This window comes from Sceloporus occidentalis, unplaced genomic scaffold (assembly GCF_023333645.1).
Source record: "Sceloporus occidentalis isolate IW3139 unplaced genomic scaffold, rSceOcc1.0.p SCAF_61, whole genome shotgun sequence".
NCBI classification, from domain to species: Eukaryota; Metazoa; Chordata; class Lepidosauria; order Squamata; family Phrynosomatidae; genus Sceloporus; species Sceloporus occidentalis.
Genome location: NW_028317041.1, coordinates 1301557 through 1878272, shown reverse-complemented (window position 1 = coordinate 1878272; position 576716 = coordinate 1301557). Strand labels below are relative to the sequence as shown.

The window sequence follows — 576716 nt, the reverse complement described above, 5'->3', positions numbered from 1 at the left end:
TCTCTGCCTTTTGCGGCCTTCCAAGCGGGCTCTCTGCCTTTTGCGGCCTTCCAAGCGGGGCTCTCTGCCTTTTGCGGCCTTCCAAGCGGGGCTCTCTGCCTTTTGCGGCCTTCCAAGCGGGGCTCTCTGCCTTTTGCGGCCTTCCAAGCGGGCTCTCTGCCTTTTGCGGCCTTCCAAGCGGGCTCTCTGCCTTTTGCGGCCTTCCAAGCGGGCTCTCTGCCTTTCGCGCCCTTCCAAGCGGGCTCTCTGCCTTTCGCGCCCTTCCAAGCGGGCTCTCTGCCTTTCGTGCCCTTCCAAGCGGGCTCCCTGCCAAAAGACTTATTACCGGTATTTATTTATCCTGCCATACGTCCGGTTTCTTGCTTACAGACTGTATTACCCTTATTTGCTTGTCCTGTCATATACACACAATACATTGCATTACCTAGATTTCTGCTTGTGGTGTCTTTGTTTATATAATCATGCATTGTGGGTTACAGACCGAACCCCAAGTATCCCCTGTACATGGGCTCTTACCCGACCTAATTACCCGAGTCCTGACACATTCCAAGAGGGCAGCAGAGGAAGGTAGAGTAGATAAATTGACCATAGCAGATAAAACACTAAAGAAGGCCAACAAGGAACGTGCGTCCGGGCATATCCAGCCACTGGTGTGCCAGATGGCTAGTCCAGGCCAGGCTCAAGTGTGTACCAAACTGGTATTAGTTAGTAAATCTGAGTCGCAAAAATATCTCTCTTACCTAGCTGCCTGTAGATCTCAGTTCAAATCATTCATTTATAAGCTTAGTCTTTGTATATACAAGAAATGTAGTATAATTATCTGTCTGTCAGATGAGACAGCACTTCAGCGCTGTAACTTGACAGCTGCATGTAATGCAAAGGGTGAAAAGAAACTGGATAAAATGTGTCTAGTTATTGTGATAGTGTAAGCCTCTTGGTAGCCCGTGAATTAATAAACCTGCGACTGCCTTGTGTTTGTAAGATCCCGAAGAGACAGTCCGTCCTGTCATTCTGGAACATTGGGTAGTGGACCAAGGGTCTTTCTATAGAAGATAGATTGTAAGCCTAACTGATATAGTACAGGATTTGAGAGCTGCTCCTCCGGCAAGGAGATTTTGGGCAGATGCAAGAGGGGGATCAACTAAATATATCTGGGGAGAACTGTTGTTCTAGTTTAGGCCATGTGAATTTAGGTAGATCTATAGTCCAGTCCAGGGACATTATAGTCTTGCAACAATGGTAGGTTAAGCCCACCATAAATGCTGGATTGCTGCAATTTGAACAGTGACGCTATGCTCTTTTTGCTTTGCCATAAGCAATGTTGCAATAGTTTGTTTTGTCTTTGGGTGTATGAACCGGGGGGGGGACAGGGGGGATAGATCCCCCCCAGTAACTCATGCGGGGGGACCGTTAATGAAGCAATCCCCCCCAGGGCCATAGGAACCTCCCCAATAGAAACGCTGCAGGAGGAGAGAGAGAGGGGGTGCCCAGCGGTCGTTTTCAGCAACCGCTCGGCGTCCTTCTGTCTCCTCTGCTCCCTGCCGCCGCCACCGCCACCCGCCTCAACGCTGCCCCGACTGCAGTGGTGGGAGCGTGAGGCGTATGTCTCGGTGCCGGCGCTTCACACTGAGCGCCGGCATATGGCGCTCCCACCACAGGACTGCACGGTAAGTAACCTACAAAGGGGGGCAGGGAGAGGGTAGCTAGTGAGAAGGGGGGGCAGGGAGATTGTAGCTAGCGAGAAGGGGGGCAGGGAGAGGGTAGCTAGTGAGAAGGGGGGGCAGGGAGAGGGTAGCTAGTGTGAGAAGGGGGGTAGGGAGGGGGTAGATAACGTGAGAAGGGGGTAGATAGTATGGGGGGGTAGATAGTGTGAGAAGGGGGTGAAGTGGGGATAAAAGTAACAAAAGGGGGTAGTAAGTATATTGAAATGAATGAATATGTGGATGAATTGTGTGAATGAGTAAGAGAATTAATTAATCCACGTGTGGATGAATTGTGTGAGTGAGTGAAATAATGAATTAATGTGTGGATGAATTGCTTTAATTATTTGTGAGCTGGGCTGTTTGGGGACAAAGTTGTCTCACACTGGGCTGTTTGGGGACAAAGTTGTTTCACTCTGGACTGTAATTTGTTTGTGTAATCTGAGCGCTGGTCAGGTTATATGTGGGGAATGTGAAAGCCAGGGCTGGCCTTTGGGGTGTGCAACCTGTGATCTATGCCTGTAATTTAGGGGGTTTCTATCTTTAATGCAGAGTTTATATGTGATTTCCAGTTGATTTATACCTGCAAAGCTGGTTTTATGTGTTGTTCTGTTGATCCATATTTATATGTATTATACCTGCAAATATATGTATGGGTTTGTATGTCTTATTCAGTTAATCTATACATGCATGTGGGGATGTGATGGGGGAAAATGCTGTTCCCCCCCCAGATTTTTAGGGGTTCCTACGCCCATGCATAGAAGTGTAACCTATTTTGAAGATTATGTAGGATTCCCAGCGGTAGGATCACTGGTGACTAATTCCAACAGTACTAATAATATATTTAGTATACAGTCTGTCACCCTGTAAGTTACCTGATAACAATAGTTCCTTTTGTGCCATTTTGTTTACAAGGGTGTATAGTAAAGATGTATTCACTCCAAACCACCAGGTCATGTGGGTTGTATCCCCGGTTCTTCCCTTTCATGAGATTGGTTGGAGATGCTTACAGGGGAGGTTGTTTACCAGGGCCTATGCACTTTTGTGGAAAGGTGCAAAAGTGCTGGGAATTCAGTGCCCAGAATATGGGATTCACCATATGGAGAGTGAAAAATCACTCCCTAAATCTCAGGATCCAGGCAGTTAACTTCTTACGGTAGGTATATAGGTTCAAGAAAGTTTTCTCCCACTCCCCCGAATCTGTCTATCTGTCTCTCTCTATGTATGTAACAATCAATAAATATACAGTATATGGTCTTTTCTTGAAATCTCAATGGATTTTTTGTGTCAAATATATAACTTTCAGCTTATGGCATAATAGTGTACACAGCTTGTGTAAATTTAATGAGCCATCTAATTCTAAGTTTTGCATGGTTTGCTATTTAACTACATCTCTACAAACAAAATTGTGGTTGTAGAATCTAGACTGCAGATTCTAACAAAATAATAAAAAATGAAATAGACTCACAAAGGTTGCTCCATATATAATGTGGAGCTCCATATATGCACTTTGCAAGAACCTCCAATCACCGTAGTAAATATTACAGTATCAAATAATTTATTGAAATCCAGAAAGTATAGAAATGAATTTCTTTATCAATCTACATCCATATAGGAACAAGCAAGTAATCAGGAAAAGGTCCCTTGAAAACTCTGGTAAATGAGAGAATCCAGTCCCTGTAAAGTGTAGGTATATAAGAATTTTTGGGAGACTTCAATACTGAGGTTGGGCTCTGGTGTATGAAAGGGGCCAACTGTGAATAAATTGTTTCTAACACCACCTGAAGATGTCTCTAGGAGACACACACACACTAACATGGAGTTATGTGGAGGGAAACTACATACCAAGTACCACTGCAGAAAGCAGGATTCACTCGCGCCGCACCCCTCCTGTGGAATTCCCTTCCATGTTCCGTTCAGGTTTTCAGCCTCATACGCAACTTTCAAAACCTCTCTGAAAACCCACCCGTTCAGGGAAGCGTACAACATTCCTTCCCAGTACTCCCAACCATCATAATCATGCCATCTGAACAATCAACAGCTTCAACACATCATTGGAACCAGATCAACTCATCCCCATCCAAACAGTCCTCTCCTATTGTCTCCCTTCCCCCTCAACCACCGACTAGATTGTAAGCTCGCAAGAGCAGGGCCCTCTTCTTCTTTGCACCAGTTTGTTATTGTATGTGTTTTTGTATGTGAAATTGTTCTACTGACTGTAACAGCGCTGCGGAATCTGTCGGCGCTTTATAAATAAATGTAATGTAACATACCTACCCAGACACAAACTTGCATACCCAGACAGGCAGACATACACGCAACTCGTTTACTCCAGAAAGCCTCAACCTGTCTTTGATGCAGCTCACCCTGCTGCGCTACCCCCACCTGGTCATTCAACACGACGTTGCCTCCTCCTCCTATGTCCATCGCAAGGGGAGCAATTTCCCCTTTGCACCCCCCTCCCCGGATCTGCCAATTTGCTGAGTGAAGGCATAAGACATCATATGCAAGTGTCGGCAGATTCACAATCTCCCCAACGGAACTGCACCTCCAGCGGGATCTGTATGGGGGGCATTCAATGCAGCGGACTGGAATGCCCATCCAGTCCACCACATAGGAGGCACCCCCAGGTAGATCTGAGCCCTAGGCCGGCGCCTACCTTGCCTATAGGTAGCGCTGGCCCTGGCTATATGGAAGTAAATAGGAAGCAGCTTAATGTATAAATTGAACGGTTTTCTACAAATATATACATTTTAAGTGTCTTGCCAGAAACCAAGGTTTGACAGTTTATTTAACATAACTGAACTTTGGCAATTTCCTTGATCTCATTGGATGCATAGAGGTTTGCTTTGCTCATCCTACATTCACCTCAGTTTAGACTGGGAATCAGCACATAAATATGAACGCATAACACAGCAATAAGCAGTTACCGCTCATTTTTGTTTTTTATTGTTCTGGGCATTCAATTGTCAACTGTTGAGAATACATATAGCATTCAGTCTCCTTTTTTCATGAAAAGCCTAGAATTTAGATAGCTCATTGAACTGTACACTATTTATCCTGCTAAAAGACCCTGCCCCTGCAATATGTTTTATAAATGCACTTCAATGTTTACACTGAGTTGCCTGGCACCCTGACCTAAATACTACTGTTATGAAGCCATACACCACATTAGTTTAAAAAACAGCAGATAATTTGTTTGAGAATAAATATCTTACTGATTGTGAAAGAAGAAAGGGTTAGAAGGGTTAATCCTTGCCCCTAGCCAATTCCATATCTCATAGCATTTCAAGTGACCAGTAGTTTTGTTTTAGAGGTGTAGCTGGGAGGGCAGGACTTTATTACACGTTGGATCCTTCTGAGTTGTTTATGTAATTGAGTAAGATATTTAAAATATGTATTTTATTTATACAGTATAATTTGTGACTCCATTTCTATTGTTCTGTACACATTATTGTGGCTGTTAAAGCTGTAGAACACTATGCTTATACCAGACATTCTGAGTTTCTAGAAAACATAAGTACATCAAAAATAAACTTGTAAGCTATAGGACATATTACAGAAAAATTGTGCATAAAGCAAAATGCATACATGTAACTTTTCAGAATCTTGCATCATCCTTTATTCCTGTTCCAGAAACAAGTCCATGCAAAGTCCATGCAATTCCTGCATGGAACTACTGTGGGATAACTCAAGTTTCTCCTAAATTAGAACACCCCCAAGTACGTGGTCATTTCATTATACTCCTAATCTTTCATGCAAGATATTATTATTAAAATACATTTACATTTCTAAATTGTACGCTCTTTTGAGAAGGGCTCGCCTCACCTGTTGTTTCTGTAAGTCATATTGTTATATTATATACTACTTGTTATTTCCTCTCTAACCCTTTGTACAGGGAAATGGAATTTGATGGCGCTATATAAAGCAATAAATAATAATAATAATAATATGCAATGCTCCAATTTAGAGCATTTGTTATTCAAATACACATTTAAAAAGTATTAAATAAAACCTGTACAAATATTAATGTAAAACTTCTACATTTTTCGCATTACTTAAAAAAATCATTAATTGTAGCAGAATCTGACCATTATGCTGTATTATTATTTCTTGCTTTTACTGCATGTCAAAAATATGTTTTTATTTATTTTTTATAAGTTGAACAGAAACTACAACCTTGACTTAAAGTAAATCTGTCACTTATTAAAATAAACAATATATATACCAACAGGGAAAGTTATCTGAAGTTCATTTTTCAAGGATAGGGCTTGTTATTCTTGAGCATTATGTTTTCTCTCAATTCTTGTTAAGTTGATTATTGTTGTTTGGTTCAGACAGCATTTGGAAAGGGGAGGTAAGGGAGAGAATGTCAGAACAGGAGATTAGCTCCTTCTTTACTGTACCTAAAAACCTGAGCCTTTTTCAGCAGTTTTACACTATGTATCCTTAGCCATTATTCTTCTTTTAAATTTTTCATGCATCCACACAAATTATATATTCTTTTAAAGGACACATAGAGGTTTCTTTTAATACAATTTTAGAGGTATAGCCCAACATTTAGTATTAATAATACATTAAAATAATGAATATATTTTAAAATGGTCCCAAAACCAGTTCAGTTGACCAAAATACCACAAAATATATTAATGTAAGTGTCTTGAATTCGAACAGGCATAGGTGTATTTTTTTTATGCTTTTTGGAAATTACCGGGCAGAAATTGGAAAATGTGCTGTAATTTCCTGGAAAACTGCTGTAAGCCGCGCCTTTTGTATCTTTCCTTTCAGCTCATTGGTGGTAAAGCGGTTTTGCCATTCTTGTAGCGCATATTGGGGTTGATAAGGTTGTTTCAAGCTTATGTAAATTTTCCATGACAGCACTTGTTGTTGCGTATGTAGTCAGGCGCTTTTAATTGCTCCACACAGTCATATAGAGAAGGAATGTTCCCCATCTATGACTAAATTTAGTCAAGGGCATTGAACTGACTGGGTTATCTTTATTGTAAAAGGATGTGTATGTTACCACATTGTTAGTCTTTGTAAAAAGCAAACCAATGTGAATGTCCTGTCAGTTTCAATTGAAACATAAGAAGTACTTCAACAGTATATTATACAAATAGTACATAGAATTAATCAACATAAATATCAGTTAGTGACTCATGTACAGGCCCGGACTGGCCAGCCCGGGCCGCGGCAGGGCCGGATTGACTTAGGGGCTAATGGAACTGCAGCTCCAGGCCCCTACCTTAAAATAGGCCCAGTCAGGACTGGACTGACTGGGCCTATGCGGCCGTCCTTAATGCAGGGCAAAAGGGGCACCTGCCCCTTAAGCCCGCAGCAACTGCGACCGGGTCCGCAACTCTAGCAGTGGGCCCGCTACTTACCTGGCAGATGCGCGCGAGCAGCGTCTCTTCTACCGCCAGGGGGTACGCAGGAATCCAACGAAGCCATGTGACGTACATCATGTACGTCACATGCCCCTGCTGCGCGTCTGCTTCCCCTGTGCAGATCTGCGGAAGTCTGCGAGCGGTGCTTACATCATCAGTTCAGGTAAGGGGGTGAGGGAGGCTGTATGGAATATGTGAGATTGAATGAAAGAGTGGATTAATGAGTATCTGTGAAGGAATGAGTGAATGAATGTTTGTGAATGAGTATATGTAAATGAGTATCTGAATAAGGGAATTAATGAGTATCTGAATGAGGGAATTAATGAGTATCAATGTGTGAATGAATATCTGAATGAGTGAATGATTATCTGTGAATTAGTGAATAAATATTTGTGAACGAGTGAATGAATATGTGTGTGTGATAGCATGGATGTGTAAGGGGGGGCAAAGATGCCACAGGCAGGCTGTTTTGGTGGCAAAGATGCCACAGGCAGGCTGTTATGGGGGCAAAGATGCCACAGGCAGGCTAAGTGAAACCGTCCGTGGAAACCCTCTGGATGCGGCTGTCAGTGTGGCAAAGCCTGTCCTGGTGTTTGTGATTGGGTGTCAGTATGGCAGAGCCTGTCCTGTTGTGTGTGTGTTTGGGTGTCGGTGTGGCAGAGCCTGTCCTGGTGTGTGTGTGTGTGTGTTTGGGTGTGTGTTTGGGTGTCGGTGTGGCAGAGCCTGTCCTGGTGTGTATCTGTGGGTGTCAGTGTAGCAGAGCCTGTCCTGGTGTGTGTTTGTGTATGGGTGTTGGTGTGACAGAGCCTGTCCTGGTGTGTGTGTTTGGGTGTCGGTGTGACAGAGCCTGTCCTGGTGTGTGTGTGTGTTTGGGTGTCGGTGTGCCTGTCCAGAGCCTGCCCTGGTTTGTGTCTGGGTGTCAGTGTGGCAGAGCATGTCCTGATGTGTGTGTGTGTGTCTGGGTGTCAGTGTGGCAGAGCCTGTCCTAGTGTGTGTGTTCGGGTGTCAGTGTGGCAGAGCCTGTCCTGGGGTGTGTGTTTGGGTGTTGGTGTGGCTGGTATGCGTACGAACACAGAAAAGAACCCCAGCACTCCAATCAGCTTCCAATCCTTAGGTTACTTTATTCAAAGAAAGCAAAACAAAAAAGCAACGTTTCGCCCAAACAGGGCCTTTGTCAAGCTCAAAAGGCCCTGTTTGGCCGAAACGTTGCTATTTTTGTTATGCTTTCTGTTTTTGTTTTGCCCTTTTTCCTGCTAGCTCCCAGCTTCCTGGGAAATGAGTGCTGAACCATTTCTTCTTTTTTTAACTGTCCTGGTATGTGTGTGTGTGTGTGTGTGTTTGGATGTCGGTGTGGCAGAGCCTGTCCTGGTGTGTGTGTGTTTGGGTGTCAGTGTGGCAGAGCCTGTCCTGGTGTGTGTGTCTGGGTGTCGGTGTGGAAAAGCCTGTCCTGGTGTGTGTGTCTGGGTGTCGGTGTGGAAAAGCCTGTCCTGGTGTGTGTTTGATTATCTGTTTCCTTAATTTACAGTAGGAACTATTTTATTTTTACTTATCCAGAGATAAAACGCCCTCCTGAATTTGTAGTGACTTCAGGCGACAAAACATTCAAGGCCCTGAAATCATTTAGTGGAAAAGATAAGGTATTGTGTTATTTACTCTATGATATTTATTTCAAGGATTAGTCGCACTAAATTGTGGTTTCAGGCTTCCCATGTTAAATGACCAAGTATTATGTATATGTATGTACATATATGTTTTTTCATAAAAATGGGCTGCTCAGTCTGAAATGCCCGGGCCTATTTTTTGTCCCAGTCCGAACCTGCTCATGTATAACTAGAAAAATGAAATTTGCACTTTTACAATGCCAAATGCAATCTGGTTATCTTTATTCTGTTCATAAATTAACATTTCAAACACTTTGAATATTAAAAAAACGTATATATAATGAGGAAGATTATATAACACGTCAGAAGAAATATATAATATGATAAATGATGGTATATTGTATTATATTCATTGTATAGTTGGAGAACGCCTTAAAAGAACACTTTAGAAACATTTTCTGCAGAGATGTGGGGTCAGATGTTATGTCAAAAAAACTAACAAAAAATGTAATGTTTTTTAGCCACTCAACTACAATTTAGTAGGGCTTTTCATAATCGATTAGTTGGCTGATAATTTTTTCGATTAATCGATTAATCGGATAAAAAAAATGAATGTACATTTTTCATTTATTTAAAATAATTTAATAAACAAATGATGTTAAATACAAATAGCAGAATAAAAAAAACTTTGATAAAATGCATTTCTTGTCTATATTTCCCAACCAGCCCCCCCAATTTATGCACATTTGAGCTTGCCACATGCCTCCCAGATATGCCACTCTACCCCCACATATGCCACTCCACTCTACCCCCACATATGCCACTCCACTCTACCCCCACATATGCCACACCACTCTATCCCCAGATATGCCACACCACTCTACCCCTAGACATGCCACTGTGGCCCCAGATATGCCTTATACACCCTGATACACCACTCTGTCCTCCCCAGACATGCCACTCTGCCCTCCCCACATATGCCTTATATACCCTATATGCCTTATACCCCCAGATATGTCACTCCGTCCTCCCCAAATATGCCTTATACCCCCCAGATATCTCATAGTCCCCTCATAGAGTCACAGACCCGTTCGCATCACACTGACACCATACTTTTATAAATAAGTACTGGGTTAATCTTCACTGCCCCCAGGATTTAGATTCCCCTTAGGTTGCCCCCCTTTACCTCTAACTGCACCTTAAGTTAACTTTATTAAATTAATTAAAATAACCCTCCTGTCCTCATCATTAAATTAACCCTAAACACCCCATTAACCATAACTACCCGTAAATTAACCCTAATTACCCCCATCAACCACAGCTGCCCCTAAATTAACCCTAAACACCCCATTAACCATAGCTGCCCCTAAATTAACCCTAAACACCCCATTAACCATAGCTGCCCCTAAATTAACCCTAAACACCCCATTAACCACAGCTGCCCCTAAATTAACCCTAAACACCCCATTAACCATAGCTGCCCCTAAATTAACCCTAAACACCCCATCAACCACAACTGCCCCAAATTAACCCTAAACACCCCATTAACCACAGCTGCCCCTAAATTAACCTTAAACACCCCATTAACCATAGCTGCCCCTAAATTAACCCTAAACACCCCATTAACCATAACTGCCCCTAAATTAACCCTAAACACCCCATTAACTATAACTGCCCCTAAATTAACCCCCATCTCCCCTAACTTTCAGCAGCCCAAATATAAATTTTATACTTACAGTAAGATGAGTGTCACAGCCATGTGGTTCTGGGAGAAGGAAGGGGGCGGGGCCAGTTGTCACAGTGATTACAGGGAGGGACTGGTAAGTAGGAGCTGCTGCTGTGAGTCACTGAAATGGATTATATAATGAGGGGTATTTTTCAGAGTGTTTGCTCTGAAAAAACCCTCATTTTATAATCGATAAAAATTGATTCAACTAATCGATAATGAAATTTGTTGGCAACGATTTTCATTATCGATTATTATTGATTTTATCGATTAGTTGTTGCAGCCCTACAATTTACTTTAAATAACTAAAGCATAAGTTAATGTTTATAAATAAACATTATTAACGCCTTCACGACAATTGATCGATGTCGAGGCATTCAGCAACACCTACATCGGCAGCAGAGGCCCGTGTGGCCCCTCCCTCAGACATCAACTTCCACCATATATTTAATGGTGAATGCGGATGCCTGATTTAAAAGAGTTTCTGAGGCGTTCAACAATCGCCGCCTAAGCTTAAATGGTGTCGCTGAATTGCCTTGATAGCCAGGCATTCAGAGATTTTGCCTCTTGCAAGATGGCGGTATCCTTTAACAAAAATAAACAAGTTTCCAAGACCTCTGCAGACCCTGGAATCCAGGCACTGCATTCAACCATACAAGTCAATTAAGTCCAGCTTTGTAATCACAATGCGATTAGTAGAAAAAAAATAAAAAAAAATAAAAAATAAAATAAGTAACATGTCACCATCAGGGGAACCTTCTAGTTCCAACAAAATGTTTAAAAATATATATAAACTCACTGGCCACTTTTTAAGGTACACCTGGCTAGTACCAGGTTGGACCCCATTTGGCCTTCAGAACTGCCTTCATTCTTTGTGGAATACTTTCTACAAGGTGCTGGAAACATTCCTCAGAGATTTTGGTCTATATGGACATGATGGCATCAAGCAGATTTGTCGGCTGCACATACGTGATGCGAATCTCCCGTTCTACCACGTCCCAAAGGTGCTCTATTGGAGGTGCTCAGACCAGCCCATCTGGCACCAACAACCAATTCTTGCATGGAAAGGGTTAAAATACTGGCATGTAAAATGGGGTGTCAACTTTTTAAAAAATGTATGATTTAATGGGTTAAATTGAACTGACAAGCTTCAATGATGTCCCAAATAGGACATGGTGGCAGAAGGACCACATGTGTCAGGACTTGGGCAAGCAGATCGGGTAGGAGCCCAGTTGCAGGGGATATCAGGGGCTCTATCTGTACCCCACGATGCATCTTGACTGGTAGGTAGGTAGGTACAGACAGGCAAATAAAGACACAAGAGGCTGTAGGTATGTATATACAAATAACAGTCTATATTGGAGTGTGTTGGCGAACAGGAGAAGCAGCAATAAGCATGATAAAGGAAAATGCACCACGGCAGGATACGGACTTCACATAGGGGACTCCGAAGATGACTTCAGATAGGGGCTTTGCATAGGGCACCACGGCACAAAACACCTCAGACAAGGAACATGGCTGGGACACGGCAGGCAGCTCTCAGGCAGGGCACACGGCAGGCACCTCTCAGGCAGGGCACACGGCAGGCAGCTCTCAGGCAGGGCACATGGCAGGCAGCTCTCAGGCAAGGCACACGGCAGGCAGCTCTCAGGCAAGGCACACGTAGTCAGGCAAGCCGGCTTGATACCAGGAGATCACAGGAACAAAAACTAAATCGGAAGCTGAGATCAAGGTCAGGACAAGACGGGTCAAAATGAGTAGGATCCAACAGAGAATTGCTAGGAACAGCACAGGACCAGGAAGCAGGGAAACAGCAAAGCTGAATACACTTCAATCCAAAGGCCCAGACTAAACAGCAGAGCAGGCATATAAGGGCAGCTGTCCCAAATAATCAGAAACGGGTGCTCCTGCGAGGGAAGAGTGGCCATTAGTGGCTGCAGGTAAACATGACAATGTATAAATATTACATAGTCTATGCACACTTCCCAAATTTGGCGTTTTACCTCCCAAAAAGCCCATGCATTCGCGTTATCACTGTACTAAGGAGATGTTTCTGAACACATATTGTGGTGTTGTTTGGCTGTGGCATATACCAGGGGCTGTAAATTCATACCTAATGTAGAATGTGTGTGTGGGAAAAAAAATGACCATCACAAATTTTTACTATACAGCTGGTAGTAGTAGAATTAGTGCCTGGAAAGGGTTAAACTACAAGTGTCTGAAATATTCTGGGGTGTCTAGTTTTCAAAAATATATGGTTTGATGAGGTAAATTGCATTGGCCAGCTTCAAAGATGTTCCAAATAGCACATGGGGCAGAATGACCAAATTTGGAAAACAAAATATTTTCAAATAGCAAAACGCTACTTGTACTTATTGCCCTATAACTTGCAAAAAAAGCAAGAGCACTTATGCTAAAAGCCCCCTTTCTTTTACTACACCCAGCAGTCTTTCCATGTCAACACAAATCAAAAATGTAATGTAAAAAGAAAACAAAGAACTATTTTATGCAAATTCCTCTCCATTCCTTCACACCCTGTTCATGTTAAGTGTGGTATCACATTATGTTCAACCTAATCTAAGGCTGTAACAAAATGTGTGTTATTGTGGGATTTGTCCACAACCAGCTATTCTTTTATCTGTATCTGAGATGACAGATCTGTATGTGAATCTTTTGTAGTTTAGTTTGTAGAATAGTTTGTCTCCCAAAAAGAGCGATATTATTGTACTTGGAAATTCAGATTTCGATCATTTATTTTTTTCATTTTCACATAAACTATTCTCCAAGAACCCTACAACCCTTTGATATGTGACCTTATTTGAGTAACCTGGGTTTAATAATTAAATCAATAGTTGAGGATGAATTGATTGGAGGTAAAGTTATTACATTATGCAGTGTGGCCTTTCTTAATGAAAAAAAGGCTAGCCACACATAATATTTAGTGAGATCCTCCTAACTGACTGTAATTGAATGAACTTCTCCTTCTAGTATGTCTTAATATGTGTTTGTGTTTTTATTATTTTTGTATATTGTCAATTTTAATGTCATTGTATTGCTACTTGTATTTATTTGTTAATTTTATATTATCTACCAATGTAAAAGTGCTACAGAATTATAAATAAATGCAGTTAAATATACCATCACTGTTCATTGAATAAAGAAATAATGGACCAGCAATACTTACCAAATGTATTGCTTAGAGCATTGCTAAACTATATGTACTTGCATCTGCCATATGGCCACAATTTGAGAAGATCACAAGAAAGAGACAAGACTTTTTATGAAAAATTTCTTTAAAGAGAGGCAACACATTTTAATTAAATCCAGTTGTAGGATTACATGGGGGCATGTTTACCTAAAGTCAGAAAAAAAACAGTTTTTTGTATTTTATTATTGTGTAATATAAAACAATGCTTTTTGTGCTTTCTTAATGAACGTGCCTTACAAAAGAAATAAACATTAGGACTTTGGTGCAAACCTCCATACATTAGGTATGTGAACTCACTAAGTTTGTGGGTTTGGTATTGTTTCCCTAAAGCTATCTATAAAATGAAATAGTATAGAATCCTTCAGCATGGAAAACATTAATTGCGTATTTACTGTAATGGTGCAATTATGATAGAATGCAAATTGCATCACTGGAAGTGAAATATGTTCCATGTTGGTAAATCAACACTTCAAACAATTCAATGATATCCTTAAGTCAAGACAGCTGCAGGATACAAATTAAACCATTATATATATGATGCTTCCTCAAAAACCAGCAACTGACTGATAGATTTACAGTATTAAATATTCTGGGCAATAACTTAGATGTACTATCTAAATTGTTCAACTCAACCAATGCCGACAGAAAGCAGATGTGAAAACTATGGATGCCACATCTAGCCAATGGATTCTCAATATATATTTTCAAGATGTTTATTTAAAACACTGTCTATAAATGTATTTTATTCTCATAATTCTAACTCAGTATTCCAATTTAATGGAAAAATATATTAAGTTGCACAAGAGGAAGTAATCAAGGCAAAACAATAAGGTGAAGTCAGGAGCAACATCAAGCTCCACTTCACAGCTGGTTATTGATTTTTCATTTCTATACAAATATAGGGGGGGGGAGTGTTTCTTCAATAGTTCTTCAACAGACAAATGGTTAATAATTGACATTAAAAAACGCATCTTCAGTTTGAAAAAAACATTTCACATTACATTTTGCTAGTCTTGCAGTATTATTCATGAGCAAAGATATATAACTATATGAAAATAAGAAAGTGTGAGCAGAAGCACAAAAAGTATTCCTCAAGGTGCCAGTAGCATGGGAGCTTTGGAGACTTTGGATTGGTATCAACATTAAAGCCGATAGGAGTATCTCTCAGTTAAAGAATACAGAACTGATATATATATATATATATATACATATATATTATAAGACGACCCCCCAAAATCTGAATATTAATTTAGGAAAAAAAAGAAAAAGCCTGATGACCCTATAGGAAAAAGTTTTACTAGTAAATGTTATTTCATGTAAACTATTTTTTTTTAAATAAAAGCAAGGATTGAGAAAAATATTTTTTTTGTTTTTATTTCCTTTTATTTTCCAACCCGCCCCTCAGTTATGCACATCTGCCCCAGAAATGCCTTATACCCCCTATATGCTACTGTGCCCCATGATATGCCTTTTTACCCTCTATATGCCACTGGACCCCATGATAGGCCTTTTGACCCCCTATGTGCCACTCTGCCTCCAGAATTGCCTTATGCCCCTATATGCCACTCTGGCATTTAGCAGGTTAAAAGGAATATTATGGGGCAGAGTGGCAAATAGGGAGGTATAAGGCATTCCAGGAGGCAGAGTGGTGTATAGAGCGTTAAAAGGCATTTCTGGAGGCAGAGTGTCATTTCATAGAGCACTCTGCCTACAGAAGTGCCTTATGCCCCCCATGAGGATCCCCCCAGGAGGATCCAGAGCTGCAGATCTGGATCTTAGTCTCATAGTCAGACCTATTTGACCCGATAATAAGACGAGTAAATACGGTATATACACAATTCCTCACATTGATGTGGTCTATTCTTCGAAGTAAAGAAAAGCAGCAAAGTATGGTATCTTGTGAGAACAATGCGTATGGATTAATAATCTTTTGGCACTATCAATACATTGGCCTCCATTGCCGGACTTATCTTGAGCCATGAGTTCATGCACTTCACTTACCTTTGCGTAGTATTGGGAATCACCAGGGTCACATGTCCAGTCCACCTGATTTTAGTTTGTACTATTTGTTAGCAATCTAGGAGTTAGCCTTTTCCTTAGCCATATATTTTATTCTCTTACATTTATGCACATATTACCTATTGTTTGAGATATCATATACTAGATTTTTATACCCTTAAGGTTTGTGATGACCATATACACATATTCATATAGTCCAGAAAATAGAAAAATTAACTAAAAAGCTGTAAAGTGGAATATATGTGTACGCCATTTTGTAAACTACCTGAGAACAGAAACATTGTATTCATAAATTGCTGGGCATAATATGTATTTACAGAACCTTATTTTACTTGCATAATTACTGATTTATTCAGCAAAATATAAAACTATAATGTTTATATTTTAAGATTATCTTATAGTAACGAGCAACGAGTAACAAGTATCTAATAGCAATACATTCACCCATATATTTAGGTTCAAAATATGTATTTGTCAAAAAAATATTTGTTGCAAATTGTCAACAATTAGTACAAAAACTAGAAAAGAGGGGAACTGCAAATAGAAATGTTGCTTTTTATGTTATATTATTACATTGTACATGTGATTGTTTTGTACATTAAGTTATACTAAACACTGTAGCAGAGAAACTTTTCACAGTATATCTTAGTATATCTTTCAATACAACAAATGGCAATCAGTTTTACTTTATATATGCCTACATTTTGCAACAACATGTTAGAATATACTAAGCCAAGTACAGTGATGTGTTGAGATAAATCTTGTAATGCAGTTTGACTGTGGACTATATACTTTATTTCCTTGTGTTTATAATAACCCAGTGTAAACCCCCCTTGCACAAGATTTTCAATCCAACCGCTACTCTTTTTTTTTTTTAGATCGAGTAGTACTTGTGCATTGATTCTGGCTTCAGACATATTCACCATAAACCATCAACCTCTGCAGAAACATTTTTTTTTGCTTTTGATAGCAGAGAATATTGGAGATGCAACGCATGACGTTAGCCCAGTCTGTATGGCTCTAGATCTTCTCTTTAATAGTAGCCCCAAGAGATGTGTTTTCTTGTATTTTGCCTGTCTGCTGATAGAACTGCCAATGGTTTGCATTAAAATGTAGCACTGGTACTTTAACCACAAAAAAATGCAGCTGATTACTTTGTAGTATGTACAAAAAGAAGAAGAGTTCAACAGACATTTGTAAGAATCATTATCTATCTATAATTAAGGACATTTTCCTGGTATAACATACTTTTGTGATCTCTACTTAATTCCAGGAAGACTCAAAAAGAAAAGTTTGCAAAAAGACCTTTTATTTTCACAAGACTTTTTTCTTTAAGAGGAATTGTTGAAATGTGTATGAATAAAGTCATGGAGGGCCACTGTTAGAATCGTATTTGCATTATTAATAATGGAAAATGGTTGTAATTTTCCTGTTACCATGTTGTATTTCCTAAACCACTAAAAGGAGCCATTATAAATACATTAATGCTCCTGTGCCATATTTATGATCATTAATATGCATAGTGATTACAGAATACCTTCACTAGCAGTGATACTGTATTTTCAAGTAAATCAAGACCATGCCTTATATATAAGTATATGGCTAGAGACCTCACTTCTTAGAACCCTTTTGGAGGTATCAGTGGAAGAATATCACAAAAAAACACATTTTTCAATTTAAAGTTTATAGTTTATGAATGTAGACAAAGAACAACATAAAGGTTTGAGTATCCACTTACATAATTATGTTCAACTAATTGTACCTCAGATTTACTAAGAATACATACATTTCTAACTAGGTCTAGAGGGAAGATAAGCAGAATGAGAGAGAAAGGAGACACGGGAAAAACTCATTTATGTAAGTGTTTTTGTTTGTTTTTTTTAAAACACACTACAGAAAAATGCAATAACAGTCCACTAGCTTCAGAAGTGATTGTAAAAGTATACAGTTAAATTTGCAAACTGCAAAAAATGTCTGCATATGAGTCAACCTTTTTTTTTTACGGTACTAGCATATATAAGAGACCCCAAAACCAATAACCATTTATAAAAACACATATTTGGTTATATTGTTACTTACACCATCATCACAGTATCATATATAATTTATTGATTGTTGAGACTTACTCCTATTATCACCAGGAGCTGACCAAAAGACTCTTGTCTTTGGGGACTTTTATCCATTAAAAGGACTTAGTTTCCTAGAAGCCCAGTTATGAGCATCTTATCTACTATCTTCAGTCAGTGTTGATTGGCAAGAGGACGTTTTTTAAATACTGTATAGAAACACTCAATCACCTTTTCTTTTCAGACCACCTTATTAGATACTTGAGGACAAACATTAAGAAGATTCTGTAGAAGTAGTTTATTTCTGAGTACGTTTTTGCTTATGATCGGGGATGGATGGCAATGAAAAACAGCACTCGAAATATTTGGACACCAGCCCCATATGTTTCATTGCGTGATCAAGCTCATGTGCTCACATGATACACAAGGGTTGTAACTAGAATCCACACATCCCCGTGCGAAAATTGCCCCGGGGCACCTCAGCTTTGCAAGCAGCATGTCCCACAGTGCCACGTTTGCCTAAACAGCTTCTCTGTTCCATCTGTTCCCCCAACAGCATGTCTGTGACATCTTTCCCCCAGGCAGCTTGTCTGTACAACCACTCCATGCCCTTGGGCCCCTGACCTCACCAAGTAACATGTCACCTATATCTCACAGTGCCAGCTTTGCCCTGAAGCATTTTGGCTATGCCATCTCATTCAGCTTTCCCCTGGAACGCATGTGGAATGCATGTAGAGGAATGACATTTATAGTAGGTGGGGTTGAGCCATGATGTACCATGTGATGTGCGGTAGATTTGTAAACTGTCAAGAACTCCTATCCTTTCTCTCTAGTCTCCTGTCTCATTTCTAGTTCCTTTCCTCTATTTTCCATTCTCTTTACTAAACCAAACATTTTAGCTGTTATCAACAAAACTGAAACCCTAAACACAACTTCTCAAAGAGTGTCCAGAAAATGGCTTGGGTAAATGTTAACCTTAAGGCTATATTGTGCTTTAGGCACTGTAGAGAAAAAGAACCTCAGGCACACACACACACATATATATATATCACCAAATCTTTCCTGGATATGATACGCCATTTTGCTCATAATTAGTAGGCGTTCTTACCACCTAAAAATTACTTTGCATTTAGCAATATTGAATCTAATATGACATTTTTGAGACCATTTGAAATCATTTTGCAGCAACACAGATTATGAGCATTCTATATAACATTGTATATAATCATCATGTGAGAATGAGGTTATGTACAGGCAACTGCAACTAGAACCTTAGACCTTACACCAAAATCTCTGGGGACTGCATTTGTTTTGAGCAGAGGTAAATTTCCTCTTGTCTAACCATGCTAGCTTTCACTGATTTACTAATAGAATTAACCAATAATTAATTAATCTCCCAATAAAAGTAGTAAAGTAATAAATCTTTATATGTGACTCGGACTGATCTGTGATCCATTAGACTAAAACTGCCAATATTCCACCTCCATAGCCTAAAGGGCTATGACTAATCCTCCATCAACTCTAACAAGAGAAAGTAGGTATTTTGAAAGGGCAAATCCACTTAATAAGCAGTGCAAACAGAAAAAATTATTTTGAAAGGAACATGAAGTTCTCCTCTAATAATTTGTTTGCCTACTACTTCTGTTTAATCCTGAACCTTGTTCAAAATGTACATCCTAATTGTTCCCAGCACTTTTTCTGACATCTGTGATCATACAGCCCAAGAAATCTTAAACCCTTAAACACCAAAGACAACACAAACCATCTTAACGATGCTACACAAAATTCACATTTTTATCCTAATTAATATTGATTCACCCAAATATACTTAGCATGCAAAAGTGCAATTTCTCAAAGAGAAAAAAACAACTTAAGAAAGTAAACCAAGCTCCAATTTCTATACAGTGTTACCTGTGCTTACTTAAAATGCCATAGCTCTGTTTAACAGTCAAATAAAACTATATTGAGAGTTGTTTGCCTTTTGGACATATCAATGTAATGTGGGGCCGCACATATCTATACATTGGCCACACTTACATCACCAGGTGGTCATTGCTTTTAAAGTGCCAGGGGTTGCTGGATCATCACCAATCCAGCCATAGTAAACTTGTATCAAGCAATCTCCTTAACATTTCTATTGCCAGAAATGTTTAAATTTAGGGGTGAGCTTTCAGTCTACATAGTAAAATGAGTTCACCATGAAATAGTATACGGTTAAATGCAAGCTCCCAAACTCAATACAATCAATCCTATAGGATTTAATGTAGAAATCTTTATATAATTCAATTGTTATTATCTAAGTAATCATGTACAGTTGTGGATCTCTTTCCTGCTACTTAAGAATAAGCATTAATTGTGAAAAGGTCTTATTATTTAAAATAACTCAAACTACATTTATTAAGAGCACAATTACTGTATTTGACATCTATGATAATACATTATTGCCAACACCACTCAACTCTATATCTTTACCAACTCTGCATTATTATGCCTTTTTAATAACCTAGATATACAAATACGTTTAGATATATGAATACGATATAGAGCTAAATATGGCTCCACTGGAAATAGGTCATATTAGTTGGTAATCCCACTGACCGGTACTTGTAAACTACTACACTTGTTACAAGTAAGCACAGAAGCTTTTGTGGTCATGTTTTCCAGTGTTTAACCTTTCGGTGCCTGACATTACATTCTTTATCTAGTCTCTTTAGGTAGCGGGCTTAGAGGGGGACTGTCATTATAGCATAGTTAGCATAACTAAAGACATTCATCACTTATTTAAGTAACCATAGCACATGCGTTTGGTTTATCAATTAGTGTAATGATTTTGGTTTACCAAGTATTTCGTTTAAAACTCGTGGACATTTGACATGGCCAGCATTATCTAATCACATACACGTGCACACACACAGTCTGATGATTTCTTTAGGGTGCTTCAATCAATCAATAACAATCAGCTACTTAGCCCCATTGCAACCTTAGAATCACTACATTCTATAGAAAGTGGTCTAGATGATCATAGGATATTATTATACATCCTATTGTTTTTTCCCACTGGCTAAAGTCTCCCCTATCATTAGGAACTATGCTATGCTGACAGATTAAGAATAATGGCTCTTGGCACAAGCAACCCCCAGAAACATAGATCGGGGGGAAAAAAATCCCAGACCTCTGATGCCCAACTGCAGGCTGATTAAAAGTACTGGATGGACACGTGTCATTTGGTCGGTGTGCCAGTCGGTGTCTGTTTAGAAAGGCTAGCTTTGTTGACTGATTTTTATTAATTTGCATGAAGGTTTATTCAACAACTTACCTTGCGTTTATACCACGTGTTTAACTTATTGGCTCTGATAGGGTGGGTTAGGAAAATGGAAAGGAGTCTATTTCTGTAGTCTATCTAATGTTGTTTCATCTGTATGTTTCATCTTTCTTAGCCAATAGCCAGCTTTTCAGACAAGTGCATTAATTTCCTATACACATGTACAGTATGTGTAGAAGAAGCGTCTTCAAGAATACTATTCCATAGATAACAAGTGAAATTACAGGTACATATGGTGTGGCATATATTCCATCAATGATGTAGGCTAGGCTGGTAAATCTGTTCCAGTTGCATCTACACTGAAGTATAAACAGGTCAAACAATGTCGATACCAGCTTTGTAGAACCAAAAAAAGAGATTAGCTCGGTTACACATAGAAATAAAGTACTCCACAACACAATATATAAAGATTAAGAGTAATGACACTAGTTTCTTCCTACTGAACTGATTTTCAAGAACTTCTGCCATGTCAATGAACTGGTTTTTGGTTACTTTCTTCTGTACTTCAGCTTATATATTAAAATATATTTTTGTTTGGGTGTTAATGTTTAGTTTATACGTAACTGTTGTTAGCAAATGTGTTTTTTAACTATATAGAACCATCTTCATTATGCAGATATCAGTTCTACTGTATGCGCGAGAAAGTAGTCTATTCCTGTATGTGTTATAATTTACTTTCAGTGGTGCTCAAGCAAATAAAGCATATAAAGACAACATACCAGCAAAATAACATATAGGCACACATAATCAGTTGTTCATTTATGTTTGTCTATTATGATGTGACTATTTTCTGTTGTCTGGAGACATTTTTTAATGTGTTTACATCCTGCGGCATATTATGTAAGCATTTACAATAAGGGAAATAATGGCAATTGATGTTTACGAGGGCTGTGAGAAAATTTATATTTTTATAACCTGTAGGTTTGCAGTTGAAAAATGAAAGCCATGCAGCGTTATCCTCATGACTAAATACATTTATATTTCTCTTATCTGTAGGAAAGCTCTCTTGCCTCTACAACAACAAATCTTTTTAATATAACTGTCTAGTACTGAAAGACATGGTTGCTAGGTAGCCAATGTCATGATTCTAGAAAATACTATGAAAGCATCTGTAGGTGAATTCCTAATAATACAGTATAATAACTGTACTTTCTAGTTGAATGTAATTTCTTGTTGAATGTATTGTCAGACCTAGGTTTGGTATTATTACTACCTTGTTATCAGTATATAACTTTCTTGTTGATGGAGGAAAAAAAACCTTACATTTCGAAGAAGTCTCAAATGTTAAGGGTTCAAACAAAAAGTTGCAAAGTTGATACACAAGTTTCTCCTGCAAAAAATACAGGATATTTACCAGTGTTCATTTTAATTAATAATATCCACTGTAATGGTACAGAAACTCTTCCAAGTCTCGTTGCTTTTCTTCTGTCCAGTGCTGATCAAAAATAAAATTACTGGGATCTGAGCTGTCTTTACAAAGTTTTGCTCTGTTGTTAATTCAAAGCACAGTTGTATACTATCATAAGATTGTAAGTTGAGCATGGTCCTGCTTTTGTTTCTGTAAATTCAAATTGTGATCACTATATTTTATGTCCTGGTTACCAGAGCCGAGCCTAGGGTCAATGACACCTGGGTTCAATTAGCTTTTTTGATCCCCAGGTGGGTGTGGCTATATGGATAACCCCCTCCCCTTAACAAACATACGACTTCTAACCACACTCTATGGCAACCACTCCAAATCTTTGGGCCCTCATCTTCACCAAGTAACATGTCTCCCACAGTGCCAGCTTTGCCCACAAACAGCCTGTCAGTGTCATATTTGCTCCAACACAATTACCAGTTTCACATTTGTCCCCGAACAATTTACCAGTGCCATATTTGTCCCCAAACAGTGTGTCAGTGTGTGATCTTTGTCCCCAAACAGCTTGTAAGTGCTATCTTTGTGCTCAAACAGCTTAGCTGCATATCTCCCATCATTATATATTACCCCACACAATGACAGTTTTACAGCATAACCCCTTCATTAGATATAAAGCCAGATTGAGCGTGGTACAGCATAACTCCCATAAATATACAGTGAACCTCACAATGGTACACCACAACTCCCATGATTACATAGTGAGCCAGACACAGACAGTGATACAGCATAACTTCCATGATTACATAGTGATCCCGAAACTAACCCAGGGTGTTACAATATGATTCCTATCATTATATAGCAAGCCAGACAGACTGTGGTAGAGCATAACTCCTATCACTATATACTGAGCCAGGCACTGATGGTGGTACAACATAACTACCATCATTATATACTGAGCCAGACATTGACAGCGATACAGCATAACTCCCATCACTATATATACTGAGCCAGGCACTAATGATGGTATACCATAACTCATACCATCACTGCATACTGAGCTAGACTGTGGTATAGAATTTTCTCCATCTCCCATCATCATCATCATCATAACCATCATCATTTTCCTTTGTGTGTTTGCTTTTTCACTCTCACTCACTCACTCTCAGTCTATCATAATCACTCTCTCTCACTTCCACCTTTTTTCCTTTCCATGTGTAATTTTTGATCTTCCAACAGAAGCACTGCTATATTCTGGCTACAGTAAGGGATTCTTCCATTCTCCTGGCTTAGTTTCCTCTCTGATCAAAAGTTGATCTTTCCTCTGATTGGAGCATAGCACCCTGGGGAACTCTGTTATTCTCCTAGGACCTCTATTAACTACTCATAAAGACACAATTAAGCAGCTGCCATGGGAAAAAGCTAAAGTTTGCTACATTGCTAATAAAGTAATTGCTGGTAAAGGAAAAAGTAAAGTTATAATCTAAACTTCTAAAATCTAAAGTTATATTTAAGTAGATTTTCAGATTCCCCCCTTTTCTAAATTTGACATTGCTTGAGTAAATAATAATTGATATGAAAGAGGTGATAATGGTCTTAATCAGTAATCAAAAAGCATAATCCACACAAGTGTACAGAATTTCACCCACCTGCAATTGGCAATGATGAAAACGCATTAATGGTATTGAAATAATCTACCAATGTTTCAGCACAGCATAGCAATACCCAATATTTTTCATGCCTTTAATAAATATATAATTTCCCACATTTCTTGGCAGTAGTCTATTACAGTATGCATGACATTATGTACAATGCCAGAAGTGCTAATTACTGTTTTTGAATATTCACTTGTTGGTGAGCAGCTCACATGGCATATGGTCACTAATGGATAATGCTGTCTGAAGGCATATTATGTAAGCATCTGATGTATACTTTTCTTTTGTTTTGTAAAAAGGTCCAGTGAATAAATATGTAACACTGATAGATTTATTAAATAAGCAAAATTTAACAAATCTACAAGCTAAAACTAAAAATGATTATGCTTGTCCCAAAACACTCTGTTTGCTCTCAGACTCTTTGGTTCATTTGTTACTTATAGAGGTCTATTTACTAAAAAACAGACTCCAGATGAAAAAGAAAATGGAACAGCATACAATTTACACTTATAAATCATACACAAAGTAGAGTTCTTTATTATTTATTATACAAGGCATAGAAGGAAAGAGCAAAGTGTCACATTGCTGTACTTGTTAAAGCAAATGTCCAATCCTAAAGCAATTTGTCATTTGTAATTTTTCCTTATGATAAATAATGCAGCAAAGTGGATTCTGGAATGAAGCATAGATACTGTACACATTTTAAAACACTCAAATGTCCTTGTACTCTCCCTACAGTACTCTTACAAATGTCATAATACTATCTTCAGGTGCAGATTATCGCATACCTCCCAACATTCCAAACCCCCTTACTGTCTCCACACCTGTCACCCTCCAACACAGCTGGAGGCATACTTGCTCCACCTTCCAAGTAGATGTCCTCTGCAACCCCCACTTTTTCTTACCTTCAGGCTCTGCAAGCTCTGTGGATTCATCCACTGTGGAGGGGAAGACCTGCTGTATCGCAGAGCATGTCTCTGTAACATCAGGACAGAACCCAAAGTCTGGGCTGTCCTGTGTGAATCAAAAAGTTGCGCATTATGATATGGACTTATTAGCACCAACTCTCTAGGCATACACAGGGCGATTTGTATTATAGCAGCTTGCCAGTCTGTGATGCATACCTGGTCCTTGGAAATCACCCTCTCCTGTACTTTGTGGGAGATAGTAGGGGAGGGCTAAAAGTAAATACAAAAAGTAGGACATATTCACTGAACAGGGTGCTGTTGGAGACTATTTTCACAGATGTTCTATCTAGTAATACATAAAACTACTAAAACAACATCATATTTTTTAAGATGTTTTATTTCATGCATTGATAAAATGGAGATTAATACATATATTCATCTTCAATATCAATAGAAAACTGAATACTGAAAAAAAAATCTTTAATTGTGTACAATTTATTTAGTTGATTTCAGTATCTTGACAGAAAATATGATTATTTTTATAATTTTAATAAAAACTATGAAAAAATAAAAATTAAAAACTATTTAAACATGATGCCAAGTTCATTGGCCTTGGCTGGTGGTCCCACACTAAGCGATGAGATCTTCCACACCCATTGCATTGAAGGCTAAATGGGCACACCATAATTTACCTGGATTGGCCAATAGCCAGTCGGGGACTACTTTTAGTACATCTAAGGCTCTGACTCAATAAATTTAGGTTATGATATTAAATCTAAACTTTTGACTAATTTTATATTTTGTTCTCGTGTAGTATCATGTATTCTCCCTTTAAATTTACTTCTAATGTACCACTAAAATTCTTATATAATATCTGCCTTTCTCTCTAGCTATATGTGATCTTGGTCATAGTTTCAATGCATATCACATATTTTGTAAGCCATGGTGTAACACCGTTACAATGTCTAAATAATTTCTTGAAGTTGAAACAACAACTTCAAATAATAGAGACATTTCCCTATGGCAACTCATCAAGCTTTTTCATTGAAAATTTAAAACATATTTTTATAAGCATCAAAAGATTACAGAAGCATGTCTTATTTTCCTTACTCAGATAAACTGATCTCTAAAAGTCAGACCCTTGTGTCCAGTTACAATGACTTAAGAGCATAATGAATCTTTGGATTTATGGGGCTTTCTTGTTGAATTACTGCACACATTATATTTTATCTTAATGTTTTCCATCCAACTCAAAAACCCTATCGGCACTCTTTTCAGGATAATATCTGTAATCCAGTTTTAGCCCAGCCAAGTAAATACACTATGAGTGACAGTAAAACGCAATTAAAAACAAAGCAAATGTGCTGCTGTAGTCGGTTTGGATTACTTGTGCCTCTAAACCTGTGCTGTGGATGTTAGCTGTGCTCAGGAACGCTTAGATGGGCTCCTCCTTATGTAAAGAACCACATTGCAGTGCTCAGCTGCAGAGCATCTTGATGAGGCCATGTGGGAGACACAATGTTATTAATTTTACAGCTCGCTGGGCCAATCAGGGGATATCAGAGGTTCTCCCAACAGGCAAAAGCACGGCAGTTGGGCAGCTGTGTGGGTCATCAGGAAAGTGCCCAAAAACCTGTACAAAAAACTGGGACACTTAGGAGGCATGACATATACACACTACCGTTTGGTAGGTTTGGGGTCACTTAGTGGTTTTCTAGGAAAACATGGACATTTCTAGCTGTGCTAACATTATTGCTAAATGGTTTTCTAATGATCATTTAGCCTTTTAAATTTAAACTTGGATTAGCGAACACAACATGCCATTGGAACACAGGAGTGATGGTTGCTGGTAAAGGGCCCCTGTATGCCAATTAAGATATTCCATAAAAAATGTCCAGCTACAATAGTCATTTACAACATTAACATGTCTACACTGTATTTCTGATCAATTTTGTGTTGTTTTAATGGGCATTTGCTTTTCTTTCAAAACCAAGGAAATTTCTAAGTGACCCCAAACGTTTGAACTGTAGCAGTGGACGTAGCAGTTGTGTGTATGTGTGTATATGTATATACACATATACATATACACACACATATAATATATTGTGTCATATGCCATTGCAGTGTCAGAAAGCTACATTATTTAATATTCATATAATTTATTAAAATCACATTAACAATTCTTATAAAAGCAATACATACTATTTTGTTCTCTTGGATGTATTGGAATTTAACTTAAATTACAGTTTAGCATTTAAAATTATAAAGCCACTTGCAAAGAAAAGCATCACTCAATAACCTAGAATTTACTAATCAAAAAGTATTTTTTGAGGTGCTGGAAGAGATTAGTTAGAAGAGAATTACATTACAATATAAAAATATACCAGATCAAGAAACCGAGGCACTACTTTCACAACAAATAGGGGTTATGTATGAAACGGATATATCTGTAGCTTACTGATCATAGCTCACATACTTATGTGTTGTAATTGTAACAAGAAGGTTCATTTAAACATGGGCTTAAATCTCCTTCATCATTAATGTTATTTAATGTAAAAGGGACTTAAATCCTTTGCCGTATACCAGCACTTGCATTGACAAATCTTCAAGTTTATGTTCGGGCAATCCTTTGCCACGGTATCAAATCTGAGGGATCCCTCATTTTAAAAGACTATACATACCTTGATGGGGTATCAGCACAGGTCTTCCTTCCCACTGAGAAAAATTCCCCCAAAAAAACAATTCCCACAAAAGAAAATTCCATGCGAGCTTAAAATAGTTTGGGATATGCAATCCATGTTGTCATCAGGCCACACAAAAAAAGCTAGGTGTAATTCAGCATTTATTCTTTAACCCCTTTGTGACAGAGGGGTTTACCCCCTTAAGTGACCAGAGCCCTTTTGGCATTTTACCGTGTGTGTGTGTGTGTATTTTTTTTTTAAAAGAAATGTAAATAAAAAAAAAAAGGGATTGGATGGCACAGGGAAAGTTTGTAGAGGGTTCAGGGGTGGATCTGGAGGGAAATTAAGGGGTTAAATTATACTGCAGGCTGTGAAATGCTGTGGATTTTTTATGGGTAGAAAGGGGTAGCTGGAGCCTGCAGGGAAAGGGTTTTGTATGGTTGAACTGGAGGGAAATTGAAGGGTTAAAAAAATGTGGAACACTGTAGTGCAAATATGTATTACAATGTTCTCTCTCTTGCGTCAGCATAAAATTGACTTTGTCACATGGATGCATGTGATTACTGTGATTGGTGATCAGAGCAATCACATGGCTCTGGGGGTTAAGATTGGGTTATCGATAACTGACTCGATTGCGAGGCATCATCGGGGTTCCCTGCAGTATTAAGAAGGGATCTGTAACAAATAAAAAGTAAATACAAAAGTAAAGTCAATACAAAATTAAAACCATTTAATCAAATTCATAAAATATGAGAAGCAAAAATGTGACAAGCAAAATAGGTCTCACCATTGAAACACAGAATTTGATGCAAGAATCATGTTTCTCTGATGTAAAAAATCAGACCTGCTCTGTCCTGTCTAAAATTAAGTATAGCTTATGCCTATCCCATGCATGTTTAAATTCTTTCACTGTATGAGCCTCTACCACTTCTGATGTGAGGCTATTCCATTTATCTATCACCCTCTAGGTAAAGTAAACTTTCTTGCATGACATCTAAACCTCCAACCCTCTATTTTTAGATTATGATCTCTCATTCTAACATTTCCCCTCCTTTGAAATAAACTTCCCTTGTGTATTTTGATAAATCCCTTTAAGTATTTAAATGTTTCTATCACATCTTCCCTCTCTCTTCTTTCCTCTATGCTATACACATTGAGATCCCTTAGTATTTTTTTAAATTCTTTATAGTGCAAACCATTAATTTGGTAGCCCTCCTCCTTTCTTCTGTTCACTTACTTAGAATTTTTTTAAATGATAAAAACAGACTATTAATATATCTTTTTTCACACCTGCCTAACAATTATATATATATATATATATGAAAGGAAAAAATAAATAAATATATATATAGTGATATATAATCTGTGTCCGTACATGAAACCTAATGATAATAGCCACCAAGCACCAAGCTAAAAGAGGAAAGAAAAACAAAAAAGTGCTTACTTAAAGCTGGAGAAGAAGGTGAAATTCTATCAGTATGATACATTTTCAAATGTTTTCATTCATTAAAATACTGGCAACAAACGCTGGAATCAGGCCCATGTCCTTGTTGTATTTGCTGTAGGTTAAATCTCATTGTGCTGGCTTGTTGCCTAGTTAAATTATTAGTTGAATCCTTTGAAAGAGGAAATACTTATGTTGTCGACCGAAAAAGTCTAGAACATAAGTCATGCAATGTAAAAGAAATTAAATTTGAAGGCAGAAAAATTACATCACGACAAACAGTTTTGCTGAATAGGTTTAAGCTGTGGAAATATTTTAGGTATAAATAAACATTAATCATTAAAAATATATTTTTTTAAAATTAAAGAAAATACTGCTCAAAGCAATTGGGGTAAGAAAAAACTGTGTTTGAGAAAGCAACCAGGTAGTTTACAGTTTCCTGCCTGTTATATGATGTTATGTTTAGTTAAGGATACAATACATTAAAATGTGTGTTTTTCTAACCATTTACATTTTTTGAAACTGATAACTTACAAAGAGTTGCATACTCATTGAGAATGCAAGGGTATACTGATTGAGTATACTAAAGCTATTGTTAATTGAGTTGGATGCTAGGAGAAGCTTGTTCCTGATGCATTACGCAATGAAAAAAAATAACCAAACGTATGTAGGGCCTTAATGCACAGTGATAATTCCCACCTAGAGAATGAGCATTAAATCGGATCAGTATCATTCCATGGGCCGTAGTCTCACATAAAAGTCCGCTTTCATGGCAAGATGTGAAATCCAGTCATTCACAAATGGAAATGTGTTTTTGGTAGCACCATAAATGAGTCCAGGTGCTATGATCGTTTCCAGTATTACTTAGCTCAACATTTCAGTGGGAAAAGAGTACTCATTTTCTAATTTGTAATGGGACACAAGTTAAATTAGTATAAAACTGCTGCATGGACCACAAGCATAGAAAATGTTAAGTGTGTGAGCCATCTTTTGTGGCCTATACTATTGTTTTAGGTGGTCATTAAAATAGTTGTAACAGTAGTTAAAACTTCATTTTAATCAGCTTCAAGTGTAATTATATATCTATCTATCTATCTATCTAACTACAGTATCTATCTAGTGAAATGAGTATACAAATACCGTATAGACGTCAAGCACAGAAAGTGTTAAGTGTCAGTTTATTTGGCCTATTCTGTTTTAAGTGGTAATTAAAAAAGTTTGTTTACTTAATCTGTTTAGAGCGGATTTATCTATATATGTATCCATTTGCTAACACACACACATACACACTCATTCGCTATTTTACTGGCTACTGGTTTTCTCTTGATGTTCTCACATTTCATGGTGCAGATCCAGAACGTTATGGATGCTGCCAATGGCACAGTATGAAGATATGTGGCAGGTAAGTAGCTGCTCTGTTTTTCCTGAATCTCTTAAGATAATGACTGTGCAATACGATAAGGATCTTACATTTAGTACAAGTAATGTTTGTTTGTTTTACTTCATCAAGTTGGAATTAAAAAATACACATTTAAAATGAACCTTATATCAGCATATTTTTTATTTTCACCTCTTTACAAAGTGATATCAGTCCTCAGTATGCAGACTTTTATTTCTGTCTGCCACCAGGTGGAGTGAAGCAGCCAGCTAAGCACTCTGGTCAAATAGCTGTACTGTAAAATATATATATATAAAGTGCTCATTATTTTGTAACTATAGCAACCAATGTGATTGTAATTTGTAACGGTTCTTTTCTCAGAATCTTATACTAATATATTTTTCAACACTTACAGCAGAACTCACATCCACCAATGATTTTAATTTATTCTCTGCAAACATTAAAGTCACTGTTGCACTTACACTAACAACATACACTTACTCTAATACCATGCACTTTCACATACATACAGTATCTCCCTCACCCTCCTCATGCCACTGACCATAGGTTCACCTCTTGTACTTTAACACCATTTGATGGTGCACACACTTGTTGCTGCAAATACTAACACCATACACTGACACGCGGAGTAACACATACACACAATAACAGCATTCGTTCACACATGCCAGCACCGTACTTTCACACACACACACACACACGCTAATACCATATACTAACGTACACATGGCATGTGACAGGACCAAGCATTATTGAAGGGAAAAAAAGTTACCGTATTGGCTTGAATATAGGCCGCACTTTTTTCCCCCACTTTAAGTTTTTAAAGTGGGGGTGCGGCCTATATTCGGGGTCTAGCGCCCGACGCCCGGGACAAGCAGTCCCGGGCGCCGGGCAGGCAGCGGGGTTTGGATACAGATCCCCCGCAGCGGTGCAGGGGACCTGCATCCTAATCCCCCATAACGCTCAGACAGCCTCCCCTGTCAGCACTTCCCACGGGGGGGGGGGGGGGGGTGCCGGCACGGGAGGTTGTCTAAGTGCCGGACTAGCCCCCCCGACTTACCGGATCAATGGTATCTAACTCCGACAAAAATAAAATCTATGGTTCCAAGTTCTTCAGACAGATGCTGGCGATGCAATCAGGAACGGGGAGATTATAAACATATATGGTGGACGTGTATAAAAGTAAGGCCTCTCTGGAGGTTTGCCTTCGAGCTCCTAGAAAAAATAGGTAATATTAAGATAAATAAAACTTTAGAAATCGCTCTGCTTCATATATTCCCATCTGAATTACCATTAAAAATAATAATAATAATTATCCACATATTGGCAGCCACAAAAGTATTGATAGCAAGAAATTGGAAAGAAAGCAAACCATTCTTATATCTAAAATTGAGAAACCAGGTGCTATTTCAATTACAGATGGAGAAAGGCTTGCATTGGAGTAGTCCACAACAGAAAAGAAAAACAACTATATATGAGGACTGGATTATTAAATTAAATAATATATGAGTAATATAAGAATCAACACATATTCCCGGCCTCTTTTTTTTTTTTTTTTTTTTATATAGGTATGATATCAAATGGTGTATTATACAACTTACACCTAAGGATGATATTTTGACCTCTTAATTGTTATTTTTCTTCATTCTTTGTTGTATTTGTCTTTTTGATGTTTAATTTGTATGTATTATTAAAATAACAAAAATTAAAATTAAAAGAAAAAAAAGAAGCTGCCTCATTTTCCTTTCGAGCGAATCAGACATTCACAGCTGAAAGTAAAATGTTAAGATAATAAAGAAGGAAAGAGAAACTATACCATATAATATTCAACATTTCTATTCTTGACAAAATCCACTCTATCAACTTGATTTTCTGATTTAGAATAATGTATTATGACTTTCTACAAGCTATTCTGAAAAAAAGGAACTATAATGCTAGATAAACCCTTGATTCAAACTGAAAATCAGGAATAAAACCATCTGCCGAAGGGTGTCATGTTTCTTGTTATCTATGAAATTATCAAAACCTATCCTTCATGCTCTGATTAGATTTCTATTAACTTTTGCATAATATCCTTAAAATGTACTTTGGTTACTGGGTATTGTGTGGTGGCACAGAGGACCACCCCTTGCTGAAATTAACAAACTCAGTGATGTACCCAACAATAAACACTTCTTATGCTGATAAAACTACTGTGTCAAATTGAATGATTAACTTTTAGGGCATCTAAAATCCTAAGGCAACCTCTGATAATACTCCTTCTATCATGAAACCCATGCATGCCCTCAGTACCCTTTATCTATAAAACAAACCCTGAAGCTACTAAGACCAAGAAGTGTAAGCAGAAAGCACAGTTCCTGCATATGCTCAGTAGCATGTCCCATTAAAACTACTGATGTCAACAGGAGCGTTACAGAGCATCAATTTCAATGGAAGCTCAGCTCGTAATTAGCAAAATGCTATTGAGCATGTGCAATAATTCACCAATGTGCATGCAGTAAAATGCATTGCAGCCATGCAAAATGGACTACAACCTGTATTCAACTCAAAAACAGGGATGGAGTTTACTTTTAAAATCAATTACCAATTATAAGACCACTCTGATTTTGAGATATATACACCAGTTTCTTCCTTCTGATAAATAATACAATAACTCTTATGGTTTATATTGAAGATGCAAAGCCTTGACTGCATTTGTTTCTCACCTTATGCATTTAGCTTTTGTTTTGCAGAGAGTTTTGAGATATTTTATCATAATTACATAATATTGCCATTTACCATATTCTTTGATGAACACTAATTGCAACTTGTATGCAATACTGACATGAAAAAGAATAAAAAGTTCCTTAGCAATTATTGTCACTTACTATAAATCAATTTGTATTTCATTTGTGTTATTAAAAGCTAATTAACTAATTTGGATTAAGTAAGATTCCAATAGCCGTAATACATCCTGATGTAAAATCAATTTAATGGTGTTCTATACTGTATATCAGTCATTGAAAGATTTCAACTTGCTATAGGGTTGAAGAAATAGGTATTTTCGGTATTCTTTTGTGAAATCTAATTACTAAAACTTTAAGCTGGCCTCAACTGCCAGGCCTGTCAAATCACTTGCAGCTGAAGATTGCATCAAAATTAGAGTTTCTTTGCCAAGCTGCTAGTCAAGTTCTCTAGAACAGACGGCACTTTTTGTCTCAAAGGCCCTTAAGGATGGAGCTGAGTGCAGATGTACTGTGGTGTAGAAAAGCTCAAGAAATGTAAGCAAAGAGTTTTGGAAACAGACATTACATCGAGTGGAAGAATATTAGGGAAACAATCATTAACCTGGTCTTAAATCGTGTTTGTTTATTCCCCTTAAGTATTGTGTTCTATACATACCCAAAACACTAGGGTGGCTACTTACTTGAAATGTATTCAAATAAAGTATTGGCTCGAATATAGGCCGCACTTTTTTCCCCCACTTTAAGTCTTTAAAGTGGGGGTGCGGCCTATATTCGGGGTCTAGCGCCCGACGCCCGGGACATGCAGTCCCGGGCGCCGGGCAGGCAGCGGGGTTAGGATACAGATCCCCCGCAGCGGTGCAGGGGACCTGCATCCTACTCCCCGATACGCTCAGACAGCCTCCCCTGCCAGCACTTTCTACGGGGGGTGCCGGCACGGGAGGTTGTCTAAGCGCATCGTGCGGACGGTCACCGGCTGCGGAGGTTGTTTACCTGCATCGCCGCAGCCGGTGACCGTCCGCACGATGCGTTTTACCTCTGCCCCCAAGACTTACCAGAGCAGACTCCCGGGTGTCTTGCAGGGCCGGCGGGGGACATCTACGCAATACGCGTATACAACTGTATTGTATACGCGTATTGCGTAGATGTCCCCCGCCGGCCCCGCAAGACACCCGGGAGTCTGCTCTGGTAAGTCGGGGGGGGGGCAGAGTGGCAGCATATCTCGGGGGGGGAGGAGGACAGTGGCAGCATATCTCGGGGGGGAGGACAGTGGCAGCATATCTCGTGAGGGGAGGAGGAGGAGGACAGTGGCAGCATATCTCGGGGGGGAGGAGGACAGTGGCAGCATATCTCGTGAGGGGAGGAGGAGGAGGACAGTGGCAGCATATCTCGGGGGGGAGGAGGACAGTGGCAGCATATCTCGGGGGGGAGGACAGTGGCAGCATATCTCGGGGGGAGGACAGTGGCAGCATATCTCGGGGGGGAGACAGAGTGGCAGCATGTTTTTTTCTTTAAAAAAAGCACCAAACTTTTAGGGTGCGGCCTATATACGGGGGCGGCCTATATCCGAGCCAATAAGGTATATATATATATATATATATATATATATATATATATATATATATATATATATATTATATAGAATCGGACCTTTAGTAAGCCAATAAACTTTATAAAAAGAAGACCTGGTGAGTGCATCAACTTTATTTGCATGCTGAATACATGCCCCCCAACTTTCCCGATTTAGGGATCCTGTAAGTCCTGTCAGTTGGGGCCTCCATGGATTCATCCTGGTGCCATGTGTTCTCCAGGTAAGCGACGCACACGCACCCGGCCATCCACCTAATGTAAAAGAAAACGTGATTCATCAGATCAGGCCACGTTTTTCAATTGCTCTGTGGTCCAGTTCTTGTGCTCACGTCCCCATTGTAAGCGCTTTTGCCAGGAGTCAGCATGGGCACCCTGACTGGTCAGCAGCTATGCTGCCTCATACGCAACAAACTGTGATCCACTGTGTGTTCTGACACCTTTCTATCAGAACCAGCATTAGCTTTTTCAGCAATTTGAGCTACAGTAGCTCGTCTGTTGGATTTGACCACGTGAGTCAGCCTTCGTGACCCCACAAGCATCAATGAGCCTTGGCCTCCCATGACCCTGTAACCGGTTCACTACTTTTCCTTTCTTGGACCACTTTTAATGGGTACCGACCACAGCAGACCAGGAACAAGAGCTGCAGTTTTGGAGATGCTCTAAATTGATCCTTCTAAATTGATAAACATTTTTAAGGTAAAATGTGGAAATCTACAAATGTACAATGAATATGCATTCTCTTTAAAATACTAATCATAGGATAATGTCCAACAACCACACTGGAAGACAACTTGTACTAAATACAAAGAAAAAGTCATTCATATATATATATAGGCATTGAAAAATAGTATTAACCCCAGTAAAAATAGCAAGACTTAAACTAATGAGTTCTGTAGAATGTCTCCAATGGATGAACAGAATCGTGCAGCGGGGTCATATGACATTTGAACTCAGACCTTTTCTTTGAGCTTAGTCATAGTGTTATGTCTACTGTGCTCATATGCAGGTAGTTCTGTCACCCTGACCAAAGTACAACCCCTTCCCACCATCAATAAGGAGTAAGAACAGGGGTGTTCTGTAGGGACTATTTACTGATAGTTTAAAAAAAAAAGATGCATGCGTCAGTGTGAAAATATATTCCCGTACCTGCAATGCAGTAAGGATTTTATCTACAGTATGTATCAGTGATAGCCAACAAATACACCAATATAATTCCTGCTAGTCTGTACTACAACATATATTTCAACATTTATACTTTACTGGATTATAGATACTAAAGCATTATACATTTTTTTCTTACTATGTTTACTGTGTTTATTTTTTATACTGTTTGGGCGCTAAACTATTTCAATATGAACATACTTCCCAACATTTCAAGTGTCCAGAGTTTCTTACATGGTGTGGTTAGCAGTGAGGATAGACAGTTAGTTACCTAATCCAGCAAATATTTGTAAAAACAGGGACAAAGGGATTTATATCTGAAAAATACTGCCCCATCTAAATAGTGATTCATTGATTGGAATTATACATTTTCTGAAAGCAATTTTAACAATACCCTGTTGGATACCTAACAATACAAAAAAATACAGTAAACATGTCATGTATGTGCACAAATACTAACAATATCACAGCTAGATTAATTTTATGGCCATGGCACACTTTTTCTCACGGTGTCTGTACCTTTTAGTGTTATGATTCCAGAATATATTAATACGGCCAATCCTAGGTTTATCACCTAGGGCATTATTTGTGAAGTGAGTCTAAATGTTGTAAAAATAATGTAACAGAGGTATCATTTCAACCCAGCAAGCGCTTATTTATTCAGGCAAATACTTTACTAAGCATTTTATGTGATCTCTTATTTAAAATATGCTTTGATAATGGAAACAGCACAAATGCTTCATAAAACAGAATATATTATTGTACCAGCACATAAACAAGAATTATTAATTTTAAGCATGTTTGAAGATTGAAGACAGATTGATTTCATATTATTATTTGAGTTTTAAACTATAAATAATGTTAAAGGGTTGTAATATTATGCAAGCTTACATTTTAATGTTCCAAATGGAGTTTTAGAATTGTTAATAATATATTTATTTTAAGGGCGGGCTGACCTGGGGAAAGTTGATATATTGCCCCATGGGCTAGGCTGTACTGGCCAGCTGGGATACCAGGATATTACCCAGTGCGCCACCTCTTCTGGAGCCAGCCATCCAATTATACATGTGGTTGCAGCTGTCAATGGAGCTGTGAAGGAGATTTGTGATGATTGAAGCACCAATCTCCTATTCAAACTCCTACTGAGCATATGCCAGCCAGGGCCCCACCGGATATGACGCACAGACTGCACGACTCAGAGGTCAAGGCCAAGGACGGGGAGGGGAGAAATGTGTGTAAGAATATAAAAGGGACCAGGCTAAGGGAAGGGTATGAAGATGATGGGGAAACATTTCTGGGTATAGTATAGTGATGATAATGAGTTATGTTAAGGCGCTTGAAGATGGAGGGAGATGATTCTGGTGCAAAATGGAGGAAAAACGGTAGGGGATGGAAATGAAGGTGGAGAGGAATATGATTATGATGATGTTAGTATGATTATGGTGGTGGGGGATAATGATTGTGATGAGGGATGGGGATGAATTATGATGTTGAGGGTATAATGATGCTCATATATTTATATATACATACACATGTACTCATTCTAACACACATACACAGTAACTCTAACACCATACACTTACACATACATACATACTGTACACATCTAACACCATGTATGTACAATGGATTTATACATATAAACATATGCGCATACACAAATATACACACTCATGCTACACACATTCATGTATGCACACACAATCTAATCTGATAATACAAGTTTACAGAATTCCCACTTCCTCTTACAGCTTTAACTAGGGCAGCTAAAAGTTTATTTGCACTGTTTATTGTCTACTGTGAGAATAATTTGTGTTTTAAAAAGTTTGTTAGTAATAATCTATTTAAATAAATTTGAAAATGGTTAATTTCATTCTTAAAATATTTGCTTTATTTATTTGCATTATTCAAACTATACTGGTGCGCTCTCAGTTGGTTTCAACCCTTTATATGATGGCATAAGCCACAGCGATATCAGGAACTATGTGTTTTCATGTATCTTGTTTATGACAAATGTGTTTTTCAAATATACTTTTAAAATGTATGCTTTGTCCCTATTCTGATCCAAAAAAAATATTGGGGCTAGAACCTGCATTCACTGCATTTATTTCCAGTAGGACAAGCTTATAAGGAGCGTACACAAATCTTTAAGATCTTCTATTATTATTTTTTCCAATGTTACTAAATATGTCAAGCTAAGCTAAATTATGTCAATGATGGCTGGAAATACTTCTACAGTATAGTTACACATTTTAATTTAATAAAAAGTATGAAAATATTTATAAAGAATAATAAAATAAATGACACTGTATCACTGGTACAATCTCTGGCCTATATTTTGCTGGCCCAGACTCTCCTGTTCATTGCAGCATAGAGTAACTTCCTCTCCCTTAAACAGTCCCCTGATTCTGTGTTTCCGGGAGTTTAAATGTCCATCTCCTGCCCCTAATGCAGGCTTCATTGATGACTAGACTCTCAAACCCTGATACAGATTTCCAGTGTGTTGCAAAGTGAAGGAGGTTGGAGCATTGACCCTCCCTGCTCTCCGGTTGCTTAACGACAGGGAATTTATATATATCTATATTATATATATAATATATATCATTGGGAGGCACCTGTGCACAAAATCTCCCTGGGGTTGTACCATGTCATTATAAATACAACAGACCTTCGTTGTGTATCAGGAACTGCCATGAGCCTTGTAATAGAATGTATTACCCATGTATGCCTCTCTACATCATCATTCTTCTCTCTTTTTTGTCTACCGTCTTATTATTATGTTGCCTCTTTTCCCTGTCTCTCGCTGTCTCTTATTTTCTTAAACTTCTGTGGACCTGCTTTATATCTTCATGTGTACTTTTCTTTTCTCTCTCCTTGCTGCATTTCCTTCTTTCTCAAAAATCTCTTCTCTGAAGACTGCAGCATTCAGTGAAAATGTACCTCAGATTAGAGAGTGCGTAGGCTATCTAGATCAAAAACACTTATGGACAATATAATGTAATTTGCCTATTCAAATGCTTCTGAATACAAGAAAGGCATACTTATAAAAGCAGCAGGACAACTGTACATGAAAAGTCAACCTTTTGTCTAAAATATGAATGGTATAGATTATTTTAATACTTTTAGTATTTGAGTATTTGAGTTGCATTAAAACAAAAATCAATAATATATGTAAATTCTAAAAAAGTCTTGACAGTATGGGAATTTTTAGTCACGCCAGAGGAGGGCTTAAAGCGAAGTGCCCCCCTCCAGCATGGACAGTGATTTGTGCATTAAGGAGAGGGGCTGCTACGTACTGTTATGTATGGAGAGGGAAGCAGCTGCTGAATAGTGTTGCATGTGTGAGAGTTAATAGACTGTGTGCATTTATGGAAGGAGGGGTGATGCCTAATAGTGTTTTGTGTGAAGGAGGGTGACATGTGGCATATATTGAAAATCTTCACCCAAAGTCAGAGCAAAATCAGTAGAGAAAAAGTGTTTTACAAATGTGTTGCTGTATGTTTGAACCTCTACTAGAATTATTTTGTGAATTACATATAAAAATGCAAGCATTCAGCTCCCATTATATGCATCTGGGTCCTTGTGGAACTGTTGCTGTCTTTGCTGCTACCATTAAAAAATAATTAACTTAAACTACCTATACCCTTTTCCTTACTCACCCTTAACAAAGGCTGTCTGAACAGCAATCAGCACAGTATCAAAATAGCAGAGATAAGATAATAGGGAGAAATAATCAACCGTATTCCAACCCCCATGACATGCATATAAGATGTGTTGTGGTAGATATACATTGTTTGTTAAACTTCATAAACGCCATTGCATAGGTTTAATTAGTGTGTAGAAGTGTATAGACCTGTACAAATTTGGCTTTATGAAATGTGTCATAATCTCTTTAAATCATTCAGAAAGAATTTGTTGTGGTACAATATCCTCAATAATCTCAGAAATGCCGGACCATCTTTAGTTAAAACAATTTTAACAGACTGAGATAAAAAATTCAGGATATGAAAAAAGTAATCCTTTAATTATATTCTTCAAATATGGACTTGTGAAAATAGTTTTTAGGCAATCTTAAAGTTAATTCTGCATATTGATTTAATGAAGTAGTTGAAATAGAAGTCAATTTAATATCTTCATGATAGCTGTACATGTGTGTGTGGGCATACTACATCCTTTTGATTAAAAAATTAGAAGAACAGATTTCTGGAGTTGAGGAAGCAAGGATATTGCGGAGAATAATCTGGCAGCTCTGAAAGACAATGCCTTGCTGCATGTGGAGGAGGTAAAAAGATGTTGTCTTGCTTTTTAATGCCAATAATAAAAGGATGTGCAGAATGTCAACTTAAAAACACATACACGTTAAATCTGAAAATCAAAAAATGTATCAATTATAATTTGGGTCAGAAAAGCAAAAGGGACACCCATAGATCATTCTACTTCTAGACTAGACATGATAAAAGGCTTATTTTCTTTCTAGTAGTGTTTTGCTATATAGGGAATATTTTATTTGTATTGCACAGCAAGTCTGATTTTCTATAAGAAATTTTACCAGATAATCTGATTTTGTGTCGTCAAAAAAAGTCTTAGCTTTTCTACTTGTTTGCTTTTTTAATGTATGATGATGGGTATGCATGCATTCAATACCATCCCTAGCCAAAACGACCCTACTGTAAATCAGCAGAGGTATAAAGAACAAAAAAGGTTGAAAACAGAAGGTGAAAAAAAAGTGGAAAGAATGAACATAGTATATTTCAACAAAATATACATATAAATGCATGTTTTTAGCTTTATGGAAATGGTGCATAACCTAACCTAAACATCTAGAAATAAATGATTTTGGAGCCACTTTAAGCACCAGTCCTGGATGAATTAGATGATTTTGTGAACCAGGTCAGTATCTATCTGGAGATGGTACCTCAGGTCTTCCCATCTTATAGGAGTAAGGTGGGTTTCATGATTTTCTTACTCTCTACAGGGCCTTGGCATGGGCTAATCCCGTTTGGGAGATGCAGAAACCTATAGTACATAAGTACCCAGAGTTTGTTGTGTCTTTTAAAAGGGTATTTGCTGTACTGGCTTACTCCACTTCGGTGCTGAGGTTGTTAGGAATAATGAGGTTCTCGTCACTGCTCTCTCTAATTTGCTCTCGGATATGGTTAAAGAAGAGATTGCAGCCCAGGACCTCCCCAGAGATTTGGAGGAACTGGTTTCATATTGCATCCTTATTGACCCCAAAATCCGTGAGATACCATCCTTTAGGCAGCGCCTGCGGATGCCTCCTATGCGCTTGGCCCCAAGCTTTTCATCCTTACCTGTGCCTCGCTCTCCTTTTTTTTGTTTTGGCATCTCGGACAATGTGGAGCCCATGCAGCTTGGGTTTACCCATTTTTCAGTTGAGGAGACAATTAAGACAAGGGAGGGCCTGTGCTTTCACTCTGGTAAAGCAGGACACCTGCTGCGAACTTGCCCCACACGTCCGGGAAACGCATGCACCTAAGGCTCCACTGGGGACAGGCTATCCATAAATATAAACCTCTAGTCTTGGTGGCCTTATCTTGGGACAAGATTTCTATTATTACGGAGGTACTCATTGACTCTGGAGCAGCAGGTCTCTATTCCACTGCAGCTTTGTACTGCTCCACTTGCCTAAGCTGCACCAAATGTATCCACACACTGATTCAAAGTAGTTCATGACAGAAAAAGTAATGGAAATTTTACTGAACACTTGTTTTACTTTTACATTTAGAGTTATAAAGTATGTGTAATGTAGGATGCTGCAGCTACTTGCACACCTGAAGTATATTTTCTATAGATTATGGCCATATTGTCATCAAGTGGTATGAACATTTGCTCTTATGGATAGATTTCTAATCCACTAACTGTTGTCGACACACATCCAGCATAGCTGGGCAAGCTTGAGCCCAGCTTGACATGAGTGGAGGAATACAAGCCAGAACTGAGCTGGCTCAAACTCCATATCTTGCTTAGAAGGATACTAGTGAGGACTTTCTTTATGCTGTATATGTGTATGGGCCAGCATGTGTGCCACCGACAAGCCAAGCTAAAATTCTGGCTCAGCTCACCCAAGTGGTTGTCTCTTCAGCTGATTAAACTCTTTGTGTCAAACACCTTTTTTTTTTTTTCACTAGCTACTAACAAATTTACATGTTAAGATGTTTTTATATCATCATTGCATATTGGTTTTCCTTGCTGATTATCTGAATTAATAACTGGTACTTTAGGTTTTCTTCCTTGTAAATTATAAACGCAATTCTGTGGACGAAGGGCAATGTAAATAATGATTTCAGATCCTTTGCAATAAGTATGCAACAAGTTTGAACTGGCCAAACATTTCAATTATGTTTGTGTCTTCGTATACAATTCTCATGGAGAATAACCACATTAGTTGTTACATGTCAGCTGATCCTGACTTGCAATATTGCCTTGTGTTGCAGCCTGACAATTTCTACTTCAAAAACTTTAGCCTCTCAAAGTCCCTGAAAGTTCCTATAACAACTGCTGAAATTACTTCTCAACTCTCCGAGAGTGCAATAATATAACACTGACAATTTGGGAAAGTGTCCTGAATCAGCACATCACTATTCTTTAATATAGCTAACTTTAGTTGGCCTCTATAACTTACTATATAAACGTCTTGATTTTTATTTTGTCAAATTTACTGCCCTACTAAATCAGGCACATGTGTAAGTATCTACTTAGATATATAGGTTTTTTACTTATATGACTATTGGTGTAAAAATCAGGTATATTTGGTTTAGTTTAGAGTGACTGTTTACAACGCAGTTGTAACTTTTTCAAATACATTATCCATTTTAGAGTGTACTAATAAAAACCCTTTTGTAATCACAGCAAAGGGCTAAATATATAATTAAAGATTGCTCACATTTGAGATGATACATACAAGTAAAATGACATTAGATCAAATTAAAGGATTAAATTGGTGTAAAATATCTGTGTCTATCTATCTATCTATCTATCAGATCTGCTATGATTCAAAAATAAAATGTGGTGCATATTTACCAGATCACAAAAAACTATATCCATATTTAAATGTGATTCTCCTAGGCACATTCCAGCCCTATTTTCATGTTAAATTGATATTTTAGTCTTTTGCATGGACTTTACTGAATGCAAATTGGTGCAGGCATTCTTTAGTTATTGGAGTTATACTCTGAGACCTCCGTCTCATTGAAGTTCTCCCCAGCTGCCTCTCCTTAAAGCATGGATCATACCATAGCATTCTTCTAGCACTTGCTCAGAAGAACTCCCATTCTATAGCAGCATCTTATTACATATATGCTCAACACTGACATACAGTATCTGTATGCTTAAGTTATGGTTTCATACATGTGATTGGTTTCTGCTTCAGTGACTTAAACGGGAATGCTACTGAGTATGTGAATATACTAATGCTTCCTGCTTGCAATAGAGGCAGCCAGAAGAAAAGTTATATGAGACAGAAGTCTCATTATCTAAATCTAATAACTAATCAATGCATGCTCCAGTTTGTATGTAATAACATGCATTGGAGTGCATGCCAAATGAATTCAGCGTGCATTAATAAAAAAAATGCAATTTTGGAGACTAGACTGTTCACTTAATAAAAATGTTTTCAAATATCAAAGTGTATATTTAATCATCATTTTATTTCAGAACATCCCTTGAGCTATACGACTGTTTCCTTGTGTATCGTTTTCATTTTTAAATCTCTGGAGAATTATTTCCATATATATAAATATAAAAGTGCTGAGGTTTCGTCTTCTGTACTGAGAAGTAAGGTTGGTTCAGCTCAAAGAATTTGCCAAAAACAGCAGAAGTAACACTGTAAAATTGCCCACTAAACATATACAGGAGGCACTCTAGCTTCCCAAGGGGAAAAAGGCATGCTGTTTAATGTCAACACGAGTCTTCCTGTGACTAGCTTGTTTTATCAGCTTAGTAATCAGGTTATTCGAGGCTGACAAAATATTTAGCGATTTTATGTCCAATGTCTAATAGGCCCAACTCATTTTAAAACGGTAATTTAGGTACTCATTATGGAAAGTAAATGAGATATATCTGTCTATCCAGCAAATGTTTAAAGGGCATATAATATATAAAGTCATGAATTTGTCCCACATGCCCAACTGACTTCATTCATCCAATCAATCAATCAATCAATCATTTTCTACGGTTACTTCCCATGACATGTAGAAATACAATATATTGTAGCAGTGGAGAAAATAATATGCAAAAATGATGGAAGTCGTGCATATTTGCTCTGGTTCACCAGTATCAACTTAATGCGAAACATACTGTTCTAGAAAGAAAGTGATATTGTAATCGACTAGTTGCCCATCATTTTAGATCGCTATACTAAATGTGTTTCTGGATATTAAACCGTAACCTTTTATGTGCTACCTGTGCATACATTTGTCACCTTAGATAATCACTGAACTTCTGAAAGATTTGCTATTCATTGGAAAAACCAAAATACTCATTGTGTGCCAAAGATAATTTTATGTAGTACTTAAGTAAAACAGTAATTAAACCCTGTCATATAATTACAAAAGTTATTATTTCATTACTTTTATTGCTTGTAGATTAATTACTTCACATTTCACAAAATTATTCTTTTAATGGAAATGTCTCAAAATGCAGTGAAATTGCTAACCGACATCACATTAAAATGTTGTCAAATATTACCAGTGTAATTCAGGAATAATTATCATATCGTATATTCTATTAACCAGATTTGTCAAAATGTCATATTTTATGTTACTTTATACCTAATGAAACCAATGGTTAGCATTATGAAATCTCTTTAAAAAAAACTCCAATAGAGCTTAGGCTGAGTCCCAAATTTGAAGAAGAGTTGGTATTTTAACTCACTTCATTGACACTCCTATTGAATGAGAACACAGAAAGCCCTTCAGAATAGGTAATGAAATCAGCAGGTGGGATGTGTACTGTGTACTTGTATAATGAATAACAGAATCAGCAGCATTTACAGATACTGACTGACGTGGTGGGGAATTTATCGGTTTTTATAATGAAAAACCAGCATATTTATACGGGATGTACCACTTTATATGGCTTGTTTGTATGCTTTTTGGAGTGACAGGTGGGCGTAGGGTTAGTGGCGCCTTAGTGCAGTATTTCTTTGGTGCTGCCCGCCTGAACTAAAACAAATGCAGATATTATCATGCAAACATGCTATAACATACAACTCACCATTCACTAACATATGCATACAGTAGTTGCTTCCTTCCTCTCCTACCACTAATTGTGACATACTAACACTATATGCTGATACACACACTCGCACTAATATCATACACTAACATTAAATACAAACACTAACACTTATGCTAACACCATACACTAACATACACACAGACACTCTAACACACACTTGAGCAACATCATACACAAACACCCACACATACTAACACCATACAAACTCACACACACAAGCTTATACCATACACTAACACACATACACTCTGCCTTCACACACCTACACATATACACTCTCACTTGAACACCATACACTAACATATGCCAATCAAAATACATAAAAACACTCATTCTAACACCATACACTTTTACATATATACACACACTCCCTCTCTCCCTTTCCAATTATCCATGCAGCTTACAACGTCTACCTCCCTCCCCACTTTTTACCTTGTGTGGAGCCCTGTCTTCACTGCAGCTTGTACTCTCTGCGTCAGAAAAGTTTTTGTTCTAATTTTCATATCTGCAATAATTTGTGGCCTCCTCCCTCAGTGACTTGCAATCAGATTTCTTCTGCAAACTTCTTCTTTAGTGAATACGTTCAATTTATGCATCATGTGGCCTGGAGTTCAGCACCCTATGGTCCATTCACTAACAGTCAAGTCAGTTTGTACATTAATTATTCAACAGGTTTTTTCAATGCTTGCGACTTTAACATTTTCAAGTTACAGTCTACCCATGGCCCCTATAGAGTGGGATGGGGTTTAACTATAGGACTAATACATTGAAAATGCAAACCTGTGTAAGTTTGCTTTTGCTAATTAACCCCAAAGACTTTCACTGCCACTTTTCTTGTCTGTCTGTAGCCAGTAGACTTATGCACGGCAAGCAAAAGCGATTCTGAGGAAACTTTCTTTGGTTTTTGCTTCATTACTTTTCAGGCAATTATTTTTGTTTTCCGGCTGTTCTGCTTGGACGGAATTCAGGAGCCTTTTTTGATTTGGAACAACATTTAAGGGATTCCAAAAAAGCTGGGGGACACCCAAACACCTTCCAGACTCATCTTTCATTAAAGAGTTAGCACGGTCAAAGAGGTGCAGCTGCAGCAGTAGTAATAGGGCACTGGGCTTGGACAGGCAAACACTGGCAGATGATAGGCACATGGAGTCCTGTGGAGCAGGACTTAATTTTCCCAATATAATAGAAATTTAAGAAAAAAGTCTCCCCATAGGAAGGACGGTCAAAGAAGTGCAGCAGCCCTAGTAGTAGAGCGCTGGGCCTGGGCAGGCACTGGCAGGACACTGGCAGATGATAGGAATATGAGGTCCTGTGGAGCAGGACTGAATTGCCCCAATATTAATGTTAATCCCTGGTTTTGTCACCAATATTTATTTATTAATAATGCATAATATATGATAATATAAAAAAAGTTAACTTGTCCAGAAATTAAAGGTGTGGTTGGTAGCGTAAATCGGCAACTGTCTTAAATTACTCAAGTTTTAAATTTAAAGCAACTTATAACCAGTCACACTGTGTGGAAGCCCAGTAAAATGCTTGTTTTTGTCACCAATATTTATCATTGAAGAATAATATATGATATGATAGAAAGGTAATAAACAATTAACTTCTCTACAAATTACAGGTTTAGCCGATAGCATAACTGGGCAACTGTCTTAATCAACTAAACTCTACTTAAGAACAGGGGGCAAAAATGTCTGCTGCAGTCCCTGTAATACACTACGGTAGTCACTACAGTATCTCCAATACACCCTATAATAGTACATTTTCTGCACTAAAATAAGTTATTAATTAACTTGTATTAATAAGCATTAAGCTCAGCCTCCGCTAAGCTAACTGTCTCATACTCCAACTCTCATCAGTCTGTAACAGCTGCTACTGACAAGTTAAAATGCTGTCGGCACACATATATATCTAATGCCTGTCCCTTCCCCTTGTAAATGCTGATTGGGCAGAGTGAAAAAGGAAGGAAAAAGTTCCCCAAGTTGTTGGACTCTTCAATCACAGCCATAACAATCATTGAGACCACCCCCAATTTTATTCTGCTAGTTCTACCTATCAGTCATTGATATGTACCCTCCTAGACAAAGTCCCTCACACTTTACCTCACCAAGGAGCACCAAATGGCTTGTAATGCGACTATACATGGACGAATCCTAATGAATTTTCAGAACTTTTGCAATTCATTTTCGTTTCTTGGAAATTGCCCTTGTTTTTGATGATTGGTATGAATGCATGAAACAGGCAAAGTTCGCATGAAAACTAATGCATAGGTCTAGTAGCCAGTGCTATTGTTATCTTTTCCCCCCAGAATATACAACCGACTTGGTGGTATAAAGAGATGGACTTGTTGCAACTAAATATTCTATATAAAAACTATGTATTCTATATAAGAATATAGAAACCTAGCAAGGACTATGTGGTTTGGAAGTTTGGTCTCCTGCCTTCCGTTCTTTAAGTTAGGTTTACTATATTTTTAATTACATCTTTAAAATGATACTATAATAAAACATTGTGAATTCATAGTAGATTACATGAACAATCAAAATCTTGCAGGGATTCTTTACAGTTTGAGATTCCTACTCCAAAAAAAATTGTCATGATTTAGAAGCAGGTGCTGATTTATTCACTTTGGTTTCCTGTCTGATTGAACATAGCTGTAGAAACTAGTTATCCCTATATTTTCTAAAGTATTATTACTAAGGACACTTGTAGTTGGCTAGTGTCATACATAGCTGAGCCAATTTCAGGATTTAACAAATGTGAATGGTAACTCACGTTGGCATTATGTAACCTCTTGGGAACACAGCCATGGACAGTATTTTTCAGAGAGCTTTTCCCAGCATTGATGAAAAAGATGGATTCACATCTAAAAGTCACTTTCAATTTTTTTTCAAAGATTTAATCTAGGGCACATTGGTGAAAACCCAAATGTTTACAATAAAGTGGAATGGTGTTTGATTGAAATTACTTCTTGGGTTGCTGTGAATATAAAATCAGGAATTTAATAATAAGCAATAATCAAACTAATAAGTAATTTGAGCACTAGAAAAAATGTATATGTGGTAGCCATGAACAGGTTTTTTTATTTTATCCAGTGCATAAGAACCAGCATTCTGTGGCAGAGGATACCTGGGGTTCTGTCTGCACACGGCGATGCATGGTAAACAAAGGATAAGTCAGGCAGGCACAAAGGAATACACCACAGGCAGAATTCCAGGTAATGCTATGTATTGTATAATATGGCAGGACAAACAAATACAGCTTAAAAAGTCTTAGCAAGAAAAACGTACTGATGGCAGGAAGCCCACTGGACAGGGCACAAGGCAGGAAACATTCAGGTTCAGGTACAAGTCAGGGTCTGGTACAAAGCAGGATCAGGTACAGGTACAGGTACAGGTACAGGTACAGGTACAGGTACAGGTACAGGTACAGGTACAGGTACAGGTACAGGTACAGGTACAGGTACAGGTACAGGTACAGGTACAGGTACAGAGCCAAGAGCAACACAGTCCAATTACTTCAATGCAAAGGCCTTGACTGAAGGGCAGAGCAGGATGAAATAGGCAGGCTCAGTCCAATCAACGAGGCTCAGCTGGTTGCACTGATTAGGCCTGGGTGCTCCAGAGTGAGAAGGGTTACACCCAGGTAAGCAGAGGCAGCTGGTCTGCTCGTTAGCCTACATTGTACTGTGTACACACAGGAGGCCTCTAGGGGCTGCCGCTGATATGACATGAAGTAAAATAAATACAGAGTCCTGGCTGACAGGGTGGAATCCTGACAGAATGACTGATAATCAGTGAACATGCGAGTCCCTTAGAATGCTACCAGTAAGAAAGACCAGCAATAAAGTAATTTAACGTAGAATTTTCAACCTGTATTGAAAAAATTGCAGTTCCTCCCCTCTCCATGGTTTCGTTTCTGCACCACTCATTGGTAAGAAAGCGTTCCCATTGAAATCAGCTGGAACTCTTGCGCGCACAAACACTGGAGACAGCCGGAGGCTAGAGGGAAAAATAAATAGGGGAGAAGGTACTGTGTTACTGTTGGAATATGCCGCTTTGTTAGTGAGGTGACTTAGGTTACTGTTTAGTTATTCTCCAAACTACAGTAGGCTTTATTTTATTTTTGGTTTAATGGTTATTTGTTTTAAAGCAGCAGTATTGTTAATTTGTTAAGATAATAAAATAAAGCAGATTGTTATCCTTCCAATTATTTCTTCCATATGGTGTCAAGAATAACATGTAGTTAATCTAAATTTTCCTTAAATTTAGGACCATGTTGGATAAAACTAAGAAGCCTGCATATCATTTACAAGCATGTATTATAGTTGAGATATTATGTTGTGTTTGTCAACTATTTTACTAAAGCAATGTATAACCAATACCATGCTTACCCATGTATAGCCATGTATTTGAATAATTTTAAACAATAGGTGCATTTAAATCTCAATTTATTAAATGTGTAGCCCAAAACATTTTCTACCTGGGCCCAAAGCACAAAACATTTGAGAACTCCTGATTCATCAATTAAAAAGGGTACATGTATATACCACAGTATGTTAAGTGTTAAGATGAATAATGATATAAGAGTCCAATTAGTTCTCAATTATGTCTTCCACACAATATTTACCAATCTCTAATTACACGTAGTCCCTAGTATTTTTCTCATTTTTTTCATTTAAATATTTGTGGAGGCATGTTATAAAATCTTTTTGTATAATGTTATGTGTTTGTTTTTAATGAAAAAATGTTACAATTATTTTGGTTGCCATAGCTCCTATGCTACCTACTGTAGATGGGAATTTTAATCTCTGCCCTCTTATGCTTATTCTGTGTTGCAGACAGGGTGAACGTGGCAAATAGCATAATTCTTCTTATTCTTCATAAAAATGGGAGAATAATAGGGTCCAGGTTGTAAGTGTTTGGCTGTTCTTTTGATTAGTTATAATGGTATCTGATTGAATTCCTCCTTCTGGAAAATAAAGCCATACTTAATAAAGGGTATTTCTTAAACATAATAACTGACATTCATAATAGACAGTTTATCTATGAAAAAGGCCACCAATCTGCATATTATGGTTCCATTGTCCAATTTTGGTGTGTGGCCTGTGCGAATTGTAGCCTCAATTTCTTGTTCTTAGCTGACAGGAGTGGCACCCGGTGTGGTTTTATGCTGCTGTAGCCCATCTGATTTAAGGTTCGACGTGTTGTCCGTTCAGAGATGGTATTCTGCATACCTTGGTTGTAACGAGTGGTTATCTGAGTTACTGTTGTCTTTCTGTCATGTCGAACCAGTCTCCCCATTCTCCTCTGACCTCTGACATCAACAAGACATTTTCATCCACACAACTGCCGCTTACTGGATATTTTCTCTTTTTCGGACCATTCTCTGTAAACACTAGATGGTGGTGCGTGAAAATCCTAGTAGATCAGCCGTTTCTGAAATACTCAGACCACCCTGTCTGGCACCAACAACCATGCCACGTTCAAAGTCACTTAAATCCCTTCTCTTCCCCTTTTCTTCTGATGCTCTGTTTGAACTTCAGCAACTTGTCTTGACCACGTCTACATGCCTAAATGCATTGAGTTTCTGCATGTGATTGGCTGATTAGCTATTAACAAGCAATTTGTTTGATGGGATTGAATTGGACAGCTTCAAATATGTCCCGAGGAACCTACAGAACTTGGGCAGGTTCAGATGCCCTCTACTAGTTTAACAAGTGTACTTGTCATAAATTCCATCCTACAAGAATCACTGTCCTTCCTCCAAGTGTAAAAGGCAAAAGCAAACGGGTGCGGTGTAAAATACCTGGCCTTAACTTTGCAGTAAAGTCCCACCCTCATAGTTCATTGTTTAAGCTCAACCCAACAGGGCTATTAATGTAGCATCTAATGCTGTTTGATACTTCAGTACAGCATTATTGGCAACTCAAAATGTACTCTAAATATACCAGTGGAGGATATAGAGTGATCAATGAAAATATATTTACTGACTAAAATATAGCAGTGTGAAAGTCTACTGTAACATAAGTAATTTGAGGAAAAAACCCTGATGAATACAAACACCAGATTTCCAAGTACTGCAAACACGACACACAGTTAATATGTATCAATGTATAAAATCTACCACTTCACATTATTTCTTTTTAGCTGTAGTAACTGAAGTGTTTACACATTTAATCATATACACATACTTCTTATTAAAACATTAGCTTTAAATCAGAGCTATTTGTGATAATTTTAGTACATTAACTTGAGAGCTTTCAGTGATCATAGGGTGATTCTAAATTTCATTTAGTGTATCTCAGAGGCTCTACAGAAGACTACTAAACTATTTATGATCGTCAGAGTCCATACATTATACATACTTCATATCATATTCTCAAATACTTAAAAGTTTGATATAGTCTTGAAAGACATAGCAGTCTTCATCAAGTTTTGTTCAGCTAGAACTTGAAACACTTTGGGATTATATATATATATATATATATATATATAAAAGCTTACATAATGCATGTACAAATATAGAATTATCTTTAAAGAAAAATACTTAAGTCAATTTTGTATGCTGTACATCTCTAGGCTAATGCTTTTGTTACTTAAATTCACAGAAGTGATGGAAAATATAATCTTGAAAGCTAAGCTATTATTTTATTTATTATGTATTATTATCGTCCAAGGATGAAATGCTGCCCCCCCTTCAAAAAAGCTCACACGTTAATGGAATTTGGTTAGTTAATAAAGCTTGCACTCAAATGTAAATCAGTTCACCAATAAAGCTCATACTGTAATGTAATTCATTTTGTAAATTAAGCTTGCACTCAAATATAAGTGCAAATAAACAGTTGCAGCATGCTCACACTGTTTGGCAGACCTCGTATTATACATTTGTATTATTTGATCCTGAGACTAGCTTAGCGCACTGACATTTTTTATTTTCCCTGTTTACTCAAATATAATTCAGTTTGCCAATAAAGTTGGCACTGTAATTCAGTTAGATAATAAAGCTTTTTATTCTAATGTAATTCATTTTGCCAATAAAGCTTGCACTCTAATTCCGCTAACGGCAGTGTTCAATTATGCATACAACACACTAGTGCAAATGGGACAAGTTTTTTGTTTTGTTTTTGGTCTATTAGTTTGTGGACAATAAATTATGTTTCCTGCCCTTTTGGTTTGGACAAAATTCAGAAGGCTTTTTCCATTTGGAAATGAAATTCGTTGTTACTTGCCCTCACTCGGGCTCTCTCTCAATAGAAATAAAGAATGTGCTGGCCGATAAGAACCATTTGGCTTATCTAGTCTGCCCAACCTTATTCTAGTCTGAATACTATCCTTAGTCCCTGGCCTTATCTTATATCTAGCTTGTCCTTACTGCTATCTCATGCTTGCTTAAACTCCTTCACTGTATTAACCTATATCACTTCTGAGGGCTATTCTGTGCATCCCGTACCTTTCCAGTAGAGTAATAGTTCCTGATATTATTTTTAAACTTTTGCCCCTCTAGCTTAAGACTATGCCCTCTTGTTGTGGTAGTATATTTCTATCAAATCTTTCAGGTTGTATATGTTAAGATCCTTTAACCTTTACTGGCAAGTTTTATCCTTCAATCCTTGAACCATTTTAGTAGCCATTCTCTGAAATCTCGAAAGTATCTATATCCTTCTGGCGATATTGTCTCCTGTACATGTGTAAATTAGGTGGGATGGAGTGTATCTAAGAATTAATGTGTACACGTGTGTTAGTGAGTATGAGTAAGTGTGTGTACTTTGTGTAAATGTGTTTACATATGTGTGCCAAAGTTGTTTGGGGGCAAAGATGGCACATATAAGCTGTTTGGGGGCACATATAAGCTGTTTGGGGGCACTGATAAGCTGCGGGCAAAGATGACACAAACAGGCTGTTTGGGGAGGTTAGGGTGGCATTGCTAAGCTGCTTGTGGCAACGGTGGCACTGTGGGACATGTTGCTTGGTGAAGTTGGGCGGCTCAGGGCAGTTTTCCCACCAGGGCCCTGCGGTTTCTAGTTATGCCCTTTTGCTAGAAACTCTCCCTATACAACCAAACATTCTGCTAGCATTTCCTGCTACTCTTTTGCATTGTCTACCTCATCTTAAATGATTACCCCTAAATCCCCTTCTTCAGATGTGAGTTTAGGACAGTATCAAATATTCTATAATTTGCCTTGGATTTTTATGCCCCAGGTGCAATATCTTGCAATCCACGTTAAACGTCAGTTTAAAAATATTAAAGAGAATGGGTCCAAGTACAGATCCCTGAAGTACCCTACTGGTAACAAGGCCTTGCTCTGAATATATGCCATTGACTACAACCCTCTGTTGTCCGTCATTGAGCCGTTGCCTAATCCATTCAACAGCATTGGGATCTAAACTCAAGAGATTGCAGTTTATTAACACAGGGACATTGTCAAAACCCTTACTGATACACAATGTCTACTGCACCACCTTGATCAATTATTTTAGTCACCCAACCAAAAAATTAGAATTAGTTGAATAAGTAAGAATGGCATCATCTTCCTGAGGTAAACCCATGTTGGTTTTGACCTTAATTGATCTTAAAAGCCATGTGACTATCCTTTAACATGGTTTCCATTAATTTCCCCACTGCTAATGTAAGATTTACTGACCTGTAGTTGCCCGACTCCTCCTACTGACTTTCTTGTGAATGGGCACAACACTTGCTAATTTCTAATATTCTGGGACTACTCGTTTAACAATGATTGAATAAATAAATCTAACGATTTTGCTAGTGCACCACTAAGCTATTTTGATAACTTTGGGTGTATCCCATAAGGTTCCATTGAGTTTTTCTTTAACTTAGACAGCTGAAGTAGAACCTCTTCCTCGATAAACTCAAATGTATCAAATTACTTAGTCTTTTTTTTCCTAGCTGAGGTCCCTTTTCTTTATGTTCATCTGTAAAAAATGAACAGAAATATTCACAGAGGCTGTCAGCCAGACCTTTATCCTCTTCCATATACCTTCCTTCTATTGTTTTTAATCTAACTAATCCTAGTTTCACTTTCCTCTTCTCATTTGTGTATTTAAAAATGTTTTACCTGCCTTTTTTACTGCCTTTTTTACTGACCAGCATTTAAAACTTGCTTTGTTTTAGGAATCTCCATCTTCCTCTTACTATGTCATTGATGCTAATGAGCACCAAGACAGTTAGATCCTTTCCAGCCCCTCTCAATAATCTGTCCACTGTGTCTGCAACTCGCTGAACCCAGGCACCCGGGAGACAGCAAACCATTTATTTGCTGCAATCAGAGTCACAGATTACCCTGTCTGCTCTCCAAATAATAGAATCCCCTACCACCACAACCTGGATCCCCTCTACGTTAGATGAACTGGTCTCACAGCTGTTAGGGGAAACAGTTGTTTTTCCACCAATCCAACATCTGAGTCTGCCTCCCCAACGTGGGCAAATGTGTTAAGATGAAAAAACTCAGTCAGTACTGGCTTCCATCTTCCTCTTCCCTCCCCCGCTGCAACCATGTTTAACTGTCACCCAACTATGTGCCTGGCTCCCTTCTGACTGATCTCTTCCCTCATTGCTAGGGGGCCCATCTAAACTCCACTCAGTGAGCAAGAGACTCCTCTCAATCGCTCTCTGTGTTTCAATACGCCTCTTCAGAGCTCCAATCTGAGCTTCCAGAGAGGCCACTTGCTCACACTTGCCACAGTGATATGGACCCATGGACTGCTACTCCATGCATTCATACATATGGCAACACGTGCACTGAGTGAGATCTCCAAGCTTTTCAAGCTCTCCAGGCTTATTATGCCACTTGTTGCTGTGGTGCAAAAACTTGCCACTTACAAAAAGCAAGTCACTTAAACAAATGCAAGCCCTTACTGTGAGCTAATGTCTCTTTACCTTTTAGGCCGACCAGTTCCGTGTCCCCCATTTCCTTTTCCGCAGCTCCGCTCTTTCTTATTTTGCAGAATAATTTTAAGAGGCCAGCATATTCAGATGGATTTGCAGATAATGAGAGATGCAGAAATGCTCTGTGAGACAGGGGAACGGAAGTGGTCAAAGGAGAAGGCTGGGACACATTGAGAGTGTGTGAGAGAGTGAGAGAGAGAGTGTGTGTAACAAAAGCCACAAAATTTGGAGCCCTCTGCTTTGTTTTCATTTGTTTCCTTGGGGTCTCTCCTTGTTTAAGGAGATTCGTTCAAATTAATGAAATTTGGTAAAAAAAATTTAAACTGAAATTCCTACAAATCCGAATGCACAAATCTACAACACACTGAACCTATACTTGCGCCCAAAAGAACATGCCTTGCTGCAGCAAATTAGTCCACCAGGATCCATGTAAGGGCTAGCTCTGTAGAAGGGCTAAATCACCTGACATGCAGACGATAGGTGGGACATGAAGGTGTAATGGAATAATTCCATTTAATGTGATTCAGCGTAGAGGCCGTTTAAACAGTATGTCTTGTTTAATGAAAAGTTAGTAATAGGTGAGCACGTTACATTTTATGCCTTGAATACATTTTTGTTGGCCATCTTTACAGTTACATATAATGAAATACACTTATCATTAAGCACACTAGCCCTTTTTACTCCATGAAACATTTTCACCAGAAATGATAGATAATTCTAAAACAAAACTTGACAAGTATTAATCTTTATGACCCTGAACATCCATAATGCTGTGTTTATGCGCATTGAAAAACAGAAGCATCAGTTCTCCTATTATAAATATTTAAGACACATGGTTTAAAATTGTTAAGTAAGCAGAGAAAACAATATACATTTAATGTATTTAATGCACAGTACATATGGAGCATCTCATCAGGATACTTCATTGCATTATCTGTAATAGGTAGCAGCTGCAGTAGCAAACAAATATTAAAAAAAACATGGTCAAAAGACCACAATATACAGAATAATGTATAAAACTGTATTCCCACTTGGTTGTAGATTCTTAGTATGCAACTACTTTATAGTTACCCCAAAAATGTTTGCAAACTGTTTTTGTGTAGTATAAGTATACAATATCCATTGTGGCACTTGTGCACCATGATTGTATACAGTAGTACATAGTATATTAAACTTTTTTTTCACGATTAAGCAGACCTTATTTAGATTATAATCAAGGTTTGCATAAATGTCATTAACGGTTTAGAATGAAAAGAACCTCTATTATTATTATTGCCAGTCTCTGACAGTACAAGGGCCAGTTGAGTCATTTAAACAGAGAGGAGCTGAGTGGGCTATTTGGACACCACAAGCCCTCGTACTAAGACACTTTAAAAATCCACAGTAATATGACTCACTAAGTCTGCAAACAGCTTTCTGGAACAATAGAACATTGCCCTATATGATTTTAATCTTGTTACTTTCCCCTAACTCGAATATTTCCTTTTGACTATTTCACTTTGCAAAAATCTGACATTTCGAACTGAAGCTTGTTTATTGTGTCAAAATGTTTTCGGAACACATACAAGATGTTAAGCATGTAGCGCTTAAACAGCAGCTCAATATTCAGAGACGTGTTTGTTATAACATTTCAATTCATCCTCAAGATCAGCTGCAAACATGGTCTGATATGATTTTATATACTTTTTTAAAATAAAATCACAGGGACAAAACATCACCCCAAGAAAAAATAAAAAAATAACCAATATGATTTAGATCACCTATATTATGAAAGATATCACCTTCTAGTTATTTTTTCATTGAACCTTGAAGATATATGCATTGCAGATATTCTTCCAGCAACGCTAATATCAAAGTGGATTAACTGTTAATCACTTTGGAACTGTCCTGAAGCATTTCTCTGTAATGCATGACACATGTACAGATACTGGGTTTAATTAGCACTTGATGAAAGAGTATGTTTTACAGGATCTTAATACTAACAGAATGGACAAGTATGACTACTCATATGTATAGATTAGTGAACAATATTTTGTTATTTATACAACATGCAGAAGGGTGGAATGAAGTAGACAAATAGATAATAAATGAGTGGACATGTTTAAATTGGACAGAGGAGAAACTGATACAGGATCAGCCTTAAACTTAAACTAGACCCAGCAATCACTGCCAGCACTGACTACTAAAACTCCATCTAATACAAATGAAATGTAAATTATTGCATTATTTTAAATTAAGTCACTAGAATAATGTCCATACCTACAAATGTTTGTAAGTATGGATAGTGTCTAATGAATTCTAACATAAATTATAAGACTGTATTGCATTACTGTATGTGGGATGAAGGTATGCATAAATAAATGCAATAATTCAATTTGTTTTAAGTTCCAATCTGAAGAATATAAATATGTTTTAAGAATATTTGCTGCTGTGGCTGCTATGTATCGCATAGCTATCAGCACATTGGGTCTGTTAGTAGCAATGTGCCCAGTGGATCCCTGTCAGGGCAAATACAAGCCAACCTACTGAAAATTCCACACATGGAATACTGTGTACAGTACTGGGCACCAGTGTACAAGAAAGATATAGTGGAGCTGGAGAGGGTTCAAAGGGTTCAAAGATGGGCAACCAGAGTAATAAGGGGAATGGGAGGACTACAGTACCCAGAAAGATTATCAGAATTAGGGTTATTTAGTTTGGAAAAAAGACGGTTTAGGGGAGACTTAATAACTATGTATAAATATATAAGGGGACAGTACAGAGATCACTCCCAGGACCTATTTATACCCAGGACTGTATCTATAACAAGTGACCACCTCTACGGCTGGAGGAAAGAAGGTTTCTACACCAGCACAGACGGGGGTTCTTTACAGTAAGAGCAGTGAGATTATGGAACTCCCTGCCAGAGGAAGTGGTAATGGGAAACTCAATAAAAGAGTTCAAAAGGAGCCTGGACGTGTTTCTTGAAAGCAATAATATTACAAGTTATGCATATTAGGGACAGAACGTTGATCTAGGGATTTATTCTGATTGCCATATTTGGAGTCGGGAAGGAATTTTCCCCCTGGTATGGGGCAATTGGCATCTGCTTCATAAGGGTTTTTTGCCTTCCTCTGGATCAACACAGTAGGGACACAATAGGTATATAGGTTGAACTTGATGGACTTTGGTCTATATAACTATCTACAGAAATCAGGCAGGAGGTGCATCAATGTTTGATCACAAGAAATATTGTATTCATATTTATATTGATTTCTTATTTTAATATTCATTTCTTATTTTATAGTATTAATATTTATGGTGACCAGACTGGTAAATTTATATGACCAGTTTGTCTGCCTTAACATTGGTATTAGAAAGGTAAATTAATGGAAAGAACAAATATTGTTGTGTCTTTCCAGAAGTATATAATGATATTATTGTTATGTTGTTGCAGTCATTTTTAATTCATTCCATGTGATGTATAAACCAAAAGCTTACGTGACTCTAGATACCATAATTTTGAATGTTGGCACATGTTAAAGTAAAGAATCCTTTGCCCTTAGAGCTACTGCTTTCATTCTTGTCTTAATTGTCCAGTTTAAAATGTCCATATCTGGACTATAAACAATATTTTTTTTTATTTCATTGTTTTACAGTTGTGTGCTTTCACTGAAAATATTTCAAAGTAAAGTTGTAAATGCTGACTTGGCTGTAGTCATACATGTCAAACAGAACTGATTATTTTAATGAGACTCACTGCTCTGATGTCAGTGTCAGCTCTGTGGATTTTAGAGGAGTCTTTCTGAAAAATAGTACTTTTCCGTTAAAATACCATATGCCAAATCCCATTCACTGTGACCTTTGAAAGTTGCCATCTCTTTACAAAATTTCAGTTCAATACAATTCTTCAAGGCTGCTGGGGCAAATGACTACTGCATTAGACACCAAGAAAAGAAAAATGTTCTTTACCCAAGGAAAGTAATTTAATTGCAACTGTTCTTAACACAATATGTTTTGTGAAAACAATTTTTAATCAATTACTATACAAGTGTTATATATTAAAATCATAGGAATAATACCTAATGAGACATTTTACAGGTATATTCTAGCTTTTCTACTGAAACTGGGTTACTTTAATTATCTCTCTTTTTTCCCTGTACAGAATATACCATATGTTTTCCAATTTACCTAAATAAACATGCAATGCTGTGATTTTCTAACATCTGTTCTTACTTTATAACTGCAATGCTGCACTTTTTAAATAAACTTTTATTAACTAATTTTGGTATATACAGCAAGAATCTAAACTCTAAAATGTAACTTAATAAATTGAACCTTGGCATGCAAAGTAATTTACAGTATGATAAACATTTCCAGAACTACAACAGACATTTCTTCAGATAAAGTGAAATGTGTTGTAAATTATTGTTAGTAAACCAACAATAAACAATTAATTATATCCCACAAGGCATTATCTAACAACAGGGTTGGCATTATTTTAGGTGGTTTTCCAGGAAAAATGGATGGTGTCTGAATTTAAAAAGGTATGAAGTTTTTAATTGCAGGAAAAAAGAACATATTAGAGAAGTGATGCAAACTTCTGAAACACACACATACTGGGGATGTCTATCTTGATTATATTTCTATAAATTGTCTTGATATATCATTAAATCTCCTCATGTTTTAATGTGTCCTTTTGAGGAAAGCTAGCAAGCAACTTATACTCCAACTTATACTCCAATTTTATACTACAAAAGCCAAATATACAAATACTAAGTAGAATAATGGGTAACTAACTAGAAGTAAAATATAACTTTATCTCACAACCAATTAAAATACATGTTGTATTAATATTTGGTGTGACCACCATTGGCCTTCAAAGCAGTATCAATTCTTAGAGGTAGACTTGCACACGTTTTTTTTTTTTTCAGGTAGGTTGTTCCAAACATCTCAGAGAGCCAGAGTTCCTCTGTGGATTTAGGCAGCCTCAGTCCCTTCTCTTTATTCATGTAAAATGTGCAAAATAAGGGTAGAGCAATAAGCAAAGTCAGTCCAACTGGTCAAGGTAGGTGGCAATTAAGAGTATGTCGAGCAGAGGTCAAGCGCAAAGGCAAACTTGGTAATCGGAGGGGTAAGCAATTGGTCAAATCCAAAGGAGACACTGTAGCACAGCAAGGAGTGTAGGTCTGGAGACTTGGGTCCAATGAGACACAGGGACAAAAGCTGTAGAAGAAGTCTGTGGAGTTTATATACCGCAACGTGTGTCTGCTCCTCCTCCAGATGGATTAAGGCCCTCATCTGATTGGATGACAGAGAGATGTGTTTCCCTAACACATACCTGTCTGCTTGATTGACTACATGCCATTGGTGGCAAGGTAATTATGGGCCAAACTTTCCTCCCCAGGTGCAACATTAATTCACGGCTTCGGCCTACTCCGCAGGCAACACGCCACTACTTAGTGCGCATCTTCGGCCTTCACTGCAATCGCAGCCTACTTTGTGACTGAGCTGTGAGGCAAGGAGGTGATGAAGAGGACCTTGATAATGCTTGGTAAGGGCCAGTGGGGATCTGACAGTTTGTTTAGAAAATGTAACGAAATGTAAATTTAAACTTTTTTTACAGTGGAGGAAAAAGAGAGTGCCCTTAATCTCAGCTCGTTACCTGTATAAAAGAAACATCTTGCTGATTGATAGGGGATCAAATACTTATTTCACTGAGTAAAATGCAAATCAATTTATAACTTATTTGAAATGCGTTATTCTGGATTGTTTTCTTGCTATTTTGTCTCTTACTGTTAAAATAAATTATAGACTGATTATGTCTTTGTCAGTTGGCAAACATACAAAATTACCAGGGGATCAAATATTCCCCCCCCACACACACACTGTATAACCCCAGAATTAACCATTTGTAATTCTTCTTTTTTGGCAAATTTAATCACCACCAGTATAATGTCAACAAAATATAGATAATGACTGGCACAAAAATGGGAATATAATGTTTAAAAGTGTTAAATTGTATAAACATAATTTTCAAGAATAGGTCAGCCATGCTAGAAGGTAGATCAGTACATCAATAGGTGCACAAATGTGTCTTGTAAAGTGGCGCATCGTATGTCAGGGTTTTGCAAAAAAAAAAAAATGCTAAATCACTGTCTGATCCAAAATGGCATAACATCTGCCATAGAAGTATGTTGAAAGGCTTCTAAACATGTTTGTACATATAATTTTGTGGCAAGCTTGATACTCAGCATTGCACCTGTCACGCGGTACATTTAACCAACACCCACAAATAGACATTTATATTAGCCATTATTTTGCTCCTTCGGTGTTGCCCAAAAACCTTATTGGCGCAAGCTTTTAAGAGTTAAAAAATATAACTCTTTCACTACAGAGAGCTGGCATTTATTGTTTTAATTGAATTTGAATGTGTTATCAAAACTTTCTTGAATTATATAGATAGACATTCTGTAAGTCATTTGATTTGTTTGTCTGCCCAAATAATATTGGTTATTAACACTTTCTTTGGTTGTTTATTTCACAACCTGTTAAAGATCAGGGCAGACAGGCAGCCTTTATAGCTTGTTGTTACGTCTCTACCTGTTTGCCAGTTTTTCTAATGAATAGAAACATCCTAGAAATATCCTTCAATAATTCCAAACTTAGTTACTCTTTTCACTTGAAATTTTGCTGAATATAGCATATGATATTGTCTTTTTCGTGTTTTAGAGCATTATATTTCTATAGGTCATCTCAGGGCCATCATCACGGGGTATGCCTGGTAATAGTGCTTTCACCTGAGAAATCAGGGAGGCCAGGCCCCCATTTCTGGCAGCAGGGTTGCTCTGAGGTGAGGGCACGGCAGCCAGGCGCCCAGAGGAGTTACGTAAAATTAATTACAAATACGCAGTCGTACAGGGACTGGTAAATAGGTGGACCCCCGCAGCCTCCCAATGCCAGCTCCACTACCTCCAGGGTATACCGCTAGGTGCTTCGGGCTTTATTTCTTTAGATTCAACACACTGAGTCTGAGTGCCAGAATATATTGTCATTTACCAGTGCTCAGACATAACGTGTGATAACCTTGAGGGGGCAGAACAGTTGGTACCATCCTTCCCCCTCCTGAGCCAACAAAGGTAGGTTGTGTGTGTAAGTGTAAATAAGTATGTTAGTCTGTGTAAGTTACTGTATGTGTGTATGTTAGTTTGTGCATATGTAAGTATGTATGTTAGTGTGTGTAAGTATGTTACTGTGGGTGTGTAAGTACAATAGTGTGTGTTTGTAGTTATGTTACTGTACGTATGTGTAAGTATCTTAGTATCTGTCTGTGTAAATGTGTAGTATGTTAGCATGTGTAAGTATGTTAGTTCATGTGTGTGTTGGTATATGTAAGTATGTTACTGTGTGTAAGTATGTTAGTGTGTGCGAAAATATGTCAGTATGTTACAGTATGTATAAGTACATATGTTAGTGTGTGTAAGCATGTAAGTATGTGTAAATGTTTTACTGTATGTGTAAGTATGCTTGTGCATCTAGTAGAGAAAAGTGCGCGCTACATGGGAGACAGGACTGGGAGTAGAATGTGGGTGTGTGGATGTGTATGTTGTACTGTACTGTTTTGTTAGAGTCTGTATGTATTTTAAATGTTAGAGTGAGTGTGTGTTTTATATACTGTATATATATACTACTGTGCAAATTTTTTTCGGAGGTGTTAATGTAAGAATTATTTCAAAAACAGACATGCTAGTAGCCTATTTTCAACATTTAACAAAATATAGTGAGCAGAAGAAAAATCTAAATCAACTCAATATTTAGGGTGACCCCCTCTTTGCCATCAAAACAGCATCAATTCTTCTAGATGCATTTGCACAAAGTCAGGGATTTTGTGGCATATAGTGAGGTGTATGATTAAACAATTATACCAAACAGGTGCTAATGATCATCAATTTAATATGTAGGTTAAAAACACATTCATTACCTTAAAAAAAACCAACAGTGTAGGAGGCAGAGGAGCTGCGTGAGGAACACAAGGTGACATGACTGAAGACGGTTAAATGTCAAAAGTCACACACCATGGCAAGACTAAGCACAGCAACAAGACACAAGGTAGTTATACTGCATCAGGTCTCTCTCAGGCAGAAATTCCATGGCAGACAAAGGTTTTCAGATGTTCTGTTCAATCTCTTTTGAGAGATTGCACAAAGAAAAAGGCAATGTTAAGGACCACAGATGCAGTGATAGGCCAAAGAAACATAGTGCAGCAGATTGAAAACACATCATAGCAGACTTCCAGGACTTTTCTCCTGCCGCAGTTGGTGTGTAGTTTGAAACCCTCACTCTCCTTTTATCCCTTGCCCATGCAAGAGCAATCTTTAGTCTCTGGATATTATTCCTTGTTATTGCCTTGCCCTGAGTCCTGAACCTCATTGTCATTGCCTTGCCTTGACCATGAGATATCTTATCCTGTTGTACTGTCGCCGTTTGATCCTGGACTGTGTACCTTGACCTTCATTCCTGCCTTATCCCTGTGTACTAATGTCTCAAGTCCTGCTTCACTAAACCGACCTTGGGCTGCCTTGACTAAGATTCTTCCTTGTTCTCCAGTACGTTTCTGCTGTTCCTGTGCCGTGTTTTGCCCATCAGGTGATACCAGGTCTCCATTACAGGTCCTTATCCTGACACCAATACCAGGCATGACAGCATTATTCTAATAACAGGCATATCAGCTAGTTAGCAATGAAGACTTCTTGAGCCAAAACACAGCACAGTGCCAGGATGAAGAAGTATCATTCAGTGGTTGGAAAATGCAGCAGCACTAAATTTTAGGATAGTCATTCTGTAGCTGCAAATGACTGTACTATCTTGTTCACTCTCAGGCAGGAGAAAGCACAAAAACAACTTTTTACGCCAACAATGCAAAAAGCACAACATTTCTACTGAGTTAATATCAAGCAGAGGGCTGTTGGAAGTGAGCCTGTAAAGGCTGGTTCATATATATATATATATCTTTTATATTGCACGTTTTCTATTAAATTAAAAAATATTTCCTGGTTTGTGCATATGTTATTTAAAATTGCATTTCACATTCTGTGTTCTATTGATTTAGACAGATTCTTAAATTATAATTTAATTCATACAAAAGCATTTTGTGTAGCCAGAAGTAGTAAATATTAAAAAAAATTCCAAATTCTGTTCAATCTATGCTTTTCTAAATTTTCTGGAAAGGACTGGGTTTCAGTTGTCACAGTAGCCTTGGGAACAGTAGGAATGCTGAGTGCACATATAAGTCTCATATACATTTAAGGAGCCAACAACTAAAATTTGTTTTAGCATCTCCTCTAAAGACTGTTTGAGACATATAATGCATTGCAGAATTGGAAATTGTCTGTAATAGAATTGCATTTGTTTCTATACTTTTCTTTCTTAAATGGTTATTAATCCACATAAAGTGCTACATGATCAAAAACAGGGATGTTACAATATACAGAGATGATTCTGTATATTGTATATATCCAAAATACCACCGCAAAATCTCCTGTACTAGACGCTGTGTAAAAACCAATACAATCAGCATGAAGTGTTTTTTCTGGGTATAATACCCGGCTACAAACAATCTTAGAAGGTAACCAATAATAAGGGGAGCATCATATCTGTCATTGCACTACAGAAATGGAGTAGCCCTGGTCTCTGTTGGAAGAAAATAAGGCCAAATGTTACCACATAATACTTCTATGGTACTATAATACATACTATATAATATACCATCTATTCCACTAGGCAATTAAGAAATTTGTATGTGTAGGGGCCATTTCTATTTCCAATGTGCAAAGATTAGGCTTCTGGCTGCATTTAGTAAGCGGATCAAGACAGGCAGCTGGGTTGTAGGGAGGTGTAAACTAGGCTCCTTAGTTCCAGTAATGTTAATGCTACAGTATACAAAGACATTTTAGCCAATGCTCCCAACTTTGTGGCACCAGTTTGGTGAATGCCCTTTCCTGTTCCAGCATGATTGTGCCCCTAGGCACAAAGCAGGTTTTATGAAGGCATAGTTTGCCAAATTTGGTGGGGAGGAAGTCGAGTGACCTGCACAGAGCCTTGGCCTTAACTCCATTAAACACCTTTGGGATGAACTGAAATGCAGATTGGGAGCCAGGGCTTCTGGTCCAAAATCAGTGTCTGACATCACAAATGCTGTTTTGGCTAAATGGGCACAAATTCCCACAGACACACTCTTGTGAAAGGCCTTCCTACAGGAGTGGAGGCTGTTATAGCCACAAAGTAGGTGCCAAAATCATATTAATGTCCACGGTTTTGGAAAGGGATGTCCAACAATATCATAAAGGTGTGATGGTCAAGTGTCCACATACTTTTGGTCATAAAGGGTTTCCTCGGCATTCAAAAGTAAAGTGGTTTAGAAAATCTTTGGAAGTCCTGAATCTAAAGGGAGCTATCACCACATACTACTCTCTATTATACCAGTGGTTGAAAAAACTAACTTCCATATTATTTTGGATAGGGAACTTTAAGTCCAACTAACTGAAGAGAAATAGAAGGATGAGCTGTTTAATATAACTAAATTAACTAAGTGATCTAACATATGGAAGAAAAATATTCTACAAAAGATTCTTAATGCTGAAGAGGGAGATAGATGAACAGCTCCATATAGGATTTATGGTGAAGTTGCCTGAGTGGCAGCAACAATGCTCACTGATGTCAGTTGTTGCTACTTAGTCATTTTTACGTATCTCTCAAAGATTTAGAATAGTGTTGGTGAAAGGGTAATATGTATATTTATATTACGGGAGATGCATTGTTCAGGGTTAACGCAATATTACTCAGTGTAAATCCTTACCTGAAATTGAAATTATACAAGTATGAACTGTAAATACATGTATTTGTATTGGGTGTAAATGAATATGGCATCATAATATGTAACATTGTGCTTTGCTCTTTTACTTTATATGAAAAATAATAAAAATGTATGTCACTTTGGTTTGTCCATTTGTAAGCAACTGATTTCTGCTAATTTAAGCACCCCACCAACAGAGCTTACTACATGAAAGGCCACACTCCCCCATTATTATTGTTTGTTTGTGTTTTTATTTATTATATTGGTTAATGATGGTTGTTTATTTTGGTTTTATATCATAGGCGTAATGAGAGTTTAAAAGGAGGTGTAAAAATGCATTACAACATTACAAATCACAGTAAATGCAACAGTGTAAAAAATAAATATTGTAAATATGTGCTCCGAAATTTAGCCTGGAAAATTCCAGGTGTGGGTAATAAAGAGTCCTAAACTAGCAATTCAGAGCCCAAACTAACTATACCGCTTGAAAAAAAAGAAAAATCTGATCCCTGCCTTATGCTCCATTGGATCCATGAAGCAGGTAGTCAAATATGGCGTCTTACTACAATGGTGATGTGTAAAACATCAGATATAATATCTAAACAGATACTTGTTCTGTCACAATATTATGATGGTGATAGAAGTTGATGGCAGCTGTAGCTCAAAACAGGGGTTCATCAGAGGTACAAAAAAGGTGTCATACTTGCATAAATGTGTATTTTGAATGCATAATACACTCAATAAAACTCACCTGCTTACAGACACACATAATGTATCTTCCTAATATTCTATAACCTGTATTCTGCAAAGAAACCATCTGTTCAATCTACCTTTAAGCCCTCCAGTATACTGATGTCTGCATGTGACCTTTGCTATAATCAAATAAATCAAGCCTGAGCATTCTCCGACCATCTGTCTCATTTCCTCTCAGCCTCCTTATACGCTGTAATCTTGTATAGACCAGGTCCCTACTTGAATATCCATATGTCTTAAGTTTGCTTATGGTATTGTATACTAGTACCGTGGACACAGTGGACGGAATTGTAATTTTGTACATATAATGTTAGTAAAATTGGCTCAAGGACATAAGGGCAGAATTGCACTAAAATTGCCTTTAGGGAGTGACACTGTTTATCAATTAATTATATTCAACTGTGTATTTTACTTTGAAGCTAAAACTTTAAAAAGCCACTCAGAAGCAGTTAGTGAGCTCTTCCATTTGAAAACAGTGCAATTACATACTGGGTTACTCACTTTGTTACCTAAGTTTGTCTTATTATAGAGATTTGTATATTGTTAATTTTATTGCTAATTTGTTTTATTTTCTCAGTTAATTCTGTTATTTTCCATAGTGGTGTGTTACCATTCACAAATGTTCATACCCTGGAAAAAAAAGTTAACTTATTAGGGAAATTTTTATTTTTCTATCTTTTTTAGACAGTTTTGTTAAAACTATAATGTAAAAACATAAAGTGATTTGTTTAGATTTATAGCCAATTAAAAGCTCAAAGGTGAAAAACACGCTTTGTCATATAAAAAATATATTGCATACATTGTGAATCAATATTACAAGAAAAATGTATCCAGCACTGAAATTGTATCCAGAATCCATGACAACTTTGCACATATATTAGCATTTTGGTGTCATTTAAGCACATTCTCTAACAGCTTTCAAGCTCTATCACCAGCAGTTAGTTTTGTGCTCTACCACGTCAAGAAACGTTGGTGTGACTTTGATGTTGGCTCTTTCGAAACAATGTTATAGTTGGAAGCAGTTATTAGTTTTTTTGTGGCGAGTGACCACAAAATGATGTTGCCCAAAGATTTCTATTGCAACATTAATATAAAATGAAGAGACTGCAGTTACATTTCTCCAAACCCAATAATTTGTTGGTAGAGATAATTTCACATCAAGGGTGATGGATACAACGAAAACCTTTTTGTTTGGTATTGAAGATGAAAAATACAAAGAAAAGGAAAATATTTATGTGAGGGTCATATGGAATCAGTGTAATGGAGTAGGCTGGACAGGCTTTAGCTTTTTTAGGGCACTAGCCAACCTGTGTCTCTGGAACACATGCACTTGTTTTATACCATGAGGGGAAAAAGGTGGCTGCCGTATATGGCCAGACGGGCCCTCGGCCCAAACCGCTTTGGACTTATTCTAATTCGCAATGGCAACCCCTGTAGTTGAGTCACTGATTTCTCTGTGTAATACCCATTAATTCAGCAAACAATTATAAGTAATACATAGCAAAATATGGGCTAGTGCAACAGTTTGGAAGCTTAATTCAAGGCCAGGAGGCATGAATGAAGATCCATCTGTCATCTAAAAGTGAGATACCTTGAAATTCGCCAAGATCAAAATTATTGTGGTTGGTAATAAACCAACATTTTTCAAGTGCAGCTGGTTTGCCAGATTAGCTCAAAGCACTTTTCTGGCTCAAATGTAAATTAAAGTACTCCAAGTGTTATGTTATGAAATCTTTCATATTTTGAGTTGCCTGTTTAGTCTCAAATGAAAAACTGAAAGGCAATGTGACAGTAAGTTGAGAACAATTCAATGACCTAAAAAATGCTTCAGTAAAATCTGCAAGATAATGACTCCTGTCCACAGAAAGTGTTTTTTTTTAAATGTATATTCTGTTTAAACCAAAGAACTAAAAATATTGCAATGAAACAAAATAAATAAATAAACAAGAAGAAGGATATTAGTGACATGTTAATTTGCCTAAACTGTTGTTTTATAAACAAAACAAAAACTAATTGCTTTGGTGAATAATCGATCCAGGTGTCTACAGGGAACTGTTCATCATAGGACAATTCATTATAAAATTGTTATAATCTTTTGAGGGAAAAAAAGGTCTAGAGAGATCAAGGAAAAACTTTTCTGTAGTGGAGTAGGGACTGGTGATTGTCTTCTAAGCTTACCACAGCCAGCTTATTCACTCCAGATGGAAGTTTTGCTCATTTAACAGTGCACGTGAAACATTAGTTAAAGAGCGAAACACACATGACCGATGTGCCATTTTTCTTACGATGACAAAAAAAAAGAAAAACAAAATTACGATCTGACCATTGCCTTTAGGCGCCAGCATGATGTCCGATGATCTATTGGGTAATCAGATGTCATTGTGGTATAAAAGCCGTATCGTATGATATCATATGTATCCCCCCGCTCTGAAACCTCTCCCCCAATATATTAATGGGAAATAATAAGAAAAACATTACACATGGGTTCATTTAAATAAGTATATTTTTAACAAACAAAAACAATGGTTTGATACATTTTTGTTGGCTACCCCTCCCATCATCTTCACTCATCATGGTGACAATGGTGATAGAGTTGTAGCCTTCAAAAGCAGACACATGCGAGATGCAAAATGGTTGGCATACTTGTAGTGTATTTTCTACGTATATTTTTTTACCACGATTATTGATTTTCACATTCTTATTTGTGCCTAAATGGAATTATATTGTATAAGGTCAACTGCAGTGGTTGAGGACTAGGAAATATACACTGTATTTTATTGCATGTACACAATGAAAGTCAAAAGAAAAGTATACAGTATTTAATAATTTTATTTATATAAAAAATAAACTTAATTTACCTGATATAAAACCATAACTTGCTTGTTTGTTTCCTGTACTATTCAATTTCCATTTTGTCTCATACCGCTGCCAGATGTCTGCAATGGGTGATTTAATGAGCACTGTTTTAATCACCTACATTGGGATTTGCAGGCATGCTGCCTTACAAATGTTCCAAAGGTACGTCCTGTCACAGGTGTCATTCCCTGCTTCCTCCGGTGAGGAAGTGCATTGTAATGTATCATTGGGAGGTGGTATATTCTCCTTGGTTTCACCTTTTTTCTGTAGTTTCTCTGTCTCAAAAGTACACTCTGGCACACAGGGATCTGCCAGGTGATTGAAAGACAATCAGGGTGGAGAGGGGCAAGGTGTGGATCGACACCTGGGCAGCCACCACTTTTTAACTTTTCATACACACACTAATATTATAAATGCAATCAACAATACTAATAATCAAGAGAAAACAACTGCTTTCATTATATTCGTTGGGGGTGAGAATTGTACAACTGGGACTTATGGTATATATTTGAAAGGTCATATGTCTTTTGCTTAACAGAGATTTTTAGAACTCCAGGCCATAGAAACTTTGAAAGCACTCTATTTTAATTTGCACTTTTGCTATAATAAATGTCCAAAATATATTGCTACTGTCTAGACATTTTATCTGTAACAAGTGTCCTTCATAGTCTCAGAGGACTTGCCTGTTTTATTTCCAGTAAATCAAAGCATGTGAAGTGCTTTGGTTCTTATTAAGACATAACCTTCACCGTCCAGTGATTGCCAATGGAGGGAAGCCATTGACAGCACATTTACATATAAGTGATTACCTCCATCAGTTAGTTGGATGAATAATACAATGGACATTTAGACCTTATCCAGTATGTCTTATTTAATAATGTTCATTGGTTCCTCAATGTATATACAGAATTTCAATAAAAATAGAACACAGTTTTATTATAATAATAATGTGTATAATAATAATAATAATAATAATAATTGCTTATTAACAATGAAGTAGTTTAACTATTGTAAAGAGTTTAAAATGAAAATTACTCTGTAATGCAACTTAAATGAATGGCACTGTAGAGGTAGTAATTGTGGGCAAAGTCAAGGATACTTTTAATATTAAGCATAATATTTGCTGAAGGAATTACAGAAATAAGGTACTATTAAGTGACATCCCTATCCTCATTTGTCAAGTTATGATAAATTACCAAAATTACCTAAAGGCCCTGGGAATATGGTATGATCTTGGTGAATAAAGTTGGAAAAATAATGCAAGGGTACATACTGTGCTGATTAAACATAAACATAATATTTTAACGTCCTTGTGTTAAATATTGGAAGGATTACATTTTTTAAGCAAAACCAAAATTGAGGTTATTTTTCAGAATGTATTGTTAACTGGTAGTAGTTCACTAAGTTAGTATAAATTATTATTAATTTTATTATTCCCACATTGTCTAGATCTATACAAAGGGAAGGATTTTCAAAAGCTCTAAGACTATTAAAACAAAAGAAACATAAAGAGTCAGCCCTTAATAATTCCTTAATAAGGTCTGATTCAGTATAGCTTTATGCTTATTCAGTACTTGTGCATCTGTTCAACTTGTAAGTATGGAGTTCCTTAAAAGTCAATAATGACTGATACACCAACCTACTAAAGCAAATAGTATATAGCCTGTAACATTATAAAGCTAATAAAAAAATATTTTATATAACCACTTCCTACAGAACATATCTTAGGGATGAGAACCTAGGTCTTCCTGCCCTTACACTGATCCAAACTCCCAAGCCTCAGGCATTTCTTGGCATCTTGTTGTCACTGGCTATATATATATATATATATATATATATATATATATATATATATATATATATATATATATATATATATATATATACACTCCTTCCTAGCTTGTTGACAGATTATTAAGGCTCCTTGTGTATTAAAATCAAGTACTCCTGAGTCTACCCATATAAGACTAACCCACCAAAATTCCTTTCCCGTGGTTTGTATTTCTCGTTTCCAATCTTTGGACAGTTTCTGACCATGATTACTGCTTCATCCCTTGGTTCGGTTAGCCATATTTCTGCTACATGCTATTTGCACCTCAGTATTGAGCTGTACAGCTTTACTTAGTTCTCAAACTGGATACCACTTATGGAATAGCTAATGCGCTTTCAAGGCCTCCATTTCCTGACATTAATAATTATGATAATAATATACTGAATTTATGGTACCAAAAGCAGTCAGTAACTAGCAATTGTGAATATTTTTAATTGTAATATATTTCCAACATTAGCGTTTTATAGATCTAATATATTTTAGCTTTTCCAAGACTGTAAATAATTAAGTTGCTCTAAATGTAGTGTTGAGATGTTGTTTCATACAAACTACAAAAAAGTTTGTATCCCATTTTAATTGTTTTACAAGTAAGTGGAAACATAACACTGCTAAAACCATATGATTCAAATGTGAATGAAATAATGCTCATATAAGTGGGCTTGAGACTAGCTGTATCTACGGTAATCATGGACATTATATATGCCTATAAAGGTAATAATAAATGCCTATGTATAATTACTAGCTGTGATGTGTCGAAACAGACATGCCCACTGGCTATCTGTATTTACACTATATGGACAAAGGTATTGGGACACCATTATGAATTTTATGACATCATACTCTAAATACATAGACATTAATATTTAGTTGGTCCCCCCTTTGCAGCTATAGCAGCTTCCACTCTTCTGGCAATATTTTGAACTGTTTTTCTGGGAATCTTTGCCCATTCATCCAGTAGGCCATTTGTGAGGTCAGGCACTCATGTTGGAGTTGCAATCTCCTTTCCAGTTTATCTCAAAGGTCAGAGCTCTGTGCGGACCAGTCAAGTTCTTCCATGCCAAAGTCATTCAACCATGCCGTTATGGACCTTGAATTGTGCACTGGGACACGGTCATGCTGGAACAAAAAAGCCTCCCTCAAACTATTCACACAAAGTTGGAAGCATAGCATTGTCCAAAATCTCTTCGTATGCTAAAGCATAAAGATTTTTCTTAACTGGAAGTAAGTGGCCTAGCCCAACCCCTGAAAAACAGCCCCATACCATTATCCCTGCTCAACCAAACTTTACAGTTGGCACAAGGCAGTCAGACAGGTTACATTCTTCTGGCATCCGCCAAACCCAGAGTCACCCGTCAGACTGCCAAACAGAGAACTGTGATATACCCTTCCACAAAACACGTTTCCACTACTCCAGAGTCCAGTGGCGGCATGCTTTCCACCACTCGATCTGACGATTGGCATTGTACTTGGTGATGTGAGGCTTGCATGCAGCCTCTTGAAAATGGAAACTCAGCGCCAGTGGAATTTTCCGCTATGGAATCAGCAGAGCATTGGCAACTTTTACACACCATGCGCCTTAGCACTTGGTGACCCCCCTCTGTGACTATACGTGGTCTCTCGCTTCATGGCTGAATTGCTGCTCTTCCTAAAAGCTTCCACCTTCCAGTAACACCAATAATAGTTGACCGCGGACTATCTAGTAGGGATGAATTTTCCCAAACTGTCTTATTGCAACGGTGGCATGCTATCACAGTACCACATTTGAATTCACTGAGCTTGTCAGAACAACCCATTTTATCACAAATGTTTGTAAATGCAGACTGCAGGGCTAGGTGCTTGATTTTATACACCTGTGGCAATGGGTCTGATTAGAACAACTGAATTCAATAATTAAGAGATGTGTCCCAATATCTTTTTCCATAGAGTATGCACTGTACATATAATAATAATGTTGTTCTAAACACTGTTAGAATCAACATATGGATAACCATATTTGAAATATTGTATAATTCTTGTCAGCCACATTTACAAATGTCACTATGCCACCTGCCGAGAAAACAACTCAAAATCTTAAGCATAAATTTTCAATCTTTGCCTTTTTTTTTCAATTCACCGTTTATTGCAAAGAAAGAATATGACATAGCACAAAATCACAATAACAGCACTATACAGTCAGAGTGTACTTGAAACAGGATAAACGGCAAGGAACAGAATAACCCTTGCCCGATCGTACATGAGAGTGCGATTCCTCTGACATATACAAACACGTGTCATGGGGAACCCTCAAACATATGTGCTACAAAAAACGGTCGCATCTGGTAAACAACGAGTAAAAGCGGATTGTTACTAATAACAATAACACAACAAAAGTACCTGGAGGATCCATACAGGTGGAGGGTAATAAGAGGCCCGGCCACGAAACCGGGCTGCTCTAAGCTCCAGGCAAACCAGGAACAAGAACATTTCGTGTAGTAACGCGTATATCACGAATATGAAGAACATAGAAAATAAAACAAAATGAAATGATAAGGAATGGACTGACAGTGGAAACCCCACGTAAGTGGGAAAGGCAAACAGTAGCTCAAGGCCCCAAAGAGTCAGGGCTGTCGGTTAGGGAGGAGACATACGTACGCCAGGGATACCATAGGAGCCCAACCGAGTGTTCTTGGCCCCTAGCAGCCCCTGTGAGGATCTCCATTTGATAGATAAATTCAACCCGGCGAAACCAGGCAGACATAGAGGGAGGGCTGGCAGACTTCCAGGATCTGGGAAGGGTAGTGAGAGCCGCATTAATTAAGTAAAATTTGATGGAACCTTTGTAGGATTTGTACGGGACAGTGTTATGGTGTAAAAGCACGGAAGCTGGGGTGGCCACGGAAGCTGGGGTGGCCACGAAAGACGGGTCCGCCACAGCACGGATGACCGAGGATACCTTATTCCAGAAAGGCTGTATCGCCGAGCATGACCACCAGATGTGGTAGAGGGAGCCTGGGGAGGTATGGCATCGCCAGCACGTGGGGGGGATTTGGGGAAGGAACCTATGAAGGTCAACGGGGACTTTATACCATCGGGTAATGAGTTTAAAGAGGGTTTCCTGCACTCTGCTAGAGACGGTCCCCTTGTGGGCAATCAGAAGCATCCGCTCCCACTCCCCGAGGGAAAGGGAGATCCCGAGATCCCCCTCCCAAAGGCTAAAATAATAGGGCTTAGTGTGGACCACCGGCGCAAGCTGGATGGTATAGAGGGCAGAAAGGAGGTGCGAAGATTCCCTATCCGCCAGACACAGTTGCTCAAACGCAGTAGGGGCACGTAATCCACCAGCAAGCGCACCGGAGGACGTGAGGAAGTGCTTGATCTGGTGGTATAGGAAAACAACCAGAAAAGGGTTGGTCGCAAGGCCTGTCAATTCCTCCAACGGCCGAAAGGTGGAGCCCTGAGATACATGGCATACTCTAAGAATGGAGACAGAAGGAGGGCGGAGGGACGACACTCGACCAGCATCCCCTCCTGGCATAAAATCCGGATGCCCCAAGATAGGGAATAGAGGAGAGGGAGCTGACGAGATGCCACCCAGCCGCAGAGCTCCCTTGAATACTTCCAGGGTGGGCGTAATTAATGGATGAGGCGCCAGAGAGACACATCGCTGTGGGTCTGCAATCCAGGGGAGAACCTCGAGGGGACACGAAAGAGCCGCAGCCTCCACCTGAAGCCAGGGCCGACTGGAGCCGACAGTCCACTCGACCACGTGACGGAGATGAGCAGCCCTCCAATATAATTCCAGGTCGGGAAGACCCATCCCCCCAGATGTCTTGGGCCGCATCAGGTAAGAGAAGGAAAGCCGGGCAGGCTTGCCCCTCCAAATATAGCGGAGTAAGGCACTGTGGCATTTACGAAAATAAGAGCGGGGAAGGAAAATGGGCAGCATCTGAAAAAGATAGAGGAAACGAGGGAGGACGTTCATTTTAAGGACACTCACCCTGCCAAACCAGGATACATGGGGGAATGCCCACTTAGTCAGGTCGGCGTGAAGTGTTGCCAAAAGGGGGTCGAAATTCAGGGCCTTAATTTTATGAAAGTCAGAAGGAATAAGGACGCCAAGATATTTGATAGAATCCTCCTTCCAACGAAAGGGCATCGTATTGCAGATATGAAGGGAGACGTCCGGCGGGAGGTGGAACCCCATTACCTCAGACTTAGACAGGTTGATCTTATAATTGGAAAGGCAGTGGAACTGCTCAAGAAGGGACAGCAGCGCAGGGAGGGATCGGATCGGATCAGAGAGCGTCACAAGGACGTCGTCCGCAAACAGCGAGATCACATGGGAGCGACCCGCAATGTCAATGCCCTTAATCACCGGATGGGAGCGCACCGCCTCAGCAAAGGGTTCGACCGCCAGTAGGAACAGGAGAGGGGACAGCGGACAGCCTTGGCGCGTCCCGTTAGACAGGGTCAACCCCTTGGACCGAACACCATTAACAGTAACGCGGGCCATGGGGGAGGTGTACAGGGCTCGAATACAGGTCAGAAAATGCATACCTAGACCGATCCCCTCCAGGACCTTAAAAAGGAAGGACCAGGAGACTCGGTCAAATGCCTTTTCGGCATCCATAAAGGCAAGGACCATTGGGGTTCGGAAGTGCTGGGCATGCGCAATAATATCTATAACCTTAATGGTATTGTCCCGCGCCTCCCTCCCCGGGACAAAACCCACCTGATCCGGATGAATCAGCCCCGACAAGAGGGGGCGAAGGCGATTAGCCAGTACTTTAGCAAAAAGTTTGACGTCGACATTTATCAACGAGATCGGCCTATAACTACTGCAAAGGTCCAGGTTTTTGTCAGGCTTGGGGATGACCACAATACTGGCATCGAGGGCTCGAGGATCGAAGGGCTCTCCCCTAGCTATAGCATTAAAATGAGACACCAAACGGGGGTCCCAGGAGGGAAAGGAATTTCTTGTAATAGGCGGCAGAGAAACCATCAGGATCGGGGCTCTTGCCTGAGGGTGAGCCTCTGACCGCCGATTCTATCTCGGAAAGCGTAAACGGGGTCTCAAGTACCTTACTGTCCTCCGAGGAGAGTACTCTCCGGAGGTGTGCATCTAGGAATTCAGTAGTAGCTCGAGAGACATCTGTCGAGGGATCTGAGCTAGGGGGGAGATTGTAAAGAGAGGAATAATATTGCCGAAAACATTCAGCAATCTTGTGGGAGTGGAAGTGCAACCTATTGTGCCTATCGTGGATCCTGAGCAAGTAGCCCTGGGCCCTCTTAGCCCTCAAGGCCTTAGCCAACAAGTTTCCCGGCTTGTCCCCGAATTCGTAAAATTTATGGCGCGTCAGCAAGAAATTGCGCATAATACGTGAATCTAGTAGAGATGCCAGTCGCGCACGGAGGGTGGCAAGTTGAAGTTGCAGGGACGGGTGAAGCGTCAATTTATGCCTAACCTCCAGCTGTGATATCTGCCTGGTAAGTGACAAGATGGATTCTAACCGCAAGCGCTTCGCAGCGGCCCCCATTCCAATCAGGTGACCCCTCACTACTGCCTTGTGGGCTTCCCAAACAACCGTCCCCGAGACATCCGGGGTGGAGTTCTCCGCAAAATATGCAGAAATATGGGAAGACAAAGTGGAAACATTATGAGTGTCATCCAGTAGGGACTCGTTAAGTCTCCAACTCCACTGAGGCGTGGGGAGTGCGGACATAGAAAGTGACAGAGACACAGGAGCGTGGTCGCTTATAGTGGAAGGGCCTATCCCAGCAGAGTGCAGAGGGAAGATGAAAATGGGATACAAAAAAGGTGTCAATCCTGGAGTAAACAACGTGAGGCGATGAAAAATGAGTATAGTCCCTGCCATCCGGGTGTAAGACCCGCCATGCATCAATGAGTTGATTCAGTTTAAGATGTTTGAGGACTTTACGGATCATTGAGTACGGAATATGGGACCTGCCCGAGGACGTGTCATATATAGGATCAAAAACCATGTTGAAGTCCCCACCCAGAACAGTGATCCCCTCCTGGAAGTCTGCCAGCTTAGTAAGGATAGAAATGAGAAATCTACCCTGCAACCGATTGGGAGCGTATATATTCGCCAGGGTAATTTTCTGCGCCCCCACAAAACCCTTCACAAAAACGTATCTCCCCTCGTCATCGCTCCAATCCTCCAAAGGTTGGAACCGGGCTAACTTGTGGATAAAGAGGGCCACTCCTTTCGTCTTAGAGGAGGGTGAACTTGAAAAGTAGGAATGAGTGAAGTGCTGCCCCAACAGCCGACGTTCGGCACCTCGCCTAAAATGAGTCTCCTGAATGAAAGCGATATGAGTTTTAGAGGACCGGAGAAAGGGGCACAGTTTAGAGCGTTGTTCTGGTTTATTCAAGCCCCTCATATTGAGGGTAGTTAAGCGTAAGTGAGCAGAAGACATAATAGCATCTAACTGTTAGTCGAGTATGGGGGAAACCCCCTCAGCCCAGACAGTCCAAAAATAAAAACAAAAGAAACTAACAGAACAAAGAAACGTGTAATGTGTGTGCGTAGGTCTCAGACAGGTCGGCAACCGGCTTATATCAGCGACACGGAGTGTCGAGAACGATTGAGCAGCAGAGTCCATAGGTCACTGTCCGTAGAGGACAGGGGAGCTCAGGGGGGGTGGCTCGAAGAGAGGGGTGAAAGGTTGAAGGGAAGGAGGGGAAAAGAACAGGGAAGGGGAGGAAGAGAAGTATGAAAAAGAAGGGAAACAGCAACTGCGCCGCCCACCCGAAAAGGAGGAAAATACCCCACGAATCCCCAGGGGTGTAGAGATAACACAATAAGGCAGTGGGGTCTCAGAGGGTGGTACATTGCAAAACACGATCACAAAACACAATTACAAGGCCCCATGTCAAAGAAGCATGTATTGGTAGCCAAGACGATTGAAATAAAATGGATCATAGATTACCCCAGGCGTGTGGTGTGTGTGTGTGTGTGTGTGTGACAGGCATAAAGGGCTCATCGAGGGATGAACCCTTGAGGCACTAAAGCCTAGTGAGGCCGACGTGGCCGACCACCAAGGAGAGGCATTCTAGGGGGCCCCCAGGTCTAAGCTCCCGTACAGGGAGCGGGGCCCGCACGTAGGTGAGAGGAAGAAAGGTCGGCCAGATTCCCCCATGGGCAGGGTCACTAGCAAGGCAAAGAAGTGTAAATGTGCATCGTGTATGGTAAGTAAACAAAAGAAAAACGAAAGCGCCGAAAACCGTACGATCAAAATAAAAGAACGTAAACTAAAAAATGAAACGGAACGGAATACCCGATCGGAAGCGTAGAAGTCTCGGACCACGAATCCAGCAATTAGTGGGTCAAACGGTGATACCGGGTAGCGTCCGAGGTACACACAGCCTAGCAGGAGAGCGACCGGTCGTAGGCCGTCTGCACCGATGACCACTTCTGTAGGGCAACGTTAAGAGTCACGAAGAATGTCAACCGGTAGCAGCGGAGTCCGATGGAGCACGACGATGCCTCTTCCGTCTGTTGGTGCGAGGAATCCATGAGTCCGCCGGATTGGAGAGAGGTAGCAGCGTCGGTGAAGCGACATCCCAGTCGGGAACTTCGATAGGTGGTAAGTCCAGCGACCATTGCGTCGTGCTATAAGCATGAATGGGAAACCCCATTGATAGGGGATCCCTGCGTCTCGAAGAGCTGAAGTGATGGGTCGTAGTATCCTTCTCTTCTGGAGGGTAATTGGGGACAGATCCTGAAATATAGAGACCTTGTCTCCCTCATATTCCACACTGCCGGCCGCGCGACAGGCCTTAAGGATCGCCTCCTTGGTCGCATATTCATGCAGGCAACAGACCACGTCTCTCGGCGGCGAAGACGGAGGGCCTCGCGGGCGAAGAGCACGATGAGCTCGATCAAAGATGATGGATGAGTCGTCTGGCAGCTTGAGCAATGAGTTTAAGAGAGTTTGCAAAGACGAACGGAGCTTCTCCTGTGGGATCGTTTCGGATAACCCCCGCACCCGGAGGTTGTTACTTCGGCCTCGATTGTCGAGATCCTCTACTTGCTGCTTCAATTGGTTTAGTGAGTCCGTGTGTGCGTGAATTGTAGTAGATAGGTGGTCGATCCGCTCGCAGGCAGCCGAGTGGCCCTCCTCCAATGTCACCACCCGGTCTCCAATCTGTTTCAGGTCGTGTTTGATGACCACGAGGTCGTCCCGAACGCCGTGGAGAGCATGTTCCAGCGAGGAATCTATGACAGCCACCAGGTCCGCTTTGGTCGGTAAAGATTTGAGGACGTCTCGCCACGCTGAGTCCGCAGGTGGCATAGAAAGGTAAGTCCAGTTCTTGTTCGATTGGGCCTCCCTCGGAGAAGTCGCTGGCCTGGCTAGCCGGGGAAGGCGCCATCTTGGCCTCTGAATCCCGGGATTCTTGATCAGGACCGCACGGACGGATTTGACGACCTGTCCCGGATTCCCGGAGCTCTGGGGGTGCCCCCAGTACAATTAGTTTTCCCCATGAGCGGGGTAGTGCGAAACGGAGAGTAAAATAGGGTGAACGGCTGGCAGAGCAATCGGCTTAAGCAGCCATCTTCTTCGAGCGCTGACTCCGCCCCATCTTTGCCTTTTTTTTAAACCTGTAATCTTTGCCTTTTTTGAGCAGTAAATTAACTTTGGGTTTTTTATTACTAACAAATCTGTTTTTTTTTTGTTCTTGTGGCCCTTCAAAATAATGTGTAACATAATCCTAGGTAAATTACCTGAAATTGTCATAGTTGAGTTTGTAAACCTTCCATCACAGGGTTTGTAAAATGCAGAAATCCACAAATAAATTAACAAATAAAGCCAGAGTGTGATTTTTTAATCCAGAATGACAAAATAAATACTGTGAAAAATACCCCTTGTCTTTTATTCGAGGTCATCTTATAATCGTACCTCAAATAGAGGTCTGACTGTTAGACTAAAATCCATGTCCCCGCACCGCCGCAGGGGACCTGGATCCTCTTCTCTGGCAACCTCCGATGCTGCCGGCACTTCTGCCGGCATGACATGACCTTCCGGTGCACCATCATAGAAGCCCCAGCGGAAATGCCGGGCGGAAGCGGAGGTTGTCTTATAGCCCCCTATATGCCACTCTGCCTCCCTGATTTGCCTGATTACCACCACCCCCATATGCCACTCTGCCCTCCAGATATTCATATTGTTCATTCTAGAGAAGCCCTGGTAGAAAACAGTCTTGAAATGGCTGCTTTATGGCATATGAAGCAGTAATGATTCACAGAGCACAAGGTTTCGCTTATTTAAGATAAGAATCTTTATTATCATGGGGGTAGTTGTATATTCAATAACAACTCTGATAATTTGGTAGAAAATTGCTTTACAGAGAATTGAAAAGGCATTTACATACAAAATAACAGTTTGGGTTATCTTCAGTAGTACATGCGAGGCAGGGGCTTGTTAGTAAGGTCATGCTAGACTATAAAAGGAAGCCCTAGAACGGTGCCAATCCTCTCTTGATCGTTAGCCACAAGGAACTGTCCCCTTCTCAACTTGTGTGGCACTAGCGAAGTAGCTAAGTGCAGGACTCTCCATGGATTGTGACCATCGAGGCTAGTATTGTGGCTACCGTACAGCTGCGGTTACGGTGGTTGCCACCCAGTGAGATCGATATAACGCCTATGCCAGGACTCTCAAGGACCGCACATCATAATTATTAAGGAATACATTCAGTATTCAGCCAATTCAGGCTACCAATTTGGTGATAAATGTGTTAATATTTGTTAGTTTTTTAAATATACAATAAAAGTGTCACAATAATTTTATAAACGCTGATATAAAAAATACGTGTCTGTATTTTATGAATCTTACTATAATTATTTACTGGATGAATATATATATATATATATATATATATACACTGTTATGCTATCAATAACTACTAACTATTGAGTGTAAAGTTAGAGTCCACACTCTGTTTTCTGCAATTAACAATATTTATTAAGAGAGGCTAAACAAACTAACAATACATATACAAATTGCTATAAATTAGTATATGCTCAGGGCCGGCCCGACAATGGTGCCGAGTGGGGCAACCGCTCCAGGCGGTACTTTTGAAGGGGCGCCCCAAACCCTTTTTTTTTTAAAGCCGAGAAGAGAGAGAGGGGCGCCGAGTGGTTTTATTTTACCAAGTTGTCAGTACCCGCTCGGCGCCCCTCTCTCTCCTCTGCGAGCCCTCTAGCTCGGTCTCGGTGCTGGCTTGTAGTGTTGAGCGCCGGAAGATGACGTCATTTCCGGCGCTCAGCATTACATGCCGGCACCCAGAGCAAGCAGGGAGACTCACCGCAGGACTACTGAAAGGTAAGTGTGGGGGGGGGGTAGATAATGGGGGGGCGGCAGGGAGAGGAAGGGTAGATAATTGGGGGGCTGCGGCATTTTAAACTTCACCCCAGGCGGCATTTTGTCTTGGGCCGGCCCTGTATATGCTGTTACCAAACTATCTATTCATTGATTGAGGAAATAACAAAGAAACAGCAGAATAAGCCTGTAAACACATGATACAATTACCACTCCCTTGTGATCATCTCCACGCAGACTCAGGGAGAGAGAGAGAGAGATGGCAGGACTTTATAAACACAATAAGTCCTCCTTCTGCTGGACACCCCTCTGGTAACCTATCTTCTTCAGTGACCCTTAGAGACCAAGGTGATAGAAAAGGGAAAGGACATTGCACTGGGGAATGGAGTGGAAGGTGACCAAATGCCTTAACTGATTTACCATGTGCTCTGCAGAGAAGAATCTCCATTAATGTTTGAGACCATTTTAAGGTCTTGTATAGAGAGGCTTTGCCCATTGGATCTCTGCATCAGAACACAATTTAATTTCACTTCATTGGCATACAGTTGGTTGTCTTCCTTTTTACAAACGCTGTGGCCGTTATAATCCAGCATGCCTCTATGTCCTTATCCCCTTAATAACCAATTATGTGCCTGGTACGTCATGCAAAAACAGTCAGTTAACGAACAAAGACATGCCTGGCAAGCCATGGCATTAAATAAGCTTAAGATCGCTTTCTTCGCTTAAACGGTGTTGCTGTAATGCCTCGATTTTGTGGCGTTCAACAACACCAAAATCTGCAGCAGGGGCCCCGTGTGGCTCTTCATCCGCCATATACTTAGGAGGCAATCAACAATCTCCAGACCCTCCTGAGGCCCCTGGGCTCTCCCTGCAGGTTGAGTACAGGTACTGCATTCAACCATGCAAGTCAACGGAGCCCAATCACAATGTGATTAGAAAATAAAATATATATTTTTTTATATTTGGTAACATTAAAACAAATTATGCAAGTTCCAACAAAATATAAAAAAAAAGTCCAAACATATAGAAAAATTAAAAAGTTTATTTTTAGTGCTAAAATTAGCGAAAACTCTGGACCAAAACCCAAAAATTCAGGATTCACTTCAGGACCAAAACCGAAACTGACCCCCCCACCTTTACAATTTTTTTTTTGTTAAAATAACCACGCTTTTATTAAAAGTAAGTATTAACATTGGACAAAAAATGTAATTATATATATATATATATATATATTTGTTAACAGCAATCACACTCCCGTCATACCCAGATTCCAGCATGTACTGACTGACTTACTTTTAATAAAAGTGTGGTTAACACACCAAAAATGGACAAAAATCCATAACATGGCTCCCTATGCCATGCCCCCCCCAACTTATATCTATCACAACACATCTATGCTATCTCACACACTCACTCATTTACTCATTCAGAAACATTAATTCACTCATTCATATACTGATTCATTCACAGATACTCATTCATTCCTTTAATCACGCATACTTGCTCAAACCATATTTTATTATTTTTAGTATGGGAAATTAGATGATATGATCACAAAATCTGAAGAATGATCTTTCTGTTCTGAACAAAAACAATATACAGTATAACTTGTGTGGGCACACTAAATGAGAGAGAAAAAATTACAACTAAACACATGCACCACAAACAAGTAAAAAAATACCCTGGTTCTTAAGGGGTTATTATAGATAGACACTGCTTGTGTGCTTTTGATATTGTATAACATCATTGTCTGCCCTCCATTTATTTTAAAGCTCTATCATATCCCCTAAAAGAAATTAGCTTGACCACAAAAATATTTTTAGGGTCCCCAGAAACTTTGTATTAATCTCAAATTTTCACCCATATTACCGTATTTGCTCGATTATAAGACGACCCTGATTATAAGACGACCCCCCAAAATCTGAATATTAACTTAGGAAAAAAGAAAAAGCCTGAATATAAGACGACCCTAAAGGAAAAAAGTTTTACCAGTAAATGTTAATTCATGTAAACTATTTTTTTTAATAAAAGCTATGATTGAGAAAAATATTTTTTTTGTTTTTATTTCTTGTATTTTCCAGCCTGTCCCCCAGTTACGCACATCTGCCCCCAGGCTTGCCACACCAATATGGCACTGTGGCCCATGATATGCCTTTTAACCCTCTATATGCCACTGTGCCCCATGGTATGCCTTTTGACCCCCTATATGCCACTCTGCCTCCAGAAATGCCTTATACCCCTATATCCCATTCTGGCATTTAGGGGGTTAAAATGCATATTATGGGGCAGAGTGGCATATAGGGAGGTATAAGGCATTTCAGGAGGCAGAGTGGCATTAAGGGAGTTAAAAGGCATTGTATAGAGCACTCTGCCTCCAGAAATGCCTTATACCCCTATATGCCACTCTGGCATTTAGGGGGTTAAAAGGCATATTATGGGGCAGAGTGGCATATAGGGAGGTATAAGGCATTTCAGGAGGCAGAGTGCTCTATTAAATGCCCCCTTAACGCCACTCCAGAAATGCCCTATGCCCCCATTTAACTAACACACACACACACACTCTCTCCCCCCCTCCCCTCCCCTCTCCTCTCTCCTCTCTCCTCTCTCCCCTCTCTCCCCTCTCAGCCCTCTCTTACCGGTGCTTCCAGCCGGGGCAGCGGGTTGACGTCGCCTTCTGCTGCAGCCGGAAGGAGGTGGAGTTGGCAGCGGGGGTTTGTATGCGTCCGTCGCGTATACTTTCCCCGGCTGTCAGAGATCAGAGATCTCTGACAGTCGGGGAAGGTCTACGCGACGGACGCAGACAACCCCCGCTGCTAGCCACACCTCCTTCCGGCTGCAGCGGACGTTGTCTACGCGGATCGCGTAGACGTCAACCCGCTGCCCCGGCAATACAGCAGGAAGCACCGGTAAGTGTGTATGATGGGGGGGGGGGGTGAGACAGGAGGATCCAGGTCCCCTGCAGCGGTGCGGGGGATCTGGATCTTAGTCTCCTAATCAGACTCTATTTGAGGTCTGATTAGAAGACGACCCCGATTAGAAGACGAGGGGTATTTTTCAGAGCATTTGCTCTGAAAAAAACCTCGTCTTATAATCGAGCAAATACGGTAATAGGTTAAATAAAGTTGCATGATTGCTCATTAGGCAAAAGATGCTCATTGGCATTGATGGGTGCTACATTCCACCAAAAGCTAGAAGGCCACAGGTCGCCAACCCATGCATTAAAGTTAGAAGCTCTGGCAAGAACGTTATCGTAATTTACCTGAACTATAATTCACTGTTACTGGATGTTGTAATTATAAATAGCACTATTGCATTTAAGTGTTGTATTTAATTACAAAAGTCCCAAGTGCAAACTGCATTTATAACTTCTGGTAAGCAATACAAAATGTATTTTGATGCAATGGAACTTCATGAATTTTCAATGTCTATTATCTAATGGCAAGGCAGAAATGACAGACAAGTGGTGATAGAGTAATTAACAGCTTTGATAATAAAAAATGTGAATATTCAAATCAGGTAGGCTATCAGAAATCTTACTTATTTACTGATATTATGTTGAGCTCCTTCAAAATTTGTTTAAAAAAAATATGTTGGTAGATTGAGTTTGTCATGTAGGTAAAGGTAGCAATATTATCTCTGTATAATTAGAACACTATAATATTAATGTTCTGCATAGAAGTTTTGGAAACTTCATCCTTGTGTGAGGATAGTTCTGTATCTACTGGGGACATATGCCTTGCAGTAGAAGTGCATGATGTGCTAATATAGATAGCTCAGAGACAGGCCAAGAAAGATCTACTCTCGGGAAATCTCACTATAATTCCCAGCTAAGGATATTCTCCTTCAAGTGAGCTGATGCCAATGTGTAATTTACTGGTCCCGCAGCCTGTGGATCTTTCTGCAGTTTGAGCTGCTACAGTGGATAGAAGTGGTGGAGCCAGTACTGAAAGAAAGGTATCCAATAGTGCTAGACCTGGGAGTATATAGTAGTGATGAAATGCCCCAGCTGGATGGCTGAGAGGGCCATTATGGATACATGTAGTGGTATTGCAAGTATGTATATAAATGCTGCTTTGGTGAGCGGTGCAGCAGCAAGTAGTTGTATTAATAGCAGCAGTAGTGATTTTTGTTTCAGCTGTGTTGATGTTGGTGGTCCTAAATTTGGTGAAGGCAATGGTGGAGGTGAAAGTGTCGGTGGTAGCAGTGCAGCTCTTGTTGCTGCACACGTAAAGAGCTGCAGTTTTTACTTGGCCTCTCTTGCATCACCTTAGCAGCTGTTTATCCTATTTGGAAAGAAAATATACCGGCTTATTGTGACATATGCAAACAGAACAGAAGACAAGACAAGACATAGACACAGTAGGCAAATAAGGTGTCACGGACTGGGTCCAAACAGATGACTGAAAGGACCCAGCGCGCCCAAAGATTGTGTGCAGGAGTCACAGTGCAGTAGTGGAGTTAGACAGGGCCTTCCTTCTATTGATGTTTCTGTTCGCGTCCGGAGGCCGCTCATTCGGAGGGGGATACTGTCACGTTCTGCCCAGGCTGCGGAGCTGCATATCTGTCTTGCTTCAGTTTCCCTGTTTTGCTTCGATCCATTCCTGGATTTCCTTTTGCTCTGTTCTGATCTTCCATTCCTTGCTTCTGCTTCAGCTCTGTTTCCTTTATAAGGTGTGCCCCACCTGTGTGTTCTGTTTGTCTTAGTCTGCAGTCTAAGGTATGTCTCAGTGCTATGTGTTTTTATTACATGTTTGGTTTGTTTCGTACCACTGTCAGCAGGGATTAGCGTTAGGACCCACCGTCATTGGAGTACTTTGGCGTAGTGGTGGGCTAAGCATACTATGGCCATATGATGTGACGGAATCTCCAATTGTTATCACATAGTTCTAGGCTAGTTCCTGTATTCATGTTTGTTTGTCTATTATGTACCTTTGCCCTTCTTCCTTGTATCCAGTGGCGGAACTACCGGGGTCGCAGGGGGCGCCCGAAATCTTTTTCCCTTTTTTTAAAAAAAAAAATAAGGCAGGGGCATCCAACATGCGGCCCGCGGGCCAAATGCGGCCCGCGAGACCTCGAGGTGCGGCCCGCGTAAGATCGGCAGCCAGGGCAACCGATCTTACGCGAGCCGCACCTCAAGCCCTGCTACTTACTTGTGGGAGGGTCTTCTGGACTGCACAGAGGAAGTGGAGTTCAGTGACATCCTACTTCCTCTGTGCTTTAGCAGAGAAGGCAGAGGGAGGCCGCGCCCCCTGCTGAAGTCTGTGAGCGGCATCGAGGAGCTGCAGTGCAGGTAATGGGGTGGGGAGGGTGTTTTTAATGAGTGTGTGTGATTGAGGGAATGAATCTGTGAATGAATGATTATATGAATAAATGAGTGTGTGTGTGTGTGTGTGATAGCATGGATGTGTAAGTGCTGGAACCTAGGCATGATGGGACTGTGATTGCTGTTAGCAATCACACTCCTATCATGCCAAGTCAGCCAGTACATGCTGAAACCTGGCCAGCTGCCCCCCTTGTGTATTGATGCTGCCAGCAGTATGGGGTCTGCACATCACTTACAGCCACCCTGTACCAGCATGTACTGGCTGACTTGGCATGATAGGAGTGTGATTGCTAACAGCAATCACAGTCCCATAATGCCTAGGTTCCAGCATTTACTGAATGGATGTGTAAGTGCTGGAACCTAGGCATGATGGGACTGTGATTGCTGTTAGCAATCACACTCCTATCATGCCAAGTCAGCCAGTACATGCTGAAACCTGGCTAGCTGCCCCCCTTGTGTATTGATGCTGCCAGCAGTATGGGGTCTGCACATCACTTACAGCCACCCTGTACCAGCGTGTATTGGCTGACTTGGCATGATAGGAGTGTGATTGCTAACAGCAATCACAGTCCCATCATGCCTAGGTTCCAGCATTTACTGGATGGATGTGTAAGTGCTGGAACCTAGGCATGATGGGACTGTGATTGCTGTTAGCAATCACACTCCTATCATGCCAAGTCAGCCAGTACATGCTGAAACCTGGCTAGCTGCCCCCCTTGTGTATTGATGCTGCCAGCAGTATGGGGTCTGCACATCACTTACAGCCACCCTGTACCAGCGTGTATTGGCTGACTTGGCATGATAGGAGTGTGATTGCTAACAGCAATCACAGTCCCATCATGCCTAGGTTCCAGCATTTACTGGATGGATGTGTAAGTGCTGGAACCTAGGCATGATGGGGCTGTGACTACTGTTAGCAATCACACTCCTATCATGCCAAGTCAGCCAGTACATGCTGAAACTTAACAGATTCTCGCACCCGGGCCCTGAGGCGTCTAGTTACGCCCCTGCTTGTATCATCTGAGGATTCTGGTTCCTCTCTCTTCTCCCTTTGTCCTAGTCAATATGGCCTATCCTTGCTTAAAGGAGAAGCGTCCGAGGATTCCGGCTCCTCACTCCTTCCCCTGTGTTCCTTGCCTTGTTCCCTGTCCTTTGTTGTGCCCTGTATCATGTATATCTTGTCTAGTAATGTTTATTCCTTGTCTGGTTCACTGTAGTGCCCTGTAACATGTATATCTTGTCTGGTTATGTTTCGTGCCTGGTCTCCCTGTCCCTTGCTTGTTATGTTTCTGCTATATCCTTTGCTTAGCTTCCATACTCCCAGCCTGCAGCATCCTGCACGTGATTCCAGTGATATGTTTCATGCCTGCTCCAAGGTGCCTGCAGGATATCACTTCGTTTCATTCTGGACTTCATCCGCTGCTATATCAGGGCGCTGGTGTTTGGCTGCACAACCCTAGGTGCTCAACACCTGGGTGAGTGTGGTCGCCCTGCAACCAGGCCCTGTCTAACTCCACTACTGCACTGTGACTCCTGCACACAATCTTTGGGCGCGCTGGGTCCTTTCAGTCATCTGTTTGGACCCAGTCCGTGACATAAGGTGCATAGAAAAAGTTGTTACTGAACAAACTTGCTTAGACACAACCCAAGAACAGGCCATGCTGTGATGTATGCAGGTATAGTGAACTAATGTATGGCATCCAGCACACCTACTATCTTTAAAATGTAATTAACCAAACTTTAATGCGTTGATTAAAACCACCAAAGGTGACAATTTTATGTTAAGATTGCTTCAGTCTTGCCAGCATGAATACAAAGGAATTTATATACTTCTAGAAAACATTTAGTGATTTTGGACAGATCTGTGCCCCAAACATATTCTTCATAATATGTTAGTAAAGCAAATAAAGTGGAAGGTTCAGCTTTAAAGAAAACAAAAAGGTCGATGTAGCCCTTACAATATTGTGTTATATTGATAAAATTCTCCCTAAAACTGCTTTTTGATATAAAACTTTTCATTTGACTCTGAAATTTGGAATTTCATTGCAGCTTCTTACTAACTAGCCTCCTTCTCTCCTCACTGTTCCGATCCAGTGTAAACACTTCAACCACTCTAATTTTATCTCACCGCTTTTCATCTGTTGCTCCCTGTGCCATTCCCTCTACTGCTAGCCCATGCCCTGCAGAATTAAATGTAAACTCCCGATCCTCAACTACAGAGTTCTTAACAACATTGCATGAACCTATATGTCTGCTTTTATCACCATATACACTCCTAATCATCCTCTTTACTGTGTGCTTTCTAGCCGTTACCCCTTCCCGCTTGCCTCAAATATTTTACTTGTGCTATTCCTTTTCCCAGAAATTCTCTACCTTGTTCTGTCAGACTCTCCCTTACTTATTCTATCTTTAAGTGCTCTCTAAAAACCCACCTGTTCACAGAAGCATACAATCCATCATCCTCATACCTATAACCTGCATTCTAAAAGAAAACATTTGTTCTCCACATGAACTTCGCTACAATCAAATCATCCTCACCCAAGCACTCCTTTACATTCTGTCTCATTCCTCCTCTCCTTTTGTACTTGAGTGTTAAAATGTATTATGTCAATTTGTATAATAATTCACTTTTAATGGTAGTGTTTATTTTTACTGTCTCCTATGGTATGGCATCTGCTTAATAAGAGAAATTGTTATAGTATTAGCCCAAGAGAAAATATTGTTTTCAGTTGAAGTTGATACCCTTTTATTTGGTCAAAACAGGAAAAAAGTGATGAAGCTACATAAGCATTCAGGACATACAGTGTTTCTTCTTCTCCATTTCAGGAAGAGACCTCTAGGGTCCTGAAAGCTTGTGTAATTATATATTTTTTCTATGTTGGCCAATTAAAAGGTGTCAGCTTCAACTAAAGGATCTAGGAAATCTCCTGGCATCCTATAAGTGAAATGTTCTAATTTAGTAAACATGTAAGGACCATTGGTTATATTGGTAAAGTTAAAGAAGAATGCAATATGTTGATGTCTGGCGCTATATAAATAAAGATAATAATAATAAGAATGTCTGTATTCTATTTTTCCTACTGCAAAATACTATTATATGAAAGAGGCAGCATTCTTTACTTGCCTAACTCAAAGGTGTGTCATGCTAAAAGTAGGTCAGGTCAACTTCCTTGATCACATACACATAGGCATAATCATCTTACCTTCATTTTATTAATTCAAGAGTCTCCAATGTAGATATTTTTTTGTATATGAAGAATAACTCAGTACTTGAATTCATAATGTTTATTATTCTGTAAACATTGTTTTTTTGTTTAGAGAACTTATGAGGATATGCTTTTCCCATTGGCCTGTATAGTACTACATTATATAAAGTATATATATTATATAAATCAGACTTATATCAAAGTTTGTATAATCCTAATTTAACATTGTTGCTTGTGATCATATTATATGGCATAAATATAAAGTTTAGAAAGAAAAATAAACATTGTCATGCTGTACCATAATAATATGGATGTGCAGATGGTCAATTCCATCTTGTCTTTATAACATGATAAATGGCATATGATTGCCATCCTAGTTATGATTAATGCTTTTGTTGTTCTGTGATTGTAGGGATAAAGAAGGCACTAGGGCTTTCATTGGGAAATGTAAGTCTACTATTGAAAGATACTGCCTCTTTTGAGAAAGTGTAACCCATATTTTTGAATGACAATGTATTATCTTTGATTTTAATTGTGATTGATTTCACTTTATCCAGAGGAAAAATAAAACTATTCTGATATTTCTTTAGTTTAAAGGAAATCTTAAATTCAAGGGAGTCATGTTAAAGAACAGTTTTTCAGTATTATTAAAACATACACATATAAAAAAATCCCTTATAACCCTTATGGGTGGTATGTGTCTTCCTCAACCTCCCGTCCTCTACCAGAAACCTGGGAGTTTGAGGGTTCCTAGCACTGCACTTTGCTGGACAGAGTGTTCTGATGTCATTCTTGGAATCTGTTGGAGCCCCTCTCCCATCTTAGGAGTCACAGCCCGTGTGCTCCTATAACCAACAGGTCCACTTTGGCCTTCACTCCCCACATCTTCTGTAGTTCTTCTTTCAGGGCCTGGTAGTTCTCCAGCTTCTCATACATTACTGCAATATATATATAAATATTTCCTAGAAATAAACCTTAAACTGTTGGATGCATCATTCTTCATCTGCTTTTTTTTATAATTGTGTCATTGTGATCCAAATATCCCCATTGAGAACTAAAGGTGAATTATAATTTTTATTGTTATCTACCGCCTATGTTTGACATAGTTAAATTAACCCACCACCTCATAATTAAATATTAGACATATGGTTACTGAATTTAAAAACATGTTTCCACTAGGTTCTCAACAGTCCCTTGCACTGTTGGTACAGCATGTCAAAGTTCAAATGGTTTAAAAGTATTACACTACACTACCCAACCCCAGACATGGATTTAGTATATGAGAACTGCATAAGAAAATTGCTTATACTAGGGGGTGGGAATACATAAAAGGTGTATACTGGTCTACTTTCTGTTAGGATTTGAAAAGTGGTTCAGATACCCACAGAAAAGCATAGGACTCCTACAAAGCAGCTTGAATAATACTGTGTTTAATTCATTATCGCAACAGTCCATTCAAATGACTTGCGCCTGACTTGCGCCTGTACTAAAGTGAAACTGTAAGTGAGTAGTTAATGAAAGAAAAATCCTGCTAATTTAAAAAGCCTTCTAAATGTATTCTAATATTTGTCCTGAGTTTAAAAACACCCAACAATTTTGTTTTATTTTATATGGCAAGAAGTACCAGTAGTGTATTGCTATTTCAAAAATAGAAAATAAATATAAAACAAAAATATTTTAAAAAAATTGTGATAGTGTCATTGTAACACTGATATCTGCCATGAGTCCCCACATGTACATCTTTTTATGAAAGTACACAACCCAGGGTATTCAACTTGGGGTATTTTTACCCTTTTCATGCAGCCATTTTATTTCCAGTCTTTGCCAAATTTGAGAACTTTGCCAAAGAAGTACATTTCTTGGCATTTCTTCCACACAGATTGCAATACAGGTATACATTTACTGATAATTTAAAGGGTTACCAAGAAACAACACCCAATGTGTGTTGAGCACCATATCCTGAGTACAATGATACCACCCATGCATGGTGTTTACAGGTAGTTTGGATGCTAAAAGACATTTGGGACATGTGCATCTCAGTTTTTCACATTGGAATTTTGATATCTAGTCGTCCTGTGCCTATGTCTTATTTGGACATCTTTAAAGCTGGCCAATTCAATTTACTCACATCAAACCATATATTTTTCAAAACTAGACAACCCAGGTTTTTTTAAATGCACTAATTCTACCGCCAGGCTTTGTCAAAGTAGTAACTTAATTACACAATTGCCTGAGAGCAATCAGTGTCGACTCATTGCAGCAACACTATTTGAGTGAAGAAAGCGATCCTTCTCAAAAATGGTATGGTTTTCTGTGACGTGCCTGGTATGTAAATTGTCGTCAAGGGATTAAGCAAAGTGTGTGATGTTGATAAATAGGCAGTAGTGACATAGGCTGACTAGGCAGAGGATGGCAGGTCAAGGGGGCATCAGTCCCTCCCTACAAAACTGCACAATGGGCCAGTTACAAGGGAGATCTTGATCTCCTTAACTGGGCTATTTATATCATGGATGCTGGGCCCTTTAAGCAACAACGCGCTGGATAAGATGTCCTATTCCACCTCTCCATTTCTTAAACGCCAACCACAGAGGTGGAGGGGACAGGACACAGCCCCAAATGTAAAATACAGCACTAATAGGCAGACAGTTATTATATTTATGTGCACCTTATAGATCATGAGATTTACCTACAAGCAAATTTTGAGATGATGAGGTCATAAAACATAATAAGACCTGGAAGGAAGAGATCAATACATTAAGAGGCAAGTTTAGGCTAGTTTAGCTTTTTACATTATTGCTGTTAAAACTTAATAGGCGTTAACATTATCACCCTCTAAATTTCTATTAAAACAGAAGAGTTTCTGCTTAACAGACTTATGTTGTTCCAGGGCAAATGAACCATCTCTTGTGTCAACTGCTTTAATATCTGTAATAATTCAAGAAGATGCATCATAGCAATTGCTGTAAAAGTCAACATTTCAAGACGTACAATCAATTTTGCAGTGTCGTCTTATTCTCATTTACTTTAAACAAAAAGTAGGATAGGCCTTTACAAAGGAAATACGTTCGAGGGACATTTAACTTTTTCAGATACCCCCATTGTAGAAAAGTGCATTTTAAAGTACTCAGTAAGTACATATAGTAAATACAAAAATAAATGACTTACTTCCTACTTACTTACTACTTGCGGGACCACAAAAGAAGAAGACTAATTGGCTGCTTTGAGAATACAAAGTTAACCTTCTTAGTGCCAAGGGTCGCATTTGCTCTGTTGGAGGTCAGGACAAATAGCTATTCATGTATACTGTCAATCATACATCCAATAACATGATATAAGGGCAAAAGTATAGGGTAAAAGTAAAAGATCCAAAAATCCCCATAATGCCCTATTTGGCAAAGCAAAATCATTTCTGAGCCCGCAACAACCACAGTCACATGGTGACAACTGCAATCGGGCCAGTCACGTTAGTGGGACCAGACGACCCCTGTGAAAATGTTGAGTTGTATACATGTATCTGTTTATCTATGTTAATGCAATTTTGTGGATATATAAGGCTATGTTTTACAACAATAAAACATTCAATTTCTTCACAATCATGGTGGTCGTGACTACTTTTGTTACTTAGTTACATAGTTACATATTACCGGTACATAAGGTTGAAAAAAGACCTAAGTTCATTAAGTTCAAACCTTCTACCTAACCTTCTTACTCTTGACCCAAAAGAGGGCAAAAAAACCCTATTTAAACTACTTCAAATTCTGTCATCATGGGAAAAAATTCCAAAAGGCAATCGGATTTCTCCTTGGATCAAGAAGCCCTAAAATAATAATTCTATTTATAAGAATACGCTTTATCTGTCCTCCAAAAAACAATGCAGAATTTGAATCACAGTTAAAGAAACATAATGTAAAAAATTACATTACTCCTTTACGGAGAATAATGTAATTATTCTCCATAAAGGATAGGATTATTAGCAGTTATATTAGGTTCGAAAACAACATTTCCAAGAAGCAATAGAAGTTTACATATACTCACCAAAAGAAAAAAAATTCCAGATATAGTGAAAAAATAGAAAGAAAACCCATTCCATTCCAATAAAAAGTATCACACGCGCACATAACAATAATGTCACGAGACTTACTAAAACAGTATGCCAAACAAACATACATTGAATACTAATCACATTATTATGTTCATAATAGTAATAAAAGATACCGAAGGTACTTAGCAGAAATGTTGTGCACTATAAGAGCCAAATCCATAATATAAAATAGCTAAAAGTATAGTGTTAGTTTCTAGTATTATCTATAAGATTCTTTAAGAGCAAAAGGTATAAGTTTACTGCTTCTTATAACTTCCCTAAATAACTAAATGCTCATATTCATTAACTAATGTAAAAGTAAATATTTTTTGTCTACGTGAATTATTAATTTTAAGCAAATATATCTAGTGAATTAACTTTTACAATAATATTTATTATCTGTTTTGTTAAAATATGAATAGAACTTCTACAATGGTTCACACATATCAAGCTGGTTTAGCACAAGGTACACCTTGGCTATGAGATGGAATTTAATTTTCTCTGGAATTATGCAGAGTTATAAAATAAAATTCACTCATAATATTAGATGGTAGTGAATAGCAGTAGATATCAGTGAGGAATTCACAAAGATATTGTAAGAATTATTAAAATGTGGTTAGGAATGAGAATGCGTCATATCCCTGGTAATGTAAAGATTAGACTTGCGCATTCGTCTTCGGGCGAACATGAAAACGAGCACGAAGAGGCCGTTTTTTTGTTCGTTCCGAAGACACGCCGAAGAGAATACAGTGCCGGCAAAACGTAGGAGAAGACGAAGACGTGATCGTCTTCGTTTTTGCCGCGCAGCCGCCAAAATTTCAAACAGGAGTGAGCTGATCTCGTCTGTCCAATCAGCTCACTCTTGTGACGTCACGCTAAGGGTCTCGTCCAATGCCTGTGCTGCTGTTTTTTGAATTCTGAAGGCGCCTTTATAAGACCAGAGCTTGCCTGAGAGATCCATTCATTTTTCGCTGTGACTGCTTTGGCAACACTCCTGTGCTGCATCCGAGCGTTACAGAGAGAGATTGTTCTGTTCTGTGTGAGACTGGTAAGCCTTAGCCTGCCATTTCTCACAGTGTACTTCATCCTCACTTCAGTGCTACTTAATATAATTAATAATAATAATTTGATTAATTTAATTTTTTTTATTTCATTTGTCATCAACTGTAGTGTAAGTGCTGTTGAGTTGACAGTGCACCCAGTGTCTCAGTGGCACTGGGGTGCCCTTGCCCTGGGCTGGCACTAGTGCCTATTGCGTGTCCTGCTTAAATAAATTAAATAGAATTTATAAATAATAATTTAATAGAATCTATAATTTAATAGTTCATTATTATATATATATATATATTTGTCAGTCATATATATATATATATTCTATAGTATACTAGTGTAGAGTGTACTGTAGACATTCATCTACTAGTGTCTAATTTAAAATCAGTAATATTAATTAATATAATTAATAATTGAATTCATTATAAAATTATATATATATTTGTCAGTTATAGTTAGTAATAGTATACTAGTGTAGAGTGTACTGTAGACATTCAAGACATCTACTAGTGTCTAATCTAAAATCAGTAATATCAATAATTCTATAATTCTTTCTTGTCTTAATAGTTAATTAAATTAGCTATAAATAAAAGTAATAATATTAAATAATTACTACTAGCGTATAGTTCAGCTAATCTTATTAGTACTGGTGCTGCAGCTCTATAGTTTGTGCTTTGTTTTAGCAACAGCAAGAGACCAAGTCAATTTTTCTTAATTAATCTTTCATTTTATTTCATTTGTTTTGCTCACCTCAGTCCATCAGTGAAGTGAACTTGTTGGGCTAGTGAGTGCAGCCGCATAAGTGCTGTGTTTTTTTTTGATCAGCAAGCAGTGACGTTAACTGTTTTGCAAAGATTTTCTCATTTATTTTACATTTTATTTCAATTTTATTAAAAGTACCCTTAGTGTTTTGCTCACCTCAGTCCATCAGTGAAGTGAACTTGTTGGGCTAGTGAGTGCAGCCAGCAGTGAAGCTAACTGTTTTGCTGTGACATTTTATTTTATTTCTAATTCTTTTCAAGAAAAATTGACTGTGACGAGCTGTACTAAGCAAAGCTTCAAGCTACTAGCTGTAGTACTAAAATAATTCTAATCTTCTTTAATCTTAATCTATAATATATTATAAATAATATATAACAATATAAATTCTAATTCATAATCTATAATATAAGTAATTCTAATTCTAAATTCTAATTCATAATCTATATTCTTCTATCTATAATACATAATATATAAGTAAATTATTTCTAATCTATTAATATTATATAACTTAATATTAATTAATAAATCATATACTGAATCTGATTTAACCTCACTTTAGCTTAGTGGGTTTGAGAGCGTCTGCCTAGAGGTAGACTTATAGTAAGGAAATATAGCTTTAGGCTAGCATAGTAGTAGGCTAAGCTCTTAGGCCCGTGTAAATTCAAATTAAAAATAAAATACTGCTAGTTATTAAATAGTTAATCTTGAGTTAATAATTTAAATAACTTTAGCACTTTGGCAGATTGCACACAGCACAGTGCAGTAGTGCATAGTTTTACTTTTTAAGCAGTAGCACTGAAGAGAACTTCCTCTAATTTTTTGTCTTTAATTAGTTTTTCCTTTTTTTTTATTTTATTTTTTTTTTTTTTATAGTTTTTTAAACACTACACTACACTACACACACAACACAAAATTTGAAATGGATCCTCCTTTTGGGACTAAGGAGGGACAAGCTCCATCTACCACCGCCACCACCAGCACCACCACCAGCACCACCACCAGTTCTAAGATGCAGCCTTTGCGTCAGTCTAGTCGGCCAAGTAGGCCAAGCTCTCGCTTATCATTTGGGGAAGCATTGCTTGAAGGATCATCAAGTAAAGGAAAGGCACCAAAAGCAGGCAGTAGTAGTGCGGCTAGGCCCACAAGCTCTATGGTTTTTTACGGAAAGCCTAAAGCACCAGAAGCACGTTCAAAGTTAAAGGGTAGCACAAGTAGTACCAGCCCAGTGACTAAAAAGAAGTGCCTTTTGCCCCAAGCAGCATCTTCCCCATCCACCAGCAGCATGCAAGGTACCAAGCACAGCCAAATTAGCAGCAAGACTCAGAGGGGTCCCAAACCAAAGCGATCTCATTCCTTTGTAGGGAAAACCACCACCACCACCACCCCCACCTCTAACGCCTCTACCACCACTAGTGCTGCGCCTACTGTTCCCACTGGTACCGCCACGCCATGTCCTCCTAGTACCTCTAGCAAGCCACCAAGTCCTTACAAAATTTTTGTAAAGACAGTTAGAGAGAGGGCTACACATAGTGGAACTCCACCTAGCGAGGTAGCAGAGGAGCCTGAGACTGAGAGGCCAAGTGCAGAGTCTATTCTTCCTGCTCGCACTACTACTAGTCACGAGTCTCACGACGATATCAGTCTTAGCTCCAGCCTAGCAGGAATTCCATTCGATCTGGCTAATGAAGAGCTAGACTATGAGCCAGAGGAAGTAGAGGAGATGAGTGGTCAGGAATCAGATTCCTCAGGGAGCAGTGTCCAAATGACTAGTGCACAATTTTCCCCTGAGCCTCCACCTTCTCCGCTACGATCATCACCACCACCACCACCACCAGCAGCAGCAGCAAAACCTAGCAAATCTAAAGCAATTAGCAGTCCCACTATGGCCAGTACTGTTACCACCAGTCCCACCACCACTAGTTCTGCCTCTGTTCATCCACCCCGAGCAGTAGGAGCAGCACCCAAGGCACACTCCAAGACTATGCGCGCCCCAATTTGGGAGCACTTTGAAAATGTTGAAGAAGGGCGCTATGGAAAGTGCAAACATTGTGGGAAGCTAATAAGCAGAGGGAAAGTGTCTGGCCATTTTACCAGTGCTAGCATGAAGCATCACCTCAGCACTCAACACAACGCTGTGCTATTGGGGAAAGATGCAGAGGGAAAACTTAGTGCAGGCAGCATAGCTGGTGGCCGTGGAAAAACCCCAACAGCTTCTTCTTCTGAGCCAATAGCAGCAGCAGCAGCAGCAGCAGCAACTAGTGCTGGCAGCCAGAGACCAAGGCAGGTTGGAGCACTGCATGTCCAGCCCACCCTGGAACAATTTGTGGCATTCCAATCCAAAAGGTCAATGCCCAAACAGCAGGCCAATAAAGTAACGCGACTGATTGGTCAGTTCATTGCTGTTGGAGGGGCATCCTTCTCTATGATCGAAGGGGAGCCTTTCAAACAATTGATGGCGGCTGTGGCTCCACAATATACAGTTCCGTCACGTTCCACTTTCAGCAGGAACATTGTCCCCTCATTGTATCGGTCCTGTGTTGCAGCAGTGAAAGAGGAGCTTTCCAAGGCTGCTGGTCAGTCTGTTCATTTCACTACAGATTTGTGGAGTGCACCTAGCGGCCAGCATGCCTTTCTTTCTTTGACAGCACACTGGTGGCAGCCCGGTGTGTCTAAGGAAGCTGCTGCAGCAGGCTACCGATCTTTCCTTCTCCATGCAGAAGTGATGGATGAAAAGCACACTTCCCAAAACATTCTGCATGCGATGAGGAAAATGTTTAGCCTTTGGGTGGGAGCAGAGGCGGGCACCAATGTTGAAGTTGGTTTTGTGGTAACTGACGGAGGTGCCAATATGGTGAAAGCGCTGCGAGATGGTCATATTGTTGGTGTGCGCTGTGCAGCCCACATCATCCATCTTGTAGTGAAGGCAGCAATGTCAGAAGGAACTAATGTGGCAGCAGTAGTTCTGTCCCGCTGCAGAAAGATCGCTGGGCACTTTCACCATAGTGTTAAGGCTAGCCAACTTTTGAGGGAAGAGCAAGAGAGGTCAGGTCTTCCCGTACACTGCCTACGTCAGGATGTCAGTACACGGTGGAACTCTACGTTAGACATGCTCGAGAGGATTTTGGAGCAGCAGAGGGCAATCCATAATCTTGCCTCAGAGCACAATATTGGGATTACCTCTCCATTGAATAGGGAGGATTGGACAGTGATCGCCCAGCTAGTGGCAGTCCTTAAACCATTCAGGGATGCCACAGAAAATTTAAGCTCAAACACTGCCAGTCTGGCCCAGGTAATCCCAGTGTTCTCCCATCTAGGCAGCAAGATGGATGTGTTCCTTGGAAACCGTGAGGCTGTTCAAGGTGGCACTCTACATCCTGACATAGCAGCCATAGTCAGGAAGCTGAAGGATCTGCTAAAAGTACACCTTCGCAAACGAATGGAAGAGAGTCCCGAAATGATGCTAGCGTGCCTTTGCGATCCAAGAATTAAGGGAAAGCTAGCTTTGAAATTTAATGTTCTCAGTAGCTACCGGGAGCAATTGGTCAACAAGGTGCGTGACTGGCAGCGTAAAATGGGAATGCTGTCCGAGGAGGGAGAGGTGCAGGAGGAGGAAGAGATGATGTGGTCTGCTACTCCTAGCAGCAGCATCAGCAGCAGTGCCACAAGCAGCACAACACAGCTGAGTGGAGCAGCTGCGTTTTGGGAAGAGGCACTTGGGAGTATAGTTGGACCATCTGACAGAGCTAGCAGCAGAAAGGAGAGTAGTGCTGCTGAAATGGTCAAACTTTACCTCTGTGAAGTTCCTTCTGCGCCTAATGTTGATCCTCTTAGCTACTGGGATGAAAAGAAGAGTGTGTGGCCTGCACTCTCATGGGTTGCGCAGCAGCTACTATCATGTCCGCCAACCACTGTTCAAAGTGAGCGCGTGTTTTCTATGACTGGAAACATACTGAGTTCACAGCGCTCACGCATGGCACCTCATCTGATGGAGCAGATTGCCTTCCTTAAATTCAATCTGCCCAAGTTGGGTTACCCAGCTCTTAGCTTGGAAAGTTAATTTTTTTTATCTGTAATGTTTAAGGTAGTTTCTCCCCCTGGTTGCACGTGTTTGCGGTGTGGCAACGTCTGCTACCTCCGCCGGTGTAGCCAATTTACGCTAGGGCCTAGTGTCTGAGTTCTGGAAGTCCGCTCCCAAACGCCATGGACTGACAGACTTTCATGCTTTGCCCTGGGGTGAAACAGGTGAGCGGGTCGTCAATTGCCCACTCATTCACCTTTTTCCTTTTCCAACGGTGCTGCTGGTGGTGGTGCCAGCATCTTTTGCCAGTTCGCTTCCTGGCTGAAATCATGCCTCAAATGTCCCTAATGGAGAGGGTAGTTTCTCCCCCTGGTTGCACTTGCTGCGGTGTGGCAATGCCTGCTACCTCCGCCAATGTAGCCAGCTTACGCTAGGGCCTAGTGTCTGAGCTCTGGAAGTCTGCTCCCAAACGCCAAGGACTGACAGTCTTTGGATGCTTTGCCCTGGGGTGAAACAGGTGAGTGGGTCGCCAATTGCCCACTCATTCGCCTTTCCCAATTCTGCTGCTGCTGCTGCTGCTGGTGGTGGTGCCAGCGTCTCTTCGATGCCAGTTCGCTTCCTGGCTAGTGTCATGCCTCAAATGTCCCTAATGGTAAGGGCAGTTTCTCCCCCCTGGCTGCCTCTGTCTGCGGTGTGGCAACGCCTGCTACCTCCGCCGGAGTGGCCAGCTTACGCTAGGGCCTTGTGTCTGAGCTCTGGAAGTCCGCTGCCAAACGTCTAGGACTGACAGTGTTTGGGTGCTTTGCCCTGGGGTGAAACAGGTGAGTGGGTCGCCAATTGCCCACTCATTCGCCTTTCCCATTTTTCAATGCTGCTGCTGGTGGTGGTGGTGCCAGCATCTCTTCTCTGCCAGTTCGCTTCCTGGCTAGAGTCATGCCCAAAATGTCCCTAGTGGTAAGGGCAGTTTCTCCCCTCTGGCTGCGTCTGTTTGCGGTGTGGCAACGCCTGCTACCTCCGCCGGAGTGGCCAGCTTACGCTAGGGCCTTGTGTCTGAGCTCTGGAAGTCCGCTGCCAAACGTCTAGGACTGACAGTGTTTGGGTGCTTTGCCCTGGGGTGAAACAGGTGAGTGGGTCGCCAATTGCCCACTCATTCGCCTTTCCCAATTCTGCTGCTGCTGCTGGTGCCAGCGTCTCTTCGATGCCAGTTCGCTTCCTGGCTAGTGTCATGCCTCAAATGTCCCTAATGGTAAGGGCAGTTTCTCCCCCCTGGCTGCGTCTGTTTGCGGTGTGGCAACGCCTGCTACCTCCGCCGGAGTGGCCAGCTTACGCTAGGGCCTTGTGTCTGAGCTCTGGAAGTACGCTGCCAAACGTCTAGGACTGACAGTGTTTGGATGCTTTGCTCTGGGGTGAAACAGGTGAGTGGGTCGCCAATTGCCCACTCATTCGCCTTTCCCATTTCCTTTTCCATTTCCATTTCATTATTTTCCTTCTGATACACAACCAACCAAACATAACACACAATAACACAAATAACACAGTGACATAACACATAACACACATAACACAGTGACAAGTGACAACACACATAACACACATAACACATACACGTACAATGCAAAAATCACAAGGACCTTTCCTCTTGTTATTTGTCCTGGCCTTCATTTCTACACTCACTAGCATTAACGCTATAACTCACACTTCATACTATAACATTTTTCCATCCACATACCTGCCAACAGACCCAACTTTTTCAGGGACAGTCCTGCTTTTTTCCAGTCCTGTCCCATCTAATTTAGCTAAACTAGGTATGCAAATACACGTTGGTAGTTATAGCTCGGTAGGTAGCACTAGTATAAACATTAAATAAATATAATAAAGTACTAAATAATAAATCTAACTTTAAAATACATTTAAATAAACCCCTAATTTTTTTTTTAAACCCATTAAAATTACATTATTATTTAGACATAATACATCTTTAACCAAAGCAGTGCACTGCTACTAATCTTAAACATAACCGTACATTAACCCTAAGCTATTTTTTAGTTCTTGTCCAACATTTTTCCATCCGCATACCTGCCAACACACCCAAGATTTTGGTGGACAGTCCTGCTTTTTTCCAGTCCTGTCCAGTAAAAGTTGGGTTGTTGCAAAGTATGCCATTGTAAATAGGTAGCAAATGTTAGGCATGTATTACAAGTGGTCCAAAATCAATTTAAAAATGTAAAATAATCCCTATTAAACATCTATGGATGTGTGACTGTGTATGATAAACGGAGGCCAAGTTCCTTGGAGCATTTGTCTCTAGGTCATTTTGTGTACAGTACACCTCAGTACGTGTGTGCAACTCTATTGGTCGTTTCGGCAGGGGGCTGGCCTGCCATCAACGAATGAAGTGCGTTCTGCAATTCACTAGTTGATGCCAGACCAGCCCCCTGCCGAAACGACCAATAGAGTTGCACACACGTTCCTTCACGGCAGCTGCTGCTGCTCCGATGTGTTGTTAACCCCGTATTAACCCCTGCAAGGCAACCGGGAAGGAAACGAAGATTAAACGAGCACGAAGAATGTCCGCGAATATTCGCCCGAAGAGAAGACAGGAACGGGCGAATATTCGCGGAATACGAAGGTTTTTTCCCCCCCGAAGACGAGCACGAAGACGAACACGAAGAGCCCCCTGGTGCCCAAGTCTAGTAAAGATAGCAGTTTTTCAGATCCTGAAGAGCAGGGCAAGACTGAATAAAAACCAGCCCTGAAAGTAACTGAACACTTTTCCACAAATTTCACTTCAATTATTTTTTTAATGTTCAGCACCCCATTATAAATACCACATCAATTATTAATACACTCACTCGTACTGACAATGCTCCTTACACTAATTCAAACCCAACTAACCACCAACTCACCACACTGAAGACCACTTAATCACACATACCACTTTCAGCTGAACATACACAGTATTTCTTAACCAAATAACATATCACACACATCACATTCTGTCAGGGTTCAGCCCCAGCCTTGGAAACTGCCAGGCGTGGCCGCCCCTTTAAGAGGTCTGCCTGGAGTTGAACTCCTCTCCATAGCTTGCTGTCCTGTTTATTTCTGTCTGTATTTTATGTGCCTTTGCCCACTTTCCCTTATACATCTCAGCTCCTCACTCTATCCCCTGTGTTCCTTGCCTTGTTGCCTGTCCTTTGTGGCATCCTGTACCATGTATACATGTCTTGCTATGTATATAATTAATGTGCTGTGTATTTCTGTTCAGCTGTTTGGTTTTGCTATTACCATGCCTCCCTCACCTGAAGCCTAGACGACTCACACCTGACCTAATGAACATGCTTTATATCCCTGCCTCCCTGTAACAGAGTTGTTCATTAAGTTCTTTGGAGCCATAGTTCATGCCAGATACTGGATCTGCCTGTTGGCTTTGCCTACCTACCTACCTACCTACCTACCTACCTACCTACCTACCTACCTACCTACCTACCTACCTACCTACCTACCTACCTACCTACCTACCTACCTACCTCTTTCACCCGGACTGCCTACTGGATTTCCCCTTTTTTGCTTGTTACCTGTCCCAGACCCTTTTGAATACTTGCCTGGACTTTTCTACCCTTATATGCCTCCTACTCTGCTGCTTCTGGTGAGATGCCTTGCTTTACTTTTGTAATATAACCTATAACCAAACATTCTGCTTGTGTCTTTTGTGAAGTTTGTTTCAATCACTGCGTTCTTACGCTCCTGTGCTCTGGACTCCAACATCCAGTTAAGGGCTGCAATATAATGAGCCTGATACATTCAAACACAATCACTAAATTCCCATATTATAGCTTTTATAACGATTTCTTTTTTTCTACTTTTATTTTCAGTTATAATCGTCTTACCTAGGCAGACAAAAATATATGCAAGTGTAAAATGAAAGATTCAGATGAGTTGCCAATAGTATGGTATTACTTTGTAGGCAGTCTGCAACCTATCACTAGGGAATATATATGTGATTGGCCATTACTACCACTACTGAAGTAAATGTAAATCATGGTCCTCCACCTGAAGTTAAAACAGCAGTCGTGAATTGTATTAGTTGCACTCAGTGAAACCAACCACACGCTACTAGATGTGCCCATTATTCTGGTATACAACTAGTAGATAAATGGTCAGACACTTTGGAGCACTCAAACCATGTTTCAGATTAGCTACTATTTTCTGTCATTCTATAGATGGGGGTAATCCCCACTTCATTGGTTAAGTACAAGTAGGTGTGTCCAATCAGTAGCCACAACATTGCAGTAGGTAAGCATACTAAACTACAGAAGCCACTAGGTCATGGGAAGTGAGATCTGTAGTCAATAATGTCTCAATCTTGGGCTGATTTTAACAGTTTGTTTATTCATTTGATTTTTTTTAATCCTTTCCACTTTATTGTATTAGTACACATTTTGACTGTCTCATGTTTTATTATTTCAGACCAAAAGGGAATTGGATCCACTTATCAGACCAAAAGAGGAAAGAAAAAAAGGAGATAAAACTTAACTTTTAATAGATCTACCATCTGTAGAATGTTCCAATTTTTTTAAACCTGCCATTAAAATTATACACTTATCATGCCTTTGTCAGTGGGCAAATGTACAAAATCAGCAGGGGGTCAAATAATATTTTCATTCACTGTATATTGTATACACTATGGTAGCAGTGAGTTTCATTTTGGGACACACACCCTGGTTTTAATAGTATGAATATTCATCCAGCTCTCTGTAATTCAGTACAGGGGGAGTTAATTCCTGCCCAGCGGATGAGGCTTGGGACAGGCTTTCTCCAATCACCTCCAGGGGCACGGTATATTAAACCCCTCAGCCGGTAAACCGCAGTTTGTGTTGGGTTTTAGTATTTTCTAGTTAGGAGGCTAGAATCTTTAGGAAGAAAGGATGCCTCATTAGTTGGGTAGTAATTAGATAGGTTACTGATAAGGTTAGAATTTACTTGGCAGGGATTCAATTTATGCTGTTTGTGAGGGAGCAGATGGGCAAATCAACTTATTCCCCAAATCCCTGCCTCTCTGCATCTCATATACTGATTGTGTTTACTGCTCTCTGCTGGATTCTACAGACAGTATACCCCCATTTTTAACTTCGATCTATTAAAAAGTAAAGTTTTATCTCCTTTTTTTCCCCTTTTGGTCTGATAAGTGGATTCAATTCCCACCCTGGGAGAGTGGCTTTATCTGACCGTATTTCATTAATTTTATTTCAGCATAATTTAATAAAATTGGGTTTTGTACTTTGGTTGCAGGGACAAGTCTTGTAGTAGTTGGGAAGTCAAGCAGCACTAAACAGGTTAAATAATCATGTACACCTTACTATTTTGCATCACTCCCCTGCCTTTACTTACTGTCTCACTATGCTACTACGGTAAAGTCAAATGAAGTCGCATTACATTGATCTCATGGCCAGCCAGAAATTTGTTGGAACTCTGTTTAATGTGGAGGAAGTGGCTAGCTTCCAGAACAGATCGAGGGCAAGTGGCCTACTGTGAAAATAAGTGATGTCCCTGTAGACCAGTCCCCCTTGCTGCTTCGTCTCATTCCCATTTGTAGATGCAAAGGAATACAAGATGAGCAAAATACAAACAAATATAAATATAATGACAACTTACTATGTCACTATGTATTATTATGTATTCATTTATATAGCTCTATTATATTCCGCAGTGCTTTACAATTGTTTAACAAGACGTAACAAATATTGCATCACATAACAATCTGGACTTACAGAAACAAAAGTTAATGAGTGCACTGCTACAATGAACTGAAATGAAGGTATGCATATCATATCGTAAGTAAAAAAGATGAAGGGTGGCTACGCATGTTTAATGATATAATATGTACTATTATGGACAGTGTTTAGGACATTAAAAAACTATAAATAAGAAATGTATTACAATATCAGTTAACACGTTCCAATAGCAATATTGAATAAATGCAACAAAGTAGCGAGACCAGTTAGCCAGGCATATTGTCTTTTGTGTACTTCTAACAAAAGGTCAAAAAAGAAAACTAAAACTGCCCTAATCTAAAAAAAAAAAAAAGGTCTTGGTTCACTCTTTAAATTATGTTTATACACTACTTTTTGCTTCTGAGTGGATTATCAAAATTATTTCTCTAACTTTGAAAATGCAGATTTTATAACCTGTTTTTTTTTTATATGCTTCAAATATGTCCTTGAAATACCTTTCATTTATTTCACTGCAGTTGATATAATTGTTTAGGACAAATTACAATAGAGAGACATTTTATCTGCCATGTCAACATACATTTGTTGAATTAGACAAATGCCAAGCCCATTACTTCGTCAACATAATTACTAATTTCTTTTAACTGGTGAAAAAGAAAAGCTATAAATAAAAATCTTATTTTTGAGAAATGAGAATATTTAGAAGTCTGTAAAATCTAAAAACAAAGAAATGTAGAGATTGACATCAGGTGAGAAAAGAGACAAGCAAGTTGGCACTGGGCAGAGCTGACCTGGCTCACATTCCTACTCTTTTGGGTCTATTCATCATCAATTCTATTGGTCAGTCAACTGAACTAGATTCCATAATCTGCAACTTTACATTTTGCAAGTTACAGTCAAGAACATGCACGTTTTATTTAAATTGGCATGCCCTCACCTATAACTCACAAAATTAATATACCCACATTAAAATTAAATTACATTCACAAATTAAAAAATTACATTCTTTTTAATTGAAATACATTTAAAAAAAATAAAAAGAAACAGAAATCCCCAAGGGCCCCTATTATCCAAGAAAGTGAAGGTTAACTTAACTTTGTAAAGGACACATCCAGTAATAATTAATAAAGCCCTGATTCCTCAATTTTTGACCAATAGAAAGTGACCATCCAAAAAATGGGCCAGCAAAACAAAATACCTGATGCGCTAAAAAAAAAAGAAAATATCTTCACCATTGGCCAAATATGGCTGCGAGCTATGCTGAAGCTTATATACCAGCAGCCCCAAGTGTTAGAAGCCTGTATTGCGTCTAGGTTGACTTCAGCTGGCTCCATAACTAATAACACACAATTAATTATATGGTTTCATGTCTTTATTGAGCATAGTAAAGCCCACGTGGCCAGAATGGCAGGCATGTGGGCAGAATGTGCAGAGCAGGAGTAAGGTGGCAATTGTGGGATTTTTTGAGGAGGGTTATTTAAAGTTAGTGGTCACAGGGGTAAGCAACCAGTTTTGCATAAGCTTATCTGATGTTGTTTTTCCTACCGTCCTTCTCCTTATGTGTTTGAATTTTGGGTGAGTGTTGCTGTGTTTGTCAGTCATAGGGGTTGCTTGCCAGGTATTTAATAGGTTAATGCTGTGATATAATGATTGGTGGTCATTACTGGTGGGAGGTTCCTTGTGGGAAGTGGTGCTTGGAACCTCAGGTCTGGGTTGGGGCATCTGGGTCCCTTGCCAAAGCTGGCATGTGGTATGGTACCTGGATAACTTGGCAAACCAGGTTGGTTTTGGTGTATATACTTACCTGTTTTGTGTGTTGGTAGTCATTGTGTCAGTAATCACATTTACGTTTACTATTTCAGGTTTTACAAGGCAATGGCGGTGTTAACAGCAGTGGCCATTTTAAACCCATATTTTGCGGCAGTGTTTTTATTTACTTTGATAACTGGGCTGAGCCTGGCTTGTGAGTCGAAGCTACATCTGTCAAGTGTGATGTGTGATTTATTGGCCGCTTGCTTAAAAGTGCCATTTTAATACCCAGCCCAGTCCTTGTATACTTACTATACATTTTTATCCCTTTAAGCATTGTCAGGGACTTGTACTATAAGATATGTTCTTCAGAACTTGGCACTCACGGACTTAAAAGTGGAAATGATCAATTCTATTTAGTGTCCTATTTATGATTCTGTTCTAGCACTACCTGGATAGTGTCCTTTTTAGTACATTAAGTTCATGACAGTAATTATTTTAATGGCTCAGATAAGTGTCTCTTTTGTTTTAAATAAACTTCATCCCAAACCTTGTCTGCCTCACAGACTTCAAGGCTCCGTGATGCCTATTTTTGAAACACATATGTACGAAATTATCATCTGATGACCATTACTTCTTGTATTTACTAGAGGATAGTACACTTCCTAGCATATTTATTTTCATTATTTCATCCAAATATTTATTATAATGGTTGAAATACACTTGAACACATGTTTTTTTTTCCCTTCCTATTTCTTTTCTGCTTTAAGATAGGAGCTTGCCATATTACTTGCTATAGGCTTGAAATATGGAAACATTTCATTATCCACAATTCCTATTATAACCTTTTCTGATCAATTATCATTGTTCCATTGGCAAGAATTGTTTTGAGATTTCTAAATGGCAGGAAGAAATGATAATTTTTTTTCCTACTTTACCTTTATTGTTAAAAGTTACAGAAATGTTTCAGAAAAAAAAAAGCTTCTCCTGAAATTATATTATATTTGTTCTCGATAGCTGGTAATGCGGTAAATCTAACAACTCAATTACGCTTCATTCATTTCCCTTGAACACTCATAAGTTACAAACATTTCACATTGGAGATTAATGACTGCTCCTTCAAGATGGTTCATGGTAGTTGATACCGTGTAGAATACCATTTTCAACTCATGAAGCATGATTTGTAAGCAGGCAAACCTATGGAGCCTCATAGATTTCATTTCTGGAGTATATTTGATGAATACAAATTGCAACCTGTTTTTAAACATTAATGAGTGCAGGTGGCACAGAGATATAATTTACTTGTCATTTTTTCCAATTTTAAATTTATTAAAGTATAGGGGAGCAGTATTAAGGATCCAATAGCTAAAGGTTAAATAATCCACTCCTAATTGCCCAATTCAGCAATTAAAAATAAAACTAAAGATAAAAGTGCTTCCATAATGCAGACATGGATAATATAAGAGAATAATTTTGACCTATACATTATACTAGCAAAATGTACTAAAACCACTGAATCCATGACTGGTAATTGCAAAACACAAGCTATCCTCCTACAAAGCATTGAGTTGTCAAAGTAATGAAAACACTAAGAATGGTTAGGTTCTTGTTTGTATTTCCGGTGCATGTGCAAATGGCAGTACGGTGCACAAGTGAAAAAGTTGAACAGGAAAATAAGATCTAAGAAGAGGAGTTAAAACATGAAAAGAAATGTAATAAATTCTGCTGGGATTTTGTAGTATGCATTAGTTACAGGAAATAATTTACTAAAACAGCTTGATGTTAATGTCATTTCCTTCTGGTTTAAATGCAAGATATTTTAACATATGCATCTCTTCAATATAGTCTCTGGGGTCTTCTTCTGGTACGGCTAGGATTATCACAGAGACTGAAATCTCGAAATCAGTCACCAAAGGATCAGCTGTGATATATGAAACAGGATTACACATATATTTTGACTCAAATACATTTAGTAAAAATAGTGTATGTAGACTTAACTTATTTGGATATGTATATGCTACTGCTTTATGAATCTGACAAATTAGGAAAACTGAACCCACACACAAGCCTTTTTACATCGTATAGTATTGTGATACATTATAGTTGAGTGTCAGGTATAAATTAAAATAATAGGTATAAAATCCCAAATAGTGGAAAAGTTTTTAGTGAGTTAACATTTACCACCAACCTACACCTTCATGACTAAAAGGTTAAGAAATTGCACACCCTATTTACATACTATAATGGAGTATAACTGCAATTAGTTAAATGTAATTGTTGTTCTTATTATTTGTAGTCATCTTATTTGCAGTAACAGGTGCCCTGATTTCCCTTCCAGAGACATCACACCTTACGTCTGCAGAGGTAATCGAGTCCCATGCTACACACTACAGTTTGTTTTGATTTGCTATTTAAACTGAGAGCCACTTTTAAGTATGCTCATACCTGATTTTCCATATGCATCCTGCCCCTTGTCACTTGCTCCTGATTGATACCTCAAGCTATTGTTCCTGTTGCCCTCTCGTACTGTCGTGACCCATCTGGACTGATCCGCCTTTTGACTCTGGCTTGTGTTTAATGATTATGGTTTGGTTAATCCTCAAATTGGACTCTTTATGTCTACCTTTGACTGTGGCCTGGATTATCCGACTCTTGGTTGTGATTCTTTAAGTTCCCTTGTATACCAGGGTGACAGCACCCTCGTTTACCTTTGCTGATATTAACAGTGTTTTTGCTCTAAGCTATTTTTGCTACATATTTACTTCATCGTATTTGGATTCTCCTGGCACTTGGTTTCCTGACTGCTTCCCAGTTTTCTGTCTACCAACCTTGGGGGGTGCTTAGAGCCTCGGTTTCTGCTAACCAACTCCTGACCTGATTGGTCCATAACACTGTGAAAGTGCATACAAAAAGCCTACAATAATATCACACAAAAATCTACAATACATAAAACCTTTTAGTCTAAACCTATCTTGATGCTATCCCATACTATATGATAACTAAAAACATGCCCACTCAAGGTTTCCTGAGGAGTCATGCAGGGAACATCTGTTCAAACTTGTACAGCTATAAGCCTATCTCTGTTTCATTTTGTAACAACGTACCTCCTCTTTACATAACTTTATATGTAAGACACTGAATCTTTAGTTCGTTAAGCATTTATTTACCATGGTGGGTTAACCATATTCAGTGAAGTACTGAAACTCAATAATGTGTGCTACAGTATGTAACCTAATTGCTAGAATAAAACCCAATGAATAATTACTTAACTTCAAAATGAGGCCTATGGGAATACTTCTTTAATTAAGGCTTAATTCACCAGTGATAATGAATGCAATCTCACAAACTACTGAATAACACCATTAGCATAATGGCTGTGATACAAAACTATAATTAGAACTAAACAGAAATGTTAAATACAACCATTGAGGTTGTAAATGAAAAATGGCTGTTTAGAAAATTGACCTTGTAGGCTTATTTCTGGACAATGAAAACTCATAGACCTTTCTTTATTGAATATAACACTATTTTTCTAATTTAAAGCATTATTTGAATTGTAATGAAAATTACATGGTATTAGCTTTATAAAGAAAATGCTCTAATACATCTTGCATAAGTTGTAATACATCCAAGAGCCATTAGAACAAGCTTTGTCTTGTTCTTTTGCCACCAAAAATATAAAAAATGAAATGTCCTAAACAAAGCATAGCTCTTGAAACTTGATTTTATATATATATATATATATGTGTGTGTGTGTGTGTACACATATATATATCATAAATGTTAACATACTGAGCCAACAAAATGTAATCCTTGGGGTTAGAAAGGACTAATGCAAGGGTAGAGTAGAGTAGTGGTGAGAGTCAGTTATTTAAGCATGAGCTGAGCTAAACCACCATACTGCATATGAGCAAAGCTGTGCCAGTTGTATACTGAGTGCTTTTATGAGACTCAATGAGGAAAAGAAAAGGGATTTTCAAAAGGTTTAGCCATGACTTGCACACGTACCCCCCCAATGAGCCAGGGTAATTCACACACTATTCCATTTGTTGCTATAGTCATAAGGCCATTTTAAAGTTTGCACTGGAATCGGTTATGCATAACCCTTTGTGTCTCATTTGTAGTTATTCGAAGAGAAATTGATCATTGTCTGATGATAAACAGAAACAAGGATATAAATAGAGTTTTATCAAACTTTCACATACAAGGCAGGTAATGCATGTTTATCAAACGTTCACTTTCTGTTTTTAAATTTTCTGAATTAAATCCAGTGTACCAAACAGAGTCAATGGTTTGAAATTTTTAAGTCGCTGTAATATTGCTTGTCAATTTAAATCCTAAAAATTATTTATAACAACTTAAATAAAGGCCACCCTTTTTCTAGAATAACGTAAGTAATAATATATAATGCATCAGCTTGTGTCTTGGTTCACAACGCCAGCCTATATTTATTCAACATATAAATCAACAAGTCATGATACACAGCGCTCCAAACAAAGTACTACAATAATTATACTAATTTTACCATTGCTATTCTAGTGTATTAAATTATATGTTTTAATTACACGAGAGATTGAATCCATTGTGTTAATGAAACAGACAAGAGTAGGCACCATGCTAGGGGTTGAGTTTCATGTTCATGAATGTCATAAATTCATTATCAAATGTAAATCAAATATTTGATAAATGCTAAGAGGTTTTCAGAATGCTAAATTGATATTACCATTGTGACTCTGTGAATCAAGAAATGAAATACAAGTCAGTTAAGGTAAGTGGAATATTTATGCCATTGGGAACAGTTCCTTGAATTGGAAAGGCATTAACTTGCCAATAATAGACACATTTTATTGTGATATGCATTGTCTTACTGCTTAGGATTTTGTTAAAGTAATTCCCATGCATGGATATCCATATAAAAGAGAGGGACTGGAAAGAGAGAAAGCAAGAAGGATTGCTGTGTGTTTGTGCATCAGCAAGTGATCTAGTCACTCAGCTTTGAAATATATACATAAAATATACATACTATTTAATAAAGCGGTACTGTGTGGACACAGTGGACAGGATGATCATTCTTACATATTAAAAATATCTTTGTAAGCAACATTTGAGGTATAAACTGCTTTACTTGAGGGTACCAAGCAACCCTATGAAGAATTTTCACCTTGATTGGCTTTTCAGCTGTATCGCTAGAAAAACGTGTAGAAGGTGAAAGGTATGAAACCCTGTGTCAAAAAATTGAATAAATGAAATGTGAAAAAGAGAGAAAATACTTTCCTTTTCCTTGACCGGATTTTACAGCAGCAGCCCTATAAACACCCTCCACGGAATGTTGAGAATAGGAACAAACACGACTTCTGTCTAGGTGCGCTTGTAACTCGCGATCTTAATTGCTCGGATGAAACAAAATAACAAATACAAAAAAATATATATATAGTGTAATAAAGTAAAATACTTTAGAACTTCAGGACAAAACTTCAATGGTCACACTCACAATGTGTATGAACCTTTTAAGCCTCCAAAAACAACTCTTTGATGTGTGTGTCAATCCATCAATCCCATGGACATAGAAGAGAAGAAATTTACCATAAAATGATATATTTCTAAACCAGTGTACACGCAGTAATTGGATGCACTCACATTTAGATGGATATATCCAGCATATCTGATGTATATCTTGGAGTTGTGATGGTCTTTGATGAAGTTCTGGATGTGAATCTTGTAGATCCCCAGTTCCTTTGAGTCCTGGACAGATGGTTCCTCTATGCTCCAATGTAAGTGTTTTAAAGTGCAAGTGCTCTGGTGAATCAAATATTAATTAATTGTAAAGTGTGTGTTGTTTAAAAATGCAATAAATGGTTTTGTCCAAAATTCATCAAGAAATTATTATGTGTGCCATGATCTAAAGAGAAGAGTAAATAAATAAATTAATTTATTTATTCCGGGACTCAGCCCTTACAAAGTTAATCAGAAATCACACTTAACATGTGTTAAAAAATTCCAAATATATAGTTAAAAAGGATAAAAAAGTACAAATAGTAGGATAAAAATGGTAAAAATCAAGTGTGCTAAAAGCAAATAGTCCTCTATGCGTTTTGCCAGTGTGTGGCTTCCTCAGGAGGTATGTTTCCGAATCCATGGTGCTCTTCCTTTTATGCTCCCTCGGACATAACGTTCGCGTCTTTTTAGTTCCGTGTATCTGTCCGTATTTCAGTGATGTAGCGTCATCGCGTGATCCTTCGTGTTTCGTGCGTGCGTTGTGGCAGGAGTGCCAATCTTCTTTGGTAGCTCCTCCTGAAAACGAAGGGATTCCGTGGCTGTTCAGTCGGTCCTCCTCGATCTCCCTTTATACGAAAAGGAAGATCGTGTATCCGGACATAATAAGAAATAAAAACATAATGATTAATAATATTGTGTATGTTGTGTATGTTTTCTTTGTTAGAAATGCCGAAGGGATGATGTATGATGGATGCATAATCTATGATATAAATCAATATGACATAGCTACGGGGTGGGGCAATATTATGATAGAGGGAAGATATAGATGGGAATAATCTATTTTCAGAGGTCTATAGACTAAGTGGAAATGACCGTTTATATAGCGAGATATATATATATATATATATATATATATATATATATATATATATATATATATATGGGGGGGACAACACAAAAAACAGGGGAAAGACATGGAGGATGATTCTGATGTATAGCCTTGTGGATGAGAAGTGCCAACAACATGGAAAAAAGGTAAGTGAGAGATGTTCTATCACGTGTTTTGTATATATTTACTGTTTGTTTACTGTTTATTTGTTGGTCTTAGGTCGTCAGGGAAAAAAAGATAACGCTAAATAAAAGACAATATGTCTATTTCCAGATTTAAGCCACCCTTTTTAAAAGTTTTTAGTTTAAAAATCCATTCAGTTTCGCTAGAAAACTGACAAACAATTGTCCATGACTAAATAGGTGTTGGGACAAATATATTCCAACCTAATTTAATGTCTGACCCTGACTAAGTTTTTGCTCTTTGAAAAACTTAAACGTACTGGAAATAACCTTTGTTTCAAAATGAAATGAAAATCACTATTTGAGGTTGCCAACTCAACATGGAATCTATGCTACTGTAAACAAGTGTCGCAGGCCATAGGTCCTATATCATTTAGATTACCTATATACAATGCATAGTATTTACTCTAGCTGACACTGAGCAATTGCTGAGCGCTTCTGTTTGAAAATAATGTGATGAGCATTGCTCAGGAAGTTACCCCAGTTTGTTTTATTTTGTATGTGTATATATCTAAATATATGTGGAAGCGGTCAGCGGAGACAATACAAAGACATTGAGAGAGGAAGAGCGTGGGAAAGTGAGTGCGAGTGTGAAAGCATGAGAGTAGAAAAGAGTAAAAAAAAGTATGAGAGTCAGTAAGAGAGCATGAGAGAGTGAGTGAGAGTAAAAATGCAAAGGACGATGATATGGGAGTTATGATGTACCACTGTCAATGCCTGGCTCAGTAGATAATGATGGGAGTTATGCTGTACCACCTTCAATGTCTGGCTCAGTATATAGTGATAGGAGTCATGCTGTGCCACCATCGGTTCCTGGCTCAATATATAGTAATTTGATTTATGCTATACCTAAATTTGCTCGATTACAGGATGAGTTTTTTCAGAGCAAATGCTCTGAAAAATACCCCTCATCTTATAATCAGGGTCATCTTATAATCAGACCTTAAATAGGTCTGACTATGAGACTAAGATCCAGATCCCCAGCAGCGCTGCAGGGAACCTGGATCCTCCTGTCTTATACCCCCCATTTAACACCACCCCCAAACTTACCGGCAGGGCAGCGGGTAGACGTCTACGTAATTCGCGTAGGCAACTTCCGCTGCAGCCGGAAGGAGGTGCCGTTAGAAGCGGGGGTTGTCTGCGTCCATCGCGCAGACCTTCTCTGACTGTCAGAGTGGAGGGTTCCCCGCACCGCTGTGGGGAATTCTCTCTGACAACCAGAGGGTGTATGCGCGATGGACGCAGACAACCAGCAATCTGATGGTGTCTGAAATACTTTCAGGAGAAGATGGGACCTAGGAAGGATCTACTACCCCCACATATACTCTCATCTCTTGCTGTAGAAAAGTACAGTATACTGCGAGTTTATATTTTACAGGGCGCCAGAGTTTTTTTAGTTTTAACACATTACACTATATTTAGTTTATTTTACATGCTTCACGTAACTTGTAACCTTTTGTTTCATTTTGAATTCTCAAGATAAGTGGTTTCTGTATATATTTATATTTTTATTTTCTTTGGCGCACTTTACTATGTCTACTTAATTGATGTTTGGATTTAACAGGGCTGGCAATAATCACGTTTGGGTGTGTCTATTGAAATTAAACACAAACACCAATTTGTTGATTCAGCAAAATTACTTTTTCACATAGGGCCAGGTAGACTTGGATAGCCTTTTCCTTCTACAGTATACATGAAATCATCATTTAAAAACTCAATTTTAATGTTTAATGTTACCTTTGTATAATATTTAAATTAGTTTGGTTATCTGAAACATTAAGTGTGACAAATATTCAAAATAGAAGAAATTGGAAAGGGGAAAAAACTTTTTCACAGATCTGTAGGTTTTGATAACCTCTTTACCTCCGATAGAGTAAATAATCATTTAAATCCTGCATTTTGTGTTTATTCACTTTGTCGTATATTAAAATTAGTTTGACGATAAGAGACATTAAAATGTAAAATTAAACAAATACTTTTTCACTGCTGTGTATATTAATTCATAACAGGGTAGCGTGGGCCATGGGTCAGGGAAGGCTGGCTAGCTGCACGTACATGTGCCTATATTTATGCACAACATTGTTTTAACCCTGTGAGTACCATGGGTCAAGCAGTTTTTCAATAAATACTACACTATATTTTCCCTGTGGTGTTTGCTCTATGTGTCTTACAACATGGGTCAGGATCTCACTGTGGTGAGCACAGGGCACATTGTTCAGCTGAATAAAAAGGTGTATAAATCCCATCTCCAGAGATAATGATACCCATTATCACGCCAAAAGGCTATGCCAGCTAAATATGCAACATTTCGACAAATGAATGATTATTCCAATTGTAAACTTTTTAAATTTTCAAACACTTTTCCATACTTCAGAAAACATAGCACTCATAACAGACTTGAGAAACAGTTTTCTCAAATTGCTTTCTTCTTCTTATTTAATTTTTTATACTTTGCTAGACAGTTCCTGTACATCATACATAAATAATGGTCATAAATTTTCTTGCAGTGATTTTTTTTTCTATATTTTCCTTAGAGTTCAAGTAATGCTGTAATTTGTCATTCTTCTTCAGATACACTAGAGCTAATTTTCTGGAACTTCTTAAAGTTGTGTCTTGTTTAAACCATTTATATCCAATGTCAAGTAGAGGGACAATGCACATATAACCCTATTGACCTTACATGTTCATTTATAGCAAGATGACATATGTGCTGTATTGGAGGGCTTGTTACAGATGCTGTCTGCCTTGGATGTTAGACACTGCAATGGTCTTTAGTGGAATTATCCCCAAACTTTTATTGCCCAGGGACAAAAATGTTTAACCCCCAAGATAACCGTACACCATTAGCAAAACATTTATTAAAGACAGTGGAATTTATGTATAACATGTGATTTTGGTGCAATGCTTGAAAAGTAATCCTATCACTACAGTAACAAATGGAATGGTCCAGTCAGCAGGGATTCCACTGGCTACTATGTTTTTAAACCTTGCATCAGAATTACCTTTCAAACATAACTCCAATGTCCAAAAAATTCAAATTAATATGATCTCTTAAACGACACCCAGTTCCTTCAGAAATGCCCAACTCCAAGGTCACTCTCTAGCAGACACACGATGCCAACTATTCTTTTTCATAAATTGCATTATTATAAAGACGACATAAAGGCTAACTAATGGAAAAAATTAAGGAGCACTCACAAAATCAAAGGTTAAAAATCAATTACTTATGTATGTCCACATTAAAAAAAAGTAAGAGTCAACAGGCATATCACACACTTCTCACAGGAGAGCACTTAATCACTGCCTCTGTATCACCGTTTCAGAACAACTGACAAAGAATAAGCATGCCCTGAACAGATATTTATCTCAGTCATGCATAACCCAGATAAATGTAGAAGTTAGTCATAATAATGGGTAGAGATGAGCAAAACTGATTCCCCTACAAGACCTTAATGTATTTCCAAAGTCATTTTGTTTTAGAAAAGAAAAAAAAAATAAAAATAAATAAATATATATATATATATATATATATATATATATAGATATGTGTGTGTGTGTAGTTTTAGTGAGCAGGGAGAATCAAGAGGTTGGCATATTAGCACTGCCCTAGGTTTTGATTTTTAATACATCCAAAGACTTAAAAGTATAATTAATGGGAAATTGTGTTGTAGCAATACAGAGGGCACTGGAGCTATGGGTGGAAGGGGTACATGGTACATGAACTTGCTGAATGGAGGTGAAAGAAATGAGAGGCAAAATGGGGGACTGATTGGCCTCTGACTTGATTCAGTGGCAAGGCAGGGTTTTGGGATCTATATAGCCTTGGGCATAGCTGGGACACTTCCTTTTAGGCTGCAATAAGAAACAATAACATTAGTAAGAGTTTTTCACACCATTGGGTACTTACTAGTGATGTCTGATCCAGACCTAGAGGTAATGATCAAGATTAAGACCACTGATCTTGCCAATGGAGTCTTCTTAGCGAAAAAAAAAAAGATTGCAGCATTGAGAGGTGAAGGCATTCTTACCTAGTCATTGGATGTCTCTCCCAGATCCGCCAGGAACAGAGCCTTGGAGTCTTCAGAAGGCTAGGTGGGGCCTACTCACTTACCCAAATCCATCTAAGGCCATGGGCCCTTGCCAAACTCTGTCTGTTGCAGGGGTTCTTGTTCCCACTTGCTGGCATTGCCTTCTTCTCTGCAGTCCCAGAATGAGATTGAACAAGTGGATGCTATCATTTGGTATGCAAGGCCTTTGCTGGCAGAGGTGCCCTTGGTGCAAATCTTTTCATCATTCCACTGTTGCTAGGCAATGCAATGGATTTGGCTCCACAGCAACTTGACTTGGACAATAATGCAAAGGCAAGAAGGAAGAAAAGTGCTATTGCTTAATTCTTCAGACTTCTGAGAATTGCCTCTAGGCAATATTAGCTAGTGTGATTGTGGAGAAAGCTCCAGAGAAATGTTCAGTGTTGTTTTGCTACATGGATAGCATTGGGGAGGCATAGAAGGTGCATGGCTGCTTGGTGTGGCTGAGTATGGTGAGCAGTTTAATCAGAGGAAGGTCAAATATATGGTACTATCAGAAAGATATCACCTTATGGCTTAAGGTGATGGTACCCGTTACGATTTAGGAGTCCTTTCTGTCTGGGGTGTCTATTCCTGGTGCTATTGTCTGCCTGGATCTTAATTCCTATGAGCTACTACTCTTCCTGACCAGACCTCCACTGCATCCTGCACTTGGTCACCATTATAGGCTTGTCCAGCTTCGGTCACTGCTGTGGGTGATCCCAGGGTTGCAGCTTTTCCTACACAAGGCTACACCATATGCACTTTGGACCAAGGTAAGGTCCTAACACACAGAGGTCATTGTGTGTTGTTTACCGTTTTACAATTTGCAAGGCTTAAGGGGCTTAGTTTTACGGTTCAAATAGACAAAAAAGTTACCTTGCATCAGTTGATCACAAGGGAGCATTCAGTCGGGTTCATAGCATATTTTGGTGGGAAGTGGATTGCAGGGTAGAAGCCTGAGCAGTGCAGAAGTTCTAATTTGTTAAGGAATTTGTCATTTTTAGAATTGATTCTGATCGCGGTTGCCACAGAGATATGAAGAAAACGTGTTGTGTGGGTTATAAGTAGACTTGTGCATTCGTCTTCGGGCGAACATGAAAACGAACACGAAGAGTGCGTTTTCGTGTTCGTTCCGAAGACATGAAGAAGAGAAGACAGTGCCGGTAAAACGTAGGCGAAGACGAAGACTCACACACGAAGAATCTTCGCCTTCGTCTACTATTCTCCCCGGTCCCTTCCCCATCTAACTTACCTTATCTTCACAGCATCGCGGGATTTCCGCTCCCGTTAACCCCTGCGATGCTGCGTTGGATAACGGGAGCAGAAATCCGTAGGGTAAAGGGCTGTGCAAGCGACCAATAGGCTCACTCGCACGGCCCCTTACCACTAGTTGCTAGGCAGAAAAAAAAAAATAACCTGGGACCCTGCTGCAACAGTTAAAAGTCCGTGCCAGCGACCAACAAAGTCGCCGGTACGGACATTTAACTGACACAGCAGAGACACCAGTGGTCTCCCCGCTGTGTCAGTTAAATGTCAGTGCCAGCGACCAACAAAGTCGCCGGTACAGACATTTAACTTAGCATAAATAACTTACTATAACTTCGGACACAATGCTGCCCTCTGTTGGTTTTAAATTAAGTAGCATATGCTTGAAATCCAAAGTTATTCTGCTACTCGGTGTAAAACCAACAGAGGGCAGCATTCTGTCCGAAGATATATTAGCCATATGTGGCAGTGTGTTCATTTTCATTTATTAATTATTTAAATAAAATATATTTCCATGATCCGCTGGTCTCCCCGCTGCAACAGTTAAATGTCCGCACTCGCGGACATTAATTTTGTCGAACTTCCAAACTCTTTTTTTCTATTTATTTTGGGGTTTTTTTGTATTAAACTGTTAGACGAAAGGATCATGGGAATAAATGCAAATGAGCTCACGGCCCCATATGGCTTATATATCTTTGGACAGAATGCTGCCCTCTGTTGGTTTTACATTAAGTAGCATATGTTTGAAATCCAAAGTTATTCTGCTACTCGACGTAAAACCAACAGAGGGCAGCATTCTGTCCAAAGATATATTAGCCATAGTCTAACAGTTTAATACAAAAAAACCCCTAAATAAATAGAAAAAAAGAGTTTGGAAGTTCGACAAAATTAATGTCCGTGAGTGCGGACATTTAACTGTTGCAGCGGGGAGACCAGCGGATCATGGAAATATATTTTATTTAAATAATTAATAAATGAAAATGAACACACTGCCACATATGGCTAATATATCTTCGGACAGAATGCTGCCCTCTGTTGGTTTTACGTTGAGTAGCAGAATAACTTTGGATTTCAAACATATGCTACTTAATGTAAAACCAACAGAGGGCAGCATTCTGTCCAAAGATATATAAGCCATATGGGGCCGTGTGCTCATTTGCATTTATTCCCATGATCCTTTCGTCTAACAGTTTAATACAAAAAAACCCAAAATAAATAGAAAAAAAGAGTTTGTAAATTCGACAAAATTAATGTCCGTGAGTGCGGACATTTAACTGTTGCAGCGGGGAGACCAGCGGATCATGGAAATATATTTTATTTAAATAATTAATAAATGAAAATTAACACACTGCCACATATGGCTAATATATCATCGGACAGAATGCTGCCCTCTGTTGGTTTTACACTGAGTAGCAGAATATTCTGCCCCAGAATATATTAGCTATATATGGTACTGTGATCATTGGTCGACAGCAGGAGGCCCCCTGCTGGCGACCAATGGAGTTGCTGATACACACATTTAAAGTACTGGCGCCAGAGCTGCGTTAACCCCGTATTAACCCCTTAACCGGAAAAAACGAAGAAAAAACGAATATTCGCCCGAAGAGAAGACAGGAACGGGCGAATATTCGCGGAATACGAAGATTTTTTTTTCCCCGAAGACGAGCACGAAGACGAACACGAAGAGCCCCCTGGTGCCCAAGTCTAGTTATAAGTAGACTTGTGCATTCGTATTCAGGCGAACATGAAAAAGAACACGAAAGGTGCGTTTGCGTTGCCCAGCCTGAATACAGAAGAATTGAACATGGCGGCGGCAACGTACATGAAGACGAAGACACACAACACGAAGAATCTTCGTCTTCATTCCCTTCCCCATCTAGCCTACCTTATCTACGCAGAATCGCAGGGCTTAACGGGAGTGGAAATCCATAAGTACGAGCGACTCCCCAGGTCTCCTCAGGCGGAGTTTCACCGTCAAGAGCTAAATGTCTGTACGGGGGACTTTGTTCGCTCATATGGACCTTTAACTCCTGGAGCGGGGAGACCAATGGTCTCCCCAGGCGGAGTTTCACCATCAGGAGTTAAAGGTCGGTTCCAGCGACTCTCTTGGTTGCTTGTACGAACCTTTAACTTCTGGAGTGGCGAGTTTTGGCACCAGGATTTTACAAGTCTGTACGAGTGACTATTGGTCATCAGCATTGGGCTTGTCAGCCGTCAACCAATGAAGTTCATGGCAGAGGAGCTCCCTGCCGGTGACCAATAGAGTCACTCGTACAGACCTTTAACTTTTGGAGCAGGGAGACCAATGGTCAGGCCAAGTTCTGCGTCAGGAGTTAAAGGTCTGTATGAATGACTCTATTGGCCGTTCGTAGGGATCTTTAACTCCTGGAGCAGGGAGACCATTTTCTTTTTTTTTGTGTACCATGCATATTTGCCTACTTCCTGGTCATCCCCCCATTAAAGACTGCCTGGTGTTAGCCCAACCCCTTTATGAAGTCACGTCCCCAAAAGAGGTAGTAGTCAACCTGGGGAAGTTGGGGATGTTGGGGAGCCAGGGAGGCAATTTTCCTGCAAATATGCAGGAAAGGGACAGAGCTAAAGATAACTCTCCCTGGACCGTATCCTTTTTGCATTCATGACCTTGTACACCTATTGTATTGACTTGGCACAAAATGTCTTTAAAACATTGTGTAAGTAAAATTTAATTTGAAGAAGTGTCATATAGTCCTTCCTAAATAATACACATGCTGTATATGCATTCATGTGTGGATAACAAACACTTGAAATGATCAGTGTACCTAGATCATAAACTGTTCACCTGATGCAGCCATGAAATATGTTTAAAAAAAGAGTTGGTTTGCTATTAGTTTTATCATATTAATTTACTTTTTAGTTTTACTAGGGCACTCTTAAATATTGTCACTCACCAATAAATCATTTTCAGATGGTTTGGAATTTGATCTTTTTAGAGGAGGATCATTAAGGAGAATACTCCATTGATTTTAATGACACTATCAATCATTTTTACTGCTTTATTAAATGTTGTAATGAACAAAGTATCATATGTTTTTTTGAGCTTAGGGAATTCTTGTTTTGCCTAATTCCATACCCCTAAATTTAAAAATAGCCTATCAGCTCTAATAGAGTAATAAAAGGCTAACATAAGCAGTCTCAATGAATATGTAGCAGGACAGAGTCCTGTATGGCCCGTGGGAATGTCTCCTCAACAGGACAATAGATACCTTCCCGATTGGTTTCTTGTACTCCACCTGTCCAGGATGGAATCTATTGGCCACTTTGAAGGGACACACATCCATCACGCTCGACACCTCATTAGACATAGCTAACAATAACCAATAACTAACTGATTCATGTCTTGTCTTTTTACCAATCATGGCTTTGTCTTTTGTGTATAAAAATGCTGCAGCTATAACAGCTTCAACTCTTCTAGGAAGACTTACCACAAGATTTTGGAATGTTTCTGTGGGAGTTTTTGCCCACTGATGTTGTACAAGAATGCCCGGCTCACAATCTCTGCCAGTAAAGTTCTTTCACACCAAACTCATCCAACCATTTTTTATGTACCTTGCTTTGTGCACCACTATGTGGACAAAAGTAATGGGACACACCTCTTAATTATTGAAATCAAGGTTTTGGTTAGGCCCCCCTTCTTTTAGTGAAGGAAAATCTTAATGCTTTTGGTCAATGCTATGCTTTGCAAATTTGCAGGAACAGTTTGGATGTTGATATTGTGTGCATGTATACATGGGCGTAGGAACCCCTAAAAATCTGGGGGGGACAGCATTTCCCCCCATCATATCCCCACTTTCTCACACTATCTACCCCCTCTCACACTTTCTTACTATGTACACCCCTCCCTACCCTCCCTTCTCACTAGCTACCCTCTCCCTACCCTCCCTTCTCACTAGCTACCCTCTCCCTACCCCCCCTTCTCACTAGCTACCCTCTCCCTACCCCCTCCCTACCCCCCCTTCTCACTGTCTACCCCAGGGGTGTCCAAGGTTTTTCTGCAGTGGGCCACTTCATCAGAATTGTATACGTGCGCGGGCCACACTCATTTTTCACTGTGAGAAAATATGGCCTTTAATAAAATATGCAGATTAAAATAAAGTAAATAACACATAACCTTTACTTTTCCTCTCACTGATTTCTGGGCCTAGAAAGTTTTGTGACAACAAATTCAGGACTCAGGATAATTAAAAATGAAATAGTTCTATTTATTCTAGGGATGCACCAAAATGAAAATTCTGGACCAAAACATTCACGGTTCACTTAGCCAAAACCGAAAATGACCCCCCACCTTAAAAATAATAATAAAAACTCAAATTTTTAATAAAAGTAGGTAACACACCACAATTGGACAAAAAAAATTAGCAATATGACTTGGCATGATAGGAGTGTGATTGCTAACAGCAATCACACTCCTATCATACCCAGGCAGCCAGTACATTCTGGTACAGGGTGGCTGTAAGTGATGTGCAGACCCCATACTGCTGGCAGCATCAATACACAAGGGGGGGCAGCTAGCTATGTTTCAGCATGTACTGGCTGACTTGGCATGATAGGAGTGTGATTGCTAACAGCAATCACAGTCCCATCATGCCTAGGTTCCAGCACTTACACATCCAACCAGTAAATGCTGTAACCTAGGCATGATGGGACTGTGATTGCTGTTAGCAATCACACTCCTATCATGCCAAGTCAGCCAGTACATGCTGGTACAGGGTGGCTGTAAGTGATGTGCAGACCCCATACTGCTGGCAGCATCAATACACAAGGGGGGCAGCTAGCTATGTTTCAGCATGTACTGGCTGACTTGGCATGATAGGAGTGTGATTGCTAACATCAATCACAGTCCAATCATGCCTAGGTTCCAGCACTTACACATCCATTCTATCACACACACACTCATTCATTCACAGATTCATTCCCTCAATCAGGCATACTTATTCAAACACCTTCCCCACCCCCTTACCTGCACTGCAGCTCCTCGATGTCGCTCACAGTCTTCAGCAGAGGGTGCGGCCTCCCTCTGCGTTCTCTGGTACTGCACAGAGGATGTGATGTAATGTCACGTGAACTCTGCTGGGTTCCGGTTCCTCTGTGCAGTACAGAAGACCCTCCCACAGGTAAGTAGCAGGGCTCGAGGTGCGGACCACGTAAGATCGGTTGCCCTGGCCCTGGGGGGGGATTTCTTAATTATCGGTCCCCCCCGCATGAGTTACTGGGGGGGGATCTATCCCCCCTGTCCCCCCTGGTTCCTACGCCCATGCATGTATATAAGTCCATGAGCGTATGGTATTGTATGTGTTGCTGTATGGCGCTAGCATTATTATTATTTATTGTTTTATATAGCGCCAAATTCCATAGCGCTGTACAATGCCGTCATTGTACGAAGGTAGGGGGGAAAGACGGATAGGCCGTGTAGGGAATTCCAGAGAAGAAGTCTTGTAAGCACGCATGAGAGCTAGAAATCAGAGGAGATCATTGGATGAGTGGAGCGACCGGTTAGGAGTGTATTTAGAGATGAGTGACGAGATATAAGAAGGAGAGCTGCTGTGAAGGGCTTTGAAAGTAAGAGTCAGGATTTTGAATTAAATCCTGAAGAGCACAGGCAACCAGTAAAGAGACAGACAGAAGGGAAAGAGGTGTTAGTAAAGCGATGGAAGATGAGTCTGGCAGCAGTATTCGTGGTGGATTGTAGAGGGGTGAAACAGGTAAGAGGGAGACCAGCTAAGACAGAGTTATAGTAATCAAGGCAGGAGATAATAAGGGCATAGACAAGAGCCTTAGTGGTATCCTGCATTAGGGACAGATGTGGGCAATGTTTTTAAGATGGAGACAGCAGTTTTTAGAGACAGACTGTCAGGAACTGGGTTCATACAGATGACTGTAATGACCCAGAGTGCCCAAAGATGGTGTTCAGGAGGTATTGCGCAGTCACGGATAGGGCTTGGTGCAGGGAGATTGCACTCTCCAGGGTGTCGAGCACCTAGGGTGGTGCAGCCACATACCAGCGCCCTGACATAGCAGTGGATGTTGTCCAGTTCAAAACAAAGTAATATCCTGCAGGCACCCTGGAGCAGGCATGATACATAGCACGGGAATCATGTGTAGGGTGCTGCAGGCTGGGAGTAGGGAAGCTAAGCAGAGTAACAGCAGAAACATAGCAAGCAAGGGGGACAGAGCGAGCAAGGGACAGGGAGACCAAGCAAGAACATAACCACACAAGACATACATGATACAGGACACAAAAAAGGACAGGGAACAAGGAACACAAGGGATGGAGTGAGGAGCTGGAATCATCGGACGCTTCTCCTTTAAGGAAGGATAGGAAATCTTAATGGGGACATGGGGAGAGGAGAGAGGAACCGATATCCTCAGATGATTCAGGGAATAGAGGCAAAGGCACATAAGAGGCAGACAAACATGAATACAGGAACTAGCCTACGACTATGTGATAACAATTGGAGATTTTGTCACATCATATGGCCATAGAATGCTTAGCCCACCACTACGCCAAAGTACTCCAATATTCTGTGGGTCCGAACGCTAAACCCTGCCTACTAAATCACTAATAAGCTGAAACCAAACATTGAATCTAAACACAAAACCAAGGACATACCTTTAGACTGCAGACTGAGACAAACATAACAAACAGGTAGGGCACACCTTATAAAGGAAACCGAGCTGAAGCAAAGAGCAGGACTGGAATCCAGGAATCAGAGGAATCCAGGAATATGCAGGAATATGCAAGTATGTATGTAAGTATACGGTGTTAAAGTGAGTGGATGTTAGAGTGAGTGAGTTTGTTAGTATGTATGCGTGTGAGTTATGGGAGGCCCAAAGTTATACTGCACTCAGGCATCCCTAATCTTAGGCTCGCCCACGCTCACCCTCATAAGGTGTGGTTATGGAAGGCACCCTCGTCGGAGCAATGGGCAGGACAATTGGATTGATATGGAACGGGCTGATGGGAGGGACATGAGAGCCCAGGCTTTAAGACTGTACTGTGCTGAAAGTTTTCTGATGGCAACCCTGCCCATATTCAATAAAACATGTTTTTTAGTGGTTGGGAACTCTGGGGCCAGCTCAAAATTTATTGGTGCAGTAGGTAACCCTGCTTTAGTTCTACGTACTCATCAGGACAGTCTGGATTCTTTGGTTTTGAATTAAAGAGCCAGAACATAGACACATACTCCATGAAAAGCACATTAGCTTCAAAACCTTGAGTCCTCGATGGGCAACCATGATTATTACTGTTTGAAAAGGCAACATAGCAAACATACTCCCAGATTCTACCAGCTAAAAGTTTTTCTTTTTCAATTTAAAGGCATTAATGAATACATGACCATAAACAAATATGCAGCATTGTATTGTTGACAAAACATGGCTTCTACTGGCTAATGTCACACTCCTAGGAGGTCCGCTTAAAGAAGGTCACATTAGACAGCTATAAAGACACAAGTGCCTTTTTTCTCTTTATAATGTATTGTGCTTCATGGCACATTGCACCTGCTTCTAGTCAAATATTTTTCCATCTATTTCTTTTTGATAGAAAAGTCCTGTCAGATAATGAGTCACATTGTAATCATATCAGCATGTTCTGTATGTCTACCACAGCGCTACCAGCTTTTAGTTGAGATTTGCTGCTGCTCAATTTAGACTAATTTCAGGTGATTGTTATACTCTATAGGCCATGAAAAGCTGTCAGCATTGCACAGATAGGAGGAGAGAAAAATTGTGTTATGCTTTTTGTAGAATATATAAATAGGTATAAATGAGCCATAGAGAATGACACTAATTGCATAAAACTACAGAAGTAGACCCGCTGTCTGTAAGAGAGTTTTCCCAGTCTTTGCATCTAATTAGTAACTTGAGATAAAGGCAACACTTACTTACAAAGTATACACGCAGATTAATGTTCCTAAAATGTTTCTTAGGCTTGGATCATTATATGAAAGACTTATCAATTGGTTGTACATTTCCTAAACTATCACATATTTAATAAAAAAAAAAAAGTCAAGCTGATACATACAGAATAAATAGTAAAAATTGCTTGTAAATTAAAGCATATACATATAAATCATATCGTTTAATAAATCTAGAAATAATTTCAATCCAACTCAAATATGTTCTTAGTATATCTACATCATTTAAGATGGTTGTTTTGCATGATACAAAATAAAATACTCAATGTTTATTAAATCCTATTACACTAATGGATTTTTAATGTAAAATTATATATTTTGTGGTTTAATTGTAAAATTTCTTATTTTTAGGTAATTTATGATGTATAGTTCAAAATTAACATTGTGTATTAAGTCAAATAATTAGATTGAAACCACTGGTGGGCTTGGGTAGGTATTGTTTTTACATTTTTCAGTGACCCCCTTTGCCCCATATTGTGTGTAATCATAAGATACACACTGCAAACACTTGTCCTCCAGATCGTGTCTCATTGTTAAAGTTGCTAATTAAAACAAAACTCCAAGTTCATCAAAGTTCTACCTGATCTACCAGCTTCAGAATAGATGGTTTGTTACAAACTAGAAGGTACAATTTGTCTTGCATGATAAACTCAGAATAATATCCATATTGAAAACCAGGTGACACCCCAATATTAAGCGGTATTAGCCATAAGCAAAGACATTATTTGGTTCACCACATTGCAGCAGATTATATACTATTTATAGTTTCTCAAAGTCTATTGAGATCCAAAATGTTTAATGAAAGTACTTTGGAGAATGTTAGATCTCTAAGTCATAGAAATGCATACCATGTGGATAATAGATCAGAAAGACAGCATTAACACTCTATAGTAGTTCAGTAACTTAATATTCAAACACTTACTGGATCCATTAACTATAAAGAATGTTTCTGCAATCTCATAGTATCACTCAAATATTGAAAGGTACATTGCATTTTCTATGCAAAACAAAGAACCAAATGTCAATTCTGTTATTTACTGTGTAATACTCAGAATTTCCTGTGTATTTCAAGGTTATATGCAAGAGGGATGATTCAGAATATTAGTATAAAAGGAAAGGCATATAATGAAATATAGTTTACTTGTTGACATATATTCATGAAAAAGATAACAACAAAATAATCCAATTGTATTTTATGTAACACTAGCACCAGTGTGATTTGCAGAATTTCCTAACAACAGCTAGCCTCAAACAAGGATGCAGTATCATTGAAATTCTTCCACAAGGCCAACCTGTGTGGATCAGTACAGTATCAAGCTGTATGCACATGTGATATCTAGTACAAGTTATTTTAATGAAGATGAATGTGGAATATATGTAGTTGTGTGGACAAACCAATTTGAGGAGGACATCAATCCCTTGTGCGGCCTTAAAGTTTCTATTGTTCTGTCTTTTCAACTTTGAAACTGTGTTGTTGACATATTTAGTTGCAACATTTACCTCAAAGTAGCTGGCATCTGTGAAATAAATTGGTCAGACTGGCATAATCTGATTAATCTTCTGTCTGGTTCAGTTCACTCCCTTCTCCTCACCCACCCTTGCAAAGGTTGTCTGAATCATAATCAGCAATTTAATAACATTTCATGGGAAAAATAATCTTGCAGATTCTGAGAACACGAACCAAAACATCAGATACGTCCCTCAAATACTCCATTCTAAATACCCATACACTAAATAGATCTACATAATAGTGTTATGCCTAACCTTTGTTGTTGTTGATAAATAAATATTTTTTTTATTTATTTACCAGTCTGTGTTCAGCACTATATTCTTATATATCCATTCAACTTTATGGGTTATTAAAGCAACCAGAGAGGAAGCTCTGCCAAAAATGAGCTGAGATGATCTATCCATAAAGCATGGTTAAAATACAGAAGTTTCTTAAGTCATCTTATATATATATAAGTATGCATTAGGCAGGGCCATCTCAGCCTTTATTTTAGGAAAAGCTTACTGGAGTTGAAGTTTTTATTAGGAGGTTATTATTTAGGAAATGCCTATTCTCTAGCGCCTCATAATTAATCACTAGTTTTTCTTGTTGACCCGTGGGTTCCCCTGACATTGTTTCCTACAGACACCACTATTAAACTAACATGAAGAAATTCTGTATCATACTTAGTATGCAGCTGTACTAACCAACTCTATTTCTTTTTGTGACTTATTAATATTGTTCTTAAATACTTACTCGTCCCTGTGGCAGCCTTGCAGCTAGTCATGCTGTTATTCTAAGATGCCCTTGAACGTGAATATATTTTGCTTAATGGCAAACCATACTCTGTATATCTCACCTCTCTAATAGAAACAGAAGCTAATTAGGTTCTGATCTGTTAATCCTTTCCCCATCAAGAGTCTAAATTCATGGGACAATATATTCTCCAAAAGCTTTGCTTAGTGTTCCTGGAGCAATTGTCCATTTTTTTCGTTTGCAATTCACATATAAAAACATACTTTCCAAGTTTGAGTATAATCTCCATTTTATCTTAAAGTGCTGCCAAGATTTTAACAGACAGACTTTTTTTACATGGATCCTAAAGCAAAGGTTGATTGTAAACAAGACCAAGTTTGTATCTGAGGTCTTTATTGGTAGACATAAATTTTCCAGACATATTTTGATGATACTGGTTATTGCTCATATTGGTTCCCCTGATTTATCAGTGCTGACTTAGTTTATTTACAACATGGTAAGGAGTGCGACCATGATTCTCTTGAAGTAACCTGTCCAGCAGTGCTGTAGGTGGATGTGATGTAACATTTTCCTGAGATTTCAGCACCGGGTTAATTGGAACTTTTTTATAGCCCTTATAGTTACAAGGTACAGATGTCCTTCATTAACTGAGTAAGTAGAAGCATTACATAAAACTACTTTATAGGCTTTTGGAAACAGGATAGTAGAAAGTAGTTTCAGAAGGAATCTGGTGTTCCCCAACTTTAGAGTTAAAAGTCTAAATGTCTCAAACTGCAGGAGCAATGAGATGAGGTTATAAATCAGAAATGTTATTCTCTCTCAATTCATCTTCCAGCATTACCCTCTTTACCATGATTCTTTAGCGGTACTGAGCTAACTTCCAGGATTCAATATGACTGCATAGTTCCTACCAAGTAAGATGAGGATAGAACTTATCTAAGTCAACATACCATTTTACAAAAGCATTTTTTACATATTAGCATAACTGTAACTTAATTTTTGGTTAGTTTTAAAAACTTTTTACTAATTTTTTCAACACTATTTTATATTCTCATTCCATAATACTTCATCCTTTTTTCCATTACTATATGGCCAGTACATTAGATGCACCAAGACAAGTGACAACTAGTTACTATTGTGCTTGAAGATACTTCATTATTTAATAGTGAAAAAAGTAGCCTTTTACAAATATTAATAATTGTATTTTAAAAACATTAAGCTCTATAAACTATGTGATCAAGTTACTGTCCATCATCGTATCTATGGAGACATAGAATTTCATGCAAGATTACCATTCGGGCAGCCCATTTCCTTGCAGGTTGTTTTTTACTTCATTCAAACCTTAATCAGTCCTTAATCTCATTTAAGATTCAGAATGTCCATGTAGTATTTTAAAACATCATATTTAATATTTACATTTTACCTTTTTTAAGACACATACAGAATGGATTTATTTTGCATACATGTACACAAAATAACAGGATCTCAAATATTTTTGCACAAAAGTTGATATTAGTCACACAATTTTTGTGTACCCTTAAGGTTGTAAGGGGTGTGAATACAATGGAGGGAATGGACAGTACAAATAAAACAAGCCGTTAGAAGATGTGGCCAGCAACCTGAACAGCTCCCAGGCTCTTCTTCCTTTGGAAACAGGACTTTAATTACATCAATCTGTTGTATTTACAGATTTAAAGGGACAGTCTAGTGTCCCTGACACCCACTGTAAAGAAGAATGTATATTAAAGTACACTGTGAGTACCTTAATATTCATTCTTCCAAAACAAAAATTAAATTAAAGCACTTACCTGACGCAGAAGAAGCTGTCCTGTTACTGTCCTCCATGGTCTGGCTATTCTTGTTACTGATTGGCTACTTCAAGCAGCCAGTCAGTGGCAGGAAAGTGCTATACTTTGTTACTTGAAACAAGGCTGCAAACTCTACTGTTTTTGGCATTTGAAATGATCAAGTACAAGCCAATCTCAATGGATTAATTCAGGATTAAGTACAGTTGCCCAGCGAAACTGCAGCATGAGTTTAAAACTTAAAGTGTTACAAATAATAAAATTGTGGGAGGTATTATCGAAGATTAGATTTCTGTACATATTCTGTGTAAGATAATTAACAAATTGAAGCCTGTGATTGCCACATTGTTACACTGTTAACAATGCCTGAAACTTTCTTTCTGCTATCAAGAAATAGTAATAGTAATAGAATGCCTGTATTTTTTACCTGGAATTATCATATTATAAAGCATTATTTTATGTTATTAGTTCCATTTTTAGCAGAGCTTTGTCTGTTGGTCTATTGCTCTGCTTGCACAATAGCTAAAAATGTTATGATACCTGATGACCACTGGCAAAGCTTTGACACAATTTACATTGAGTACCTTATCACCTAGACCTGATTTTAAGTAATGCAACATGCAAATATATTTGCACATGTCATTTGCTCATTATAATGTAAATTCCACTAACCTAGCTTCTTTGGATGTTAGAGCTCTATTTGGAGTTCTAAAGGAATACATTTATACAGACATAGTTACATAGTTACATTTATACAGACATAAATACATATTTGGATTCTTACTGCAAAACCTTAGTTCTAATAACTTATTTTATATTTGAAGTTAGTATAATAACTATGTTTTAAATTATTATTGTATTGAATAAGTATTTAAAAAAACAAAACAATTTAGAAATAGCATATAAATATATGAAATACTTGTGTTCTTCCCTTGATCCACCATCCCCTTTAAACTACTGTTCAGTTTCCCTTTTCCCTCTGCTGCCCAAACTGCTAAAATGCTTAACCAATAATCAACTAATTCACTTTCTTTTCTCTAACTCCCTACTTGACCCTCTACATCGCTCCTTCTTTCCACAGCACTCTACTGAGACAGACCTCACAAAAATTAAAATTTCATTGCTGCTAAAACAATCGGTCACTACTCCCTGCTCATAGTCTTGGATCTCTCTGCAGCCTTTAAAACCCTTCATGCTCATGGCATCTGTGATATGGCTGTCGCCAGGTTCAAATCGTGCATCTCTCACAGTGCCTTCAGGGTCTCCTCTGGAACTTGTTCCTCTCCCCTACTGCTAGTTGCTGGTGTTCCTCAGGGCTCAGTCCTAGGGCCCCTTTTCTTCTCCATGTACACCTCTTCTCTAATATTTTCCTTTGGTTTTCAAAGGGGGAAAACGCCCTTATCTACATTTCCTTTTCAGAACATTCACCATCTTTTCTAACTTGCCTCACAAACTGTCTTTTTGGAATTGCATCATTGATGGCATTCCATTACCTGAAGCTCTACATCTCCAAGACTGAGCCATTGGTTATTCATCCACCCCTTCTTTAACAATTCCTGGGATCTCTACTAGTGTTGATAACTCCACAATCCACCAAACTGTGCCAATAAAATTCAAACTCCCATATTCAGGATTTCACATGAGTTGTATGGTTCTCTGGAATTCCCTGCCCCATTCCATCGGGAATTGTCAAAATATGCCCAGCCCCAGCGTATATCTACTTTGGCTGCCAGCACTGTCAGAAGGTATGTAAGGGTGAATGAGTGATTTGGCTATCATCCACAAAAAGGGTAGACAATTGAGACCCAAAAGCAGTTGTAAAGTCACCTTTTTCAGCTGGACCACAAACCAAACAGGACGTTGACATTATCCAGCGACATAAGACACCTCTTGCGTTAATTCACCTATTGCTTAAAAAAAAAGAACACAACGTATGCGTCATAGTTAATGCTTCATTAAAACAAACTTTGGGCAGTGTAGTGGGAATTTTCCTTTAATTCTCGTTGTAAAAACTGACATTCTGAAGTTCAACTGTCTTCTTATAGTTCTAATGTCCTATAATATGTGAGCCACTGATTTTTGAGAGTTCACAGGAAACTCAATGCGGCATTCTGTTTAAATGTAATGCTTAGTTTTTGGATATGTGCTGTGAACACGTGTATAATTTTCTTTTTATGTGTAGGGCATATCTAAATTATAGATTATTCACTCAAGAAATAAACAAATAAAATGCCCAGCTGGTTAAATCTATATCTTATTGTTATTTACACAAATAAATTTTACATGGAAAATAAGATTTCTCATTAAGCTACTCCTTTCCATATTGCATTTTACTGGAATAACTGCTGCGTATGCATAGAACGTGACCTCGCTGGAATACGGGTTATTGCCAATATTAGACTAGGGAACGGAAAACAAGCTGATTAGAATTTTGTTTACTAATATAAAACATTTGAAATTAATCATCCGGAATCTAAAAGTTGGGCATGTTACATACGTAATAATTTACTTTTAAGGCAAACAGGAAATAAAATTAAACAATATTTATATAATTTTAGCAAAATATAGCTATACTGATAATGTAAAAACGTTACAGTGGTGCGTATCTGTTGTGTAAAGTACATTTGTCAAAATCATGGAGCACAAATTTAATTTTAAGGAAAATTGAATGTGAAAGCCATAATATACCTCTGTCATAAACCATATGCATACAATTTAAAATGACTTCTAGCTGAAAATGCTCTTTTCACTAAACTTTTCTTCTCATCATCTCCATATCGTCTTTGTATTTGTAGGCCATATTATAAACCTGGGTAAGGAGAAGTCCCAACACAGACCATTTTTCTTAAAGCACACTGTGACAGAATGAGCTGTCATACAGGGCCCCAAGGTACTCAGAGATGGCTCCAGCCTGGCTGCCAAACAGGCAGGAACTCCATTGTTAAACTAATCCCATTAACAGGATGGCTACCAGGGGGATATTCAGTAGCTAAAGGGGATTAAAGGTTGGGTTGTCTACCTGTTTATCAATGTTAATTTATGTTAATGCAGTTCTGTGGATATACGAGTCCATGTTTTACAACAATAAACTGTTCATTCCTGCTGTACTCAGTTCAAGGTAGTTGTGTCTACTTATTGGGTACACATAGCAGGGTTCCAAGGTGCGCATGCTGACTGGTGCTGGAAGTGATTCTGGGGACAACAGGAGGATACATGTGGGTGATCTCTGGGAGTTACTACAGCTCTCTTGGTGAACCCGTTACATTGGCGGCAGCGGTGGCACCTCCTTGCAAACGTCCCAGCGGAGTACTAGCGAGTATACCAGCAGCAAGCCAAAGATGGTTCCAGCACTACAGGACGTGTTGGTGCACAGCAGAGTCGCAAGTTACATAAATGCCTGGATGGAGGCTCTCAGAGTGGACCAGGGTGTCCGGGGAATAGTCCTCCCATCCTCCAAGGAATGGTAAGTGCTACAACTAGATTGGCGAATGCAGTACCTGGGAGAGCAGCCTCAAGAGAACTTGGTGGCTGAGTTGGAGAAGTCGCTTCCACTTGAAATGACTGTGGATTGTGGATACCGGGCCCTGTATTGGCAGGCCATGGAGTGGTGTCCAGAGCTGAAGGATGACTACATGCCAGAGGGCGATGACTTTGGCGGCCCGGGATTGATAATGGAAAGCCTACAAGAGATCCAAGAATTTTGGAACCCATCGAAATATCGGTGCGAGGAGATCCGGGAGTTCAGGGAAAGGGATTCTTGCAGATGTGCCCTGTTACCTGCCCGACTTGTGGGCTGATTTCGATTATTTGGTTTACCAAGAATGGTTCCTGGAGCAGGCCTACCGAGAACTCTTTGACTGTGCTCAGCAGTGTGCCTCAGTGGATCCTGTGAGTGTTGTGCCCCCACCAGAAGCACAAACATCCGATCAGAGTGCAACTGGCCTCTGCCCACTCCCTTCCCTCACCCCAGATACATAAATCCCATGCATGCCCCTTCCTAGAGGTAACTATTTGCTTCCAAATGTCTCTTTTGTATCCCTCTTCCTCTTTTCTAGAAGCTTAGAATGTTTGGTGGGTATCAGTGTTCTACAGCCCTTACAAGTCAAAATAATAGACATATAGTAAAGTATATGTATAGAAACAACAGAAGTAGATTGATAAATTAAATTATGTAAATAAAAATTCTTCTAAATGAATTACTCATAGTTATTGTTTTGACTCGAAGCAGACAGTGTCCTGGCAGGAAACGAAGTGTTTCTGGTATAAAGCTCAGCTTTAGCTTCATGCTAAATTTGTTCAGGCTGAAAACAGGATTGAAAATATTTATTTTTTCCCGTTATATTTATTTTATAATGTTTTGTTTCTTTGCCTGCTTCCCTAATCATTTGTTGTTAAATTATTCATTGTGATTTATAGTATTTGTCACTCAGTTATCCAAAAATATCTAACCATAGCTTTTCCTGACAGATTGAAAATCACCACCCTTTTAAATTTTATTTTTGTTGTAGTGTATAGCAACAGCACAAAATGGCAAAGCTAGAAATGATATACTAAAATTACTGATTGGTGTCAGTCAGTGACAGAGAGTAACGTGAATATTAGGATAAAACTTTCTTCATATGTAGGAGTGTCCTTCCATAAAGAATGGGACACAAAGGAATGCATTTTGGAATTTGTAAGTAAGGAAATTCAAGCAATAAGGTAGTCAGTCATTAAAGAAGTTTGGAGTAAAATTAAATAGGGAGCAAACTTGTTGGAATAAAGGGTGGCAGAAAAGTGAGGAAAGAAACCAGAAAAGCCTTTTGCAATTATGTTAGCACAGCTAAAAATTTCCTTATTTTCCATAAACTTTTGAACAATAGTCTAGGTCTAAGTTTAAAAAAATGCCATGATATACGATGCAATTGCTGCATTTTAAGGGGTTACTGTTTCTGTCTTCAGTACCTACAGTATCTCACAAAAGTGAGTACACCCGTCATATTTTTATAAATATTTTATTATATGTTTTCTTGTGACAACACTGAAGAAATGACACTCTGCTACAATGTAGTGAGTGTACAGCCTGTATAACAGTGTAAATTTGCTGTTCCCTTAAAAATAACTCAACACAGCCATTAATGTCTATACCTTGGCAACAAAAGTTTGGAAATGTCCAAATTGGGCCCAAAGTGTCAATATTTTGTGTGGCCACCATTGTTTTCCAGCACTTTCTTAACCCTCTTAGGCATGGAGTTACCAGAGCTTCACTGGAGTCCTCTTCTACTCCTCTATGACGACATCACGGAGCTGGTGGATTTTAGAGACCTTGTGCTCCCCCACCTTCCATTTGAGGATGCCCCGCAGATGCTTAATAGGGTTTAGGTCTGGAGACATGCTTTGGCCAGTCCATCACCTTTACCCTCAGCTTCTTTAGCAAGGCAGTGGTCGTCTTGGAGGTGTGTTTGGGGTCATTTTGTTGGAATACTGCCCTGTGGCCCAGTCTCCGAAGGGAGGGGATCATGCTCTGCTTCAGTATGTCACAGTACATGGTTCCCTCAATGAACTGTAGCTCCCCAGTGCCGGCAGCACTCATGCAGGCCCAGACCATGACATTCCCACCACCATGCTTCACTGTAGGCAAGACACACTTGTCTTTGTACTCCTCACCTGGTTTCCGCCACACACGCTTGGCACCATCTGAACCAAATAATTTTTTCTTGGTCTCATCGGACCACAGGCCATGCTTCCAGTAATCCACGTCCTTAGTCTGCTTGTCTTCAGCAAACTGTGTGCGGGCTTTCTTGTGCATCATTTTTAGAGGAGGCTTCCTTCTGCTATGGAATCAGCAGAGCATTGGCGACTTTTACGGGCCATGCCCCTCAGCACTCTGATCCTGCTGTGACTTTACGTGGTCTACTGCTTCGTATCAGAGTTGCTGTTGTTGTTGTTGGTTTCCAATAATACCACTTAGAGTTGACCCTGGAATATCTAGCAGGAATTAAATTTCACAAACTGACTTATTGCCAAGGTGGCATCCTTTCGCAGTATCACGCTTGAATACACTGAGCTCTTGAGAATGATGCATTCTTTTCACAAATATTTGTAGATGCAAACTGCAGGGCTAGGTGCTTGATTTGATACATGTGTGATTGACACACCGGAATTCAATAATGAAGCAGTGCATCCCAATAACTTTATCCATATAGTGTATGTATATATATAAATTGCCCCAGTCAGTAAAAAAAATAAAAAATCCTACTCCACACAACTAAGATTATGAATGTGCTAAGAATTCACAAGAAAACATGGTTATAATGTTTCTCATGAGATATATATATATATATATATATATATATATATATATATATATATATATATATATATGGAACATATCTAAAATAATAAAAATTTTTGTGTAATGTTAAATGCATTTTCTGTATATAGACTGTTTACATTCCACTTACCCACTGGTATGCATCATATTCGCAGGCTTTGCAAATAAGTAAATATTGATTTTAATGCTTAGAAACATAATGAATTTTCATTTACTTGCAGATTCAAGACATGGCATCCAAAATATACCTACAGTAAAATTGATCAAATAAAATGCAGCAGATCAAGACCTTGTCAGGAAGCAATATACTTTTATATAAAATGAAGTGTGGCACAGATAATTAGAGTATGCAGCAAACGATGAATCATTTATTTCACAACAAGAAAGCAAAGAAAAGGATGCTTTACAATGTCACAGTCTACAATGAGGTCAACAGGCAAATTCAAAAACAAGAAAATAAGAAATTAACTGTAAAGAAAGTAGTTAACCTAATAATTTTTTTTTTTTTTGAGTGCACTGGTTTCACGATAATAAATGTTTTGCAGGGAATAGAGGAATATAAACATATAGAAATGTTAAATAAAAAGGATGCAACATATACATTATGAAATTAATTTTTTCACTATTTTTTGAATATTACTTTTGGAAAAAGTAAATATACAATTTTACTACATTCATACTGGCAGATTTTGTCATATACTAATTTTAGCTACCACAACAAGCTGAATGGATTAGCATCCATGTATCAATTTGTGAAAAACAACTAATAAAAGTACATATTTTCTTCCACTTGGAAGCATTTGCAGAAACATTAAAAACAACATAGCCTTTAAGACTGGGTGGTCCATAACTGCCTTTACTTCAAAAGACAGTAGTTTTGGGATGGCCACAAAGGAGCAAAGTTGAATGATATCCTCCCACCCCCCACCAATCTGTACAAGAACAATGATCCATCCTAAGCCCCCTTTTGGTATAGTTGATATAAACATTTGCCTCTCTTATTTGGGACTCTTATATTTTTACATACTTTTCATACAGTTTTCATCAGCATGTGGAAAGATTCTACTAAAGTCAATGCTGAACCAAGTAGCTATGGCAATGCATAGGAATTGCACAACCCTAGTTCTGTTGACTGATATTTTTCAAAGGTGATGAAAATGATGTTGGTTTTTGAGCTGGTTTTAAAATGTTTTTTTCTCAAGCTTCAGACCTTATCAAAATATACCAATATATATTTCATAAACAAATACAGTAAAAATCTTGCATGCAAAATTGTATTATTACACATGTACCAGTAATTAATTTTCCTTTCTGAGTATTTTAACTTTCTTTCCCAACTCATTCTATCTCACTTGCCTGTTAAGCATTTTAAAATGCAGAATATCAGTATATGTTCACAATTCTTAGAACTCCTTTCAATAGAAACCAATCCAAAATACGGGTTGAAAATGGAGGTTAAAAAATTTGTATTCTTATCTTCAAAATGCAGTTGGTTCATAATTTTCAGACATCTATACCTCCTAGGTGGAGAAAAAAAATCTAAAATAGTAGCACGCCTGGAGCCCAGCATTAAGGCTTACAATGCTAGAGTTATAATTTCATTAGCTGCACATTTGAACAGTGCCCATCAAACACTGCGTAGACTAACAAGATATTAAATAAATGTAAATGAGATGCATAGAAAAGTGTTTTGCTGCCAAAAGTTTCCCCAGGGTTGAATACCACTTTCCATAAGTCTACAGAAATTACTAAATTTGTTTGGTAATGAAATACTCATAGCCGTTTTCAATGTATGATTCAACTCTCCAGCCCTCTAAAGAATTTTACTAGTTAAATTAATTACATAAGAGAGAGAAAGTACGTGTTTTTCAATAAAAAGATTAACAGCATTTGAGATGGTAAAATCATTGTTTGCTTACACATCACACCATGTTGCTTATTTTGCTTTCTATGAACATTACGACTCAGCATACACTAATATATATTTACTAGTACCTATAATCGTTTAATATCGTTTTATTAAACGTTCCCATGTACTATTGAGCTATTATTTTTAGTGAATAATGAGTTATTCTCCTCCTATCTATGGGACTTTCTAATGAAGGATTGTGACTTTGGATACACACACATGTAGCATTGGTTAAATAATAAATAAGTGAAACTAAGTACGGCTACCTCTCTATATCTGTCATAACACATACACACACACATACACATACAAATATACTATTTGTCTTTTCTTTATTCTTATAGTAACCTGTTGTTGCAACAAAGACAAAGGTTTTGTAAGATTTTGTTTCCAGAAAAATATAATTATGTGCTTCTCAATGTCATGTAAAATTGAACAATACTTAAATCATCGAGATGGCCTACGTATAGATGCATAGTACTGACAAGGGCAGACAATGAGCCTCCATACTGTAATTATGTTACATGAATCACATGTCATTTTACTCCGTATACTATTGCTCATGCACACAACAGCCCCTGCGTCTGACATTGACATATAATTGTGTATTTCCTATCCTTCAGTTTTTTACCGTCAGTAGATATACTGACTATAAACTCAAATTACTACTCGACTTGGCAAAGTAGAGGTGGAGGTACTGGCTCTGTTACTGTGTAGAGCTCTACCAGAGCAGATTCTATGCAGCTTGTGGCAATGGGGTGCAAGGTAAATTAAGGGGGGGGTAAGAGATGAGAGACCATAATTTTAATGATGGCATATATTATTCATATAAAGGTCATGTCAATGTGGTAACTGCTGTTCATGATGATAGGTGGGATTAAAGCAAAGGCCCAATAACTGTGGACTTGCTGCGCTATGATTGTTCCTTGTCCAGCTTAAAGCTTAGGAACCAACTATAAGATGCATTTTATATATAAACCTAGAAAGTCGAGGGAGAGTTAAAGCAGAATGGTTTCATTCAGGGTGACAACACATGGCTGCCGGAGTCACTCAGATACTGCTAAGTACCCCCCCCTTCAAAATCAGGACAGTCTATATGCCATAGGAACTGTGGATTATACAGACAAACACGTAGAATTTGTACACCCCCTTTCCTGCTTCACAGGTTTTACATCATCAAACACAGAATCGATCTGTAGCACACACGAATTTCAATGAACATTTCTTGTGTTAGAGGCTCTGTTTCTCTAAAATTCAGGGAAATTCGGGAAATTTAGTTCATCTTGTATTCCTGCCACAAAACCCCCTTCTAACCTGAATTACAGCTTTCTATGACCTGCCAAACGACTATTCAGTGAATATGCTTCTGATATAAGAAAAGATTTCTTGATCCCATGTAACTCATCCATTTTATAAAAGTCAGCTTTAAAGAGTTTAATTTTCACAATATATGTTTACACATTAAAAGTCAAAAGGCTGAGCAAGTGCCTGGTATTCTGGTAGAATGCCAAATTTACATGAAGATTACATACATTTTTTTAATTACCTTTTTTTAGAATGGGAAATGTTTTTCTTATACAAGTAAAATGGATGCTAAATTTATTAAATAATAGCAATGCCCTTAAAAAGTTGGAATACCTGGACTCTTGTTAATACTCGAGAAGCCTACATCGAAAATAAGTGCACAAAATGTATGTTTTTCTACAAATGTTTTATATGAAATAAAAAAAAGTATTGTGTCATCAGTAACACCTAATGTAAAAAAAACATGTATTATAGTTTTAGATCCCTAAAGTGTCTAGGGTCCCATCATGACCCACCAATGATCACTGCATATTAAAGTACCTTGCAAGCATGCTGTGTGCTTACTACTCAAAAATTCCTCCATGCATTTGCAAGAGGCAAAAAACAGTAATTTAAAAAAAGACACAACTAAACTAAATATACTCTTAGGTATAGAGTATACAAATGAGTGAGGGTATGTATATAATTACATTATAATCTCTTTAATAGAGACACTTCCCAGTGAAAGCCCATCACCAGTGTCCCTGAACGGTTCTTACCACCTGTCAGATTCCAGGTTTCTAAATTTCTATTTTATATTTAACACCTAATGAAAACTGGACTTTAATGGTTGGGCTTGTTACAACTCACAACATGGTTATTCCGTTTCTTATTTCCACAGTTGAAAGAACTTTACATCACGGGCCACACGGGAAGGCTTTGTAATCACAACGTACCATGCCATCCATGTAATAGGACACAATACCACCACATCACATTATTAAGTCAAACTAAAGTTAGGTGTTCATTGATCAAAACCAACAATTTTTACAAAAAAAGTAACAAACGAGCATGGTGCATTTCCGCATTAGAAACCTGCCGAGTAATGTTGAGAAATAGCACACTGACAATGCTTGCGCTGTAAAATGCATATAACCTTTACTTAAAAAGGTCAAATTATAAAAGAAATATAAGCAAGGAAAACTCTTTTTGCAAGGCTTCCTCCCATGAGATATGGAATAGCTAAACTAACTTTGAGCAATTCCTCAAATTTATGTGCTGTGAGCCCAATCCACATATAAAGCAGGCATCAAAAGGGAAGAATCTTGTCACCTGCACTACTAATAATTCAAAGCAGTCAAGGTAAAGCATCAGCATTTTCAGCCTCAGTGAATATATCACAAGTCAGATAATGATACACCAACCAAAATAGGGACTTTTCTGACCTTTACTATAATTCACTCATACTTGGGCCATTTTTTGTTGATTGCATAGAATAGACAATTAGAAAAAAAAATACAAGCTCTAGAATAAAGGTGTTTTGTGATCTGAACAGAAACGACTGCTGTAGAAATAAAATATTTCAATTGATGGTAGTTTATAGTCATTTTGAACGTGGCTACCAAGGAATGGCATGGGGCATGTTTGCGAGAGAATCTTAAAGGAAGTTAAACATGACATGATTTAGCATATCCAAAGCTAATTTATACATGCGGTATTAAATAGATGTAGCTGTCTTAATCCAGAGGTTTCATTTTGGTTTGGTACTGAGAAACTTATTGGGTGATGCATAGGATGAATATAGAGCATAAGTGGAAATATTAAGAACATGAAAGTCTTAATAACTTGGTTGTAATGGCATGAAAGTCACAAGTAAGAATGTTATTGGGAATTTAGGGTGATGACAATGTGATAAACTCCTAATCTAATTTACTCTTCCTACCCCTTGATATATACTGCTGCCTGTGATATCAGCCCTCAGATCTTCATCCTCCAACGTTATGGTCCCAGTTACTCAAGTGGGGTCAGTGCTTTGTTTTTGTATGATAAACGTAAATAAGGATTATCTATTTAATATGTATTTTGACATATATAGTATTTTATATCTTTGTAAGAAATGTAGCTATATGCATTGGGTGGGGTGGGGGGGCATTTAAAAAATATAACCAAGCCTGGGGAGGCAAACATTTAAGGCATATGTTCTCTGCCTTTTGATGTAAAATGACAGGCATAAGAAATGGGGGAAAAAGAAGACTAGATGTTAGTATGAAATAGGTATTAAAGTATTACGGGAGGCCAGTATAAACCATCCTGGTCTACCCAAACTCTGTCAGATATTATTATTATTTATTGTTTGACATAGTGCCATCAAATTCCATAGCGCTGTACAAAGAGTAGACAGGATATAACAAGTAGTATATAACATAATAATTTGACTTACAAAAACAAAAGGTGAGCTTATAGTGTGTGTGTTGGGTGGATAATACATTTGGTAGATCATTTTCCTTATGAATGCATATTATTTATCAGCTTGCACATGCAGAACCCCCCCCATACGCATTTGCCCCTTTCTCCACCCCACCAGTTATCTTCCATGCAGAAGTTGTGTTCTGAAATAGGTGATATACTTACCTCCAATCAGCTCCATCACTGGCTCAATGCCATTCAGAGGCCCTTGGGCGTGTGCAGAGCTGCCATTGATTTCATGTTTTTTTACTGTTTGTCATTTTGAAGGATGAATTTTTAAGTACTTACTGGGTACTTTAATATGCATTCTGTTTTCTAGAGGGGCCCATGTTACCCATATCCAGGCCCGGACTGGCCATCGGGCAAACCGGGCGTTTTCCCAGTGGGCCGGGCCGGATTGACTTAGGGGCTGATGGAGCTGCAGCTCCAGGCCCCTACCTGACTGGGCCTATGCGGCCTCTACGGCCGCATTAACGCAGGGCATAAGGGGCACCTGCCCCTTAAGCCCGCCACAATTGCGACCGGGTCCGCCACTCTAAGGGGTCGGGAAGCCCCCACCAGGGCCGGCCTTACGGGTGTGCGGCTGCACAGGGTTTAAATTAAAACATCGGGTTGTTTTTTTTTTACTTTATTTAACATCCTCCATGTTAAATAAAGTTTTTGTTAACTTTATTTAACATGGAGGATGTTAAATAAAGTTAACCCCCCCCCGATGTTTTAATGTAAGCCCTGTGCGGCCACAGACCCCTAAGGCCGGCCCTGGTGGGGGCTTCCCGGCCCCTTATGCCCTGCGTTAATGCGGCCGTAGAGGCCGCATAGGCCCAGTCAGTCCAGTCCTGCCGCGGGCCAGGCCGCAGTTGCTGCTTGCTCCGGCAACAAGGTAAGTAGGGTGAGGGAAGGGGGTGCAGTGAGAAGGGGCAGAGGGGGGTTAGATAGTGAGAAATGGGGAGAGGGGATAGATAGTGAGAGGGGGTACATAGTGAAAAGGGGGAACATAGTGAAAAGGGGGAACATAGTGAAAAGGGGGAATGCGTATGAGAATGAATGAATAAATGTGTGGATGAATTGTGTGAATGCGTATGACAATTAATGAATTCACGTGTGGATGAATTGCTTGAATGATTTGTGAGACTGCATTAATGAATGTGTTAATGATTTGTGTGAATGAGTAAATGCAAAGATGGTACATGAAGCGTGGGCTTTAACAATAAACAAATAAATAAATAAATATGGGCTGCTCGGGCTTAAATGCCCGGACCTATTTTTTGTCCCAGTCCGGGCCTGCCCATATCCTTTTGCTAGCAACACACAACAGGGAAAGGGGGGGGGACAGAAAAAAATCTGCAGCCATTGTATGTATATGTATTCCTGTATGCCCATGGGGCATACATATGTGTGTGTATAATATATATTTGCAAATGTTTTAAGTACACAATCAAATTTATTTTACATGTGTTACATGTTACATGTGTCATTTTTGTTACATGGGGCATTTTTAACAAAGAACATATATGTTCAAAACGGACATGGAAAGGACTGTACAAAGGGAAGGCAAGTAAAAATATGAGGTAGAAAAAAAAGAGACAGGTGGCAAGACTGAGGTAAGAGAGCTTTTTCTTTTTTTAAGTGTTACAATGCAGAGCAGCGGTAAACACAGTAGGTGACCACCAAGTACACATGAGGCTTGGAAATATGAGCTGATCAACAATAAATGTCGTCACAGTTTCTGTACCATGCTGTGTACACAGTCTATGTAATTCAGTATATAGTATTAATTTAATATACACATTTAAGAATTTGAACATTATATTTCATTTAAAGGCCATAATACCTGCAGTGAAGTTAAATCCACAAAGAATTTAATTTTCAGACTTTATTGCCTTAGACTGAAGGGTATATTCTTTTAATCTGATTGTACTAACCTGCAAGGCCAAGAAGTTTTTAGTATTGCTTAAGATTTAATATAGCTCTGTGTGAGTAGCTTTGCTAAAGTTTAGCAAGAATATAAAATAAAAATGATTCCCTTACTACCTGATTATATTATGACTGGAAAATTATTTTAGTTGAGTGGAAAAAACATTTTTTTTTTTTAGAACATTGTAAATGTTTGGAATAAATGTCACTGTCTATATATTATATTTGCAAAGATCAGTCTTCCAAATAAAAAGGTAAAATTATGTTTTTTCTCAAATAATCTAAGGATTTTTTTAATGCCATTGAAGAGTTTTGTCATCAGGCAGAAGACAATATTAATAAACTATACAGTTTTGGTAAAGGCTTGTAATACAATGAGTTGCTTTCAATATATTTGGCACTCCTTTTAGCATTAAACTTATATTCCTTTGGCAGACTTCCACTGTGTCCTCTTCCCTGCACACTTTCCTATAAATACATTTTATGGATATAATTTAATACTTTGGAAACAGCTGACCTTTAAAGATTAACAATGCACAAAGTTGGCTCATTCTTTCTTCTTAGAAAGTTTAAATGTTTTCTTTGGTACCCTGCTTTTAGAAAAGTATACAACTAACATGGATCATAGCATATAGTCATTTAACAACCTTATAATATAACTTGTCTCCTAAAGTATTTCATTGTCAGCATCTTGCCTTACCCTTGTGCTCTGATCCACACTGGGCACTATGTACAGAGCCGGCCTTAGGTGTTCTGGCGCCCTGTGCGGACTACTCATCTGGCGCCCCCCCCATCCCAAAAAAGAAAGGAATAAAAACTTGTAACAAAACCCCAATCACTATATACTACGCCAAACATTGATGTGGTGTAGGCCTACCACTTCATTGTCTGGCTTAGTAGTAGGGATGCACCGAAACGAAAATCTAACACTTTTATTTAAAGTAAGTAACACACCAAAATAGGACAAAACAATTAAACAACAATATTATATATATATATATAATTAACAGCAATCACATTCCTATCATGCCCAGGCATACCCAGATTCCAGGATGTACTCGCAGACTTGGCATGATAGGAGTATGATTGCCCTATCTACCCCTTCTCACTCTCTTCTGCCCTATCTACCCCTTTTCACTCCCTTCTCCCTATCTACCCCCTCCTAACTATCTACCCTTTCCCTCTTTGAAGTTCACTTACCTTTCAGGAGTCCTGCGGTGGGGGTGCAAGGCCTCTGCCTCCCAGCTCTGTATGGAACAGTATAGAATGATGGGAGTTATGATGTACTTTTAGAGCATAGTTAGATCATGAAAAAGACATTGGAAATGGTACAGCATAACATCCATCACTCTCACACACTTACCAATCCACACATATACCAATCCACACGCATACCAATCCACATATATACACTAATCCACACATATACTAATCCACTCTCACTGAATGCTTTACTACCTTTCCTCTTTTCTCCTTACAGCTCCTTTTCCTTCTCTTCGCTCCTCTTCTTCAGTTCTTCTGTCTTCTTCCAGCTCAGAGGGCACGGACAGCGGTGGGCGCGGCTTCAGTGTTGGGGCCGGGATCTGACAACAAACCCCGGCGCACAGCAGCTGTTGCCGCGCGGATCACAAGGGAGCGGTATCGGAAGTCTTTAACAGACCTCCGGCTCCCTTGAGTGATTTTAAGCCGGGTTCAAGGGAGATCCTTGAACCGGCTTAAAATCACTCAAGGGAGCCGGAGGTCTGTTAAAGACCTCCGATACCGCTCCCTTGCGAGCCTGCTCCTCCAGCGGCGGACATTACTGTCTGTCTCTGGAGGGGTGCCGGGTGCCCCCCTGATGAGCGGCACCCAGTGCGGAAAGCCCCCCCCGCTAGGTACGCTGCTGGCGGCAGCGGTACGCTACGGTGGTGTCGGACCCCGCGGCGGCGTCGGACCGTGCGGCGGCGGCGGACCCCGCGGCGGCGCCCCCTGGAGTGTGTCGCCCTGTGCGGTCGCACAGGTCGCACACCCCAAAGGCCGGCCCTGACTATGTACAGTATATGGACACATTGCACTGAACATCTCTAGATTGTAAGCTTGCGAGCAGGGCTCTCTCCACCAAATGTATCGGTTTGTCTTAGTCTGTCAATTCTTGTCTTGTCATATCCCTTGAATTTATGTATCGTATTAAGCGCTGCGTAAACTGTTGGCGCTATATAAATAAAGGATAATAATAATAATAATAATAACATAATATGTTGCATTTCTATGTATCATACACCCAACAAGCATGCGCCATGTATGGATTTATCGAATACACAAAAACAAGTTTTTGTTAAATGTAACTTCATGCTTTCAAACGTCCTTCAACACTGGCCCCAGTTACCCACTAATGAAATAAATACCCCTTAAAAAAATGTACAAATATTTCATATTACTTCTTGCCATATTGTAAAACAATAGCTATTACAAAGGAACACCAATTGTGAAGATTAAGAGTTCAACAGTGCTCTCTATTGGTGAAAAATATAATTGCAAACAATTGATTTTTAAATATTATCATACAACATGTATCAATCTAAATTAGAATCTCTATTATACAAACAGAACACACTCAAAAATGAGTTAAATTGTTGGCATCTAGCACTAGTATGAATACCTAAGATATCTGTCAATATTGTATATAATATTTATTTTCAAATAATGCGTAAATCCAGCCCTACGTTTAAATACTGCGCACCATGAGTAAAATAAGATCAGCCAAACTTTTTAATGTCATGATTTTTAAAGGTTTTTTACTATTTAATGAAACAGTGTAAATCCAAATATCAAATTTTTTGTATTATTTTGTGGGGGAAAAGGGAATGCATAGAAATACAAAGCGAACACAGAAAGGATACAGTAAATGAGTACATTTAACCCAAAGACCCTGTTACTCTAGACACCCTAGGGGACATTTAAAGAGATGCAAACTTAATAAAACTTTTGGCAGTGGCCCGAAATATTTTAACCAGAGCTCAGTCACTATTGCCAGTATTTCCCTGTTTATAACTCTATTTTACAGCAGACGAGAAGCTACCATTTTGAATTGTGCATCCAGGCAGTGACTGCAATTTAAATCTCTCTGGTGGAAAACATACATAGATTTAGCTTTGATTTCAAATATATCACTTGAATGGTTTCTCCCGGGGTTCTCTGCTTATCTTTATTCTTTTTCGCTAAAGTGTAGAAATTATTACAGAATTAATAGACCGTCAAATCTCATAATTTTTACGTATCTTGTTGAACTTTTCTCAATGTGTTTTTTCTAGCAAATTCACTAAAATTAAGATATGACTGACCTTTAATGAAAATGTTAGTGTATTAGTATTTTGTGTGGATTTTGCCCATTTTCTCCACCTATAAGTGCATACATCTTATTATATGAAAATTAATTTAGTGCTTTCGAGGTATCCGATATAATTGCATATGCATCTTGGATCCACATGAATGAATTCTGTTCATAGCCTTAACTTTATATTGTTATATTGTTAAATATATGTTGTGCCGTTTGTAGTATTTTAACTTCCATGGCTCTTACATTGACATTTATAGAGCGCTGGGAGATTCTGTAACATTATTGCAATAAAGGAAAGCTCGTTCAGGGGGGATAAGAAGGGCAAAACGAAGAAGATTTTTCACTTGTAGTGAAAAAGTTGATGTCTTATAGAGGTTTAACTAGTACTTATAAGAATTCCTTCTATGCTTTTTTGAAAAAAATAAAAAGCATTCCTCTGTGAGGTTATTTTTCCCCCATGAAATGCATGCATGTACTGTATATTATTAATATACTGTGACGACAAAGAACAACATTATGTGATGGTGACTTACAGCAAATTCTATGGAAACAAAACATACCTACTGTATTATACCATACCTTCATTGTTAAGCCCAGCCTTTCCACCAGACGTCATTTAAAGGGATTTAAATGTCTGAACATACATCCCAATGATACTACTGCAGGAATCACTTTGTGCAATGTAGATCCTGCAAGATTTCCAAGCAGGCATGATGGTCAGAGCAAATATTTTTTCTACTGTTTAAAATAGTGATATTAGCAATTTAAAAAATGAAACACTTTTGAATAAAAACATTGTGGCTGTATTGCATTGGCCATTTAGGGTCTAAAATTTGCTTGCAGATAAATTTAAACTCTGGTCCAAAGTTTCCTAGAATATTCTTTATTGAGCAAGGCAAAAAGTGATTCTGAATATGGAATGTTTATAGTTAGTTGACAATGATTGGCAAACCAAGACATCCACCTAATAGTACAATGGCATACAGTCCATACAGCACTATGCCATGTGGTAACTCTTTAGACTGTATAGCATGGCTTCAAGCAGCCAATCAGTGGCAAGAATTATTGGACCATGGAGAAGAAGATGCAGCTTCCACAGATTTGTTCTGTTTCTAGAAAATGCATATTACTCACATGGTACTTTAATATGCACTCTTCTCTTGTAGGGCTGTCAGAGACAGTAAATATCTGTTTAATATAACATCCCAGGGTTGGACAAAGACACTACAAATGTTGGATGTTCTAAGTGTTTCTAAAGACAGCTCTAGTGCTAATTTTAAGAACAAAACAATGGTCCTTTGTCAACATATATGAAAAGTGAAATTTGATTTCTGCTCCATGTGTCAAAGAGCTATTGCTAAATCCTTAGCATTGTAAAATGTAATTAGGCACATATATACAGTACTGTTCAAAAGTTTGTGGTCACTTCATTGTTTCAATGGAAAACAATTTCTAGCGGTGCTAACATAATTGCAAAATGGTTTTCTGATTATCAATTAGCCTTTGAAACATAAACTCGCTTTAGTGAACACAACTTGCCATTGGAACAAAGGAGTGATGGTTGCTGATAAAAAGCCTATGTACGCCTATAAGGTGTTTCCGGCTACAATAGTCATTTACAACATTAACAACGCCTACACTGTATTTCTGCTCCATTTGATGTTATTTTAATGGCCTAAATTTGCTTTTCTTTCAAGAACAAGGAAAGTGACCCCAGACTTTTGAAGGGTATTGTATATGCTAAAATGTACAATTTATATTTGTTATATTTTGGTATTGGTTTGTAATATTGTTCAGTAACTCAACAACTAATATTTTTTGTATTAAAATTTTCTCTTCGCCAATGCTGCCATCTTCAGGATTTGAAAACGTTGTCTTTCCTTTTTTATTATGCCTCTAATACTATTATTACTCCAGTTCTGAAAATTATGACTGGTAAGACTTTCAAAGAAGAATTAGCCAAGAAGATAAATAGATATATTCATTATTTAAAAGTAACAAAACAGACATGACCTGTACATCATGCTTGGTATGCTTCACATGGATTCACATAAGGGATTGTCTTGGTTTTTGTATGGTGAAGGGCATATACATTTCTTGGGGACCCACTAAACTTCGAGATGGCTGATGTAGATGAGGAATACAAAGCCATAGATGTGAGGAAATCTGGAAAAACTGAAGTGTTATATATAAAATTATATTTTCACAAAATCAAACTCTTTAACCCTTTAAGTTCTGCAGTTTGGACACAATATTCATAGTTAAGCTATAGTCATATTTCAGTGATCTTACAATCATCATTCACTTTACCTTGGGTAACCTATACATATTTTTGTGGAAAAGTTAAACTATTTATAAATGGCTACTTTAGGGCAAAACAGTGTATGACATAAAAAAAAATTTTTGCTGTGTATGGAATCCAAAAAAAAACAAAACCACCCAACAATAAAATCCCCACAAACCAACCATGCATAAAGTAGTTTGTTTTATCCAAGTGATTGTCATTGTGAAACATTTCTTATGATTGGTTCAGATTAAATCATTGGGGATGTTTTATTATTATGTATATACCAGTAGATTCTATAGCGCTATTACAATCATTTGTAATCCAGTAGGTCACCCAATCCTAAAAACATCATATATTTATTGAATATAACCCCTTTTTTGGACTATCCTGGATCCAGAGCTAGTACTCTGCTTACCTCCACATTAGCACTAGCAAGTAGTCCTGAGCCTCTGCTGTTGAGAGATTAGTGATCTAATGAAACAATGTCCACTTGGCTGGGATAGCTGAGGCTTCGAGATATTATCTGCTAAGTAAGTAACTTTATAAGCGATAAGACAGACACAATAGGACCTTTTAAAAGCTGAATAAAGAGTATCCTTCATATAATATTATACCAGCAATAACTATATTTCAATTCTGTTTATTGTGTCACAATAAAAGTAGAAAAGTACAGTAACAATTTGGTAAAGACCATTATAGTTACACAAGATCTTATAACAGCAATAACTATAAACTATGCAAGAAAACAAATACAATTCTTATGACAAGGTTGTTCACAAATTGCAATAGCACCATTTAGACATTGATGCCCACTTCCACAGTATACCCTCCCAAAGGCGTAGCCTGTTCCCAACTGAAGAAACCCAGTCCTGAATTCCCTAGAAGAATCACTTGAACAGGCCATTGAATGTAATAGGTAGTACTACCTTGGTGTAAGAAGTGAGGCTGACACTACTACCTTATGGCAGAAACTGGTAATAATCAACACAAAGTTCCAGGATCTGTCCTCTCAAGAGTGCAGGTCTTTTCCAATGGCTGGCAGCTTGTGCTGGTATCTTGTTCAGGGTCTGAGACTGAATCAGCTCCCACAACAACAAATGTTCCGCTAAGCTGTGCTTTTCTTCCTCATGTCTGCCCTTCTAAATTTAGAAACAAATATACACTAGACCTGGCTTAGAATCTCCAGGATGTCTGTACAGATCATCACTTTTGCTCCTCTCTCTTGAGGTGTTTGGAAACAATCTCTCCTTAAGATGGATTCCTTCATTTATACAAACTCTCAACTTATTGACTCACACAAATATCCATAACACATCCTGTCTTTCTATACCCAAGATTCTGTGGTGAATACACCATCACCATCACAAATGGAGTTCTAGCGACAAGGTTACATTCTTCCACCTTTAAATTTCTTGCATTCCGCTGGCAGGACAAGATGGGCTATGTCTGAAAATTAGCATTAGTCTAACAGTAAATTTCCTTCACCAAACACATCAGTTATGGTATATTACAAATTTGAAAACTTAACATTTGCTTCATCAAAATGATTATAAGCAGGTACTCCTACAGTGTCATAATTGGGGATACTAGTCTAGCTGTAATTTCTCAGGCAACTTTGTAAGCTCACTGAAGATCTTTCAGCTCTGCACATACTGGTATTGAGAGGCATGACTCATGCCATGATGAAACCTTAGGCAAATGTCAATAGGTAGTGTTGCTTTCTTCCCAAACATGAAAATGTAGGGGGGTATAGCAGGTTTTTTCCTGTCTTGATTTTGGATAGTTTCTGAGGGAATATTTGCCCATTCATCCAGTAGAGCATTTGTGAGGCCAGGCACTGATGCTGGACTAGAAGGCCTGGCTTGCAATCTTCATTCCAGGTCATCCCAGAGGTGTTCGATGGGGTTGAGGTCAGGGCTCTGTGCGGCCAGTCAAATTCTTCCACATCAAACTTGTCCAATCATGTCTTTATGGACCTTGCTTTGTGCACTGGGGAACAGTCATGCTGGAATAGAAGGGGCCTTCCCCAAACTGTTCCCACAAAGTTGGAAGCATAGCATTGTCCAAAATGGCTTGGTATGCTGAAGGGGACATAGCCAAGACATTTGCACCTAAGTGCAAAGGACATTTTGGAATCATTAAAGTTGGAGGGACGTGCTTGTCCTTAAGTTGTGAGATACAGCACTAAAGGGGCATGCTCATTGAGTGAGAGAAGCAGGACTTGGAAATGGAAACCGCCAGAAGCAGAAACAGTATCGCCACCCAAATGTGTAGTTCCCAATCTGTCGCACCCATGCAGGACAGCAGGCGTAATTCCACTGGTGCAGAGGCTCTTGATTCTTTGGTTATTGGGACCAGGAAGCTATTATCTGGCCAGGTCTGTCAATAGAGGCAGCCAACAGCTTCTTTTATGCCCACCCATCAGCATCCAAAGATAGAGGATTTTCCTCAACACAGCTCTCCCCGCACCTGGTAGGTTACCCAGCACTCAATAGTCAAACTAAGTGAGGTTTCTTCTGTAGCACCCCTGTGTTACAAACTATTTTCAGTTTATTACATTGCATGGTTTTATTTTTTCATTTAACACACAGCAGCACACATCACCCTCAGCCACTCAGATAATGTATGCTGTTTTACTGCATACTGTGGCCTCTAGGACCTGACAGTGGAGGGCAGCAGAGGGTGTGGCCCAGACAATACCTGAGATGGAGGCCAGGTGAGCCAAATCCATCAATAGGGTGAGAAAGTGGAAGAGAGAGAGAAAGGAAGGATGGTCATGCTGCAGGACTAAAGCTGTGCAAGGCCTGAGGATGCGTGAGGCCTGCCTGGAGACATTGATCCTGGCAGGAACAGACCTAGAGGCTTAACTTCAGTTGTGTGGCTAGTCAGGTAAACAACCTCATTATTAATATTGGTGATCCACAGGGGAACTCGTGCATTCACACATTAACTAGCAGTCCTGCATATCGCACTCCTCACCTGATTGCCATACCTGGGAACTCTCCGGGTTTGACCTGGAGATTGCCGGGTAAGTGCTGCTCCTCTGGTTCAAGACCCAAATCCTCCAGGTCGTGGGAGCAGGGCCTTGACACGCCCCATCCCCCACCCATTTCCCCTTTAAATGGGGGTGTTTCCCGCTGACGTCAGTGTTCAGTCCTAGCCGCGTTCCTCAAGGGAGGGCTCTGGGTAGCCGGAGCCAAGAAGTTCCTAAGTATGCTGATTGCTAATGTGACATTCCCATTCCACATCTTCTTCATCTTCTCCCTTCTCTTCTATCTTGAGGCTTCAATACTTACCGTATTTCCCCATGTATTTTTTTTTTTTTTAAATTTGGGGTCTTAAAACTGGCTGCGATTTATACAGTGGTTGTAGATTGTAGATAGTAGTTACTACTTCCCAGTACCTCCCTGCAGTCACACTGCTGATTGGCCCCGCCCCTTTCGGACTCACTGTCGATTGGCCCCGCCCGTTTTTGTATAGCGTCCACACTGCTCAGACAACAACTCATCTAACAGTAAGTATAAAATATTTGGGCTGCTGAAAGTTAGGGGAGGTGGGGGTTAATTTAGGGGCAGTTATGGTTAATGGGGTGTTTAGGGTTAATTTAGGGGCAGTTAATGGATAGGAGTGATGAGGATGAGTATGAATTTTATGATAATACATTTTGTTTCTAATTTCGGGCCCCAAAATTACGGTAATCTGGTATCTCCTTTCTTTGTGCTCATCTCCGCAGACGTAACCCGGCAACTTCTGCCAAAATGGAGGAGCCATATTGACACTTTCTGTGACATCCTCTTCCCCGATTGGAGGATGGGGAAAGCACAGCCATTTTGGTGGAAGTTGCCGTGTTATGGCTGCAAAGATGCAGACTAAGAAAGAAGAAGACAAGATTAAGGATTAGGAGAAGATAGAAGTTGTGGAAGAAGTTGCAGAAACGGAAGTGGTCGGCAGAGAAGGTAGGGAAACATTTAGAGAGCGTGAGAGAGTTAACAAGAATGAGTATGAGAGAGTGAATGTGGGCACTGTGCAACAAATTTAATTCCCAAATTAAAAATGCCCCTGAATTTTCGGCCGAACCAAATGGGCAGGGAGCAAAAATTATTTGCCCGAAAACAAATTTGCACATGTATACCCTAGATATAGAGATACGTGGAGGCACTGCCCTATGTCTCTCTCCCCTTAGCAGAGGCTCAGGATATCGCTATAGGAGGTCAAGAGGTAGCCATGGAAGAGATCAGCAAGGGTCAGAATGACCCCAGTCCAGATTACACTTCGAAACCAGAAAAATCAGGAAATTAAATTCATTGTCAGATTGGGTTTGCTTGCCCTGTACAGGTCTATTGCATTTTATATACTAAACTCTTATGATGAGATAAAATGTCATCCAATTTATTCTGCACTTATATCTCTGTATCACCTTCATTCAGGTTATAGCAAAGTATGGTTAGTGAGGCATGTCTTACATCCACATTATGCAGCCATCTAGGTGAAGGCATTGCCAATCTCTGAGACATTTGATATTCCAGGAGAGCAGAGGTCCAGGATTTACCTGTTGCAGCATTAAGTTAAGAGGTAACCATGCTGGAGGATTGTTACCAAGTCAAATACTGTACAGAGACAGTTACATATGCAACACATGTTTATCAGGAAAACACCATCAGTATGTTAAAAAAAGCCTTATTGGAATGCAACACTAAAATATTTTAGGTACAATCCCTGTTTGAATTCACAATTCTTCACTATATACACACCAGATGGCACAAGTGAGCTCCCTATTGAGCATTTTTCCTATGGCATGCGTTATCACCGCATTAATTCATGTATATTTATTACAAAATACATATGTAGGTTAATAAAATAAAATCTATGAATTGTTCAAGTGGCATAAGGCAGGTTCTGTGAATAAATTCATGCTGCATATAAATTAGATTTTTTCACAACTCAATACAACCATACTCCATTGTTTAATAATACTTTGTGATAACTGAAATTCAATGTTTATAATTTAGGCTAAAAACTTAATTCTTTTTAATGACGGTTTCTAAGGTTTTCTATAAAACAACATAGCATTAACATATTGAGCTGTACAGGGCCTGAGTATAGAATATGCATCTGACACCACCAACCAGCTCACAATCATTGACCCTCTCTCTTAACAATCAGCTCACAATCTTTATGTTCATCCATTTTATTTGCTTATGTTGATTTGTAACATGCACTATGACCACACCTGGGGATTTTTCCAGGGCAGGCTACCCAAGGCTCTCTATCTTCTAAAAGAGGGACTTTTGTAAATGGCAAGACCAGTCATAAATAAGGGTGGGGCTAGCCCCAGATTGCAAGGAATTGTATGACATTGGGGTTGGCTAAACTCCACACCCAGAAAAAGAGCAGCGTGACCAGGAGACCTGAGGAAGTAGCGGAAACACCAGGTGTCATAGTATATAGCAGGAAAAACCTGGAATGAGACAAGACGGTAATCTCCACTCCAGAAACCAATGAGGAGGGTAGGAGATCTGTGTAATTTAGGTGATGTCTGGCAGCAGAGTCGGCCAAGCCTGGGGTCCTTATTTAGGGGGTTCGCCTGCCGCTGGAGGAAAAGGGCCGGTTGGGAAATTCATGGAGCTCTCTCTAACCAGACCAAAATGAAGGAGGTTTTCTATTCAGATGTTTTTTTTTTGGTCTGGAAAAAAACTAAAAACTTTATAATTTAATAATCAAGCATATATACAAATACATACACACAGTACTTACCACATCCATCACTTCCCTTCTTTATGTTCTTTGTGGCCTGCTCCCTCACTAAGCAGTGGTCCAATCAGCCTCCCTTACTGACTCTACACACTGAAGTTATGTAATTTCCAGCCCCACGGTGTCAGTGAAGGAGGATGATTGCTGCACGTTGCAGGACCCAATCGATCGCCGCTTCAAGGAACAGGTGAGAGGTATGGACCAATATGGTCTTCTGGAAAAAACAGATACAGGAATAGGCCATCATGGCTACCAAAGCGGAGGCTACACTATGGAAAACAGGCTGGTGAAGTTCTAAGAATGAGTCAACATGGAAATCAGGGTTCAAGTATGGGCAAAGTCCGTTTCTAACAATATATTGTTAGTGTATGAGCATGGTAAAGATGTAGGGAGTAGAGCACTGGGCAATGAAGAAACTGAGTATGGAGCAGAACAATTATTTCCTGTGCCTAGGTGTGATGCACCCCGTGTACCTGGCTCAACTATTCCTGCATCAGATGTAATTCCTCTGCACCCCAATCTATTTAGCTTCCTCATTGTTTGATCCGTCTAGGCTTTAAAAACGTTGCCATCTAGTAATCTCCCTTTAAACAAAACACTGAAACTATAACCTTATACAAACAAACTACTGCAATAATATTACAGAAGAAAGACTTTGTGAGTGTACTATTTGTTCTGTGGATACACACTCTAAGGCTAGGTTTCCACTTGGGTTTTTTTTGCTAAAAACGCCCATAATAATGCCAATTAAGCCACACAGCGTTTTTTTTGTGAAAAAACGCTGCGGCCAGATGTAAGCTGTTCTTCAATAGGAAATCGCACAATGCCATATCCACTTGGCGTTTTTCTGTTTTGCGTTTTTTCAGTCCTCTTTGGCGTTTTTCTGCTTTTTTGGGCTCTGTGGCAGTTTTTCTAAATCGCAGCATGTTGACACTCTGGCGTTTTTGCAAGGAAATTTTGGTGTTTTTCTCCAATAGAAGTCTATGGGAGAGAAAAAACGCCATGAAAAAGCCATGTGGGTTTTGCCTTGGCGTTTTTTATGGCGTTTTTTTCCACAGTTACAATGCAGAGGATGGACCCAGTATCTGTGTGTCCTACGAGAAATAGGGTGGAAACAAACAGTTTCACATAAAACAAAGTTCATATTGAATTTTACACCATTTGGAACAAACATGCCATTACAAACAAACATACCCAACTGGATCCTGCGTGCCAAAAGCAACAGCAAACAATTTGCACCATCATTTGGGGCCAATCTTCCTAGAGGAGCAGACATTCGGAATAAAGCATGCCTTACAAACCACAGAAAAGAGACAAAAGGGTCCGCCGGGGCGTGTTTAAGTAGAACTCTACCAAGGAAATGACATCAGGAGGGGGCAGATACTTGCCATTTATCCTAATCCCTTTTAGCTGGGTGAAAATTCTAATGTATAAAGGCTGGTCAAAAAAGCAATTTCCACAGAAAGGCTAAAACGCCAGAAAAAACTCCAGAAAAAATGCCAAAACGCAGGTAAATGCAGTGGCAGTTTTCTTGGCGTTTTTCATCAAGAAAATAATGCAGGACAAAAACCCAAGTGGAAACCTAGCCTAAGATAGGCAACAGAGGAGGATAATTGAGCAACCGTCATTACCAGTCAAGTGCGCATTTAGCAACCATGGCGATGAAAGCAGAAACCTTGTATAGATGAAATTCAGATGAAAAGGCTAGGCATTGTTAAAAGTAACCTTCAAACTCAACTATAAAGAAAGTTTAAAAAGATTATAGGAATTTGGTAAAGACTACCATGGCATTGTTTATAGCCCATAAATTCTAATGATTTTTTTTTTCTTACTGCAATGGAAATTTCATTCCATTTGACAGGTGCAGCATTTCTTTGCACTGGAAAAATATTATCTGACACATTCCTACGTTAATAAGACGCATGAGGATAGCCATGTAATTCCTTAGTTCCATTCCTTAGCTCTATGCACAAGCGTTTCCGAAATTCACTGGTTTGGGCAATTAAAAATGGCTTAGGCCCCTGCCAGCCCTTCAAGTGCATCTTGTGCTGACTCACTAGGAACACTTTATCACTCGGAACAGCAGAAACAGACTGGCAGTTAACCCTAAAAAACCTGCCACCCATGAAAACACGATCAGCATAATTGAGCAAGCTAATCAGGTCCTCAGTTGCTTCATTGGAAGAAGATAATACAAAAATCTTCACTGCTGTGGACAACCTGGAATGTTAGGTAATTGAACATGCTAATCTTATACAGCATTTAACACGTCGCATAGAAGATCTTGACAATAGGGGAAGGAGGAATAATCTGAAAATCAGCAGTATACCAGAATCTGTCCCCTCCTACAGACATAGCAATTTACCTACATACTATTTTCAATAGTCTGCTACAGCTACCCACTGACTCAAAGATCAAACTGGACAGAGATTACTGTGCTCTGCAACTGAGAGGCCCTTCTGAACACCCCCTAGGGATGTAATTTGTTGCACACACCACATGTTAAAGGAAGACATCCTGTGCACATACATATTGCAGAAATCACTGGAACATGAAGACGCACAAATCAGCTTGTTTTAGGACTTGTCAGTGCTCCCCTTGCAACAGAAATGGGCCTTTAGACTTGTGAACACTGCTCTGAGGAATGCAGGGGGCTTCCCATTTGCTTTAAATGTTTGGAGAGGCAACTACTGTATTCAGGCATTTTTGGGATAAGATGAAACTTGTCTCCTGTTGGACCAAGGGACTTAAGGCCTCACTGTCAAACCACCGCCTGATTAATAGGAGACTCACCTTAGTGAAGATACCTAGAAGAGCCTGGGAAGCAGAAATCTTTCTATGTATTATACTAGCTACGGTCTTATTTCCACTTGCAGTCTCCAGTGGCTCACTCTGATGATTTGTGAACTCTGGCTCTGATCTTATTGTGTCAGCTGGGCCTCATTAACCTCATTGGTGCAGCCCTGCCCTTTAAATACCTGCTCCTTTCTGCAAATGGCGCCTTTGCATTGTGGAGTGTTGCAACCTTGTGTTCGGTCAGTGACTTCCTGATCTGTTGCTACTTGCTGTGCCCGGTCCGAGGGCCCCGCCAGTCCACAAGAGTTTGTGTCAGCATTGCAGTGTGGATGTGTATTTGCATATGGTGTTAGCATAAGTGTGCATGTCAGGATGTATTAGCATATTTTTGTCAGCATCTGATGTTAGAATATGCATATTTGCATATGGTGTTAGCATAAGTGTGCATGTCAGGATGTATTAGCATATTTTTATCAGCATCTGATGTTAGAATATGTGTATGTTAGTAGATGTTTGCATGAAGGTGTGTTGATATTTGGTGTCATCATGTGTGTATGGGTGGGTGTGGATGTGTCAGCATATGATGTTAGGGGTGAGCCAAGGGTTAAAGGTACAAGGGAAGTAGTATGTGCATATATGTGTAAGTATATGGTGTTTGAGTGGGTGTGTGTTCATGTGTTTACATTTATGTGCATGATTTTGGTTACAAAGAAAGACTACACCCAGGAGCCACTGACCATACTTTAAAATGCATTCTAAATTTCCCTAACTGGTTCTTTTATGCTATGGAGGATTTTTGCTGGCTCAGCTTCCAGACTATGCATTACACAGCGCAGAGACAAACCACCAAGACGCAACATCATATCCTTGGACAGGCCTAGGGCAGTGCCGAGGGTAAATACACCGCTCAGCCATAACATTATGACCCCTGAGAGGGGAAGTGAATAACACTGATAATCTTTTTATCATGGCACCTATCAGTGGGTGAGATATATTAGACAGCAAGTTAACATTTCGTCAGTGTAAGAAGTAGGAAAAATGGTCAAGAGTAAGGATCTGAGGGACAAGGGCTTTTAAGTGGTGTTCAGTGAGGTCTGCAATGGTCAGTGCCTATCAAAAGTGGTCCAAGAAAGCAGCAGTAAACCATCAACAAGGTCATGGGCGATCAAGGCTAATTGATGCACTTGGGGGGGTGAAGGCTGGTCTGTGTGGTCAAATCCAACAGATGAGCTACTGTAGCTCAAATTGCTGAAAAAGTTAATGCTGGTTCTGATAGAAAGATGTCAGAACACACAGTGCATCTCAGTATGTTGCATATGAGGCAGTGTAGCCAGATACCACAGCAAGCCTTCAGAAGTTTTGTGGAGTCAATGCTTCAACAGGCCAGGGCTGTTTTGGCAGCAAAAGGGGACCTACAAAATATTAGGCAGGTGGTCATAATGTTATTACTGACTGCTCTCACATTTTTGTGCATATGCATGCTCTTTCATTAGACCACATGGAACTCTCGCATATGCAAGAGCTGAAGCTGGCTGATGGTGAGTATAGCACAGTGTAAAGTAGAAGATCGATTTAACTGGGCAGCTGGGGGCAAGAGCAAAAAAGTGATTTAAATGAGACACAGCTATCATATGCATTACATTACTCACAAGGACATAGCACAGAATTAATAAAGATGAATACTTGTGTTCTGCACTGAGCAATAAGGAAGTGCTCAGTAAATATCTTAACATAGATGACTCTATTTTTTTAAGTTAATAGTTCATGTCCAGTAAAACAGTTGTTGGATGTCTAAGGGATTCATTTGTATCATTTATTGGCTTTTTTTTTGGCAATTAATGAAAATATCTGGACATATTCACTATATAACCTACATTCAATACTTAGATGTATTACATTCTTTATGCTAGTATCTAGATCTTCTAAAATAATTGGCCAGGGTACAGATATAGTTTAATTTGATGGTATATTAGATGTGTTAGGACCAGTCTAGCAGGTACTGCTACTCAGTAGTAGACAGTATTACAATGCTGGAAATTGTATAACATAATCTGCAAGTGTTTTCTTGCCTTCAATTTTTCCAGAATATGTTCATATAGAAATTAATGAAATTATAGGGTGTGTACAATATTGTACAAACTATTATTTTTTTTTTTAAAGTCAAATTTTTTATTTTTGAACATCAGTTGTAACAGGTGTGGAAGTTGAAGAATTTTGCTGATTCTGGATGTCAGTTCAATGATCTTTACCTCATTGCTTATTCTGCTGATAGCAGATAAGATAACACTACAATCACCTGTCTACCTCATTTCTTAGTTTACTTATGTCTTGTTTGTGTCTCGGAAGAATGTGTACATATGGTATGTTTTCGTATGTTTTCTTTGCTCTAAGTGCCTTGTTGCAAAAGAATCAGAGTCCGTCACGACAAAGGACAAGTTGTCCCTTTCTTGACCTTCTGTAAGTAAAGATTTCACATGTCTGGGGTGGGGGGGTATTTTTCTTGACCTCTTTAAACCGTGTGTGTCAGCAAATCAAAGTAAATATACAAACAGATGGCTAGACAATATGCTAATAACTGTTTGCGCTTCTTTGCCTATATATTGTTAGAAAATTAAGGAGGGGTAGAGAAGTCTGCGAACTGGACTCTCCCCTGTGCGCACTTGAATAAAGAAGCTCTTGCTTACTCAACTCATTGAACTGGTGTCGTCAGATTTCTTGCCGACATTCACACAGGAACAATAGCGCACACACATAGATCAGTACAGGACATTAAGAAGACAATCTCGAAAAGTGGTGCCAAGAGCACTATACATATATAACATTAAAAAAAAAAAACAACTGAAAAACATGAACTAAACAATCCAGAGCAAATCTCGGCAAAAGGAAGCAGCAAGTGACATTTGGCTGAGCCGAAGAGGGGGTACAGCAAGTGGGACATGCAGAGCGGGACGCAGCCCGCGCATATGTAAACAAGACAGGAGTGAGCGATTATGTAGGAGCAGACCAACCAGGATCCGAACGGTGATGGAGCCAAGGCGACCAGATTTTTTCATATTGAGGCAGCTGTTGGTCATTTTGAAATGATAGCTTCTCAAGAGTGTGAACACGGTCTACAGTTTGGAACACCTCCGACAGGCTAGGCACAGAAGGAGACTTCCAATGGCGAGCTATCAACAATTTCAATGCAAGGAAGAGATGTATGATAAGTTTCCTGGTGGGGGGAATCACAGAATCAGGAAACATATGGAGAAGGGCAACCTCAGGTGTAAAAGGGAGGTGAACTTCTAGAGCGGAAGAAATGAAAGCATAGACAGCCATCCAAGACGTGGAAATATGAGGACACGACCACCAGACATGTAGCAGCGAGCCGATGGCCCGGCAGCCTTTCCAGCAGTCGGGCGAGCTGGATGGAAACATGTGTGATAACCGGAGGGGGGTGAGATACCACCTACAGGTCAGCTTTTTCTGTAGTTCAATGTGGTTCGCGCAATGTGTGACCCCTCTCATGGATTCTTCCCCCTGGAGCCAAGACTCCAGGGGGAAGGTCTGACCGAGCTCTCTCTCCCAAGCAAGCGTATGGGGAAGCTTATTCTCCCAGAGGCGCGACAGGAGAGCGTTGTAGCATAGCGAGATCATACCTCTGGAAGGCGTAGATCTACAACATAGGGCCACCAAGGGGTGGGGAGAGCCCATGTCAACCAAAGGCGGTGAAGGGTGAGACTGTAACAGATGGCGAATTTGAAGGAATTTATAGAAGTCCCTCGAGGGGAGCGAAAATTGGGCTTGTAAATCAATAAAAGGGCGTACAGTAGTTCTATGAAATAGATCGCCCACTCGGAGAGGATGAGGGAAGACCCATGTTTGAATCTTGAGGTCCAGGATCAGAAGTTCAAGTGAACTGAGTGGGGTGGCTTTCGTGACTCGAGACAGCGCAGGTGCAGCTTTCGCTACCTGGGACCAAACCTGAAAGGTGCACGTCGTAGTGGGAGGCAGGGGGGGCAAGGGAGGGCGGAGGCGTGGGGGTAACCACAACAACTGAGCCACAGAGTATGGGTGAACAAAAGAATTTTCCAAGGGAACCCAGCGAGGAAGTTCCTCCTGAAAATGAAAATAAGCAGCTTGGGACAAAATAGTTGCACGATAATAAGACTCAATATCAGGCGCCCCCAAGCCCCCCTCAAAGCGAGGAGAGACAAACACCTGTCTAGAGATCCTGGACCTACCTCCAACATTAATGTAATCGGAGAGAGCAGATTGAATTTGGCTTAAAAAACGGCGGGGAATGGTGATAGGGACTGCCCTAAAAACATACAGTAACTTTGGGACAACCATCATTTTAATCGAAGCAATTCTCCCCAACCACGAAAGGTCAAAGGAGCGCCAAGTATGTAATTTAGGTAGAATCTGTTTCCAGAGGGATATAATGTTGTAGTCATTTAATTTAGCCAAATTTTTGGGCAGTTTAATCCCCAAGTAGGAGATATAGTCTCTCCTCCAGTCAAAAAGATAAGCAGACCTGAGATCGGCAAGAAGGGCAGATGGGTAAGTGTAGCGGTAATGCCTGGGTTTTACTGAGATTCAATTTATGATAAGAGATCTGGGCATAGAAATCAAATTGCGTTAGCAAGGCCGGCAGGGAAACGGCTGGATTCGTGATCGCTGCTAAGACATCGTCCGCAAACAAACCAAGAACCGAAGCCTCTTTAGTGCGAGAGGGGAAGCCAGTAATAAGTGGGTCGGAGCGTATGCTATGGGCTAAGGGCTCCAGAGCCAGCGTATAAAGCAATGGAGAGAGGGGGCAGCCCTGTCGCGTCCCATTTGAAATAAGGAAGGGAGAGGAAAAAAACCCGGAGAAACTGACAGAAGCTGAAGGAGAAGAGTAGAGTGCCATAACGGCGCGAATCAAAGAAGGAGAGAAAGCAAATTTCCGAAGCACCGCCGAGAGAAAATGCCAGTGTAGCCGGTCAAAGGCTTTTTCTGCATCGAAGGACATTAGGAGGCCAGGGGTCCGATTACGAGAGGCCTCCCAAGACAGGGAAATAAACCGACGAGTGTTGTCGACGGATTGTCTATGGCGAACAAAGCCCACCTGGTCTAAGTGCAGAAGAGAGGGGAGAAAGAGAGAGAGTCTATTGGCAAGAATCTTCGCATACAATTTAACGTCAGTGTTAAGAAGTGAAATGGGTCTAAAGTGGGCGCAGCGATCAGGGGTTTTGCCCTGTTTAGGGATCGTTATGATATGAGCGTAGAGATTCTCTTGAGGGATACGACCGACAGACATAAAAGATCGGAAAAGAGTCAACAGGTGCGGACCTAAAGTCGGAAAAAAGGTCTTGTAATAATAAGAGGGTAGACCATCCGGCCCAGGGGCAGAGTTCTTCTTCAGTTGGGATACAGTGACCCGCAGTTCGTCTAATTCCAAAGGGGCATCTAAACTACGCAACATGTCGTCAGTGAGCTTAGGGAGAGCAACCGAGTCAAGGTAAGTGTTGATAGCATCAACAGAAGGTTGCGGAGTGTCCTTGTCACTAGAGAGGTTGTATAGAGAGGTGTAGTAAGAAGCGAACTCATCCGCTATCTGGGAAGGATTCCGAAGAAGCGAGCCCCTAGCAGAGTGGATAAATTGGGGACGCGACAGGGCTGACATATGGCGGAGTTTGTTCGCCAACATAGTGTCGGCCCTATTGCCTTTGGAATAGAAATGCTGGCGGAGGCGTAAGAGCATGTGCGCGGTCGATGTGCCTGTATAGTAGCTAATTTAGTCTTAACAACCTGAATATCAGAGATAAGGGAGGGGGAAGGGGCTTGTTTAGTAAGCCTTTCCAGGTCGTATAAACGAAGAAGGAGAGCCTCTGTATTGCCTTCCTTTTCACGTTCACGTTTTAAATGAGAGGCGATACTAATGAATTTACCGCGCACCACCGCCTTATGGGCATTCCAGAGTGTGGCGATGGACGTGACTGAGTCTATGTTTTCTTGGAAGTACATGTCTAAATGCGATTGAATGTCGGTAGTGATGGAGGAATTGGTAAGTAGGGAGTTGTTAAGGCGCCAGGAGCCTTTGCCAGTAAAAGGGTACGGAGTATTGAATGAGACATGGATAGGTGCATGGTCGGACCAATTAATAACGTCGATGGAGCAGTCTCTAATCGATTGTAGTAAAAACTTATCAACAAAAATAAAATCAATTCTAGTATATGACTTGTGAACTGCAGAAAAAAAGGAATAATCCCTCTCAGAGGGGTGGCGGAGGCGCCAAAGGTCATAAAGCTGGTAAGAATGAAAAACTGAAGTAAGGGACGTGGCTAAAGACCGCACTTGAGTACCATATCTACCCGAGGGAACAGCGGACGTGTCAAGAATAGGGTCAAGAACAGCGTTAAGGTCGCCACAGAGGACAAGATAGCCCTTTTTAAAGGAATCAACCTTAGCTAGCAATTTCTTAGCAAATGAAGTTGTGAAGTGTTAGGGGCATAGAACGAGACCAGCGTGTAAGTAACAGAATTAATAACACAATTCAAAATCAGATACCTCCCCTGGGGGTCTGCAAACATGTTAAGTAATTGGAAAGAAAGGCGGCTTGAAATAAAAATGGAGACCCCTGCCTTGCATGTGTTAGCCATGGAGTGGAAATGCCAAGGGAAATCCCGCGCAAAAAAAGTATTCGGTTTGGAACGTTTAAAATGAGTCTCTTGTACGCACAAAATTTGGGCATGAGCTTTCTTGGCCTCAGAATACAACATTCTCCATTTGTGTGGAGTATTAAGGCCATTGACATTGACCGATAGCATTTTAAGAGACGACATCACATCAGGTAAAGATAAGTGCGGAGGAGTAAGGCAGTACTAACGAAAACAGGCAAGTGTCGTGTGGTGCAAGAGCAAAGCAGACCCCCAGAAGAGGAAACACAATAGATAATGTGAAGGAGAACCGCGTCCAAAACAAAAATATGTAGAATCTTTGCGGAAAAAAGTAAATAAAAAATGTGTAGATAATCTTCTCGCTGCTGCAGAACCAAAACAAGGAATAAGGCAAGAAATACAGGTGTCGATGTTGCCCCAGAGGGAAGTCACACCAAATAGGAATACCCCAGAGAAAGTTATGCCGGGAGAAAATAATATTAACAAAAAAATACACAGAAACTGAGAACCAACAACGGTGAATGTAGTGGGGAAACAAAATGCGACCCATGTTGCGAAGGGACGCTTCTTGGGGGGGGGGCCCCGACTGTGTACACCAACGAACCGTGGACACAGGGAGGTAGGGGGGAATACCCTCACAAAAGCAGGGAGGGCTCCAACTCTCAATGGCCATCAGAACAATAAAAAAAAAGGGTCAATACATTTACCAGGTGAACCAAAAATAGATAAACGGACCTGAAGCATAGAAGGAAGTGCGTAAGTATAGCAGCTACTGGACTCATGGTCGGGAAGCCGATCGGCTGGGGGGAACGGTGTCCCACTCGCGCTGCAGGTGTTTTGGTGGAGAACGTCGTGATGGGGACGCTGACCGGAGCGAGGTGTGGCGTCGCGAACGCATCTGTTGTGACGGAGAAGCCCCATTCCGCTAAGAGCCGCAGGCCTTCCGACGGAGACTTGATGGTGTAGGCTGCGCCATCTTTGGTCAGCAACAAGCGCGTGGGAAAGCCCCATCTGTAGAGAATGTTGTGCTAGCGCAGAGTGGAGGTGACCGGCAGGAAGGATCTGCGTTGGCGAAGCGTAAATTGCGAGAGGTCTTGAAAAAATTGTAGATGGGCGAATTGGTCAGGAAGATCCCGTTTGCGACGCACCTTTTGCATAAATTTTTCTTTCAGGTCATAGAAGTGAATTCGGAGAATGACATCGCGTGGAGGAGAACCTTGCAATGTTGACGGGCGAGGCAGTCGATGGATCCTATCAATGTGGACATCGTCCGATGGCAGCATATCCAGGAGGGACCGTATCATGTCGGAAACGTAAGTACGAAGCTTGTCAGGAGTGACGTCTTCGCTAATGCCCCGAATACGGAGGTTATTTCTTCGTGAGCAATCCTCCAAGTCGCTAAGTTTAAAACGAAGACTCTCCACTTCTGCTTGCAGAGACGAGCAGGCATCCGCCACCGAGTTGTGGGCCGAAGTAAATTCGTCCATCTTATCTTCCAGAAGGGATGTACGGGTGCCCAACTCCTGGAGATCCGTATGTATTTTAGAAAGTGCGTCCGACATATCAGATTTGAAGTGTTGCCGCATCTCCTCCAAAAGTCGCTTCATGGAGGCAACAGTGATGCTGTCATCCCCAGGGTTCGGAAGTGGAGGAGAGGGAGAGCGTGGTGTAAGGCCTACCACTGGGCCTGGTAGGGCATCCGGGCATTCTCCCTCATCTCTGACGGCCTGTAAAGCGTGGGAAGATGCTTTCCTCCAAGACTTCGGCTCAAAGAAGGTAGGTGGAGCGGAGATAATTTGTTTCGGTTTGTGTGCCGACATCCCGGCGACAAAATAGTTAAAAAAAAAAAAAAAAGGACCGAAAACAACAAAAAATAAATAGTTATATTGGTAAACATAGGCAAAGAGGTGGAGGAGCTCCCGCTACATGCGTCCTAGTCGGTCGACATCCAAACCCCGCCCCCTTGTACAAACTATTATTCATATGTCATCGCAGGTCTACACGGTAGAGATCAAAAATATAACAGCCACCACTTCATGTTACAGCTCCATTACTGTTTCCTAATATTTCTATTTACAAAGCTTTACATGGGGCCTTTAGATATGCATTCTTACATAAGATGATTCATTAGACTACATTCAATTATATACCCCCAGCAAATTCTATAGCGCTGTTACTATAGGGGACAGTAAGAATATTTAACAAAAACTGGTGATAACTTTATAAACAATTCTGGGGCTGTCATTCTGTAGTCTTACATGGCTCCTTGGGCATTTTATACACTAATGGTGCCCAAATGTCTTTTTTATTTATCTTAAGTATTATCATACAGTTCTACCAACTTATCAATTGACTACCTGTGAAATTATTTAATTTTACCCTTGACTTGACTGTCACCACAGAAACATTTGACACTTGGCAAGTCATTCAATATGATGGGTTCCCCCAGGTAAGTGACACCCCAGGTAAGAATATTCTCTTGCACCGCCCATTCCTTTACATAAAAGCTATACAGAGTAGTTTGCAGAGCAAAGGGCAGCTGAGCCAGGTACACAGCATGTATCATGCCCAGGCATAGGAAATAATTGCTCTGTGCCCTACACTGTACTGTTTCTTTACTGCTTATTGCTCTCTCTGCGCACCATCTCTCTGGCACATATGCTCTAACACTATGTCAGGGTCCACTTTTTCGCTGCCTGAACCATGGCTTTTTCATACATGTGGTACATCTGCTACCACTAGTGGCCGCCCTCTGGAGCCCTCAGAACTCAATTACCAGGATCAGGTGTACCTTATTACAGTTGAGCCCTAATCATTCCATCCAGCTGTGCCTTGTTTCTGGGATTGAATCCTGGCTACTTCATCTAGCTCTGCCCTTCAGTCAGGGCCTTTGTACCTGTACCGTTCCTGGTTACCTGCTTTTGTGTCCTTATCAAGTGCACTCCCTACTTTTGTGTCCTTATCAAGTGGACTCCCTGCTTTTGTGTCCTTATCAAGTGGGCTCCCTGCCTTTCGTGCCCTTCCAAGTGTGCTCCCTCCCTTTCGTGCCCTTTCAAGTGGGCTCCCTCCCTTACGTGCCCTTCCAAGTGGGCTCCCTGCCTTTCGTGCCCTTCCAAGTGGGCTCCTTGCCTTTCGTGCTCTTCCAAGTGGGCTCCCTGCCTTTCGTGCCCTTCCAAGTGGGCTCCCTGCCTTTCGTGCCCTTCCAAGTAGGCTCTCTGCCTTTCGTGCCCTTCCAAGTGGGCTCTCTGCCTTTCGTGCCCTTCCCAGTGGGCTCCCTGCCAAAAGACTCATTACCGGTATTTATTTATCCTGCCATACGTCCGGTTTCTTGCTTACAGACTGTATAACCCTTATTTGCTTGTCCTGTCATATACATACAATACATTGCATTACCTAGATTTCTGCTTGTGGTGTCTTTGTATAATCATGCATCGTGGGTTACAGACCGAACCCCAAGTATCCCCTGCACATGGGCTCCTACCTGACCTGATTACCCGAGTCCTGACACGTTATATGCAAACACACACACTCTAACACGATACACTAACACTTGAACAATGTACACTAACATACACACTCTAATACTGTACATGGATACTCCACCCAGTATAACACTGTATATTGACACTCCCACACATACATTCACAGAAACCAGTACACTGATATTCAAACAATACAGTAATACACAGTTCCTGAACATTCTACCCAGTCTAATACTGAATACTGACACCCCTACACACTCACTGACTCTAACCGTACACTGACACTCATACCATTCACTAACACCCTACACCGACTACACTGTACATTAACACACACTCACACTAACACCCAACACAGTTTAACACTGTACACAGATATATCTCACCGACTGTTGCTCATTCTAACACTCCACACATTCTAGCATTATTCACTAACACACATACACTCATTGTAACACCATGAACTCTCCTCACACACACAGACACCATACTTTGACATACACAGTCTAACACTGTACACCGCCAAACACACATACACACGCATTTAGCACTGTATGCTAGGTATGGGCAAAATAATTCGGACAAATACTTCAGTTAGTTTTTAGCCCATTTGTTTTTGAGCTACACATTTCCTACCCATTCTATTCGGCTAAAAATTCAGGGGCATTTTTAATTGGGGAACAAAATCCGTTGCCCAGTGCCCACATTCAGTCTCTCAGACTCTCATTCTTGTTCACGCCCTCTTTCATGCACTTTAAAGGTATCCTTACCTTATTTGCCGACCACTTCCGCATCTTCATCTTCTATCTTTAATTTTCTCCCTTCTCTTCTATCTGCTATCCTAGTCCGCATCTCTGCAGACATAACCTGGTGGGAAGTTCTGCCAAAAAGGAGGCGTTTGTGGTGAAGTCCTCTTCCCGATCCTCCAATCCAGGTAGAGAACATAATTTTGACCTCACTTGAACTCGAGCCAATATAGCGGCTTGTCCGATGACGTGCTCTCCCCAGTCCTCCAGTTGGGTGAGAGGACACCCGCAAGCATTGTCATTTTGCCCTCGCTTGAGATTGAGTGAGAGTGAATGTGGACCCACACATTTCAGACGAAAAGCTTTTTGCTTTGTTTTCTTCCAATTCATGGGGGGTTCTGGTATAGTTTTCATGGCTTTGTACAAATCGCCAAATTTACCAAAATTCCATAAATTTGCAATTCGTATAAATCTACTGTAAACTGACACTCCCCCGCACACTAATTTTTAACCAGGGAACCACCTGGACATGGCTGATGGCAGGCATTTTAGAAGTTGCCAGACTCAGCAAAGGACACTATCCTTTTTTCATTTAAAATAATATTAAGTAGTGCCCCTGGGTTAAACATGTACCATTCTATTCGCTTTAGGCCCAAAACAGTAATAGTATGGACACACACACTTATGCATGCACATTCATGCTCACATACATTTTATTTATATATATATATATATATATATATATAATATATATAAAATTAGGGCTGCAACAACTAATCTATAACGTCGATAATAATCGATAATGAAAATTGTTGCCAACAAATTTCATTATAGATTAGTTGAATTGATTTTATTGATGAGGGTTTTTTCAGAGCAAATGCTCTCAAAAATACCCCTCGTTTTATAATCTGGTTCATTCAATGTCACTTACAGCAGTTACTACTTTCCAGTCACTCCCTGCAGTCACTGATGACTGGCCCCGCCCCTTTCTGTCTCCCAGCCCCTCCCTGCAGTCACACCGGCGATGGACCCTGCTCATTTCCTTATAGTGTCCACACTGCTCAGCAACTCATCTAACAGTAAGTATAAAATTAATAGGGGAGGTGGGGGTTAATTTAGTGGAAGTTATGGTTAATGGGGTGTTTAGGGTTAATTTAGGGGTAGTTATGGTTAATGGGGTGTTTAGGGTTAATTTAGGGGCAGTTATAGTTGATTGGGTCTTTAGGGTTAATATAGGGGCAGTTATGGTTGATTGGGTCTTTAGGGTTAATTTAGGGGCAGTTATGGTTGATAGGGTCTTTAGAGTTAATTTAATGCTGAGGACTGAGAGTTGATTTAATAGGGTTAACCTAAGGTGAAGTTAGAGGTAAAGGGGGGGGGCAAACTGAGGGGAATCTAAATCCTGGAAGCAGTGAAGATTAATCCTGTATTTATAAAAGCATTGTGTCAGTGTGCAGTGAACGAGTCTGTGAATCTATGAGGGGACTATGGCATATCTGGGGTTATAAGGCATATCTGGGGAGCACGGAGTAGCATATCTGGGGGTATAAGGCATATCAGGGGGCACAGTGGCATATCGGGGTATAAGGCATATAGGGTATATAATGCATATGTGGGGAGGGCGGAGTGGCATATCTGGGAGGCATGTGGCATATCTGGGGGTATGTGGCATATCAGGGAGGCAGTGTGGCAATTAGACTTAGCCAGAAATGACATGTACATAAAGGGAAAAAGAATACAACAATAATAGTGCAATATGTACTGAGAATTGGAGTTTATAAATATGAATATTTCACTCACAAACGAAGAAAATGCATTTTTATCAAAGTTTTTTTATTCTGCTGTTTGGTTTTAGCATCCTGTTTGTTTATTAAATTATTTTAAATAAATGAAAAATTGAATTTATTTTTTTTTATCTGATTAATCGAAAGAATAATCGGCCAACTAATCGATTATGAAAATCGTTAGTTGCAGCCCTAATATATATATATATATATATATATATATATATATATATATATATATATATATATATATATATACACATGCCCACAACCTCCCGCTCACCTGCCCCTTCTTACCTCTCACCAGTTTTTTCTATGGCTTGTGCGAGCAGCCACAGTTTCACCACAGGGTCACGTAATGTGACCCCAATATCTTCCTGTCTCCTCCGTCCGGTCTAGGTCAGAAGGGCCCATTCTAAATTATTGATTGCTCTGCGTCAATTGCCGGCACACAGTGCTAGAGAGCACTTAAGCAGAAACAGACCTTGTGTTCCCTTCATTTTGGGTCGGTCAGAGGGAGATCTGTGATTTCCCCAACCAGCCATGCTCCTAAGACAGCTGGAGCCCCCCTGGTTAAGGTACCCCAAATGGCCCTGGAATGACTATTTATTGCTATGCTCTTCACCAATATTGGAACCCTTGGTAAATATGAGCTAAGAAGGCTGTGAAAAATTGTCTTTATTGTTTAACCTTCTGATCTTTTTCTTCAAAGAAATGCACAAAAATACTCTCATAGATATGAAACAATCGCAAACACAACACAGGTTTATAAAAAAAATGTTTTTCATATTTACCAAGGGTAAAGTCAAATGTTAACAAAGTATATGTTCGGACTCCATGCAAAAGCGCAGAAAGTGCACCCAATGGCTTCAGTCTGGCCATTTTGTGCCACTGAGTGGGTTCAAGCATGCATTCTAACCCAGGCAGTATTCTGTTTTATCCCAAAATGCTGTGGACAGATTGCGCGCACAGCATTCTGTAATATACAGTAGAAGATTTGTGGGGATATTTAAGATTAACCATCACTTGTCACATATATATGCGCTAGGCACTTATATAGCACAGTGTATAGGTGACTCCAACTCTGTAAACCACCTTGGTGCCTAGGTATGAAGCGAAACCACTTCCAGGCTAGTTATGCAATATGCTACGGGGAGGGAAAGAACACTTAACTCCCACAGATGCTGCTAGCCGTGGGTGAACACTACAGTGATGGGAGCAAGTATTGATTTCAGAGCTTTACAAAAATGCCAGAGTGGTAGATTGGCCAAAATGCCCAGTTAAGAAGCAAAAGAGCTGCTCCTTTTTTAGTAGGCATAACATCATAATAGCAAAACAAACTGTACATTACAACTTGACATCTTAAAAGGGCGAAGGATGGGCATTAAAACACTATAACACTTCCTGTGTTTAAAAAAAATGCATGAAAGCATTCGGTCTGACAGAGATGTATCACTCGCTGATTTTCTTTCTACACTTCTAGGTCAGGCTGATAAACCAGAGAAATAAGTGTTGATAGCGCGATGTACTACTAGTGTGTTTTAGCAGAAAGTAAATGTGTGGTATTTTATTCCTACTTTGTACTCAAGTGCTAGTCTGCAGCTTGTTTGCAGCTAATTGACTGCCTAGGTCTAGAGCCTCATAGACCCTAGCCCTATCAACTCATTTACCCTGAATTAAGACATTTCTTTGGTTAAGGCCATTGCCCACAGCTTTATTACACTTCCAGACAGCTCAACATTTAGCTTTAGCCATAAATATGCCTCCTGCTGCTGAGCCTTGAGCCCAGTGGGCAGTTCTCACCACAGTAAACCAAGAGACCTAGTCCAGTGGGTGCCATGAGCTTTCAAATCCTGTTTGGGTACAGCCTCCAGTATATAAACCAGTAAGTACTGTCCAGGGACAAACTCAGCTGTAACTGCAAGAAAGAAATAAAAGAACAATGAGAAAACCAGTAAATAACATGTAGTATTACAGAATAATTACTCAACGATGAGTCCTGTCCCTGCAAGAACCAGAGGTAAAAGAGATGGATCCTTCCCTTCACTGCAATTTAAAACCCTTTTGTTGCAACATTGCTGCTTCAACACACAATGGCACAACTGCTGGCAAGCCCTTAGCTGTCTAAGCAAGCAGTCAAATCCCCCATCCCTAACAGTACAGGGGGACCGTTTATCCTGACTTCTTATGGTAGCCTTTAGCCTGATTTCATTACGTGTGTATCTCTACATATATCTTTTTTTTTATCTGTTCTCAAGTTAAACTGGTAGTTCCTGCTTGGAAGGTTATGACATTTAAATTGTAAATTGAAATTATACAAAATACATGTTTATAAATAATCCCAAATGTTATGTATATTGTTTTTCCTGTGGGAGAAAAATAGAACTTTTTTTGTCTAGATCGTGTGACTCATAGCACTTTGCAAAATAAATAATAATCTAGAACAATAGACACAGAAATGTGCATCAACCCACCTTTATTTCACAATATAAGCACGTAAGCCAGCTACTCATAGCCACGATAGCAACAGTGTGTTAACAGCAATGTTGGATCAGCCATGTTATGTTTAAAAACCGATGCAGGTGCACCATCATATAAACAAGGCATCATCAGAAATTCTGGGACCAAGTACAGATGTATGTGCCTGGGTCCTACATCAGCGTTGCTACACCTCCTCATGTTTCATAAGACCACATATCTTTTGCAGTCCCATATTTTTTTTTCTTGTCCCCTTAGTGCCCATGTCAATCTGCCATCTTCTCCCCAGTTCTCATACCCTTCTGCCTTCCTCCTTTCAAGACAGACTGGGGTTTCCAGATGTTCTGTCCAAGCTCTTTTGAAGACTCACAAAGAAACAGGCAATGTTGAGAATCATAGGTACACTTCATTCTCGCTTCTATTCGCAATCGGAAGATGTCTAGCAGTGACATAAACAGTGGGTCCCACATACACCTATCTTTTGTCAGTAGAAGTCTGTTCAGAAGCAGTCAAAAAGCCATACCACCGACATGGAAACAAGGCCAAGTAACTCAACTATTCCACTTAAGGTCCATAAAGAAATGGTTGGATGAGCTTGGTATGGAAGAACTTGACTGGCCCGCACAGAGCCCTGACCTCAACCCCATCAAACAGCTTTGGGTGTGTATGTGCCAGTGTGTGAATGTGTGTGTGAGCATGCATGTGTAAGTTTTTGTGAGCACACATGTGTATATGCGTTAGCATGGATGTGTATGTGTGTGACAATGGATGCGTATCTGTGAGCATGGGTGTGTGTGTATAAGGGAATGTGAGCATGGATGTGTATGTGCCCATATGTGGATGTGTGTGTATGTGAGCATGGATATGTATGTATACTGTAGGTGCATCTTAGTGCGTGTCAGTGAGTATGTGTGTAAGAGGGATATTGAGAAGGTGGAAAAACAAGAAGTGGGGGATATAAAGTGAAATCGAAGGAGAGATAAAGGGAAGTGTAAGAGAGGAGATATAATGAAAAAGGAGGATAAAATAAAATGGAAACCGGAGAGCTAGGGAGAAAAGGGAGAGGTAAAGAGGAAGAGTGATAAAGAGAAAGGGGAGCCATTAGGGGGAGGGGAGCCAACAAGGTGAGGTAAAGAGAAAGAGAACAAAAGAGAGAGAGAGAGAAGATGAGGGATAAAGTGAAAGGTGGGAAGATAAAGAAGGGAAGAGATAAACAGAGGAGAGACAGAAAGGAGCGATAAAGAGAAACAAGGGCCATAATAGGAAGGGAGGATCAAAGAGAAGAGGTAAAAGAGAAAGAGGAGCAATAAAGAGAAATGGGAAAGATTGAGAGATCAGGAGAAAGAGGAGGAGAGATAAAAAGCAAAGGGAGAGCTGAGATAAAGAGAAATGGAAGAGGTAATGAAAGGATCAAAGAGAAGGTAAGTATTAAATAGAAAGGGATAGATAAAGGGGGTAACGGGCAAGGGGAGAGATCATGAGAACTATGAAAAAGCATAGAGAAACAGTGTGTTTGTGTTTTGAAAATGTTTGTATGATAGAACAAGCAAGTGTGTGCATGCAAGGGCAAATATAAGACAGGATGTTTAAGGTTAGGGACTAGTCTGAATGTGGGTGTGTATGTATGTGTTCATGGGCAGACATTTGTAAAAGTTGGCCTTTTTAGGTCCAAAATGATATTCAATGAATTAAGGGTGCCAAATCCTGTCGGCGCAATCTAGGTGCTTATGCACATATTATAGTATTAAAATGTCTTTGGTTGCATATTTTACAGAGACGGCTGGAAATAAAGAAATCTGAATTTTGTTAATTTATAAAAGTTTGTATGTGTGTGTGTGAGTATGTATGTATGTATACAATGTTTTTCAAATGTGTGTGTGTGTGAGACAGACAGTATGTATGTGTGTGTATGTGTATATATATATATATATATATAGATGTACTGTATATGCAGTATCCACAGCGACCACTCAACTGCTATCAAATGTGCTACGGTAACTAGCCCTGGATCTTTTGGAGACCTGGCTGTGCCCCTGCATATAGACAGATCAGGCATAACATTATGACCACCTACCTAATATTGTGTAGGTCCCCCCTTTTGTCAGCAGAACAGCCCTGACCCATTGAAGCATAGACGCCACTTGATTTCTGAAGGTATGCTGTGGAATCTGGCACCGAGACGTTAGCAGCAGATTGGCAGATAGGCGCTTTCAACAGGGGTCAGCATGGGCACCCTAACTGGGCATGCTATAGTTGACATGGGAAAAAGAAGAGGTGTAGATCAGTTGAGAATTCTTGAAGATTTAAAGAGATAAGGTCTCAGGTTAGGCAAGGTTGTTGGGAAGAAAAGAAATGAATAAGAAGCAAGGTAAGAAAGCAGAATATGAGGTCAGAAAGATGAAAGGAGAATTAGAGAAGTTAGTGAGTGAGAACATGCTATAAAAAAGTAGGTCCAGGGTGTGACCTTCATCGTTATTTGGTGAGTTAGTATGCCATGTAATATCAGAGGAGTTAATAGAAAGACACTTACAAGCCATGAGTCGCAAAGAGGTGTATACTTGAATGCTGGAGTCTCGGAAGGTGACAGAAGGCACATCATAGTAGCGGAAGTGGGGAAGCCATGATGAGAAGTGGTTTAAGAAAGATATTAGCACTGCCTGGGGGATGGTATACAAACAGTAATGTGTAAATTAAATACCTAGATAGCATGAACTTCAAATGAGGAAAAAGGGTGATGGAGCAGAGGGAATACTCAATTCTGCTTTGTTGTACATTGTAAAAACTATGTGAAGAATACAATGGCTTTGCCCAAGGCTTAAAGGTGTCCTAAAACATCCTTGCATTAAGGAGAATGCAGTGAACTGTAGTCTATTCAATGGGTTGGCACAGTGATGTAGAAAATAGAAGCCACGCAAACATAGTTAGCCAAGAACAAGGTTAGCCTCCCATATGAAATACTAAGCAGAGAAAAACAGTAACATTTTAAGGTGTCCTTGGTCTCTCATGTTAAACTGTGTTTCAAAAACTGTTCCTAAAAGAGGACAAAAATCAGCAATGCATTGTATTCATTGTAATTTCATCATCAGCGAATTGAAATAATACTGTGTATATATACAGCTCTTAGACATAGTCTTGTCTGCTTACAGTCCAGATATCCCTCCCCCCTAGCCACTATATACCCTCTCCCCCCTAGCCACTATATACCCTCCCCCCTAGCCACTATATACCCCCCTAGCCACTATATACCCTCTCCCCCCCAGCCACTATATACCCTCTCCCTCCCCCCTAGCCACTATATACCCTCTCCCTCCCTCCTAGCCACTATATACCCTCCCCCACTAGCCATTATATACCCTCTCTCCCCCCCTAGCCACTATATACCCTCTGTCCCCCCCCCAGCCACTATATACCCTCTCTCCCCCCCTAGCCACTATATACCCTCTCCCTCCCCCTAGCCACTATATACCCTCCCCACTATAGACCCCCTCCCCCCATGTAGTTCTCTCACCTTGAAGTCCAGCGACGGGAGCACGATGCTGCTGTCATCCTGCACCGCTCGCTGGTGCCCGCTGCTTCACTGCTGGGCGCCGAAATATGATGTCATATTACGACGCTCAGCATGAAATGCCGGCACCGGGACGGAGGTAGAGGCCTCGTGGAGGAGAATCTCCTCCGCATCAAAAAAAAAAAAAGACAGCGTTTGAAAGCCGCTCACTGGCGCCCCCTTCAAATGGCGCCTATGGCACGAGCCATAGGTGCCATACCCTAGATACGCCTCTGATCATAGTATTCATGGGTACAAATTTTAATTTACATTTTATTTAACCTTCATCTAGATCAATGCTATTGGGGATCTCTTGAAAAAAGTAACCGTGACACCTTATAACCAAAAGTATGTAGACACCTGACCATCACACCTCCAATATCGTTAAAATGTTTGGGGTCACTTAGAAATGTCCTTGTTTTTGAAAGAAAAGCAACTTTTGTCAATTAAAATAACATGAAATAGATAAGAATTAAAGTGCAGACATTGTTGACACTGTGTCTATTGTAGCTGGAAACAACTGATTTTTAATAGAATAGGCATACAGAGGCCTTTATCACTCCCATCATTCCTGTGTTCCAATGGCACGTTGTGTCCGTTAATCCAAGTCAAGTTTTAAAGGCTAATTAATCATTAGAAAGCCCTTTTGCGTGCTATTGTTCCAAGAAAACATATAAATGACCCTAAACTTTTGAATGGTAGTGTATATATACAAACGTGCACACACACACATATCTCTATACACACACATACGCTATATGAAAAAAAGTATTGTGATGCAACTCTTCATTATTGAATTCAGGTGTATCAATCAGACCCATTGACACAAGTGTATAAAATGCTGAGGAACATGGTGCGTAAAAATTGCCAACACTCTACTGATTCCATAGCTATAGATTTCCAAACCTACACTGGCATTAATATCAGCACAACAGCTGTGCAGTGGGAGCCTCATGGAATGGGTTTTCATGGCTGAGTAGCTGCATGCAAGCTTCACATCACCAAGTACAGTACAATACCAAGTGTTCAAGTGTTGGGTTGACTATGCCCCAGCACACAAAGCAAGCTAAACTCATATCAGCTAAACTCAATGCGATGGTTTAGTTTGACTGCAGTAAAGCTGCATCCTTTTGCAAAGGCTTGTGATGTCAGAGGGCGGAGCTTCAGCAAAGTGTGTGTTCTCCTACACTGCTGAACACAGACCAATCGCCTCCGGCATGAAAGGGGGCGTGTCACTTAGCGCTACGGTCCTTGCGATCTGCATACCAGGCTGGGTTTGAAATGCTGCGAGGCACTGTGTGACTGGGAGGCCCTTTTCCCATTCTTCCTCCCCAGCTTATCCCAAGGATTCCAGCAGCTGGCTGGGTGTGTGCTTTGCATGCACTGGACGGACGCATCCCGCGAGCGCTCACTCTGTTGCATGACGAGGTAATGCAGAGGGAAAGGCTGACCCTAGGCTAGAGTGATGTCTTCCCTGGCATTCTGCCTGTCACTGTGACAATGCCTGGGCTGATCCATTCCCTACAGATGAGCTGCATGCCTGTATTCAGACCCAGTGTTGGCTGCGGAGGAGGCTCCTTCTAATCCGCAGGAAACAGCCGGTAAGGTACCCACCGCCTAAGGGATGCTGCTTGCAGAGAGGACTCAGGGGGGAGTGGCATTGACATCTTGTGGATCTCATTCAGCTTGAGCCATACAGGATTTCCCCATCACTACAGCGGTGCTAAAAATAACCGGACCTGGGATCACAATGCTGTGACACATCTCTCCGATCACATATCGCTGCTGCGGGTTAATACAGCATTTTGGTGATTGAGGACGGGGTGCTATTGATTGGCTCCTGTGCTGCTGGTGTGCTGCACGTATCTGGCTGTAAATCACAATGGCGAGCTCCAGGAGCATCGAACTGGAGCATTTCGAGGAGAGGAATAAAAAGCCAAGGCAGTCCCGGCGGACTGGGGGAGGGCCGGGGAGCAGCTCCGGGTCTGTGCACAGGGGTAACGGACTGATACCCAGCCCTGCGCACAGTGCGCACTGCAGCTTCTACCGCACCCGAACGCTGCAGGCTCTCAGCTCCGAGAGGAAAGCTAAGAAGGTACGCTTCTACCGCAATGGAGATCGCTACTTCAAGGGGCTGCCGTACGCCGTGTCCGCAGAGCGATTCAGGTCCTTTGATGCTCTGCTTATGGAGCTCACCAGGTCCCTGTCTGACAACGTAAGCCTGCCCCAGGGGGTGCGCTGCATCTACACTCTGGATGGAGGCAAGAAGATAACCAGTTTAGATGAGCTGCAGGAAGGTAAAGAGGTCTTCTTAACTCCTTCAAGATAAGGTCTTTCTTCCTCCGCATCACAACCACATTCATCCAGCCACAACTACTGCTTCTCATACAGAGCATCCTGACACACACACACACAGATATATATATATCTCTTAAAATGTTCTGCTAGGGCACCATTTGGATGGATCACTTATGAGAACAGTGTATTAGGTTAAGATGTAAAAACAAAATCATGTATTCCACACAGTACTGCAGCTGAAGAAAATTGTTCCAAAAATTCATCATTTCCTTTTGCAGGTTTTTGCAATACCAGTGTTTGTCTTTTTTAACAGTTACAAGGAAAAGAAGATACTAAATTTCACCTAAATGTTTCAAATTTGGCATGCTGGTCCCAGAAGCCAACACGCCATGTCATTGGGTGAATTTGTATGCTTCTCATGGTGTCAATTAGTGCCAGGTTTGGACAGCTCAGAATACTATTCCCCATCACATTTCTGTGATTAGCAATACTTTTTGTGTACAATAGGGGGAAGATGTGTGCATTTGCATACAGGTATCCCAGTGTATATTCGGCTACTAGATACTCGACGTGTAGGCCCATCATGTTTTCTGGAACAATATGCTTTTACATGGTGGTTTCCAAGGCTGACTTATTTTGTTATTTCTGGAGTAGCTAGAGTTATGTGACGCCAACTAAGCTCCCCAACCTAAGTCACCTGTACATCCTTGGTGGAGGTAAGAACAAGACATCAAAGGTACTGTTAACGTAGGCCTCTGTCTTAAGTCATGAGTCCTTGCAATAGTGAATGTAGGATATATCATCATAACCTATTGGGTTATTGGGCTCTAATATTCAATATAAAAACGGGTAATTGGGCTCCTTTTGTAGTCAGGTTCCTCCATGTGCCTCTACTGAATAGACTAGTTGGGGTTATTTGGAGGTATGAGCCCACCCAGCACATCTTCTGTAGCATCTCCTACCTCATGTGATGTGGAGTGTCAGGGTATGGCATGTCCTGACACTGGGCACAGAGGATGCACAGTATTGGGAAGAGGAGTCCCTGGGGGCATTCAAGTCATTTCAGCCAGGAATTATGCATGTCTATATATTTTTTTATAGTAGTTTACCTTATCAGCGGGTCTCTGAGAGGATGTAGTGACCTGTTTTTGTTTTGCATTGACTGGTACATATCTAGTAACAGGAGCACAGCAAAGATGCCCTCACCTTTCCAGGAATGAACTAGGGAGTCCTGAGGCTTTAAAGCCAGCATCTGATAAATGATGTGGTTGCATTGGCCTTACACTTACTCTTATCGCATGGTTCCATGCATCACACAGACTGCACATGTGGCAATAAAGGTACATGTGAGGCACCATTAGGCACTGGCCCACTGGTCATTTGGCCAGGCTGGACATGCTGTTTTGAGATCTGGTCTTTCCATTACAGGCTACTCTGCTTCCTGGCTTTTTAATGGAAGACGATCTAAACTTTTCCTTGAACACAAACAAACATAAATTAATAACCAGGAAGCCTCAGAAATATTTTGTATATGCTGTGTGAGAGACTCTCAGACATTACAGGCAATTATTAGAACCACTGGGGGTAAGACAAATCTGGAATAATTTATTTTAAGTAATGTGTACTAATAGTTATATGGTACCTTTTAATTAACAATAAAACCCAACTTTACCTTGATATTTTGTACATAAATAACACATAATATTTGAATTGCATCATTACTGCAAAAATGTGGATAAGTATTTATTATATTTTCTCTCAACATTAATGCCAAGAATATATTTATATTGACATGATCATTTCTTGCTAAACTCTGGGTAGGTTTTTCAAAAATATTGTGTTTTTATTTTAAACAGTTCTACTGTTTGCATAATATCATGTTTCACAACTTATCATACTACTGCTAGTAAGAATAGAACAGCTCAGTCTTTACCACCCATTTGGACACTCTGACTAATGAAAGCCCATAGAGGAACACTTGTGTGTGTTTGAGCAGGGAATGTCATCCAAAATATAATATAACAATGGCGGCCTCCAGTTCTACTGATAAAGGAAGTTTATTGGAACAAAATGTGATAAAACCAGTTTTTTTGTGCTAACACACATTACTGTTTACAGCACTGTATTTAAAAGGATAAGTTTGTTTTTTCCATGGGACCCATTTGTATGAACATTCTGGCTGTGTATTTACTGTGAATGTTAAACCAAATTCCTTGCTTTCCAACCATTACAAGTTCTTCATTCCATTTTCACCATCGTTCTTTTTTCCATGTTCAGTTGGCATGCTCTATGAACTCCATGTACTAAGCTCTTTTTGCAGGATAGTTGAGGTTTCCACTTGAGTATTTCACGCTAGTGAATTGTTTTTGCAAGAACAGTTAAATCCCCTACAGAATGCCTAGTTAAATTTGTGAGCTTTCTTGAATGTCTCCACCAATTGAACTATCCATTATACAGGGCCAGCTCAGTCCTTATTGCAGGAAAATCTTTTCTAGATTTGCCCTGTGCGTACAATCCTCAATGCTCCTGCAAACACCCACTTTAGTGAATAAAGCCTGTGCGTGTCTCCTAGATGAAAACAGAAACATAGTTGGTCTGACATGTTTTCTGCATCTGGAAAACAGGTTATATATTATTTATATAGCTGGCACTTACTACAAGAACAATACAAGATGAAACGTCCATACTGTTCATAATTTAAATGAACGTAAAATCTTTATACACCTTGAAATAATCAAGCTTTTTGAAGGACCCTATAGAGCCCTGCTCTACTTCTGTACAAGTTCTTGGCCATATTGTCAATGTTTGCAGAAGTTAATACTATGACCAAATGCCATTTTGTTCTGTTGATCATAAAAAAAAAATGTGTGCTCTTTCTCTTCTTCCCTCCAAAATGTGCAAAAGAGTAACCGCACAATGTTTGTTTACCACCAAATAATCTGGGATGCAGGTATTTTGAATGGTCTACCTTGAGCAAAACAGGAACTTACAGCATTTATGTGGTTGGCAAGGTCAGCTTTAGATAAGAATTAAAATTACAGCTTTTATTTGCAGTCACCGTCCTGTGCACTTCCCTGTATTGGTCAGTGACCAATCCTGTTTGAGTTCCCTTTTGCTATAGAGTACTTCTTTGAGATTTGGTTGGGTTTTTTTTGTTTTTTTTTAAAAAAAACAAATATAAGCACGTGAAAATGTATGCGTGGCAAAGTGAGCCTTGGCAGTATACCGTTGGTACTGTTACAGGGTGTCAGTGATCTGTATTCCGTGAACAGAGCTGGAACGGTATGGATTTTTTTGCTTCTGTTATATTTCCTGCTACCGGCTCCTTTTTTAATTTTTAGCTTTCACTATGAATGCCAGAAAACATGCTTGCTGCAGCCTCTCATTTACTAAAATTACATACTCGTCTGCAATGGGTTCATAATCTGTCACAAATAATAAATAAATAAAATATCACTGTTCACTGAATTTCTGCAAATAATAAAATAGGTCTTTTTTTGACATTTTATGTACCATTTGCAAATGATTTATTGTATAAAGCAGTACTACTGTGTTATGTTCCCAGTACAAACGCCTATCCATGTGAACAGAATCTGAAATGAATCCGATCCTGCAACTACATGCTAACTGGTGGAAATGGATTAACATTTCTTTTACTTTATTCTAACTGATGAAGTAAAAAAATACTGGTTGTGGACTTTAGGGAACAAAGTTTATCTGCCACCAAAAAAAATAATGTAGGAAACGCATTTAGAATGGGAAAACAGTAGAAACCTTTTTTTTTTAATAGGTCTAGATTCCTGTAACAATATCAAGAACGTTATTTTTCTTATGAGCCCCTATCCCTTATACTGAAAATGTGGTCTTCTGCAAGTTTACTCTCCATTCTAAACCATTGATCAGTTCCGGCATATTAAAATACAATATAGCAAAACTGTCACAAATAAATCAGCATGTTTTTAATACATTTGTTTAAATAAAAAAAGTACAAAACAATCTTTAGCAATTTTAATACAGTTTGCGCATTAATAGGCATTTTGATGGTTAAAAAAAGTGGTAATTTGTGTAAGTCCCATTGCTTGGAGGACTAAGGATACTCCAAGTGTTTCAATGGGCAAATTAGCCCCAAAGGAAGACTTGGGGCTAATTTGGGGCAGCCCGTTGCAACACTTCTGTATCCTTAGTCTTCCAGGAGTCAAGTTGTTGTTGTATCTTCCTGCATTATCCTCACTTGGCCACATAATGAAGATCATCAGCCCTCAGGCTTAGCTAGTTCTGTGGAAAATCCTGGCAATTAGTGGACTTTGCTGGGACGCCGCGACTAGCCTCTGATCTTTTTTAACCTAGCAACCCTGCTGAAATCTGCCATTTTTCCCATATCCTGCATTTTACAGTTCAATGAACTAAATAATAAAACAATAATAAGCAAAAAAAATGAATTTAAACCCACATTGTTCCCACTGTGTACACATAAACATCTTCCTGTACTCTGCATAATTATTCTTCCCCTTGTTAGGTTGTGGATTAGTGCTAATCGATTCAAACAGCCTTTGTACAGTTGGGGTGAGAAGAGACAAGAAATTTGACATAATGCAACTTTTTATACCACCAATTGCTGCTTTATGAAATAATTATTTAATTTTTTTAGTAAATATCTCATTAATAGATTAACTGTAAAACAAACATGTGATATTCATGTTTTTAATTCCTTATCCTAATATTGTTATTGGAGCCAAGTTTACAGTGTAATAATGAAAAACATTTGCATCTGACGTCTCTGGAAGCTAATGTGTTTGTTTTTTTTGAATGAAAAGTTTCAGAAATCTGGAAAAAAAAGTTAAACCATGTGCTCTGATCGGTGTAAAATAATGAGCTCAGCACATACCACACATAATAAGCGTATGTTTTAATTGCGTTCAAAACAAATGGTTTCCCAAAAAGAAAACACATAACACAAACAAAATTATGTATATTACTTACCTGCTAGTGGTAATCTAATGTTTACTTTAATCTACCAAAAAAAAAAAAAAGTCCTTCAATCATTATGACCGTAAGCAGCCATCGTATGTGGCGCTTCTATGTAAGTTCTCTACAGAAATCACACCGTCTAGAGAAACAGGTACAGGTTCAAGAATTTGTTACCGTGATTGTGCAGCATTGTGACTTCTCTGAAATGTCTGGTAAATGAGTCCTTACGGTAGGGTTTACATAGAGAAGATCCTTCAGGGCTTTTACAGTGTTAACCACATACCCAATCTATAATAACCTAGTTAGCCGGTATAGTAACCCTTCACCTTTGATGGCTTTCAGGTGGCCATTGAACTCTTCTTAATAAATGTAGAGACACCCGGTACACTGATGGGAATCCATGTTAATGCTTTGTTTTATTGTTCTTTATGTTTACATCATACACTGCACCTGGTAAATTTTTATAAAGACTCCATAGTAAGCAGGCCCGGACTGGCACAAAAAATAGGCCCGGGCATTTAAGACTGAGCAGCCCGTTTTTATTTATTTATTTATTTTTAAAGCCCACCATTCATGTACCATCTTTGCATTTCCCCAAATCACTTAAACATTCATGATAGACACAAACACTTAATCATTCACACAAATCAATAACACATACTCATTAATGCAGTCTCACAAATCATTCAAGCAATTTATCCACACATGAATTCATTAATTCTCGTACGCATTCACACAATTCATCCACACATTTATTCATTCATTCTTGTACGCATTCACACTACCCCCTCTCCCCATCTCCTTCTTATCTGCCCCTTCTATGTTCCCCCTTATCACTATGTACCCCCTTCCCCATTTCTCAATATGTACCCCCTCTCACTATCTATCCCCTCTATCTACCCCTTTCTATCTAGCCCCTCTCCCCCCTCTCACTGCACCCCCTCCCTTACCCTACTTACCTTGTTGCCGGAGTAAGCAGCAACTGCGACCGTGTCCGCCACTCTAGGAGGCCGGGCAGCCCCCACCAGGGCCGGCCTTAGGGGTGCGCGGCCGCACAGGGCTTAAATTAAAACATCGGGGGGGGTTAAACTTTATTTAACATCCTCCATGTTAAATAAAGTTAAACAAACTTTATTTAACATGAAGGATATTAAATTAAGTAAACAAAAAAAAAAAAACACGATGTTTTAATTTAAGCCCTGTGCTGCCACGCACCCCTAAGGCCGGCCCTGGTGGGGGCTCCCCGGCCTCATAGGACACGGTCGCAGTTGCTGCGGGCTTAAGGGGCAGGTGCCCCTTATGCCCTGTGTTAATGCGGCCGCATAGGCCCAGTCAGTCCGGTCCTGACTGAGCCTATTTTAAGGTAGGTGCCTGGAGCTGCAGCTCCATCAGCCCCTACGTCAATCCGGCCCTGGGCCGCCCGGCCCACCGGGAAAATGCCCGGTGTGCCCGATGGCCAGTCCGGGCCTGATAGTAAGCCATAATCGTATAATAGCTATGTGTGCGTGGTCAGTCACTCGGCACTGGAAAGAATTGCATATCAGATGCCTATAATCATGGTTTTAGTTTAATTCTTGTCAGTTGCTGCAGTCATTGAATGTGAATTTGCAATGCAGATCTCATCTTCTTGTTTGGTTGTAGGAAAAAAGTCTATAGCAAGTTTCAAAATGTAAATCCGTGAAATGTAAACTATATATTTGATGGTTGTCTTTACGGCTACTGGGCAGCGTGAAATACTGTGTGTAATACAATTGCACATTTTAGTAGGTTGCCCATTAATAACAATAATAATGCTTTTGTATCTACACGTAAGTAATGGGTAGTGATGATCCTTCTGATTAGGGAAGCACTTTTGGGTTTTAGATTTAACTGGAGACCAAAGTCACAAAAATAGTCTGCTCCCCTACCATAGAGCCAGCCTTCCCATATTGTACACTACAAAGTTTGTGCCTAAAAGGGAAGATGTATGTACATCTAACCCCAGACACGTGTGAGCATTCTGATCTAATCCGTTCTTGCAGCTGTTCATGGTTGTTGAGTGTTTTTTAGCAAGTATAAAAGTCTCCCATTTTATCTGAAGCTCAGAATCCTAAGTAATATACATGAGTATTATCTTCCAGCTAGCATAGCAAAATGTGACTTGGTAAATTTCAAAAGATTTTTCTCTTTTCATTTCATCAGGTGAAAGCTATGTGTGTGCCTCGAACGAGTGTTACAGAAAAGTTGACTACAATAGAAATTCCAGTCCAAACTGGTCTGTGAATGTAAGGACTGGTTCTGCACGATCTCTGTCCACTTTAATGGCTTTAAAGAATGAGATGAAGGAGAGCAAAGATTTCATCAAGCCCAAGTTAGTAACTGTTATACGCAGCGGAGTGAAGCCTCGCAAAGCTGTAAGAATTCTTCTGAACAAAAAGACGGCCCATTCCTTTGAGCAGGTTTTGACAGACATCACCGATGCTATAAAGTTAGATTCCGGCGTTGTCAAGAGGCTGTGCACATTGGATGGAAAACAGGTAAGATGGATGAAACTTCTACACTGTAGAAAATCTAAAACAAAATATAAAACAAACATATATCTAATACTCAGTTGCTTGGTATGCTATCTGACTGCAGTAACATCTACCCTGACACTACATTGCTACATTAAATGCATTGTTCAATAGCCGTCGCTCTTTTCATCTTCAACATCTCTAAATTGAGATATATTCAAAGAAATATTTAATATGTAGATTATATATTTCAAGATATGTGGGTTTTTTTTAAGATTAATGAAATTTGAACAGTATTTTTGTTTAACTAAATCCTTGTGGTAACGTAGCTTGTATAGAGATGTGCGTGGAGGCTCACACACAATGTAGATACTGAACACATAAACATGCGGAGCTGGCAGTTGTAAACTCATGAAAATGAGTCCATTAATAATGTATCCTAGGAAAAAATGGCCAGAGTGATCACCCAAGTCCTTGCACCTTTCACCAAACTGTCTGCCATCCAGTATATGCTTTCCAGATCCTGCCGCCTTCATACATGCTTTAATTGGCATCTACCTCCAGATATTATTATATCTCAAACCTCTCAAAATACAGGATACTTAGAATACAATGTGCCTTAAGACTATATAATTAATAAAACATTTCAAGTGACTAACACCAACAGAGATCATTGTTTTGTGACTGGTGGGCTGTATGACACATTCAGAGGTATAATGAGCATTTTTTTGTTAAATTGGAACTAGTTAATGTTGCTAGGAGACCGTCATTTAGAAAGAGGCTTCTGCTGAGAGCTGTATGGAGCTAAATGGTCTTTGGTCAGTTCTGGTTAAGTCTGTCACCCTGGATGTGAATAACCTTTTTAAATCGACATATGCAAAGGACTATTATTACTGTATTAAAACTCAAATTAATCCTAAAATTACATTTAAATAAGACAGCAATTACAGAATGTAATCTGTGTTGCAGATTGATGGTGTAGATATGTTTTTCATACCCATTTGCAGTACATGCCTACCAAAGGAGGGTTTTTTTTGGGGGGGGGCACAGCTTAACCTAGACTTTTGGTGTCACTAAGTGACCTATTGTTAGCTGTTTATGTAATTTACTAAAATAAAAATAAAAAGATGTTTTGGTTTCTATATGCATTGTAGTGGGCCTAGGCTGGGATACATCAGTACTTGGGATGTATGGTAAGACCTGCTAACTAAAAACGCAGCATATTGCTTCACCGGGTTCTGGTTTTGAGCAATGGAAGGTACCAGTCACACATCCCTCTCAGGTACTGGGGTGGGGGTTAAAATGATGGTAACAAATAGTATAGGAAAGTGAAGTATTGTAGCATAATGCGGTCTCTAGCAGTTTTCTTTCCATGGCTATAGAATACAGTGGTAAACCTAAGTTGGCATAGGCAAGGACATCTGAATTTAGCCCCCTGTACCAACAGGAGACCAAAACGTTCTGTATTTTGGTCCGTTATATGCCTCAAGCAAGCCCTTGTATTTGTCAGGATGCTTTAGACCTCTCCCTGAGCCTAAAGGTTTTTTTGGGCCTCCATCACTGGATGCTGCATGGTTTTTTTTTGTTTTGTTTTTTGTTTGTTTTTTTACTTTCATTGTTAATTTATGCAATTTTAAAAAGAAAAATATGTGCCTATTGTAAAGCATTTTAATTGTAGTACATATCAATGTAAGATGAGAGCTCCCCAAAGAAGATAACTGTCGCTTCCTCAGGAAAATATCTTACAAGGTTTTTGGTTTTTTTTTGTTATGCCCCAGGGAGGCCAGATGGCCCAATTAACTCTTACCGAATATGCGCATTGCATGTCTGCATTAAAATCAGGGATGCCCTGAACAATTTTTATTAGTTTGCCTGGTTAAAAGAGCCATCTGGTCATCCTATATGACAGTTTATTCCACAGCATATAACTGCACAATTTAACAAAATGATTTTGAAAAAGTCCAATGTAACCAAAGTATATGTTATGGTGGTTTTTGCAGTGACATGACACCTGACAAGTAATATGATGTAAATCCCAATTAATACAAATTATCAAAGTCAGGGATCCTAGTTTAATAAGCAATATTCCTAGTTTTATGGATGTCCGTATTGATAGAATGAGCCACACGTTCTGTTTATTTACATATTCTATTTATCTTCAAGTAAATGGGTTTCTCTCCCTATTTTTGTCTGCCCAATGAGGTGTTGTATTCCAACAAATATGCATCAGAAAAATATTACAAAATGATTCGTTCTAAAAACTAGACTAGTATATAATATCAAAGTAAAACAGGAGCAATATAGGATCTAGAAAAGCTGTCCTGCAGTTCCGCCATCTGTTACTTTTAGTTGGTGGTCTTCTGGAACAATAAATCTATTTAACTCTTTTGTTGCATTATACTGTTTCTATATGGCTTGGAATAGGATAAGAAACACTAAATTTGTTCTTCACAAGCCCTTAATAAATATGAATGTAAGTTCTAGTCCTACCAAGGCAAACTCTGCAAATATATAGAATATTCCGTAGTTTTTAGACTTAATTTATTTAGCACAATCAGATAGAAGTTGTAAAAAGCATATCATAAATGGGTTGTTTAAACAAAAGCTATTAACCTTCAGAGACCTGAAAAGCACTCTACGTGCAGCGTTTGTATATATGGGTCACCCTCTGTTTTCTCCTTTAAGCCACTGAATTCATTTGGTTGTTGATCTTTTCTTCAGGAGGAACAATGCTGGTGCTGCTCAGGTCAAAGATGCCAATTTTCCACATGCACTTTATTGTTGGTTTAGCCAAGATCAGCAAAAGCCAGCACCTTGCGTGAAGGAGAGCTGCGGTTTCTGTGCAACTGCCACAAAATTTATAATTGTATTATAATGTTGTGTTAAATGCCAAAATGGTAAGCAATAGTTTGCAACATATTAGGACAAAGCTTAAAGGATAGTACAGGGTAGGGGAAGTATTTTTGTTTCAACTGCAGGAGATCAGGAATTAGTTTATAGAATATGGAAAGGATAACATGTAGCAGATGGAGATCCTGTAGTGACAGCTTATGTCAAAAAGTATCCAAGTGCTTTCAAGTTAATGTAGAACTTCAATATGCAAAATTAAATACAACACTCCATTCTACAGTTGTCGATCCTTAACTTTATTTTATTTTTTTATTAAATCTTTATTTTAGTTTTCAGGCTTCTTATATTTCCTCCTTCTACATATTATACGTTTCCATTACTAATGTCTTGTCAACAACTTCTCTTGTGGAGGAGTACAAAAAAATTACAGGTAAAGAACATATCTTTAATTTTAAATAGTATTATGGTGCTTCATTTTACCATGTTAGGTGTGAAACAGAAGTCTACAGAAGCTCTGTGTTTTCTACCTTGGTAGGAAAAAGCTGAAGGGGAGGACACAAGGCAAAGGGTCTTCTGATAAGAACGCACCAGGGTAGTAAAAAAGTACAGCTGTGGCAATAGCCAAATACAGAAAGAAGGACATATAAGCTTGTTTGGCTTTAATAAAGCAATTTCTTTAACACGGTATGTGCTCCAAACATGATTTTTTTTTCATAATATTCTTACACACATCCATATGTGTATTATATTATATATTTATTTATATATGGTAATGATCCCTTTTCGTTTGTTTTACATAATGTGAGCCATTGTCCATGTTTTAGGGGAGAAAATGACAATGTATTGATTTATCAGTATCCCTAATCCATTATTTGGTGCATGTGATATACCATCTGTCATTTGAAAACTAAATCACAGACCCCCTGTGTAGGTTCTAGTGAGTATACATTGTCTCCCACAGAGCTTCCTCTTAATAACATCTAATTACTCTGGTAAACCCTTTAGCTGCGGCAGCTGTCATGAGTCCAATGTTTGTGCTTGGTCCTGATGTCTGTGAGTAAAGATAAGCTTAAGTTATTTACTTTTACGCTTGCTCATTACTTCTAGTTGAGTGTTCCTTGATTTATATATCAGAAGCTTTCTGTTCCAGCTCACTTTATTGGTATCAAATAGGGTATACTGCTTCAAATTGAGTTAATTGTTCATGTAGGATTGCTCTTTCAGATATAAACTACAATGTATGTTTATTGCATTGTTTAGTTTTATAGTTCCATGTTATAGCATAGTATTGTTAGCTAACCATTTTTCTTTCAAATCTTCTCCTCTTTCTTCAAGATCCTTGGTTTCCTTCCAACAACATGAAATACATTTAAATCTCATATCTTGCCTACTAAAACATATCTCAATGTGAATCCATGTGTATTAAGAAATGTTCAAATTAGTAAATTATATATTTGCAAATCACAGATTAACGTTTAGCTGCAGAGATTCAGTGATTCATTGTGTATAGTATACACTGATCAGCCATAACATTATGACCACTGACAGGTGAAGTAAATAACACTGATAATCTTGCTATCATGGTATCTGTCAGTGGAATGTATTAGGCAGCAAGTGAACATTTTGTCATCAAAGTTGATGTTAGAAGCAGGAAAAATGTGCAAGCATAGGAATCTTGGCAAGGGCCAAATTGTGATGGCTAGATGACTGGGTCAGAGCATCTCCAAAACTGCAATGGGCAGCCAAGGCTCATTGATGCACGCGGGGGCGAAATCCAACAGAAGAGCTACTGTAGCTCAAATTGCTGAAAAAGTTAATGCTGGTTCTGATAGAAAGGTAACATAGTAACATAGTAACATAGTTCATAAGGTTGAAAAAAGACCAAAGTCCATCAAGTTCAACCTATATACATATTGTGTCCCTACTGTGTTGATCCAGAGGAAGGCAAAAAACCCTTATGAAGCAGATGCCAATTGCCCCATACCAGGGGGAAAATTCCTTCCCGACTCCAAATATGGCAATCAGAATAAATCCCTGGATCAACGTTCTGTCCCTATTAATCTAATATCCATAACTTGTAATATTATTGCTTTCAAGAAACACGTCCAGGCTCCTTTTGAACTCTTTTATTGAGTTTACCATCACCACTTCCTCTGGCAGAGAGTTCCATAATCTCACCGCTCTTACTGTAAAGAACCCCCGTCTGTGCTGGTGTAGAAACCTTCTTTCCTCCAGCCGTAGAGGATGTCCCCTTGTTATAGATACAGTCCTGGGTATAAATAGGTCCTGGGAGTGATCTCTGTACTGTCCCCTTATATATTTATACATAGTTATTAAGTCCCCCCTAAGCCGTCTTTTTTCCAAACTAAATAACCCCAATTCTGATAATCTTTCTGGGTACTGTAGTCCTCCCATTCCCCTTATTACTCTGGTTGCCCGTCTTTGAACCCTCTCCAGCTCCACTATATCTTTCTTGTACACTGGTGCCCAGTACTGTACACAGTATTCCATGTGTGGTCTGACTAGTGACTTGTACAGGGGTAGAATTATTTCCTTGTCGTGGGCATCTATGCCCCTTTTGATGCACCCCATGATTTTATTTGCCTTAGCAGCAGCTGCCTGACACTGGTCGCTACAGGTAAATTTACTGTTAACTAAAACTCCTAAGTCCTTTTCCATGTCAGTCGTCCCCAGTGTTTTCCCATTTAATACATATTCCCAGCCTGGATTTTTCTTCCCCATGTGCATAACCTTACATTTATCTGTGTTGAACCTCATCTGCCACATCCCAGCCCAAGCCTCCAACCTATGCAGATCCATTTGTAATCGTGCGCTGTCCTCTATTGTGTTAACCACGTTACAGAGCTTAGTATCGTCTGCAAAGATTGATACTTTACTATGCAATCCCTCTACAAGGTCATTAATAAATATATTAAAAAGAATAGGACCCAAAACTGACCCCTGTGGTACCCCACTAGCAACAGTCACCCACTCAGAGTATGTACCATTAATAACCACCCTCTGTTTCCTATCACTGAGCCAGTTACTTACCCACATACACACATTCTCCCCCAGCCCAAGCATTCTCATTTTATGTACGAGCCTTTTATGTGGCACCGTATCAAATGCTTTGGAAAAATCAAGATATACGACATCCAGCGATTCACCCCGATCCAGTCTTGAGCTCACCTCCTCATAAAAGCTGATCAGGTTAGTTTGACAGGACCGATCCCTTGTAAACCCATGCTGATATGGAGTCATACACTTATTTTCATTGAGATACTCCAAAATAGCATCTCTTAGGAAACCCTCAAACAGTTTACACACAACAGAAGTTAAACTAACAGGCCTATAATTCCCCGGGTCACTTTTTGTCCCCTTTTTGAATATTGGCACAACATTTGCTATGCGCCAGTCCTGGGGAACAGACCCTGTCACTATAGAGTCCTTGAATATTAGAAATAGGGGTCTGTCTATTACATTACTTAACTCCCTTAGAACGCGGGGGTGAATGCCATCTGGACCTGGTGATTTGTCTATTTTGATTTTTTTTAGGCGGCACTGCACTTCTTCCTGCGTTAGACAGGCGACATGTACTGGGGCATTTATCTCATCCTGCTGTATATTACCTGGCATTTCATTTTCCTCTGTGAATACAGCAGAGAAGAATATATTTAATAGATTAGCTTTTTCCTGATCCCCGTCTATAACTTCTCCCTCATTACTTTTTAAGGGGCCAACGCTTTCATTGTTAACCTTTTTACTATTTATATAGTTAAAGAACATTTTGGGGTTTGTTTTACTCTCTTTGGCAATGAGTCTTTCTGTCTCCAATTTTGCTGCTTTTATCTGATTTTTACATATTTTATTTTTTTCCCGATAGCTTTTTAGTGCTTCCTCACTGCCTTCCTGTTTTAGTAGCTTAAATGCCTTTTTTTTGCCATTTATTGCCCCCTTTACATTTTTATTTATCCACATTGGTTTTCTCTTGTTCCTGACTCTTTTATTCCCATACGGTATGTACGTGTCAGAACACACAGTGCATCTCAGTTTGTTGCGTATGGGGCTACGTAGCCACAGACCAGTCAGGTTGCCCATGCTGACTCATGTCCAATGCCGAAAGCGCCTGCAATGGGCACATGAGCCTAAGAACTGGACTGCGGAGTAATAGAAGAAGGTCTAATGAATCACGTTTTCTTTTACATCACGTGGATGGCCGTGTGTGTGCGTTGCTTACCTGGAGAACACATGGCACCAGGATGCATCCATGGAGGCCCCATCTCGCAAGTTACAGGACTTAAAGGACCTGCTGCTAACATGTTGTTGCCGGATACCATAGCACACCTTCAGAGGTCTGATGGAGTCCATGCCCCAACGGGTCAGGTTGCTTTGGTGGTAGAAGGGGAACCTACACAATATTAGGCAGGTGGTCATAATGTTATGGCAGATCAGTGTATATCTGCAATATTTTTGTGTGGGATCTCAAATATTTAAGTGGCTAAGATGTTTTTGTTTGTTTTTTTATTTATATTCGTTCCATTGTAAGTATGTAAACAACAATCCACTTTTCATACATTGATACTCTTTAAAGATACAGTATATGTGTCTCTGTAATTCAAGACAAAATTTAAAATATAGTTAACATAGATTGTAGATTTCATAAAACTGTAATGTATTTAATTTTTCCTAGGAGAAAGCAATTTCCGTTCTTACAAGGAACTAGAAGTTGTTGTGATTTGGTAAAATGATATCAACTAGGCTCAAGGAATGCAAACTAGCTTCAGTATTTAGCTATGACAGCCTGAGCACAGTCATCCCAAAAATCAAACATTTGTTTTTAGGCAAAGATTCGTTTTCCTGTCCTGTTTGTTGCCCTCGAGGACTAGAGTTGTGCATCCCTGGTCTAGAACCAAATGCATGGCTTGGAGGTAACAAGAGGATCATGAGGCTGTACCAGAATTTACCATAAACATCATCCCTGCCTCTCTAGGAGTCAGGCCTTGCACCATCCTTCGGGATACACAGGGTTTCGATTAAGAGGGTGTCAACTAATACAGTGCTTCAACTGGCTTATCTGTCTCAAAAAAGGCAGTTTTGGGCAGCCTGGGAGTCAATAAAGTCTATTTTAATTGATTACTACAACTACATAAAGGTGTGTATAATAGGAATCCTGGGAACAAAATTCTTCAATGTTCATCAACACAAAGTGGGTTTCTTATACATATATTGCTTATTTTAACCTGTAAAGTCCTTCATGTGGCTTTATTTGGTGTAGGATTTAGGAAAAAGTTTAGACCTGCTTAAACACAGCCAAAGTGTAAATTAAGGCAATACAGCAAGATACATTAGCGCAGCCGGGCCACGCACTAATGTTGTAGTTGGTTTTGTGTAACACAAATTGGATGTGGCCGCAGCTGGTCTCCCTAACGGAGCCTGCGTAGACAGGGCATGCAGCAGCTGATCGTTTTAACATGATCTGTGTGACTCCTCTTTGCTTCCTTGCTGCTAATGCATATTATTCCCAGAGGTAAGGCGTTTGCTTTGAATTTTTTATTTTCTTCTTTTAGTTCCTCAGATTTTAGGCTCAAAGTAGTTTACATATTATTTGAGCATCCGCGTAACTATAGCTTGGACATGGAACTGCTGTTTCCAGACTTCTCCCCCCCCCCCCAAGTGGCAGACCTCTTGGACTTAATATGATGATCTCACAATTATATTGAAAAAGTGTGAAACTTATGAATAAGCTCGATTCACTGCATTGTTCATGTGCTACCAGGTTAATGCTACAATATACTAAATATCTTGTGCTCTAACACATCTATTTTGTTAATTAAAACAGTCTCTATGTTTGGAGACGTTTTATTAGTTATAGTATTAGATAAGGTAATAGGCCTGTAAAATCTTTAAACACCAATACATAAAACCATTCTCCGAAGAAAAACACAGCACTATAAAAAAAAAAATAAAGCCTCCGTAACAAAATTGAATGTGCCAACACTTCCATGATATCTGACAGTCTCTTAATTATCACTGAAACAGAGAACATCCTGCTTTTGTCAATCTTTATCAACTTTAAGCCTATTTAAAACCCCGATTGTGTAAAAATAACATTAGTTGGGATAAGCAACACATCCTGTTTTGGTTCTGACCCTTTAGAGAGGCATACAGAGGGGAAGTAAAATGACAATATAGTTACCACTGAACAGATAAATTAGCCCTTCAAGCTCTTTGGCTGAATCTCAAAAAAGTTGCATTGGAACCTTAAGCCCAGCGGCCTGATATTATCAACGTGCAGCCGCACTCTATATGTTTCACAGAACGATCTGGAAATAGGGTAGTCATTTTTATAGCAATGGAGAATACTAATTGCTGTTTCTTTTTATATGCAAATTGATTCTTGGAGCTGGATAACAATATCTCGTGTGGTGTTTCCTCCTCCTCGGCATTGATTTTGCTCTGTGTTCTCAGCTGTTCCAGGACAAGCTGGGTTGTTGAGCTGTCTCCTTCTATATTCTGTTTATATACACTGGCATTTAATAATAATAATATTGCTTTATCCTGTATACACCGTGTATACGGTAATCCTAGAAGTAGCTTATTAAAAAGAACATATAATTTCTTTAAAAATACATAAGAATGGAAAGCCCCGATGTTACTTCGGGACAAAGCTATGAGGCTTCTGTAAAAAAAAAATCACAAGCACTTTTGTCAAACAGTTGTTTGTTTCAACAAAACTTCATGGTTTTGTAGCGCACACCTCCTTGGCACATAAGGAATTTTAACCAAAAGTCCATGCACTGATACTGCTCTTCCTCTTGTGTCATCCCCTATCCTTGGAAATATGAATACATCAACTGGTCCATAACAATATAGTGCTTCATTAATTAGGCTCTATGATCCATCATTAAAAATCAAATATAGATTTGCTGAATTTGTTTACAGTAATGTCCTTTTTTTATTCATAAAAAAAAAAGTTCTGGAATGAAACTTGTCAGGTACTCTCCATTTATTTATTAATTATAAGATATTCAAGTACTGTTCACCCCTGATTCTCTCCCTCATGAAGTTCTATAGCAGGTGGGTTCTGGATCTAACATTAAATTGAATGGCCTAATAGATCTATTTAAAATTCATAGTTTTCATTTCCTACGTTTGTGTAACAAGGATATTTTTTATGTAACGCATGTGAGAATGCCAAAGAGCAAGCAAGTCAATGAAAAATCAATCTGTTCCTATTCCACCCACTTAAATGATCAATAGTGGGTATGTTGATTGGCAAATCCAAGCCGAATAGAAAGCTGCATGATTTATACATGCAAACGCAAAGTAGAAAAATTATAATCATGTTTTTATGAAAACAAATTCTGCTGCACTGGGGAACAGTATAACACGCTCATGACATATTGCAGCAGAGAGTAACTGGTTGTTAATGAAATATATTCTTTCAATTCAGTGATTATGAAATTGCAATGAATACAATGCATTGTTGATTTTTGTCCTTTTTAGTTCTTTTGACAATTTTACATGAGAGACCAAGGACTATTTTTATCTGCTTAGTATTTCAAATGAGAGGCTAACCTTGTTCTTGGCTAACTATGTTTGTGTGGCTTCTAGTTTCTACAACACTGTGTCAACCCATTGAATAGACTACAGTTCACTGCATTCTCCTTAATGCAAGGATGTTTTAGGACACCTTTAAGCCTTGGGCAAAGCCATTGTATTCTTCACATAGTTTTTACAATGTACAACAAAGCAGAATTGAGTATTCCCTCTGCTCCATTGCTCTATTTTTACTCATTTGATGTTTGTTATCTAGGTATTTATTCCCATCTCTTTACATATCACTGTTGTGTACCATCCCCCAGGCCGTGGTAATATCTTTCTTGACCACTTCTCATCATGGCTTCCCCTCTTCTTCTCCTCTGATGTAACCTCTGTCATACTCTTGAGACTCCAACATTCCAGTAGACACCACCTTGTGCCCCATGCTCCCTAAATTCCTTTCCATTACCTTCTCCTCTTGATATTACACCATATACTAACTCACCTAATCACGATGATTCACACCCTGGACCTTATTTTTGTAGCATGTGCTAACTTCCCTAATTCCCCTTTCCCTCTTTCTTCCCAACAACCTTGTCTGACCAGAGACCTTATCTCTCTCAATCTTCAGGAATTCTCAACTGATCTACACCCTCTCCTCATTCCCATGTCAAACATAGGATGCCCTAACCTAGCTACCTCACTCTACAGCTCAACCCGCCGATCTGCTCTTGAAGATGTAGTCCCAAGCACTACTAGCTCTTCATAATCATATTTCCGAACCTGGCATCTGACACTAACCTAACATCGTTGATGATGTTCCAATACTGCTGAATATAGTTGGCTGTGTGAAATATCTACATAGCCCCCTCCTGCCCTTGTCCTCCCTCTGACTCAGCTACCATCCATACTCCACTTCTTCTACATTAAATCATTGTCACTACCTTGCCACTGAGGGTAAGGTTTGTGCTCATTTTTTTTCTCTTACTCAACTACTCTCATCCCTACACTAACTCATATCTTCAATCTCTCCCTCTCTACTGAATCTGCCCCATCCTCTTTCCTGCTACCATAACGCCAAACTTGGACCCCACCAATCTGTCCAACTACCTTCCTATCTCTCTATTTCCTCTGACTTCCAAGCTTCATGAACACGTCTTATACACCCAACCAAGTTTCTTGACCCTCATCAATGTGAATTCCACTCTCAACATTCTAATAAAACTGCCCTTATTAAAGTTATATTTCTAGTTCGCATATGTGCTTACACGATTTCTTAAGGGCTGTCCCTTTCCTCTGGAATGTTCTTCCCTGGCTTATCCATGTTTCCCCCTGCCTCCGATCCTTCAAAAAAAATCCCTCAAGGCCCACTTCTTTAGAGATGCTTATGAATTTATATGTTAATTCTCTTCCTCCCACCTACATCTAGCTCACCTGTCCTAGTCCCTCTTCTGCCTTTGGACAATACTTACGTTGAACAATATTCATGTTTAATTAGTGTGGTTGGTCCATTACAATGAATGGCACTTTTAACTCTTGTGCAACTCCTTCTAAGATATAAGCTCATTTTAAGCAGGGTCATCTCTGTTTTTTGTTTACGTAAGTCAGATTGTTAAGTTACATACTAGTTGTAATGTCCTGTTGAACCATTGTACAGTGCTGTGGAAATTGATGGCACTATATAAAACAATAATAGTAATAAAAACTTATAGCACACTGCTACATAGCTTTCTTTCCTTCCTATACATGCCTGACTAATGGAGCTCCACCAGATATGCCTATAGTTCATATGCTGCGTGAAGTATCCATGTCTCATATTAAAAGAATCTACAGGTTTATATTCATCAAAAGAAAAATATACCTCAAACATTCTAGTTGGAAAAAAAAGTAAAAAATCCATGAATTGCAACTGTGTTTAAAACAATACTGATTTTATTTATTTATTTTTCTTTCACAATCAATATATTTTTTTGCATTATAATTACATAAATGTTGGGATTCCTTTTTGTTTTTAAATATATTGAATAAATAAGCAAATAAAGTAGGTTATGTGCAGCAGAGAAATACAATTAGTACTGTAGTTTTGGTGAAAAATAATACAAATGAACATTGCTTTTAAATGAGATGAAATACATGTAACAGAACTGACATTTAGCTTTACTGTTAACATACATTTCCAGTTTCCTATCTATCATGGAAATAATATATTATCAGAAAAAATCCATTCTTTTGCCATGTATTGTTTCCTCTTTGAACTATTACTGAAATTGGCCAGGAATTAATATAGGGAGCCTAGCTCTATATATTGGTCAATGGAGTAGTGTTTTATGGATAAGACATGTTATGATTATTATTTTTATTTATTGTTTTATATAGCGCCATCAAATTCTGTAGCGCTTATCTCATTAGGATTCAGACCATTGCATACTGCCAACTTCGGATAAACATAAAACTGTACATATACAGGTCACCAGCGTGTCATAAAATGAGTGTCCATCCCCTAATTAACGTATTACTCTATAGTGCATTACCCACCATTATGTGTCCTATTTCTGTATTTTTTCCTTTGTGCATTAATAGCATACATGGTTGCTGATTTGTTGCATTCTTTTCACAGTAACATATCGCTTATTAAACACAAAGGATACGTTTTAGTTAGCTTGTGTGAAAGCTGACACATTCTTCTATTACATGATAGAAAAATGTGTTAGGAAAAACCGTAGGTGAAAGCTTTTTCCTTCTCTTTGTTGTTAAAGAGACAGGAACATTTTTTACAACTGGAGTAACCACAGCTGGTAAGTTGTAGTATTCAAAATCTGGATGTTCTGTGCACTATATCAGAGGCCCAGCCACAGCTTATTTGGGTTGTGGAGAGGGACAGTAAGGAAAGTGAGAAGGGGCTTTTGGGGGGGATAAAACTGAGGAAGATAGAAGTGTTAGGGGATCCGACAGAACAGTTTGAGCGAGCTTGGGGAGATAGGAGTATTTTAAATGAAAAGTACTGTGAACTTGAGGTGCCAGAAGGAACGGGAAGGCTTGCCATCACAATGTTGTTAGAGCAAAGGTTTGCGAGGAGTTCTGTTGATATTAAAGATGGCCCTGGTGTCATATTAAACTGGTGATTTAATACAAAGTACTTGGTTTCTTTTGACTAGCATGTACATGTGGGAACATTTTATGCACTGTTTATGTGACCTTTGATGGCTTTTGGCTTTTCAGCTGCTCCCTCGGCAATAATATTTAATGTGTTATCCCTGAATCCTTTTCCAATTCACACTTTCATCTAGCACTGCTTCTATGTGTGAAAAAATAAAACATTCTCCTATTTCTCCCAGATATTTCCAAAAGCAGCCTAATTTTGCCATAGCTAAAAGCCACCTAGGACCATAAGCTGCAAAGCTTTCTCTGTTTTCTGAAATGTTCCCAACTTGGCCCACCATTTATGTGTGTCTGTGTATGCATATCACAAGTAAAAGCTAAAATTATATCCAAGATAAAGGCATATTTATGTATTTAAACTATGTAAGCTTTGCAATTGTTATCTTACTGACTACACTCAAGGAAACATGAATGCATTTATTAAATTGCTATTAAAATAAGACATTAGTATTGAATTACTGTGATTTGGAGTGTATATAGTGTTGCCAATGGCAAGTTCTTCCTGCAGCCTTTTATTTGGTAATTAGGCCAAAATTCAAGCTTCCGGCTGCATGTCACCAGACAGTTAAACCCTGTCCTTTGTAGTGTATAGGGGAATCCTTTCTTTTTTTTCCTTTTAGGAGTTCAATATTCTGGATAATGAAAGTACATTATTTCTGATATTGGCCACAAGTGATGTATCAATGTTTTACACATATTAACACTAATCTTTACTTTTTAGGGCGTTTGGAGTATTAATCCAAAACGTATTTATTTGGTAAATCCAATCACATCGCATTTATGTTTGATGCTTATCTGTTTTCACCTGAACTAATGCATGAATCAAAAACATAATTTGTACTTTGTGTAGTGCGTTCTATATAGTGCCCTCCAAGATTTTGTCTACTCTGTGAAACTGGCATTGGCCAGAATTGTGAATACTGTCAATACAGCAGTATTGTGAATATTGCTGAACCATGAAGTTTCTAAGGATTCTCAAAAACTAAAATAGTAGAATGGGCATTTTAAATGACATTTGTGCATATTGCCTTTTATTTACAAGTAAATGAAGTAATTGAAGGAATCCTTGCCAAAGGGATGATCTGTCCGCATGACCTTCTTGTGTCTGCTCAAGGTTACCCAGGGGAATATTTCCAGTTGAACGGCATGTCTTTTTATATTGTTTCAGAATTAAAGCCATACTAACCGTTTAGAACAAACTAAATTCTGTTTACCCAATGCAAGCCAATATATCTTTACAAACTAACTAAAAAATGAAATGGCTTTGTAATTCAACTTAGTTAGTTGTTCATATTGGTATTTGCAAACAATTTCCTTTTGCATTTTGTGTATAATCATCTGATTTTATAATGTTGTAAATCTTGTTTTGGAGTTTGTGTATCTCAGCCTCCTGAATATATCACCATATACAACTGGGTTTATACTAAATGAGAAATGTATTTCACTTAAAAGTCCAGGACACTGTACAAAAGCATGTATGTCATAATGACTGTTGAGTAACAAAAATTCTAGTATCTCAGAAGCATTGATGTATATATTTAATTATGTGGGATTCAAAGCTATATTACAGTATGGGAAAAAATTACATATTTAAATTTACCCTAATTTCTACATGAAATAGTTAAAAAAAAAAAATAAATTATATACATATATAAGGCTAAGATAAAAGAGGAATAGCATACTTAAAGCAAGAATGCTTATTTTTGTCATTTGCAATATTTCTAGTATCCCCACTTGCCCCACTTCCTGAATTTTGTTGTAGATTATATTAAAAAACCCAACCCAAGAAGAGAATTTCTGCCATTTCTCATAAAACATATCTCTGGCTATAGGTTACAGGAAGGAACTGGTTGATGGAAACGATGGGAGAAATCTCTATTATGCCGTTTCCCACAAGAATGCAATAAAAACAGTTGGTAATAATAAGTGAGTCTTTTTAGTAGAGGGTACAGTAAGGGAAATAAAACCAAAGGCATATTTACAAATTGTAACGGCCGAATGGGATATTTTTGTAAAATGGTATGAGACCTGTTTTTGTCCGAATCATTGTTTTTTTGTATTTGGTTGCCTTTGCTAAGAGTTTCCAAGTTTAATGTTGTACCCGTTACTCCAACTATATCCTTTTATTGTAGCATTTTCATCCACTTGTGTTCTGAGCTGAAAGGTTTCTCGTCCCGTGTAACCACTGGGCCGAGCGTTTCACCAATGTCACTTAGTTAACGTGGTTCTTGTTATCATTGCTAAGCAGTTGCAGAACTGTATTGAGCAGGACACACAGTGTTCAGATTTGCTAAAATGTTGTTATAAATGTGACTAAATTGGACGAGCATAGAAAACCGATCAGCTAAGCTCCCTGGGGTGGAACGTTTATGCAATCCTACATGCTGCTGGTTAATGTATTCACTGAAACAGTGCCTGGGTTGAGTCAGCTGTTTGAAAAATTCACTGGCAATCTGCCTCTGCATTTTTTAAAGCTTTGTCTAAGCAGAATGCAAGGAAATATATTATTAGAACTGTATGCCTGAAGTCTGAATTCCTTGTTTTGTTAAAGCTTCAAAGCTAACAAGAATTTTTATAATAGATGCATATGAGGTGGTGTGTATGTCGAGAATTGTGCAAGCTACATACGTGGTTTTTTTTATCATGCAATAATCTATAATAGTCATTATATTTAATTTACAATATCAAGTCTAGATACATTTGTAATAAGATATTGTGCATTCCATTCATATTCTAATATTTGCCTAAATTTCACAATAATTTGAGTTTTGGGGATCCCCAAATAATCTGGCCTTGTGTTTTTGTCAAAGTAAAACAAAAGTGGTTCAGTTCACAAACCTAAATTTACTTTATTATGCATATACACTCACACTCACACACCTGGGAACTCTACCAATCTACTCTGCTGGAAATCAGATCTGAATACAGGGCTGTCAGGTTAGGGGAGGATTTTTCTGTGTGAATGGCTATCCTATGCATATATAATGGCTCATCTCAAAAAAAAAAAATATATATATATATATATATATATATATGGTTAGAGGAAAAATTTGTAAAAATGCTAACTTTGGAACTCCTACTATGTTGACTTACTTTACAGGTATTTAGTATGTACCAGCTTTAGTAATGTTTTTGCTGTTACTAGGGGTGTGCAAAGTGAGAATATCAGCACCATAGATATCTGGTTGATGGGTCATTGGTAACTTAAGTAAATCTTACCTTGTGCATAAAAGGATCGTGTCAGTAATGGGTTATTGACTGTCTGGGTTGGTTGCGTGGATGTAGGTGGGCCCGACATAGCTAGGTCTTTGGCTCTCATGAGTACATAAAGCAACATACAGTCTAAAAAGCACATTATAAGAAGAATGCTTTCTGCCACCAGTAACATTATTGGGGTGTCCTTGTCCATGCCCCATTTCTTCCAACTAGGATACTGTGTCACTTTTCAGCCTACTGATTACTTGTCGATAAGCAGTGTTGGCTGACGGCTTCCATTCCCCACTATGGTGAGATTCAGCATTACACCCACATCTGAATGGTGTTCGGATGAGGAAAGGGAAGGGGCTTAACATCAGATACAGGTGGAATTCTTTTAATTTTTAAAGAAGGCTTTAGATATGGCATGATCGTGGCTTTAAATAATATGCCAAAAACTTGAAATAATAATAAAACAAAATAATAAAACTCATATAAACAAGATATACTTTTACAGTTTTGTAAATGTAATTTACTGAACTGAGATGTTTAGTGGACATACTAATTAGAAGACTGTAGGTCTAAGAATATATGCTGAGGGTATCTGAGGATGCTTCACCATCTTTTAATTCTGGGAAAAAAAATCAAAACCATCTACTTTGTTGGTGTATACACACTTCTGTACATATACCATCAATTAAATGTCTGTCATGGGGTTAACTGCAATATTAAGTTGTGTTGATAACTTTTCCGCTTTTGTTTATACCTTCCCCAGTGTTTTTCACCTAAATAATCTTTTGCAGGTTACGTGTCTTCAAGATTTCTTTGGAGATGACGATGTTTTCATTGCCTGCGGACCTGAGAAATACCGTTATGCACAAGATGACTTTGTACTGGATCACAGTGGTAAAACAGCAAAAATGTTATATAAAAATCTCACCTGTATAAGTTATGAAATATTTTTTTCTTTTTGTTTTTTAAAATTATGCATTGGGTGTTTTTCTGGTGGAAAATGCATAGAAAGGAAAAAAATATTAGTGTATAGTGTACATTATACTGCAAATCCATTTCTTAGTCAAGTAAACCTAAATTTAATCAAGCATGGCATGTGGAATATTGCTGAAATTAAGCATTCAGAATGCCCTAGAAATACCATTTTGTGAATGTTATCTAGTTTTACAAATTTTTTGAAAAATGTTGTACATTTTTTTGCAGAGTGTCGTATTATGAAACCTTCTTATTCCCGTTCTGCAAGATACCCAGGCTCGAAAAGTCCTGGGCCATCACGCCGCAGCAAGTCTCCTGCTGCAGGTAAAAACATTTTTACAAATATAAAAAAAAAAGAAAGAAAAGAAATTAACATAATTTTCATTATTGAAAAATAAGAATTTGAGTTCTTGTGCATAGAAAGGTTACTCCGATAATATGCATAGCCTTGATACTTTGGTGGCTCTGCTGATGTGAGCAAAAAAAGAAGTGGAATGAATATGACTTATTTATTCCTTAAATAGGAAAATATCTTTTGTATATTTTTTAAACAAAGAACACATCTCTTAAGCTAATTTGAAATAAAATATTATGTAGGGTGTGATATTGGTTGATGTATGTAATCTTCCCTTAGCAGTGGATCTTCTTATTCAACATCAGCACGTTGGCTAACAAAGTTGCTACATTTATTCTGGAACAATATTTACTTTTTTTATGCTTCAATATTGTAACGGGTTCACCAAGATCACCCAGTATCCTCCTGTTGTCCCCGGAATCACTTCCAGCACCAGCCAGCATGCGCACCTTGGAACCCTGCTATGTGCACCCAATAAGTAGACACAACTACCTTGTACAGAGTACAGCAGGAATGAACAGTTTATTGTTGTAAAACACAGACTGATATATCCACAGAACTGCATTAACATAGATAAACAGATACATGTATACAACCCAACCTTTGATTCCCCTGGCAGCAATCTTGTTATTGGGATTAAAAAATGGAGTTCCTACCTGTGCTATCTTTGTTTGGCAGCCAGGCTGGAGCCATCTCTGAGTACCTTGGGGGCCCTGTATGACAGCTCATTCTATCACAAATATATTATCACAATTTGTTTCATATGCACTCAGGTTCACTTAAAATGCTCATATTTTTGACTACCATAGTGCAGGAGGTTCCCACTAGTGGTATGTTTTATACCAAATCAAAATACATTTTTATCAAGACAGGTATTACTTTTTCAGATCTCTGGGATCCTTATTGAGGTGATGGTGAGATATGGTTTACTGTTGGAGGTATTGTAGAATGTTTACTGTTTTAAATATTTATTAAACAGGGCAAGCCAAACTGCTCCTGCAGGAAAAGCTTGTTGGATGGACCTTCATAATGTATAGTTAAGTGCAATCACAACTTTAGTGATTTAGAGTCAGAAACTGTCCCTGCCCATCACCAATCAAGTCGGTAATTGTACACAGCTTACCTTTAGCTAAAGAAAAGTTCCTTATGGTGGAAAATGGACAAAACATGTCTACATTAACTTAATAACATGTATGATCACACTATGTGATGCTTGCCTCATCACAATGGGTTTATGTACACAAAAAGAAAACAGTTCTGTCATGATCCCAATGCAATCTGATTTCTCCAGACACCAATTAAACAGTTCTATACCCAATTCAGGCAAGCCAGATTAAACTTTGTCATTGCCTTTCCTTGAGTACAGGAAGTATTGTGCTTTTTAATATAACTTTTGATGTTTATACCTTTTTAAAAATGAATGCAGGAAAGAGGGGTGGCTACCACACCAGTGCCTATTCCACAGCAAAATCCCCAGGTGAGCCAATGTGGTTGTGGCTTTCTTCTTGGCTTGGCCAAATCACCTGCCAGCTCCATAAACCTGTTGTGTTCTACATCCAAGCTTTACCATTAAAGCCACAGTTCAGTCTTTGCATTTTCTGCTCAGTGTTACATTAGTTCAGTGTTGTCCCTTGGAAGAAGCTTATTTTCTAATCCTGCCTTTAAATGGTTCATGGTAGGGTGTCTCCGAAATAAGCATTTTTTAAGCCGTTTTCATCTAGAGAATCCTATAACTGAAATGCTGTTGTGTTTTTGGTTTTAAAAACCAGATTGAAATTGTTTGTGCGTGCTGACACGTGAAGTATCTGAGACTTAAAGAGCTGCCTTGGATAGGAAAATGTCCTTGTCCACTTTGTAGAAATTGAAAGGTGGCTTTGTTCGCTCACAACGGTGATCGGGCATCCTCTGGCACTGTAGTTTCCGAGGACTGCAGCTCCCATCTTAGCATTAGGTAAAGAAGGTATACATGTGGAATCAACAGAAAGGAAAGGGTGTCCACTGGCATTTACCTCTATGTATCAAAGACGATAAAAGCAGCCATCTGGGTCAGCGGGCAGATGACACGTCTTGGGGCTACTTGTACCATGGGAGCAGGAGATATGATTATGTGTGATTTGTATGCAAATTTTGCTTGTTGATAGACAAGACACAATTCAGGGGTAGAATTGGCCAGATATTTGCAAGTGACCTTATAGTCAACCCCTGGCAACTAGTGGTAAAGGCTGCACAAAACTCAAGGGTATGACACTGTGCTTACATAATACTTTTACATTTACTTTGTGTTATTCCAGTATTAATCCCTTTCAAAGACATTCGCAAAGAGATGTCAGTCAATCTTGGAAAGGATAGCAAACCTGTCTAGTCAACCCTACTAGGGCTCCAATGATTAATAGAAGCATGAGTATTCTCTAATTAGAATACGGCTGTTCCACTGTGTACATTCATTACATTTAATTTGGTTACATTTTAGAGACATCTGAAACTCTGGATTTCAGAAGCTTATTAGTCTCATTCGTGATCGCGTACTTACATTTAATGCAGTCTTACTGTCATTATGAAATGCGATGTTAAGCTCCTTATTGCATGTAAACAGTCTTATTGTTATTAAGTAAACTATATACTGTATTTTGATGCTGATCTAGAAAAGGCAAAGGTAGATGCAATTCTAGGTTCTTCTGAAAGGGGTAAAATTGTTTGGACTTAAAGCACATTTTGACCATTTTTTTATTTTTTGTGCAAATGACCTCCATTCTCGATTATTCATTTTGTGTACGGTTGCTGTATGCATGGAATACAAATACATGTAAAATGATTAACTGCATTATTATTTTTGTCTTTCTGTATTCTAGTTAATGGCACTCCAAGCAGCCAGTTATCTACTCCCAAATCAACAAAATCATCATGTTCATCTCCCACCAGTCCAGGAAGCTTCCGTGGTTTAAAGGTTTGTTTTAAATTTAATTTGGTTTGTATTAACAATAAAAGGTTACACATGTCACCTTGGAAACTAATATCTGTTATTTCTGATCTATAAATAACAATTTTAGTGTCTGTAACCAGACTAATAAGTTATAGGAAGAGTCGGAGTTGTGATCCATTGGCCTCCATCTTATGTTCCTCACCATTGATTGAGAGATAAACTTAAAAAATAGAATTTAGAAAAAAAATCTAAATATCGACACAATACTTTATTAAGAGTTAATAGCTGTGTATATGATATTCTGTGGTTATATATAAATGGATGAAAGACGTAAGGATTCATTTACCTGCATTTTATAGACAAACATTATCGGGGTTTTACAAAAGAAAAGTATGCAAGAATCAAAGTTAAGTAAACCAGGCAGAGGTAAAAACAGTTGAGGCATATCTTTCAAAGGAATATTTTTTTAACTCTGGTCTATTCACCAAGAAGTGATTTGAGTTTAGGATTAACTGATCAGAATCGACTCCTGTTGCATGCCCTCGCAACTGCAACGTATGCGAGTTGGCAGTAGAGAATTTGGGGGTTTGCATTTTTGTCTAACTCGTGCATGTTTGCTGCTCACAAGCGCTCGCAGTTGAAGAGTCCAAGATTGTGCACAGATGCACAGATGCCTTGGAGATACAAATTTCTCTGCTGTGATTATAGTTTCCAAAGCTGTAATCATGTTGGCATTTGTGTTTATGACTTAGTTTACAACTCTTTTACAAAACCAGTAGCTTTCTCGAACTTTTTTTAGACCATACTATTCATATTTTTTACATACATATGTGTAGAATTGCTTTGATGTTTTTTTTTGTTGCAGCTACATTACTTTACCTCTCTTTGTAAGCAATGGAAAGAAAGTTATGTGAACAGTAGTGCTACCCCTTATCTGTTATGGCTGTGAACATAGCTGGTATAATGCACTCAAAAAATGCATATCACTATTGCTTAATAGTAAAAGAATATATTTGTTCTGTCGGACTGCTGCTTCACCTACCTGGATCACTTTCATCCATGAAGCAGTCTGTCATTCGACATCTAATAAACGCAGCTCGTTGCCTGATACCTCTATATTGGAAACAAACAGAATCCCCCACCATTCGACGTTGGGTGTCCAAGGTAGTGGAGATTAGGGTTATGGAAGAAATGGTCCATCTGGCTTCTGACAGATTCGAGGCGTACATGGGGGTATGGTCCTGCTGGATAGCCTTTCGTTCCTCTGCGAAAGCGAGGGAACTCCTGCAGTAGATTGCCCTGGCCAGCGTTCATCGTGCTTCCCTTCTTCACACCACTCATACCATGACTTCCTGTCTTCCCATCTCCTTACTTTCCTTTTTGTCCCGCCCCCTTCCCCCTCTCTACCCCCCTTTTTTTTTTTCTTTCTCTTTTGTTTTCTTTTTTGCCTATACGTGACCAGACCCAAAGGAGGCTGCGGTTTTCCCGCCATTGGCTCTAATCTTGACTGTACCATTTTATTGGTGCAACCGCATTACATTACCGTCTACCATTATGTCTTGATACCGATACCGGTTTTTGTATCTGTCTCCTACTCTCAATCGAGACTATTGTTTTGTATTTCGTTCCTTATTTGTTGATGGTTTTTTTTATAAAATTTTGAATAAACTCTCATTTACCAAGAATATATTTGTTATTACTAAAAATAAGTATAAGCCTATAAAGCTCTTACATGGATATATAGGCAAACATGAGAGTGACAGTTAAGTGGACACTATAAGAGACATCTCCAAATTTTCAACCAAACATTTTTTTCCCATTAGATTTGTCTGTAATTTAACCTGTTGGGTACCTTTTTTATTTTAACATGTTCTTTGCATTCTGGTGTGCCACTTGGTCTCTATTATTTTGTCTCTGAAGATAGCTTTTCATAAACACAAATGCCAACAGTTTTACTGTAAGTCTTGAGGTGCTATCTGCTAAGTTTTTTGCTCCCCTTTTTGTACAGTCTGTAACTGTAACCAAGAGAGATTAATATTGTTCTGCCTGCTTTTAGTAGAGGTTTCTAGAGCGATAGTTGGATGGTAGCTCGGGTACTTGGCAGCATACTTGTACTGCCAGTTTTGATTAAAAAATCATATGCTTATTTCCGCACTTGATTTAGTTTCACTGGTGGAAACACATCCACATTCAGCTAGGATTGCCAGTCTTTTAGTATTCAGCGTTCTGCGAAGGAACTTGCTGGGAGACAAACCAGGTCATACATAGCAGAATGTTCTGAAGAATGGGAAGACGCAAATCCACGGAGTTCTATGTAAACATCTTAATTCGGAAAAAGCCATAGCTACCAGATTGTCTTTCTTCAAACCTGGATTTACGGTATATACAGACTTGTAATATACTGACTTGTTCAGTTTTTACATACAGATATTTATCTTTAGTACAGTACATTAATATGTACAGCTTGTAGGAAAGAAGAGGAGGAGACATGATGGAAACATTTAAATACTTAAAGATATTTAACAATGTACAGGAGGGAAGTTTATTTCAAGGGAGTAAGAATAAGAGGTCATAGTTTAAAACTAGATGGCCAGAGGATTAGATGTAAAGTAAGTTTTCCTTTACAAAGATAAATGGAAGAACCTCCCATCAGAAGTGTAGAGACTAATACAGTAACAGGAACTGAAACATGCACTGGATAAGCATAAAGCTACACTGAATCAAAGACAAGAGCAAGGACTAATTAAGGTGTGACTCTTGCATCAGGAAAAAAGGACAGACTAAATGGGCCGAATGATTCTTATCTGCCTTCAAATTCTATGTTTCTAATATAAAGCAATCTTTCCTGCCTGTAACCAAATACAGAACACCAGACCGAATAAAAATCCCAGTCTTTTTTTAAATTATAGTCCTGAGTGGCTCCACCTAATTCAGCGTTCATGTGGCCCCCTACACATTTGCCTAGAACATAAGCGGTTAGTCTTGAGTGGTAAGGGTCATGAACATGACTTGGATTGGTAAATGTCCCAAGATCTCATTCCATATATTAGAGATGTGCAGTGAAAATCATTGGAAACAAGAACTAATGTTTCTTTTTTTTTATTTATCAAAATGTCTTCACTGATAATGTATTTGTAATTTTGTTACGTTATGTGCAAGTCTTATTTTATATTATTGTGTACATTTATACGACACATTGCTTGCATTAGTACCCAGTGCCTTCCCAATTATAGCAACAAATTGCCGTAATCTCTCGCAGTACATGTTTACTGCCTGGAATATGAAGGCATTGCTACATGTTTTTTGTAGGGGAAATGTTCCATAAAATATTAATTATTCTGTGTAAATTATAAAGCCACGTTAGAAAGCAAAGCTTTAGATTAATTATTTATGTGAGTAGATAACGGTTACATTCCAAATTCTAAGGATCTGTTGACAAGCTAAAGAGGAATTCCAAGCTTTAGGTTATCCATATCAACAATGTGTTACTTCAGCTTTTGTACGGACAATATTTGGATTATGAAGAAGAAATATAATCTACTTTGCCCAGCTACATTGTCACTCATACGCCCTGGTTCTCCTTTGCACCACGTCTGATGAATACAGATGTTCTTAGCACCTTCATAGCAGCCACACATTCTATGTTGCTAGTAGAGGTTCATTATTCTATAGCAGAGGTGTCCACGTTTTTTCTGCAGTGGGCCACTTAATCAGAATTGTATAGGTGCGAGGGCCGCACTCATTTTTCACTGTGAGAAAATATGGCCTTTAATAAAATATGCAGATTAAAATAAAGTAAATGACACAAAACCTTTACTTTTCCTCTCACTTATTTCTGGGCCTACAAAGTTTTGTGACTACAAATTCAGGATTCTGGATAAATAAAAATGAAATAGTTCTATTTATTTTAGGGATGCACTAAAATAAAAATTCTGGACCAAAACCGAAAATTCAGGGTTCACTTAAATGAAACCGAAAATGACCCCCCCCCCCCCTCACCTTTGAAAATAATAAAAAAAATCCCACACTTTTAATAAAAGTAAGTTACACACCAAAATTGTACAAAAAAAATATATATTATGATTGTTAACAGCAATACCCAGATTCCAGCATGTACTGGTTGGCTGGGCATGATAGGAGTTCTGTCAACAATCATATATAAATTAATAGTTATTGTATTTTTTGTCCAATTTTAGTGCGTTAACACACCACAATTGGACAAAAAAATATCAACAATATGACTTGGCATGATAGGAGTGTGATTGCTAACAGCAAACACACTCTTTTTATACCCAGGCGACCAGTAAATGCTGGAACCTAGGCATGATGGGACTGTGACTGCTGTTAGCTGTTAGCAATCGCACTCCTATCATCCCAAGTCAGCCAGTACATGCTGGTAAAGGGTGGCTGTAAGTGCAGACCCCATACTGCTGGCAGCATCAATACACAAGGGGGGCAGCTAGCCAGGTTTCAGCATGTACTGACTGACTTGGCATGATAGGGGTGTGATTGCTAACAGCAAACACACTCTTTTTATACCCAGACCACCAGTAAATGCTGGAACCTAGGCATGATGGGACTGTGATTGCTGTTAGCAGATTGCTGTTAGCTGTTAGCAATCACACTCCTATCATCCCAAGTCAGCCAGTACATGCTGGTACAGGGTGGCTGTAAGTGCAGACCCCATACTGCTGGCAGCATCAATACACAAGGGGGCAGCTAGACAGGTTTCAGCATGTACTGGCTGACTTGGCATGATAGGAGTGTGATTGCTAACAGCAATCACAGTGCCATCATGCCTAGGTTCCAGCACTTACACATCCATGCTATCACACACACAAATTCATTCATTCACAGATTCATTCCCTCAATCACGCATACTCATTCAAACACCCTCCCCACCCCCTTACCTGCTCTACAGCTCTCGATGCCGCTCACAGACTTCAGCAGGGGGCGTGGCCTCCCGCTTCCTCTGTGCAGGACAATAGACCCTCCCACAAGTAAGCAGCAGGGCTCTTGTGATCCTGGCTGCCGATCTCACGCGGGCCGCACCTCGAGGTCACGGCCCGCGGGCCGCATGTTGGACGCCCCTGTTCTATAGTCTAGTTGTCTTCACAAAGGTTTCTGAAGCCGTAGCATCAAATCGTCCCCTTAATGTCCATATTGATGTGCAAAAGGAACAAATATACCGTGTGTGTGTATGTGTGTATATATATATATATATATATATATATATATATATATAATTTGATAAAGAGCTGTAGGAATATCTGTTTTTGTTTGCGATCCTGTTGTTACGATTGTTTATTCAATCTTCCACGCCTTTTTCATGATTGTTCGCTCTATTGTTATATTACAGTAAGTCAAGGGAAGTATCTATTGTTTTTAACAATTTCATTTCCCTTCCCTTAGACTAGCTTCTGAGTTTCGTTGTAAACATGTAAAATGAATTTAAGAAATGATTCAGTAGTTACAAGTCATGCTCAACCAGTGTTCTGCACTTCCAGATTCTATCCCATTGTGGATCCTCGTCTAATGTGAACGGCCTTCCGGAAAACTTGAATAGTCCTGGTTCGTATATGTTTCTGTGATCTCTTCTTCAAGCATGGATGTCTTAGCTTGCAAATGCTTGTTTATAAATTCTGAAAATCATGTTTTTAAATTATTTGTTTCGGCACATGAGCTGGAAACGCACAAAGATAACTGTGGATACCTCCTTAGACTTCTTGCTGTTTGGGAGAGTTTAACATGTTTTCCCTCATTAGAAAAATTCTCTTTTAAGTAGCTGCCCAGCTTGGTTTATAGAAAATAAAATCGGAACTATTTCATGCTGTTTGTGAGCCAATCCGATTACAGACTGATAGACTGCAAAACTTGTGTTTTATCCATACGTGATTATTAACTGAAAATGATATTTCTTTTTCTCCCTCATCATAAGGCTTGAATGGAAATAAGTACACTGATGACTCTGTAATCCTTGAGAAATATAAAGTGGGAAAAGTGATTGGTGATGGGAATTTTGCCGTAGTGAAAGAATGTGTGGAAAGGTATGTGTTTCTTTTTTATGCTAGCGTTTTATTTTTTCTGTATGTTAAAGTAAGTCTGATTTGGAACTAAGCAAATCATCACAATGGTTACAAGAACTTCTAACGTATTTCCCTTTGGCACAATTTGATTTTTGGTTTTAGGGCTTGAAGTAATCATGCTTTTAATATTTGTTTCCCGTTATAATTCATTATGTATCAGATCTGTACTTTCCTGGTAAAATGCCAGGGTAAAGAATTGTTTTCTTGGCAGGTCAACTGGAAAGGAGTTTGCATTGAAAATCATTGACAAGGCAAAGTGCTGTGGAAAGGTAATGCATTTTCGTTTAGTGTCTCTATGTATTTTCTCACATTGTTGTGCTTATTCTCTATATTAATCACTACTGGCGACTGTTCTCTTTAATTAACCCCTGCTTTACTCCAAACCATAGAGCTTTTTCTATTCTTACTCTACCTACACAAATTATACATCGTTTTTTCAAGGACGGATAGACTTTCTTTTGATGCCACTTTTAGATGTGTAGTCTAAATTGCCTTTGTGTTGGTTAGCATTTTTTCACAGATTATGTGCAAGTGCACAAAAAAACTAAATGTATTCAGCTGCCCCAAGATTACAGGAATACCCCTCATGTGGGAACCATCAGACAGCGGTATGCACGGACCTTGGTCATGGTGTTCCATGCCAGCATGATACGGTTTTCTGGCACAGGTTTTCATGAAGCGATGGAATGCCATGAAGATTTTAAGGGGTTAATATATATACGAATATTTTGGGGCATAGAATGGAGTAGTGTACAGTGATGTGTGCTGGAGCACTAAACAAAATTGGGTTTTATTTCATATTGTTCCAATAAACCACCTTGAAATCTACTGAAGAGCTATAAATAAAATGTAAGCAATATATATATTTTGATACAGATGAACGGGCAGGGCCTGGTTTTGCTTAAAATGTAGAATTGTTCACTGGCTCCTGGTTCATATTTTTAGTCCTTAATTGCAAACATTGGCAGTTATTTTTGGAATCTCTGAGTATCTATTTTGGGTTAGTGTTCCCTGATCAATGCATTTGTGCCCCAGTAAACTCAACTCTGTTTAATTAAAGAGAAAGGTATCACATTGCCAGTTCACCTAGAATGTGATATCTGGGAGAAATAAAAGAAGAGACGTGGGAAGATACCCGAGAAGAGGGCTATACCTGACCTTTTGCAGCACTGATCGTGTAACACTTCTGAGGCCTCTCCATTTTCCGAGGCTCCTTGTAAACGTGTATTATATCTAAAACACAGGCATGGACGTGAAAGTATTGGTGGATCAGTGTATAGAGTCCTATCAGTGTATAGAGTTTCTTTTGTGTATTTATTGGTCATTGTTATTCTAGCAGCAAACCGGGAACCTGAATGTGTCTGACCCTTTTTAGGCTGTGCGCTCCCTTTTCTGTATATTTTTTTGTTGTTAGTGCATTAGTTTGGATTCATAGCAATGCCAAGCAACATTGTACAGAGCTGAGTAAATGTATGGTGCTATATAAATGTGCACAGGATATATTGAAGCTTTTGTACACAATATATTGGAGATTTTGAAGCTGACAATGAGAAACAGATGGACATTGCTGCAGTAACAGGCATTTGGTGGAATGAGGCATCCTGCTGCTCTTGAAGTCAAATGTTGACCATCTCTGCCTGTATGAAATGCCAAGTGTTTGCTACAGCCAGCTGCGTTTGGTGGAAATTGAACCAGTAGACGTCTTAAATTGTACCCAGCTTGAAATACGATAAGTTAGACAGCTGACTAAGTAGTGCCTTTTCTTTTCTTTTCAATGCTTCACTGGTGTAATTTACGTGTATTGGTTTATTTGTGAATTAGTAGGCACGTGTTCTGGAGTTGTCCATAATGTAGACGTAAACAAATAAAAAGTTAGATTTGGGGCTAAATGTGGGAACATAGGAATTGCCCTGTGCTCTTTCTGGTGTCACAAAGGAAAATCATGAGTGATCGCAAAATCTCGCATTACTAGATCCTTGCTAGTCCCTTGATTTCTAGCTCTGTTTATAGCTACAGAATAATAAATAGGTTAATGGTGTCCAAATCATTTCACTTACTAATAGGCAAGCCATAAGCGAGTATTTATTTCAGTGATTGTTAAACGCTATTCTTTGACGATTTTCATAAAATGCAATCATAATACAAATTCACAAGAACTGTTATCTATGATTATTTTGTAAATATTAATGAAAGCTTTGGTACCCGCATCAGTTTAATAAAAAAGTATATTTTGCCAAGCCTTGTTACAAATTTCAGGAAGGTATTCCATAAAGCTATTAATTGAGACAGTAATACTACATATATTGAGTGGACCTAGACTCAAGACACAATGATCTCTTGTTTTGTCTTGGCTGCTTCAACCAAGGTTTTTTTTTGTTTTTGTTTTTTTTTTTTAACAGGGTGATTGGTTCTTTTGTTATGTTTTTACTGGGCATGGATACTGTATTATAACACATTACAGGAATTAAGATTTTCAAGATGCTGATTTAATCATTGTTTTTACATTGGATTCATTCTAATTTTGTGCATATTAAACAGGAACATCTAATTGAAAATGAGGTTGCAATATTGCGCCAGGTTAAACATCCAAATATCATTATGCTTATAGAGGAGATGGACACTGCAACAGAGCTTTATCTGGTGATGGAATTAGTCAAGGTAAGAGGATTGTTCCAATGTCCTTTAATCATGTATGCACATTCTGTAGATACTATAATATGATTATAGGATTACAAATTGGATTGCAAACTGTATCCAGTAATTGCTTTCGAGAGCCCTTTATAGAAAGAAAAGTAGTAATTTAAACCTCTCCAGAAAAGGGTCACAAGTGCACACCATTCACTCACGGACTGCAATTCTTACCATGTACTGTGATGCAAGAAACGCTAAATTTCAGTTTGTTTCCAGTGAGGGATGGGAAAAATTACCTTGTAGACCCTGTGTACTAGAGTAGGATGAAAGAGTATTGGTTTTCTGCATATCTGCATAATCAACACATAACATTATCATACTTATGGGTGAAGAGCCAATATATAGTTTTGGTATGTATTTAAGATTTTATCATGTAAAAAAAACCATACACAGTTACCGGCAACAACGGCAATAAAGCACTTCTTGTAGTTAATGAGCCGCCTCGCACAGCTTTTTGGCCTACTTGGTTGCTTTAACTTGGTAACAATTGAATAACGTATTTTAGTGGTGATAAGGTCTAGATTTAGACTAGGTCTTTGCAAAACTTTACATTTCAGATTTTATGTAGACTTGCTTTAATGTGTATTGGACCATTAGGTTTATTTTCTCTAGACAGATCGCAGAAGAGTAGTGTTTTAACTCATCTGTGGTTTGATGGAGCAACAGAGCCTTGGAAATGACTGTGTAATCCGGTGTAGACCAAAATACATCAACAACTCTTTTCTAGAGTTGCTCAGGAATATCTTTTGTACAGGACATAATGTGGATTAGGAACCTTTTGTGCCTACAAGTGCCATCATTAGTCAGAATTATTTTGGGCGAGTCTTTGCCCAAATCAAGCCTGATTGCTTACCAAGGACTTCAGACACCTGGTCCTAATAATCTCCTTCACTGAGTTACATGGTGGCGCAATAACTTTTTTACATATTAAAATTGATTACCTAGCACATAAAATTAGGGCCGTTTTTGGTGCCCCGGGTAGGTGTGGCTATATTGATAACCCCTCCCCACACACATAACACTTCCAATCGCACCCATTTTCTATGGCAACCACTCCACCTTGTTCGGCCCCCAAATTCACCAGATAACATGCCACCCACTTCCCACAATGCCAACTTTGCCCCCAAACAGCTTGCCGATGCCATCTTTTATCCTCCCTAAACAGCTAACCAAACTCATAGTGAAATATATACAACCTTGCAGAGAAAGGAGAAAATAGTTCTACACACAATTATATACCTGAACTACAGTATGTTATGTTAATAAATTGTACTTGAATGGCATCAGTAGCTTTGCAATCCTTTTGGTACAAGTTTACCAGCAGTAACAAAGGTGTCTCACAGGATAAGCAGAAATCTTGCCCATCATGGAGAAATAACATAACTTACAATTAGTAAAAAAAAAATAATGAAAACACCAGCTAATTTGTTGATGTCTTCCTAATCAATTAAAGTAAGCCTTTTTAATCAGTTTAACACATCTTTGATAAATCTTGGTACATGTGTAAATGCTCTAGAAGTCATTCTGTGATGCCTTGTAAATTGTAGTATCCCAGAGGAGTTGTGTAGCATGCTGTATGCATCATCTACTAGAGAAGGGATTAAAACTAATTATAAGAACAATACATCTGAGGATTTCCTGTTGATCGGTGTGTGACTGAACATACCTGTTTTAAACGATTCATTTCCAGGGTGGAGACTTATTTGATGCAATCACATCTTCAACAAAGTATACTGAACGAGATGCTAGTGCAATGGTGTATAATCTAGGAAGTGCAATGCAATATCTTCACAGCCTGAATATTGTCCACAGGGATATCAAACCCGAGAACCTACTGGTAAGTGGAACATTACAGGAGCGAACATAAAGGTGCACATTGTTATGGATACCAATGAAGAAATTTAGAAAATACTTTTTTTTCCCTGAACAGAGAGCTCTCCAATTAGTCCACAGAAAGGATGTGTTATAGTGTGTAAATTGTCAGAACAGTATGGTAATTGGAGAGGTTCTTCAGGTTCAAATGGAAACATATCTTTGTTCCATTAATAAGATTTCTGATTACGTTTGTTCTATTTATCCTTCAGCTCTCTGCCACATTACTGGAAAATAAATAAGAATGATCGGCGAGATGAGTAATTGTTGTGACTAAGACAGTACAATGTTTTTGTTTTGTTATTTCATTTCAGCTACTGTTTTTTACTGTTGCTTATGTTAATTATTTTGGCTTAAATGTAGTGTATTTTTTTTTCTTTGGTTCAGTGACACGTGGAACAAAACTGGCATAAATAATTATATCCTTGTCAGTGTCAGGAACTGGGTCCATACAGATGACTGTAATGACCCAGAGTGCCCAAAGATGGAGTTCAGGAGATATTGCGCAGTAGCAGATTTGGACAGGGCCTGGTGCAGGGTGACAGCCCTCTCCCGGGTGGGCATCTAGGGTTGAGCAGCCACATACCAGCGCCCTGACATAGCAGCGGATGTTGTCCAGAACAAAACAAAGTGATGCGAAGATCCTGCAGGCACCCTGGACCAGGCATGAGACATAGCTCTACAGACAAATGTGCAGGATGCTGAAGGCTGGGAGTAGGGAAGCTAAGCAGAGTAACAGGAGAAACATAGCAAGCAAGGAGCAGGGAGACCGAGCAAGAAACATAGCCAGACAAGTCATACATGATACAGGACACAACAAAGGACAGGGAACGATGCAAGGAACACAGGGGATGGAGTGAGGAGCTGAGATCTTCAGATGCTTCTGCTTTAAGCAAGGATAGGAAATCTTTACTGGGACATGGGGAGAGGAGAGAGGAACCGAGATCCTCAAATGATTCATGGAAATGTGGGCAAAGGCACATAAAAGACTGACACATAAATACAGGAATGAGCCTATGACTATATGATAACAAATGGAGATTTAGTCACGTCATATGGCCATAGTATGCATAGCCACCACTACGCCAAAGTATGCCAGTATTCGGTGGGTCCTAACGCTAAGCCCTGCATCACTAATAAGCTGAAGCTAAGCAGTAACTCTAAACACAAAACAGAGAAGGACTGCAGACTGAGACAAACAGAACAAACACATCTTATAAAGGAAACAGGAGCTGAAGCTAAGAGCAGAACTAGAATCAAAGAATCAGAAGTACAGGACAAAGCACAAGCAAATCCAGGAATGGATCACAGCAAAGGGGGAACTGTAGCGAGACAGGGGAAACTAGAGAGAAGCAGCTCCGCAGCCTGAATGGGGCCTGACAGTCAGAAGTGTGGATGTTCTTTCCCTGCAGTTTCAGGGCTGACACCACAGAAGGGATCCTTTAGGAGACGCCCACCAAAATAACAAAAAGACTATCTAAAATATCTATAATTTATACAATGTCATCTTATAAATAAATATTAAATGGGACCCTATTATTTCATCATGGCTTAACTGGGGGTTCCCTTACGTTAGCTCAGAGGTAGCTAAGGTCTTCTAATATATCTGCATGTATTGAGCTGCTTTATTTTTAAGAGTCACTAATTCCTATTAGAAAAATTGGAGAGAAAAAAAACCTTAGAGAACATCTGTCCACAAACCCAAAAGTAGGGCTACACGGAAAGCGGTAGACTTTTATGGAATAGCATTTTCTGCCTTTAAGAAACATATACTTAACATTAATGCTATAGTCACACCTTATCAAATTCGGGAAAAATTACAACTTTAAATGTGCGCCTTTTAATTAATGCTTATTTCTGGACTGATGGATATATATTTATAAATCACACTATTTTTGATACTACAATACCAGGAGCTGAAATAGAAAGAATATAGCTTATGGATAGCCCCTACCCCATCTTGCAAAACACTGACAAGAATCTTTAGCCAAATACCATGGAAACCTTTCTAGGGGGTGTTCAAGAAATGTCTTTTGAACATGACCTGATGTGAAGTGTTGACAACTTCAGTAGTGGTAGAAGTCTGATGCAAATGGCCATATTTATGAAGGCAAAACTGGAGCAGCTTTGAAACCAAAAACTAAATTTGAAGGAATCTGAAGAATACCCCATTGGTTCCGTGACAATTTATCTAAATAAAGCATCTTGCCAAGAATTGTTCTTATTTTACTGTTTGTGAGTTTTATAGCCCTCATTTTAATACGTGCAGTCCTTACAGTGGTAAATCATTGGAGGTACAGTTTTTTTTTATACGCAGAACTTTGAAGCCCCAAGCCTTGCGTGACTAAACCAGACAGGCTCATTTGATAGGATTTGGCTAAATTGAAAAGCACTGACCTAAGGTGACAATCTGTAAGAAGATAACTAGTGTTAGTTTTAAATAGGAGCAAATACCATTACAAAAAATAGCCTAAATGGATTATTTGGAATACAAGCCTGGAGTTGTACATTGTGATTGGCATTTTGGGGGATATAAAAGGGATTTGGTGGGCATCATTCTAATGATACTGAGCTTAATGTACTATGTATCTTGAGTTAGCCTTTTTAGGAGAATTTTATAATCTCTCTTGAGCAAATGAAAATGCTGCATTGAACTGGTTTATCCATTGTGTACTGTCCTCCCTGTATTCCCACACAAATCCATGTATTCTGTTAATTTGCAGTAATTGCTTTATAGTTACACACTGACCTGATTAAAATGAAAAGGCATTCATAGTAACAATACACAAAGACTAACTCACATCATAATTGCAGCCAAATGGATGCATTTTTGTTTCTTAAACCTTGTTTGTCATGTTCTATGTTGGCAGGTTTGTGAATATTCTGATAAAACGAAATCTCTAAAGCTTGGGGATTTTGGATTGGCCACGGTAGTTACTGGACCATTATATACAGTGTGTGGAACACCAACTTATGTTGCTCCTGAGATCATTGCAGAGACTGGGTAAGAGCAGTGTTTTCATTCCTTGCGTGGCTCTAGACTAGTGGTTTTCAGAATGGGGGTTGATGGACCATCAATGGTCTGTAGAAATGTTCATGTATGATATAAACATTTAAAAAAAAATAGGTCATGCCCCTTCAGGAACAGTTTGTACCCAAAGTTGAAAGTGGGAGAACTTGCAAACACTCCCTTTAATATAATCTAACCTTTTTTAATTTTTTAAAGTTTGTTTTAGTTTTTTGGAGGTTACATATGGAGTATAGACCCAAAACTTCTAAGTAAGGAGGCATTTTGTTTAAATCCATACATTAATAACTTGATGTTCTTGTAAATTTGCAATTTGAAAACATTTAGCGCTGACAACACAAATTACTAGAAGAGTTCTGATGTTTCCCCCCATTTAGGTATGGTTTAAAAGTTGACATATGGGCAGCAGGAGTGATTACATACATCCTACTTTGTGGATTCCCACCTTTCCGCAGGTAAAATCTTCTGTTTCTTTCAAATATTATGCATGGTTTAGGGGTGAGCTTATTTCTTTCTTTTTCTGTATTTGTTTTTTGCTAGATGTTTCGTCTGGATTATTTAAGATGCGTTTCCTACCAAAGCATGTTGAAATGTGTGCACAAAATACCATTTTATCTAAACTTCCATATAAGAAATGCATGTTTAATCTTGCTGCTTTATATGCCATTATTTTGTTTTCTTTCTTTTTCAAAGTGAGAACAATCTCCAGGAAGACCTGTTTGATCAGATTCTAGTTGGGAAGTTGGAGTTCCCCTCCCCTTACTGGGACAACATCACCGAATGTGCAAAGGTTTGAAAAATTTCACTTGCATGTTAACATACAGCTAAAAAAAAAAGTGTTTCCCTGGTAAGGGCACATAGAAATGACCGTATAATTTTAATCTGTGAACGTACTCTCCTAAACGCCATCGACACAGACAATTCTAATTTCTGCGGCAGGAGCTGATTAGTTGCATGCTGCAAGTCAACGTAGAGGATCGATACACAGCAGAGCAAATTTTGTGTCATCCATGGGTGTCTGTAAGTACTATGTTTTGCCATTGCTAACTTTTTACATCTATTTTATTTACTTTTTATTGAGAACATTCTTGTTTAAAATGTTACCAATATGGGCAATCAAAAGGTAATAAAACACACCACCTCTAGCTTATAAATGAACTGGAATTGGCTGATTGGGGGAAAAAAGGTCTCTAATATGCAATGCGTCTAAAATATGGTTACTATATTAATATAGTATAAAAGTGAATATAGCGCTAACGTAACCTCGATTACATTTTTGTGTTCATGGCTTAAGAAAGTGCTATTGGTGGTTTATTCTCACCGCTTTTTTTTTATTTTTTATTTTTATTTTTTACATTTTCGTTCTTTTGTGCTAAGACATTCTTTGTAGATCTGATATCACCCAACGTGTAGTATGAATACAGAGAGTGGAACATGCCTCATGTAGAGAATGTTCTAGCCAAGAAAATTAAGTGTGAAATCACAATGTATGTAGGATACCGGGTGTCTTATGCCTGGTATTATCACAGTGTAACAAAGGCCTCTGAAGGATGATATAAAGTAATTGTGGAAATCACAGCCTAACAGACTAAGTATGAAGCCACTTCAATAGCCTCTCTCGCGGAAGCTTATTTGTACAGCTGTTAAAAGAAAATAAGTATAGGTTACGTATTGGATATGCTAATATTTTGTGTATATAACAATTAAAATTGTGAAAACGCTGCTTTTTGTGTTTGTATCTCAGCAGTACTAGATTTTTATTAAAACCAAACACTGTGTGGTCCTAGATAACTTTGTTATCAAAGAAATACATCAGTTTCCACTTTTTTCTATTAAAAAATATTTGGATAGTAATTAATTCTGGTGCGATAAATCATTTAAAAGAAGGCTGGGAAATGTAAGGCAGATTGGCTCAAAACTTTCAAGCATTAGTAGTAAAAAAAAAAAAAAAATGTTTGCAGTTTAGATGAAAATGTGGAATTGATATCAGTCATAATCGGATCCATGTCAATTTTATTAAATGCAACTTTTTGAAATACAGGATGATGCTTCTCTTGGAAATGATGTGCAAGTTGAAGTCACGGGTAAATTAAAACAGCATTTTAACTCGATACCTAAGGAAACCAACACAACCGCTGCGGTGTCTGTGATCATGGTAAGTTGTGTTCAAAGATGCAGATAGTAATCATAAAAACTGGTAGATCGTAAAGTCTGTGCATAAACCATTGCTTGTGTATTGGCAGTCCTCATACCAATGTTTAGTATCCTAATCTCGCAGGCACATCCTTAGACTAGTTTATCTAGTTTCATTATTCTCATAACAAATATGACACACTTCATAATTAGCCTCAATTCTATTTTTATTTCTAAGTTTTAGTATATTGTTAAAGGAAAGGTAGCCATAGAAAAATCTACTCCAACCACCACTCCTCATTGGCTATCCATTTTTATAAATTTTGATAAAAAAAACAAACAAAACCAAAACAGGAATAAAAACCAAGACATGTTTTTATATTTTGCAATGCTTGAAGAACGTAAGTATTTGATGGACGTCACCATAATACCATCCAACGTGTGGAAGTCTACTATGAACAATAGTTACAAAATGATATATTTGTATAAAAAAAAATAAAAGCAACTTAAAGCAATACTGTATTGATTGTGTAAACTAAACGATTAAAGAAACATATTCCCATTCCAATAGATATCCACGGGCCACACGTTACATAGAAACCCATGTGTCTGTTACGGTATATTCCGTATAGGCGAGTTTAGGGATAATGATGATGTTACTGGATCTCTGTATAGCTGATACGATTGTGGATGATGATGTTTACATTTCATTTCACAGTTTGAGTTTGACTTGTAAGAAGGGGGACTGCTGAGCTTCAGGTCTTTTTTGAGGCCATTGGAGATGAGTGTGAAGCAGAGGTCTGGGTATTAAACACATCCTGTATTTCGCTTTAAGATGAGCAGAACTCTGCATGACCCCTTTATCTTGTCTATTTATTCTCTCATTTATTCTTCTGCCCTTTATATCTTGTTAGTAATGGGTTTACTATGGCATAGTAGCTTGGACTTTTTTCTTTACAGTAGAAATTGCAAAAAAAAACACCACCTTGACTGTTTGACCTGTCATACTTTCATTAACACCACCATAAATGTTATATACTCTAGAGTGGGACACATTGACTTGTCTGATACATAGTAGGGGCTCAACTTTAAAAATATAGATTTCTTGTTTTGGATTTTGTTAGTGTGCCGTTTCCGGGAGAGATTAGATTTAAGTGATTTGCAGAAGTGGTTAACCACTTGAATTTTTATTGGGAGGACACAAAACCATGTCCCACTGCAGCCTGCTGATCCATATCATTTTGATATGAGCCAGACTTCTATATGATGCAAATTTAATTAATCAGTTCTATGTAGATTATCAACATATCATTATTCAGTGTAATGATGCGGAATATGTCTGTGCACAGGGTCAATATTAACCAGAAGGTTCTACATGGTGTGGCTTTCTAGAAGTCAAATTAGCTAGTAGCACATCATTTTAACATGCTCCAAGCACACTCACAGATAATATTTGTGTACATGTGATATGTAATGTTCTGTTTTTTGCAATGCTATATTTAAAGTTGTTGCTTTTAGTAAGTTTAGTCTCTGTCCCTTGCTTCCTTTCTTCGTTCCTCCTGTTTCCAAATGCCTGCCTTGCTTCCCTCCGCATAGGTCCAAGCCAATGGTACGTACTAACTGCAATGCTTTCTTTGCTGCACCCACATATATCAAATAATAATTTAACTGGAGAAAGGGAGAAGTAACCAATTACAATTTTTCTGTAGTTGTCTAAATGGTAAGGCCATATACATCATATAGCTGGTTAATAAATAACCATACATGAACTTCTTTAAGCTTTCGAAATTTGTTTAAAAAATCAATGTTAAAACTATGAGAATTTATTAAATTGGAGTCATTTGTTATACCACCACCCAGTGGAGAAAAGTGGTACTGCTACCAACAAATCACTGAAAATCAACAGGGTGTAGGAGTTCTGTTCATGTGCCAACTACAATGTGCAGTCTTTTAAAGTCTGTTAGTCATGTGCTCCGCCATGCTTAGTATCCGCCATGCTCTGTTTGCAGGTATAGCCCCTATTGTGTTTTAAAAAGCATTATTGCGTGTAGTATATGTAATAATTGCATGCAAACATGTCCAACGTCTTGTGTGATGTGTATCCTAGAACAGAAACATCCTTTTGAATGATGTGCACGCTAGCTTCTATTTTTAATAACTAAATCTGATGTAAAATAAATAACTAAAACCTATCATAAGCCAATTTGCACAACAATAAAAAGTATAAACTGGTAACTCACCGCATCTTACCTTTTCTCATGGTATATTGAATAAACCCCCGGAATGCCTCCATCTTCCAGCTTTACTGTGCGTGGCAGGTGACCAAACAGTTTTTATAAACATTACTTATTCTCTACTTTGATTTTCTGTTGCATAGATTCTTCTAAAATATTTTGGCCACATTCTGTTGACTCTAAGGTCGTGTGTAAATGTTGAATATTGATTAAGAATGGTGCGTGGAAGGAATATAATGAACAAATGAGTTTTGGTCGTGGACATACTTACCTAAAATAAAAATCCATACACTTTCCCTGGCTTTTAGCTGTATTTTGCAGCCAACCTGATTATTTCTGATTACTATATTATACAAACTCAAAGAAGAGGATGATGAGCTTGTGAACGCCACACTACAACAGAGGATAACCCGGTCAGAACCGAAGGAAGAATTGATTTCTGGGTTTAATTATGTATTTATTTATATGTATATTTTTATTGCACAGATGTACTTGGGGCTTTACTGTATAATAAAGATGTCCAATAAGTGCTCTTAAATAAGAAATACAGTAATCAGGTATTTCAGACATTGGCGGTACAATAGGAATAAACACACTTAGGAAATAAGCTCCCTGTCCTGTAGCGCTTACAGATTTCAAGCTGCATCGGCCAAGGCCTGTCCAGTAAAAAGGGCTTCAGATTGCAAGCAATTGGCCACACGGATACTGGTAACGTATGTGTTTGTGCTAGAGGCGTGGAAGGATACGGTAGCATTGAAGAGAATTCCCTATTCTGAAGGACGCCACACAGAATATACCCCAAAATGCACGGCCTCCTAATTGGTGCCCTAATAAGGACAAAAAAAAGCCAAAATTCCGCTGACACTCAAGGATTCAAACTCACTCAAATTCACTATCTAACATTAATGGGCCAGACTTTGCCAGCAGTACCACTTACTCCTGTTTTACTTCTCAACCGTTGTGTTACTCTCCATTTCTCCATATAGTGCATGTACCTGTATTGTGTAAGTGTCACTGGCACTGTGTGCGTTTTCTGCACCATTGTCTTCCAGTGCTATGGTGTTTACCGATTCATTGATTTCTGTTGCAGAACACAGCTCTTGATAAGGCTGGGCAGATTTTCTGTGGGAAACGCTGTGATATTCCTAGTACCACTGACCACGAGAAAGCACACACAGTAACAGCCGCCGAAGATCAGAGCCGTGTGTCGGGGTCTACCGAACTACCGCTATGAACCGGAGCCTTCCACTATGGCACCACTGGATGCCGAAGGGGCAAATCCACTGGCCTGGTGGACGATGACAAAATCCAGCGTGTGCACGCTTTTAAACTGCTCATTTTCATGTTTCTCTTGTCTCCTTTTGGTTGTTGAATCTCTGGCTTAACTTTTAAGTTTTTATTGTGCTGTACAGAAGGAGCTTAATGTACTTGACACTGATTTGCAGATAGTCCTGTTCAAAGATGTTACTCATGTGTCAACTGCTCAAACAAAAACCAAGTACTAAAATTACATTATATTTATTTATATAGCACCAGCACGGTATCGCCATACCATCACACAAATGTAAAATCACAAACAATAACAAACTGGTACAAAAGGAGAAGAGGGTCTTCACTCGATCCACGCATTTATCACCAAAACTACCAACTACTGAGAATCCCATAAACAAGCCTGATGGTTTTAACTCTACAGAGATGCCTAGGAGAGTATTTGTGAAGCGGTGCAAAATATTTATTTAATTCATAGATGTGTTTAAATAACTACATTTTAATGTTTTGGGGGTATTTTTGTTTTTTTGCTCTTAATCTGTTTGAGTAGATAAAAAGGAACACTCCCTGGGTGTTTATACTATATGCCCCCCCCCCAACTATTTTTGTAAAAGAAGAAAGAAGTTTGTCACGTATCGGGCAGGTGCTTCTATAAAATGCAACTATAGGGGTTAAAATTGCAGTGGGCCATGCGGTATAACTTTTTTGACAATGAGTAATTTATTGAAGCAACTAGAGTCTAGAACCTGAATTCTAGGTTGGGAGTGTTTTGTCTGATATATTTGAGGGTTTTTTTGTTGGATATAATGTTAAACACTTTGAAAAGTTTTTTTTATGTAGACATGTTAGAAGTGACAAAACCCCTCCACTGTACAGACCACAGCATGAAAAATACACTTATGCTAAAGTGCACAAGCCAAGTATTCCACCAACGCAGGCATACGCGGGAGCTTATGTAACTTAGGGTAAATAACCTTAGACAGGTCCATATTGACATTAGTGAAATTTGTGATGGTAGAAAATGCTTCCTATTATTTTATCCAGAACATACACTTACTACATCTAGACACCTTGTTCCTTTTAAACATGAATCAATGCCATTTGTATAATAAAAAAATCTGTATTGCATGGTATTCAGTCTCAAATATATAAATGATAACTCATGCAGTACATTTATCCCAGACTTTTAAACTATATCAGAAATGGGTCAAAAAGTAAAAAATAAAAATGTTTGCACGCTTAATGGCCAAATGGCAAAACAAAAGAAAAATTGCCAGCCATTGGCAAACGCAGGCACTAGATTCATCTTTGTTATGGAATCAATGAACAGTATTTTTTTATTTCATGTGGTAACATTTTGTATCTTTTAAGTGACTAATTTAAATAGACTGTCTCTGACGCTACAAAACATCTGATGGATAGCATGTTTAAACTGGCTACTAGTTAATTTAAGCGCATTTTAGGCAAGTTTGCACTATAATTTATTTGTTTTTTTATTTTAGTTCATGCAGTTCTAGATGTTGTCTGCTTTCATTTTGTACTAAAATGTATAAGATTTACAATAAACAACCTCTCCATGGAAAACTGTTGTTGATTTCAACATCTTTTTGATTCAAAATGTGTTTGAATTAAGTTCACAATCTACAGTTAACAGAAACCGGAAGACTTTATGGTCCATTAGTGGATGGTGTACAGGCTTTTGCTCCAATGAAAAGATTTAGGGGGCACTGCTTTATTGGTTTTATTTGTAATTACACATGTAGCCACCAGAGGGCCTAGTGTAACAAAGCTTTTAAGTACAATTTACCCATTGACTGAATCCTGTCTGTGTTCCTTATTTGTGCTTATAATATTACCCTTCTGATAATATGTTTAGGACTAGACTGGATAGTATACCTTGTGTATATTGTCTTCCAAAAGTTTTTTCATCTGCCCTTTTACTGGGCCACCTGAACGTTGTCAGTCCTCTGGTTGTCAGAGCAGTGTTCAGGGTTAAAATCTTGGCGCTCAGAATGTTTGCTGGGTATGGGTGTACCATAGTGTTCTACAGTCTTAAAAGTCACAAGAATGTGTATTTATCTATTAGAAATATGAACTAAAAATTAAATTACACACACAATCATATAAATGTCAATAAAAGTCAAAGTAAAGTTCTGTGCACCACAGCCCTGAAACAACAAGTGTTGTGATGTAATGGGAAGGAGAGCTAAATTAATGGAACTAAACTGGAGCAGATGGGAACGAGATGACGGGTATTCCGTGCCAACCAATGAACCAAAAGAAAATAAAAAACAAAGATTATATATATTTTTTTTAACACAAAGAAAGGATGTTTGTTGACTATAACTCCCATCAACATCAGCCACACTGAAAATGATAGGAGTTGTTGACCATTAAAGTGGACACACCTGGCATGCCATGCATCTTTAGCATAACGTAATAATAATAAAGCCGTATGGTGTGTCTCTCTTATGTAATATATGGTGTATCGACACCTAAATTGGCTCCACCTGCAAATCTATATGTATGTACCACTAAATGTATATGATAAATTTACTTCTTGTCTCCTGGGATTAGCAACTCACAGTGGAGGCAAGACTGGAAAGGAGAATCGAGACACACGCTACATTATTTATATTATATAGCGTTAATTAATACTTGGTTTAAAAAAAGGGTTTATCTAATGTATGATTATAATGAATCTCGTTTCCCTGAATTACAATTAGAAACTGTATTCAATATATCCTGCAAATATATCAACCAATGTAGTTACACGGAGTCAGACACTAGATGTCAGTGTTTAGCTCTCCCGCATAAAGTAATTAAGTATCGCAAAGACAAAAACAGTAAAACCTTTCCTGATAAGGTCAATCCTGACAGGATGCTGTGAATTCCCGATTGAAAACATTGCTATAGTTTAAAATAATTAAAATATTTTTCTATCATACAAAACTCTTCCATTAATATATCCCATACAATTCTACATTAAAGCAACATCACCCGACAAATTTCCAGACTAGGGACTTGCTTAGGGAATCACAAAAGGGGAGGTTTAAAAACAGCCAAAAGTTATAGGCTCAGTGCGTCATTTATGGGGACTCCTAGTGAAGTGACCTAGGGGCTGCCTGGCCTAGTCCAGAATACACCATTGTACAGGGTTATCTAATAGACTTTGCCTATCAGACATATAAATCTATATACATGTGTTGTCTCTGAATCAATTTTTCTATTACACTTGCTTACATTGTTTACATTATTTTATAAATTAACATATACACATTAAACATACACACATCACAACATATCACACAAATATACATGCATTTATACACATCCTTAGTCTAGTTCACATGGTGGACATTTGCATCTATTTATGCACATATGTAATTCTGGGTTGTTGTTTTTTTAATAATTGCTTATGTTATTCTACATGCTAACACTTACACACACTCACATATATTCACATATACTAATACACACACACAAACAATACACCCAGCGTGCCTACCGTTGTTGGCTCAGCATGGAGCCCAGCTGTAGAAAATGGTACCTGGTCAGTCCCTTCATGCATTTACTGCTGACAGAGGGACTGATCATAACAGTGGGGAAGTGGCTGGTGGCCCAGCACTATGCCCAGGCGGCTTTTTCCTGATTCCCAGTCCACCCCTGTTAGACGTGATGCTAGTCATGTCATTGGGCCACTGCTAGACATCTAGCATATATAAGTACATAGGTATTATCACATACTGCAGTACCTATTTTTAGCATTTATACCAACATAATACGGCCGCAACTAGGCAATGGTCACTGCAGTGAAATTACAGTAAAGGCCCCATTTCAAAGTGAAACGGCAGACTTTTGCCAATATATTATTTGTAAAATCTAAAATAAAAAAATGTATCTAGTCACAAAACAAAATCATTTAGGATGCTGCCTATGAATGGTAATTGTGTGAGCATAGTATACATGCACCGCTGTATATTCACCACTAGATGTCACACTATGGCTGAAAGGCAAGCTCTATGAACACAGGTGTGTGACAGTCAAATACATTTAACAAACACACACTACCAAACAGCTTAAAAAATATTCCAATCAACACACAGCAGGAATTCCTTGTAAATTGCCCTAAACTTCAATCTCAGGTGGTTCCATATCTAAAAGTTTTTGGGTTTTAGAACCATTCCCTGGCAGGTCCGTTATGAATACTCCTGTATTAGGATGCCTCTGAAGGCTTAAATAGAATGATGGGGGACAAAAAACCTGCAGCTGATGGGCCAGCAAATGTTCACTATTTTGTTTTTCTGTTTATCTTTTCATAGGTCTTGGTAAATCCAAAAATATAATTGTCTTTGTTATAATAAGATTTTTTTATCCTAGAGAAAGAAATGTGTTATCTCATAGACATGCAGACATCACATACATTTTGTGTTACCAGAATGTCAGCAAATATGCTCTATTCTGCATTAGTAGTACTTTCATATGGTAGCTGATTACATCTCTTAGAATAAAAATCCCTAAACTTTTCAGATGGAATGTGTGCAAACCTTTAGTTCCATGTAAGATTGGTCATTTAGTGCACCAAGGAGGTCCAGTGAGTGGGCAAAATCAAAGGTCTCGAAAGCGATGACCATGACATGTATATCACACGTCTCAACAGCATCTTCTTTTCAGCTTGGAGAACAAGTACTATCCTGTCAGCACCAGGGTCCCCATGAGGATTATCTATCAAAGTTCTCTATGAGGCTAAAGGGAAGCCACTCTCAGATCAGTACAGGCCCTTGTGGCTCAGCGGAGATGTCAGCACATTTACTCAAAATGATCCAAGACATTATCCCACTCCCTGGATGCAGCCTGTTTGTCTTCAATATGGACTGTCGCTCAAGACAAAAAGAGGCAAATTTTTCATGATTTAACAGAAACACAGGCACTTGTGTAAAAAAAAAAACCCAGAGTCATTCTTTGGCTTTAGGTTGGGCAGTACTGGTTGAGGTGAATATTGATATTATTATATTATTATATTAAACTCACCAGGGTTGGCCCTTCATAAAATAAAGTCAAGTCACGGGTGGAATTGCAACTTCTCCAGCCATGTGGAACTTGTACATAACCTAGGAAATGTTTGCATTTTTTCTCCTTCTAAAAATTAGGATTTATATTTGAAGAGTGACTATAAGCTTTCAACTCTTGTGATCATCTCCTCCGCAAACCTAATAATTACTTTAAATCTATTTAGGCTGCCGCTATTTTTCATATGACCACAAGGGGGAGAAAGAGCGCTGTATGTACCATCCCTTCTAACTTCTCTCAGTAATGTGCTCTCACAGAATGCCCCATTGCCAGATTTGGTTACTATCAAATATAGTGCATTTCACATGATCAGCAAGAACTCAGGTGCCAGTGAACAGATGGTGTTTTGTAGCTGAGAAATTAACAGAACACAATAAAAGAAAGGTAGCAGTGTATAGAAAGTCCAGGTCCTGCTCACATAATTATTTAAAATGTAAAGCCCCTGCTCTAAGGAACAAATCAACAGGTTTTCTGTTTTTGTGTCTCATTTATATTTTTCAGCACCTTAACCTTTTGCGTGGTATAGAGGAGCATAAAACAAATAAATTTCATATATATATATATATATATATATATATAGTCTATATTTTATTAAATATATCTACATTTTTTTAAAACCCACTCTACAGCAGGAAAAAATAAGCAGACTAGATGGGCCTAATTGGTTTTTATTCACAGTCAAATTATTTTTTCTATGTTAAAAAAATATATATATATTTAAACAATACATATTAAAAAAAAAAATCTTAAGAATGGACATTCTAAAAAAAGTTAAAAAGTATCTTTACATATAAACAGTAAAGACTGTTCTTTTAATTGCAAATTGCTTGGATTAAAGTGAAATTCATTAATTTATTAGTAGTCTGTATGCACTTATTACCCAATTTTCCATAATGAGAAATTATCATTTCATTATATTATCCTAAATTCACAGCTTTGAAATGGGACCTTAGGGGTGGCTAGTGGAGTTGTTCAGCCCCAAAGCAACAACCCCCTTAAACACAGGTTAACAGAGTGACCTTGACCTTGTACTAAAGTCCGCACATAAGCTCATAGTCAGCATGCACTATTTATCACAACCACAGCAGGAGTATTCTGGGTACAAAAATACCAAGGGCCATGGGTTCCAAGTGACAGCTGCATTGGCTGCTTATATTCCCCCAAAATACAGCCAAACTACATTGGCCAGTCACTTACACTTAAAAAGTGCTGTTCCACCTAGGAAAAATGAATTGCACCCTGCAATAAGTTAAGGAAATAAACCTTAGCACATCTGTCATGTATTTCTTCCCTCTGAGGGTTTAATCACATAAAAACACAAACATTTAAGAAGCTTTATCAGTTTATATGGCAACAATCTATCAATGTCTGCTGTTGTGTCGTATGGCAATAATTGTTCCCGGCAAAATTATGAATGAGGCAAAATGTTACACAATTTAAGATTGATGACTATTTCTAGGAAAGGTTTGGGCATTTCACGGTACTACAAATCATGTTTCTTTTCTTTTTTAAAACTTTTTATTTCAGGACAACATGAAATACACAAAGCATCAGGGAAAATACAAGTGTCCATTTATCCAATTATGAAAAGTTGTGCTGTCCATATTCCGCAGAAAAAAGAAAGTTATGGACATTCCAATACACAACGATAGATTCCACAAGCTCCCTTCCATCAGTACAATGTTTGCATGTTTAAGATGTCGTCTTAACTACTTTTTTCCTTCCTGGTCATCCACTGAGCTGAGCTTACTTGTATAAGAACTGAATACAGAGGCCCTAGGAACCACAAACTCCAACACCACCCCTGTCACCCTTACCCCCTTCTTCATGCCCATCATCAACAAAAACATCAACATCAGTGGTCATGGTTGTTTGACGAATTACGAATAACCCTTAAAATTGACAGAGACTAATGAATTACGGTGTTCTAATAGGGGCCTCTTGATAAGTTGAGTCCAATACCACGAGGCAGGTTCAAACCAGTTGGCGGAACAAATCATGTTTGTAATGCTGCATTTAGCTGAAAAAAGCATCTTTAAGCAATAATTTGCCCAATGGCCACATTGCAACAATAATGCAGTATTTATTCACCAGTCTTGTATGAACACTCACAGACACAGTGACTCTTATACACACACCTTGCGCAGAGCCTGCAGCCCTCAGTAGTCACTCATATAGCCATAGCTGGGAAGTGTGTTTAACCCTTTAAAACCTTCGGAAACATGTTGTGTATGGGAGCTCAGGTGCAAATTTGCAGCCATCTTCCGTTCTCCCAGTGAGAATTGTGTGAGTTCGACTATGCGTGCAACACTTTTTAAAGAACAGAGTCTCCTGTTTACAGTTAAATCCTCTGGCTTCCAGGGATATAATGGTCAACTCAGGATCCTAATCGTGGATTGGATAAATGTACTGTGGGGAGTGCCAGCTTTTAAAAAGTTATTTTAAATTACTTTTATTTTATATTACTATAATGCGACCTGATGCATGGTTTGATTTATGCATCAGCAGTCCCAGTCCCTTCCTTATGGCATTGCAGCTGTTGATACGTAAGGGCATCTGCCTCTTTTGCTCCACATTAAAGATTGCCTAAATGAGGAGGCAAAAATATAATTTAAAGATAACCCATCCGATGTACACATTAGGCCATGTTTTAATAGTTATATATTGCTTATTTTAATTAACAAAATTACATAGGTTCCTTTGGTGTACAGAACTATAAAATGTAGAATTTGAGAGAAGTAACAGATCCACTTTAAACTCATATTCTTGTCAGTAATCTTTGACTAATTAAAAAATAAATAATAAAAATGTAAACTAAACATCCATTTTACCAACTGTTCAAAGATGCATTTAAAGTTTCAGTTGCAGAACTCTTTTATATAAGAGCTAAACTACTTTCTGTATTTTCTTTAAATAACCAAATGTGATTTACCATACAGAGGAAACGGAATCAAGGATGGTGATCAGGTAGTTTATCTTGGTCAGTGATCAGGTTGCTTCTGCTGTATAAATGTAGACATTCCTTAATTCCAACTCCATGCAGTTTATGTGATTAGAGAAGTCAGTTTATAAATTGGTATGTCCGTTCTAATTAGCACAGTACAAAATGTCTTTTCTTTGACGTATGGTTATGTTACAGATTCCAATAATGGGTGTCATGGGAGCCAGCAGAATTCTTTGGGCTTGGTCCTCTAGGGTTCATAAACATCACATTGTTGCTCAAATCTCATCTTGGAACAGTAATAACGGGCACATAAATATCAAGTTGAATATTGTTGAGGTTTGTAGTAGTTATTGGCTGTTAATAACCACTGGGTTTCCCAATTAAGTTCTGTCTGGTGAAGCTGTTTGGGAATGGTGAATACCATCCAGGATTAGCGCTTCCAAATGATCAAGATGAGTGACCACCAAAAAAAAAAAAGCTAAAACAGTTGTCAGCAACTTTAAACCTAAATAAGTCACTGGAAAATCATGAACCCTTTTTTGCCCCAGAAATTAGCCTTTCTGATGGTAGTAGGTGCTATCAGTAGCAGTTTTCAGGCTTGATAAAGCAATTAAATACAGAAAGGGGTTTATTCACTAATAGGAGAGTTGGTGGGACAATTTACTAAAGAGTTGTGGTTTTAGTGCTTTGATTGGCCAGCTCAGCCCTTCATGCTGGAATGAAGCGGCCAGTATTAGCCCTTTGTAATAAATTGTCAAGTGAGGGAGATGGAACCACAACTCTCCTGCCAACTGTCTAAACTGCATTGTCAAACTGGAAGCGATCAGTATATTACGTGACCTTGCTCTGGCCCATCCCTAACAATATGGTTAGCAAATTTACTTAAACTACATTTTATGGCTTTGGATATATATATGTGTTCTGTGTCAAGCTTTCCAAATACTTTCCTGACCAAGAGTACCTTGTGAGTACTTTAATAATGATTCTTTAAAATAACCCAAAAAACTCCCCACAAAATAAAAGGATGCCTTTAAAGGGTAAAAATTAAAAAATGTAAAGGGACCATGGAGTTATCATATGTATTATGCTGCATATGATGCCTGGGGTGTCCCTTTAACAGTTATATTCCATTCATCTCTCTAATATACCCGGTCATAAGTGTGTTTTAGTGTAGATTGTGTAGATTGATACACAAGTAATTATTGAAGATGGGCCATCATTTATCATGAAGTCAGGGAGCTGGAACACAACTCTCCTGCAAACACCTACTATCTATACATTCATTGTCAAGTACCTGATTAAACATTATTTTGTTCATGGGTTAGCCTCAGCTATTCTAAACATAGGTAGGTAATAGGCAAGATTTGGTGTCAGAATTATCTGACGCAAAAGGACATCAGAAGGGTAGCCGAGATTGCAGTCAAGGAAGATAAATGTTAAAAGGGTGACTAGTGCCAAGTTCCAAATCCTCATACAGGACAGGGAATGTACTGGTTCCAATAACCATAAAGACTTGTGCCAAGGTATTTGTTCAACAAGTGTGGGCTACATGTAATCTGTGAAACTCCCACACCTTGCCTACGCTGGGAAAATAGACCATCATGCTGGGCAATCCAATAATGTTTTATACAGTGAATATCTGAAGAACGTAAGATGTTTCTTTACCAACATATAACTAAAACTCTAGCAGAGTGGAATACCTGAAAAGCATCAGGCGGACATCACAAGAACATAAACACATTAAAACCTTGTTGATGGAACACATTTTGTGAATATACGCCATTCTATACGGTATTTTGGTTCAAGCATGCCAAACATTTGTATTAAAAAATACAAAGCACTGACTAGGTTTAACATCAACAAATGAACCATTGATTGTTGTGATGATTCAATGACAAATAGACATGGCTTTTTGTGCATTTGTACACAATAGATTACTTGTTACGCACTGCCCAAAGGTCACAGAAATCAGAGACGCCTGATGCATTACTATACAACTCATATTTTACCCATCGATATAATACTATGGTTTATAATATAATATTATAATATAATAACTATTTCTCTAACCAGGGCCGGCCCTATAATGGGGCAGACTGGGGCAATTGCCCCAGGCGGCACTTTTCAAGGGGCGGCACTTTGCCGTCCCAAGTGCCGCTAATTTGTCAGCTGATGCGGCTACCGGCGCCGGTTTTAACATAAATGTAAAACCGCCGCCGTTTAATTACTTTCCTGCGTGCAGCGTGCCGATCGGTTCGGCTCTTCGTTCCACCCCCTTGATGCGCTGTGACGCTCAAAGGGGCGGGCTCACGCAGAGCAGGTTTCCGTCACCGCGTGACAAGGAGAAGATCTCGAGCGAGAAGAGGCTGAAGAGCACGTCGGTGGAAGAAGAAAAAGTAAGTATTTAAAAAAAAACTAAAAATTGAGGTGATAAGCGGACCGATGGAGTCGCGGACAGACATTCATGCCCCTAGAGGGTTGCTGTGGAGAGGGGAGTCAGGGGACATTAACAATTGAATATCATTGAAACGTATTTGCGGGCCTACTCTATTTCAATCTGAATATTTTATGAAAAAGGAAACTGAAATTGGTTCTTTGGAGCAGTTGCTGTTTGCTTTGTACCACCAATTTTGGTTCCCATTTCATATTAAATAGAATATCACCAATATGGAAGAAGGGGAGTGAACACCACCTGCACACATTTCAGACATGGTGCCACCATGTCTGAAATGGTTGCAGGTGGTGTTCACTCCCCTTCTTCCATATTGGCGATATTCTATTTAATATGAAATGGGAACCAAAATTGGTGGTACAAAGCAAACAGCAACTGCTCAAAACAGCACAAATGTATGACCTCAATACCTCAGCACATGAGAGGTGAGCTGTCAGCTCAAGTGTTAAGCCTGTTAAAATGGCTGTTTATGGAGGTTATCATGAACCTCTGAAATCACTGTTTTTTCCTCCAAATATGTATAGGATTTTTTGTAAATCTTGGCCTTGGAGCAGGTTTAATGTTAACATACACTGGCTGTGCCTTCTGTTTTTGAGGTAACTACAGCTAATAGGGCTTGTGGTTATCTGTTTTATCTGGTTATCTAAAGAAAGGCCTAATTTTACAGGGTGGGAAGGACATAATTTTAAAGGACATATTCATGCCCCTAGAGGGTGGCTGGGGAGCGAGGACACAACAGGGTGGTTAGGACGATCTATACAGAAAGGGGGGGTGATACACATGGGTATAGGGGGCATTATAATTAACCAGTACAAAAGGGGGGGCATCAAAACACAAGGGGGGCATCAAATAAATCAATGCACAAAGGGGCCTGGCAGGGGGCACAGTCAGATACACACAATAAGCAGCAATGTGGAAAGCATTTTTTATGCTCTTGACAGGTGTCAGTGCCTGTCCTGGTGTGTATTTGGTTATCTGTTTCCTGGCACTTTACTTACTGTAGGGATAAATAGAACTTTGTAATTTTTATTTATCCAGAGACAAAACGCCTTCCTGAATTTCTAGTCACGTCAAAGGACAAAACTCCAGACATCAGTGTGAGGGAAAGTGAAGGTATTGTGTTATTTACTCTATTTCAATCTGAATATTTTATGAAAAAAGAAACTTAAATTGGTTCTTTGGAGTTTGTGAAACACAATTGCTGATTTCATTATAGAGGGGACTATACACCACATATTGCTCCTTACTATACTTACTATATCTTTGTTTTTCTCATTATGTATTTGCACCCCATGTGGAGGAGTATGCCTGGATCTTAGTCTCATAGTCAGACCTCATTTGAGGCAACATAGATTATAAGACGAGGGGTAATTTTTAATAAATCTATTTAAACTATTTATATAAATAAAGCTATATAAAAATATGGAGTTTGCAGTTGCATGTAAATTATCACTTCCTAATTTTAGTTTTAACTATCATGATATAACATAATGGATGTAGGACAGTTTTTGCAGATTTTTTTTCCCCGAAGCGGGGGGGGGCAGCATTTCACACTTCGCCCCAGGCAGCACAATGTCTTGGGCCGGCCCTGTCTCTAACAAAGTATATTTTAGTAGTAATCTAGTTCTATTCCTCTGAACATGAAGTATTCCACTCAGGGATATATACAACTTTGGATCCCAGCTGTTTTCACATGATTTTCCCAGTTTTGTGAACATTTCCCAAGAGATATTCAGAGTTCTTAAATTGCACAGCCTGGGGTCATTCATAGCAGCGTTTCAATTAAGATAAACACCATCAGGAAGAATATCCTCAATTTTTGGATGCAAGGCATTTTTAGCGTAGCCTTTGATTATGTCATATAAACAAATAACATTGGACCTTCAAGTGTATCCTGTTACAGAGAATGTTATTCTACTTGCATAGTAAAGCCATCTCTGGCTTCCTGATTGCATCAGGACCCTTGCAACGCCAATACATCTTGTCCCAAACTTCTACAAAAAAAAATTAGTATCCTGTGACTCTGTACTTTAATTAAAACTATTTTAAAACATTTTTCTCTTTTATACCTGTTACAACTTTGAATTATTCATTTTAAGTAATCTACATTACAAATGCATTATGCAGGACTCTCTTGCTGATATTTTGGCCATTTAACTCCTGAAAAGCAACTGGCTATTGCCAACTTACCTGGTATATTACAATGTAGCATATTTGGTAGCTGGCAGATGGTCATGCTTCCAGCTCATTGCAGATCATTAATGGCTTGAAACCCAATCTAACGTATGCTCAGCCTTTGCCGTCTTGCTTTGTTTTACATTAGTTTAACCTTATCTAGTTAGTAACCTAACCTTAGAAATGCTTTTACCTTGCCTTTTCAACCCATTATGTAAACGTGTACTAGCCCCCCCCGCTGCCCTAATTTAGCCCTAGTTTTTTTGATAACTATCTTTTCTGTTATGTATTTAAAACATCATAATCAAGACTGCCCTATTGTTTCCAGGTGCAGTTCATTCCTACATCCCTACTTAAGGATGTTTTTAATTTTTTGTGCCCTTCATTTTTTGGGATGTTCGTGCTCAGCTGTGATTTTCTTCTCGTTTAGTGTACCCACACAAGTTATATTTTTTCTTCCCAGAAGAAGAGCTTTCTTTAGATAACATTTCTAACCATATCTAATTTACTATATATAAAAAATAAAATATGGTTACAAAATTAAAAAAGCAACTTTTCTCACTTTTATTAGAAAAATCTTTTACTCACCTTTAAAAGCTAATGAAATAACCTTCTAAATATATTCTATTATTTGTCCCTTCTTTTTATTTTCTTTTTTGAAAGCTGATTTTTTTTCCAAGTCTGGTAATCTTGTCCCCAAATGCTATTAGGGACATCTTGAAAGCCAGTCAGTTCAATTTACTCCATTAAACCATGGGTATGTCAGGTTATGGGGGGTTTAAAAGGACACATTTGGGACATGTGCAATTTAGTTTTTCAACTTGAAATTTTGACATCTGGTCCTTTTGCCCCAAGAACTATTTGGGACATCTTTGAAGCAGGCCAATTCAATTTACCCCCAACAAACCATATATTTTTCAAAACTAGAAACTCCGAGGTATTCCAAATAGTGCATGGAAAGTATGAAAATACCACTAAGCTTTTGCCAAAATTTGCGGTAGTAACTGCCCCCCCCACACACACACACACAAATTGTACTTCAGGTATAAATTTAGAGCTCCTTGTATATGTCACACACCACCCCAATATGTGTTCAGCAACATCTCTCTAGTACAGTGATAGCACTAATGCATAGGTTTGTCTGGTTGTTTGTCTAAAAGGCCACATTCGGTCAGTCTGTAACCTATTTGGGATATCTTTGAACCTGGATCTGAAGTTGTAGGACGTGCAGGGAGTAAGAGTGAGCATGCTGGTCAGGTAGCGGAACAGCTTTCCAGCAAAGTGGTTATGCCTTTAGCAAGCTAGGTGGAGAGTGAGCCTGGAGGCAGGCGTCATCAGTTTAGCTCTTAACACTTCGCAGTGATGTGTGTGTTTTAATTGCGCTTGGGGACAAATCGACACAGCATATTCTACAGTGTCAAGTTTACCGAGATGGGTCTGCAGAATGGTAAATCCCCATAGTCCAAAACCGCCATCAATGTTTGCTACACAACACATTTCCTTATAAGGGGATCTAGGTTAGATTTGTTTCGGTAGACAGAGCCAATCAAAATACAGTTTGATAGCTTGTCAACTGAGACCAAAAAACAAGTTGGGATCTAGCCACATACCAAAATACTTTTGTTTCAAACAACATGGGCACAGATTTATCAGTTGGTAGCTATCCACTTTTTAACCTTTGAAAACAGATCCTGTATGACCGTTTCCAGCTCATATTAAACGATGGCATCATCAGCATACATGTAGATCATTTATAAATAGCGAGAAGCGCAGGGGCCCGAGGATGGATCCTTGATGCAGTCCATTCTTGATCATCAACGAAAGGGAATAAAGAAATAATTTGAGTTACCTCAAATGTCCTTTTTTTCTTAATTATTTAATCCCATTGGTTGTAGCTCCTCACCACTCCAAACAATATTACAAGAAGAGGTTGTCTTGATGAATCATTACCAGAGTATTAGCTCCATCACTGGACAAATGGTGGTAGAGGCTACATCACCAGCTGTTCCAAAGAAACACTTTATATAATCAGGGTAATGTTTCACAATTAGGTGTTTTTTTCCCCCCGTCTCTGTAGAGAAAAGGTACATCCCCAATGAAACCTTTTTAATCTCTCTATTTATTTATTTATTTTTTTACACACAGACCTGGCATTGAAATATTGATGTGGAATGATGCTCAAGTCAAAATGAAACATTTTCCAATAAACATTTACATCTTAACTCTTAATAAATCTAGTTAGGAAGGACCTGTAATATAGGCTGTGCATAAATGCATGATGGTGCATCGATGGACCAAGTGTCAGTGTTTTTACAAACCTTTTAAACACATGAACAAAACGATCAGGCATAGGAGGGCCTTTTAGATAGTAGTTTTCTGATAATGTATGTTCATTAAGTACCTATAACCATGAGCAGCTGCAGAGTATTTAGTATGATAACCTCTTTTTACCACCAGCTTCCATTATGATTACCCATGTGCATCAACAAAACACAAAAAGCAGTTTTAAGTTCTTGGAGTCTCAATTACAAATGTTTGTTTTATTATTATTATTTTTTTCTGTTCAAACTGCTATTTTATCCCACAATTCAGCTAATGAAAAGATTGTCACAATGTGTAGAAAAAGGTGGGCTGCCTCCGCAAGCAGGTGGACAAATTTATCCTAAGTATGGACAGATATGGAATGTAGGTTCAGCTCATACACAGATCACAAGTTACAAAGTCTTTTTGAAATATGGACTTACAAAACAACACAGCTCTTCACAAATATTTTCACAGCAATCTGGGGGTAGAACTAAGCAAACACCAAAATAACTCCCTGTGGTTTAGTATACATTATTACTTTATGTCTGACTCGTCGGTCCAGTTTTGCCCAAAGATTGTTCTTTAACATGATCTAGTGGTAAAGCATTAGAAAGTAAACAGGCTGATATATAGATCTTCTGGGCTTATGAAGAGATTGGTGTTTTATCTGATTGAATAACAGAAAAATTAGACTACTAATAGTAACACCAAACAATTTATAAGAATAATGCCAAGGAAACAGTTCTTCTGAAGTTGAGTGATTTGAGTGATTGGAGATGTAACATCAGCTCCACTGATACTTTCTCATGTGCTTGGTTTTCACCAGCGTCTGACCCATTCTGAGATGAATTTATATGTTCTTAAGTCCTGATGAAAGATTCTTTATAACATTTTGAAACTTAAATATCCATTAATTCCAATCAGGTAGAGGGGAAAAAAAGGGGGAAAACCAAAAAAAACAATACAAACTGCAGTATGACACAAAAAGTAAGGTTACGCAGTTTAAAATGTTCCCCAATAACTCTGCCAGTCTGTTAAAATTAAAATCACAGAAAGCTAGCCACGGCCACTATGAAAGACCTGCAATATGTGTATTTAACCATCATATTTAGGCATCTGTCCCTCACATAGATGAAAATAGACTCTCCATTAGGACTAAAAAATATATCTATATTTGTATATGTATTTGTTTTTACTACAGAACCCAGCAGCTGTTATGTTTGCTGCTGTTACCCTTTCCCCACAAAAAAAAGTAAAGCAAGATCTAGAAAAATAGCAGTTACTTCTAAAAATAGTTTGCTAATTTAAATTTTCATTTAAATTACATTCAGATGTAGCATAAGTATTTATAAGGACCAAAACGCAGTGGCGCCCTGCTCGTTTGCTTGTGAAACCACCTTGTAAGAGGAGTAAGGAGAATCAGTGCTTCAGTAGGTGATGTATATCATTTCTAGTGATAGATCCTTGTGTCTGTATCAGTATCGGGTCTGGTACTCATGATGCCAGCGGTTAAAATCGTTGTAGAAAAGCACAATGCTCCCAGATGCCATGCCAGTCATTATGCACCTGAAATGGAAATTGAGACGAAATATTAACTGTAGGGAGTTGGCATTGTTTAAAAGAATCTGCAGTTGTAAATGGCAATGGGTAAAATAACCGCCATAAACATTGTGAAAATGCAGAAAAAAACAGATATTGCTCAAAATATTCTTTGCAAGTTAATTTTTCCTCTCATATAAAGCATTAAGGGGTCTGCTTGATCCCCATGCATTATGCCTGCATCTGTCACCATTTTTATCCCTGCCCGAAGTGGCCTCTGTTTACCAGTGTCAAGGGCCACAAAGCACATACTAATAGGCTCAAAAAGTACTTTTCCCCTCATCATAAGTTACAAACAAAATATTTCTTAGCATTATTTTAAGATATGCGTCGTCCATTACATATAGAGCAACATGGTTATTCAATCCATAATTCTTACCTCTGATCAAAAGACAAGGCCATAGAACGGATCCCAGCATCACAGCCTGGATACGCAAAGAGTTGCTTCATGTCAGATACCTGCCACACGATGACTACTCCGCTATCTCCTCCTGTGAGCAGGTACTGTCCATCTCGACTAAGCAGGATTGCCTGTCAGGTTAAACAGACATATGTTATTTCTACAAACGTTAAGTACATAATATTAACTATACACACCCACATACATACATTATATATATTATATATATATATATATATATATATATATATATATATATATACACACACATACATATATATATATATATATATATATATATATATATATATATATACACACAATAAGAGACTCAGGGCTGCACCAGATTGCTGGGTTCTATATAACTTGCTATGGCTAGAATGTTTACAACATATTGTATATATATATATTATATACACACACGTTTGAATTAATACTATATTGCTATATACACACACATCTATAGGTTATATTCATAACATATGAAAAAAAAAATCACATACATGGAAATTAGGTAAATTTGTTAATGTAGCAATTCTGCTACTTCCATGAAAAAGATGCTTAAGACCCCTAGTATTTAAAGAGGTGAACAGCTGAAATGAGCCTTGATACTGTGATGAGGACTGGGTAATGATCTTAATTAGTGTTATCATATGTTCATGAAATTATATTATAAATGCGATGTATCGATATTCTGAAATACAAAAGGTAGAGAACTTCCGCAGGGCACGGTGTCTGTAAGCTAAATCAATACTCATTTTGATCCATTGTTTGTACTACCGGCAATGTCTTGAGGCTATTTGGATACTGCAATTATTGCCATGACAAATAATTATTTGCTACACTTAGAAAATTCATCTGAAGAAAATCCATTAACCTCTCAGTCACAGTTCATTGCGTTTTATAATCTGAGCTTTATATGAGAGAAATGCTATAGTAAGAAGCAAATTAAAGCCATTAATCTTTAACCCTTATATAACCCAGAGATTCCTGACGTCTGTATTAAATTAAAGTCATCTATTCTATTTGCACATTTCTTCTTAAATATGTCCTATAATCCGCATTTCATTTTACTTCAATGCTAAAGAAACTTTCACGCTAATGTTTTGTTTTTGCAAGAAGTTCCCAAAACACATACATAAATCACAAATCACTAGCAGAATTTTTACCCCTAAGTGTTGCTTCCTGGCCAAATTCTAGAACATAGATGTAGCTGCATAGGAGGACAACAGAAAAAAATATTTGAGGACCAACAGAGCAGCTTGGATTCAAACATCTTTTTCCTTTAAAGAATCAACTGCTCTTTTAAAATATACTTACAAGTTTAACAAAGAAGACACAACTCAAACTGTCCAGGTGGAAGAACCTAAACTATTGATATACCATTTGCAAGAAGCACAAGTTAGTTGATCAAATAGTTTTTTTTTCTATTTAATATAAAAGTACTTAACATTTTTCTGTGGTCCTAGGACAAATTATACTGTCCAAGTAAACCCAAGAAACTCAACTGTCCATCTATAGTGAAGGTAGACAACAGTAAGACATTATGTGTAAATTTGAATATCAAGTGCAGGATATGCTTTATGACGGAAACCCAATCAATTATCATTAATTCATACGGCGCTAGCATTTTTAATTTCCGCGCTGAATCTATTAATTCATAGATGCCAAAGAGTATCTGATGAGTTCATCAAAACTCAAACTTACAGGCACATTTGTATTTTTTTATAAAATTGGATGTCTAGTTACTTGGCTATGAACTAATAAGTGACGAATTTTTTCAGCAAATGGACATTAAAGTAGTTCATTGGAGAATTGTTTTAACAAACAAAAAGGAGTTTTATACCAGCAACTGAAAATATAGACGGAAGTGTCAAAATTCCACGTCTACAAATAAAAAAACTAAATTAAATTACAGACTGCATATGCCTCTGCATATCAATTATACGATTCAGTATTTGGGATAGAATCAAAAATTTTTTTTTTAATTTATATATGTATTGTTTTTACCATTTAATACTTATTTAAACAAAAACAACTTTGTGAACCCGGAACAGTTTATGAATCTAAAATGGATATGGTTATGCATTAGAAAGAATTTGTAAAACAAAAAATCTCAAAAAAAACCCTGAAGACCCTGTATTGTTGCTTTGTGCCTTTATTTCCTACAAAGAAATAAATATTTTTTTCTGGTGTACTGTGGCATATGAGTAGCTACAGTGCCCTTTTTAATCGTAAAGCAAAGCAAATAATTGGTTCCTCTGGGGTGCCTGGTTTTTATGTCTTTGCCTCAGGTAAAAGCAGTTGGATTTTAGGAGTGGATTTTCTCTTCCATCCAAGTGATTCATTTTGACATCTAAACATTGCATGCTAGATTTGCTTTGACGTGCTCCTGGCTGGGGCTCTGGTGGGCAATGCAGTATTTAAAACAAAAACAGGTGTATAATGTTGATTAGGCCTCTGCGTATCCCCAGGCATCTGGAGGTCTCTTGGTAGTTTTCATGTCGCAAGCTACAAGAAAGTAAATTAGAATTCTGTCCCGTGTCTGATGATTGTAAATTGTTACTTTTGTCGACATCCTGTGGCTCAGGCTTACCATGACACATGAAACACAACCTGTTTAACTCCACTCATTCAGTCATAGCAGTCAGAGTTGACCTTGTATTTCCTTGGCTTCACCTCTAGCACCCTTCCCCCTTCCCATTACTTGAGAAGCAAGCGGTGAAAACATAAGTCTGGTCCAGCCATGGCCAGATAGTTCACATCGGAAGAGCTAGACTTTAATAACTCACTTGGCTGTTAAGCGTGATAAAGAGCAGCAGCAAATGGAAAGACGTGGATTGTTTAAGTCTAGAACCCAATAGGGAGTTTTAACAAAAGGGGAAAAAAGTGAAAGAATGAAAACCAAGGATGTGGTACACGTGTTCAGCTGGACTGCAGAGAGCGGAACTTCCCATGCCTCAGGCAACAAATTCCAGCTTCCGGCACAGACTGAAACACTACAGAAATTGTTTTAGCCAACAAGGGATTTCAAGATATTTTGCAGATTTATTAGCATGGCTGACAACATAATCACAACTGAAAGTGACAGATTATCAACATTATAATTGCAATGGAGATGGGGGGCGGAAAATCAGTGGAGAATTGCACATTTTTGCCTTAATACACTATGTTCTTAATATTCAGTATTAGTACAATTTGTGCTATGATCAAATCGATTTGATACCAGCCGTACTTTCGCTCTCTAGTGAGACACACCAATCTGTGATTAACCGTATCGGCATTAGCCCACTTCTCAATTAGTAGTAATCTTACGGACATTCATTTATTACGTAATTAATAGCACACCGTTATTTAGTACGCACCACACCTGGGAAGTTGATGAATCCTACACTTTTAGTCATTTGTTTAGCTCTGCCTGTGTAGTCTGCACCACCAGACTAAATAAAAACACAGGTTGCAAGTAACATTTTTCTATGTCAAATTGAAACATAAATTTACAGCTACAAAAGCACCCCGTTTGTAATTGGAAACACATGCTTCCATTGTGCTGATATATGTGAAAAACACATTGCATAGAAAAATACAACAGCATATAAAAAGAGTGCTAACTTAAAACTGATACGCAAAATGTTTCTGGGAGAATTTTGTTTATTTATGTTTACCGTATTTTATAACGTGTTTATTAGCATAGCATTTTTATCTGATCCCGGCTAAAATAAGCACTAGGAACTAGGTAGCTTACCTATAAAGTTTATTACAATACTAATGTCTGGCAGAAATGTGCTTTAATCCTACTACATCACGTGGAAGGCTTACTTGGAAGCAGGCAACTGAAAACGCACTCAGAATGCTGGAAGTTAAATCTCAAAATAAGGTTCTGGCCAATACAAACCAAGTGGAACGAAACAGAAGTTCTAGGCGTTCTGTTTAGCATTTATTTAAGCACAACCTTAATAGAACACTCCCACGCTCTAACACTGTTCATGTAGACGCTGTCATTAGGATATTAAATGAGGATGGTGCTTTGAAATGACAAAAAGGGACCCTTTCCTAGTTTAGGCGATAAGGTTAAAGTCATGGGTCATAATCCTCCTAAACATGGGTGGTATATGATTGTTTAATGCACATAATATTATGGAGTTTGCAGGTACAAAGCATTCCACCTGATGTCTCTTCCTCTTCATGACTTCTCTCAATTGACCTGGAACTACTGTTGGGTCTTATGGATGAGCATAGAGATGCCACATGTTATCCACTAACCAGGGCATAACCCTTTGTGTGCTGGAAACATTTGTTAAATATTTTTTAAAGCTTAAGATTTTTTAGTTCTGGAGCTTGAAAATGCGTTTAAAAATAAACACAAAGCAGATACATCCCTGACCAACAGGCTTTTATAATGGGGCACATAGTTTTCAATTCATGGCATAACTATGAAGACTGAAAAAAGGAAACTACTACTCAGGCTTAATTATCTCATAATGTTTCTGCTGGATGACGGACCAACAGGGGAGTGTTTGCATTAGGATCTTTTTAGTTTATTGTGCACCAAATTTATAAAATGTGTGTATATATAAATTCACAACACAAAATTATCTCATTATCCAAGCTGACCCCAGCACAAAGCTGCTGTAATGTGGCCTTGCTAAAAACAAAAAAAAAAAAAAAAAAAAGTCTATTCGTAATATATTCCTCGAAAATAGCCGCATTCACTTACCCTTGTATTATCCTCAATTTCCATGGTGGCCTGAAGTTTTCCATTCACACTGAAGACACAGAAAAGGCCCTTTTCATAGTAAACAACACAGTGGCCCTCTCTTGAAGCCTGGATCAGTTTTGGTCGCAAGCAATTCACTGGAGCCTCGAGGGTCCTCAAAAGGTCTCCATTCATAGAATGTATCAAGCATGGACCTTCTAAAAAACATCAAGAAGAATATCTATTGACAAAGCAAAATGTCACCACGTATCAATCTCAAACTACTATTGAGAAGGCCAATACACGTGGTCACTGGACAAACCTAATTAAATTGGTTAAACGTTAAAAAAATATTACCTTTGGAGCCACTTATAACCAAACCCAACTCTGCACAGACAGTGGAACAGGTAATTTCACAGTCGTGGCCTGTCAAAATTGCACGTGGAGTGGCAAATTCATCTGTAAGAGAAAGCAAGAAATGCATTCACAAATCATTCCTTAAAAATCAATAGTCTAAACAATCCTGTTCCCTATAATCTGCCAGTAAGGCAGGTCCATTTAAAGGCAATTTCTTTATAAGGTCCAATTAGAACACAGTTTCACAGGAAAGAGAGCTTGAGCTCTCTTACACTTAAAGCTTTGATGAGGTCATCAGGGGTATAGCAGTCCAGATGAAGCAGAAGATAATGTCTTATGTGTGATACTGACCAACCATATTACTATAGATGTATTGCTTCCACATGTAACAGTCTTGATTCCTTCCTGTGGATTTGGTATGTTATAGTTTTAGTATAATTTAATGACACGAGTGCAGGTGTATATGGATTATTCAACACATGGCCAACGAAAGAGCTTCAAAAATAATATGGAAAACAATAAATTATATCTAAATGGGTCGGGAAATGGCCCCTGCTCTTTGTCTTCATCTGCATCGACAAGGATGCAGAAGACTTTGGCCCAGCACAAAGCCCAGTGTTTTCAGTCATGATTTCTCTTTGAGACATGCACTCTATAGTGATTTCGGGAGAATATGACAGGCTGGAGACATTAATTTTTCTTTGAGGCATAGAAGAAAGCAATGAAACGGTGCATAGTGTGAAACGATTCCATTAGCATTAAGGTGGAGACTTTTTGAAGTCTCTGCACTGAACTTGGTGGGATTCAGGCGACGCAAAGGTTTAAAGTCTACTGTTTTTCACCTAATTATGAGTTCTTATGGTTCAACAATCCCACAACTGCACAAAGAGATAATATTGTGAAAATATATTTTTTCTTAGTTTACCTTCCATGGCAAATAACGATCACAGGCTACGATAAAATACGTATTCAAAATATAATACCAAGGACAGCCACAGTTTATTGTAGCTCGATGATGAGTACCAATCTCTATAAGAACTGACTTTTGAATCCCCAAACCTTTGGCATTATGGAAGACTACATGCATGGACCATTCCATCTGCATACATGATGAAAGCGGTTCTGCATCTAAACTTTTTTAATAATGTGCATTTTTATTACACAGCTTGTATCACAGCAGCCTTCCTTTATTCTCTAAATCGGCTCTGTTTTACATCACTGTTTAACAATGACACATAACAGCGCATATCTCAACGAGCTGGGTACACTTCATTCACTAGTATAAAGGGGAAAGAAGAAAGCAAACTAAAGGTATGGAATATAGATCCTTGGAATACCTCATGGCGATTGTTCCGATTTATCTAATTTAGATCATGACAAGCAACTTTATTAGTTTTATATTAAATGAGGATTACCAGAGGAAGAGGGCATGATTTCAGTTTGGTGGGTAGGACAGGATTGACATATATATATATATATGTATGTGTGTGTGTGTGCTTACTAGTGTTTTTACAAAAAGCGCACATTTGTGTTTTTTGCTCTGATCTTTGAGTAATATTGTTTAATAACATGTAATTTAGCTGATATTTCACTCTTGCAAATTGTTTAAAATAGCACGTCTTGCTTTAGGGCACAGTGAATACCTTCTGAGTGCTGGGGAGGGGATTTTTGAAAATTAGGGAAAAAGCACTATAATCAGAGAAAGAGGTAACACAGTCGCCACAGACAGGCAGCTCAGTACGGCAATAATGTTTAGCATATGGGTTTTTCTTTTCATGTACCAAACCTGCAAGAGGAAAGAAGGGGGAAGGGCTTTTTTGAAATTATACTGTCGGCATGTGAGTAGTTTGAAGGAGATCAAGAGGTTCTTTATCTTGACCTTAGTACGAATGTGCGACAGTGTAATTGAAAAAGACATCTCTCTTTTACATACAGATCAGAAAGAACACAGGCTATCAACTACAAAAAACAGCCTTACAGAATTATCATTTTCTTAATAGCTATATGAAGTCTTCACATTTACATGCCAAGTATTAAAGAAGTAGTAACTGCCCAAACAGAACAATAGGGGGTAGAACTTATAACATACAAGTGATATCCAAAACAGGAAATCTATATATTTATATACTGAGCAGTGTGAGAGAATGAAGAAACCAAAAAGCATAATTCTGCAATAATGACATTTAAAATAATAATAAAAAAAAAAAAAAAAAAAAAAGTGCTTTGTAAAAAGTGCAGTTATTTATCTCCAGCTGCAAGTGCTTAGATAGTATTTGGTTCTCAAAATGTAAAACATAAAATCAAATGTAACAGATACATTAATATATCATGTACATATACATATGGCAAATTTGTTTTTCCTTTTCTTATTAAAGCTTGATTTTTAACCCCCCCCAAACTACCCCCCCCTTGTTCCCCAAATAAAACATGAACTTTCTTTACATGACATATGCAAAGCAAAACATAAGGTGAGAAAGCTAACAAGTTTACACACTGTAGGTCTACTGTATGGAGTAACATCTATCTTAACGCACATCAGTACACTGTAGGAAACACACAACGCTGCTCACCTAGAGATTAGTAGGTTTCATATTTAAATGTCAAAGGTCAGAACTTTAAACATGTATGAATCAAGTTTGTTGCCATGTGCTCCTGATATTCATACAACTCATTCTTTTACCAATGGAACTGATTTATGGAAGCGCATTAGTCACTTGTACATAGTACATATAATATACAACGTAAAGGGCACAACTATTTCGGGAATTCTGTGTGTTTAAAGAGAAATATTTTACTGTGATCTCCATGCCTTTTGATGCAGTCTCTAAGAATTGTTAGAACTAAGGATATCTTATCTTGGATAAGGTAATGGAGTTATCAACATTTACCCAGAAACTCAAGCTCGAGTATGTTAAGTGCATGAACCATTTTGCCATTCTATACCGAAGTTTAGTGCTCCACGCCATTAATAGGAGTTACCGCATGGGCACTAAATAAAATAACACCTCTTACCATTAACACTCCAGACAAAATCAGGTCACATTAAGCAGAGAGACATGTAATTTAAGTTTGTAATTAAACGTACCTGTAACTTCATGAATTTTACAGCCCCAATATAATTTATCTAGGGAAAAATGACACTATAAAGTCCTAAGAGAACTGAGCTGTGGGGCAAAAGAAAGCATTAAAGTGTTATGGCAGCCTACAGCAGAGATCAATGCCACGCTGTGATCATCAGCTTTTTAATGCTCATCTACAAATCACTTTATTCCACACAGCCAGACGCCAAAAAAGTATAATAACTAGCACATAAAGCGTGCAGGAGCTACCCGCTATACAGACTAATAGCAGCTCTTTCCAAAAACCAACGCGATGAATAAACAGAAACATATTTAAACAATTCATGGTTTTTGCTCATTTCAAGGACCCCTATGATAAAATCAGAGAAAACGAGAAGGAAAAGTAACTATTTGACCTTAGCAAACAGGTATTCTGCACATACATTGTTCTAAAAACTACTAAAAACTATACTTTAGCTTGCCTGCAATGTTATATATTAGATGGGGCTGCATAAGGCTTTACTTTTGAATTGCCTAGGATTACAAAGGTTTGAGTTGCCCCTTTTCACTTATTTATTACATTGTGATTTTTTTTCCCCATATTTGATTTCTGAATTTAAGATTCTATGCATCCATCCGTCTTCTGAACATGGAGATACGCCCACAGTGATCGTTGAGTTCGTACAACAAGATATGAGGATATAAAAACCACAAGTTAACAATAGTCAACTTGGCTACATGTATAATAAATATGTAAAAAAAAATGCAAAAACCACTTTAGGTTAACAATGTTATTTGGACATTGCGGTACTTTGGGGTGTTTTCAATAAGAAAAATATATATTGTTGTAAAGGACAAATAAAATGTGATTAGTTTACACAAGTAAAGTAAAATTATAAAAATGTTTATATGCAGTTAATAGGCACTGAATGAAACCATGAAGAATAAAATGTGTTTCACATCTATTTTGTAATGCGAGCCCCTTACACAACCTTACAGTTTCAATAACAAAACCTAAAGCCGGGAAAAAAATAAATTGTGGAGCACAACATTGGGGCTTTAGTGGACGCTTTTCTGAATGGTAAAGATCCATTTAATAGCCGATTGTAAAGCAGAACAGATCTTCTTAAAAGATTTGGCGCTGCTACAGCTTCAGAAGATTGCCATGGTTTTCTGCATTGGGAACATTTTATCTTATTACTGGTTTAAGCGGCTCCATTTAAAACTTTTCTAAACTGTGTTTGGTAAAACAGGCTTAAAATCTACCCGGCCAAACTACTTCAAAGACAAAAAAAACGAGTCTTTGTCCCTGGAACAGGTTTATGAGCACTGGTGCTGAAGGGGCTGAAAAGACTGCTCTCTGTATCTTTATGGAGATCTTTTAAAGATGATGAACAAGGCATGACAGACTGAAGATCACGGCAATCCTTCTACTTATTCACTCAAATATTTCTATTTCTCTTCACTGTATTTGGCCACTTAAACCAATTTAATGGCTACAATGCTTTGGTAGAACCGCTATGAAGAGTGGCTTATTCACTAAACACTGGATTGTAGAAATATAACCGACTCCATGTTATGCAGGGTTAATTCCAAGGGGCTTCTCCTGCAAGAAGAGCTAAGCTGGCTCTGGTAATGCGTAAGTAACACATCCTCTGGTTTCAACCAAACTACACTCATTTAGTGCATAAATTCAACAGTTTAATACAAAACACAGCTGCTTCTTAAAGGCGACGTTCCACTTGGATAAAACATTGTCAGCACTCTGACATTCAAAGAAATGTTAGCAGAGCTTTCCTCCGAAAGGTTAACTCAAAAATTGAGATTTTTTTAGTTTCAATGGCAACAACCTATCATTGACTGTGCCACTCTGAACAGGTGAGTTTTGGTGAACCTAACGCCCACAACTTGCTTTCTAAAATAAAACCATCGGTCCTTTCCACAATTTTGAGATCTCCACTCCTGACTTCCCCACGTGACCCGCAGTCCTTCACCTTCTGTCTTATTCCTCCTCAACCTCCTAACAGACTGTAAGCTCAGAAGAGCAGGGCCCTCTTCTTCTGTATGCCTGATGTGTTATGTATTGTCAGTGTTAATGTTCACTTTCCTGTATTGTAGCGATGCTACAGAACCTACTGGCATTCCATAAATCAAACAATGTAATGGTTGTGTCATGTGACCATTAGGTGTTCCTGGCAAAAATTATGAGGGAGGCAAAATTACTGGATTACAGCATTTTGGGAAAAGGTTTGGAATTTAACATAACCCGGAAAATTGTTTCTAATGCGGTATTTAGTTATAACGGTGTTTCATTCCACAGAAGAGCATTGTCCTTAAGGGGTTAAGAGGCATATAGTTTTTTGTTGTTTTTTCCAGGTGAGTTCTTTATTGCCACTCTTTGAATAGCTTAACCAGAAACATTTCACTTAAATAATGAATTGCTATGCATATGCGAAAGCATGTTCTTTCATTCTTCCACTAGTATTTGTTAGCTGTCTGAACTGAACTTACTGAACTAGAGTTAGTTTCCAGTAGCCACTTCAGTTGCCATGTGTGTATATTACTCTGCAACATTATCGGCCAAAACCATTTACTGATGCAATGACTGTACAAAATAAAGCTGCCCCTGATTTCGGGCAACAACATACAATCCACTATAGCTTGGGTAACAAAAAATCAAATCTGTAACCCAAACATTTTGTATAAAGAACATATAAACAAATTAAAACTAAAATTGATGCATCTTTGGCATAATCTGCAACGTATCGAAAACCAACTTTAAATGCAGATACCAACGTCTTACTGTAAACGAGCCAATCTAATTCCATATTCTTGTATTCACATATTTCTTTCACAAACTTTAGAGTGCTTTTGAAATATTTCCATAGACATGTATTACAGTAGCGTAAATTGTCTAAATATACACAAGGAAAGCAAAAAATAACCGGCCGCTGCATTCTCTGAAAAGTGCTACTTAGGAGTGGTTGGACATTCTCATAGCATAAATCTGTAGTGGCATTTTTATGGACTGAGAGCATATCTTTGTAGTAATGACATCAAACCGTGATCTATATCCCTGTAATGTGAATAATTACAGCACAGATTCTGTTTCCTGAAAGAAAAAGGTACCAAGGAGGCCCCCAACCATTCGTGAAGTAGCTACTTTTAGAAAGAAAACATTAAGCTAGTCAGTTCGGGAAAAAAATAAAACAAAACCAAAAAAAAAAAATCATATTAACCAGGCTCGGAGCAAAGCAAAGATTTACGTCCCAAAAAACTGGATTCTGTGAGAAGAAATGCAGAGAAAAAGTAATTCTCTTACTGTGAAACTTGCCAAACGGCTACACAGAAATTAATTTATTTATGTAGAAATAAGAAAAAGGCACACACATTTTGTACAAAACACTTTGATACCACAACTACATGTTGTCAAAATGAGTAGCCGGCGGGTTTCCTAAAATACCTAGCGGGCAGCAGTGGTGTCCAACCTACCCTGGTGTAGGGCGATTTTAGCACAGTCCTATACAATATGACCACCCTCAATAAAGCCTTTATTGGCGAAACGTTGTGGATCACACTTCAGGACCGTTGTTGTCCGCCCTCCTGCCTATTTGTTGATGTGTTATGCTATTAACTGATTTTTGTGGCATGTAGTTCATTGCAGATTTACTCCCACTTGTACTATTGTATTGTTTTTGAACATTGTGCTCATATAAATTATATTTTTTCTTAATTATACAGTGGGGTATGTGTTTTTTTTTTTTGTGGCACATGCACCTCCTATTTTTCTATATAGTACTATACAGAAACAATCGGCCGTCCTATACAAATTGTAGACCAAGTCCAAGGCTTATTAGTCACATCCGTCGAGTCTCGCTCTTTTTGTACCAACTCAGAAAACTTTACTACGGCCGTGCAATTTATTCCAAGGAAGTAAAACAAGTGGCAATGGCTACAATAAACACAAGAAGCTAAAACATTGTTTAGGGGGTTGAATATCTGCATATATACATTTCAATGTCACTATCACATAATGCCTTTCAAAATAAACAAAATTACATGCAATATTTACTCACGTCGTTAGGGATCAGCTTACTACGCTAACGGTAAATGCAAACTAATTGCCGCACCATCACACTTCCTAGTTAAATATGAGTTTCAGAGACCGATGCATTTGGACTGCATCGTCGTCTAGTTACACAAATTCTTGGTTTAAATGACAGAATTCTAGTTTTCGGGCATAAATCATCCTTCTCTCTGTTTATGTCACATAGCCCTAAGGGCTGTATAATACATTCATTTTTTTCCCCGCAGCAGGGTAAATAATTGTGCTGTGTTCAGATATGGGCTGATCAGGCACCATATGGTACATATTAAATGTGGAAAAAAAAAAGAATGTGTCCGCTCGATACATAGAGAAAAAGTAATGGTGATTAATTTAGTTATTTATTTAATGGTAATGTAATATTTGTAGTCAGAAATACTCATTCTTAAATGTTTATAACAAACGCTCACCTCCAATGTCACCTAAATGTAATGACATTACATAACCCAAAGTGCGCTCAGCAGATACAGGATAATACCACAAGCCACACTTCTTGCCAACATGCCTCGCTCATAGGCCTGGGGGCAAATGAAAGCCCAGTACGACCAACAGTACAATCAGTGTACGTTATGGCCATTATTATTATGGACATGTTATGGCATAAACCTTGGACTGATGCAGGGGACTTAACTGTGATATAAAATAATACCTCTCACTGGTAATTACATTCAATAGACATTTCCCGCACACGTGACCACCATTCGACCATTGGTATAGATAAAGGAAAACGGGAGAGTGAAGAGACTGAATGACTTGCCTAAATAGCATGGGACCGTGTTACAGGTAACCTTGTTTCCTGCAACTCTTTATAGAATTATTAGCGAGATGGTCATTCATTTTTTGCCGAGTAGGACACACGAAAGACAGCAGATAACGTGGCAGAATCCACAAAAATTGCAGCGCGACTCTTTGGGTGGGTGAACAGCAGCCAAAACACACAGTAGAGAGGGCAGCCAAAACACATCATGAAAACTAGGTACAGATGTACTAGAGAAGGGTAAACAAGCATGTCTTGGTTTAATTCAGTCCCACTGAGAAAATGAACACAGGTTTTCTTCCTAAGAATCTGTCAGCGGAGAACCGAAATATATTGGGCAACAAAATGCCTGTGAATTAGGTCATCTTATCAAAGCTAATAATTTACAGCACGCACTTCTTGACCACCTGTTCTAGAACTCATTTCTATAAATCAAAATGCAAACCAGAAGTTTATACTCACAAAATGGTTCTTTTTTGTAAGAAACTGCTGGTTTATGGTATAAGCGGTTTATGCGTGCAGTGGTCTATAATAGAGAGCAGTGCAGGGGCTTCATTCATTTAAGATAAAATGATTACGATGCACTCTCTTGTCCTACTTTACACTTAAGTGACCATCTGCTCAATCTTTAGTGCCTATTTGCCATAGATTTTCGAGCCGTCACAAGATAGGTGGCAAGCCGTTCCAGAATGAAGTGTGATATTATCCATCATACTGTTTATGAATCCTTCATTTCATTCATACGTTTCTGTGATAACAGTTAGCAGCTATGCTACTGAAACTACGGCATGCAAGTAACGGCAGCAGCTAGCGATCACCGGGAGATTATTTAGTTGGGTGTAAATATTCGGCCACTTGTTTTTGGCAACTGGGATGTAAAGGGACACTCCAGCCATGAGAGGCACTAATGCATATAATAGCTGGGGTGTCCCCCTTGCAAAAGCATGGAGGATTCTGCAAACAAAATACTTGGAGCTTAAGCCATCCACCGCACTGTGAACCAACGCAACAACTTTTTCACAAAAATACATAATAAAAACAAAACCTGTGTGCTATTCCCCAGAAAAAGGATATTAACCATAGATGTATATCGTATACTGTATGTATACCCAAACATTTGACTTTTGGTTACATCATCCATAATGCATTGAGGATTCTGCAGAATTCTCTCATATGCATCACTTTCCATGTAGGAGATGCATTTGGCCCGGGCACATCACCATGAATGTGATATGCTTGCCGAAAGTCAACTCCAGCGCTGGCTCGCTGTGGGCGAGGGTCTGTTCAGACCCCTAATATGTGCATGCGCGGAAAGTGCTGCCATTGACTTCAAGCAGCCAATTGGTGACAGGAATCAGACTACGGATGCAGCTTCCACCACAAATAAGTGCTTTATTTTTTCCCCTGATTTTGAAGAATGCCTGTAGTCACGGGGTCCTTTAATATGCACTCTTTAGCAGGGCTGTCCAGAACAGTAAACTGTCTCTTTAATACAATCAGATTTGGTTAATTTCTGTGCTTATTTGCAGCAAGGTCCACCTCCCACATTGATTTTATGGCAGGGTACTCTCTTTTTTTGTTGTTGTTTGTAGCACGTTATGTGAAATGTAACAAAGAGTAACCCCTTCTGCTTCAATTAATAAACAGCCATGGTCCATGCAATTTGGATTAAAAATATATTTTAAGCACATTTTTCCCCAAAAACTTGCCACTAGGGGGCACCATTGTTTTGCAAATAATACCGTGTACGCTGCGAAGAACACTACCGATCTTATAGCAAGAAAATCGTTGTATGAAAAAGATCCCAGACATGCAAAAACACATCACATCTACACAAATAAAATAAGATATTTGTCTTCATTTTACACAAGAGCATTCTAAAAACGTCTCCTCAAAAGGGACTCATCTGTAGTGCATGTAATATTTCAAATAGTTAAGCCACTGTTTTGGGTTATCGGATTCTTTTTTGTTTTCTTGTTTATAATTTGCCTCCTTTATGCAGTGAAATCATTTTCAACCCCCCCACAAATTACTCCATTAGACATCTATATGATATACTATCATATGTAGGCTACCTGGTTTTATATGCACCACTGTTCATTCTGGAGCCAAAACATGGAGTATAGGGTGATTTACATTATGAGAACCAAATCGCTACTAATTGTAGAGGTAACTAAGCAGAGGAAAAGGTTGCATTTTCCCCCCATAATTAAACGATTGGATTCTCTAGTGAACCGATCCCTGTCTCTGCAGAGTGCTTAGTGGTCTCTCCCCACCTCTTATTTTATTAGTTTAAACAGCTAGTAACTCTGAATGCCAGTTCATCCGATTACACCATATAGCTCACGTCAGAGAAGCTGTAGCTGTGGGTATCGGGCTTTAGATGTATTGATCCCTCGAATCAAAATAAATAGACATCAATAATCCATCAGGCTGCACAGCGAAGGTTGGAATTCATCACTCTAATTATTCCCAGTCTGCCCAATTCCAAAGGGTACTTGCTGCATTGGCTTAAAACTTTGACCAATACTTGCAGATTGGAGACTTTGCAGCATTGCCCTAGTATTCTAGTTATGGGATTCTAAAGGCCATTTCTTACCACATTTTCATACACATCTAAAAACATGCCATGCCTCTTGACTAGGCTTATTTGGTTATTTTGCCCATCTAAATTATATTTCATATGCATTATATTTATTGTATGTGATGTGAAAAATAAAAAATAAATCACATATGTAAGTTCCATTTGAAAAAACATTTTTTTTCCTCGTATTTATATTTTGGTTGCTTGAGGTTTAATATGCATCCAATATAAAACCCTGCGTGTTAGACAATTACTGCATTTTACTGTGTGCTGCTCAGGGGATCCAAACTGCACCAGCACAATATTCTTTTCATAATGAAGTTTTTAAATCATTTTTAATTACCTTTCAAAAGCCACATTCTACTTCTGCATTTGACAAGATGCAAAATAGTTCTTTTCAACAAACGTTGCACTATGCAAGTGATTAAATTTATGCGGCATGGCTGGTAACCTGCATTAATGTACTTATTGAATATACACAAAGGAACTTTTTAGATGGTTTATATGCACAAGGGAAAAAAAATTGGCTCCTCATATTTATTCATTTAAACCGTTGCAAGAAAGTTATTAATACTAAATCGTTAATGGCTGATAGAGAGTTCTGAGACACCTTAGCATGGGCTCGGTACTCTCAACCTCAATCATACAAAAAGCCAGCAAAAGGAGGAATTAGTTTTTGGGGAACAGAAAAGATATTTTACGTTTCGGATGTCCAAGACCTTGGCTTGGACATAATGAAAAATAAGTTTTCAGTCTTTAGAAAATAAAAAAAAAAGTTTTAATTATCAAAAAGATAAAGTGAGAAAATTTTGCTAATTACATTTTATATAAAAGAAATTAATAATAATAATAATAATACATTTTATGTTGCCAAATAAATGCTACCAAACTTTTTTTTTTTAAATAAGCCTGCAGGAATTTTTTTTAAAATTTACATAAATTCTAAAATAAAAAGTAGAAAGGATAGTATGCAAAATGCAAGCATTAGCAGAAAAGAAAAATTCAATGGTGGAAAGCAGAGACTTTGGTATTTTTGTGCAGATATAACATACAATGAAAGCTAAAGCCGTTCGTTCGTGCAAGGGCAAAGGGAGGAGTAGGAGGCAAACATTCGAAAGAAGACAAGATGAAGAAGTGTGGTTTGTACTTTGAAGATCACCTTTTAGTAAATTCCTCCCAACGCAGCAAAAAATATTTTTCAAAGCGGTACGGAGTGGGAGGAAGTGCGCTGGCACACAGCGGGGCTGGGATTTGTTACTGGGCTTCAAAAAATACCTTCCCCTTATGACAGAGTATTCATTTTTGTCACTAAGTACGAATATCTGGGGGAGATGGAAGCAAAGCAGCAAAGACCAGAATATTATAACCCGTACAGACGTGCTACTTGTCTAATGTACCTGTGAAATTGTGCAAAAAAAAAAAGGAACACAAATAACCAAAATCACCTCAACTAAACCTTTTTATATTTATCATATGGCCTCTATAAATCTATATGACATGCATTCCTACAATTACATGTATTTCATGGGTTTTTCAAACATTAAAGTACATGATATGCATTTAAATATATGCAGAATACATGTCTGTATTTAGAATAATACAGTTTAAAATATATTTTCATACCAAAGGCAACAACGGCTTTTTTTTTTTTTTTTTTGCCTTCCGCTGTTTCAGTGGAAATATATCAACCAATAAAAGCTTTACCCAAATAATACACAACCTTCCAAAATAAGCAGCCAAAAAGTGGCCTGGAATTACTAGAATCCATCTGCGTGGAAATGATGAAAAGAAACAGTATGACTGAAAAATAAAATATATTGGTTTTGGGGGAAAAGTCAACTATTAAGTATAACTAAGTTATTATGCAAAAATCTACATTTTTTGTAATTATGTATACATGCAAATACAAATAACAGCCGTAGGCGAAAGATCAGGAATACATTAAGGACTGCTTTCTCCTAAAACGTGAATGAAAAAGGTATTTCTCGCTCACCTCTACTTTTATTACCAATGTGGAAGGCAGGGCTGTCTGTACATTTAATGGGGGCCGGGGCAAGCTCTCCACTATTGGCTCTTCTAGCCCCAGCGTACCAGAGTATGAGGTGGAGGTCTGTGCAGACGCTTCTTTAATTACGATGTGCCTGCCGCTGGGTGTTGGGATATTATGTTATATCCCAGCTCTCTGCATTAGGTGATGTGGAAGCAACACGGAAACACTAGTGGAGAGGACGTGAGGCGTTTGCACAGAAATCCACTTCACACTTGGGTACGATTAGGCTGACTGGGGCCCAAGGGACAGCTCCCGTGAGAACGGGCCCAGGGCAGCTGCCCTTTTGCCCTGCCTGGGTGAAGGTTGTTTATCATGGTTACCTGGTGAAATTTTAGAAAAAAAGGTTTACTTCATAATTATGGAAAGTAAAACAAGCCTCACAGCTCATTATCTAGTGCATTATGAGCGCTACGGAGATAGAGCAACAAAGCTTTGTGGAAAAGGCATATTTTAGGACCAAAGAGAAATTAAGAATAAAAGGTCTTATATATTTCATATCATATATTTTGGATATCACATTCTCATTGGCAGTCAGAGGAAATAATAAAAGCCAAATGCAGATACAAAAATCTGTATTCGGTAACACAGCCGGTAGTAATCTGCTTACATTTTTTGGGAAACAACGAGAATATAATTTATATCTCAATAAACCGGGCCATGGATGCTTGTAAAAGGCTAAGTACTTTAATTTTATTTATTTGTTGTAAAGTGTATTGAATGCAACGTAACGCACTTAGTTTGGTTTGATACGCTTTCTTTGTTGGTGAGGCTGCATGGGACATTTGAATGTCCTTTTAAAGATCACGCTTTCCTTCCAGATGTAGGGCTTTCTGACAGAATAACCTTTCCACCGCTTTAGCTCTCATCCTTCGTCTAGATGACGCCATTGCTACTTTTTCCCCAGTGTCAGCAGCTCTATGGAGGCTAGAGATGCTCAAACTTTCCTAGGCAGTGTGCTTCGCTTTCCAGGAGGGATTTCACGTAGGAAGCACCAGCCCCATCTCTTCCCACCACCTTACGCACAGATATCTGAGGGCTGCAGCGGTAAAGTGTTCCTTCCGTCAGATAAAAGGCTTCATCCGAAATAAACGCAAGTGTGATCTTTAACATTTGTCTGCATTGATAAATTCATGATAGACCCCTAAGCTAAATTTCAATTAATAAACATAAAAATAGCATTTTAATACAAATAGTATTACATAATTCTAGGATTATGTCAAAATGAATAGTGAAAGTTCTAGAGGTCATGGTTTTGCAGCCACTTACTGCTTGGATTGTCTCCGATGCCGTTGTTTTTGCCGTTCCAATACCACAACAACAACGTAGCGTCTCGTGATCCAGACAAGACGTAGCAGTCTCCTCCGATGTAGGACTCTGACCGGGCCAAGCAGGTCACCACATCCCAGTGGCCAAACACCACCTGAGTCAGTTTACCTGAAAAACAAATAAATGTATGGTTACAATAAAAATCAGTCATGCCTGGTAATCCTACATGACTAATTCATTATTCCGGGGCACGGTATATTTCATCAGCTTATTTCATAACTATTACCGTTCTCCAAAAGCAAAATAGTTAATGTTTGACTGGTGGTTTAACTTATATACCAAAGAGCATGCTCTACATTTTTCTTTACTCAATTCTCTTTGTTTTTTCCTCAACACAGGTACATAAAATATAGTCTCAACTCAAGCACTTGGATTTTCTTTTTCCTCAACAGAACACATTTTCTTATTATATGTTTTATTTGACAGCACTGTTACAAATAAAAAAAGAAATAAAGTGAAGGGGGGCACAGACACCGGCTCCGAGCGCTGCTGGATGTAAAAGGCCGTCTGAAAATAATTCCCACTGCCAGGACGGAGTTTATGATGCCTTTTCACTATTGGCTCTACTTTGGAAAAAATGATTTACGCCACAAGAATTTCCTGTTACAAGTAAAAAAACAAAACAAGGAATGCTAAAAAAGAAAAGGGCCCCCTTTTTCAGAAGTGATAAAGTATAATTGAGTTGAACACTTATTATAACGCGTAGCTATACATTACAACGGGGATCGAATGCGTTCTGGAGCTTGACACAAGAAATAAAAATAGTGTTATCCCACTCACATAGCAAACTCCAGGGATGGGAACATGCCTATCTACCAAAAATAAATATGCTTTCAAAGAGAATATACAGATTTAATATATATATATATATATATATATATATATATATATATATATATATTATTTTTTTACATAGAGAAACTATTAAACAATCAGAAACATGTGGCAGAATTTCATTTCTAACAGCTCTCAGAGACGCGTTAATCCCTTGTCCCACATGTCCCACATGTCAGAGCGAATACTATAAAACCCTTCAACAAAAATGCATTTACTGGTACACGTAGCTAATAGCCCTTCTAAAACTGACACTTCTGCATCATATTAACCCTAACACCACTGTTATTTATTAAAAGTACATCTCCATAACGCTAAGCGGGAATATTCCGCCAGGGCCCCTGCCGAGGTGTAGTGGCAGTAGTAGACAAACAAAACCAAAACACTATATTCACATCGTTAAAACATATCATACAGTTGAGCACTCTATATAAAACTTACACCAAAAGCGTATTCAGGGTCATATATACTGTATGAATGTACAAGATGTGGGGATGGTGGGGGAATGTCTATATTGTAGCACTGACAAGCTATATTAGTTTCTTGCAGTCTCTGGAGACAGCTAATATTGGTTAATTCTCATCTAAAATGATAGTTAAAACAAAAAAAACATATCACTAAACTATTCTTAATCAAGGAAATTGTAATTAAAGAAATTCTGCATCTTTAAAGAAAATAAAAAAAAAGGAAGAAAGGAGGAAAGGACTCAATAAATCCAATCTGTCCACTAAAGTCTAAAGCTCCCATCTTACCGCAGGTCTCTACTCATGGACCAACTGTTGAACGTTTACTTTGGTAAAATGCCTGCGTATATTTCTCAAGAGAAGAAATTTTAAGAAAAACTACATAAGGTCTCTTGCTCTGATACATAAAGCAACATATGCTAATCCTTGTTTACCTTACTTCGAAAAAAATTGGGTTTTAATTGGAATCTGAGTCATTTAGTGATTACATACCAAGTGCAATTTTTTTTATTTTTTTTTTTATTTTTTTTTTTAGCACTTTTGGTCTTGGATTTTTCAATGTGAGTTGGGAAATTAACAGTTAAAGTTAACTTGCAGTACATGTGTATACTTCAACTACCATGACCAAACGAGATATGGATCAGCCTTTGAAAAATATGAAAAACATGCAGATCATTTTCACATATCTAAATATAAAAGAAATTACCTGTGTCAGTCGAATATACACGGAAACTTTTATCCCAAAAGCCGCAGACTAGGATGAAGCGATTGTCAGCTGTTATGACAAAACATTGGGAATGGACCTGGATGCTCTGGTCTAAAAGGTCAGAGATTTGTCTCCTGTGCATTCCAGTGTTACTAGCTGTAATAAGAAAGGAACATGCAGAAAATTCAGTACTGCCACACATTATCATTCCAGGTTAACCATTTTAAACAGAATGTGATCCAGTGCAGCTTTCCAAAAGAAACCAGGGCTGGAAGTGCGGTTAAAAAAAATATAACTATTGCAGTTGCCTAGCAGAGAAACTCAACCGAGAAGATTCATTCTGGATGACTAGAACTAACGGTTGACTACAAAGTATAAATAAGATAACAATGCAATTAAGTTAATAGTTAAGTTAATTAGCTTTTGGTTAGAATCACAGCTGAAGACAATTAACCTGATCATTGCTGGAGAAAAAAAAAAGCGGAAAACAGACAGAAAATGATTCAGCACAAGTCAGAAATGGTAACAGAAGACGCTTCTAATCCTTCCTCTACGTTAAATTCCACTAATGTTCCAAACCAAGCTATTGGTAATAAAACACAAAACTCTCACAAAAAATAGCTACTTTAACTTGGCTGATGTTCACAGTCAATCTCGGTTTACTCATTTTATAAATTTAGTTTTTCATTTTTATTTTTTTTTATAAAAATAAAAAAACAGTTCAACAAGTGTTACACATTTAAACAAAAAATCCACTAGAAACCAAGCATAAAAAGGAATTAAAAATACAAATATATTTCTATACATACATATAGATATCTCTATAGATCTATCTATATCTCTCTCTCAGATATCCATCTCTCTCTCTCATATGTTTGTATATATATATATATATATATATATATATATATATATACACACACACACAGATATATCTATACCTATAAATATAACCCTTCTAGGCTCACAATCGACACTGAAGGTTATCAGGATGCAGAACATGTAATTAGAAGCATTAGAGGAATAATTTAAAATATACGCACACAAATACTAATAAGCTCACCAGCATGTGAATTTTCAGGGGTTTTAATTGAGAACCTGTTATGGTTACTTAACATTTCTTTTAACCCCCCCCCCCCGCCCCCTATATGAGCAGTATGTGCAGCTTTTTATGAAAATTGGTATACATTGTGCACATCTTGGAAACTATAATGCTTCTATCCACTTAACTTATACAGAAAAAACAAAAAAGAAACTAAGAAAAAAACAAACCAAAAAACCCTCTGTGATATTTATTTACCCCGTGGATATGGCTGGAACAGTGTTGCAAAAATAATACAGTTTTCATATAACCATAAAGCAGCCGCTGTGAGCTCTGCTTAAGATGCCATGCGAATAATAAGAACACTCGCGTTTCTTTACGAGGCAATAATCTGTTCCCCTAGTGGGTAAACAAGTCAGTGCTGTCGTTTATTCCAGCCTGGGACTGCGGTTATTGCAGAGAGTACCTGAGAGACAGCATTACGAGTTCTTGCGTTTACAAGTCTGGCTTCTCTTCTAATGTTTCAAAAATATTATTCAGTTGTAAATAAGTATAACACGCAGAAGATCCGTCATATAAGGAAAAAGAGTGTTACTTTTTAGCGACACAGATTGGTTTCATTGGGAGAAAGCACACTTTTGGAAAGATGATCTATCTCGCAAGACGGGCAACGTATTAAAAAGTTGCCGATCACCCACTCTGCTGAAGTTAACACTTCTACATAGACGCTGACAATACGAACCATTACAGGCTTAGATTCTTATCTCTTTATAAATAAATGCAGCACTCATAATTTGCAATATAGAAAAAATTGTCTTATTTGTAATTTTTGCTGGGAACATTTGTCACGTCAAACCAATTGCTGGCACAGATTGCTGCCATATAAATGCTTCAGCAGAAACACACACACACACACATATATATATATATATATATATATAGATATATATATTATTGCTATAAGTTTCTTTTAATTCATGCTAAGAAAGTAGAAGGTGTTAAGTATACATTTAAACTGTATCAAACAATGGACACACAATTGCATATGGCTGCCACTTCATACATAGGCTTTGAGTAGAGCATAGGCTTTGTGTATAAGTATAATTATATATATATATATATATATATATATATATATATATATAACACTGCTGAGGTGTCTTTAAATAACACTTTTTTTTGGAATAAGTATTTACTGGATTGCATGAATTCCTTGTTTTGATATATATATTACAGTGTTAAGGGAACATACGAGTATGCTCTGTAATGAACCATCTGCGTTTCATCACTTTTAAATTATCAAGGAGTGGTAAGAACACGCATGTACAAACAAGTACGATACTCCCAGTCTTGAGGTTAATATGCTGTATAAGAGATGAAAGTGAGATGGCATTATAGCCATAAGTTATAAAAAGAAGAAACTGAGATGTTTATGCTCTAGAAAAACCAAAGTGGCTGCAACATCAATATTCCTTCATTCCATTTTCTTCGGCATCAAATTCTTCAGCACCAGCGTGTTTCTCTTCTATGCGGGTGACATCAAGCTTGTTATTTTCCAGAACCGCTCGAACTGATTTACATCTTGACTGACTTTACATAAAAGAGCTCCTTCGTGACACTGTCCAATGGTTTGTCCCCATTTTATTTTCCCATCTTGCACATCTGTGTCTTTTTTTCTAAACCTCATCACAGCTGCCAGCACATTCCGGAGCATTCTTTGGCCTTTTTAAGATAATCAAATCTTAGTGGGCTGAAATGGCATCTGTATTTATGTCAAGACAAAAACACAGGGAAATCTGCAGACTGCGTATGTCAACGGCACAGCCATGATACAGAAGAAATGTACACATTTCAAACGGAAGCTGAAGTCACAAACTATGTTTATTTACTAAGCCAACAGCAACAAAGGGGCCGGTGTAGCGCATAGGTAAATCGATGAGATGACTTTTCATGAAACCTCTACACCTTAAGGTCAGTGGAACTCTTTTTGAAAGGAGAAGCACATGGAAGTTGGCCATCTATATATGGTACAATATATATTTATAATGTATAAGGTAGCCATAGAGCTAAAATGTTTCTTATTCACCGCAACTCACCTACAGTTAAACGTGAGTCTGCATTGCGCAGGGGCTATGGCTGGCCAGACTTTGGACAAGTGAAAGTGGCTGAGTGCCGCACTTAGCAGGACCCTGGAGGGAGGGCTGATGGTCAGCATCTGGGGGATATTTGTAGGCTGTGTAGATGACCCCCTGACTTGTCACTGCAGATTCTGTGGAAAGAAGAGGGTGACTGACACTGTCCAGAGCACTAAAACTGTGAAGTTCTTTATCTAAAAGATACTTTCTATTTTTCTGATGTAGATGCTGGACGGTCCGACTGCCATCACACTCGGGCAAACCTTCTTTCGTTTGTCTTCATCTCTTTTCACTGCTGTTTTTCTTCTCCCCTTTCTCTCCTCTATCTTCATTTGGTCTTCACGTTTTTCTCACCTTTCTTCTTTTCTCCACTTTGTCTTCTCTCTCTTTATCCTGTCTTCTTTACTCCGCCTCCTTTCTTGCTCTCATCTTTCTTCTATCCTTTCATTTATCTCTTTACAATAAATCATACTGGTAAAACCATAGCACTGGCCACACCCAGTCAACTCAGAAGCAGCCTCTCAAACAGGTTTCAACCCTATGCATAAGACTTTGAGTTTATAGTTTATCCTAGTCTACCTACAATGCTGCAGAAGTATATAGTATAGGTGTGTTCTGGTTTGTGTCAGGCAATGTATGAAAATCAGCCAAACTTTTTTTTTTTTTTTTTAAGAATGGGTGAGACTAACAACTAGTCAAAAAAAGATAATGCGTAAATGGCTCTACGATGAATTAAAAAATAAAATAGTCTTAGATTTTAGCTTGTGCCATTACAGAGGGGAAATCTCAGTCAGCATATTGGACTAATCCCACCTACAAGGGCAATCTAGAACCAAAGTAAGAGGCACAGTTCTTTTGCATGAGGGAACCAATGCCTCACAGCTATGTTTGAGCCTTATCACTGAGCTAAGATCTTACTCTCACAATTGGGTACTCACTGGCTAGCAAGTGATTAAAGTATTGTCCCCACCTGAGCTCATCCCACCACTTTTAGACGTAGGGTTTTTCATATACTCTAATGCCCACAGCTTTTAATCATTTTTAACCATGGATTACCTTTTCCATGCTAAACAAACATGCACAAATTATACACTTAATATTCGAAAATTAAAAAGGCTGATTCAAAAATACACCCACCAGGGTGCTAGAAAGTGACCATATTTTTGTTTCACAACAATCAACTATTACAGTAATACCAAACATATATAAGCTATAAGTATTAAAACGGTACCCTAGCTTTACCACAAAGCCATTCCTTTCCTGAATTTATATATAAATATATATTGTACATATTGAAGTGTGTGAATAAAAATGTGTGTTTTAAATATAAAAACAACAGGCAGATTACATTAAGGATGGAACACGTGTAATCTTATGAGTAAAAATACACTGTAAGATGGTGTTTGAGAAATATCACAATGAAACAGCATATTGGGGGGTTTATAAAGACCTCACATGATAAAGGTCTTCTTTCTAAAGATTTTTGTTTTCGTGACAATTTCAAACGAAAAAATCCAATAATCAAGTAAAAATTAAAATGAACTAACAAGGGATAAAAAAACCCATCAAACTTCAGTGGTTAATATTTACTGGAAGCGTTATGACTCTCTATGAAATATAGTGCTTTGGGTTTGGAGGATTCTGTGGCACATTGGAATTTCTTCCCTGCTGTGTTAGAAGAGATGTTTTTTATTCCCACTCAAGAAATAAAAGGTGCAAAATTGGGAACAACAAAAAAAAAATCTATAAATTGATAAATTAATTGGTGCGTGAAAATGAAATATACCCTTTTAGTACTGGAGCAGCTTCTGCAACATAAAAAAACAGACCCTCGCATGTGATCTATGTTGGTAGGCAGAGTTTTCCTTTACAAGTTGAACCAAGCCCGGTATCTGGGGAACCATGAGATGGGTGAGACAAGCCAACGCTACGATAATGAACTGCGGCTCCTGCCTTTCCACCCACTGAACATCGGTCAGAGCACACACTATAAGTCACCGGAAAACTGCTCTTCACTTCTAAGGAGGATAAAACCATATCTCACTGCTCATCAGTGACTGCGTACATCACAGGGGAAGCCACAGACAAAGGCAGGAAAGATGAGACCATATTTCATACCCCAGACAAAGTACTAACAATATATTATAAAGACACATATCCTTATACTTCGCCTATCCCTTTCAGGGGCAAAGCGTTGCAATGCGTGGCTCGCAAAGAATTACACCACATTGGGTACTTTTATATTTTAGCCTATGAAATACATGGGAGAATTTTACTGTGCAAATAATACCATGAGGCTGAATACATTTGCATAAGTATGTATTTGAAAGTCCCCATTAATCTCTGGGCCCTGCACAGCGGGTCTGTGCAAAAAAAGGGATTGATTTTCCTAATGATAAAACCCTAGCACCAAGCTTGATTTCTCGCGGCACTTAGTAGCAAAGAACCCTACTGTTATTATGAAAATTTCCCCAGGAAAGAAAAAATAAATAAATAAAAAGCGCTGCTCCAGCACATTACTGAACGCCAATTCATCATTACAGGGCCTCGCTCCTGCTCATCAACAAGTCTGAGTGATGAAAAGATCCAATATTATCCTGACAGTGCTTCATGCGCCATTCTCAATCACACATTATTACGGCATCCATATTAATTTTCGGTGACACACGTCCTAGGCCTGTTCAAATTAGGCAAGCCAACGAGGGGGAGTTGATGAAATACCAGCATAGCCACAGCTCATTGCATTCCAATTTGCATGCAAATGGTTTATCAGGAGAATTCCATTCCAGGCAACTGGCAAGTGAAAAACAACAGTAATCTACACTTCAGGGCTACCATACAGAGCTTAATGAATCGCTGAGACAGGAGGAAGTGACAGACCTATGAGAGGATCGATTTCCACCGGCAGCTGGTACGGCTGGTCCTGCACTGCACCTTGATGAGCTAGAGAGTTGGAGGGGGGGGGGGTGGAATAAAAATATTTTTAGAGCAATATATATATATACAAGTCAAATATATATTTTAAAGACACACAATAGCACATAAACGATACAAATGTAAAAATGTATAGTTATATTTTTTATTTATATATTTTTTTCTCACTAAGGTAATTGCTAAGAAAATTTATACCATGGATAGTTAACATTATCTGTTTTATGTCTATTGAAAATTATTGTTCCACATGTTATTTATTACAACCTGTGATTAAGTCTATTAATATTTTATCAGCTTTGCAACATACTTACAAATACATTTCTAGAACAAAATCTAATTGGACATTAATCCCTTAAGGACAATGGGCGGTCCCAAAACCCATTGAACACAATGCATTTTATGCCTGTACATGTACGGGCTTTGTCATTAAGGGGTTAATTGCATCAAAGTAAAAAAACAAAACAAAAACCTCAACTACTGTCATATGGACTTATGGAGTGTTCACTTGGTTAAGCGAGTGAGATGTACAGAGGCAAGCACTGGGACTATACAGAATAAAGGAATGAACTGAGAACAAGAGTGTGGTGTGAGGGAATTATACTAAACACAAGGACACTAACATGGCTGAGCATTATAGAATAAAGGTATGTTCTGTATCTTCAAAGACTGTCAGAATGGACATAGTTAAAAACGAAACAGAAATGGTTCCCCTAGTGGCTATTAGAACAGACTAACATCGGTAACATTTTCTTATTAAAACAATTACTCTTTCCCAATGACGCTTTCTGCTTTATTTATTGTCTTCAAAGGGACACAATTTCTATTTCTTATTTTTTCGGGGGGAAAATGGCACAAATAGACATAAACCAGTTAAGATTTGCAAATGTTCATTATCATGCCAGCTAATGAAGCTATTTTACATGATTATGCAGGATCTGTGTAAAGAAAAGCACCAAACAGGTAGACCAAATCCCCTTAGTCTATGTTTAGTGGCATATAATATATATGTACACACAGATATATATGTCCAAGGTCACTAAACTTGCGAATCTTCATTTCTAGTAATTGTCTAGATGACGTTAACTATGCATACTCACCAGGCAGACTGTGCCACTTATTCACAGCAAACAGTCTGTTAGTAGTAACTGTAATGACTGCCGGATTAGCCAGCCCAGGCTGAGTGTTGGCTGCAATGTGAGTAACCGGAGAGTTGGATGGGAACTTTAGAACCATGATCACATCATGTTGAGCTTGGTCTGTAAACATCAGTGGAGTCTGCAGGAGGAGATACTGTTGAGTGGACACAACAAGAACCCAGACACAAGTGGAAGAAGGATGCAAATGACACACGGGAAAAGGGGTTTAAAGAAGAAGGGGAAGGGAGACAGGACAAGAAGAAAGTAACACCAGATTACAATAAATAAGGGTGCAGAGTATAGCAGCAAAGCCCAACAATAAGATATGTGACAAGGGGTGTAGTTACTGAACGCCAAAGACCTGGCCTGCAGATCTTACTATTACTTATGATTTTAATTTTTACAAATAGTAGAATGAACAAAATACATATTATATGTACTGGTTATTCTCTCGAGACACATCTACATTTCTATTTAAATAATTTAGTATTTCTTCACTATACCCTGATATTACATGTGCTTCTTTTTAAACAACAGATATGACAATTTCAGATCATCCACATCGGAAACAATTAAACGGTAATGAGAAAAAGGTTGGTGATTTCCATCTTGTATTTTGGCCAAAAACATACTGTGAGTGATGGGACAAAACACGTCTCATTTGCATAACATTCTTTCATGCAAATGAGAACAGGGACTCGCTTAATACCAGGGCAAAGAGCATTCATATTAACACAAATATGGGAAATTTAATATAACATGGCCTGAATAATATTTTAAGGTTGTCTTATGCTTTATTGATTAGCAGGAAAAAAATGCACCTCGCACACTTATTAAAGATGGCCTGAAGGTTTAAGAAGAAAGTAAATATTCTGTATGTTTCTTTAAGTATATTTCAGCTGGTAAATTGGAAATCACATTAAGCAGATAAATAACCCGGATTACTTTAAAATCAATTGTGTATCAAAGCAAATTGATTTTGAGGTTTTGGATTGTCTGCTATGTGTCACAGGGATGACTGAAAGGTACATAATACAAAGAGAATAAAAAAATAAAAAAATAAAAAGGCAAGGTTTAACCTACAGCCTCTCCCTCTACTCTACAGAAAACAAAGCAACGTGCTTCAATGAAATCATTTAATGCATCCAAATGTGTACATAAAATTAATCACTCGATGTAATTGCCTAGAAAGAAAATCTAAAACTACCCTGCTTGATGTAAGATGGACAGAAATTATTCAATTGGTTGAAAAGGGAAGAAAATAGAAATTCTACAGGTGAACAAAACAAAGAAACAGATACAAAAGCTTTGGAAAGAATGGAAATGCCTTTAAATTTGTATTAGGAAAACACACAGTTTAAATGTGTGGGGAGAAAAGTTACAGCCAAAAATATTTAATTTACAATCCTAAAGGACTACAGAATATCTCAATTATTTTCCACCCAAAAAAAATTAAAAATGTATTTCATCTCTGAATATATTAGCAACACAAATCATTTTCTTATTACTACAGTTTTTATTAGGTATTTAATACACCATGATCACCACATCTTGAGGCTGCTTTAAGATGACAGCAAAATAATTGCCATCTATATTTTTGTGTCTATATGTATATTATATATATATATATATATATATATATATATATATATATATATATATATATATATATATATATATAAATACACACACACACACACACACCTGTATTTCGTAGATAGATATCACCAAATAGCTATCAAATACTTAAAACTTCTGCTATGAACAACATAATTAGCATTTTTATTATCAGAGCTTCTTAAAAAGTTATTAAGAGTACTTACAAAAACATTGTGCAATGAAGCTTTCTTTGTGCTCTTTGCACAAAGGTGTAAATAACGGCAACTAATAAGCTATCCAGACACCCTTCTGAGCAAGTGGCTAAAAGCCAATCAATATTATGAGTTAATCCTCCCTGGATGCTCATTCAATTAAAGGTGTCAGTAATGCCTCATCTGATATGGCCTCAATTAAATCCAGCTATCTGATAGTGTGAAGGCACAAGGGGATACAGCGGCGGCAGCATCAGACAAATAGGCGGCCATCGCGCGGCTGCTAATTACTACACCTGGCGTATATTATGGCCTCCACACTTAACACAGCAAGAGATGGTTTTCATTTCGGCAGTGAAAATAAAAATGTGTGCATAATAGCCCAAAGGAAGAAAAGAAACAAAAGCGGTATCCGCTATTATGAAATGCCCGACGATAATTCAGGGCAACAATTTCCTTATATTTTTTATCTTTTTTTTTTTTTGAGTAGCTTTACACTTCCCTTAATCATATATATATATTATATATATATATATATATATACATATATATACACACATACACACACAATAATGGATGATTTAAATAAATATACTAGCTAATAGCTTATATTCTTAGAGTATCCATTTTCAATGGATCAATAAAAAAGATGGAGTCTTTATATTTAGTTGATTTATTGAATTTAACGGTCATTGTAATGTGTAAATTGTTGGCACTATATTAAAAAAGGATAAACAATAAAATGATAATAATGGAGGACTTTTAGATTTATTAGTTCATAGTAGTTGGGGTATATTGTTTGACTTCAAAAAATCAATTTCCAAATCAAGCTATGACAATTGGTTTGGTGAAAGGCTGTTCAATTTATCTACCACCCTCTCAGTAAAACTAAGTAAAACTACCTTACATTACATCTAAACCCCTGGCCCTCTAGTTATAGACTATGATCCTTGCTTTAACATTTCTGCTCCTTTGAAATCTGTTCATACAGACCTCTGTTTTAGTACTCTATTGCAAAGCATGCTGGCTACTGATGAGTTAGGATATGATGTCATACCAAGGCACTCAGCACTGAAGTTCTGCACTGTGATGGAGTGCAGGAACAGACCTTACGCGCCTATCGCAGGAATTAAGGTAAGATATGTGGGAAAAAAGGGGAGAGGTAGATAGTGAGAAAGAGGAGAGGTAGTAAGAAAATGGAGAGATACTAATTATAAAGATATAGAGGAGAGCTGCAGCCACTGCCCTTTTCTTCCTTGCAAATTATTCTTCAAATTGCTGCATATATCCAACAAAATTGATATATATATATGTACTGTATGTATGTATGTATGTCTTGCCAAAATACATCACACAGCTTGGTTGATTGTTTATGTGTATGTGTGTACTCATTTGAGAATATGCTTGTGTGTAATTTTTTTCCTGGAAGGTGAAAACACTCTACTTCAACTTGCAGTGTAGGCTTATGCAGGCACCAACTTGCAGTGTTGGCAATTTGAGATCCACAACTTGGTTTGGGCACCCAGGTCCAAAAACATTCACCATCACTGCTCTAGACCTTCCCTGTAGTTTGAGAAATTTCAAGGCGGTACAGCTCTCCATCATAAAAGCTTTAGGAAGGCAATGATTCCGGTGGAGGATATTCTACCCAGCCATGAGAGTTCTAGCCTTGACTGTCTATAGATGTCAGTCTTTACCTGCTTCCAAATGGACTTAAAATTAAGAGTGTTTGGGACAACTTCCTCAACATAATACCTAAAGTAGACAGTCCCTAAGGATATCAAAGCACAACTGATTAGTAACATCTGAAATATGGTTAGAGACCCCTAAATTTCACACTTGCATTTTATTGAGATTTAGTCTGTGGTAAGAAACTGAACTATATATCCAGTAAAGGCCTGCATCAAGGACAGGTTAGTAGAATTTGTAATAGCAGCTAAAAAAGTCATCAGTGTAAAAGCTTTAAGTAATCTCATTGCCAGATGGTGTTTGGAATCATTTAACCTGAAGGGAATTTCAAATAAATGCCACAAGGGGTTCAATCGCCGAAGCCGCAGTAAAAGCGTCAACTGTGATGGGTACCCTCCATTAAATCAAAAGATTGAGACAAGAAGCCAGAACTGTATACTGTTCCTGAAGCGAGGAGTAAAGTGCCATTGTACAATGGGTCATATTTTCCATATAATATTGATAACAACTGAAGATTAATTGATATCACTACTGCACACTGAAAGTGGGCTTTGTCTTGACCGCTTGGCCAGTATGTAGTAGTTTAGGGAGGAGAGGCTAAACTGACAGTTGTAGGTCATCTCAGTGAACAATCGCCCAAACTCATTCGCCCCTTTAACTCCCCTCAATTAAATACCCCGCAGTAGACTCATTCGGCCGAATGCATCTCCCTGTACGGGGGTGTACTAGCCTTCAGTAAGCTCCAGCGCTGGCTCGGCTGAATTCTCTATACAGGTGTCCGTTTAGACACCAGTGCCCATGTACAAAGTCTTCCCAACTTAAGCTGTCACAAAATGACAGGAAAACTGATTGCATTGGAAGAACTTCCAGCGGCAAGAGATTTTGGATCATGGAGGAGGAAAGACGACTTTGTAGAATGCCCCCCCCCCATTTTGGAAGAATTCACATTAAAATTCACAGAGTGCATTAATGTGCATTTTTCTATAGTAAGAGGTGTCGGGGACAATAGACCATCCCTGTAATGTTTTCATGCTGACCAAAGCGCTGGAATAACTTGTTTGCTTGGCTTTTCTCTTGCTACCCAATGGCAAATGCTATAAATATTCAGCTTAGGATACAGCTATGTATGGATGCTAACTCCACCGTGATATAGTCAACAAGTGCACCTTAACAGAAGGGACATATCCTCCGTTCTAAGACTGTACAAACAGGGCAATAATACAAAAAACTAAATGTGAACCTAATGAAAATACAGCAATGCAGAATATTATGTTTACCTTTCAGTATCTTCAGAGATATTAAATGGTATTAACGTCCTCTTTAGTGAGGGTGTTTTGTCTCCAAAAACCTGGCAGTTTTTCAGCATTTATGTTTCCCAAACTAGGATTCTCCTTTTGAAATGTTTGTGCACCCACACAAGTTATATATTATTTTTTCAAGGACAGATAGTTTTCTTTTCATACCATTTTAGATGTATAGGAAAACATTCTTTATGATGTTCCATGCCGACATGATTTTTCCCACCCTTGGACCATCTTGAAGGTATTAAGAGGTTAAATGGGATGGTCTGTTTGTAGTAGAATGTCTTATTTTTTTGTATATCAAGAATGGAGAAGTTTTATACTTCTAATGCCCCAGCTCTGACAAATAAAAGTAGGGCTGTATTGGCCATAGGGAAAGCAGCTAGGTGAGGTGCAAATTAAACTGGCCGGAGGCAGATGTTTCTGTGCTTCCTTCTACTTCAATAAGCGGATGTGACGTTGGTGCTAGATGGGACCCCTGACCATGGTGCCAAGAGCCCTAATTATGGCCCTAATATAACCACCACAAGGAATATTCTACAGGGAAGGCATTCATAATATAATACCACAGTACCAAGAGAGAGCAGGCTGTGGGTGATAAAAACCCCCGGGGCATATCTGGCTACAAGCCTCTGGTTGTCTAGCAATGTACTACAAAGAAGCAAAAGTGTAATCTGAAACCTAGAAAGCTAAAATGAATAAGTAGAGTTTCCATATGGGTGCAGCAACAGTACTTATGGAAAGAGGCTTCACAAAAGGTGAATGGTTACATAGTCCATGAAGGCACTGAGAAAAGTGGGTGTTTCACATTTCTTTCCAGTATTTCTATAAAAGTACAATATGAAAATATTAAAAAATTATGCCCTCAGCATGCCACAGATTGTATGAATGAAAGATTAAGAATACAGAAGACTATTTTCCACTGTACTCACCACTTGCATTGCCGAGCTCCTGGGAGGATGCGGTTCTATTAACAGTTGAGAAGGCGTCTGTCCAAAACTCCGAATTTGGGCTTCCACACCCTAAACATGACAAAAAGGTAGATTAGATGTGCTAAAAAGAGTAAAAGATGTACCCGACACTTGAATAAAAAGTTCGCACTCATTAGGCGCTGACTCTGCATCCTCATGGAGGGGGTAAGAGCCTGGCACTGGTATACACAGTGAAATCATGACAGTAGGATGTACCACTACAAAACCGCTCTACCTCTGTGATATTAAACAGAAGCGTGCCACTACAATCAGAAATCAGACTTTTTCAAGCTGATTATCCCACGTACGCTTCACAGATAAACAAAGCCATTTTTTGTAAAACAAGCGTAAACTAATCCGAACTACATGCTAATTAAAATACTATTAAAGCAACTTGGAATCTGATAATCAAAATTATTTGACACCTAATTCCTAAACCTTTCGCAAACCAAATGTATACAGAAGGGGTGCAGAATTCCAGCCCTTGAAGGCACAAACAAGCCAGGATTTTTATGCTACTTCAACACACAAAACTCTGAACAGTTTAATTTGATAAAATCACTTCAAACAGAGACATACAGACTGACCGGGGACCTCAAGGGATACAGATTGACACCTCTCAAAATACAGCCATTTCTATGAAGGAATTAAGGAACTCCCAGGCTTTAGAATGACTTCCCCAAAATGCAACACGTTGACCCGTAAACATACCCTACACCACAGCCATATTGTGGGTTACATAGTTCCCAACACTAAAATCAGTTTAATCCTCTCGTAAATAATTTTTTTTAATGTTTCTTTTCCAACGCCAATTTTAAAAATAAATAACAGTATTGAAAAAGGACTCTGGTTCAGTTGCTATATATGAGATGTTTTTGATAGAGGGATTGCAGTGTCCCAGTGTGTTATGGAGTCAATGGTTTTGTGTATTTTCCCTGACAGTCAAGCGGATTTAATGATAGGATCCGTGCTATGACATGTGTACAGGACAAAAAATGACAGTACCCGACAGAAACAAACAAGACATAACAGACTGGATAGGGAACCAGGCAAACATGCATACAAGAAGCGACGAACATGTGACACAAGCCAAAACTAAAACTAAGCTAAGCATGGGCCATGGGAAGCACAGCAGCAGAGGTGGGTCTATACACTAAAGGAAGAGTTGGGGTTTTATCTATTATTCTACTATTCAGCATAAAGGGCCGACACTGGAGGGTTTCTCCAGCTAGAAGGGCTGATCTGGCCCTTCGTAATAAATAAGGCTGTTTGAGACTCCAGTGAAATCTCAGTGATTTAAACTACACATTATACAGGGCTAGCCAAGCTCTTCCTGCAGCTACACTGGGATTGGGTCTTGATAATGTATAGTGAAGTCATGGAACGCAGCGCTTCTGCAAACTCTTCTCTAAACCATCCCTTTAGTGAATAGACCCCAGCGAATGCAGAAAGGGAAAACAGCATATGCAATAATTCAGTAATTGTTTAGCAAACGTTTGAAAAAGATTGCACGAATCAAATCAGTAGGGTTTTAGGTGTTATTATTATTATTATTATTATTATTATTATCTTTTATTTATATAGGGAAAAGAAAAAATGTCGGTGCGCTAAGCTAGTCTCAGGCTCAAATAATACAAATGTATAATATGAGGCCTACCAAACAGTGTGAGCATGCTGCAAATACAGTGTGTTGGCTGTACAATGTATACAAAAAACAAAATACTGTCTGCGCTTCTCACCCTAATAAAGTTGGCAACAAATATATAAACATAATATAAATGAGAGGTTTTGGTTATATGAATTGGCCAAAGCATAATTAAGCTCACCCGCCACATCAAGGCACACTCTCAATAGGGTGAGAACCTACTCTCACCTCCTACATAGTGGGCACACAAAGCAGTTTATACTGCTACCAAAACCAAATTAATGTGTTGGGGGAGGTGCAATTAAACCTCCTCCCATTTAACCCCTGGACAGCAAGCTGCAACCAGACTAATGAGGAGCCAACAACCTCAAATATGTGCAAACAGGGAAAAGAAAAAATGTCGGTGCGCTAAGCTAGTCTCAGGCTCAAATAATACAAATGTATAATATGAGGCCTACCAAACAGTGTGAGCATGCTGCAAATACAGTGTGTTGGCTGTACAATGTATACAAAAAACAAAATACTGTCTGCGCTTCTCACCCTAATAAAGTTGGCAACAAATATATAAACATAATATAAATGAGAGGTTTTGGTTATATGAATTGGCCAAAGCATAATTAAGCTCACCCGCTTTGGCCAATTCATATAACCAAAACCTCTCATTTATATTATGTTTATATATTTGTTGCCAACTTTATTAGGGTGAGAAGCGCAGACAGTATTTTGTTTTTTGTATACATTGTACAGCCAACACACTGTATTTGCAGCATGCTCACACTGTTTGGTAGGCCTCATATTATACATTTGTATTATTTGAGCCTGAGACTAGCTTAGCGCACCGACATTTTTTCTTTTCCCTGTTTGCACATATTTGAGGTTGTTGGCTCCTCATTAGTCTGGTTGCAGCTTGCTGTCCAGGGGTTAAATGGGAGGAGGTTTAATTGCACCTCCCCCAACACATTAATTTGGTTTTGGTAGCAGTATAAACTGCTTTGTGTGCCCACTATGTAGGAGGTGAGAGTAGGTTCTCACCCTATTGAGAGTGTGCCTTGATGTGGCGGGTGAGCTTAATTATGCTTTGGCCAATTCATATAACCAAAACCTCTCATTTATATTATGTTTATATATTTGTTGCCAACTTTATTAGGGTGAGAAGCGCAGACAGTATTTTGTTTTTTATTTATATAGCGCCAACAATTTACGCAGCGCTTAATACAATACATAAGTTCAAGGGATATGACAAGACGAGAATTGACAGACTAAGACAAATCGATACATTAGTCTATAGACTTTATGCCAGGTTGTAGAAGCTCATGCTGAGCTGGATAATTCAATGTTAATAGCATGTTATATGTCATCTTTATACACATTTTGGCTAAAAAAAACACCTAAAATACAATTAAATAGGAAGCAAATATAGACTTGGCTGACTTGTCCATGTTGCTTTTGGCCTTGTCTAACGCAGATAGCATAGAAGCTTGACCGCATTCACTAATCAGTACTCAGAAAGTATCGTTTAGCAGGATTCTGATCTCAACTAAGAGGTCCTACAGTGGTTGACGGAAAAGGCAACCTCTGGAAAACACTACACATATGGTCGCAGTTAAGGTAAAAACAGATGTTTGTTACTTTTCCTTTACAGACAGACTTAAAATTACTTTTTTTTCTGAGACTGTCTGATAGAACTAAGAGTCTGAATTGTGAAAAGAAAGCAGACTGGCTGTAATGCGAAAGAGCAGGACGCTGTATACATATTTTTTATGGCCAGCATTATCCATACATACATAGGGACCTCTCACATATAGGAAGGACTCAAAATGAGGAAAAGCAAAGTTAATTACTTTGCTAACTTATATCTTTGTAATTTGTGAGGGGTAGATCAGTCTCAGTGCAGCCACGTGTAGCTTGACTTACTCCATACCAAAGAGAACATAAACATTATTAAAAGAAGGCATGCTTTATTGTAAAATAGATTAAAAATGAAAAAGACTAATTTAAATTTAAATGGGAATCATAGTAATGTGTGGGTACCCTTGTTTTTTCAATATATGAACCACTTTTGTTGTGTACATTCTGCTCATGTCAGGTTTTACTTGTGCCAGTGCTTGTTTGAATTGTATGACTTGCAGAATATATGATACAGAATATGCCCCTGCATTCAAATACCTTGCCCCTCTTGCTATTTTCCAACGTTCCTTGTGCCCCCTTGCGTTCAGAAAATATTCAGTATTAATCAATATAGCCGAAATACCTGAAACATCCCATTGTACAGCGCTACAGAACTTGATGGCGCTATACAAAACAATAAATAATAATAATAATATTCCCAGCGGTACAGGCAAAGAGTTGTATATTAACACCTGTGTCCATGTAGAGGCTCGTGGAAGATATTGGTGCCTAAGTAGCATTTGCTAAAATTCTGCCACAGACCCTGGAGGTGCCTACCCCATGGCTATCCAAGCCTATTGTCACTAGCACAATGTACCAAAAGATTATACATACATGCCCTTTAGATCAAGCGAGACAGTAAATGCAGCTTTCATCCATCCAGTCAAGTACAGATCAATATAAAAGTGGAAAAACAAACTGGCCTAGCCAAGCTAGGAAATACAGAAATTCTGTTTATTCCTAGATTGAGGTAGTCAAATACCAATGAGCATATGGAACAAGGATGGTTGTAATGGGAAAGCAACATGGAGGCGTACAAAATCTTGACAGATTAAATGAAAGACCCATAATCTTATCCAATAAATGTTAAAGTTAACAAGAAGCATGTTGAGATTAACAGGAGCTTTGCCAAGAGATCTATGGACGTTAAATATGTGGTGAGAAACCCTATATCTGTGCTATTTTAGCGGTTAGATAAGTCGCAAAAATTGGGAGGAATAGCGTTTGGCAAAGGTAACGTTATAATCAACATATGAAAGAGAACAAAGGAACAAATTCATGTTTTAGTGGCTGAGAAACACAGAACGTGCCCAACTCTGAAATCATGCAGACGAAGAAATGACAAAATTTAGCAGAAAAGATAAAATTGTAAAAAGTGGAAGAGATGACAACATTGGAATTTCCAATATGAAACAATTATTGTTCAAAATAGATTTTTTTTAAACTGTCTCTTTCTTTCTTTCCTATCCCGACCAAGGCAGAAAGGTTCTTATTTGCAGCTCTGTCAAATACATGATTTAAAACCTTATAGGGAAAATAGAGTATTTATATAAATATGTGTAACCTATTTTAGATAATGGATTCACACTGTTTATTAGAGCAAGATTCACTACCATGCTAGGTCTAGGTTTTATAATTTATAATCCTGACACAATCCTAAAAAGGTACACATTGGGGGAAAAACATTTCATGTTTGGCTTCCAACGCTGTTCGCTAATCAATAGATTCATATTCTGGGGTTTCTCAACGGGTCACATACTAGCCGCCAATTTCTCGGCTATCGCATTTGCTATTTAGTGGACGTAGGGGAAAAAACTTGCAGTTTTTGGGAATAAACTCAAAACTATGGTGACTTGTAGGTATACAGTGCTGGGTCTAATATAAAGTTGCATAAATTAAGTTATTTTGTAGTGATGCTGTCTGGAGGCAAACAAATGCACCCCTCCTTTGTCTGTGGTAGTGGATGAAGGGGGGGGTTTGAAAAATTATGTTGCCTATTACCACCACCAACCACTTAACATACTGTCATTTTTGTGTATGCCTTGTCTACGTAGGATATACAGTATATATATATATATATTTAATTTTAAATGTTTTAAAGCACTTTGGGGCACTTGTGCTTTTTTTCCCGGACATTTGGAATGTAAACCCACCCTGACATGTTTATTGAATAAAAATTGAATTTATTTGTAGTTTACCTAAATTTTTTTTTTCTCAAAGTACTGCTGTATATTTGCCAAGGTTACTAACCTAGGACCCCCTGTTTTCATCTACCTTTAAAAAATATGTGCGTTATTTAAAGAGGGATCACCAAAACTGGTGTGGTGTCCATGGGTGTGGAGTCTAAATTTTTATTATATCGTTTTTGAAATGCTCTACTGAGACATATTGGGCTGGGCTTCAGCCTAGCTATATAAGAAAAAGCCATACAGCAACTGTGAACTAACAAGGTGTAGTCTATTGTCAAGTCCATCTCTGGTGGTCATCAAAGGATTCAAATTATATGTATTATTTACTATAAAGGAATCAATAGGTCTTACACTGGCTCGTATCACAATTATTTTTTAAAATAGTTGAAGCTATACAGCGCAGCAGAAAAAATACATTTATGTCCCGGTTCATGTACGTTAGGAAAAATATTGCGTATACTCTTTTTAGGAATGAATGAGAACAATGTACATGAATGATTATATTAAATATCATTGCAGTCCATTCCTTGAGGTAAAACAGGAAACAATCATTGTCTAAAGCAGAAATGAACAGCTTTTCCCATCAGAGGCTTTACGTATAGCCTATAAGATATACATTCCATTTAGATTAACCCTTACAAAACTAATGGACACAAGCAGACTTGTAAAAACAATACAATGTGGCCTTCTCCAGATATGATGCGGTTAAAAAAAAAGGCCCAGACTAGCCTTGTTCATAACTCTTACATCTGCTGAAATATAATCCCAGCTGCCAATCTGAGACAAACCAGCCAGTCAAAGCAGACACAAGCCACAGAAACAAATGTCACTCAATCGCATTCAGAGGCAATGAGTTCATGGATAATTTCAAACAGTATCTGCTTCTACGAGACTGATGTGGTTGTTAGAGAGACCTACTGCTTTGGCTACCGCATAAAAAGAAAAGACACAGGAGCGGTAATAAGCAGCATAGCATTGTGATGTATGCCTTCTTGCAGAGGTTTTCATTATTCATATCTTAATCTTCTCTCGTATTTTCCACTAATAACTTCATGGGAATTAGAGTGTAAGCTTTCAAGACTGAACAAGTCCCTTGTTCCCTTGCGTAGGATTTCATGTTGCCTATTTCACTGAACATTGAGCCTTGGAAGAGAGCGCCCAGCTTGCATGCAAAGTGCTTTTAAAACTCTTTTTTTAAGTAATTTCCCATTGTACAATGCTGCCGATTGTGATAAACCAATACATTCAGGTATCACTGGATCATCCGGTTGAGCCGTTCTTCCATGGGAAGAAAAAGCAAATTAAGGTACAAAAAGCCAACACCATCAAGCATTACAATGATAAACTATAATGCTTGACGTTTTTTCGTTACATGAAAAGTAAGTGCAGGTATAATATAAAAAGATGTATAGAAAAGTTAAAACATAAAAGGGCTTTTAATAAGTACTCTTGGGACCCATTAATTTGAAGTAGAATGTTTATCTAAAAACACTAAACATGGGTAGCCAGCAGGTGTTTCGTAATCATTAATCTCACAGTAAGACATAACATGATGGGAGTTGTAGTTAAGTAACAGGAAAGCTACATGTTGGCTACCCCTGCAAGACAAAATATGGGTATATGTCAGGAGAAGGCTCCCCCCAAGTCACCATTTTTAGCTCATATTTCCTTGCTCTTTTTAGGTACCAGAATAACAAAGTTAGCACAAAATGTTCTGTTGATGGAAGTCATGGAGCGCCAGAAATGTTCCTAATAAAATGTCTCACCCTCTCATTTACACATTTTGTTCATACATTTCATGCAGACCATGGCATAATCTCAAATTGTATCCTCTGTCTCCTTTCTTCCTACATAATTCCTTTGTACTAGGTGTTTCTAGTATTCATAAAGTCCATTTTTTTATGATTCCTGGTTACAGTATCCTGGGTTAAGTTTATAGCCCTGATCTACATACCAAAACATGTACATTTCTATGGCTCACGTCTTCTATATCAATGATACAACATTTTTATTTAAAGACTATTTTCAGGGTTCAGAAAAGTCACCCACCTGCTGAAGAAAAAGCATTTAGGTTATTTTCTAACGTATCCAGGAAATGTTAACAATGCTACAAAGATGGATGTTGTTTATACTTTATGAAAGATTCACGACCAGGCTCTGCTCTGGAGCGGTGTTTGGATTTAAATAAACCTTTAACTTCAAGTATGAAAAATAATTTACAGGGGGGGGGGAGCAAAAACCCCAACCCTTTAGGTCAGATAAGATATCAGATATGCTCATGGAATGCAGGCAAGAGGGACTTGGATGAGCCCCACCAGTGCCTGTTTATTTAAATCCTGAGATACAGAGATTGCCAAAGAACTCCCTCCTTTAATGCATACAGAACGAATATAACTCACCAAGAGGGGTGGAGGGAAGACACCGAACACCATTATACAACTTAGTCTAAACCAGTCATACTGATTTATGAGCCAGTTTCTGAATACTAGGTGATGGTGCAGTAGTGGGAAGGGTTACTACTGCAAATAATAAGTCCAGGGTCTTTATTGTATATTTTGGGCTATTTATGAAAACGCTATAACTATTTGAGAACAAACTACTAAGTTGGAAATCAGTTGACTTATATTTATTGCTATGGTGATTGCTCGAAAATAGGCACCTTAAAAATAAATTTAAAAAAATGGCATAATGGCCACACAAAAAAAGGAAATCAGAAGTGGCTGGTTAAAATTACTCACCTCTCGTAAAATGGGATCGGTTATCGAGTTGAGATTGACTGCCCCTTCGTAGGTCAAATAGTAAAACACGTTAAGCGCTCTCACAGCCTCTGGGCCTTGCTGCTTGTAGCCAAAAATCAGGTCAATCCATTGGTGAAGCTGACATGAGACGAACTCACTCTCCAGAGCCTACAACATAACCAAAACATGGTAGGTAAGCAACAAAGCATGCAAAATATTATTCAACAAAGCATCTCAAAAACCAAGCCAATGCTTAGCATGTTCATGCAGCATGTCTAAGTCATCGTGGAGGTGATACATACTTCAAAAAGTGTGTAGTGGTTCAGAAAAATGGGACTGTTAGACAAGAATCATTAACAAGGAAAAAGGGGTAATCAAGCATGATTGATCCCTAGGTTCTTTCCTAACCTAATAAATCCAGTAGTACAAAGTGCTAGTCCAAGTGGGCTACACAGAAGGCTTTTCGAAATAGGACAAAGGAAACTCGGAACCTGGAGGACCTACAGAATGTGTTGAAACAGCTTCTCTGCCTTCTCAACTGGGAGAATCGCTTTGACTCCACTAATAAAAAAGGTGGCCATATATCCATGTTTCTATGCATAGAGTATGTCCCTTATTAAGGATCTTATTTCAATGCTAGTCTATGAGATTCAGAATAAGTTATTTCCAATAAATATTTTTTATCTCTCTTAAAAAAAGCTACTTTAAAAAAAAAAAAATCTATTTTGGTTTGAAGAAAGACTACCCCGAAAAAATTAATTTATACAATCCCACTGCATTTAAATAATGCAATGTATAAAGAGATTTAGTATATACAATCAGAATTAGAACCTTAAATTATAGATAAGTCCCTTTTTACCATTTCAAAGATCTGTATGTATGGAACCGAGTAGCAAGTTGTAACTAGGAAATATTTTTTTGGACAATAAAATATTCATAATGTGTTGAAATTTTAAATCCGAATGTATTTAGCAAATACAAAACTGTTAAAAACCTGATAAGAGCCCAATCCAGTAAAATGAACATATGTGATTATAAACTGTTACACGTAGTTTTCAGCTCTGAAATTCAGACGTTAAATAGGTTTATGTTATTAAAAACTGCTTCAAAAAACACTACTACTGGAATGACATATGAAACCTGCAATTGTCTTAATTTGTGTATGGCTCTCAACACAAAAGCCCTAAATATGTTCAAATTACAGCAAGCTGCTTGATTGTCACTGCACTCTCATGTCACATTAATGTATGACAAACATTAAACCATACACTTAAATAGCAATTTATATCATTTAAATGTTTACTGCCAGAGTGTCTCATCACTCATTTAAATGTGACTTTCTGACAGCTAATTTCAGCTAATTTTCTGAGATTCGCTTAATTAGAACTTTCAATCAAACACTTCCACACCTTCAGTCTGCCGTAATGCGTGCGGCTTTCGGAAGCAGCTGATGTGAAAACAGTTTGAAACTAAAATTACATGTGAACTTTGCAAACCACGCGTTACAAATGTTGTTGAGGAAGGAAAAAAAAAAAAAATTGAAGTGAAAAAAGCGAAAGCTAAAAGTAAAGGAAAAATAATCAAAAAAGCCCAAGGACAGGAAAGGTTTATTGCAATAAGAAATGATGCACCCAATAACATACTGTCCTCGACTGGCAAGTCATGCGCCTGGAACAATTTACGTCCACGAAACAATAAGCGGTGGTGGTAGGGGGTGAATTTGTGCCAAGCTGTTTGACCGAACATAATGCAAAACCTAATTTACACCAATAATACTCCAGCTACCTGCACTAATCATTCACATAAATATACCCGCAAAATTAAAACCGTAAAACTCAGCATTTAATCCTATTAAAAATTAATGCATTCATAATTGCTTAATAAGAAACAACCACCAGTGATCTCATGAGTGTGCTTACGGGCTATAAAATTACACGGTGAGCAGAATGCAACGGAGGAACATCGCGACTGTGGTTAGGGAGAGGCCGTGCCATTTTAAAACAAGAGCGGCATCAACATTAGACTTTCATTGAGCCAGGTGGCTGAAACGGGTTATCATATGATTGCTATGGCAGCTCCGGAATAACTACAACTCCATTGTTTTTGAAAGGATATCAGATATCCAACAATTCGGGAAGTCGGTATAAAGGATTATTAGTACCAGCTTTTAATAATGTATAAACACACAAACATTCTACAGGTGCCATCACGCAGTACATAAAGGCTGGGACTGGTCTGCTTTGCATGTCATATTTCTTTGGCTGATAGCTACAGAGACACCTTAATCACAAACCAGGGGAAACACATCAAACACATCATGAAAAATACAGGATTTATCCTCAATCAAAAATTCAATAATGCTTATAACACTATACCATGTGCATTTATTAGTAGCCGCAGCATCGTTCTAATACTGAAGAGAACATGTGGACCTGCTTAGTAGTTGTTCTGATGCATTTGCTTTGATCATGATTGTGTCTGCCTGAGGGCAAACGTTCAATGAGTTTACAGTGTATTTCATAGTTTAATAAAGACAAGAGTTAAATAACTGTAATGGCGAAAGATAAAAGACATGAGGCATCTGCTGAAAGGTTATTAAAGGTGTGCATCGGGAAGGGTATGTTGATGAGACTACTTTAATATTCTCTCTCTGTACCAAAGAACACTTCATCACAAAGCAGTATCTCTTGCTCCTCTGAAACCAGCAGTCTCCCAGGGCATATGTAGGCATTTCTACAGACTGCAAAATGAATCCCAATAACTTATACCACAGTCCTTCAAAGTTTGTCAATCGGATCCACCAGAAAAACTCATCACACGCACAGGTCGATCAGTATGAGAAGACACTATGTGATCCTATGAGGGGACCATGAATCCCAGTGGCTTTTGAGGCTTCGGAGGACATACTTTGATCTATCATTTCAGCAGTTTGAGTCAAGCATCACTAGACAGCTACAGAGATTCTTTCTATGGTCAGGAGACACCTTGGCAAGGCCACAAATAAATCTCATCAAGTGACAAAAACTGGAAACATAAAAAAAAAAGTCTCATGAAATCCTGGAAAATGAAACAATGCGTCCTTAGCATCTTGTTTAACTAGAGTTAATTAAACTTGTGTGCTATCGTAATATTTTATCTAGAACGTGAAAAGACAGATTTGTCTCCTTCAAACTTTGCAAACAAGCACTTGACTGAAAGGCACTTGTAGCCACTTGATGTGTAGGCACAGTTGGTGAAGGGACATCCTTGTTACCCCTGATGCTAAAGTAATGCCAGCCATATAACCTTGAAGATTTGTTTGTTGTCGTCATTTTTCAACAGGGCACATGAAACAGAAAGGAAAGGGAACAACTATACATTTTTTGGCGATAGAAAATGTTTTCCGCAACTATATAAATGTACAGATGGTAACAGAGGTACCATATTTGCTTCAGGGAAACATAGGCTGGCAAAATCTGAACACGAAAGGACAAAACGAGAGAGATCTCAAACATATACACCCGTTAGCAGATGGATTTCAAGATTAATCGTAAGAGAGAATGCACAGAAGGGATGCAATTTTCTGTTATTCCCGCTCTGTTAGGCTAATAAGCTACATTTTTAATGTGAAATGGGATGCAACAATAAATTATCCCCAAGAGCAATGCCTGTAGAACACAGCTTATAAAAATTGTAACACATCAGAATGAATCACCCGCTATCAATATGATGCGTTTTCTTTCATGTGTTTATTTAAGAGCTCGGTATGTCACGATGCTGCTAAAACTTTCCAGTCTAGAATTTAATACATACAACGCACAACATAGAAGATGCTTACGCTGCATAAACAAAACTGGCTTTGCCTACCAGTGAAATGGTTGCCCTTTAGAACACCAAAAGAAACAAACCCTTTACACGCAGAGTCCAACGATAAAAGTTATGCATACGAACGATGCCGTACACTTCCACCATAGATAAGACGGCAGATGGAAAGGATTTGCCAAGTGTACAGTCAGAACGCTGCTCTGCACCAGAGGGAACTTCCAATCAATGGCTTCTTTAATTTTACTCTTTGCTTTCACAGAGAGATTGCCTCATTAAGGTTCATTAAATATGTGTAAAGCAAAGGGTCACTAACATCGCTTCCCCCCTAACAAATCCAATCAATTGACAGCGCTCCCAGAGCTGATGCCGAACATCAATTATGCCCAATGTGTGCTTGGAGGAAAATCAGTAAAGGAAAACAAAATCCACTTTAACGTCCAATGGAAATACGATATTACGCAATGCAGTGGATTTATGGGAAAATAAATCAGAGCCTGAAGTCCAATTGTTAAGACTCAAATGGCAGTAAGAATAGGCTGTCTTGTGAAGCTGCACACAGATTGTCATCGAAACCCCCCCGGGAGTCATATGTGCCTTGACAAACTGTGTCCGACCAATATCTGTTTTCTTAATGAGATCCACGAAGCATAGGCACTGAGGCACCTCGGATATGCAAAACTGTACACAATGCAGATGCCATACTCAGAAACGTTCGTTCCTACCTTAAACACTTTTTAAAAATAAATAAGAACAAATTCAAAGTACAATGCAGTTTCAGCAAAATAATACAAAACAATCCCTAGTGGCAAATAATTACTTGCTGGAACCTTGCAAGACCGAATTAATTATCGGCATCCTACCTGAAGAAATAGCTTTAGAAGAATATTTTATAAAAAGTTTTATAAGCATTTTTTTTGTATGCAAGAGCTCTTTCTAGGCAAGTAACCAAATGTACAGTAACAAACTCAGATAGATAGATTGCTGGCTCCTTCGTTACTACTACCTTCAAGCAAAATGGGATGGATTCGCTCACGAGTCTTAAGGACTGAAATCACATTGCAATACAAAATGGCAGAGTACACTGGGGTAGTATTAGGAGTTATTTAATGAATCAAACAAAAAGGATTAAACTGGAACAAAATATATGTTTCACAATCAAATACTCAATTGCTCTTACTCTTGCACTTTTCATAATGACATACGGTATTAAGCATGAGGATGCTGTAAACGACTGCATGAGTCTTTAGTTGAAGGATATATATATATATATATATATATATATATATATATATATATATATATATATATATATATATTTATTTTTATTTTTTTATAGGCTTTGTAGAGAAAATAGGTTTGTATAACTCTTTTAGTGTTGGGCTTCCAAAAAAGTATCACCTTTAACTAAAGACTCCATTTAGGCTATTTGAATTTTCCTATTTATATGCTCACTGTACTGACCCTACATGGCGACATCTCCTGAAAAGCAAATGGTGCAGGAAACTGAAATATTTTAATTGCTGATGACCTATATACAATAACCAGCCAGTGGAAAGATCAGGATACATTTACATTGAACTTACGTAGAAGGAATATAAGTAGCATGGGCCACATGAATTAGTCGAATGATTGTAGAAAATATGCTAAAGCCGAAGAAAACCTAAAAGCCTCAAGAAAAAGAATAAAAATGTAACATGAAATAGATTTTAAACGGCTGGTCACTTCAGCTTTCCAGAGATGACAAATACTACCTATGATCCTTCTGAATGTATTATACAAAGCCCAGTACTTGAAATGTTACTTTTTTATATAGTCATATGCCTTAAGTATACATATAAGGCATATATATATATATATATATATATATATATATATATCACATGTAAGTAAAGAAAGCTCAAAAGGATCTGCAATACCGAAAGAAAAATTACAAATATACATCTACTTATTTTATCAAGACAATCTCAAGAGTAAATGGCTTAGATGAGCAGGAAACAGGATTTTACTAGACCTGGCGGCGCAGGATAATCCATGTTCAATAGACTAAACTTGGCCTGCAGGGCTTTGCTGACACACACACACACACACATGGAACTAAGGTCCACCGTTACCAGTGGCCACAAGGAGATACAGATAACATCAGCTTCCACCCACAAAAAAACAGGAGCGTTGTCTGTCCGTGCAATATACAACTATCAAGTTACCTTTTAAGATGAAATACAAAAATGGGTTTTGTAAACTGCCGTCTTCTCTTAAAAACCATACACAACTGCATAAAAAAAATGATGTTTACGTTCAAAGATGTTATGCTTAAAAATCAAGCTCTGGTTTGATCTTCAAACCCAGAGAAACAAAAAGACCAGGATATCAATCAACCCAACAGAGGGCCAGAGCACCATAAATGCTTCCACGTCATCGCTTAAAAGTGTACTGTTTTGGGTTTTGGTTTTTTTAAATTATTTTAATGGGGACAGAAAAAAAAAAAAATAATGTTGCTACGTTTCTCTATATCTCCTACGCATTCTTGTCAGAGACAATTGAGACTCCTGAGAAATTCTGCATTAACTCTCACATCCCTAACTTGGTCTCACAGGCTTTAATGCTGAGGAATGATGGGCTTATTTCTCTAAACACGAGTCCCCTTTCCAAGGTAGTCCACAGAACCCATGATAAGGTGAGGGTCGAGGAGACTTTTTTTTTTCTTTGATTTGTACAGCGGAAAAAAAAGTTCATTTTAGAATGGGGAAGAATTCCTTCTGAAGCTTTGAAGAAAAAAAAACCCGTGTATGTAAACGTGAGCTTCCCCTTTTACTGCCACAAGTCTGGAACACATTGTGCTGCAGCTCTTTCTAACAGATTAAGAGGGTTTAATAGGGGCCTAAACCCAAATGCAAAGGGCTCTCTGCAGAGAGCTCACTAATGAGCCTCAAGCTTCAAGCAGCAGCTTTCAAACATAATGGCTTCATGCAATGCCACCCCATGAAAGAATGCAGCTAGCTATACGATGACGGCCATTATAATAAAGGACTGGGGCAATTAACTCTGATTTAAAACCATCTAACTGGAGAAAGAAGTAAGGGGCTGACGGTGTCACAGGGAGGAAGAGATGGAAGCCGCCCCTGCCTACATACACATTTTCATGGAAACTCTTCAAAAAAAACATAAAAACAAAGAATCTTGGTTTGATACAAACACTAAAAATAAAAATTAGCTTGTGATTTTTATTTCTATACTGTATATATATATATATATATATATATATATACACATACATATATTCAATTATTAAACATACACATATATCTGTAACTTAAGTATGTTTTCTGTCATGCAGAAGTGTTGTCAAATGTATAAACAATTTAAAATAAACTGGTAATTCAGAAGGAAACAATAAAGGAGTCACCGCATGTAATACAGATTCTAAAAAATAAATAAAATGTAAAAAAACTCAGTTCCTATTCTATACCTGCTGGAAAAGTGGCAGAGCTCAAGTATTTTCGCATGGTGGTAGCACATGCAGCTAACCAAATGTTTATGCAAAGCTTCAGATTTATTTGACAGCTTTACACCTTTGAGCATGATATAATTAAATGTTTAGACAGCCAAACAAAAACTATATAAATCTGAAAACTGTTAAAACTTACAGCATCTAAAGTCAAAATGATGGAAACCATCGCAGGCAGTACCGTGACATGTACCCCTGCGAGCTCCTGCAAAGTGTATACTTTTTTTTTTCTTTATGGAGGATATACAGGGAGCTTTATTTGCTAAATTTAACCCCTAGAGCTCTTGTAAATAACCACGAAACCATAGAGCAAAGGGGGGATTTTCTTTACGACGGTAAACTAAAAAAACTGCATAAAAATATGCTGCAGTTGGATTTAAAACTTTTGAAGCCAATACGACAATACGGATCTACAGCATTAGTTCTTTCTGCGTATAACTTGCTGCTGCAATGCATAAAGGAGTCATTTCTTTTTAAAAGCGCTGCCTTTGATGTTCTGTTCGCGTACACTATACCTTGATGCAGAACTATAAATAATCATGTAGCTGCCTTCGGTACAGAGAAGAGTCTGTCCCACGTCCAGAATACAAAGTACAATAATTTTCCACATTTACTCCATGTTGTTGATCTAATTTACCGATAAATAAAAATCCTTGTACATTTACAGCTAACTATTTCAATGGAGCAGAGGGAAGAAAAATAAATAAGCAGAATTAAACAAGATAGTGGCAGTAAACACAATATACCTTAATTTGTGGTTGAAACCTTTAAAATAATTTTGTGATGGATTCTTATGATGTACCAAAAAAGTGTTATATCTAAAGATTTTTTTGTTTACTTGTATTCTAAAGGCATTTGTCAATATTAAATGTGGTATCTAGTAAATTAAAAATAAATTTTTATTTCATTTAATTTGCACTGCATCTTCACAGGTAAAAGCAATTCACTCAATAGTTTCAACATATTAGAAGAAGAAAAAAACTAAAATGAAGTATATTTCTATAAACAAAATGCCTTTATTTTAAGGTTGTTTTTTTTTTTGTTTTAAACTTCAAATAAGTTGTTTTGCTTCTCTTTTTGGGTACATGTTCTTATCCTGTATAATGTCACTAAAAAAGTATTGGAAATAATAGCCTAATAATAATCTACAAATAATTACCTTTAAACTATCATTTTGATCTACATAATTGCAACCTCATGTCTTTGGCTGCTCCCCTTAACCATGTTATGCTGATCGTGAGTTTTGTTATTCCTTCCAGCAAGGGAAGTGCACACCGATATTTTGTGTGAAAACAGTGACCCTTTTGTTATTTAATAACCTAAAATGGGATACCACGAAGAAAATAAATAAACCATAATTATAGAATAATTTGCAAGTCATCTTAGTTACAAAGGAGATCAGAGAGAAATCCGGACACCTAAAAAGAATTATTAAAAGCTATAACTGCCTTTGCAACATTTTCCTTCATTTGAGCATCAGTTGCTTTAACAATGCTTTAAGTTGTAGTAAAACATCAGTGTAAGAAGCTATAATACACATTAAAAGCTTTACCGGGCAAATCATGTATTTAAATGTGTTACGAAATATTTATTTATTTATTTTTTAAATATATATACACAAACATATATTTGTATTTATATAATATACAGAAAAATAAATATACAGGCGCTCACACAGTATACAAACATCTATAAATTATAAGTGTGTATGAACAAATCATATTTTATGAATCAATATTTTAATTATGTATTCAAGGATTCAAAAGCCATGTCTATTTTGCTAAACACTAACTACTCACTGGATTCCCCAAAAATATCTTACTCAAAATACTTACTCTTGTGAACAGAACAGCCATTTTAAAAGCGCTCTGTTCTTGGGATACCAAGATACAAATAGTGACTCATTTTTGCATCCAATCCTAATTAACTGGGCAGCGGCAAGGACATGAAAATTAGTAGTATTTAGCAAAGCACTATGTTCTCTGGATATAGATATATTTGAGAAGTTTTACATATTGATCAGCTGAGACCCCAAACCGGCTGAAGCACAAATGGTTTTTTTCCCCCAAACGCAACATCTTTTATATTTTATTCTTATGGTAAAACAAATATATACGTTTCCAATAAACAGATATTAATACAGAAATAGTCACTGCAAATTCAATAGATTTTTACTGTAAACAATATTTTTCCTAAAATACACTAAAGTAGATCTTCACATCCTAGCATTAACGTTATAGGCAATAAGAATGTTTCCTTATTTCTAAATTGTAACAATTATTTAAAGTATGGGTCTATGATTGAATACTCATTAGAAAAGCCATATAACAGTCTCATGTTTGCTGCTCATGGATTGGAAAGCAAAGCATCACATTTATTCATGGAGAGAGAAGATATTCTGAAAATCTGAAAAAATCTCCCTAATGGCTAACTTCTTTATCTTCTGCAGATCAGCTAGAGAAAGGAAGCTTAAGGCTGGTTCTGGCTCATATTTCCCGTAAGCCGGGATACACTAAGCATTGGGCCTGAGCCCACAACGGCCTTTCCAACCTTAATTCTGTTCAAAACAGTACACCTATATAAAGTCACATGTGTAGTAGATTGACAGCAGCTGTAGGTTACCATACATTAACATAGTGATAAAACAAAATTCATCGGAAATAAGAACCATCAACTCCATTAGTGAAGAATTTGTGAAAAAGACCGCCACAGTGATATGCACGTACAACAAAGATAAACCAAACAAAAAAACAAAACACAACAATGTAACAAGTGCCTGGGCTTGGTGAGGATGTTACAGCGATAAGCAAATTTACTTCATTCCACTGACCATATTACTGAAAATGTTAAGCAGGAGTCACCAAGGTAAAAATGTGTTGGGGCAAATAGAAAGTTAATATAAAGAACTAGGTAAACATGATCAACTAAAGGATTAAACTCTTCCTATGACACATACAACAAAGCCAAGAGTTGAATATAATCTTATGTGGGGACTGAGAATGCAGGTTTGAATATAGAGAACTGATAAGAATAGGTCTTAAATCATGTATGGACACCTTATGTATTTTGTGTATAATTTATATATTATCATTTTGTGTATAATATATTTATATTTCCCATGGTAAGAGAAAAAATAAATGGACTTTTTTTCAGCCAGTAGACAGAGAGTTAATACAGTTTAAGACGGCTCAGGCGATAATGGCCTATACGGAAAAACAAATATTTTAAAAACCGCATAACTATTTAAACATTTAAGTCACTAAAACATTTAAAATCCACTTTGTAACTGAATTTAAATGGTAATGTTTCTGCGGCTAACATTCAGTCTAGTTAAAGGTAAAAGGGAACAGTTGTTTATATACTGGTTGAAATGTTTGGGAAGCTGCTCGCATTCTCATGCTATGTTCTCATTTATCATTCTTTAACTTGTGGGGATGGCTCCAGAGAAAGACAGATGAAAGAATGAGAGACTATGTTTAGGTTCCATCTGCATATATCAGGTAATTGAACGGAGACGCACCAAGTGGAACCTCTTGTCCCTCTATGGGAACGTATCCTAATGCATGCTCTTCACTTGATATTGGTGGGATGGAAGCCTTCTACTTCAACAAACAAGGCAGCCTAAATCAGTATAATCCTTCAAAATTTAGAATAAATGTGTTAATAGCATAGTTTAAAAGCATGTGATTCAAACACAAAAGTATTTGTAAAAGGGACACGGATGCGGATTATTTTTTTTGCAGAAAAACTACTCATAATAACAACTTAAAATTATGTCAGTACAAGCAAGTTAGTTTTTTTTATCAATGTTGTACATAGCTTTCTAGTGCAGAATATTGTTTAAATAGACATTTGAAAAGGGGTTAGAAAGGTTGGCAAGATAATTACCAAGGATGACGAAATGCTGAACTATTTTCGGTGTATGGTAGAACCCCCTCCCCCAAATACTTCAACAAAAAAATGAATACGGGCATGCACAGTAAAAAGCAAGAACTAGTGCAATATGAGGGCAAAATGATAGACAAATAAAAGCACCGTTCAGTAAAAATTCAGCACATGCCCGGTGAATACCATTCCAAAAACATTTTAGGCATAAATATTGGGGATTCGTCACACTGTATGGCCATATATTGCTTAGCCTGACATTACATCAAAATACCCCATGTTTGGCAAATCCTACCTAAATTTTCATGGCTATATTTCTTACCAAGGAGCTGAATCAATAGGACTCCACGTCATTTAAACCCAAAAGACTCAAGCAATTTAAAACCTTCTCTGGATACCATTAATGAGGCGCCTGTGTGGCAGGAGGGGCTGCGCAACCCTAAGTAGAGGAGCATACAACCGATAAAGCATAAACATTCAGATTCCCAGGTTGCTGTTAGAATAATGACGACCAAAAGGTACACAAAACAAGTATTCAGCGCATACCTAGTGTATATTATTCAAAAAAACACCTAAGGCATAAATATTGGGGACTATAATATGGCCGTACATTGCGTAGCCTGCCACTATGTCAAAGTATCCCAAATCTGGTGAGTTTTTCTATAATGACATCATAACATTTTTATTCACCATTGGCCAGCTAAAGGGTTAATGAAATGGTGCTCTTAACATGTCAAAAAAAAAAAAAAATAGTGCTTGTGTACTCCAAACCAAAGACCGTTCCTGACATGTGCCCAGATCTGCGGACCTTGTCTGTGGGCCAAGAGTTTCCCACTCTCACAGGTGCCACACATCCACTAATCTACTAAACAAGTATATGGGACTATATATAATATATGGTGAAGTCAATGCAAGTTCTTAAAAAAACATTTCACTGATATTTGCATTATTAAGGGGTCAGTGAAACAATGACTTATTATATATTATACAGAACCAATTAAGCTCTTCATACAAGAGAAGCACACTCAGGTTGGCTTTGCGAACTGGATACTATCTCAGAGCTGATATGTTTAACAGTTCTGCTTTAATGAATAAACCTCATGGCCTTTCCATGATAATAAGCCGACCATTATAGCTGTAAGTATCATGGGAGTTCAGGGAGAGCTACCTGCTGGCCACCACTGCACTTAGGTAAGCAACTCTACTGGATATATCAATTAAGACACAGTTACAGCAGAGTGATAAGTCTAAGGACAATCACTAAATTAATAGATCTGCTGATCCTGAGATCTCAGTTTAGGATCTGTGCAGCTCACCCACTATAGAAAACACCATGGGGTCACACACGTTGCTTAGTAAATAAAGATCGAGGCAAATGAATAGAGGAATACATAAACAGCTTTGTAATATTCCACGTGCACCAAACTATTTCCATATTTGGGAATCTGGACATATATTTATTACATATAAAGAACCCATTTGGAACCATTTTCATGTAGTGCAACTAGTCAAGGGTGCTATGGATTTTGTTAAAAGGAGCATATCTAAGTTACCAGGTCTCGAAAAAGCCCCAGATGTAAGTATTTTATGTGGATGTCCTTCCTTTATAGTAGATAAAAGAGGCATGATGGGCAACACTTCTTGTCCTGACTTATTAGAAGAATGGAGTCCAGTTAAACGGATCAAAGCAAACCAATTCCAATAGAGAAAGAATATTCCCGTTACAGTAATCACAAGTGAAAAGCTGCGCATCAAGCTTTACTTCCCATAGCACGCTATGACAGCTGTGTCCATGTGTGTGCCAAAGGAGGGATTTTGTAACAACAATTTAGCAGTTCTGAGTTTGTGTGTGTGAATACATTACAAAATATTTAAATTTATCATACAGAGTAAAAATCAAACAGCCATTTTTGATCTTAAAGGGTAACGCGATTCATAATCTTAAAAACAAATCTTTGTTCTAAACAATCCCAACAGCTCTAAAATTATCCGCCATATATATACAGCCATTTTTTGGTGCATCAATATTTTAGACTAGCATCACTGAATATACATAGGTATGCGAGTGCAACCGTGATCAAATAAATCAAATCTGCATTGCAATTTATAGTTACCAGGAGAGGGCCGACACCTTTTGGCTCAGGAAAAAGGTACAGTAAAGCAGTTAAGTGGCCTCCTGACTCCTCACCACGTACAAGCATTCACGCTTCTAGTGAGGGTAACATCACGTTATGTGGCCTCACTTAAGGTCAACCTCCCAGAACACGCTGGCACAATGCAGAGCATCATGATTTAAGTCAGGCAATTATCCCCTTGCCCAGAAAGCCCATAGTTATTTTAAAAAAACCCCCCCGCCCCCCCCAAAAAAACCGGCAGCATTTTATTAAAAATTTAATTATTTGGTCTGTAAACCGAAGACCACTTGTAAAAAAAAACAACCAAAAAAAAAAAACCTTCATATCGAGATGCATCTCTGTCCACTACACATCGACATGTAGCTGAGCGAGCATGTAGTGCAGCTCAACAATGCACATTACTAACTCAAAACTCATGGCTGTGGTGATATGGAAGAACCTGGGAGATTAATATAACTGTTCATCCTGTAATGAAAAAAATATATATTGGGGGGGGCGATAACCAGGCCACAAAAAATATTTTGGAATATTTTTATTTGCAAATCACTAGCTGTTTCCAAATGCCAACAAATACGTGAGCTAAGCATACGTTTTGTTTTCTTAGGATACAATTTCACGGCTATAATGCAGCCTCAAAGAGCAAATTGCATCACGAGCCTCAGGGGTTACATTTTTTTCTTTGCCCCAAACACAAATCGCCCATGACATTAAAGTACACAGGTCAAATATAACACTTTTTGATACGTTGGCCAGAAAACTGAGAAATGGTGACCGTTAATTTCAGCTTTCCTCAAATTTATCATCTTCATCTAGTCTTAATGCACGAAGCAGCGCTGCATTTCCCCTCCGTCATCAAGAACTTTTAAAGATACGTTTCTTGTTGGCTTGTTTTGTTCATTGCATACGATCAACTAACAGTTTCCAGTTGTCAGCTTTAAAGAGTGCAATATAAAGTCCGGGGCCTAACTGAAGTATACTTTTTGCATAGTTAGTGGGTGGGTGGGTGCAGCTGTATTAGTTCATGTAATGTTTAACACATGGAAACCAAAATGTTCTATTACCTCATTTATGGTAACACTCATAAACTACGCCGTACACAGTAAACATGTCTGCCCAGTAAATTAAAATATCACTGCGCTATGCAGCAGCTGAGGCTGTCCAGATCCCGTCTGTAATCCAATAGAAGCATGGGATTGTCTTCAAAATCTAGCAGGGAAAAAAATCCCTAAATAAAATAAAAATGAACTGAAAATAAAAAATCGCCACAAGGTTCTAAGATCCCTGCAAGTAATGCAAAAGCAAACAAGCAAGAGGTAAACAGCAATGCTATGTTTTACCAGTACTGTTTGGTCAGCCAAAGAAAGGGTTAAAGTGTAGACGTGTTATAACATCATCTGACAAGGTCTACAAACGTCAAACATAAGTAGCAAAGAGAAAACGTGTTGGATTTCCCTACCCAGCAGGTAACGAGTTAAGTACCCATTCACCGGCTGGATCCACACATTTACCGGAAGCCCAAATTTTAAAGTATGCCCCGCTTATCATGTACATAGTTCCAATAATTTTGTACATGTGATATGACGTGCTCAGTCATAGCGACACAAACCAGATACGAATGTGAGAAAAATATTTGGTTTCAGAATCAGTACCAGATTTAGATCTTCAGAGCAGAAATAAGCAAAAAGGTTATCGAGACCATTTAGTCACTTTTGGGGACAGTACTTGCATACGATGAGTGTCAAGTGGCAGTGCATCTAATACGTGTCTTAAATTGCAGTTTTTAAGAAAAAATTAATAAGTGACTGGACTTTATTCAGATTTGTTTATCAAGGATCACTAAATATTCTAAACAAAGTTTATGACCAACCGTGGAAGCGAAAAAATAGCATGTTCACGTGTACCTGTTACATTTTACAAAGGTTACTGTGCCTGGGCAATCATGGCTAATCCATATAATGAAACCGGTGATAGGAATCTAGAAAGAGGGGACGCCATTTATGGGAGGTCTTCGTGTAGGAGTGCAAAAGGAGGCGATAGCGCAGACAAAGCCAGAACCGAGAGACCAGATGGGCATAGCCGAGCGCTCACTACAGTTCACTCGCTTGCAGGAAGGCAATTTGCTCTCTCTTTCGCCTCCGACACAGTTACAAGATCTCAGAGTCCAACTCATGGGCTTGACACCTTCACTAAACTGACAAGCCGAGGAAGGACGATGACTTAACTTCTTACCACAAAAATAACACATTTACGTGCTCCCACTGTAAATGTTGTGTTGTTTTATATCACACCAGGTCCCGAGACGGAATGTTATTCAAACGTAACACAATAATCTGAAAAACATGGTATTCAGGGAATCACTGGAAGGCTTGCATCCGCTTCCTTCATTAGATGCACTGGCATGATTCCTCGCACAGAGCCATCTGCAGAACGTTTGCTCCATTGCACATCTATCCGCACTTTCCCTTCTGTCTGCGTACTTTAAGCTGGGCAGATGCCAACCAGATGCCCTGATTATGATATATTCTGCAGTGGCCGAAGCCTCTACTTTCACACACTGAAAATAAATAATAAAAAATAGAAACTGCAAACATATAGAGCATTTTAAGGACTGTACATGTGCTATTCCCACCTCAAATAAGACTTCAAACACGGGAGGAATACCATGTTTGCACTAGTAAAACACTGCATGTTAAGCAGCATATGTGTTGCCAGCATACAAGTGATCGTTCCCACTCCCACCAATTTCAAAGAGAATTCAGTGGCCATTGTCGTCCATGTGCAGGAACTGTCTTTCCTGCTTACACTGCCTGGTTTCAGTGGATGCAGCTGGGCAAGAGTTAAATAAGACAAAAAACACAAAATTTCCCCCAAAATGCATTAAAAAAAATCCAGCAAAACCCAACAGGAGTTAAAGGTTACAAATTGATTTGCACTGTCAGATTAAGTACTTATGTTGTATCTCTGAAAATTACAGCTTGCTGAAAGGGACCACCCCAATACCCCTGTGTGTTTTTACCACAAAAACTGTAAAATATGGCTTTTTGCAGACGATACAAAGGTCTGCAACAGGGTAGATATTCCTGGTGGAGCAAGTCAAATGATTTTCGTAAATTAGAAGAATGGTCGAGAGTGTGGCAGCTGCAGTTTAATGTTGATAAATGTAAAGTAATGCACTTGGGAAGTAAAAATCCCAAGGCAGAATAAAGCATTTGGGACCCAGTTCTGTGTTGAGACTTTGGGAGTCATTATTTCAGAGGACTTATGGGTAAACAGGCAATGGAATAAAGTGTCTGGAAATGCAAGCAGGGTGCTGTGTTGTAGTGAGAGGAATTACTAGCAGGAGGAGGGAGGTGGTTCTGCCATTTACATGGCGCACCTCACCTAGATTACTGTGTAGAGTTCTGGAGACCCCATATTCAGAAGGATATTGACACATAGGAGAGCATTCAAAGAGGGCAACTAAAATATTAAGTGGTTTGCTGGATAAAGACAGACTAAGGTATCTCAGTATATATAGCTTATAGGAAAGAAGAGCGAGGGGAAGATGTGATAGTAACATGTAAATACTAAAATAACCAGATTAAATATTAGAGCAATAGCTCACAATCTAAAACTAGATTGTCATAAGCTTAGACGTAAGGTAAGGACGTTTTACTGAGAGGGTGGTAGATAAATAGAATAGCCTCCGAGCAGAAGTGGGGTTATTTAAAAATGCATAGGCATAAAGCTATGCCGAATATCTTTCATTAGGAAAAATGGGCAGACTAGATGGGGTGAATTGTTCCTGTCATCAAATTCTATGTTTTAATGTACTTTTTTCCAAAATTTCTTGAGTGGGAAAAGTCTCGAAATAGGTGGCCTTGTCCAGGAAGCATGCACTTTACAAAGCTCTCGCACCACACGGTCTCACTCCAATAAGAACCTGAGTGACTCTACTCCTTAAGGGTCTTAAAGGGAATTAAGTTGACTAACCATGGAGTCTTTAGTCAAAGTTGATGCTTTTTATTCAAACATTAGATTATGAAGGGCCAAGACTGGCAGGTTCTTGCTGCTGGAAGGCCTGAGCTGGCCCTGTATACTGCATGATTCAATGGGCAAAGCGTTTGAAGAATTCTTAGTGACTTAGTTATACATCATACAAGCTATTTTTGCAGCAGAAGCTTATTGAAAACAGGCTCCCATGAAGTATAGTGAAGTGAAGGAATCCCCCTTTAGTGAATAAATTGCATAGATGAAATGCTACCAAAGCTTTCGGGACCACTTCATTCTACCTGAAGAAGAGATCTCTTAGGTCCTGAAAGAGTAGACAAAGTTAATATCTTTTATTGGGCCAAAAGAAAAGAAAGATATAAGTTCAATTCAGATGGAAGCAAGAAACCCACCAGACCCTGAAAGCGTATGTAATTTTACCCAATAAAAGTTATCATCTTTAACCAAAAAGTCCATAAGTGGAGTCACATTCCAAAACGCTACATTTTAACATTGTGACAAACAAGCCTTGGAGTCTGCAGATGAAACTAAGCAACCTATGTGTGTTAAATACATCCACCCTATGTGTATCCCACCCAAAGCATCCATCTTAAATTCCCCGCCATTACTTAGTCAATTGGCCCAGACAACTTTTGTAAAGGTAGTGTGAGGAGAAGAAATAGGACATCAGAGCAGGGAACCTTGCGCTAATTTAGCCATATTCTCAGGTTCCTCAGCATTACACAGTCCTTTCTTTCAAACACATTTCTGAAAACAATTTCACTGATTGTATATGAATAAGCAGATAGTTTTATTAAATTAATTTATGATTACAACTGTGGTCTTGGCATCTGCAGTGCACTAGCAAAACTTCCTCTTATGATTTTTAATATATTAAATACATTAGATCGCCTGCCAAAAAACTGTAACTTTGGAAAAATCTAAATTTAATCCCTGGCAGAGTCAAAAGCATAATTCTTAACAAGTACATAAATAAATGATTTATTATCCATCGATGGAATAAAAATCTGAAAATGATGCAAATAACCAAACCCTATAGATCTGCCTGTACAACGCTTAAGGTTTTTATTAAGCTTTCATCATCACCAGTTGGTTGCAATATATATACCTGGTTTACGTTGTCCAACATTAACATTTTAATATTGTAGCAATGGCTCGTTGGACACGGGCTTCTGTTTTAACCCGTGGCATTTAAACAGTGATGCAAAGTGAAGCTCTGGGGAAAATCATATCCAATAAAATAAATATGTATCGCATTGAAGCTGCCAAAGACGATTCATGCCAATTCTATTCTATGTACTACTAGGGCGTTCATTTTATTCTAAAACGGTGGAAATTTGGGCATATATTTCAGAGCCAACAGTTATGCCATACAAATCAAATGTTTTACATTGTTCGTATAAAATTTGCAGAAAATCAGCTAATTCCACCTATTGTAACAGAGGGAAAAAAAGTCCAGCGCAACAATAAAACAGGATTTAAGCACGTGATGTGGAAAGTTTAGATAGCCAGGTCAAGTAATACAAAAGGACTGTATATAAAGGAATATGTATTTTGTGGAATAAAACAGTTTCCAAGAATACTGTATGTGAAAAAGGGGAAACCAGTGGATAAGACGGGTTTTTTGTGGTTTTTTTTTTTTTTTTATAAAAGTTTATAAAAAAAGGTTTTTTTATATCAGAAAAATGAAATTGATATGTAAATGAATACTGTTTTCAGTCTGTTTGCTAATTAAAAGTTGTGGTTTTGTTTTTTTTTTTACAACATTAGGTTTTAATGAAGTATGACACTTGTGGATATGAGCATGCTCTGTAGATAATCCAAGGTTCTGGAGAGCTAGTGTGGCCCACCAGGTTTATTTTTTTAAACCCCAGTCTGCATACAATACATATGGTTTATTACATCACTGTATAAATGCAGCCAAAGCACATGAAACCATAGTATCTACGAGCCATCCCATGAAAATGTTGCACAGTACTGATCCAGCGGGAGTTCTGGAAAACGGATCCCACTATAAATCATCTTCCTCTTATTTTAAGCAATGTTTGTAAAACACATTTCTCAATTCATTCTGCACTTTCTCGGATTACTCTGAAGAAGCGGAAATGGAAAAATCAAATATGGCCTTCACTACAACAGAAGAGGAAGACCTCTGTGCAAGGTAACAGGACAAACACGAGGTACGGGGTGGGAATAGGTCAATGTAACACACCAAATAAAATGTTGTTATTTACCAATATAGAAGAAAAAAAAAAACAACAACTTTATGACGACCCAAGAATTCTCTCACAGCTGTAATAAAAAATCTTGTGTTTATGTAAAAAAGCACCAAAAAAACCCTACACACAGAAAAGAAGGTGTTTGTTTCAGAAACATAAATCATTTGATGAATATATAAAGATTTTACTTTAGGTGAGTGCCACACAAGCGGCTAGTTGGAGGAAATAGTCCCCCCATCATGGTAACCTTTATTTGGGGATATAGATATATATTTTATATATATATATATATAATAAAAGAATGGGAAAAAATGTTGAGGAATCATTTAAAAGAAGCATGTCATTTAATTTATGTTTAGGGCTAACGCATCTGACCCCATACTGTACAATCTGTTATTATGTGCTGTCCTATATATCATCTGTCCTCGGTGCTGCTTTGCTTCAGGATGACAGACAGCTGCAACATTATCTGCCTGTTCAACCTAAGGACCATCTGACTTTAATTGCCGAACGCAGCTTGATGTGGAGCTGGTCTGTTCGAAGCCAAAAGCATAGCACTGCAATAACGTGAGAAGGCACAAAGCTGCCAACGTGGGCCTGAGAACAGGGGCTGTGTCTGTCTGGACGCCTGACGGGCTGCAGGAAATATGATTAATGAGAACGCTATAATGATATTGGGAACCCGATTAGCACCACAAAAAGGTCACAGATCAAAGTGGTAGGCTTTGCAAGGGCTGCAATCATTGTGTATAATCTGCGGGCTGGGAAGAGGTAAACTGGGAAGCCAGACAAACACCAGCTCCTCGTGGATAACCACACAGACAAGAAATCTTTGGAGCAGGGATGCACATTTCCACAGCATCGAAAGTAAACCAATTTGTATAGCAGCAGGGTTTCCTACTGCCGGGACCACAAGAAAGGCTGTTTATCGGTAATGTTATTTGCACACGAACGCATAGCAACACATTTTAATCTTATAGCGGGTTTCTGTGTTGTGGAAGACTGGAGAGAGGGCTGCGGGAATCTGGCCTGCTGAACATGTAAACACAATTTAATGTACTCTTCGATATGATACAGATATTAGTTTACCATTTCATTATATTCTTCCACTGGTTCCAATAAAACAACAAATTGATACAATTTCCATTATTAGGACTTACTTTTGCCATCAGTTGGAACGTAAACCACTGATAACTGGTTATATATATATATATATATATATATATATATATATATATATATATATGTTCCTCTACCTTAGTTTCACAAAAGCTATAGAATCTCCAGAGAATGTCCCCAGTTAAGACTGGAGGTGACATTATGTTACCCTGTGGCATGAAAACATCCAGTATAGACCTTCAGATTTCGTAACACGGCACAACTAGTGATCAACATGTGACAAGCTCCTTATGATATGGCGTTAATAAAAGGAGGCCCAAAAACAACTGCATGGTAAGGGAGCTCCTTGTATTTAACCAGGAAAATATTCTGTTACCGGTTATTTTTGGTTAGAGAATGTTCAAAAACACACCTGGTTTGTGAAATATTAAAGTCTGGGTGAGATATCCAAAGACACATTTGGACCAGTTTAAATTTATTTCTGGGAGCAGGCCGGCAGAAAACATTTACATACGATCATAATTTCTAAGAGTATTTGTTGAAAATCTGTGAAAATACGGAGTGCAATACGTACAGAATGACAGGTTTAAAGAGAATGATGAGCTGAAACTCTTACATTCTTCCTTCTATAACAGACTAGGCACTTGAAGTAAGAGAACTGGCTTTGTACGTGCTCTGAAGTTTGACCTTCAAAAGAGCCACCACGAGGATAAGAAATGCTGTGAACTAAATAAAAAATGCTTTGATTATGTTACTTACAGATATCGTCAATAATTCAAGATGGTTCCCCGCCTCTTCTTGAGATGTGCCATTGTTTAGATAAAATTAACATAAAGCTCAGGAGGAAAAGGAAAAACATACATCTGGCTAAGTTGTATTGCCTTTTACTTTAATAAGTATATGGATACGCTTACCAGTCTGTTTATGCGAACAAACTGTTCTGGTGTTTTGGCCCATGGAGGAAGCGCCACATCGGATACCACTGTGCCGTCATCCATCACACCAAGGTTGTAATTGTTGAAATTTACAAACATCTCAGGAAGGTAGTAGAATTCTGGAATCAGCTCCTACGGAGGGATAGGTAATTAATAGACACGGTTTTGAATGAGCAGTGATGTATTTAGTTTCACAGACTCGCCTGTTTGTAAGTCTAGTGTGCCACTGGCATGGATGGCTGCTGGCAAGGTCCAAGTTTGAATACACTGAGTGAGCCAACCTTTCTCAGCAATGTCTATACAGAAACAAGCAGCAGGTAGGAAACAGCATGAAACTCCGTGAAACATCTCTAATTTCAATGAATCTGTAATCAGCGAGTCAAACACGTGTTCCCTTACTGACCACTATGAAGAAAAAAGTGAGCATCTCTCTGTCTGTATTAGAACAGATTCAGGGCCAGGAAGCTCTGATTCATTTTGCTTCTTTTATATTCCGTATTCACTGCTGCAATACTCGGTAATATGACCACTGCAAATTATGTCTCGGGTCAGATACTCCTATGATGTGAAAATATTCACAAAGTCATTGTTCGGGAATCTTGAGTTTTTCTAAGTAAAATCAGCTTTAGCAGGAATCGTTGGCAGCTCAATCACTAGATAAGGTGCATGATAAACAAAATCTCTGTGAGATGCGCATACCCTTCCTACACAACTATTTAATCATGTAAAATGTTGCCTCTTGTTACTTAGTGCTTGCTCTGTGGTTAATGTATAGGATGATTTGAATGACAGCGTGAAGAAATATTAGGAAATGTGAAATCTGTTATTCACAAAAAGAGTTTTGTCAGTCTGTGGTCTTTGACATCACCACCACTACAACGGATTTTATGTACTGATTGTATGTCCCTGTAGCGCTCAGAGTGCTACGGTCAGTGTGGGTTCCATCTATCCAAACATAGCATGAGATTAAATTAAAAGGATACAGCTGAAAACCTACAGACGTGACACTAGCTCTGTGACCTTTTAAAAAAAAAAGTCATATCATATCTGAATTACTGTGTGCGTTAGGCCTAATATTACACGGTTTCCTATTTGGTAGACCTGCATATCACAGGCTGTCCTGAACTAATTAGGTCTTCTTTGATAGGAAGACAAGTATATAACAGTGAATAAAACCGTCTCCTCCATTATGTGGCACAGAACCACATGGGTCTGTCAGGGATCCAAGGAATCTGTTTTTGGAATCCGGTATAAGTATGGGTCAGCAGATCAGAGGACTTCAAACCTTCCCCTGAGGGCAAGAGCTAAGAAAACAGCTTTCTACACATCCATGAGGAACAAAGAGGTCACGGGATTAGTTAAATGGTCATTCTAGTGCAGTCAAGGCTAAAAAAGCATGGATCAACCAGGAATTCATCTATTATCACCTTCTTCACTTTGTAAAAGACTGTAAAAAGCTTTGTTTACAGTTATCCTAATAAGCCAAGGAGGGCAACAAAAACCTATACCACAAAACACGCTGCCGGGGGTTCCTGAGTTCCATGCTAGACTTCTTACTGAAACAATATTCATCGCCAAATATCTGCGCTTTTGGTTATCATGTTTAATAATTTCCTTGGGTAACAAAGGCACAATTAAACACATTCACAGGTGGCAATGCTACGACAAATACTCTTGGTGTTCTTCACAAATTAAATATATATAATTCTACTAGTAATATATAGGAGCAAACCCTTGTCTTAATCTCTACAATTACTATACATATATATATATATATATATATATATATATATATATATGCCTGCAGCTATATTCACTTTGCAACTTTGGCACTCAGTGTTAAGTGCATTATAGACAAAACAGAATGATTTTTATTGCTTGCTAGCGCTTGGAAATATGATGTCATCTGACAGTAGTTTTAAAATATAAATTAATTAAATTTACATTAAATGTAATGTTACCTTGATATCAGAGGTGTCCCGCTGGGAGTTTCGCCATGCTCTGGAAACTGATGAAAAAGTTCTATCTGCGTGGTCAAATTTACCACCTTGCAAATTCAGGAAAAATGTTGTGAATGGTTCCTAGGAAAAAGAGAGGGTTTTTTTTTTTTTTTATTTAATTTTTTTTTTTTAACAGTTCTTCCTGAACTAAAACACTTCCTTACTAATTAGAAAGCAAACATTTTATGTAAATTCCTTAAAGGGAAAAGTTTATCTTGGGGGAAAAAAAAATGTGGTAACAGAGAAAATTAAGATTTTTTTTATATAAAAAAATTGGTTCCATTTTAAAAAGTGGTCTTATTACAATAGCATCCAATGGAATGTTCTTCCCGTCTGGACACAGAAGCTCTAATGTTAGACAAAGGATCATTTCCAATGAGAGCAAAGCCAAAGTGTACCTTGTCTCAAAGGAGCTCAAAAGGCATATGGTTTTTACTAAAGACCTGTTTAATTCATTGGATTTTTTGATGGGTACACATTCATTCTGTTTAAATAAACCACAAATTATTTATACCTACGGGTAAAATATTACATTCCTCCGACAAAATTTAATATGCTCGGAAGTCCTCCCCCCAAATTTCAAGCTAATTGAAAATAATCAGCCTTTTCCCAATATATGCAAATAACGGCTCGATTTTACTTTGAATGATTGAGAAAAATGTTTCAAAGCTACTCCGCTGAAGAACACTTAAGCCTGTATTAGTAGATAATTGCCCAAAATTAGCAGTACGCCATAAATTATATTAAGGATTTATGTCTGCATGCAGTTTTCTAACAAGATTTAATTGATGGGAAGCCGCTAATGCTTTTAACAAATAAATTGCTTTACACTAGATGATTGGGTTCACAAAAACATGCACTACTGTAAACCAGCATGTTAGCAATAAACTAGCTAATCCACCAAACACCTACGCTTTACAGAAGATCCTTATTATGGCTACTTAACATGATTAACAACAGATAAATTATACACGTTATAGACAGGAGTGTAAATACGTAGTTAGAGAATGCAAAGAAACAAAGATCTAGAGAAAAGGAGATACCATGAATAGACTCCAGAGTAAACCAGGAGCAAATCCATTACTCCAGGGGTACATTTAATAAGAGTCAGAAGAAGAAAGTCCCATTTGAAACCAGGCAGCAACTCCGAAGTCTCTCGATCAGCAGGGTCTACTCACACTGAGCATAAACCGATAAAATTCCCACGTCACCTGCTCAACGTAATCAACGGTCAACAAAGAAGAAAAGAGAGGCACTGCGTTGCTTTCCAATTCGTAAAGTATGTGTTTTGGAAGAATAAATCCATATAAATTCAGTTGTAGTGATTTCATAGCAAACAAACTTCTCTTAAAGTGTTAAGTGGCAAATGCGTCAAGTCTTCAAGAGATAGTTGTTTGCTGATTTAGTACAGATTTATTCTTCCAAAATAAATACTTTACGAATTGGAAAGCAACTCCGGAGGGCCTCTCATTTCTTCTTTGTTATATGTTTAATAAGGAGCAGGATTGTTTCATTGTCAGAGACAAGTACTGGGGACTAGTACTGGTTATCTCAATCATGCAGTGTCGCTTTTCAGCCCCCTGCAAACGGATGAAGGGCATATGCCCGTGTGTGCATTTCTATGTGGAATTGTGTTTTAGAATTCTACAACACTGTTCTCAAAAAAAAAAGGAGCTCTCCAGATGTTGTGTAACTACAAATCCCATGATTCTCTGTACGCTATTAGATAACAATCATATATCACTGCAGATGCAGTTCCTCATGGCTACGTTTGCGTGAGACCAACCAATCGGGACTTGGCAAGAGTAATGGTATCTGAGCGAGTTCATTAAGCGATGCGTTGCAAGGAATTGGTTATACTGGTGTCTAATCAATAATTGATGCTGTTAACATGGTCGCTGTTTTTTGTGTAATAAGCCGAAATGTATCGCTCCTTTTCGTTAGCCAGTTTAACTGAAGTGTTTTTCCCTGTTATCACCACTGTGCACATGTTACCAAATCTAACATTCCACTTTTGAATAAAAGAATCCCTTTACAACCGGCCATGAAAAAAACCCCATCTAAATAAGCTATTTTGTGGAGCCCATGTACTGGTTTTCTTGGAGACGGCTTTTTATCCATGTATCCCTTACATTTTTATCACTGTCTCTTAAGGGCTTAAAAGGGTAGCTCCAACATTTGCTAATTTGACTATCATGGGCTTTTATTTGCAGAACATTAATGCACTGATTTTGGTAGCTTGCTTTCTGCCATACTACTAAATCCTAGTTTATGCTACACATTAACTTTCACTACTGAAGTAAGCAACAATTACTCACCATTCTTAGAAGCCAGCTGAGGACAAAACCTGACGTTGAGTAGTGTGTGCCATAGTGAAACTTAGGAACTTGGTCATCTTCCCAGGATTCGTAGCGTTCAGCAAAGAAGGCAGCTCGCTTAGGATTCAGCGCACCAACAGGCTGGAATGACAGGAGTACAATAGTTATTACTCAAAGGATTGCTTGCCATAACAATGATAATGAGACCATTACCTACAGTGTCCACCAAGGTGACTAAAGCCTCTGAGTCAGGAGCACTGTATATGTGATGGAATACGGCATGCACTTTTTAGCGTAGGTCAAGGACATCTTTGTCAGTGCGACAAAGACGACAACTTCTCTGCTGAGGGCAGGGATGACATTTCAGACCCATCTGTTACAATGCCCTCATGCCTTGGGCTTCCTAAAATGAAAGACATCCCTGATTGTTGCTAAAATGGCTGTCTACCATTCATGATCACAATTTGCTAGTACTGCAGGAACACATGGCCGGCGTATAGTGTTATACTTCAGCTACAAAATAGGGACCATCAGATAATTTCAGAATTGTCAGCCTTGATGACAATTGCCAGTCCGGGCACGTCACGGAAAAACATGTCGTTAACGACAAATGACGTGCCAGGACCGTCATTTGTTAAAACGGGTGAAAAAATAGATCCGTGATCGATTTTTTCACTCAAACGGTGTTGCTCTAATGCCTCGACATCGAGGCATTGAGCAACACCAAAAAAAACATTCTGCCCCCCCCACGATCGCTCCTAGGGGCGGAAAAAAAAGGATGTTTGAAAGACTGCACGTCTTTCAAACATGGCGGCGCCCGCCACCGAAAAACGGGTTTAGGAAGCGATCGCGAGTCGCTTCCTTTGCTTAGCTAGTGTTGCTAAGATGCCTCAGTAGCGAGGCATCTTTGCAACACCTGTTTAGAAAAGGAAGAGACTCGCGATCGCTTCCTAAATGCGTACTTACCTTCCCGGTACCGGCGTCTTCGAAACACACGCGGTGTTTCAAGATGGCGGCGCCCATCAAGCCGGGGGGCGGAGCCTGCTGTCATCATGGGGGGGGGTGTTGCTGGATGTCATGGACATCCAGTGAATAACACCCCTAGTGGTCAGATCACTCATAAGAGTGATCATGATTTGATAAATCAAAGGCAATGTTTTCTAAACATTGCCTTTGACCAGTATTGGATCTGCCTCCCTCCTTCACTTGCTTCTAGTGAGGGAGAGAGACAGATCGGTGTGTGACAGGTATTCTGAATAAAATAAAATATATATATTTATCCAAAGGCTCTTATAAGAGCCACCCATTCAATATTAACCCCTTCATTGCCATTGATCACTGCATAAACAGTGATCTTGCATAGTGGCAATTGTTTTTGGGGTTTGTTTTTTTTTACATTTTTTTTTTCTTTTTTGCTTTTTTTTTTTAGGTTTTTTTTTACATTTTTTTATTTTTATTAGAGCCATTAACCCTTTCCTTCCCCACTATTTTTGCTGCAATTGTAACCATGCAGCGCAGGTATACGGCTGAGGAGGCGTATGCCGTTTTGGCCACAGATTCTGAGGCCACTGATACAGCGTCAGATTTTGACGTTGGTCAGTTCACAGATACATCTAGTGATGTATCTGTGGCTGTTAGGAGGCCTGCCACACGTAGTCGTGGCAGTGCACCAGAGGCATGGGTAGCGCCTAATAGGTACAAGCCAGCTATCCCTCCTTTTTCTGGAATTCTTGGCATCAATATTGATGTTACAGGATTCACTCCACTGCAATTTGTGCAGGTTTTTTTGGGAGATGATGTCTTGGGAGACATTGTCACACAAACTAACCTTTATGCCCAGCAGCACCGTGCTGCTAGCCCTAATTCTTTTTGGGCAAAACAGCCATGTACTCCCATTGATGTGCCAGAATTTCTTAAATTCTGGGCACTCACAATGTTAATGGGCATTATAAAAAAGCCCTCCATGCGCTCCTACTGGAGCACCAGCCCCATCCTTAGTACCCCCATTTATGCCCAGACTATAACTAGGCAAAGGTATGAAATGATTCTTCATTTCATGCATTTTAATGACAACAGCCTGTGCCCCCCTAAGAAGCACCCCCAGTTTGATAGGCTCTACAAAATCCGCCCCCCTGATTAGCCATCTCGCTGCCAGGTTTCCAGAGGTTTATACACCTGGAAAGAATATCTGCGTGGATGAATCCCTGATGAAATATAAAGGAAGGCTGGGATTCAAGCAGTATATTCCTTCCAAGCGCTCTAGGTATGGAGTGAAGGTGTATAAGCTCTGCGAGAGCGAGACAGGGTATACTCATGCCTTCCGGGTATACGAGGGTAAGGATAGCTACCTTGACCCTCCAGGTTGCCCAGAACATCTGGGCACCAGTGCCAAGATTGTTTGGGACCTAATATTCCCCCTTATGAACAAAGGCTATCACTTGTATGTATATAACTTCTATACAAGCGTCCCTTTGTTCAAGCTGCTGTATTGTTTCGATACAGTAGCTTGCGGTACTATAAAAAAGAACCGCTTGGGTTTCCCACAACACCTGGCACGAACCCGGCTAGGAAAGGGGGAGACCTCAGCTCTACGCCAAGAGGAGCTTTTGGCATTGAAGTTCAGGGACAGAAAAGAGGTGTGCATGCTGACCACCATCCACGATGAGAGAACCGTGGAGGTTTCTGTCCGTGGCAGAGCTGGGGTCACTAGAAAGCCAGTGTGCATCAGGGCCTATAATAAGAACATGGGTGGAGTTGATCTGTCAGATCAACTCCTACAGCCCTACCTCATTATGAGGAAGACAAAGGCCTGGTACAAGAAGGTTGCAATTTACCTAATGCAAATTGCAACCTATAACGCTTTTTTGTTGCACAAAAAAGCAGACACTGGGCTGAAACTGTCTTTTTTGCAGTTTCAGCTCCAAGTAATTTCAAGTATCTTGTACCGTGATGCACCTGGTCCCCAAGTGGTGATGGGAAACAGCAGGATTGGGGCTACCCATTTTATTTTTAAAATCCCCCCTACAGCAAAGAAGCAGAATCCCCAAAAGAGATGCAGGGTATGCTACAGCAGGGGGCAAAGAAAGGACACCACATTTTACTGTCCAGATTGCCCTGGAAAACCTGCACTCTGTGTCGGTGACTGCTTCAAGTTGTATCACACAGTTTCCCATTTTTAATTTTTTTTTTTGTTCCTGCTCCATTTTTGTATTTTTTTTTTTTACATTTTTTGTTACATTTACTGCTTTTTAGCTTTTATTTGCTCCACCATTTTTTAAGCGTTTTTATTTGCACTGTCAAGTGAACCCTGTGTCCATTCCGTGGCATGAGGGACCGCTTAAGGTGCTAGATCAAATCCCTTCTTGGAGATAGGCCAGGCTTTCTTGTAACCTGTCCCTACTGATAGTTGGGTACAAGCATTTTTTTTTACCCAGATGTAAAACTTCCTAGTTGAAAAACTGAATTGCTCATATTCCAAATGTGGCCCTTTTGCCCCCAAACAATCTGACAAACCCATGCATGTGGGGTATCAATGTACTCAGGAGATGTTGCTGAACACATATCGGGGTGTTGTGGGACAGTGACATATACCAGGAGCTGTAATTTCACACCTGAAGTACAAAGTGTGTGAAAAAAACACCAAAAACAATTACTATCACAAACTTTGACAAGGGTTGGTGGTAGGATTAGTGCATGGAAAGGGTTAAACTATCAGCATCTAAAATACCCTGGGGTGTCTAGTTTTCAAAAATATATGGTTTGGTGGGGTAAATTTAATTTGCTGGCTTCAAAGATGCCCCAAATACCACATGGAGACAGAATTACCAGATTCAGAGAAAAATGGTTTTGAATTAGCAAAACGCTACTTGTACTTATTGCCCCATAACGTGTAGAAGAAAGCAAAAAAACATAAAAACATTGGGTATTTTTAAACTCGGGACAAATAGTAGAATCTATTTAGCGGGTTTTTTCAGCAGTTTTTTATGATGAATAAAAGATTTTTCAAATAAAAGTGAGAAAATGTGTTTTTTTTTCGTCATATTTTATTATTTTTATTATAGGAAATTACATCATATGGAAAAAATTATGGTGTCTGAAGAAAGCCCTTCTTGTCCTGAAAAAAACAATATATAACTTGCGTGGGTTCAGTAAATGGGTTAAGAGAAAATTACAGCTAAACAGAAACACCGCAGAAACGATAAAACAGCCATTGTCGCGAAGGGTACAAAAAATAGAATCAGCCTTTCTCACGAAGGGGTTAAATGGGGACACTCGCTGCTTTCCCCTTCTTATAAAAAGGCCCCAGTTGTAGCATTCCCACACGTATTTTCGTATTTGCAACCTGGAAGAAGCCTTTCCTGATATCACCGCGGGATTAACCCTCTACGTAAACTCAAAAAAAAAACCTTCACCGGAACGCGTGATATGCGCAAGAACGTCAGAGGAATTCTAAGAAATAACCATCACATTAAAAAAACTGAAATTCTTTTCTTCTCGACACCTGCAGAGGCATAAACCGGATACACCCCGCTACTCTCTATTTTAGCAGGTAAGATTTGACGTGTAAAGAAAAAGAAAGGAAAAAGGGAAAAAAGAGAGAGATGTTAAAAGATCTCGGTATAATTATCCTTTGTAAATACCACAGGATACAAAAAACATTTTACCCTAATATAGGAGACAGACACATGAAACAAACATTAAGTCTGACAAAAAAGAAGGATCCCAAAATACCAAGTTCTGGTCTCCCTAATTCATTTCTTTTATGAGTAACCGAGGTAAGGAACCTTTATTATCAATCCCTCTCCCTTAGGAATATCACAAATGTGATATTCAGTGGCAAAACGCGTCAGGTTCTGTTTTTTTTATATCTAAACCCAGACGCATGACTGTTGAGTCAGTGTATACTATTTTATGTGTTATTTTATATGTATTTTAACATTGTATATTCGCCACACATGTTACCAGTCTAATACAATTGTAACAAGACCATAATAATAGTTTTTGTAAACCCGTGGATACAAATGGCTGTATCTCACTTGAAAGTTGCCACTATTCACCGTGGCTCACAAACGTACCAAAGGGACAATTTCAAAGATTGAGAAGGAATTGCAGTGATAGAGAAACCTTTTCTGAACAAGCGTCAGTTTTAAAAGAGAGATTCGAAGAAAAGGGGTACAATACTGACACTTTAGAAATGGATATGTTTACAGTAGACAGTATGGACAGAAATAAACTCCTATCTTACAAACCGAAAGAGACTGTTTCCGTAACAGATGTGTAAATATACTGGGGTAGGAAGCAGCCTGGTCGGGCTATCTGCTGATGTCATAAAGAGTGATGCACTCTGTGCAGTAAATGTGATGTCACAAAGAGTGATGCAATCTGTGCAGTAATTGTGATGTCATAATGAAGATTCCCTAGAACTGCAGGAGCGCAGGTGAACCGAATCATTCCTTGTGCAGACTGTCCAAGACGTCACACAAAGTGTTGGATTAGTGATTTTAGAGGAAATCTTATCTTCTACCAAACGACTGGAAGAACTCGATTTTTCCGTTTTCATAGAAGCATCCGGTGATATCTGAAGGTAGGTCCTGCGTCTCAGGGACAGGTACTGACAATATAGTAATAATATCCACCATAAGCCAGATCTTTGTTGATAATGTGTTGGTTTCCAAATATTCCCAAGAAAAGAATATTTGAGCAAAACATTAGGAAGGTCATCTGCTCAGGGACTGAAAGACCCCATTACATGATTACTGATATGATTAATTAGATGGAATCAGAGGAATCGGCGGATTTTACATTTTGGTATTTATTCCATATCATAGGAGAACATTGCTTAGTAATGGATGAGTTTGATCGTTTGTCATTTATTAAATAGAATCTTATGTTGTTTTGTTTATTTTTTTTATCCAGGTTCACCAATCATGGGGAGTACGTTGGCTTCGTGCCTCCCTCGCAAAGGCTCTCAGGGACACGATCATGGGAAATCCACGAAGAAGAGGCCATTCCCTTCAAACCGGAAGCTGAAACAGGACGCCTCCACCCAGACCCCTACGCCTCCCAAATTTACGATCTTGCGGGCTTCAACCAGCGAGCTGCTGAAATGTTTGGGGGAGTTTATCTGTCGCCGGTGCCAAAGCATCGAGTCTCTCTCTCCCCTGGACGCGGTCTACTGGCTTAAACATCTGGACAGCGACTTGCGTAGATGGGACGAGAACCGCTTCTTATCCCCGGCCAGCGTGATATTTCTGTACATGCTGTGCCGTGAGGTGATCTCATCAGAACTGGAGAACGAGGAAGAGTTGGAGGCAGAAGTGATGCTCTGCGCGTATGTCACCTGCTCTTACATGGGGAGTGCCATCACGTACCCTTCTGAACTATTCAAGGTGGAGGGCTTCACGAGGCGTTTCTGGAAGAGATGCCTTGCCATCATCGATCTTATGAGCTCCAAAATGCTCAAGATCAACGAGGACCCGGTGTATTTTGCCCAGACCTTTGCGGATCTGCTGGCTGAGAGCAAGGAGAACGATAACCTGAGTGGCTGAGGATGGATTGAAGTGATCGGAGTGGACAATTTGCTTAGTGTTCTGAGACTCAGATGACACAGAACATCTCTATGCAGGGCTCTGCATAACTTGTTACTAGTCTAATACATTTGTAACAAGACCATAATAATAGTTGACTGTCCAAGAGATCACACAAAGAGTGTTGGATTAGTGATTTTAGAGGAAATCTTATCTTCTACCAAACGACTGGAAGAACTCGATTTTTCCGTTTTCATAGAAGCATCCGGTGATATCTGAAGGTAGGTCCTGCGTCTGAGGGACAGGTACTGACAATATAGTAATAATATCTGTATCCACCATAAGCCAGATCTTTGTTGATAATGCGTTGGTTTCCAAATATTCCCAATAAATGAATATTTGAGCAAAACATTAGGAAGGTCATCTGCTCAGGGACTGAAAGACCCCATTATATGATTACTGATGATATGATTAATTAGATGGAATCAGAGGAATCGACGGCTTTTACATTTTGGTATTTATTCCATATCATAGGAGAACATTGCTTAGTAATGGATGAGTTTGATTGTTTGTCATTTATTAAATAGAATCTTATGTTGTTTTGTTTATTTTTTTTTAATCCAGGTTCACCAACCATGGGGAGTGCGCTGGCCTCGTGCCTCCCTCGCAAAGGCTCTCAGGGACACGATCATGGGAAATCCACGAAGAAGAGGCCATTCTTCTCAAACCGGAAGCAGAAACGGGACGCCTCCACCCAGACCCCTACGCCTCCCAAATCCTTGCGGGCTTCAACCAGTGAGCTGCTGAAATGTTTGGGGGAGTTTATCTGTCGCCGGTGCTAAAGCATCGAGTCTCTCTTGCCATCATCGATCTTACGAGCTCCAAAATGCTCAAGATCAACGAGGACCTGGTGTATTTTGCCCAGACCTTTGCGGATCTGCTGGCTGAGAGGAAGGAGAACGATAACCTGAGTGGCTGAGGATGGATTGAAGTGATCGGAGTGGACAATTTGCTTAGTGTTCTGAGACTCTGATGACACAGATCATCTCTATGCAGGGCTCTGCATAACTTGTTATTAGTTATTGTTATTAGTTATATTAGTTATTAACTTGTTATTAGTCTAATAAATTTGTAGCAAGACCATAATAATAGTGCTTTGTGTGGTTTTAGATTTTTCATGATATTGCCCTTTAAAACTTTTTATTTTGCAATTTTCTGGAAAGTCAGCAGCATCTTTTATATAAATGCAATATGACTTCTTATTCAAACAGGGCGATAACAGACTTATTATCTAGTGCCAAGGTGGTAAATCTACTGATGAATGTGCTAATTACAGAGCAATATCTCTTTTAAATGTGGACCTAAAAATTTTGACAAAGATTTTAGCAAACAGGATAACACCACTATTAATATCTTTAATCCTTAATGACCAAGTAGGTTTTATTAAAGGTAGACAAGCATCTGATAACGCAAGAAAACTGATTAATGTCATTCAGATTTCGGAAACAGGAAGTTCTACTTACCGAGAGCTTCTTTTCCCTGTCAATCCCTGGTGACACTAGGATAGACTCCTCCTCCGTACCTGATAGGGCAGGACTCAAAAACTTTAAAAGGGCCCTCCCCTCCTACTAACACCAGTGAATACCAAAGACCACACAGGCAAAGCAATCTGATGCAACAAAATTTATTGAAAAGAAGGGAGGGAACAAAAACGTGTCACCAGGGATTGACAGGGAAAAGAAGCTCTCGGTAAGTAGAACTTCCTGTTTCCCTGCCATCCCAGGTGACACTAGGATAGATTTACCAGGGGGGCGGGGCCGGCGCTGAACCAAGATGGCTGCATAAGTTCGCAGCTCCGTCTACCGTCTCGGGACTATTAGCCTTTTTTACGCTCCCGCGATCATGGGGAAGTCGAACCGCGCTGCCGGTACCCCTAAAGCTCCTGGCACTCGGGAGAGACCTCCGGCGTCGTCGGTACGCCACTTCTTTCGGGGCTCTCCAGACTCCGAGACTCGCGGCCATGTGTCCAAGATGGCGCCGTCTCCATCGAGCCGTGCGAGCGAGTGCTCTGACGACGCCTCGCTCGACCAGGATACCACGCTTTCGGATCCTCCGGCGGTGTCACTTACCTGGCAGGACGCTTTGAAGCAGCTTCCCACGAAGGCAGATCTCGTCTCCGTGATTGACGCCGCCCTGGACCAGGCCTTGCAGGGAGTTCGTGCTGATCTTACGGCGATTAAGCAAGACGTCCAGCATATTGGTGATCGGGTTGCAACGCTGGAGGAGGACCATGCTAAGACCTGTGAAACGGTGGATGCTTTATCCGCGATGCACCGGGATCACTCTGAACTTTTCCTTGCCCTACGCAGACAGCTTGAGGACCTGGATAACAGGGGACGCCGTAACAACTTGCGCGTCCGGGGCCTACCCGAATCAGTGTTGGCCGATGATGTCCGTATGACGCTACAGACCCTGTTTAATCGGCTCCTTCAACAGCCCGACGATACCCCGATAAAGTTTGATCGAGCCCATCGGGCGCTTCGTCCGAGAGGCCCTCCCTCGGCTCCACCGAGGGACGTGGTCTGCTGTCTACATGACTATTCCGTCAAGGAGGCTGTGCTCAAGGCATGTCGCCTCTCGGGCGACTTGGATTACGAGGGGGAACAGGTCAAGATTTTCCAGGACTTGTCCCCGATCACCCTTCAGAAACGCCGGGCCCTCAAACCCGTTACTGCCGCGCTTCGGGAGGCGGGTATCCCCTACCAGTGGGGTTTCCCGTTCGTCCTTATTGCTCGTAAGGATAAGGATGTCTTTACCCTTAGGCACCACGGCGATTTGGAGGACTTCCTTACTCACCTTGACCTTCCAGCCATTCGCCTTCCGGATTGGGAACTCTCTCTGGAGGTTCCGAAACAACTCACCAACCCTGCTATGTCCTGGACGGCTCCGGTGCAGCGTAGGAAGAGGTCTCGGCGGGCCGCGTCTGCCGCGCCACTGCCGGAGGGAGATGCCTGATGGATTGGCCCCGCTTGCGACGTTCCGTCCCTCGTTGGTTCCTGCGTCTTGGTTGGCGGTCTCCCTTGCCTAAGACTTTTCGCCGGTTTGGGTGGTGAGTTGGTGGAGTTGCGGGCATTGGTGTTTGTGCTCCTGTTCGCCCCTCCGGATGGAGAACTTTGGACGCTATTCTTCGGACTTTTCGGACTTCGGCACTTTTGTTTTGTTTTTTCAGTTCTTTTTCTTTCGCGCCCGCCCGTTTCGTTCCGGTTCTTCGCTGTGCACTCGCCGTCCCTCGTGCACCACATTACACTATTGTTGTCCGTTGCGCCGTGACTCTGCAGTCTCCGTATTTTTGCATTGTCAGGTCCCTTGTTCTATGGGAGGTTTGCTGTCTCATGGCCTTGTGATTTCTCTGCTGCTCTTCACTTTGTTTGTTTTTTTTTCTCACCCTTTTTTGCCTTTTACTTTTATATATACTGCAATACTTACCTGCTGAGCGCTTATTGCCTTCGGCGACCGTCAGTGGACGCTATAGCTCTTAGGTCTCTCTTCCTCTGCGCGGTTCATTTAATTTAGCTCCTGTCCCGTAGATGGGGACGTTTGGTTTGGCTCCCGCCACCTTTGTTCCCTGTGACCGATACGGTCCTTTCCTTTGTGCTCTTTTTGGCACCCCCCCCCCAGAGCTTTCCTGTCCGTAGGTGGACAGTTGATTTGGGCCTGCTTGCAGTCCCCGTGCTCACCCTTCATATTGCTACAGCAATATTACTAGGGATGTTTTCCCTTGCATCGCACCACACCTTACACACATTTCACACAGTTTGGTTTATGTTTTGTTTTCTTATGTTTTTTGCATGTCCCAAGGGTCCCGGGTACAGGTTGTACTCTTTCTGGTGCTCTCTACTTTTTTTGTATGGCTCCTCAGTCTCTTAACTTGGTCTCCTTGAATATTAGGGGCCTTAATAAACCTCAACAGCGTTCTAAACTCTTAGCGTTTTTTCACTCCTTTAAGACGCATATCGCCTTCGTGCAGGAAACGCATTTTTCTACTAACAGGGAATTTCCTCTTTTAAATAGGCACTTTACCCACTCCTTTCTGTCCAGCTCTCCTTCCTCTAAAACCAAAGGGGTAGCTATCCTCATACATAAGTGTATCCGCTTTCGTCCCTCTGCGACGTGGAAAGATGACGAGGGGCGAGCTGTGTTTGTTAAGGGCTTTGTGGGCTCTCATAAAGTCACCTTGGCGAATTTATATGCTCCTAATAGTAACCAAGCCCGCTTTGTTGTCTCGACCCTATCTAAATTGGCTGATTTCCAGGAGGGTATCACCATCTTGGGGGGAGATTTTAATATGGTTTTGGACCCTAAAATGGATACCTCCTCTGGGAGTTCCCATATCCCCTTTTCTATGATCCGTAAAGTATCCCACCATTTGCGCTTGAACCAGCTGGTTGATGTATGGAGGGCCCTCCATCCTACGGTGCGGGATTACACCTACTTTTCCCCTAGCCACTGTAAATATTCGCGTATTGACGCTTTTTTCCTGTCTCACTTTCATTTGTCGGTCCTGCGTTCGGCTAGCATCGGTGTGGCAACGATTAGTGACCACGCCCCGATTTTTCTGAAGCTCGCCCTCTCTGGTCTCCCTAGGTCTTCTTGGCATTGGCGCCTCAACGAGAATTTGTTGAGCGACCCTCACCACGTTACCCAATTGACTTCTCATATTAACCAATATTTCGCGGAGAATGCCACCCCGGACGTCTCGAAGCCGACTCTATGGGAAGCCCATAAGGCAGTTTTGCGAGGTCATTTGATCAAGTTGGGTGCTTCAGTTAAACGGTCCCGGGCGGCAACTATTTTAAACCTTACGCAGCAAATTGCGCGTCTGGAGGCCCGCCATAAGCTGACCCTCCTCCCCTCCGCCCAGGTGGAGCTCTCTGCATTGCGTACGAGATTGGCGGCGCTTCTGGATGATAGGACTAGGCGTAATTATCTTCTGGTACGGCGTCAGTTTTACGAATTTGGTGACAAACCTGGCAGGCTCCTGGCTCGGGCGCTGCGGGCGAAGCGAGCTCAAACTTATGTTCCGCGTATTAGAGACTCTGCTGGCCGTCTTCGCTTTCGTTCGGAGGACATTGCCGACTGTTTCAGACGGTACTATGCCTCCTTGTATAATTTGCCGGGTCCGGGATCTCCCTCCTCTGAGTCGGAAGCGGCCACTGCGGCTTATTTATCTGAATTTATTTCCACTACCCTACCGCCCGAGGCCAGAGCTCTCCTTGACCAACCGTTTTCTTTGGCTGAGGTAGCCGAGGTTGTGAAGTCTTCTCCCGCTGGCAAGAGCCCTGGTCCGGATGGTTTTACCATTTTATATTATAAGAAATTTTTTTCTGTTCTGGGCCCTCATATGGTTTCGTGCTTTAATGCAATCGCGCAGGGTGTTCCGTTTGCCCCGCAGGCTTTGTCCGCGCATATTGCGGTCATCCCTAAACCCGACAAAAATTTAGATCTCTGTAGTAGTTTTCGCCCTATCTCTTTGATTAATGTTGATTTGAAGCTGTTTTCCAAAATTTTAGCCAATCGCCTATTACCTTTTTTACCCCATCTTATCCATTCCGACCAGGTGGGTTTCGTTCCTGGACGCGAGGCCAGGGATAATACAATTAAGGTGATCAACATAATAGCTCATGCCCAGTCCTGTGACCTTCCGTTGGTCGTGGCTTCGATGGATGCCGAGAAGGCGTTCGATCGGGTGTCCTGGTCCTTTCTTTTTGGGGTGTTGTCCGGGATTGGTGTCGGTTTTAACTTTTTGACTTGTGTCCAGGCATTATATGATTCTCCGACCGCTCGGGTGACCGTTAATGGCTTGTTGTCGGACCCGTTCACGCTGGCGAACGGCACGCGACAGGGGTGCCCCCTTTCCCCTCTCTTGTTTCTTCTAGTACTTGAGCCCTTTGCGAACGCCGTCCGAGCCCATCCGGATATCACGGGGGTTCAGATTGGACCCCGGTCTTATGCCTTATCGTTGTTTGCGGATGATATCCTCATGACTCTCACCCATCCTATTCGGTCCCTCTCGACTGTCCTGTCGGAGCTTGACAGGTTTCAGGAATTATCCAATTACAAAATTAATTTGTCCAAATCCGAGATTCTAGGGTTTCGCATTCCGGCGCGTCTTCGTGACCGCATTCGGACTGAGTTCCCTTTTAAGTGGAGGGAGGACTCTATCAAGTACCTTGGTTTGTTTATCCCTGGGGACCTCTCGAGGCTGCGAGTTCTTAATTTTGAGCCCTTACTCTCCGCGTTGGAATCGGACTTGCGTAAATGGGCGTTTCCTCATGTTTCATGGTTTGGGAGGGTGGGAGTTATAAAGATGAATCTATTGCCCAGATTCTTATACCTTTTTCAGACGCTTCCCATCGCTCTCCCGAGATCCTTTTTCCAGAGATGCAGGAGGGTCTTCCTGCGATACGTTTGGAGGGGTAAGCAGTCCCGCCTGGCGTTTTCCTATCTGACTCGGCCAAGGCTACAGGGGGGGATGGGTCTTCCAAATTTGGAACTGTACTGGCAGGCGTCTCACCTGCGCCGCGTTGTTGAATGGTCCGTAGATTCTGTTAAGCAATGGGTATTAGTGGAGGGGTCTTTCCTGACGTGTCCGGTGTCCGTGTTACCGTGGATCCGTGTCCCCGCGAGGTGTGTCACGTTTTCTGCCCATCCTTTCCTTCTCCCCACCCTACGGGTTCTTCGTAGATTGCTGGGTGCTGGCGTGGTGGCTAGGGTCCCCGGCCCATTGACCCCCTTGGTTGGTAACCCGGACTTTCCCCCGGGTTTGGCGGGGAGGGGCATACAAGCTTTCCTCCCTCCGGGGATTCGCACTCTGCGTCTGTGTCATGTGGTCGCTGGGACAGCCTTGAAGCCTCTGGAGGCCCTGTCGGGTCCGGGACCCTGTTCTTTCTCCCTCCGGTTCCTTCATCATCAGCTTAGTCATTTTGTCTCGTCCTTGGCGGTCCTGTCGCGCATGGACCAGCCTCTCTCTCCTCTGGAGAGGCTTTGTTTGGATTCGAAGGAATCCCCCCATCTTTTGTCTAAGCTGTATTTACTTTTGCTCTCCCCTGAGTCGGTCGCTAAGCCGTATTATTTTAGCCTATGGGAGAGGGATTTGGCCTGCTCGTTCGACCCGGAGGATTGGTCTAAGATCCTCTCTGTTGTCCACAAGGGAACGGTGTCTAGCCGGATGCAGGAGACGTCTTTTAAGATTCTTACTAGATGGTATAGGGTTCCCTTGGATATTCATAGGTTCGCTCCCCAGGTTTCCCCTTGCTGCTGGAGGTGTGGGACCCACCCGGGCTCCTTGTTACATATTTGGTGGTCCTGCCCCGCTATTAGGCCCTTCTGGGATTCCGTTACTGCGGTGATCCGTGATGTGGCCGATCCCGACTTTCAGGCTTCTCCTGAGTCCATTCTGCTCCACCACACACAGCTTTCTTATTCCTGTTATAAGCGGTCCTTGACATTTCACCTGATTAATGCTGCCAATGTGGTTCTCCCCCGCCACTGGAAGTCAGCCACTCCTCCCCCCTTTCTGGCCTGGGTGAACCAGGTCGAATTCGTTTACCAGATGGAGGTTTTGGTGGGGTCGGCTAGGGGTGCGGGGCACAGGGTTGAGCTTCGGTGGTTTCACTGGAGGACGTTTGTCACGTCCCTGGAACACCGCCCTTTACCTATTTCCATTTAGGGGGTTGTGACTCACTCTCTCTGGGTCGTTCTCTCATATTTTGTGTTGGCTCTCGGTATCCTTCGTTGGGCGACTGTGTATTGGAGCTACCCGATAGACCTTGGGACGGACATGTTTTATTTTGTTTTGGTTTCTTTCTCATGTAATGCATTGTGGCACTGTGTTTTTGGGTACCCTGTTTTATCCATGTATTACACTGTGCTGTCTCCCTGGGGGATGGCTCTTTCCCGCTGATGTACCTGCGTGGTTCTACTTTTGTTTGTACCGTGTGCAGTATCCTCCTATGCTGTTTGGTAATCTGATCTCTTGCTGTTACTCTGTACTTCTTATTTTGTGCCCTGCGTTTGTTATCACTTATGCAATAAACTGAGAATTGAAAAAGGATAGATTTACCAAAGAAGAAGGGAGGGCAAACTAAGGAGACAAAACAGCCTCAAGGACCTTCCGACCGAAAAGAGAGTCCTCCTGAGCCATCTGGTCGAGACGGTAATGCTGCACAAAAGCGTGGAGAGTCCGCCAAGTAGCTGCCTTGCAGATCTGGTCGGGCGAAAGACAACATCTTTCAGCCCAGGAAGTGGAGACTGCCCTAGTAGAGTGGGCACGGATCCCCACAGGAGCAGGTTGGCCGGCTGCAGAATATGCCAAGGTGATGGTTGCAACAATCCACTTAGCGATGGAAGACTTGGAGATACTGATGCCCCTGTTGGGCCCTGAAGAGGCCACGAATAAACGAGAGGACTTACGCAGGGGTAGAGTCCGTTCCAAATAGATGGTGAGGCATCTCTTCAGATCCAGAGTGTGAAGAACTTCTTCATCCGAGCCAGGAGCAGGAAAAAAGGTAGGTAACACGATCTCCTGGTTCTTGTGGAAAGCCGACTGAACCTTGGGTGCGAACTCTGGCGGCAGAGAGAGAACCACCTTATCCGGGAAAAAACGGAGAAACGGTTCCTTCATAGACAAAGCCTGGAGTTCACAAATCCGACGAGCGGAAGTAATCGCTACTAAGAAGGCTGTCTTCAGCGATAATAGATACAGAGAAACCGACTGAAGAGGCTCAAAAGGAGGTAATGTGAGTCTTCGAAGGACGAGATTCAGGTCCCACGGAACCATCCTGGTGACCGAACGAGGACGTATCCTGACGATGGCCTTGGCAAAACGTCTGATCACAGGCAGAGATATAAGCTCGAACCCGAGGAGAGCACTGATGGCAGAAATCTGCACCCGGATCGTAGAAGGCTGAAGTCCACAGTCGAATCCTTCCTGGAGGAAATCCAGAACAGAGGCAGAGGAACAGGAAGTTGGCAAAATCCCCTTGGAACAACACCAACTGTGAAATCTCTTCCAGATCTTAATGTATCGCAGAGAGGTAACCTTCTTTCTACTCTGCAGAAGAGTCTCAGCCACATGACAAGAAAATCCTTGAGCTCTCAACAGTCCGCGTTCAATCTCCAGGCCGTCAGGTGGAACACGGCAGGGTTTGGGTGTAGGAATGGACCCTGATGTAGAAGGTCTTTCCAAGCTGGGAGCTTCAGAGGGGGAGAGAGACCTAGAGCGATCAAGTCGGAATACCAGACCCGCTTCGGCCAGTCTGGTGCTATCAGGATCACGGAGGCGTGGTCCTTCTTGATCTTCTGTAGGACCCTGGAGATTAGGGCAAACGGAGGGAAAACGTATGCGAGACGGAAATTCCATGCTTGTGAGAAGGCATCTATTGCCAAGGGATGATCCTGAGGCCTGAGGGAAAAGAAGACCGGAATCTGAGCATTGTCTCTGGATGCCATCAGGTCGATCTCGGGTAAGCCCCACCGTTGGACGAGTAGATTGAAGGCCATCGGATGCAGAGCCCATTCGCCGCTTAGCACAGGAGTTCTGCTCAGGAAATCTGCTTGAGAATTCAAAGTTCCTCTGAGGTGAATGGCAGACGGAGTCATGTGATGGGACTCTGCCCAAAAGGAAATCCTGAGCGATATATGAAGAAGCCGAGGACTTCTTGTGCCCCCTTGTCTGTTGATATAGGCTACCACTGCTTGATTGTCGGAACGAAGCAAAATGTCTTTGCCGGCGAGCAGATGCTCCCAGTGATGCAGAGCTTTTTCTACTGCAAGCAACTCCAGACAGTTCGAGGGAAGAAGTTTCGTAGCCGGAGACCAGAGACCCTGCACAAACAGGTCCTGATACGTAGCTCCCCATCCCTTGACGCTGGCGTCGGTGGTGAGAAGTACCTTGGAGACAAGAGACCATCTTCTCCCTGCGGCAAGGACGTTCCGTTGGAGCCACCAGGAGAGGGAAGCTCTGACCTGCGGAGGAAGACAGACACGCCTGTCCAGAGCCAATGGGTTGTCTTCCAGATGGTTGAGGACAAATCCCTGAAGAATTCTCATGTGGGCCAGAGCCCAGGGTACTGCATAAGTTGCGGAGACCATCTTGCCCAGCAGGGACATACATAACCGCAAGGAGCTGCGGTGCGCAGAGCGAATCCTGCGTATTAGGAATCCAATCCCCTCTATTCTGGCAGTCGGAAGGAAAGCTTTCCCGGAGCAGGAATCCAGACGAAGACCCAGGAACACTAGATGTTGAGAGGGAACGGTGCAGGATTTGTCCCAGTTCAGAATCCAGCCGAGATCCTGTAATGTGTTGACCACCGTGGAAAGATGAACCCGAAGAATCTGCGCTGACCGGGCATGGATAAGCCAATCGTCCAGATAAGGAATGACTGAGATTCCCTGGACACGGAGATGGGCCGCCACGACTGCCAGAAGTTTTGTGAAAACTCTTGGTGCCGCCGACAATCCGAATGGAAGGGCTTGAAACTGGAAATGCTGGACAGTTGAACCCCGAGGAATTGCCACTCTCAGGAAACGTTGATGGGACGGATGGATGGGAACATGGAAATATGCATCCTTTAGGTCTAATGAAGCCATGAAGTCGTTGAGGCATAAGGTGTCGAGGGTGGATCTTACGGTTTCCATCCTGAACCTGATGAACTGGAGGTGACTGTTCAAAAAACGCAAGTCTATGATTAGGCGAAGACCACCCGGTCTCTTGGGGACCAGAAAAACCGGAGAATAAACCCCTTGGCCCAGTTCTGGCCAGAGGACAGGAACCAGGACTCTGAGGTCTGACAACTGCTGAATGGTGGATAACAGGACTGACCGCCTTGCCTGGTCTGGAGGAAGGTGGGAGATCAAAAAACGGTCTGAAGGTCTGGTCCGGAATTGAAGTTGATATCCGTGCGATACAATGGCTCTCACCCAGGGATCTCGGGTGAGTGAGAACCAATTGTCGGTGAAAAAACGGAGCCTTCCTCCCACCGGAATGGAGGAGGCGTCATGCAGCGTTCTTGGGGTCTTGAAACGCTTTGGGGAAGGCGATCCTGTCAAATCTCCCCCTTCCGCGAGGGAATCTGCCTCGAAAGTTTTGTTCTCTAGACGAGGGGTTGAATCTAGAACTATGGCCTCTAGATTGTCCCGGGAAAAAAGGCCGAAAGGACTGGCGTCTTTTTGAAGGAGGCTTTCGTTGAGGCATCCAATGCTTGTCCCCTGTGGTCTTCTCCAAAAGGGACTCCAGCTCTTCCCCAAATAAAGTCTTGCCCTTAAAAGGGATATTAAGAAGCTTGTTCTTAGAGGCATTATCCGCTGCCCAGGCCTTAAGCCACAAGGCCCTTCTGGCTGCCACCGAAAGCGCCGAAGCTCTGGCCGTCATTCTGATGTTTTCAATTGAGGCATCACAGAGAAAATCCACGGCAGCAACATTCTTGAGGATAGTCTCCCTGGAGGTTTTGGCAGCAATATCCTCCTCAATCTGGGAGAGCCAAATTTTGACAGCTCTGGAAACTGAGGCAGAAGCAATTCCAGGTTTAAAGGTCGCAGCTGAAGCCTCGAAAGATTTCTTAACTGCAGCTTCGGCTTTCTTTTCCATATGGTCAGAAAAATGAGAGCCATCCACAAGCGGCAGAGTAGTCTTCCTGGAGACCTTCATAACAGCAGTATCCACCAGCGGGGTAGCACAAAAATCAGCAAAGTTCTCATCAAAGGGAAACATGCGTTTAACCCGTCTGGACAGGTTAACCCTCCTTTCCGGGTGGTTCCATTCCTGCTTGATAATGTCAGAAAGCGCAGGATGAACAGGAAACGAGGCAGACTGTTTGGAGAAGCTGGCACCAAAGAAAGAGTCATTTTTCTGGGTGGAGGCCTCCTCCAAATGCATAGCTGATCTCACAGCAGAAATTAAAGTCTCAATTTCCTCCACCAGGAATAAAAAAACTTTCCTCCCGGATCTCTCCTTCCTCTGAGGAACCTTCCTCTACCTCAGGATAATCAAACTCAGAGTCTGAGAACAAGGGCTGACGCCCCAGAAGAGCAGGGTCTTGTACCGCGGGAAGGTGATGATAGGCAGGAACAGGAACAGGAACCGACTGACGGAAGGCAGAGAAGGTAGACTGCATCTCCTCTTTAAGCCAGACCAAAAATTCCCTACCCCCAGAGGGCTCAGAATCCGCTACAGACCTCAGGCAAGCGGAGCAGAGTTTCTTCCTTGAATCCTGCAAAGCCTTGTGACACCCAGAGCATTGGGCATGTTTAGACTTCATAACAGCTTTCTTAGGCTTGTCCTCAACAGAGGGCGGCTCAGAATTATCAGGGGCCGACATGATGAAAGATGCAACAGCACCTGAGCAAAAGAAAACAGCAGGAACACACACAACATCCAAATCACTTACCTTCTAATATATATATACAGTGAAGGGAGCTGAAATTAGGCTGGAATCTGCAACAGCAGAGAATTTGGCGCCAAAATTTTAAATTACAACCAAAACGAGGCTTGGAACGCACAACCGGAAGTGCAGAAGCCCAAAACCGGAAGACATCAGACGCCATATTGGCCGAAGCCAGTAAGCCGCAACAGCGGCATCTGTAGGCCAAACAGCCAGACCGGCAGGCGTCCCCGGCTATAGGAGGTGCCGGCAACCCGCCGGATCACCGTAAACACGGCCGGAGGGGTTGCCGCGCTAACCGCCAGGACGGCGGCCACGATCACTGCCGGGACGCCGGTGCAGCCGAACACCGCCGGGACGCCGGTGCAGCCGAACACCGCCGGGACGCCGGCGCCACCGCGGCCCGATCACCGCCGGGACGACGGTGCCGAGATCACCGCCAGGACGATGGTGCTGCCACGATCACCGCAGGGACGACGGTGCTGCCGAAGCCGCGAACGGGACAAGCGTGGGCGACGCAGCACCAGCCATCAGGCTGAGGTGCAAGGTATCCCCCAGGAATGGGGGCTTAGCCCGGGGAAACGGCTCAACCTAGAGCCTAGAAAATAATAAAAGGTAGACGAGTCCCCTACCTGGTAGGGCAGGAAAAAAAACACTGGTGTTAGTAGGAGGGGAGGGCCCTTTTAAAGTTTTTGAGTCCTGCCCTATCAGGTACGGAGGAGGAGTCTATCCTAGTGTCACCTGGGATGGCAGGGAAAAAAAATAATAATTCCATGTGCAATTCTTTCTCTAGACGCTGAAAAAGCATTTGACAGACTAAATTGGCATTATCGTAAAGCAACACTACAAAAACTTTCCTTCTGTGTTTGTCAGAGATATAATGGCAATGTACTCTTCCCCAATAGCAAATGTTTTAAATGAAGGATTCGTTTCCAAGGACATTATTATCTCAAATGGAACAAGACAGGGGTGCCCATCGTCCCCGATATGTACTGGCATTAGAGCCTTTAGCTACAAAAATACGTCATTCTGGAGATGTAGCGGGTTTTCCCATACCTGAACGAATTACATTAAAATTGAATTTATTTGCAGATATTTTATTAACCATTACTGAACCTCAAAAATCTATTCCTTCGTTATTTAATATACCGTATTTTCTCGAATTTAAGACGACCCCCCAAAATCTAAATATTAATTTAGGAAAAAAACAAAAACCCTGAATATAAGATGACCCTATAGGAAAAAAAGTTTTACCAGTAAATATTAATTCATGTAAACAATTTTTTCATATTTAATAAAAGCTATGATTGAGAAAAATATATATTTTTTTATTTCCTTTTATTTGCCAACCTGTCCCCCTAGTTATGCACATCTGCCCCCAGGGTTGCCACTCTGCCCCCAGAAATGCCTTATACCCCCTATTTGCCACTCTGCCCCATGATGTGCCTTTTAACCCTCTATATGCCACTCTGCCTCCAGAAATGTCTTTTACCCTCCTATATGCTACTCTTCCCCATGATATGCCTTTTAACCCCCTATATGCCAGAGTGGCATATAGGGGGTTAAAAGGCATATCATGGGGCAGAGTGGCATATAGGGGGTTAAAAGGCATTTCTGGAGGTATATATATATATATATATATATATATATATATATATATATATAATTGCTAACAGCTATCACACTCCTATCAAGCCAAGGCAGCCAGTACATGCTGGAACCTGGGGATGATAGGAGTGTGAGTACAGCCTCCCTATGCCATGCTACCACCACCACCCCCCTTACACATCCATGCTATCACACACTCATTCACAAACATTTAAATACTCATTCATTCCATTAATCACACATACTTGCTCAAAAACCCTCCCCCACCCCCATACCTGAACTGCAGATCTCATTTGAAGACTTCTGCAGGGGCCCGGCTGTGCGAGCAACTTCTCTGGCCCCACCCCCAGAGGAACGAGGGGGGAGGCAGAGTTATGCGACACTCTACTAGCTTCCTGTTCTCCTGCTGCTCGCGACCAAAGCACCGGTAAGCAGCCTGGCCCCAGCGGGCATTTTTTTGAGGTCTGATTACAAAACGACCTCGATTATAAGACGAGGGGTATTTTTCAGAGCATTTGCTCTGAAAAAAAACTCTTCTTATAATTGAGCAAATACGGTATTAGAAAACTATAGTGAAATATCATACCATAAAATGAATACTAAAAAAACTCAAGCTATGACATTAAATCTGCCACAAAGTACGATAAATACTCTGAAACAGCAATATGATTTTCTCTGGAAAATGCATTATATAGAGTATTTAGGGATAAAACGGACTAATACCATGAAACAAATGATTCCAGCAAACCTATCTGAACTGTGGGTAGACATTAAAAAAAAGACTAATTCATGAGCCATAAATAACTTATCCTGGTTGGGTCGAATAGCTGCTTTTAAAATCACAGCTTTTCCAAAATGATTATACATTTTTCGAATGATCCCTCTACACATATCTAAAGCTACTTTATTAAAGTATCAAAAAGATGTAAACACATTTATTAACCAAGGAAAAAAAATAGAATAGCAGATAACTTATTAAGAATACCTGTTGATTTGGGTGGACTAGGCCTTCTGGATTTAGATATTTTTCATAAAGCAATACTTTTAGCACAGGCTATTTTGTTACTTTCCCCTCCAGGTCAAATTGGTTGGGTTGATTTAGAGAATAATATGTTAATTTCTTATAAACCTGAAGAACTGTTATGGCTTCCAAAACATCTTCGCCCCAGTGTAAAATGTACTCTGGAACCATCTAATATAGCATTGAAAACACGGGAGTGGACAGCTAGTTTGTGTCCTGAATTAGTTAAAATTCAAACGGTTACCCCATTTAAAACACTCGGTTTATTAATTCCCAACATAGATTTATCCATTTGGTATGCAAAAGGCATAAAATGGGTTAATGCTTTGTTTCATGGGAATACCTTTTTATCATTTGAACAATTACATCAGATTTGGGGTATACCATATCAGCAATTTTATGTATATTTACGAATAAGACATTGTTTATCAATTTATTCGGATCTGTTACAAATAGGTAATAAAAATGATAAATGTATATACACCTGGTACAAATCAATAAAAAAAAAAAAAAGATTCATTTAAACGTGCACAACAAAAACATAACACAACAGAAACGGTGTCCCGGTGTAGGGCACATCATAACTTTGTCGCCGCTTAAAACCACATTATTACAGAAAAATATATTGGTTATATGGATTCCCCAAATATTAACACCAGAACATTAAGCTTCCACCTGTTATCAGTTAAATGGGGACACTCGCTGCTTTCCCCTTCTTATAAAAAGGCCCCAGTTGTAGCATTCCCACACGTATTTTCGTATTTGCAACCTGGAAGAAGCCTTTCCTGATATCACCGCGGGATTAACCCTCTACGTAAAGTCGAAAAAAAAAAAAACCCTTCACCGGAACGCATGATATACGCAAGAACGTCAGAGGAATTCTAAGAAATAACCATCACATTAAAAAAACTGAAATTCTTTTCTTCTCGACACCTGCAGAGGCATAAACCGGATACACCCCGCTACTCTCTATTTTAGCAGGTAAGATTTGACGTGTAAAGAAAAAGAAAGGAAAAAGGGAAAAAAGAGAGAGATGTTAAAAGATCTCGGTATAATTATCCTTTGTAAATACCCACAGGATACAAAAAACATTTTACCCTAATATAGGAGACAGACACATGAAACAAACATTAAGTCTGACAAAAAAGAAGGATCCCAAAATACCAAGTTCTGGTCTCCGTAATTCATTTCTTTTATGAGTAACCGAGGTAAGGAACCTTTATTATCAATCCCTCTCCCTTAGGAATATCACAAATGTGATATTCAGTGGCAAAACGCGTCAGGTTCTGTTTTTTTTATATCTAAACCCAGACGCATGACTGTTGAGTCAGTGTATACTATTTTATATGTTATTATATATGTATTTTAACATTGTATATTCGCCACACATGTTACCAGTCTAATACAATTGTAACATGACCATAATAATAATAGTTTTTGTAAACCCGTGGATACAAATGGCTGTATCTCACTTGAAAGTTGCCACTATTCACCGTGGCTCACAAACGTACCAAAGGGACAATTTCAAAGATTGAGAAGGAATTGCAGTGATAGAGAAACCTTTTCTGAACAAGCGTCAGTTTTAAAAGAGAGATTCGAAGAAAAGGGGTACAATACTGACACTTTAGAATTGGATATGTTTACAGTAGACAGTATGGACAGAAATAAACTCCTATCTTACAAACCGAAAGAGACTGTTTCCGTAACAGATGTGTAAATATACTGGGGTAGGAAGCAGCCTGGTCGGGCTATCTGCTGATGTCATAAAGAGTGATGCACTCTGTGCAATAAATGTGATGTCACAAAGAGTGATGCAATCTGTGCAGTAATTGTGATGTCATAATGAAGATTCCCTAGAACTGCAGGAGCGCAGGTGAACCGAATCATTCCTTGTGCAGACTGTCCAAGACGTCACACAAAGAGTGTTGGATTAGTGATTTTAGAGGAAATCTTATCTTCTACCAAACGACTGGAAGAACTCGATTTTTCCGTTTTCATAGAAGCATCCGGTGATATCTGAAGGTAGGTCCTGCGTCTGAGGGACAGGTACTGACAATATACTAATAATATCTGTATCCACCATAAGCCAGATCTTTGTTGATAATGTGTTGGTTTCCAAATATTCCCAAGAAATGAATATTTGAGCAAAACATTAGGAAGGTCATCTGCTCAGGGACTGAAAGACCCCATTATATGATTACTGATGATATGATTAATTAGATGGAATCAGAGGAATCGGCGGATTTTACATTTTGGTATTTATTCCATATCATAGGAGAACATTGCTTAGTAATGGATGAGTTTGATCGTTTGTCATTTATTAAATAGAATCTTATGTTGTTTTGTTTATTTTTTTTATCCAGGTTCACCAATCATGGGGAGTACGTTGGCCTCGTGCCTCCCTCGCAAAGGCTCTCAGGGACACGATCATGGGAAATCCATGAAGAAGAGGCCATTCTTCTCAAACCGGAAGCAGAAACAGGACGCCTCCACCCAGACCCCTACGCCTCCCAAATTCACAGTCTTGCGGGCTTCAACCAGCGAGCTGCTGAAATGTTTGGGGGAGTTTATCTGTCGCCGGTGCCAAAGCATCGAGTCTCTCTCTCCCCTGGACGCGGTCTACTGGCTTAAACATCTGGACAGCGACTTGCGTAGATGGGACGAGAACCGCTTCTTATCCCCGGCCAGCGTGATATTTCTGTACATGCTGTGCCGTGAGGTGATCTCATCAGAACTGGAGAACGAGGAAGAGTTGGAGGCAGAAGTGATGCTCTGCGCGTATGTCACCTGCTCTTACATGGGGAGTGCCATCACGTACCCTTCTGAACTATTCAAGGTGGAGGGCTTCACGAGGCGTTTCTGGAAGAGATGCCTTGCCATCATCGATCTTATGAGCTCCAAAATGCTCAAGATCAACGAGGACCCGGTGTATTTTGCCCAGACCTTTGCGGATCTGCTGGCTGAGAGCAAGGAGAATGATAACCTGAGTGGCTGAGGATGAATTGAAGTGATCAGAGTGGACAATTTGCTTAGTGTTCTGAGACTCAGATGACACAGAACATCTCTATGCAGGGCTCTGCATAACTTGTTATTAGTCTAATACATTTGTAACAAGACCATAATAATAGTTGACTGTCCAAGAGATCACACAAAGAGTGTTGGATTAGTGATTTTAGAGGAAATCTTATCTTCTACCAAACGACTGGAAGAACTCGATTTTTCCGTTTTCATAGAAGCATCCGGTGATATCTGAAGGTAGGTCCTGCGTCTGAGGGACAGGTACTGACAATATAGTAATAATATCGGTATCCACCATAAGCCAGATCTTTGTTGATAATGTGTTGGTTTCCAAATATTCCCAATAAATGAATATTTGAGCAAAACATTAGGAAGGTCATCTGCTCAGGGACTGAAAGACCCCATTATATGATTACTGATGATATGATTAATTAGATGGAATCAGAGGAATCGACGGCTTTTACACTTTGGTATTTATTCCATATCATAGGAGAACATTGCTTAGTAATGGATGAGTTTGATCGTTTGTCATTTATTAAATAGAATCTTATGTTGTTTTGTTTATTTTTTTTTAATCCAGGTTCACCAACCATGGGGAGTGCGCTGGCCTCGTGCCTCCCTCGCAAAGGCTCTCAGGGACACGATCATGGGAAATCCACGAAGAAGAGGCCATTCTTCTCAAACCGGAAGCAGAAACGGGACGCCTCCACCCAGACCCCCACGCCTCCCAAATCCTTGCGGGCTTCAACCAGCGAGCTGCTGAAATGTTTGGGGGAGTTTATCGAGTCTCTCTTGCCATCATCGATCTTACGAGCTCCAAAATGCTCAAGATCAACAAGGACCCGGTGTATTTTGCCCAGACCTTTGCGGATCTGCTGGCTGAGAGGAAGGAGAACGATAACCTGAGTGGCTGAGGATGGATTGAAGTGATTGGAGTGGACAATTTGCTTAGTGTTCTGAGACTCTGATGACACAGATCATCTCTATGCAGGGCTCTGCATAACTTGTTATTAGTTATTGTTATTAGTTATATTAGTTATTAACTTGTTATTAGTCTAATAAATTCGTAGCAAGACCATAATAATAGTGCTTTGTGTGGTTTTAGATTTTTCATGATATTGCCCTTTAAAACTTCTTTTATTTTGCAATTTTCTGGAAAGTCAGCAGCATCTTTTATATAAATGCAATATGACTTCTTATTCAAACAGGGTGATAACAGACTTATTATCTAGTGCCAAGGTGGTAAATCTACTGATGAATGTGCTAATTACAGAGCAATATCTCTTTTAACCCCTTGATGACAATTGCCGGTCCGGGCACGTCACGGAAATTCAAGTCGATAACGACAAATGACGTGCCAGGACCGGGTGCATTAAACGGGTGCAGAAAGCGATCTATTTTCGCTTTCTGCACCGAAACGGCGTTGCTGTAATGCCTCGACCTCGAGGCATTCAGCAACGCCATTATCGGCACAAAGGGGCCATCTCTGGCCCCTCCACGGGGCGTCAACATCCGCCATACTTTGTATGGCGGCGGACGCCCGTTTTAAAAGCGTTTATCGCCTCCTAAACTTAAATGGTGTCGCTGGAATGCCTCGATCAGGAGGCATCCAGCGACACCAAACACTTACCTGGGTATGGACAGTGACCGCTCTGGAGAGCGGTCACAGCCGCAGCTGCCGGTGATCTTCGCCATCAGCAAGATGGCGGCGGTCCGGGAAAATTCAATAAAGAAAAACAATAAAGTCTAAAAAGTTCGCTAGACGGTCTCCAGACCCTCTAGAGAACTCTGGCTCCACTTGCAGGTTGAATATAGGTACTGCATTCAACCATGCAAGTCAATGGAGCTCAGCTTTCTAATCACAGTGTGATTAGAAAAAATAAATTAAAAATAAAATAAAATTAATAATAATTAGATAAAAAAATAGTAAAAAACCAGTAAAATGTAAAAATAATTTCCCACTGATGTCACTATCAGGGGAACCTTCAAATTGAAAAAAAATATTAAAAAAATAAAAAAAAAAAGGCAAAAAATATATATATATAAAAAATATATTTTTGTGAGCAAGTCCTAAAATTAGCATATTAGCTTAAAACAATTCTCGCATGGAAAGAGTTAAAATACTGGCATATTAAATGCCCATGGGGTGTCTACTTTTAAAAAATGTATGATTTGATGGGGTAAATTGAATTGGCCGGGTTCAACAAGGTCCCAATTAACACGGGGGGAAGGATGGCCACACATCTAATTTCCAATTAGAAAAATGCACACGTACCAAATGTGGCCTTTTAGTTCCCCCCAAAAATGACAAACCCATGCATGTGGGGTATCACTGTATTCAGGAGATGTTGCTGAACACATATTGGGGTGTCATGTGACAGCGGCATATACCAGGAGCTGTAAATTCATACATAAAGTAGGTGTGTGTGGGAAAAATACACACACAAAAATACTACTGCAAACTTTGAAAAAATGCTGGTGGTAAAATGTGTGCATGCAAAGAGTTAAAATACCAGCATTTAAAATACCCTGGGGTGTCTAGTTTTCAAAAATATATGGCTTTATCGGGCACACTGAAATGGCCCGGCTCAAAGATGTACCAAATAGGGCATGGGCAGTGGATCCCCAAATGCCAAAGTTCAACATTGAAAAATGTGCATGCCCCAAATGTGGCCCTTTTGCCCCCAAACAGGTAGGCAAAATCATTCATGTGATATATCGCTGTACTCAGGAGATGTTGCTAAACACATATTGGGGTGTTTTTTGATAGTGACATATACCAGAACCTGTTTATTCATACCTAAAGTAAAATGTGTGTGAAAAAACAAATGCAAAGAAATTACTACCATAAAGTTTGACAAAGGCTGATGGTAGAATAAGTGCTTGGAAAGGGTTAAAATACCAGCATTTGGAATACCCTGGGCTGTCTAGTTTTCAAAAATATATGATTTGATGGGGTAAATTGCATTGGCCTGCTTCAAAGATACCCGAAATGGCATATGGGGGGAATAATTACCAGATTTTGAAAAAATGGCTTTGAAATAGCAAAACGCTACCTGTACTTATTGCTCCATAACGTGCAGAAACATAAAAACATTGGGTATTTCTAAACTCAGGACAAATAGTAGAATCTATTTAGCAGGTTTTTTTATTACCTTTTATAGATGAGTAAAAGATTTTTCAACTAAAAGTTAGAAAGTCATTTGTTTCTAAATTTTTCACCATATTTTATACTTTTTTTAATAGTAAATAATATGATACAATCAAACCAATGTCATCTAAAGAAAGCCCTTCTTGTCCTGAAAAAAACAATATCTAATGTGTGTGGGTTCAGTAAACGGGAAAGAAGAAAATTACAGCTAAACACGAGCAGCGCAGAAATGTTAAAACGGCCATTGTCACGAAGGGTAGAAAAAGTAAAATCAGCCTTTGTCACGAAGGGGTTAACAGTGCCAGAAGAAAGGGTGGTAGCTGGTTTAATCACATTATAACGGGACAGGTCGGCATTGGTTCAAGCCCAGCATCCATGTTTGTCCGACTCATCAAGAACAAAGGAATGGAGTGTGCTTGAAACAGAAAGATACGCAAGATGTAGAAGTAGGGTAGTGCGGGTAACAGTCTATTACTGATGTAACAGACAATAAGAATGCATTTTGGGTAAGGCAGTGCAGAGGGTTTGAATCAGTAGGTGTCTAAAGTAGTGTTTTTGTGAATTTAAGTCTGGAAGGAGTTCCATTGGATGGGAGCAGCTGTGTAGAAAGAATGACAAGGGATTTTCTTCAAAATGCAGTTGTGGAGAGCTTTACAGGTGGAAAAGAAGAGTTTTATTTAGAACACTAGAGGATACAGGCAATCAGTATAGGAAACAACATAGTAGGAAACTCTTCCAACATAGTAGAAAGAATATTGGATACAAAAAGAAAAGGGTATTTCGGTTAGGACTCACCGCTCATGGAGTGCCCCGATGTGGCAGGTGTGTTTTGGCCAATACAGTACTAAAAACTTGGGTTCTCTTTTGTGCATTTCAATTTCAGTGCTGGTTATTGTTTCTATGTGTATTAATTTGCTCATTGAGTAAAATAAGCAATGTACATGGAGCTGCAACTCTACTATGTGTTCTTTATAGGGCATCTGTATATTTCCATATCACACGAGGTTAAAAGGAAAAGAGAATTATTGCTCCCATCCATGTCACACAATAGCCTTATAACAAATCTCTATCTGTGTCTATTTTTCTTCAGCTGAGCACACAGTTCTAATCAATGGTTATAGAATTACATTCTTTGGATATGCCGCTAAAACCAATTAGGACCGATTCTGTTGCCTTTGCGAAATGGTACCATGGACAGATCGATGCTGCTGGAGAACGCACTCTATTGATTCCTAAAGTAATTGTTACAGTTTGGGCTCTTACAGCGGCTAGAGGACTTTTTTTTTTGTACACTCATTTGCAATTAATTGAATAAAAGAAAGGGAAAAAAAAATTTCAAAAAGGATTCAAAATAAAAATAATTAAAAAAACAAAAAGGTTTGCCGAAGTCTGACAATGACACACTATCAGCTTATTCTGAGAAGTTACATTGGGAATACACAGTTTGAATTATACATTACACGAACGTACTGATTTATTGGGGTAATAACAGGCAGCTCATTAAAAGATTCTGCTTTGCAGCAGTAGGAGAGCTGCATATTGTTTACTGCTATAAATTAATGGCCGGCGTGTATATTGCCGAAACCCTTGAACAATAGATCTCGAGTGACAGAGCGGTAGATCATAGCTTCCTCATAATAAAACAGAGACAACGTATCGGGCTAATACATTTTACTGGGTTGGCCTATATTTTTCTGACAACCGCTGTAAAAGATGAGACCATTCGACTGTTTTAATATACTGTAAAGGCAGTTTACTAAGCTGCACCGTGCTACGTGGATACAAACCGCGCTATAAATATTTTAGACTGCTTAATTAAACTTTTTTGTTTAATTAGAGACGTACAAAGCTGATGAGTAGAGGCTTGGGAAACAATTAATTGATACTTATGTATTAAGAGATTTCAATTAGCAGTTTATACTTATGCTGTTAACAGCTTAAAATGTTTAGACACATTAACCGCAGCGATACCTGACATAACGGGAGGAAAAACTGCGCGTACGGCCGCACCTTGGCAACATGTCTATTATAATCTCTGTCAGTGTTTTAAAGCAAAAACAGAAACAATAAAACAATAAATATATCTCAAGTCAATTCATTATTAGGGTCCGGGAGATATTTACAGCCACTATTACAACCATGCCTATACATACAGTATAATCACTGTGCTTTATATATATATATATATATATATATATATATATATATATATATATATATATATATATAATCTTAGAATGCAGAAATGTTGTAGGGCCCAAGGCAAGTTGGCCATTCCCCGCCCTCAGACTGAAACCCACCAAACAGTAAGCAACGCATTTCATATGCACCATGCCATAGCGCTGAGGTTGGCTTATTCATTTTTCTGGGATAATTAAGGCTTTATAGAAGCTCCATAGATCGCTGTGTAGAGGAGCCCCACCAATAAAAACACACATACCTGGACTGGCCAAAGGACACACTAAATGCCCCACTGGACCTATTCCTTTGTTTGAGATAAAGTGCACGGATTAATCCCCTTGAGAGCTTTATATGTCCCAGTCTCGCTATGGAGCAAATATTCTATATTATACTCATGTTTACAATTGTGAGCGTAAACCTAAGCATTTATCAAATGAACCAAAACGAGACAGCAGTGCAAAGACAAACCCAGCATGCGGGTTTGATGCGCTCTATGGTGGTCTCCAGCAATACTACACAAAAAAATAGGCTTTTTAGATTTACAGAATAAAATGAGTTCAAAGGCAGATCTGCTCTACGAATCTTGAAAACAACGCAGCCATCAAAAAGCAACATGCAGAGCAATTAAATTAAACCAGGCTTGCAAGAAATCAGATTATATAGAGAGAGTAAGCAGTTCTGGGCAGGCATTCTATTTTCTCATTAGGCCAGGGCTCTCACTATACCATTTCATAATACCAGACTAAACAAGATGGTCTATATTATTAAAATACAAAGAGAAGCCAAACAACTTGGCATTACACTGGAAAAAAAATAAATCACTTAAGAAAAGACACTACCAGCTACAGTCACATATATGTTACAAATAAAAGCTTTGTTTCAGTATCTAAATAACCTAATTACATTTCCATGCATCTGATTAAATCCCATCATGAGATACCAGAGCTCTGGCACATCAGCCACCATCTACACACAATGCTCAAAATTCTAAGAATCATACTTGATTTCTAAACCTGAATTCTACACCGTACAACCAAAAATATGCAAACTGTGACCTCAAAGACTTTAATTAGCCTCTGATTTGTCCAATGATGTCATAGCTACTGCTAAAATATATGACTTGATACAGTCTTATTTAGAACTAGATGTATATATAGGATGTATGTACTAGTATATCTAAAACAAGAAGAACGGGGACTATACTATGAAGCTACATAGTGATCGATGGAGAATATATGGTTCATAGAGCTACTACATGAAATAGCAAAGCTGAAAATGCCTTACAAGTAGCTGGCTTTTGGTTGGGGGAAAAAAGATGATTTAATAGTAGATACATCTTGTAAAAAACTGCAATACAACTGATACGACTGCAGAACAATAAAACAACTTCATAGCAATATAGCTTACACTTCATATTGCACAACAAAACGTAGAACTTTACTACAAATCGGAAATTTGCATCATTTGAGAAGAAACCGAGTGAAACAATATCGAAAAGGTTTTTCCCTGGGAATGTAATTGCTAGAAAAGCACAGATCAAGTTATCAGGATAATGTAGTTACAGCACAAGTAGATCTGTGTCACAATGAATAAGCTACTGGATAAGGTTAAGTACCTGATAGCACAGTTACACAATTCTAATACTTTAATTGCGCACGCCATACTCTAAACGTTTCCTTTAGCTCCTCTCTACAGTCCAATCTGGGGATGGGCCCGTGATTCGGCACACAGGACAATTCAAGGTTGAATGCTACAGCTCTCTAATGCCACAAGAGATTTGCATCAGGTTAAACTGGCGACCTTGACCCTGTGATGGACTTAAATGCCACAGACTGGAGATTTCAAATGGCAGCTTGTTTAGGTCCAAAATGGCTGCACGGTAGGGATCAAGCTTTTTTTTTACCAGTATGTAAATCATCTGGTAACATAATGGCAGTTTAATGCCCCCTTCATGCACACAGCATGTGTAGCCATGGTAGAACGCATATTATGTTGCCTGCTATATGAGTTGGTGGGACATGACCAATGTCTATGACCAATATTACCCTCTTTGTCAGGGGAAGCCAGAATGGTCTCACATGTATTGGTAAAAGCACAAAACTTCCGGTTGGAGCAGGTAAGATGGCTCAGGATCTGCAGCTTGTCCTATGCTTTTTCCATCACTCCTTGGACCAGCCACTTACCAGAATTGTCCTCCTGGGTGCTAGGTAAAGTAACTATGTAAGTGTGTACTGATTATTTGTATCATACCAGGCTGTTAACCCTACCGGCTATACAGGCTTAAAAAAAAACAAAACAAAAAAAAAAAAACAGTATTCCAACATTATTTACTAAAAAGGCGATTTTCTTTGCTTCTGCCTCTCATGTATCTGTCTGTAAATTGTATTTTGCGGATTTCAGTGTTGATTGTCACCTGATCAGGCTCAGACCGTTATCATTAGACAGAGGGAATAGATTAAACAAACTACACCTTCAGGAGCATCATTTTTCAACTTCGACAAACCCTGCAGATAATTATATGAGTATTTATTGCAGTAGAAATCCTCTCTTTTTAAGGGTGACAGCATTAATTACTCTTGCCAATTAGAACACGTCAATACGTTCTTGGACCGTAAAACTAATCAGGGTCCATCGTTAGGTCCCCCTGTCAAATCAGTGATGCTAATTGCATTCCTTTTCACTAGCTGACGTTAGGAAGGATGGGGTGACATACCGCATAACTTAATCTACGCATGACTAGTTGGATATGCGGTGTATAAGTACTTGAATCTCATGCTTCCTGTACAGATAATTCAACCAGAAAAAGGTAATTACCGATACAGAATATTTTCCAGACAGTAAGCCTCGTACCTTGGATAAATCCCTGAAGTTGCTGGGTAGGGTGAGGTCCAGCTCTTCTGATTCATAATTGGTGATAACCCAGGGAAATACCGGATATTGATTCAAGTCATTGTAAGAACGCCCTGTGGAAACAGATTTGCATATGTTCCAAAGTGATCACAACAAAACACAATCGCGTAGTAGGCAATATGACGACATTTTCATATGGTCATATAAGTGACTAACCCAATTGGATTAAGGAAATCAGCATAGTCACTATTTAAATGATATGGAGGTAGCAAAGGTGGTGGAAGGTGGTTACTTTTCTCAGTCTGTACATACCTCTACCTATACAATTGTAATATTGGAACAGCAGGTAGCTGTCCTAATTAACAAAGCTCTGAAAACCAAGGATTTAATTGTAACCTCACTGCATCCAATGATTTTCCAAGGAAAGATGCCCTTACCAGCAATTGTGTTCAGAAACATCAAGTATTCGAAGTTTGAAATTTCTCTGTGCTGCCAGCGCTGAGTCATATTTGAAGCTTTGAAGATCTGGCGGGCAGTAGCCAGCGAAATTCGCCTGCCAAAAAAACACCCCACAATAAGTAACAGTACAATCTTATCGTGGTTCCACGATCTTCTAATACCGTATTATTGCTAATACAGTATAACGTCTCCCCGATGGACAGATATAGGTGGACATGCTTTGAGACATATGAACATGTGATTATACTGTGCGCATATATACATATATATATACATAATTATATTTAACAAAAATACAGCCAAGCAGTAGTTCTGGGTATGCCAAAGAGTGAACTAAAAGCACGGAGCGCACAAGAAACTATATTTCTTTCTGGGGAAAAAAAACAATTTAATGGACACGTTGTGATCAATCTGTTATTAATGAATAATTATATCTGTGAACATGTACAGGTACATAGAAGAAAGTGCCTTTCCTCAGGCCATTTTAATTCGGATTCAGATTGCTTTACCGTAAATCATATTAGCGTGAATGCACACAGCACAACTTTTAATGGCTGCTGGCCTGCGCTATCCTTCATACATATTTATATAAGATATGCATAGAATATGTCCTATTTTACCCACAGCAATTAAAATCCTTTTTGTATTTTACATTCATGTTTTACTTGCCTATTGCTGCCGCAAAATAGTATAATATATAATAATAATATAGTACAGCATTAACATACAAACAGAACAACATACAAGATGAAAAGTAATACTTTAAAAGAAATACCTTGTTTGAGGCAGTCCAAAATTCGTGCCGATTCCAACTCTGGGAAGACAGTGAACAACCTTTTTCACGGTTGACTGGTCTGGGAAGTTGAACATAACCGCAACTGTGTAACAAACACGATAAAATAACTCAATACATGCTGAAAAAGCACTTGAAAAAGAAGTATATGCTAGCCACACTGGCCACAGGAAAAGCAACTTTTTTTTATATATATTGTTAATAACTAGCTTTTTAGCTTTTATTCCTGTTCATACAGTTGGCAGGCAACAAGTTGTCCACTAGTGACATGCACTATAGACCTTATAGCACAGCGTGTTTTGGTAAAGTACAACTTCAATGATGTCTGGCCAATTTTTTATCAACCGAAGCCTTGAGAAATACATGACACTAATGCCTTTTAAAAATAAAATTAGAGGGTCTGAGCCACTTTTTTGGGACGCAAATGAGGATATTAAAAAAGACACTCTGTGAAGGCATGCAGCTGGATCCTGGAGAGAGCACGAGTGTATGTGCACGTAAGTAAATCGTCAGCATGGCAGCTACACTTACTTTCCCAGGGACACTCACTAATTTTGCTTCATCCTTAACCTAATACTACAGGATGTATCACTAGGTTGCGGACTTCTGGAACAAAGTATTATGGACATTAAAGGAAAGAGTTAACATGCTGTTCTCATCAACTTTACGTGGACAGAGAGTCAGGCTCCGCTGATGATTTAATGTTGTTTGTGGCCTGGACAGGATTTCATATTATTTGCCTTGCAATGATTTCTAGTGGGGCTACACTGCATCAAAACATGCAGCAAGTTATTTTTTAATGTTGGCTAACCCTGACCATACCTGATTGAGCCACGTACTTACAAAGTGAAAATAATCAGATAATCGGACTAGGTACCGCCTGGTAATTCAAATGGCAAGTTATCTGTTAATGTAACACTTTCTAAAGCAGTGAATTTGAAGCCCCCTCCCCATTGTTCAGCAGAATAATACCGTATTGGCTCGGATATAGGCCGCCCCCGTATATAGGCCGCACCCTAAAAGTTTGGTGCTTTTTTAAAGAAAAAAAAGTCTGCTCCGGTAAGTCAGGCGGGGGGCCAGAGGTAAAACGCATCGTGCGGTTAGACAACCGCACGATGCGCTCAGACAACCTCCCGTGCCGGCACCCGCCCCCCCCCGTGGGAAGTGCTGGCAGGGGAGGCTGTCTGAGCGTATCGGGGAGTAGGATGCAGGTCCCCTGCACCGCTGCGGGGGATCTGTATCCTAACCCCGCTGCCTGCCCGGCGCCCGGGACTGCATGTCCCGGGCATCGGGCGCTAGACCCCGAATATAGGCCGCACCCCCACTTTAAAGACTTAAAGTGGGGGGAAAAAGTGCGGCCTATATTCGAGCCAATACGGTAATATTACAAGGACCAGCTCAACCAATTTAATTTGCTGGTAACATTTCATCTTTTCAGTATATCACACACATACAATTTATATATATATATATATATATATATATATATATATATATATATATATATATATATATATATATATATATATTATACATTAAATTGCAGTACTGACCAAAAAACTATCCTATCGCGAAACGCGACGTACAATGATTTACTTTAACAAACCAATACGTATACAAAAGGAAACAGAAAGTTGGTAGAACTCCAAGTCAACCACTCCAAACAATCATAGTTTACATAATAAAATTGAATTATCCTTTCCTAGAACATACACATCAGATGTCATACATTCAAACATCTGCTCAAAGACAGGAAATATATACGTTTCAGTAACCTTGAAATATTTTTTACTTGACCAAATACAAACAATTCAACAAAAAGAAAATAAACAAAACAAAAAATAACAAAGATGGGTTCATTCACTAAAGCAGGAGTGTGCATGTTTTTTTTTCTGCAGGGGGTGCTAAGCTGGCCCTGCACAATGCATAGCTCAATCAGTGTGGGAATTTTTGAGAAACCTCGCCAATCTAAAAATGCATTATACAGGGCCTGCCAAGCTATTCTTGAAGCAGAAGCTTACCGCAGTTGTCTCTTTATAATGTAAAGTTAAGGCAGCAAGAGTAAATTACAACTCCTCTGCCAACTTCTCCTTTAGTAAAATAACCCAACAGTTTGGAGAGTATGGCAAATCAAGTTTTTATCAAGGATCCCAATATTGCACAAAGTGGAGATGATTAAATCTAACTCATGGGATTTCCAGATAATGTACATCTCTCTGGGCTTTGAGATTGGCGTATTTTACTCCAAAGACTGCAAGCGTTGGCCTTCAAACACACCAGATGCCACTCTCCAGCACCTTTATTCTAAGTCAAAGTCCTTAACGTCAGGATAAGCTTGTGGCTGAATGGGTATCATAGGCACTGTAACCCCCCCTACAATTGGAGAGCTACTTGTTGGACGCCTCCATATTAGAAAACAAAGCAATAATTCTACCCAGTCATCAAAGCATTTTGTGATCAGGCACGACTGCACCTCCCGATATATATATATATATATGTCCATCACACATAAGTACAAAAAAAGTTACAATAGCCGATTTACAAGAATTACTTTAAAGCTTGCTTATAAGAAAGACTGGGATCTTCCCATATGACAGATTAATATTTACCCCTGTTTGCCATGAATATCTCCAGCGCTGTGTTTTGCAGAAGGTAACGACGAGAGAAAATTGCACGTATTTCTGTGAATAGCCATTTTCCATGCAGGCCCTCCGTGTATGCAAGAATCTAGGGAGGAAAAAAAAAAAATGTATGTCAATCTTTGGAGGCTTCCACAATACCGCCAAACAGTAGTGTGTTCATTGGCCTTTGTAGAGATGGGATGTTACGGTGATTTACACATAGCTTTCAAGCGGTTGTTGGCAATGTATCGTGAGTCACACATGTATAATACCGGTAATATTGTATATTACCGACAAAGCATGGAAGAGCTAGGTAGAAAAAAACAAAAAAAGTATCAAAAGGAAATGACACCATTAAACTGTATGCCTAAGGAATAAGAAGAACTCACATTAGAAGATAGATATTCCATAAAAAAATCAGCCGTATCAAAAACAAGGAAATGTATCTATCTATATCTCTATATCTCCACATTACAGCAACAGATCCAATTGTGATCTTTTTTGAAGGAAGTTACCAAAATCCGGTGGGATTTACTTTTCAGCATTATAAATCACTGCAGACGTCCATAAATCATTTGCAAGTCATTTGGGAAAACATTACATTTCTCAGGGACATCACGTACCTGAAAATAGTTGCATTTTACAAGAGGGAGAAAAAGAAGAAGAAGTGCTAAAGCGAGACTTATTCCATCCTGCAATGTTATCATCCACAAGCCCAGCTCTACTTCAGTCTCTGGAGTTCAATTAAACTTGGATTAGGTGGAAGACTGTCTTGTGTGGGACTTTGCGTCATCCACTGACAGCACCACCGACAGAGGTCTAGCCCTCCGATGAACCAGTTGCCATGGAAACTACATTTTACCTTTGCTCTTTTGTGCTGCAGCTTTTTGCTTATAGGCACACCAGAACATATAAAGCCCACGACATGTAGCTTCCAGATCAAAAAGCATAAACGCTTCCATGGTGCTGTTTTTCTATCCTATCTTTGTTCTGATCAATTTAAATAAACATGCATTTTAGGTGAGTAATTTTTTATGCATTTTAGAACGGTGATAGTAGCATTTGAAACTAGTTTGCAGGTGTGTATTAGCTCGTGCTTTTCTGCGCATTCATGTTCTTAGTTTTAGTGCTTGTCAGAGAAACAACCATGTATTATGTGAGGGAAACCTCCAAACTCTTTAAAGTTCATGGTGATATCAAATAACTTCTTGTGGTCAACTTGCAGACTGCCAAGCAGACAGATATAATTCAGGCTATAATGTGTTGGTGAGGACACCCTTTCCTAGTAAAACAAATGGCAGTATTTCCCAAAGGCTTTTTATTTAACATTCTAGTATGAACTGCACTTTCCAAACTAGTCCTAGAAGCCATCTTGGAACTACAACGGGCAGAGATTTACAACAGCATATGTCTAACATTGCAGGTGTCTACGTTGGGACGTCTGTGTTGGGCGGTGGGGAGATCCACTCTCGGCTGCAGGTGACCTCAAATCCTGCAACAATATGAGCGTTCCAAAGTTTCTGTTTTCATGGTTTGCTAGGCCTACAGTCAATTTAGTGTCACCTTCCATAAGGGACAGTGAACCTTAACCAAAATGTCTGGTTTTAATAGCCAGGACATTTATTAATTAATCAGCTGCATGCCAAAGGTCATTCCTTACTTTACGTCTCATCAAAGTGCAAATCAAGCTACACTACTTTTTCCTACTTAATGCATCTTCTGATATGTATTCTATCCATTGGGAAGTTACAATATAGTAGAAGACTCCAGCTTATAGAAGCATTATAAAAAGGTCCAACTCCAGTGAGAGTATTCCTCAAACTGGTGCCGTATAATATACACTTAAAATTCTTCCACAATCAATACGCGCTAAACAGGGCCATCTCAATCTATTTGCAGGAGAAGCTCACCAGGACTGGCCCTTCATTTAGAATGTATTGAGAAGCGAGGGTGTGAATACCACTCTGATTCCATTAGCAGGTTGCCAGGAACTCCACTATTATATTTAAAAACATGGCAGATTCCAATACATCTCACTGTCTTTCCCCTACCTACATTTATGCTAGTCTCCAAATAAAAGCCCCTTTGCACTCCAGCTCATTTGCACACAAGGATATGCTGCAGGATGTGCACCTCTCCAAGGCGGCGCTACATTATTTATAGAGCTTCAGCAGATTTTCTTGCCTGGCTCCAATAGGGGGACAATAAAAAAACATTAAAGTTGACACTATACAGTTTTACAATAAGATTAACAAACGTTAAGACATTTGTAACGTAGCTGCCCATGCCAAGCCATGTGAGATATTCTAGTATAGTAAACATACAGGACAGAGCTCTGGATGCTGTCTCTTGGGACCCAGGAGCTTGCATCCTTTTCCAGCCCTTTATTTTATTAGCTGAAACTCATGGTAGGACCTCCTTTCTATAAGCATTATTCAACATTTTTTTTTTCTGTTTTCTGTTATACTACATTAACTGCATAAATTGTTAAATATATGAAAACATTGACATTTTAAAGAAATGTAAATGTCCAAGGTGAGTATGACTACTGTAATTATATGACTGTATTTAGTGTAACTCCCCTTTATCATACCATAAACAGTAAAGTGCCAAGTATATTGTTAGTGCTTAATAAAAATATAAATGAATATATATACACACACAAATCTGAGCTGGATACAAGGCACATACTCCCTACTTTCATTTTAAACTTTGTCCTTTAGTTTAACAAGATAGTCCACACCTAGAACCTCAATTATTAAAAATAAAATTATGTTGCAAATTAGGTTGGAAAAACACAAATCATACATTAACCTCATTTTGCCTGCATAAATATATCTAACACAGAAATTGAATAAATGAATGGCATGACCTCTGTATCAAACTAGTGCAAATTACTTAAGAATTGAGTGTGGAGCAAGAGACACTCAGAAGCTTAAAACATGTAATGTTTTCTCTTCCGATTACCGCAGGAGATGATAAAGCCGCAGCAAATGATGTATCAGCTCATTTTATCCTATCGCTTTGGGGCTGGGTGACAATGAAGTTCATATTTCAATAGATCCCATTGAAGACCGGGGAAAATTACTTGACACCGTGACCTGAAATTTCACAAGAGGACAGACATTCGTCTTCTGCAAGCCAATGCAATTTTTCAGATGTCAACCTTTAGTCTGGCTTTAAAAATTAATTTCATTTATATTAAGCAATGATATTGATATTTTCCTAGAATGCCATCCGATACATGAAGTAGCGGATGGCAAATTGATGTTGCCTTCAATGAGTAAAACTATTTCTTTTGAAAGCTTATAAAGCAGACAGATTTACAGAAAGTGAAAGTCCCATTTCATTGCGTAATATTTGTGCTGAAGAGACGCACCTCGGAGACCCAAGCTTGTAAATAATTCAGGCAGTCTATCGCAACAATGTACTGTTTTATTACAAATCTGGATAATTCAGAGTGTATCTAGAGCAAAAAAATAAACTGCTAATAAAATAAAAACAAAAAACTGTATGCAATAACACTGCAGAATTCTAATAAGGAGTAGGCAGCAGAATAGACTTTTGGCAAATCGGTAATGGTTTGAGTGAAGTTCTTCTACACTAAACTCATCCAGCCATGTCTTTATTGGCCCCTCTTTGGGCACTGAGGCACAGTCAAGCTGGAACACAAAATGTTCTTCCCCAAACTGTTCTCACAAAGCTGGAAGCATAGCATTGTCCAAAAGTTCTTAGTATGCTGAAGCATTACGATTCCCCTTCGTTGGCAAACCCTGATTGTCCATAAAGACATGGTCGGATGAGTCTGGTGTGGAAGAACTTGACTGTCAACCCCATCGAACACCTTTGGAACGATCTAGAACGGAGATCATGAGCCAGGCCTGACCTCACAAACGCTCCACTGGATGAATGGCAAAAATTCCCACAGAGACACTCCATAATCTTCCAGAAGGCCTTCACAGAAGAGTGGAAGCTGTTATAGCTGCAGAGGGGGGGGGGGGGGTAACTACATGTTAACCTCTATGTATTTAGAATGTAATCTCAAAAGTCCCTGTTGGTGTAATGGACATGTGTCCCAATACTTTTGTCCATGCATACACACAGCCAAGTTCATACCAACGCCATATTTTACAATTTGCATGCACACATCTTGTGATAGAACTAACATTTTTAAAGCAAGGTTAATAAAGCTAATAATGTACCATCGGCATTCCTTCAAGTGATCTCTGACCAAATACACTTAATATTGGTTTTCTGTCTCCTCTCCAGTATATTCATAAATAAAAATTGACAGCTAACTTGTCTACCACACTGGGGGAAAAAAAAAAATCAATAAAAATGGAAACATCCCATAAATACTTCTGCTATAGTCTTCACCTTATTCATGACATTTCTGTGATAAAACGAACATACCACAGCCATTAGCAGATGCTTAATGACGCTGCTGAAGGAGAACTGTAAAAAGCAGTATATATGTCTGCGTACTGTATCTTATTACACAGCTGTAAAACAAACAATGTATTTATGGCTTTTTTGTTACATGTACATGAATTGTGTGTCTACAATATTCTTTACATTAATCTACATCTCAAATGTATACCTTTGACACCCCCATGCAACAAGCAATTCTGGTACACAGTCATGCAATCACCATCGCATATATGTTCGTCACAGTCCTATTTCCATGTACATTGCATACTGGAGCTTATTTTGTATGGGCTCCAGTGAATTGTACTTCATGTGAATTGGTGTAGGCATCCTTTAGTTACTGGAAGTAGAAAGTGAGTCTTCTTTCCTATTTAACTACTCTTCCACCTGCCTCTACTAAACACAGACGCATGGGTAAGACGCAGTCCCATTAACTTTAAAATGGAACCCTTTCTATTGTGCACATGCTTTCAGTCAGTAGTTGTGGACGCATATAGCACGTTGCTGCGTGTATTACAAATCTACTGTTTAATTGTTACCAGGCACCCTACTAAGGAACGTGTTGGCCAGGAATGACTTGCATATGGCATGGCTGGAAATAAGGTGGTGTAGGGAGAGCTCCAGAAGATGCAAACTGTTTTAAATAGGAAGGGCTAGTAGGTAACCATGTCAATGGGAGTTCTGTTTGCACATCCAACACATGACTATGGACAAATGCATTTAAAGCAGAGGTTCCTAACCTTTTTACAGATCCCCAATGGATTACCCACTTTGCCAGACTGGCGAAATAACATGAACCTGAAGTCAAAGCGAAGGAACTGAAGCGCCAGATGCATTGTGTCATACAAACAGAGCACAAATCTCACTAGCTGTCGCTAACTTGTGTATTTGCAATTTGCCATTTGTATATAAATTTGATAAAAATCCTTATAAGGTTTTTTCCCCCAACTGTTCTGTTCCCAGCTATTCATATGTAAAGTAAAGCCAAGCCTATCGATATCTTGTAAAGTCATAGCGGTATTTAATAGTAGTGGTGATGATGATTTCAACAGTCTGGTGAAGGGGTATGGTGACATACTGGGCAATTCATTGGGGGTCTGTAATTGTTAAAAGGTTTAAATGCGTTTTGGCTATGTTGCAAACAGCACTCCCATGCACATGATTACTCCATATTGCGACCTTGGATTTTTACAGACAGGGACGAAGAAGAAAAATACAAATTCCTGGAGACTATGTCCTGCGCAATGCTTTCTGACACCTCTTTATATCAGAGAAAGATATTATTGTCTATAGATTTTTATCCCTGCTCTAGGATTCCTCCTAGCCCCAGAAATAACATGAGCATTGGACAGTATGCATCAGTCACGGTATATAGCATCCCATTACTTCCCACCGCCCCTGTAAGTGCATGATGCTTTGTGGCACAGTATTGTCTGCACTTCTTATGTTAGTATCAAGTTCAAAGGAGTGTTGCATTTGATGCAACTGGCCTCCATAAGCCAATGTGTTTCCACATATTGAATAAAAAAAACGGTTACCCCAGGTAAACAAAAGCCATTTGAGTCTAAAACATAAGGTGCTGCTAGTGTCCTAATGGGGGGTTTGATGGATAACTACTCAAACCCTTCATTATTTTCTTCACTTTATCTCCGATACCACTTCATTTTCACGGGAGCCTAATAATAAACCCCTCATCCATTAGGCTCTTGCTTATCGAGTCAAGCGGAAATAGTTAATAATGTGCAACAAATTGAACTTCAATCACCTAATTTTCCTTTTTTACATCAAATAGGCAATAAAATATTTATATAATTTTTTTTTGCAAAAATAATTAGTTTTACAGACAAACATGCTCTATGGACGGCGAGGGTTCTTGGTGCCATTCTATTAAAGTGTTTCCTTTATCTGTAGTGCTAAAACATTATCTCATTTTATTACCGGGCAATAATACAAGAGGCTTATCTTCCTAAACACAGGGACATCGAGTGCGGCTAATAGAAGCCATTCTACAATAGGTCATTTATCTTGTTTTCAAATGTTTGGCTTGTGATGGTTATAGTTTATGAATCGGTACAATATTGTGGATGAAATTGCTGCCTATTTAAAAAAAGTTAATCTGTTTACAAGCGGTCTTATCTTTAAATGCCAGAGCTATTAGGAAACATGTCCATAACTGTCAAGGAAAGTGAATTAAGGGGAAGTAGGGAATATTACACAAATAAAAGCCATAATGATTTAAGACTTTTCACAGTAAGCAGACTGTCGCTGGATAATAAAATGCCTTCACAATTGAAGAGATTTTAGCAAAGTGTGTAATATGGTTAGTTTGTTCATTGGCCCCCAGGAAGGCATATTCATCACTCATATGCTTGTTTACCAGTTGAGTAGTATGCATTTTTAACACTCATTTGAAACAAAAACAATCTATTAAGTGAAAGCAAATACACACTGTTAGTAAACCATCACCACAAATGATGCTTAAACACGTCTCCGATGACTTTAGCTTAGATCTGGATTTCTCCAACAGAGAACGTGCAACGCAATTGGCAAAATATTCAATGTTTAATGCATCTCTGGTTATCACAGATTCCGGCTTGCAATTCTGTTAAACGGACTATGGAGAAACACTGTCTATGACTATGTAAGAGGAAAGGCTGAATAAAGGCAGCGTGGTGAATGATGTTTCAATTACAGAAGGCACTTGATAATTTGGAGCACGCACTTGGGTTGAATGATGGCTCCTGTCCGCGTGCAGGGTTAATCCATGATACTCTGATGCCGTGTGAATCAGGGACGCATCACATTTGCACAGCCACACATTGCTGCCAACATGCAGTGCCATATTGGACTGACCTAAAGTGTAAACGCTATATAACCTGACAAATTCTAGCACACAAGCATAAAGGAACTTGCGGCTGATATATACACAAATAACATGTATGGAACTTGCATTTAGTTTTTTGGGGGGAGGGATCAATGTATAGGCAAAAAAATAAACAAAGTATACTTTTTTTATAATAGTTTGAGTTATATTAAAGACAGTCTTCAACAAAAAATTATACCCTCCATGAAAAGTAATGGCTCGACTGTGGCCGTGAGTAGTAAATAAAAATGACAGGGTTAGCTATCCAGGCCCTTCTCCATACACCCTGCACTCAACTTCCACCACATGTTAGAGACAATCCTTTGCTTTACTCCACTATAAAATCCTGGAAGTTGGTCAGACTATGCTTGGGTCTCCAATGGCGATACTCTTTATTCCAGCCTTTTCTTCAAAACCCGATTTTTCAGAATAGTCAGGCGTCCGCCGTTTTTCGGGTCTGGGCGACACAGGGGATACGCACTATTGCCCCCTTTTTGGACCATTCCTCCAGGACGCTTCTGCCCTTGATATCTTGTAGGGATAGACTTGCGTCTATTACCATACCTTGGTTCGCATACTTGCAAGTACAGAGTTTAGTCAGGTCGCAGTTGGGCCCTCTCACACTGCCAGACTGGACCAGTCCCCTAGATGGACAGCTTAGGCAACCTTCTTCTACTCCGACGTCTACGAAGTTTATCTACAAAACTGATACACACCATACCTCACCATGACTATTTACCGAAAGGTTTACTAGCGTGGTCCACACATTTTCCTGATGTCACGGGTGACGATCTGCTTCATAGCACACTGACCACCTGTAAATTATTACCTGTTAGCTCCTACCTAGACATGCAACTTAAGATAGCGCATCAGGCCTACTTATCTCCCCATAGACAATTTTTAATCGGCATGATACCAGTGGACGCTTGCCCAAAATATGGTTTTGCAGGTGCTGACCTGTTTCATAATTTTTGGGCTTGCCCTCTAATTCGTGTCTTCTGGACTACTATCCAAACCTTTTTGAGGCAGTTATCAACTGATGCTTATTGTATTGACCCGGCTGCGGCCATTCATGGCCTCGTTAGGATGGGGGGATCCAGGGATGTGACATTAATCAGAATTATTTTGGCAGTGGCTAGGAAATCTATTTTGCATCATTGGATACAGGCAGCCCCACCATCTCTGTCCCTGGTTCGTTCTAAATTGTTGTATTTGCTTCGAATGGACTGGTTGGATGGTTCCCTCAATAAAGACAAGGGTACTAAACGTTTCTTTACGAAATGGGAAACCTTTATTAAAACGTTGGACGAACCCCTTAAGACACGAATTATACATACTTTTCAGGATACCTCGTGGTTCACTGCCCGCTTACTCCAAGGTGCTACCCCTTGCGCCTAAGTTGTTACTATGTTTGACTAGACAACTGGCGAACAACATGTATATACATATATTTATGCATTTTCTTTTTTCTTTTCTTTTTCTGTCCATGGTCATGGGTTTAAATGGTTGTTGGGTGGGTCGGGTGGGGGGACTTGTTTTCGTTTTTGTTTTTCTTTTTATGTTATTGTGTCGCTTGTCTCCCTTATCTGGGACTGTGTACTGTTCCTTGACGTCTCTGAGACAGCTGCTGTATTGTTTTGTCACGATGTTCTTGTTCTTTGTTAAAAATTAATAAAAAGTTAAAAAAAAAAAAAAAAAATGACAGGGTTAAATTTCAAGAGAGGAAATTTTAATTTATAGGTTGTATTGGGGAATGGATATGTTGTAATGTTTCCAGTTTTCATGTGCATGTAGCTGATATTTCCCAGAATATCCCAATTACATGCATCAGAAAGCTTAGTGTCTTATTAAGGCAACCTGAAATAATGAAACCTGATTTTGGCAGGATTTTGTAAAAGCGATGGGATAAGTACGATGAGGCTGCTCCAAAGGTAGTCATCACACTGAACATTTAAACAGAATACTGATATTACACATGTAAACACCACAATTACTAAAAAAAAAAAAAATAGCCCAAAAAGCTTTTGAGCCCCATATTGCTCTTCTATATATTCTTTTCACCGCTCATCAGCCAATGAGTTTATCAAATTAATGAGGGTTCAGACAAATTGGCTGCCTAATGAGAGCTCTGATGAACGCGGTAACAGTTCTGCTCCACTGCTGATGGCATCAAGCTGACAGAGACGAACAAAGAAGGTCATTATTTCCACCAGAAAACACAAAGCCATAACCAAAACATTTAATCTAACAAACGCTGTGTTAACACAACAGTTCAAGAAACACACACATGATTAGAAGAGTGCCAGAGGGCTGGGCAACCTACACCCCTCTTAAAAAGAATCATTTCAAAAGGAAAACCTATATTAAAGTGACGCATGAACGATCAGAATAGTAAATGTAATGAAACTGGCTAAGGTGCTGGCATTGAAAGGGTTAAGAAGCAACGCAATCCATAGATAAAATTGTCAAGACTCAGGAATTCCCTTCCATAACGTGAAAGGACAGCATTTTATAAAGCGTAGCTTTCTATAAAACTATCCGATATTTAACAGCAGTAGGTGCCAAGGGCAATAAATCAAATATTCTACCCGAGACTGGAGCAAGGTAGCGAGCGTCAAGGTATTCAGACAATTTTTTGCGCTCGGGGTTATATAAATTCCTCCGCTCGCACCCTACAATATCTGGGATCTCAGGAGGCGAGGAAAGTCCTTGGCAGAAAGTTGGTCTTTAGAAGAACTGCTTCAGCCACTATATTAACACCCTGGCCACCTGCAAATAACTATATCCTACACGTGATAATTTTAATCACGTGTATGAAATAAAAATCTACAACTTAAAAGCAGTTTAAAAGACGAACGTAGTATGTAAAGTTATAAGGGGAAGGATGTCTCATTTTCATATGAAACGGCATACAATAAAGTAATTTTAGCTACGTCTGCCTGTTGCAACGCTACATTACCATATAGAAAAGGATCAGGCAACATCATGCAAAGCGTTATCCCAGACACCTTAAGGGATGTATTTCAGATGCCAGCCCGTGGCTTCCAGAGCATGCATCAGCATGTACAAATAAATACATTGCGCTCTATAGGTGGAGCCATGAATGTACAAGATTATTTTTAATAAACTTTTTTAGTTCAACACATGATCCGAGTGTCAGGCTTTGTTGTTTTTCACAAGTAAAAATGTTATGAATGCACACGGTAGGCCTTATCTTGATATTTTCACCGATTCGTGACTTGCGGACAATGGGGAAAGAGCCCTTTGTAGCCAGTCTAAGAGCTTAGTATTACTTAAAAAGTAACTTTCTTTCTATTTTATGAGTTATTCATCTGTGACAATTTCTGGAGTCTGAAATAAAAGCTCTGGATATTTATTAGTAAAGTCTCTTTGTGTTGTTCCCCCTGGCAAAGTCCTCTTTTTGGGACACTAAGCCTGCATTTACCATAATACGGATTAAGCCCTCTTTGTCCCATTGCTGTGTTTGGTAGCAGGTTAGTCTTTTTACATTCTTCACAGCCTGCCTGCAGCTTAGCCTTTGGGACACACAAAATACTTTTGTGGATTTACGAAAATGCCAGCGTGGTCTTGGGGTTAATTGGACGAAAAGTGAAGCCTTTAACGCATTGACTCATTAAACATTTAGCCCACTACATGGTAAGCAAAAGGAAAAAAGAAAGCGCTGCAGAGATCTGAACAATAATAAGGTAGCAGAGGAGCTGGAAATAATGACGCCTGGGTGTTTTACAAATGGAGTGGGCTTCATTTCTAGGGCAAATAACGTTTAATTGTACAAAGAGGCCCCAGCAATAGCAGCACTTGAAAAGGATGATTACTTCAACAAGTTACCCAACAACCCTCTGGGCCCTAAAATTGGATCAAGTCAATTGTTTTTCTATTAGATCATACATCAACAGTAACACTTTGGGGGGGGATACCCTGCATTGAAAAACTAAGCGCGAGGGGTTGATATTTATGTTTTTTAAACCATGGTCCTGTTCATCATTCAAACATGGCTTGCATGCCGAGTATTACTAGCGCAGGGGAAGGGGTAATCTACAAGGATTTTTTAATCTCACCAAAAAAAAATGAACCTGTGAATTTGCTCAGTTTAAAAATAAGCTGGCCAGGAGATACCACCCCCTGGAACTAGCCAGCCTTGGCCATAATAAGGCTTTAGGCTGACTAAGTCAGTTTTTTTGGGACAAATACATTTGGCAAACTTGGTCAGTCTAGTATAGGGGTGACCCTAGCTTCCATTCCCATAATATAAGGATATTGCTGTACTTCTGATGTAACACGTGACCACAAACAATTGTGCAACATTACCACCTTTGTGGGTAAACTGTTAAGGTCTGTGTTTATGCCAACAACCTGACACTGCTTCCACTTGTGTCGTATGACAATTAAGCATTCTCTAAAAAATAAATGAAGCTAAAATTTCACACAGCTATATGATTATTTCTGAGGAACAATTCTGCATTTAACAGCGCTTATAATGCTACGTTGTTTAAATGAAGGTTATAACCCTGCAAGACCATGCTGCAAGAGCTAATAGCTCTGATCATAAAGGAAAAAAAAATATGATATAATTTAAAGTTAAATTGTATTTGTGATGCACAAAACAACCATGTGAAAAAAGAACCAAAAATTTAGATCAAAATGATTAAAGGCTGTGAATTATTTTTTTTTCTCTTGCCATGAAGGCCCTCTACTCTGTGGTCAGCGCAAACATCAGACGAGTTAAGATTAGGGGCTATTATGTTGGGAATTCTCTACGCTTTCCCCTCCTATCCTTTTGCCATCAACATACACTACTTAAAAAGCCTCGATTTTGCTATGGAGTAAACTTCCCCTAATCCTCCTATTATTGAGCCCTTAATTGGATTGGAAGCAGGGTGGTGTATAAAATAGTCTCCTTTCACTGGACTAAAGATTTAAAGGTGAACTCTGTTCCAAGCGTGAATGAGGCTTACTTTATTCACTCCTTCCAGTCTTTCTTCAGAGGAAAAGGGAAAAAAAATATTAAGCTGTTTAGAAGATCCTTTTTAAAAAAAAAATATATATATATATTATATATATATATATATATACACACACACACACACACACACACACACACACACACACACACACATTATAAAAAAAGAAATAGGGTTTTAGTAAACTTGAATTATAATATGTATGGCAGTTTTGTTATCTGTAACAATAGAAAGGGCAGAGCTATGTTTGGAGAAGTTGAAACGGGACACTATTTGAATAAATTGTAGAGGGCTCCATGAGCTAGCCAAGATATGCCTTCCCAATTGATTTTGTTATAAAGAAAGACTTCCACAATGTTTCAGTAAAAGAGCTGGCAAAAAGAAAAAGCATTTGTATTTATCAAAAAAGGTATCCCGAAAGACGACAAAATAAATAATGACCAATTATTCCAAATTGTTGATTACAGGAGGACAGACCTGTATACGGTGAGATTAGAGGAACAGTATGCAGGGAAGATATTGTCAGGCTAGCTTAGGTCAAAGCAGAACAGATAATGTTGTAGTAGGGCAGAAGATTTTGTGGGGCAGGACACCCAGGGGTACCCAGTAGCTCAGACAAGTAGAATAGCAATCCCATTGTGAGTAAACGGGCACCAGAAAAAAAAAAGAAAAAAAAAAAGCTATTGTCTCATTAATTAGGTTATCTGTGTTACATTAATTGTTGTGCACCCTAGTACCCATGCTGTGGCGGGTAAAGACTACCAGAGACGCAAGGCTGGTACATTTGGGTGCATAATGCATTTAGTTCAGTCAATCAAGTAGCATGATTTCTCACTGCATTATGCAGGTCCAGCTATGCTTATATTGCAGGAGAAGGTGAAGGCAAGAAAGCTTGTAGAGCTCTGTCCCCAGATGCCAGTAACGATCAAGATAGATGAAAAAAAAAACAGATGTGTCCGAAACTATTGTGAATGTTTTCTAATCTGCTAGAACGTCATCAATTTACATCACCTATGACTGAGTAGCATTTTTTTTTTTTTTTAATAGTTAATTTTTAATGTGAAGTCCTGGTAGATAAATACAGCTTTATAAACAATATGGCTGCCCACGAGAAAAAAAATCATTTTATCAATTGCATATTTATAGGGGTGCACATTGAAAAGGTGAATAGATAACAGATATTTTAATTTGGGGGTGCGATAATCTACTAGATTCTGATAAAATAGATATTCATGGTTATTGCAACTTTCCGAGTACAAAGTGAAGACTAAACTGTATGAAACTACCACCTGGAAATCACAAACCATAAAACATTTTGTCTACAACCAGTTGTGTGATTTATATTTTCCTCCCTTGTATGCATCGAGAAACAACGTTCCCAACGCAGGGACTTAAGACCCCATTACAAGATCAGAACTTCTGTAGCTTTAACTCACGTTGCTGTGTACCCATATTTATTTTAAAACATTCATGATCATCTAGAGAAATGGCACTAAGTGCAGAGCAGCGATATTTTATGTTGTTTAAACTATACCCATGGTTACCGTACCAGCAACATTTTACACAGGTATTTAGACGGCTCGCTTCAGTATTGTGTTATAACAGACCGCATATACCGACGGGTCTGTGGAGCGATTGGACCTAGTATTTTAGAACATTGTGACACGATACAAAATAAAAAACATACACTGAACTGTACATGTAGAAATGTGCGGACTGTTAACAGAGGTGGCAAATATGGCTGCTACAAAAAGCTCTTTGTATGACTTCTCCTCATAGATCATCCTTGGCAGATGTCTCTCATAAGATCAGGTCTACAAGCCGAGTAAATGGGGGCTAAAGTAAAGTTTAAGTTGACAGTATTTATATATAGAAAAATAATGGTGGGAGTGCTAAGTAGGTTGGGATTCCTCTATATATAGCTTTTCAAAGAGGAAGCTTGCCCTTTTGCCCATTCCTGCAATTTCCACCCTAACTGAATAAGCCATTGAGTGTACCAGTGACTGCAACGAGATAGGACAAAAAATGCCACACAATGTGCAGGTTAGCAACACGCGAGCCAAGCCTGTCTAGTTCTGTACCGGTAACTGTGGTGCAGCCCAACTACAACCAAAAAAGTCTGCCAATTGCTATGCAGTGGTATCACAAATCAGACCTACAGTAGCATTGCTACTGTGTGCTTTAGGAACCATATGGTGTGATTATTATATATTTTAATACACAACAGGGGCACCATACGCACAAAAGTATCGGGACACCTGATCATTACACTAACAGGGACTTCTATGTCATTGCTTTCTAAATACATAGAAATTAATATGAATTTGGTTCCCCATTGGCAGCTATAACAGCTCCCACTCTTTTTTTGGAGTGTTTCTGTGGGATTTTACTCCTAATCATCAAATAAAGTATTTGTGAGGTCAGGCACCGATGTTCGATGAGAAGGCCTGGCTCGCTATGTTCATTCCAGTTCATCCCAAAGGTGTTTGATGGGGTTGTGGTCAGGGCTCTGTACAGGACAGTCACGTTCTTTCACACCAAACTCATCCAGACCGTGCACTGGGGCACAGTCATGCTGGAATAGAAAAGGTTCTTTCCCAAACTGTTGCAACAAGGTTGGAAGCACAGCATTGTCCCAAATGTCTTGGTACACTGAAAACACGAAAATTTCCCTTCACCATACCTGGACTGATGTGGAAAAGTAATTGCCTTTTATAATTACTGAATCTAAAAAATTACCAAAATTTAATTGAGGATGGAACCATTAATTCTGCTATCTACCAAAAAACAATCCTGAAGGAGAATGTCTGGCCATCAGTTGGAGACCTAAAGCTCAAGCACAGTTGCGTTATGCTTAAAGACAATGACCCTAAACACACAACCAAGTGCACTTCTTAATGGCTCCAAAGAAACAAAATTAAGTCCTGACTCAATTCCAATTGAGATGCTGTGACTTGACCTTAAAAAGGCAGTTCATCCTTGAAAAACCTCCAATGAGCATGAATTAAAAGAATTCTGCCAAGAAGAGCAGGACACAATTCCTCCACAGTGATGTCAAAGATTCATTGCCAGTTGTCACAAATGTTTGGTTGCACAGTTTTCATGCAGATATTAATGCCAGTGAAAGCTTGAATTCTTCAGCCATGGAATCAGAGCACTGGTGACTTTTAGACACCATGCGCCTCAGCAACCCCGCTCTGACTTTACGTGGTCTTCTGTTTTGTGGCATCATTGCTGCTGTTATTAAACACCTACACTTTCCAATAATACCACTTACAGCTGACCGTGGAATATCAAGGAGGGATGAAATTTCACAAACTGACTTACTGCAGAAGTGGAATTCTCTTACAGTACCACGCATGAATTCACTGAGCTCTTCAGAACGACCCATTTTATTTCACAAATGTTTGTAAATGTTTGTAATGTTTTGTGGCAACGGGTCTGATCGAAACATCCGAATTCAATAATTAAGTGGTGTGTCATAATACTTTTGTCCATATAGTGTATGTTAGACCAGGGCTTTGATGACACACAATGCTTCAATGCCAATATTAATATATTTTGCATACAAACCCTATACACCATCACATAAATTGTAAGCTTTCCCATATCCATGATCCTTAACTTTGGGTTTTGTTTCCCTGCCAGTTTCTGACTTTTAGGGAATCTGGCTGTACATGCAAACAGGGCAGTCCCAACTTTTACCTTCCATCCAGAATCAAGGACATAGGGGTGCAAGCCACTAAGGTGTGTATGCTGGCTTACTAAAGCAAATGTTTTACAATATCTCATGGCAGCTTCCCCTTGCTAGTATGAAGAACATAAACAACTTGTATTGTGTACTGTCACACCAGGGTGCATAGACATCATATACAGATATAAACATACATTTCAGTATAACAAAAAGAGGCTACATGTACAAGCTTAAGAACCAAGTTCAAAAGGTTAAAGTAGACAAGGTTTGTGGTTCCTGGTTAGCGCAAATTAAACCGATATGAAGCCTAAACCAACACTGTAAGCTAGCAAGAGGAAGGCTTCAATAAATTGGGTCTAGGCATTGCAGCTTGAATTGCAATGTTAAACAAATAGATTCTGCTTCAATTGAATTTCCAGACTTCCTGGGCAGTTGCATTTTATAATTTGATATATTTATATCATTCCCAGAAAAGCGAGCCTCTGCAAAGTGGTTGTTGGAAGCTTGGGGGGTAAGCACTTCCCGATATGGGAATTCCTAAAAGCAAACTTTCAACAACAACAAAAAGGAAAGCAGCAACGTATGCATGACATTTTCTCAAGTTTTGTTCAACTTAAAATGCATACGAAAAAATGAGCTGCTGCTTGCGGCAGAAACCGTAAAGCAAATAAATCCTACAGTAGGGTATTTTTGACATGTATTCTTGTTGTTGTTTTTACTACAATGTGACACCACAGTGCGACTGAACTGTAGATTTCCTTGAAGCAGTGGGTTTACATTTCAAAGAATTACGGAACATTCCTGCAGCTACGGACGTGAAGGTGAGAGATAAATCTTAAAACCATCTCTTTTCGCCAACGAAAAACAGTATGTTAATTCACCATAAATGGCAGCAGCAAAGATTGGGATTTGCTATGCAGAATAGCAAAATATGTTCTATAGAAGATAAGCAATGCAACTTATTTTTAAAACATAAATTACATGAACCCCCCAAAAAATCGTACTTAATCACTATATTTGGTACAAGCCTTTTTTCTAAAACATATTACTGCATAACTTTAATAGGTATAATATATTTTATACAACAGATTTGGCTATTATATGATATTCTTAACCCCTTAAGGATGATGGGCGGCTCCTAAATCCTAAACATGTACGGGCTTTGTCATTAAGGAGTTAATGTTTTTATTTAAAAAATACATTTAATTGTGGTTTATTTTGTATTCATTTTTAATATAAACTTTTTTTTTTTTTTTTAAAGTACAGCAAAACATGGGAACACTGATCTCTGAGTGGGGATGCGATCTCTTTACTTTGTGGAGGGGTTGTGAAGTGGTATTTAGTACCTTCTCATGGGTCTGAGGCATTGGGTATCTTTTAGAGCAGGTGTCAAACGCTGCCCTAGAGAGTCTTAACATTGCTGTGGCATCAGGAGTCCTAAGCTACCGTGAAATCAAACAATTAACACTGTGCATCAATGGCCAATGTGACAACCTGGTGAGGATCTCAGTTTCACATCCCGTTTAGGATGCTGGCAAGTATAATATATATATATATATATATATATATATATATATATATATATATATATATATATATATATATATATATATATATATATATATATATATATATATATATATATATATACACACACATATACACATATACACATACATTACTGCAGGACCCTCTTCTATTCTGTATCAATATGTCTGAAGGTGCGTTAGTCTTTTGGTCAAATTGTATACTGTCAATCTAAATGTTATTGTTCACTTTCCCTGTTCCCCTATTTTAATAGCACTGTATAATTTCCTGGAGCTTTATACATAAATGTAACATAACTAAACATATACACAGACACATTGTCTTATTAACTGGATTAACTTTATAATAAAACTGGCAGGCAAAGCATGCATTTTTGTAATTTGCCCCTGCATTTATCTATTATTGAAATTAGCACTTTGATGACAACTGCTGTTTCCTTTGTCTCTATTCCTTCTTGTGGTTCATGGAAGTAATGCAGCATACTGTGCTATACAAAAATAAGATTTCTTTTCACCAAATATATTATGCCTTACATATAAACACACTGCCGAATAGCAGAATCTAGAGCAGCTTCAAATATTTTGTTCTGCTTGCATAAGTCACAACTGAGTGGACACAGTCCCCGTGGGCATGCCATTTTATCCACACTGGACGGTTCATTAGTCATAATTACTATAACTGCACGGCGGAGACTGCAGCTCTATCTCATACATCTCTAATAAAGCTGCTCCTGTATCTGCTAGATCAGCATCTGCAGCAAACATTATTGGAGATTCTATTTCCCAACCTTTTAGCCTGGCGCTAACCCCAGATTAACCCATTCACCCCTTTCGGCATGTGCAGAAAAGTCCTGGGGAATGTCAAGAAGTACGCCACAAAAATCCTGTTCGAGGAAATCTTAAAAATTAGAACAAGACCAGATAAAAAAAAAATATATAAGAACAAGTCATTTAGATATTTATGAGAAAAAAAAAATAAAAATCACAATTTGTTAGGAGGGAAACAAGAGGGTGGGTTAAGTGGATTTTAAGTCAGATATAGTAGAAAAATGCTTATGAGACCTGGTCCATTTCTGGATTGGACTTGCCTGTCCCACGCAAGCATAAGTGATGCCAAAAAAAAATTCACAATGTAATTAGTATTGTCTGCCTGGAATGACATCTTTGTTCTCATGGTCTTCCAGACGTGTCACATCAATAAGATGCAGGAGAAAATATAAGTGACAGGCAACCGAGACACTCACCCCAAAAAGACTCACTTTGGCAAAAAAAACAGGCAGATACACGCATGCTGAAAGGGTTTTCCTGAAAATGCTCGGTATTTAGGATAGTTAATCTGTACTACAAAATATCCACTATTCATTCTGCACATTTCTGGAAAGTGTATAATAACTGGAGCACGCTTAGATGTTCTGGATGCTGAATAAACTCTATAAAAGGAGTAACGCATACATGGAACATACATGCAAAAGGCACAGTAACCCACACCAATGTTAGATTCTATATACAACATAAAAAGTATAATCTTCCACAACTATGTATAAATACACATTAAAATATGTATTTTTTTATTATTTTATTTTTACACACACACAAACACACCTTTCCGTCTTTATAGTCACAGTTTTGCAGGGTTTCTGATGAGTTGGAAGGGAACGTGGTTTTCATAAACTGAATAGCGAGCTATAAAGACAAACGCTGAGTGTAATTCAGCAATCCCTGGCTGTTCTTGCAGCCACGTCCCCCGTGTGCTGTCTGCCGGTACAGCAGCAGGAGAGGGCACTTGTTCGGAGAAAGACATTAGTCATCATTAACAGGAGCTCTGACACCAAATACACAGTAAGTGCTTCTGCACAATGACCAAGTGGCAATCATCTTTCTCTTACACTGTCACTGCTGATTAGGGTTTCCTTTCATGAAATTTTAATTTGTCACCTTTCCACGGAATCTGCTTTTATGTTCGTAATAGAACAGTTGTTTTAATTTTGGTGCGGCGGCTTTATTAGGGAAGAAAGACAATCTACCCAGCCAAGGTGAGAGTAGGCAGGCAGCCCATTCTGTATCACACATACATGCAGATGTTATAATGTTAGAGAAAGTATTTTAATAAATAAATAAATGAAAGGTAATACATAAAACGTTAATAGTTCCCCGACAGCAGCGTCTATGCTACAAGCAGGGTTTAGGTAACATTCCATCAGAGCCGTTTCAGGATAAAATTATTACCTCCTAAAATAAAGAAATGTCTGTGTGACTCGCATATAAAAAGCAAATCAATTCAAATGCAGCATTATTCGTTATCCGTTGGCCTTTCAAGAACCTTCATTCGGACAGTCTATACAGCAAGATCAAGAGATATCTGTTCTGTATGTGTGCTTTGTACGTTTGTAGTCATGTATATACCCACATACCTGTAACGCATTTTTTGTTAATTTTGCTACACAAAATTATGTGTTGTACACTTCTGGAACTTAAATGCCAATTATGCTGCCAACTAAGTTTGTTAGTTTGGGGGGGGGGGGCATTTTCATAGCACCTGCGTATAGCATTGCACATGACATATAGTTAACCTTTCCATTTTTATTTTTTTTGTACGGTTAGAAAAGTAAATGGTAGTAAAAGTTATCCTGCACAGATATCACCTTCTGTTTAAAAGTAAAAATATCACAGTTATAAATAAAATCAGAAAGGTAGCCTATTGCGCCCCAGCAGACAGTTCTGTTGGATACCGTGGCGGAGGAGTCTTCTGCGGTAATGGAAATATAGGGGAAAACAATGTATAACCTTTACTTCACCTTGGCTTATACAGCATAAGAGCATAATTCACAATTATATTATATCTATAGGCCAGACATTTTGGAAATCTGGAAACACAAAACATACCATAAAATGTCAGACTCTTTACATTATTCCAGGATAAGAACAGCTTATTTGTTATGTTTGCTCCAAATCTCTAATGGGCACCATCTAAGAAACACACATTCATACTAGGTATTGAGTTTGATACATAATTCTCCCATCAGTCCCCGTACACAGTAAAGTAGCTCTTATTAAGCACTGCTAATCATGCAGGTAAATATTTAGAAGAAACAAAGCCGGTATTTTAGGTAAATAAAAAAAATAATAAAAAAAAGACGCTGAAATTTTTGCATGCGAGTTCTGCAATTTCTGTGCCATAAACTTCCCATACCTGTATTAGCCTTTTAAGTGTGTTTTTAGCCCATATAAGACATAAGCAATAGTATATTTTGGGAAGGGGGGGCAGTTAACGATCTAGTCCTCTCCTACACTATGCATTCTGTTTTCACCCTTATTCTGTTAGCAGATTTGCATGTGAAACAATCCCATCCGTACAAAATGGTTTTAGTTGGACATTGGTAGTGGTGGTGGGGTAAATAACCATGTCTTAGACCACTAACATTTCTGCCAAGAAGCCACCAAATTAATTACTACACCTTGCAACAACCACAAAGAAATCACTAGAAAGAACTAGACCATGTGTATAAATAGAAAATGCAAATAACAGCTGTTGAATTAATTACCAACCAGGGTGATCCAATCCCAAATTCCCAACCATTTTACATTCAATTTTATTTACTTTTACTACACATAGTCCTTAATATTACAGACAACTTAAGTTTAGTTGCGTGTTTTAAACAGCGTGAATTTTGGTCTTGTTTTGAAGAGAAAAAAAAATTCTTCTATGGAATGAGATAAAAACACAGATAAATCAAATATTTAAAATTTATCAGAACAGTACTAATGGTGTGTATATGCAAATCTATGTAGAAAGTTACGAGTATTTACAGGTTTTATACAAAACATCCATTGTATAAAATGAAATATACATTTACATAAATGGGGGTGGGGGGGATAGCTTTCTATAAGAAATAGGTCTTAAGGGTCGAGGTGAATCATCTAACCGGCCTCTGTTAAAAAAATGTTTAAGAAATCACCAGTCTCCTGCTCTGCCTAACATCAAAAACAATGTTAAACAAGATACCAAGGAAAGGAGTTATTTCAGGAAGTTTTTCAAAACACGCAGTCTCCTGTTTCATTTCAGGTTGTTTAAAGATTTTTTTTCGTCTCAATCAAAAGCACTCACGTGGTGCATTCACAATATTTTAACTAAAAAGGTAACTATGGAAGAAATGTAAATAAAAAAAATTTATAACAAATTGCATTTTTTTTTTTTATCTGTATATTAACATTACTGTTCGGTTTTCTCTTATTATTCTGCATGCACACAAGTTTAACATTATATAGATTAATGTTTCCGGAAACTGCTTAGTCTATGAAAAGATTTCACATTTCTATTTTACTGTAATTTGCTGGCTAACAATTTCATATAAAGTTGCTATAAAAGTCTACATATACACAATCGAAACACACAGTATAAACAAAGCTTGGATTTAATTTTACTGTTCTCCAACATACCTGGTTTTGATACATGTTAAATGCGTTACAATTTCTGTTTTACAGAGTCTATACTTTTATATATAAAAGAAAAGTGGGGGGGGGGGGGGAATGGAAAAATTGTTCCAGCGCTATTTAAATGCCAAAACAAGTCATAACTCTGAAAAATGGTTATCTATAAATGTTTTCCCTTTTATTTTTTATTATACCTCCATAATAATAAATGCTAATTAACCTAAGGAATGTTATTGGTGGTAACTATAGCAGGCCTAAGTCCCCAGGCTTTTTTTTTTTTATTATTTAATTATTGTTCTTCATAAACACGAATACAAGGAATACAACAGAACCATTTTTATAGTCTCTTATTCCAACCATGGAAATCAGCAAAAAGGAAACCGGGAATTAAAAGTGGATTAGGAGTGGTGGTGTGTTTTGGTGCTCTGCTGTGGCAGCGTACGCTGATTAAATGCAGAGCAACATGGTGAAGTTAAAACCAAAGCATTCAACGGTAACTTAACCTTCTCCCAACTATTTATACATGCTGTGTTTATGCGGAGCACAAACATCTTTAATTGCACTCCTATATTTCAAATAGGCAGAGAGCTGCTGCTGTTTCTCATCGGCACAATGTGCTACAAGTACGGCTGCAGGAGCTCATTCTAACGCACAGTGCGCCACTCACATCCTGAATAAGTGATATGTATACTATATAATATAGCATATAGTGTGATATATATATATAATGCATCGGGTTGTGTTAGTCCGTCATTCTTCTTCAATATACGTATTGTAAGTGCTGCGTAAAGTTTTGGCACTATATAAATACAAGACAATAATAAAATAAAAATATGCTGCATACTAAAATACATAATAGGTAATATTAGGGAAATAAGTAATTTCATTCATATAACAGACATTATGAATTAATCTTTACATTTCTCAATGTCACAAATGTGTTATTTATACAAATGATATATATATATTTTTTTTTATATTGTTTATGTTCTAATTCCGAAAAGATACAAAAGGAAACAGTGGAAAATGCATCATACTAGTGATACAATCGTCACGCTAGTTTGTTTACTAGTCCTAGAGGTGTTATGCGTTACATACACTTTAATAAGTCAACGCATTACACAAAGACACACTTGTTCCATGTTCGCTGCACTGCTGAAACAGCCAGGTTTTATCAATACAATTAGTATTAGATGGACTTCTCCTTAAAGATTTCTGGCAGGCACTTCACTGGTGTCAGATTTACATTACATTACTGAACAATCTGAGTCTTCGTTGTGCATTTAATACGTGGATGATATGAGATTAGATCAATAGCGCAGGACCGACTGTGGCATTCATCTTCCGTTTGCCGGCCTATAATTTAAATACTTAAAATTGTACATGGCTTGGAAGATGTCCTTGTGTGATTTGAAGAAAAGTACATTAAAGTTTATTCAAACGTTTTAATCTTTTTTAAACTCTTTGTACCGGACCAGCAGTGGACCAAGACATTTTGGAACTGTTCTACAGGGTTATTGCCTTTGTGCGTAACCCAAATTGTAAGTGCATCTCTTTATTGTGTCTCCTATTGCAGAGGTACTTTCACCATTGCGGTCTGTTTCACCATTTTAGATTTTTGTGAAGAAAAAAAAGAACCTTTTAAAGAATCACTAGGGCCTGATATTTCTACTCAAAGTGTGAGTGGAACTTACACATTTTACACTTGTAGTCACACATCTGACAATATCACACTATTTTGATTTTTCCTTTTTTTTCCTTTATGTTATTGTGCTCCCATTTTGGACAGTCTTATTTCTGCCTAGTATAAAAATGGCTGCAAGTTAAGAACAGGTACAAGTAAGACAATATACAGGCATTAATATGAGCACATTTAACCCTTTCTAAGCCACGATTTATTTCGGTGTAAATCAGTGATCCAAGTTCTCTTCCAGCTGCTTGGCTGGAAGGGCCCCTGATTTATTAAGCACCTTTAGCGGAATAATGTCAATGCTGAAGGAAGTATGAGTCTTATATGTCACCACGGTTCCAGTGCTCATCAATAACAGCATAGCTGCCTCTGTCACCCATTACCCATCCAGTAAGCTACTTAGACCTAAAGGAAAAATCAATAGCCTGCTTGCACTGGTTCCTGTGACTGCTTCCTTTGATTGCCAGCTTCTGTCTAGGGTCAGCCTTTACATGAGAAAAGGGCTTTGACTGCCTAATGCTTTCAGGACAGCCATAAAAAACTAGCTAGCAGAACAGTAAATTCCGTCTCTGCCCTCCTCATCAATTAGGCCCTGCCTAAAGCTGCCTGTATAAACGTGACCTTTGAGTTTAGGGTGAATATGGGCTTTGCTGGTAACGGCACACAATGGGCTCTGAGCCAGGAAATCCACTGACAAGTTAAACAAAACAGAAAGTTGTAACTGTCATAATTTGCATTGCACTTTCACGCCGGCAATAGTGTTATCTGTCGGGGCAAGCCCTGGAACACACAGCTCAAGAACTCACGAGCTGCCCTCGCAGTAAATTCCAAAGCCAAGCCAGATAAAGGGAGATTCACCAATGGCTGAGTAATCTAAACCTGCTGTCCAAGGAACGTGCCTATCAGTAGGACAATGCCAACTGTACTCCATATCTGCATAATAAGGTCTTTAATAGCAAAACATTACCAAGAAGTCTTTTAATAACTACCTCTCGCAGGCAATGAATTAAGGGTCTTAACTGGGTTCCATGGAACAAAAGCACACAAACACTTTTTTCTATGGAACTTTACTTAATTACCATATAGGATCTGCACGCCTCCTCTAAATTAAAAATAGTTGCATTAACGTTTTAGGAGATCAAGCAATGTGATTTCATTGTATGTAGCAAATACAACTATCCGATATTCAAACATGTAGAAATTATAATTCATCACAATCCATACCCTATGATGATGAAAATATGAAATTATATTAAATATGCGCTGACACATAAGTCATGCAACCCTATCTGCAACAAATCTATACACGTATGTACGTATGTATGTATGTATGTATGTATGTATATGAATACATTTATATGAATGTATATATTTTTTTTGCCCTAAATTCTAAGCTCATTTGAGCAGGTTCTTCAGGTTCTTCCTAACCTTTCATTTCAGTAAGCTCAAATTCTTATGTTATGCAATGTCATGTTTACCCATTGTACATCACTGCAGAATATTACTGCGCTATATTTATCAACACACACTCAGATATGTATTTATGTACATATTATAGAAAGATACGCAAAGGATAGAAACACAAGGAAAATGATACGCCTACGAGGTAAATTGGTGAATTAAATATACGTATCTCCTCAGATGTTGTTGAGACTCTAACATGACAGAGGTTATCAGAAGATCGCATCCCTCTGCCAGGACCCTGCACAATAAGGCTATGTTTCTAAATGAATGTGCGGGCATGATGTCTGGACAGCACTTACAAAAATAAGGAGGCATGTTAAAGTTTGTGCTCCATATAACAGCAGGATCAACAACAGCTGAGGAACAAAAACGCCTAACCAGGCTTTGTGTAGGCCTGATATTATGATTAACTATGCATCTGGTAGCACCTCTAGTCATTCTGTGTGCCTATCTGATAGCGGAGTGAAAGGGCATGGAGAGTGTCCAGATCCAGAAAGCAAATCATCTGAAAACAGACAGAGCCATAGATCAAAGTTTGTTTCACTCTACCCGAAGTGAATGTCAAGCCACCAAACCAGGCCCTTTACTGCAGACAAAACCAGTCAAAAAATCAGAAAGGCTCTGCACGGATCCAGAGATAACAAGAGCAGATAGAATGGGAAAAAAAAAGGAGAAACAGACCGGCAGCGGTTTTACATTCTGATATTAAGAACGGAAATGCTTCAATTGATATTTAACTTACTAAAACATATTTGTTTAGTCACAAGGAGTAATCTTGTTAAATAAAAGCTGGTCTCCAGGCTTATATTCTTGAACAACCAATAAAGAGATGCTGCAATGCAATGTGTGTGTGTGTGTGTGTGTGTGTGTGTGTGTGTGTGTGTGTGTGTGTGTGTGTGTGTGTGTGTGTGTGTGTGTGTGTGTGTGTGTGGAATCACTCTGCGCTGCTGATGGAATTTTTGAGATTTCACCGCTAGAAATTCCAATTCCATCTTTTTCCCCCACTTCTCGATGGAGCTTCAAAGAAAGAAAAAAAAACTTCTCTATGCCCTCCTATTTAAAATATAAAATGTAACATTTCTAGTGCAGAAGTAGTATCAATTTACGTGTCAAGAATAAAAATCTCAGGATACTGACCTTCAATGGCCAGATAAAGTGCTTCAAGCTTCTGCACGGGAAAGGTTAAAGCACTTGAAAAATGCAGCCATTTCATTGGCTGACCCGGTAACGCAGGAGTCTAGACATTATCAAGGAGAAAAGCTCTGCTAAGGTAGCAACATTTGGGCTTTTTTTAACTTTTGAATCAGTATGATGGAATCATACCATAGAATACTCAAGGTAAAAGGAAAAAAATAAAGCTCAAATTAAATTGTATTGTTCTGGGCCTCCAAAGTATCCATGCACAGAATTTCAATTCGATGTGCAGTTAACCGACAACTAATGCAAATACAAAATTAAACTGCAAACACCACAGGGCTTCAGAGAATGTGGTTAGTGACCTATTTTCCGAGAAAAAAAAAAAGTAAGACACATATATATATATATATACATACATACACACACACACATACATATATTATATATATACACATATATATACATATACCCTGCAGAATATTGGATGCCCAATAGATGACACATAACGGCGGTATAATAAGGCACAAAAAAAAACCCGATTACATATAGAAAGTGAATAGTAACTAATCAGAAAAGGTAACTTCAATTTCTTAGAGCAACTTTGACGTAACTAACAGAGATGGATTGGGTATGTAAGTAATTTGAAATCTAGGTCCCCATAGGCAACGGGGGATGGAAAAGAGCTGAAAAATACACCATTATAAAATGCCTTAGTGAACTCGGCTGACGTAAATATATATTACTCTTTGCAGACAACATTTACTAATGAAAAAAGCATTGTGTAAGCAATTGTATAAGTCAGTAGTCCTAAACTGAGCTTTATTTGCATGTAGATTTCTTCAAAGTCGCTAGAAGGGTAGGCTCTGCGGCAAAACCTCAATCTTGTATCTGCTCTAACCATAGGAAGAAGGATGGCTGCCGGCAGGCTAGCATTTGCATGCTCACTGAGAAAAGATAATACTGACTTAAAAGGCACCTAAAAGAAAATAAACTGCCTGGGTGTGATTTCTGGAATCCAAACGTAAATCTTAAGAGATGTTTGCTAAATGCAGACTTGCATTTATAAAGTAAAGCAGAAAAGACAACAAATTAGATAAACAAAAGTCAAATATATTACAAAAGAAATTGCTGAGCATCAAACCCTCACAGGCATGAACTAAAAATATAAGTAATGATATTGAATGACTTGCAGGGTTCATCTTGAAGCCCTGGAAAAAAAAGAGATTAGAATGGATCCATTGAATAAAGTGGCTGTGCTCAGCAGAACACAATTCCCATTGCTAGGTATTCCGATATCTGCATTGTTGTTCTTTGCAAAAATTCTGGATAAATAATCCAGATAGCTCTACCTTTGATCAGTTACAGACAGCGTGGTAAAGCAGATATGATGATGTTTCTCTCTGCATAGTACAGAGGATGGTGTCTGACAAGTGATGAAATGGAGAACACAGACTCCCAGACTCTACCAAAACCTAAACAATGCTGATAGAACCAGCAAAGATTTCTGTAAACACAATACCTTAAAGAGAGTCAGGGCGATGGTGGTATATATATATATATATATATATATATATATATATATATATATATATATATATATATATATATATATATATATCTTTGTATATAGCACACTTAAAATTTAGGGCCCTTGTAGAAAATGATTTAAGCTACATCAGGGGTTTTGTATGTAATACCATTATATTGTATTTAAAATAGTAGGACCTGCTAGAATCTATGCAGAATAATAGGAAACAGACTCTGTGGGGGGAAAAAAAACAAACAAAAAACATGAATTTGTATAAACATATATGCGTTAAACATAGGTTTATGTTTATTAGTAAAAGTGATTAGGGGTGGCCTAAGGGTTAACAGGGACACATATTCAGGCAGGTTATATGGCTAGAGTTGTACGCTAGATCAAGACTGTCATGGCCTAAAAAACATTTGCAAAATCGTTATTTTTTGCCGCCAAGAGAAAAAAAAACTGCATTACCGAGTCGGTTCTCTTCAAATCCATACATTCCCAGCAGCAGTACAGGCTTCGTCAACAGTGCAGGAATGTATGAAAATGACAGGGCGCTTGTTATGTTCCCATACCGCTTTCTGTAAATGGAAGCTACTTCGTGATTATTTTTTAGATTGGGGATTTTTTAAGCTCTGCCTTGTTACAAAATCTGGAATAAAATATTTCCAAACCTTAAATTGTATCTGCAAAATATTTCACTTTTAGGTAAAAAGGCCATTAAAGTGAAATTCTGCCCCAATGGATGCTTTTTCTTTTAATGCCAATCACAGTAAAAGTAAATAGTATTTTAATCCTATAATTTACAAGGCCACATATCAAAGAAATGATTACATTTGATCCCTATTGCATGATTCCCACATGCTGCTGAATGCCAGGAATTAAGGTTTTGAAGAAAAGGGGGGGAAAAAAAAAAAAAAATTCCTTCTACCTTCACTAAAGCCTAGTAATTTAATGCAACAAATTTGCTAATTTCATTCACTATGAAAAAAGAAAGACTTTTTCTTTAAAAAAAAATTCTTTTTTCAAAATAAATTCAGAAAACCATAGATTCTAATCAATAATTGGCTAAAAAAAAATTTTTTTTTAATAAATTCAAATAACCTTAGCAAATGGTTAAATTAAATCTTATGGTTATTTATTTTTTTTTTTTTAAAAAGCAGGTACTTAGTATTAATTACAACCAGATAGAATGTATTAATTACCAATAAAAAAAATTACAACCAGATAGAATGTCAAAGATTTGATAGTGTGAGAAAGAGAATCAGCCTTTGCTTCTGATTTTTTTTTTTGAGGCAAATACAGTTAAACATTAAAGTAAATATGTATCGATAGGATAAGATGTATCTTATTCGGAAAACAGCCGTCAGAAAATAGGAAATTACTGAACAATTATGTCACAGGTCGCAACAATATAAAAACGAGAGAAAACACGTAGAAACAAGTAAGTGAATGGAGTGTTGGATTCTAACAGCGGGAGCCCTGTTCTAACACAAAGGGAAATTCACTTTGTAGGACTCGGTGCAGCGATCGGGAGCAGCATGTGTACCAGCCCCATCCCTGATAATTTATCCGGGGCCAGGAGCCCCCTCCACTCACCCAGCACTCATTAAGTTGCGATCTCCAGCCGTCAAGTGCGTGTTTTTCTAACTGTCCAATGCACCCACTGGACGGTCATTAACCCATCCAATTGTGTAAAAGCCGAGGAAAGGGACGTGGCACGGATCGGTATTTGCAGAGCGATCACTTATGTTAATTATCCAACTTCACAAAGCTGGCTCCCTAAAGCACCAGCACGGAGTTAAAGGACTCTGCCGGGTCGCCGATCCAGGCTCTGCACCATACACCAAGATGCATTGAGAGCTTCTGGTTAGCCGTGTGATGGCTGTCGGGTGTTACTGTGTGGCCCCTGTGATGTTGTATGTAGACATGATACATGCCGCAGCAGCTGTGTCCAGGTGAGACATCATTCAAAAGGAAGCCCCAGACAGCAGGCCAGAGATCCGCTGCAGAGATAAACCTGCCTGAGCATCCACCGGCAACATGCCCTAATGCCCGAATATTAATACCCCAGCCGAGCAATCTGCACCATTCCGGGGCACACAGCTTTCTCCCTGCCTGCGACAAGGTGCTCTATGTGACAGATATATGCGATTCGACATTTACAAAAGAAACCCGAACGGCCAAACCTAACGAATGCATACATTCACACACAATTAATATATACATTTATATAAGAAACTCGGGAGAGGTCTTCTTCAAAAAGGTGTTATATAGTAGGACACCAAGGACACAACATACACTGTATATACTCATACACAGACATAAATAACATACAGATACTCACCAACGTCTGTGTGATATATATATACACATATATATATATATATATATATATATATATATATATATATAACATACACACACACACAAACGTAAACATACATATATTTACCAACGTTTGTGTGTTTTATACACACACAAACATTATATACATATTGCATATGCAAGAAGTCGGATCTCGAGATCAGATGCATATATACCTAACACACACACACACACATATATATATATTCGAGATCTGTCGTCTTACAAATGCATTTTATAATAGGCACACATACAAGCACATTTTCACAATTATAACACATATTCACCACAGTTTTTATCACTTGTAACAAATGAGGATTTTAAGAAAAAGTGAACACTGTTCCCCATTAAATACTCCGATTTCCATGTTTTTTTAAATGTTTATTTAAATTCAGTAGTAGAAGTAAAAAAAGAAAAATATTCGTCACAGTACATCCTGGCATTTTATGACCAAAAACATGCAAAACAAATCTCTTAAAAAATCCATTTAAATTACAGAACCAAATCCAAAACTTTATCATATGCGGCTGATTGCTTTATATTCCGTATACTTAAATACACTCCGAGACACCTGAGAGACAGGCTGTTGGGCACAGGGGCTCTCTTACGAATTATATTAATTTCTGTAAATTATTCAAGTTCAACATTTGCCCAGAAACTGTTGATTTTATGTGGTTTTTTTTAAAAAAAAAACTTGGCTTCAAGAGTACGATTAAATTTGGAAAAAAATATTTTTAACTTGGGTTGCTATCACAATTATGTGCCCTGCAATTAGGCTGTGGGATTAAATTAACAAAATGTTAACTATACACACATATACATATATATATATATATATATATATACACATATATATATATATATATATATATTATATATACACATACATACATACACACATACATATATATCTCAACATATATACACACACAATTAACAGACAGACAAAATATATAAACACAATACCAATAACCGATTATACACTCGTGGCTTTGGTTAAATAAATGTAAACGTATTTTAATTTTATTACAGCAGTTTAACAGTCCGGCACACACCTAAAATTAGGCTACTAATATTTAATATAATTATAACTAATTAAACTGCACATGCAAACACATACGTCTCATATTATAGTTATATATCTCTCTCTATATATAAAATATTTATATATTATATTGTATTATTCATTCATATATACCGGCATTCCCATGATATCACGGCACACAGCTATTCAAATGATTTAAGATTAAAATACACAATATGCAGCAACCCTTTCACACTTCCTGATTAAATAAATAGTTTTATTTACAAACATACCCGCCCTTCTCACAGGAAAATGTTATATATCTATATATATATATATATATCAATAACATTATATATATATATATATATATATATATATATAAATATAAAGTACTGAGACTATAGCAGACAGCGGCAAATGAATGCCCCCGGGCAGTCTTCTCCAGACACACCGGCCCGTTATTCGGTGCTGCGCTTTATTTGTTTGCTGGAAGACATGTTTTATGCGAGCAGCACGACGGGAAACGAAAACAGATGTTTAATAAGAGGAGGTCACGTGTTAACCCCTTCCTGGCAGCCGAGGCCCCGCTCACAGAAGGTGCTCTTGTCAGGTTAACCAAGAGGTCCCGCGCCACTTTCACTAGTGCTACACAGAGCCCACTCCCCTCAACACAGCCACCACGGACACCTCGCACATCATCCCAAGGCAGGCGACTTGAACTTGGACTCAGGCGACCTAAGAAATTAAAGAAGAAAAAAAAAAAAGAAAAAAGGAGGGGGCATCTGCCCACAGTCTTTCTACCCCAAAAGCCTGCGCTGATCGCCACCACGTACAGCTGTGAGGGGGTTCTGAAGCAGGTGATGAGGAGGAGGAAGGCCGGGTCGCTGGCTGTCTCCATGCTGTTCTATGTGCAGTAGGAGCTGTGTTTGTGCAGGGTTTCTCCGAGTGTGACCGCCGCGGCCTCTGATTGGCTGCACAGCTGACAGCTCAGAGTTCTATTGTAGGGATGAGGCCCCGCCTCCCTCCTGGGCCCTGGGACCATTCATAAAACTAAACAACTCGTGCAAAGAGACCTGAGACACGGTTAGAGAGCCAGGCGGGTACACGCAAACTGCTCACACACCACAGGCAGTGAGCGGACGGTGCCACCCCTGCCACAGCCCGCACCAGCCTGGTACTCATCGGAGTGCACCTAGAACACGGCTACACTCACCAAGGGAAACTTCCAAAGCTAAGGATTGGCTGTGCACACAAGTCTGGCTACGCCTCCCTCCAAAAGGAAAGGGAAGAGACCCATGCAGAGGGGCCAACTCACACTCATGATGCGGCATTGACTTCGCTTTGGATGCCGTTATCGCTGCTGGTTAGTACATCTCTACCCCCATGCACACTCTGCACTGATCGCCCGCCCGACGTGAGGTCACAACACTGATCCACAGGGAGGACCAGAGCTTGACTCGGGAGGCATTTTATGCAAAGATCATCAGCACTGCTATTCACAACTCCCAGGCTCACGTGTGATTAGCGCCCTCCAAAACTTGCATCTCCCTCCGGGCTACGGCACTGATCCCCGCGTGTAGCAATAGAAGGGGCAAAGCATTGGATCCCTCAACGTACTGCGAACCCCCGGTGTACAGCCCGGACCTGTGCCCCAACATGATCGCCGCCCAGGCCAAGCTGGTCTACCAGCTGAACAAATACTACACGGAGCGGTGCCAGGCCAGGAAGGCTGCCATAGCCAAGACCATCCGGGAGGTGTGCAAGGTGGTGTCCGACGTCCTGAAGGAGGTGGAGGTGCAGGAGCCCCGCTTCATCAGCTCCCTCACCGAGATAGACGCCAGGTACGAGGGGCTGGAGGTGGTATCCCCCACAGAGTTCGAGGTGGTCCTCTACCTCAATCAGATGGGGGTCTTCAATTTCGTGGATGACGGCTCCCTGCCGGGCTGCGCGGTGCTCAAGCTCAGTGATGGCAGGAAGAGGAGCATGTCCCTCTGGGTGGAGTTCATCACGGCCTCCGGTTACCTCTCAGCCCGCAAGATCCGCTCCCGTTTCCAGACGTTGGTGGCCCAGGCCGTGGACAAGTGCAGCTACCGGGACGTGGTGAAGATGATCGCCGACACCAGCGAGGTGAGGCTTCGCATCCGGGAGCGCTACGTGGTGCAGATCACCCCCGCCTTCAAGTGCACCGGCATCTGGCCCCGCAGCGCGGCTCAGTGGCCCCTGCCCCACATCCCATGGCCGGGGCCCAACAGGGTAGCAGAGGTGAAGGCCGAGGGTTTCAACTTGCTCTCCAAAGAGTGCTACTCCCTGACCGGCAAGCAGAGCTCCGCGGAGAGCGATGCCTGGGTGCTGCAGTTCGCGGAGGCCGAGAACCGCTTGCTGCTGGGGGGCTGCAGGAACAAGTGCTTATCCCTTCTGAAGACCCTGAGGGACAGACACCTGGAGCTGCCAGGGCAGCCCCTGAACAACTATCACATGAAGACCCTGCTGCTCTACGAGTGCGAGAAGCACCCCAGGGAGACCGACTGGGACGAAGCCTGTTTGGGGGACCGACTGAACGGCATCCTCCTGCAGCTCATCTCCTGCCTGCAATGCCGCAGGTGCCCGCACTACTTCCTCCCCAACCTGGACCTCTTCCAGGGCAAGCCCCATTCGGCGCTAGAAAGCGCAGCCAAGCAGACCTGGAGGCTGGCACGGGAGATCCTCACCAACCCCAAGAGCCTGGACAAGTTATGAGAACTAGGGGTGCATTCTGGGCAAAAGGGACACATAAGACAAGGCTTGGGAGAGATGATGGGCAGGAGAAGGCCGACATCCCATGAAATGAAACACTGAACCCTTTTACAGACCAAAAGACACTCTGGATCAGGGACAATTCCTGCCCCACTACAGGCCAAAAAGCATTGCAAAAGGGAGCTTACAGTGCATTCGAAGGAAGTCCAAATTCCACGTTAAAGAGGACTTCTGTCTCCCACCGCACAGGACATCCCCAATCACATTCCCCTTGCTGTCACACTAATTTGCACAGCACGTTCATATAGAACAAATTCAGGACATCAATAAGGAGCTTATCAAAATGATGTGATCAAAACAAAGGTTTTTCCACTTAAATCGATATAGAATATTATAAATATGCTGTTGGCGTTATTCTCCTTTCAGAACAAAAAGCATGGCTGGAACCACTGCCTCAATGTACCGAGACCAGACCCAGTCTGGAATACACTGCCCTTTCTATAAAACTTTACCTGTCAATGTTTTAGTACACCATGTCACTAATCTGACATATCTGGTTATCTCTGAGTATCCTAATTGTCCCGTGACAACAAGTAGTTTGACTGAGGTTATCTTCTACAATCTGACCTCATAGACCGCTCCCAAGGTTTGATCACAACTTTTACCCAAACCGTCTTCTCACCCTTATACCAAAAGTAACCCTCTAAAAACAGCAGTACTTATGTTGCTCTTAATTGCCTGAATATGAACTTGTACTGACAAAATCAATCTAGGACCCTCAAGTTTTTTTTTTGTAGGGGGCAACGAAAACTGTATAGTCTACTTATATCTGGGCAGCACAACTGCAATTGTGTGATGAGAATTAAGATCGGACCAAGCTCCAGCACCCTTCAAAGGGTGGACTTTTCTAAAGATTTGGGATGAAAAGGAACATTTCGTTGCACAGAAAGAGAGGGGGGGGACTCTCTTTCCACACAATGTGAATGAAGTCACAGGAGAAGCAATCGGACTTAAAAGAAAATTCAAGGTACATTTTTAAATAAAAATGTAGTAATTTTCTTTTATTTTTTATTTTTGCCTGAATGTTTGTCACCAAGTGAACAAAAAATTTATTTAACTATATGTATAAATTTCTCTTAAAATATTACCGATGTTAAATGTATTATAGTGCCAAGGTCAGGCTGTGACCAGCAGCTGACACAATGAACCATGAAGAAAAAATATTAATAAAAAAAAAATACTTTAAACTGTTACGGCGTTTTTATGTGTCCTGCATACAGTTGCTCTTGGTGTAAAAGAATATATTATATATGAAAGTGTAGACCTTTTTTACTGATAAATTTCCATTTTTCTGTATTAGGTCGCTAATAAATGCTGTATTTTGTGGAGAAGAGCGGGTTAATGTTGAACAAATTCCGAATTAAAAATAAGCCAGTGTTCATAATTTACAATATTCGAAATATCTGAACAATCTTTTTTTTTTTGGAACATGAAAGTAAAAAAGAACCATAAAAATGCTAAAAAAAAAAAAAAATAAGAAAAGAAAAAGATTTTAAATATATCAAAACTAGAACTAATTTTCAAATTTGCATACTTAAATGATTGTGTGTATTAAAAATAAAAGAAAAGACTAATTCTGTTACTTATACTGGTATAGGACTTCAAACACAACATTTAAAATTTTAATGTTACCTTTTATAAAATGTAAAATATACGTAAAAAAATATATTAATATATATTTATAATTATATATAAAATACAAAGGAAAATACACGATTATTTGAATAGTTCAAAGTACCAATAGTTCTAAAAAGATAGAATTTAATAATTAAAAGGTTAATCAGGAAGCTATGGGGGAAAAAATATTACAATTCTCAGAGCATTTTATCAGCAGAGATTTTTAACACATGATTATATATTTCTATGATCTATCTGTGGTCACAAAAGAACACAAAAGGGAAGTAATTGCTTTATATCTCTGGACTCCCCTTGTTAAGTAACACAAACAAGGCTTCTTGTGTTTGACTACTGTTTAGTTTTAAAAACAAGCTGGAAGAGTGAAAATAAAGTGGGATCTTATTCCTCAGATCTTATCTCCAGCCCAGCACACTGGAAGGAGACCCTAAGGGACAACAGGCTTTAGGGCTACGGGTGTACGACACTACAAGCCAGCAGAAAATCCATACAAATGAATACACCATGAATCCGGAAAACACAAAAATAACAGCTCATCACACAATTAGACATCGCAAACAATAGAAGATCTGTAATATATTTATTAGATTCCCGGTAATTAATTAGAAAAAAGTAACAAATTAGAATCGCCTCATTACCTATAGTTTGCACTAAATTTTGTTACATGCTAATGAGATTTTAGTAATAACTATATGGGCCCCCAATTGCTCTTTTCTATGAGAATTTAGAAAATTAAACCACGAGTGAAATTCTTACTGTTGCTCATCTGCATAAATGTTCTCAGAATATTCTCTCTATTACACACACACACACACATTATATATATATATATATATATATATATATATATATATAATATTATAGATAGTGAAATAGCGGTGACTGTAGAGCAAATCCCACTCTGCGAAATGATTACATAAATATATATATATAATAAATATATATAATAAAGGCTATATTAAGAAAGCTAGAAGCATTAAATAGGGGTATGCACGGAACGGTTTTTAAGGAGGGAGTCGATTAATCACATTGTAACAATTTTTAAATTGTATCCAAATTAAAACCGAAACAAAAAGCTTTCACTTTCATAGCCTGCAGAGTTCAAGTTCACAAACCGATAAGGTTAGATCCATTTAACGTGGGAAGTGAGGGCGATCCCCACTCATTAACTAAGCTTAAAATGGAAAACTGACGATGGGGGATTTAACCCGTTAGCGGCCACAGGCAGTTAACCCTATAAGGCCAATGCAAACTCTTTCATTGCCAGAAAGGGTTTTAAAGTTCTGAGTGTTTATACCAAGTTGGGACAATATATGATCCGTCTTGAAGCGATGTCTGTGGGTGTCATTTTAAAACATTATTATTTCAGGGACATGATCGCCAAGATAGGCGATCTTATTCCAAGGACAATAACCACTCATCATGGCTATTTTGACAGCAGGTCTCTCTGCTTACCTTTGGATCGATTTTCTTAAAGCCGTGGTCATCTTCTTCCACCTCGAAGTAGAGCTCCGAGGAGGTGACAGAGAGGGTCCCCTTTAGCACCACTGAGGGGGCCACTAACTGTGCAGGAGTGCATAGGCTGACCGGACCTGTCAAGACATAAGTGTGTATGAGACCCCTACACCAGAGCCGCCATTACAAAAAGCACAATGCTAGGTAATTGGGATTAACCCTGTCAGTGCTGGAAACATGCTTCACACCCCCTCTCGCTATATTTAACAGTAAAACGTTTGGGGGGTGTAACGGGTGCAGATCTGCGATGGATGGCTGCATCTTACAGGGAGAATGAAACACATGAACACAAGCGATTTTATTGTATATTAACCATTATAAGGGAGTTAACCCAGGGACACGCAGCACCCATAGGCATCCCTGCTGTTTTGGTCCTGGAGGACAGGCTACCTTTCCATTTGGGACATTATTGTAAAGCACACACCTCATTATAGCGGTGCGTTAACGGCGTTTCTCTGCCCGGGGTGCGGGAAGCTGTCTGTCTTTCCAATTCACCGATTTCACATTAAAATAATATTTCCGGCGGCTTCACTTCTGTGACAGACAATGGAGCCCAGGACAATAGCCAAAGCGAATTACAGCGAGGGCAGCCAGACCTATACTGTACTTTACGGCACACATCGGACACACGGTGTCCGTATACATATACACGCAGCCAGACGCCTATACCGAAAGCCATGCACACACCGGTACAAACATATGCATGCAAATAATCGTGCACGGAAATCCAAGAATGTACCTTACAGCGATGCACACATATAGAGAAGTGTGATTATATATATATATATATATATATATATATATATATTTACACACACTTGTAGAGGGATATTGGATATTACATCTATAGATCTATTTCACACATTTAAATCTACACACATAAATAAATATATATTGTCATACATTATATAGGCATATACATGCTATAAGCGCGTGAACGTTTCCCCGGCCGTGCTCCCTGGCACATGCCTATCGATCGGCGCGGTTCAATAGGTTGTAGTGAGCTCATTTGGGTCCAGAAACAATGTCTTTATTGAAGAGGAGGGGGCTGCCGGGTCGGCAATCCATGAGTGACACACAAATTCTGGATTAATATAGTGCTTAGAGATGAGGAGCACGGGGCCAGGTAATGATTTTGGTGAATTACTGCCAAAAAATTTCAGATGAATTGTCATTTCCATCGATTGTTAGACGGGTGAGTGTCTTTAATCTGCCATCAATCTTCATGTGTGCCATTTGGACAAAGAGGGGGATGCGGCGCTGCTTTACCCTCTATTCCCAGTGTACAGATACATTGTGTCTGCAGATGGGCAGCAGATCGCTCCAGATCGGCCTTGATTTCCCAGCGCTCGTCGCCACAAATGAATGAAATAAGCAGCTCTGTGTTCTTTTGCACCCTGTGCATTAACATGTAATCCAGAGGCGAAATAACATTTTTCCAATCACTCCTAGACATTCAATTACAGGAGGGAGAGGGCAGATGCAAGAGGCAGGGCAGCACGGTCCTTGGGAGGGGGTGGGGAGGACAATTTGCACTTCATTTCCAGCAGACACCACTTTATTATTGAGGATTACCTCTTAATCCTATTGCCATTGTCAGGATTATGTAATTAAACCCCTGTCACCTCTATTACAGTATCTCTGTATTCCTTGTAGAGGATGTGTGTTCTAGCCATGAATGGCACACCGAATTCAATTTGCCCAAAGCTCAACGCTTGGCTTTTCACTTGGCTACAATTTAATATGCAAGGCGGTGTCTAAGAATTAGTATTCCCAGCATCTCATTTATATTGATGAACGCTGAAAGCTATTTTATCTAGACAATAAAGCAGCCCAAGGCTTGGAGTAACCATGCACTGTACATTTTGGTGATGCCCTATGTGCTTGTGTAGACAGGGAGGACACCGATCACAGGAGAACATGGAATGGCAGCAAGACATCTCCAAAGCAAAACCATAGGGTGTGAGGACAACACGATCTGGAAATTAACAACTGTATGACACAAATACATACACAGGCTTATGGCATGTGATAAATCTGTAGCCTTTTTTATTTTAAATAATTAGAATTGTTGCTCTTGTGCATTTATCAGTATGTGAAAAGGCAATGAGGTGAGCTGCTGTGAAAACTGGGAAGATGGATGGAACACTGCTCTAGAAGATGGGGTTCTGGTTACTGATCACTGGGTAGTCCTGAACAATTCAGGACTGTGATCAAATAGGATCCCCAAGAGAAATGGTATCCCAAAGTCAAAATACACAATTTCAAGACTAATTCCCCTATCAATACAGGAGCTCCTGCACAAAAAATGCCTCTCAATAACCACAGCATTGTGCATAACTAAGAATTGACATGATCCCTATAAAAGTAGAAATAGAAGAGGAAGGGGCCCAGCACAGTTTTCAACCTAAAGAAGGGGAGATCTATAGAACTGGACACTAGGATGGGCAGGTGGTGGTGTGACCTCCAGATGGGAAGGATGAACTCAACAGGAACAGATGGCAAGAATCCCACATTTACCTGTAAGGTTTTCCAAGTCCTTCTCCTCCAGGGAAGACAAGGTGTCATCATCTCCTTCCAAGAGGCTTTCGTTTTCAGAGCCAGATCCTCCTATAACCTGAGACTTAAAGGACTGTTTTCCTTTTATTATGGTTTCTTCTTCTGAATCTAAACGTGAAGGAAATGTGACAGTGAAAAGTAAGAAAGATGAGAAAATATCTACCCTAGTTAAGGCGGCTACAAACGCAACTGCAGATGATCTTACTGTTTATTCAGAAAATATACCTATAAAAATGTAATAAGAACATTTTATCCCCACAACTCTTCGCAAAACCAAAAAAATACAGATGCAGGCCAACTATAAAAGTATAGTCTAAAGGGCAATAATGGAGTATAATTTACAGAATGATATTTTCAAAACAAGTCGCCACAGTATACATTAGAACCCTAATCAGGGAGGAGACCTTATGTCTGATAATCTCCATGATACACTTCTTCCTGTGGTTCAAGGTTTTGGGTTTTTTGTTATTGTTTGTTAAACCCTGATTTCCCTTTTTCCCCACATTTGTTGAACCTGCACAACCTATACATAAATTTTCTTCAGAAGTAGGACCATCTTTAAAATTATAGAAATATATAAAATATAATACCAATATTAAACAATCTCCTCATTACATTAATATGCAATATATTTCATATATTATATTTACATTAATATGGATATATATATATTTTTTTGAATTTTTATTTTATTTTGTTTGCACTGTTCTCATTGCAGTATGGCTAGAGATCCCTATGAGGACATGCATTTTTTATGCCAGTGATATCATGACGACATCACTAGGCTCCTAATCAAGCTATTTTTCTCCCTCTCCTCCTAATCTGTCGGTGCTGATCACACTGATCAGCAAGAAGGGCTTCATAGGCCTGCATTGCAATTGCAAGAGCAGTGTTCAGCCAGCAGGAGAGCAATGTAAAAGCCCAGCAGGGTCTAAAAAGACGCTGCTGAGGCTCTACTACCCTCAAGAGAACTTCCAGTGATGGCCATTCTTTGAATGACAGTGTAAAGGTGTCATACGGGCAGGAAGACCGTGATACTGGCTTCTGTGACAGGGGAAACGTCCCTGCCACTGCCACTTATGAGTGCGCCCTAAGGGACTGAAAGATGGAGGACAGCCTTTTAGGAGATAGACAGTGCTAATATTGTTGCAGGCATGCCAAACTCAGGGATAAAACTAAAATGCAGTAAATAACATTAACACATTGATACTGCATTTTGTAAATAAGTCTTTCAGAGTTATATGAATTCTCTAAGGTGATCGCCCATTAAAACTGAATAGCCTACAACGTTAATACACTATACTACCAAAAGTATGGGGACATCCGACTATCGCACCTATACGTGCTTGCTGGACAAATTATTCTGAAACCATGTGTATTAATATTCAATTGGCTCCTCTATGCAGCTATAACAGCCTCTACTCTTCTCGGAAGGCTTTCCACAACATTTTGGAGCATGGCTGTGAGAAATTATGCCTATTCAGCAAAGAGTGTTTGTGAGGTCAGGCATTGATGTTGGAACGCCTGCCTCTCAATTCACATTCCAATTTATCCCAAAATTTAAGGTCAGGGCTCTATGCAGTCCACTCAAGATTATTCATAAACCCAAACTATGTGTCTTGCTTTGTGCAAAGTCATGCTGGAAAAGGAAAGAGGCTTACTCAAACGGTCGCCAGTTCCAGCTACAGCACACGGATAACATTTTAGACAAATCCAATTGTCCACGTGCGCTCAGCGTAAGAAAGTGTGAAAAGAAATAGCAAATTAATAAACCAATTTTTCTGGACAATCAGGTTATTACAAACCCGCTATTTCTTTTTGGTGCTTTTTTTTTTTATACCACGTGGACAATTGTATTTGATATTTATTTGTATTTTCAAAGTGTGTTGTGGGGAATGCTTCCAACTTTGGGGAAGGTCCTTTCCTGTTTCAGTATGACCGTAAGGCCATCTTCTCCTCTGTACCAGTAGGTCCCAAGGTGTTAATGTTACATCACATTTTTTATATTACCAATTTTAATGTTACTGTTAATTTTCACTCACAATCTTATTGGGACAGAACTATAGAATTCACTGTGGCTCTATGACGAAAATGTGATACCTGGATAGGTAGGGTAGTTATGATACGAGCAACAATTGGCCATTCCTATAGCATATGTAATATACGGTATATTTTTTTGTTTTGCAGAAGTCTTCTTAATTTTGATAATCAATGTTTAATCCCCTTCTTTCTCTTTGTTGTGTGAGTGAAAGCTCTAAGGTTAACTTACAGCAAGTCGATATATTTTTTATGTGCCCTTGAAGAATTCACAAGTGCATCATATTGCCCAAAATGTTGTGTTAAGTTTGTGATTTCATAAAAATGTTCCAATAAAAATAAAATTGAGAAGGTTCATTACAATAGGTGCGGTAAAACCAAAACTGGAAAGATTAGTCAAAACACTACATATAGAATAAGTTTTCATTATTTGTTATAAAGAAATATTGATATCCTTCTTTTAAATATTCAGCCATACAGGACTATAGATATTGTACTGCAATAATGGACAGAGTGGGGAATCGTGAGAAATCTCTTTCCTTTGGGTTTTCTATTCCTTAACTACTATAGTTTCTTTCTTGTTTCAATATCCAGGACGACCGTTACCCTTTTTGTAACACATTTTTATCTAATCATCCTTGCGAAGATACAAGAATATTACACAAAGCACTGGAATTTCTTCATTATAACATCCAGTTTTTTCACAAGCTTTAATAATGTGTCTCATACCATTTGTTACGTCATTTTTTTAGCCAGAGACCAAGACCATATAGAAATGATTAGCTAAATCCTATACTTTCCTCTTTCCAGGCACATTAAAACACAGTTGCAATAATCCCCTTCCCTAAAGGATATTCAAGCCTAGATATAATAGCAGGGGCATGGCTTCCCAAAGGACACAATCAGAAGGCTGACTTTACAGCCCTATCTTGCAAGACAGTGTTCACAATTTAATGAATAATTCATTAACCACTCAAGTGCAAGAAGAAGGAAACATATCAAGTAATACTCCAGGTTCAAAGTCTTTGCCCCACTTGGATCATAGTCTCTTCAATATGCAGCAAACATGTAAAAGAAGCATTATAAACACAAAGATACCAAACTTTGTGTCAGTACGTGTATGTACTATACTATTACACATTTTATGTGTTGTTTTGGGCAAAACCATAGTGTTGAAACATCTATATAGTCTATTAACATTATACACCATAAGACACCTTTTGGTATTTCATTAATGCACCAAGCTTTTTTTTTTTTTTTTTTTTTTAATATATATATAATAAGATATATGTATGTATATGTATATATATACACACACACATATATATATATATTAGTTGAAGTGAAATGCAATGGCACGTTTTATACACATAAGGCCACAGCCTAAATATACTGTTACCGCCTATAGTTTTACATATTGTAAAACATCTAAACGCACCCACCAGCTCTGGACTACATATAAATCGATGGAATTGACAGAATAGATGAGTAACGTTTGGGTTCATACATGGCTGTATTTTTAATGTTTGTTTGGTGAACCTTTAATGGAGTAATGTGCAAAACCCAGTAGATCCCTAAAAAGAGTCCTCTCAAGATTCTCCACCAGCAAAATCTGCTACTTCCTATAACGGTACTCCACGGCATAAGAGGAAAAAGGAAAAAAAATAGTAGGTCCGCATAGAACAATCCTCCCATCTGTGAGAACAATCGCCTTGACATAAATAAAAACTCCCCAAAGTTCCCAGCGTGAGGAGGTGGACCTCGGATAGAGAAATGAAACACCATTCCTGTTTGTCAAGGTAGCGTATGTGCAATGTTTTGTGATTGTTCAGCCTGAGCTGAGAAAGCCCTGGTCATGGAAAATATGCAGCTTATTGATATTTGGAATGGTTTTCCTGTAATTAGCCCCCCTTGAGGATTTTAAGTTAGCAGCGGTGAAATTACCAACAGTGCTCTAATACACACCACATGGGCTGGGGCCTTTCACAAATCTCAGCGGCCTAATAGCATTCTGCCACAGGAGTTTCTCTTCTTTCCTTCAGTAATTAGAGCGCAGCTACCCTGAACGCAAATTAAAGGATAATGATGGCGTTTAGAACCGGCCATAAAATATCTGCTGTTTTATAAACCAAGTCTAGACTTTATAGGTTTAATCAGCGTTTTGAGAAGATGCCGACATTTCCTCTTCCAGATTGAAAGCGTCACTTTCTCACACTGCAATCCGCAAAACAGTCAAAGGCCCCAGAGCTTTGCAGAATCAAAGCCCTAGCCTCTGCCTAAAAGCAGGACGGTGGATCGATCTCTCTCGCTTCTTTGGGCATTTAAATTAAAACAGGGGACAGAGCTCTTTAATTAATCAGCACACCAATGGCTGGTTTAGACCGTTTACAAACCCTTCAAGTGCCTAAATTCCTTTGCATCTGAGCCTTTGACCTTCCAGTTTAAAAATATGACCTGACATTTGTCTTTGAAATATACACTTTTCTTATGTAGTTTAAGGACACGGCCTCCATCATATTTTCAAAAGTAAAAAATAAATTTTGGTTTAGTAATTTTTATTTTTTTTGCATATTACTATAACTACAGATACAAAAAAATACAAAAAAACACTAAGTGCTGCGGAAATAATCTCCAAATTATAAACTGTAATCCAGACAGATTCGGTTAAATCTACTGGCCTCTTTAAAAAGAAGTTTTCTTAATTAAGGTCTCCGTTAGGTGCTTGCCTGCAATTATTCCAGGAACACGTGTACCAAATATCACGCACACATCATGCATGATTTCAGCTACAATGTATCACTGCATGGACACAAATGAAATGTATCCCAGGTCTTAAATGTAATTCAGTGGGAAGTAGGAAAAGAGACATCACTCAGTCTGTACCTGCTTACACTTTTCATTACGGATTTTTTTCGCTATTTCCTCCCAGACACATTTAATTTTGACATGCTCCAGAGGTTTCCTATCGCAGTACACTTGCCCCGGTTTCTAAATGTTGCAGCATCTGATCATTATAATTTCACGTGCCGCACAGGATTCGTCGTCATTGCATTCCTGCCTTCAGAAATATTCTTGCTAGGATTTGGAAGGAGCTCTCTATGCTTTTAAGTTACTAAGGGAATGTAGGTTTTCATTGCTCAAGTACAATGCTAAAGAAATATGTTTTTTTACTGGTTCCAGTTACATGTCTACTGGGGGGGAATACTGCAGTTGCCACGAATATCACGACCGGTCTTTGTACCAGCAATCTACGGGGAAAGGACTTCTTAGGTTATGTCCGCAAGCAAGCTGCATTTCGATGACTGGATAGAAATATTTTTTCGTGATTTCAAATGTTAAATAAATTTGGAAATAGCACATTGTGGTATATAAATTACAAATTTTTTTTTCCTGTACTATAGTTTTGAAAATATTAAAATGACATGCATTATAAACATTTTGCAGTGCAGGAATACCTGGGCATGAGGTAATGCTAGAAAAAGCTAGGGGCAAGATAGTTTTATGTATTTATCTGATTTTTATTTTTATGAGCCAGGAATGCGATGATTTTTGGTATGAAGGCATTAAGTTGATGCTCTTTTATGGCCAGTTGAAGGACATCATTGTCTGACCCTAAAACCCAGTTAGAGATTTTCACATCCCCTCAATGTGCATCAAGTATTAGAAACAATGGATTCTTGGAAAGCAAGTGGGCAAGTTAAGTCTTCCCAACACAGATACCCAAAATTGGATGGCTTTGTTCAATTTTAGAAAACAGCTTAGGTAAAAAGTAATGGTACAAAACAGGATATTTCTCAATGAAGTGGATGACATCTTTCCCAAATCCCAAATGTTACATTTCTATAGACAAAATTAACCCATGTAACTAGGTCTACCGATGATATGCATATAAAATATATGCAATTAAAACTTATTTTGTTACCCCTCTCCTATCAAGTCACTTTTTTTGGTTGAATCAGGTAGCCTTTTCCCAATGGTGGACAAGAAGGGTTAGTATTGCAGAACTGGAAGTCTATTAAATATGATAGGTATACCACTTTAAGATATCTTGACTCTCCAGATTTGTAAAAATGTATGCATTTGGGAGTCAGGAATACACCACCAGCAGCCTTTATGCAAATGTGGAGAAGCAATGCTGTTTCAGCCCCATCAGCAACATAACACACCAATGGTCATGCAGCGGAACTCTGGAACCGTGGCCGGAAGAAGAAAAGGTAAGGAATGCAGTCACCGATTCTGCCACTCCTGCTGTACCCAGGGTATTTGTACAGATGTAAGGGGTATGAGAACATAACCAGGTTGCCTCTTAAAATCCGTGCCTGTCTGGTTTATAAACATCTGTCCTAAAGAGACACTGATGTGACAAACACAGGTCTCTATTTTATGCCTTTTCTGGTCCATGATGTCCCGTTACAATATAATTAAGTATAAGGTTCACATGGCCCATTCCTAAGGCAGGTGGTAATATTAAATATGGTTTAGAATATATAGAACACGTGACGATAGAAAGAAAAACTGAATAGCAGGGGGGGGAACACAACTTATCACAGAGATTTGGTTGATACACACCACACAATCCATTTAAACCATGCATATAAAGTAGTGTGTTTCAATTAAAAATACAAATCACCTAGAATACAAATTTCCAGACAACGACTTCTATAAATAACTCTAGGGAAGGTTTCCTGCTTTGAAAAATGACTCTGGGCCATTTCTGAAGCTAATGCAAACTTGGGAAGGGCAATTAAATTGTCAGAATTAACAAATTTGTTTTTAACTAGAAGATAGCCAGAAGTATAGTCTTGGGGCTGGTATTGATCGTAAGAACAGAGAACATCAGTCTTCAGATCTTTACGCTGCCACCTTCACATTAGAGGCTGCTTTAGACCCCATTAATCCTTACAAAGGATGGCTGTGACTGCAACATCTGAACCAGGCCTTTAACCTGTTCTTGCCAGGGGTTAGCATGTTTCTTGACTCTCCTACACTCAAAGAGTTATAAACACTTTGAAATTGAAGGAAGTCGTTCATTTTTAGAGCCTGTGGTTCAATCCGTGTTTACACAAATGTTAATCAATCAAGAAAATCAATAACAAAATCTCTTAGCAATGTTCAAGTAAACCATTATACCTGCATGTGATGTTATGGTTTTTACTTTCTTTGTTTACCTTAAGTTGTGTGTTATACCTTCTGCCTGCCACTTTGTATTTTGACCTGGCAATATGTGACTCGCATACACTACTCCCCTTCTCACGTGCCACGCCGCTGCATCTCCTATGCACACTGAGTGGCCGTGTGCGGTGAAGCGAGTGACATAAGGCCCCCAAGCATGGTCACGGCACCCGCTACACTGGATACGCTATGCCGACCTGGCATCAAGGACCTGTTGAGTCCTGAGGTAACACATTTACCTTTTCCAGCATACCTTAAAGTATTGCTTTTTAATTACTTTTTTTTTTAATTGCAAGGCCTTGGCTGTTGATAGCGTTGTGTGGGTAAAATATATAGTATATAGACTATTATTATTATATAGACTATGGCATAGTCATTTCTCTTCCTTAAGCCATTTGGCATCTTCACTCTGCATTCCTTCCCCAACACATTCTTCTCACATGGACCTAATGAATGCATCGCCACCATAGATTACAGTAGGTCACAGTAATCTAAGGAGGCGATACATTAGTACCAGCGTAAGGGGCACGGTCTGGAAAAATAGACTGATAAGGTACAATCTGTACACTGGCACTAATGTGTGAATTCTTCTGTTTAAGGCCTACTAAAAGGAGGCGCACCACACTCAGGCACCTCTATAAAGGAGGTCCTCAGCTGGGTCACATAACAATGCTATGAGGACCCTGCATGGCAGCCTGCACAGAGTGATGGGCTTTGTACAAGTGAATCTGTGGGTGAGTAAACAAGTTATTGGAGTGAGTGTGTGTTTGCGTATGGTGTAAATATAATGTGTTTGTGTGAAACGGTGTGAGTGTATGGTGTAAGTATAGAATGTTGGAGTAGGTTCGAGTGTTAATGTATGTTTGTGTGTGCGGGGGTTAGAGTGAGTTTGCATGTTAGTACGTTTTAGTCTGTGTGTGCTACTTGCTGGGGTGGGGGTGCCAAAGAAACCCTGCACCTGGGAGTCAGTATCCCTAGGCTCAACCCTGCTTTATATAGGGTCATCTATACGTGGAGCAGAAGTTCACTGAACCCAACCTTTCATAATGTAAAACGAAATATGACAGGAGGTTCGCAGTTGCATCTTGCTTGTCTCTCTTTAGTGGAAATTAAAAAAAAAATCCCTAACTTTAACCATAGGCATATACTAGTCATGGGCTGAGTGCATGTATAAATATTTTTGCTGGAATGGAGAAAGGCATTTACATAAATAACTACACACTGGTAGCCAGAGGTCAGTTAATGCTCATACCTGGGAACTTTCTACATAAGCGGACCTGAAGACTCTTCAAGAGATTAGCTCTTTCATAGCTCACCATTAATTTAACACACAGCAACTCACCAGTGGCGGTAACCAGATAGTTGTTTTTTTTAGGGAAACCTCAACTAAATATGATTGAAAGAAATACAAGTGTCAGCCGTAACTGATGAGCTATACCACGCTTGGGGAAAAAAGATACCCCGTATGGAGGCTTAAAGTGTAAGTCTCATGGAAAGAAAAGAGGAGAAAAAATATATCTTTCTTCTTGAGCATAAAATACAGTGCTGTATAAAGCAATGCGGGTTAGCAGTAATAAAAACTTGGTTTAAACTAATGTTGTTCCAATAAATGTCCCTTATCTGCAGACCTGGAGGCTCCCATTGTAGTCATCTGGGTGATTTTAACATTGCTGTGAAGAATCAGATCAAGGTGGTGGTTACGCAGGTAAAGGCTATTCGTCCTTATACTTTCATTATGCAAAGCATCAGCCTGGGTCCGAGTCATTCTATTTACCTGCATGCAGTACCATAAGGAGAGGGGTGTTTGCTTAGTAGCTCCGTGAAAACATTATGTAAAGTATACTTTATGAGCTATGTGGCCATTCCCTTTTGAGCATCATTCATTGGGTAGAACATGAAATTGTCTTCAGACAAAAGTGGTCTATTAACCAAGGGTGGACTTGGTTCAAGAATAACTTTGGAATTAAATTTAATCCTGGACCATTCACTCAACAGTTTGAAGGGTCACTGTTGCCCTCCTAAGAGGGGGAATTGCTTTTTGTCATTTGAAACCTCAGACATTGAAACATGCATTTCTAACCAGCGACAACATTTGCAACAAGACAAATGATTAAATAGATTTACGTTTATCGGAAATATTATGCATCTTTAAGTGTCATTTTTATTTAGATATTGTAGCTGAAATATCCAAAGAGGTTTCACATTTTTTTAACGACATCCTGGAGACAGCTTTCAATGATAAAAATTAACACAGATTACACCATCAGAAAAAAGCGTGAAGCATGCAGACCAGACAGTACCGGTAAGGTGGAATCCACACACTATGGATGAAAGCAGGCAGAAGTTGCATATTCAGGACTGCATGAGGATATAACATGTCCTTGTTCGTTTATTTCAGCTAAACCAACACTTGTCAGTGTGAAGAACATATTGCTAGCAACAGCATATAAAATACTCTAAAGCAGCATTGATTCCACATTCTCCAAAGATACATCACAGTCAATTCAAGCATTAATTATCAGCAGCACCGCGGTTCAGCGCTGGACAGCCGGGGCACCCTGTTCACTAGCACCAGGAGACAGCGTAAGTCCACCCCAGCATCCCCAATACCCATTAACACCAAGAGCCCACGCTTGTGACCAATGCATGCATCAACCCATTTTACAAAAAAAAAAAAAAAAAGCAAAAAAAAGCTCACTGTCAGATATTACACAGCAGCAATGAGGAAAAAAAACAACTAATTACTCTCTAAAAAACACAATGTACTATACAAGAAGTAAAAAAAATGGAAGACTGTCCACACATTTGGTTCCAGGTCTAGACAAAGGAGTGTTTGCCATCACGGCCTTTGGTACATTGAAATTAATTGAAACTACCCAATGCTTGTGCAGTTTGGCGGTTTCCCATAAATTAAGAGAGTTTTAGAGATATTTAGTTAAAAGTAAGACTACTACACCTCATGAGGGGGTTAAATATATATATATTTTTTTTAATTTTTTTATTTATTTATTTATTTTTTTTAATTATGATAACAGGATTTCCTGTCCTGTAATTTTGACCTCTCGCTCATCCTTCCAAACCTTGGATTTCCAACCAGCAACATAAAAGCAGTATCATTATAGATATTGTGATGATCCAGAGAACAGAAGGTTAAGATACATAACCTATCTTTGTATTAATATCACGGGGAAAGAAATCACCTACACCATTACACGGGTTTATTTAGTGTATAAAATTGTAATACGTAGGATACGTGAAAGTCACATACAATTTAAAAAGAAATATCCTGATTGAGCTGCCCACCCTGTACATTTAACTCCCCTTCATATAAATTTAGCACTGCAGTGGTTAATAGACTTGTAAAAGGCATGGGACTGCAATTCTCTTCCACATAGTTACACTTATACTAAGCATAATACTAAACCCAGCAACTGTTAAGATCCGCTTACTTTCATACATGGCTTGAGAAGGCTACCTCAAACTGGAAATCAGGTTCCAGATCAGTGTAGCAATAATAATAATAAAAAAATCTATAATATATAATATATATATATATATATATATCCATACATACACACACACACTGTATATTACACAGCTATATCTTTAAATGCAAAAATACATGTGCACTCAAAAAAAATACTTTAAGGTTTCATGAGACTTACATAAATGGCCACATTTCATACAAGGCAAACCAAATATATTATTCACCTTATGATTGCTATATATGTTTACTTTCCTGGTGGACAGACTTTTTATGCAACTCCGTGTGATTTAAAGCAGATATTAGATTTTATTTTACAGGATGTTCTGGTACTTTGAAAAGTATCCGACTCAAATAATGAAAAACAACGTGGAAGCTGTGCGGCAATATTTTACTTTCCCAACAGATAGCGCATCTCACTCCCTGATATAGATTCTTAGCAGGAAGATTTATAATCAATGGAGATGCGTGCACAGGTATATAACTTCCTACAGTATATCTATATATCACTGAATATGCGATGACAATAAGGAGGATATAGAATTCATCCTCCATGGGAGAGAGGGCCTTGTCATAAGTGAGTGACTTAGTGGATCTCACGCAGCTAAATATTCCAACTGGAGTAGCACCCTGACATTCAATTTATTCTGTAGAAATCCACCAGTAAAAAAAAAAAAAATGTATATATCTTAGCATTTTTATATTTTTCTGGAAGCTGAATTGTTAAGGTGTAGATTAAACCTTAGTATTGTCAGCATACAAATATATTTATAATAAATGTATATGGTCATGAAATACACCCTGGTAATGAAGAAGCAGCTATTCGCCATATCGAAATGATCTGAACAAATGCATATTTTCTAAAAAGTGTGAAGTCTAGGCAGATTAAGAAATATTAAGAGTAATGTTAAGCAAAAGAAAGATTTTCAGTGTGTCATTTTAAGAGAAAAACAATTACAGGTTAGTAAAGACACCGTTTCTTTTAAATTCTTAAGGAAACTCATTTTGCAAAGTTTACTTGTAATATAAGAATGATTAGGCTTTTTCTTAAGACTCAAATAAATAAAAGTGTAATGCTACTTTAAATCTACCTTTAATGAAATAATGAAAGTAGATGTACCCATTCAGATCTTGAGGAAGGTTAAGATTTCTTTTCACATGGTATACACAAAGCATGGGTTTTGTTACATATTTCAAAATGTAAAATGACAACTACTCACATGTTTTCCCCTTACAATGGTAACATTTTAGTAAATACCCAAGGCACCTAAAGCCCACAAGGGCATAGCTGATCAGCTTTCCTTAACCGTAGAGGCACAATTTAAAGACCACCACCGAGTGGGTAGTTTGTGATTTTAATATTCTTTATATTAACCAAAAGGCCAGATGGGGCAAGTTGATGAAGCAAGTTGCTAGCAAAAGTACTGAATGGGCAAATCCACGGAAGCAGTATCCATAAATCCTTACGAATCCCTAGCACAACCACGGGCAGAACGCAGGACCTACACATTGCTCCGGGTAGGCCTATCTACTTAGTAACTATAATCATACATCCCGAGGTAGGTAATCCTTATATCAGGAATAGAACTCTGGGTTCCTCATGAACTGTATGTTCCCTTGTATTTAGCACAGGTGACTGTGTCAGAAGACTGAGTGAACAGGAGTTAGCTTGTATGAGGCGATACTTAAAACCTGAAATGATGGAAGACCTTGAAGGCCAAGCTTTGGAACCATTGAACTGAATGATGAAACCAGTATGCAAGCTTTTACATGAACTAATTATACGCATGCTAAATGAAAAAAACGAACATCGACAACTGTCCCGGGAAAAAATAATGCGGTAAACTGGAGAATGTCCCTCTATTTCATAAACAAATAAAATCTGACTTGTGACATGGATAGTACATACCTACGGCATTTACGAAAACTAATAAGCAACATGAGAGTTTGCTGTCATATTGCTTTAGTTACGCAATGAGTACACGCTGACCCTTACTGAAAGCAGTCAGCAAAGTCCCTGAGGAAGCGCTGGGAATTTTTATTGTAGCAGCCGATATCGAGAAGAGGTTATACTGACCGTGCTCTACGGCTGCTCTGAGTGTCGCTTCAGGATGTGTCGAGCCGAGGGGGTTCCGCACAAAACGTCTGCGGCGCCTCAAATCATCTTCCCAGTAGTCAAGGCGCCAGAACTCACGAGGACGGCTAAAACAGAACACAGGGAGCACACATGTTAGCCATTACTAAACAGCATGGTGGCTGTGAATTTTTGCAGAAAGCCATTCTTATTTACATAGCTTACTTCTACCTCTCCCATGATTAAAACCTGTCAGGTCCGAGAAAAGTGCTTACTACAACATCCGATACAGAAAACCCATCAAGTTTTTTTTTTTTTGTTTTTTTTTAAACTTTACTTTTTATTAAAACTTAGATTGTCGAAAGCCCAGCATGAAAACACATGAATCACCAAATCTATTTGCATATATGCACATTAACTTCCCTAGAGGATTTAGAGCACTTAAGGATGACTTTATTTTCTTTTTTCAACCTTACTTTTTTTTTTTCATATAAACAGAGGAAAACACAAAGCGTCCTGCAAGATGTAAAAAACGGATGCGATAACGCAATCATACTGATAGAATATAATCACCCTCACTGAGTTTTAAAAAATGTCTGGTTCTAGCAATGTTTGACTTGTGACCAAAGGATTTGGAATCATGTGTACAATAATAAAATATAACCCCTGAAAAAAGCAACCCTTTGTGAGGCAGAATGGTGAGCACCTCAGACAGTTAAATGTTTTTAAAAGGAAAGAATGAGCTAGAAATCTTTTCAAAACAGGCAGATTTATTACACAGTGTTAAAGCATTGGTAATGTCACTTATTTATAAGGCTAACTGGCACAATAAATCTAAATCCTGGGACCCAATAAGTCCAGCATTCTATGGGCCTGATCCTAGAACACATTCTTTCACTCAAACGTTGCTGAGTTTGTTTCTGGCATTCATTACACCAATACCTGATCTCTTGCTGTTCTCAGCAGCTCTTGAAGGAATGGATATTTCGTATCAGTTGACATATTTATACCTTACTTATTTTATAAGGTGAATCATAAATAAGACACAAATCACAACTTCGAGTGCGCCGGGTGCCGGTTTTGGCAACTTTGCCTGATAACCCCATTTGTGGTGGACAGACGAGTCACTTTGATATGGATGGCGATAAACACCATGGAAAATAAACATTTTAACAATACAATAGTTTTATTCTCCCAGTCACCGTCTGATTAATGTTCATGGATCTATGGGCTATCGCTACTGCTGGCTTCACCGTTTGGTTTTAAACTTTGTACATGTAATTGGCTGTCTAGGTATGCCCTTGAAGAGAACAATAACCCTTTCCCGCGTGAGGAATTCCTCTCTTCTTTTGGAGGAAGGTGAACGGTCCACTAAATACATCACTGTAAAATGAATTGCTGACAACGTGATCAGCTTCCCCACAATCCTGTGGCATGCGCTCCGATTTCAGGCTCATTTCAAGCCTCAGCAGGGCATCTCTCACCGAGACGGCATTTATAAAACAGAATAAGGAAAAGGCTATTATAAATATGGGATAGCATTACCTATATTAATCAAAGTCTGTCCCCTTTCATCATTTTTCTTCCTAATTTGTGCTTTTCCCTCACAAGGTCAGTAAATCATGCCCAATGCCATTTGCCTCCAAAGTGTTAACATTAATGAAAATCTTGCTTGTGCGAGTTACATGTATGATAGTAAAATATTACCCTGCTTAGATGTGCAGGAATTTAATTAAAATCATCTTTTAAAATATTCAGAACCTTTAGCCTCTGGGGTTCACGATACATGATCGTACTGCTTTTTCCATTTATGTTTCTTAAGTAAACCACAGCGGCAGATAATGGTCCATGGTCTATTTTATTTTACTAAAAGTAGTTCCATTAAGTCTGCCCAGGCCTGCTGAGAACACCAACACTGTATGTACCGTTCGCCTGGGACACGTTTTCTTGGTAATAAACACAAAATTCTCTGGAAGTGGTCTTCGGCTTCAGATGAAGACCTTCAAGATGTAAACACATAAAATTTTACAACATATAACACACAGCCCATTGGACTTTTATACAACATATTAAAGGGGTTGCTGCCATGTTAACGTGCTACCAATCCTATGATGTTCAGGAAAAAAAGAACAGCATAAGAAACCCAGGAAAACGATTAGTCTCGGCAAAATGGTACGTAGAACCACAACAACCTTATGCTGGTTTCATCTCGACAGCAATGGCTCTGTTACCTTCCCGAGTACACTAGCCTTGAAGGTCTCAGATTCCATCAACACGGGAAACCTGTAACTGTAGTTTCAGAGCCTTGAAAACAATCAAAAATTCAGAACCAAACAGATGAAAAGCAAACACACGCTAAGAGTTTCCATGGGTCCATTACAATGAAGCGTCCGTCTCTTTGCGAGGCTCGATTAATAACACGTTTTCCCATCAGAGATTAGAAATGAGGGGTGAGCACAGCTGGCTACGTGTGTTTTCGTGATAGTCTGAATAGACTGCATGGTCACTTCATCATTCTGCCTTCTTACATTTATCTGTTAAAATTATTATCAAATATCAGGCAGGCTGCACTTGCTCTATGGGGAATGGTACAATGAGGGCCTATTCATCAGAATGGCAATCGGCACAAGTAATTAGTTCCCTAGCTGGGGTCTCCCGTAAAGCTTATTTCAGCTAGATACACAAAAACACATGACAACAAAAGCTGCTAAAACTGGTTAACCTTCACCGATATATATATCCTTTGAATTCTTCCAACCTAAAAAACCTGCCAAAGATGGTAAACTGTTCATTTGTTTAATCATATGAAATGTATTGTTTCAAGCATACAGCCTCATGGAAAGATTAATGAGATGAATTTAGAGGGATTATATTCAAGGGCAGCAATGGTCTGAAGTCGCCTTAGGCAAGAAATCTCATGGGGCTTCTCCAACACAACCAATAGATTTAATTTTACCCAAACTAAGGGTTACAAAACATATGTTTGCCTGCCTCTTCTAATGCATTAAGATGAAGGAGACCTATGTCTTTTTATGAAGGCCTATTTTCTTATAAAAGATTAATACGGTAAATTTAAATATTATATGTTTGTCTTATGCAGCACCAACGTATTCCACAGTGCTACACAATATATAATAATGTACTAAAAGCAAATAAATAAAACAGTGCAATCCTTAAAATTGTATTTTATTAAAAAAATAATTTAAACATATGATGGACTCCAGTGCACTTTATGGCAAGCAGAATGAAGCATGCATTATTTACTTGTTGGAGTTTGAAAATGAGAGTTCTATAGAATATTTTTCTTCTTACGAGAAGTAAAGACCACCTGCATCAATTTGCATGCAGTAAAATGCACCGGAGTCCACATGAAACTGACTCACACGTGCTTTTAAAACGAATAGGGCTAAAGTGCTACGTATTTACTGTGTGTTGTTTTTTTTAAATAGTGAATGGTATTTTTACTATAGAGGATAAAAACATCCAATCAGGGAGAGCAATTTTTTAAGAGAATAAACTTCAAGAGTATAAAAAAAAACAAAAATAAAAAACCACAACTCTGGAGATCATAGCTTAGGGATATAAAATGACAAAGCAATAAACCAGAAAGTGTTTTGCTCTGCTTGATATGGGATAGGCAACGATGACTAAGTGGCTCTGGCACTTTAAGGCCAACGGGCAGTAAATTACGTACCTGTGGCTGCTGACTTTATACAGCCTACTGGACCCTGTATAATGGCTGCTTTAAACAGCAGAAAGCATTGAAGAAAAAAAAAAAAAAAATGAAGACACCTTCAATGATATAACTATACCATATGTCATCTCATATGAGATCTCATGACTACATTAAACACTTTGCAATGTGTCTGCTCTTAGATAAACCTAGTGTAAGCCATGTAATGCCATGCTTTTAAGGGGACAGTCTCCTAATTGGGACTTCTATCCGTCAGACCACAACACACACGTCTAATTTTAACCAGGTATTTTGCTTGAAATGTTTTCAAAGCCACAACATGAGTGACAAAATAAATGGCACTATACAAATCCCCCAACATCTTATTTACAGAGATTCTACAGCACTATTACAGTCACAGGGGAGTGAAAGTGAACAATATTAAAACATACAATAGACAGTTACATTAACATGTGTTAAGACATGCTTACAGAGAAGGGAGGAGAGGGGCCTGCTCTTGTGAGCTTACAATCTTAATCCTAAAAGGTATCATTTTACCAAATTTGCTATATATACACATTATTATATATAATAAATAAAAACACATCTAAAGCACACTTTCACAATGTCGCCCTCTTATGTAATGGAGGCCAAAACTACATCACACGTAAGCATTCATATTTCGTCCTGGAATTACTTACTATTTAGCATGCATAAACATGTCAAATATATGAGTTGAAAAGGAGGCCAACAGCGAGAAAACTATTTCCAATGATTGGTCAAACTTCAACAGTACAGAGTACTTTCCTGCAACTAGATATAGTCAGGATGGCGCTTGCGGTTAGTAAAATATAGATAACTGAATACACTGCTACTTGCGTCTCCCACGTATCTGCGTGAGGTGTAACCCTTTATTGGTCGAGGCCAGCTTATATTCATTAAAGCAATAAGCGTTTCTTGCTGTTGTATAGTGCATCCATAACACTAGCTACCAGAAACAGAGTCAATAACAGACCAGGCCCACAGCATGCAGAAGACATGGCGTTCAAGTTGTGAATAAGGTAGCCGTAGGCAATTAGTTTTTCAGGACTTAGTACATTAAACTGTAAACGTAGTTTTGATACCAAAGATGTACTTATCAGAACACAGAAAAAAAAATGCGATTTCAGAAGGTACTTGTTAACTGAAACTGTTTAACCCCTTGATGACAATTGCCGGTCCGGGCACGTCACGGAAATTCATGTCGATAACGACAAATGACGTGCCAGGACCGGCACGTCATTAAACGGGTGCAGAAAGCGATGTATTTTCGCTTTCTGCACCGAAACGGCGTTGCTGTAATGCCTCGACCTCGAGGCATTCAGCAACGCCATTATCGGCAGAAAGGGGCCATCTCTGGCCCCTCCCCGGGGCGTCAACATCCGCCATACTTTGTATGGCGGCGGACGCCCGTTTTAAAAGCGTTTAGGAGGCGATCAACGATCGCCTCCTAAACTTAAATGGTGTCGCTGGAATGCCTCGATCAGGAGGCATCCAGCGACACCAAACACTTACCTGGGGATGGACTGTGACCGCTCCGGAGAGCGGTCACAGCCGCAGCTGCCGGTGATCTTCGCCATCTGCAAGATGAAAATTCAATAAAGAAAAACAATAAAGTCTAAAAAGTTCGCTAGACGGTCTCCTGACCCTCTAGAGAACTCTGGCTCCACTTGCAGGTTGAATATAGGTACTGCATTCAACCATGCAAGTCAATGGAGCTCAGCTTTCTAATCACAGTGTGATTAGAAAAAATAAATTAAAAATAAAATAAAATTAATAATAATTAGAAAAAAAATAGTAAAAAAACAGTAAAATGTAAAAATAATTTCCCACTGATGTCACTATCAGGGGAACCTTCAAGTTGAAAAAAAATGTTAAAAAAATAAAAAAAAGGCAAAAAAAAATATATATATATAAAAAATATATTTTTGTGAGCAAGTCCTAAAATTAGCATATTAGCTTAAAACAATTCTCGCATGGAAAGAGTTAAAATACTGGCATATTAAATGCCCATGGGGTGTCTACTTTTAAAAAATGTATGATTTGATGGGGTAAATTGAATTGGCCGGGTTCAACAAGGTCCCAATTAACACGGGGGAAGGATGGCCACACATCTAATTTCCAATTAGAAAAATGCACACGTACCAAATGTGGCCTTTTAGTTCCCCCCAAAAATGACAAACCCATGCATGTGGGGTATCACTGTACTCAGGAGATGTTGCTGAACACATATTGGGGTGTCATGTGACAGCGGCATATACCAGGAGCTGTAAATTCATACATAAAGTAGGTGTGTGTGGGAAAAATACACACACAAAAATACTACTGCAAACTTTGAAAAAATGCTGGTGGTAAAATGTGTGCATGCAAAGAGTTAAAATACCAGCATTTAAAATACCGTGGGGTGTCTAGTTTTCAAAAATATATGGTTTTGTTGGGCACACTGAAATGGCCCGGCTCAAAGATGTACCAAATAGGGCATGGGCAGTGGATCCCCAAATGCCAAAGTTCAACATTGAAAAATGTGCATGCCCCAAATGTGGCCCTTTTGCCCCCAAACAGCCTGGCAAAATCATTCATGTGAGGTATCGCTGTACTCAGGAGATGTTGCTAAACACATATTGGGGTGTTTTTTAATAGTGACATATACCAGAACCTGTTTATTTATACCTAAAGTAAAATGTGTGTGAAAAAACAAATGCAAAAAAATTACTACCATAAAGTTTGACAAAGGCTGATGGTAGAATAAGTGCTTGGAAAGGGTTAAAATACCAGCATTTGGAATACCCTGGGCTGTCTAGTTTTCAAAAATATATGACGGGGTAAAATTGATGGGGTAAATTGCATTGGCCGGCTTCAAAGATACCCGAAATGGCACATGGGGGGAAGAGTTACCAGATTTGGAAAAAATGGCTTTGAAATAGCAAAACGCTACCTGTACTTATTGCTCCATAACGTGCAGAAAAAAGCAAAAAAACATAAAAACATTGGGTATTTCTAAACTCAGGACAAATAGTAGAATCTATTTAGCAGGTTTTATTATTACCTTTTATAGATGAGTAAAAGATTTTTCAACTAAAAGTTAGAAACAGTCATTTTTTTCTAAATTTTTCACCATATTTTATACTTTTTTTAATAGTAAATAATATGATACAATCAAAACAATGTCATCTAAAGAAAGCCCTTCTTGTCCTGAAAAAAACAATATCTAATGTGTGTGGGTTCAGTAAACGGGAAAGAAGAAAATTACAGCTAAACACGAGCAGCGCAGAAATGTTAAAACGGCCATTGTCACGAAGGGTACAAAAAGTAAAATCAGCCTTTGTCACGAAGGGGTTAAGCACCTGGGGCTTGGCTATGACACATACAGATGGATTTAAATTAAATTAAAGAGAACTAATTACTCACCAGTATTCGTGCAAAAAACAAATACATTTCCTTCGTCAGGTTTACAAAAATGCTTGCTCGTCAATTTGACACTTTTACAAATTTGGTATTTGTGGCCAGATGCTTTGGACACAAAGTGTGTACTTTACATTAAATACATAATATATGGAAAAATGGATTAATCCCCAAAACTCCTCACTGACTTACCTATGTATTAGACATGGCCACTCAGCCGGGCAGGAACAGCTCACTAGAGTTTACCCTTGGTAATAATGCAGGGAAATGCTCCACCATACTGCAGACTCCCTGACTATTCACTAAAGAGAGGACAAACTCCCAGATATGCATTATCAAGGGCAAACCCTGGTGAGCAAGAAGCCCTGTGCTGGCATTTTATGATATACAGGTAAATTAGTTGGTGTTTCATGAACACTACCTATGCATAATGTCAGGGTCATCCCAACCCTTCCTGTGAAAGATATTCACTGGGTCAAGGAGGTGTGGAAAACAGAGCCCCATGCAAAGGCTAGCACCCAGAGAACACAGGGGGCCCCTGCAAAGGCTAGCACCCAGAGAACACAGGGGGCCCCTGCAAAGGCTAGCACCCAGAGAACACAGAGGGCCCCTGCAAAGGCTAGCACCCAGAGAACACAGAGGGCCCCTGCAAAGGCTAGTACCCAAAGAACACAGAGGGCCCCTGCAAAGGCTAGCACCCAGAGAACACAGGGGGCCCCTGCAAAGGCTAGCACCCAGAGAACACAGAGGGTCCCTGCAAAGGCTAGCACCCAGAGAACACAGGGGGTCCAATGCAAAGGCTAGCACCCAAAGAAAGCAGGAGGCCCATGCAAAGCCTAGCACCAAGGGAAGGCAGAGGCCCATGCAAAGCCTAGCACCAAGGGAAGGCAGAGGCCCATGCAGAGCCTAGAACCAAGTGAGCGCAGAGGATCATTGCAAGGCGTAGCACCCAAAGAACACAGAGGCCAGCATCTCTACTTTATCTTGGCACATAACACACATTACAGGGCTATATGTAGCCTAATGGACAACTCAGACTAACATCCAACAACATAACACTGTCAAATCTACTTTATTACTAAATAGAAAGTATACATCATAGTTTGGGCTCCAAGTATCAAAGTGCTTTGTCAGAGAGAATCTTATCTATGTCATATACAATCATACACAATAGTGGCTGTTCCATTAGGTTTGGCAAAAGCTACAGACAGGAGCTTGAAAATACCACCCTGTGAAGTAGGGAAACAAAGTAGCAGGTTAACACACGGCATAGCCGTGACCATTTTGGTTTGCCTATAAAGAGAACACAGTTTGTATTGCTTGTAATTATACAGCTCTTCACATAGGAGCTGTTCATTTAACTGTAGTGTAATTCTATACCCTTGAGCCACATTAGCGTCACTTTATACCGCAGTAATCCATTTTAGGGTCATTATGCACATTTCTAAGTAAGAACATTTGTGCGACGAAAATAAAAGAAGCAGAAGAAAGAAAAGCAAAATAATCAAGAGTTATTGGATAAACAATGGCCTGGAGAACATAAGAGAGCTTTATTAGGCTATTATATGATGTACCAGTTGCTGGAGGAAATTCAGCTGATTGTTCTGAATAATAAAAGGCAAAAAAAAAAAAAAAAAAAGGGAAGGTTTACATGAATATTCCGTCCACCATCGACACATTATTACCACTACCTGCCCAGAGTAAAACATAAAAACAGAGGTGACTACTCTATGGAAAATGCATCGGCACAAAACAAACAAAAACAAAAAAACATTGCCCAACCCATTTATGAATACCTGGCTCTGTTTCTGCCCCGTAGGGTTTGATAGGGGCAGCCTTTTTCCGAAGTGTCTGGGGCAATTATTTCTATCTATTTGGAGGGAGTGATTACAGCTCTGCCCACCTCATGCTCATTTTCTCGACCACTTGCACTGTATGTGCAATTGCTATATTTATAATTATGTGTAAGTTTAGTGTAAATGTTATACAAATAATGGCACCAAACAGATTTAGAAAAAAAAACCCACAACAAAGCAGTGTGAATTGTTAGAATAGTCAAGGTACGCGTGATCCAATAATCAAAAAGAGACTTCAAATTGCTATTTTTTTCGTCTATACGCTTGCTTAAAAAGATGTTTCCCTAATTTGGCTACGTGTAATATTGTTTTGTTTCATTTATAATAAGTAAGAAGCAAATGGGCCTCAATCAAAAACACTGAAAATACTATTAAAATGACCATTCACTATATTAATGCATTAAATAAAATGACTAAAAAAAAAATGTAATTTACAAAAGTGTTTTATGGTATCACTTTCTACACAATACTATTATTCCTTTTTTTCTTTTTTTTTTTTATCACGTCCACACAGAAACCCCAAAACGTCACATTAATAGAATTTTTCAGGCATTGTAGAAACTTTGATAGCATTCTTATTTCCATGCCTGCATTTTTTCCCTTTTCTGACAAAGACAAATGATTGCCATCAATCAAGATCCAATCGGGTGCACGGAGAGTCATGCAAATGTATCACTCTTTGCTGTTTTTTCTTGCTATTTGTGCAGGCATTGCTACATATTATTTTATAGAATGATCAAAAAGCAGTCATAAGAGATCATTCACACCCACTGTAAAATTAACTTTCATGAATAATGAGTGGTTCCAACCTGGGATAATGTATATGTTCCCCAGGAAATGCAGCAAACACTTCATTTTCGCGCTAGAAGATTATGTAAATGATACTCTATGACCTTTATCATTGTAAACAGGACATGCAAAATGCATATTATTTCATACATCATTGGGAAGCGCGGCACTTGCTTATGGAGAAGAAGCCATTTATAATGTCCTGGGTGAAGTGCACAGACTGCTAGAAAATTATTTTTGGCTTTCATTCTCCATCACTGCCCCTCTCAAGCTCTCACATTTGCCTTCCTTTGGAGATATCCCAGATGATACTTTATCAGCATTATGCTTTGCAGGCATGAAGTGAATACAGACAAATGGAAAGATTATGTTAACATGTACTGCCTTGTGTATGTATGCATATATGAAAAAGAAAGTACACCTGCTTTAAATTATATGCTTTTACATATCAGGACATAATCATCTGTTTCTTAGCAGGTCTAAAAATTTAGTATATACAACATCAGCTGGACAAAACACAGCATATTACAGTGTCATGATTTATTCAACAAAACTAAAGTCAAAATGGAGGAGTCATGTGTGAAAAACCCTTACAAATTAAGATGCTCAGTAGCAGACAGGTGCCCTTGATTAATTGATCATCAGCAAGTCAGCTACCTCTATAATAGCCAAAGTTGTAACAGTTTGCTGGTCTGCAGCATTCAGGTGTGTGTTAACACAATGCCAAGGAGAAAAGACATCAGCAATGACCTTCGAAAGGCAATTGTTGCTGCCCTTCAATCCGGAATGGGTTATAAGGCCATCTACATACATTTTAAAGTCCATCATTCTACATTGAGAAAGATTATTCAAAAGCGGAAAACATTCAAGCCAAACTTCCCAGGAGTAGAAATTCACCCCAAGGTCAGACCGTATAATGTTCTGAGACATTGCAAAAAACCAAAGAGTTACATCCCAGACTCTACAGGCCTCAGTTAGCATGTTAAATGTTAGTTCATGACAGTAACATTAGAAAACGACTAAACAAGTATGGTTTGTTTAGAGGGGTTGCCAGGAGAAAGTCTCTTCTCTTTGCAAACCTGAGCGGTTCTGCCATGTTCTTTTTAAAGTTGCATCTGAAAAAACCACAAGACTTCTGGACAGACAAGACCAAAGTGGAGAGGTTTGGCCATAATGCACAGCACCACATCTGACGAAAACCAAACACGGTATGAGGTGTTTGTGCTGATATACTGTCTTGCACGGTTGCGGAGGGGTGATGATTTTGGCTTGTTTTGCAGGCACTGAATCGACCATGAACTAAAGCTAAAGCTTGGCCGAAATTGGGTCATGCAAAAGGACAATGATCCCAAGTGCACCAGCAACAGTATTGCTGAAAAAAGAAGAGAATCATGGTGTTGCAATGGCTCAGTCAAATTCCGGACCTTAACCCGATTGAAATGCTGCGGCGGGACCTTAAGAGAGCTGTGCAAAAACATGTGCCCACAAACCTCAATGAACTGAAGCAATGGTGGAAAGAACAGTCAGGCAAAATTCCTCCACAGCGATGCGAGACTGATAGTCATACAGAAAATGATTAGTTATTGCTGATAACGGTGGTTCTACAAGCTGTTGAATCATAAGTATACTTTTTGAAAGCCACTCTCATGGAACCCAAGAAAAAGGCATCGCTGTTAACTACCTAATTCTGGAAAATATGGTTGATAACTATTGGGTATTTTTTGGCGTTTCCTAGGGCCAATCCTGGAGCACAGACAATGGATCAACCGTTTATGAAAATAACTATTACCTGGGGCATGTTGACACACAGAACTCGAGGTAAACCCTTGTTTGTAACCGAGTAAACCCCAAACCAAGGTATTTTATAAACTCTTAAAAGTATCTCAACAAGCCATGTGTTACAGGGCATCATCATTTTAAAAGGGACATCTTGTCACTGAACGACAGCTTAAGCAGCCAATTGATGGCAGGACAGACTTAACACAAGCACATTGGGGAGACTCCCGAACCCAAAACCAGTGCTGAATCTGACTAGAGGTGAGTACATCACAGGCAGGGAGATGCAGAAGTTCTCATGCATTTGAAAAACTGACTACATGAGAATTTAGAGGGACCACACAGCTATATATGCATTAGCTGGTTGGTCCATTCTTTTTGGACGACAAACGTTCTTTCCCACCCATTCAGGTCGGACAAAATTCAGAAATGACATTTGTTGCCCCTCACCCTTCTGGCCTCCGGGTAAACGTCTGCAAATGCCGAGGACTCTGGGCACACACACTCGCCCCAATCGGAGGAACGAGGAAGAAGGTGCACATCATGGAATTTATAGATAGAATCACAGGGGTTTTTTTATGGAAAGGGTTGCCTGTGCATGGAATACACATGAAATAATTTCAAAGGTAGAAGGCACTAAAAGTTCAATAATGCCAGCGGGAGACTGAAAACCGTCCAAGTTGGAAATGTAAAAAGTTATATCCACTAGATGTTGGGCAACTGCCTCTGTTCTGACATTAAAACCAAAATTGTGTTTATGTGCGGATATGAAGATAAAAGATGGGTCATCCAGCAGCAAACCATAAAAAAGGCATATGTAACCAATATATTGTTGAATAGCTATCAGATATCTTTTTTATCAACATAAAACCGAGTAATTCAGGAATTCTTAAGAATTTTACTTAAGCCAACCTCACAGACTTTAAGCGCCGTCACATCTCCAATGGCTTACTGCCCAGTAGAAAGCTGGCTGGAGATGTACGATTTTTCCAGTTTAGTGAATGGGCTATGCCTGAGTAAACTTTACAGGGTTACAAGGTCATTACACAAAGCTGCATAATTCATCATATCAAAACCATCACTTTGATAATGCGCAGTTAAGAGGCATTAGCCAGAGATTGCCTTTCACAAATAAAAGGTTAATGCGAGTGTTTACTTTAGTAATACAGTAGAAGGCATGTACTACATAAACTACATTCATTTTAAGAAATCCCTCCTGACACGGTCGGATTTTACATGGTACTAATATAAACACCTTTTCTTTTCCTTTGCCGTTTTGGGATTAAGTAAAGGCCTCAAATTTCATAGTCCAGTTGGTACTCAAACTTGTTTAGAGTTGATGTCACCTTTGAGATTTTGTCTCATTAAATTTGCAGTCAAAACACCTCTAATACCTTGTAGAGGGGGGGGGGTGCCCTAAGAGACATAATACATTATCCTGAAAACACCAGCTTCTTCATGACTCTTTAAACCTATGTTAGACTGCCATTAAATATTTTACACTTAATACACTACGGGTAACCAGTATCGTCAACATGTGGTAATGTAACCGAATGCCGGAGGGACTAAGACTTTATGCCAAGACTCCTGGACGTGTTCAAGACCATGGGGCATATGGTGAAAGGTCCCTACAATGCCCGCCACCTTTCCTTGGACATGGTTGTTAACATAGTAGATACACAGTTTTTAACTAAATCTAATGCACCCTTCCCATAAAAACACTCACTGGTAAAAACAAGGGTCCAAGTATTTCCAAAGCTGGCATGTCTACAGTCACAGGGTTAAATAAAACCGGTGGAATCAAACCTTGGCTCATCAGCCCATTGGGTATTTATGTGCCCTAAGGGTGTAAATGTCACATAGCCATCAGAAATACATACACATATACAGGGCCGGCCTTAGGGGTGTGCGAGCTGTGCACAGGGAGCCATGGTTGCAGGGGCACCTGCCCGGGACTTAACTTAAAACATTGTTTGTTTGTTTTTTTAAACTTTATTTAACATCATTGCTCATGAAGTTCTCAACAACCGCTCGGCGCCCCTTACTCTCCGTTACGGTGCCGGCATCTCATGTTGAATAATCCGGCGCTCAACATGAAATGCCGGCACCGCGGCAGAGCGAGAAGACGGATGCCTCCCGCTCTCACCGCAGGACTCCGGCAACAAGGTAAGTGGGGGGGGGGGGTGTAGTTTGAAGGGGCAGCAGGAGTAGTCCGCACAGGGCGCCACAACGCCTAAGGCCGGCTCTGCACACACACACACACACACACATATATATATATATATATATATATATATATATATATATATATATATATATAAACACGATATATATGAAAAAAAATAGGTAAGAGTGTATAACATCCTTTATATAATGGAGGGAATATTACTTCCACTCTAAGCCATCGTTAATGTGGTTAAATGCATTGTTATCTTATCGTAACTCACTTTTTAGTGTGTTACCACCTTTTGTGGTTGGACCAATATAATCTACCATAGCATTACCATGTAATTGCCATTAGGCCCCAATTACACGCATATTAACAGACCTGTACCTATGAAGCCTTTGGTCAGATGCACTTGTACTTGTTAAAGCATAAGATTTTTTCCTAATCCAGTCATGCTGCTATTTTTTTTATTATTATTTTTGTTACTGTGCCACCTATTCTGCTGAATGTAAGACTGTGCTGGTGAAACGCAGCATAAGCAATCTAACTCCTTGCACGGATATATGCTCAAACAGATCCAGAAAGAGTTAAACATGTAAAATTGTTATTTTTTTTTTACTTTACTGAGAAAGCTACAAAGAAGCTAAAGGGCTAACAATTTTCAGTGTTTTCTTCCAATTCAATATTCAGAAGAAAGAATACACAGATAGACCTGCCATGTATGTCTTGAGCAGCATCATTAATGTGTTTACAAGCAGTGATGTACCAGGTAGGTCACAAAATGCTGATACTATATACCCAGTAACATAACTGGATTACAAGGAGAGGGTTAACACTAGAACCGGTTACAGAGCGAGAGCGCGCCAGCGACAGACAGAGCGAGCCAGCGACAGACAGAGCGCGCCAGCGACAGACAGAGCGCGCCAGCGACAGACAGAGCGCGCCAGCGACAGACAGAGCGCGCCAGCGACAGACAGAGCGACAGAGAGAGAGCGAGCCAGAGAGCAGAAGAAAAAAAATGCTTTAAAATAAATAAGTCTAAAATTCTTTAAAAAAATAAATAAAAAAAAATAATTAATAATAATAATAATAATAATGAGCACAACATTACTAACAACCTAAAAACATTTGCCTGCCCTTCAACCCAAATTCTATGTTCCTGTGTTAATTACTTATCAGCGTTAAGGCTTTTTGCTTCACGGGTAACTCTGCACTTTGCCCGACATTTGGGTACTGAATACAGTGAATTAAAGAAGTGTTTATAGGTTAACAACGTCACTTAGTTTTTGTTGTGGTAATAAAGATGTTGCAATTCAATGCTCTGGTGTATTCGCAAAGAAAACTGGCATTATAATATATAACCCAGATAATAAAATCCTCAAGAGTCAGGAGCAATTAAGAGACCGACGATGCTACGAAAACCTGTGAGAAGGAAAATGCAAATTCATCACTAATTATCTACAGTCTATTAACAAGCAAACCCGATTACTGGCAATTAAAATCCTCTTAGATTTTTATGAGAAGAGAAGTTCATTGAATGTTAAAAATGATATACTAATTATTGTTCTGTAAAGAGCATGCATGGATCTACCCAAGCCATAAGTCGAACAATGGTTTGGAGGAAAGACCTTACTTTATTTTAGCAAAATATTTTTTACTTTATCAAATGAAACCAAATTCTGTTGAAACATCTATTTCTCAAAAATATTAAATATAATAAAGATTGTTTTGTATTCTATTACATTTATTTCTTTATAATGTGCACAGTAAGTGCCTAATGCCAAACCCAACCTGACCACTGTCCATCTACTTTGATATCAGATCATCCCCCAACAAAACTCTCCCATAACGGTCATAGGATAAGTGGGCTAAAGCTCTCCAAAAATGCTGTACTATGTACTATACATATTTAATTCTAGGATGTCTGTATTAAAAAGCCTTATTTTATCACCACCATACCAAAAAAAATATTGATGTGATAATGGCACCTGATTTAATTAAAACCCAGAACTGACATTAAGCCGTTAGGATACTTGGTGCAGGTTTTGGACAAGCCATTAAACTCATTATGTAGATTAAAGAAAAGCCTAGTCTGTTGTAAAATGAAAACCTCAGTGTGGAGTAGTTGTACGAACAGCCATGTAAAACTGGCAATAGAACGCCATATGTATGGGGCACTAGGAGACGGCACCTGACAAGAGCCGTCACATGCAGAACATGAGCGTAACAGCAGCCGTCTAGCAGTCTATCGACAGGTGCTAACCATTTAGCTAGCAATGAAAATTAAAAATTTTAGTGGGGAGCAAAGTACTTGCCATGACATGAGATAAAAAGGCACAGCGAAAGGAATAACGTTATTATTATAAACAAACACATTGATGTTCAATGGGGATCTCTCTCTATGGTACTTTTCATCTTAAGGGCTGTGCTAATAAAATAAGATTTGCTCATGAGATAAGAGGGAGACACATAGAATTCATTGATGTATAAGGCTGTGTTGAGAGACCTTTAGCAGTAACACACATTTAGAAAGAAAATGTACAGATAATACATTTATATAGAACTATGGAAGTGTAAAACAGTGGAATACTGATGGCCTAACAATATCATTTTGGAGCCTGTAAACTATGTGGTGTGTTAATTCCAGAAATTCCAATACATGAATCTCACATGGACAAAAAAAAATAATAAATAAATAAAGTGTCAAATAAATCTGTATACGGGTGTAAAATTTAATTTGATATACCCGGAGAAAAATGGGACGACACTAATTAATAACCAGGCTCATCTTCAATGACACTACCCAAAGACTAGGTTTAGCGCTTAATAAAAACAAAGTCTCACTGCATTTGAGAGCCAGACCCAGTTAACCCATAATCCAGCCCAAACAGAGAGATGGGTCAAATGAGAGCAACGGGAAAGTGGGCAGATACTAGACATCCCGAAAACAGTTTACAGGTAATAACTCAGATATGCGAATACGAATGGTAAAGCCAAAAGCAACATAAAGAGAGATGTCCATTTAACTGGTCTGACTTCACCTTTGCTCCTTTTGAAGATGCCCAGGCACACAATAGTGAGGGGAGGTTACTTTCCGATAAGAAGTATCCCAAGCACCATAATCTTTTCAACAGCAAGTGAGATTAGTTACTATATTGTCAGTTATAAAGGCAGTACTTAGCAATCCTTAGTAATAATATCAGCATTTTTCGCCTAATATTTGAGGCACCTCTATCCAGGCTTAAAAGAAGAAAATCAGTTTGTAATCTAAAAATAGTGCCAAGAAAAAGTGAATCAGCTTTATGTATAAATGTGTTTTATAACATGGTATGATCTTCATATAAGTAGGGCTGCAACTAACGATTATTTTCATAATCGATTAGTTGGCCGATTATTTTTTCGATTAATCGATTAATCGGATAAAAAAAATTAATGTAAATTTTTCATTTATTTAAAATAATGTAATAAACAAATTATATTAAATACAAACAGCATAATAAAAAAAACTTTGATAAAATGCATTTCTTGCCTTTATTTCGCAACCAGCCCCCCCCAATTTATGCACGTTTGAGCCCAGGCTTGCCACGCTGCCTCCCACATATGCCACTCCACGCTGCCTCCCACATATACCACTCCACTCTACCCCCACATATGCCACTGTGCCTGATACACCTTATACCCCGATACACCACTTCATCCTCCCCAGACATACCACTCCATCCTCCCCAGACATGCCACACTGCCCTCCCCACATATGCCACTCCACTCTACCCCCAGATATGCCACTGTGGCCCCAGATCTGCCTTATACACCCTGATACACCACTCTGTCCTCCCCAGACATGCCACACTGCCCTCCCCACATATGCCTTATACCCCCAGATATGTCACTCCGTCCTCCCCAGATATGCCGTATACCCCCCCAGATATCTCATAGTCCCCTCATAGAGTCACAGACCGTACTTTTATAAATAAGTACTGGGTTAATCTTCACTGCCCCCAGGATTTAGATTCCCCTTAGTTTGCCCCCCTTTATCTCTAACTGCACCTTAAGTTAACTTTAATAAATTAATAAAATTAACCCTCAGTCCTCATCATTAAATTAACCCTAAACACCCCATTAACCATAACTGCCCCTAAATTAACCCTAAAGACCCCATCAACCACAGCATCCCCTAAATTAACCCTAAAGACCACATGAACCACAACAGCCCCTAAATTAACCCTAAACATACCATTAACCAAAACTGCCTCAAATTAACCCCAAACACCCCATTAACCACAGCTGCTCCTAAATTAACCCTAAACACACCATTAACCATAGCTGCCCCTAAATTAACCCTAAACACCCTATTAACCATAGCTGCCCCTAAATTAACCCTAAACACCCCATTAACCATAACTGCCCCTAAATTAACCCTAAACACCCCATTAACCATAACTGCCCCTAAATTAACCCTAAACACCCCATTAACCATAACTGCCCCTAAATTAACCCTAAACACCCCATTAACCATAACTGCCCCTAAATTAACTCCCACCTCCCCTAACTTTCAGTAGCCCCAAATATTAATTTTATACTTACAGTTAGATGAGTGTCACAGCCATGTGGTTCTGGCCTTCTGGGAGAAGGAAGGGGGCGGGGCCAGTTGTCACAGTGATTACAGGGAGGGGCTGTAAGTAGGAGCTGCTGCTGTGAGTCACTGAAACGGATTATATAATGAGGGGTATTTTTCAGAGCGTTTGCTCTGAAAAAACCCTCATTTAATAATCGATAAAAATCGACTCAACTAATCGATAATTAAATTCGTTGGCAACGATTTTCATTATCGATTATTATCGATTTTATCGATTAGTTGTTGCAGCCCTACATATAAGTTACAATAATGAACAAACATGATCTGTTTAACTAATATCACACGAATTGTTGTATTATTCTTGTCCATATCAAATATATTTCATTCATTCAGTGTGGGCTGGAAAAAGTATGGGAACCACTAGGCTAAAATCACTTCACCTAAGGCTAATCATTGTTTGTGATTATCTTAAGCACATTGTGTTTGTCTATACCTGTGACTTAGATGCACAGTCATGTGAAAAAGAAAGCACACCCTCTTTCTTTTTCACAATACCGTAGATTAGTTCACTTTTTGAATAATTCAGAAAAACAGGTACTTCCAAAGGGTTAATTTACCGTTTCTTGCCACAGTATGTAGAATTTAGGAGTCAAACATACATACAAGTTCAGAACTTCGATTACTGTTTCTGCATAATGTCCTCTGTGGCAAGAGTGGAAAATGGGAGTAGAATTTACAGTAAAAAGCCAAACATATAAAGATTCTAAACAAAATGAATTATTTTAACAAAATGAATTATTTTAACTCGAAAAAACGATAGACACCAGCATTGGAGGTTAACATTAATTTTGGATCAACTTTGGGTCTTATGGGAATCCCCCCCCCCAAAGTTTTCCAACGAGCGGACCATACCATTCCATACCGTTCCTATTTTTAAAACTAAATGACCGCTGCCTTTAGACAGCACTACGATCAGATACTCTGACAACGAGCCACAATGGACAGACGGAAGCAAAACTTCTTGGGGAACAGAACAAGAGACTTGCATAAACGACAGGGTTAAACAATTAAAGCCAGACAAACTGTACAGATATGTTAGAGACAGTTTTTATGTAAAAGTTGAAAGTATGTTCTTATTTCACAGAGTTCCAAGCTGTAATGTTTTATGTTACCATTATGTTACTTTTACTGCAAGGGGAAGCGCTGGCTTCTAAAGATAAAGAAGATTTTTGGTAAATGGTGAAGGTGCAGAAATAAATGACCCACTTGGCTAGTGTGTAATTACACCGGCTGAGATTGTAACAATCTATCACAAGGAGAAGCATGACATTGCGCTAAAGGGTTAGTCAGAGGAGATAGCCTCTGACTAACTACCAGACCCCAAAGATCGATACTGTGCAGATATTGGACTCTTGAAAACAATTGAACGCAAGAGGTAAAAAATAGTTTTATTTACTCAGATAGTGATCAAAACTAACTTTGACCTCAAGCTGAAATGTGGTGCTTTCACAAAAGGGCAACGATAATCATCATTTTCCTTATACTGTGTTTTTTTGAAATACATAAGCAACCACAAAACAATGCATTTATTGCCGTGCGTTCAAGAAAGAAGTCTTTACAAATGTACAGATTAGTTGGCCTACACAGAGTGTAGAATTCACTTGCTGCTATTGTGGCACATAAATTGATAACTATGCATACGTAGAATCTCGATAAAGAACAGACAAGAACAGCTTTGTGATTCACAAGGAGTAGATTATGGCTAAATCAGACATGCCCCAAAAACAACAACACTAGATCTCCATAGAGGCCACCAGTTGGCAGCTTATGACATACAAGACACATGGATAAAGAGTGTATGAAGGCGACAAGATGAAGTAGACCAAGGCTACAAAGCAAAAAAATACCGTATTTGCTCGATTATAAGACGACCCCCCAAAATCTGAATATTAACTTAGGAAAAAAGAAAAAGCCTGAATATAAGACGACCCTAAAGGAAAAAAGTTTTACCAGTAAATGTTAATTCATGTAAACTATTTTTTTTAATAAAAGCTATGATTGAGAAAAATATTTTTTTTGTTTTTATTTCTTGTATTTTCCAGCCTGTCCCCCAGTTACGCACATCTGCCCCCAGGCTTGCCACACCAATATGGCACTGTGGCCCATGATATGCCTTTTAACCCTCTATATAGCACTGTGGCCCATGGTATGCCTTTTGACCCCCTATATGCCACTCTGCCTCCAGAAATGCCTTATACCCCTATATCCCATTCTGGCATTTAGGGGGTTAAAATGCATATTATGGGGCAGAGTGGCATATAGGGAGGTATAAGGCATTTCAGGAGGCAGAGTGGCATTAAGGGAGTTAAAAGGCATTGTATAGAGCACTCTGCCTCCAGAAATGCCTTATACCCCTAAATGCCACTCTGGCATTTAGGGGGTTAAAAGGCATATTATGGGGCAGAGTGGCATATAGGGAGGTATAAGGCATTTCAGGAGGCAGAGTGGCATTAAGGGAGTTAAAAGGCATTGTATAGAGCACTCTGCCTCCAGAAATGCCTTATACCCCTATATGCCACTCTGGCATTTAGGGGGTTAAAAGGCATATTATGGGGCAGAGTGGCATATAGGGAGGTATAAGGCATTTCAGGAGGCAGAGTGCTCTATTAAATGCCCCCTTAACGCCACTCCAGAAATGCCCTATGCCCCCATTTAACTAACACACACACACACTCTCTCTCCCCCCCCTCCCCTCCCCTCTCCTCTCTCCCCTCTCAGCCCTCTCTTACCGGTGCTTCCAGCCGGGGCAGCGGGTTGACGTCGCCTTCTGCTGCAGCCGGAAGGAGGTGGAGTTGGCAGCGGGGGTTTGTATGCGTCCGTCGCGTATACTTTCCCCGGCTGTCAGAGATCAGAGATCTCTGACAGTCGGGGAAGGTCTACGCGACGGACGCAGACAACCCCCGCTGCTAGCCACACCTCCTTCCGGCTGCAGCGGACGTTGTCTACGCGGATCGCGTAGACGTCAACCCGCTGCCCCGGCAATACAGCAGGAAGCACCGGTAAGTGTGTATGATGGGGGGGGGGGGGTGTGAGACAGGAGGATCCAGGTCCCCTGCAGCGGTGCGGGGGATCTGGATCTTAGTCTCCTAATCAGACTCTATTTGAGGTCTGATTAGAAGACGACCCCGATTAGAAGACGAGGGGTATTTTTCAGAGCATTTGCTCTGAAAAAAACCTCGTCTTATAATCGAGCAAATACGGTATATATTATTCTTAATATTAATAGGATAACAGTTCACTGCTCCATTAGGTATCAGAAATATATATGTGTACAGTATCTCACAAAAGTGAGTAAACCCTTCACATATTTGTAAATATTTTATCATCTTTTCATGTGACAACACTGAAGGAAAGACACTCTGCTACAATGTAACATCCCCCAGCTCCGTGATGCGTCATGGAGGAGTGGAAGAGGACTCCAGTGGCAACCTGTGAAGCTCTGCTGAACTCCACGCCCAAGAGAGTTAAGGCAGTGCTGGAAAATAATGGTGGCCACACAAAATATTGACACTTTGGGCCCAATTTGGACATTTCCACTTAGGGGTGTACTTGCTTTTGTTGCCAAGGTTTAGACAGTGTAAATTTGCTGCTCCCTTAAAAATAATTCAGGCTGTACACTCACTACTTTACATCAGAGCAGAGTATAATTTCTTCAGTGTTGTCACATGAAAAGATATAAAAATATTTACAAAAATGTGAGGGGTGTACTCACTTTTGTGAGATACTGAGTATGATAGAGATATATGTTACATACATACATACATACATATACACACACATTTTATATATACACACACACACACTGTTTTCTTCTTGCTTCCACACACATTTCATTTCTATCCCTCTTCCCTTCTCCCTCCATGGCTTCTCTCCTTCTCCTTCCTTTCTCCCCCTGTTCTTCCCGAGCCCCAGGTATTTATGAGGGTTTATATTTAACATCTACCCAATGCTATATATACTACATACACCTGTTAATAGTAGAGAAGCAGACGTATTTAATGGACAATCAATACATACTAAGATGTATATATACACATATAAGATAGACAGACAGACCCTGTGAGACTGAAACATTGTACCTTTTTCTGTATGACATTTCTTGATGTATGTGAATTACATTTAAATTTTCTATAAGTCCCCCCCCCAGTGTGCTCTTTCCACACACACACACACACACACACACATACATACATACATACAACAATATAAAGTACACAGTCTACATACATATACACACACACAGACATATACACCGATCAGCCATAACATTATGACCACTGACAAGTGGGTGGGATATATTAGGCAGCAAGTGAACATTTCGTCCTCAAAGTTGATGCGTTAGAAGCAGGAAAAATGGGCAAAGCGTATGGATCTGAGCGACTGACAAGTGCCAAATAGTAATGGCTAGATGACTGGGTCAGAGCATCTCCAAAACGGCAGCTCTTGTGGAGTGTTCCCCGTCTGCAATTGGTCAGTACCTATCAAAAGCGGTCCAAGGAAGGAAAGGCGGCAAACCGGCGACGGGATCATGGGTGGCCTCGGCTCGTGCACGTGGGGGTCGAAGGCTGGCCGTGAGGTCAAATCAGACATATGAGCTACTGTAGCTCAAATTGCTGAAAAAGTTAATGCTGGTTCTGATAGAAAGGTGTCAGAACACACAGTGCATCTAGTTTGTTGCGTATGGGGCTCGATAGCCACAGACCAGTTAAGGTGCCCATGCTAACCCCTGTTCACTGCCGAAAGTGCCTACAATGGGGACGGTGAGCATAAAAAACTGGAGCACGTGGCAATGGAAGAAGGAGGCCTTGTCTGACTAATCACGTTTTCTTTCACATCACGTGGAGGGCCAGGTGTGTCGCTTACCTAGAGAAAACATGACACCAGGATGCACTATGGGAAGAAGCCAAGCAGGCAGTGTGATGCTTTGGGCAATGTTCTGCTGGGATACCTTGGGTCCTGCCATTCATGTGGATGTTACTTTGACATGTAGTGCCTACCTAATCATTTTGGCAGACCATGTATACCCTTTCATTGACACGGTATTCCCTGATGGCATTGGCCTCTTTGAGCAGGATAATGCGCCCTGTCACAAAGCAAAAATTGTTCAAGGAACACAACGAGTTCAAGGTGTTGACTTGTCGTCCAAATTCCCCAGATCTCAATCCATGTGAGCATCTGTGGGATGTGCTGGACAAACAAGACCAATCTATAGGAGGTCCAAACCTCACAGCTTACAGGACCTAAACGATCTCCTGCTAACGTCTTGGTGCCAGATACCACAGCACACCTTCAGATGTCTAGTGGAGTCCATGCCTAGATGGGTAAGGGTGGTTTGATATATCCCAATAACACATTATATACATGTATGTATACATATACACACATATATATATATATATACACATACACACACACACACACACTGTACACCCCCAAGTGCAGTGAAAAATGAAATACAGATTATAAACATACCAAACTGACAAAATGAAAGTGGCTGTGAGTATTTAGAACATTTTAGTGTGTTTGTTCCCGTCCCAACCTCTATCTAAGTAGAGTCCAAAGTGAGGATGTTTTGATGTATCTGAGAAAAGTGAAATGCCATACGGAAAGCTTTATCAGTTATATATCCCCAGTGTACTTGACATCTTGCTGGTATTCTTTTTAATCTCAACAACTCCAGTGTTTATACTTGGAAAGGTAAATGTTATCGTAAATGATTTTCTAAATAAATTCTTTTAAATACTGTCTGGTACAAGCCACATTAATTTTCTTTTGGCACCATAGTAGCGCAGCTCCTCTGTTTAGTGTAAAGGATTAAACTTTTAGCTGCTGGGAATGGTGGTATGGCAGTGCAGCACTGACGGGGTTAACGCAGTCATGTGAATTTACATCATAGATGATCTATCTTTGCACCTCCGGACAATAAATTAGAACACTAAGCTTTGCAAGTCCGTTTCGCACTGGAAATTCACCAGCATTTAAAACAGGGAAACAAAAGCTCCACATTGCTACCGACATCAATTGTATAATCACATTAAAAATAGATTAGTCCTCCACTTCTTGACAGAAAGTAAAACAAATGAACCGACAATGTGAATAACACACAAAGTTGATCCTGTAACATGCTTGCACGGGGTTATGGGTAACCCAAGACAAACTAGGAGAAAGAGAGAAAAATAAACACATCAGACAAGATCAGAGAGCCCAGGGTATCAGACACTTAACGCACCGAGGGAAAACATGAAGAATTTGGGAGGCACGCGGGGCGAGTTTTCTACGTGTATAGCGGTAGATTACCAAACGGCCCACTGGTGACTATGCATTTTCACATGAAGTCCACTTCCAGCTATTTGCTGAAGTGGCTCCTTCAGTTTCAGATGTGAATCAACGCATCGTGAATGCATGGAATTACCTTTCCAAATTGTTTTATTAGTAGGATCTAGGGAATAAACAATGGAGTCTGCAATATTAGTATTTACCAATATCGCCCTAAAATGGCAGAAACCACACATGATGAAGACAATGAGCAGCGCTGAGTAAGGTCAAGCACAGGTGACCTGGTTCATAAGATAGCAGCCTCGACAAATCTTACTGATACTTCCTTCCTAACACAGAGAAACAAAAGCTCCTGCGTCGTAACTTACAGGTTTTTACAGGATAAAAGCAGAGACCCACGTATTTTATAACACTACATCCCATCACTTGGTTTCCAAGACAGCAGAGATATGTCTACAAATAATAAAGAAATGGGATTAGCATGGGCACACCAAAGGTGTCACAATGCAACCCGATGGGTCTACCAGCTAAAGTGTTATGAAGAATTTACCGTTGTAGTTTTCATTTTATTACTGAAGTTATGTTGACCAGTAGAGCCATTTCATAAGCAGTAAGTACTGGACAAGGGATTGTTGTTTTAGTTGATAGAAGATTTATGTGGGCAGAAGCGGGTCTCCTTTTTAGTGCCAAAGCACAATTAGTTTTTTTGGTTGGCAAGGGGAAACTTTTAAAGTTTGAGGTTTCAACTTTACTGACCCAGGCAAACCTTTAAGATGCAAGCAGGTTAGGGGAACCAAGAGAGAAATACGTCTATAGATATCTTATACAAGTACTCAAAAAAGTATAATCTGTAACATTTTGGGGGCTCCTGGAATTTGTCAAGCCTGGCTCTAGACAGCGAGGATTTTCCTCATTCTTACATTGTAACTCTTATATAGCGTTTCTTTATATCAGCTCAGTGACACCTACTTGGCACCAACAGCCGCAAAGCTCCCAGAAGATCTGGAAAAAAGTCTGGTACACATGGCAATAGCCCCACAAACTCAAGCAATATTAGGCATCTTCACCAAATACATGCGGCACATTATTTATAATAAAACGTGCTACCTCTATGTGCGGTATTTGCAGTGTTCACTAAACAAAAAAAATCCAGAAAAAAATTATCCCCTTACTTAACAGGTAAAAAAATACGCTTTGTTTATCACAGTTTTAGCCTTTGCTGTATATTAAACACACCATGTGAAAACATGATGAAACAATTAAGAATGCAGCTATGTGGCACGTATTACGCCGATGTCTGTGTGCCCGTCAAGCTTCCATGGAAAAAAATATATCAATTAAGTATTTATCCTCACGTGCGGATCTTAAATACTTAAGACTTTAGTAAGACCAGAGAGTGAAATTCTCGGTAAATATTTATGTCCGCCCAATAAAAACATGCGATATGACTTCGGCATGATACTTTTGGAAGGAACGGATTCTCACTTTTCTTATTTAAAAGCTTTGCATGCTGCCAATTAACTGGCTCCTTTGACCTTAAGCGCATGTTCTTCCCATTGGCCTGCCCGATTATAAATTGTTGTTTGTCGTGATGTGGTGTGTAAAGACTCACTGGAGGGAGGGCTGGGGAAAAACTGTTAGTTTTATTAAGCCATTTCACATTATTATTACACGGGGCAATGTTGGCAATAAAAAAAAATTCCAAGCATCATCAGAGCTCCAGAGAGAGCAATGAATGTTACTTTACACCGATGTCAAGTACAATAACTGCAGGGTGGGGAAACGGGGGAAGAAAACACATACAGGGGGCTGGGGAACACAGGGGGAAAAAATCCCTCATATGGCTTTTTTATGGTCTGCATACATTTGCTTTGATTGCATTTCACATTTCAGTGCACTGCAGGCTAATAGGATTGCAATTCTACAAGGTACCAGTTTCATTCATTATAAAAATGCTAAGTGAAACCTCACAAAAGTAATAACCATCAAAACAGAAAGAAAAAAGGATTGTGTAACCCCTTCCTGTCCACAGGAGACAGACCCTGGAAGCATTCAACCGTTCTTTGCGAAGGGTTAGAGGTCAGATGTGAAGGTCGACAGCAGTAATTACAGCTTTAACCTGAAGATTGTGGGGGAAACTAATCATATTTCACACACACATATATATATATATATATATATTTAAAAAAAAAACAAAAACAGGATTAGATGAACCAAGATAGTCTTTCATGTCGAAGAACCATTTCCAGATGAGATACGTATTATGCTATACAAACGTTATCCTTTTTCTATTAGTGTTTAAGAATGACGGGGAGAAATAGGAAACATTGTATATATATATATATATATATATTGCAATCAAATCCTTTCCCGAGCCCCCTCCTCCAGGCAGACCCTCTGCTCCAAAATGACATAGTACAAGATAAAATAGCAATGCTAATATTGATAGTTTGTCCATTACAGGTCAGCTAACTGTCCACTGGAACAGTTACAAAGCTGTTAGTTTCGATTTCACAAGGCCAATCAATACCAAGGCATACAGTTTCAATTTTGCCGGCATTGATTTTTCTCCCTCTCCCTTTTTTCTTTTATAACACCCATGCCTTCTAGCATTCATCTTTTGTGAAAGGAAGAAGATTTGATTTACTGATGAAAAATTGTAGAGAGCATCACAGAGAGATTTTACCGGCAAGGCTTCTGACACGCATGGAAACGAAGAAGAAGAAAAAAAAAAAAAGATGAATGTTTCTCCAGGAAAGATGCTTCTAGCTTGAGGGCATCCATTAGAACATATTCCAACCAATCTGAAACCAATTCTTAAGAACGCCTGCCACCTCACTCACTGATTTTGCGTCCTAATGTAAAACATTCAGCTGCCTTGATGTAAAAATGTCTAAGCACCTCATTGCTATGCCCGTGATAATTTATGTTTGCAATTTTACCTATGCATTTTCCTTCTAAAGACGAGGAGAGCCACTACTTTCCCTCCTATCCTAAGACCCAGAGTGAATTTCTATGGTACATTAGTCAGCCTATTAGAATGCAATGAAGGACGCAATGAGAAAAGGGTATTCTGTCCTCCGAGACTTCCATCCGCGTTCTCCATCATCTCTCCTCATCTTTCTTACATTCAGCCACTTTACCAGGTGTCATCTACATGAAAGATGATTTGTCTCCTGACCCAAATAAACACAATGCATGCTCAGTGCACAGTGGGGGAAACCAGAAAAGAAATCACGTCTGCCACTCTATTCATTACGTGCCCCCTTTTTTTTTTTGCTCCTCGTTATCAAGTTCTTTTTCTCGTCTCCCAAACCTAGCATCACACGACATTTACGTATGGACCGGTGCTTGCATTAAGGCTACTACTTTAACCCTGTGAAATCCATAAGGACTAGAAAGAGAAAGGGTTGAAGATATATGCGACGACAGTAAAGGGCAAGTTCATACAAGACTATGCAAACCGAATTCTGGTGTCCACCAGGGAGGGGGGAAATGTGTCCCAGATAAAAAGAACCAGCTTGTTTTCTCTCCTATGGCAGCAGCTTGTGTAAGCTTGATATTAAGACACAAATTGCATTCAGACAGGTCACCAGGTGTCAAGCCATATTAGATTCCTGCTGTGATGGAACAACAAATCCCATCTGCTTCAGACAAAATAATATTTTCATTTTTATTGAATTGGAACTTGGGGGATCTCTTTCCCTGTAACAGCATTAAAGTTTAATAACTACACCCTGGTCAGAACGGCCACAATCATCAGAGGGTTGCCCATAATGATATAGATTTCATTTGATCTGCATTAAACGGGTAAAATTGAATTCCACTCTTCCCAACTTTTTCTGTTACAGTAGCAGATGTTTTAGAAATTTCACATGCAGGATCCATGCTGCCGAGTGCAGCACCTGACCTTCTCTATAATTGACTAAAAATATTGATGCAATGGCATGGGTCTGATTGTGATTTATTAAAACCTCTGACGATCCCAGGCCAGCTGCCAGCATTGCAGCCTACTGATCGGACGGCATTAGGAAAGCCATCAATACTGAAACAAAATAAATGACATTAAATGGGGAAGTATTAAGGTTCTTGAGTCCTGGCAACAAGCGGACGATATGGATTCCAAAGGACAGCCAGAAATGGAAACGGCAGAAACTAAATTAAACCAAAATCCTTATGAAATTTGATTTACTGAAGGACAGGGAAAATATGATTATATTTACCCTTGCACAACTGCATTTTAGAATGCATGTGGGGAGGGAAAAAAAATAAATAAAAAAAACAAACAAAAAAAAACTTAAGTAAGGCCCCTTTGCATTACATTCTATTATTTTGACAATTTATCACGCCACAGTAGAGATATGTAAAACCTATTGTAGAAAATGTAATGAAAATATCAGTTAACCCACTCGGAGATGGATGGTCTGGACGTTTCATCAGTCATAGGAATACATAAAATTGAAACAATATGTAGTTAAAGAATAACATCGCCTCACTGTAATGTTTGAAAAATGAACCATTTGAGAATAATGGAATGGGGTGACTCCCGGTATCACCGCATCGTATCTGCAAGCCCTCATAAAAACAGTAACTGCAGCAAAAACAATGTAACTGCAATATTTCCCAACTGCCCATTGACTACGCACAGGGAAGGCACGTTCTGGCACTGGTTAGTGGTTTAAGGAGGTAGCTGTAATGCAGTAAGTTTTAGGATGTACTACACCATGTCGAAAGGGGACCGGGTTAGTCATGGTGTGGGATAAGTAGAACCTGGGCAGAAGCTGACCCGCTTGTAGCACACACAATAGCGGGTGTTCTTATACGTCTCCAAACACACGAGCACCAAACAGTAGGAGGCTTTTAGCATGACTGGCTCCATCTCATGCCCCTTTTGGAGAAAGCCCTCTGAGCCAGGTGGTGGGCACCTGATCACACTGCCTTGCCCGACTATAATCACATCTTTAAAGGTTCTGCCCCACCTACCGAACTATACTGGTGAAAAAATGATGTAGCATTAAAAACATCCACAGTAGTGGTGACTGTCTAGACCCTTACCAGAAATAATTATTTAATCAAGTAAGATTGTCACGTGACAATAGACCCTATTGCCATAGAATCTGAAAGGAATTATTGAAAGTGCGTGTTTGTACGCGATTCAATCTAAAGAACAAAATTCCAGTTCTAAGGCTTATTTGATTGTGCAATTAATATTTTAGTAAGTAAGACAACACCTTAAAGTTATTGCCAACCTCCGAAAAAGTCTTGTTAAAGCCCAATGACAGCTTTTAGAAACTCAGAAAAGTTAAAATGTAAAAAGGGACTCATCTAGGACTACCATGGGTAACATGCGACAACAAGAGATTCATCAGCGTTTTACATTTAATCCGGTATGCAATGTGAATATCAATCAGAGCCCAATCAGACGCATACAATATCAATGTAAATTAAACGGTCAATTACATCCCCCCATTCAGGGATATAAACCAGGAACAAAGATCAAAAATAAAAAAAATATCAAATGTGTGATAAGACTTTGCATACATTTTGTTTTTTGGGAGAGCAAATACATACTTTGACTTTTATCAGACATTTCTGACAGTCTTATCAGAAGAAAGACTGAAGTCGCAGACTTTAATTATCTCTGGGTTTTTTTAAGATTTCAATACGTTAGTTTTATTTGGTGGTCAGAGTTGTTTGGGGTGTTATTTGAACCCAATACTTGGAATGGAAAAAAAAGCTTGACTCAAATAATGAAAATATGATTCAAATAATCTCAGATATAACCATATCAAGGCTGTAAAAATATAAAACAAATATAAAAACAAATTATTATTATTATTATTATTATTATAAAAACAAAACAAATATAAAAACAAATTCTCAACTCACAGCAGATTTGCAGGGTAGATAATCCTAGTTTTGCTAACCTGATTTATACTTCCCCTCTTACCACATTAATTAAAAACAAAAAACCAAAAAAAAATAAAATTATATCTATATATATATATCACCTACTTTCAAATATAAATAAATCAGTAATTAGTAATGAGATAGATCTATATAGGAAGGCAGGCTTCAGGCCATGAATAAAGAGCTTGTATACAACAGATGAGATTTGCTGATGTTGGCCTCCTGTTAGAATATAGAAAACTTTTCATGTAGCCTAAAGAAGCTAGTGCTAATTACACAAAAACAAATAAGCTTTACTCAAACAAAATGCATACTAGTACAATAAAAACCAGCAGTGTTTGACTGTATCTTTTATACAAAGCTTGGCACAGCTTAAGTTTTGTGCCAAGAGGAGAATAAGCATTTGCCACAAACACAACAAAGCAATAGAAAATATATATATATGTGGTGAAACATTGTCATAGTTACAAAGATTTGACTTTTAATGTACTATGGCAGAAGAAGAATATGGCCCAGCGAGTTAGACTTCAAGACGTACTGCAAGAGCAAGATCTTTTTGACTAAGGTCATATGTAACCGGTTTAAAATACGACATCCTGGAACGTCAAACCATGCAATGCTGCAGACCCTCCCGTTATCCCGCGTGCATAGCGCCCAATTGGAATTCTCCTTTTAACGTGCCAGCAGTTAAAGAAAGGGGGGTAGACAACAAGCAGCATATAAACCTGGTTGCTGGCTCTATCTTAGCAAACCCTGTAGTGTTGGCTGCTATTCAAGGTGATCAAGTTGCTGTTAAATACCCAATATCAGTTAAGACAAAGAGAGCCGCTGTGAATACATCAGAGATGGTCTTACCTTGCCGCAGAGTTGCCCCAAGCTCCATGCTTGTCAGTGAGAATGTTGACTATTTTCTGTATGAGCTGGGTTGCAGTCACATAATCTCTGTACTTGGCAGCCCTTATTAAATGGTCGCACATCTTCTCATCTTCACGTTTGTCTGCTGAATACTGGGCGCATAATGACTACAAGAGGAAGCAGGGACACAACTTAACGATCATAACAGCAATGTTATTTATCTGTCATCAGTAGCTGCACACTACATGTCAAACAGGTTAGATGCACAATACACAACACTAATTTTTTTGCAAACATAACCATTCACAGTAACTGGTGCCTCCAATAATATTTATATATATATATATATATATATATATATATATATATATATATCATATCATATATCACAGATGCTCACAGCTCTGGGAGATGGCTACATGGTGTGTGACGTGTGGTTGAGTAAGGTGTGATTGAGTAAGTATGTTTAGTGTAAGAGTGTAGATGTGAATGCAAGTGTATATCTATTTATGTGTGAGTGTGTATGTGTTTGTTAGTGAGCCCAGGTATGTGCTATAGGGATAGTGTGTGCCAATGACACTGGGGGTGGAGCAAGAGACTGGGACCCCTGGGCCAGAAGGTGTCAGTCCTCCCCCGGGCATAATGCTATTCTCAGTATTAGACAAGACCTAGGACCAAAGATGTGAGGGTTTTTTTCCCAGCATGAAGGGGGGGGGGGATAGTTCTTATCTGCCATAAAAGTTTGTTGGTCTAATGAAATATGTACTGCGCTTGCACAATTTTTTTTCCTTTCTTGTAGCTTTTTCTCTGCATTGTTTGCCGAGAGATTCTTTTTCTCAAAGCCTTAAGAAGGATTTTGTTGCCTGTGCACAGCCTGCTTTAACAATATATATTGCTTCCATGAACATGCACACAAGACATTATTTGCATACATTTTTTTCCGAGGACACAATACTAAGACGGGCACCTGAGGAAGTAGTAAATGTTTTAAAGTGCTCTCTAATGGTCTAATGGATTAGTCTTTACAATTTGAACAGCAACTTTTCATATCTGACATAAAATCTATAGATATAAATCACATTAGAGGCCCATTCTTTACCGATTATCAATCTCTGTCTCTTTGAGGAACATTAGGGTTGCATTTGACCTTAAAATATGACAAAATAAGAATTAAGCCATGTAGTATTTTAAAGATATACTACTAAATGCAAGAAATGTACAAAACACTTTAAAATTCTATTCTATACATACTATCATTAATATCGCTACAGAACTGTTATGGCTGACCAACCACAAGGAAATGAGAGCGATAAAGTGGTCAAAAGACGAGGGTTAAATTATCACACCCGAGAGATTCCCTGTGCATTGTTATAATGAAGTAAAACTATGAAATGAATGGATCATAAAATTAGCCAATTTCTCAAAGCACGACATTCTGCTGTTTAATCATATACCTGCACTGAACTAGAATCGAAAGCATCACCTTAAAACTAAGAATTTAAAAGGAACCGTCCTATATTTGTTTTAGGGCTGCAACTAACGATTATTTTAATAATCGATTAGTTGGCCGATAATGTTTTCCATTAATCGATTAATCGGATAAAAAAATGCAATTTTTTTAAATTTAAAATAATGTAATAAAAAACTTACAATTTACACTTTCATCTCTTTATTGCAATGGCCTCTCTCTATTCACCTTCTTATTTTACTGACATAATAATAAAAGCTACAAGAACCCAAACACGGTGTTTCTCAAACTAGGTTTTAATACAAAGTTATTAGTAAATATTAATTCATATGTTAACTATTTTTCATATTTAATAAAAACTATGAGGAAAAAAGCCTTATTTAAATTTTTTTTATTTACCAAACTGCCACCAGTTATGCACATCAGACCCCCAGCTTGCCACTCTGCCCCCATATATGCCTTATACCTCTTATATGCCAGATTCCACTGTGCCCCTGATATGCCTTATACTCCTTATATGCCAGTGATATGCAACTGAGCCCCCTGATATACCTTTTACCCCCAGATGTTTTATGACCCCCTGATATGCCTAATATCGATATGCCTTATACCCCCTATATTCCCTGAAATTCATAATACCCCCCATACACCACTATAACTCACCCATACACAACTCTGGCTCCTCCCCCTCCCATACACCACTCTGGCTCCTCCCCCTCCCATACACCACTCTGGCTCCTCCCCCTCCCATACACCACTCTGGCTCCTCCCCCTCCCATACATCACGTTGGCTCCTCCCCCCCCATACATCACTTTGCCTCCTCCCCCTCCCATACACCACTTTGCCTCCTCCCCCCTCCCATATACCACTCTGGCTCCTCCCCTCTCCCATACAACTCTGGCCCCTCCCCCTCCCATACTCCACTCTGCCTCCTGTCAGCAACGGATCTTCACTAGACAAGGACTTTCACTGCAGCTTCATAGAAGCCACAGTGTAAGTGAAGTGCAGTAACGGACACTCACAGGCTGACAGAAAATCATCCTCTCTGGGGGGGGAGGAGCCACAGTGGTGTATGGGAGGGTGGCTCCCATACACCCTTCTGACTCCTCCCCCCTCCCATACACCGCTCTGCCTCTCTACCCGGCTCCGTTACTGACAGTAACGGAGGCTGTCTGTGCGATGCAGACCCCCACCAGCTGACAGAGAGGATGATTCTCTGTCAGCCTGTGAGTGTCTGCATCGCACAGACAGCCTCCGTTACTGCACTTCACTTACACTGTGGCTTCTATGAAGCTGCAGTGAAAGTCCTTGTCAGTAACGGAGCAGGGAGAGAGGCAGAGTGACGTATGGGAGGGGGAGGAGTCAGAGGGGTGTATGGGAGGGGGGAGAGAGACGGAAGTGAGAGACCGGCCGACAGTGAGGGGAATCCAGGTCTCCTGCAGCGTTGCGGGGGATCTGGATTCCGGTGTTATAATCCGATCTCTGTTTGAGCATTTGCTCTGAAAAAAACCCCTCTTTTTATAATCGATAAAAATCGATTCGATTAATCGATGATGAAATTCGTTGCCAACGATTTTCATAATCGATTATTATCGATTTTATCGATTAGTTGTTTCAGCCCTAATTTGTTTATTTTAAATCTAACAGTATCTCTAATTGGTGTTTGTGTGAAAGGAGTCCCTACTCCCTACCCTTTCAGGCTGATGGCATGTACCAAGAAGCAAGGGCTAGCCCCAGCATCACCCACCTGGAGGCAAGTTTAGCCAAGCACAGGGTAGAACTAGCTACTCATATAATGATTTGGGGGTAGAAAGTCGCCAGTCGCCCCCACTTAGAGCTCAAAAGGCGGTTCTAGATACCAGGCAATTCCATGAGCCTCAAGCCCAGACCCTGAGCCACTGGCTCAGACGGATGCCTGCAGGGCTCCACCGTAGGACATTGTATAGAGCAGGGGTCCCCTCCAGCTGCTGTAGGACTACATCTCCCATACTCCTCAGCCAGCCCCTTAGCTGAAGGAGCATTATGGGAGATGTAGTCCTGCAGCAGCTGGAGGGCCGCAGTTTGAGAACCCCTGGTATAGAGTCTCAGCGGCATCGCCTGGCACCCCTATAGTAACAGCTCTGCAGATCTGCACTTTTTCCTAAATGAAAAACACCATTGTACAATTTCTCTAACATCCAGGAGGACTGGACTTCCACATCCATGAATTACATATTACGATTCTATGTCTCAAGGGAGAGGGAAGGAAAATGTATTGCTTTGCACATACATTTTCAGACAGTAAACACAGAATCCACAGTTTAAGGCATAAGAGCATTAGTCTTTTTGGAAACGGTCTAAATTTAAAAAACGAGAAAAAGGGGGGGGGGAAGCAGCACATGATGCACCACTTTCATTGGAAAAAAGTCTGAACCCTGAACACGAGCTGGCAATTTAATGATCTCAGGGTATTAAATCAGCAGATAAATTAGTTGGTGAATAATTCAGAAGGCAGTTAGACAGAATACACATTTACAGACCCCTGTCATTTATATCAATGTGCTTGTAAAGGTGTAGAAACGGTGAGGCAGACTCTAGTACGTGGGGCCCATAAGAAACTACATACGATTTTAACACGCCAGAGATACACTGAACACTTTCTTCTGCTCACAGTCAACGCATTTGGAAAAAATTACATTTGCAAAGAGCGTAAAACAAATAAGCTAGAACCTTGACAGATCGTACATCTCCCCGCAACTTAAAGGCCAGACATGATAAACATGGGTTTAACAGAAAAAACTGTCCAACCAGCTGCACACAACCAAGCAGAAGTTGTAGGCCAACATTTAATGGCTACTTAGCATCAACACAATATGGACATCTAGATACAGCTGGACTCCTCCATTGTCAACGTGACTCCTGTATGAGCTGCTACTCACTTGCCATATTTTACAGCGAAGGCAATCTCAGTACGCTGATGGTGTGGCAGTAGTCTAGCAAAATGAAGACAACATTGTCTACCTAGAAGTATCTGTACACTTGACCTCTAGTTTGACCTTCTACCTAGGGAAATACTCCAAAAATGCTTGAAAGAGCCTCAGAAAGACGAAGGGCTGAAACCACGATAGCAAACGAAAGTCAGCCAATGACAATGTCTGTCAGGCCTGCTCCATGCTAAAGTGATGTTTCTGTCATCCAGTGCCTGAAAGTATTGATTTTCCTCTGCATGGAGAAGGGCCTGAGCCAATGAAATAGATATAGTATCATCCTCTTGATAATAGCCATCAAGGTTACCAGAGGCAGAACACTTATCAGAAGTATCGCTTGTATGTCTTCTTGTTTTAATGGACTGAATACACGTGCACATTCTGATCACGGGTATCTCACAGCTTCCGAGTCACATTATCCATCATATATATGGAAAACCAAATCACGGAGAGGGTAAAGCTTTGTTTAAAATTATTTAAGAATCTGCAGGCTGGTTTATATTTGAACATTTGTTTCCTCTATGACAGTTCGCCTTCTATTGTATTTATGATTTTGTACTTTCCAATATTTGAATTATGGTGTTTGCGCCTGAATTACCATTAGCTTATTCTTACTACAACATTCATATAAAACATTTGGGACAGCATATTATTACACAGAGGTAAATGGAAAGCAACAATAGTTAACAGCAAATGACATCACATAATCAAATCCAACTTCTAAAAAAAAAAAAATTGGTATGTCTAAATGACATCGCACACACATACTCCAAAAATTGTTTAATTTCAAGTAAAATAAAAACAAACTTGTTTTCACAACAAAGTGTTTAAAAGACTCAATGCTATGCAGTCCTACTGCTTAAACAATTAATTAAAACTACACAAAGTTTGTGTGTTCGCTTATATTGGAACAATGTTGGTGTTTTTTTAACTTAAAATCTCACCTAGATCTGTGACAGCCTATGGCAGAGCCAGCATTACAGAATCAATGTAATGTACCACTGTCTCCCTTTGCCCATCTACCCTAAAAAATCTGCCACCAACATTCCAAAGGAAAAGGGTGGGTTTTTAACCCCTTCAGGACCAGGAGTCTTCCCCCCCCCCCCTAAAGCCCGGAGGTTTTTTTTGTGATTTCTACCATGTTTGCTAAACCATGACTCCCCTTTTAAATTTTTTGACGAACCCCATTAAATTATCCATTGTTTTGTTCAAGACATGTAGGGTCTTCTTTTAAAATCATAGAAAAACAGAACAATTATTGGTAATAAAGTATTTTGTTTATCTCATTCTCTTGCTCTCTCCTCTCTTCCCACCTCTTTATCACTTCTCCTTTGCTATCTCACCCCTTTCTGTATATTTCCCCTCCCTTTTTTCTATACTACTTTTGTTTGATCCAAACTAATTTTTTTTTTTTTTTTTTTTTTTTAAATCTTATCTCCTCCATTTCTCTTCACCCCTCCCTTTTCTCTCTACCTTCCCCACTTCTCATTATCCCTCCTACTTAGTATATCTCCCCTTCTCTCTCTCCCCCTTCTCCTTTGTCCCCATAGCTCCTCCATCTTATTATCCCTCTTCTTTCCCCCGTCCTCTTTTTTACCTTTATATTTCACATCCCCATCTTGCCCTTGTCATACGCATTGGCACAAGCTCACATTTGCACAAACTTACACACTCACTGACACGCGCTTATACATACACATCCATGCTAGCATACACATGCATGCTCAGACACAGACATGCATACACTTTTTTTTCTACTCCCTCCCTTAACCTCACCCCCTCCTTCCCTCCACCCCATAGCTCAGCTGTAGATTTTCTTTGATGCTCACAGCCTCCCTTTAGCCCCAGGCTCACATGACCTCTCATTATGTGACCACTCTCTGTTCCTGCCTCCCTCGGCCAGTCCAAAATTGTTTACAAAGGGCTGGTCCAGCTTGTAGTGGTAGGGGCTAATGGATGTTGGGGCCCACTGTTCCCAGCGCAGTATGGATCAAGATCTCTTTTGGGGTACATTTTGGATGTCATTGATGTCATGTTGACATCACTTGGCTCCCAACAAAATTTATATTTTTTTTTCCCTTCATTTTTTGGAAGGAGGAATTTTCTCTATCTCCTCCCTCTGATCTGTGTGTGTGTGTGCTGATCGCAATACACACGATCAGCCACTAAGGGAGAGCAATTTGAGATCCAACAGGGTCTTCCTTTCATCACAGATTTCAGGAGGTACTGGTATATCCTAAGTGGCATGCATGGGGTTAATATGTGTAATATGTAGTATGGGGCATCTGATGCTGGCAGAGGAAAGAATTGTGTAGTTACGTTTAACATACGGCTGCTTCACCTAGTACCTACCTACATAGCAAACATTATAAAGCTGTCTACGGACTAGATATTTATACCACCAATTGGGAGGGACTAGGGGGAGATCCCCTTTAATCTGTGACAAATCAGTTTTATTTAACATACAGAACGATAAAATTTAGGTTTTGAAGAAAAATAAAAAAAAAAGGGGATTACAGATCTACCTTCAAAGGGGAACCACAGATGAAACAATAGGTAACGTTCTATACTTAATGGGCAAACCTCCAGTAACTTCCACCCACATCTTCTGAAAATGATACACTTTTTAGTGCCTAATGGGAAACCCAGGCCTCAGAGCTGTACCACCATACACCTGAGATGCCATATTATAGGCACACATTACACTCTGCTAGGATAATGCTGTACATTAAAACTTTACCCGTTAAGGTAATTATACAGCATGGGGTTTGGCAGTACATTTGCCAATGTATACAGCGTAAGGACAATTGTAGATTTTTCACTCTATGTCACTTCTATCCACATATCAGTCATTTAATACCATAGATTAATATCTTTAAAATTAAATCAGAGGAGAAATGATACACTGTGTACAAAATCATATAAATAACAACCAAGAAGTAAATGAGAATGAACTACAGTATAGTGAGCTTTTGGTATTTGGAAGTATTTCAACTGCAACAAAAGCCTGGAGGGTGGCAAGATCTCTTACCACGGAGGTGTCTCATCTAAGGATCTTTTTCACATTAAGAATCCTATTAGAAAGAAAACACTAAAAGGTAATTGAATTTCCCTCCGTTATCTTCATCTCTGTCAGCTCCTGCTACAATAACTTACTCTCTAGAGCAGAGATAACTCAATTCTGCCCGGCTAGCATATGTTATGAATCTCCAAAGCAAACTTGTCTAAATCATTCTGATCTTCTATCAAGGTTGGCTGTGAATATGAACTCTGACAGAGAGCAAACATAAATTTATTTTTATCTTTTTAATAATTCACTTCCTTCTGTTTTGGTGGTGGAATTGAAAGAGATCCTCTGTAATTCTATATTCACAGGTAACAGGTGCACACGGGCAGATATGTTGAAATTATCCATCACTGCGGCTCAATGAGAAAATGTAAAAATACCTCCAAGAACAAAAACAGTGTATACAGCAACAGATAAAGTATCTCAAAAGTTATTATTCAGAATAATAATGCCAAAATACAGAAAAACTGAAATGGAATATATATATATATTTTTTTAAACATAACTAAATTACATTTATATCTATATCTATAGATATATATATGCATAGGTAGATATCTTCACTGCTTAATTGCTTTGAAGCTATTTTTAATTGTAGGGAATCTCAGATTCATGTCAAAACTTGGCAAGATTAGGATCAAGTCTTTTTTTGTCCCCTTCTCTTCCTTCTCCTCAACCATCCTTACAAAGGATGTCTGACCCAAGCAACAACAATCAGCAACCTAACACAGAGGAATATTCCTAATGAAGAGAACAGATAATACGATGGTGGTTTATGTGGAGATGTGTCTGGCTCTTGCTTGCATAAACAGGTTACAACACCTGTTCTGGTCTGCGTCTGCAATGTATCAAAGTAACTGAGCGAATACATAAGTATTCATCCACATTCAGTGCATTGATGCAAATTGTTAACCGTGTAAATGCAGTCACACCTTCTCACCAAACCTTCTCAAAATCAAGACATGAGTCAATTTATTTAAGACCGTGACAGTGGCTTGTCACTTCTCACACAAAGTCATATAGGAACAGTCTCGAAAGTTAAGGGGACTAACACACAGTGGGATTTCCAACAGAGCCATTAAAACTGACAGAAACCTAGATACACCATTCATTGATAAACACAACCCCACCATAATAAGAAGGGGTTAAATGAACAGGACACAGTGGATCGTTTGCGCAGGACCACCCTGAGGTGCATTGTATAAAAAACAACAACTTTTGTGATCGATGCAAATTAGAAGAAAAAAAATGTAGACATGGTACTTGGTATTTTTAGTCAATGGCAGCAAACGCATATACACTTTTTAGAGGCAAAAACTGCCTGTATCTGTTTCTAGTGTTCAAAAAGTGGTTTAAGCTACAGGAACATGTGGGGATTCATGCTGTTACCTGAGGAATGCTCCAGCCTCTGAGGCCACCAGTAAATTGCAAAACTGTCAGCAGTTCCAGTATTAACTACTTCAAGAAAGTGTGTTTCCTTTAATAAATCATTTGTACCAAGATGGCCCCATGCAGCACAGGGTGTCTTGTGTTACCATAAAGCACGATAGGGACACCCAATTTCAGCACTCAACTAAAAAATGGAAATGGCTTTAGGGAATGGAGTGCCATTGTAAAAAGTGAGTAATTACATTTTTCAATTTCTCTTATTGTGAAACAATATATAATTATGGGCAAGACTGGTAAACAGCACACAAACATGAAAAAGGAAGATTATTCCACACTAAGTAAGCTTAAATATTAAAAAGTGTGGTTTCACATGCATGAACAATTTTCCTACAAAGAGCTTCCTACTATCCAAGCTTGGGTCACTCCAAAACGGTTGGGTGCTTCTGTGTTCCTGATGTGTTTTCATGTACTGTCTAATCAAAGTGTTACAGGGTTATAAATTGTTGTCTAGATCTTTATTTGCTGGGTAAGTGCATAAGTAACCAAAAAGATAAGAATGGCGGCTTCTTAGGTATTGGCCAGAGCTGTGCATTGCATCATACTACACCCCACTTCAATCATAGAAGCTGTGGTCAGGCAGGCTGCTTTTCTCAGGGTGAAATTGTTTCATTCACTTGTTACTTGTCAAAGACCAGACCAGTAAAGATCAAATTTTTTCCCCTCTGACATACATATAAAATTTTTTAAGAAGGGTATGTTTTACATCTTGTGCCCGAGATTTATTTACACTTTCCAAAGAGCGAGGAACAGCCAGGTCCCTAATGGACCCAAAATGGTTCTTACTAATATCTTAAATAAAGAACTGAGCCACAGTAATAAACACAGCAGCGCGGGCGGAATGCATCGGTGACATGTGAAGGCACTCTCCTAGTGCTTCTGTGCTTGCCAGGTGAGGAACTGATTTTGGAAGGCAGATACCAGGTGAGCCAACAAGCAGCATTTCTCCATGAAATGGCCCTTGCATGGGAGGGAATTTAGACATTTTATCAGCGATAGTCTTAAAGGTAAATCATGTCAGACATTAAGACATTCAGCAGCAACCCTTTCTGTATTCATGGGCTGCTTCCATCTTGCGGCTCAGTTCTTTATTAAGATGTTGGTAGAACCATTTCCCATTTGTTAGAACTCATGCTCTGACGTATACTTCTATGCATGATTTCTCTACTATAATTAAACGCAAAGTTTGCAAGGTCTGTAAAATTTGCCCTTTTCTCCTCAACTCTGATTTTTCGACTTGAAGTACAAAGAAGATACAAAGTTTCCAAAGCATTCCAGGAATTATAGGTCATGCAGGACACCGAGTCGGGCACTGTTTGATTCCTAGCCTACTCATTCTCATACTGAGCCGGGCTAGTGACCTCTGTATTACTTCTCTCGCATACAGGCGTCAGGAACAAACGGGTTTATACTGGGGGAGTCCACGCCACACTGATAGCTGCGGCAAGCAGTAAGTACAAGGGGTTTCAATCTGTACCACTAGCCCGTGGAAGGCACATGCTTTAGCCATTACCTCAAATTCTGCATGTCTGTGTATTTCCTCTGCCCGCTGCCTGCTTAAGATAAATTCTGCTTCATTGGCCACTCTCACCAGATGGTCTTTCATGGTTTGGCTCAGCAACCTAGAAAAAGGTTAAAAAAAGAAAACAAAACCACATGAGACATCATAACTGTAGAACCGTAAGGCTGTAAGCCTTACATTAGGATATAAGGGTTTATTTTCATTATCTCTTATCAATAAATACCTACAAGCATCTAATGCATTATTAAAAAAAAAACAAAAAACATGTACCATCAATGAATTGTATGTAGAGTTTCAAGACAAAAAGCTTTATTCTAAATGCGCTGTATCAATTACACAAAACATTGCGCTTTCTAGTATGCTAAGCAAATCTGTAGCATGTGTCATTTTTTTCTCTTAAAATGTAATCTCATAAGAACACAGAAACTTTTCAGAAGTTGTTTCTATGGCAACAACAAATCGATGCCTCATTTTGTTTCACTTGGCAAGTTTTCCTGAAAAAAAGATTTTCTGCAAAAAAATGTGGTCACCCCACAGTACTCGGAATGATGAGTCTAATTTATTCCCCAAAAGTGTTATAATCAGCAGTGCAGGTGGAAAGGCACCTTTAAATGAGTACCTTAAGTCAAGCAGTATCGCATACCTCCACCAGAATCTGCTCTACTATAAACATGCAGTCTGTCTCGCTCAGCATGCCTGATTTAATTAAGATTGTCCTGTGATCGAGTACTAGTGGGGCTGTTTAAACCCAACTCTCTAATAACATTTATAGGATAAAAATCAATGATTAGTTACACTGTTATCGTAAGCATGCTTTAGGATGAAAAGAGACTTTAGCACAAAAATAGCCTAATCCAGGTAACTTCTGGTAAACATCTGTGTTAGAAATGACAAGAGGCACATATTTAATACTTTTTACCAAATACGTTATTGATTTTCCAAACATTGCACACAAATATATATATATATATATATATATATATATATATATATATATATATATATATATATATATATATATAATTAGTAATGTGTAGCCCTCTCCAAACTAATAGACACCTAGTGCAGTAGGTGATATAAGATCTTTCCAATTCAGAGACCTGATCATACTTAGTACTACAATCTTTAAATTATCTTCAAACTAAAACTTACATAAAAGCATTAAACTGTAATGCTACACATATATACACACAAATAAAAGAAACCGTAACATCTCCAAACCACACTTTTCAATTTAGAGGATAGACGGGGTATGTCTAATGCATGACCGAAGAGGTACATGGTTCAACAGTTTGCAAACAAAACAAAAAGAAATGTAACACAACGTGATTATCACAGGGAAACACTAAGTGCTGCTAACAAGCTTGCTAATCAAATTTGGATGCAGTCTGTTATCTATGTACTAATAAAACATTAATCAGGGGTCCACTCCAAAGAAGCCACTTTAGAAATGAGGTCAAAGAAGGTCAGACCCAGGTAATAAGAAACAACAACAGAACAGCTCTATGCAGTGTAACTGAACACCATTTTTATGGTTCTGTGACCTCTGGGATCAAAGTTGATGGAAAACGTGCTCCCCATGCAGGCTCCTGAAACCAGTCTGAAATAAAACTATTGCACATTTCTTTCTATGGTCTACAGACACACCAGCGATAGGGGGTAATTAAAAGACGCACATTGGCACGCATTACAGTACAGATTGTCAAGTGTATGGCCCTCAAAATGACTTCAGAAAAGCCTCAAACGGTGCGTGAAAAATACCATCAGGTAAAAGGTAAGAAATTTATATATATTGTATATACCATGCGTAACATTAAGCTTTGGAATAGTAGGATAGTAAACCATTTGGAATAAAATTTACATAAAAGTAATTTGGCACCAATATACCATACGATAAGTGGAAGGTAGGATATGATAATTATACATTAACGTGGCTAGACAATGCTAAAGCATCCAGACACCTTTATAAAAAGTTATGTCCTCCAATTAAAAAGAGTACCTGTCAAAAATACAATGTACACAGTATTAAATATATACATATAAACACACACACACACACACACACACACGTAAAGCTTATTTAACCTAAATGCCCTGATACTTCTATAGGAGGACAATGATTTCACCAGGTATGTCCTGGTAATATGTTAGGATGATTCGATCCAGTAGGATAAGTTATAGCAGAATAATATGATTGATAACTTTGTAGCAATATGCATGTGGGGATATTGCATTGGATATTAAATAGGGAAGGAAGAAGTGTGACATTGTGGCAATACAGAATTAACCTGCTTTCCTTATCATCACACAAGGATTATGTGGCAATCCTGCTCTTCCTGGTCCCGATGACTTCCCATCAGGGAGGCATGGAAATGATTAAGAGCAACAACGGTATTGATGGTAATGTTTCGCCAACCAGGTCTGATTGCACTGAGAGGACAGGGATCATATTCCCCTAGTAGTCAGGCTAAACAGTCCATATGGCTTCCCAAATTAAGGCCATATGACCCAATGCCAAAAGGATCTGAAAGCAAGGGGATGATATTGCACTTCTCTTCACTTAAGTGAGTTAAGGAGGCACTAGTATGGTAATGAAGAAACAGTAATACTGAGGTCTCATCACATCAGTTTGTAGTCTCTAAAACTTCCATGTAGATTCCCTGTGACCATTCTAGATCATGCAGCTGCTCAAACTGCATGCTATAATAAAACATCAGGTCTCTACCCTTACTCACAATAACTTAAACATATCATTAACAAATAGAAATTAAAATGACAATCTTTAGCATATTGACATGAATAGATAGCTCACCTTTTTCACAAATGTATTGGTTTTAAAATTGCTACGAGAACTTATGTATGAATTTTACGGCAAAATGGATACAAGTTCACGCTTGCGGTCTATGTTTGAGCTGATATGGTATGCCTATTTTTCCTGGAATAAACTTTTTTCCTCTCTCTTTTGGAGATGGCAAAGAACAGAGCCCAGTTATGGGAAGGAGGGCCAGTGACAGACACAGGGTTGACAAGGTAAAACTAAACGTCTCTCCCTCTGGCCAAAGACAAAATGACTGATGCAGAGGTACAACAATCAGCTGTCATGCCCCAGGTTCACTGGCTATCTGGAAAAGTCCCAAGATCAAAAGCATATATATTGTTAAAGGCAAAAAAGCTCACGTTACCTTCCTTCATTAACCAGCTCAATGAAAGCAAGTCCTGCATTTTTCTGTATAGAGTTCTGCCATTCCTGCAAAAGAAACAAAGTTTAAAACACTGGGAATCCATGATTTACTATAATTATATATATATATATATATAACGATAAGTACCTTCATAATTCTTTTCAGGGGGAATAAAACTCTGCTAATCAAGGCTAGTTAATCTCAGCTCTTACATACATATAACACCGATATACAAGGATCCACACCCATAAGGAAAAAACGCATAAGATGTCGCATTTATCAATGGTCAGAATTTACTAATAATTAACGCTTTTGCCAAGCAGCTCCTGCGCTGGTATCTCCATGCATTTTGATCTGGGATTTACCAAGACGATGATTCAATCTATAGAGCCCCAAAAATGATCAGGCATGTACATACGACACTTTGACCTTTCACCGATAGAGTGTCCTGTTCACTCATAATGGAACTATGAATAGATGGAGAGGAGCCAAACGTTATCAGAAACGATATATATGCAGTCTCTTCAGACTAACGCCCACCCATTTTAAACCCAGCAACAGCTAGGCTTTGGGCAGATGGAATGGTCATTTTTTATTTGAAAAGTTGTATTTCTTGGGAAAGATTACACGTAAAGAGTTTTTCATCTGCTATTTTACACAAAACCCAAATTGGTATCCAAACTTGAAAACGTGGCAGGAAAGAATAAAAAAGCTTCTCTCAATTGACAGGCATTTCCACGAGAAGACTTTAGTCTAAACAATCCATAAAATCCATATACAAACTGAACTAAGGAGAACGTGAAAAGTAATGGATGTCATTTTTCACATTTATCTCGCTATTTCATCACACATCAAATGCCCTCTGCATCAATCACACAACATTGTGATATAGAAAAGAGCTTTCCTTACCCTTTTCCCAGAGGCACTGCTGAAAAATACTATAAAAGCCTCAGCGCAACCAGTAATGTAACAAGGCAACTGTAGAACACGTGTCATCACTTAAAAATATTGAGCCATGGGGCTAAGGAGATTCGGTATTCTTAAGAGAAACTAAGCTGTTCATTGGCAAGATTAAGCTTCACCTCAAGAGGGATACACAAATACACATCCAAAATTAGATTGTACATAAATTGCTACAATTGCCATTTTCCCTACTGCGGCAGCCCACAGAAAGTACATAGAAAAGAACGCAGCAGGCTGTAGTGTTTGTTTGTAAAATAAAGAGCCCTGATGTACAAGTAATAATACTACGTGTATATTCGTGCAACACAGCACAGATACATCCATCTCGAGATATCAAAAAATACATATATATATATATATATAAAATTGCAACCAACACATAAAATAAAACGTTGACATATGCCATTTTATCCCGGAAATGGATTTGAGGCTGATCATACATTGCTCTCAGGGTAATCATAAATAGCGCTCATTAAAAGGATGGTTTGAAGGCACTTGGAAGAACATTATAACACTTGCTTGTGCTGGACAACCATGTCCCAGTCTAGGTCTTCATATCTGCAGCATCAAGCAACATCTTTTTTTAAATGACCCCCTTCCAATCAACAAAATCCCCAAGGATTACTTTACGTTCATATTAGTTTAACATGCCCTGCTTGCTTCCTTCTATTTATGCATAATAATATTACTAATTATTAAGCTTTGTTGAACATCATAGGTAGCAGCCAATGCTCTTCTGAGTCCTTTTGGCAATCAGGGCACACATTTTCATATAAGGCCCCTCTCATAGCCACTCAACTAACTACTAGTACCAATAACAACAATCGTACAAATCATAATTACAACATACAATTCTCACAGGTAATTATTGCAGTAAATGCACTAGGTGCAAGAAAGGAGACGCAAAAATCGGCCTTGAAGAAGGGGAAAAAAATGAAGTAAAACAAGGGGTGTTATGGTAATCTGTAAGTACTTAAAACACAACTATCACAAATGTTTCAACAGTGTTTGCCTTAAATGTCACCACTCTCTCAGCACCACTCCAAACAAGCTTTGGTGAACAAAGCAACCAAATGCAAAACAGTCATACTTAGGAGACATTATCTCAGCTGTTCTGTCAAAAATAAGATTCCCTCCTCCCTTTCCATACTTAACATCTTAACACCTCAAAGAGTGAAATGTAATACGCTCTAAAGAGACTGATCGAACCGTGTTCACCAGAGACTTCAATGGGAGCTGCCCTTAGAACCATGCCATGATCTCTGGGTACGGAACGCCTATTTTCAGATACAACTACCCCTAAATGGACCGGGATGGGGAAAATTAAACCAACGGTGTAGTTTGTCCTCTACGGATCGCCTTTAAATCTAAATGGTATATAATCCCACAGCAAACATAGCATAATTTCATTGAATCAGATACAGCAAGAAATAAATAAAACCGTAGAAATTCTGAAAAGCCTGATCCTGAAAATACCAATCGAAAAACAAATTACAATTACTCAAGACGTGTTTCATTTCCCTTGCTGGAATTCATTACGGTAAAACCAGCCATAAAAACAACACAATAAAATCTTAAGGTAAAAACAAAAAGGGGAGAAGAATACAACCTTCTGTTATTTCAGGAAGAAAATCTTGAAACCGAGTTTAAAAAGGGATATAAACATTTTATTGAGACGGTAGGTGTTCCAAATGTATTCATCAGTAGAATGGAGAATTTGTAGAAATATAAGCAAACTATTTGTTTGTTTCATATCTTCAGTGCCAACCTGAAAAAGGCACAAAAGAAACCCAGCACCCCTTAAATTTACATTTTATGTGCAATGCCAATGGCATTTGGTTTATACAAGTTACTAAACAATATATATGGTGGATGGAATATGGTTAGAATATTCGTTGGTGTCCCAAGAGCTTGAGGATGGAAACTAATTTGAGTGGAAAGGACTGTGGAACATGGTGGGTATAGAGTTTAAGACAAAATAAAAAGACACACAGCATCCTAAAACCAGGAAGTTTTAAACATCTATCTTCCACCAGCAGTAGATCTATAAATATAGGTTAATTTGCCCAATCCCAAACAAAAGTTTGTACATCCCCATCAACACAATCACTTCTTCGGGTATGGAGGTGTAAAAGCTCTCTATTCTACACTATCAGTGTTGCAAATTGTGAGCGATAATAAAATGTTCCTTTCAGTAGAAAAGCAGAGACTGTTGTCACATATATACACATAACTGGTTGTTTTTGAAAGAAAAGCAGAATTCTGTCCACTAAAATAACAACAAAAAGGATCAGACATAGTGTACACGTTGTTAATGTTGTACATAACTATTATAGCTGGAAATGGCTGATCTTCATTGGAATATCTTCATAGGCGTACACAGGGCCGGCCCGACAATGGAGCCGAAGGGGCGGCACTTTGCCGCCCCAAGCCCTTTTTTTTTTTTTTTTTTAAAGCGAAAGAGAGAGAAAGGGGCGCCGCTGTCAGTACCCGCTCGGCGCCCCTCAATCTCTCCTCTGCGGCGAGTCTCCCTGTTCTGTGCCGGCTTGTAATGCTGAGTGCCGGAAGATTTCCGGCGCTCAGCATTACAAGCCGGCACCGAGACCGAACAGGGAGACTCACCCAGGACTGCTGAAAGGTAAGTGCAAGAAGGGGGGGGGGGGATGGCAGGGGGGGGGGGGAGAGGAAGGGTACATAAGGGGGGGGCAGCAGGGACGGAGGGAGAGGAAGGGTACATAAGGGGGGGGGGGTGGCATTTTAAAATTCGCCCCAGGCGGCATTTTGCCTTGGGCCGGCCCTGGGCGTACAGCAACCATCATTCCTGTGTTCCAATGGCAAATTGTGATGGCTAATCCAAGTTTAAGGTTGAAAGGCTAACTGATCATTAGAAATCTCTTTTGCAATTATGTTAGCACTGCTGGAAATTTTATTGTTTTCCATGAAAACAGCTAAGTGAGCCCAAACGTTTGAACGGTTGTATATATTCTTCTCAGGAGGGTCTCCTGACAACCTATTACCGATACAGGTCACCGATTATACATATGCTCCATCCTTTTATGTTAAAGCAGTATCTCTCTTTCTTAAAAGGACTTAACACAAAGACTTTGTTTTACTTGTCCCCTTGATTTTTTTCTACAAGTGTGGCTATGAGGTTCAGAAGTCTATCTACATATTTTGTACTCGGTATCACTTCAAGTACTTAACGGTGATATTGAAGCAGTCTTTCTGAAGTTTAAATATATTCGATTTCTGCTTAAGCTCAAGTATTTATTTAAAAAAAAAAAAATTAATTCTGGGGAGATTGTGATGTTTTGATTGATACTCTAAAAACAATGCATTGATATTAAATTTTCAACGTGGTCAAAGACCAAAACAGAGCATAACTTTTTTTTTTTCTAAACAGTACTTTAAAGGCCTTTTATTATGTCCTTTCAAGCAAGACTGGCAATTCATAGTAACCAAGCACGTTAACACACTAAAATGTAACCAAATGTCTGACATCCTAAGTCATTTAAAAGATGTAATCTAAAGGGAATATTCTTCTCTCAGACACAGTGCTTTCATCTAACCAATTCAGGTGCCTATCCTAATCAATACTAGAGTTTGGTTTCGGGGGGGGGGGTGATAAAACTTGCTTTAAAGCCACCAGCTACAAGCAGATGATGGTCATTAGGCTTCTGTTACAATCATGTATACCCAGGCTTTATAAAATGTATCCTATTAGTACATGGTCAGTCTGACAACTGCAGGCTTGGAGACAAATGACAGCTGCTGCCCTCAGAGGTCTGATGTCAGATCTTCAGGGAATAGTGGAGGCCCAACTGGAGAACTGGTTCAGGCTGTTCATTAGACACTGCTGCAGGGAGATCAGGCATGGCCGCCAGTTGTAGCCACATCAAAGAGCCAATTATGTTTATTACACAAGAAAAATGTACAAAATCAAAGGATGCTAGTTTCATCACAAAACATTTTGATGAAGTGAAGATACATCCCTGATAATTTCCCCAGCATATCAAAGAATAAGCAAATGGATAAATGTATAATTAAAAAACAAATTTTCAAACCATGGCTTAATATTTAGAAAATATGGCAAACCTCAGTGAACCCTCCAATAAAAACAGGATAAAAACAAAAAAGATAAACCTAATGTTTAATATGGTCAATGGGAAGCTGGCAATTAAATCACTGAATTATTTTGCAGTGACCCAGTATATGGATAGATAAAAGTAGGCACTATGCACTAAACTGAAAGCCAGTATCTGTATGCGGACACCCCTTCTAATCACAGAGTTTAGGCATCTCTATAGGCAAACATTGGCAGCAGAGTGGTTCATACTGAAGAGCTCGGTGCTGAGCAACAGTAACATCTCAGCCACGAACCTGTAGACCTCTCACAAAGCAGGACTGCAGAATACTGAAGCTTGTAGAACAAATCGCCTGCCCTCTGTGTCATCACTTGCTACAGAGTTCCAAACTGCCCCTCAAAACATCACCACAAGCACTGTGTGTCAGGAGCTCGTGAGCATGAAATGGGTTTCCACGGTTGAGTAGCTGCACACAAGCAAAGACCACCATGCACAATGTCAGGTGTTGGCTGGAGTGGTGTCAAAACGCACCACCACTGCACTCTGAACGAGTGAAAAATATGTTCTCTGGAGTGATGAATCGGGCCTCAGAATCTGGAAGTCTAATAGATGAATCTGGGTTTGGAGAACACCATCTACTGGAATGCATAATGCCTACTATAAGGTTTAGTGGAGGAAGATCTGGTCAGGAGAGTTTGGACCCTTTAGTTACAGGGAAGAGTAATGCTATTGCTACTGCATACAAAAGACATATTGGACAATTGTATGTTTCCAAATTTGTGGCAACCGATTGGCAAAGTCCCTTCCCTGTTCCAGCGTGACTATGCCCCTGTGCACAAATCAAGGTCTACAAATACATGGTTTGACAAGTTTGGTGAGGAGGAACTCAAGTTTCCTGACTTTAATGCTATTGAACACCTCTGGGATGGATTGAAGCGCTGATTGCAAGCCAGGCCTTATCTTCCAACATCAGCACCTTACCTCCAAAATGTCCTTTTGGACAAGAGAAGAGGCTATTATAGCCACAAAAGAGGAGAAACGACTTCATATAAATCTGAATTGTAATATTATACCATTTTTTTTATATATGTTATGTTGAACACAAACAGCAGTGTTTCAGAACAGCATGTACATCTCCTGTCTTGTATAGGAGTTATGATATTTCCCAGCATGCATGTGATGTCCCCTTTGTCATTACCTGCATATTTCCCATGTTTTTAAATCAGTTTATAATTTTGTCATAGGCGGTGTAAATATAAGTCAAATATTCAGCAATTGCGTTGAAATTCTATATTACCAAAGCCATCAATGTCGTTTTTGTGGTGACAGGCCCAAACTTCACCCCAGAAAGAAAGTCCACTTAAATCTATAACAAGTGTCATAACTGATCTATTTTAATTTGCTATTAAAATAATGTAACTTGTAAAAAACCTCTCATGCTCTATTGATTTTTGTATTTTATTCTAATATACTGACATACATTACCTGCTCAGTTCAATGGATTTCTAAGTCACCAAAGGTGGAAATGTATGCCCTGTTGCGGTCAGACAGTAGATATATGCAAATACAAGATGTCAACAACAATCTGTCATTAGTTGAGGAGAAATAACTCAAGAATTTCCCCCCACAGCCAGCTGGACATTACATATGTACAGGATTACATTTATAGTAAGATATAGGGGATTTTAGGAATGCTCCAACAAAAGTATATTACTGTACAGTACAAGGTGCTTTATGAAATTCATTAGTTTTTCTTTAATCAATTCCTGCATCAACATGCACATTAGCATCTGACAGCCTAATTCAAAAAAGCAATTACAGCTCCATACCTCATAAAAAAAATAAGGCGACAGAAAGCAACTATGTTAAATCAGTTAAACAGAATAAAAATGCAAAGAAAACAGATTAAGGATGATTTATTTGAATTTCTCGCGCTGAAGTTAATTACAGCCAACGTAATAAAATAGTTCCTTTATTATTTTGCAAAAAAATAATGGCTTAGAATGAAGGGGGGGGAAAGGGCCGAATAGTGTTCTCTGCTGGCCTGGAATGATCGGCCCTGCAGTATTGTGGCATAAAATTAAACAAGTAAGATGGTGTGAAAACACAATCACTAGGTGAAATATTGGAAATGACTTCCACAGAGGTTACCTAGAAAAGTCGACTATACACATATGCACGCATTGTCACGTATTGGCGGAAACGCGGACACAATGCTTTTCCCGCATCAGTTTCCCCCGGGCGGAGAGCAGTACGTTCCGTGTCCAGAAACAGGATTTTTTTTTTGTACCCAGCTCTAAAACACCCTACTGCCAACGATATATGTAACTAGGAGATCAGCGAAAACACCGGTCCTCAAAGTCAAAAGTATAGAAGAAGAAAAAAAAAAGAAATCCAAACTAATTTGTGCTCATTTAATTTAATCCATTCAGTTACGAGGTGCAGAAGTAATCAGATTGCTCCCTCGGCCGCTTGCTACAAGCACCGTTATAGACTGAGCCTAGAATAACATGCGCAGAGTATTAGAGACAGCGTTCTTTATTCAGCAGATGCTCAGCGTGGAACAAACACGTCGTAGCAATAGGGAGCCACGTTAAAGCACACATTACGGCGAGCAGTCTCCACATTTCGTGCTCGGCGTCCTGACAGGAAGAGTCCCGTTTCACAGCGTAGCCCCATCAGCAGGGAGCTACCAGAATTAGAGTGCCAGTTGATATTACTTTGTTTTGCATCAGCCACCCTTGAGTATAACGTTCAAAGATTTTGCAAAGAGGTCAGCGTGGTCTCATCCTGTCGACGAGACTGCCAAGCTGCAGGGTGCGCGGCTTTTCTATGAATTTCACCTTAAATAGTGATGTTTTTTGAACCCTGGTGTGCTGGAGGCGCCACAGGAAGCCATGGACTTCAGAAAATGACTGTTTTTTATACCTACCTTATGATTTTCTTAGCTTTTAACATTTGCAGCAGACAGTTCATATTAGGGACTAGTAAATCTGTCTCTTTATATAGCACTGACAGCTTAAGGTACCTCCAATCTGTTTCTGATAATGGATGGGAAATAAAAGGATGTGTAAAGCGTTCTGAGCTGGACAAAAAAAACAGTAACCGTAGACACCGTGTCAAACGCTCCCATCTAAAGTTTTTCAGAAGCTATAAACATTGATGGGAAACATACTGTATCAGGGAAATAATCTGAATTGCTCAATCCTGCATAAAAATTAATCTTTTCGATAAATTGGTGATGGAGCCCATCGTCTCTGGAAACTGTGGCAAATTTACAAGAGCGGCCCCTGTGATATTTTTGTTAAACGAGTTGGCCCCAAAGCCCCACTCACTGTGAGACAATTGTAAACTTCTATGAGTAATGATGGTCATGTAGCTATGGCCTCCTGGCAGCATAAGCCGAGTACTGAACCCATTGGTATCGGCCTATGAGGCAGGCAACTGCAGTGGTCAGGAAGAAACACTAAAATGAAAACCTTGGTTCCAAAGAAACAGATCTAACCGAGCAGCAAAATATAGTTAACTGGAGGAAACCGACAACATTTTACCACATTTATGAGCCAGTAATCGCTTACAATGGCTGACTACTAAATGATGTGGATTACGATAGCCCAAACTTGGTGCACCTCTGCATAGAGAATGGCACAATTTAACGTGGGGAGATTTGTTATCACGTAACTTATTTACACATTGTCACACAATTACCATATTACACAGAGCCAACAGAAGCTCAATCTTCCCCGTGGAATCTGGGCTATGTTCATCCCACCTGCAAACCCAATGTTTTGAGAAAAACCAACTTATAGCCTTCTAAAAGCTCAAAACACACATTGGGGGAAGATGCGTCGCTATTTCTTTAGAGCTACCCGTTACCTAACCCTTACCCCATTGCTTTCAGTAACCAAAAAGGCTTGTAAATGCCAATTTACAGCTCAATTAAAAAAAAAAACAAAAAAAACAAAAACACACATCTCTGATAAAAATGGTTTTCTTTTTCTGAAACAAATTCTAATGCAATAAAAGGGAAACTAAAGGGGGGGGGGGCTCTTTGAGCCTACATTTAAAGAGTATAGTTTACGTTAGACAATGCAAAATTGACCATAAAGGCTGTGTTGCGGAGTGTCTTGTGATCACATAAAGAGCAGCAGTCTTCTTTACCATTAGAATAAAGGTCATGTCACATTACAAACCGCTTTTCTGGATGTATGCCGCCCAATTTAATTAAAATACTGTATACTCTACAGCCATTTATGTTTCCATTTCACAGATGTGTACACTGATCTCTCTGGTTCACTAAATGTCAGCCCATTCCAATAGCTATTGTTCTCTGTTAAAATAAAGATTTAGGATTCTTTTAAGTGACATGCCTTCAAACAAATCCCATCAATAGCGCGGAATGGTAATTGTTGAAAATGCAACAAATAACTCATGTTGTGTTAGTTTATGAATGTTAGCCCACCAATGGGGGGGGGGGGTATGTGGTTCCTTGCATTCTCCAACTCCTGCAAGTGTCATTGAGCTTCAAACTGCTAAAATTAATGGATACTATGACATAGGAGAGGCTATGGAAATGTGTCTTCATGGAGGATAATGCTGCTGTTTAGGGAGACGTTTTATCTTGCGGCAACCCTGATAATAAAAAACCTGTCTCGAATCCTGTTTGGAGAATTCTACCTGCAAAAATTATTTTACCGATGAGGATAAGAGAAGCAGCACAATGTACAATTAAAGTGTTTGTCTATTTTATCAAACATGCCTTAACAAACAACTTAAAATAAAATTAAAAAATAAATACTCCATATCATGATACTAGCAATCCATTAAAACCTGGATTGACCATTTAAGTGAGAGAGGGAGGCATACACTCCGGCAGAGTCAGCAAGTTATTTGCTCCTGAAACTCAGTTATTAAACCTCGTAATGTTTCACAGGCAGAAGAAAGCTGTGAATGGACCTCGTAACCATGTAATTGGGTGAACCACTGAAATTCATACAATATGCAAATATCTGTTGCAAAATGTGATATACAAGAAAAAAAAAAAGGGTCCATAAAAATCCAAATATCATCCCTTTTAATAATATTTTTTTTTATTTTGCCTGAATGGTTCAGCAGAACACAAAATCTGCTCAAACGTAGAAACCTCACCTAGAATAATGAAACAGATTATAGGCACAATTTTCAACAAAAACAGGGTAATATAAAAGATACTAAAAAGGGGGAGCCTTAATTACCTTCTCATCATTGCTTCAATCTAAGTTCTTATCGTGCGTACCGTGAACCTGCTCATTGGAGTCTTTAAAACGAATAAATCTTAAGTGTGAAAATGTCTTGCAGAACCCACCACATCTTCTGGGACATTTAGAGGTGTTGATACAAGAAAAGAGACAATGTTTTCCATTTCATACATTTTTCCCTCAGTTTAATTAATGGCTTTTAAACTCATGGACCTGACTAGATGGTGTTTAGTTTTCTAATGCACCCTATGTAATTCTGACGAATGGGGAAAGAATGGATGAGCCGGCAGAAGGTCCAGACAATAACATGTGATTTACAGGACATGAATGCAGCTCCTGTAAGATTTATCTGACAGCGCTCTCCGATAGTGGACTGCCGAGGATCCGATGGGATGATTTCTAGCCTGGGAAGTCTGCTACCTAGTAGCCACACGCATTATTTATTTATTAGATGTTTTGGGTTGAAACCATTTTTAAATGATGCACTTCACAATGCATAGCCATAAATTTAGCTGCAAGCCTTGCAAGGGAGGTAGTGTTATTGGAATGTATGTCAACCTGAATTAGGACGAGCAAAGCAACACTTTTATCAAGTGGCCTTGAATGCTACGTCTATTGTTTCAAAAAACTATATTCATGTCAAATAAACAAAAAGGGCTCTGCAGTAATATTAGATGAAATATTTCTAGGAAACTCAAATGTAACTCGGCTGCCTGGAAAGTGCACAGAAACAGCATGCCTGGGAATATGACACAGGCTGCGACTTGGGCTTCAAATATATTAATATATTTTGTGTAGACTTTATGTATTAGTCCTAAGTCTACACTGGCGATAAAATAGATGTCTGGTCAGACCGTACCTACTTTACTGCATTAAGTCCTTGAAGACCCCATCTCCAAAAGGATACCGATAAATTGGAGAGTTCAGAGGAGGGCTACTAAAATGGCAAATGGTTTGCAGGATACATATCAGGAAAAACTAAGGGATCTTAATATGTAGAGCTCAAGGAAAGTAGAGAGGAGCAATGTGATAGAATCATTTAAATACATAAAGAGGTTAAACAAATTACAGGTGTGAAGTTTACTTAAAAGGAGAACAATAGGTATAAGACTAGAAGGTCATAGGCTTACATTTATTTTACGGAGAGGGTTGTAGATAAATGGAACAGCCTTCTAGTAGAAGTGGTAGAGGCTATTACAGAGAACATAGGGAAAACACGAGACAATGATACTTACTCAAAGGGGGAGCGGGCAGTTCCAGTAATCACTGGAACATAACATTGACTGCATTCACCATTTGGTAGCAGGAATACATTTTCATAAACAAGCCATTTTGAATATTTCAGAAACAAGAAAATTGGATATGAAACCATTTTGGACAGTAGTAACTTTTGGACAAAGTAACTTTTATTAGTTAAAAAATGTTAACGTTAAATTCAGTATATCCACGATGAGCTCTTCCATACTAATCCTGATCCAGTAAATGAACCCCATACGTGATCAAAAACACAGACCACTGCGTACAGACAAAAATTCTGGACACAAAGGTAAAAAAAAAAACAAAAAAAACCCCATCAAATTAATTGGCTGCTACAGCGAGTTCAAACTTTATTTTAGGCAAACGCCGTTAGGGCAAACATCCCAATACACAGAAGGACTGAGCAGCCTTGCTTCTCTCTCAAGCAGACTGCCATCTCCACAGATGTAGAATCCCCAATAAAACCATTAATAAAACCACAGCTGAAGCACTGAAGTGAACCCACTCCATTACTTCCGAAATACATGACAAATGGGCAAAGTTTCAGAGCGCATTTAAAGATGTAAAATTTGTAGCACTGGCACATTATCTATGTGATTAAAAATCCAGTTTCTGACCCGATCTTTCGATCTTTGCAGCCCAAACCTTTCAATCATGTTTTAAAAAATTAATTAGAATTTTTGCACTGGGACATCACTTCCTACCTTATCTTTGTATCCCCCTCCCAAAAACAGGGAAAAAAAGTCAATCCATCATACTCAAGCAGTCTCCTCCCAGTATCCGCAAAATGTCGAGTGGAGATTCAATTTCATATATCTCAAGGTTTCATGCAGCCCAAGACACTTCACTTCTTAAGAAAATGAATCGCTTTGGTGATTGGCCCAGCGACCTCTTTGAATAAGGAAAATTATAAGTGAAAAATGTAATTATCACACAGCAACACCCGTAACCATCTGGAGCCGGTTCCTGCATCGTGATCTACGTCAGTTGTGCATTCACTCATATAATAAAATGTGGCCGGAAAAAAAAAAAAAAAATGTAAAAATGAAGCATTTCTACTATTTTCTTTCTAAAAACAACCTTGATGCTACCTCTACCAAACAATCGCTGCGTTCACGGTTTTATTAGATTTGCATTACACTGGCCTCTGACACTCATGACAAATGGATACATTAAAGAATGTCATTTACACAGTATTACCCAATGCTTCCAACAATGTGGGCTGGAAAAACACTAAGAAAAGAACTACAAATCTGTATGTAATCATCAAGGTGAGCGCATGAAGCAGGCAAGGTTTCTCCTTGAAATGGCTAAAGTAAACCGGCTGCCTATTTACAAACCTAATACAGTGGGCTACTGAATTAATGTGTCCTTGAAAAGCCCTTACAGCAAAAAAAGCAATAGCACAAACTGTTATACGTGCTCAAAGTTATGGGAATGGCAGACCCATCAGTATACTTTATTTTCTCTTAGAAAACTAAGCTCTTCATTGGGAATCCAACACCTATGGCACGATTCCTACCTTTCCTCCCGCACTCTCGTAACTACCCCCACTGTCTCTGAAATTGCATCTGGTATGGCATCCCACTACTTAAAGCTCAGCATCCAAAGACTACGTTTCTGGTAACTCCCCATACTCTTTAATTTCAAATAACCGATAACTGCCTTTGTGTGAATGGTGAAGGTACTAGCATCTAATGTAACAGTCACTAACACTGCACCCTTCCACTATATCTCTTCCTCATACAAGACACTGATACAATACGAATTAATTCCTTTATGATCTCATATAGGTTACTGTAGTTTTCTAATAACCCATACCCTAAAGAAACTTAAACTCCTGGCCCTTCCCTACAAAGCACTGCACCACCCTGTACAGGGGAGGGCTGGCAGCCTAAGGCCTGGGGGGCGAGTCTAGTCAACTGGCCCATTGCACCATCAAAGCGGCTGCGAGCGACATTGAAAGTGGCCGTCGTGCGGCAGTCACTCCACCAGCGCCTAATGAAATTAAAGTGGCCGGTGTGCACGCACCGCATGCCTCAGCTCTTCATCACACCCCTTTTAAGACGTGGGAAGAGGAGCTGAGGCATGGCCGTTGGGTCTGACAGCCGCACGATGCAGGGGCGTACCTAGAGTATTTGGCACCTGTGGCAGATCCTGTATGTGCCCCCCCACACACACACACACTTTAAAACTGCATAGTTTCTATGGTTAGGCAAACATTGACAGGGGTACAGCATAACTGTTATTATATACTTAGGGATTACGCGGTACCACCGTCAATGTGTGCCTATACATTGAGCCAGACACTGACAACCCCTATCACTATATACTAAGCCAAACATTGATGTGGTGTAGGCTTACCACTTTAGTGACTGGCATAGTATATAGTAGGGATGCACCGAAATGAAAATTCTGGACTGAAACTAAAAATTCAGCATTCACTTGGCCAAAACTGAAAAAAAAAAAAAAAAAAAAAACCCCTTTAAAATACTTTATTAAAAGTAACACCAAAATTAGACAAAAAAATCAACAACAATATTAACATATATATATATATATATATACACACACACACACACACATACATATATATATATATATATATATATATATATATATATATATATATATATACACATATATATAACAATCACAATCCTATCAAGCCCAGGTTCTAGCATGTGCTGGCTGACTTAGCATGATAGGAGTGTGATTGCTGTTTGCAATTATATATATTAATACTGTCATTGAATTATTCTGTCCAATAAAAGTGTTAACACACCGAAGTTGGACCAAAAAATTATTTAAAACAGCAATCACACTCCTATCATGCCTAGGCAGCCACTACATGCTGGAATCTGGGCATGAAAGGGATGTGATTACGGACTCCCTATGCCAAGCTATCCCCCAACACTTACACATCCATGCTATCTGAAACCCTCATTCACAAACATTCAGCATAACACCCATCACTCTCACACACTTACATTCAGCATAACACCCATCACTCTTACACACTTACATTCAGCATAACACCCATCACTCTCACACACTTACATTCAGCATAACACCCATCACTCTCACACACTTACTAATCCACTCTCTCCTACCTTTTCTTCTTTCACTCTCACTTTTCCTCCTCTTCCTCTTCTTCTTCCTGTCCTTCCGGTGTACTGAGTGCTGAAGACGGTGGGCGTGGCTTCAGTGTTGTGCGCCGGGATTTGACATCAAGTCCCGGCGCACAGCCACAGTTGCCGCGCGCATTGTTTCTGAAGGTGTGCCGGCATGGTGGCACCCCTCAGATGAGCGGCAGCCGGGGCGGACCGCCCCCTCCCCCCCCCGCCAGGTACGCATGACGGCCGCATTCAATCCTGCTCGCGGCCGCTTAGTTTTTAACTTTGCGGCCGCAGCCGCATTGAATGCTCGTCTGCTGGTCGTCCGTCCGGCCCACCGGCCCGGATTTAGGGCGGCCTGGGGGGCAATTGCCCCCCTGCCCAGCCCGCCCCTGACCCTGTATCTCCAAATACTCTTTAGCCATCCCCTGTGCTCACAACTTGGGCGTCTCTTGCACAGTTATAAAGAAGCAGAGGCTCAGCACTCAAATGATAAGGTGAGTTTATTTCACACAGGCAACGTTTCGACACACAGGTCTTTCTCAAGCCTAAGGCCTAAGCGTTGCCTGTGTGAAATAAACTCACCTTATCATTTGAGTGCTGAGCCTCTGCTTCTTTATTTTGGATTTATTGAAGGACTTGGTGGTACCCTGGCTCGTGCACCATCTCATTACTGAGTGCTGCATTCCCAACCTTTCTTTTCCCAAGTTTGACTTCCTCCCAGTCTCATCTCCAGGATATTACCTGTGCTGCACCTATTCTTACATTACCTATTATTTATATTGCAGACTCCATATAGTAGAGGGCAGTCACAATATTTAACAGATAATTAAAGTAACATTAACACATTAAAACATATTGGTACAGAAAAGACAAAGGACACCCAATCTATACAAAAAGCATACAACCTATCCTCTTCATCCCTTCAACTTTCAATGCGAAAGAAACCATCTCTTCTCCCACCTACAAAATCTCTACATGACCCGCACTACAATCAAAGCATCATCTTCCAGGCAGTCCTTCACCTTTTTATCCCCCCCCCCCCCCAACCTCCTAGAAGTCTGTAGGGCCCTCTTTTGTTCTGGTATATCTTAATAGAAATGTCAATTTGTATATTCACAATTTATTTGCTTTCATTCGTCTACTGTAACAGCTTTACTGAATCTGCTGTCTCTCCAGAAAGATATAGAATTATAAATTGTAATGTAAAAGTAAAAATAAAGCCCAACAACTGCAGAAACATAGGCAACTCCCTCAGTCTCGAACCCTCCATCATCTCCAGCAGAAAGAAAGAGAGGTTCTAACACTACCTATTTCAGTTCATACAGTCGGATCTCTCAATGAAAGTGGAACAGCTACTTCGGTCACCCCAAACCTGGAGTCACTTCCGGCCACTGATGGGCAGAGTCGCGTTTATCGGGGTTAGTAAATAAGAAGGGGGGGGGGGGGGTCTGCGGTGACAGTCCCAGTTCCCTATATAAAGATGTAGTTAAGCAGACCCAAGGGACAGCTGCCGTGGAGAAAGTCAAGTCTTTGCCAGTTTTATCCAGTATTAAAGACTATCCTTGAAAGAAGCGAACGACCAGTCTGAAGTATGAGGTTAGTTAAAACTGAAGATTTTTCTCTTTTCTTTAACAGGACTTAAGGACTCATTATGTCCTTAATATTAACCTACGGAAAGACCGTAAAAAAAAAAAAACCCCTACTGTTTGCCCAATCTCAAGTAAAATCTCCAGAAAATAAAGCAGCTCACCAGCTATTTTATTGTAAAGTTGGTCATTTTTAGATTTAACAATTAGAGTCTTGTATTCCAAAAATCCGGGTACTATAAGTTTACGTAAACATTTTTTACTTCCAAACACAATGGTCATGCATCCTAGGTTTTCTAGCGAATAGTAAGTTCTTGACAGTCACTTAGCAGTTGCATCATAAAGATGTCATTTATTTCTTTTAGCAAGATCTGCGTTTTGCCCCTGTGCTTGCCATAATAAGCTCACTACAAGCATATAACTACTCCTCACTACTTCATTGTAAAATCCATTAGGTGTAATCTCCTGCAGTAATTGTTCTTATTGCACTTTATTGACAATGTGGACCATTGATTCTTAACACCTTCTATGATTCCTTCATTTGTATTCATGAAATGTCCATCAGCTCAGTCTAAATAAATTTGGTGGTATAAGAACAAGCATGAAATGAATCGATGCAAAGAAACATTAATTTTGCATTATCCGTATTCATCAGGCAGGATAACCACGAGCTCTGCAAATGAAGGTCAAAGGTTTGTTGATGGATCAGAACCCTTGACCTATACACCCGATACACTTCTCATTAAAATAGCCATTTTGAATCATTCAGTGGGGGAATTTACTATCATGGCGATATGGATGACCGGCTTGTATATCAAAAAAAGATACAAAGCTCGATAAAAACCATTTCCCCCTTAATTATAGAGCAGAAATCTAGAAACACAGGAGCAGGATACCATTGAATGAATCCCCATATAAAAGGTCATATCTGATGTACATAGTTAATTGAGTGCACCGCAGGATACTTTAAAGAAAATGCAGCTCAGCAAACATTTGACTCCACCATAATTGCCAGTATTAAGTTTGTAGAGGACACAGTATTTCGGTTTCACATTGATAAGGGGAAATAAGGGTGTTTGGGTCAGATATTGGTTAAATATAAATAGCTGTTCTGTCTCCTGCGGAAAAAAAACACTTACGTAGAAATTAATTGCCACCGACGAGGATTCAAACGCGCGGTGCACAAAAGCATCCCCTTCATCCAACAATGAACAGGGAAGAAGTAAAGCCAGCTTGATTTAAAGGATATTAAAAGTTTAACGGCGTTCAGAGGACACTGGAAACGAGATACTCATTTGAGTTGCTCAAGAAGGCACTTTAGGACGAGTAAGATCTCACAAGTGCCTGACTTAGAGGCCTAAAACCACGTAACGGGGTTATATCCTATGGTAACCCGACCTAAATGGACACATAGCATAGTATACACAAGTATACCTAAACAGCTGGTTTAACACGCTAAATGCATAAGGGATGTTAACAGGGAGACCATATTTAACACGGTACTCCAGCTAGAGGGGAGTTTGCCGTGATAATACTTCATTGCAGACAATCCAGACCTGTTAGCGCAAATCCGACTGGTTTTGGATAATGACGATTTTCAGCCCGCCACCTAAACATGTACTGAAAAGAAACAAAAACAATTATTTACCTGAGAGCACAGAAGCATGACCAATTCTACCACGGAGCTGCTTGATTTCATGCAAACCAGGCCTAGAAACAATTAAAGAGAGGCACAAAAACATGTGGGTTACCAGTGTCTTCAATAATGCAAATAAATTATTACATTGTTTTAACATACAATGCAGTACTGGATGGGCACATAAAAATCCGGTCAGGCATTCTGTCTCAGAACGATGGAGCTTTAACAAAAAAAACAGTAAAATGGAATAATACAAATCAATCACAATTCCTCGCTAGCTTATCTTCTGACTGATGCTACTGAAACATTTGATCTTAAGAGAAATGTTGAGCATATGCTCCACTTATTCACAATATCTGTATGTGTTCTCAAGGAGGACGATCATTATATATGCAGCGAAGGGAAATGGATCCTTGACCTTTGCTTTCTCCAATCCTTCCCTTCCCTACAGCCCGCGAGCTATCAATCAAGTTTCCATTTTGTTTGGTGGCAGCAGACATCCCGAACACTCTTATTAGTACTTTGACCCTTGACCCCCCCCTAGTAAACCTTAGCACGGGCTTAAGTAGTTACCTATGTGATATTTCTGATTGTTTATACACCAAGCCCCCCAGTCAGAGGTGCCTTCCGCACCCTGAAACGCTACATACCACAGTCGGAAAGGGTCTGCACGATGCGCAAAAAGCCTCCAGTGCATTAAACGATGGCCTCTTTATAGTAGAATCATGAGCGCATGCGTTTCTAGGCAAGGTAGCCCTTCACACATGCCGATTTCCAGTGAAGGAGGCCTAATTCATTGCCAGGAGTGCGAGGCCTGTGCCTGTCCCAGCACGGTGAAGATTTACCGACAGACCTCACGCCGGTTGAAGTTCCCTGACTATTAACTTCTACCACTTATGCTGAAAGGTCATTCCACTTATCCACTGTAACAATTACATCTTGGTCACTAAACTTCTGACAAAGGTCTCTTTGTCCCAGCTTTCCCTCCTTCAACCTCAACATGTTTTTAAACCATCATAACAGTGCATTAAGGCCAGCACTGTTGAGTTTTCAGGCTTACGGCATTAGAAGGCATTTGGGATGACGCTATTGTTGGCTGAGAAGTCTCGGTGCAAAATTCATGCTACACGCAGCCACGTCTAACAGGCCTCCCTTTAACTATTTACAATAACACAAAATATTGGGTTTGTGGTTTTAGCTGATCCTACAAAACAGATTTGCAAATTTTAAGCACATTTTATCTGCGAGGATATCTATGCATTAGACTAAAAGCTATTTTATAATCCCACTGTATATTTGTTTGACCTATTCATTCTACTGTTACTATATTAAAAAACAACAAACCCAGACCACCAACATTTCACAAAAAAAAAATGTTTTTATAAAAGAAAATAATTCATATCTATCTATCTATATATATGATTTGTCCTACCAGTATGTGCAAAATGGCATTAGCTGTATGCTGAGCACTTGTACCCCAGCCTAACAGGTTATCAGTCTATGTCATTTTGTGACAGATTGATGAATTTACTTCCAACCCTTATCCTTTTTTGCTTTCAGGAGCCCAGCTAACCCCCTCCCTCCTTCCCAACACTTCAAAAACTAAACTGACAACTGAAAACACAAAACACTGGCTTTACAACATAGGAACCACTGCCTACAGAAAGCAAAGACATTGAGGTCTCCACTAATTAAACGCTAATGACGGCGGGCCTTTGTAATAGTGAACCTGCAGAAAGCAAAGAGAACTTATCCCTACTTTTGTCACAATTACCAAAAAAACAAAAATAAGAGTAGATTGCAAGATCATGGTCAGGGTCCTCAACCCATGTTGTATGTGTATGCATTGCTATGGAATGTTAATAATAGCTAGTATTTATTAACTACTACGAATAATAATATGGGTGTTTGAATGTACGGCTACGTGTTCAATGCGAAAGAGGCCTGTCACTAAAACAGCTTTGCTGACTTACTTGTTCCTTCAATGAGTAACTCTTGACCATGGCTTCCCAAAAGAGTGCGAGAAAGGAACGGGGCAAAATCCACAAATATTTCTCTCAGCAGCGGGGCAGCCTTCTCCAGCGCATGCTCCAACCGCTCTGTAATACTAATACAACAAGACAGATTTGCATTAAATCCTCAAAGGTCAGACAGCAAACCCAGAGATGTAAAGAAACTTTAAATGACGTATTTTGTCTTGTATGTAATAAATTAACGTTGAATCAACTCGCAGGTCTCAGTAGCTTTTATAAGAAACCATTTAGCAGCAACATCTGCAACCACTGAAGCGAGTCTTGGAAAGCAGACTTTGGTTAACCAATTTACTGCCACGGGTAGCCCAAGTTAGGGGCTCGTGGGGACATGTACAAGGCTTACCTCATGTGCGAAGCAGAGTCTTGAGGCACAGAGGCCACCGTCTGGACAGAGGGAAGCTTCGAGTTTGAGGATGCACTGCCTACAAAAAAAAAACATGCAAAACAATGTTTAGATGGGACATGAACTGGGGAAAAACAAACAGATTTCTTCATTTCTGAAAAATTCTGCAAGAAAACCAAAACGAAGCTCCTTTAGTTTTAAAATACGTCCTGCCGCAAAGTTGTATATTTTGAAAATGTCGAAACATAGGGCGACAGTCAGATTTTTATTTTAAGGAAGATTGGAGAGATTGACGTGTGTTTTCAGCACCAAAGGGTATAGAAGAAAAAGGAGATTTGCGATGTTGTGCATGTTGTTAGAAACGCGATTCTGACAATCTCCACGGCAAGTCTTGATTACATCTACATTTGCACATGTGGATAATAAACACAGTAGCCAGTTCAAACATGTGGAATCAAACCGACGACTTATCTCCTCCTTATCCTTTCGCTGATAAACTGGCTCCTTCAAACTGACAGCTTTACAGACACTCACAAGAACATAAAAGAAAATGCAAATAGATCATCTGTCTAGCACCCTTCCGCACGGGGCTTATTGTACTTTCACAGTCCCAGAGGCTCTCGACAAATACGATCTTCGGAAATTAAGTATCATTTAAAACCTCTCTCAACTTCTTAATAATAAGCAACATGAACAGAAACTACAATGGCCATAAATGTTATTAAAATCAACGAAACTCAAAGGGCTAAATCATTTTTCTCTGGCGGCTCACAACTCGACCATGGCAAGCACAAAATGTGTACAACCTCTGCAGAAGTTGGGTTCAGTATGTTTTACACCAAAGAAAACAAAAATGCTAAGTTATAAAGTTGTACCGTGTGAGCCATAGGAAGAGAGAAAGAAAATTTGGTACAGGTGACACCTTTATTGAAGTATAATGGATTGCAAGCTTTCAGAACTATCTAGGTCTCTTCTTCAGGCATAGTATAAAAAGACATTAAGTGCTGGAATAAGTCCCACTGATACAATAGAAATCAATGATCCAACCTGCATTTATCCCTTTCTATTTAAACCATTAAACTGCTCCAAAATTATCAGAAATAAAAATAGCGCTCTGGAAATTGTTTTCATGCTATAATTATCAAATAGTGCTGGCTGCATTTAGTAACAGCTGGTCATCGTTCCGTTAATAAGTCCAAATAATAATCCTGAATAATGACTTTTATCAAAGCCTTTTTATCAAACGCAAACACAAACTTTGCCAGTGTACATAAAACTAGACATGGCCGTTTCTTCCAGTATGACGACTTCTGATACAAAACAAAAAAATAAAAGGGGCAAGGGCCAACATTTAGGAGACATACATTACTTTAAAGCAACATGAACTATATAGACAAACTCACACCTACCAAGTATCTTTCAGGAGGGACAGTCCCTGTCTTGGACCCTGATTTTTCAGTCCCTCCCTTCTAGATATGTTCTGCTGGGTACGAGTATCACCGTGTTTTACGGCCACTACAGAAGAAAATATTTTCTTCTACATAACTATGTATTTAGGTTCCAAGAGGACATAGTCACAGAATTTCTTAAATTATTGCTCCTAGCCACATTCTATAAGTGGCCCTTCTATGAAGCCCTTAATGCACTAATTCTAGTCTCTGGATTTTATGGTATTAATTTGCCACAATTTCACTTGTAACCTGTATGTTATACAACAGCCTTTCATACCTTCATGTTCTAGTACTCATATGTGTGTGTAATATATTATATATATATATATATACACACACACATATATATATATACACACACACACACATACATACATACTTATCGTATACCTCTAGATTGTAAACAGGGCCCATACACAATGACTTAGTCTGTAAGAAGTGCTGCATAAATTGCTGATACTATACAAGTTAAAGATTATAGTGTAAATGTATTAAAAAATAGGCCCAAACATACTCAACAACTGTCCGTTACCAGAAAAACCCTAAAAAGACAGTTGCCAAAATTAAAAGAACAGTAACAAAATGCCTATAACTTCAAAAGTACTTTCTTGGCCAACACAGAGTACACAATTTAGATGTAAAAAAAAATAAAATCCATAGCCACTGCTAAAAAAAAAAAAAAGGCTGATATAATCTTTGATATTTCTAAAAACTATTTAATAATATTTTTGGCGTCACTTTATGCCATCTTTAAGCCGTGAGATCATGTGTTGTTATATTTATGATACAATTATTCCAATTAGTTGCCCAACTCTGTCTGGCGTTGTAGGTCTCTTGCAGGCTGTGCTGCAGGCCATCAGGCCAGATTAAAAAGACACATTTATTGCCAACATTGCTAGACGCTCTGGAAGTTGTACAGGTACACCTTACATCATCTGGGTAGACAGTCTGGGGTCTATTCACCCAGAGAAAAGAATACGGTGAATGAAATTCAGACATTCCGAGGGAGCACAAATCCCAAAGAGTGTCCTGTATTTATAATTAAAGCATAATTCACATTGCAGTAATTGTACTAGTAATTACTAGTACAGTAATTGTGCGATTTCCAGCTATATACCTACCATGCAAACACAGACTCAATGAATGTAGCGTCAAGCATTTTGGGATACACATCATGCTACACTTTTTACAATTAAATACTAAATGTATAAAAGTGACCAGTTTGCATTTAAACAAGTACTAGTAGTAGAAAACATCACCTTAAGCGTCCATGTTTAAAGCAGGCCTGGTAGAAAACCAATTAAAAGTGAAATCATTGAGGATACGAGTCATAAGAATTTGCTGGGGTACTGCATGCAGGGAACAGCTGTTAACATAACTGAAGTATCCTGAATAGGTCTCAGACTACGACTAGATTTTGTTACTGAGGAGTGTGTCAATAAATCCGAGAAAAGCAGAACAGAAGACCTCCATTCACTGCTTTCTACAAGAAAACAAAATGTGTGTATGTAGCACTTTTGCGTACAGGATCCCGCTTGCGAAAGCCCAAAGGATCCCAACCGATATGTTGGACCTAGCCTTCCCAACAGTACATGAAGGACGGCGATGTTCACTAACCAGAAGATTCTCTGTCGGCCTCCGCTGCCTGAGAAGCCTCCACTGATGACACCACGCTGACCGCTTGTGGGACGGCAGCAACATTAGCTGGAGATGGGGAGAAAGATTTCTTTGGAGCAATGACAACACTCCTGTGGAAAAGAGATATGGAAACATGGTTCATTAGGTGGGCGATTACTTCCTGTTCATCAACATTTTCAAGGGGAAAAGTTCATAAGTGAACAAAAACTGGATATTTCTTCACTTCAAGCATCTAAAAAGGTCTGATGACCATTCTCTGATCAAAAGATCACATATAAAATATATAATGTAGAACCAATAAATGACAAGGTAATGTACAATTTATGGGGAACCATGACATTCTTCTCCAAGTAGCTACCAAAGAGCAAAAACCAGAATTGACAAGGATCTTATTTTCATGGGAGAATTTGCATTGGCAAATGGAAGTAAATACAACACACATTCTAATCATAAAATACAAACGCTTTGATAAAAAGGGACAAAACCTAACATCCAATTTTATGCACATATTTCATTATTTTTGCTGATAACGAAACAGGATTGTATGATTAGGCATCACAAATCAAATCTGTTCAAGGCCAGAAAGGCCGATTATAACATTGTCCTCCGAGACACCTTGATTCTTGATGACATGCAAGGCTTCCTTTTCCTCTAACAAACTCCATTTCCTTAATACACAAGTCATTGTACCATGACAAGTGAATAAAGCGATGGCCAATTACTCGCCAGGAACCTTCCCGCCATCAGGAGCCTAATCCCATAAATCAGAACGCTCTTTCTATACGTCAAACCGAACTTTCCACTGGGCTGCAAAATCAAAAATTAAGCTACACTTTAATAATCTACTGTCATATTTAAAAGTAATGTATCTTTTAAGGGTGCGTGCGAGAGCGGCAGAGATCTCAAAACAGGGGCTTACATCACATCTGACAGGACAAGGGTGAAAAAAAGACCGGCAACCATAAATATTCTCAAGCATAAGGTCAGTCTGTTATTAGTCCCAATTATGCTGAACTGTACAGGGGCTTTGTGGCGCAGATAATTAATGCCTGCTGAATGAGAACAGCAGACCTCAGGGGGCCAGAGCCTATTCCCCATTAAAAAAAAAAAAAAAAAGCTACCATATCTACAGTCCACTTATATTTTCATTTTGCATACAACACAAACATGGATCTCCAAATACAACGAGAAAATAATCTTGTTCATCTTAACGTAAATAAGTCAACAAACTTGCAATCCGAGACTGCAGCCACAACGGTAAAGTGGTTTACAGAACGCCACAAGAAATCTATTCAAAGCTTGACAATTATTTTTAATGTATAAAGTCACTATAACCAAATAATAATCCTCACTAATGAGTGGAAACCTAAAGCCACGTTACATGAAATACCAGAGAATCACAAAGATTCAGAAGTAATGACCTAGACACATTGACTATGTTATTCTATCAATCACAAATGTAAATCTTGATCTCTGTTCACATACACCGCCCCCCACCCAAAAAAAAAAAAAAATCCCTATAATAATTCCTACCACTGGATGTGATGCTTAAACCTAAATATTTTCTAAAGTCCCTTGTAGAAAGCCATCTCATCATAAACCATTTTAAATTAAATGTACCTAACCTTTGGAGGCATTTTTTGTTCCCTGGAAACACTAAAACTATCTGAAGGTCTCGCTTCACCAGTTCTTATCCTCTGTGCATTTATATCATTGTGAAGACATTGCGGCATCTTAATGATGTACCCTTTCTATAGTGAGAAAGAAGAAACCGTGCCGTAGCTTGAACGCCATCAATACAAGTTTATGACACTCACTAATCGCCCCAATTGATCTTGACAGAAGATGGCGGGGACATCATTGGCATGGAAAGCAATGTGCACACCTTGTTCGCAGCAGACTTTCTCCTGGCAGTATTTCAATAGAGCTTCACTAGTGTAGCCGTTACTGTATATTATCCAGCTATGGCTGGAAAGTAGATAATCCTTAAGATATGAGGAGAGTTCTGATTTCTGACAAAGCATTCCACAGATAAATGCAGGATCAGAGGGATGCTTTGAAATTCTCAGGGATACCCCACTGGTTTGAAAAAAAAAAAAAGCCCATCATTAAAGAAAAGACAAGGTGTCTCTTATAGAACATAAGCTGGCTGAGCTCTGTGGCTGCCACTAAGCAGAACATTAAATATAAAACAGATTCTGTACCATATTAAGGTCTATGCATTGTCATGAGTCTCCATACCACAAATACTTCATTACAGCTTATAGAACATAAAAAAAAGTTTTAAAACAAAATGGGATTTTTTATTTTTAACTAAATTATAATAATAATGCACCATCCATGGTCCACTGGGCTCCATGACACCAAAATGCCCTCCAGCTGTTTTTAACATACTTAGCCTTTCATTGGTAGCTTCATCCCTGCCAATATCATTCAGCTTATGGATCCACACTTTAACAGGTTACCCAAAACACATAAGATCGCCTTCTTACCACACAGGGTAACCTGACAACACCATAGTCGGGAAACATTCCAGTATTACTAGTTGTCATGTTCACTTTCACTGAACACGCAGATGTAAAGAAGCGCCACGCTGACATAATCTAGAGCTCTTAGGTGCTCAACAAAACACAGTCTTATTTGATTATAAGCTCCAATATATAACCATCTTCATCTTAGGTCGCACGTAAAAGTTTCAGTTCGTAAATCATGATAGTTTGAGGGCTAACTTTGTATGGGTGGAAGAAATTAAAGAATCAGTTCTTGGTCACTTTCAATAAGAAAAAGTGCTGTATAATAATCAAAGCAATAAGACAATACTTGCTATCTGCATGACTATCCATTTCATTTAAAGTGTGTTTCTATTGTATCAAGCTACAATAAAACTACCCTGCACCCCGATGCCGATGCTAGAGGAACAGTAACTCATGTCCCCACACATTAATGATCTGTTACTTGGCTCAGTCCGTGAATCGAGTGCCAGCCTTTATTGGCTCCCACTGAAAAGGGCCAGAGGCTTGGATGTAATGCACAGAAGTTTTACTTTACTGAGTGGGTGGTAAATAAGTGGAAAAGCCTCCTTTCAGGGGGGGTGGAGGTTAATACAGTGGGGTTATTTCAACATGCATGGGATAGGCACATGACTATCCTGAATAAAACAAGACCAATGACAAATTATAGTTTGATCCTTTACATCAGGAAAAACAGGCAGACAAGATTGGTTCCTAGAAACAGAGAACTTGACTGCTTATTTGATTCCATCCAAGATTGTAGATGATATACGTGAGCTATGACATCACTGCAGCTGCAATACAGCGTAGAACATGACAATTATGTTACTCTCCAGCTTAATGGCGTGCCAAGCTGTCTGGCAGGCCAGTGTGCTACTGGTTAGGATGGGCACAGGAAGGGTTTAATCTTCAAATCTACTTCTGGTGGAGAATGTACTGGGAGCGTGCAAATGGATAGCAGGCCCTGGAGTGTTGCCTGCCAGGAAGCAGCAGTCTGCAGTAGGGTGAACATATACCATCCATATGAAAGGGAATAGTTTCAATGTGCACATAAGATATCTTGCCATTTAATAAATATTCAAAACTTGCATGTCTATGCCTTTATGGTAAATTACAGAAAAAGCTAAACATCAAACTCCACCAGATAAAAGAAAGGTACTAGGTAGGGGCTCATAGCATTGATAATGATCAACCAGCAACTTTAAGAAATAGCAGGGCCAAGGGAATCAATAATGATCCACCTATATCCGTGTGATAGACATGCCACCCATTACAGATATCAATTTCAACAAACTGCATGATTGCAGTAATACTAGTGTTTCCAAACAATGGGTCCATCTGATGTTACATGCGCATGGATTACCTGTCAAAGGATCTGAATTGCACCGAACGCTCAGCTGCCGAATCTCCAAGAGCACCAAGGAAAGATGGCGGTAAAACAGCAGGGTCTACAATGGCATCATCAGCGGGTGTGCTCACAAGGCTCCGGAGAATGTCTTTGACATTGACATTTTTGGCAGGCAGCTGCTCACTCACTCCACTGTCTGCAGACTCCGGAGTTGATTTTCTGACCTCAGAAGAAAGTGTATACAGCACTTCGCTAATGGCATCAGGGCCTGAACTCACAGGATCCGGACCAGCTTCAGTCACTACGTCTGAACCAGTGCTAGGGCCCGAAACGGTTTCCTCCCCAATCCCAGAATCTCTTCTTCTCATGGGTTCGCTAGTCACATCTTCAGCAGATGGTGGTGGTCCTGATGGAACTCCAGCAACACCCTCTACAGATTATGAAGTACATTTTTTTTTATTAGCATGGAACCATCAATATTAAACAGCGATTTCACAAAGTTACCAATGGCTAGACTGGCCAGACACAGGCTAAATTATACTTAGACTAGCATTTTATCCACACATAACCAAAGCTTAGTAAATGGAAGGTGCTACTGGGCAAACTGTATTATGTCTAGATAAATTCACACACAATATACGCATACAAACATACAGTTGGCATGTGACATGTAAATTCTCCCAATTTATTTTTGAGCCAAACGCCTACAAGTATAGGTACTTGTTCGCATGTATGTATGAATAAGTAACTAATATATAAATATACATACATAAATATATATACACATATATGTATGCACACACTCACATCAAGATACATATATAGATGTATATGGATGTGATATTTACACACATATATATTACACAGAATGACAGCAGTACGGCCTTTATTAAATAGTCATTTCTGATTGATGAAATGTTTCTGATGACACATCCGTACCTTGCTGGGCTGTGGAGCCAGTATCTGCACTAGCATTCTCTGTGTCCACTGCAGGCTTGCTGGCTGAAGGTGGCTTCCTTTCATTTTGAGGTTCCAGGATGTCTCTGTATTTTGATACCATGAGCACCGAAATAAAGTACACAACAGCCAGTGCTAGGAATTGTGCCTGTTTGCTGTCCTCCTTTATGTGGGGAGAAAAAGGGGAAGGTTAAAGAAATAAGAAAAAAAAATAAAAATAAAAATAAATAAATATATATATATATATATATATATATATATATATACACACACACACACACACACACATACACACACAACAATTTTAAGATTTCAAATGAACAAGCCATTGATCTTCAACTCACCACATCTCTGAAGACCACAGCTCTTAAGCGGTTTATATCCATGTCTTGTAGAAGCCTGTCAAGGTCTCGCACGGGAGAAATCCCTCCTGTCACAATATCAATTGGGCTCTGAAGAACACAGGAAAAAAAATAAATAATTCAAAAATGTCCCCTTCCTGTAATGAACTTCAGGTGCTTAAGCTGTTTGCCAGTAAAAAGAAAATGTTAGTGTAAATTCTGACCCCTCTCCAGGATCAAATTTTCAGACGGCATGCACTAAATTGGAAGGTTATCCAGTCAGATCAATATATCATACAGTTATTCTAAACACTATATTGAGTAGACCTTAACCTGTGATGGGCCTATAGCTGCAATGTTTGATAGGTTACTTTAAAAGGTGCATTATAAAGGGCCATCACTAGCAAAAAGGGCTGGTCCTGTATAATGCATAATATAATGGTAATAGAGGAGTATGGATATCTAAACAACGATAGAGAACATTTAAACATGCAAATATATTTTACGGGTATTTTATTTATTTCTCAGATAGAGTAAGCTGTAGTCCAAAGTAAATGGTTTTATTACACAAAATATATAAATCTGAATGCCACAAAATCCAGGGTGAACTGTGAAGAGTAAGAAGATTAAGTCACTCCACATTTCTAAGCCTTCAGAAGTTGATCTTAATAATAAAATACAGGGCAAGAACAAAATTTGCATAGCATCAGTCAGGCTATCGGATAGCAATCTCTCAAAAGGATTTTGAGTCCATATCACAGCACAAGCAACCATGTTGGTTACAAAGTTAATAACTAGAGTGCTACTTTTACACCATGCTTCATCCACATTACCTTAGCGGTAGACTTGGCTGTTCCCACCATGCGCTGGATCGCCTTTGGGTTGTTTGGGTTTTCTGTGTATTTTGCTTGTAAGTGCTGCTGACACTCCAGACAATTTCTTACAGCAACAGCACAGACTGCAGACAGGAGACAAATTGGTAAAGCGTTACCTGCTTTTACCCTGAAAACCCAAATATCTTTTTATTTGGAAAATGAATAGGTAAACTGGTCTTGTGAGAAAAAGAAAACTGACTTGCCCATGCATTCAAACTTTCTACATCAAATAAGCTACTTTTTCTTAGCCTACATATACACTGAACCACAATAAAACCAACATTCAATGACTGGTATAGCTGCATAACCCTACGCGGCAAGACTGTAAACTTTTCTTCTCCACACAATCTAATGGTCTCCTACTGGGAGACGTTGCAAAAAAAGGCAGACAGGAGTAACAATGAAAAGGATGAAAAATATTTAGAGCCACATCTACTATGAATTAGAATGTTACAGCATTGAAAGTTTAAGATAAAAGTTGAAATGTTGAAAACCTTTATAGCCAGCTCAAGATTAGCGAAGGGTCAGCACCAAATCACGCAGAAAGAGGTAACCATCTACGGTCCACCCATGGACAAGGTTGACGTTTGATCATTTAAGGTTAATGCTGTTACATGTACATGATACATGACGATAAAATAACTTCAAACTATCTTCTCAAGTACTAAAAATAATTGACGGGTTAAGAAAATAGTTTGTAGTGGGGACTGTTGCTTACCTAACCGAAGACACTGGCGCAAAATTCCCCCAGAAGACATGTTCTTTTCAGCTTCAATATCCGTAAAGCCCAGAGAACTTGCAAAAATAAGCACGTCCACCAGGCTAATTGCTCTCTGGAGGAACGTGATAGAGGCCTCTATGGACAGTCCTTGAGTAGGCTCAATATTCTCCAGTTCATGCTGCATTCCAAAAAAACAAAAAAAACAAAGATTTGCAGCCACAAACTTCAGAAAAAGTTTTCTTATCCGTTTTCATCTAACCCAATTAATAACAAAACTTGATTAGAAAACTGGGGAATGTCAATAGGGCGTTGGGGAGGACAAACAGAGCAGTTATGTCCATTCTCTGACTGTTGAGGCCGAGCTGGGGTTCAAACCTCTCATAAGCTGTCAGCACATGAGCTACAACTAAAAACCTCTGCCAATACCTTTCTGTAACACATGACACAGCTGCAACCTTATGCAGCAGGTGGGCAGATGTGGTGATTAAGACTGTAAATTGTAAAGACGAACACTGTGTGGTCGGTTTGGGTGCTGACAGAGCACTGTAAAGGAGTGGAATATTACCCTGAAAGTACAGTAACTACGTTCAATTTGGTGGCAAAGAAAAAGGGGAGCAACATGTGCATAGCCTTTTAAGCTTGTGTATCAAAAAGGCTGGCGGCTGCTGTATTAATTGAACACTTGCCAATCAAAATTGCCACTTGGACTAAGCGTGGCACTTACATGAAGGTTCAGATGCAGTCATTACGGAATAACAGAATTTGATGTACTGCATCCTTCTTACCGTAGCAGATGTGGCTGCAGAAAGCAATGGAAGAATACCACCACAAGCCATGATCATGTTGTCTGTTATCTGAGAGATGAGGTGGATTGTATTGTGCACAAAAATTACATTATCACTGCTGTTCACAAAATCCATTATAGTCTTGGTGGAGTGGCTGTTTGAGGGGGGAATCACATTACAATTAGTGAATGACGAAAGACAATGGTTTCAACTGAATGCATTACACGCAACATAGTTCAACAGTGCTAAGCCATACAACACAGCAACTATAACACACACACGTTCACATAATAGCCATCAAAAAAGGTATTCTTAATATGCATTGACAATTATATCCACATACTACATAAAGGTAAAGCAGCTTTAAGAAATACAGGCTTTAGCAGAAAAATACACTACATGATCAAATATATGTGGACACCTGACCATCACACCTATACGGGCTTGTTGCACATCCCATTATAACACCATGGGCATTAATTTGAGTTGCCCCAAGACTTTGCCTCCAAGATTTTGGAGTGCTTCTGTGGGAACTCCTACCGTTCAGGCAAAAGAGCATTTCCGAGGTCAGGCACTGATGTTGGATGAGAAAGCCGGGCTCCCTCTCCCTGTTCCAGTTCAGCCCAAAAGGTGTTCGATGGGGTTGAGGTCAGGGCTCAGTGCGGGCCACTCGAGTTCCTCCACACCAAATTCATCAAGTTATGTCTTTATGTACCTGCTTTGTGCATAGGGGCGCAGTTCTGTGCTTAGGAGCACAGTAGAAAGATCCTTCCAAGCATACAACTGTCTAAAATGCTGTAGCATTAACATCACCCCTCACAGGAACTAAAATGCTCAACCCCTGAAAAAACAGCACAGGACCATTATGCCTCCTCCATCAAACTTTACAGTAGGCACTATGCACCCCCGTAGGTAGTGTTCTCCTGGCATCCATCAACCCCTGATTGTTGCTGGACTCTGATGGGCCAATGTGCTTTACACCACTCCAGTCGACTGCTTGTATGCAGCTACTCGGCCATGGAAACCCATTTCATAACACCCCAGGCGCACAGTACTTCTGCTGATGCACAGTTTGGAACTCTATAGTGAGTGATGCTAAAGAGGACAGGCAATTTTTATGTGCTTCCTCACTTGACAGCCCTGCTCTGAGTGTGTGTGTGGTCTACTTCTTCGTGACTGAGCTATTACTCCTACTTCAATGGCACTTACTTTCACTAAAATAGCACTTACATCAAACAAGGGCAGCAATTTCACAGACTGACTAGTGGCAAAGGTGGCACCCTATGACAGTGCCAAGTTTAAAGTCACCCGGTTCTTCAGTACAACCCATTCCACTGACAATGTTTGTCTATGGAGATGGCTGCTTATGTGCTTGATTTTATACACTTGGTAAGCAATAGGTATGGATGAAACCCTTACACTCAATAAATAGGAGGGGAGTCCACATATGATTTAGTGTACACGTGAGCCTACTATGCTTGTTAGTAAACATGAGATAACCAACCTCCGCCACATCTGTATGTCTGTTTCTATTGAAAACAAGAGGTCAGTAAGAAGCCTCTGGTGCATCATTGACCATTTGAATTCAGGAATGCGGAACATTGTAGATCTAGAGTCTCTTCTCTGGCTGTCTGAGGAAGCACCTCGCTCTGCTTCTGGTGTTAGTGGTTTGGTTGCCTGGTTGCCAAAGTGGAAAAAATAGAACACATAGGTACAGAAACAATAAACATCCTGAATAAATCATGTATGTACGAATGTGAAGGGAAAAGGAGGGAATCACTTTCTAGACCATACAAGGACAATGCAGAAGAAAGGCGTGACACATTGATGGGAAATGATAAGGTAAAGCAGCATTGTGGGGGGGGGGAAGAGGGGAAGAGGGCCATTTGTTATGATGCAAACTACAAACCCTGTTTTAACCATTTGGGACAAGAGTGAAAAGCAAAAAAAACTATTCCATGAGTACTTCTCATCCTCTAGAAGAACCATAAACGGCCAACCATACATAAAGAGAAAGTATAGAAGACAGGCACTTTCATCAACAGAAAGTATCAACTATAATCACAGAAATCAAACTATTACATGTAATCATATTCAAAATACCAGATATCTTCCACGCGTCTGAGTAATACATACCTCAGCTCCTGCAGGCTGGTTTGCCTCGTGGCTTGTGCTTGCCTTTAATTCCAGATTCTCTGTATCGGAAGCGATGCTAGCAACATCCAGCTTTGCAATTTTTCTTTCAGAGATTTGGGAGACATCTAAAACACTTGTTCTATAACCACTGTCATTTGGGCTCACTACAGAGTCAGATTTAACTTCGTCAGCGCTTGCACCCAAACCGTCATTATTTGATGTAGAGGTTGCCTCTGTGATTTCTGAAGTGGCAGCGTCGGGAGCGCAAGTTTCATTAGTGTCAGCAGACAGGCTGTCAGACTGTGCTGTGGAAGCATCAGTCCCTACAGTGCATTCTAAGAGTGGGGTCACCTTCTCACTATTAATCTCTGCTGGGCTTATTGCTTCCTGCTGCACTTCAGAGTTCTCACAAACAACTGGAAGATGTTGGTCTACAGCAGGCACTGGGCTATCTCCACCACCAACGCCATTTGTTTTGCCTCCTTTGGCAACGGAGACGTCTGATGTGTCACCTTGGAAGTTTGTCTCTACATGTTCATCCTTAGCACCAACTGAGGAGGTTGCCTCAATGACCTCATATCCATCAGCACCTTTGGCCGTCATTCCTTCAGCTGTAGATTTTTCTGTGTTATCGGTTACTTCTTCACTGGACAAATTCTCATTAAGTGCTTTCTTGACGTCAATTGCATTGTCTTTGTTCTCTGGGGTTTCAGTAGCAGAAGGATGGGGATCACTTTCTTGTTCAATTTCTGTTGCGCAAACCCCTTCTACTTCCTCTGAACAATCTGGGGTGGTAATAGCTTCCACCAACTCCATAGGTGGGGTCTGAGGCCTGGTCTCTGTGCTGCTTCTAGACACTGTGCGTATAGGGCTTGAAGGTCCAGGCCCAATTTCCCCACCAACTCGATCTTCATATTCACTAAAAACTTGCGCTAAACTCTCTTTGTGCATTTCAAAAGTAATCTGTAAATAATAATAAATATTATGAGGCTTCTGTGATTGAATCTAAAGTTATGATATAAGTAACAATCAAGTTTAGGATTTAAACATGCAGCTTTTACTTAAAAAGGGACAGTATAATGTCCCCGAGACCCCCACTATAGAAGAATACATATACTTTGTGAGTAAGTAAACGCGGTTTTGAAAGGATACGTGTTAATCTGATGAAAGAGTCTGCCCTGCTGCAACAGCGGTCAACCTCACTCATAATCCGACTATTCTTGCCACTGATTGGCTGTGGACGGAAAGTGCTTCCATTTAAATCAATGGCAGCATTTTCCACACATGTGAGCAAGGGTCCGAACTGTTTTCTGTGAGCCACCGCCGGTGGCGAGTATATGGTGTACACGGAGATAAGTTCAGTTGAACACATTTCCCGATGGACATTTAGCTGGGGTTGGAAAAAGGGATTCCGAAAAATCCCTCCATGCATTTGCAAAGGGCCTATGCAGCCATCATCAACATTAAAGCGCCATGAGTGCTGGAGCGCCCCTTTTAATCTCAAATTATTATACAGTACAAACTGGACCAGTGTTACTCAACTTGGATCCTTGGGAAAACCAAACAACGTTCATAAACAGAGGCTAAGGGAGTATTGTGTATTAAAAACATTTGTATACCACAACAGAAACCAAATGAACCTCTACTCTACATTTTGCTGTGATTTAATGTTTAATTCATCTTAACTATGACTGAAAATGTTATATCACAACCATGTCACTAATGCATTCCTGCATAGTACCAGTAAATAAAAACACAAATTAGTCAGAAAGAAGGGTAGGGGGGGGGGGGGAATAAATATATATATATAAAAAAAAATCTCACAGCCCAAATCAGACCAATAAATACTATAAGTCTTTATTACTATATTTATAATATAGTAATATATATATATATATATATATATATATATATATATACACACACATACACACACACAGGTATATTCAATTTTAATTAAAAGCAGGTATTTAAATTAGAGCAACTGAAAAAATAAACAGAACATATAATAACATGTGTAGCCATTTTGTTTATATTTAACACACTTTTTATATATATATATATACATACACATACATACACACACACACATATAATGCATAAGATGCACACACACTATATTATATACATACACACACTTATCACAGGGTATCCTACAATGTCCCACAAGCATTTCTACTTCATGTATAAATCTAAACAGCAGTTTAGATGTTAGACAATGTATACATGAGAAAATAAAAGTAATATATAATCGGAACCAATGCTATATATATATATATATATATATATATATATATATATATATATATGTCTTTCATTATAAAAACAAAAATATATGAGACGAGGTTGCAAATGTTCAAATTCTAAATTCAAAATGAAAACAAGATCATAAAGTACATAAATAAATGAATTGAGGAAGTTTTCTTTTTTGTTATCAATAAAGTAGAAAATATGGAATTAAGCATGGATTTTAATTTTGCTTTCAGGGGGTTATGTACATTTCCACAATACTTGCAGAATTGGACATGCTCTTCTATATTACAATAAAATCTAGCTTAATATATGCACACATTTCCTTTTGGCTCCTCGTATATATCCCTAAAGCCTTTCGTAAAGTAAGTACGGTGGTGCAATTCTGCTTGGGAAGCAGTTCCTGCGTATAAAGTGCGGTGCAGCTGTGGGAGGAGAGCGCTACATTGACAAACAACTACCCGGCTACAAAGGTGGCAGGAAATCTATCAAACCGGACAATAAAATTGCAATTGAGTTTCTCTGGCTTTTTATAGCAGATGCACGCATCTTGATATGTAGCACTGCAAAGCCTTTACAATTTAGGAACACTTGTTCGTTTATCACATAAATGTGGCTTAAAAACACAGCCACGGGCAGTGGGCAACTGATGAAAATGCAGATGTGATTACAAAAAGTAATGAGACTGTACATCTGGCACTAATGAGTAATACTCATTAGTGATTTATATAATGGAACATTAAACTTGGGTATTGCTTTTTCCAGTACCACAGAATATTTTGTGATGTTCTTTGATCTCAAACATGTACACCTCACTTATCATAAGCACGGCATATTAAAATAAAATTTGCTACACGCTGGCCTTTTATATGCATAACAGCTTCCCTTTTATAAGACAGTACTGCCACCTTGTGGTAAAAGAGCCACATCACAGGGTGCGTGTGTGCGTGTATATGCGTGTATATGCGTGTGCGCGTATATACTTTACACAATGTAAAGTATGCATCCATATTATGTAACTAAGCATCTATAAAAAGTTACCCTCCCCCAAGCAGCTTCACTCTTGCCAGTCTTGGCTGGAATTATAGTTCTACCACAGATCAGAGTTCAGTGGGTTTAGTTTTTAATGAACTGAACTGATCACCAATGTTGTAAGTATAGTCAGCATGCATCCTTCTTAAAACTGACTGAGGATTTGGTCCTCTCAGTTCTAGGCTGTCTGTCTGGCTTGGGAGATATGCAAGAACACCCTGGGCACGTGTGTGTATATATTATATTATATGTGTCTGGCTGACCAGCATAAATCATTTGTACACCTTATGCTGCACAAAATAAGAATAAAAATATATATTATCCATTCACAGACACAAAACAAACAAATGAAACTAGGCTGTCACTTTATGCACACAAACATACACACACAAACATTCCCTTTCATTAACAGGATTGCTGCCTGTAACCATTACATAAAAAACATATTTAGATGACATAAATGAAATGTATTCATATGCATATCTAGTGGCTATATAACAGACCTATTTTATGAATTGCATTATGTTGGTCTTTACACCCACCACTGTTTAGTGCATGAATGGTACAATTAGGAAATATTGAATCAATACACCAAGTAGTAGCGGCAAAGTATTATTTTGGATACATATACTAAGTACTTACTTTTGAATGCGTTATGGAGATGGTGTCTACCCAAACACGCCATCCACCCCACTCGTATTTGATGGCATGATAAAGAAGAATGCGGAAGATAGCATACACCATCTCTGTAATTTTCTGCTCATCCGAGTTCTTGGGGTTAAAATAGCAGAGGGAGAGCATCCATTCCTGCCATACAGAGCACTGCAGAAGGCTCCTGTAGACACACATGAACATTTAGAATATAAATGGGGAGAAAAGGTGCAAATGCATTAACATGAAGAAATAGAATTAGTGGAACTATAAAAAAGACCAATATAAAGATGTACATCCATTTATAGTATTTTTATTTTATTTTTCGTTAAAAGGGAACGAGATAGCATTTCTTCTACAAAACGGCCATGTTTTTTTTATCAGGTTAGCTTACCTTCGGTTTTCTCTGCTATTATTAAAAAGTTTTATCATGTCTGAGAGAAATACGCGCCGAACTTCCATAACTTCAGGGCACTGAGGTGAATTCCGCAGGAGGGTAGCAATGACCTTGAGTATCACTACAAAACAGTTTATTGACGCCGTTAAAGTCAGGGCAACTGCAAGAGTGCTTAACAGGTTTAATAATTTAAGGCATAGGGGTTTATTACTAGAATCTGAATTATCAGGAGAGATGTGGTTTCAGCTTCATCATTGATCACATTATGAAGGGCCAACCCCAGTAAGCGCTTGACTGGCCTTGTATAATGTATAGTTAAGCCAGTGAGATTTCTTTAAACTCCTTAACACATTACATTTTGGATTGTATTGGCCCAGCTAAGCACCTCTTGCTGGGGAAACCTGCCAGTGTTGGCCCTTCACAACTGCCAACTCTTCCGTTAGCAAACAAACCCCAAGACTCTGGCAATTAAAGTACCAACCATTACCCCTACTGGCAGGGAATCTCAAAAGTACACTCATAGCTCTATGTCAGATAACTGGACAAAGTGAGGCTTGTAGGCATGGTAACACTGCACCCAACCAAAGGTCCAAATGTTTCTGGAGCTGCTGGATCATGTTGTGCGCAGGAAGGAATAATACATGTGCTGCATAGTATCGTGTGCAGGAGGAGGGAGAACAATAAATAAAACAAAAAGGAGGTGCAAAAGAAGTGCATGTCATTTTAATGAACGGCACATATCAAATTCTAGTATTCATATCTGCAGATGCTCCTTTCTGTGTCTGGAAATATCCCATTACCATGGAGACACTCTGAACCTTGATACTGTGTCCATCTTGGAGGTGGGAGCATAGTGGTAGGAGTTAAATGAGATGGAAGAACTATAATAATAAGAATGCATCCACTTGTTTGCATGTGGCAAAAATCATTTATTCCATGCAAAATGGACCTAAATATGCATTTATATAAGGCTGGAGTGCTACTTAGGGCTGAAGATGTAACATAGGACGTATTGGCACATCCAGTCTTTATCGCTGCGGCAGGGACATCTCTAATGACAGCCTGTGTTCTCCCCTGTCTGCATCATCATGGGAAACAGTGCTGGTACACCAACATAACATGCTTGCCTTATACCATTACACCAATACAATGTAAACAGGCATTCCTTTCCTCACCGGAAGAACATGCTGGTATCTACGATTAGTCCCCATGCTGGCTGATCACACACACATTGTTATGCTTGAGGATCAGTGTGATTAGTGCACAGGAGATCAGAGTTTAAATGTGATCTAGACTTTGATAGGGAATTCTTCATAGAAAGAACAATCATGTCATTACTGTTAATAACACCTTTAGTGCTGTAAATACCATTTGCTAAGTATTCATTACCAAAAACAAAAATTTGTGGAACGGTTTTAGTTGGGGGTTCTGGGAAGTTAAAGTCTCCCTCGCCCCTCAGCACAGCTCTGGATTATGCAATAGCTGATGAATCCGGTCAGTAGTGCTGCTATAGTTCATTTTTGCATGTAGAAGGATATCAGTAAAAGATGAACCTACGTGATAAGGTAATTCAGAACACTTGTACTTACGAGGATTTTGTATCTTTACTGATGAATCTGGGTCAGGATGTTGTTTATGTATTACCTGGGTACAAATTTGCTCTATAAGAATCTGTAAAAAAAAAGTTTTACAAAAATCCTCATTGGACATTCACTGTCAGTACAAGCTAAAACAGACTGTATATATCAAACACTAAAACGTGAAAACTCAGTTACCCCCTACTGTAAATTGAATATAGGAACCTACATAAGTTGCACATTCCTGCATACTGTGCAGTCTGCACTTAATCTTGGTCCATTATTCATTTGCAGAGTTTGATCTATGTAAATGGGATTTGTTGATCCTGTTACAACTAAAGGAATGTTAAAACGGATATTTCCACATATCTACTCCCAGACTTCAAAGTGATTTTTTTTTTTTCTAAATATATGATACTTCAAAAATTCTTATGAAAACAGAAAATCCATAGGATTTTTCTTCCACCCTTCGATGGACACCATCATGACTGGGGGGGAAAAAAACAACAAAAAACCCAAAAAAATAAAACCAAAAAGGATTCTATCCCATTTAGTTGAAACTGAAATATACAATTAAACCAAGACAAATCCTCATGAATTTAGCTCATCTCAAAAAGCACCAACTTCATCTGAAATCATCAAGAAGCCAAACACATCAGATGTAATTCCTGTTGAGTTCCGCTAATCTCTGCAGTACTCCACAGACAGAACTTTAAATCCTACTGGATTTGGAATAGCTTGCATTATTGGTACTAGCGGTTGTAAGAATGAAAAGATAAAAAAATGATCTTATAACCTCAAACAGCACATTGTATGTGGTAATGGTAATCATGTTTGTATGCAGCAACTGTCGCTCAGCAAGAAGGGAGAATAATCCATGAGCCTGCATGACTTCAGCTTTCCTCCTGCAAAAGCAGACATCGGAGCATTAAAATAATTTCAAATATAACAAGAATATCAAAAACACAGCTCATTCAAATGATTTTATCTAGTACTCCATTGCGCACACTAGGTTATTTAGAGTTCAAACTCACATGGATAGGATTGCTTTCTAAAACGTACCCATTAGCCAATGTGCCATTGAATAGCGTGTGTCCTAGTCATCTAGCCACTTGTTTAAACAATACATAGATTTGTAGTCCGCACTAAAAGCTGGAAAGTCGATTAGCCAACATGTGGCCATGCTCACAAGACTAGTCATATCACCTTAGAATTTTTTCAGTGGAGCTAGAAGTTATTTAAACCTTGAAATTTTTATTTTATAATAAAAATAGATCAAGTACAAACTTTGGTGACAGGTGCTTCAGAAAGTATCCCAACACTTTCAAGGCCTGAACTCTTATTCCTTCACTCTTTGATGCCAGCAGTTTGTAAACAACCCTGTTAAAAATATAGGAAAAAAACACAAGAGATGTAAAAAGGCCAATATACAAAGAAACAGGCATAACAAAGCAGGACAAACAAACGTCTACAACGTTACGTTCACAACAAAAAGGGATGCAAGAATGAAATGTAAGCAGCGAGCAGACATTTCAATAATGCAGACCTAGACAGCGCAAGTAAAAAATGTTGGAACTCCACTGCAAGCAACCTTTTTAAATAAGAAATATCAATGAAAAATACAAAAAGAGAAAGGTTATACCGCAATCCATTCTTTTGATCGAATGCTGGGATCATGGAGCTTGGGTGCTCCGCCATCAGCGCAACAAGCAGTTGAAGAACATCCATCAGGTTGTCATCCTACATGGAAACGAACAGAAGACACAATTATCAGTGCCACGGACCAGAAAATAACACCGTCCGGCACATACACATGCCTGACTTAGCAACTGGATGTTATTAATAAAAGAACAAGTAGCTGAAGGCCAGATACCATTACAAAAGATTTACAAAACACAAATAGAAATAAAAAGAACAAAAACCGACTGTGCAGAGAAACTGCCCCCATCACATTCAGCCATATGGATACCCACATTTTTGTTTTTTCAATGTAAAAGCTTGTTAGTAGTGACATCTTGTGGCAAGAGTATAAGACTGCTTCACTTGCAAGTGGCATCTTACCTCATGCATGGTCAACAGATAGTTTAAAACTGCCTGCAACTCATCCTCCTTGACGCCATAATCCTGAAAGATATTGCATAAATTATTCAATATGTTGATTCATTTTAAAGCTGTCCTTATGGGACTAAAATAAAATGGCCAACACCGCTTGGTTTCTTACCTTCATCACTAACTGTTTGACAAATATCAACAGGAAGGCTCTGAGAGATAGGATTTCCCTCTGATTGGGCCGTGGACCATCTTAGGATGCAAGAAACAAATAAAAATCAACAGAGAAATGGAAAAAATAAAGACTTGCTCGGCTTATCTATATCAGATTTTTTAAAACCCACACCAAGACGATACAAAAGAAAAAGATCTCTAAACAGTTAGTCATCCCCCAGAATATGAAACTAGTGATAATGGCTGACGCAATAAGTTTCCTCTAAAATTAACAACATTGTCACCCTGTCATTGAAAGAAGCATACAGACTATGGATTTATCAGCCGACCACCTGAATGGGGGGGCACATCTACTTTCCCTGCACATCCATAATCCTGTGACATTTGCTACATCATTGTATGTATGTATTATTACATATTGAGCGATAACACATTTACTTCGCACGTTGTACCGTATAACGTAGGGGAGTGTGAAACGTGTTGTCACATAAGTAGTGTAGCCTGCAGGTCTTTCGATTGGGGTGCAATAAAGTACGTATACATTAGTGATGGAGGTCCCTGCCCCAAGAAAACCATTGCTACAGAATGCACTGGTGGTTTAGTAATAACGGAAAACTATGAAAAGCATACGAACACCACTGTAGAGAAACATACCCAAGCCCTTTGGGGCTATTCCGCTGCGATCCTGAGGATTAACAATCCAGTAATAGTATTTCAAGGTATGCATCACCAGGAGAACCGTGCCAACCCTGCGCACTGCATTGTAAATGTTTACTGTGCTGATGAAATCCGTAGACATGTATGTGTACAAAGCCAGCTGGACCTTAAGCAAGCAGAGATAGGTGTAAAAACAGCAAATAGAGTATTTGACACAGAAGACCAATTGCAAAATAAACGTGGCTTCTTCTCAGACATAAAATAAGGAGTAAGATGACATTTAATCTAATCAGCAGGTTCAAAGTAGAGACATTAGTCTAAACATTAACAGCATGGCAGTTTCTATTCTTGAACAGAATGTGAATATTTATGTACCTTGGACGGCGTGTGAATCCATATTGCTGGGTTCAGTAAAATGTGGTCACACAGCTGTTTGAGTAAGGGCACGCCATCGTGCAGGCTACTTAGGTATTTCGCAAACGCCAAACTCAGCTCCAGTACAACTTTAGTCACGTGAGTTTTGGAAGACTGAAAAGATACATATATCAAAAATAAAAATCAGCTTCAAAACTTATGAAGGTGGGGGGGGGATAAATACAAATATTATATCAAGCACACCACTGATTTATTCAAAGGTGAACGGCAAAGTGAATACAGGCATTGAGAAACCTGCGCTTTAAGTAAATTGATTATATACCGGTAAATCAGAGGCAATAAGCACTGCTTTGAGCATCGCAGAGGTAAAGTGGATACTTATCTTGGAAATTGGAAAATAAACAAGGAAGTCCTGAACACCACTTAGAATGGTTAAGCACCAGTTCTTACCTTCTCAAGACTATACCCTATTACAAGAAAGCCCTTTGAAGAAAGCATCTGTTCTTGCATAGCAAGAGAGTTTTTAAGCAACTCCAAAATGAAGGTCAAAAGGGTGGAACTAAGTAGAAAAAAAAGAAAGAAAGGGTTATTATCGTGTGGACAGTAAATGCCATTCGTTTCACAAAACATAGGATATTCCTTGACCTAAGCTTCCAAATCCTGGCGATAGTAGCTATCTGTGAAAAGACGGGAACCAAACCACATACAGAAAAACAGCTACATAGAGGATGTTAATGCTAATCTATCATTAAATTGTCTCGTAAGGATACATATTTGCTATAATATCTGCTATTTTACTTTAGTCTAACTGATCAGAGAACGTGGGACACTACTGCCCTTTTCTAAGTTTTTGTAAAATAAATAGCTTACCGAATAACAAAAATATTCTTAAATAAATCAACCACAGAGTACCCTTTGGGGAATGGTACAATGTCGCTTACCAGATGGAAGTGTCTACATTATCAGACCCGTATTGCTTATAGTCCAACTGTGCAAAGAGAGGGAACAGAACCTGCACTCCGCCAATGGAATGCATTGCACTCTGAATAGAGTGTGTTAAGACTGCCTTCACATCCTGTAAAAAACAACAAATACAAGCTATAAGCACTAAGAGAAAAAAAAAAATACTATTTTAAAAAAGATGAGGGCATCAGCAGTGGGGGTAGGGGATGGTTAGCGGCGTTAAAATCCCTGATCTACTTCACCTGTCCGGCATTCAAGGTCTTACAAGGTGGCCATGTGCGAGCCGTGATAGAGCTCTGTACTATAGGTAATATAACTGGCCATCTTACAGGTAGAAGGACTGAACTGGATGGACCGGTCATGTTTGTATAAAAGCTGAAGCTTTTAAGATTTTGAAAAGCTCTGCTTCTACTCACTTTTTGTCTCAACCAGACTATGAATGCTTAAACGAACACTCTAGTATTACGTTGTATGTCTAATGCACTGCATGCATGGTTTAGTTGTTGGAATTAGAAAACATGACATTTGGCGCATACTCAATTGCCACTACTTAAAAGCAGGGAGCACTCGTCATACACATTAGTCAAATTCTAGTCAACGGAGCAGAGATCCCACTGAAACACGGGATGCGTGTTTTATCTAAACCACTGATGTTTTGCTAGCATACATACATTAGACTTCTGCCACCGATGGTCTTAAGTGTGAGTGCTACTTAACATGTGCAGGAAGCATACACGTCGCTTACACAGAGGCAAATAATTGTGGAGTCCAATGATTCCAGCCAACTATCTGTCCCCACGTAACCCTTTTCCATTCAATATCTTACTGGGAACGTACAACTATTTAAAGGGATGAAAACACTGTAAATTAAAAGGAACATGAGCCCAACTTTTCACGGTGTTTGATAGCTTCTAACGATATTTCTGGAAAACCTAATGGCTTTACCACCTAACGGCTTTACTTAAGGACACTGTAATATTAGCCAACATGAAAATTGCTGGGTTTTATCCTATTTTAGAATGTATTTAATAAAAAATTTATTTTTATACAATAACCTGACTTTTGTTCACTTAAAGCACTCCAGCTAGGGCTGCCCGATATGCAAGTTTGGCCAAATATCCAGATGTGAACTATTCTTGATATTTGCCATTCATCATAAAGACCTACCTGTAGCATAAGGGCATGTGGAGAATGAACAAAGATAGATGGATTGTCTTTGGGAGAGGACTCCAGGCAGAGCTGTGCATCTGTAGCTTTTGGGTTGTACATAAATGAAATAGAATTAGACAGTTTGCCATCGTACAGCAACACTTTGTGGTGCTCGGCAAGAAATCTGTCGCTCTCTGCCTTGAATTTAAACGTTCCCTGAAATAAAATGAAAAACAGGGTTATTTTCCATCAAAAACAATCTCTTGGAGTCATGCATTTACTATAACGTGCCTACCAATTCCCCAAAGGGTACTGTCAAAATAAAAAACACGAAGTTCATTTGAAGATTACAGTCACACGGCAGGACATAAATTGCTTTATGTGAAATTTTCACAGGGGAGATGGAGAAGAAAATCATCAGGCTTTGCCTGCCTCTAAAATTACCATTGAATTCAAGGTGCCAACAAGTTCTACAGCTCTGTACATGAAAAGCAATAGCGGATTCAACACCTTCCATGTGTTTAATATATCAGTAAAGCACAAAAAGTTAAAATTAAAGTGAATATACCCACATTGCCGTTATTTAGAGGTAGAATAATAGTAACCCAGGGATTTTAAATGAAATGTTAGAAGCGTACCTTGTATCCCGGACCTAACTGGTAGACGGCAAAAATCTGAGCAGCGTTGAGTGCTTCGCTGAAAAGATACACCGCCGTCATCTGCCCGCAAAACACTCTGTTGGCATCCGCCGTCTCCGAGGAGCCCAGGAAACACTTGTCAAAAGTCTAGAGAACATGAACACAATGTCAAAATTATAGGAAAAGCAGCCAATCTAGCACAATCCTTGTGTAAATATAGGACAATACAGCAATTATACTACAATCCTGTACACAAAGGCACACTCTGAATGGCCAAGAAGGTCAGTTCTGTTCGCAGAGACAAAAGCAGCAGACACACAGCAAAGGGGACAGAACTTCAGACTTTCATTATTCATTGGTCACAGGACCAAAATTAATTTATACAAATTGTGGGTTTTGTTGCTCATACACACACACACACACAAAGACCTGAAGTCTTAGAAGAGGCTGCCATTCTGTTGCTGCCATAATGGACTTTCCTATCCTTACACAAGAAATTAAGTATAATTTGAGCATTAAAGGGATCGAAGCATCATAAAGCAACACAAATACAAGCTTGCGATTACAAAAAAAGCTATTGATCCAATATAAACGGATTTCTCTGGACTGAAATGTTTTAAGGAAAGGTAGCTTACGTCACTCGTGTTAACAAGCCATGTGATCTCTCCATAGGATGCCAGTTCACCATTTACGTAACATCTCAGTTCACTGTTCTTCCATCGATTGTAGATGTGCACTATCGTTACCATATACCACTGATGGGGAAAAAAAAAAAGGTTAAAAAAATAAATAAATAAATGGCTCCTAATCGCCAGATTATGATTCTCTAAGGAGCCGCAACTGTTGGTAAAGGCATTTGGATTTAAAAACAACCCCAATGCGGTAGGCACATACCAAGTTACAAAACCACCCAATCACCCAGTAGATTATGATGTTCTCACCAAGGTGATTAAATGATCTACAGGGCAACGGGCCCAATTTGGTTGGGAATAGGCCTGCAAAAATCATGAAACTTTCCAAGGCCACTTCCACCCTAAGACGAGCCATTACAAAAAAGGTACCCAAGCAGCTTGTGCAAGTTAAGGGTAATTGTTGCTGTCTGAGCTTTAACTAAAGGGCCCATAGCTTGTCATTGGCCAGTCATTGTAATTGTTTGGATAAAGTCTTTTTTTAAATTTAAAGACAAAAAGCGGTTTCAGCATTTTGCTGTTTTTGGCCAACAATAGTTTGCCTCTGTCTCATTTGCAGATTCTAACCTTAAAAAAAATAAATTAAAAAAATGAAGAAAACTTTGTTATACCTCAATAGACCACCTTTGGTCTATTCTTTATCAGCTGCCCGAAAACATTATGCAAAAACTAGAGCATTTTGAAAGAGAACACAATTTTCGATAACTTAATTTTAATTGGAATTAGTATGAAAGAGAAATGCCATGAGCCCCCCTTTAAAATCGAGGATTGGCACAAGGTGTAAATATATCCAGGTTCCCTTTTATATAGTCTCTATTGGCAGTCATGGGCAGGTGGAACCCCAGAAAAGTGCTAAAATGTTTCATTATTTAAGAGTGCAAAATAAAAAACAAAGCTTATCCTTAACGAGCCATGCAACCCAAGACAGCAGATTTTTTAATAGAATGAGGTTAAATTCACCCCTTAATCTTAAGGTTATACTTAACGATGGGACTCTTACTAACTGCAGTTCAAAGCAGCAAGGCTTTTTTTTCTGAACTATTGTTCAACAATATCCATATACATTGTTAAGAGTGAAATTCTGGCAGTCCTTGCATTAATTTAAAATTTAAATTAACACTAGATAATTACCAGTAGACATCCAAAACATCCCATGTACAATTTCCATTCATACATAATATGAAGAACATTTTTAAAAACATAGCCAACACACAAAAAAAAATAAAATAGGAAAGATAAAAAAGTTATCAACTACTAATGAACCTGTTTATTACATTAATTTTACTTGATTGTCAATTTAAAGCCCCATGTACTTACACTAGAGTAAAGCATCACATTACTGGAGCATATAACAATAGCGCAATTTGCAGAAGAGTTGCCGAGCATTTGATTACAATAAAATTAGCCGTAAAGCCCATCATGCATGTATTACTCACCTTCTGTGGCTTGAAATCATACTTCACGCAGTGCTGGAAGCCTTTTCCCTTTGACTTTATTGATGTGACAATTAAGCAGCCGCCAACAAAATGAGCCGAATAACCCAGACCTTTGTTTGTCCTGAAGCTATGAAAGCAAAGTAACAGAATTATTAAAGGATCAGAAAACTATGTAGCAAGAAACCGGCGATTAAACTCCTTCAACCTGACAGATACCAAGTATGTTTCTTTAATATTCAACGCTCGCTATGATCTCGTATTTAATCCTAGTATCGATTTTCTTTGTAAATAGGATACAGACTCCCTGCAGAAAATGGTTACATTAATAATTTCAAAAAAATTAAAAACAGTGACTGACAAACAAGTAAATATATCCCCAATACACAGAATATATAAAAAGTCGCCTGGACAGAATCAAGTATCCTAAATAAGTTTGTATTTTCATGCTATTCTAAAAAAAAAAAAAAAAAAAATTAAAAAAATGGAGTGCATTTTACAACATTCAAAACATGGCAGGCATTCCTTGAGTTCTTCGGTCTCACTGAACTTCTCTCCTAGTTTCCGCTACAGAATAGAGGGAGCACTCACACACTTCTTGTGCACACTCAGTAGAACTGCCATTCTAGTCAATGGAAGGCGAGCTCCCATTGAAATCACAGGGGGGGGGGCAGCAGCCAATCACAGGCATGCTATCTACGCACCAGTGTTTTGCTTGCACATGTGATTGGCTGCTGCTACTCCTGCCGATTCTAATGTGAGCTCTGCATGCTGTCCCATCAGGCCCACCAATGTTGCCCTTTACCATATTGCTCACGACACTGCCGCTGGTTACAAACATTGGCTTTGTTTACAATATGCCGAGAGAGGGAGAAAGTTTCCCCTTTACGAATTAGACCCACAACGTTTTGGGAGGAGAACCCCTTTCGCCAGGGGCAAGACATCACAGATTTCAGTGAGGAAATATATCCAAAACCCTGGATACAAATATGCTAGTCACTGGCATTGCACTTACCAATATAAATAAGGTTTAGCCTTGTCCACATTCATGTTATTTATTGGGTCCATTCTTAGCCAGGTGTGAAAAGTAAAACCGTTCTGATATGGCCATTTTGCTATTGGAGGTAAGGCTATGGCCTGCAAATACAGATAAAACCAATTTTAGCACCCTACTGCCCTTATCGGAGACGTGTAACCTCCAGGATCGCCTTCCGATGTTTTTCCTCTACCCCTTTCATCCAAAATCATCATTAACACCTCTAAAGCTTTGACAAGCATATTGAGAAGCACAGTACATATCACCACAATGGGACCCACGATTACTTTACTACGGAACTATTGTATAGAGATAACGGAAGTTTTTAAAACTTCTCATGCGTTGGCAACAATGAAAACTTTTACAATACTAACATTAAACATTATGGATCAAAACTCTGCATACTCAAAGAAGCGGTACTTTCACAATCAAAACTTAACTTTCAAATTAGATTACCTATAAAATATAAAAAAGGTATTTTATTTATAGATGTGGCTATAATGCTAGTTGTGATATATTCCAGCTGAATTATTACTTACTGCAGCACTCTTCCCTGGAAAGTTGAAGAAGGCCTCAGGCCCGTACTTATGCGGCATGTGCTTTAACACGGACAATAACTTTCCTGCGTGTGGAGGCTGTAGAAATCGAGAACACATTGAGGCTTCAATAGGAGTCATTTGAATTGCTACCGTCCGTTAAGTTTACAACATGCAACCTTTGCATAATGATCACTTCTATGCCACATGAGATGGCAGCCAGTGTGTTTGATAAAAAGGCTCAAATTAGGATTAGATTTAGTTTACAGGGAACAAGCAGATTATTCAAAAATTGCTTAGTGCTACTAATAGAGGGAGAGTCACAATTATCAAATTATACAGATTGGCAACAACAATAAATAAAAATACATGACACGGAAATTCTAGTCATAGTATAGAAAGCGTTCTTTGTTTCTTCATGATCCAAAATTTCTTAAACTATTTACATCTTCAGGATTTTATACCGGCCGCCAGGGTATAGACAGACCCCGGCATGCAACGTTCAGCGGAGGGAGCGCTGGATCTGATGAGAGGAGAGCACATGATGTATAGGGAGATGCGTTCAGCCAAATGCAGCTCCTGCCGGGCATTAAGTCGGGGTGGGGAAACTGGCAAATGCATTAGAATATGGATCACGTGAAAATTTACAAGGGCCACACAACTATCACATAGACTAAGTAGTGTAGTGTAGTCTGTCAGTTCTAGTTTTGCCATTCCCTTTGAATCTATGTGTCTAAAGATGTGTTGTGTAAATTGTTGGTGCTATACACATAAAAGATGAGGATAAGGATGATAACAAGATGGCTGGAGTGTCCCTATAATAAAGGTTAAGACATACTGGTACAGATAGAGAAGCGAGTCCTGCTCTTCAGAGCTTACACTCAGTTATGGAGTTTGAAGAAGAATGGAGACAGGAGGAGAGGCAAAGCTTGGGTGAGGATGATCTCTCTAATAGCACCGAAGTATCTGCTGGTACCTTAAATAAAATGTAGCAATAATGTGTATTCATAGAGCTATATATTTGCGTAGCTATGTGTCATAGATATATACATTTACAGTCTGTGTCGATATCTGTAGCGCTGTTATGTTTTTACCATAATGCTTTTTGTCTACGTCTCGCCCACGAGGGGCCCACAGACTAATAATAAACCTATGAGCAAAGCACTTGTTAAATCAGGAAGAATTCATCACCAATCTTCTAAGATATATTTTTATAAATCCTCCTAACACTAAGTTCTACAGAATACATTATTACTATCTTTTATTTCACAAACTTTTTTTTTCCCCTGAGGAAATACACAGCTAAGGTAATCCTAACAATAACATTTAAAGATCTGATTAAAACCAACAAGAAAGAAAAGCTGAGTTTTCACAGATTTGGCCAGTAAAGAAATATTGTATCTACCAATATCCTATGCACGCAAATTCGATTAATAATTAAAACATTATTCACATCTAACATGCTCTTACAACAGCATGTAAGATTTTAGGATTGTATTTGTGTACACACACACACACACACACAGCACTCCAGTCACGTTGTTGTCCATTCCTTAGGGACAAAAGCTGGGAAGATCCTCAATCAAATCTATGCAAACGTTCCCTTGAGAGGAGCATGAAAACATCTGCTCTTCCTTATAATATATGTCCACAGGGGAGATCATTGTATGTCACACCTCCGTCTTTCCCAGCATGGTAACAAGAAATTCACAGCACACACAAAAAAAAACACCACAAGGCCAGCTCTAAAGATGCTTCATAGCACAGCAGTTAAAAGTAAATACAAGTTAGCTTCATGCAAACATACACAATACTGTTTTGATGTCAAAGAACATGTTAAGAAAATTATGTAAAATGATGTTGTCCAAATTCACACACCACCTGTAAGAAAGAGGAACAGCTGGGTCCTGCCCTTGCAAGCTTGCAGTCTATTTGGTGGGGTAGGGAGATTGAGACAGAAGGTACTACTTGGGCAAGAATGATTTGACTGCACCAAGAATGTGTATTAAATGAAAACCTAGAGAAAGTATCTATGAGATCTAACTTTTACTCTATGAATATGATGGACCACTACAAAGTATTAACACATATAGACCCTCTATGACATGGAAACACATTCAGTGTAGATATACAATGGAAAGCAAGCTCGGGCAATAAAACAGCAAAAAAAAAAAACAAAAAAAAAAAAAAAACAAAGTTAAACATTGAAATTTTTTACCCATTGTCCCTTTTCTCCTTGAAGTTTGCTGAAAAACAGCTTCAGTTCTCGGACAGTGATACTGTAGCTGGCCAAAACACCCAACATGTCCACCAGGAGATCTACAATGAATAAGACACGGTGATTAAAGATTTCTTGCCAGACTTGGGTTAGTAACATAAGGTAAAGAAAGTTAATACAAGGGTGGATAGGCCCACAAATATTGCTACAAAGAAGACTTCCCTCAATCAAGTTCTGACAGGCAAGATCACACATTTACATGTATTAAAAAGGTTTCTTTTAAAGTAATGGCTAAAAAAAATTAAACCAATCTTGCTTGGTAGTGGAGAACATCTGACACATACAGGTAAATTTGACCTGACCCTCAGACAATCCATGACAAGGGTGTGTGGATTGTACAGCAATTAAAACAAACGGGAAATCTTTTATTTATATACATATATAATATTATATGATGCATATGAGGCATATCATATTATAATATATATCACACACAGCCTGGAGGCTACCCAACATTAGTGAGTCAGTAGAGTATATCTATATGTAAGTAACGAGTAGGTGCCGGAAGCACACAAACTTTTAGCACATATAGGGTTACGAAGGGGATTGTTCCTTTAATTCACAGGCAGTGCCATAGGTCTGCCAATTGTGTCAACTATTATTCTAACCAAAACGTCCTGCAACAGGTCTATAACCCAGAATTCCTGTATGAGAGCTATACTTGCCTGCAATCATGCCGTCAACTTTGTCAATTCTCTTCAACACTTGCTCGACCAGACCCACTTCTGTGCACACTAACAAATTGCGGATGCTTTTCTTCAAGATAGCAGTGAAGATGCTCCATATTTCCGCTTGGCAGGTGACATCACATTTGTCCAGCAGTTCTATCATGCAGATTATGCTCTCTGCCTCTTGAATGATGAAATTCATCTCTAGATCAAATTGCCCACCTACAAGCTGTCAAATGAAGAAGGATTTTAGTGAGTATAATGAGTTCATTTAGACCCATGGTTTGCCCCCTTGTTTTTTGGCTTATTAAGGGGCAGTCCACTGTATATTAAAGCACATATACAATACGCATTCTCTACTAAGGAAGAAGAAACCCTGTAAAAAAGTGTGACATCATCCCACTTGTGACTTGAAATGAAAACAGGTTTCATTCAAGCTTGGCACCTTCACAAGGAAACAAGTTTCGAGCATCAATGATTGTGTGCAACCCCCCCCCAAAAAAAACAAAAAAAAAAAACACACAAGAGAATAAATCACTGATGCAGTGCATTTGCTTCACAAATATGCCCTGAATAAAATGGATCTAAAACAATATCTGCTTATGAGACAATATATAATTATATCACACATATATAGTAGCAAGATGAGAATACATTTGGGATGTCCCCTGAAAGCACAGACCTCTGGATGTTCAAACTCCAAGGACATATCAGACCCCAAAGACAGCTTAGAGAAGGGCCCACAGCTGCTCTCTCACTTAAATGGTTTCTCTCCATAGTTTATCGCCACTTTGGTGCAGATCCAGGATTTATTTTTCATTCATCTGACAGTTTGTTTTTATTTCATACAAACAAAAGCTGACAGTTACCCAGAGATCTCTATGCGACTGCAAGAATGGAGATTTACTTAAGGGTGGATAAGAAACATTGTGTTTGAACGTACACACAACATTAAGGTGAAAGTAGTTTTAATCCTATCTTTAAACAATAAGCGAGGAGAACACAGCAGCACAAGAACGTCCAAATTGAAATTAACTTAGGACCCTTATGAAACTTATGTTGGACGATTTCACACGGCCCGTTACAGACTTACAGGCATATGGTTTTGAACACATGGGGTTTATTCACTATAGAAAAAGTTGGCAAGATGATTGTGGTTTCACCTCATCAACTTTAGTCAACATTGCGAAGGTCCAACATCCATGAGCTTCTGCTTTTAGAAGAGCTCGGTTGGCCCAGAAACAACCAAAAAAAAACCAAAAAAAAACAATGTATTTGTAAAACTTGGCCTGATTTAAAGACCACCTTATATTTCTATATTTTAGGCTTTTTGTAAACCCTACCTAAATCCAACAAACTAATCCCCATCACACCAACGACACAACATACATTAAAAACTCGCACTTAATGTTGATTTTCAGAGAGCACAAAATACGTAGAACAAAATGTCCAAATTTATGAAGGTTGAATCTAGTTAGCAAAATCCTTTTGTTTCTTTGACTTTCTAGAAATGATCAATAAACGGGGGGGACCTTTCAGTTTGCCACGGCTGTGGATTAGGGATGGTCGCTTCTAGTAGACACTCAGTAGTTTGCTGCCATAGAGACATGCAGGAAAAACGGGAAGCAAGCATATGAAGAGCACCTGTGAAAAGGCACGTAAAGGTTATTCCTGCCTATGGGGGATTAGCCAAGATGTCTACCAAAACCTGCTGCTGAGCACACTTAAGTAAAAGGCTCAGAATCCCCCCCCCCCAGGACAGCACTTGGCACATGTCTGAACATGCATACAGCCGCCACTTAATACAACGGATTACAAAGACCATGGCCAACAAACTTCCAGAATCTAAGATCATTTACGTTTCTAAATACCCATGGTAAACAAGGCAGCATTTCGACAAAATACTACTGTGTGCCTCAGAGATTTGTTAAACTAAAGTATTAAAGGCGTCACAGGTATTCAGATGGGAAAATGCTGTCACGTTACTGAAAAGGCTTTTGAGTTTCACTATTCCTGTTGCACAAATTTGTTTGGCACATTTAGGTCTGAAAGTCTATGGATTATCGGTCTTCGTATTAAAAACAAACAAGACATAATACGAAGCAGTTCCCGAATTTTAATTGCAGGTAGAAGAACGCTCAGCTTTGTCATTCCAGCTATAGACTGTAGCATAGACTACTTGGCACCCATACACTATTCATCAGACGCAGGTCGAACCAAAAGCTGTGATCTACCACAAATCCATCTGTCATAAACATGCCGAAACGCACCAAAAACAGAATACAGCTGCAGGCGGCAGCACAGACCCATCTCAACTGGCAGCATGCTCGGTATATTTAGTTTTACAATTTGGCAAGAGTATAAACCACAGGCACCAGGGCCAGCAGTTAATTTGGAGGGGGGGCTACAACTGTCCTCTTCGACTATGTACAAAATAAACTTTTTAATTTGTTTATCTTCAACTTTTTTTTTTAAATGTGTCAAGATCCTGGTCTGTAGCGTATGCCAAATTCTGCATTTTAATGTTCTGTACATTACCCAGGTAATATTCTGTAAACACCACAATACATATTTCTAAGAACGCCCTCACGTTTATTGCACACCATGGGAGCAGCCAGCTTATTTTACAGATACCAGGATCAGCATGATTATTTGTCATATTTCACACCCTTAGGAGACAGACTTTTTTTGCAATTTATATATTATATAATGAACCCACACAAACACACATACTTAGAAGTGGAGAGTTTCTTTTATTTTATTTATAAAAGTCTGCTGACTTACATGGCAAAACTACACAAAGCATGCACAAAAGGGACTGGACATAGTGACACGACAGCAAATGCCCCCCCGCTCCCAAACCCATAGTATAAAAGCACAAACAGTCAAAAAGATGAGCTCTTGGGGACGACTATTCCCATGGCCCTCAATCAGAATATATAAATAAATAAATAAAAATATGGACCCTCCGTAAGAACACCTAAAAAAGACAGATCCTTACAGAACCAGAGAAAAGAGAACTTGGGGAGGGAGGGGGTATGTATGTCTATGTATAAGTGTTCGTGAGCATGAATGTCTATGTATAAAAGCATGCGTTAACATTAATCTCTATGTGAAAGCGTTTGTATGTACGAGCATGAACGCGTGTGTTATGAGAGATGCGTGTAAGCATTGAAAGAGTATGATTAAGCATGTGTAAGTGTGTTTACACGTGTGTGTAGCAAGGGGCAAAGAAGGCAGATAAGCCATTTGGGGGTTAGGACAGCACTGAAACTGCTTGAGGGCAAATATCAATAACAAAAGTTATGGTGGGGTAAAAAATTAAGGGGATAGCAGAAGCATCATAAAGCACTAATCTACATCCAGACAAGCCAGAAGGTCCCCCTACCCTCCCGCCTCCATCAAAAATCTTGTGGTGTTGCCACAACCACAAGGGGTTCTGGGTAGGTGCATGCAAATAAGGTCAACAATTAGAGCAAATATGGCACTCACAAGCTGTTTGGTGGCAAAAAGGTACACCTGTGGGGCATGTTGCTTGGTAAAGTTAGGGGGCCCAAGGCAATTTTCGCACACACACGTCATGCAATTTTAATCAAACAAATGCACAACAGAAATAACTCAAGTGCATTAATGTATCCAAGCAACCAGCTTCATAGTTTAAAGTTATCTAATACGCATTTTGGGCTTAAAATAGAAAATACTGTGCAAATATACAATATCCCAATGAGCTAATAAATCAAGAGCTGGTCTTTGAAATGTAAAAAAAAAAAAAAAAAAAAAAGACATGCTCTATAACATCAAGCAAAATATTAGAAAGCCAGTGATTTATGGATGTGACAATTTTTCAAAAATCTGAAATCAGTCATTATATGACACAAACCAGATGTGTTCCATTTGCTGATTTGCAATCCCCAACATTTGTACCACAGATCGCGCTACAATCAGTCACAGATTTCCCTTCCACTGGTTTCAGAAAATCTTCATTAACTAGAACACCACCACTCAATGTGAATTGGCTGACTTGCCATTGGTTCACCAAAAATAAATGTACTTAGGAAACCGGAGACAGGTCCTCAATAGCTTAATATCAACTCAAATGTAAGCCTTACTAAACACCCACAAAAACCCCCCAGATGTTTGTAAAGAAATAAACGACAGGAACACAGAAAAATAGAATCATTTGGGATTTAATCTGGGCATATCACTTGTCCCCCCACTCTGACAGCCAATCACATGATCAGTAAAATTGTTTGTAGAGGTTGATAATGTAATGGTAACCACGCAGACAATGTGTGATCTTATTCACTAAAGAGTGAGTGGAAAAATGCATTAACTACCCATTATAAACCACCCCTAGTTAGCCTTTCTTGTAACAGAAACTATGATAATATGTAATATGATAATGTGGTGTATTCACTTAACTGGTTTGCAGGAGAGATGAATATATCAGCTCCCTAATATCATGAAGACCCAACTCCTACCTAGATTTCAGTAAGACATTCAACACTGTCCCCACAGAAGACTTATGAATTAATTGCAGTCTTTGGGCTTGGATGTAAAAAAGGTTGAATGGATAAGGCAATGGTTGTAGTCAATGATGTATATTCAGAGGAAGGACTAGTTACTGGTCAGGTACCTCAAGGATCAGTATTTGGAACCATACTTTTTCATATTTTTATGAGTTATATTACAGAAGGTCTTAATAGTTTTTTTTTTGTTTATTTATACAGAAGATACAAAAGGTCTTCAACAGCATAGACATTCTAGGTGGAACAACATAAATGATTTAAGTAAATTAGAAGAATGGTTGGGAGTGTGACAGCTCCAGAAACCTTAATTCAGTAACCATGCAGTATAGAGGACCAACTTTGACTTTCCTTCAGGATCAAGACACAAGGTTTGGCCCTTCATGATGTACAATGTCAGGGAGGGGAAATCTTAACAAGCTCTGAAAGGCCAAAGACGACGGCTAAATGCTGTGTACATCTCAGCCAATCAATGGAGACCATAAAAAGCTCTTCCCGCTAATTAGAAACACTTATTTTGGTTCTCAGTCTGTAGCTTGTAGGATCAAGTTGAGATCTAACCACAAATTATTATGGAAACTGCAAAAGTCATTCTGGGAAAGAAAGGAAAACGTACGACGGTACTTTCGGCAAACCTCACTCATAATGAATACAGTTACACTCTATAGAGGTAAAAGGCGAGATTTTTATACAATGACTGAAAGCTTCAGGCACAGTTCATACTTCGCATAATCTCTTAAAAGCATTGCATTCTATACATTGCCGAGGCGGATTATGAAGCAATGCAGATCAAATGCTATGGACACAGAAAGCTGTATGAGAAACAAAACAAAGTTTGCTTTTTTTATTTTTATTTTTTAATACTTGACCATTAAAGTTTGTATTGCTTGAATTTTTGCATAAACAGGGAGAAAGATTGTTACTTAACATTTTTAGGTGAATTCATTAAAAAGCAATGTATAAGGAGACAAGTGACTGAGTTAAAACTAACCATAACTTTAGGCTATGATATAAGATGTTTGCTTGCAGAAACTGTTTCACTCAAACCCCTCCACAATATCAGCTCAGTGTGATTTGGGGGGGGGGATTAAACATGACAGACGCAAGCGTCAGGGTAGCACACAGCAAACCATGCTTTACTCTTCGAGTTACCGTTTCACAGATTCTTGAAGATAATCATGCCAATTCATTTAAATTTTAATTACTAACAAAATATGCAGGGGAGGGTTTCTTGATGCTACTCAAAGGTGCCCACAACAGCAGGTGCCAAGGAGCTGTACTGCAGCATTTCTGCAACTTCATACATTTTGTATTAGAATCTCGTTTTCTTCTCAGTAGGACTTTTAACGAGATGATGTCAGGGCTGAATCAGCGCAAACCCAACTAGTTCATTACCTCTAGACGCTGCGGCGTTGCATATGGTGCGAGTCAAGTAAATGGATTCAAAGTAACAATCAATGAGTAGTTTTCTTTCCTTTTAGCAGATCAGACAGAAAAAGAAGCAAACATCCCAGCCGGCTCCCAGATGGCATATAGTACCGCAGGAGATAGCAGATCTTCCCATAATATACCGATGACCTGGAAGACCAAGCTGTCTGGCGTCAAAGAACAGTTCCTACCGAGAGAGGCTGCCCTAGGTGAAACCCAAACGTCATGTCCTGTTGCACAATGAAAAACTTCCAGGTAGTAACTTTGTTACACTAATTATAAATGTGATGCATAACAATATGGCCAGCGGAAATACTTTGACCAACGACACCAAGTAGTTGTGGAAACTAGTATAAATCCACCTCTTAATTGAAACATCTGGCAGTGTGTGTATGTTTAAAGGGACACTCCAGCCATCATGCTCACAGTGAATATGCAGACTAGTCCCTTTTTAATTTTCACGTGTTCCCCTTTGTAAATACATGGATGCGTTCTGCAGAACCCTCCTATATTTAGGTTTTATTCCCCAGCAGATTGAAGAATGTATATTAAAATTCTTACAAATATATACATTCTTTGTTAAGGAATCTGCCTGGGACTCTAGGCTGCCATTTAAGTGGGCCACATGGATTATGTGATTGCTCTCCTGGAGTGTTGTGCACTTAGTCATTTATTTTAATTTTTATTTATTACTTACTAAAGTTACCATAGAAACATTAAAATTCAAAACTGCACTTAATGATACCTTTTCAGTTTTAACCAATTGGATAAAAACAGAAGCAAACAGGAGACATTAATTTGAATTATTTTTTATATTTCAATTGGAAAAGTTAAACTGCTTTGCATTAGGCGAGCTGGGTTTAATTGCATGTGGAGAAACATACATAACGAACAACTTGACACCGTCGAAAAATCTTCCTTCTAAGGTTGCTGGGACTCCCATCACGCTGGCCAAAGCTAGTTTTAATAAAGCATGTACATGTACTCATCTACTCCTCTGGATTTCCCTCAAGATTGTAAGCAGAGCTCTCTCCACCTAATGTACCGGTTTGTCTTAGTCCGGGGCTTGACAAATTTGTTGTGAATCTAGGCGCCAGCTAAAAAAGTTAGGAGCCAGGATTTTTCTGTTCTGTTTTTTCAGTTGGTTAGTTAGGAGTGATCTGATCATCATCCGGCCACTTACTAAACTCACAGCATTTTACCTGGAAGCACCCTGGAGTTTCAGGTCAGTGCTGTTTTTTGTTGTATTTTTTTTTTTATTATTATTTTTAACTCTTTCAATGCTGATGTTCTATTAGAGCACAGCATTGACGGATATTTAGTCCCCGCAAGCTTGTGGGGAAAAATGTTAACCCCTGGAATGCCATGAATGTGTCATACGCAATTGTGGAATTGAAGGGGTTAACGCTGCACTGTCGCTTTCATGGAGCGATCAGGCAGCAGGGGAGGGTTGCTGCTGGTCTCCACACTCATGTGGATCATGTGGAGACCGAAGAACCCTCTCCCCCTGTCCCTGAAGCTCCTTCTGGCAGCTGGGACGCAATGGCTGGTCTATAGACCAGCCATTGCAGGGGGGAGTCTCTGATGACTTCTATAGGCTTCCATGCCTACAGGAGTCATTAAAGGGCTTGTGGGGGCTCGTTTTTGCTGTTGCAGCAGAGCCCTGTACAAAACGGGAATTAACCCTTAAAATTGAAGGTGTTCATGCTGCACTGTTGCTCTCATGGAGCGATCAGGCAGCAGGGGGGTTGTGTGGGGACCCAATCAACACACAACCCCTTCCCTGAAGCTGCCTGCGGCAGTTAAACACAATTGCAGGTTTTCCTGCAATCGCAGTTTCAGCCTACAGAATCACTCCGTGGGAGTGATCTCAGGCTTGGGGGCGGGCTTTGAGTGGCTGTGCTGTCTGCCCAGACTCCTGGGCAGACAGCAGCAGCGCCCCTTGTGATGACCACGATTGTGGTGACGTGGGGGCGTTTTTCGGGGATTTAACAGGCTGACAAACACCTAGGCGCCAGGGCAAAACGCTCAGTCGCCATGGCGACCTGGGATTTGTCAAGCCCTGTCTTAGTCTGTCAATTCTCGTCTTGTCATATCCCTTGAATATATGTATTGTATTAAGCGCTGCGTAAATTGTTGGCACTATATAAATAGATGATAATAATAATAATAATAATAATAATAATAATAATAATAAGTAATAATTCTCCAGCCTCTTTCCTCACGACCAGGAAGCTTCATGGAGCACAGAGACAATGACGCTGCATCCAGCGTTGGGTAAGCATGGAGGCAGCAAGTGGCATGCGTCACAACCATTTTACCAGTAAATACCATCATTACGAACAAACCTTGATTGAAATAATACTTTCAGAAACCCACTTAATGATTTCGACTTCAAGACTCTTCTCCGTAGCATATGGATTCATAGATGTACTCATCATTATCAGGTAATGAAGCATGGGATGAAGGAATTTGAGTCAGAGGATAGATTCCCTAAACTATTGTAATAACTTCTGTTCCAAAAAGGCAAAGCTGTGAGAATACCCAAAGCAGTCGATAAAAGATTAACTTTTCCATGTAATTTCAGAACCAAATTATATTCCCAATAACTTTAATAATAAAAAAAAACCTGAAGATACAAATGCCGGGTTTAGTGCCGAGATGGTTACAGATTTTATTAAATGTTCCTTGCACCCTCAGTCTGTTTGCCTGAAAGTGTCACTGTAACTGCACTGCAAAATCTAATTTTACAATAATCTATTTTTACATCCGCTGAAGAAAAAGCACAACCCATTTTAACGAGACTGCAACAGAGACTGGGTTAGGGAGAGTCACAAAAATAACTCCCTTTTAATCTATAAATATCTGAAGAAATTATAAAATGGAAACAAAAATCTAAATATCAGCCAATTGTTATTAAAAAAGGCTTGGGCTATGCAGTATAAGCTTCAAACGTTGTTTAGTGTAATTACTTTGTCTTAGAGGCACTTAAGTTTTCAAAGAACTTTCGAGCAGAATCTCGTTTCCACCAGAGAAAGCAGATTTGTAGGAGTTGTACAAATGTTAATGAAATTAGCCAATTTTGTATGAGTGTGTTAAAACGTGGAGGGGCTCCAACGACGCAAATGGGGAAAAATGTGGACACGGGGAGAAGGAGCATTTGGGACAACAAATTGTGTTGCCGAATTTTAAAAAAAATAAAATCTTGTCCGAAAATGAATGAACCAAAAGTGAAATTAATTTTTCATCCAAGTGCATAACTCTAGTGTTCAGTATGCAAATGTTCTCTTCGCATTTAGTATACACCCCCAACCTTCCTCTTCGTTGCTGGAGATGCATTCGGAATCTGATCTAAGGCGCTAACAAGACACACACACACACCTCAAGCTCAATGGAAGTACTTTCCTACATCAAGTAGACAAATCTGTCTGTAAATACAGAGTAGAGGGTGCGGAAAATGTAAAACATACATTGTAATTAATAAATTAACAAGAATTCGTGCTCGGAACAGTAGACTGTTCCTTTTAAAGAATTATCTTCTAAGTAAAAAATTTGCCTCGTACACAGTGGCCTAAAGAGACCCAACACACAGATAGCTCTCGCGCAGATATCAATGGAAGCTCTTTTCTGCCATTGATTCAAGAAACATGGGCCACAGGACTGGCTGTGGCCCTATAAAGCTCTTTAATATACATTATGCAGTTGGCCAAGCTTCTGAATTCGCTCCCACGAAGAAGGCTGATAAATGGAAGAACATATATGATCTGCAGCGCATGGTTGGGCACTGCTTCTATGCTTTTCCCCTCAAGGCTTGTAAGACTAGGGCTATACAAAAATGGGCCAGCGAGTCAATTGTTAAACATACCACATTACCTAGAAGGAGGTCTCCAGCCCTGTGTTCATGTCAAATGCAAAAGGCGGGTCCATTTTCCACGGGATCCAGTAGGTTGCTGCATGCGAACAGGTATGGGCAATGTTTAGATATAGGAGTTTTTCTGTCACATTTAATGCCATGGTATTCCCCAGCTCAGCAGAGCTCTCATTCTAGCCAATGGGAGGCATCCATTTCAATCCAATAGAGATGGCAGGACGTAATAACATGCATGTATCTTGTGGTAGCATACATCTGATTGGCTTCCATGGCTTAAACTGAGCATGTGTAAGAGGTTTACATAGTATTGCCAACTAGTGTCAGAGGCAGGCATGGAAGGGGTTAATCGAGACAAAATCTCATTTTCAAAACACTCCAAAAGACTTTAAATTTAGCAGAACAGCAGAAGCCAAGAAATAATTCATCGCCACAAGTCCCAGAGGAGTTCTGTAACTAATGGTTATGTGGCTCACCCCAACTCATATTATGGGTTTGGAAATTAAGAGTCAATGTCTTTAATAATTTCAGTGATGGCACCAGTCCTTCTGATACAGGAATCGTATAAATGAGTGCAAAGATCCTTTGGTTTAACTAATAAATATCCATTCATGGCTGCAATATACCGTTCTAGGCTGTTTAGCATCACCGTTAGCATGATAGCGAGACACATCATACTGCTTTATTTATAACAGAGGATCCCTGAAGCATACCGATCTCAGACAACTTCCCATCACAAAGACGGAATATGTTGCATTTCACAAACATTTGAAAGTATTGTTTACAATACATTTCTTTAATAACATGGCTGTGTACAACAAGGTAACGAAAATAGTATCTGGTGTTTGAACATTATATATAGTAGATATTACATTGCCAGGCACAAAACCAAACTACTAATCCAGGGGCGTCCAACATGCGGCCCGCGAGACCTCGAGGTGCGGCCCACGTAAGATCGGCAGCCAGGGCAACCGATCTTACGCAGGCCGTACCTCAAGCCCTGCTACAACAAGAGCCCTGCTACTTACCAGTGGGAGGGTCTTTTGTACTGCAAAGAGGAAGCGGAACCCAGCAGAGTTCACGTGACATCACATGACTCTGCTCCAGTCCTGCTTCCTCTGTGCGGTACCAGAGAACGCAGAGGGAGGCCGTGCCCCCTGCTGAAGTCTGTGAGAGGCGCCAATGAGCTGCAGTGCAGGTAAGGGGGTGGGGAGGGTGTTTGAATGAGTATATGAATGAATGAGTGTGTGTGTGATATCATGGATGTGTAAGTGCTGGAACTTAGGCATGATGGGACTGTGAGTGCTGTTAGCAATCACACTCCTATCATGCCAAGTCAGCCAGTACATGCTGAAACCTGGCTAGCTGCCCCCCTTGTGTATTGATGCTGCCAGCAGTATGGGGTCTGCACATCACTTACAGTCACCCTGTTCCAGCATGTACTGGCTGACTTGGCATGATAGGAGTGTGATTGCTAACAGCATTTACTGGTTGGATGTGTAAGTGCTGGAACCTAGGCATGATGGGACTAAGATTGATGTTAGCAATCACACTCCTATCATGCCAAGTCAGCCAGTACATGCTGAAACCTAGATAGCTGCCCCCCTTGTGTATTGATGCTGCCAGCAGTATGAGGTCTGCACATCACTTACAGCCACCCTGTACCAGCATGTACTGCCTGACTTGGCATGATAGGAGTGTGATTGCTAACAGCAAGCACAGTCACATCATGCCTAGGTACCAGGATTTACTGGTTGTCTGCCTGGGTATGATAGGAGTGTGATTGTTGTTAGCAATCACACTCCTATCATGCCAAGTCATATTGCTAATTTTTTTTGTCCAATTGTGGTGTGTTACCTACTTTTATTAAAAATGGGAGTTTTTAGTATTATTTTTAAAGGTGGGGGGTCATTTTCGGTTTTGGCTAAGTGAATGTTTTGGTCCAGAAGTTTCATTTTGGTGCATCCCTAGAATAAATAGAACTATTTCATTTTTAATTATCCTGAATTTGTAGTCACAACACTTTCTAGGCCCAGAAATCAGTGAGAGGAAAAGTAAAGGTTTTGTGTCATTTATTTTAATATGCATATTTTATTAAAGGCCATATCTTCTCACAGTGAAAAATGAGTGCGGCCCTCGCACGTATACAATTCTGATGAAGTGGCCCACTGCAGAAAAAACTTGGACACCCCTGTACTAATCAATTAAAAAGCATGGTCTTCTGAGAACATAACCCTACTTCGCATAATAGGAAAAACATATTTAAGTTATTCAATTTTAAATGCACTTCTCCAGCAAAGCTATTTTTTATATAACATTAAAATTGTGTCTCTCTCCAATTTTAGCTGAATTCATATCTTTAAATGGAAGAAACTGTTCCGGGAAGACAAAAAAAAAATAAAAAAAAAATAGCGATTTGAGATGCACCTACCTCCACTTAACTATAACATGATGGACATAAAAAAAAAAAAAAGGAGAGACTATAAACATAAACCAGTCTCTCCGTCTATCAGACACCTTTGCAGCTGTTAATGAACTAGAACTCTCATGAGAGTTGAAATTTAACATCTGAAGCAGCCCCAGCTATCCCTGCTTTAAAGCGTAATTCTAAAGAGGGAGAGGGGAAGAGAATATTGTATTCCTACTACATTATTAAAACGTTCTCCGCGCAGCAACACTCCCCAGCGAAACCTTAAACCAGCCTTCGGAAACACAAGATCTTTTATTGCGGCCCAAAACAGCATTGTAATTGATCCAACTATTTAGCATTTTTTAATGAAGTACATTTACTGCGCCTCAGCAACAAACTGCTATCAAAGTATCTCCAACAACATCCTGCTGATTTTCACATGTTCAAAAGTCATTGTTTCCACCGACACCGAGCACCACGGGGGAGCAGATAACACAGATCCAGAGATGGTCTCCGCGCTCCTATATGTTGAGCACAGAGTTTAAAACACAGGTGCCGCCTGGGATGTTTGGGACATAGTACATGTCTTGGGGTGCTTGACTGATGCAGTATATACACCGGGGCACACACTGGACAGATTCATACCTTTTACTTTCCCTTGCTCATTTTACATAGTACATAAGGCTGAAAGAAGACCTAAGTCCATCAAGTTCAACCCTTCTACCTAACCTTCCTACTCTTGATCCAAAAGAAGGCAAAAAACCCTAATTAGGCTACTTTGCATTCTGGAAGAAAAATTTGTTCTTGACTCCAAAAGGCAATCTGATTTCTCCTTGGATCATATCGAACAACTTTATAAAGAAGATGTCCATGCTATATAAAGCTGCTCGGAGGGCCACCTGAAGAGCCATGTTGGAAGCCAGCTGCTGCACCAGTTAAGTTCTGGGTAGAGCAGACTGAGCGCTGGACATTGTCGCCGGACAAGGCTCTATCAAATCTCTCCCACCAGACAAACCCTACATATCTTGGAAAGGCACCAACACAAAAGAGTTTGTAATTATACCCTAAATATACTAAAATACGGGAGGCTATGCCACATTTTCAAGTTTGCGGTTTGAGTCAAGAAATATTAAACATCTTAACCCGGAAAATAGCCCGGACATCAGATTTGTAGTTTTCTGTGTATCAAACTGTGAAATTCTTGGCCCATGTAACAAAGCCTCTCCAGCAATATGTTTAAAGTCACTCAAAGAGTTAATTAGAGCTCAGTAATAAGGCAGGCAGAAATGGTGTTCCAAAGGGCCAGGCTGGTGGCCCTCCTGCCTTTAGAGTAGCGGCAGGTGTGGAGAACACCGCGATCTTGTTAGGGTGGAAATGAGCCACAGTGGGCTTCGACTCCAATAACAGAGGCCCATGTAATATTACAAGTCACATTGATACAGCATCGATACGTAATAAATCCTACCAAAGCAATATAATGTAATTAAAAATTATATATTTCACCTTTATCCTCTAGAGCAAAGGATCCCATGCTTATTTGACTTATTGCCCCCCCTTTCAGAAAAGAAAAAAAGAATGAAAAAAAAAGACTCGGCTCCCCCCTGGAAATCTACCTGGACCGTTCCAGCACCCCCCCAGGGGGAGGTATCGCCCACTTTGGGAAGCACTGCTCTAGAGTGTAAGCCTACGAGCCGAGCCCCCTTTAGAGATCAAGTGACCTCTAAAAGAATCAATAAAAGTATTTATTTACGTGAAATGCACCATGTGATTTCACAACTTTCTTTCAACATATGGTCACAATAAACAAAGACACCTTGTAAACGCACAGCACCAAAGATGTCAAAGACTAGTTCTGCACTGAAAACAGAAAGCAAACATTTTGCTACTACAACTAGTAGACCCCCCCCTAAAAACAAAACAAAACAAAAAAAACCCAGTAGGGGTCACGTATAAAATGTGATGTAAAAATTGAGACGTGGTCTTATCACCATAGAAACCAAGGGAATGGCTACCGTGCATAAGTGTTCTTTACACAAACATTCTTAAAAACTCAAACCGGCAACCCGTAATAACTGTGTTCCATTGTACAGCGCTGCGGAACACGATTGCGCTATATAAAGTTTTTGTTTTTTTTTAAAGAGCCAACGGTTACATGGCACTTCTTACAATACATATATCCAGCAACACATTTATCTTCCCCCGCCTCGGCGGAGTCTGCACTGAAAAGGCGCGCCGGATATGACGTCATATCCCCGCGCTCCGTGTCTATTAATGCAGACTATTAATGGGGGCTGCGCTGAGTTGGCACATCCTCCATAGTGTAAATGGGCCAGTTGAGGGGCACGGGGAATGCCCCCTGGATCCGTTGGCCTAGGGTATTGTATATTTTAAGGGGTCTAACAGACTAACCCAACCGTTGGGTAGACCGCCTCGCACGCTTTAGACAGAACCACAGACAGCCTTTCAGAGATCACTGCATTTTTATCCCCGTTTGCCATAAAGAAACAGACATATAAGTGACATTTCTCGCCTGCACAGCACCTGCTTAAGCAACATATCATTACACCTGCTGGCCCGGCTGCAGGAAGCCCTGGGGCACCGAGTCCACAATCCCACAGACTGAGGGATCCATGCTAGCTGCATGCACCTGATCCCTCCCCAGGGAACGACGAGCAGTCAACCAGATCACTGCACATGCCCTATATGGAAAATAGCAGGATCACGAATCTTATCACCCTCACCCACCCCTGGGAAGGGGGAAACTCCGCTCTGCACTAAGCATTGCCGAATAAGTTGCAGTGGAATGTAGGTCACAATGAGAATAATACCATGTATGGCGCAAAGGCTGCCTGAGAATGCTGAGTTTTAGTCCAACTACCATGAACGCAATAAATAAACAGGTAATTGGTGAAAGGCACTAGCCCCTCCCTGCATCGCACTCTTCCTTACCCCCTCCCTCCTTCCCCGGGTAGCCTGAATGTGGGAATGAATTAAGCAGTCGGACCGGGCGAAGAGGGTGTGGAGAGGAAGGTGTCTCGGGTGGTGTGCGGGGGTTTGGCTGATGGGGCCGCACCAGGGCTTGTATGGGCTGCTCCAGCACTCACCAGGTTAAACACGGTGTCCACCAGGTCCCTGGTGCTGACCTCCCCGACCTCCAGCAGCCCGCTCAGCACTGCAAACTTCATGCGGATGCCCCGGATGGGCACTCCAGGGCCAAGGTTCGGGGCTCCCCCCGGGTCCGGGGCCTCCGCCACCACGCTCTTCTCATCACCTGTTGGTTGCACCTGCTTCTCCTGACTGGCCATGGCTACAGGCAGCCGGGCACACGCGCAAGGCCCGCGGCTCCTGGGAGCACCAGACGCCGGGAAGCGTGTGCTTGGTGTGGATAATGGGGGCCTGTGCTGGTGTTTGCAGGGTTACTGTTATCCGATAAGGGCGATACGGCCAGGTAAATCCTCCACCCGTCAGGTGCCCCGGGATCAGACCCCAGTTCCCTCTCCGCAGCGTCCAAGGAAGTGACAGCTTGTACCCGCCCACCGCATCTAGTCATTGGTTGCTAGCTATCTCGGCCCTGTTCTCCATTGGCTAGAGACCTTGAGCTCTACTTAATGTTATTTTCTCATTGGCTTATTTTTCGCCTACATTTCCATCCTCCTGATTGGTCGCCGCCGTGTGCCTTACAGTTCTTTTCACGCTCGCAGGTAAGAGGTTGGCGGTGATGACGTCAGGAGGGCTGGGCACACAGGGCGCTGCAACCGGTGAGGTTCACCTGGCGAGTGTCGCGGGTTGATTTCTCGAGTGTGGGCGGAGCAACGTTTCATTGTGTTTATGGGCAAATCACAATGACAGAAAACGTCATGTGTGGGCTTAAAATACAGCGCTGGAACACCTGTGATCTACTCGGCTCCTCCCTCACCACTGCTTTAATCATAAGGGATCTAGTCTGTGCCAATATGGAACTGACAAAGCTATTAATAATGGTATTTACGCCCCTTACGTTCCCGTATGATAGCTTAACGGGCAGCATACCGTACTTAACCTGTAATCTTTTGGCTAGAGGAAGAAAACAAAAATGGAGTCGGGGAAAGTTACTATATATTTTGGAAAGTGCAAACCGAGTTAATAGGAACATTTTCTGTGATTATTATATTTACTTATGGAGTGACGACAATTTACTCAGCGCTTCTTACAGTGCATACATTCAAAGGGTATAACTAAACTAGAACTGAGACAAACCCATTAGGCTCGCGAGATTACACGCCACAGGATGAAAGGGGAAATCTCTTTTATTATAGAGCTTTATTAGGGTTTCATAAGGTATTGGTATATATACCTCATATAGGCTTCTGCTATGCGTTGCAGATAGATAGTAGTGATGGGAAGTTCGGATCATTAAAGCGAATCGGATCATTTCGATTCGTTCACTGAAATGATCCGATTCATGATCCGGATCTTCGGATCACTCAGTGTGTCTGCACGGAGTTACTGTTTTCCAGTAACTCCGTGCAGGCACACTAACGATTGGCCACGCCCCTTTCATTATAAATCCAACCCCCTGCCTCCAGTGATGTCAATGAAGGCAGAGAGTCGTTCAAAGATTCGGATCTTACAGTGATCCGGATCACTGTAAGATCCGGATCACTGTAAGATCCGGATCATTGTAAGATCCAGATCTTTGAACGACTCTCTGCCTTCATTGGCATTCTAATCATTCAGAGAATGTCACCATACTGTTATAAATAATACATTAATAATCACTGCCCCCAGGATTTACATTCCCCTTTACCTGCAACTGCACCTTAAGCTAACTTTATTAAATTAATTAAATTAACCCTCACCATTAAATTAACCCTAAACACCCCATCAACCATGACTGCCCTAAAATTAACCCTTAACACCCCATCAACCATGACTGCCCCTAAAATTAACCCTTAACACCCCATTAACCATAACTGCCCCCAAATTAACCCTAAACACCCCATTAAGCATAACTGCCCCTAAATTAACCCTAAACACCCCGTTAAGCATAACTGCCCCCAAATTAACCCTAAACACCCCATTAAGCATAACTGCCCCCAAATTAACACTAAAGACCCCATTAAGCATAACTGCCCCCAAATTAACACTAAAGACCCCATTAAGCATAACTGCCCCCAAATTAACACTAAAGACCCCATTAAGCATAACTGCCACCAAATTAACACTAAAGACCCCATTAAGCATAACTGCCCCCAAATTAACCCTAAACACCCCATTAAGCATAACTGCCCCCAAATTAACCCTAAACACCTCATTAAGCATAAATGCCCCTAAATTAACGCTAAAGACCCCATTAAGCATAACTGCCCCCAAATTAACCCTAAACACCTCATTAAGCATAACTGCCCCTAAATTAATACTAAAGACCCCATTAAGCAAAACTACCCCCAAATTAACCCTAAACACCTCATTAAGCATAACTGCCCCTAAATTAACACTAAAGACCCATTAAGCATAACTGCCCCCAAATTAACCCTAAACACCTCATTAAGCATAACTGCCCCTAAATTAACACTAAAGACCCCATTAAGTATAACTGCCCCTAAATTATCCCTAAACACCCCATTAAGCATAACTGCCCCCAAATTAACACTAAAGACCCCATCAACCATACCAATTTATTAGGTAATTTATCTGGAGTACATGCAATTAATTTAGGGGCAGTTATGGTTAATGGAGTATTTAGGGTTAATTTCAGGGGCCGTTATGGTTAATGGGGTCTTTAGGGTTAATTTCAGGGGCCGTTATGGTTAATGGGATCTTTACGGTTAATTTCAGGGGCAGTTATGGTTGATGGGGTATAAGGGTTAATTTTATGCTGATGACTGAGGGTTAATTTAATTAATTTAATAAAGTTAACTGTAGGTGCAGTTATAGGTAAAGGGGGGCAAACTCAGGGGAATCTAAATCCTGGGGGCAGTGTGAACATTATTAATGTATTTATTTATAAAAGTATGGTATCAGTGATATTCTCTGAATGATTCGAATCTCTGTAAGATTCGGATCCTTGTAAGATCCGGATCCCTGTAAGATTCGAATCATTCGACTCTTCGGATCATTCGACTCTTCGGTTCATTCGACTGTTCGGATCATTCGACTCTTCGGATCATTCGACTCTTTGAACGACTCTCTGACTCTGAGTCATCGTTCCTGTGTGAATTAATGAGCTGTAACCTGACCCCAGAGTGCTCTGCAGATGACTCACAGCTCTAGGATCAGGTTACAGCTGCATGATTCACAGACTGAACCGCTACAAACGAATCGTTCAGTCTAGTGAATCGACTCATCCGGATCACTAAAAAGAACCGGATCAAATGAACGATTCGTTCATGATCCGGACATCACTAATAGATAGCAGCGGAGCGCACGCTACACACGTTTATACACACACACACACACACACTTGCAAAACGTTTCTACATTAATACAATTGTGATTTCTTTATGTCCAGCAACCTCTGTGAAATATGCAGACCGCCTCTGCGCCCTCCCCCGCTGAGGTAAGGGCTTACCTCAGCACCCAGATTGCACCCATAATGGTCTCCTCTCAGAGTCTCATATCTCCTCTTGAACCTCATCACGTATCAAATTTCTCTTTATCTCAGGTCTCCCTTTGCTCTCCCCCTTTTCCCTTTACCTCTCCCCTTTTTGTTTATCCACCCTCTCTTTGATCTCCCCACTTTTCTCTTTATCTCTCTTCCTTTCTGTTTTCTCCCCTGATTTCACTTCTTTCCATTTCTGTCTATCTTCCCCAAGTCTCATGATCTCTCCCCTTCTCTCCCTCTTACATGTTATCCCACCCCTTTTATTTCTCTATCTGTACTCTTATTATTATATTTGACAACCCCCATCTTTCCCTTGCCTCCCCTCAATAACTTACCAACACAGTGGCACACACTATTACACACTATTATAATCCAACCAGAGTTTAAGCACCTTCAGATGTTTTGATTGGGTTGTTGGGTTCTTATTGTCTTAGATAGTACACTGCCATTTGGAAAAATCAATAAAAGTTGTATAATTACCAAAAAAAACTGAACATAGAGACAGATATAGTTTTCAGATATATTTCTACTTTTATTTAGGTTTTACTACAATGCGAAAACAAATGCATGTACATTGTTAAATCTTCAAAATCTGGTGGAGGTGGGATTATTAGTGCATCAAAAAAATATTTGTCGGTCATAAAAAGTCTAAAACCATAATTTGGTTATTTCCACCAATTCCCAGCATGTTATATATTCCTACAGGAAAAATCATGATAAATCCTTATGCCTTTGGAACATAACTATCGTATATGAAGAAATATCAATACTGTATCTAAACTATTTTGAACAGGGAGACAGGAACGTATGAGGGTCATGTTATGTCATGTGACTTGCGGTGGAACCGGGGTGAGAGGTAGGTTAGCACAGGAGGGAGGGGTATGTATGTTTTTATGTATGTGAGCATAAATGTCTATGTATAAGTATGGATGTGTAGGTGGTGTGAGGGAATGTGTGTGTTAGTATAAGTAAGTGTGTATAAATTGTGTTTACATATGTGTGTTGGGAGGGGCACAGACAAGTTGGTTGGGGGGAAAGATGGCACAGCTGTTAGGGGGTATTGACAAGCTGAGGTAAAGATGACAGACTGTTTGGCACTAATAAGCTGCTTGGAGGCAAAGGCACTCACAAGCTGTTTGGGGCAAAGGTGGCACTTACAAGCTGTTTAAGGCAGAGGCAATTTTCGCAACAGGGACATGTGGTTTTTAGTTATGCCCCTGACTGTTCTATTTGGATGCTGTGTCAGATTGTCCACTTTTAAAAGTAGCTTCTTGGGCATTTTTTATGAACACGTTTTAAAAACAAAACTATAATCACCACAACTGCAGCTTGTTGTAAAACCCCAGCTGAATGAATGACTGAGGGGTTCTAGGGAAGGGTGTACGCCTCAGCCATATTTTCCAGGGCGCATATTATATTGACATATTGCTGACCAGCACACGCGAAGTGCTGTCCTGTAGTGTGTAGCATGTGTATGTGTCCTAGAAAACATGATCTATTTGAAGAGGGGAAACAACTCTGTTTTTCTTCATCAGGATCTGGACTTGGCTGGTGCAAACCAGGAAACCCTTCTGTAGCCGTCGCTAAAACAATACAGGAAGTGTGGAGGAAATGTAGAGTTGTGCCCTGTTTATCTGCAAGGAATGAAAGTAGTTTCCGGCTTGCAGAAGGTTGCTTAAGAACTGCAACCACAAAACATACAAGGCAACCAGGGAAGGCTATGAAAAGCACAGGTATATCAGAGGCCAGTGGTCCACCAGCCTTGGTTTTAAGTGTCTGTTATGTCACACATGGATCTGCCTCCATTAGGTGTGAGCAGTAGTGATGTCAAGACTCAAAATGTGCATGTGCAGTCTCTGAAGCTCCCAGCAGCCCCAATAATTGGTACAATACCCAGGGCAGCTGTGACATAAATCCAGTTACTGGGACTGTCTTCACAAATTCAGGACTGATGGTAGCTACAAGGTTACTTAATATTTTTTATATTGAAGACAACGCAGTTGAATTGCGCAACAGTGTTTGGGGTATAGCAATAAACCTGTTGGGTGATTTCAGCATATTTCTTATCTCCATCCTGCCAAATCCCAGCCCCATGAATGAAGCAATTTCTTCAAACACTTTGTTCCTCTGAACCGCTCTTTGACAAATTAGCATTTGAATGGTTTTGCTTTGCAATAGAGAAAAGGTTGCTCCCTTTCAAATGACCGTAGTCATGCGGTATTTTTAGCAGGGTCGATACATAGCTTTTCAATAAAGTAGTGATAGCTACAAGTTGTACTTTACAAGTGGCCCTGTTCATAAGGGACAGGAGTTCTTTGGGATCCGGGTTTGGGGCTGCATAAACACTTCATGGGGCTCTAGACAACATATTAATCTGGACCCATCCTCCCCTACATGTAGTGCATGCATTAATTACACTCCGACGGGCTGTTAAATGGTCAACTATTGTTCCATTTCATACGAATGACATCATGTCAGCACAGCCTGACTGTATGACAATAGATATGTAAATTAAGTGCAAGAACAACAACCCCTTTCCTGAAAAGCTAGATCTTACTTACACGACACCTACATTTATTACACATACAACACAAAAATCAGCATCATGTACCACTAATCACCACACAAAGAAGATTCCGTTACATACATACATACCGTATATACATACGGCTATCCTGAATGTAAGATGATACAAAGGAGCGATTAAGGTTTGAATCTCTAAAGTAGTAAAAATGGACAGACTAGACGGGCCGAATCTGATAACATTGACCGCATCCCCGGTAACCAAACTCCTTCCACCAGATGGTTACTTCCATAAAAGAGGGTGCGATTTTCTGCCTTTGTGCCTTTCCCTTGCACAGGTCCCTGTTAAAAGTCATTCTGTACTTGTAAGGGCGAGCCATGGCCAGCTTCTCTATGCGGGTAATGGAAGAGCTCAAGCCCTTTGCACGTAGTGGCATTTACGCTCTCACAGTCTGTGTGGGAGTGCAATTCTTCACCTCCCAGCTTCATGGCTCATAACAATGCATAACAAGTACCAATTTCCAGAGCTTTATGAAGGTGCCTAAAGCATTAGTTGGCAAAGATCCAGTCATTCCAGAGGACAAGGCAAAGCATTCCACGAGAGACACTTGCAGAGCCATGGATTTGCATGGCCAGCCTCTAAGTTAACTGAGCTCTGGCCAGGGTAGCTGGGTACCCGGATCCCAGAAGTTCCCAGATATGCAAATAAGGTTTGAAAATGTTTCCTTTTTTTACGGTCGTTACGTATGATCAAATTCAACGTTTCTATGTTTTTGAACGGTATTTATTGTGATAAGCATAGCAACATAGTTATTTACATTGAGACCTAAATCCATCAAGTTCAATCCCTCTACCTAACCTTCCTGTTTTTGATCCAAAAGAAGGCTGAAAAATCCCAATTAAGCTATATTTTGTGACTTACGGGGAAAAAATCCTTCTTGATTCCAAAAGGCAATTCGATTTCTGCTTGCATCAAGAAGTTCTGAAATATTAATGTTAATTCTATCATTTATAGCTGTATATTCTGCTTTTCAAAAAAATAATCCATGAAGGCAGCAGTGAATTCTGTACCGTTATTGTCCTTACTGTAAAAGACATGCATTTAAAATAGTATTCATTACTTTTTTCTATTTATTTATTAAAAATGAACCAAGATAGTTATCCATGTGGCTCCAGTGAAGCTACTGTAGTTATGGATCTGCCTTAACAATGATATCGGGGACAGAAGAGTGCTTTACCAGCAAAGCATATGTTTATCTCATGCTTTGGACAGCTGTCAGAAGAGAGCTGCCGGCAAGTTTTTCAGTGTAATGCTCAGGTATCCAAGACATAAAGACATCCAAGCAATCTGATCCCTGAAGGAAACGCCTCTCTACACCCCAATTTAACATCAAAAGCTCATTCAGGAGTGCAAAACAATGGAGAATTAATTTTGTTAAGATACATAAACTATCATTTAATCTTTATTAGCTTCAGTTTTTTATCATTTTTATGGGGCGTAAAACAATCCAAAAAGCCTGCAAACTATTGGTTTATAATTGATGGGCTTTTAAAACCCTCCTGATTAGACCAGGTGAGATGTACTTAGTCGCCTGTAAATCCTGGTCTGGAGTACCAGTCCACCCTGCTCTTCTGGATACTCCACCCCAGGGACCCATTACACAATTTATAAGTCACATTCCTATATTTTAGTTATTTATTGTGCCTGCAAACTATTGGTTTATAATTGATCAGACATACCATGTGAACTGAACAGGTTACTTCTCCTTTGAAATATATAAAACTATAATTCTATTCACTAAATTCTAGAGAAGCATAAGGCATGGACAACATCTATCTATTATGTTTCACAAAAGAACAAAAGGAATGCCTTTCTCACCATGGAAATCTGGAATCACATCTCTCCCTTATTTTCATACACCAGTTAAACATTAACAGAATATAAGTTGGTCAGTTTCCTAACAGTTATCTCTATGGTATTTAAAAAAATGTTTTGAATAATCCAAGCAAACCCTTCCCTGTCCTGTGTGTCACTAACCTTTTCATATAATTCTCTCTCTCTCACTGAAGTAAATGCTACCAATAAAATCGGTAATCATATATAGGGGAATGCTGGACCCTTCTGGCCTGGCAGGCAGGTATACTCAAGTGGCTCAATCGGCTGCTTGAACCCCCTGTAACTAACATATGCACTTATACCCACTCATGCTACACACATATACTTACAGTAACACACACAAATTCATGCTAACACACACTAACGCTCAAACACACAGATACTTGCTCATGTTAATACACACTCCCTCTTACACACACCTAAACATACACACTCACTCCAACTCCCATATCATCTCTCTCACACTCTCCCTGCTTCCCTCCTCTCACCCTTTTTACCTTCCAAGTGCATTCTTTCTGAAGCAATGGTTCTGCTGTCAGCAATACATGAAATGATGGTGTGTATGCCCTGGAAAAATGGCTGATAACTATGAAATTATTACATTTACACCAGGAGCTGTAATATCACTATTCATTCTCTACTGATTAGTGCTGATTAGTGTCATGGGCAATATGTATAAAAACATTAACCCTTTGTCAGAGTGATTTGCAATCTTCCATAAAGTAAAGAGATTATGAGAAATTATGTATTACCCGTAATTATATTTTTTTTAGTATGCAGACTCGTCGTGTTGCATGAGGCAACAATGTTTTCCCTTTTTCAAAAAATGAAAATAAGATTAATAAACATATTTAACCCCTTCGTGACAAAGGCTGATTCTATTTTTTGTACCCTTCGTGACAATGGCTGTTTTATCGTTTCTGCGGTGTTTGTGTTTAGCTGTAATTTTCTCTTAACCCATTTACTAAACCCACACAAGTTATATATTGTTTTTTTCAGGACAAGAAGGGCTTTCTTAAGACACCATAATTTTTTATATATGATGTAATTTTCTATAATAAAAATAATAAAATATGACGAAAAATTAAAAAAAAAAAAAAAATTCTCACTTTTATTTGAAAAATCTTTTATTCATCATAAAAAACTACTGAAAAAACCTGCTAAATAGATTCTACTATTTGTCCCGAGTTTAGAAATACCCAATGTTTTTATGTTTTTTTGCTTTCTTCTACACGTTATGGGGCAATAAGTACAAGTAGCGTTTTGCTATTTCAAAACCATTTTTCTCTGAATCTGGTAATTCTGTCTCCATGTGGTATTTGGGGCATCTTTGAAGCCAGCAAATTAAATTTACCCCACCAAACCATATATTTTTGAAAACTAGACACCCCAGGGTATTTTAGATGCTGATAGTTTAACCCTTTCCATGCACTAATCCTACCACCAACCCTTGTCAAAGTTTGTGATAGTAATAGTTTTTGCTGTTTTTTAAACATACTTTGTACTTCAGGTGTAAAATTACAGCTCCTGGTATGTTGTTGCTGTCACACAACACCCCGATATGTGTTCAGCAACATCTCCTGAGTACATTGATACCCCACATGCATGGGTTTGTCAGATTGTTTGGGGGCAAAAGGGCCAAATTTGGAACATGCCTCCTCAGCCGTATACCGCTGCATGGCAACAATTGCAGCAAAAATAGTGGGGAAGGAAAGGGTTAATGGCTCTAATAAAAAAAATTAAAAAAACCCTAAAAAAAAAGTACAAAAAAAAAAAAAGTAAAAAAAAATGTAAAAAAAAAGAACCCCAAAAACAATTGCCACTATGCAAGATCACTGTTTATGCAGTGATCAATGGCAATGAAGGGGTTAATATTAAATGGGTGGCTCTTATAAGAGCCTTTGGATCAATATATATATATATTATTGAGAATACCTAAAAACACACTGATCTGTCTCTCTCCCTCACTAGAAGCAAGTGAAGGAGGGGGGCAGATCCAATACTGATCAAAGGCAATGTTTAGAAAACATTGCCTTTGATTTATCAAATCATGATCACTCTTATGAGTGATCTGACCACTAGGGGTGTTATTCACTGGATGTCCATGACATCCAGCAACACCCCCCCCGATGATGACAGCAGGCTCCGCCCCCGGCTTGATGGGCGCCGCCATCTTGAAACACCGCATGTGTTTCGAAGACGCCGGCACCGGGAAGGTAAGTTGAGCATTTAGGAAGCGATCGCGAGTCGCTTCCTTTGCTAAACAGGTGTTGCAAAGATGCCTCGATACTGAGGCATCTTAGCAACACCAGCTAAGCAAAGGAAGCGACTCGCGATCGCTTCCTAAACCCGTTTTTCGGCGGCGGGCGCCGCCATGTTTGAAAGACGTGCAGTCTTTCAAACATGTTTTTTTATTTGCTCCTAGGAGCGATTGGGGGGGGCCGGGAATGTTTTTTTTGGTGTTGCTCAATGCCTCGATGTCAAGGCATTAGAGCAACACCGTTTGAGTGAAAAAATCGATCACGGATCGATTTTTTTCACCCGTTTAAAGACGTGCCGGTCCTGGCACGTCAATTGTCATAATCGTCACGATTTTCGGTGACGTGCCCGGACCGGCAATTGTCATCAAGGGGTTAAAGAGAACTGGCAATGAAATCCTCTAGTTACAACTAAAATAATATATTACAAATAAGTAGGTTTTGTGTGTTAGGATATCTTCCTTAGTTAAATAATATGGATGCAAGATGAAAAGAAAAGGTGACTAAGTCCCTGATATTTGGTCCTACCACAACACAATGTAGCCTTAGGTGGTCTGCTTACCAACTGATGTCTCATGCATGGTAAGGTCTGATGAAGTCTGAGATCTCTAGCAAGGATCTCTAGCTCAGTTTTCTGGGATAACACTATTGTCATAGATATACCTCCAACACTTGCCAGTTTGTCCTCAGAAAGGTTTGGGCTTTCATCCCAGTGTGACCTGTGCTTGTATTAAATGCTAGAAATGAAGTTTTCTGTAATGAAAAACCTCATCTAACACATTGTATCCCAATAACACAAAGTAGAGTCATTTCAGTGGCATGTTCCTTTGTTGCCCTGGGTGAAGCATCTGTGATTTTGCGAATTCTCTAGCTGCATTATTCATTCTCATTTTGGCTAATTTCAGCATCACTTATTAAGTAGACATGTGGCCAAGCAAATGCACCTTACTGATGTCTTCATATCTTTTTGTGAATAATATCCTGTTGTACACTTTATAAGATGATATATAATTGAACATCTACAATCATCATGTTTACCTTCTGCTTGCACTTGAAGCACTTTTCAATAAAAGCAGTTCAAGAGCTATTTTTAACACTGCTTTTGAATACATGAACTGTGAATAAATGAAGCTTTTCCAGGTAGCTAACCAACAACATCAGTTTTAATTATGCTTATGAAGGTATTGCATGTGTTCTCCTACAGCTTGTGCTTTTGGTGTGAGATGATCTTTCATGTGAACCCATCATCTAGAGTTACCATCAGTGGCGGAACTACCGGGGTCGCGACTACGACCGGGCCTTGGAGTTCTGCCAGTCAGGGGGGCCCAAGGGGTGCCAAGCGGTTGCTGAAAACAACCGCTCGCCACCTCTTGGGCCCCCCTGACTGACAAAAATCCAGGACTCCTCTGCTCCCCGCCGCCACCGCCGCCGCTGCCTGCCTCAGCGCTGCCCAGAGTGCAGTGTTGGGACCGTGAGGCGTTTGTCTCGTGTGCCGGCGCTTCACGCTGAGCGCCGGCATATGACGTCATATGCCGGCGCTCAGCAGTGAAGCGCCGGCATCCGAGACAAACGCCTCACGTTCCCAACACAGGAGTTGACGGTAAGTGACCTACAAAGGGGGGTAGGGAGGGAGTGGGTAGATCGTGAGAAGGGGGGGTAGTGAGGGAGTGGGTAGATCGTGAGAAGGGGGGGTAGGGAGGGAGTGGGTAGATCGTGAGAAGGGGGGGTAGGGAGGGAGAGGGTAGATCGGGAGAAGGGGGGGTAGTGAGGGAGAGGGTAGATCGTGAGAAGGGGGGGTAGTGAGGGAGAGGGTAGATCGTGAGAAGGGGGGTAGGGAGGGAGAGGGTAGATCGTGAGAAGGGGGGGTAGGGAGGGAGAGGGTAGATCGTGAGAAGGGGGGTAGGGAGGGAGAGGGGAGCTCGTGAGAAGGGGGGGTAGGGAGGGAGAGGGGAGATAGTGAGAAAGGGATAGATGGGTTGGGGGGGCCCTTAACAGATTCTCGCACCGGGGCCCTGAGGTTTCTAGTTATGCCCCTGGTTACCATAGTTCAGACAGAAACAGCACAACTTGTTTTCATGTTTAATTTACATTCTACATGAAGCCAATTCCTATCAATTGTATAGCTATTTAGTTTTCAATACACGCAGTGAATGTGTTATATTTACTGCATTGTGAGGTTGGGAATAATTAGTGCAGGAATTGGAGAAGACATTAGATAATGATAATCACGAGAGGCCTCTGCCATGTATCACCAATACTGATGCATTTATGATGCAGAATATAACAGTAACTCCTTGCAGAGCTGTCTAGGAAATATGCAAACCTGGGAACTTCTGGGCTCCGGCTACTCGGAGCCTTCCCTTGCGAGACGTGGCCAGGACTGCACATTGACGTTGGTGGGCGGCAGTAGGAAACACCCCCATTGAAAGGAAAATGGGCGGGGAACGGGGCGTGTCAAGGCCCTGCTCCCCCTACCCGGAAGATTCAGGTCTTGACCCGGAGATCCGGAGAAAAAGTGCTCACCCGGCAATCTACGAGTCAAACCCGGAGAGTTCCCAGGTATGGAAATAGGTACTATTACATCCTAAGCTATTCAACATCGGTAGATCTCTAAAGCTATCAGCTTGTCACATACACAAAAAATAATCCTTTGCCATTTTACATGCAGCTTCAAGCAGCCAATCAGTGATGTGAGAAACTACTTATAAAATGCTTTGTCATTGTTAAGACGGCTGCCCTGGCCACTGGATGACCCCTTTAGTTAATTTAGCCATGCTAACCACTATGAGGATGACTGTTGCCATTTAGGGCTATGGACTAGGTAAGTATTCACTATCATCACATTATCCAAAGAATCCTGGAACACTTATGTTTTAAATCACTTTAACACTTTGGCAATAATAAAATGAGCCAATTTGATGGTGCAAAGCTCAGACGATATCCTGAAGCACATTAAACATACGGAAGTCTTCTGGATGCCATGAATATAAAGATACCTAGTTCCCCATAAAGTTCCCCATAAAGATTCAGGGAGCTCATGATTCATCTGAAGTGGCTTGCATTAAAATTCATTGCCTTTTTTTAACGAGCTTCATTGCTGCAGCTGGTTTAACAACTGTCACTGGATAATTCTACCACGGACTGAGTTCCTCCAAAGGTATATTAAAAAGTAATGATCAGCTCGAAAACTTTAGCTTTTCTGAAACAATTCTTTAGTAATAAGTTGTATCCTTAAGATTTTTGAACAATCACATAAACAACACACTTATATGCTGTCTCGCATATTTTACAAGAATCCCTGGGCTTGATTCAGTGAGCTGTCTAAATGTTAATTGGCTTTAATAGGGGAAAACTGCATGGTTAGCAATTCAATGACCTGTCTAAACTTAAAGACACGAGAGGTCCTTTTACATGGTGTCCCCCATGCTTTTGCACCTTTCCTCACCCGACTATTTTCCGTGCAGGAGATGTGTTGGCCAAACGCACCCCTGGCATGAGATATTAATACCGCCAGTAGGCTCTAGTGCTGGCTCAACGAATGGTCCAAGTGAGGGTCTAATGATTTCAACAAGTTCCTTATTAATGCCTTGAATTCTTGGCAATATGATCTCAGCATTCAAATTGAACAAATTCAGTGGAAATAAACAGAGCTTCCCATTGTTTAAACATGATAGAATTACAAGATTATGTTACGTTGGTACTTAATCCCTGTTAAAATAGCCAAATACAAACAGAGTGTTTCTCCCATATGTTGGAGATGCAACATGGACCATGGTACATTTAGACATATTTGGTGGAATTGTAGTAAGATTGAGCAATCCTGGCATGAACTATTTATGATAATTTCAGAACTCATAAATAAGGTCATCTCACCTACCCCAGATAGGGAGAAGGGAGTGAGACGGGGGGATAGGGGGTAGATAGGGAGAAGGGAGTGAGAAGGGGTAGGTAGGACAAAAGGGAGTGAGAAGGGGTAGATAGGGCAATCATACTCCTATCATGCCAAGTCTGGGAGTACATCCTGGAATCTGGGTATGTCTGGGCATGATAGAAATGTTATTGCTGTTAACAATCATATATATATATATATATATATATATTAATATTGTTATTTAATTGTTTTGTCCTATTTTGCTGTGTTACTTACTTGAAATAAAAGTGTTAGATTTTTTTTTATGGTGTGTGGGGGGGCCATATTCGGTTTCGGCCAGGTAAATGCTGCATTTTCGGTTTCAGTCCAGAATTCGTTTCGGTGCATCCCTACTACTAATGAAGTGGTAGGCCTACACCACATCAATGTTTGGCTTAGTATATAGTGATAGGAGTTATGCTGCACTATTGTCAATGTCTGGCTCAATGTATAGTGATAGGGATTACGCTGTACCACCGTCAATGTGTGCCTCAGTATATAGTGATAGGTGTTATGCTGTACCACCCTCAATTTCTGCCTCAGTATATAGTGATAAGTGTTATGCTGTACCACCGTCAATGTCTGCCTCAGTATATAATGATAACAGTAAGTGTTATGCTGTACCACCTTCAGTGTCTGCGCCGGTATATAACGGTAAAAGCTATGCAGTTTTAAAGTGTGTGTAGGGGTGCCACATACAGGATCCGCCCCAAGTGCCAAATACTCTAGGTACGCCCCTGATAGTAGGCCAACCTAACAACTATAAGTGGAATGCGTGTTTGTTATGAACGTGTTTTTTTCTTTTTTCTTCTTTTCTCTTGATGTGTTGGACCTGGAGATAATTAACGGATATCCCGGTCTGCCTTTAACCCCTTCAGTACCGGGACGTACCTGGTACTTCCTGGTTAACAGTCACCGGTAGACCGGGACGTACCAGGTACGTCTCCTCCAAAAAACGCCCCCACATCACCACAATCGCACAGCCTGTCTAAGCCCGCCCCCAAGCCCACGATCACTCCCACGGAGTGATTTTGTAGGCAGAAACTGCGATTGCAGAAAAATCTGCAATCGCGGTTTCAGCTGCCACAGGCAGCTTCATGGAAGGGGGGGGGTGTTGAATGGGTCCCCACACAAGTGTGGGGACCTGATCCAACACCCCCCTGCTGCCTGATCGCTCCATGAGAGCGTCAGTGCAGCGTTAACCCCTTCAATGCCGCGATCGCGTTTGTAGGGGGTTCTGCTGCTGGTGGTCCAGCAACAGCAACAGCAAAAACGACCCCCCAGAAGTCCTCTGATCAGTCCTGTAGGACTGATCAGAGAGACTCCTCCCCTACAATTTCCAGTCTATTGGAGATTGTGTCAGAGGCAGCTTCAGGGACAGGGAGACAGGGTTCTTTGGTCTCCACATGAGTGTGGAGACCAGACCCCCCCACCCTTCCTCAGTTAACCCCTACCCCCCCTCTACCTCAATTAACCCCTTCAATGCTGCGATTGTGTATGAGCCCCATCGCAGCATTGCAGGGGTTAATATTAGTCCCCACAAGCTTGTGGGGACTAAATATCAGTCAATGCTGTGCTTCAATGGAGCATCAGCATTGAAAGAGTTAAAAAAAAATGTAAAAAATAATAATAATAATAAAAAAAATAAAAATAAAAAATAAAATAAAAAAAAAAAAAAATAATAATAATAATAAAAAAAAATAACAGCACTGACCTGAAAGTCCAGGGTGCTTCCAGGTCAAATGCTGGGCTGGGCTGATCAGATCGCTCCTGGCCAATAGGAGTGATCGGATCATTATGGCAGCTCACGGATGACCCTGCTCTACAAAGAGAGAGGGGTCATCTAGGGTAATTTATGAAAAAACACAAATTATTAATAAATGAAATAATCATAATTATTACCTGATCACTTGTCGGTGACATTTTAAGTCGCTGATTATTGATCGGTCTCCCTGATTGATGTCAGCGGCCTAAACCTGTCACTTACAAGTAATCTGATGAAAAAAAATATTAAAAAAAAAATGTAAATGCACATGTTCCAGTTTTGCCCTCATAGCTTCCTCAAAAAATGCATGAACCATGCATGTGAGGTCTTGTTGGAATCAGGGGATCTTGGTGAACAAAATGTGGTGTTTTCTTCCACTGTTGCACTTATGGTGTGCAAGAAATTCAGTGCAAAATTGAAATGTATGCGTTAAAAAAGCAGTAAAATAATTTCCCTGTGAAGTTTGGCAGACATCAGTGAAGAAATGGCTAGCTGAAAACTGTCAAAACTACCCTAGTTGAACACCTTGACTTGTCTACTGTTCATAAATATATACTTTTATGGGGTACTTTACAGTGGAGGGGCTTCCAAAATGTCCCAAATGGGATATGGACCCAGTAAACCAATTCCTGAAAACTTGCGCATGTTCCAGCTATGGCCTCATGGCTTCCTCAAAAAATGCATGAACCATGCATGTGAGGCCGTGTTGGAACCGGGGGATGTTGGTGAACAAAATGTGGTGCTTTCTTCCACTGTTGCACATATGCTGTGCAAGAAATAAATTTTAACATTGAAATGTATTTGTTAAAAACGCAATAAAATAAATTTTCCGTGAACTTTGGCAGACATCAGTGAAGAAATGGCTAGCTGAAAACTGTCAAAACTACCCTAGTTGAACACCTTGACTTGTCTACTGTTCATAAATATATACTTTTATGGGGTAATTTACAGTGAGGGGCTTCCAAAATGTCCCAAATGGGATATGGGCCCAGGAAACCAATTTCTGAAAATTCCAAATGTGAAAACGAAAATGCGCATGTTCCAGTTTTGCCCTCATAGCTTCCTCAAAAAATGCATGAACCATGCATGTGAGGCCTTGTTGGAACCGGGGGATGTTGGTGAACACAATTTGGTTTTTTTCTGCAGTTGCACATATTCTATACAAAATATAATATAAAATCTAAAGCAACATTGCAACATATGCAAAAAACCCCCAAAAATATAAAAATACCTCAAAATTTGGCAGCAATTGGCGATAAAATCCCTGTTTGAAAAGTGTCAAAATGACACTTTTTGTACACCTTGACTTATCTACTGTTCATAAACATATAATTTTGGGGGGGTAATCAGTATCTGTGACAACTATTGGAGTTATTAGACTACCATGCCAAATTTGAAAAAAATTACATTTCAAAAACGTGATGCATGCCTTGCAATATTTGCCCTATACTGGTCAAAATAGATAAAAATCCTGGCCATGTTGGGTGGTTTCCAAATCAGGACAACTTAATGAATATATTTGGGATAATTTTTCCCCATCGGTTCAATGTGTGTACAATTTGTATGTATACAAAACTGTAAAAAAATTCGTTTTTTTCATTTTTTCCCCACTTTTTCCAGTTTATTTCAAACAAAACAATGTACTACCCAGCTTAATATGGTTTCAAATGAAAGCCCTACTTGTGCTGAAAAAAACAATATATGATTTGTGTGGGTGCACCAATTGATAAGAGAGAAATTACAGTTGAAGAAAGACATGGCAAAAACACAAAAACGGCTGCAGTCCTTTAGCAACACGTTAGTATCAAAATCCCAGTCCTGAAGGGGTTAATTCTAAAATTGATGTGCTGATTATATTTATTACCGTATTTGCTCGATTATAAGACGAGGTTTTTTCCAGAAAAAAACTTCTGAAAAACCGACCTCGTCTTATAATCGAGGTCGTCTTGTAATCAGGCCTCAGATCATCCCCCACGATACCTCACAATTCCATCGGCAGCCGCCGCCGCCGTATCAGCTGCAGCCACCGCCGCCGCTTCTGTATTCACGGCAGCCGCCGCCGCTTCTGTATTCGCGGCAGCCGTCGCCGTTTCTGTATTTGCGGGAGCCGCCGACTCCGTATCCGCGGCAGCCGCCGCCTCCGCCTCCGTAATCCGCGGCAGCAGCCGCCGCCTCCGTAATCCGCGGCTTCAGCATCCTCCGATGCGGCCGAATCGGAAGCTGTGACCATAACAGATGCGCGGGTCACGTGGGTCGCGCTGTTCTCACCTGACCCAGCTTCGTTTTTTACGTTTTGTGCCTATGATTCTATGCAAATCAGTCCTACCTGACAGTCTGTGCTCCTGTTCACAATTTGTGAAGAGGAGCATAGACTGTCAGGTAGGAATGATTTGCATAGCTGGTTCAATTAGGGGCACAACCTAGTGAACTACATTTCCCATGATTCCCAGACCCCTTTAAGCGTGACTGAGGAGCATGGGACATGTTGATGGGACATGTTGATGGGACAAGTTGATGGGACATGTTGATGGGACATATAGATCTGCTATTCCCACTGACAGGTGAGAAAGAAAAAAGAAAAAAACACAAAAACAGTGGTTTTGATTTTTTTCCCATTAGGGTCGTCTTATATTCAGGCCTTTTCTTTTTTTCCCCAATGAGATCCAAAATTTGAGGGGTCGTCTTATAATCGGGGTCGTCTTATAATCGAGCAAATACGGTATATTCTTATGCTGTTATTTATAGTACATCTATGTATCTATGTATCTACTTAATTGTAAGATTATTGATATTTAAAAAAAAAAATTCCTTTATCTTTTTTTGTCAATATCCTGTAATTTTGTATTACTATTTAATAAATAAAAAATAAAAAAAACAAGACCATGTCCTGGAAAATCAGTGAAGTGAAACTTTGGACCATGGAGAAAGTAGGAAGCTGTGCGTCTGCAGCTGCTCTCTAAGCTGTGTATATATTAGTATTATTTTATGTTTTATATAGCACCATCACACTGTAGCGCTGTACAATGGGTAAACAGGACATAACAAGTAGTGCATAACAATCTGAATTACAGAAAAAATGGTATGGAGAGCCCTGCTCAAACAAGCTTACAATCTCTCTCCCCTATGGCTTGGCTCCCCTCTGACAGACACAATGTAACAGCTGGCACTGAGCACTGATACATTTAACTAGAATGCAGATTGGATACAAAGTAGTGAAAAAGTAATTTACAGTGTAGTTAAAGGGACACGCTAGCCATCATACACACTGTAATGGATATAACCCCTTTTAACTTTTATGTGTACTTTGCAAAACAATTTGGAGATTCTGCAGAATCCCCCCAAATGCATTAGACCCCCACAGCCAAATGCTATGTAGGAGATGTGTTCGGCCATCCCATTTCCATGTTTGTGGTATACTTACCTCTCGTCAGCTCCAGACAGCTTGGCGAACGCTTCTGGCGGGTTTGCTCAGACCCTGCGGGCATTAGTAGAAGGTCCTCTCTATTGATTTTAATGGAAGCACTTTCCTGCCTCTGGTTCAAGAAGCCAATCGGTGGCAAGATTTATTGCCCGGTGGAGGAGGAGGGCAGCTGCTGCAGCTTCAAGGGCAGGTAAGTGCATTATTTTTAAACTCCTTTTTAGAGAATGCATTTTTAATTGCTCTGTGAATCTCTGAATATGCATTCTTGAAAAAGTACAAAGTATATGTAATTACCTGAGATAAAATCATCAGCTGCCCGCCTCTGCGGTTCAATGATTCTGATTGGCTGTTTGAAGCAGTCAGTCAGTGGCAGGAAAGCGCTTCCATTGAAATCAATGAGACTGATTTCCTTGCACGTGCATGAGGGTCTAAAGAGACCACTTCCGCAGCATTCGCCAAACCAGCGCTGGAGCATGTGTGTGTGTGTGTGTGTGTGTGTGTTTAACCTCTTCAGTGCTGAAATGCCACTTGTGTGTGGGGAGAGAGAGAGAGAGAGAGAATTTTGGAATGACAAGCTTTCGGGAGCTCTTCTCCCTTTCTCCAGAGATGCACAGACATTCCATTAAACATCACAAGGAAAATTCCTACTGCACCCCTGTGGGACACCACTTCACCCAAAATGACCATTCTATCAAGGACCTAAAAATCAAAGTACTGAAAGGGGACTTCAGTAATACCAAAGAAAGACAAACATTTGAAGTCAGAATGATTCAACTATTCAACAGCAAGAATAGAGGACTCAATGTCGATTTGGGTTTCCTGTCCCACTACACAGGTTTTACATAACCCCCCACCTGCTATATGTACTGTATTTTTAAGTGCACCATGTTCATCTATATGTACCTGTATATATGATAACACGTGTAGACATATACATTCCCATCCCTATATTCATCACTGCATTCCTATTCCCTGTATGTGAGCACTAGCATCTTATGGGGTTTTTTGGGGTTTTTTTTGTGTCAATTTATCTTCAGCAGTGCTAAAACCCCCCCTCAAAATTCCCCACTCAGAACATTTATGACCCTCTGGAGGGACACATACTTTTACAACATCTCACCCTCCCTTATCAGATCTGGGTAGTAAGCCCCCCTCCCCTGCCACACAACATTGAATTCTATGTGTGTTTTGCTCAGAAATGTTTTAGACTTGAGAAAGGGAGAAGAGCCCCCGAAAGCTTGTCATTCCAAAATTCTATTAGTCCAATAAAAAAGGTATTATCACAAGATACTTATTCCATCTGTTATTTGAGATATATATATATATATATATATACACACACATATATATACATATATATTTATATACGGGAAAGTGGCATATATATATATATATATATATATAGTTAACCTCTTCTGTGCTAGAGTGCAGCATTTCTGTGTGTATTTAACTTATTCAATGTTGGAATATGTGTATGGCATAGTGTATGACATAATGTACACAATGTGCCATATTGTTAGGTGTGTGCATGGCACTGTCCCTGCAATGGGAGTAATGGGTGCTGTTACTAATATCCTATGGAGCTTGTACTTTATTTGAAGTTAAAAAACCTGTGTCTCAGCAGGCCTCTACCCCATATGGTAAAGTTATTATAGGAGTTCTTCCATGGCAATCCCATATAGTCAAGTGCTGTGGTTTTTTATTTTTTTTGTAATGTTTTAAAATAAATTCATAAAGCTAATTTTGAAATAAATTGTATTTCCTTAAATAGGTGAGCAGGCGGAAAATGGCAGCCTGGTGACATTACTATGATGTTATTCTAAGTTCAATCGATATATTTGGATAAACACGATGTATTAATTCGGTAATGTGGTGGAGTCTGAACGGCATTTAACTCATCACGTAGAAGACGGCGGAGCAGCGCATTCCTCCATGCTGCCGCTAGGTGGCCCCACTCAGTTCTCGCACACAGGGCCTCCTCCTCTCGCTGGTTTCCTCTCCTTGTGAAATCTCGCGTGTACGGCCTGTACTTCCTCTTTCTCTCCCAGCTCGGCAAGATGGCAGTCGGCAAGAACAAGAGGCTGACCAAAGGTGGCAAAAAGGGTGCCAAGAAGAAGATGTAAGTTCAAATAAGCAGCAGGAAGGGTGATGTGTTGCTTGGGTATGCGGCCTCGACGGCCGCTGGGGTCTGGGGTGTCGGATGGCTTTGATATGTGACGGATGGTAACCCGAAGGAGCCCGGCAACATGACCTGCGGGCCCGAAAGCAGCGGCCTGGCAGTAGCTGGAGCACACGGGGAGTTCCTTTGTGGGGTAACTTGTAGCTTTTATTTTATTTTTTTGTGCTGCTCGGTGCTGTGTTCGCGCTGGGAAGGGGCATGTCGGTGACAGGCAGTTACAGTAAGCTGCTGCATGCCGGCGGTGTACATGTTCCACGTTTAAGTAGTAATGCAGTGTGACACCGATCATGGGTCTTTAATGCCTTCTCGCAGCGCTTGTGTCCTATCAGGCTGTCAAAAGTAGCGTGGGCCGTGGTGCATCCAGTGACTTCTGTGTGCGCGTTATGGGGTATATGTGTCTGTGCATAAATGTGTTATTGGGGGTGTGTGTGTGTATATGTATGTGTATATGTATGTGTGTGTGTATATATATCTATATATATATATATATATATATATATATATATATGTGTGTGTGTATATACTCACTTTCTCTGCTTCCCACATGTTTTATGAGGGTCTTGAAATGGCATTACTTTGGAGGTGGTGGTGGTAGAAACTTTGCCACTTAAGACATCTAAATGGGGACCTTCACTTGTGCAATGATCTTCCAAACATAGAAAATGGTTGAAAGTTTGAGTTGGACACGGTGGGCATAAATATGGGACAGTTATGGGGATGTGCTGTCGGCTTGGGACTAATATAAAGGCTTGTTCTTTCAGTGTTGATCCCTTCTCCAAAAAGGACTGGTATGATGTTAAGGCACCAGCAATGTTCAACATCCGCAACCTTGGCAAGACTTTGGTCACCAGGACACAGGGAACCAGTAAGTTCACACACGCTAATCTATAAACTTGAGTTCATGAGTTTCCTGAAATCTGTTCAGTTCTTCTTTCCCATGTAATGGGAAGTAATTTGCGCTATGATTGTATAGGATTCATCCTGTACCTTTTCTTGAAGGCTTCTGCTGCTCCTGCAGCGCTCATGTACTACAGATTTTAGTACATAATGTGTTTAAAGCTTATAGTTGATTTGTTTTATCTGGCCCTGGTCACCAAAAGCCAACTGTTTTGCTTGACCAGAATTCATGAGCCTGTGCTTTTTTTATTATATATAATTTTATTATATATTATGTATTAAAAGCTTTTAAGGCCCAGGCTTATTTCCCTTTATCTGTTTAAACAAGGCATTTATAACTGGTGTGATTTATTGTATACACGCTTACATACTTGATTTTTCCTCTTAAACAGAAATTGCCTCTGATGGGCTGAAGGGTCGTGTCTTTGAGGTGAGCCTTGCTGACCTGCAAAACGATGAAGTTGCCTTCCGTAAATTCAAGCTGATTACAGAAGATGTCCAGGTTAAGAACTGTCTCACCAACTTTCATGGAATGGATCTCACCCGTGACAAAATGTGCTCCATGGTCAAGAAATGGCAGGTATGCACATGTTGTTCTATGTGGACTAGCACAAAATGTTCTCTGTTGGTATCAAGGAGCTTAATGGTAATGCAAGGTTGCGGTGTGATATATATTTGGTTTTATAAATGCTTTTTAGCTGCTCGGTTGAACACAAGTGGTCACTTGTATCACATTGGTACCTTGGCAGGGTTGTCGTGTTACTTGTCTCCTGCAGAGTTAGTTCCTGCTCATATTAATAGTAAAACTTTTCTTCACATATGCTTCATCTTTAAACCATTTAACCCCAAAAAGTCATATTGCACCCCTGTTACATTACATGGGTGATCACTCACAACCGTGATTTAAGTTTTTCCAAGTAAGTTTGTAGGAGAGAAGTGACCTGGATTTTCCCTAGAAAAGAATAACATGCACTAATACAGAGAGGCGAGCATTAGTCCATGAGATATATACTGAAAGGTGCATACAAGCGTAACTTGGCAAATACAAATGTATTTCATTTGGTGGGAAAGGGCTGTATGGGTTTATTCACCAGTGTTGGCAGGATTTATTTTTTTTTATTCTCCCTGCCAACAGCAAGGCTTCTTGTAAGAAAAATTGGCAGTTTTTTTTTCTTCAAATTTATTGATTTTTAAATATATAACACATACCAATAACATACAAAGTATGAAAAATATGTACAACAATTCCGATCCATTATGAATCCGAAAATCAAACTTACGCTTATAACTTCACTATCGTATATTGGGAATTACCAGTTTTTTTGAAAACTTACTGTGCTTAATGAATTCAGTGAGCTGAAACTACTGTCCTGTAAGCTCTTTTGCAAACTGATTCTGTTAAAATACAATTTCTGTTTAAAGTAAATGCATATTCTGGTTTGTTTAAAATGTTCTATACTCCTGCTTGCTTCCAAGATCAGCAAAATATGACACGTTTTGGTCCCAAATGAGTAACTGCGATTATGTTTTGAGATCGTTCTGACTTTCCCAATTGTATATTTAAGCAGTCAGGGGCTGCAGTGCTGTATATGTTGCTTGTCAAAATCAAGGCCATAGTTTTGATTAAAAAAAATGATGTCCAAAATGGCTAATTTTTTTTTAACTCTTTGCAGACCATGATTGAGGCTCACGTTGATGTGAAGACCACAGATGGCTACCTACTTCGCCTATTCTGTGTTGGATTCACCAAAAAGCGTAACAACCAGATTAGAAAGACTTCTTATGCCCAGCACCAGCAAGTACGTCAGATCCGCAAGAAGATGATGGAAATCATGACTCGTGAAGTGCAGACAAATGACTTAAAAGAAGTTGTTAACAAGCTGTAAGTATGTTAATTGTGAAAACACCCCAACCATAAACATGGGAAAGACTAACTGCTTCGGTCCCAAATGACTTGACCGTGATTATGGATCGAAATTGTGCTGACTTTCCTGTATATACAAATTTTTCACGTTTCTTATACTTGGCTTTTGCTTCTTGTTCCTAGTAATGCCATGTCATACCTCAAGCTCTGTCCCTGCTGGTACTTAGGTTATTTGTCAGTCCTCTCTGTGCGTGAAAGATGAATGCTGTTGGCACTGATATTGATGTCATCACTATCACTATTTTTTCTTGTAATTCATCAGATGGGCAGTGTAGCTGCTGTGTAAAAACTACAAAGGAGGGAACTGGCTTTGCCCATTGCTTGCAGCTTAATGTGATCATTCACCTACATGCTTTAAAGCAAAAGAACATGGTCACCAACTTAGAATAAAATGCACAGTGGAGTCAATTTACATGGGATCATGTACATTTAAACTGCATGCAGAATTTTATTTCAGTTGGAAAGTAGGCCGCCTTTTCGCTTCAGTAGCATGCTTCTGGGCTTCTACGCATAATGCATAAACTTAGTGGGGATTTTACAGAATGGAAAAGTTTTCCACAAAGACTAGCACTGTATATTGCGTATGTCTTTATATCAACTTAGTGGCGTTCACTGGGGGTTCTGTGGTTTATAAATATATATATATCTCATATATTGACCACCCCTCCCAAGTCTGTTTATTCAAGACAGCAAGCGCTTGCTGCATAAGTGTTGAGGTAATCATAGCAGTTGAGCTTGAAACATGACCTAAAAGGTTGGAGAGGTTTGTAGTAAAATGACGCCATGACCTGGTAGTAAAAATGCTTCTCAGTGTGATTCCTGGGAACTCTGGAGTAGAGGGAAATGTGGCAATAGCAGACCTCTTTCAAATGATTGGTTTTTATAAATTCCTGATACGTTTTGTTTTATAGAACTTGCAAAAACTGACAATGTTTTTAAATTGCAGAATTCCAGACAGTATCGGCAAAGACATTGAAAAGGCCTGCCAGTCCATCTATCCTCTACACGATGTGTATGTACGCAAAGTGAAGATGCTGAAAAAGCCAAAGTTTGAGTGTAAGTTACTATTTTCGTTTAGTACCATTATTTACCCTAGATATGTATTTCTAGCATACCAGCCAAATGTAATTATCAACATTTCTCTATAAACTCTAATCAACCCTTTCCTTAGGGATAAGATTTTGGCACAAATGTACTCTAGTTTTAGAGCGTACACTAGAGCTTGAGTAAACAATTTGTTCAAGCCCCAAATGATCCATGATTATTATAGTGAGATTGTTCTGGTGCTCCTGCTTCCTATCTCATTTTCTTATGTTGGTATATTTTTTAGGGCTTGAGTGAGAATGCAGAAAGTTCTGTGTGGTATATATTGGTTAGAGGACACTAACTAGGCATACTGTTTTCTTCCAGTGGGCAAACTTATGGAACTACATGGTGAAGGTGGTGGTGCTGGGAAGCCTGCAGGAGATGAGACAGGCGCCAAAGTAGAGCGCGCTGATGGATACGAACCCCCAGTTCAGGAATCTGTCTGAGATGCATAATATGAATTACAGCCTGTAAAGAAAATAAACACTTGTTCTATATAATCAAGTCTATTTACCTTTTTTCTTAACTTTGGTTAACTCATTTGTACTCATTACTTGTAGAAGTTGTTTGCATTTCACCTTGGGATAATCAAGTTGACCCCAATTTGTCATGCCTCAGTGTGAGAATGCGTGTCTCCTGTGAATCTTTAGGTTTAAAGATATTAATCTGACTTTACCTTTTTTGCTTCCCTTCAAACATAAAATATAATTGACACCTTAACACCAGAAGCCCTACTACTTACAGCCACGAGTGCTGCTGTTCTCTGGATCAGACCACTGGGTCGGTATGGATATTTACTTTCCTGTCCTTAGGGGCTGTAAAGATGTTATCTTTTTAAAATACCTCTATAGTATGACCAGTGATGCATGTATGAACAATTGACATGCCAGGCATGTCATGGAAATAGTTTAACATGTCCGTCTTTAACCAATATCAAAGATCACTTTCTTCTCCCAAACAGTATTGCTTTAATGCCTTGACGTTGAGGCATTTAGCAACACTGAAAAGTGCAGCCGAAGCCCCGTCTAATCCTCCCTGGAGTGTCAACGTGCTCCGTATTAAATATGGTGGCGTCCACCTGCTTTAAAAAGTTATAAAAGATCAATCTTATCGAGGCATTTCAATAACACTGTAAACCGTCCCCAGAATGCACTGTGACTGCTCCAGAGTGACCACAAGCGCCATAGTGAGATGTTGCCTCTCACAAAATGGCGCCCATTAAAAAACAAATTTAAGCTAGAGATGGGGGAATTTCTGCCAATAACTATACCCCTGATATTCAGTGTATGGTTGGCATATAATGCTTTAATTCTGGGCCATTTTATACAACGTAGCTCCTACGTTTTGAAAGAGTAGGGAACGATACCTTAACCTACTGGATACACTGACTACATTGGAACTCCAACATAAAGGTCTTAGACACTTTCATCATAACTATCCCTAAACCAGTGAAAACACCAAAGAAATGCGAGAACTTGATGACTTTCATGACTTGGCTCATCAAGTTATATTCTAAAATTTTGATAAGGTGAATCTGATTTTACTGTCCATAATCGACCTGGATCAAGTAGTTTTAGGTAACAAAGCTCTGTTGCTGTTACTATTTCTGGATGCTGAAAAGGCATTGTTTAAATTAGACCTATGAGGGAAACTCAAGCAATATAAACTTCAAGCTATTCTTATTCTGTACAAGCTATACTGGCCCTTTGCTCCTCTCCTAGAGCTAGAATTTGTTATGCTGGGTTTCAATCTGTTCCCTTTCAAATGACCAACGGTACGAGACAGGGATGCCCACGGTCCCCTCTTATTTTTGTGCTCACACTGGAACCTCTAGCCCTTGCTCTTAGCTCTCCTGACACGGCTTTCGCACTAGATCTATGGAGCATAAGACTGGATTATCTGCTGACATTGTTTTAGCCATTTCAAACCCAGGTGCTGCTCTTCACCCTCTCCAAAAGTTGCTGGTGTATTGACAGTGCTCTTACTACACAAACAATACAACCAAAAGTAAGGCTTTACCCATAGGGCTTACCCCTCAAGAGCCAACGTTTCCTTTGGAGAAATGAGTCAATGATTTGTACAGTCAAGCAGATATATCCACACAAGTATATAACATATTCCTTATTAAATTAATATTGTCTTTCAGTTAAACTTGTGGCCACACATATTATATTCGTTAATTTACTATTACTGTGATAAAGAGGCAGCGGTTCCACAAAAAAAAGTAAAATTTGCCTGATACCTAAACAGTTTGCAGACGTATAGATCAAAATACTTGTCATGCTTATGGGCAGCGCTGCCTCAAAATATCATACAGAAAGATGTCTAGGAAATTACATTTGAGGATTTTTTACATAATTTTTCTTGCAAGTCCACTTAACAGCGATTTGGGCAATACGTCCAACAACACTGTGAATTTAAGCTTAAACATTAAAAAATGAATAAAAGAAAAAAAATGTGAATTCATTTACCTGTGAGACAAAACAGCTATGTATCATTGTGACATGTAAATAAGTGTTCTAAAATCCAATAAAAAAATGTTTAAACATTGTTTACTTGTACGTTTACCAGGGCCCTCTCATGTATGTCAAACAGTTAATTTCAATGGTGGGCTGATATAATTTCATCAAAAATTCAGCCCGTTAGCCCCAAAAGAATTACAAATAAAGCCTTTTCTCTCTATCCACAGATATGTTCGCAACACTACATTTTATTTGAATTTCTATTTTATTGTGTAATGTATCAGTAATTACCCAATTAACCTTTTCAACAAAAAGTAAACATACATGTGAGATTTTCCATATACTGCTACCAAACTGGATTACTTTGATGACCTCAAAATCTTCAGCGATCAGTCGGTTTCATTAAAGTGCATTGCTTTTTTTTTTTTTTTAAACAAAATATGGTCATTACAACAGATTTAAGAGGCAGCAGCAGCAGAGAAAGACATAAGGAACAAAGAAATAAAGTATTTCATTTTATGAACCGGAAAGAAAACAAATCTAGGAATGTCCTAGCAATTCAGTCTATCGCCTCCTTATGACATCACATTTCACCAGTAGAAACCAATGTTCTCATCAAATGCTGGAGCAACTTTTGATCTTGGGTTGCGCAGAGACATACAATATATGGTATACACATGGTGCAATGTATACACATTTGTTAACACATTAATTCTGTAAACCTACCCACTGTTGTAAATCTAATTACATACATCATTTTTGTGTAAAAAGTGCCCCCCTCAAACAGCAAGTTGCATTAGTCACAATTACAGATAACAGCATTAATTTGTCTACATTTATATTCAAACATCCAAAAATGTACTCGTAGTTGATGAACTTATCTGATATTAAGGTTGGAACCTCTTAACTTTGTGGGGAAATTTGATTTATTTAATCCGAGTGAACCCCAGTCTTGCTTGATGAACAAAGCCACCAAGGCAGCAACGTTAACATAACAAATATGGAATGCTTGTTAATTTACATGTATTTCCGAGTTTAAATCTCCAGCGCCTGCTGGAAAAAGAACAGTAGATGGGCTCTCCACATACCTACACAACATAATAAACACATTGTGTACATGGTGCAGGTAGGACGGGGAGTAGCTCAGGAGATGTGACCTTCTTGGGACTCTTGCCACGAGGCCACCTAACCACGCAGGCAATGAAAGGAACACATGTAAAGAGAAAGGCCTCTTTTTGCGACAGTACAACAAAATTGAGAAGGTAATTTCAAAATACACAGACACTAAACGTGATTGTTGCTGTTGGCATTAAAAAGATAACATGATATTGTATGTAAAAAAATGCTATCTGGACTGAAATAAGTTTTAGAAAAATACAAAAAAGTGAAAGCAAAAATCATTTACACAGTTCTTTAAGTCATTTAAAGGTCAGGCCTTTTTCTGCATAAAGCTCACTCATGCAGTCTTGTTTTGGTGACATTCTCAATACTTTAGGGAAACCGAGGATTTGTAGGTCAAAGTCATGATTTCTTGGTAATTTCAGTAAAGTAGATTTTTCCTTGAAGCCCTTCACAATGCTACATTTGCTGTGTGTTAAAGCAACAATGCAGCTGGACTGAAAAATACTCGTACGGGACAAGACGGTAAACAGCATGTACATAAACCTTAACGGATGTTTTAGTTCCTAAAACAAAATAGTAATAATAAAAAAAAAAATAAAAAAAAGATAGTGCAAAAATATCACACATTATTTCTAAAGTATAAAAAGTTCAATTGGCACCGGAGGTGATAGTCTGTTTCAGGTGTGGCTACAATGCACTTCTGCATTCAGCTAACATCTCTGTACAAAATCCTTAGGGAATATTCCCGATCTTCCATTGAGTTCGCCACTCATCCAGTCGTTATCGACAGATTCCAAAGATAAAATAATATCACCTGCCTGAAAGAAACGAAAAACAAAATATCGAGTCGAGTGCAAGATTCGCGTTAACAACAACTTGATTGCAGCGACCTTTTGAGTCAAAATTGGAAATCAATGCAAGGCTTTTGCCTTCTTCTGGGTCAAAAGTTGATCTATACCTGATCAGGTTTAACGACATGGACTATTAGTATGTAGTCTAATGTATTTATAAAAACTATACTAAAAAACAGCTGTTTTGGGTCAGTTATAACAAGCACAATGTTAAAACCGAGAGGGGTGCGATTACTTAAGATACAACACCGTCTACCACTATAGACAACATAAAAATAGCTGACAGTGGTTAACATCTGTGGCCACGCTGAGATTAACGAATGATCATATCTGCTTCCTAGGGCTATTGTTGTGTTGGAATGCAGGGTTTCAGAGCTTCACCTGCTTTCACCATGGTAAATAACAAAACACTATCAGTTTTCACTTCAGCATCGATCTCAAAATAATCTATTCGTAGTAAAGGTCACAACATGACGACTGCAGCACGACCGTTCGGACATGGTAGCATACCTTAAATGAAAGTTCATCCGCGTTCTCCCCACGGAAGTCATAAAGTGCCCGAGCCTTTCCCGTTTTCCCTCCCTGAGTTTGCCGAGGTTTCATTCCTGTATAACAAAAAGACATTTGTCGTTATTATATAGCAAAGAATGCTCAATATTTTACTTCTGTTTTAGCCAGAGTTAACCAGTCTGTAAACAATATGTTTGTTTAGTTACATCCCCATGTGTGATGGAAGGGGTTAAACACTGCCATTGTCAACTTAAGGTGAAAAAAAGGTGAAAAAAGCTAAATCTGCCTAATTGTGTTATTGTCTTTTAAAAAAAGACAATAACACAATTAGGCAGATTTAGCTTTTTTTTCACCTTTTTTTCTCTTTAACAACCATACCAATGCATGAAAACCAAACGAACAGACACCGTGTTACCATATAAAGAGATTAGGCAAGTGCTTAGGGTGCCCAGTGGTCTAAGGGGAGACTCATATGCATGGCACAGATCCTTACAAAGTTGTATGATAAATGTATTTTGTCTTTTAAGAAAATACAAGTATAATCTTGAAGAGGTAGACTGGGCATTCTAAACGGACCAACAGAGGGACTAATAGTAGCTTCCATACTGAAGCTTTCCTTCTTTGTGGCGCACACTGCCGGAGTGACAAGTGACGTTACTGATGCAGTCTCATCAGATTGCACAAGACATAATGTCACCAGCAATTACATCAGCACGGTGGCCTGCAAACACGAGTGCATCTGGGTCTCTGTAGAAGAAGCATATAGATGGTGGAAAACCGTGACTTCATGGGCAGGGATTTGAGCTCCAGTGGGAATAACAGTCCTTAGGTCCCCTTCCCTGTCGGTCCAGTGTGCAGAAACAAGGAAAGCTCTCTCTCTCCTTGCCTGCCATCAGGCTACACTCCCTTAATTTACCGTATTTGCTCGATTATAAGACGAGGTTTTTTCCAGAGCAAATGCTCTGAAAAATACCCCTCGTCTTATAATCAGGGTCGTCTTATAATCAGACCTCAAATAGGTCTGATTATGAGACTAAGATCCAGATCCCCCGCAGCGATGCAGAGGACCTGGATCCTCCTGTGTTAATCCCCCCCCCCCCCCACTTACCGGTGCTTCTGAGTCCCCGGTGCTTAGTCCGGGCTGCGTGTAGAGCTCTACGCGATACAATCGCGTAGAGCTCTACACGCTTCCCGGACTAAGCACTGGGGACCCAGATGCAGGGGACCTGGATCCTCCTGTGTTAACCCCCGACCCAACTTACCGGTGCATCTGAGTCCCCGGTGCTTAGAGCTCTACGCGATTCGCGTGGAGCTCTACATGCTGCCCGGACTAAGCACCTGGGGCTCAGATGCAGGGGACCTGGACCCTCCTGTGTTATGCGCCCCCCCCAACTCAGAAGCACCGGTAAGTTTGGAGGAGGGAGGGGGAGTGTTAAATGTGGGTTTGAGGCATTTCTGGAGGCAGAGTGCTCTGTGAAATGCCTTTTAACCCCTTTAATGCCACTCTGCCTCCTGAAATGCCTTAAACCTCCCTATATGCCACTCTTCCCCATAATATGCCTTTTAACCCTCTAAGTGCCAGAGTGGCATATAGGGTTAAAAGGCATATCATGGGGCACAGTGGCATATAGGGTTAAAAGGCATATTATGGGGCACTGTGGCATTTAGAGGGTTAAAAGGCATATCATGGGGCACAGTGGCATATAGGGGGTATAAGGCACTTCTGGGGCAGATGTGCATAACTGGGGGACAGGTTGGAAAATAGAAGGAAATAAAACCAAAATATTTTTCTCAAGCATAGCTTTTATTAAAAAAAGTGTTTAAATGAATTAACATTTACTGGTAAAACTTTTTTCCTATAGGGTCGTCTTATATTCAGGCTTTTTCTTTTTTTCCTAAATTAATATTAAGATTTGGGGGGTCGTCTTATAATCAGGGTCGTCTTATAATCGAGCAAATACGGTATTACAAGCTGGGGATGGAGGTCTCCTTCCTGCTGCACAATGGATGTCTGGGAAAATGACCCTAGGACATTCTGTGTCCTGCTCAGGGGAAGTGTAGGGAACTCAACCACTACACCGGATACTGAGATAGAATGTTAGTGATTATTAATTGATTTATACAGAGGCATCATAATTCATAGAGCTATACAATGGGTAAACTAGACATACCAAACAGTCCATTATATAAGACTTTGGATTTACTCCTCAGAGTAAAAATAATGAAGGCTCCTTAGATGAATTCGGTCTGCAACATGTTAATTTGATGTTTCTATAACTGTGCTTCATGTCAGCAATATTGCAGTCTTTGTATCAATTTATATATCCCACTTAAGTATACAGAATAGTTTTTATCAGAAGCTTTTTGGTGGGTGGTGAAGTGCTTGAAGAGCACACGTGGTGGTCTTCTAATCACGGAAGATTATCCCTGTAGTAATTACATTTTATAATCGTGAGCCAGATAGCAGTTTAATGTAAAGTTACTAACGAGGTAACCTCTCCCAATGTAATATCATCCTTCAGTTTAATTAGCTGTAACACAATGTGTTGCCGTCTAATTAGCAGCCCGGGTCGGATGAAACAACTGTATGAGTGTGATGTCGTTATTAAAACATAACAAGATTGTAATGTATGAATGCGTTAATGGTGTGTAAGGGAAGACATTTGCATCAGATTAATGTAATATTACTGCTGGGACAGAGAAATACAACACATTGTTCATAATCATTGGCTATACAACTGTAGCTTATTGCAATGTTTTATGACTCTAGAGCATGAGAGCCACAACATGAACCACTATTCCAATTATCATCTGTTACCCTGCGGGAAACAAAGGATTGCAAAGGATTATAGGAGCTGTAGTTCAACAGCCACTGGAGAAGTGACTGACCTAGGAACAGAAAATAAAGATCTGATACAGAAGACTAGGGACCTTGCCCTCCCAAACCCCCAACCACCCTCTGGCATACAATCACATCCTACACTCCAACACAAACCCAACACAGGAAAACGCGCAGGGCAGGGGAGGAGCACAATACTATACTGATCGTATAGCTAATGAATGGCACGGGTCCGGCAACTGACCTGAAAGGGAGTGCGAGTCATGACTATGTGTGCGGGCCACCCAAGTGGTGCCCCCCCAATCACCCCAGAGTCCCTTCCTTCACTGTGCCACACCTCTCCTTTCCGCCTTCATGTAGCTCAGGTATAGATCAAATAAACACACGAAACAGAGCATTGCAGGTGTAGATCAACGAAAAAATACACAAATCCAGCCTTGCAGGTATAGATCAACTGGAAAAATCACAAGTATACTCGGCATTGAAGGTATAGATCAAATAAACAATGCATGGTGAAGCATAAATTTCAGACATACATCACAAAAGACAGAGATAGCCTTTTTTTTTTATATCACACTAGGACACACCTGATGAGATCTGTACAAAAGCGGCTGGCAGCATTCCTTCCCTTCCATTGAGTCGTCCTTTGTACCATTCCTCGTCCAGGCATTCTAATAAAAGGATTTTATCTCCCTTTTTAAAGGGCAAATCATCTTCTGCCTCTGCTGCAAAATCATAAAGGGCTTCACCCCATTCCTCAGACGTGTTATTCTGCTGCCGACACAATAATACAAAGTTGTGATCTGAAAATGCACAAATTTGTTTAACAAAAGAAAAACAAAGTAAAACACACTTTTACCTGTACAACTGGTCCTGACAACTTGTTCTTTTGTGAATTTCCCACATCTAGGAAAAAAATTGCAAACAAGCTAGAATAATTCTCATTTCGTGTCCCACCTATTTGGTCCAATTAAAAGGTAAAGCTTATGGCCTAGAAGTTTATGCTAGACGTTCTGTAAAGTTCACACACCAAAGGAAAGGTTTGTTCCTCACCTCTAAGTATTATTTATCTGAAATTCAATGTCCACATTATGTGACCCCACTGCCCTCCGCCACTGAGCTGGTCCAAGTCAAATTTGAAGAGTTTGAACAGGCCTGGGAGGCAATTCCCCACAAGGCCAGCCCGTTCTTACACTTGGTCACGAACTATTAAATGCAAATTTATTGAATGCAGGGATGTGGATATCATATTATTGCATTCAATACACTCACCTGAGGTAAATTTATTTGGACCGCTAGCAGGTAAATCTTCGATAATTTCAACAAAATTGATGGGAAAAATCCCTGTTTTTCCTTTAAGTTCTCCTTTGGCCCACTCATCATTAATGTACTCTTTTAAAGCGATCAGCTCTCCTTCACTGAAGCTCAGCTCATCCTTCTGATCGCCTATAAACTCAAAACGTGCCATACACCGTGGACCCCTGGGTGGAAGACACAGGACTAATGGATCAATATGTTAAAAACATGACAAAATATGCTCTTCATTTAAAAGAATACGTTCCCGTGTAGTCTTAAACACCTCAATAATTTACACAACTCATTAGTGGCCGCTTTATTTTTCTTTAGATGTCAAAAGCGATACCTTTTTTTGGAAAAGACGCATGGTCAAATAACCTTGTTTAGAGCCGTCTTCTCCGGTCGAAAACAATACTTCTACAGCACTTACCACATATCTATCTACGCTACAAAATGTGCATTTATTAAGGTAAATTCCTCTCATTTAAGACTCCTAATGTACTCACTTGATGGATGTTGAAGAGGGTATTTTTGAATGCGTCTTATCTGGAATATCAACCTATTTAGAGGAAATAGTAAGCGGATTTGCATTTATCATATGTTTAATGGTACTGTATTGTATCATTTAGTTTAATAACGTGAAATTTGCTCATATGTCTTAGCAAAATTATATTTTATAAAATACACTGCTACACAAGTCATGCGTTTGTTGTAATTTTTCTTTCTTTAACATAGTTACTACAGCGTCTGATGCTGAAATAGACTGATATTACGTACATGATCATTTCTTGCAGAAAAAACACTGGTTGTTAGTAAACCAGCTTGCTATAAATCACGGTTTACTATGTAAATCAATCTTCAAGACAAAACCTTGTACAGGAGGGTTTTTACTTTAATTTGCCTTTTCAACAGCAGAGAGCTATTAAGTCGTACTTAGAACAATTTCGCTGCAGAATTTAGGTAAAGCAACAGGAACATTTATGCTATAAATCTAGAACTTTGCCCATGAACTGGTCTTTATTATACTGGAACTAAGGGAACCTGCAATGCCACAATTCTTACCACAACACTTGGAAGAAACTACCAAGGAAAACAAAAACAAACCCCCCCCCCCAAATATTTTCATCCAGTTATAGATCCAGTTATAGATACATACATGATTTCCAAGTTGGCCTCGATATGCAGCGACAACACTGAAACAAGCCGCAGTGGCTTGTCCTAATATATTTATAGTATGTACGTACCAGAACACGCACATGATTGGCTGGAAATATGCCAGTACTCCCCTTGCACTTTCCTCTGTACCATTCATGATCTAGTCTCTCCAACACATAGACAATGTCTCCTGAAGTCAAACTCAAATCATCCGGATGGTCTGAAAGTAAAGTGCATTCTTGTTATGGTTCTGAAAGAAGAGTGCCAGGGAACAGATCACGGTCCAGGATGGTCACAGGTTGATCCTCAGCTAGCCTTAAGAGGACTACTCCATCACTGACAGTCTCAAGGAGGAAGACTAACCTCCACACCACCTCTCATCTGATCCCCTCAACCCCAAGGGTTACCCCTGCCATAAATACCATTGTGCCCCTGGAACAGTTTCCCTTTCTTTAGTGCTTTGTTGTCTGTTGCTTCTTTAGAATATGTTCCTGACTAATGTGTAAATGACATTTACACATAAACTAGAGTACCGTCAAGTGTATTAGCGTTCATGATGTTGATGGTACAAATGATACGCCTGTATATGCTCGGCGAAGCGGTCAATATTTGTATTCTGCCCTGTGTCGCAGCAAGCCTTGTATATGAAATGTACGTCAACTCAATCGAGACAGGTTGGATAAAGAGCGTACAGCAAGAAAACAATGCCTGTTGTTGAACACTAGAAGGAGCAAATGTTCAAAAATAAACAGGCATGGAATTTCCCAATTGATTTTATGTCTGTACTGGGAGTGGTGGTAGTGGGTGCGCCTTCACTTATGATTCATGGATTTGTGGCCTTTCTAAGACTATGATGGAAACACATTAAATGTTATGCAGGGAGCACAATCATCTTTTGGCTATGTGCTTATTACTTTCTTTACAATGAAATGGCATTTTCAGCAGTTCAGGCTGAATCAGGATTCCAATGCTGTAGTGAGGTTATTGTTACACAGCACAGAGCACATTAACCAGCCTTTTTGTCACATGCAGTCTGCCTTTTCAATCAACCTCAAATCTCTGCCTTAAGGTTTCAGTTTGGTGACAAAGGAGCAAATAATAGGACTACGTGGCACAGCATATATTGTACATTTGGATGCCTACAGTAGATGCCAGATCGGGGATAAGTAAAAGATTGCAAATGGGACTAGTTTGCAACATGTCACCCACCTCCTATAAAATCATGGAGTACCAATGCACGTGGAGATTGGCTGTCTTCTTGGCATATTTCCTAAAATAAGAGGGTATTTGGTTAAAAATATGCCATCTCCAATAACTTTTAACCTTTACTGCGACCAAATCAATATCAATATAAAAAGTGAGTTATGACATTACAGATGACAACCAACAGCTAACCAACTGCTATGAAAACGTAGGTCCCGCAATCCTTTTGCACAGGGCAGTAATGGATAGTAAAATGGTCTTATTGAAGTGTTACTCTTGATGGCAGATTAAGAAACCCGTAGCATTTTTTTGTAGAAAAGAAAGGTAATTTCTTGCATCCTTTTTGCACATGCTCACTACACAGCTCTAAGTAAAGATCATAGAAGCATTTTCTAAACTGATGAGCCAATAGCCCATGTAGTCTGCCAGTTTAATATTCAAAGAGCACAAACCCCACTTCTTGCTTAAATTTTCTACCCAAAACAGCACTCTGCCTATTCCAATGAATGCATAATATTAGCCCTCACCCCTATACATACATACATAGGTGGTAGAAAAACATTTTAAAAGAAGAATGTGAAGCGCGTGCGTCTTACTTTCTGTTTGTTTTCCAAACTCTCGAGTGGAGTAATTATCTTCATGTTTGAAATCTGAACTTCTCCAGTTGCTGAACCCTTCTGGCACTGGATGTAATTGTTATCAGTCTGTTCCAGGAGTACCAGAACCTCTCCACGCTGTTCAGTAAAGGGAAATAAAAAACTTATCAGGTCAAACTTACAAGATGCGTGCAGTGGAAAGAGGAACGTGTTTCTGGACCTTATTAATTAAAACCATCATTTTTTTTATTTTTACCTTCAATGATAGCTCTCCTGGGTTGTTGGATACAATATCTTTTTCAGCAATACCATGAGGCAGGGGCAACTAAGGGAGATAATATAAAAGTGCATTTTAAGTCATAGCAATAAATCAAAGAAATAAAAATAATTTCATAAGATAAAATACCACTCACGACCCAACAGTGCTATTCTACCAACACACAAGGGATGGGGTGGGAAGAGTCTGCCACAGTAAAACTGTTTTATAGTATGTTTAAAATCAAGACACATTTTACCTTTACATTATTATAAATGTGTGCTGAAAATGCGAGACATTAATATTTCAGATGACTCTTCCCAAAGAAGCGTTTTAATGTAGAAAATACAATAACAGGCAATAAACCTGCTATTTACAAAATACTAATTCCTATATTTGCATTCTCACATAATTACTGTCACTTAGATTCATCATTTAGATCACCTTTGGCAGTCGCATAAAAGAATTGGTCACATTGGTAGGTAGCAAAAGTCTCACCATGTATTTACTGTACAGAGGATGTCCGGGCTTTGGTCGCGGAGGTAGATCTGGTTGTTGCCTTTTAATTACTTGACTTTTTGATCTACTGATTCCAGAAGTGTTATGCTTTGCGCTCAGACCCACGTCAGAGGATGAACGAGGAAATGCTTCTCTTGGTTTAGTCACTTTTGGTGGTGGAGGTCTTCCAGGAGGCCCTTTCTGTGATGGTGGTGGTGGGTTTGCTTCCATCACTTTAACACCAACTGGCCTGGAACAAAATCAAATGGTTACATGGTTTAAATATTATTTGAGCCAGGATTAAATATACCCGCCAAAGAACAAATAACAATAAAAAAAAACTAAATAGAAAATAAGGATTCAAAGAAAAGTTTCTTAACCAAAAAAAATGTAAATTCTAAAACATTTTAAGTAGAATAGTAGAAAGTTTCTGAAGGATACTTTCTATTACATAAACATAAAATATATTATAAATATATTATATATAATGGCACTGTGTTTAGTACTTGAAATTGTGCATTGCAATTAATGCAGCAGAGAATAAAAATGAAATCCACAATATTTATGTATGCAGGAGCAACCTCGTAGGCAGAACCAGCCTGGGGCGAGAATCTTCTGCACTTTCTGCTTGTTCCCATTCCTAGAAGGTAAGAATAACATAAGGCAAGAAAAAAATGAAAACCAGTTGTGACAATAGACGGAGCTTCTAAGCAAGTATAGTATTGTGCTTTCTATATCTTAAATTCTCACTGTGAAAGGTACATACCGTATGGGAATAAAAGAGTCAGGAACAAGAGAAAACCAATGTGGATAAATAAAAATGTAAAGGGGGCAATAAATGGCAAAAAAAGGCATTTAAGCTACTAAAACAGGAAGGCAGTGAGGAAGCACTAAAAAGCTTTCGGGGAAAAAATTAAATATGTAAAAATCAGATAAAAGCAGCAAAAGTGGAGACAGAAAGACTCATTGCCAAAGAGAGTAAAACAAACCCCAAAATGTTCTTTAACTATATAAATAGTAAAAAGGTTAAAAATGAAAGTGTTGGCCCCTTAAAACGTAATGAGGGAGAAGTTATAGACGGGGATCAGGAAAAAGCTAATCTATTATATATATTCTTCTCTGCTGTATTCACAGAGGAAAACGAAATGCCAGGTAATATACAGCAGGATGAGATAACTGCCCCAGTACATGTCGCCTGTCTAACCCAGGAAGAAGTGCAGTGCCGCCTAAAAAAAATCAAAATAGACAAATCACCAGGTCCAGATGGCATTCACCCCCGCGTTCTAAGGGAGTTAAGTAATGTAATAGACAGACCCCTATTTCTAATATTCAAGGACTCTATAGTGACAGGGTCTGTTCCCCAGGACTGGCGCATAGCAAATGTTGTGCCAATATTCAAAAAGGGGACAAAAAGTGACCCGGGGAATTATAGGCCTGTTAGTTTAACTTCTGTTGTGTGTAAACTGTTTGAGGGTTTCCTAAGAGATGCTATTTTGGAGTATCTCAATGAAAATAAGTGTATGACTCCATATCAGCATGGGTTTACAAGGGATCGGTCCTGTCAAACTAACCTGATCAGCTTTTATAAGGAGGTGAGCTCAAGACTGGATCGGGGTGAATCGCTGGATGTCGTATATCTTGATTTTTCCAAAGCATTTGATACGGTGCCACATAAAAGGCTAGTACATAAAATGAGAATGCTTGGGCTGGGGGAGAATGTGTGTATGTGGGTAAGTAACTGGCTCAGTGATAGGAAACAGAGGGTGGTTATTAATGGTACATACTCTGAGTGGGTTACTGTTGCTAGTGGGGTACCACAGGGGTCAGTTTTGGGTCCTATTCTTTTTAATATATTTATTAATGACCTTGTAGAGGGATTGTATAGTAAAGTATCAATCTTTGCAGACGATACTAAACTCTGTAATGTGGTTAACACAATAGAGGACAGTGCACGATTACAAATGGATCTGCATAGGTTGGAGGCTTGGGCTGGGATGTGGCAGATGAGGTTCAACACAGATAAATGTAAGGTTATGCACATGGGGAAGAAAAATCCAGGCTGGGAATATGTATTAAATGGGAAAACACCGGGGACGACTGACATGGAAAAGGACTTAGGAGTTTTAGTTAACAGTAAATTTACCTGTAGCGACCAGTGTCAGGCAGCTGCTGCTAAGGCAAATAAAATCATGGGGTGCATCAAAAGGGGCATAGATGCCCACGACAAGGAAATAATTCTACCACTGTACAAGTCACTAGTCAGACCACACATGGAATACTGTGTACAGTACTGGGCACCAGTGTACAAGAAAGATATAGTGGAGCTGGAGAGGGTTCAAAGACGGGCAACCAGAGTAATAAGGGGAATGGGAGGACTACAGTACCCAGAAAGATTATCAGAATTAGGGTTATTTAGTTTGGAAAAAAGACGGCTTAGGGGGGACTTAATAACTATGTATAAATATATAAGGGGGCAGTACAGAGATCACTCCCAGGACCTATTTATACCCAGGACTGTATCTATAACAAGGGGACATCCTCTACGGCTGGAGGAAAGAAGGTTTCTACACCAGCACAGACGGGGGTTCTTTACAGTAAGAGCGGTGAGATTATGGAACTCTCTGCCAGAGGAAGTGGTAATGGTAAACTCAATAAAAGAGTTCAAAAGAAGCCTGGACGTGTTTCTTGAAAGCAATAATATTACAAGTTATGGATATTAGGGACAGAACGTTGATCCAGGGATTTATTCTGATTGCCATATTTGGAGTCGGGAAGGAATTTTCCCCCTGGTATGGGGCAATTGGCATCTGCTTCATAAGGGTTTTTTGCCTTCCTCTGGATCAACACAGTAGGGACACAATATGTATATAGGTTGAACTTGATGGACTTTGGTCTTTTTTCAACCTTATGAACTATGTTACTATGAGATTACGTGACCACCAGAGCGGTGACCCAGGATTACTGTATACTCTCCTGCCTCTTCCTGGTAGAAGCCATCTTTTGCTGCTAAAGTTTAGAAACACAAATCTACTCATCATCAAATAACCGGTTTTAAAATACATTCTTAAAACCTACTTTTCTTCCTATGGGGCGCGGTCGTGCACTTGATTTATTGTAAAGGCTACCAACCGGCTTTTCTGCTGGAAGAGGAGGAGGAATCTGAGGAACTTCTTCAGAAGCTGTAAGCAGAAAACAATTTTAACACACATATATATCATACATACACACACACACATATATCTATCTATCTATCTATATATACACACATATATATATATACACACACACACACCGTATTTCCCCATGTATAAGATGCACCTTTTTTTCGAAAAATTTGGGGTCTAAAAACTAGGTGCGTCTTATACAGTGGTTGTAGATTGCAGTTACTACTTCCCAGTCCCTCCCGGCAGTCACACTGACAATTGGCCCCGCCCATTTCTGATTAACAGTCCCTCCCAGCGGGCACACTGACAATTGGCCCCACCCCTTTCTGATTAACAGTCCCTCCCTGCACACCGACGATTGCCCCCCCCCCTTTCCTTATAGCGTCCACATTGCTAAACAACTCATCTAACAGTAAGTAAAAAATTTATATTTAGGCTGCTGTAAGTTAGGGGAGGTGGGGGTTAATTTAGAGGCAGTTATGGTTAATATAGTATATATATTTATCCGGAGACAAGCTGTTTGGGGGCATAGGTGGCACAGAATCTGGAGCAAAAGTGGCACTTGTTGCTTGGTGAAGTTGGGGGCCACAGGCGAATTTTCACATTGGGGCCCTGTGGTTTCTAGTTATATCCCCACCCAGTTCTGCTGCTAAAACAAGCATATGTCCTCCAGTACAGTTTGAAATCAGTGTTTACTTCAACGCTGAGTCTTGAGCTAAAACATTCAGTAAGTGCTTCGTAAGCTTTGCACATTTTGAGTTCTCAGCATCCATAAATGATTTTGACGTTTATTTTTTTGATGGGTACATTTTTTAGGGTTTATGGAATTTGCAGAAGACATATCTTGCAAGGTGGATTCTAGAAGGACTGAGATGGAACATCTTGCCCCAAGCATTAACCTCTACAGAATCTCAAAACCCCCAAAACTCCTCATAAAACACAATAGTAGTCACAATGACGATAATAAATGTAACACTGACGTAGCCCAGGAATTCAAAACAAGTAGCCACATACTCACATTTGCCTAGTTTGCCAGGGATCCTAATGACTGTAGGCTTCCTCACCACAGTTGCTGGCACAGGCTGCTCCTTTTCAACAGTCTCATCTTTACTGAACAGCTCGAAGAGATCTGGAAACAGGAAAAACGCCTGTATTAAGAGACTACACAGCTTTCCTTAGTTAGGGCAGAACTTAGTTAACCTAAGATCCTACATCATGGGTTGGTGTAATATGAGAAAACAAAGACCAACCGCCAAAAAAGAGATTCAGGAACTAGCGTGTGTAGAGTTCTTTTGCGGAATTCTGACACAAGCAACAAAAATGGGTAACAGGCTCTGATGATCACTATGTATGACTTGGATGCAATTAAAACATTTACTAAGGTGACAATGACGACATTAGCTTTCTACTGATTCTTGCTTCAAACAAGCAATCATTGCTGAAACATACAAAATACAGAAGCTGCTACTTATTAAGTGAGGATTTGGCTTTTTCATACTGGATTCTACATTTTTAATATACAGAGAGCACTATTCAGTGATATTCAGTGCAATATGCTATTGTTTTGACATTGATAAAATAAGTACAAACAGCAATGTGCCCAAGAACCTCCAAACCATGTTCATTGATTTGTTTATATATACTGTATGTATGTATATATATATTATACATACATATACACACACATCTAGAATTTGCGTGGGTGTAGTTTATACACTAAGCACATTTGAAATGTGTCAATCATGTGTTTTCTTTTTAACCCCTTCGTGACAAAGGCTGATTTTACTTTTTGTACCCTTCGTGACAATGGCCGTGTTAACATTTCTGCGCTGCTCGTGTTTAGCTGTAATTTTCTTCTTTCCCGTTTACTGAACCCACACACATTATATATTGTTTTTTTCAGGACAAGAAGGGCTTTCTTTAGATGACATTGTTTTGATTGTATCATATTATTTACTATTAAAAAAGTATAAAATACGGTGAAAAATTTAGAAAAAAAAAAGACTGTTTCTAACTTTTAGTTGAAAAATCTTTTACTCATCTATAAAAGGTAATGAAAAAACCTGCTAAATAGATTCTACTATTTGTCCTGTTTTTTTTGCTTTTTTCTACACATTATGGGGCAATATGTACAGGTAGCGTTTTGCTATTTCAAAGCCATTTTTTCCAAATCTGGTAATTCTTCCCCCCATGTGCCATTTCGGGTATCTTTGAAGCCGGCCAATGCAATTTACCCCATCAAGTCATATATTTTTGAAAACTAGACAGCCCAGGGTATTCCAAATGCTAGTATTTTAACCCTTTCCAAGCACTAATTCTACCATCAGCCTTTGTCAAACTTTATGGTAGTAATTTTTTTTGCATTTGTTTTTTCACACACATTTTACTTAAGGTATGAATAAACAGGTTCTGGTATATGTCACTATCACAAAACACCCCAATATGTGTTTAGCAACATCTCCTGAGTACAGCGATATCCCACATGAATGATTTTGCCTGGCTGTTTGGGGGCAAAAGGGCCACATTTGGGGCATGCGCATTTTCAATGTTGAACTTTGGCGTTTGGCGATCAACTGCCCATGCCCTATTTGGTACATCTTTGAGCCGGGCCATTTCAGTGTGCCCAATAAACCCATATATTTTTGAAAACTAGACACCCCAGGGTATTTCAAATGCTAGTATTTTAACTCTTTCCATGCACCATATCTACCACCAGTCTTTGTTAAACTTTGTGGTAGTCATTTTTTTGCATTTGTTTTGTCACACACATTTTACTTCAGGTATGAATTAAAAGGTTCTCGTATATGTCACTATCACAAAACACCCCAATATGTGTTCGGCAACATCTCCTGAGTACAGCGATACCTCACATGAATGATTTTGCCTGGCTGTTTGGGGGCAAAAGGGCCACATTTGGGACATGCGCATTTTTCAATGTTGTACTTTGGCATTTGGGGATCCACTGCCCATGCCCTATTTGGTACATCTTTGAGCCGGGCCGTTTCAGTGTGCCCAACTAAACCATATATTTTTGAAAACTAGACACACCAGGGTATTTTAAATGCTGGTATTTTAACTCTTTGCATGCAGACATTTTACCACCAGAAGTTTTTCAAAGTTTGCAGTAGTATTCTTTTGTGTGTATTTTTCCCCCACACACCTATGTTATGTATGACTTTACAGCTCCTGGTATATGCCGCTGTCACACAACACCCACAACAATATGTGTTCAGCAACATCTCCTGAGTACAGTGATACCCCATATGCATGGGTTTGTCATTTTTGGGGGGAACTAAAAGGCCACATTTGGTACGTGTGCATTTTTCTAATTGGAAATTAGATGTGTGGCCATCCTTCCCCCTGTGTTAATTGGGACATTGTTGAACCCGGCCAATTTAATTTACCCCATCAAATCATACATTTTTTTTAAAAGTAGACACCCCATGGGCATTTAATATGCCAGTATTTTAACTATTTTCATGCGAGAATTGTTTTAAGCTAATATGCTAATTTTAGGACTTGCTCACAAAAATATATTTTTTATATATATATTTTATTTTTTTTGCCTTTTTAAAAAAAAAATTTTAAATAGTTTTTTCAACTTGAAGGTTCCCCTGATAGTGACATCAGTGCATCAGTACCTGTATTCAACCTGCAAGTGGAGCCAGAGTTCTCTAGAGGGTCTGGAGACCGTCTAGCGAACTTTTTCACCTTTATTGTATTTTTTCCCGGGCCGCCGCCATCTTGTGGATGGCGAAGATCACCGGCAGCTGCGGCTGTGACCGCTCTCCGGAGCGGTCAAAGTCCATCCAAAGGTAAGTGTTTGGTGTCGCTGGATGCCTCCTGATCGAAGCATTCCAGCGACACCATTTAAGTTTAGGAGGTGATCGTTGATCGCCTCCTAAACGCTTTTAAAATGAGCGTCCGCCCCGGGGAGGGGCCAGACATGGCCCCTGGTGCCGATCGTGGCGTTGCTGAATGCCTCGAGGTCGAGGCATAATAGCAACGCCGTTTGGGTGCAGAAAGCAAACGTAGATCGCTTTCTGCACCCGTTTAAAGACGTGCCGGTTCTGGCACGTCATTTGTCATAATCGACTTGTTTTTCCGTGCCGTGCCAGAACCGGCAATTGTCATTAAGGGGTTAAATTGATTTGACTAAAGTACTGGGCAGGGTTGGACTGGGGATGACTAGGAGGCCCTGGCGCTTTAAGGCTAGCCGCCCGCACATTAGATTTTTCTGCTCTTTGTTTACCAAGTTTGGAAGGTTTCTTAAATTCTTTATTATATAGTTGTTTTTTTTTTATCCAGTAAAAACATATGTATGCAGAACACAAAAGGGTACACAGTGTAGGAAGGACAGCCTAGAGCATAGAATGATCCCTGTGAGAAATTAAACAATAGTACACCAAGTGAGCTGGTGAGGTAGGATCCAGAGCCTGACCTCGGGAGGAGAACTCCCCTCAAATTACGCACCAACACAACTAGACACTCGGAACCTGGTTGCCTTCTGATTTTTCATTTGTGAACAGATGTGGGATGGTCTAATTGATAAAGTGGACAGTCCACTAAGTCTTTCATAGATTAATTGGTCCTGTTTTTGACTACACAGTGAACAAAAAGAAAAAAGAAAAAAACAGGGACCATGTGAGCCCTCAAGAAATGAAATACCTCAGATCAAAAGTTTCTATACTATGTTTTCTCATTCTGTTTGATTATCAGACGAGTATATGCCGTAATGGGCTCTAACACAATCAAGTCTCTCAATGGAGCATTTAATGGTTTGGGAAACTAGTAAGATCCTGCATCTAGATAACAAATTATCTCAGAACATCAGTTCTTGGTTATTTAACGTGTGGGTTTTTTTTTTTTTTTTTTTCCTAGGGGGAAATTGTATAGAACAAAGACATTTCATTTAGAAATTTAGAAGTGCTTTCAGCTCAGCAAGACAAGACTACTGCTCCATCCAGAGACAGGACCCTGGGTTAAATGTTATCCACTGTAAAGAGTGCAACTTGTGCCAACATAAAAACAAATTTTCCAAGGGGAATACGTGTAACCAATAAGCCTACATAATCCTGAGCGAGAGCTCAAAATCAAGTACGTGGTACTTTTTGTTTTAGAAACTCAACCCTCCTGAAAATAAGAAATCCTGGTTCAGAGTAATGAACATCTAATTCATCCTACCATCATGGGTACTTAGGCTCTTGTGTAATATACTCTAACCCCTTCTAGATTGTAAGCTTATTTAAGCAAGGCCCTCCTCACCTGATGTTATATAAAATTTGTTACGTCCTGTTTATCCCTTGTACAGCGCTTGTGGAATATGAGTTTTTATTTATAAAACAAATAACAATAAAAAGGTGCATTATATAAAAGCATAAGGTACACAGATATATCTGGCTTTAGTATGTACAAACACATGAAGAAGTTAATATATTTATTTTCTTACCAGCATTCAGTATTGCGTTGCTTGTGAATTCTGGACTGGGTACCATAGCAGGAGGCAATACATCATCATCAAAACTAATGAGGTCCATATCACCACTAGGTTTATTCTGCACAGGTGGGGCCGGAATTTTGGCTACAGTTGTTTCTGCTACTGTGAATGCTTTGGCTTGTGTAGCTACGGACAGTTTTGGAGGAACGCCTGGTGGTCTAGGCCCAGTTGACAACAAGGCCGCATTATCGGCCTGGGGAGGCTTTCTAGGAATCAGTGGTCTTGGAGCAGGCACAGGTACCTTCCTTTCAGCATCTTTATTGTTATTTGTAGTGGACGACGCCCCAGGTGGAACATTGAGAAACTCATTGCTGTTGTCTTTCACAAGACTAGGCTTGGGTTTCTTTGGTAAGTCTGGTTTGGTTGTCCCACTTTGATCTTGAAGCCGAGGAGCAACAAGTCCTTCTCTTGGTGTAACTTTTGGTTTGTTGTCTTTTCCAGGGTCCCACTCCCCCGATATGCGGTTGGACAGAGGCTTTGGAGCCGGTATTGGCTTAGCAGGGACAGAACTCTTCGTGTTGACGGAACGTGGGGCAATTTCTGGTCTTCTGGACTGGTCTGAGCTTTCAGCTTGAGACTCAAAGGCTTTAATCCTGGATACAATACTGTTTTGGCTTCGTTCATGGCTCATATTGCTGTTTTCAAGCAAATCTCCCACAAAGTTATCATCAAAACCAGAGCAAGGTTTAGCGGTAGGCTGCTGTCCCTCTGCTGCAGACAGAAAAAAGTCCTCACTGCTAGATGTAAATACGTTAAGATTGTTGTTTAATACAGGTTTGAGGCAGGATTTTGTCCGCGGCCTTGGCACTGGTTGTCCAACGACATTGACATTTGCTTCTTGCTGTCGGATACTTTTGTGTGTAGTGTTACACACTGTTATCTGGGAGGCAGAATCTTTAACATTGTTATTTACAAACGACAGTTGAGATAAGTCCAATCGCCTTTGCACTAGGGGAAAAAAAAAAGCAACAAAGTTTGCTTGTTTGCAAGGAAATTAATCAAGTCGATATTTCTAATGTAGTATGGTTTTAAGTATAGATACTTTATCTGTATTGAAAACGATATACAGCACAAAAAAGGGACCCTACAGCAAGAAATGTTTACACTACAGCATCTATATTTTATACTATAGACTTAATATTCTCATAAAGGGTTATATACGTATACTTGAATAAAGCACTGTTTTGTTTACATTATACTCTTTGTATTCCTTGCAGTTTCCACTGATTTAAATCCCTTAAATCAGGAAAAACGGGCAGACTAGATGGGCAGAATGGTTCTTATCTGCCGTCAAATTCTCGGTTTCTATGTTCACCAAATAACATTAATTGTAAGAATCTTCTTTCTACAAAAAAAATAGCAGCATCATGCTTCAGAAAGAAGTTGACAATATGTAAGACAGGGTTGGCTTAAGCCAGGTGGATGGTCTTATTATAACCACCTTATTGTTACCAGATTATGGTTACAAGTTCTACCAAAAACAAAGTTAACACAGCAAAAAGTACTTTACCTGAAGGCGGGTCCACTTGGCAAAAGGCAGTTTGTACAATTACATTATTGTTTGGCACATTTTGATCTTCTTCCACCTGGAAGTCAGTCTGTGTTGCACATGTGGTTGTACGCCTGGGCTCCACATTAGACTGTGTAGTTGCAACCTGTACTTGACCGATTTCCTTGATCACTTGCTCATAGGATGGTGGTAGCTGCAGAAATAAATGAAGGACACAGTTATACAGCATTTTATTTTTTTTAAAGGCAGCGAGGTGTAGAGATTTAAATTTTTTTTGTTATAACTGGTTACTAAAGGAAGAATTGCCAGGACAGATATCTTACTTCACTATTCATTATTATTATGATTATCATCATCATCAACACTGGCAAAACCCTTCAGCAGGAACAGGTCTTCCTGCAGCAGAAGCTCACCAGGGTTGGACCTCAATCCATATACTGAAGTCAAGGAATCATAACTCTGACAACTCCCTCTGTACCCAAAAGTGAATTTTGCTTAATTCAGGAGCAGAAATCAGAATCACTCATGTTGCTATGAACTGCAATAGCTTAAACGTTTGTGAGCTGTAAGTGGCATGGCTTGTCGCAAGTGAAGACTCAAGCCCATGTTCTGCATACTTCACTGTCCACTCACCTCCACAGGGTGAGGGTCACTTGGTCTCCACTGAGGGGGAGGAGGAAACCCTAAGCCTCCAGCAGGGCCCCCATGAAACCAGGATCCAGGACCAATGGGTTCTGCAGCAACAATTGTGATTTCAGGACGCCTGAGAGGATAAACAACTGTCACCGCACTGCTAAACCATTACTTGCCTTATCATGGATGAAAAATATTCTCCCATCATTAATGGTTGTACAAAAATTATTTAAGCGGCCCAAACAAGTTGGGTAAAAAATGCACTGTACAACAAAACAAACAGAGTGAAAAGAGAAACGTAAAGAAATGACGCATAGACGTTCTGGATCGACTTCCCCTGGATTGGGGGGGACCAACACATATAAAATAAATGAATTCATTTGCAATTAAAATTTTGAGAATTTCCATGCAGACTTAATGAGAATGATGCAAACCACCAGGAAAAATAGTTTTTTTGTTTTTTTTTTCTTTTTCCTGGTGGCAAGTGATAGATGCAGGCACCATTTCTGCAGATTGGAGTAATAGATTTTCATATGCAGCACTTTATTTTTAAAGATTTATAAAACAGAATGTTAACTGCGCCAGAACCAATCATTATAACACACATTCACTTTCAGCCAATGCTGGATTGCAAATCAGTTGTCCACGATTTAGAATTTTACACAACAGACAAAATAATTTAAAATTATTGTAGAAAATGCAAAAAAAATCTTATCACGTAATTGTGGAGCATGGGTCGCCATACAGGCAGCTTTCGAAAAAGCTGGTAACTGAGACTTCTTGATTAGGCAAATTAGGCAAGTAAATGACTGGTAGGAGAAAAAAAAAAAAAAGGAGGGCTGAGATTATAATTCAGTATAGGATCAACAGAGAACCCCATGGCCATAGTCCCGGATTTGGACTGTTGCTCTACAAGCAGAGCCAAGGCCAGTTGATGCAACTGCTGTATACCTCGAGTTACTTCGTTGGCCCCGTGTGGGCGACATAAAGGCCCCCAGATAGCAAAGATGTCACTGTTTGATCCCTGGGACACTGGAAGATTAAACAGAATATATCCCTAAACAGAAGTGTCAAGAACCTGGGATGAGAAAAATCATCTGCATCAGCCAAAGTCAGCTAGCCCTTGCAGATCAGGTGATGGACCAAACGAGATTGTAAGAGGGACAGGCAAGAGGGACTACTGAACGTATAAAAAAAAAAGCAACATTCATATTTTGTTATCAAGTCTCTTTTGGCACCCCTTTACCATGTTCATGTGCAGGAAATGTGTTCAGCCAAATACATCACCTTGCATTTGATATACCCAGGGTCAGTCAGCTCCAGTGCTGGCTTGGAGAATGCTGCAGGCGGGGGTCCTATTATTTACTCATAAAGTGCTTTAATAGACAGACTTCTTTAATGTGACTTTCCATTAAAGAAAAAGTATTTATTCATCAGAGATCAAAGTTCATTGCAAAAGACAAACAGACCTGGGTGACAGAAAATAGATCTTCCACACTAATATTCTTTTAAAGACCTACATTACACCCCGAGCTCCTATGGGCTTATTCTGAAGACAATTAAGAGAGCTTGCGCAATAATTTGTTAGTTTACATAAACCCAGCTGTTTAAAGGAGAACAATATATGACTTGCCATGCATTTATCCAAAACTGTAAGCAATCTTATATTTTAAATACATTATTTATTTTATTACATCACACCATCCACTGCCCTGTATAACAGTTTCACACCATCACACACACACTTCGCAATGGCGCAGCAAAGATGTCTAGATGGATGGACGGGGTGGGAATGAGGTGGTCAAAATAGTGCATGTGATCTTTATAGACAGAAATTACTCTGGAATATATAGGATCATTTTTTAATGACTCAACTAATTATATTTTTCTTCCCAGTACAATTTAAATTAGTCATATGTTTCCACAATTTGAAGCCAGACATGACTACGCTGAATTATAAACACTGAGCTTTGTTTCCACTGCTTCAGACTTTCAAAATAAAACTTTCAGGGAAAAAAAAAAAATTCAGCTAGAATATATTAGTACATCAACACTTTTTTGTGAACTCAATTTAAAGTGGACATCATGATCAATTGATGCTTTGGCGGGTCTGGTTAACAAGGCAGCACAAAGCATTATGGTTAGGGTTTCAGAGCATAACGTTAATTCAGACTGTGTAGAGTTATAAAAATAATGGCTAAGTGTCTACCATAATTATATACAACGATATGATGACGCAGGTACCTTCTTTCTCTCTGTTGATCGCTCTGAGTTGATGTCCTGGATGCTGAATGGGGGAAGAAAAAAAAAAAAAAAAAAAGGCTTTCATAGACCTAACATATCACATACAGTACATAAATTCACCAGCACTGAAAACTTATTCTACGATTTCGCAAATCTGCCATCATACACATTCAAAATTAGATTCTTCCATAATGTATAGGGTACATCATTAAAACCACAAGATGATCATAAACAAATCATAATGCAAACTAGACAGATAGACAGAATTATAAGTAACTATTTCCAGACTTACTTCTTTTAATCACCGCTCTGATGGATGATAATGGTCCTTGTCTGGGAACAAAAAAAGGGAGGATTATGGATTTATCCTTGAAACATAATGTTGTGAAAAAAACCAAAACATCTGAGCACTTCACTGTCCATCAGTAAAAACAAAACAAGGAAAAGAGAAAGAAAAGGGCTGTTCCAGCATTTCAAGCCAAATTCTTGTGTGTGCGAGTGCATTGTAAAATTATCTGGTGATTCCACCCTTTTTACAGCCCTCTTTATAATAGGATCCAGAGCATTAACCAAACAACAAATTTCTTCCCCAAATTCAGGAAGCACGGGCTGTTCAAACGTCTACACATTATATATATATATCTGTAATTCATATTCAACTACTACAATAGCCTTCTTCAAGTCTAGAGCAGATTGATTTATCTGTTCATCTACATCAAAACATCTCTCCGGATGACTGTCCCTTGGAGATGCATTCACCATTGGAAACACACACTGTTATCACATTCCTCTGTGAAATACATTGTATTACACTTCATTAAAAAGGCCACATTTCAGACCATTTCCAGAGTATGTTAATGCTCAAAAAACATCCATTTCTTACCAATGTGTTTATAATCGGCTACAAATCACATACGCTCTTATTTCTCGTTAAAAACTTAGTTATGCAATCTAAAACATTCTGAAGTAAATAAAATAATGAATATGTTGATAAGCACATTCATTCTTCTACAATGTCTACTGTAAGTTCAATTTGCACTCTATACTAAGAACTATAACTCTGAAAACAATGAAATGCATTCCGATGTTTATCGGTTGTGTGCTCTTGGAACAATTGATGGTACATGCAGGTCAACTTCTCTCTGAAGCTAGTAAACTCCAGACAAGTACCCAGGAGAAAGGAGCTTGCACATATATCTGCAGGCCCATAGAAAAAAAAAATGTAGTGATTCTAGTTCCTAAACCAGTCTAGAGAGATTGTTTCACTCACTCACCTCAACATCGAGAAGACTGCTCAGTTTACTGATTACTGTAATCTGACAAAAGTCATTGTCCGTCTCCAAGGAATATGGAGGGAATCACCCTGGAGACTCCTCGGTGAGCACTTCAATGGGAAATGCCCCTTAAGTGTCTTGAACGTCTCAAAGACTGACAACAAGAAACCAAGCAGTGACTTTAATATTTGTTGGTGCATTTGCTACTGTAGTAGAGGCCAGAATCCAGCGTCAGCACCCGTCAGACAGTTAATATGTGGATGTATTAATGTTCATGTTTCCTACTAGGCTGGAAACATATGTGATTGCAGTGAGGCTTAAAGTCAGTGATTGAAGAGCAAAACCGGTCTGAAACGCAAATCATTTATTTTCCTTCCAAATTAGAACCTTTTGAGTATCTTGAAACATTTGCCATTTATGTAAGTCTGTATTATAGATATGCGATTTTAGGATTGCTGTTAGCAATAGCTATGATTGAGTTTCCATGTGTATGTACAGTCCCTTTAAGCACGCAACATAAAATGGTTACGTTGTGTATCAGATGCATAAATCCCACGTTGTTAATACCTGTATGCTTAAAACCGCATTCTACGCTTCAGCTACGCTTTGTCAAGTAGCCGAGAAATCCCTAGTAAGCATACGAAAAAGTATGAACGTGCATTCTTGATTATGTATTCTTCATTTTGTGTCATCAAAATGACGTACATTCTACTTTTGATGCCTAAAGTACCTATATTTCAATACAAAAACGGACCCAAACAATGATTCTCAGATCGGGTGCCACAAAGGTGTGCACTACAGTAACAGATTGCCAATCCCAAAAATAATAGCCAGACATAAGTGCATTCATTTTAGCCATTAAAAAGAAAGGGACAAAAAGTCAGACACTTTAAATTAAGGTCACTGGGGAAAAGAAAAAAGCTGTCTCACATTCTGCTCAGCTGTAATACGAAACAATACGAAAAGTATGTGGAAATTACCATGGCCTAAACAAAAGGCAGCCAGACACAGCTGGATAGAAACGCTCCACGGAAAATACATAAAAAAAGAAACGAACCCTCAAGAGCCCATTTAAAAACAAACAACTCATTAAACAAAGCAGGAATGTAATATCTGCAGCAATATTTCATTCCTTAGTGGATCTGTCACTTTTCCAAAACACATTTTAACACAGTAAATATATAATCAGGTTAAACCTGTACTTAATATTCAACCTGTAAATATTATACACACACACACACATATATATATATATATATATATATATATTAGTCAAACATTTTTATGATTATTAGAAGTATCTCAGTATGCAGTATTCTACGTAAATGATTAATACCAAAACAGTGAGTGTAGAACTGTCTTTATCGGTTAAACTAACTCAAAAAGAACCGTCAGAAAATGAACGCAAGTATAAAAACAGGGTCTTAAATGACAAAAAAAAGGGAAGTTTCCACTGCTCGCGTGTGAATGTGATAAACACTCTTTCCCATTGGACCCAGCAGAAACACCACTTGCTTCCATCTGCACATCTGAAAGCTTTTTCCTGTTTACTTGGATCTAATCCTAGAAACAGCAAAAACTATGAACATCAAATTTCATAAAATATGCAGAGTGTTGGTTAGAAAAATAACCACTAGTACCTTTACCTATAATGAATTATGCACGTTTACACATACATTCACTATCTGTTTAACAGTCCCAGTCCTTGTCAGTCGGAACACAGAAATATTGCTGAAATATATACCTTAATGTCATTAGTAGAGGCCAAAACATTTGTCATGGTTTCATCGAAAAGCCCCTGTCACCAACGGCAAGTTACTGGGCATGCACACGCATTAGTTGTAAATGCTGGTCACTAGGTGCATCTCTGAGGAGTATATGTATGGACATCCACAGGATCCAAGGTCAGCCAAAGGACAGAGCCATGGACTATGTCTCTGAAAACAAGTATCACTGTGTACAGTATATAGTGGGCCTCAGAATTTGCAGTAACCCCTCAAAAGGGACATTAAGTAAATCGGTTGGATGAGTATGATGTGGAAGAACTTGACTGGCTGACACAGAGCCCTGACCTCAACCCCATTGAACACCTTTGGGATAACCTGGAACGGAGATCGCGCACCAGGCCTTCTCGTCCAACATCAGTGCCTCACCTCGCAAATGTTTTACTGCATAAATGGGCAAAATATCCAACAAAAATACTCCAAAATCATATGGAAAGCCTTCCCAGAAGAGTGGAAGCTGTTATAGCTGTAAAGGGGGACCAATTATATATTAATGTCTATGGATTTATTCTCAAAAAAGCATTGAATATCTTAGTGAAAGGTACCAGCTTAATACATGTTTAACAATAACAAAGTAAAATTAAACCAAAATAATATGCTCAAAATGTGTAAATTTTTATAGTCTACTTTGCAAATGTTTGATAAAAAAAGGACTAACATTTCAAATTAGAAACGTTATAACATTATCATGAAAAGTAAAATTAACTATGGAAAATAAGAATATTACAGTCCCTTTCACAAACACCCACCTTGTCACACAAATTATTTTTTATTCATACCTTTTATACATCCAAAGCATGGTTTGAAATTAAAAAAAAAGTAAATTTAAATTCAAGTGGATTTCTGGGACCAGCTAATATTTTCCAAAAATAATGACCCAGTGAGCATAAGATCCCATTTATGTAAGATGTTTAAAAAGCTCTTACCCTGGAAATCGGTGCTCTGGCTTATTTCTTTCTGGGCGCTCTGAAATGAGAAGATACTTACAGAATTAGAAAATCCTTTTTTTTTTTTTTTTTTTTTTTTTTTTAATTCATCAAGACAGAAAAGGGAGTACATAAAATGAGTCATACAATTCATCAAAACAAACAAAATTACTATTTAATTTGAAACAATGCTTCACAGAACAAGAATCCAAAGACGCAGAAGATGAATAACCCAAAAAACGGAGAGGACACAAAGCTCAAATTTTTTATCCCAGTCGTTACAAATAAAACCTCCAGTGATTGTCTCCGTAATTTATGTTATATAAGCACTGGCTAATAGCAATCAATGCTCAATCACATGACAGGACACACGGCACCTATGGCCATTAGCCAGCAGAGGATAATGAGTAATTAGGTGGCATCGTGCATGGTATACAGGGGAAACCTGGCAATGGAGTCAGTGTGTCATTTGCCATCGTCTCTGCATAGAGCTTTTAGATGACTTGTAAAAGCTTCTTTTTGTGAAACTACAATATTCATAATTATGTTAAGTACTGCTTACACCGTTACCATATTATTTATGCATCTAGTATTCAGCCTCTTTTGGAGAAGGCGAGTAGGACAGTATTGCATAGGGTGTATTGAGCGTGCTGTGGGTTTCTGGGGCTGGCATGTCCCGTGCTTGACAAGTTCTCTCCTACAAATTCACTACCTAGATTAAAATAGTTATGGCCAGGGCCGGCACTACAATGGAGCAGAGTGGGGCAATTGGTCCAGGCGGCACTTTGCCGCCCCAAGTGGAAGAGAGAAGGGGGCGCCGAGTGGTTTTCGCTTACCAAGTTGTCAGTACCCACTCGGCACCCCTCTCTCTCTCCTCTGCGAGCCCTCTAGCTCGGTCACGGTGTCGGCTTGTAATGTTGAGCACCGGAAGATGACGTCATTTCCGGCTCAGCATTACAAGCCGGCACCGAGACTCGCCGCAGGACTGCTGAAAGGTAAGTACAAGGGGGGGGGGGGTGGTGGTAAGGGTAGATAATAGGGAGGGAGAGGAAGGGTAGCTAACGAGGGGTGTGGGCATTTTAAACATCGCCCCAGGCGGCATTATGTCTTGGGCTGGCCCTGGTTATGGCTAATTGCACTCTGTCTTCCACTGTGGTGAGAGGCTCTCTCACATTTAGGTGAAGATATACAGAGATGTAGCGAGGAAGAAAGAACCACAAGATATAACGATTGGAATCCTTGACATTATATTGGATCAATTGCAGGTAGAATGCATAGTTCAAGATACCCACTCTGTGTTTGTGTATATCTATGTACGCAGGTGTATATATACACACACACCCATTCACAAGTTTAGGTTCACATACACATTTCCTCGCTTTTGAAGGGAAAACCAAATGGATTAGAAATACAGTGTGTGACGGTGCAACCTGTTCCCCTCTTCAACATCTCGCTCTGCCTTTGCCTGATGGAGTGTCGGCCGGACTGAGCTCCCCGTTTTTCCGCGGACATTACATACGTGTGCTTATTTTCACCACCCTGTCCTTATCCTTATTTCCCCCTCCCTGAACTTTTATCCCACCTGCTGGTGGCGTCGGGAATTGTGAAACGACACAATTTACACCTAACCGGTAAGCAGCAGTATTCATCTGGAGCTCTCGGGCAGATCGCAAACTTGCTGCGGTCTGCTAAAACTTTGATTGCCTGTCGCTCCCCCGTAAAACCTCCAATCACTATTTTGAGAGAAGGGAGGCAATTATGAGAGGCATCCAGGAATATACAGGTTTTGGGGTGGTCCCATTAGGGGGGACCCTGTTTTCTGGACACCAGGGCATTTCACAGCAGGATGCTGGAGGGAAGGGCACCAGGCAGAAGGTTGGAATGGTTCCCCTGGGCAGGACAAGGGAGAGTGGAGGATATTTCAGCTAGTTCTGCGTGTATAAATACCAGTGTCCTGTTCAATAAACGGCCGTCTATTTCTCAGCCTGCACTGTGTCTCGGCAAGCGACTGGGTGAACGAGAGCTATAATTACTTGGTTGCCTGGTGTATCGTTGTCAAGGAAGACCTATGCGGCGGAGCTCCTCATCTCGAGTATGGGTCTCCATCACACAGTGTAGAAGTTGTTAATGTTGTAAATGTCTTGTGTAGCTGGAAACAGTTGATTTTTAATGGAATATCTTCATAGGTGTACTGACGCCCTTTATCAGTAACCATCACTCCGGTGTTCCAATGGCACACTGTGTTCGCTAATTCAAGTTTGAGTTTAAAGGCTGATTGATCATTAGAACCCTTCTGTAATTATGTTACACAGTTAGAAATGACCTTGATTGATACTACTCATTTCTTTACATGATTATTCAAAGTGAAACTTGCGAACATGAACATTTTAAAACATACAATCTCCTAACATATTATAGCTGTAGTTGATATTACCATGTAACTATAAATTGTTATTGAACAAAATGGCCATTTTATAGGATGCAGTCAGTGGACAATACACAAAAGGTGGTTAATATTTAGTCATTCAATAACAAGTTCCACACATATAATGTCAGTCCTCGAATAAAAACAAGAATTTAGGAAAGTGACCAGTAATAATTATCAATGCTTTGCCTGAGCTATTCAAGTCAATCTAGTACAGGACACAAGACACTATTACCAGTTTGAACAATTTGTATTACATGGCATGCCGTAAGGATGAAAGTTTCACTCGGACAATCCCTACACGTTACAGCACTGGAGGGATTAAAGCTAAACAAAAGATGCCATCCAGAACAATGGCTTCTGAGCCGATCGGCAGGACACCGAAGAGCTGCATCAGTATAAACTCAGTGCCTGGCTGTTGGTCTATCCACTGCCAGCCAAACCACATATACAAACTGTGTCTGAAAACCAGACAAAGCTGTGCACACAATGAGTTTCACAGACAGAATATGAATTACACGCTGGATCTGATCGTTTAAGACTTTTGCAGTATCAAGATATTATCAACCCTAACTAAAAGCAATAAGCAAAGAAGAGAGTTTCTCTTAAAAGGTTTGCACCTAACTACTATTCCTACAAGGGATGCAGTATTTATCAGTCAATAAAACAATAGTATCTACAATTATTAAGGCATCCTTACCGACAAAGGATCTTGAAGTATTTAACCCAACTTCAAAATAGAATGGTCTTGGTTGTGCACGTTATTAGAATCTAACAGATTCTAACTAAAGTTACAAAATAAAATAAACCATTTAATAAAAAAAAAAATTCCCCTTTTAAGTGATCATAACTAACCTGACTATGTTACCTTGTATAGGTGATATCCTGATTGAATCTTTATGGCAGACCACAGAGTGTGTCTCTACACTGTGAATCCCAACTTATTTGCAGTATTGGCTGCTTTCATACTGACCGATGCAAGATCTAAACTAAGGAACAAAAAAAACTGCTGACAAAGCATTCTGTACAGCTGTATCCTCAGCTACAGGTCAGTCATGGAGTGGTTCTGCCTCTTTAAAAATAATGGGCAAAGAAACCACAAGAAGGGGAAAAAACATTTATTCCATGAATCATTTTTGGCTATTTTCCCCGACAGGATGGGTTTGGGTGGAGGGGGAGGGATGGAGCAGAGAAGGTCAGTACAGCATCTGGAAATCTACTGCAAAGCTGAACAAATACGTCTTCATCTATAGGTACATTAACAACGTGACCTAGAATTACCGAGCTTATCTAAAACAGATTTCTTTTTATATACATGCGCTCAAAACATACAACTTTAACAACCAGAGGCACAAAGACAAAAGAAAACATACAACATATAGTTAAAGTCTATCCAGACGTTAATGGTCCTTTTTTTACAGTTGCACAATAAAATTGAACATGCCTTTTGAACTGAACTATAAGACGCCTAGACTATCTCTAATCTGAATGCAAAACACTATTACCAATGAAAAATCTGCATTTGCCAAAACATTCCTGTTTTTTAGCTCCCTCTTGCAATTCCAGAAAGTATTTAAGGCCAAGTTGGTTTGATAACAGTATCCAATTGAAAGAGCATGTCATATCTGGCAAATATTCAAGTTTGCGCAGTGGCTGTTTTTGTAACCAATTTGTGAATTCTATCAGCCAAAATGAGGTGTGTAAACAAAACAAAAAACAAAGCAACACATCAAACACTCACACAAACCTGGTATATTTATCCTTTTAAGAGCAGGAGAGTTACACACTGCACAACTGACATGAAGAGTCAAAGTAGATAGAAAAGTACTTTTCAGTCGAAACAGTATATGATGTCATACACCCTCTAACGATCACACAGACTTGTTACCTAATCCTTGTTAGTATAAAACAACTCTTATGATCCACTACAGTTACAGACCTGGCTGAGCCGGTGCTTCCTTTACTCCAGCTGGGACAGTGTGAAACACAGCCTGAAGTTACATGCGGTGGGGGTGAGAGATCAAATCACAGAGATGGAAACAGCAGCATCCAAAAACCTAGGGAGAGGCGGAGAAGCAGAGGGATGGGTTCTGCGTGCGCACTCTTCTGATTGGGAACAACTAAACTGGTCAAAGATCAGAGAAGGAATGCAGTCATTCAGGAAGTGGCCTTGGTCTCTCTGAGCTCTCACTATCCGCAAAAAAGGAAACCAGGATGTTTCCAGACCTCTTCCTAATGCTAACTTCATAAAGTCTATTTTCTTCTCCATTCTCGATTTTCTTCTGTGTTTTTAACAAGTGGGTTAAATATTGATTATCCAGATGTCTCAGCACAAGACGTCACACATATTCACACGCTTTCAAGTGTACGTGTCAATAGGAATGTTCGCTGCACTAGATCAAGCTACAAGGAAAATACATCATAACATCCCAAGCTTTATAATGTCTATAGAGGGACATTTCACATGATGTGGTGAACTATAGGTGGCTGTTTATAACATAGAATTTGACGGCAGAACCATTCGGCACATCCAGCCTGCACATTTTTTTCTGATGTACGATTCAGACATTAATTGGCCCCAAGTCTTGTCTTAGATTGTATATAGGTTTATGCCTGTCTCACACATGTTTACATTCCCTTACTGTTGCATTTATCTACCACACTCTCGGCAAAGTAAAACGTTCTTATATTACGTATAAACCTCTGTCTCTTGCTCTAACATTTATCCTCCTTTGAAATAAACTCTCCTCCTGTACTTTGTTAAATCCCGTTATCTATTTAAATAAGATGTTCCCAAGAAGAAGAATGTAAATGCACATACATGTTTCTATACACTTTACTGTGACTTTTAGAGCTGTAGAACACTGTGATACATAAAGACCCGCATAACATTCTGAGCTTCTACAAAAGAGGGAGGAAAGAGGGGGACAGAGATATATACGAGTCCAAAGGGGGAAATACAATACATACATTATTTCACATATATACAGCCTTATATATTTAGAGTGCTTCAAGCAATTTAGACTTCTGGATGAAGACATTCAAGGGAAACATTGTTTTCAGCCAAAGATACTGAGGGAGTGCTCAAAAGAATCTTTTGCAGAAATAAAAATCCTATAAGAATAGTTTCCAGCATCCAGGCATGGCGAGCCTGTCAACTCTATGTACAGGGCTAGGCATCGCCTGTGGCTTCCTGTGTGCCAAGAGTAGAGCTGGGGAAAAATGTACTCTTGCTAAGCAGAGCTTTCTGACGTAAGGGAACTCTCACAGGGAAAATGTTGTTTCCGTGTTGTTTTGCCAATGTATATGGGTGCTTTATGCGGGGGCAGGGCTAGCCAAAAACCTTAACTTAAGGGAGAGGAGAGGAAGAAGGAGGCAAAGCGGGCACAGCCAAACGCCACTCCTTTGCCCAGAGAAAGGCGACCATAAAGCTAGTCATCTAATATTATTTCATTTTGCAAATTAGTACAAATGATTAAATGTATATACGGTATATCTGAAACTGTATCTGTGGTCCCCTGCCTTGCCAACACAAACTGGCAAGAGTATAGGGTTATGTATAAAAACTGGGGCCATTTTTAAATTCACATACTCTTATTTGCTTCTGCACCTGTATAGTGTACATATAGGGAGCCTGAAAGGATTTTATACACAAACACAAAAGACGCACCAATGTGTCTCATCATTACCTTAGACAATTTTTTTTATTTATTTTTTAAACACATAAATTATGAAGGTACTGGGCATCCCAAATGCAATGAAGTGATGTCACTTTTTAAACCCTTAAGGACAATGGGCAGTCCCAAAACCCATTGAAAATAATGTCATTAAGGGGTTAAAGGCCAGCAGATATATATTGTTCCTTCCTATTTGAGCAGAACCATCATAAAGCTGCTTTTATTTTAGGTGGAGACACTAAGTTGCAAGACAGTGATTTTACATCAGACACTTTTATGCATGACACACAGCTTGCTCATAGAAGACATCTTGTTCTGAACCATTTGGGGATAATTCAGTAATGGCTTATACCTAATGAGGAATACCAGAGAGAAATGCAACCAGTCAACGGCCACGACATACGAGAAGTGCGGTTACACCACTGCAGAGAAAATAAAAATGATCTCAGGCAGATGTGACCTAGGAGGGATCCGCTACCCTCACGCATACTGTCATCTCCGTAGAAAAGATCAGTATATTTCACTTGAGCATCTTACACTATATTTTCTTTTTTATTTTATTTTCTCTTGTGTAACCGCACTTTTTTTTTAATGTATATTTTATGTTTCCCCTTTGCTAGTTGAAGACACTAGAGGATTGATGCAGCTTTCTTAGTCATTCACATGGCACAGCGTTCATCCCTTTTCTAGCATTTATGGATTTGTATAGAAACAAAGAACTTGACGGCAGATAATAACCATTATTTTTATTATAACAGCCTTGTTGCATGTTCTGTTTTTGAGTAAGCCCATACACTTCTAGGACACTTGGCCTTTATCATATGTTGT

General features: G+C 39.3%; 5 protein-coding genes and 1 non-coding gene across 6 annotated transcripts; 4 read left to right on the top strand and 2 right to left on the bottom strand.

Annotated features, from left to right (window-relative positions):
- Positions 1-180343: 180343 nt before the first annotated feature.
- LOC149287397 (serine/threonine-protein kinase DCLK2-like) lies at positions 180344-228505 on the top strand. The gene is made up of 17 exons (XM_089492900.1): positions 180344-180758; positions 187909-188243; positions 205769-205871; positions 206181-206276; positions 207734-207784; positions 209157-209251; positions 214735-214798; positions 215166-215274; positions 215525-215582; positions 217852-217971; positions 219695-219841; positions 222747-222880; positions 223282-223359; positions 223598-223694; positions 223844-223924; positions 224946-225059; positions 228362-228505. The coding sequence occupies exons 1-17, from the start codon at positions 180344-180346 to the stop codon at positions 228503-228505; spliced, it is 2241 nt and encodes a 746-aa protein (XP_089349026.1).
- Positions 228506-244960: 16455 nt separating this feature from the next.
- LOC149287394 (lipopolysaccharide-responsive and beige-like anchor protein) lies at positions 244961-514828 on the bottom strand. Its single transcript, XM_089492899.1, has 56 exons — positions 514628-514828; positions 499289-499520; positions 498564-498664; positions 496349-496444; positions 495789-495910; positions 494777-494903; positions 493287-493406; positions 492652-492798; positions 492032-492229; positions 490843-490976; positions 490352-490460; positions 489902-490054; positions 489524-489692; positions 488868-488947; positions 488708-488770; positions 488289-488386; positions 487934-488026; positions 487443-487551; positions 486659-486740; positions 485067-485190; positions 484664-484856; positions 480740-481702; positions 480108-480280; positions 478604-478757; positions 477816-477996; positions 477056-477180; positions 476226-476333; positions 475864-476044; positions 474940-475330; positions 471046-471176; positions 467978-468056; positions 467575-467708; positions 465611-465672; positions 447716-447780; positions 444525-444633; positions 434064-434230; positions 402688-402812; positions 389879-390025; positions 387299-387435; positions 350249-350366; positions 347622-347724; positions 346825-346940; positions 346388-346500; positions 313592-313732; positions 311235-311354; positions 309253-309405; positions 287682-287849; positions 279403-279492; positions 273631-273823; positions 272480-272542; positions 266423-266578; positions 264359-264526; positions 250538-250639; positions 250202-250398; positions 245464-245615; positions 244961-245051 (listed from the first exon to the last, which is right to left on the bottom strand). Exons 1-56 carry the CDS (start codon positions 514826-514828, stop codon positions 244961-244963), a joined length of 8427 nt encoding a protein of 2808 aa, XP_089349025.1.
- On the top strand, positions 316880-317009 carry LOC149287396 (small nucleolar RNA SNORA35). The gene has a single exon (XR_016277502.1). It is a non-coding gene; the product is annotated as a small nucleolar RNA SNORA35 (small nucleolar RNA).
- On the top strand, positions 383072-384151 carry LOC149287395 (protein mab-21-like 2). The gene has a single exon (XM_089492932.1). The coding sequence runs from the start codon at positions 383072-383074 to the stop codon at positions 384149-384151; it is 1080 nt and encodes a 359-aa protein (XP_089349058.1).
- Positions 514829-535937: 21109 nt separating the features above from the next.
- On the top strand, positions 535938-540466 carry LOC149287393 (small ribosomal subunit protein eS1). The gene is made up of 6 exons (XM_089492883.1): positions 535938-535999; positions 536821-536924; positions 537349-537536; positions 538630-538838; positions 539827-539936; positions 540291-540466. The coding sequence occupies exons 1-6, from the start codon at positions 535938-535940 to the stop codon at positions 540410-540412; spliced, it is 795 nt and encodes a 264-aa protein (XP_089349009.1). The 3' UTR covers positions 540413-540466.
- Positions 540467-544260: 3794 nt separating this feature from the next.
- LOC149287392 (SH3 domain-containing protein 19-like) lies at positions 544261-562046 on the bottom strand. The gene is made up of 14 exons (XM_089492898.1): positions 561368-562046; positions 556937-557047; positions 555830-555933; positions 553336-553394; positions 552755-553004; positions 552257-552325; positions 552001-552138; positions 551411-551471; positions 550291-550421; positions 549553-549605; positions 549023-549231; positions 548338-548553; positions 544912-545006; positions 544261-544368 (listed from the first exon to the last, which is right to left on the bottom strand). Exons 1-14 carry the CDS (start codon positions 562044-562046, stop codon positions 544261-544263), a joined length of 2283 nt encoding a protein of 760 aa, XP_089349024.1.
- Between the last annotated feature and the right edge of the window lie 14670 nt (positions 562047-576716).

Bases quoted from the DNA above. Each gene is read 5' to 3' on its own strand.
- LOC149287397 (XM_089492900.1), top strand. From the start codon at position 180,344: ATGGCGAGCTCCAGGAGCATCGAACTGGAGCATTTCGAGGAGAGGAAT. The intron at 205,872-206,180 runs GTAAAACAGCAA...ATTTTTTTGCAG, and splicing joins CTTTGTACTGGATCACAGTG to AGTGTCGTATTATGAAACCT. The intron at 215,583-217,851 runs GTAATGCATTTT...CATATTAAACAG, and splicing joins AGGCAAAGTGCTGTGGAAAG to GAACATCTAATTGAAAATGA.
- LOC149287392 (XM_089492898.1), bottom strand. From the start codon at position 562,046: ATGAGCCATGAACGAAGCCAAAACAGTATTGTATCCAGGATTAAAGCC. The intron at 552,326-552,754 runs GTGAGACTTTTG...TATCTCCCTTAG, and splicing joins CTCTGTACAGTAAATACATG to TTGCCCCTGCCTCATGGTAT. The intron at 549,232-549,552 runs GTGAGTACATTA...TCTTCCACCCAG, and splicing joins CCCTCTTCAACATCCATCAA to GGGTCCACGGTGTATGGCAC.
- LOC149287393 (XM_089492883.1), top strand. From the start codon at position 535,938: ATGGCAGTCGGCAAGAACAAGAGGCTGACCAAAGGTGGCAAAAAGGGT. The intron at 536,000-536,820 runs GTAAGTTCAAAT...TTGTTCTTTCAG, and splicing joins AAGGGTGCCAAGAAGAAGAT to TGTTGATCCCTTCTCCAAAA. The intron at 539,937-540,290 runs GTAAGTTACTAT...GTTTTCTTCCAG, and splicing joins GAAAAAGCCAAAGTTTGAGT to TGGGCAAACTTATGGAACTA.
- LOC149287395 (XM_089492932.1), top strand. From the start codon at position 383,072: ATGATCGCCGCCCAGGCCAAGCTGGTCTACCAGCTGAACAAATACTAC.
- LOC149287394 (XM_089492899.1), bottom strand. From the start codon at position 514,828: ATGGCCAGTCAGGAGAAGCAGGTGCAACCAACAGGTGATGAGAAGAGC. The intron at 492,230-492,651 runs GTACGCTTCTAA...ATTTTATTTCAG, and splicing joins AGTTAGGTCCGGGATACAAG to GGAACGTTTAAATTCAAGGC. The intron at 476,334-477,055 runs GTAATGTGGATG...TGTGTTCTTCAG, and splicing joins CAGCCAAGTCTACCGCTAAG to AGCCCAATTGATATTGTGAC.